Here is a 409909-nt window from a genome sequence, read left to right as displayed (position 1 = left end):
GCCTAAGATTCACAAACCTGTAACTATTTCAGTTATTCTCGAGGTACGAAAATGGTTCCATATTAAAATTCACACATGAAATCTCAATCATTAAAATGTGCACAGTGTTCATCTATTATAAATCAGTGGAATTCAGAATCTGCTGCATTCATTTATAGAGCTACTTTTTAAATAGCTGCTTATAGACACATTCAGTGGTGGAAAGAGGATATAAAGTGGTTGTGGTTCCAAAAATATTCACAGTTCATTTTTCAAAAAGTGTGATTATTCACAGATTGGTTAATTGGTTTCCTTAATAAATTAAATCATCGTTTTTATATTTATTCAGGTTTTATTTGTCATATATTAAATATCTGAAAAAGATAATCTAAAAAATATAAGTATGACAAAAATGCAAAAATAAAAGAAACCTACTTTTTCACACCACTTTATAAAAAAGCAAAGCCAATCCTAGAAAGGCCTGGATCTCTGCTATTCCCCGGTAAAATAATTCAGTGCTCTGGAGCTGAGAATGCCTGTGATCAGCCCTGTAACAGACAATGAGCGAAAAAATGCCCCTTTCCCTCCCTCAGTGCTCCACCTTTAAACTGCAGCCCCCGCAGTTAGAATGACATTTTCCTCCAAATATTACAACTTTAATCTCATAATAATACGACCTTAATCTTGTAACATTGCGACTTTAATCTTGTAATAGTATGACTTTAATCTTGTAATATAACAACTTAAACTCGTAATATTACGACTTTAAACTTGTAATATAACAACTTTAAACTCGTAATATTACGACTTTAAACTTGTAATATAACAACTTTAATCTCGTAATATTACAAATTTAAATTTGTAATATTATGACTTTAATCGTGTAATATTACAACTTTAAGATTGTAATATTAGGACTTTAATCTCGTATTATTACAACTTTAAACTTGTAATATTACAACTTTAATCTCATGATATTACAACTTTAATCTTGTAATATTGTGACTTTATTCTTGAAGTGAACTGTTTGTATTTTTTGTAAGAGTGGCTCTAAAATGCTGTGTTCAGCAGCCTCAGTTTCTCTCAGTCTCTCTGGTTCTCTAAGCTACAGTTCTTCTCTGTACTCCAGCCTAAAGCGACGCAGGTAGCAAAGAGCCATCTGCCTTCATAATTAGCCTCTTTGGCTCTTCCTTCCTCTATGTGGGACTCGGCGGATAATCTCAACAGCTCAGCAGCTGCGGTGTGGTGCAGGGGGCGGGGCTGGGCCATAGAGACCTTAACGAGATTGGCTGTGAGGGAGAGAAGGAGAGCATGGTTCGTTTGCTATATTCTTCTCTGAAGCATTTAGGGATTTGAGTCTCCTGCAACCTGTCACAAGCAATAAGACGATCTGCTTACAGAAAGTGACGTGGCTTTAAATCTCGCTCTCGGAGCGAACCTCCACCCGCGGGAGGAGGGGAGGTGACTCTCAGCTCCAGAGGGAAGGCTATCTTAACAGCTAGGCCTGTCCTAATTGATGTATATAATGGGAAAGTCTGTAACCTGAGTTAATTTACTCTTCTGCTCTCTGCATGTGGGCAATGTCTGCTCTTCTTACTTTCAGCATTAGAGGACAATCACTTCACAGACTCTCCAATCAAAGTTTCTCCTCTCTGCACACTATAGCTTTAACATACAGACAATGGAACAATAAAGGAAACATACATTAGATTTTTTAAAACAATTTTCTGCCAGTTAACAAATCAGTTTATTAAAGGAGTAAAATTTACTTTTGTTGTAGTAAAACATGATAAAAAGTACTTACCTTTGATGAATAGCACACCTTCGTTCTCCCACAGCGTTCTGAGATCCAGAAAGTTTAACAGTTTGTCCAAAAACCCTTCAGCAGACTGGGTGATACGGGGAATAATTAGTTTGCTTGATTTTGTTCAGGAAAATATTTGTTTTAAAATGAAGTTTAGGAAAGTGCTAATTTTAGGATTTTATTCATTCAATTTTTAAAGTTGTAGATTTACTTAAACTTTTAAAAATTATTTCTATTTTAATAACAATTGGCATTTGTAGTAACGTTTACTATCAAACATAAAACCTTTTTATGAAATGCTTGATTTGAAATCTTCAAGGTTTAGGTGTGTAATATCAGGCAGAAAATTGACAACAATATTGGCCTGTGAAGAGGTTGACTTCATTTTATTTATTAAAATACATATTTAAGGCCTGCAACACATCTTTTACAACAGGTCAGGAATGCACACAGGCCAGTCCAGTATTTGTACCCTCTTTGAAATGTGTGCAGTTTGTGGTTTTGCCTTTTCTTGTTGAAAAATGCATGGACGAAGTTGGGGTGGTAAAGCATTTACCCTTGTGTGATGTTGTTATTTCATCTCACAGTTAAGGCACTGATGATGAAGTGATGAAGTGTTTCAGATGGTATTTTGTCCCATTCTTTCTGCAAAAATGCTTTAATATGTGCAACTTCTGAAGACATGCTTTTGTAACACGTGGAGCATTTGTGGTTTTGCCTTGTCTTGTTGAAAAATGCATAGATATTCCTGGAAAATTATGTATATGTTACCTTATTACTGGCCTTAAAATTGTCCTACACTCTAAGAAATATAAGTACAGATTTGTACTTAAAAGAGTACAAAGCTTGTCGCTGGGGCTGTACCTTATATTGAGGCACAAAAAAGTACCTTTCAGTGAAAGTCCTTTTTTGTACCCATGGTTTTTGTGGCAGTAAAGATCATAAAGATTATAAACGTTATCATCAACTAAATATGGCTCAAAAACTTGATGATACAAAATTGTCTGGCTTTCAAATAAAAAATGTGCTATTTAAATATATATTGTTCATTAGTACAGTGATGCAGAATACTGAATGTACCCTTTGGCTGGTTAAATGGTACAAATTTGTACTTATTGCTGTTAGAAATGACTTTGTACTTCAGAGGGAACAAATCTGACCCTGTAAAGACCAATATTGTACCTTTGAGGGTACAATTATAAAGAGTGTACCTTCGAGTACAAAAAAGTACTCATATCGTACCTCTGTTTTTTAGAGTGTATGAAGGTGCAACAGGCCTAAAATGAAAAATAGGATTCCTATGAACAATTAAAATGAAGTTGACATAAAACATGATATTGAAAGTCAAAGTAAATGTACGATGCACACTAAGAACAGTAAGTACAGATTTGTACTTAAAAGGGTACAAAGCTTGTTGCTGGGGCTGTACCTTATTTTGAAGTACTAAAAAGTACCTTTCAGTGAAAGTCCTTTTTTGTACCCATGGTTTTTGTGCCAGTAAAGATTATAAAGATTATAAACATTATCATCAACTAAATATGGCTCAAAAACTTGATGATCCAAAATTGTCTGGCTTTTAAATAAAAAAATGTGCAATTTAAATATATATTGTTTATTAGTGCAGTGATACAGAATACTGAATGTAGCCTTTGGCTGCAGGTTAAATGGTACAAATTTGTACTTATTGCTGTTAGAAACTACTTTGTACTTCAGAGGGAACAAATCTGACCCTGTGAAGACCAATATTGTACCATTGAGGGTACAATTATAAAGAGTGTACCTTTGAGTACAAAAAAGTACTCATATCGTACCTCTGTTTTAATTATTATTTTTTATTTTTTTTATTTGCATTTTCTCTACCATCAAAACATTTTCTGATTTGGAGCTAAACTCCACAACTAGCCAGCTCAACCTCTAATCAATGCAACACTGTTAGTGAGCAGCAATTCAAAGCACTATACCTATATCTAACTATACCTGCAGTGCCTGAGAACAAAACCCACTAACCTGCAGGCCTTTATCCCTTTAACTTCAGTACACGGTTACATAACACAAGCACCTAATTCCTTGCAGGGTGTGTATATATATTTAAAGGGAAGGAGGGGTGGATGCAGATATCAGATCTAGTGTTTACCCCCCTCACACTCCAAATACCTTTCATCCCTTCACCTTGACCCCTTTTCTGAATCTGAGCTAAATGCCAAACAGCAGGGGGATTCTATTCAAGACAATCACTTTTGTTTCTTTTAACTTGTAGGTTGGTCTGGTGTGTGATCTGGGGAAGTATGGTAGTAGGCTTTGTAATTACTGCTGCTTTTGGCATAGTGACTTTTGATAACATTATTAAGGAGAACTCTGGTGTAAAATGGACTTTTGTTGTAGTAAAACATGATAAAAAGTACTTACCTTTGATGAATAGCACACCTTCGTTCTTCCACAGCGTTCCGAGATCCAGGCATAATTTACCCTGATAAATCACTTTTTCCACCATTATCCAGACTCAAAGTATAGCTCCACACCTCCTTACTAGAATCTGGGGAGCCCTGGCATTTAAAACGATGCATTAATAACTTAAAAAGTGCACAAGATGCTTATTAAAAAACACTGTTTTACAATCCATAACGCTAGCTTTCAGCTCAGAGCGCAGCCATATATACATAGACTCTGCGTAGCCTGCCTTCTATAGTAGCAGTTGGCGCCAGGAGGCAGGGTATTTGGAGTCTATGTATATATATGTCTATGTCATTATCAGTTCAGTGATGGCGGCGCTCGGAGCTGAAGCTAGCGTTATAGGATGGGAACAGTGGTTTTTATAAGCTTTTTGTGCGCTTTTTAAGTTATTAATGCCTTGTTTTAAATGTCAGGGCCAGGGTCCTGATTCTAGCAAGGAGGTGTGGAGCTACTTTGAGCTGGATAACGGTGGAAAAAGCCATTTATCGTTTATGTGTCACCCAGTCTGAAGGGTGTTTGTGAGAACGGAGATGTGCTATTCATCAAAGGTAAGTACTCTTTTTTATCATGTTTTACTACAGCAAAAGTCCATTTTACATCAGAGTTCTCCTTTAAGTTGAGGAACTGACATATTGGTTCACCAAATATCTGTTAATTTAGACCAAAGCTTTCCTATTCCTAGCTTTATACCGACAGAAAACTTTCCTTCACTTATTTCCCACAACAAAAAAAGAACATGGTGGTAATGGACTTGCACGACCTTAAAAGGCCAGGAGGCATCTATCTGACATTGAAAGTGAAGGTCTGTAATAATTGGATTTAGAGATCTAAGCATATATGTTCATTGTTCAACGAAAAAACATTTCCACCGTTATCTTTCTTCGGCCTATTAAAACAAACCTCACCCATCTACCGTGTCGCATGTGCACGGTCTCCAACAGTTTCACTGATACAAGGCGCGCTGGTTTTCCTTATTTTAAAACCTTCACACATGCCCTCGTTAGCCAAGCTAATTGGATTGGCTGGTTCACACAGGAAGATTGGTAAAACCCTCCTCAATCCTGAAGTAAGGCATTAGGCTTGACAGGGAGGAATTAGAGGATAGACCTGCAGTTGGCTTTTGGCGTTTCAGCACTCTCCACTCAAACCCAAAGCAGGTTTACGGACACTTCGCCCCAACCGTTCCGTTGACCAGGTGACCAGGAGCCCCCTGTCCGCATATTCGTTTCGCCGAGCGCAGGGGAGGCCGGCAAAATACCTGACCCCCAGGAGTGTGACAGGGAAGGGGAAGAGGAAGAAACATGGGTAGCGGAGCAAGTGCTGAGGATAAGGAACTGGCCAAGAGGTCCAAAGAGCTGGAAAAGCAGCTCCAAGAGGATGCAGATAAGGAAGCGAAGACCGTCAAGCTCCTGCTGCTGGGTGAGTACTCCACTACTCTTGGCTCTGGCATTTGATGTATTTCAGGGCTGTGATTAGCCATTCTCATGTGAATTCTGAGCTGAGAGAGATCAGACAGGCTGACAGACCTTTCAAAAGCTTTATACACACCATCTAAAACTGGATAAAAATCTGGATCTTTTAGGATGGTGTTAGGAGGAAGTTAGTTGCTTCTGAAACTGCAGAAAAATCTATTGATTCAGACCAGAGTTTGATTGTTTGGACAAAAAATAAAGTAGTGAGACCAATAAAAAGTGTACTAACATAAGATTAAATGGCGTAGTGTCTTTCAGATACAATAAACACCCATTAAACTAATGGATATTGGACTAAACAAACAAATTAACTCAATAATGCTATCACAATTCCCAAAATCCATTATCATAGTGCTGGATAATGAATATATTTTTCTCTGGAGAATCACCAGGAACAGGCACGTTTTAGACAGTGGCCCTGCCTTTAATCATCCTCTTGGATCTCGAAGACCAGCCAAAGAAGCACCAGTGGCACCAGACTGAGGCTTAAACAATGCGTAAGCAGTGCGATCTGCTCTCGATAAGGATTTAGTGCAACCAGATGTCATCTAATTTTCACATATTTTTATTCACATTCGGCATTTTGAGAGAGGATCTCATCAGAATCCCATAGACGACTCACATCACTCACAGCATCGATGTTTAAAATGAATCTGTTCCTCACAGATTGTGACACATGGTGCTGGGTGTTAAATATACTGATTTAATGAAACAAAAAAAAACAAAACAAAAACACTTTAATTAAAAGCAGGTTAAACAAGTGGAGTGAGGTGTGAGAAGTAATGCCCACCTGTACAATATTTCATAACTGTATCTCTCAGAAGATTAAAAGCTTGCAGGATTTTAGGGGATTTAAAGGGCATAAAACTTGTGTAACCATAGATAGAAGAGATGCAGAGCAGCTCATAAGAGACAGAGCTGAACTGAACAAGTCACTTAGGCTAATTATACTTGGAGCGAAATGCAAAACGTTTTTAAGTTGATTTGAATTTAGATGGTTTTGAGTTCATTTAAACAAGTTTGAAGAAAGAAATTTGTCACAACAGACGTAAATACGTTGAAATGTATACAGAGATATACAAAAATGTACAGATATACACAAAACAGGAATGCCATATGAGGTAAAAAAAAATATATTGTGTACTAATATTGATGTGGTCCAATAAAATACAAACACATGTATATCCAAATCGACGAGTTTAAATAGTTTATAATGCCTTATAAACTGAATTTTAGAGCATTTATATTGGTCTATTTATGCAAAATTATTTATTTACACAGAGTAAAGAGCAGCTACAGGTTCAAACTGTGGAGAAAAGTGTAAAAATGATTTGACAAAAAATAGAGATACAAGTTTTTTTTACTGGACAGCAGCAAGATATAGATATGTAGAACACAAACACAATATACCCTTTACTTTTACCTTTTAGCCCTTTTATTTAATTTATTTTATTCATTTCATCCTTTTACTCTTTTTATTACTGCTTTTATTCATTATTTATTACTGTTTATTTCATCATTTAATTTTTTTATAATTTTCTTACTTATTATTATTATTTATTTTAGTCCCATCATTTATTTTTTTTTATAATTGTAGTCATTTTTAGTCCTTTATTTCTTTAATTGTGTTTATATTTGATTATTCTACGCATTAATCGCTTTATCTGCATAACCTTTAACTTTATTTTATTTTTTCTTAATTAGATCTTACATTGTTTGCTTGTTTTTATAATTTAAACTTAATTTTCAATCCCTTTAATTTTGTGTATGCTCGGCTGCATAGATAGATAGATAGATAGATAGATAGATAGATAGATAGATAGATAGATAGATAGATAGATAGATAGATAGATAGATAGATAGATAGATAGATAGATAGATAGATAGATAGATAGATAGATAGATAGATAGATAGATTAGATAGATAGATAGATAGATAGATAGATAGATAGATAGATAGATAGATAGATAGATAGATAGATAGATAGATAGATAGATAGATACTTTATTTATCCCAAAGGAAATTTAGGCAGTTACCTGATTATAGAGGGTTACCCTCAATGTATTTACCGAGTGGAAATAATGGTTGACTGATTGATTGATTGATTGATATACTCACAGAGATACACATATACATGAATACTGTTTAAATAAAACTGCTGACAATTATTGACTATTCCTGTAAGAAATACAGTAAGTAAATAAGTAAGTATATCTATAGTTTACTCAAAGCCCATCCCCCTATTCTTATTAAATTTGTTTGAATTAATAATGATCTATTTACTCCATTTGCTTTATAAGTTATACGTGATGGTTTCAGCCATACTTTTTACTACAGCTTTGCTCTGACTGAACTGAAGTTCATCCACGTCTTCCCAAATACACTCCTCCACACTGATGCCTGCTTAAAAGATCGCAACCTGAAGGGCCATGGCACTCTGTCAGTGAGAACAGAATCCGATTACTCTGATGATTTAAGCCAAGATCCGCTTAAGCTTCCGTTTAGCCGCTCTCGCAGGAGCCCGGCATAAAACAGGAGACCAGTGGCAGTTATTATTATTATTAATATTATTATTATTATAGTTATTCCCATCGCTCAAAATTACAACCCTGTCCTACGCCTATATCAACATATCGTCAGAATATAACGACCGGGTATTTCTGCGAACAGGAAAACAGAACAGAGTGTTTAGACTCTGGACTGCTTAAAGACCGACGTGAATAAAAGCTGCGTAGTTTCTGGAAGCTCAGCGCTGAGGACGACTTTAATGCCAGATAAAAAATAAACAATGCTTACTGTAAGAGTGTTGTAACAGAAGAAAGGAAGGAAGGCAGGAAGTATACTGGGCATAAGGCCATGGGGACAGGATGGATTTATCTGGTCTTTCCTTATACGCCCTTTCATAACCCCTATAATCCCTGTTTTGAGATCCATTTCACTGTGAACTGTGGCTGTGCTGCTGTTTTTATAGCCTGGGTTGTAACTTTGGTTGTTGAAGCCTTGCCATAAAAAAACAGGACAAAATCTATTGCACCTTTAGTTTAAGAGTTTGGAAGAGGAAAAGGAAGCAAAACTATATATTTTTTCCAGATTATACAAAAAAAACCCATATATAAAGCTGATATACAACATATACAAGAAAAATGTCCTTATATTTATCTGTGAATTCTTTTATTCATTAGCTGGATTCCAACTAGACATTTTCACTATGAGACCTATAGACTTAGACTTATAAATAATATACAGATACAGATAAAAATTAATCAGAAATAAACAGTACAGCTATACAGGCCAACAGTTGATCCATTTCAATTAATAACCAACAAAATATTTGTTAAATATTTAAGTTTTAGTTCTGAGAGAAAATCTGTTCTTTTATTTACTATTGTAATATTTTTTTATTATATTTGTAGTATCATTTTAATGGAAAAAGGTCTCCAAATTTTTAAAAAAGCAAAAGAAAGAACAATAATAATAAGAATTTCTCCCAAAAGGAGAATTTTTCCATATATGGTCATTCACTCTAGTTTTGTACTGTGATACTTTAGGCCATGCTTTTACTTTCCCTATTAAGAACTCATACTGAGCAACAGTAACAGGTCTCAGAGTGTGAAAGTCAAGTAGTGTGAAGCCATGCCACAGCTAATCTGGACAGCCAACTAAGCCGATGAGCAATCAATGCTCCAGCAGCGATGACGCAGGTCCACTTAGCATAGCGCCGAGGCCACCGTCCACCGAAGGAGCCGTATCACAGTGACAGTGGCCCAGGAGAGGCTGTGATCCCGCCCCTGACCTGGCCCGACTCGGGCACAGAGAAGAATCAGAGAGTCAGTGATCTCCTGAGAGGCTTTCAGAACCACAAATCCAATTAGGTCATTTAATAAGCAGGTTAGAGAGTCTTCCTCCTGACCTAAACATCACCGACAATCCATAGGTGCTTCCTTTCAGGGCTTAACAGACCATTAATGATGACCTAAATATGGTCAGCATTGTGTTCTGAAAATCCATGAGGACAGAAATCAATTCTTCTGAGATTCCATTGTTAAAGAAGAAATCTGGTGTAAAAATTGACTTTTGTTGTAGTAAAACATGATGAAAAGTACTTACCTTTGATGAGTAGCACACACTGAAAAAACTTTCTGCTTTTTTTAAGTAAATTTAATTTCAGATAAATTTAAGTAACTTCAACTCGGTTTCAAGACCTAAATGTTACATAGAGTAAATAAGTGAACTGAACTTCAGTCAATCCTTTCTTTTAGTAACATTTACTTCATTTCTGCATGCAATATTACCTAGTTACAATGACTTAATTTATACAATATTACTCAAATAATTTATCATACATAATATATTTAATATAATATATTAATATAATTAATATATATTTCTGAATTTTAAAAATACTGTCTCAACACATGGAGGACATGTAATATATTCTTTTTAGTATACTAATGTATAACATGCCATCCATGTGTTGAGACAGTAAGACTGGGTCTGTTTACAAAATAAATCTTTGAGATTATGTAAATATGTAAATGTGTGTTTTAATATTGTATGCAGAAATTAAGTAAAGGTTACTAAAAAACTACTTGACTTGACTCAACGAAAAGAAAGGATTGATTCAGCAAAAATAAATTAAGTAAAGGTTACTAAAAGAAAGGATTGACTGAAGTTCAGTTCACTTATTTGCTCTATGTAACATTTAGGTCTTGAAACCGAGTTGAAGTTACTTAAATTTATCTGAAATTAAATTTACTTGATGAATGAATGATAAATGACTGGGTGACTCGGGGCATAATTTGCTTTTTCCACAGTTATCCAGCTCAAAGTATCTCCACACCTCCTTGCTAGAATCCAGAGATCCCCGACATTTAAAATGAGGCATTAATAACTTAAAAAGTGCACAAAAAGCTTATTAAAAACACTGTTTACATCCCATAATGCTAGCTTTAGCTGAACTGAAAATAACATAGACATGTATATACATAGACCATGCATCGGGTAGCAGCCAGGAGGCAGGCTATGTGTAGTCCATTTTTTGGACTATTTCACACCAGAGTTCTCCCTTAATAAGGCTCTCAAATATCCAGGTAGTACCTGTACTTATATAAGCTTTTAAGAGGTCAAAAGGTCATGAGTCACATGTCTAACTCTTGTTTTGTTTTCTGTGTGCAGGTGCTGGTGAGTCAGGGAAAAGTACCATTGTAAAGCAGATGAAGTGAGTACTACTCATATTACCATATACTATAGTTATATACTACTATAGCCATATATGTACAAAAGTATTTGGACACCTGCTTAACCCTAAAACACTACTGTTAAAATTAGTAAACCCATCACTAACGTTGGGTATACACTGTATGACAAGCAACAAACAACATCCTATAAAATAAAAAAGGTACAATGGATGACCCTATAAAAATATAAGAAAAATGATTGCAAAATCATGTCCTAAAAATAATGTTTGGGTCCACCCATTCCTGGGACATGTGAGCGCCTGATTTAAACACACAAACACAAACTTACATGAGGTAAATCACACCCATTTATAAAATATCTTACTCTCTATCACTAATGTCGGATGAAAATCACCTGAACGGATGAAAAATGTTATGCTCATTTGTCAGTGACAGCAATGGTGTTCCCGAGTCATATTGACCTGCTGCATGTTTAATTATTAAAAAAAAAATACTAACAAGCAGTGTGAAAATTTCACTACAAACTACATTACTAATTATTCTATCAATATTTAGTGCAATGGTGTTCCTTACCTCTAACATGTAATGGTTTAATTATAATAATTTTCTTGTTTTTCATTAAAAAAAAAAAAAAAAAAATATATATATATATATATTTTTATAATATATTATAGAATAATAGAATAAAATAGAATAGAATATCTTTATTTGTCATTATACCAAGTATAACGAAATTAGGGTGCAATCCTCTCGGGTGTCACAAACAATACAATTAGAAAAACTATGCTTTAACTAAAATAAATGACAAAGAATCTAAAAATAGAATTTACAAAAATGTGGAAAATAGCATATAAAAGATTTACATAAAGAGGATAACAGCAAAAACACACAAGATGCAAAATAGTGACAGATTGCCCACTGCCCTATTCAACACTGAAATATTGCACTTATAAAAAATATTGCTTGTTGAATAGGGCAGTTATATTTTGATTATACTAGTTAAGGCATTTGTAGAAGTTTTATACTGAAAAAAAAAAAAAAACTATTTTTTTCCATATTGTCAATTTTTTAAACGGGTCAGTTTGACCTGTGACATAAAAGGAGGGTTTATATTTTTATACTTGCATTAGGGATGGTGCCAAGAGGGTCAGTCTGACTTTTTAGTTCAATTTTTTAACCATTTGATGTTAAAATGTAAAAATAGAACATTTCCTATTGTACATTCAATATAGTAAAAAAAAAAATGATTTTCTGAATTCTATATTTTTGCTCGTTTTTCCATCTTTTAATCTTTTAATCTGTAGTCCAATCTACTGTTGTTACAAGATGAAAATAAAATAAAAAAGAGAAAGTTTATAATGTTTTATACCCAATTTTCTATATCAAATTTAGCTTCAAACGACCAGAAAATTGAATTGATAAGATTAAAAATGGTACACTGTTCATGTATCATGTTTGCTTCATTAGGAAATACACAAGCAGTGTGTGTTTGCATTTGAAAATCAGTATAATGAGCAATGGGTACAAATTAAAGTAGCTGAATACTGCATTAATTAAAATGGGTGCACAAGTAGTATCTGTATACTGTAATGTTTATCTGCCTCCACCAGACGGCAGTAAATAAATCAATAAAAATACGTGATTAAGTATAAAAAAAGCTATTCTTGGGAACTCATGCTGTGATTGGCTCTTGTACAGAATTCTGCATCAAGGTGGATACACGCCAGAAGAACAACTGGCATTTAGAGCCATCATCTTCGGCAACATTCTGCAGTCAGCCCTGGCCCTCATCAGAGGAATGGAGATGCTGGGCATCAACTACGCTGCACCATCAGCGCAGGTTTGCAACTAAACTTACATACAAACATATACATTTACATACATAACATTCAGTCTAAAACACAATACTTATAACTACATACCGTCTCAAATACTACAACATTTTATTTATTATAAGACCAGTACAGGCCACTGATATAATGATAATACAGTAGCACAGCATCAGCAGTATGATATTAAATAACTTATTAAACTCAGCATGATCCTAAATATGTCCAGTAAAGACCAGAAATGGCCAAAACAGTTTTTTAATGAGCTGTTTCATTTACTATAGTAAAAATGACATTTTTTCCAATTTATATGTTTTTAAAACACAAAATTGGAAAAACAGATTTCTTTTTAAGTATACAACACGGAAAAATGAAATAATTCTTATTTTTTTATTTACTAGTAAAAATGACTCGTCATAATTTTTCTTAAAAGTTCTTAAAAAACACAAAATGGGAAAAAATGATTTTTTTACTATACAAAATGGAAAAAAATAAATAAATAATGAGGTTTCACACTCAATGATCTATTCTCTAGCCTTTACATTTTTGCTCCTCACAATCTTATTTGGATTATACCAGATGCAAAAATAAAAAAGTCAGATTTTTCTGTGTTTTTACAAAACACAACATTGGAAAAACTGATTTCTTTTTCACTTTTCAAAATGGAAAAAATGAAATAATGAGGTCTCACACTCAATTACCTATTTTTAAAATGTGTAGACCATTGTAAACCACTGATATAATCATAATACAGTAGCACAACATCAGCTGTATGGTATTGAATAACTGGTTCAACTGAGCATAAACATTAACATAAATATGTCCAGTAAATCGGGTAAGGGCCAAAACCCAGCTTTTGCAATAACTGGACACTTACAGTCAGTGTAGTTTTTTTTTTAAAAGCTGTTAAACCTCGTTATATTTTTTCATTTACTATAGTAAAAATGACAATTCTTCCATTTTTCTAGCCTTTCAACTTCTGCCCCTCACTATCTGATTTGGATTATATCAGATGCAAAAATCGAAATGTCAGATAAAAAAAAATACTTGGAAAAACCAAAAATGGAAAAACTGCTTTATTTTTCACTATACAAAATGAAAAAAAAAATGAAATAATGAAGTTTTACACTCAATTATCTATTTTTGAATTTTGAAGAGCATTGTAAACCTGACTGATTAAACCGAGCATGGACCTAAATATCTCTAGTTATTTATTTTTTCATTTAATATAGAAAAAAATGACAATTTTTCCAATTTTCCAGCCTTTTCCATTTCTGCTCCTGACAAACTAATTTGGATTATACCAGATTAAAGTCAGAATTTTGTTTTAAGTTTAACAAAATGATTTATTTTAATTAGGTTTCACACTCAATTATCTATTTTTAAATTTTGAAGACCATTATAAACCACTGATATAATGATAATACAGTAGCAATAGGCCTATCACTGTAACTAGTTTTACTGGATGGTATAATGCCTCAAAAATTTCTCTGCACCTACTATCAGTGTAATTCATAATCCATAACCCATGTAATTCTTATGAGTTATTGAATAGTGAATAGTCTTTAAGGCAGCAGTTTTACCTGTTATTAAACAGGTTTCCTCTTCTCTCTTGTTACGCAGGAAGACGGTCAGAAGCTGCAGAACCTGGCGGACTCTACGGAGGACGGTACTCTACCCACTGAGCTGGCGGATGTGATTAAGAGGCTATGGAAGGACTCAGGAGTGCAGGCTGCCTTCGAGAGAGCTGCTGAGTTTCAGCTCAACGACTCAGCCGGCTAGTACGTCCTGTCTGATACTGAACAATAATCCACTCTAGATAAAACTACATGTGTTCAGTAAAGACCAGTAAATGCAAAAAACAATTTTTTTTTTACCATCTTTTAATCTGACGCTATAGTCTAATCTACTAATCTACTTTTGTTACAAGATGAAAAAAAAATATGAAAGAGCAAAACCCACAATTTGCACTGCTGGACATCTACAGTCGGTGTAACAGTTAAATCTTCTGATTATTTGAGGCCCAATCATTATTTAATTATTTTTTTATTTATTCCCCTTACAATCTGAATTTCAAGAATAAAATAAAAAATAATCTTCAGTTTTCTGATATTAAAATTTTTGCATTCTGTAAAAAAGTAGGTTAAATTATATCAGAATTTTGTTACAACATAAACAAATGGAAATATGTGAAGATCCAGTAAAGATATTTTTTCTCACTTTCCATGAATTTCAGATTTTTCACAATCTGAATTAAATATATATATATTTAAAAATAATATTCAATTTTCAGATTTTTTTTTTTTTTGCATTCTGTAAAAGAAAATTCTGGAATTCTGGAAATATCAGAAGATCCAGTAAAGATATTTTTCTCACTTTCCATGAATTTCAGATTTTTCACAATCTGAATTCTAAGAAAAATATTTAAAAATAATTCAATTTTCTGATATTTATTTTTTTGCATTGTGTAAAAAAGTCGGTTCAATTATATCGGAATTTTGTTACAGGACAAACAAATGGAAATATCAGAAAATCCTGAAAATATATTTTTCTCACTTTCCATTAAATTCGGATTTTTCACAATCTGAATTTTAGAGGATTTTTTTTTTTACTCAGAAATAGGAACAACAAAATGCCAAACCTAAAACCTAAAGTTCAGATTGTGAAAGACAGAAACAAACAAAAAAAAAAACTAGAGAACTGAAACAAAAAACTAAACTAAACTAAAGTAAAAATAAAATAAGTAATACTAAAAAGTATTACTATTTACAGTATATAACAAAATAAAGCTTTCTATTTCAGATTTTTTTGTATTAATTGATTTTCTTTTTTATTTAGCCTCAAATGGACAGAAACTTTAGGTGACACATGTTGAACAGTGTTAACTTCATGTTTCTCATTAAGATGCATTTAAAACAAATACAAATCACATATTAATGTGAGCTTCATTCACTGTAGCTGTTTTGAGGTCAGTATTGTGGAACTAATATTAAACATGTGTGTTTAACAGCTACCTGAGTGACATGGACAGAATCTGCAAACCCGACTACCTTCCCTCAGAGCAGGACGTGCTCAGGTCTCGAGTCAAGACCACCGGTATCATCGAGGAGAACTTCTCCTGCAAAGAGCTGCACTTCAGGTGGGCCAGTCCTGAGATCCACCTGTTCAGGGGACGCAGGCGCTTTTATAGGGGCCCAATTCACAATTAAAAAATATTGTAATTTAAAGCATTTATTTGCAGAAAATGAGAATGGCTGAAATAACTAAAAAGATGCAGAGCTTTCAGACCTTAAATAATAATAATGCAAAGAAAACAAGTTCATATTCATAAAGTTTTAAGAGTTCAATATTTGAAATCAATATTTGGTGGAATAACCCTGGTTTTTAATCAGAGTTTTCATGCATCTTGGCATCATGTTCTCCTCCACCAGTCTTACACACTGCTTTTGGATAACTTTATGCTTTTACTCCTGATGCAAGAATTCAAGCAAAAATAAAATCTTGCTCTTGATTATATTCCAGAGGTTTTCAGTTTGGTTAAATCGAAGAAACTCATTATTTTTATATTAAGTGTTGCTGCCGGTACTGCACTGTCTACTGTGGGGGTTAACTCTGGGTGTGATTTCTATGATATATATTTCTTTTACACACATGTGGATCACTGTGGATTGAGGAATGTTAAGTTAAATGCCTGCACACTTATCATTATTATCATTATCTGGCACCCACTATGGGGCTTGCTATCAAAAGATAACACCTGACGGGTGTGGGCGTTACCTGAAGTCACCCCTTGAGTATGAGTTAATACTTCATGATTAATTCATACACTGCTACTCTTTCTGTTCCAGGATGTTCGATGTGGGTGGCCAGAGGTCAGAGAGGAAGAAGTGGATCCACTGCTTCGAGGGCGTGACCTGTATTATCTTCTGTGGAGCTCTGAGCGCTTATGACATGGTGCTGGTAGAGGATGATGAAGTGGTGAGTACTTTAGGTAAAGGTCAGGATTGAGACTCAAAAGAAAGGAACAGCTCAGGACATCCTTCAGCAGGTAACCTCTTTCTGAGAGATGATTAAACAGGGCCTGTGGAGTCCCTCGTCGTCTGACGGGACAGCAGCGGTTATCACAGCAGCGGTTATCTCTGTCGCTGTTTCTGTGTAAAATCAGGATGTTCCCGCACAGAGAGGACACTCACTGCCAGCTAAAGTGTCTCACCAGAGGAGTCAGTGACATGTCGTGACATGTTTTTTGTCTATGAGAGTGAAAGGGAGGATTCTCTGACACTTTTCTCTTCTGCCGTTTCTGTTTTTATCAACTGGCAGAACCGCATGCATGAGAGCCTCCATCTATTCAACAGTATCTGCAACCACCGGTTCTTCGCCACAACCTCCATTGTGCTTTTCCTCAACAAGAAAGATCTCTTTGAGGAGAAGATCAAGAAAGTCCACCTCAGCATCTGCTTCCCAGATTACGATGGCAAGTACAGGCATATGGAGTGAATTTTGTGCCAAAAGTTTTCCAAAAAAAAAAAAAATAAAAATGAATCCACAATCAAATATTTAAATATCAAAAGGAAAAGGTGTATGTTGCAAACTTAAAAGAGAGAAACATATAGCCGATACATATTTTTAAATATACTTGGTTACGTTATTATTTTTTGCAGTAACTTGAAAAATTATTCACTTTGGCACACTCTTCACGGGTGGGCAGGGCTTAGCAGAAGGTGTTTCCACTGAATCTCTATTGGTAGGTCTCAGACAAGGGTTAAGGATACTGTCAGTCCAAAATCAGGCGACCAATGGAGATTCAAGGGGAACACCTTCTGCTAAGCCCCACCCACCAGTGAAAAGTGTGCCAAAACTCATAAGCAAAAAAAAAACAAAAAAACATGAAGCCGAAGCAAAGAAGAGATTCCAAAATAATCAACAATAATGAATAATCTAGTAATCTATAAACCATTTGTAAACACTTTATAAAGGATAGACTTATTTTAAAGCGGTAACATAAAAACTAACTTACAAAGGACAATATCTGTTGTATAAGCTCTATATACAGGATAGCTCAGCTCAGCAGGAGAATTGTGGTGTTAAAGCTAGATTAGGTAAAAAAAATTGGTACATTGACAAAGAAGGGCAAAACAAATTACAGAAAACTAAATTATTAAAATAAAAACAGTACCACTTTAAAATATAAACCATTCATAAACCCTTTATAAAGGATAGTCTTATTTTAAAGTGGTACCATTAAAAAGTAACTTACAAAGGACAATATCTGTTGTATGTTAAATTGAACTTAATTACATTTAACTGAAAGGGAAAAATACATTCAAGAAGACAAAAATACAAAAAATACAAAACTTTTTACGAGGTTAAAAAACATACACAAAAAAACAACAAAAATGACAAAAAGAAAAACTAATTTACAAAGACAAAAATTACAATTAGGAAGTGCTTGCTGAAGTTTGCAGTGTAGTATCAGGAACAGGATCAGGAAGACACTGGTAGAGGTTCAGTCAGTCAAGCCTGGTGAACTGCTCTGCTCTTCCCGTGCAGGTCCAAACACATACGATGATGCCAGCAACTACATCAAGAGCCAGTTCCAGGAGCTGAACATGAAGAAAGGCGTAAAAGAAATCTACGCGCACATGACCTGCGCCACCGACACAAAGAACGTCGAAATTGTGTTCAATGCCGTGACAGACATTATCATCAAAGAAAACCTTAAGGACTGCGGTCTGTTCTAAAAAAGAACACTTTTTAAGGCAAGTTCATGTTTTTAGAAATAAAAACAATTAACTACTAATGACTACCTTACTAAACTACCATCACTATCATTTAAGAATTTAAAACATACAAACTTATATTGTTTATTTATTGATGATCTGATGATCTCCAGTTCGAATCCCAGATTATACTCATACCTGTCAAGTCTCTCGTTTTGGCCTGGAAACTACTACCTCTCCCCCGGCGTCCTCCTGTATTAGTATTTTCCCGTAAATTTCCCATATTATATACAATAATAAAAAAAAAACATTCCTGTGCTAAACTGAAATGTCACTAACCTCGCAAGTGTCAGTTCTCACAAGTTTAGTGTCGATAGCGAGAACAACCCTGGAACAACCCTGGGCGATGGAAAAAATTTCCCTTATTTTTAAATCCAAAACTTGACAGATATGATCATACTGCTGGTCATCAGCAGCCGGAGTCTAAGAGAGCACAACTGATCATGCTCTTTTTGGGTGGCTAGGTGGCACTCTCTCTCTCATCACTCCTAGGGCACTATTTTATTTATCTATAGATGAGCTGTGGCTTGATGTAGGGCATGTATCTTTATTATCGTAACATGGGTATCTTTATTATCGTAACAATGGAAAAAGTATGCCTTGCACTAGTTAAATTTAATTAATGAATTAATCATATTTAATAAATTTAATCAAATAAAATTAATTAATAATAGGTGTGTTTTGGCTCTAATATTACCTTTAAGAGCAGGTGTGCTATGACTTTGGCGGATTGCTATTGTAACAGTGCAGCGCTTCTGCGCTTCTCAGCAGAGGAAACTTACCTTCTTGTTCACGCTGTGAAGGTGCATGAGGTCATTTATAGGAACAGCAATGTTACTGTTTTCCGCTGCCAAGATAGCAATACACCTAAAATGTACCTGAACACATCTCACTTCCAGATCCATGACAATCATGAGCATTACTAGTGATGTGGGGTCCTAATGAGTGGTTGGGGCCCCAAATTGAGGCGGAAATCTAATACATATTATTATAAAAGTTGAATTAATACATGAATTAAAAAGTCTCTCCCATTTCTGCCATGATCTTCTAGAACTTCCTCCCAACCCCTTCATCCTTGACCTGAATGATTGACAAATGCGCCAGTGATTTTGCCAAGGCAGGAACAAGGCAGGAGGACTCACAGATGACATGACAGTGACCTCGACTTCAGGGGCCCCAAAGGTTGGATGCCTCTCCCAGCTAAATGATAGTCACAAACGATCATCCTCATCCCCATTATCACTACTGTAATCATCATCATCATCATCATCATCATCGTTGTACTGGACCTGCAAATCAGCCTCAACCCAAACAAGTCAAGAAAAGAAGAAAAGAATCCATCTGTAAAATTCTGAACTGATTTTAATTCATGAAGTCACTGTGAGGGGCGTCTGAAAGGGAACAGGAAAACCTGCTGGTTTGATGCTGAAGCTGCTGGTTCTGCAAGACCGCGAGTAGATGCTTTTACTACTTACGTTTTAGTGTCTCGATATGTTTTTTCATTCACGTGTTAAGCATAATTAGCATAAAATGCTAATTTAATACCAATTTACCCCAGCCATGTAGCATTGAGACATCTTTCTATGTCAAAACTACTTGGACTAGCTATACAAGATGGTTTGTTTATTTAATGTACAGTGTAGGATTTCCAATTTCCTCTGGAGAAGGCTGAGAAAGTTAAACCTGCGTGTATTGATAACTCAGATTACACATCAACTGCATGATATACAATGTGATATTTTTTTTCCCATAATAAAATGCTTAGGGGAATGTATTTTGTAAATAAGAGTAGCAGAGTTATTCTCTATTTCAGAGATGATTCCATATAAATATATTTGAAGAAACTATATTATATTTATGAAAGTCAGTAAGGACAAATACTCTAGTGGCCCGTTGCTTTGCTTTGAATCTGAGGATTAAATCTGGGGAGATGTTCTGGACTATAAATATAGGAACATGAAATAAAGACTTGCATCAATTCCACTGGCTGTTGGTGTCGTCTTATTATGAGCCCCTCCAATTAATTTCACGCTTTTGGGAGAAACAAATTGTTCTTTTTTATATCAGAAAACTTAAATGTGCTTTATTTAGATCTGTTTGCCTTAAATTTCAATAATATTTATTACTGAAGGTGCTTAAATTAAAATAACTTGCAATAGTAAAGAAAATAACAAAAAGAGAGAAATGGTTGATATTGGTTATTTGTTTAAAAGGGATTAAATATCACAAAAAAAAATCTTGTAATATGGTTTTGTACAAATATAAATGCATATAAAATAGTAGGCATTGTTTGGAGAACGGTGTCATCTGCTGGTGTTGATCCACTGTGTTTTATTATCAAGTCTAAAGTTAGTGCAGTTTTGTTTTCCCACAAAATCTTACAGCACTTCATGCTTCTGCTACTGACAACTTTTATGGAGATGCAGATTTCATTTTCCAGCAGGACAGTCAGTTTCAAGGCTGTCAATCAATTGATTCCTAAGTGTAACCTCACCTTCCTACAATATAACAGAATAACATTTTATTATTATTATTTTTTAATAATTTTATTTCAGATTTTTCCCCATTTTCTCCCAATTTGGATATCCAATTGTCCCACCTCTTTGTGCATCCCCATCACTGGTGGCACCTGTGACCCTAGAAGAAATGCAGACGGGCACACGCCTCCTCCGACACGTGTGAAGTCAGTCCCCCCTTTTTCGAGCTGCTGCTGATAATTCATTGCCTGAGCAGCTAGCGCGCTTGGAGGAAAGCACAGCGTCTAGGTTCCGATACATCCGCTCACAGACGCCTCGTGCCGCCCAGCGCCACCTTTAAACGTGATGGAGAGAGCGCCATCTACCCACCCAGAGGGAGCAAGGCCAATTGTGCTCCCTCTGGGTGCCGGCTGCTTGATGGCAAAGCTGCCAGAATAACATTTTAAAAACTAATTTCTGAGGGAAATTTAAAAAATATGCCAATATTAGTACATAAAAACTATGTGTGAATTTGATACTGGAGAAAAGTTTAGAGCAGCGATTCTCAACTGGTGGGAAAAAAAAGCAGGTCGTGGACACGTTCTGGGAGGGTCGTGGACAGCTTGTAAAAATAAAATACATTGAAAAAGATTACAAATTAAAAATAAATAATGCTCATCTGACAGAGAGACTAACAGAGTTTCTTACTAGTGTATTCTGAATGCAGTGACATGCAGAGAAGTGAACATTTAATTTTGTGCAGTTTTAATACTGAATTTTACTGTAATAACATTTTAATACATGTAGGTGTCATTTTTCTCCTTAGTTTCTTAAAACAAAACGCTCATAAATAAACATTGCATAAATATGTATATTTAAATGGGTTTCTGGAGGCTATTTTTTTTAATACATTTGTTGAGACTTAATGACATGACCGTATGAAAAATTGGGTCCCAAGCTGAGAACAGTTGAGAACCCCTGGTTTAGAGGAAAAAGGAAAATAATAGAATGAAATTGATAGTTTTGTCTTTTAAACATATGGGAATGGGCTGAGGCCTGTGTAGACTTCATGTTTGAGAGAAGTTGGCTGTCCATACTTTTCTATATTTACTGGGTCCTATATTCATTAAATCTATCTCTAAAACACTGTTCCATCTAAACGTTGTACACCTCAGCCAAAAAAAAATGCTTGTGGCAAAACGGTGGAGTCTGTGAATCAGTGTTTTAATAGATATTAGTGGCCCATTATGGAAAAAAAAGAAAACAAAAATGCACATTGTTTAAAACATTTGGTACCACTTTAAAATAAGACTACCTTGATAAAGGGTTTATAAACGGTTTACAATTAATGGTTTATTAATGGTTACTAATTGGGTTGTAAATGCCTTAAAAATCATTAATAATCAGTTATAACACATACGTAGAAAGGGCAACAATGACCTGTTGTTTGCCAAATAGTGAACCCACAGCCGTCTATATTGTTGCCCTTTCTACGTATGTGTTATAACTGATTATTAATGATTTTTAAGACATTTACAACCTAATTAGTAACATTAATAAACTAGTTGTAATCCATTTACAAACCCTTTATAAAGGTAGTCTTATTTTAAAGTGGTACCAAACATTTGTTTCCAAGCACAAAATTAAAAGTACTGTACAAAGAAGAACAGAAGCAAAGGAGCAGAGAACTGCAGAAGTGCTACAGACATTAACAGGAAATCCACTGGTGAAAATGAACCATTGTGCACTACAGTGTACTCGGGATTTGGCTCGTCACAAAGCAGTAGGCGAGCTACAGGCTTCATCAGAAACAGGATCGAACATGTTACCCAGTTAAAGAGGCAGAAATGACAAAAACAGTTCTTGATGTTTAGTCAGATTTACAAGACACAAATCCACAGGATTAAACAGAGAGAACATACAGTAACAGAGAACTACAGCTTTTCATCGATGGGCTTTTTTTTATTACACTGAATTAATAAGTATTAGAACAATACTGTATAGAGAGCATCAAAACTTATTAAATCTAATTTTTTGTGACACTATGACAGATTTTATTCTCAGCTCTCTGAAATTCTGTTTTTCTATTTGTAGTTTTTGCATTTTCAAGGGATGTTCAGAAAATTTGGCAACTAAAGAGGTGAATAGTCCTAATGATTTAGAATTTATATAACAACATTGTGCTTTGTATGAATGTATGATGGGATATAAAAAAATAATATTTTTTAAATAAGTATTTTACTATATTAATTATAAATTTTAAATTGTAGTAATTGCAGCTTTGTAACTGCTTTTATTCTCTGAAAAAAAAGCAAAACAAAAAGAGGCAACATTTACAGGGACAATATTTATGAAAGCCTGCAATATTCTGAGTTCAGTCAAATGTTTCATTTTGCTCAGTTTTAGACATAAATATTATTTTGGTGCATCCGCAAATATATCAGCATTTATAGATCATTTTGTAAGATAAAATGTATATAAAATTTAGTAAAGTTAAACACATCAGAGGTACTGTTAAAGGATTAGAAGCAAGTTGCACCAGCTGAACATGATAAAAACCGTCCTAAATACATTGCCAGACCAAAAAAAAAAAAAAAAATTATTAATATTTTTAAATTAAAATTTCACCAAGATCTTGCAGCATCATTGATGATGGTAGAGTCTGACCACTGCACAAAGCAGCACTTCTCCATCCAGCACATCCCAAAGATTTTCAATGAGGTTGAGGTCTGGACTCTGTGGTGAACTCTCTCAATCCATGTGTGAAAATGATGATCTCATGCTCCCTGAACCCTGAACTCTTTCACAATTCCAGCCCCATGAATCCTGACATTGTTATCTTGGAATATGGTCGTGCCATCAGGGAAGAAAAAATCCATTGATGGAATAACCTGGTCTATATTCAGTATATTCAGGTATTGAGGTCAGCTGACCTCATTCTTTCAGCACATACTGTTGCTGAACCAAGACCTGCAGACCAACTGCAGCATCAACCAACCGCACATCATTTACTTATAGTTAAATCCAGGTGGTGCCTTTTTTTTTGGTCAGGCAGTGTATGTAGGAAAAATACTGAAACGTCTGATGCACCATGGCATTTTAATCCTCTGCAGCCAATCAGAAACATTTATTTTTTAACATGAACAGAATGAATTATACGCAGCAATGAAGTCACTAAAAAAAATACAAGCATTTTTTCCTACAGTGACAAAATGTATTTGCTGTTTTACAGATTTAAAAGAGGGGGGTACTTTTCACAGCACTGAATTAAACTATTTCATTTAATATCTGTGTGTTATGTTAGTTATGATTCTGCAACATATTTTTAATAAACCTGTATTCCATTGTATTTAAACTGTTATGTTAAATTGTACATCAATAATCCCAATCCTAGTTTGTCCCTATTAGTTTATATAGTGATGAATATTGTGTATTTCAGGGAATTGAAGTTTGCAATATGACAGAAAATGTTTGTTAGTTACATAATCACAGCAAAACTGTTCTTATATCTGCTCACAGTTGACTTTTGTACTTGAATAGAGTCACTGACTAGATTTTGGAATGACCTTGTAGCAAAACTTCAGACATAAACCAAGGGATATTTGAGGTATATTTCGTTTCCTTGCTAATTTTCTAAAGCTCAAAATGACTAGACATCTTTTTGTTGTTTTTATTGTTTTTATTTTATTTTTTAAGAGCCACCACATTACAGTTGCTGCTGTAAGTTTTAAGTTATAACTCAGAGACTCACATAACTTAAAGAACAGTTCATGTTATAACTCGGCTACAATCGGACCTACGCTCAGCTGATGCAAACGGCTACAGCTTTGTTATAAAGGGCCCAGCTTATTATTTATAAAGTGAGGAAATAGGAGAACTTTAAAATATCAAGCAGTGAATGCAATTTCTTCCTTTTCCATGCATGTGTCACAATTATATTCTACATTATTATTTTTTTTTTAACACTTCAGCCTTTTCATTTCAGTCCCAGCTCCATGCAGTCTTGAGTTTATTATTTTTTACAATCCTTTATGTATGTACGTACAATAAAAACACCAAAAAATATCATATGCTGTTATTAAGTGGTCCATTTCTGTTTCGTTAAAGAGAAATTGAATAATAATAATAATAGAGAAAAATAAGCAAAAGTATTTTAGCTACAACATTTTAACTTTTTTTTTTACTGTTCAAAATTGCGCTTTTTTATAACTTAAACTCTTAATTAAAATGTACACTTTTTTTTTTTTTGCTTGTTTTTTTTTTGTACTGATCATTACATGATGCACTAACTGGATGCAAAACTTTAATATCAATATCTTATATTGATATTCATATGTACATATAAAATTTCAGAAAGATCAGATAGGAAAAGTGTGCCCTCTAAAGCCACGGAAATCACAGTTATGTAGCGGGTGATTTTTTTATATATATTTCTCCTTTGACAAAGTGTTGATGCATCTAAAAAAAAAAAAAAAAAAAGTGATTCCAGAACTGTAACAGTCTTAACACAATATAAGTGGATATCATCTGTTCATTGGATTTTAGTAAATGTGTGCATAGAGAACTACTTCATATACTGTAACACCCAGAGGAAACTCCACGGCCGGAGTGAACCGGCGCTGTACTTAAAACACGGACAGAAAAAAAACAAAAAATAAAACATTCATCCTTCTTGACGTCTCACTGCTTTGCATTTGGGAGTAAAAGAAAGGAAACGGACAGGACTGCTGAAAGCTGAGTGTTGAGGAGAGTCTCTCTGAAATGCACAGTCAGAACTATGATGAGCAACACAGCATGAGAGCAGCAGTCTGTATCTAGTCATCATTCCCCATTGACTGGAGTCCTCCACTACAGGCAGCACCAGTGAGATCCATCCAGTCAGGCATGCTTCCATTAGTCCCACTCTGTTCAGTTACTATAATAATAAAACAGAAAAAGAGAGAGACCATCAAGGTTATAAAAGACCATCATAAGTTATAAAAAGATAGTTTACAGACTTTACAGTAAGTTTATGATTACTGCATTTTTCACACTATAAGGCGCACTTACAATCCTTTCATTTTCCCAAAAATCATCAGTGCAACTCATAATTCACTGCACCTTATGAGTGAATTTTACCAGTCAGGTTTTAAAGAGCAGTAAAGCCACTCCACTGAAGTACAGCGTTATACATTCAGAGGTGAGTATTATTATTAGCCTGTAGCCTGTTGCTAACCCAGCTAGCTAGCACTAGTGCCACCGTGGCTGGCACTAGCGGTTAGCTGCTAATGCTAATGCTGCTGCACCCAGCCTTAGTGGAAACCAGCAAATCTAAGCTTACTATAAATAAAAGGAAACACTATACTCACCAAAATCAATTAATAAATAAATAAAAAATCAGGAGGGAAATCTGTGTAGATTAACATCCAGCGCTCATTTGTCTTTGAAAGTAAATGTTTTTTTTTTAAGAATTACAGTTTTGTTTACTTAACTTAGCTTAGTTTTACTGGTCTCGCCACCCAGCAGAGAGACCTGCTGAATTAGAGGGAAAACATGGCAACACCTCTGTTCTTTACTAGTGTTGCATAATGTGCCTTATGTATGCAAATAGATGCTTATGTGCACCTTATAGTGCGAAAAACACGGTACTGTATTGTCTGACAAATTAATATTTCAAACAAACAAACAAAAATGGAACTGTTCGTACACTGAAAATAGGATACAGTGCAAAACTGGGGTAATCCAGCTGGTTTTCATTAAGTTTACACTTCCTTCTGTCTACATAAGCAGCTCTGCTAGTAAAAGCAAGAAATGAATGTTTCTAAAAATAACATCCCCTATTGTTAAATCAATATCTTGCATATAAAATTTGGAAATGGAAAAACACATGCTAAATGATCCACCATTAACAATTTAGAAAGCTTTCAATGTCAATCTTTGATTTTCAACTTGCCGATTCTTCATAACGAATGCCAGCAGGCTCCTGCGCTCTGTGCATGTATTACGTTTTTGAACAGGGTCTGTATTTTACAGATAGTCCCTTACATTCTTAGGTGCCCACTTATATAGTGATACATATATAGTGCTTGCAGTTTGTTCTTTGTTCTTTACTAATTTAAAAATTTAATTTCAAAGAGTTTAAAAATATTTTAAAAATATCATCCTAACTTTACTAAGCTCAGTAAGCATTACATTACAGTATACAGTATCTAACTTAATATTACATTACATACCTCTTTATATTTGCACTTTCTCATCTCCCTTTCTCTTTCTCTCTTCTCTCCTCTTCCTGAATCTCTCCAGCATCCTCCGTTGCACTTTAAAAACCTTCTGCAGAGTTTTGTATTTGCGATTTTTACAACGTTTCATAAAGTTCTGAAGCGGCGGAAGGAAATATATTGCAATGGTGGACTGCTGCCTCAATATATATGTAGCGGAAAATTTAACAGGCATTAATGTAAATATATTTCAGTATCTTAGAGTAGATATAAAGATTAGAGTGCTGTTCCTGGAGCAATTTTAAGTTGATGGCATTACTGATTTGTGGTTAAGTGCTATGGTGTTGCTAGGTGTTTGCTATGTTGTTGCTAAAGTGTTGCTGGGTGGTTGCTAAGGTGTTGTTGCGTGGTTGCTAAGGTATTGCTGTGGTGTTCATGGCGGTTGCTATGGTGTTGCTTGATACATGGATATTGAAACAATTATTACAGCTAGATCAAGCATAATAACTACTTCTTTATTAGTTGTAATAAATAAAATGCTAATGCTACAATAACTTGTGTTTAGCATACCTTGTCACTGAAACCCGACGTTTCAGTAGAGTCCACACTCGATTAGGTTGTTCTTGATGATGACATCAGTGACGGCATCAAAGACGAACTGCACGTTCTTGGTGTCCGTGGCGCAGGTAAAGTGGGTGTAGATCTCCTTTGTGTCCTTCCGCCTGTTCAGATCCTCAAACTGGCACTGGATGTAAGCCGCTGCCTCCTCGTACGTGTTGGAACCTGAGCAGAGAATCCCAGGAGAGCAGAGTTAGTATCATCAGAGAGGATGCAGAGCATGAAGGAATTCAAAATTCATCAATTCCTGGAAATTAAGGCTGGGTGATTTGGGCCCGATTTCCTAGAAATCCTAGGATGTCCTTTCTAATTTGTTGGTTACCTAACTTTTCATTCATATGATTCGGAGTAAGGACTCATGACTCTTGTTATGAAGCCTTCAATAGTGGATTAGCAACACTGCTAAATACTGGACTGGTGATGCTAATTTTTCTTTGTTTTCTGAAGACAATTAGTCACTGATTTTTGGTAACAGATTGTTTAGTTATTTATCTATTTCTTTATTTATTCTTTATTTAACCAGGCAAGTCATTAAGAACACCTTCTTATTTACAATGACAGCCTGGCATGAGGCAAAAAGACTCTGGAAAAAATACAAACACACAAGTACAACAGACAATGACAGAAACATCAGACAATACCAGACCTGCGACAACAACATTTCTCATTCAAAATTTCTGTGATACATTTCTTAAAAGCTCACTTAGAAACAAAATTATCCAATTTTAATATTTCTTTACTGCGAGTTCCAGTCTTTGGCTGAAATACTGATCTCTTTATACTGATCTCCAGGTATGAATTTCAGAACAGCAGCATGTAGCTGTCGGCTCAATGCAGGACTAGAATAGTGGGGTAGCCACAATGCTAACCGCTAGACAGGTAATGCTAAACATTAAGGCTATGCCCTTTATTTCAGCTTCCTGTGGGTACGGCTCCTAATTATAGCTTCCTTTATCACTCTACCTCTGATATGATATTTAAATGCCCTTTAAATGGCCAGAAGACACATAAACTTATTTTTTTATATATATTTAGTGAGAAATAAAATATGTAATCTGTTGGGTCTGTCACTTTAAGTGACCATGCTGAACTGTGTGAGTGAGCAGCCTTTAACACTCCCCCAGAGCCTTTCTGTCCTCAATAGGGGTGTGCCATATTGTATCGTACGCAATAATATAGCCATATAACATTTTTGAATATTGTAAACAATATTATACCCTGAAATATCATGCCATATCACCCACCCCTAATTATCACATCAGGGTACTACTTTTTTGTTACTGTTTTTAGCAAAAGAAAACATTCACACAGTTCTCATTTCCTATTATATATCCACTAGAGACAGATTATATCTGTGCAGTATCATTTATTTTACTTCAATCCTGAATATATATAGAGATATATGGAGCGCATTAATCTTAGTATCATAACATTTTGTATCAAATCTGATAAAATTCTTGTATTTTTTAATATCTCAGCAATAATTAAATTACATTTTTACTACAGGAAACATTAAAGCTCAGCTAACTGGTGTCACTAAATCATTTTAAACTTTTAATATCTAATCTTATTTATTCTTTATTCTTTTATTTTTCATTTTAGTTCTTTACTTAGTTATTTATTTCATTTTTATTTCTTTCTTTCATTATTTTATTTTTTATTTTTTAATAGTTTTATATTATATATTTCCTTATTTTCTTTTATAATTTTTTTCATTCTTAACATTTATTATTATTATTATTATTATTATTATTATTATTATTATACTTTGTACTGTGTAAAAGTGTTTTAACTTAATTTTAACAGTTTTTAATCCTGTCTTCTTTTGATCCTAATTTCTTATCGATTAAACCAAATTGTATTCTTATTTTATTCTTATTTTTTATTTTGATCTATTTTTATTTCTTATTCTCTGTTATTTTAAAATGATTAAATGTAGTTAATATTTTCTTTATCATGTCAATCCCTGTATTTGTAAATGTTACACTTTCAGTCCTACTCTAAATAAAAAAAATAAGGTCAGCCTTGACAAACAGTCAATAAAAAAAAGAAGGCTTGGAAATATCTGCTATATATTTCAGTTTCATGGGGGTTCTGGTGCTTTCTGATGGTATATTCTTCCGCACAGCCAGTGTTTTCTCAGTTAGGAAAGCAGCAGAAGCCCACTGCTTGAATTATCTGTGGTTCTTTCCTGTGCTGACAGTTTATTTAAAAGTACACTCAAGATAAGTAAACTGCAATAAATCTTTGATGTTTACAAAGATGGAGTGAAACGCTAACCCATCCCCAAGGAGAAGTGCGGCAAGTATGAACTTCAGTTCTAGGAGGAAGGATGACGGCTAGCAGACACAAACAGACATTTTTCCACTGCATGGAGCCCCATGATCTGCCATTTACTGCTACGCTGTTAGGACTTGACGGCGGATATTCAGCCCTGCTTTATAAAAAGCACTTATTCAAACGTTAAGCAGTGTTATCTCACCAGAATACTCAGGGTAGCAGATAGTGAGAGGACTTCTCTTTATCTTATCCTCAAACAGGTCCTTCTTATTGAGGAAGAGGATGATGGAGGTGTCTGTAAACCACTTGTTGTTACAAATGCTGTCAAAAAGCTTCATGCTCTCATGCATCCGGTTCTGTGGACAGACGAGAGAGAGAGGGAGAACGGATTAATGCTGCTATAAAACCCACAGACTTAAAGACCCCATACCTACATACTTAATTCTACTGCCAGTAACTGAAAGCTGAATTCATGTGTCATATCAGCAAAATGTAATACAGTCATGGAAAAACTGACACAGACGGTCTGTTCATGTGCAAGATCACACACTACAATCCTCTCTGGGAAGCCTCTGAGAAGACTTACTAAAAATCCAAAGATAGACACTCCATAAAAAATCCAAAGATGATCTAAGATACATAATAAGACAACACTAATCTAAAATAAAAAAACATCTTACATTTATTAAAACAAGTCATATAAGTATCTGTAATCTATGAATTCACCTTATTATATTGCTATAGAACAGCTATACATGGCTAGGCTAGGATTAACATAATCTAAGCTAAATTAGCCAGAGCATTTATTTGTTTACCAAAAGACTGGCTGCCTTTTACTGTGGCTTGAGTATCACCACTGAGATACATTTATGACTGAAATGGCACCGCTGTGGTAAATATACTGTATTTTCCAGACTATAAGGTGCACTTACAATCCTTTAATTTCCCAAAAATCGTCAGCGCACCATATAATCTGGTGCGCCTTATGTATACATTTTACCAGTAAGGTATTAAGGAGCAGTAAAGCCACTCTGCTGAAGTACAGCATTATACAGTTCAGTAGTTCAGCTCTTTTACTATCCAGAGGCGAGTAAACCGTGTTAAAACAAGCTACATGGGATGAAGCGCTAGCTGATAGCGCCCTGAGTTACTGGAACTGTGGCTGGCTAACCGCTGCTGGCTAGCACTACTAACCGGGGCAGGCTAGCTCTGCTAACCAGGGTTGGCTAGCTCTGCTAACTGGGTCTGGCTTGTGCTGGTAACTGTGGCAGGCTAGCTCTGCTAACCGGGGCAGGCTAGCTCTGCTAACTGGGTCTGGCTTGTGCTGGTAACTGTGGCAGGCTAGCTCTGCTAACTGTGGCTTTATGAAACAGTTAATTATAAAAACAGTGTCTAGTATTCGGCCTTCAGACAAATGTTTTTAGTTTTGCCTAATATTGTCAAATCACTGACTTCATTTAATGTTACAACATGAAAAAACACTTAACAAATAATATTTATTTTAATATAGATCAATTAATCCAACACTTCACTTAGCAAAAAGTCTGAAATAAAAATCCACAGTCCATTAATAATATGTGTATATGTGTATTTTACAGCACTTTTAGCAAACCACTTGTTTTTTGTATTAAGCCACAGACCCTTAATTAAGCTTACAGTCAGGTATACAGTATATAGAGTGTAAATTGTTAAACTACAGTATATAGAGTGTAAATTGTGTAAATTGTTAAACTACAGTATATAGAGTGTAAATTGTTAAACTACAGTATATAGAGTGTAAATTGTTAAACTACAGTATATAGAGTGTAAATTGATAAGAGGGGAAATGTCCGCACCATCTCCTCATCTTCTGCCAGCACCAGATCATAGTCACTCAACGCCACACAGAAAATGATGGCCGTAACCCCCTCAAAACAGTGAATCCACTTCTTCCTTTCAGATCGCTGACCACCTACATCGAACATCCTGTTCTCACACACACACACAAACACACACACATTTTTTTTAAAGTGTAACTTAATAGTTCTTAATTTAAAATTAAAACATTTAGGAAGGAAAAAATTAAAAATGAAAAAGTTTAGGAAGAAACTGTGAAATATTAACTGACTTGAAATAGAGCTCTTTGAAGGTAAAGTGCGTCTCTACGATGCCAGTAGTCTTGACTCGAGTCCTCAGAACATCTTGCTGCGTGGGCATGTAGACCTGCTGGGATATCCTCTCCAGATCATTCAGATAACTAGAAAATAGATGAATTGGGATTAATTAGTGCATTAATCACACTTAGAAGCCTTATTATATATTTATGTGAAGGGTAAAAATACAAACTTCTAATATTAAAGAGGAGCTGTGCTGCTGATTTACCCTACGTGTATATTAATATACAAATACAAAACAGAAGGATATAAGCCAGCTTTTCTTAAACCTGGTTCTGGAGGCACCATTGGAGACATTTAGATGCAGCCTAATAATCTGTTAGTTATTGGATTAGTAGCTCAATCGGAATAGAGCACATCCATGTAAACACCTTAATTGGAATAGAGTAGTCCGATTGAGGCCATTCTGAATACAATTTTCTGAATGAATAAGGGTGGATAATCCTTTAAATAATCTGTTTAATAGGAAAATAAGTCCTGAGTTCGCCATAATTTTAACACTGTTAACGAAATAAACATAACAACTGAAAACCCTGGAAACAGAGCTAGTTAGCAAGTTGCTGTTGTTCCTCTCACACTGGCTGGCATCACCTGATGCTCGTTGTCATGGTTACATGTACACTGAGCGATACTTACTTGTAGCATGCATATAAAATGAGAGTTTACTTAGACTACTGAGGAAAGTGCATATATAAATTCCTCAGTCAGATTCAAGAATCGTAATTAATTCATTTAGATTGGAGGAAAGTTTTGCATGTAAATATAGCCACTGCTCACATATTTTAGTGGTTTACCTGCTTTTGCACACTCAGTGCAACTCTTAATGGGTGTGTCAAGTAGTTGAGTAGTTGAAACATGAATTTTTAGGTGTGTTTGGAGAAGAGAAAGCAATAAATATGCCAAGATTGAGAAACATTGGTATAAGCTTACATGATCTCCATATTACTGTGAGTTCTAATGAACGAAATACAGACATAGGCCCAATCCCATTTCACCCCTTGGCCCTACCCCTTACCCCTACCCCTCTGTTTTTTGCGTGCATGCAAGTTTTTTTTTTCAGATGCACACTTCAAACAAAGGGGTATGAGAATCACTGGTAAGAAACCCAGAAATGTAAATATTTTCCCTGTTAAAAGTGAAGATAAGCACTATTCTACCAGAGTTTAATGTGTAGTTTTAATGTTTTATGGTCATTTTTTTTTATAACAAGCCAAAAAGATTGCTAGTAGTTTGTCTCAGTAGCTAGCTAGCTAGCTAATATTCCTGTTCCACCTTAAATAGTGCAACAGCTGGCAAGGGCCGCAGAATTTAAGGCGGAACGGAAAAATAAAGTAAAATAAAAGCTAATCAAAGCTCATCTCAGCTCCTCATCACAGAGAAATTATTGAATGGACAATATTTATTAATGTCTGAACCATCTCCTCCCTTTCTGAGAACATATGATGCCCTAAAATTAGCTAGTTATCCAGCAGCAGCTTGTTTGCTGAACTTTACCGCTCCTGATGTAGGGCCAAGGAGTAAATTGGGATTGGGCCTTATACTTATACAGACAGTTCAAAGCAACTCACACTATTTTCCAAGACTGAGGAAAATAAAGTGAAAATAAAGGATTTAGAAATTGTGAAAGAGGGAGAGAGAGAGTAGAGAGAGAGAGAGAGGGAGAGTAAAGAGAGAGAGAGTAAAGAGAGGGGGTAAGGCTACTTGTCTTCCAAGACGATGACATGTCTGCTCCATGCCTAATCTCACCAGTCACCACAGACCAGTGCTTTGCTGGTAAGCTGCCAAAATAAAGACCTGCTGTTCACAACAGCACAGTTCCGAGCTCCTGCTCCCGTAGCACACATCAGCTCGCTGAGAGGAACTCAGTGTGTAAATGTTAAAGAATGTATGAATTCAGTCAGTGGTTACCACTGCTCTCTTCTGATTATTATTACTGGAAACATCACCCGCCTTTTCAGAGCCAAAAAAAAGAGAGGGCAAGAAGAAAGCAATCCAGAGCTAAACTGGAAACACAGGACTGAGTGGGAAAAGAGAAAAGGCTGGAATTCAGCTCTGAAAGTTGTTGAACAGCTTTAGCTAGAGCCTCCAACACTCAAACATTTAAACCGCTGCTCCCGGGACTCAAACGAACAAGACGGATCTTGTCTGGGTCGACCTGAGCAGCTCCTTCTCATCTGCAGAGCCATGTCTCAACATGACGCGATCCCAGATCCTTTTCAACAATGTTTCCATTCACTCTAATTATCTGTTCAGGATAGGTGTTAGTCTATAGACATGCAGAGACTCAACCAACTTATGTTTAGGTCTAAACTGTTTTATTGCTCACAGTATTATATACAGCTCTGGAAATAATGAAGAGACCACTTCAGTTTCTGAATCAGTTTCTCTGATTTTGCAATTTATAGCTTTATGTTTCATTAAAATGAACATTGTTGTTTTATTCTATAAACTACAGACAACATTTTTCCCAAATTCCAAATAAATATATTGTAATTTAGAGCATTTATTTGCAGAAAATGAGAAATGGCTGAAATAACAAAAAAGATGCAGAGCTTTAAACTTAAACCTAAAAAATAATGCAAAGAAAACAAGTTCATATTCATAAAGTTTTAAGAGTTCAGAAACCCTGTTTTTTAATCAGTTTTTTTCATGCATCTTGACATGTTCTCCTCCACCAGTCTTACACACTGCTTTTGGATAACTTTATGCCTTTACTTCTGGTGCAAAGATTCAAGCAGTTCAGTTTGGTTTGATGGCTTGTGATCATCCATCTTCCTCTTGATTATATTCCAGAGGGTTTCACTTTGGTAAAATGAAAGAAACTCATCACTTTTAAGCGGCCTCTTATTGTTTTCCAGAGCTGTAAAATATACAATATATAAATACTTTATTATGATTACCTGCAACTATACTGTCATATTTTTTGTATTCTTCTGCGCCCATTTGGTGCATAGATTGTAGGCATCTTAAAAATTAATGTAATGTGTTCTTGCCACCATGTGTAGCACACAGGCAAGTATGTAAACATTTACATTCAGCAGGCAGTCAGTCATTTTTGCAGACGCAAACTAGTTAATCCATGTTTAGCTGTGTAGTTTGGTTTCTTGCACTACATGAAATCAGCCTATATTAGGGCACATTTTAAAATAATGGAATGGAAACAGAATAATGAAACGGAAATGGAACATCCCATTCATCTGATATCGTCGCTGTCCAATGAAAAACACTTATCCCCAAAAAAGCAACTTTACAGGAGAGAGAAGAAACCTTCTAAACTTTCAATGGAAGTCAATGTAAAAAGAGTTTATTTCAGATAATTTTGAAGAGTTTCTATCGGTCCATTCATCAAGAAATTTTAGCACAGTGTAAGGGACAGTTTGTCTGTTCAAATTATGTACTGACATACTCCCTTGTAAAAAGGAAGTATACGTAAGTGCATTAAAAGTTTGATCAAATTAGGTAAAGAATGCTAAAAGTGCATTTTCTATGTAATGTACTCAATGACAATACACCTTAAATATACTTTCTCTGTATTTCCATACAATGTACTTTAAGAAATATGCTTTAATTTATGTGGTGTTGATAGAAAAAAATATGTAGTGTGGTTTAGTGCATTTGTTCCAGTGTCATTAAAGTGTACACAATATGTGCATCAATACATAAAGTACTACATTTACAATATACTACAAGTGTATTAAAAATTATGTTTAAAAAAAACATATACTTAAATCTACTTTGCAGAAGTTAAACAGAAAAGCATTCAAAATCAAAACCTAATGTTTTTTTGTTGTATTTAAATATATTGCTTAATTTCAACTGAAATATACTTAAGTTGCCATAATTTGTTTCAAAATAGTACATTTAGTATGTATTTAAGTATGAATTAATTTTAATGCTACAAGCATTGTATACAGTTCAGTGTATTTCTGAAAGATCATCTGCTTAATCTTGTTTATACTGGATTCAGTAGGAGAACTGTATGATAGATTGATAAAGAAATGCAAATAGACTTCTTAACTTCAAAAATTATCATCACGGATTATTTTCCCAGACCAAGTATGAAGAAAATAACATTTTGTCGACCACAGATTAATCTTTTCTTTTAAATTACGGTATGAATGTATGAAGTTTCGCATAAAACCTCAGTAAAGTATATTCTGTATTATTGTTGTATTATTATTTTTTCTGGAAGTATGACTTCACAATATAAAAAAATTTAGTTGTGATATTTTTTTTTCTGCAGTATAAACCACAATAAAATGTCTTAATTCTTAAAGATTTTTCCAGTAGTCAATTATCCAACAATATGGTGTGAGACGAATAACGTCCTGTGTGCTATGACATGTAAAATTGAATTTGCATTACATGACTATTGACTATTGTATATTGTGTGCACTGTAATTATTATGCACTATGAAGCAATATATTTTACAGCCCTATTTGGAAGAATATATGTGCTCTTACTAGGCAGCAGAGTCGTTGAGCTGGTATTCTCTGGACCTGGCGAAGCAGCTCTGGACTCCCCCATCCTTCCAAAGCCTGCGGATGACCCCCGCCAGCTCGGGGGTCATGACCCCTTCCTCTGCCGTCCCGGCAAGCACAAACAACTGACGAGCATCGTCCTGCAGAAACACAGAAACCATCAGAAAGCCGTCTGGTGGTCTGGCTTTCACTAATGAACTAAATATGCTGAGGAACATGGTGGTGGATTCTTGTTTCACAGGAAAAAAACTCACTGCTCTCGCAGGGTCACCAAAGTCGATCTTTAAACGGCCCATAGCCCTGATGATGGCGATGATGGACTGGATAGTGTTGCTATACACCACCACTTTGTACTGCTTGCACTCTTCTTCTGAGTAGCCATCTTCATGGATGATCCTGCAGCAAACACAATATGGTCATGGGTTAGACTACTGTTAAAGTACAGGGGTTGGACAATGAAACTGAAACACCTGGTTTTAGACCACAATAATTGATTGTGGTGATGGACAGTTCTGGTGGAAACAGGAGAGTTGAGGTGCACATTGAATTCTGCTGTGATTTGAGCAGCCGTGGTTTCATATATTTTTTGGATACAATCCGGGTTAGCACCCGAACATCCCTTTCAGACAGCTTCCTCTTACAGCGTCCACAGTTAATCCTGTTGGATGTGGTTGGTCCTTCTTGGTGGTATGCTGACATTACCCTGGATACCGTGGCTCTTGATACATCACAAAGACTTGCTGTATTGGTCACAGATGCGCCAGAAAGACGTGCACCAACAATTTGTCCTCTTTTGAACTCTGGTATGTCACACATAATGTTGTATGCATTGCAATATTTAGAGCAGAACTGTGATCTTACCCTGCTAATTAAACCTTCACACTCTGCTCTTACTGGTGCAATAATGTGCAATTAATGAAGACTGGCCACCAGGCTGCTCCAATTTAGCCATGAAACCTCCCACACTAAAATGACAGGTGTTTCAGTTTCATTGTCCAACCCCTGTATTATGATAATAGAAAGTCTAGACTAAGGCCTTGTTTGTACCCCTATCCCTAGTTTTCGAGTATTAAACTTCACTTTGTAACTTAGTTCCAGTTTGTTAAAATCCTTAACCTAAAAATTGGACAACCATTCAAAAACCTGATACGCCCTCAAAATGATTATTTTTTGCATATTTTTCGCACGTTAAGGTGCATTAAGCGACACAAGTAAGGAACAGGGGTGTCGCCATGTTTTCCTTCCAATTTAGCAAGTGTCACTGCTGGGTGGTGGTGGTGGTGGGGGTAACTAACTTAAATAAAGCTAAGTAAACAAAAAAAAAACATTTTCTTTTGAAGTCAAATGAGCACTAGATGTTAATATACACACATTTCTCTCCTGAAAACTGTTTATTTGGGAGAGTTTATTTACAGTAAGCTTAGATTTGCAGATTTCCAATAAGACGAGGTGCAGCAGCATTAGCGGCTAAACACTAGCACTTGCCGCGGATAGCACTTGTAAAAAGCACTAAGGAACCCTGAGTGTTCCAGTAACAGGGTTCTTGCTCCATTTTAAAAGTAAAATTTAATGCTTGTATTTGTATTGGTAATCAAATCTTAACATTTCTTATTTGTTCTTTTTTTTTTTTACATTTTGTTCCATTTTGAGGCAGAACATGTTAGCAAGTTAGCTAGCTCAACGATAATCTTAGCTAGTTCTATTTTAACCTTAGTTCTCTCCCCAGTAACTTTAGCTAGCTTGCCGCTAATGTTAGCTAGCTCTACGCTAACCTTAGTTCTCTCAATGGATCTCTCAGCTCACCGCTAATGTTAGTATGTTCTTTCCCACTCTAAAAATGTAATACCTATGGCAAATATACAGTAAATTTAAGACAATTTAAGACTATTTATAATTTTTTAAGGACCTGCGGCAACCCTGGGTAAGTCAGAGAGATATTAGGTGGTTATATTAGGTATATATTAGGTATATTAGGTAGCTTGTTTTAACACGTGAACACACAGGCTACAGTCCGTTATACTCACTTCTAATCTGCAAAAGAGTTGGTACTTAGCGTGCTTAGCGGCTAATGCTAATACTGCTCCAGCAGTGCTTGCCAGGGTTAGCAGCAGGCTACAGTCTGATATACTCACCTCTGAACAGCAAAAGAGCTAGCATAGCATTAGCATACCTAAGGTATTGCAATGGTTATTATAATTTTTAACAAAGAACTTTTTCAATTTTTGTGCTCTTGCACACTATCCTGCAGTGATTTCTCATAACCCTCTGTTTGGAGTGTGCCTCTGAGAAATCTCTGTTTATAGGGAACATGTAACCTCAATAATTTACAATACTCCTCTACCCCAATGAGAAAATGGACATCCTACCCTTAGCTGTGAACATAAAAAACAGAGAAACAGAGCTACATGGTACTGGCAAGAAGTAACATTGGAATAGGCCTAACGTTTTACAAGTTTTAATCATAAATCTTAGATTTGTAATTAATAATACACCAAAAATAGACTCACTTCATCTGCTTAACTATTGTACTTTTCCCCGATTCACCGGCACCTGAGGAGAAAAAAACAACAAGAAGTAATTTTTTCAAACAAAGGATTGGCAATCTAATTTGATAAATACAATATATCCCTCTAGCCCTGGATCACATGCTCAGGGTAAGCTCTGCTGAGAATGAATAGGATCTTTCAACTCAAGTCTCCGACATCACAAGCCCAGCGTGAGCAGGAGAATGAGGTGGTCTATTTTGGGTTGTGATTGCCATTCGCAGAGATTAAATGCCAGGCAGATGAAAGGTTCTTCTGATGTTGGTATCCTGAACCCCACTGCTCCTGAGGATATGACAGAGATAGGGCACCCTGTACATGGATCTTTTAAAACCAGGTCTAATGACTCCCTCTGAAAGGCAATTTAATATCTAGTTTGGGGGAGAAAAACAGAGATTTGATGCATTAAAAAGCTTTTAGTTAACTGGCCATATCATGTATATTGATTTTCTGGGTTTATCCAATATAGACAATAAATTTACATAGTAATTATGTGAGAGAATTGGTTATTAAAGTTTTAAAAAACATATAAAACATTGATTTTGCTTGTTTTTGTTGAAGTGATTTCTTTGCTAGAAATCTCCTTTAACATATGCATCCAAAGGTCCAGCCACATCCAAAAGTCCTAGAAAGTCCTAAGCCATAACTTAATTTAACCTAAAATAAAATTTTAGTGCATTTACTCTTTTGAAAACTAAGTTTTAATAATAAGTTATAATACAGAATATTTAGATGTTGGAACTAAATAAATAAAACAGATTAAATAAAAACAGTCTTTAAACTAAGTGGACATACCTTCTCCTTAAGTTAAAATTAGCTGCTAAGAACTTTAAGGTTAAGTAAAATTGCTGAAGGCATGGCCATAAGTATATATTTGGGCTTGAGGTAAAAATATGAATATCAGACATTATACCGTATTTTTCGCACTATAAGCTGCATTTAATTTTTTTATTACTTAATTTAATCTGGTGCGCCTTATGCATAAAAATAGACCAGAAAATAGACAATTATTGATAGTGCGATTTATAATCCATCAAATCTGGTACCTAAATGTGCTTATGATTTCCTGATATTTACATCTAAATATGTTAAACAACATGGCACTTTTCTTGTCAGACCACCTCATTTTAAGCTGAGCAAAGTTACCGGAACAGGAAGTCTTCAAGTAAATTAAAGTAAATAATTAAATTAAAGTCATATTCATATTTATTATTTATATTTTGTTGAGGCAATAACTGCCTCAAGCCAGCAACTCACTGATATCATCAAACCAAATCATGCTTTTTATCTGCAACAGCTTAATGAGAACAGAACAGCAACTGTATTACAATAATTATAAACGTATGCACACCAGTAAACAAGCCAATCTCAGAGAGGATCAGCTTCTATATAAAAACCTAATTAATCAACAATTAATTAAGCCCTATTTGGGTGAAAAAGGTGTGGAAATGTAAATAAAACCAGGATTTTTGTTGTGTCAAAAAGCACAGTGTCAGTCCTTTTAATCGACAACATACTTCCGAGCTAATTTTATGAAACATGAACCTCGTATAACCTAATAAACCCATATTTCACATTTATTCGATATATAACTCCCACCTCAAAAAGCATGTTCTCTCCTACTTATATTGCAAAATCACAATTTCTATGCAGTATTACACCCCTGGTTACTGAATTTTACAGCGCACCATATTATAAGGCACACAATCAATGAAAGGCTTAGTTATAAAAAAAAAAAAAAAAAACGAATTCTTAAAAAAAAAAATCATTTTTTTTTAAGCACTGGATGTTAATCTACGCAGATTTCTCTCCTGAAAACTGTTTATTTGTGTGAATAAAGTGCTTCCATTTATTTACAGTAAGCTTAGATTTCCAGATTTACACTAAGGCTGGGTGCAGCAGCATAAGTATTAGTGGTTTACCATGCTGTTCTTCAGCGGGGAGGCTTTACTGCTCTTTAATACCTGACTGGTAGAATTCATACATAAGGCGAACTGGATTATAAGGAGCACTGTCCATTTTTGGGAAAATTAAAGGAGTTTAAGTGTATTTTAATGAATGTATAACTGTATATATTGTTATTTTGCTGCAGCTCCTTTCTCATATAGTTTGTTTTGTTTGATTCTCCTATTCGAATGTGAAATACATGCTTAGCACATTACAGTCCAAACTCTATTTGTCCATAACAACAGTCCTTCTGCTCACAATGTACTCACAACATGTTGAAGTCACACTAAAGTAATTCACTAATGTACACTGGAAATGTATAGAGCAATATAAAGTGCAGGCCTGACCGTTTCAGGATGGGCATGCAAGGCTACCAGAAGGTATTAATAAATCATATCTACAGAGTGAGTCTTTGGCCCTCCCCCACCCAACTCAGAATCACATCATTCAGAATCACTTATTCATAAAGGCACGTGGACCTTGACATATAGGAGCAGTTTCCCAGACAGGGATTAAATCTAGTCTTGGACTACACAACATTTTGAATGGAGATATTCATAAGGCTTAGTTGCCCGAAACGGAGAAATGCATTTATCATGGCATTGTTAAATAATTAGCTCAATACATTGAAGTTACACATCATGAATCTCAAACACTGCTTCTTTATTTATAGAAAATCTGACATAACCACAATATAACTTAAAAATGCATAGATTTCCAAGGTTTTAAAACATCGTTGACTCAATTTATGTCCCCAAAACTTTAAAAAAAAAGTAAAATATAAATAACAGACCTATTTAAAGATGACAAAGTGGTAAAATGCAACATACACCTCTTGTTTTTGATGGACTCCTTCCTGATCCCAAAAAGGTATTTAAAGGAATCTGATAAATGTGCAACAAAAAATATTGGTTGTCAAATTCTGTGAAATTGACACCAATACAGCCATAACTCCTGTTATTTGCTAATTTAGGAAAATTGTATTGATATATCAATAGACTACTAAGAAGATGTATTCATAAGACCAACCTATCGAGGATCCATCTTACCTTTACTGAAGCTTTGGTTTTGGAGTACAGCTTATGTGAGCTAGCCTACTGTCACTAGCAACATATAGCTAAGCCTTAATGCTGTTCTTAAGGCTTTTAAAATATGCAGTGCTAATTTTTTTCCCCTATTTTTTTGTAGTATAATACACTGCCTGGCCAAAAAGAAAAGGTCACACACTCTGGTTGGAACGCCTTTAGCTTTGATTGCATCACGCTTTCACTGTGGCATTGTTTCAATAAGCTTCTGCAACGCTACAAGATTTATTTCAATCCAGTGTTGCTGGATTAATTTTTTACCAAGATCTTGCAGCAGCATTGAGGATGATGGTAGAGTCTGACCACTGCACAAAGCAGCTCTTCTCCATCCAGCACATCCCAAAGATTCTCAATGAGGTTAAGGTCTGGACTCTGTGGTGAATTCTCTCTCAATCCATCAGTGTGTGAAAATGATGATCTCATGTTCCCTGAACCCTGAACTCTTTCACAATTCCAGCCCCATGAATCCTGATATTATCATCTTGGAATATGCCCGTGTTCATCAGGGAAGAAAAAATCCATTGATGGAATAATCTGATCTATATTCTGTATATTCAGGTAGAGTCAGCTGACCTCATTCTTTCAGCACATACTGTTGCTGAACCAAGACCTGCAGACCAACTGCAGCATCAACCCCACATCATTTACTTACTTAAATCCAGGTGGAGACTTTTTTTTTGATCAGGCAGTGTACTATTACACTATCAAGGAAATGCTGACTATAGGAAGAACCATTCTACCACATATACCACCATTTCAAATCAACTTAAAATACTCAACAACTGCATTCTATTGATTTTACTATTTACAGCATCATATGAGACATTTGTGCACAGTTTTACAGGGATCAACACTGAGACTCTGGACTAAGAACTCGTGGAAAATTCCTCTGAGCCTACACCACAACAGCACTGTCCACTACAGCAACTCACCACCACATCTGATGAGGCTCTGGCACAAATCAAAGGCCTTGGGTTATTTAAGGCTAAATTCAAACAGAGTACAGGAGCTAGGTTTCCTCCAGCAGAAAACACATTAATCTGGAAACATTAAAATGGAACAGAATGTTGTGGGACAATAGAATGAAAACAATATTCACTGCAGTGGATGTGCTGTAAACACAGATTCATCATTTTGATTAATGTAAATGAAATAACTAAATAACATGACATTAGCTGCTGTCACTCAAGCTCCTGTATTGTGCTAAGGGGAAAATGCCACTAAATCATATTCTCTCCTCCCCACAGTTATAATCTGTTCCACACCATGTATTCAACTATATAATGATTATGAGTAGAGATAGACTGTTGCCATATTTTTTAGACTTTAAGACCAATCAAGATCAATAAACATCTATTTTCTGGTCTATTTTTATACTCAAGGCACACTAGATTATAAGGCACATTATGCGACACTAGTGAGGAACAGGGGTGTCGCCGTGTTTTCCTTCTAATTCAGCAGGTCTCGCTAGCTAAGCTAAGCTAAGTCAACAAAACTGTAATTCTTTAAAAAAAAACTTTTTTTTCAGTCAATCGAGCGCTGAATGTTAATCTACACAGATTTCTCTCCTGAAAACTGTTTATTTGGGTGAGTAAATCGCTTCCATTTATTTACAGTAAGCTTAAGATTTCCAAATTTCGACTAAGGCTAGCACTAGCGGTGGTGGCTAATGCTGCCCAACAGCGCTACACTGAGGAACCCTGAGTGTTCCAGTAAGCCAGGGCAATATTAGGTAGCAGTTCGTCCCAAGTAGCTTGTTTTAACCTGGTAAACACGCAGGCTGCAGAATGATAATACTTACCTCTGAAAAGAGAAAGAGCTAGCACTTAGCATGGTTAATGGCTAATGCTAATACTGCTCCAGTCTTAGTGCCGTACTAAGCTAAACTAAACTGAAACTTCTGTATAACGCTGATCTTCAGTGGAGTGGTTTAGCCTACCGCTTCTTAATACCTGACTGGTAAAATTCATACATAATGTACATTGACGATTTGGGGAAAATGAAAGGATTTTAAGTATTTAAGACTGATACCGATCCGAAGGAGAACCATGCAATGCTTCAGTAGTTAGCAAATAATGGATCAATAATAGATCTGACCAGATCTAAATCTAGTGTCTCACAGACACTTAAATCCGATTCGAGCTGGTTTTAAATGGGAAAATGAGATAATGTAGTAAATGTATTTATTAGTCACGATTTTAATCCAGTCTGGATGCGCCATGTCAATAATTTCAGTTGCTAAATATTTTGTGCATTTCTACTACTGATATAAATCTGAAACTAAAAACTATAATAAGTATACTAAGTAGGGGTGTGATGAGATCTTTACAAATTCATTTGTAAAATGCACAAAATGCATTTTGTGAGTTTCAGTCAAACAAAATATTATTAAAAATAATATATTTCAATTTTGAAATATATATATATATATATATATATATATATATATATATAGCTCTAAAAAATAAAACACTTCAATTTCTGAATCAGTTTATATATATATATATATATATATATATATATATATATATATATATATATATATATTTATATGTATAGGTTTGAGTAAAATGAACATTGTTGTTTTATTCTATAAACTACAGATGAAATTTCTCCCAAATTCCAAATAAAAATATTGTCATTTAGAGCATTTATTTGCAGAAAATGAGAAATGGCTGAAATGACAAAAAAGATGCAGAGCTTTCAAACCTCAAATAATGCAAAGAAAACAAGTTCGTATTCATATTCATTCACAAAAAGTCAATATTTGGTGAAATAACCCTGTTTTTTTAATCACAGTTTTCATGCATCTTAGTGTGTTCTCCTCCAACAGTCTTACACACTGCTTTTGGATAACTTTATGTTACTCACTCCTGGTGCAAAAATGCAAGCAGTTCAGCTTGCTTTGATGGCTTGTGATCATCCATCTTCCTCCTGAATATATTCCAGAGGTTTTCAATTTGGTAAAATCAAAGAAACGTATAATTTCTCTCTCTAAGTGCTCTCTTATTTTTTATTATTATCTTGTAACAAATTTCTAATTTGTCTGAGATGTATTAGGAACCTTAGCTACATCCAACTGTTCTTTAAAATTACTGATATCTGGAATAGAAGCTTATGTTTTTTACATTAACATTTTTACATTAACTGAGGTCATACTGACTAGTAAACTACTCAGCAAAAGTTTTCCATCAGCACTCTATGGTGGAATAGGATCTAGGGCTCAGTCTAAGCAAATCATTAGGCGCTCTACCTACATTTTTCATGGAAAGTAACCACATGAGGGTATAACCTGAATCAGAAATAAAAGAGAATGTAATATGGGCTATATATAGATTCATCCCAGGACTCAGATGGGCCGCTGCACATGCCGTCTCCACGCGTACCTCAGGGCCAAAAATGCTATTCCAAGTTCTATTAGAGATCTTTTTTTTTTTAGCATAAACTTGTGGGAGGAAAAAGTCCCTTGCTGCTTGAGCTGCACTGATGACAAAGTATTTGTAAGACTGTTTAAGCAAAACCACTCCAAACCCATTATCCCACAGTATGCAAATTCCACATCTAAGCAATGGAGAATTTGTTTACTACCAGTAAACTACCAGTTTAGTGTATGACACATAAAGGACCATGAGGAGTTAGAGAGTTGGGACCTCAAGCATCAGTCCTGTGAAAGTAAACTGTGAGTGTTAAAAATCCAGCTTATAACACACAGGCACACACAGAAGGTCCCATACTGCAAGTGAGTGGCCAGGTCACAGTACATTAATTTCCATACACATCTGTGAATGGTTTGAATGGGCGTGTGAATCGCTCCGTAGCCCCTGTAATTACATGGTGAGCGGCAGTGGCATTTGCATTGCGGTTCAGGCCCCTGTTATTATAGAGATCAGCTGAGGAATTCAGCCCAGTTTGATTTACAGATCGCTATTACAGCGAAGAGTTCAGCACAGCAGCCCAGAAGACCCCAGGGTTGGACTGAGGTAGGCTCATTATCCTCCTATGAACCATGAGAGAGCAATATCCTCCTCAAACCATACTGTTAGAGACGGAACAAAACACTGATCTCATATCCATCCTCCTACTGCAAGCACAAAGAGTTACAATGCTAAATCTACTGTGCTTTTATTTTCTGCCTTTAAAGCAGACTATAGCAAATATATATATATATATATATATATATATATATATAGTGTTGTGATTGTGATAAAAATGACTCTAAATGTAAAATAATAGATTTTGTTTCCCCATTTATATTTATTGATGTATTGATTTAAATGGAGTTAGACACACCAATGCACACAGGCACATCAAGACTCTTTGTTTTCTTTGGTGCACCCTGTGTCACACAGCATTTCAACTGTGCTACTACTGTACTAATACTGACTGTATAAAATCGCCAGCGCTGCTGACAATAAGTCCTATAGGAAATACTGATTTGTATTCTGTAACATTTTTAAATAATCTCTCATTTAAAAAAAAAAAATATTACTAGGGGTGTGCCATATCGTATCGTACATGATAATATCGTAAAAAAAAAAAAATATCGTGAACGATATTATACCCTGAAATATCGTGCCATATCAATCAGCCATAATTCTCACATCAGGGTACTACTTTTTTTGCTGTTTTTAGCAAAAGAAAAATTCTAACTGTTCTCATTTTCCATTATATATATCTACTAGAGACGGATTATATTTGTCCAGTATCATTTATTTTACTTTAATCCTGCTGGATATATGGAGACATTTAGAGTGCACTATTATTAGTAACGTAACATTCTGGATCATTGGCTTCTGTTACAAATCTGATAAAATTCTTGTATTTTTTAATATCTCAGTTAGGGGTGTGCAATATTATATTGTATGTAATAATAAAATATTAGTTTTATTTTGTTGTAGTAGTGTATTTTTAAAATATTTTTTTTATTCAGTCTTTTGTCACATTGCCAAGAATATCGTTATCGCGAAAATATCATGAAATATCGTGATATTATTTTAGGGCCATATCGCCCACCCTTAATCATTACACAATATTAAACGCTGAAATTGTATAATGCATTTATTTGTTACCATTCCAACACATTACCAATGTAGGACATTTTCACACCTGTAGTTAGTTTCTCTGGTCTGGATAAGTTGATGAGTTTGTTTATTTAGAGCATTTCTCCCTCTGTTTGGTTTCGTTTCACACAGGCACAAACCTAAACGTACCAAAATGTTCACCAATAAAGCAAGAAGATTCTGTGTTCCTGTGCGTATATCTGTGAAGTGTGAAGCTGCTTCAACGCTGAAATGCTTCACTTTCAAGCAGTGTTTGGACGTACAGTGCAGATTTACACATAGTAAACAAACTCGCATGGCTGGGAGTAGTAAATGCAGCACACACGGCACGTGTAAACAGCATGGAGCAGAGACAGTGTTTGAATCTGTTTTAACCAGACCAAATAGTGATGATGTGAAAACACCCTTAGATAATGAACGTACTGCCATGTTCATGAAACAAGTTAAAGAAAATCGTAGCAATGAAGGGAATCACAGGGTCAGCAACAATATTTAAATAGACTGTTGCATTCAAACAATGATTAGTGTTCACAATATCTGTTAATTTAACACATTTAACCATAAAACTGAATAAATTACATAACTTAAAGAGTAGTGACAAAACCCCATAAAATACAAAGAGAATAATAAGGCTCGTAAAGAATAGTCATATAAAAAATGGACTATTGCTGTTTTTGCTTTTGGTAAATAAACCCACACAACCATTATAAGTGGATCTTAGGGAGGAAATGTAGGACATGTAGGCCCTTTGAACAGAAATAAAGATTGAACTAATTGATGTGCTTCTCAGAGGACTGCATTTGTTGCAGTACACAAAAAACATATTTTTTTCATAACGGTTTAAGATAACTTGACAAATATGTACCTCAGTTTTGGTAATGAAACACACCTTAAACTAAAAAATACTTATTGAAAAATCTATGCATCCAGCCCTCAGCTCTTGAATGCAACGCGAGGAATTTGTTAAGCAGGGGTAGTGGGTTTGCTGTGGAAGAAAAAAAAATAATTTGAATTCTTTCAAAAAGCTGGATGGAGCTGCAAACCGCCCCGCAAAACTGAGCACAGCACATTAATTCCAGTCCAGCAGTAAGACTGAAGCAGCAGCAATGGGCCTGAAACTGCTGATGTCAGGAGAGTGATGGAGAGCACAAAAGAGAGAAACACTCCCCAGGAGTTGAGAACGAACCCATTCCCACAACCCTGCACCAAAGACTATGAAAAACTGATTCTAAACTGATAGTTATAGCAAAGACATGAGCACTGCTTGCAATACATTGGTATGGTTAATATTTAGAGATAAGTGAGTGATAGAAGTGAATAAACAAAATAAATATATAATAAAAATCAAGAATAAGCCCGGAACTGTAGGGAAACTTTAGGGAGCTGATTACAGGCCAGTTAGTCTCAGTTCCTTGGGATCAGTGCTGTAAGATAATTCTTATTTTTTTCTTGATCATTTTCATTTTTTTTCACCATAAACACAATAACCGAAAGAACTATGGGATCATGAATGACTGTAAACTCAATTTGTATTATGTGCATTCAGCAACACAGGGAGCTCTTTACATTGCAGACTGTGATCACATGACACAATGAGGCTGGAGGTGGAGTGAGGCTGAGGTCCACAGTAAACGCATATAGCAATCTACTTCTTAGCCTCAGAAAAATAAGTAAAACCAAGCAGGGCAATATGAATTTATATCATAAGCATATCGAGGATAACATCAATGACCAAAGGACACAGACCCTAGTGTACCTTTAATTACAGAGTGTTTTAAAAATCCTGTTTAAAAAGCAATTTTTAAAAATTTGCCAGTGCTGTATTAAATATAATATATCGTAAAAAAAAATTATATTTTTCAGGTGTACAGCATTATAAGGCACATGATGCAGCACTAGTAAGGAACAGGGGTGTCGCCATCTTTTCCTTCTAAATCAGTAGGTCTTACTGCTGGGTGGTGTGGGGTATCCAAGTTAAGTAAAGATAAGATAAGAAACAAAACTCTAATTCTAATTCAATATTAGCTAGCGGTTCATCACACAGAATTAGTTTGAACATGGTAAACATGCAGACTACAGTCCAATATACTCTCTCTGAACAGCGAAAGAGCTATTGCTTAGTGCGGTTAGCAGCTAATGCTAATGCTGCTCGAGTAATGCTAGTCAGGCTTAGTAGCAGGCTACAGTCCGATAATACTCACCTCTCTGAATGACGAAAGAGCTAGTTCTTAGCGCGATTAGCAGCTAATGCTAATAACGGCTCCAGCCTCAGTGCTGGAGAACTTCACTGAAACTACTGTATGATGATGTGCTTCAGAGGAGTGGTTTTACTGCTTTTTACAACCTGACTGTTAAGATTCACACATAAGGCACACCGTCCGGATTATAAGACGCACTGACGATTTTTGGGAAAATTAAGGGATTTTAAGTGCAAAACAAAATGAGCAAAATTGGGAAATACATTGTGATATAAATTCTGGCCATATTGTTGTAGCACTACAGCTAAGCTAAGTGCCAAAAAAACCTTCTAAACCAGATTAGGACCTTTAATTACTGTGTTTTATAATGTTTTTTCACATTCCTTTTTTGTCCATATCATACAGCCTATACTCTGCATAGGCTTTTATTTACAATCTGCATTCTGAGCTAACGGAGCGTGCAGTATTGGGCGCATTGAAAAGCTCCCCCTGCTTCCAGCTAATGAGCGGTCTCATGTATTCAGAGCATAAGCAAAGTGCCCTTACATGCTCCAATAAGCTGCACAGTTTACACAAGAGCCAAAAAAACTGAAAAAAAGGCTCACAGTGTCCCTGTTCTTTTGACCAAAGGGTGAATCCAGAGCTGCCCATTGTTCCAGAACTGTTCAACTTTGATCCAAAAATGATAACTTTGTATCTGGGAGAAATAAATACATTCTTGTCTCCAATCTGGAGCCGTAAGCAAGCAAGTAACCTACTGAAGGCGCCACAGCTCCCTCTAAAAATAGCCAGTACTGTGATAAATACACAGAATCATAAACACTGAGTAGCTCCTGCAGGGAAGGTAATCTTTACATAGTCTGCATTCCACAGCAAGAAGAATGCAGTTTTAAGCTGCTCACAACATGTCTCAGTTAAACATATGTTTCTAGTGGGAAAATATGCTGCTCAATAATGACATGTCAAATGAGTTAAACTTAAAAAAATATATACTATGGACATAAAATCCACAATAGCTAAGAGACAAACACCAAACACTGTTTCCAACTTTATTTTTGTCTTTATGAACTATAGAAATACTACTTCAGGAATACCTTGAGTTTAAAATTGTCCCTGTGTTTCTTGCAGCCCTGGACGTCATCAGAACCTACAAAAGCTTCTTTGATACAGTTCTGATTTCTAAAGAAGATAAAATATAAAAAAAGCTTTATAACCAATCCACCACTCGTGACTTGTTACTTTTTTTGTTGCTGAAATATTGCCTCTGCAATTTGACTCTGGAAATCTGAGTACATGTAAATTAACAAGCAAAACAGTTTAATCTAATTTAAATAAAGGTGTTTTTGAGCCACGATGAATGTACATTTCCTAATTTCTTACAAATAATCAGTTTCAAGGATTGACACAACATATTAAACACAATAAAAATGTAAATATGAATATTCTTGAAAGAAAAAATGTATATTTGTTTTTCTATTTACTGTGAATAATTTCTCTTGTTTAAAGTTTATATGCTACACAAAATATTCCGCACTTTTTTGTTATGATACATTATTTTATGTTATGATGCATATATTTGTTACATTATTATGCCTATTTTCCACAAAATGAAAGTCAGTTAGTGTCATTTACAAAACAGACAACAGTTTTTTTTTTTTTAGATTTTTTTATGTTTCCACTGAATATGTAAAACTGTTATATTTACACAAAATAACACATTTTGTTGCAGTAGTGTATTCTTGCATTTACTAAATTGTGATATTACTTTAGTGCCTTATTGCCCACCCAGTGTCAGTACAAATATTTAGGCTTTTTGTACAACAACACATACAACCTGTAGTTATCCTTTATTACAGGGATGTCCATTCATTTAATAAATTAACAGCTAAGCTAGCATAAACAAAATTGGAAAATAAAATTGTTAATGTATTTAATGTCATTTTAGGTCCTTTGAGAGCTGGATTTAAGACACTTTAATACAAATTAAAGATCTACGGACACCCTGTAAATGAGATCTGGTGATAAACAGCACTGATTTGCATTAACTTGCCTCAAACTGCTCTGTAGACTCTCTGACATTCATCACTTCAACCCTTGGACAGAGACTATAGACTGCTCAATTACCATCGGTCCAGTTAACTCTGTCTATTCTAATGGGCTACTGACCCAGCAGCTCGGCCTTTCACTCAGAAAGTGGGCCTCTGCCGTCCTCCTGTGTAAATAAATACTGAGTCAAATCCATGACAGAAGTTCAGTATTCTGCTGTGCAATGCAGTTTTCCACCAAAAGGTGTTTTGAAGATGATCCTATTTTTGTCTGCTAATCCAAACATTCAGTAGTGACTAGATTTATCTGTATCTTATAACAACTGCCATGATCCATCAACAAATCCAAACTACAGAGTGCAGTTTCTGCTGAAACTGCTAATGTGAGTGCAGTTCAGCAGTATTGAGCTGTGTCCGAAAGCTTTACTCTAAATGTTAGAGTCCAAAAACATTTGGCTAAATGGTGGAATGCAGCTATGTTAGGCGAATAGAGCTGTGCCCACAAGCTTCAGGCTTAATGTTAACATACAGTTATCAGAAAATTTTACCCCTACTTGTCCACAAGCTTCAGGCTTAATGTTCACATACAGTTATCAGATATTTTTATTGACACGCCCCTAACTTGTCCACAACCTTTGGCTAAAGGTAACTTGTCCACCAGTTTTAGAGAAATGTTGGCGTCCAAAAACATGGTGGACAAGAAAAATAGGTGGACAAGTTAAATTTAGCCAAAGCTTGTAGACAAGTTGGGGGTGTGTCAATAAATATAGCAAGTTACTTAGCCAAAGCTAATAATAAATATAGCAAATACAGTATGTCAATAAATATATCAAGTTATTTAGCCAAAGCTAATAAATATAGCAAGGTACATTTAGCCAAAGCCAAAAGTTGTGGACAGGTTGGAGGCATGTCAATAAAAAATAGCTGTGAAAACTGTATATGCCACCAACTTGTCCACTGGCTTTGGCTAAATGTAACATGTCCACCAGCTTTAGGAAAAAGTTGGGAGTCCAAAAACATTTGGATAAATGATGGAATGATAAAATCTTTTGGCTGAAAGTTAACATGCAGTATTCCCAGCTATGTTTATTGACATGCACCCAACATGTCCACAACTTTTGGCTTTGGCTAAATGTACCTTGCTATTTGTATTAGCTTTGGCTATATAACTTGCTATATTTATTGACACACCCCCAACCTGTCCACAAGCTTTGGCTAAATTTAACTTGTCCCCCAATTTTACAAATTTATTTGGACTCCAACATTTCTCTAAAACTGGTGTACAAGTTATGTTTAGCCAAAGGTTGTGGACAAGTTGGGGGCATGTAATAAATATCTGATAACTGTATGGAAACATTAAGCCTGTGTAAGCTTGTGTACTTGGAGGGGTCATTAAAAATAGCTGTTCAAACTGTGTGTAACATTTAGCCAACAGCTTTTGCCATTCCACCACTTATGTTTTTACTAAATGTTTCTAAATCTGGTGGACTTACATTTGGTTACATTTAGCCAAAGTTGGTGGCATATACAGTTTTAACAGCTATTTTTATTATCACACCCCAACTTGTATACTAGCTTTGGTTGGCTAAATGTAACGTTAGCTTGTCCACCAGTTTTTAGAGAAACATTTGGCTGAATGGAATGGAGGGGAATGACCAAAGCTTTTGGCTTTAATGTTAACATACAGTTTTCACAGCTTTTCTTTTTTTAGAAAAAAGTGTCGGGGGCGTGTCAATAAATACAGCAAGTTACATTTAGCTGGCCAAAGCTAAATGTAGAGAAGTTTGGGGCGTATCACTGAAAATAGCTGTGAAAAATGCATCACTGTCCAATGAAAAATACTTAACTCCAAAGGAGCAGCAACTTTACAGGAGAGAGAAAAAAAACCTTGTAAACTTTCAATGGATGTCAACGTAAAAGGAGTTTATTTCGGGTCATTTTGAAGAGTTTCTATTGGTCCGGTCATCAAGACATTTTGGCACAGTGTAAGGGACAGTTTTTCTGTCGAAATTATGTAGTAAACTAAAAATCGACAAAAATGGAGATAAGTGTTTTTCAAAGGACAGCGACGAATATGCCTTGTCCACAAGCTTAATTGACACGCCCCCAACTTGACCACAAGCTTTGGCTAAGTGTTGGTATCCAAACACATTTGACTAACTTGTTATACTCGAGTTTCCCACCGGTTAGAACACATAAATACGATACTACCTACTGTAATCAATCACACTGGGTTAATTCGATATTTCCAGATGCATTTGCACAAGAGCTCTAAGTTATGTAAAGACATGTCTATAGCAAAACACACAGACACACGGATTTTTTTTACGGATTTCACGTTTTTTCAGGCGTGCTTACCGAGTAACAGCAGCTTTACTTCTCGAGACGCTTTCTCTCCGTCCTCGCGCAGATTTCGATCAATCGCTTTACTCCTCTCCACCGCCGCTTTATCCTCCGCGCTGAGCGTGCAGCCCATGATTCAGCCGCGCTGCTCGGTGTGAGGAGCCGTTGCCCGCCTGCAGGTTCCTGCAGAACAGAGAAGCGAGCGAGTCACACAGAGAGAGAATAAGGCGTTGGCACGGCCATACAGCAGCAGCACCACCAACACAACCACCACCAGCACCAGCACCAGCACCACCAGCAGCTGCTGCTGCTACTGCCAGCCGCCTGAACGCACCTCTACTCGGGCTGCTCCAGCGTCCTCCTCCCGCTGCAGCTGTTTTCTTCTCCCTGTGAAAAAACCCCAGCAGCAGCAGCCCAGCTGTATGAAAAGTGTCCACTGCTGCTACAGCCCAGCTCTAACAACTAACGTTACAGCAGGCTTCGACACGCAGATAAACGCTATTAAAAAACGCTATTTGCTTAAAAGCGTGTAAAAAAAAAAAATAAAAAAGCTCTGCTGCAGTCTGTCAGCACGCGAGGCGGAATTGTTACAGAAAGTTTGACGGATGGTTTTTACGCATCAGATCGCCTTCAGATCGCGCGCTCCGTCCACGATCGGTGGACGCTTGGAAAAATGCAGAAATGCGTGGGGAAAACCTTCCACCACTGAATGCTGGGAAATGTAGTTTCCACCGAGATCGAGCGCCACAGTTGTGTTGGTTTTATCTCCGCTGTTCTTTCTGTCCACAGCTGTGTTCATGCATGGTTCAGTATGGGAGGTAAATCCTGCCACAAATAAACCTGAAATAAAAACCCTAGCTGTCTTTTTACAGACGTGTGTGAAAATATTATGACAAAATTAAAAACAAAATTTAAACACAATTAAAGCACTAGACGCGATTAGTTTCTCAGGGGGACATCTGTGAAAAATATTTCACACTACCCACTAATAAAACTCATTCGGACTGCAATGGAAAAATCAGATCAGGAGGTCAGGTGAGTTTTTAGGCTTTCTCGATCACATGACATTCACATGAGCTCCTCCATTTCCACTCCTGTTGTGTTTTTTTTACGTGGATCTCCATGGAAACACGTGCCCAAAGTGTAATTATGGTGCGTGGCAGAGGACAAATAGCTATTTTATTAAACGCGAGGTGATGAAAATCAGAGATGTGTGTCTGGACGGGACTAAAATTACTGGAGGACCACAGAGTTCAGCGAAAAACAGTTGGTAATTCAGCCTGTAATTTTCTCAGAGGATGTCTGAGAAAACACGTACATGGTCGTTCCGGACGGGAATAAAATCAAGGAGGACCCCCCCTCCCATAAAAGAGAAAATTACCCAGGAACCCCTTAGAAACTAATTCCGTCTTTCAAATCACATTTGCCATTCGATTTTTCACTTGAGCACTGGTCATGTGTGACAAAAATAAAGTTAAAATTAAAAAAGACATTTTGCCATTTCATTTTTGTCCACAGCTGTTTTGCCTTGGCCTTTTGTACTTAACCCTTTCAGAACCTATTGTGCACCAGAACAGACAAATATAAGTCAAACAGCAGTTTAGCATCGGAAAAATAAAAGTCTGCACACATGAAGTAAAGCATGAAAGCATTCCAGCTAATGAGGCACAGTATACACTGTTTATGAGTTTAGGAATGCTTAGAAATTATTGTGAGATTTATATATTTATTTGCTGAATTTGTTTTTAAAGTGCCTCATAGACAAAAAAGTGCATTATTACATTTTTTTCATCACTAGAACATAAATCAGGTCTGAAAGGGTTAAAGAAACATGCCTGATTTTTCCACATAAGCATTTAGTTAATAGTGTTTAGCACAGGTGATTTTAGCACTTGTTGGAAGTGCGTAACGTTAGCTCTTAATGTTTTATTTCTTTAAATGTTTTTTCTTTATTACACTTTGTTTGGAAAACCTTTAGTCTTTAGCAAGGCTGATTTTAGCTGATTTTAACTTGTTAGAAGTGTGTAACATTAGCTGTTAATGCTAGATTAGATACTAAAACTAGTAGGACATTTCAGAAATTTAGGACTAGGGGTGTAAGAAAATATAGCTATATCAAAGAATTGCAATATTTTATTTATTTATTTTTATTTTATTTTATTTTTTTATTATTTTATTTACTTTTGTTTATTATTTTTATTTATCTGTTTTGTTAGTCAGTCGCCCCAGCTGGCTGGCTGGCTGGCTGGCTGGCTGGCTGGCTGGCTGGCTGGCTGGCTGGCTGGCTGGCTGGCTGGCTGGCTGGCAGGAAACAGCTTCCCTTTCTAGACCTCACCCACAGGTGCTTCTACCTGCCCTTTTATATGTGTAGCTCCGCCCCTTTCTCAATTGGGCCATACCACTGCTACAGGGTAGGGGTACCTCAAAGGTATACACACACATATATACAAACACACACAATTACAGACATTAATGCAGACGTTATTTACATACTGATCCTATGACATGTCACTATAAATCGTATTTACACATTTTTCTCTCCCCCAGATGTATCAGCATGGATGCAGAACTTTATCATTAAGGAGCTGTATAAAACTTTATTACAGAACTCCTCCTGATAAACTAGTCCAATCTGAATAGAGCTATAGCGTAGTGTTACGTGTAAACAGAAGACGCTTTTAACAGCTATCATTAAAATGTTCTCTTACTGATGGATTTGTTTCCAGTTGTAGCTTTATGATCATTTTTACTGAGAAAGGAAACGCGGGTGATCTTAGAGCTTAATGGCTAAGAGCAAAGACCGGGAACAAAGGCTGTACTTGAAAGTATTTTAAAATACTGTGACACTGAAAAAAAATGGTGCTTCTAAACAAAGATGTACAGTTCTGCCTCTGTGTTTAGACTGGCGACAGGCTTTTCCTTTTTTTTTTTTTGTGAATATCTTTTTATTGTTATTTCCTTTTTTTTCCCAAGAACATGTACAACATGCATAAATAAATAAAGGTATAAAAAATATCAAATACAAGATTAAGACATTGTAAATAACCCAACAAGCTCTGCACACACCCCTCCTACAGGGGAAAAGTGAAATCTACATAAATATATATAACTCTTAAAAAAATTAAGAGACCACTTCAGTTTCTGAAGCAGTTTCTCTGATTTTGCTATTTATAGGTAAATCTTTGAGTAAAATAAACAGTGTTGTTTTATTCTATAAACTACAGACAACATTTCTCCCAAATTTCAAATAAAAATATTGTCATTTAGAGCGTTTATTTGCAGAAAATTAGAAATGGCTAAAATAACAAAAAAAGATGCAGAGCTTTCAGACCTCAAATAATCAAGTCAAGTCAAGTCAAGTAGTTTTATTGTCAATACTGCATATGTACAGGACATACAGAGAATTGAAATTACGTTACTCTCCTTCCCAAATTTTACAGCAGGTACAGATAATAGATATAATAAAGGAGAATGGGAGACACTATGTGTACAATACAGCAGGGACACAAATAGACATACATGAGACAAAAACAAGGTGCAGTGGTGTGGGGGAGGAATAGATATATAAATATAAGTAAATAAGTAAAAATAGATATATAATTATAATATAAAAGAGTGGGAGACACTATATGTTCAATACAGCAAGACACAATAAACATACGTAAGACAATAGTGCGATATTGATGGTGATCGAGATGGAATGACAGTAAAAATGGTAAATAACAGTAGTGCAAATGCGGTATATGGTATATAGCTTAAGGCTGGTAAAGTGAATGGGTGCGTAAGTCCTTAAAGTTCACAGTTTAATTAAGTGGAATTAAAGTGCGTATTGACAGTGCAAGTATATCAGTAGTGCAGGTGTTTTGTAGTGCAAGTCCGTTTGGAAGGGACCAGTACTTTGTGCATTGTAGTGCAGAGTTTCAGTACTTTATTAGTGGGGGGTCAGGATGCTGAGTGAGTGTGTGCTGGGGGCAGGATTGGGATGGGGGTAGAGCTGGAAGAGAGTTCAGCATCCTCACAGCCTGATGGATGGGGCTGTCTCGCAGTCTGCTGGTCCTCGCCCCGAGACTCCGCAGTCTCCTCCCTGATGGCAGCAGGATGAAGAAGCTGTGTAGTGGGTGAGAGGGATCTCTTGCCAGACGGAGGGCTTTCCGTGTGAGGCGGGAGCTGTACAAGTCCTGAAGGGAGGGGAGAGAGGTGCCAACAATCTTTTCTCAGCTGCTCTCACGATGCGCTGGAGGGTCCTGCGGCAGGATGCTGTGCAGGCCCCGTACCACACGGTGAAACAGCTGGTCAGGATGCTCTCGATGGCCCCTCTGTAGAGGGGCAAAGAAATCAAGTTCATATTCATAAAGTTTTAAGAGTTCAGAAATCAATATTTGGTGGAATAACCCTGGTTTTTAATTACAGTTTTCACGCATCTTGGCATCATGTTCTCCTCCACCAGTCTTACACACTGCTTTTGGATAACTTTATGCCTTTACTCCTGGTGCAACAATTCAAGCAGTTCAGCTTGGTTTGATGGCTTGTGATCATCCTCTTGATTATATAATTTTTTTTATAATTTGGTAAAATCAAAGAAACTCATTTTTAGGTGGTCTATTTTTTCCATCTTCCATCACCTGTTTTACATTTTTTTAATGTAATTAAGTAATAAGTTTTTTTTTAATTAAATTTTCCAGTTTTTTTTCATCCCTGCCCCACACAATTTCAGACAAATCTGAAAATCAAGAAAAGATTCAACTTTTCATTTCACTTTTTAAAATAAAAAACTAAAGAATTGAAAAATTTAATTTAAAAACAGTTCTGAAAAATTCTGAAGTTTTATACCCAATTTTCTAGTTTCAATTTAAGCTTGTTTAATACAGTCAGAAAATTAAACTGCTAAATGTGACACTGACCCAGTATATTAGTGTTTTTTTGTGTATTTGTGTAAAATGTGTATATGAATATAATGTAGAGTGTTTCTTTAGTGTATGTTATTGAGATATGCATAAAACAAAATCCTGATTCAGTGATGTATACTAAAAACACTGTCGGCATATTTTATCCCATTCCCTCATGTTGATTAGATGTTATGGGAGGTAACCTGTTGGAAATGGTCTCTACATATCTCCTTCATGCAAACAGTTCCTCTGACGGAGAAATGTCGCGCAGGATAAGTTACCATGGAAACACCAAGTTCCCTCATGGTTGGAAATAAATCCATGCTCCGCTGCTCAGCCGAGGCTGGATGCGTCTGAACTGCCTGTGCGGCTGCTAAATTTCAAATTCTTATAATATTGATGAAGGCTTTAGACAGTTAAAGGCAAAGTAACGGCTATATTAAAATGCATGAACAGGAATCTCTGAATTTTGTTGTAATATAATTTGTATAATGTGAGAATAGGTGTATATACACGTGTTTGTTGAATTACTGCACATTTACAGAAATTTAATGTCACATCCATCTGGCACCCACTAATAGGTCTTGCTTCAAACACTTATAAAATTAACCCTTTCAGACCTGCCTCTAATGCACTCAAAAACAGGATTCAATAAAAAAATAACAATAATAAAATGTATAAAAATAAATGAACATGTAAAAAGCAAACATATTATTTGTATTTTGCCTGATTATTGCACTGGAGTCATTGGTGTAACACTGTTTATTTTTATTTCATATAACTCAACTCTACACACAATTTAATATACTGTCTACAGCTCTGGAAAAGAATAAGAGACCACTTTAAAATGATGAGTTTCTTTGATTTTGCCAAATTTAAAACCTCTGGAATATAATCAAGGGGATGATCACAAGCCATCAAACCACCAAACTGAACTGCTTGAATTCTTGCACCAGGAGTAAAGGCATAAAGTTATCCAAAAGCAGTGTGTAAGACTGGTGGAGGAGAACATGCCAAGATGCAATAAAACTGTGATTAAAAACCAGGATTATTCCACCAAATATAGATTTTTGAACTCTTAAACTTTATGAATATGAACTTGTTTTTTTTTTCTTTACATTATTTGAGGTCTGAAAGCTCTGCATCTTTTTTGTTATTTCAGCCATTTCTCATTTTCTGCAAATAAATGCTCTAAATGACAATATTTTTATTTGGAATTTGGGAGAAATGTTGTCTGTAGTTTATAGAATAAAACAACAATGTTCTTTTTATTTGAACATAAATGTATAAATAGCAAAATCAGAAAAACTAAATCAGAAACTGAAGTGATCTTTTTTTTTTTTTTTTTTTGGTTTGATGGCTTGTGATCATCCATCTTCCTCTTAATTATATTCCAGAGGTTTTTAATATGGTAAAATCAAAGAAACTTGTCATTTTTAAGTGGACTCTTATTATTTTCCAGAGCTGTTTATTAATAACTAACATATTTATTGGATTTATATACATTGCACATTTTTCTCTTTGCTCCTGCTGTAAAGTGAGCAATGGCTGTAAAAAATCATCTATCTATCTGTGTGTTAATTCAAGATGAAAACCTGTTGTAGGCCAGTTCCTTTTTAACAAACAGTACATAAAACAGGTTAAGCTATTTATTAGAATATATTAGAGTATTGTATTGTAAAGCAATTGTAACTAAAAGCAGCCTTATGTCCAATACAGAATTCCTCTAAAAGAATTGGTCAATTCTTTCCCAATAGATACATCTACGTATTGTCAGAGGATCAGCTGATGTCACTTGTTCTTTTCAGATGTTGTTGAATCAGAAGCGAGCAGCAGTTTTCTCAAACTGAATCAATTCTGAAAATGAGTCACAAAGCTTTGTGAACACCTTTATCCCCCGGCTCGGCTGAAAGGTCAGAGTGTTTGAACTTCACCACTAGGAGCCTCCCTCTCACCTACTCGCCCACCAAACATCAAAGCTCTTAGATGTGAGTCAGGCTGTGTGTGTGTGTGTGTGTGTGTGTGTGTGTGTGTGTGTGTGTGTGTGTGTGGTGGCAGAAAATACTGCACTTGCACTTTTATCTGGTCAGTGTAACATGTAGCAGTTTAATTTCTGACTGTATCAAGCTAAATCTGAAATGAAGAAGAAATATGTTTTTTTTATCCAATTTTTTAATTATTTAGTTTTTCATTTTAGAATTTCAAGGAAAATGAAAGTTGAATCTTCTCTCGATTTTCAGATTTGTCCAATTTTGTATCTTGTAACACAAATCTGATGGTATACTCCAACTTGCATAAATTTAAAAATCAGAAAATAAAATATAAATTTTTCCTAAAATTATGATTGTGAGGGGCAGAGATGATAAACTAAAAATATTTAATAATAACCCTCTATGGCATGAATTATCTAAATATTTATATATTTTCGGGTAGAAATAAATAACATTTTGAAAGCTTTGTTGTCCCTGTGGATATACCAAATATAAAGTTTTATATTGAATTTTAATAAACTGATGATTTGCATCAAATGTTTTAGAGCTAGAAAGCATCTGAAGCATGTGCATGTGTGTTCTACCTGTATAATGTATAATGTATATATGTATATGTGTATATGTATGTATGTGTATATATATAAATATATATATAATTTTTTTTTCATGCCTCACTTGTACATCTCATTGTAATATGTGTAGTAACATTAAATTAAAAATAAATACACAAATAGATACATATAAAAAGACACAGTACAATATGGTATGTGCAATAATTGCCAAACAATTTGGTTTGTTGTATGCAAAAAGTAAATAGTATGCAAAAACAAAAGACACAGGCTTCATTATAGAAGTTTGTTTGGAAAGGTTAATGTGGCCTCTGGCCCCGCCCTCAATTGGTTTTGACAATCAGCTGATCGAACTGAAAGAAGATTGGAGATGAAAATTGCCCCAAAACAGCCCTGAACTCTTCTTAACCCCAATGGAAAAATACCAGCATAATAATGACATCAGGTGGCCTCAATAGCTTTATTGCAATAAAATTATCCAGTAGAAAAAGTTTTTTTCTGTTATAATACAGTATAAGACTTACAGAGTGCACAGGGTGTAGAGTACAGTTGCTCTGCAGCAGGACCAGAGAGAACATGGAGGCTACTTATCGTAGCTTAACATGAAAAACTTTGCATTTCTGATGTTTTAAATAAGCTAGGAAACTAGCTGCTGAATTCCAAATAAACCTCCAAGAACATGAGGGAGAAATGATGAAATGAAAATATGAAAATAACATTGCAGCTTCCCAAAACAAGTAAAAATTGAAAACAGTATTATATTTAATACAGTATCTCTTGTGTGGTGTCTTTTTTTGTCGTTTATTTACAAAGTATTTTTCTTCTGTACCAAACCAATAAACCAATAAACCAATAGAAAGCGTTGTCATGTTACAGGAACTTAAAAGCAGTAAAAACATGGTAAAGCATTTAAAAAAAGTCTAACTTTTTTTTTTTTTTTTTTTAAGATTTTGGCAGATCCAGTTTGTCTTTGTATAATATAAAATATATTTTACAAAAAAAATAGTGGCTGAACTTGGATTGCCCACCTCTAAATTTTACTTTCACCCTTTTTTCAATAAATAAAATAAATTAAAAAGGCCCAAATGCAAACAAAAGACAACACTAATTGGATATCATTGGAAAATTAGGCCATGGCATAGATTTTTGCAATTTTACACACTTTTTTTTAGGGTGTTTTCACATCAGCACTATTTTATCCAGTTAACACAGACTCTGGTTCATTTGTACTCTTAGTGCAGTTCAATTGAGCTTGTGTGAAAACAGTAATTACACTCGAGTGCGAAATTAAATAACCGGACTGAGACCAGCCAGAGGAACTCTGGAGTGATTTGCTTGTGGTGAGAATGTGATCCGGTCTCGATTCGACCCAGCTATTAAATATACTCCTTTTATGTGAGCTAAACTGCTGATAAAGCGCAGTTTAATCTGATATATTAGCCAGATAACTGTTATCACCACGGATATGAACAAACACTTCCTCTGCTGCTCCATGCTGTTTACACTCACGGTCTGTGCTGCGTTCACTACTCTTAGCTGCAGACATCTGCGCTGCACGTCTCATTGAAAACACTATATTTACTTTCTCGCTCCCACGACAGACAGTTCTGACCAATCAGAGGAGGCGACGTGCTCGCGTGGTTTATTGTTGCGTATTTTGGTGCGTTTGAAACCAAACCAAACAGAGGTACAAACGCTCCAATTAAACAAAATCATCAACTGATCCAGACCATAGAAACCAACTACAGGTGTGTAACAACACCCTTAGTTCAAAATCCAAAACCCACCTTTGGAAACCATGCTGCAAATTTAACCCGTTTTGAATAAACCATAACCTTAAAAATGAATCTTTTCATATATCTGTGTTTAATGTTATAATAAGTGTTTCTGTCTGGGTTACTTTTCCATTGTGGCAAAACAATCACAATTCCAGTGGGACAGCTAATCACAACAAAGGTCATTTGCATAAATCAGTAACAAAGAGAAGTAACAAAGCGTCAGTTTCCCAAACAGGGATTAAGTCTAGTCATAGATTATATATTATAAATGGGAAAGTTTTTATTCAAAATGCTGTGGAGTCCAAGACTGTACTTATTCCTGTCTGGGAAACTGTTCCAAAATTAAATGTATGTACACTGTAAAAACTGTAAAGTAAAATTGCAGTAATTATTAGTAATTAACTGGTAGCAGTTTTGCCAGCAATATATTTATTTTTAGTACATTTACTGTAATTTCTTTTAATAGTACTTTACTGTATATTAAATTTCATCATGTTACTGCTTACTTATTTTACAGTGCCTCATTATAATATATTTGTAATATTCTAGAATGAACTGCTTTCTAGAATGGGTGGAACTGGTGTGCTAAAATGATTGCTGATCAAAATAAACTATAGAATAATCTCATAGAATAATCTATGAATAATCTAATCTAATAATCTAATAAGAATAATCTTCCAGGGACAACGGCTGAAAAATAGCCTTTAGGCTAATTCTGGTGCATTTACAGTAATGTTAATTAATGTACACTGTCCCGGTTAAATAAACTATTAAATAAATAAATAAACAAGTTTAAAGCAACAAGTTTAAAGCAACAAATCCAAAGCAACTCATTTTATTTGGGTAGAGATCCAACACAAAGTAACTGCACTTCATTGCAGTTCTCAGCCAGCATGAAGACAGAATTTATTTTATGCAGTAAATAATATGGTAACTTGTTCTTATGACCTACAACACTAAGGCCAGGCAGTCAACTGTTATAAAAAATATAACCGATACCGAATAGAAGGTAGCTCTTTTGGGCAAGACTACACACTGATAGAATGTGAGGGCTATAAGGGGTGTGCCATATCGCATCATACACAATAATATCACCAACATTTTTGAATATCGTAAACAGTATTATAATCGAAATGTCAACCACCCCTAATTAACACATGAGGGTCCTACATTTTTGCTGTTTTTAGCAAAAGAAAAATTCACACTGTTCTCATTTCCCATTATATACTAGAGACAGATTATATCTGTCCAATAGCTTTTATTTTACTTTAACTTTTACTTTTATTGGATATATGGAGACATTAGGAGTGCATTATTAGTATCTTGACATTCTGGATCATTTAATTCTGATAAAATTAAATCTGATAAAATTCTTGTATTTTTTTAAATATCGCAGTAAGGGTATGCCATATCATATTGTATGCAATAATAAAAAGTGTATTCTTGATTCTTTTTACTTTAATTCAATGATTTGTCATATCGGCAAGAGTATCGTTATCGCAAATATACAATGAAATATTGTGATTTTTTTTAGACCCATATCGGTCACAACTAATTACCATTATTCAAATATCATGCCAGTAGGAGTCAATAGGAAAGATGGACTTTGTGAAAAGTACTAAAAAAAGAAAATATTGTTATCAATGTGCATTTAAAATGCATACTTCCTATTTGTGAACAAGTGATGATTTAAAAAAATTATAAAATTAATATAACACAAGCTCTTCACACCACCAGTGTCCCTCTCTAAGCAGATGTTCTCAGATAATCCAGCACTAATTGCACTATTTGTTACTGTTATGTTACTGTTACTGTTAAATAAGGGCGCTGTATTAACAGAAATGTTCTATATTTGATTTAAACAGTATTTTACTGTTCCATTTACCAGCACAATTACATCAGTTTGTTACAGTGTACATTAAGGCAGAAATGTGGGATATGTCTGACCATTTAAATAGAAAAAAATGCAGAAAAGAATGCACTGATCAATAAATCAGAATTTTTTTAAGGTGGCAGAGAGCAGACAACCTCTAAAAGTATCATTCATTAGCAGAAAAAAGAGGGCAAAAGAAACTATGCACATGTATAAGTATTGCCTTTATTGTGCGCTGTAGCCACAACAAGTTGAGTCTGCTTATGGCAAAACAGGCAGTGCTGCAGCGAGCGGAGGAGGCGGAGGGTTTACCCCTAAACAACAGCGCATTCATAGCGAGAAGTGTCCAGCTATTTGCGGTCACAAGAACTGCTACCTCTGCAAATCCAGCTACAGTTAAAAAAAAAAAAAAAAAACGCTCACCTCAAAAGACTGCTGGCATTTGATTATCCAATATCAGATTTTTCTCGGAGCGAGCTGATGGCAGCTCTGATATCAGAAGTAAAATAGATTAGATGTTGTCTATGATTTGGTATTTTAATGGCACAATACTCCATACGATACGTCTAACCAGTTATCATTAATCCAATCCATCATCCAAATGGTCTTCTATATGTTCATTGCATGTGTATACTCATTTTTTTTTTATTATATTTTCTAATACACTCATATCGTGTTCCATGACTTTTGTGACTTTTGCCCTGTCCCACTGGTTGAAGAACCCTACACTGACCAGATGCTATCAGTCACATCGCTGCTGTCCACTGTGGGTGGTAATTAATGCCTTCTGTAACGTATTCCTGATACACACGTAACACTGTGGATTAAAGTCTATTGAGAAATACCTACATCCATCTGGCACAATACTCAAATACCCACCCATCTATCTGGCACCCACTATCAGAACTTACTCTAACTCTGATAATTCACATTGCCTTGCTATGAGCACACTGACCAGGGTTTAACCTCGCTCACAAGATAACACCTCACATCATACACAGGTGGGTAATTCATTCCCAAGTATAGGTAACGCCTAATGGTCAGTACACATACTGCTGTTTCATAACTTTTGGCATGTTAGTTTTATGTATATACAGCTCTGTAAAAGAATTTAAGAGACTGCTAAAAATGATGAGTTTCTTTGATTTTACCAAATTGAAAACCTCTGGAATATAATCAAGAGGAAGAACTTAAAAATTTTGCACCAGGAGTGGCATGAAGTTATCCAAAAGCAGTGTGTAAGACTGGTGGAGGAGAACATGATGCCAAGAGGCATGAAAACTTTGATTAAAAACCAGGGTTATTCCACCAAATTGATTTCTGAACTCTTAAAACTTTATGAATATGAACTTGTTTTCTTTGCATTATTTAAGGTCTGAAAGCTCTGCATGTTTTTTGTTATTTTTAACCATTTTTCATTTTCTGCACATAAATGCTTTAAAGGACAAAATCAGAGAAAATAATTCAGAAAATGAAGTGGTCTCCAATTTTTTTTTTCAGGGCTGTATATATATATATATATATATATATATATATATATATATATATATATATATATATATATATATATATATTGTATAAGCTTTAAATACATTTTTGTATTCCCTCCTTTTCATTCCTTTCCTTTTTTCCCATTCCTTTCTTTTCCTTTTCTGGATGAACTTAAGACAAACACGTGTAGCTTAAAAAATCCCCAAAATAAAATGTATAAACTTACTTAATATTTAATTATGCCACACATTTCCACTTAAACAGAGCAGCATCAGCATTTAAGGATTTTGTTAGCTCAACATAAAATGCATCTGCAAGATATAATGCAAGATAATATTATCAACTTGTGAGCAAAACAGCTGTTGATATTTCTTTCTTTAGGTGTAGTGCCTTCTAATTACCCAATAATCCTGTGAATTAACTTCAACAACGATGATACTAAATACTCATGTACAGTACAGGCCAAAAGTTTGGACACACCTTCTCTTTTTCAATGCGTTTTCTTTATTTTCATGACTAATTTGCATTGTAGATTCTGACTGAAGGCATCAAAACTATGAATGAACACATGTGGAGTTGTATGTACTTAACAAGAAAAGGTGAAATAACTAAAAAAGATTTTTTATATTCTAGTTTCTTCAAAACAGACACCCTTTGCTCTGATTACTGCTTTGCACACTCTTGGCATCATTCTCTCAATGAGCTTCAAGAGGTGGCCACCTGAAATGAAAAGTTTTCCAACAGTCTTGAAGGAAGGAGTTCCCAGAGGTGTTTTTTAGCACTTGTTGGCTCTTTGCCTTCTTCACTCTGTGCTCCAGCTCACCCCAAACCATCTGGATTGGGTTCAGGTCCGGTGACTGTGGAGGTTCAGCTCATTTTTTGTTAAGTACATAAAACTCCACATGTGTTCATTCATAGTTTTGATGCCTTCAGTGAGAATCTACAATGTAAATAGTCATGAAAATAAAGAAAACCTTTGGCCTGTACTGTATGTACGCCATAAAATATGGATACATTTGGCAACTGGTAAAAGAGATGGCAAGATATTCCATTACACCCACAGGGGAAACCAACAGCTGCACTGCGTGTGAGCGTGGATGGAGGACCTAAATGAACTCTTTGAGATCAGCTAAATAAGATCTTTAGAGGAGCAACATCTGTAGTGACCAATGTTCACAGCTGACCCAGTGTGACACTTTTATCTGATTGTTCCACTGTTCTGATCATCAGGTGCTTCATAAAGCTCAGGGCCCGGGGGAGCAGGCTGTGATAACCATGTCACAAGGTGTGGAAAGGCTGTGGGGGTGTTTATTTTTTCCCGGTTACAAAGAGGAGCCCTCTCTAAACAGCCAATGGCATGAACTTTGTAGATGTTTATCCATCCGAACATTTTGAATCTTGTTGCATTTACACTCATCGCTAAAATAGTAGCTGCACCCAGAAGGAGTCAAACGACAGGAGTGAATTTCATTGACCTTAAGTGAGCCCAGCTTTTGGTGGAGCTTGGTGGAGACATGGAGACACTGTGTTCAGCACCAAGTGGTCTCAATGGTTTGCTGTCCTGATGTCCTTCTGATGTCCAGAAGGCCTGGTCTCAAGCCAAATCACCTTTGTTCTTCACTACAGGCACTTTTACAGCCCATCATTACATTAATGTGTCCCTACAACCAACTGCATCAACAGACCTATGCCTGATTGAAAATGTGTGGGATGCTATTAGAGCTGCATGGGATGAATTATCACAGGACTCCATTAAGAACCTCTACAACTCTCTACATGCCGAGACGTCTGGCATGTTGCATTACACCACTCACTTTTGTATGTATATACACTGCCTGGCCAAAAAAAAAAAAAGGTTGCACACTCTACTATTTAATTGGAGCGCCTTTAGCTTCGATTGCTGCACTCATTCACTGTGGCATTGTTTCAATAAGCTTCTGCAATGTCAAAATATTTATTTCAATCCAGTGTTGCTGGATTAATTTTTCACCAAGAGCTTTGCAGCAGCATTGATGATGGTAGAGTCTGACCACTGCACAAAGCAGCTCTTCTCCATCCAGCACATCCCAAAGATTCTCAACGAGGTTAAGATCTGGACTCTGTGGTGAACTATCTACGTATCCATGTGTGAAAATGATGATCTCATGCTCCCTGAACTCTGAACTCTTTCACAATCTGAGCTCCATGAATCCTGGCATTGTCATCTTGGAATATGGCCGTGTCATCAGGGAAGAAAAAATCCATTGATGGAATAACCTGGTCTATATTCAGTATTTTCAGGTATTGAGGTCAGCTGACCTCATTCTTTCAGCACATACTGTTACTGAACCTAAACCTGCAGACCAACTGCAGCATCAACCCCAGATCATTTACTTATAGTTAAATCCAGGTGGAGATTTATTTTTTTAGGCCAGGCAGTATATGTGTTTATTTGTATTAATATAGCCAAGAGTTTTTTTTTTATCATTTATTGTTCCTGGAAACCTTTATCTTCCTTTCAAATAGCATTGCACTCCGACACTTTCCTTCTGGGTGCAGCTAATTAATTAATTGATGATGAGTGTATCTAATGCTTCTATACGAATCAATATATCTTGAGATAAAATGCAACAGCTTGTGAAAGCCACACTGGTAGGCCTACATTCATAATGCCACATTTTAATGAAGCTAACAGTGAATGAAGACTGAATCCTGTAACAAACAACCTCTCACACTCTCACAATCAAACTCATACTCTCAAACCCTCATCATTGGTGGGTCAATAAATAAAGCATTAGTAACTATAGGAACAACAATGAGATCTTTTGTTGATCAGTTTGATCATCAGTTCAACTCGGAGCGACTGCTGTTTATCTGTTTATCTGTTTTTCAGCTGAGCAGAGCTGAGCAGAGCTCTTCAGTAGTTCTTCTGTAGAAAATATATATATATTTTTTTTTCATACGTCCATACAGTTGTATGTAAAATCGTCTAAACCAAATATCTCCATACAAATCGTTTGGCCAAAGTATGAGTATCAAAAGGAACTTACAACAAACATGGCAACATGTAAAAAGATAAATAAAATATATATATATATATATTACACATCTTTCATTCACAATATTAACCCTGCAGCTCAGGTTTCGCTTTGATGATACAGTTGTCCGATATTTTGAGGTCGTTTAGCTGCTGCTGCTCAATGAACTCTGACGTCTCTTCTATGACCTGCCCGGGAATGTGGAAGTCAGCTGAAGGCCCGCGATGGGCCGAGAGGGTCTCGTCATCCTCGTGATGGGGGACAGACGTGCTGTGGGAGTTTCTGGGCCCGAGGTTGCAGCCTGTTCCTTGCAGGAACTGCAGGAAATTCTCTTCAATTGAAGCCTCCCTACTGGGAAGCTGCTCCTCCTCGTGTGGCCGCCACCACTTGAAGATGCAGGCCATGTTCCTCGCCAGTTCCTCCCTGATCTGTCGGTTCAAGCAACCGTAAAAAATGGGGTTGGAAGTGAAGCATAAATAGCCAATCCAAGTGACCAGATCTTCTACTTGAGCCAGGGCGCTGGGTGACGAGGATATGATGGCGGAGTACAGGTGGAAAGAGAAGTATGGGAGCCAACAGACTAAGAACTGACCCCCTACGGCCACCAACACAACGGCGGCCTTGCCCCCACCGAAAATCCGTTGGGGTGTGTTCCTTGTCCCTCCGAGACTAGCTGCAGTGCTGGAGCGGCTGCTCAGAGACTCCGAGCGCGGCCGTGGAGTTTCTACCCAGGTAGGTACAGGACCTTGCTGCAGTGCTGCCACCCTGGCCACCTTGAACATGTTACAGTACACCACTAAGATAATGAGGACTGGACACAGGAAGTAGATGAGCGTGAAGAGGATCATAAACACTAAGCGGTGAGACCCTCGATTCATCAGATGCAAAGAGCAGCATCGTGGTTCGTCCTTCTGCAACGTCCATCCAAGCAAGGGAAGAGCAGACATGAGCATAGCCTTGATCCATATGCCTATGAGAACCGAGACCACCAGTCCCACGGTCATTTTAACCTCGTAGCGCATGGGATGCACCACGTAGTAGTATCGCTCCACGTTGATGGCCGAGATGGTGAGGATGGCGGCACTGATGAGCCCCACGCTCAGACTGAGGTACGCCTGGCAGACGGCTTCATTAAAGAAGGCTTTCTTGGTTAGCATCCCCAAAGGCATTAAGACCAGAGCAGCCAGAAGATCCACCAGGCACAGGTGGAAGACGAATACAAATTTGTGAAGGCGCTGCGTCCTGGCAATGACCGCCATAATGGCCAAGTTGCCCACCACTGCCAGAACGTCCATCAGGACCATCGAGCACAGAGCCAGCATCTGGAGCTCAGCACCATCACCGGGTAGAATCATTCCTGAGCCATTGGTCTGGGTGGTGTTGGGCTGCCTCTGGCTGGCGAGCGACAGGTTCCACAGAGGGCTGGGGGAGGCAGTGGGATCCATGAGAGGATAGGATGAGGATAATTGGGATTTTGCCAGGATGAGGCAGGAATTGTATTCATGGGCTTATCACCCATCCTCTCTTTTCCAAGAGCAGCCAAACTGCAGGGCGTAGAGGAGTCTGTATTATTAATAAAACAGCTCAGGCACTGGTATGTAGATGAGAGCGTAGAGCTTCAACAGTGCCATACACTCATAAACTCATACACTCATAAACTCGTACACTTCTCATATCCAAGCAAACTTCTGCATCTGTCTCCATGCTTGACGAGGCTCCATCCTACTCAGCGTCCAGTACCTTCTGATCACAGACGCTGCATCTGATGAATGACAGAAAACAATCATGTTAAAGTTTTGAATACGATTTTTTAAAAAGGTTTTTAGCTGCCTTCAATCTCACTGGAAAATTCCTACTTTGTTTTTTGGTCTGGTGGAGATGGATGCCATTAGGAAAATCCTTTTGTTTATATATTATATTATATTATAAGCAGCTCTGGAAAAAAATTAAAGACCACTTCAGATTCTTTCTAAATCAGTTCCTCTGATTTTGCTATTTCTAGGTATATGTTTTAGTAAAATGAACATTGCTGTTTTATTCTATAAACTTTTCTCAACATTTCTCCCAAATTCCAAATAAAAATATTGCCATTTAGAGCATTTATTTGCAGAAAATAACAAAAAGATGCAGAGCTTTCAGACCTCAAATAATGCAAAGTTCAAAACAAGTTCATATTCTTAAAGTTTTAAGAGTTCAGAAATCAATATTTGGTGGAATAACCCTGGTTTTCTAATCACAGTTTTCATGCATCTTGGCATATTCTCCTCCACCAGTCTTACACACTGCTTTTGGATAACTTTATGCCTTTACTCCTGGTGCAAAACTTCAAGCAGTTCAGTTTGGTTTGATTGCTTGTGATCATCCATCTTCCTCTTGATTATATTCCAGAGGTTTTTAATTTAATAAAATCAAAGAAACTCATCATTTTTAAGTGGTCTCTTTTTTTTCAAGATCTGTATGTGCACGAGGCAACATTTTTTGGGTCTTTCTAGTTAGCCTTTTTGCTATTCCTTAATAACATTAGTGCAAGTTGCCCTCAAAACTAAACTCAGAAACTACCTCTACAGTTTAAAACTATTGCTAATAAGCATCCACCATGACCTCTTGTTACTGACACTCCTCCAACTGGGAAACTTGGGGCTTATCTAAAAATCTCAGTTTCCCACTGGTAAATAGGAGTTTGTGGTGAGGTTCATGTGCTCTCATCTCGTAAATATGATACGTCTGACACGACTTGAAGGCAGCATTACACAACCCCAAATAAAAAAAATAAATTGGGACAGTATGGAAAATACTATTAAAACACAGTATTTTGTTTATATTTTTTTACCTTTATTGCATAGCAGACAGTATGAACTGGAGGTGGGCAATATGTCCCTAAAATAATATCACAAAATGTATTTTGCTATAACAGTATTTTTAATGATATGACAAATCGCCAATAAATCACAATATATAATGTAACAAAACATCAACCACAAACCTAAAGTGCAGAATATTTAGTTCATGCATGTAAACCACAAACAAAAAACAAAATACAAAAAACCTTAAAGCTTTATAGATATTCTATTAAAGTATACATAGTATGGAAAAGTACACACTTAGTAATATGTACTTATTGCATTTTGCATTTTAAGGCAACTTAAGTATATTTTAATTGTAATGATGGCTTATATATTTATATACAACATAAAAGCATTAAATAAAAAAAAAATATATATATATATATATATATATAACTTCTGCAAACTTAAGCAGATTTAAGTATGTACACTTTTAATACACTTAAATATAATAATTAAATATAGTTTATTGTAAATATACTATATAGTATATATGTAAATATACTACATAGTATATATGTAAATATACTACTTTACATATTGATGCACATAATGTTAACACCTTAATGACACTGGAAGAAAGCTACACTAAACTTTAAGCAGTATTTAATGCCAAGACAAGATATTTAATATTTTGTGTGGCCAACTTTTTATTTTATTTGTTAATATACATTTTTTCCTGCATTTGATTTTTGTAATACTAATATGTATTACACAAGTGTAATTTGATTATTAATAATAGTACTAATCAAATGAAATAAAACAATGCTGTTATTACAAACAGGTGATGTATTTTGAGGAACAAAGACAGAAGATTGTAACAAATGCGAAATAAGAAAAGTATTAAAACAATTACAAACATGTTCATTAATGATATTTAATGAAAACTATCTGACTGCACTGCATACAAAACTCTTTTGAAATAAAAGATTAAGTATTTGTATGAAATTCAGGTTTTTTTTTTTGCTTTTTTCTTGCATTTTCCATACTGTCACATCTTTATCTGATTTCGGGTTGTATAATCAGACAAAAAAATTCAACACAGTTTATATATATATATATATATATATATATATATATATATATATATATATATATATATATATATATATATATATATATATATATATATATATATATATATACATATATAGTGTTTTAACATACGACACACACACAACTCAGCAATTAGTGACAGAAAACATTTAAAAAAAAAAATTTGTATAAAACTGACCTTATGAAAAAATACCAAACCCACTTTTTACTTGAATATGATTAATTACATAAAATATCTGTAATCTCTTACCCTGCATTCGTTCGTGCCCTGCTTACCCACCACGGCTGTATTAAACTGCTGCATGGACACATGTGACCAACTATTTCAAATGTGATTATGCTGCAGCTTTTGGACTAGATTTTCTACTGGCACCTGACAAACTCGCTCAGACCCCTGATACTTCAGCACAGATCTGATTACATCATTACCTGCTGCCTGCATTATGTCCCGCCGCTTACAGTCCCACACTCTGCATGTGAAACCTTTTTGTACTCGACTGAAATGAGAAGAAAGAGCGACAGAAAAGAAGAAGAAGAAGGTGGTTCATCCACCAAAGAAACTGCCGGGCTCATGGGCGATGTGGTCAAACGACGTGACCGGAGCTCAGGCAGATTTCTAGACTAATCTGGATGTGAGGATTTCTTTGTTTGTAGATATGGGAACTGTATTACTGCCTGAGGCCAAAGATCACATTGATCTAGAGATTAACTGATAATGACTGTGTACATGTGCTGCTCAGAGGTTTTAGTGATAGGAAGAGTATGATTATTATATTAAATATAAATAAAGTTACCACTATTACTATTATTAGTATTTCAATTAATAATCTGTGTACTCCACATACTGTAAACAAAGTGGTACATAGCATGGCCAAAAAAATCTCCACTACTTATTTAACTATAAGTAAATGATGTGGGGTTGATTCTGCAGTTGGTCTGCAGGTTTAGGTTCAGCAACAGTATGTGCTGAAAGAATGAGGTCAGCTGACCTCAATACCTCAATATACTGAATATAGACCAGGTTATTCCATCAATTAATTTTTTCTTCACTGATGACATGAACATATTTCAAGATGAACAATGTCAGGATTCATGGTGCTGGAATTGTGAAAGAGTTCAGGGTTCAGGGAGCATGAGATCATTATCATTTTCACACATGGATTAAGAGATTTCACAGTACACAGATTATTAATTGAAATATAAAATTGGAAATTTAAATAATAGATGAAATTGTTTATAAAACAACACACTATTATGTTTATTAAATCTGTGTAAAAGAAAACTTACTTTGTATCCAGTCAGAACAGTGGGATCTATCGATAGAGTAAAACACTGCCCTCTAGAGGGTGGAGTTTAATCACAACACTAAGCCACTAAGCAAACAAATGGCCGTGGTTGTTCCTGACAGGGACCACAGAACGGGATCATAAACAGTGCTAGGCTAAGAGCTAACGCATGCAAGGTCTACTATTTTACCCTCTCTTCCTTAACCTTTTTTACCTGTTGCTTTATATATGGGCATTTAGAGAAAAAAAAAGTAAGTGTGGAAGAGGGTAGTAGATGACTCGATAGGCAGCTTAGATAGATAGATTAGCCAGCATGCTAACTAGCAATGCTATTCAGGGGTCTCAGACACACATTATATACAAACTTGAGCCAAAAGAAGTGACTTAATAGGCTTGTTTAACAATATCTGAACATTTGTGTCCGAAACAAAGTAGCATATTTACTTTTTATTTATAAAAGATCAACATAAAATAAATTATTAAGCAACATTAGCTTTACTAATTCAAACTTGTATATCCTGAACTAGTGCTGGGCGATATGGGAAAAATAATATATATTACAATATGGAATGTTTTATATCACGATAACGATATACATCATGATATAACACATTTATATAAATAAATTGTAAATAAATTAACAAACACGAAAATTAGGGCTCAATCTGTAATTTCAGTTCGTTTTAGTTTTTTTCTTTTGATTACGGTTTTCTTTTTGGTTTCAGTCACTTTCAGTTTTCTTATTTCGTTAATTTTCGTTAACAATAATACTTGGTTACTTGGCTATATGGTGATTATCATACCATAGCTTTATATAAAATAAATATAGAAAAAAAACAGATGACTACATCACAGGCTATTTCCTGGAGCCTCATCCGTGCGTTTAAAGCTCGGCAGGTGGATTAATGGGTGCGCGGCTCGTGGGGATTTGTCGCTTCTTCTACTGCCTACGGGCTGCATGACGTTCAGTCTCTCAGCCTGCCAGTCAGACCACAGTGTCAGCATATAAATCGGGTGCGTTTTCCTACAGGACAAACCATTCAAACATGCGGATGAGCTCTCCTCACCTGATTTAAAAATCACACTTGAAATAATTAGATACAGCTATTAAATGAATAAATCAACATTCATATAAAAGACCACTAAGACATTCTGTACGCTAAATAACAAAGAAGGCAGCAACAAGCTAATAAGCTAATAACAACATTTAATAAAAACAGAAAAATAACCAACTAAACTAAGGTCAAAATGCTAAAAGAAATATAATCTAACGAATTCTAAAAGTTCAAAATGAAATAGTTAAAAGACAGAATATAAAGCTTTACCAGCGCTAAGAGACGCAACACCTATAGAACGAAGAAGCAGCTGCAGCGTGACGGTTCTAGTTAAATAATTAAAATGTAAAAATACATAACAGAGCGCTGTGTACCACATTAAATCTGTCCAAGATCCTCACCAAAAATAGAAAACCATGATAGAAACCCAACCCTAACGCCAATACATGTCATACTTTATATATTTGCATGAATTATTGATGAAATTACTGTAGAAACGATGGGGACGATAGAAGGTAAGTAGCATGATAGACACTTTTCTATCGACCGCACAATATTTATCGTCATATCGCACAGCACTATCCTGAACTATCTCGATATACAATAGCTCTCCCTTGCCTGTGGCTAGCTCCAAATTTGTGAAAGAAAGTGAAAGAGTGTTGGCAGCAAAGTGGACCAGCATCTACAGTATAGTTAAGTGGATCACTATTTGAGAAATCTCTGTAGTTCAATCATAGGCTAATGGCTAAAGCACTACTCAACAACACTGTCTGCCATCTTGACCACTTTGGGCCTGAAAAGATGGGTCCTAACCCATTACATTCACATTTACGGCGCGACGGCCAGCACCGCACGCCGGGACTGCGAGTCCTTAAAGCACTGATTCCTAAACAGTTATTAAAGTGGACCGGTCTCCCTCTGCTCCAGTCAATCTGCAGTACTGCGCTTCTGCCCTTACACGACACAGACAGCAGCAGCACACAGCGGTGCATCGCTCTTATATAAAAGCACAGTTTCTGCTACTGTAAATCAAAACATAAAAGAAGCCTCCTTCACCGTCTTTTACCTGAGGCTGGAGTTTTAGCAGCATCATAAAGCAGTAAAGCATGTGCACCACAGCCCAGAGGAAAACAGGGCTCATCACAAGAACCCACCCATAATCAGTGCTTAATAATAGTAGATAATGGTGGAGGCCCTTCTTAGCCTTAGAGTTCTTCAGCCCGGCTGTGGTGTGTTCAAATATGTACAAATATAAGAAAAATGTATTCACACTTGTAAAAAAAAAAAAAAAAAAAAAAAAGTGTATTAAGTATATATTTTAAAAAGTATACTTAACATGAAAAAGTAAATACTTTTTAACATTTAAATACGTATTTAAATTCATACTAAAAGTACTATTTTGGTACAACTTATGGCAACTTATAGAACTTATTTTGAAAAGTATATTTCAAATGTAATTAAGCTATATGTAAATACAACATAAAAGCATTAGGTTGTGTTTTTGAGTGCTTTTTTCGTAGAACCTAAGTAGATTTAAGTATGTGTTTTTTAAACATAATTTTAATACAATTGAAGTATATTGTAAAGGTACTAATTTGCATATTGATGCACATATTGTGTGGGGTGTTGGCACATGCTACACTCACTGAGCCAGGCATTTGGGCCAGAATCGTACAGACAGGCCGATTTTTTGTGTCTAGGTAATGTTTTAATGACAGATCTTTAAAGGCCTTGTAGAGACCATGCCACAACAGGTAAGAGATTTTTTTTAGCAGCACAAGGGAACCAACCTACACATCTGTCACTGACTGAGGTCCATTATGTGGCACAATGCATGAACTGGCAGATAACGTATCAACCAAAATTTGGCTACATCATCCAGACCCAGGCTTAGCTGCTGCAGAATGAGAAGATATATATGCATGACATAATGACATGATAAAAGTCATACAATACAGGATTTAGTTACAGCATAAACACTGGCCAGCGTGCTCATGGCAAGGTAAGAATTTGGAGTGGAATATAATCAAGAGGAAGATGGATGATCACAAGCCATCAAACCACCAAGCTGAACTGCTTGAATCTTGAATTTTTGCACCAGGAGTGACGGCATAAAGTTATCCAAAAGCAGTGTGTAAGACTGGTGGAGGAGAACTTTCCAAGATGCATGAAAACTGTGATTAAAATCCAGGATTATTCCACTAAATATTGATTTCTGAACTCTTAAAACTTTATAAATATGAACTTGTTTTCTTTGCATTATTTGAGGTCTGAAAGCTCTGCATCTTTTTGTTTGTTATTTCAGCCATTTCTAATTTTCTGCAAATATATGCTCTAAATGACAATATTTTTTATTTAGAATTTGGGGAAAATGTTGTCCGTAGTTTTTAGAATAAAACAACACTGTTCATTTTACATTTTGTAAAAGAATCTTTGCGATGTCCTGGAGAAGACTTGTGCTCTCATCAACAACACAAGATCAAAATTCAAATGCAGCTCTGGACAGAGATCAATTTTGAGACATTGCAGAACCTTTTCGAAACGATGCCACAGTGAATGCATGCTGTAATCAAAGCTAAATGTGGTCCAATTAAATATTAGAGTGTGTGACCTCTTTTTTTTTTTTTAGTCCAGGCAGTGTAGATTCAAGAATGTGAAAATAAAAAAACTGCTGCAGGACAAAGCTGGTGTTTTTCTGCGCTCTTCCTCTCTGAGCGAGTAAGAATGTCCCCGCCTGCCAACTGAGTAACATATGACTCTATAATATGCACATGACTCAGTAGTTACTGCAATGAAAACCAGCCCTGTTGTTCGACAACTTCTTTACGCCTTTCTTTTACTTCTTCTTCTTCTTCTTCTTCTTCTTCTTCTTCTTCTTCTTCTTCTTCTTCTTCTTCTTCTTCTTCTACCCCTCACCCCTCTCATGAAGAGAACCACGCCAGTCACTGTCTGTACAGTACTGCACATGGTTATGTGTGTTTTTTTTCTTCTCTATCACGAACTGAAGAGGGGGAGGGGTGCGGGTGTTCAATTGATGAGCAGTCATGAGGATCCGGGGCCTGAACTTTTTAACTTTAACGTTTCAGTATTGCGTCTACCATCTGTTGCATCATTGTTCTCCATCACTGACTGTGTAGATCTGTCCTGCATGATTTAGTGACTTTCAGCTCAGAAAGCACTCTTATAGTGCTGGGCGATATGGGAAAAATCACATATCACGATATGGAAGTTTTGTATATCACGATAACAATATATATCATGATTTACCACATTTGAGTATGTTTTCAGCTATTCTTCGAAAAATATGACAAAATAATATCATTGCTTACTTTTTTTACAACTTTATTTCAAAGTGACATTAAACCAAACTTTCACAAATGAGAATTACTCACTTTTAGTGCAGCAATATATATGTATCTGTATGTATATATATATGAAAACAGATGAGGTAGATGCAGTAGCTAATTTTTTCTAAATTATACAGGTATTTATCAAAATAAACTCAATTAACATTTTTTTCAAGTGTCCGTCAAATAACTTAAAGCAGCGTCATGTCGCAAAACCACATTATGAAGCTTTTTTTGCGAAGATTACTTTATTATCACTTATATAAACCGAGTTTATGCAAAGTGACCACGCCAATACATTTCATCGTAGCCTACTTTATATATTTGCATCGTCCCCAAGATATTTATCGTCATATCGCACAGCACTACACTCTTAATTAACTTCTCACACTTTAAGCAGTATTTAATGCCACTATATATATATATATATCTTTTCTATAAAGACAACATTTAATTTAAAGCATACTACTTAAAAATACATTTATGGAAATACAGATAGAGTATATTTAATGTGTATTTCCATAAAGTATATTAAATTGAAAATGCACTTTTAGTATTCTTTACCTAATTTGAACATTCTTTTAATTGCTCTTAAGTATACTTCCTTTTCACAAGGGCAGTTCATTCTATAAAATAAAAATAAAAATCTGCTCTCTACATTTATTAAAACTTTGGTAGAATCAGACAATGCCAGTGATGTTTAAAGATGCATTTTCTTTATTTCCCTTTATTTTATCCGCTGCTTATGTATGGCAGCTTTGGCTATGACTCGGTACCAGTCATGTGGAATTGAACCAAATGTGGTTTATACTCAGCAACCGGAGTGTTGGTTGAAGCAGCTTAAGCCAATTCACCTAATATACTCAGCATCCAGGGCCAGAATGGTGCTTATATTCAAACTGGAGCCAGGCTAGGGAAAACATGGAGAAAGCTATAGACTGAGAAATCAAAGAAATGTGCAACCTAACAGACGTAAAACGTACAACACCGAGGAACACAGAAACAGAGGGACTATTTAAACACACAAACTAACAAGAAACAGGAAACACCTTTGGACAGGTAACGAGGGGGCGGAGCCACAAATGAACACAGAGGGGGGGCACTTGGAGGAAAATGGGACTGGGGCGGAGACACGGAGGCAAACAAACACAGAGAGAACATGAGACACAGAGACAGACAAAGAACAGGGCAAAGATGTGACAATATTCAGCTAAATTAATATCATTTACTGCTGTAAAATCAGCATGTGTCTTCAGCCCCTTAAAAACAGTATACTAAAATTGAAAGGTCACTAAGGCCAAAATTCAAACTGTATCCACAATTTATCCTGTCACAAAAAATATTCAAAACACTTCTACTTCTGAAAAAGATCCTTAGTGGAGGTATTAACTAACATGCTTTGGAAGTGGTTCTTGTAGAGAATTTCTCTAAAAAAGGTGCAATTTTTGCAATATGCAGGGTATGGTTGGGACCTTCTAGTCCAAACAATTCTACTGCCTCAACCCCCTTTTTAAGAGCATGTTCACACCTGAAAGTCTGGACCAGTGTCTGAACTGGAGTTGTTACATTTAATCTGGTTAGTTTTGGTTGGGTTTCATACTGCAGTTTAGTAAGAACTGTAAAAACGTTTGCTACGTTCTTTTGCTATCACCTATGAGGGCTACATCTTCCTACTCCTTATTCAAGAACGGGCAGAAAAACAGGTAGAAACTAAAGTCACGCCAAGCGCAACAGAGAGAGACAGGGGAGGAATGTAAATAAAAGCTCACCAGAGAAGCATTTTATTCTCTTTTTTTCATTATAGTTCAAACAACCTCACAGGCCAGATGTGACCCGCAAGCCTTCTATTTCCGACCCCTGCTTTAAAGTGTTATCCATGGAAAGTTTCTGCAAGTGGTTGTTCAGTGAAATAGTAATATTTGCAGTATGCACGGCAGCATCTGGAACCACTGCTACAAATCCATTATACTGTCCCAATCGTAGAGACACCAATTCAAAGTTTATTGTATAATGGAGTTTGGCATTAAATATGTTGTAGTTCAGTGTGGATTGAGACATTAGAAATATTTTGGGAATGTGAAACACTGTTCCAAAATATACGTCTACTTTCCCAATACCTTTAAATAGACATCAATTCAAAATACGTCCATTAAACGTCAAGTTCAGCACGGATTGTAGCAGTAGAGGTGATTTGGAGCAGTGCTACAAGCTTCTTTCTCCATCGATGCCCATTTGAAAAATCCATTGAAAAATCTGCAAAATTAGACAGGGTTGGGAAACGCTAATCCAAAACACTCCACACTGTCACAATCCTTGTTAAACTTCAAGGCATTTAATGGAAAAACTCTATTTTCCAATTAAGTCTTCCAGACTAATCGTAAAACCTGAGCTGTTCATCTATTTTACGACATATGCACACTTCAAGCATTTGATTCTTATATATAAACAGTACGAAGAATTTCAAACACTTCTATTCTCAGTCTCTTTGCAGAGGCATTGATTGAAAGGTTATACAAATTGATTATTTTGCATAATCGCCCAAAATAACCCGTTCTTGCACTTTTTTATTTTTAAGAGAGCGTTCAAAACTAATTTCTCAGAGCTATTTTACTGCACATGCACTTCTATTTAATTGGTTTAAAAAACTCTAAACATGTCTAAGTCGCAGTCACATTTTAGAGGCATCCATTTTAAGGTTTTCTAATTGGTTCTTCTAGGAAACTGCTTGAAGGAAACCACATTTTGCACCTTTTTTTAGGTAAGTGTTCAAAGCAGGTAAAAATAACAATATTTGCAGTATGCAGAACTGGATTAGAAAACAGCTCTAAAACACATCACACCTCACTATACTTTAAGACCTTCATTGTAAGAACACTATTTTCAAGTATTGCACTATTAAGCCTTATTTTACACTTTTTTAGCCATTTTTTACATTTGTATTTTAAAGTGTTTTAGCAGTAAAACAATGTCTACGATATATATGTTATATTTAGGACGGGGTTTGGAAACACAGCTCCTAAACACTCCATTCTGCCCCAAAGCAAAATATTTAATGGAAAATCTCTTTTGCAACTATTTCCCAAATAAGTCATTCAGACTAGTCCTAAAACCTGGGCTTTTTGGTCTGTTTTTACTGTACAACACTTATTGTTTTTTATCGCTTTTTTAGTATTTAACCATCGATTGAAAGGTCCTACAAATGGTTCTTCTGTAGAATCAGACTAAATAACCCCTTTTTGACCATTTTATTTCAAAATTGTTTAGCAGGGAAACAATATCTATACTATATATTGTCGCTGTCCAATGAAAAACCTGTATCTCCAAAACAGCAACTTTTTTTCTTTTGGTCTGTTCATCAAGAAATTTTAACAAAGTGTAAAGGACAGTCTGTGTAATAAACCAAAAATCGACAAGAATGGATATACTTCTTTTTCAATGGTCAGTGATGATATATACTATATTCAGGACAGGGTGGTGGGAACACAGCTCCAAAACACACCACGCTGCCCCAAAGCAAAAATATTTAATGGAAAAACTCTTTTACAGCTATTTTCCAATTAAGTCTTCCAGACTGGTCCTAAAACCTGGGCGGTTTTAGTCTGTTTTACTGTGCAACCCTTATAATTCCCAGTCACTCTGTATTTAGGATTCGCTGAATTTTAATCACAGTTTTCATGCATCTTGGCATGTTCTCCTCCACCAGCCTTACACACTGCTTTCGGATAACTTTATGCCTTTACTCCAGGTGCAAAATTTCAAGCAGTTCAGTTTGGTTTTTGATGGTTTGTGATCGTCCATCCTCCTCTTGATTTTATTCCAGAGCTGTATATTATAATTACACATTTTTCATTTAAAAGCCAGACGATTTGGGATCATCAAGTTCTTGACACATGTTTAGTTGATGATAATGTTTATAAACCTTATATCTTATATCTTTACTGGTACAAAAAAAGACATTTACTGAAAGGTACTCTGTTGGACCTCAATATACAAGCTTTGTACTCTTTTAAGTACAAATCTGTACTTTTTTTTTTTCTTAGTGTGTGTTTACATAAGTGTGGTCACATGAAGCTTGTTCCACACTAAAACACAAGACACAAGACTAAGCAAATCTTTCTCTCTCTCTCTCTCTCTCTCTCTCTCACACACTCACACACACACACACACACACACACACACAAATACACACAGTAATACACAGCCAGCAAAAACAGAAGTGCTCCAGAGCAAAAGTTCAGAGGAGTTTCAGGTTACCTGGCTATGACTGTGCAAATGCTGAGCAGAGCCTTCTGGAACAGGTGAGCCTCTCCTGGAGCAGGGAGTGAGAGGACCACTCGCGCGAGCTGATCCTGAGCCTCAGGTTGATGAAAGAGCTGGGAGGGGGTGGGTGGGGGGCGGCGGTAGTGGTAGTGATGGGGGTGGGCGGTCAGCGGGGGAGGACGTACCTTCTTCTCAGCCTCCGGAGGGTTGCTATGGTGTGGAGAGAGAGAGAGAGAGAGAGAGAGAGATAGGTCCAGGAGGCTGGGGCTTCTTCAAAAGCTGCTAATGCTGCTGGGGGCGCACAACAATGAGGGAGAGAGAGAGAGAAAGACTCCTCGTCTCACCTGGCCCTTTCATCTCTGCCCTCCCCCCTCCTCCCTCCCCCTTCTAGCAACCACCCACACACACACTCACACACTTACATTCCGCCGATCCCCTGCTCCAGGTCCAGGTGGTCAGACTGATGATGATGATGCTCGAGCGGATGGATGGGAACGAGCACGCGCACACTCTTATGCATGCATACATTCACACACACACACACATACACACACACCTTCACGCGCACACACACACCCACACATAAGCATGTGCTCTCCCTCTCACACACACGCGCGCGCACTCTTTCTCTCTCTCTCTCTTTCTCTCTCTCATACACACACATACATACACGCACACACACCATACACACTCAGGGCAACTGCAGAACAGTGTGTGTGTGTGTGTGTGTGTGTGTGTGTGTATATAGAGGGGAGACAGGGATGCAGGAAGGCAGGCAGGCAGGCGGCTGCTCGCTCCTCAGCACCACTGGGTCCTTGTGCCCCTCCTATCTTTTTCTACTTGTGGTTATTCCACAACTCCCCCTCCACAAAAAAAAAACACTTAGTACATTTAGTACACACACACACACACACACATACAGAGTACATAGGGGCATGTCCTCAAGAGGTCAAATATAGGCTCGCCCTGCATGGGAAAGGTGCAAAAACACACCCTAACCCCTGATAATTAACACTATTTCTTCTATTTCCCTGCTTTAAATACCTTAAACACGTCTAATAGCCTGAGCCACAGCTTGGTAGCCGGCCACCATCAAATCCTTCCAAAGCCTGTTCACAAGGAACAGCTTACCCTGTCGGAAACTGAGATATAGTTGTTTATAATATTTGTGCCGCTTGTAAAATTGCACCGGAGCAGCCAAGGAGGTCATATTAACAAGTGAGATACTCTTAGAATTACTAATCAGAGGTTCTCACCCTTTTCACCTCATGGAACCTCACGTTTATTAATAGAAAGCATGACGTCACAAATGAAGGAAAAAATAAATCTACATTTATGTAAAATTTTATTAAGAATTTATGTAAAATTTAGCTCCAAAAGGTCCAGTGGGCTAAGCGCTGCCACTATGATCAGGAGAACGTTGGTTCGAATCCTGTTCATGCAGCTTGCCATCAGCTAATGGAGCCCCGAGAGAGTACAATTGGTCACTCTCTCCTCTCATCACTCCAAAGGGTGATGTCTGCAGCACAAGGGTGGGTCAGTGAGCTTATGTATCAGAACTGAGTTGTTGCGCTTTCCTCCGAGTGTGCTGTGATGCTACTCGGCAATGCTGCATCAGCAGCAGTTCAATAAGAGTGCTGTGCTAATCTTCATCCTCCTGGTGTTGGGACATTACTAGTGATAGTGGGAGTCCTAATGAGTGGGCTTGGAAATTGGCCGTGAAAATTGGGGAGTAAATGGGAGAAAACAAGAATTTATGTAACATGTTATGTCTCACATACTGAGAATCTGCTATATACAATCGTCTGGTGAGCACTCGAATGCAGCATCATGGCCCAATCCCATTTCACCCCTTGGCTCTACCTCTTAAAAGTATCGGTGTCCCAATTCTCATTAGGCTGGAGGGGTAGGTTAGAGAAAAGGATAGGGCTTGTTAGCCCTTAATATGGAGGTTTTTCAGAGGCACACTTCAAACGAAGGGCTTTAGGAACCACGGGTAGGATGGCAACACAAAGTGAAGTTTAGCACTTTTTTTTACCAGACAATAATGTGTCATTTCAATGTTTTATAGTCAAATTCTCCATAACACTCATAAAAAAGATCACTAGTAGTTTGTCTCAGTAGCTAGCTAGCTAACTTTTCTGTTCCACCTTAAATGGTGAAACAGATGGCAGAATGGAAAAATGAAATGCAATAAAAGCTAATTAAAGCTAATTTCAGCTCCCCATCACAGAGGAGTTAAGGAATGGACAATAATAATTCATTTCTACACCATCTCGGCCCTTTCTGAAGACATACATGGGTTGGACAATGAAACTGAAACAGCTGTCATTTTAGTGTGGGAGATTTAATGGCTAAATTGGAGCAGCTTGGTATCCAATCTTCATTAATTGCACCTTGCTCCAGTAAGAGCAGAGTGTGAAGGTTCAATTAGCAGGGTAAGATTGCAAATATTGCAATGCACACAACATTATGGGTGACATACCAGAGTTCAAAAGAGAACAAATTGTTGGTGCACGTCTTGCTGGCGCATCTGTGACCAAGACAGCAAGTCTTTGTGATGCATCAAGAGCCACAGTATCCAGGGTAATGTCAGCATACCACCAAGAAGCACCAACCACATCCAACAGGATTAACTGTGGACGCTGTAAGAGGAAGCTGTCTGAAAGGGATGTTCGGGTGCTAACCCGGATTGTATCCAAAAAACATAAAACCACGGCTGCTCAAATCACAGCAGAATTCAATGTGCACCTCAACCCTCCTGTTTCCACCAGAACTGTCCGTCGGGACACTAAACTATTGTGGTCTAAAATCAGGTGTTTTAGTTCCAACCCCTGTACAATAGTAAGTCCTAAGCTAGGTTACTGAACTTTAGTGCTCCTGATGGCGTATCAGATGCTTGAAGGTTTTCCCAATTCTTATAGGGAAGATTTCACTCCTTACCCTTGTAACTCTGTTCCGAGGGAAAGGGATAAATGGTAGGGCCAAAGGGGGGAATTGGGATTGGGCCCATTTGTCTGTTTCAGAGAGTGAAAGGGGGAGGAAAATGAACAAAAACCAACAAAAAACAACAACAGGTATGCTAATCAAGGACATTATTAAGCATGAACAGTGAATCAGACCCAGACAGCCTCATTCTGAGCTGGACAGACAAGCTGGTCATTTATCTGAACCCATCTCCACCACAGAGCTGAAAGAGCTTTATACTGATTTTGTACTGAATGAATGGACGTCTTTTTCTTGGCTGTAGTTGAATAGCATCCACTGATCACTGAGTTTGTTGTGATATCTGGACTTAGTAAGGTCAAATGTGATAAAATATCTAAAGCTGAATTCTATATTGTGCCCCATGACTTTTGTCATGTCCCATGGAAGCTAAAGAACACTGCTGCAGTGATTTGTGAGGTATGCGTGTGGGGCCTCCTGCTTTAAATATAAATGTGATTTCCACCAGACGCCTATGTCTGTTTGCATGGACAATTTTAGCCAGAAGCCACCAGTCACGATCATTACAATGCACTGTGTCCACTGCTGTCCATTGTGTGTGGAAATAACGTCTATGAAGTACCAGTTAAATGCCTGTAAATTTTGAAAATTTAATGTTTCTATCCATTTTTAACCCTCTAACTCCAATACTTCTTGTAGTCACTGCTTTTCCACTGTTCCGCCTCGCTCACAAGATGACACCTCACAACTTATACAGATATTAACTCGTCCCAAGTCACCCCTTTGAGATAACATGATCAATTTACCTTCTGCTATCCCATGACTTTTGACATTTAAGTGAATATTGCTCAGTGTGTGTAAAATGTGTAAATGACTTTTCACAGCTCATCTATTGATTGATTATTGATTTCCGTTAAAAGCACACCAGCCCACTAGAAAAATCAGTACAATCTCATGAATACTTGATTATTGGTGGATTAGGATTACAGAATCTGCCTGTTCATGATTTTACTCTAAGATACTTTTAATTAAGCCTAAATAATAAAATATGATATGCTAAAAAATATGCTAACTGACAAAATAAATGCAAAATAAAAGTAAGAACATTATAATTGCCTCTTTCTCTCCTCTTACCAAACATTACAACATAACAGTTGTTCTTAATTACACCCACTGTCACAAAAAATAGAAGAGGGCACCCAGCAATAAATTTGTCTCTCTCGGACTCTGGCTGCTGATGGCAAGCAGCATGACTCTGGATTTGAACCAGCGACCCTTTGGGGATCAGAGAAAGTGTTTAAGGCTTTTCTTTGTTTAAATTAAAATTGTATATCGTAGATTTGGACTTAATACTTAATTAATATTTAACTGAACTTTTCAACTGAGTTATATTTCTACTATATGAATATTTGTAACTTTTGCATTTTGGGCAATATAAGAATTTAAGAATGGAATTGCTTTAATGTGATGCAACCTGATTGGCTGCTCAGTTTAGTACAGAAGAGTGATGACCGATGCATAAAAAACAACAGAAGCCTTGAGCCAGGAGCATTACAGTCTTTTGACGGTCCTGTCTTTTAACTTTATTTAGTCAGGAATTTATCTTTTGTTTCCTGTTATAATAAGTTATATAAATAAGTTATATACAGCTCTGAATCATTTGAGGAAAATGAACATTGTCGTTTTATTCTATAAACTACGAAAAATATATATTGTCATTTAGAGCATTTATTTGCAGAAAATGAGAAATGGTTGAAATAACAAAAAAGATTCAGAGCTTTCAGAACTCAAATAAAGTTCATATTCATAAATATCATCAATATTTGGTGGAATAACTCTGGTTTTTAATCACAGTTTTCATGCATCTTGGCATGTTCTCCTCCACCAGTCTTACACACTGCTTTTGGATAACTTTATGCTTTTACTCCTGGTGCAAAAATTCAAGCAGTTCTTGGTTTGATGGTTTGTGATCATCCATCTTCCTCTTGATTATATTCCAGAGGTTTTCAATTAGGTAAAATCAAAGAAACTCATCATTTTTAAGTGGACTCTTATTTTTTTCAAGAGTTGTATATAACTTATTATACTTGGGCAGAGAGATGTTGCATGCTCTGGCCGGGGGGTGAAAAGTGGATCACCTGGATTCGCACCATATATATATATATATATATATATATATATATATATATATATATATATATATATATATATATATATATATATATATATATATTCATAGTAAGTTCATAGTAAAGATAAAACATTAAAGATTTTGAATTTGGATTCAAGAGCTTTTTAATTTTTTTATTTGTGACATGTGAAAGAAACTTTGAGGTTCAAAGCTTGTGAGCAGCACTCACAGAAAGTGAGTTTATTCTCATCAATAGCCCTTTTGTACATTAAAATATTATTTACACTCGTTCAGAAACTGATTGCTGATCTTTGACCTGGTAATTGGTTGAGTAAGAGGCTGTTTGCTCTGTTTGAAAGTGGGCTGAATGCTGTAAAAGTGCAGTCCTTGGCAGTGCTCACGTGTAAGAGAGGCCAGTTGGAGTGTTTGACATTTGCTCATGAGTGAGTCGCGCCGTCGGGCAGAGTGATGTTGCATGCTCCGGCCGGGGGGTGTGAAGAGTGGATCATCTGGCAGTGATGCATCTCCTCTCTTCCTCTCCACTGCTCCGCTCCTCCAGGGGGAAATTTATTAGTGCTGATCCTCCTTCGCCACAGACAACAAGGACCCCATGACTGAGGCCTGCTTACAAACCAGGGCAGCTCTGATTTATCAGCAGATTAATGCAGGGTTCCATCTAAAGGCAGATGGAACTCAAGAAATACACTACTTCACTAATTTACGGAGCCCCTAGGGTAACATCATGTAAAAAAAAAAAATGCATGGCCATGCTTTATTAAGGCGTGGGAATGTGATCCTAAGGCATGGGAATGAGTTAATTAAATCATAGCCATTCAGGCGTGGCCAAAAGTTCCTTTTTCTTTCACAGCTAATAAAGCGAGCAGCTCTCAGGGGTATGAATATGACAGTGTAAGGAAAGCAAACAAGTCTGCATACTGTCTGCGTCTGAGCCAATCAGCTTTTAGTAGGAGAATTAAGTGTCTTTTACTTAGAAAGAGACTCCAGAATATCACAATAATTAATTCAGAGATAAAAATAAAATAATAATCATTTACTCCATTTTCTTACTAAAGATTATCCTTGGATCAAAGGAGCTTTGATGTAATATTCAGTTTCTCCTTATTATTTTCCAGCTAGATTTAATTAACTCATTCCCACGTCTTAATAATCTTGTTCCCATGCCTTAGTTACCTCGTTGCCATGCCTTAGGATCTTGTTCCCACGACTTAAGTATCTCAATCCTACGCCTTAGGCCACACCTTTTTTTTTTACATGATGTCATCAGGTTTAAAGCCTATAAGCAACTCAAGCTAAAGCATGCATAGTGTGGGATATCAGTAACTAAACTGATAATAGAGTGTTACCTAGGGGACTTGGGAACACCCACACCTGTATAAGCTGTGAGGTGTTATCTTGTAAGTGAGTGAGGTTGAGAAGTGGCCAGCATGCGCATGGCAAATGACAAGATTTAGAGTTTAAGTTGGAGCGAAGTCTAATAGTGGGTTCCAGATGGATGGTGCGTTTCATTTCCAAAATTGCAGTCATGTACCATTTACCATGCCTTAATCTATAGGGTGCTGTATGTAGTGGGAATACACCATATCAGGCATTATCACCCACAGTGGACAGAGTAGTACAAGCGTCTCTGGCAAAAAATTACATCCACACACACATTCAATGCAGGAGACCTGTGCAGTGTTCCTTAGTTTTCAAGGGACATAGCAAAAGTAATGTGACACAATACCAGTTCCTGTCTCATGACTTTTGGCATGTCAGTATAGTTTGACACAGGTTTCTTTAGTTTTGTGCTTGAGATACAGGGATAATGTAGCAAACATGTAATAAACACCTATATCTATGTCACCCAAAGCTACAAAGCTATGTTTATTAGCTCTGTAGCTCCTAAAGAAGCAAACCTATGAAGTCAAACAGCCTCAGCTGCACCTGATTAGTAATAAAATCTGACTTGATCTGATCATTATCAATACAATTAAACCAATAGCACAGAGACTAAAGTTGTACAGTTTACATCATTTATTGAGCACACTGATTTAACAACCACAGCGCAGAATAGAAAAAGTACCGTAAGTGAACCTAAAGACTGCTGCAAAATTTTTAAAGTCTGTTTCAATCAATTTAATTCAACTTTGTAGTTATACTGATACAGGGTAGCAGCATTTAAGGAAACACTCTTAGGGCATTTTCACACTTAATGTGTGAAATGGATCGATTCCAGGCTCATTTGAGGGAGGAGCTCATTATATGTGGTATGTTTTTACACGTCATTTTTTCAGAGCCGTGGACATATGGAATTCCATATGTCGTTTTTCTACAGGTTGGATCTGTGTGTTTCATTCGTTTTGTTGTTTTACATTATTTTTTTATTGAATCAAATCACTCAAGCAGTAAGTGCTTTCTCTGCATTTTACCAAACAGAAATCATTCTGGTATGAGAAGATTTTTCTCCATGCTGTCAGCACTCACTCCACAAAGCTGAGCTTATTACAGTACCCTCACTCCAGTCTTATCACAGTGTGGCTCCATTAGGCATTAGGTATTGATATAATCAGACATCCCAATCAGCCCCCCCCCCCCCCCCGGCCAAAAAATACAGAACAAAACAAACTTGCACGCACACCAAAGGATAACGAAACTTTACTTTTATTTTAATTAATTTTTTATATTTTTTCTTTTTGAAAGGCCCTGCCTCTGCTTTCCCTGCCTCCGCCATGATCTGCTTTCTCTCACTCACTAAACAATTCCCGTCCGGGAGGGGGGAAAAACACTTCCCGCCCACACTAAAAACTGATTGGCTGTCTCACAGACTCTTTGCAGAGAACAGGCCAATCAGAACCGTCTCTGTTTTCTCTCTCTCCTTCCCACACACGATTAGAGAAAAAAGTCTGTCGCCTGTGTGCGCGTTTGTGTGCAGTGCGCTCTTGGGGCAGTCGTTCTGAATTCCGGGAGATTATATGTGACTCGCGGGCATCAGGGAGCCACTACCGAAATGCTGGAGACTCCCGCAGCTTCAGGGAGACTTGGTTTGTCTGTATAATGATGGAAAGTGAAGTAAAGCAAGTCGAAGTTGAAGCGTTACAGAGACACCGTATGGAACGAATCAATCTAGTAACCCTACACCCGGCACAGGGAGCGGATAGCTTCGGCAGAACTCAGGATCAGTACTTTGGACTCTTCTCGAGCTCAAAAGCAGCTTCCACACTAGACCAAACATACTGAACCCACAGAGCAAACACACCCGTGACCAGAAAAAAAAATAGCTAGAGTGAAAACATCCTTAGGGTAGATCTCCAGTGCCTTAATAATTCAAGGACAAAGGATATTGTACACTATTGCAAAGCAGTAAATACAACCGAAAACAGACAATAAATACAAGAATGTACCAGATGAGGTGATAAGCCTAGTTCCTGCCAAATCTGTTCATCTCAAAAAAGACTGCTCACTACGAACAGCTCAGAATATCTAAGAAGATGTGTTATACAGATGCACAAAGCTGAAAAGGCCAGAGAAAAATGGCTTGTCATGTACAGTATGTAGAACGCCCAGAAGGCCTAGCATGACCTTTCTGCAATGTAACGGGTCCCGTCCATTGAAAATCAGTGGGTTATTGCTCTGTCATTTGCTTAAGATAGGGATGTCAAATCTTATCCGCAAAGGGCTGCTGTGGCTGGAGGTTTTCATTCTAAACAACCAGCAACAAAATCTGATTCCACTGGTTTAATCAGTTGGTGATTCTTCGAACAACTGATCACATGAGCTTCTGCTTGTCTGGGATGAAAACCTGCAGCCACACTAGACCATTGTGAGAAATACTGGACACCACTGGTGTGGATGGATATTCTGCTGCTTTAGGCCTTCAGTTCAGCTGGTAAAATACTAAACAAAGAGCCTAAAGTGTTAGCTTAGCTGTGTGTATTGGTAACGCTAATAAAAATTCAGATATATTTTGGAATTCCCAGAAATGTTTAGGATTCAGTAGTATGGAAATGTTTGAACCCAAGAACCCATTTAATATTTTGTCTGTTCAACTGTATTACAGTTATTATTAAACAGATTAAAAAAAATTAAAAAATCTTTTTTTTAAGTTATTTTATTTCAGTAATTCAGTTCAAAATGTGAAATGTATATATCATATAGATGTATTTCACACAGATTGATCTATTTTAAGCATTTATTTATTGTTGATGATTATGGCTTACAGTCAATAAAACCCCATAAATCAGTGTCTCATCAGTGAAAATTATAATATTATATAAGAGCAATTGTTAATTTTGGCAGTGTGGGTAGTGTGCCAAGTCCTGCTGGAAAATGAAATCCACATCTCCATAAAAGTTCATAAAAAAGTCAGCAGAGGGAAGTATGAAGTGCTGTAAGATTTTCTGGAAAAACAAAACCGCACTGACTTTAGAGTTGATAATAAAACACAGTGGATCAACACCAGCAGATGATCAGCATGTCTCTCCAAACCATCACTGATCATCAGTAAATTTTTACATTTCATTTGTAAATTAAGGGAGCAGAGTCTGGAGGAAGAGTGGAGAGACGCACAGTCCAAACTGCTTGAGGTCTAGTGTGAAGTTTCCAACAATCAGTGATGGTTTAGAGAGACGTGTCATCTGCTGGTGTTGATCCACTGTGTTTTATCAAGTCCAAAGTCAGCTTCATGCTTCAAGCTTTTCTCTGCTGACAACTTTCATGGAGATGCGGATTTCATTTTCCAGCAAGATTTGGAATACTGCCCACACTGCCACGGTTTCACATTTTGAACTGAATTACTGCAATAAAGTAACTTTTCAATGATATTCTATTTTTTAAAATGCACCTGTACATCCATTCCTGCATTTTAGCACTGTAATACATTTTTCTAATGTTGCGATGGACGGAATCCACTGTATCCACAAAAGGTGTATTTGAGTCTGTGACAAAAAAAAAAAGATTGACTCTTCAGTCTTTAGTTTGTCGACAATATATGAGAAAACGATTTGTGTGTTTCTTCCTCTCCATTTTCATAATATTATTAAACCATTTTTAAGTTATTAGAAGTTTCAGTAATTAGGAATTTCAGTATGTAAGAGGCGAGGTCGCAAGTCAATTTGAACACCTGTGATCTCCAGTCCCTCAGAAGCTGTACTGCATCAGTAACCATCATTCAGCTGATTTTTAACACCAACACCAGTCATTCCTCCTTAAGAATGTGCGTGTGTGTGTGTGTGTGCTGAAGGTGTTGAATAAAGACAGAAATAGCACATACTTGCTCACCCCAGAAGCGCCAATCATGGAAGAGGCAAAATACAATGGTCTCCATGACAACCCTGGAGACCATAGACTCTAAGCTCGCACTGAGAAATAACAGTTCAACCATCTCCCCGTGCGCCAGCCGCTTATACCCCACTATAAACAGAGCGAGACAAGCCCAAAAATAAACACACACACACACACACAAACTGTGAGAAATATGACTCATACAGCATGATCCATCCATATCAGAGGCGTAAAATGATAAAGCGATAGGTTATTGCTATTATACAGGATTTCTACAAGTTTTTCCAATTTTGCCAATTTTGTCTTCTTGTTTTCTAATCCACATCAGCACAAATAAAAAAATAAGCGCCTCCTTTCTCACATTTTTGACTTCTTACAAATTTGACTTTTATTAGTTTACAGACAGTATTAACCCAAGATATTTCATATTTTGTCTTAACCCTAGTGTTAAACTGAGCTTTTTTTCGGGATGTTTGAATGAGTGAAATCTGTTCAGAATGATGTGAATTAACATTGCAACACTGAAGAAGCTTAGACCTATTATTCAAGAAAGACGTTTATTGAGAACAAACAATGCAATAATGATCCGCAGCCCTAAACATCAGTAAATTAGGCTACAAGAATGATGTCTTAATGACTTTCCTCTAATCGAATATAATCTAATACAGGGGTGTCCAAACTACGGCAAACTAGGTATTTTAGAAATAGAATGAAAGTTGGCCCGCTGTTAAGCAGCTTTTTATAATGTGAGATTCAGAGTTTTAACGCTAGGTGACAGAAACGGGCCAAAGAGTCTAAAAGCGGAGAGAGTGCGCATTTCTAGTGCAAAAAAAAACAAGCCAAAGAGTCTAAAAGCGGAGAGGGTGCGCATTTCTAGCGTGGAAAAACAGGCCAAAGAGTCTAAAAGCGGAGAGAGTGGGCAGTTTTAGCGTAGAAAAACGGGCAAATGAGTCTAAAAGTTGCCGTAATTAAGTAGTTTAATATTAAGAGACATCATGAAATGAAACATCAATTTCAAAAATCTTACACACAAGTTTACACAACACTGTCAAAGATAGATAAAGATAGTAAGTCAAGTAAAATGATTTGAAAATTTAAGTAATCAGGAAAAAAAGTAGTATTTAAAGTGGTATATTTCATTATTTGTTTTATTACAGAGTCGTTGGCCCGTGACTTCAAATATATTTCTCGTTCTGGCCCCCAACAAAAAAAGTTTGGACACCCCTGATCTAAAATAATGGTTTAAGAATATAAAATAAATTATAAACTAACAAAATGTTTATATTGAGCTTATAGTCTATGTGCAAAAACACAAAAAAAAACAGTAATAAGGCTATAATCTGCACTGCACAGCGCTGCAAGTCAAGTAATAAACACAAGTGGAGTGTTCACTGCGCACATCTACAACTTTTTTTTAAAAACAGAATTTGTTTCTTTGCTATATTGTGATTATCAAAGCTTTATATAAAATAAAAATAGCATAAAAAAGAAGTCACAGACTATTTTCTTGAGCCCGACCTGAACAAGCCCGAGGAAAGTGGTGGGAAACCTCAGCCCGACCCGGCCAGAGTTTGTATTGGGCCTCAGGTTGGGTCGGGTTCAGGCAGAGAATCTAAGCTCCACTTTTTTCTGCTTAACTTTTACTTTATTTAATTAATTAGTATTTTATTTACTCATTTTTAAAAAGACTGATTTTGACAGGTTCAATTTATTGCTGGTAATGAGGTAAAAAAACAGGTTCAACAAGTGACAGAATCCACTTTGGAGATTAACAAGCGTGTTATGTTAACCATGTCCAGAGGTGGCGTCAGCATTTCTGGGCTTGAAGGCATCTGGGATGGACCATGAAATATGGCCAGACAAGCATTTTATATCTTTTTTGAAAAAAAAAAAAGACCATCCAGACTGTTATCAGCAACAAGTCCAAAGTCATGGTCTGTCATAGAGAGAATATGTGAAAACATTTGAAACAACAACCCTGCACTTCTTCAAATGATCATGTGGTATGATCATGATTTCTTATAAAATTCATATTTCTTTCCTTAGCAAGCTTAATAGTTTTTTATAAATAATGATATATTTTTATTCTATAATGTAAATGATCTTCTTAAATGTATTTAACTGCTTTTAACAGAAAAAATTATTCTTGTAAATCACACAATACTAAAAAGTTTTTAAGCTGATTGTATCACTAATTAATATTCCAGATTGAGAAATTAGATCATTTTGTTTACAGATCACTTATTACTGTTACTGCTGTTATTGGACACACTATGTGATATTTTGACAATTTAAATAACAGAAAAAAAATGAGATTAACTAATGCTATGTGAAAAGTTTCTTCATATGTCATTATTATATTTATTTCAATTTTATTTTTATTTTATATTTATCTTCTAATAATGCACTTATATCAGTATTTCCCTGCATTTTATTTTTGTCAGATCGCCTTCCATGTTACCAGAGGGGGGCGCTGTTACATCAGTACTTAAAGGTATCAAAGGGACTGACTCCTCTCTTAGCCCTGGTCCTGGAGGCCCACTGTCCTCCTGCACATTTAGTGCTTTTCCTGCTTCTGCTTTAACACATCCAGTTCAGCTGATTGGATGGATCAGTTGTGTTGGAAGCAGAGAAACACTTGCTTATGCCAAGCATACACTAGAAGACTGTGAAAAAACACCTGAAACTTTCTGAAACTTCCTCACAAGTTCAATATGTTCTCTTATTCTGCAAAGACTGAGAAACTTTCAGGGTCACTATTCACAGTAATTAAATTATGGCTGTGTGTGAACTGTAAGCGATGCTTAGATAATTAGATAATTAGTGTTTAGCTGTGTTGCTATTATCCATTAACAGTTTAGGGTATAGATTATTAACCATTGGTTTAGATGTTCTAGGGTGACCGTTTAGACTTCTGGGTGCCCATCAACATATATATATATATATATATACATATATATATATATATATATATATATATATATATATATATATATATATATATATATATATATGTATATATATATATACATATATATATGTATATATATATATGTTTGCTACAAAGTGTGGTGGCACAAAACAAAACAAACAAAACAAAACAACAAAAAACACCAAAGAAAGGAGAAAATAAAAATCATTAATCATCGGAAAGTTCATAATATATAGACAGCTCATTTATCAGTTTATCATTTATCAATATTTGTTCTCAAACCTATTTGGGTGGTGTATGAGGTGTTAGTGTGTGTTCTGCTAGTAGGAGTAGATCAGGCACAGCAGTGCTGCTGGAGTTTTTAAACTCTAATGTATGAGTGGAGGACTGTGATTGATGATTAAACACAGTGTTTAAAAACTCCAGCAGCACTGCTGCAGTATCTGATTCACTCACTGTACCACCAGCAGCACAACACACACTAACACCTCATACACCACCTTCACCGTGCTAATCACTGCTAATCACTGCAGTGCTGAGAATAATGATCCACCACCCAAATAATAATAATAATAATAACAATAATAATAATAATATCTGCTCCGTGGTGGTTTTCTCTCCTGTGGGGTTCTGAGTATTGAAGACGTATGCAGAGAAAGAGGAGTGTCACTGATCAAAGCAGTCCTAATTACATTTAGCATTTCCACGAAAACTGCTTCTTGCAAAACCTGATCAATTTCTGATTTATCAAGAAGTCCACTTTTATTTAATGTGCTTTTTATTGAGCAATTGAGTTGAATTGAATGATTTTGACAGTTTCAGAGACGATCTGAAACCGAGCTGCATTAGAAGGCCATTAGAAGTCTGAGTGTCCGGCATTTTGAGAGCAGAGCTGTAGGGTTTCTGCGGCTGATGCTGAAGGCTTTTCTCCTCCGTGAGGAGAGCAGCTCCAGCCTCTGACCCACTTACAGCTTCTGCAGCACAGAGAGATGTGACTGAGTCAGTGTACAGCATTACCACACACACACACACACACACACACACACACACACTCTGAGCACTCAACCTCCCAGCCCTCCTCAGGGTATAAACTCTTGTAAGCTTGTTAGTTTCTTCTTATCTGAACTTTCCTCTCATCCCTCTATCTCCAGCTTTAGGGGTGTCACAATACTCAAATCTGATGATACGATATAGGTCAGGGTTTTATGGATTATTTAATTATTGATACAGTAGGAAATATAAATGCCATCATTTGTCTCTTTTTAATTGTTGATTGTCAGTGTCTCTTCTTAAAAAAAAAAAAAATCTAATTCCTTCCCATTTTCTCTCCAATTTACCCAACCCACTCATTAGGACTCCCCCTATCATTGATGGTGCCCCAACACCAGGAGGGTGAAGACTAGCACATGCCTCCTCCGACACAAGTGAAGCCAGACTCCGCCTCTTTTCAAACTGCTACTAATGCAGCATTGCTGAGTAGGATCACAGCACACTCGCAGGAAAGCGCAGCGACTCGGTTCCGATACATCAGCTCACAGACGCAACCTTGTGCTGATCCACATCACCCTTTGGAGTGAAGAGGGAAAAGAGCTCCATATACCCACCTGTGACGGATGTGTACGTTGATAGCTAGTTGCCCCTCACTGACTATGTGCTCCGATCAGAGAACAGCTGCGACTTCAGGTGATATTGAGAGCTTTATTGATTTCCAGATATTAAAGTGGCTTCTTCAATGAAGTGTTGCACACATATTCAATGATACAGAATTTGTGTGCATTACAGAGTGAGTATGTTTGGGTGTGTGTGTGTGTGTGTGTGAGTTTGTGTGTTTGTGTGGTCTCTGTAAGATAAACATATACAGAGAGATAATTAGAAATTGTATAAACCCAATTCTACATTATATTAAATTATGCAAACATGCAGTAATAATATCAAAACACACATCAAGTTACATAAACAATATATATATAATAACGTAATTGCACCAAAGTAACACTAATGTGACAAGAAAACCAAATTACTGCAAGTGGCTAGTAATATCAAATAATATAAGTGAAATCTATTCACTCATAGGGTTAATAAGAGAAAATTCAAGTGCAGTACCTATAGTAGCCAACGGGTGGCGCTTCAAAGACACAAATGACAGAAGCGGTATTGCCGCCATAGAGTCTAGCCTGTCTAGCCTGTTCACGTGAACAACACATGGCGCCATAGGAAGGCTACAGCAAATACAATATTTAGAAGCTAAATAATGCCTCAAACAGCCACAGAACGGTGGAAATAACACCACAGGTAGAAAATACCGCTAAAGCACTCTCAAACCCAACTATTCATGTAACTTTAACCCCAAAGTAAGCATTTAGCAATGCATTTAAGGAATAGATCATTTTCCCATTGAAATGAATGGGAGCTCGCGGTAAACTTAAAGTTACCCGGTTACTGGACTAAACAGCATGTAAATAACACAAGCAGATGACACAACATAAATACAGGTCAAAACAAAGTACTTACATTGTCATCAACGCACACATACACACAAAAAGGGGGTACTATTTCAACAAGATGCTGGAGCAAACGGCAAGTGTCTGCCAGCCAAGCACACTGAAACTTAAAGTCATGCATGCACGCAAGTGTGTGGTACGTCGCTGATGTCACAGCGCTGACTCCAGCAGGGAGTTTTCCACACCACCCAAAGAGAGCAAGGCCAGTTGTGCTCTCCTAGGGCTTTGGTAGCTGATGGCAAGCTACATGAACAGGATTCGAACCGGCAATCTCCTGATCATAGTGGCAGCACTTAGCCTGCTGGACCACTAGGATCCCCTCATTAAATACTTTAACAATGTAAAATGTTCTGACTTTTTTGTAACTCCAGGTTATTGTGACATTTGTAGGCCTTATCTCAATATCACACACAAACCCTACAATCCATTTTCCGTCTCACACAGGGCATCATGATAACTAAAGGAGTGAAATGTAAAAAAATGTGAAACTGCAGGACATCACTGCTCAGACTGTAAGATGGAGTAGAATAGAAAGGATAAGTGCTTCATGAAATCGGATGCTATTTTTCCTCCCACAGAGATAATGATCGCAAATTATTCACAAAGGAGCAAACATATGCCTAATGTGAAGCCCATGACACCTCTGCTTTCTGCTGAGCACTAGCTAGCATGCCAGTGAACTGTATAGGCTGCATTAATGTACTAATTCTATGTGATGACTGGCAATTACCAAAAATAATACAGCAGTTCAGCAGACATTAGCCAAGGCTAAGAAGTTCTCTTTAATGACTTTTTACAATAATTGTGAATAAATCATTTAATTTATCCATGCATTTATTCATCCATCCATCGTGCAGAAGGCAGTATACATCCTGGTCAGGCCGCCAATCCATCACAGTATTTAATCAATAGTAGCAACAAATACATAAAAGCCTGATCAAGCTATTTTAAAGGGGCATAGAAATCGTGAAAGATCTACTTTGCAACTGACATGCCAAAAGTCAAGGGATAACAGTATGTACAGTGTTACCTTTAGGTATTAATTAGCTTAAGAATGCCGACACTTGAATAAGTTACTTGAATAGAAATAGAAATAACTTACTTCGCTCTGTATAAGACCCACTTGTAAATCTCTCTGTATAAGAGTGTCAGCTAAATGCCATAAATGTACTATCTTGTAAGTGGAATTACTGTCCGGGGTGCTCACGTTAAGGCGATGTGATGATTTTTTATTTTATCATTTCTTATCATTCTTATCATTTTACTTTACTTTCACTATAATCATTATCTTTTTTCCATTTAATATTTTATATATCTTTGCTTTTTAAGTGTCAGTTTGTTATGGTCTTTTTAGAATTTCCTTTTTTATTATTAAATGTCAATTTAAAAATTGTATTTCTTTTAATTATTATTTCTTACTATTATCTTCCTTACTATTTCTAATTTCTTATTAAATATCTTTTTAATTCCTTTTATACTGTAAATGCTCGGTTGCATTGTAAATTAGGGTCACCCTTAATGTATTTTCAAGTGAAAATAAAGGTTGATCGATTGATTAATTGATTGGTTGATTGATTGATTGATTGATTGGTTGATTGATTGATTGGTTGATTGATTGAGGTCAGTGCAGCATTCTTTAGCTTTCATGGAACATGGCAAAAGTCTTGGCACACGATACTTTTGGCATGCCAGTATACATACAGCTCTGGAAAAAATTAGAGACCATTTCAGTTTCTGAATCAGTTTCTCTATTTACAAGTTTATGTTTGAGTAAAATGAACACTGTTGTTTTATTCTATAAACTACAGACAACATTTCTCCCAAATACCAAAAAATATTGTCATTTAGAGCATTTATTTACAGAAAATAAGAAATGGCTGAAATAACAAAAAAATATGCTTTCAGACCTCAAATAAAGAAAAAAAAATGTTTATATTCATAAAGTTTTAAGAGTTCAGAAATCTATATTTGTCAGAATAAGCCTGGTTTTTAATCACGGTTTTCATGCATCTTGGCATATTCTCCTCCACCAGTCTTACACACTGCTTTTGGATAACTTAATGCCTTTACTTCTGGTGCAAAAACATCCATCTTCCTCTTGATTATATTCCAGAGGTTTTCAATTTGGTAAAATCAAAGAAACTCATAATTTTTAAGTGGTCTCTTATTTTTTATTTTTTTCCCAGAGCTGGATGTCTATAAGTGGCCCTTTATTAACTGCAGTGTACTGTGCCTCATTCAAAGAGCTGTTGGGTCTGTTTTTGCAGTTTAATTATTTTTATATTTTAAAAAACACTCGTCATTTGCACTATTTTGGCTGTTGAATGAGGAAAAAAGGGAAGAGCAAAAAGAGCCAATTGCTTTAAATAGAGCACCAGTCCAAAACAAGGAGGTGGGTGGATTTACACTGGAAATCCAGAGCAGATTCCACCATTCAGATGTAAAAATCCGACAGTTATCAATGAGAGCGCGGGCGAGGTGCGGGCACGAGAGAGTGGCGGGTGCGCGAGAGTGGGCGTGCTGTGGATTTGGTTTGTTTACTGGCCTCCAGCTCTTTGAGACCATGTTCGTCTCTGGGGAGTTAAAATGGCGCCATTCAGCAGGGAAAAAAAAAAACAAAAGAAAAGATGTTAGTAGAGCAGGTTGAGAGCTCAGCGTCGGCGAGAGAACAAGCTCATCGCTCTTTTAGCTGATGACAGTAATGGAGGAGATAAGAGGTATGGCCATTAGTCCTGCTGGGCACTGAGCCCGCGATTCAGCGGCTTTAACCCAAACCCCAAAAGCCTTGAAAGCTGAGCGTGATGAGAACATTTGCTGTGATTCACAGCAGAGATGACAGACAGCCTGTGCTGGACAAACACACTTCCCAGCTCATGCTGTCTCTGCTGAGGTGTGATGCAGCACTGGGTCATCCTCGGTGACTTGACACAAATGAACTTGCGGGAAGATGCTGGCACAGAGAAACACACTGCAAAAAACCTGCTGTTAAAAACTAGAGAAATATAATATTCAAACTGAGATATACAGTACAGGCCAAAAGTTTGGACACACCTTCTCATTCAATGCGTTTTCTTTATTTTCATGACTGATATTTACATTGTAGATTCTCACTGAAGGCATCAAAACTATAAATGAACACATGTGGAGTTTTATGTACTTAACAAAAAATGAGCTGAACCTCCACAGTCAACGGACCTGAACACAATCCAGATGGTTTGGGGTGAGCTGGAGCACAGAGTGAAGAAGGCAAAGAGCCAACAAGTGCTAAAAAACACCTCTGGGAACTCCTTCCTTCCTTCAAGACTGTTGGAAAACCATTTCAGGCGGCCACCTCTTGAAGCTCATTGAGAGAATGTTTTTTTAGTTATTTCACCTTTTTTTGTTAAGTACATAAAACTCCACATGTGCTCATTCATAGTTTTGATGCCTTCAGTGAGAATCTACAATGCAAATTAGTCATAAAAATAAAGAAATCACATTGAAAAAGAGAAGGTGTGTCCAAACGTTTGGCCTGTACTGTATATGCTTATATTAAGCAAAGAGATATGCCAATGGAGTAAGCATTTTTTTTCTTGGTGAGATTTCTTAAAATATTCTTAAAATCTCAAAATTCCTTGATATAAGAAAAAAAACTATGGATTTCCCTTGATTTTATGTCTTAAATATGGACAGAGAGTCAGAATTTCAGAACTTGACTGGGGGCTTTTTGTGCTAATATAGAGATCATATTACTTAAAATAAGGTGACGATTCTAAGTGAGACAGTTTAAATGGTTGTCCTTAAAATAAGCGAAATCATCTTTTTGCTTATAATGCTTGGTAAGACCAAAAATAAAAATAAAAAAATCTGAGAAAAAAACAACTTGAAATGAGATAATTCTTTTTTTTTTTTCTGGTTTAAAGTATGATTTTGTGAGCAAGTTTTTTGCTTCTGGACTCATCCTACTGTTGTGGAGCATTTTAAATCTATAGCAGGGGTCGGCAATAGGTGGCCCGCAAGCATGAAACATCTGGCCCGTGAGCTTGTTTGAACTGCAATAAATGATAATAAAAGAAATATATAAACAAAATGCTTCTCTGGTGAGCCTTAGTTTATATCCCTCCCCTGTCTCTCTGTCGCACTTTAGTTTCCACCCATGCTCATTTGACCTCAAACCTTTTATAAGGGTGCTTTTTTTCTCGGCTGTGTCCCAATTCACTAGCCGGGACAGTGATATTGCTTTGAACAGTGACATTAACGACACAGATTCGATCCCTGGTGAGGAGTGGTGTGTTTAATTATTTATTTTTTCCTTTTTTTTCTTGGGTTTACCTGCTTTGAGATCAAATATCCTGCAATTGGGTTCAACAACCCTCTGGGCTGGAGAGCTACTAGTCTGTAGCACTCCATCCCATTACACTCCATTTTCCAAAACTTTTTTTTTTCGTGGCCCGCCACATTTTTTCTAGATCTTCAAACTTATTCTTAAAATAAGAATAATCTGAACTAAATATTTATAGTTGTCTCAACTGCCTGTTTTTTTTTTTTTTTCAAAACTCAAAAATCTAGTGTAGTAAGTAGAAAATTTTGAGTTTTCCCAACTTTGTCATTTTTACAGTGTATAAATTATGCAAACTATTGTTTAGGGCAAAGCTGACAAAGAGGTTCAAATACTTCCACACATCCAATGCAACATGTTCAATACATCCATTTTCAGAATGACTGCTGCTGCTGTGTCCTTCCCTAATAAACATCTGCTTGAAATGTGACATTGCACTGCGGCAAGCATCGTCCTTCAGACGGTACAGCCTGGTACACGGGCTTCTATACACTCTAGAGTCACTGTGACTAATGAGCAGGTGAGGAGAGGCCAAGGCATGCCCTCTGGCCATTGGTGCATCAATAACCGAGCTCGGCAGATTCACAAAGCAGAAACCCGGCACAGTCCCCCGACAGAGAGTAACCAACACAGAGCCGCAGGGCTGTTCACCGTCATCTCAGACAGGTCATTTAAATCACAGGACGGTAGTCAGGACATTTACTTACAGTACACTCACAGTACAGCAGACATAACAGCCTGTCACAGTCCGTTAGTTATACAATAGATTTACTGTATACTGTAAAGAACTTCAATAAAGTCAGACGACTCCATTCAACATTGCAAAAGTAGTTACAACCAGAAAGAATCAACTGACAGGAGTGAAACTTGGTGGGCAGTAGTGCCAGACTGTCATGTGTGAAATATTTATTCATTTATCGACCATATTACCTAGGGCAGATGCCCCTGCTCTTCTTCCTAGGGTCCTACTTACGTAAAAAATGAATTCCATCAAAATTTAAAAATTTCATCATCAACTATAAAAGACTACAATAAAAAAAGGAACATGCACTATATAAAATAGACATTATAATAATGTAATAATAAATGAATGCCCAACTAAATATAAAAAAATAGCTAAAAAAATATATATTAATTTTTCAAATACTTTTTTGACTTGTATTTTAAAAATTATCTTAGATTTTAAAAGTTGGCATCCTATTCCATGCAGTAATTGCTCTATATACAACTGTACTTTGGAAGGAAGTAGTATTAGCCCTGGGTACAACAAAAATGTTGTAAATAAAATAAATGTTGATATTAGATATTTTATAAAAAAATTAAATACAATTGTTTCTGTGGGATTTTCTGTCCATGTTGGCTTTGAGTGGTCCAGCTGACTAAGGTGCTACCACTATGATCTGGAGATCACTGGTTCGAATCCCACTCATGCAGATTGCCATCACCTGCCAGAGCCCCGAGAGAGCACAATTGGCATTGCTCTCTCTGGGTGGAAAGATGGCGCTCTTTCCCCTCATCTTTTCCCTAGGGTGATGTCAATCAGCACAAAGCATCTGTGAGCTGATGTATCAGAAGCGAGTCACTGGGCTTTCCTTCGAGCGCACTGTGATGCTACTCAGCAAGTTAGAAAAGAGGCGGAGTCTGACTTTACATGTATTAGAGGAGGCATGTGCTAGAGTTCACCCTCCTGGTGTGTTGGGGAATCACTAGTGATAGGAGGGAGTCCTAATGAGTGGGTTGGGTAGTTGGCCTTGTAAATTGGGGAGAAAATTAAATAAAAAATGGACATAAATTAGAAATAAAAAAAAAGTTATGCTTTTGTCTTAATGGAGTAGACCAACGAATCCATTTGTGAAGGCACCATGGTCAACGTCTCAGTGTCTTAAATTTCCACCGGTCCTGGTGTTATGGTGTGGGGAGTGCACGATTCCAGATCACCAATGGTCTTCATTGAAATCACTTTGCAGCCCAATGTTACATTAATGAGATCCTGATCACATTGACTCTGGTGCTCTATTTCAACATGACAATGCTCGTCCACAAACTGGTACTTTCTCAAGAGATTTTTTTGCAGACACAGTTTCTACACCATGTCCAGACACATAAGCAGACCCTATTTTTGATTAAAATGTGTGATATGCTATTGAACATGCTATTAACACTCCTCAACATCCTTTCACAGAATCTTTCTTTTCAATAGCATTGCAGTCCCACACTTCCTTGTGGGTGCAACTTCTGTATTTTAGCAGACATTTCTTTGATGTTAAGTGTATTATCTAACATGGGGTATAATTCAAAGGAAGCCAAACAGCACATCATTGTGTCCTCGCCCAGAAAATCAATCTTTAAAGGAAAGAAGGCAACGCTTGGCTACAGACTTGCAGGCGGATGAACGGAGCTCTCGGCACAAAGGCTCAAGGCCACTGGCAGCTTATGAAAAGACTGGAACACATCACCACCTGAGAACATCAGCGCTGCCATATTGTGCAGCAGAAGGAACTGTTAAATCTGGTACACCGTGTGTTTTGGACGTGGTGTTGGTGGGCGGATTATGAGTAAAACTTTTAGTCAAATCTTGGTGAAACAATGAAGATTTAGTAAATTCATTATTGTTGTCACGTTCTCAGGACAAACCAGACGCAGAAATAAAACCAGGAAACAGGTTTAATAATTGAAGACTAATCCAAAAGATTTGTCAAAAAGCCAGGCCAGGTAAAAAAAAAAAAAACACACAACAAAAACAAGCACATATCAGACAGAGACTGGGTCAAAAATCAGGGAAAAGGTAAAAAAATCTAAAATCCAGAAATCACAGCAAAGGGGAAATCCAAGAAATATACGCTTAGTTTGTGACAATCAAGCACAGGTGAAAGGAGTCACTAATCAGCTACACCCACAGTGGTTTAAAAGTCAGGTAACAAAGAGCGTGGGAGCTGTCCATGGTTGGTTAAAGAGGGGCCTGTGACTGTAGTGTGAGTGTGAGTGGAATTCTGGGTAAAGAAGTCCATTGAAGATGAAATAGAACCAGGAAGTGTGACAATTCTTTGTAGTTTAATGTTGATTACTTAGTAAATGTAGGTATTTTGAAGCACCACATAAGCCACACAGGTTATGCCGATTTTTGCTTTGGTCTAACCTGAATGTTCAATGAATGAATGGGGTCTCTATCATGTTCTACAACAGGTTCCCGCCCCTGTGGGGGGGGGGGGGGGGGTTGGGGGGGCAGAACATCGAATAATTGCTCTTTTGGGTGGAACTGGACCATGAGATCATAACTTCGTTCCAACTCATGTTACTCACATGTGATGTGAATGACAATATAGTCTTCTTGAATTCTTCTTTCAGTGGAAAATCTTCATTTAAAATGTTGTGTTGTCCAAATCTAGGCTTTATCACGGTTTGGGAAACTTGCCCTTTTTACATTACATTACATTACATTTGGCAGACGCTTTTGTCCAAAGCGACTTACAGTATTGAATTGCAAATAATAGAAGAGGTTAAGTACAAAAATAATAGAAGTTAAAAATAAAACATCTATAGATAGGGCCTTAAGGAGGTCAGAGGGAAATAATGGGATAGAGGAGTAGAGAAGAGGAAGAAGGAGATGAGGTTAGAATTAGTTCGTTTGTTAGAGGTGTTAGGAGAGTAAGTGCTCTTTGAAGAGCTCTGTCTTCAGGAGTTTCTTAAAGATAGCGAGAGATTCTCCTGATCTGGTAGTGGAAGGTAGTTTGTTCCACCATTGGGGAACTCTGTATGAGAACAGTCTGGATTGCTTTGTGTGAGTGTTTGGCAAAGCGAGGCGACGTTCATTGGAGGAGCGCAGCGGCCGGGAGGTAGCGTAAGCCTTCAGGAGCGAGTGCAGGTAGGAAGGAGCCTGTACTGTCATCACCTTGTAGGCGATTGTAAGCGCTTTGAATTTGATGCGAGCAGCAACCGGTAGCCAGTGGAGCTCAATGAGCAGCGGAGTGACATGTGCCCGTTTTGGCTGGTCGAAGAACATTTTACATGTGCCCTATAACATTTGAAACAGTTATTAATTTAAAATTTGTTTCTAGTAAAAATAGTTTTGAACATCTCATTATATAACCTGTTCACTTAATCCTCTATAGCATGATATTTGTATTTGTTGAGAATATAAATCAGAACACTTGCCTTAGAATGATTGTCTTGTGATCTATCTGTGTAATGTTGCTCTGAGGTAACTAATAAAAAATACAGTACCTGTTTTATGAGCTAAATGAAAAAAAAACTGTCAAAATAGGCTTGAAATATACTTATTTACATATTAAAACATTTAGGGGACCATGTAACAATCAAAAAAGTTGTTTGTTGCCTGAGGGCAACACCCTGCCATAGAGGGTTAATATAAAGTGCTTTTACTAGTGTTGATTAACAGAACAGTACTCAGACTGGATCAGGGAGCAAAAGGGACATTCTTAATATCCACGTTTAATTATATTCCAGTCGGCGTGTGTCTTTGCATGTTTGAGATCAGGACTGTGTTTGAGATCTGGGCTGTGTTTGAGCTGTGTTTGAGCTGTGTTTGAGAACAGGGCTTATGCTAAATTAATAATGAAGGAAGGTACAAGAAGAGAGTGTGATTTGTCTTGTGTTCACAGTTTGACATTTGCAGAGCTACACAGTGTATTCAGGTAGTGCTGAGGAAATGCTGCTTTCTCAATAGCACACACACACACACACACACACACACACATACGCACATTTAGTCTCTGTTATAAAAGGTTGCTATGAGGTGAATGCCTGAGCTGTGTTATGAAACTGTCCTTTGATGGCACTGCTGATTGTGATTTTATAAGGTTTTATTCTTGCTTGTTTTCATACGACTCTTATCTCAAATTTACCAGCATGAAGCTGAGCTGGGCTTTTATGAAGCTCCTAGGCCAAAATGTGTGGTAATGATGTGCTAATACTGCTTATAATGACAGTGTAGTAAACACTGTGAATAACTTTTAGCTTCTCACACCACACTCCTCCTAATCCCATGTGTGTGTGAGTGAGTGTGTAAGTGTGTAAGTGTGAGCGAGTGTGTGTGTGTGTGGTTCAGAGCTGGGCAGGGTATTAACTCTAGGCAGATGTTGGCAGGTTAATAATAACACAGGGTCGTACCAGGAGCCGCAGTGAACCAGCTGTTTCCTCTTATGGCACTATAGACCCACTGACGATTTAAATCCCAACAGCAGCTCCATTTAACCCTTGGAGGCCCGGTGGTCACTGTTAGAAACCTATACTATTTTTGTTTTCATTTCTCACATTGTGATTGTGATTATAGGACATCGTTATACTAGTGGTGTCAATCAATTGAAAAGTTTAATTTGATTAATCACATCAATATTCTGTTATTAACTGCATTAATTACACTTGTTCTTCTTACAACACCCTTTCGTTTTATAGTGGATATTTATTTATACCACAGTTAGTTCCAAACCTGCCGTGTGATTGGTGATTGTGATTGAGAGGTGTTCTGTGAGTGCCGTTATCAGCCCGTAATGCACTGTAACCGAAGCTCTCCATGTATTAATCTGCCACATTCAGGTAACCTAGCAACGATGCAGCACTTACAAGCCAAACAGCACAGCTACAAACGGAGCAGCAATGAAACTATTTTAACTCGTGGAGTGTTTAGAATCAAACAGATCGTATTTTCTCGTCCTCTTTAAAACAAAATCTATTAATAAACAGTGATAATGGAACTGTGGTATAAACGCAATAATACAATCAAGGTTCATGCTATAACGTGTAATATTGGCACTGTGCCAATATTACACGTTATAGCACTCCCTCTCTTGTATGTAAAATGTAAATATATTTATATTAGTGTTGTCAAACCAAATGCCAGTATATACTTACATATTTGAGGGGAGATAAAGCCAGCATGGAGCTGGAATAAAGAACGCATGATAAATTGGATAGAGGAACCTTTTTTTTTTACTTCATTATAAACATCTCAGCTTGGTTGTAAGGATTTCTGAATTTCAAGCACGAGCTCCACACGGGCAACAGGATGGACCGACCGAATAAGTTGCTGCACAGCGCAAGCACAAGGTAAATATTACCTATTTTAGGGTGCTTTCATACCTACCTTGTGTGTAAAGGTTTAGCTCAAACCAAAAAAAGACCCAAAATTTTGTCTTTTTTTGTCCAAAAAGGTGATCTTGGTGTCAACTGAACCATGGTCCACTTCACCTGCAGTGTGAAACATTTTCTAGACAGTCTTCGGAATTCAATTTCGGAATAATTACTAAAAGCTGAAGCAAGCTGTTCTCAGCCTTTAAACTAAAGATGGAAAATAGAGGAGATAAAAACCTGAGACCCTAACTTATACTTTTCCTGTTGTTACGACAGCAAAGACACACTGACACGCTCTAAATCAAGCTGTTCAAAGTGCGGTTGATGGCTCATCTATAAATCAATAAAATAGGACCCCTGGTGTTGGGCTGAAATCTGTATAAAAGTGTTTTTACACTGCAGATAAATCGGATCATGGTTCAAGACAGGTGTAAAAGCATGCTAAATCATGTTAATTTAAAGGAAACTTTTTTAAGTTGATGGTTGGTGTGGAAATTATGTGATTTAGCATTACAGTCTCCTAGTAGAACTTTTCTTTAAGTTTTCATTTTTACTGTAAAGCTGGGTCTGGCCCTGCTAACATTGATTTTTTTTTTTTTTTTTACAATAATTTCTAAAAATCTATCTGATTATATTTTTGAGTACATAAACCAACCTGTTTGGTTCTCAAGCAAGAAAACGTATCATCCTGCTTCTGTTAAAAAAAAAGTATTATAATCAACACCACTTACTGCACCTAAAACTTGACACTTCCGCTTTAGTTTAAGGGTCTGTAATTGTTACGTATCAGTAAATCTGACATAAATTTAAGAATAAAACGAATTCCCTTTGCATGCCTGAAAGGGTTAATGCAGATACGTATGTACTGATACTACACACATGATGATTGGTTATGTGGTGAAACATGTACCGTTTACTGGTATGCCATCTCCACTGCACAGATGATGTAATGACTGACTAGAAAATGACTTGCAATTTGTGATTAGAGGATTTATCATGTAAGCTTGTTTTCTGTACCGTTTATAAAGCATAAAAAAGAGGATTTTGCAATGCAATATTCCTGATTGCCTCCAGTGACAGTAGAGCAAATAAACAGCATCATAATATTATTGCATGAAATGTTCTGAAATGAATCATACAATTTATTATGTTACCAGTATTTTTAATCTACTTCTTTCCTAAGCAATGCATTTCCTCAGTAATCCCCTTTAACATTTCCCCTTTAATAGCTTTTACCTGGATGCGCACTGACATGTGCCGTGATAAAAGCTGTAGATCACTGCACTGACTGCGGGATATATGTGTGTGTGTGTGTGTAGGGTCTCCTGCACTGAATATGGATGTAATTTCTGCCAGAGTTGCTTGTTTTATGCACGGACGATTCAAGCCAGATGCCTCCGGTCACGGTCATCACCACACACTGTGCTGTCCACTGAGGGCAGTAATGTCTTCTGTGATGTAATGTGATGCAACAGAAATTCTACAAGGCATTGCCCATGTGCATTACAATTATTAGAGTATTAATTATGTGCATTACAATTATTAGGCCTGTTTCAGCCTGAGTTTTTTGAACAATGCACAGCCAATCAGAAAAAAAGACAATCTACATATATCAGCCTTAAAGCCACAGTAGCAAGATATAAAATAAAGAGAGGTTGGACTGAATAGCAATATTACTAAACATACTGATTTCACAGAACATTTTGTGATGTCACAAAACATTTTGTGACGTCACAGAAGGTTTTGTGATGTCTCAGACGTTTATAGAAAGTTTTTAATATTACAGTATGTTTTGTAATAACACAAAGTTTTCTGATATCACAGAATGTTTTTGATGTCAAAGAAAATTGTCAGATGTCGCACAATGTTTTGTGATGTCACAGAAAGTTTTCTGATGTCACAGAAAGTTTTCTGATGTCACAGAATGCTTTTCCGATGTCAAAAAATGGTTTTCCAATGTCACAGAAAGTTTTCTGATGTCACAAAAAGTTTTCTGACGTCACAGAAAGTTTTCTAATGTCACAGAATGGTTTTCCGATGTCACAGAAAGTTTTCTGATGTCAAAGAATGTTTTTCAGATGTTAAAGAATGGTTTACTGATGTCACAGAAAGTTTTCTGATTACATAGAAAGTTTACTGATGTCACAAAATGTTTTTCTGACGTCACATTGACATAATAGGCTGTTTTGTAATGTCACAGAATGTTTTGTAATGTCACAGACAATTTTCTGATGTCTCAAAACATTTAATGTTTCAGCCTTAATTTATTTCTGAACAAATATTTAATACCATGAAGCCAATTAAAAAGAAAGTATACATATGTATATATAGTGAGCTTAATTCTTAAGTACATGATGCATACTGTAGGATGTTATGCCTTTAAACTAAATGACTACACTACACTAAACTACACTACACTAAACTACACTACACTAAACTACACTATAAGAACCATTAACCATTAAGAATCCATCTTCCATCCAGCAGTGTTAAACAATAAACTAATGATGCAGGAAAGTGAATCAGCCCTGTGTTTATATGCATAAACTTCCTGTAGCTCAGAGCGTCTGAGAGGTCCAGTGCTGTGGATGAGATTAATAGAGAAGCTCCTCCACAGAGGATGTTGCTAAATCCCTTAAATCACACTACAGGACGCTGAGGACGAGCAGAAGATCACTGCAGATGATTCAGGTCTTTCACCAGATTTCACACAAGTTCAGCTTCAGGAAGGCAGAGCCGGAGTGCACTGAAACTGAGAGTGTGTTTTAGTCTAAGTGCACTTGACCTTACAATCAAATTAGAGGTCATTTGTGTGACATCAGACTGTACTGTGATGTCACGGAATGTTATGTGACGTCAGGGAATGCTCTATGATGTGGCGGAATGTTTGATGTCACGGAATGTTCTGTGATGTCGGGGAATGTTATGTGATGTCGGGGAATGTTCTGTGATGTCACGGATTGTTTGATGTCACAAAATGTTCTGTGATGTCACAGAATGTTCTGTGATGTAATGGAATGTTCTGTGATGTAATGGAATGTTCTGTGGTGTCACTTAATGTTCTGTGATGTCATGGAACGTTATGTGACGTCAGGGAATGTTCTATGATGTTGCAGAATGTTCTGTGATGTAATGGAATGTTCTGTGATGTAATGGAATGTTCTGTGATGTAATGGAATGTTCTGTAAAGTCACGGAATGTTCTGTAAAGTCACAGAATGTTCTGTGTTCACGGTGATGTCACAGAATTTATGATGTCACAGAATGTTCTGTAATGTCACTTAATGTTCTGTGATGTCACGGAATGTTCTGTGTTCATCTGCTATATGATATATTTAACTGAAATTGCTGGCCTGAACAACTAATGATTTATAAAGGAAAATCATGAAAATGATCAGGGGTGCCCAAACTTTTTCATACTGCTATAGATCCAGGAAATGAGTATCTGTTTTAGTCTGGCTTAAGTAGGCAGACTGTTCCTCAAATCCGTAAATCCCACAGCTCTACAGTAATGATTAAATGAAAGAACTAAAACACAACATTCTCCCTAAACAGTCTGCGTCCGGATTACGTAATCTCCGCCTGCAGCCCGGGGACAGATTGTGTCCTTCTCCTGAGCTCTGAGTGGATTCTTTTTGGGAATGGAATTTTAAGGACACTGAGGAATGCTGAGTGCAGCTCAGTGACAGATGCTTTAGCATGTGAACCTTTATCATACATGTGCTGCAGTACAGAGTTAATCATTACATTACATTACATTACATTACATTACATTACATTACATTTGGCAGACGCTTTTGTCCAAAGCGACTTACAATAATGAAGTACAAAAGTAATAGGAATTAAGATAAACCCTTTTAGATAGGGCTCAAAGGAGGTCAAAGGGAAATAAAGGGTTAGAGAAGTGAAGGAGGGGAAGAAGGAAATGGGGTTAGAAGTAGTTAGTGTGTTAGAGGTGTTAGGAGAGGTGTTAACACCTCTAATCATACAGCTTCATTCAGTACACTGAGCAAACAGCAGCACTCCTAGATCTGTAGTTCTATAATCACAGACTGTAGTTCTGTATCTGTTTCTCTGGATACTTTATTATCATCCTCCTTTCCTTTAACTCTGTTCTTCAACACTCAGAACCACACAGGAGAAAAAAACACCACAGAACAGCTGTTATCATTATTTGGGTGGTGGGTCATTACTGTAGCACTCTAGTTCTGTGATGTCACAGAATATTTGACGTCTTGGAATATTCTATGATGTCACAGAATGTTCTGTCATGGAATTTTCTGTGATGTCACGGAATGTTCTGTGATGTCATGGAAGGTTTGATGTCACAGAATGTTTTTGATGTCACAGAATGTTCTTGATGTCACAGAATGGTATGTAATGTCACAGAATGTTCTGTGATGTCATGGAATATTCTGTGATGTCATGGAATGTGTGATGTCACAGAATGCTGTGATGTCACAGAATGTTTTGCAATGTCACAGAATGTTCTGTAATTCCACAGAATGTTCTGTAATTTCAAATGTTCTGTGATGTCACGTAATGTTATGTGATGTCACGGAATGTTTGACATCTTGGAATGTTCTGTGATGTCTCAGAGTGTTCTATGATGTCACAGAATGTTCTGTGATGTCATGGATGTTCTTTGAAGTCACGGAATGTGTGACATCTTGGAATGTTCTGTGATGTCACAGAGTGTTCTATGATGCTATTAAATGTTCTGTGATGCCAATTAATGTTCTGTGATGTCACAGAGTGTTCTATGATGTTACATAATGTTCTGTGATGTCATGTTCTTTGATGTCACTGAATGTTCTATGATGTCACAGAATGTTTTGTGATGTCACACAGTGATTAGCACTGATTAGCATGTTGGTATATGAGGTGTTGTGCTGGTTTTTAAACACTGTGTTTAATCTCTCACCGTCCTCCACTCTATTACACACTCCTACCTACAGCTGTAGCAGCGTACAGATGTATGAACATTTTTAACTTGCCACCATGGTAATATTATATTATTGAAAACATTGATTCCAAACTCTTAAAATAGTATTAATCAAATAAATCAATTTCATTCTCATTTGAAGCATTTCCGCTAGACAGGATTCATTATTATAATAGAGCGCTGTGGATCAGCCACATGTAATCTACAAACAAAAAACCCTCAGATATGAATGAAACCCATCCTGAGCATGCATTATCACACGCTTTAGAGAATTATAGTGCACTGAGACCTACATGTGTAATTATCTAACAGATGCAGAGAACAGATCAGCTCTAATGAGAGTATTAAGTGGTTTATCATTAGTTTGAATGTAATGATCAATAACAGCTTGGCTGACAGTTTGCTTGTCAGCTTTGCAGCTGCCCAGACTTACAGCCAGATCCCCATCGTTTACAGCAGTGATGTGCGACTGAGAGAAAGACTGCTTGTCGCTGATCAATTGTTTGTTTTTTTATAATAATAATAATAATAATAACTGGATATGCGTTTTTTGAAGGAAATAGCAGTGCTTGCAGTACTAAAATAAAGACAGATAGCTTTAGAAAAAAAATATATTGTTGTTATAATTATTGTGTAATTACGTTACAATTGTATAATTTTATTATTATAGTACTATTGTGTTATTACCATGTTATTAGCATTTGTTATCTTGATCTAAATCTTGTATACAGCTCTGGAAAAAGAGACTTAAAAATGATGATTTTCTTTGGAAGATGGATGATCACAAGCCATCAAACCAAGCTGAACTGCTTAAATGTTTGCTCCAGGAGTGGCATAAAGTTATCTAAAAGCAGTGTGTAAGACTGGTGGAGGAGAACATGCGAAGGTGCATGAAAACTGACATTAAAAACCAGGGTTATTGCACCATTATTCATATTCATTTCTGAACTCCTAAAATTTTGCAATTTTTGAGGTCTGAAAGCTCTGCACCTTTTTTTATTGTTATTTCAGCCATTTCTTACTTTTGGCAAATAAATACTCTAAATGACAATATTTTTATTTGTGTTACTGTGCAGTTGCTATGGTAATAGGTTGGTTGATCAGGTGTTTACTGAGTGGTTTCAGTTGTGTTACAAGTGGTTACTAGATGTTGTTGAAAATGAATGAGAGTGAATGGGAGAGGATGAGGGATGAAAAAGCAACAAATAGATATGGGATATGATACGAATCTGTATAGCTGTGGATTAGCAGCATGTATATAAAACAATATTGTATGTCTTACAGAAATAGAGATATATTAAATACATGTTTTAAAACATTAAATAATATTGAAGGATGTTAACTTTTTAAGATGCAACAACATTTTTATTAACCATTTTAAAGCCAGGTACGCCTGAACGTTTGATGGAAACAGTAACCCACTGTTTCTCACCGATAGCCGAGGGGGTAGCGCTGAGTAAAAGACTCATTACGTAAGTAAATTTGGTGAGTGGTTAGCTGCAGGGGTGAAGCAGAAGAGCACAGGCTTAAATAACATTACAAGGAAAGCATCTGGAGGTTCTGTGAACTGATGCTGTGGGGCATCTGGTAAACTCCGGGCCAGGACCCATCTGTTCGGGCCCGTGTGCAGCAGCTGGGGAGCGGACGGACAGATTACAGCAGGAGGAAGAGAAGGAATGAAAAGAAGGAAAATCAGCTGATTCCAGATTAACACTTCAGAACTTTAGATCTTACAGGTGCAGCAGGTTCACGCATTATTGTCTCTGCTTTGTTTTCTTATTAATTTAGAGTACACTGAAAAAAATGATGAGTAAATTTTACTAAAAAAACGTTCCGTTAAATGTTACATAGAGTAAATAAGAGAACTGAACTTCAGTCAATCCTTTCTTTTAATAAACTTTACTTCATTTCTGCATACAATATTACCTAATTACAATTACTTAATTTATACAATATTACTTAATACATACTATATGTATATATATATAATATATTATAATTCCTGAAATTTAAATATGTTTAGTTAAAACACACATATCACACTGTCTCAACACACAGACGGCATGTAATACATTATATCCATGTGTTGAGACAGTGAAACTTGGTCTGTTTAATAAATTATTTGAGTAATACTGTATAAATTAAGTAATTGTAATTAGGTAATATTGCATGCAGAAATTAAGTAAAGTTAACTAAAAGAAAGGATTGATTCAGTAAAAATAAATGAAATAAATGTTACTAAAAGAAAGGATTGACTGAAGTTCAGTTCACTTATTTACTCTATGTAACATTTAAGTCTTGAAACTGAGTTAAAGTTACTTAAATTGATCTGAAATTAAATTTACTTTAAAAAAGCAAGTGCAGAAAGTTGTAAAAAAATGTAAGTAAATTTTACTCAACTTTTTTTTAGTGTATAACATAAAGTCACACTTTCAAGATCTGTAATTGGACTGTAATTCAATAATGTGCTTACTGTGAGTGGGAGATGGTCAGGTATTCATGATTGATGCATGTTTTATTACTTTAAACAATTGAAACATAATAAAAAATCATTGGGAGGGATTATTATATACAAACAAATTCTTTTTAGGTTTTTAAGCAATTTCACTATATGTGAGCTTGTTTTATATGGTGTTTGTGTCTGTAATTTATGAATATAAGCTATTTACAGGTGATATAACAGACATTTTAAGTATTAATATAGCAGAAAAAAACTAATTTTATTCTCTGTGCATGCAAGATATAAAAGCGTTTACCACCCAAATTAAATTAAGTTGTCTAACACTATGTTGATACAATACACCATTTAAAAGTTTGGAAGCTTGTAGCAGGACAATCACAATGCCAATAACTATCTTCATTGAGGTTGGAGATGGTTAGCCATGATGCTAACAGCCAGGCTAATCATTGTTGGAACCACACGGCTGAAGGTTTGGCAGCAATGCTAAAAGACAGGTTTAAAGTGTTGGCGCAGAATAGCCATGATGCTAACAGCCAGACTTAACTGGTGCTGTTAACTGGGGCTGGTTATCTGCTGGTTTTTAGATGATAGTGTGTCATTTTATATAATAATAAATACATTTATGTATGGGGTGCCAAGTGATCCAGCAGGCTAAGCTCTGCCACTATGATCGGGAGATCGCCGGTTCGAATCCCACTCATGCAGCTTGCATGTTGGCTTTGCTCTCTCTGGGTGGGTGGGTGGTTGGAGCTCTTTTCACTCTTCACTCCTTGGGTGATGTCAATCAGCACAAGGCGCCTGTGAGCTGATGTATGGAAACCGAGTCGCTGCACTTTCCTCCGAGTGCGCTGTGATGATACTTTGCAATGCTGCATCAGTAGCAGTTGAAAAAGAGGCAGAGTCTGACTTCACATCAATCAGCCTAGCTAAATTGGGGAGAAAATCTTTAAAAAATAATAATAAATAAATATCTACACAAAATGCCACAATTAAAGAAATACAGTATATATATATATATATATATATATATATATATATATATATATATATATATATATATATATATATATATATACAACTTGTAGACCTGCTTCAGCTACCATAAACCCTTGTTTGTGAGCCCAGTCTACTATTCTGTGTAGTAAAGCCCTGAATTAGGAAGATATGCTGAAGGGTCACTGGTGCTTGTTTCAGGTTCCTCTGTCTGCATCCTAATTAAGACTGACTCCTCATCTATCCTTTCCCATTCACGTCACATGGATAAATAAATCAACACAGATGTTAAAGAGATCTCCAGAGGGAATGCAATGAGATATTGGACCACTGCTGACCCAAACCACCAGGAAATGGTGCTTCTCTCCTGGTAGATCTTTTTCAGAATTAAGTTCAATAGTAAAGGCATCAGATTTATAAAATAATACATTCACTCTGAACAGTTTCTTCATGAGAAACTAGAATAACATTCACAAATACTTTTTTTTTTACTTAAATATATATATTAGTTCTTATTTGGGTTTCCTGTGTTTTCCTATATTTGTTAGATTGCTCAGATTTTTGGTTGTTCATCTTCTTTCTTGTCAACGTGTTCATGACAAGGCACAAGTGCAGAAGTTGTGCGGGCATTAAACATTAATTTAAATAATAAACAGTAAGGCAGGAAATAAAACAAACAAATAAAGTAATAAATACGTTTTAAAAAGTTTGAACTTTACAAAAAATTATAAGACATAAATAGACTAATAGGATCATGCTTTGTATCTACTTTTTGATCTTAAAGGGACATAGATATCTGTACTTTTTGATTTTTTCAAAGGACATAGATATCTGTACTTTTTGATTTTTTAAAGGACATAGATATCTGTACTTTTTGATTTTTTTAAGGGACATAGATATCTGTACTTTTTGATTTTTAAAGGACATAGATAGACTCATAGGTTCATGCTTTTATCTGTACTTTTTGATCTTTTAAGGGACATAGATATCTGTACTTTTTGATTTTTTAAAGGACATAGATAGACTCATAGGTTCATGCTTTTATCTGTACTTTTTGATCTTTTAAGGGACATAGAGATCTGTACTTTTTGATCTTTTAAGGGACATAGATATCTGTACTTTTTGATTTTTTAAAGGACATAGATAGACTCATAGGTTCATGCTTTTATCTGTACTTTTTGATCTTTTAAGGGACATAGATATCTGTACTTTTTGATTTTTTAAGGGACATAGATATCTGTACTTTTTGTTTTTTAAAGGACATAGATAGACTCATAGGTTCATGCTTTTATCTGTACTTTTTGATCTTTTAAGGGACATAGAGATCTGTACTTTTTGATCTTTTAAGGGACATAGATATCTGTACTTTTTGATTTTTTAAAGGACATAGATAGACTCATAGGTTCATGCTTTTATCTGTACTTTTTGATCTTTTAAGGGACATAGATATCTGTACTTTTTGATTTTTTAAAGGACATAGATAGACTCATAGGTTCATGCTTTTATCTGTACTTTTTGATCTTTTAAGGGACATAGATATCTGTACTTTTTGATTTTTTAAGGGACATAGATATCTGTACTTTTTGTTTTTTAAAGGACATAGATAGACTCATAGGTTCATGCTTTTATCTGTACTTTTTGATCTTTTAAGGGACATAGAGATCTGTACTTTTTGATCTTTTAAGGGACATAGATATCTGTACTTTTTGATTTTTTAAAGGACATAGATAGACTCATAGGTTCATGCTTTTATCTGTACTTTTTGATCTTTTAAGGGACATAGAGATCTGTACTTTTTGATTTTTTAAAGGACATAGATAGACTCATAGGTTCATGCTTTTATCTGTACTTTTTGATCTTTTAAGGGACATAGATATCTGTACTTTTAGATTTTTTAAAGGACATAGATAGACTCATAGGTTCATGCTTTTATCTGTACTTTTTGATCTTTTAAGGGACATAGATATCTGTACTTTTTGATTTTTTAAGGGACACAGATATCTGTACTTTTTGATTTTTTAAAGGACATAGATATCTGTACTTTTTAGATTTTTTAAGGGACATAGATATCTGTACTTTTTGATCTTTTAAGGGACATAGATATCTGTACTTTTTGATCTTTTAAGGGACATAGATATCTGTACTTTTTGATCTTTTAAGGGACATAGATAGACTCATAGGTTCATGCTTTTATCTGTACTTTTTGATCTTTTAAGGGATGTAGATAGACTCATAGGATCATGCTTTTATCTGTACTTTTTGCCCTTAAGACCTGCCACGTGCGAGCAATCCACACGTGAGTGCAGAAAGTTAACCTGCAGGACACGTGTCCATTTTTCTCAGCATTGACAGTAGTTGGAGAGTGGATGGCCCTCGGTAGGTGGGGGCGAGGGAGGTTGGGAGGACTTCATTAGGCTGATGGACTGCTGCAGCGCTGGCATGAGTGATGTGCTCTTCCATCACTTTATGATCGTATATCTCCATTCGGTGGCAGCTGCTTCCTTATTAAAACCTCTCCTGCTCAGGTCAGATGACGACTGTGCGAGACGTGCTCACCAGAGGAGTGTTCATACCGTGCTTCTTCTTTCTTATTTTGTGCACGACTGAGGCTTCCTGTTAAACGTTAATAAGAGATGCTCTCGTAGCGCTGTACCTTGATGATATATCAGCAGAGGTGAAGATTGTAGCTTGTAAGATGCCGCTCCTCTACGCTTAATAAAAAGCTCAGACATTCATCCTACAAAGGCTGTGACATTCACATTCATATAACATCTTCATATACCTTCCTTTCCAGATGAAGGAACACTAAAAAATGCACGACTTTCAGTTTTTTAATGAGATCTTTCAGCAACTGCTTGGGAGACTGTAAAATTGTCAGTCTTGTAATCTTACCAGCCAACAGCCAACAATGGTGCTAAAATGAAGCAATGTTCTCCAGTCCTGTACAACCATAATTACGCCCTGGAAGCAATGTTGGACAAGGCCTGTTGCCAGCATGCTAATGCTATTATGGGCAAGGTGCACAGTAATACTCTGCTAATAGTGCTAATAGAGAAGAGGCTGGTCGCTGTTGTTCTAACAACTTGAAAGCCTTTGTTGATGTAAACGGAACATTTTTCTCCTTTCCCCTACAACCATAATGTACTACAAGCCATGAAAAACTCAACTGCTCAATGTGAAGAGTCTACCCTTCCAAAAAAAAAGATGATCATTTGATTAGGGCCTGGCCTATCATGCTGTTAAATGCTGTGCTAATGGCGTGGTAACAATGGTAGATTTTGTGCTAACACTGTGGTAGTGATGTTGGATGAGGCTGGTAGTAGGTGCTGTGCTAACACTGTAGTAGTGATGTTGGACGAGGCTGGTAGTAGGTGCTGTGCTAACACTGTGGTAGTGATGTTGGATGAGGCTGGTAGTAGGTGCTGTGCTAACACTGTGGTAGTGATGTTGGACAAGGCTGGTAGTAGATGCTGTGCTAACACTGTGGTAGTGATGTTGGACGAGGGTGGTAGTAGGTGCTGTGTTAACAATGTGGTAGTGATGTTGGACGAGACTGGTAGTAGGTGCTGTGCTAACACTGTAGTAGTGATGTTGGACAAGGCTGATAGATGCTGTGCTAACACTGTGGAAGTGATGTTTGATGAGGCTGGTAGTAGGTGCTGTGCTAACACTGTGGTAGTGATATTTGATGAGGCTGTTAGTAGATGCTGTGCTAACACTGTGGTAGTGATGTTGGATGAGGCTGGTAGTAGGTGCTGTGCTAACACTGTGGTAGTGATGTTGGATGAGGCTGGTAGTAGATGCTGTGCTAACACTGTAAAAGTGATATTGGACGAGGCTGGTAGTAGGTGCTGTGCTAACACTGTGGTAGTGATGTTGGACAAGGCTGGTAGTAGATGCTGTGCTAACACTGTGGTAGTGATGTTGAACGAGGCTGATAGATGGTGTCCTAACATTGGGGTAGTGATATTGGGCGAGGCTGGTAGATGCTGTGCTAACACTGTGGTAGTGATGTTGGATGAGGCTGGTAGTAGGTGCTGTGCTAACACTGTAGTAGTGATGTTGGACGAGGCTGGTAGTAGATGCTGTGCTAACACTGTGGTAGTGATGTTGGACAAGGCTGGTAGTAGATGCTGTGCTAACACTGTGGTAGTGATGTTGGACGAGACTGGTAGGTGCTGTGTTAACACGGTGGTAGTGATGTTGGATGAGGCTGATAGTAGATGCTGTGCTAACACTGTGGTAGTGATGTTGGACGAGGGTGGTAGTAGGTGCTGTGCTAACAATGTGGTAGTGATGTTGGACGAGGCTGGTAGTAGGTGCTGTGTTAACACTGTGGTAGTGATGTTGGACGAGACTGGTAGTAGGTGCTGTGCTAACACTGTAGTAGTGATGTTGGACAAGGCTGATAGATGCTGTGCTAACACTGTGGTAGTGATGTTTGATGAGGCTGGTAGTAGGTGCTGTGCTAACACTGTGGTAGTGATGTTGGACGAGGCTGGTAGTAGGTGCTGTGCTAACACTGTGGTAGTGATGTTGGACGAGGCTGGTAGTAGGTGCTGTGCTAACACTGTGGTAGTGATGTTGGACGAGGCTGGTAGTAGGTGCTGTGCTAACACTGTGGGAGTGATGTTGGACGAGGCTGGTAGTAGGTGCTGTGCTAACACTGTGGTAGTGATGTTGGACGAGGCTGGTAGTAGGTGCTGTGCTAACACTGTGGGAGTGATGTTGGATGAGGCTGGTAGTAGGTGCTGTGCTAACACTGTAGTAGTGATGTTGGATGAGGCTGGTAGTAGGTGCTGTGCTAACACTGTGGTAGTGATGTTTGACCTGGTAGTGCAAAGAACATATGTTGGCCCTGATAATGGTGAAAGAGGCCGGTAACTGTTGCTATAACACCTTGGAAACAATGTTGGACATGGCCTGTGTATCAGATGTTCTAATGCTGCAGAAGCGATGTTGGAAAATTCTGATACTGATGCTAAAAGAGGCCGGTCCTGTTGCTCTAACGCTTTGGAAGCCTTTATTGTTGTGAATAAAGCAGTGTTCTCCAGTCCTCTACAAACATAATTTACCACACGCCATGGAAAACTCAACCGCTCAATGTTGAGAGCCTGCTCTCCAAAGGCACAGACGATCAGGTGATTAGGGGCCTATCAGGGGAATGTCTATTTTCATACAAGCTTCCAGTGGCAATTGACCTTGTCTGTGCTTTTGAGGCTTTTTCCCCGGGTATAGCTTTTAGAAAATACGCTCTATCATGGTGCCTTTGAAGCAGGATGGTGAGACTAAAGACCACCTCTTACCTGCGATCAAAGCTCTGAGAGTCAGAGCAGGTGTCAGGCTCTGCCTCTCAGATAAATTTCAGCCATTAGCAGTGGATGAGGGTGACTGGGCGGCCAGCAGAGCAGACACAGCTGCTGGTTTCCTCTCTGCCCTCACTAATGGGCAGAGATGGATCTGTTCGTCCGGAAAGAGAAGCGGTACAAGGAGGTGTAATGGGGAATTAGCACACTCTGAGAGCAGAAGCCTAACTGGAGCTGCTTCCTCTAGCAACAAAAAAACAGACCACTGTAGTGCTGTTGCTCAGCGTTAGCTGTTAGCTATGATAGTGACATTTCATACCTTTAAAAGGTTTTACTGCAAAGGCCTGAGATTTCCGGCCTGAAGTTTTACATTCTGTTGCTCAGCAATAAAAGTTGTGGACGTTAGCATTACTAACCATGCTTATTGTTAAAAAAAACATTAACAAAACAGCCAAGCCTATAGCCCAGAGGTCAGCCAAAAAAAATGAAGTCTAATGGGATGGAGTGCCACAGACTAGTAGCTCTCCAGCCCAGAGGGTTGTTGAACCCAACTACAGAACATCTGATCTCAAAGCAGGTAAACCCAAGATGAAAGAAAATAAATAAATTAATAAATAAACACACTGTTCCTCACGCGGGATCAAACCTGTGTTGTCAGGGTCGCGGCCCAATACACTACTGCTGCCCGGCTAGTGAATTGGGACACAGCTGGAAAAAAAATGCCCTTATAAGGAGATAGGGAGCCAAAGAACGGGCAAAAAAACGAAAACGGGTGGAAACTAAAGTCATGCCAAGCTCCACAGAGAGACAGGGGAGGCATGTAAACAAAAGCTCACCAGAGAAGCATTTTATTTATTCATTTTTTTCATTATTGTTCATTATGGTTCAAATACACTCACGGGCCAGATGTTTCATGCATGCGGGCCTATCGCCGACCCCTGCTATAGCCTGTGTTTGGTGTGCTAATACTGCAGAAGCATATTGTATTTTGATTGAAGCCTCCATCTGGAATGCTAATGCTGTGATAGCGATATTGGGCTAAAGTACTAATAGCGCAGAAGTGAAGCTAATGTTGGAGAAGTGATGGGGGACAAGGCTTGCTTGTTTGCTTGCGTGGTAACACCCTGATAGAGATGCTGGAAGAGATCGATACTTACACCTGCACTTATACCCCACAAGTAAGGTTGGATGAGGTCTGTCTGTAGCTGACATGCTAATGCTATGATAGCAATGTTTAATGGGGATAGAAGCCAGAGTGCTAACACTGTGGTAGTGATGTTAGATTAGACCAGTAGCCAGCGTGCTAACACAGCACTGTGTTATCACTATGCTAGTTATTTTAAAATGATACAAATGTATCCATAATTAATGCTGAGCATAAATGAGCCTCAACTGACAACTTTCTGCCAAGCTTATTCTTTACTAAGCCCCCATATGCTTGTTATCCACGTCTGAAAAATATGATTTTTTTAAAATCCATTTAAAGCCCAGGAGACTACAAAAAAAATTACAGAAGATTTTATATTAGGTTTACAGAGACTTTAATGAAAAATGTTAATAGGATGTGGTGCAACAGGCCCTAAGAATCAAGTTGAATAAAACATTTAAAATTACAAATTACTTTAAAAACAGTAAATGAATAAATATGTGGGAAGCAAAAAAAAGGCTAAATATAGAAATTTAATATTATTCATAATTGAATTTTTTTGCTATGCTGCTCCAATATAACAACATATAAGCCAAATTTATCCAAGTTTAACTGAACTTCCCACTTCCTCGAATCTAAAGACAGTCATCCTGAGCTAAGATATATTGATAAAGGAAATCCGTTAAAAAAAAAGCATCCTCAGTCATTTTAGCTGGATGTGAAACACTAGATCTCCTCCTCTCCCAGCTAAAGTTACAGACAATTCCAGTCCATTTCTACCATTAGTTTAAAGCACTGCATTCTCCTCTCGGCCCTGCTGCAGCTGTCTCTCAGAGCGCCATGATCAAACACAAGCGAATACCGAGAGCAACTGCCTTTAGGAACAAAGCACCTGCCAAGCTATTGTTCCCTGAGGTGATCTAATTATGCCATAAAAGCACCATTTGTCTTATACGTTCAGGAGCCACGTATTATTCTCATTACCTCGACTGCAGGTGCAGTGGGAGAGGCTCATTTAACATCCACCCAGCTCAATACTCAGCGTCTGAAAAGCAGACAAAGACACAAATACAATGAAAAGGTCCATAATGTGGTTATGAGCAATATTGCAAATAATCATAACTATAAATAAAGAGGGAGGTACAGCTGGAGGCAGAATCAAGTTTCATACTGTTTTCTCCTGTTCAGTTTTTTTTAAAAGCTTTGATTTTCTTGCTTTTGAGAAGCCTTTCAAAAATGGTTTCATCTGTTATCTGGATCATCATTGGAATACATTTATTATATTATATATAATTTTAATGAAAAGAAAGCAAAATTAAATGTTCATGTACCTGAAATGTTGGAAAAACATTGAGGACCATACTAATCGACTGGCACATTAGTGTGGACAGATGGATGGATGGATGGATGGATGGATGGATGGATGGGTTGTGAATAAACAGACAAACAGTGATTACATGGTTATATGATGTAGAATGTTTTGGGCGGATGGATTTTTGGATGGATGTACAGTTAAATGGGTTTATTGATTAATGGCTACATGGATAGATGAATGGATGAATAAATAGATTGAGATGAATAAATCAAAGGTGATAAACAGCTACTCAAATGGGTGATTAAATGGATGCATGATTTGGAAGAATGTATTTGGTGGATGGGTGGATGGATGAATTGTTGATAAATATATATAGAATTAATTGAGGACAAGAAAGTAGATGGATCTCTGACTGGATGGATAAATTGATGAATGGATGTCTACTTCAATGGATGGATGATGTGGAAGGATGTCTTGGGAAGAAAACTGAAAGGATGGATGGATGGATGGCTGATTAATGGATGGATGGATGGATGGATGAGTTTATGAAATAATGGATGAAAAAAATGTTACATTAATTGATGGATGTGGATGGACATATATAAGGATGGATTTATGGGTGAATGCATTAACAGTTAATGGATGCATAGACTGTATGAATAAGTATGGAAATGGGTGGATGGGTGAATGCATGGATGGATGGATGGTTGATGGGTGGATAGACTGGGTAGATAAGTATGTATATGAGTGAATGGGTGAATGGATGGATGGATAGATGGATGGATGGATGGATGGATGGATGGATGCATTAATGGTTGATGGATGGATAAACTGGGTGGATAAATATGTAGATGGATGAATGGATAGATGGGTGAATGAATGGATGAATTGACTAGATGGATGGCAGTGGATGACCAGTGAATAAATAATGAATGTATGTGCACGGACAGATATATGGATGGGTGGATGGATGGATAAATAATATGGAGATGGAGCGATGGATAGATAGGAACAGGTAATAGTGTAGTTCTACAGTAAAGACACCTGGGAGAATGGAGACAGAATAAAGCATCTGTTTTTCTATAACACTTCAGTCTTTTGTGGAACAAAAGACTTTTATATACATTATGTTTCTCCTGCCACGAGGAAATGAAACGGCGGGCAGATGGCAGCAACTTAAACTCTAAATGAAGAGGGTAAGAGGGGTCTTCAATTATACGGCTGTACCTGGCCAAGCTTTCCTGAGTGCCTTTCTAAACGTTCATTAAGAGTCAGAGAATGATCATGATTTTTCATCGCTTGAACTCTGATAATCCATATCTCCTTTCCATGAGCATGAGGGCCAGTGTTCAACCACACACACGAGATAACACTCATTCTGCCTCGAGAAAGAGTAGAGGCAGTTTCACTTAATGACTGAATAAATGAACTTTGATGTAACTCCCATGCACAAGGGCTTTCCACCAAGTTCCAGTGATGAGAGGGAATATTTTCATAGTTTAGCTAATGTTGTTTAGTTTTATGTGAGTTTGTGCCCAGTTTCACTACTCCAGCATTTGTCACAAGCCATTTTTATTAGGCCCCTTCACAGCTAAACACTAGTGAATACAATGAATGGTCTACATCAGGGGTGTCCAAACTATGGCCCGCGGGCCATTTGCGGCCCGTTTCATTATTTGAAGCGGCCCGCGAGGTATTTTAGAAATAGAATGAAAGTTGGCCCGCTGTTAAGCAGGTTTTTATAATGTGAGATTCAAAGTTTGGTGTCAGAAACGGGCCAAAGAGTCTAAAAGCAGAGAGGGTTCGCAGTTTTAGCGCAGAAAAACGGGCCAAAGAGTCTAAAAGGGGCAAGAGTATTCAGTTGTAGCGCAGAAAAAGGGCAAAATAGTCTAAAAGTTGCCATAATTAAGGAGTTTAATATTAAGAGACATCATGAAATGAAACATCATTTTGAAAAATCTTAGTTTACACAACACTGTCAAAGATAGATAAAGAGTGTGTAAAACAGCGTGTAAATGAAAGTTACCAGGAAAATGTATTATTATTTCATTATTTGTTTTATTACAGAGTCTGTGGCCCGTGACTTCAAATATATTTCTCCTTCTGGCCCCCAACAAAAAAAGTTTGGACACCCCTGGTCTACATGTTAACCCACCTTTACCGAAAATAGTTATATGAAATGCTCATTACATTGTACTGTATTGAATCTCTTAAATCAATGCGGCAATAAAATATACAAAGATCATTAACACAAGGTCTAAAATCAGCTAAATTTCCTATAGTACTGTCCTCTCTTTAACCATCATTCCATTAAAGGCTCCTCTTGTTTGTCCTGTTGTTCTTTCAGCTGCAGAGTTTTTAACAGAAGTTTCATACTATTTTCTCCAAAAACGTTGGCAAATGGCTGGATGGCTAAGAAGTTCAAGAATGGTTACATCAATGGGTAATAACATTTTAATAGATGATGTGGAAGGATGTCTGGGGTGGATGGATGGATGGATGGATGGGTTGATGGAAGGATGAGTGGGTATATGGATATCTGGAAAAATAGCAAGTTATTTTTTTCTTATTTAGATTTAGATTTGGGTGAGTACTATTGTTCTATTGTCCTTAGTTAGCTTATAACTATAATTTTATTACCAACATTTTTGACCTTTTTTGAATCTCTTAAATCAAAGTGGCAATAAAATATACAAAGATCATTAACAAAAGGTATAAAATCTGCAAAATTCCTAAAAGTACTGTCCTCTCTCTGACCATCATTGCATTAAAGGCTCCTCTTGTTTGTCCTGTTGTTCTTTCAGCTGCAGAGTTTTTAACAGAAGATTCATACTACTTTCTCCTGTTCATTTTTTAAGCTTTGATTTTATTGGAAGCTTTGATCATTGGAATACTAACATTATATTATGTATAATTTTGATGACAATATGACATTCTCAATGTTGAAAAAGCAACACTACATCTACCAGCATTTATGTGCTGAATTTTATATAGGCGTGGATGGATGGATGGATGGATGGAGGTATGGATGGATAAATGAATGGATTGATGTGTGAGAGGTGAACTGGTGAATGGATCTCTGGGTAAATTGGCAGGTGGCTGGATGGCTAAAAAGTGCAAGAATGGTTCATCAATGTATGATAACATTCTGAAAGATGGTGCCTGGTGTGGATTGGTTGATGAAAGGTTGAGTGGGTATATGGATATATGGATATCTGGAAGAATAACAAGTTTATTTTTTCTTGTTCTTGACTATTGTTCTATTGTCCTTAGTTAGCTTATAATAACAACTTTATTACCAACATTTTTGACCTTGTTTGAATCTCTTAAATCAAAATGGCAATAAAATGTACAAATATTATTAACAAAAGGTACAGAATCTGCAAAATTTCCAATAGTACTGTCCTCTCTTTGACCATCATTATATTCCATTGTTTCTCCTGTTGTTCTTTGGGCCGCAGAGTTTTTAACAGAAGACATTGTTGTGTGGCTCATTGTTCACATGCTGGAAGAAGATGAAGAACGCTGTAATCTGATCTTCCACTGATTTATAAGTGTTCGGCAGACGGCCAGAGCACTGCTGCAGAACCTGCATGCCACGAGTAGGAGTTGTCACATGCCGGTATAAATTAGGTAAACAGCTTTACGTCACATGTATTAAGGTCCCCTAAAATAAACTCCGCTTGTTCCAGGAATGAGACACCGCAGAACTAAAGCTGACAAGAATGGAATCATTTTTAGACCAAACCCGTCTGTCTGACTACATATTCCTACATTTTATTACAGCCATGGAAAATCACTTCAGCCACAGTTCATGACAGTCACTCAGCAACGAGAGACTCTCTGCACTTCTGTAAATATTTAAATACTGCTTATGCATAATGAAGTATAAAGAGCCATTTTTAGAAGCGGCAAGGCCTCTTGCCCATGAACAGATGTTAAACACAACACGCAGTGTGTTATTTTCCAACACATGGGTGTCCAGCTCACCACAACACATTTTGTGTTATATATAACACAACCAGCTTTAACTGTAGCATAGTGAGTTCAACACATTTTATGTAACTCTCAACATTAATTTTATTTAAAACAATATAACAAAATTTACACATGAAAAAAAGCATTCTTTATTTCATAACCTATTAAAGAACTGGTGCAAGTTTGAGCAAGCTTCAGAGAAAAAAAAATGTTCTACTGGAAATTTATTGCATAACTTATTTAATGCCTCAGCCAGGCATCCCACCTTTCCTGCAAGTCACGGGAATCTCCCACATATTGATTGCAGCTGCAAGATTCAAGATTCAAGATTTTTATTGTCACTTCACAGAGTACAGGTGTATATGTGAGGGAAAAACTTGTGTGCAGATTCCCACCAATGTGCAGAGAATAATATTTACAAGAAGAGTAAATAGTCCAGTAGGTGACAGAATAACTATGAGTAACTGCAGGTAAGGATTGAGTTGAGTGGGGAGTGCAGGGTGCAGAATGCTATATAATATGGGTCTGATAGATGCAGTGTAAAGTAAAGTGTAGGGAGCAGAGTTTGTATGGGTGACAGTGGGGTGGGTTGGGCAGAACACTGTTCTTCTGGCTGTTCCACAGCCTGCACACCTGGGGGAAGAAGCTGTCTCGGAACCGGCTGGTTCTGGTCTTCTAGCTTCTGAGCCTCCTTCCACTCGGCAGCTGTGAGAACAGGGAATGGCTTGGATGGGACGGGTCCTTGATGATCCTTTTGGATTTCCTCAGGGAGGATCATAAAGGACCCGTCCCATCCAAGCCATCCCCTGTTGTCATGACACATTATATGACAATGTCAAAGAAGTGAGGACACTGGTCTGGACTGATTCCCAGTCCCTCAGAAAGTACTTCATTACAGTGCATCAGATTTTCTAATAACAATGACCCTCTAATTGTCCGTAGTTTAAGATATATTTGCAGGAAGAAAGGGAGAAAATAACATCAACATTTAAATGTAGTAAGAAGTAATGGCGACAGGCCTAAAATACAGGAATGGATGTACAGGATGTACAGTACCAGAAGCTGGTAACTCTGATGAACTCCTATGCAACAGAGGAAACTCTTGCTCTTCCTTTCCTGGGGTGGTTCTTCAGTGGTCAAGCTACTACTTGAGTGGTGGGTCATTCTCAGCACTGCAGTGACATTGCACAGTAAAAATGGAAAAGTTGAGAAAACTAAACATTTAATGGCAACTTACTAGATTTTTTATTTTTTAGAGTTTTGAAGAAAACCATGACAGGTTGTGCCAAACTTTAAATATTAAGTCTCACTAACTTAAAGTGCATTAGTACCAACCTAAATTGTGACAAAAAATTGTGTCGATGACAAGTTTTTCATTATTACACATTTAAATTCATGTAGTGGATACAACACTATATTTTGTGCTCCATTATAGCGAATAGTGTGCAGTGCTGCTGGAGTTCTTAAACACCCCACTGTCACTGCCTGACTGAAAATATTCCAGCATCCTGGTCATAATGTTATGCATGATCCGCGTATCTTGGGATCATACTTTCTGCAATTATTTAAAGTCAAGGTAAATGCTAGAAACAATTCGTAATAAAACTCAGTTTTTTAGGTGTTCTTCACCCCTTATCTGACTCTAGCCGCGCAGACACGTCGTCAACAAAGGCAAGGCTGCCCAGCCATCGCCGCACATGCGAGACCACAACAGTTGCCAGGCAACACTACCCCAGCAGGAGTCGGAGTCTGAGTCAAACAGAACATTAATCATGTTGAGCAGAAATGTGTCGGACTGGCGGGTCCAGATGACCAGGAATTCTACTAGTTAGATTACGTAAGAGGTGTGATTGAAAACAAACAAAACTAAAGGCGGTGATTCACCCCGGGTTCACGCTGAGGCCGAGGAGCCGTCATCCGGGTGATGTGTTCATTAAGGGTCTTGAGGAGACAAGGGCTGCTGGCACGGTGGTTTATAACCCCGGCTACCATGACAACAAGCCCGGCTATAAAACCTGCCTCACTAGGGTCTCCTATGATTATCTTTACCTAATAACAGTGATATTCTGACTGGCCTTCTTCCAGCGAAGGCTTCTGGGTAAGTAGGTGTGTGCTTCAGAGCTTCCAAGAACAAAGTTGGAAAAATTGGCTCAGGAATATATAAACACATGTTTGCATATACAGATCTGAAAAAAAATTAAGAGACCACTTCAGTTTCTGAATCAATTTCTCTGATTTTGCTTTTTTTTAGATATATGTTTGAGTAAAATCAACATTTTTGTTTTATTCTATAAACTACAAACATTATTTCTCCCAAATTCCTAATAACAATATTGTCATTTAGAGCATTTATTACCAGAAAATAAAAGAAATGTCTAAAAGAGCATCAAATAATGCAAAGAAAACAAGTTCATATTCATAAAGTTTAAAGAGTTCAGAAATCAATATTTGGTGGAATAACCCTGATTTTTAATCACAGTTTTCATGCATCTTGGCATCATGTTCTCCTCCACCAGTCTTACACACCACTCAAGCAGTTCAGCTTGGTCTGATGGCTTGTGATCATCCATCTACCTCTTGATTATATTCCAGAGGTTTTCAATTAGCTAAAATCAAAGAAACCCATCATTTTTAAGTGGTCTCTTATTTTTTTTTCCAGAGCTGTATATGTAACCAATTGAATCATCTATATCTTTATTTTTTTAATATAAAGTTACATTGCATACTTATGTCCAATATAACAAGGTTCACAAGTGGGTCATAAATAAGGATATTTTTAGGTTAATGTGTTAAAAATATATATTTGACTATTTATTTCTTACTATATTTTAAAATTCTTGTTGTAAACTTACTTAAACAGTGTTTTTATATTTGTTGCCTTGTGCAGTTAGACCTTGTTTGTGACCTTCTACCTGATTATAAAAAACACCTGATTAAAATCTTTAGCTATCAGCAAAATATCAGGGACTGTAAAGCTTCCAAAAACTATATTTTGCCTCCCTAAAAATATCAATTAGTCATGACAATTCATGTCATAGAGGGTTAAAAAAAAATATATGTAAAAAAAATGCAGTGTTTCGTGGGTTTGAACACAACATATGTTTTTGTTTTATCTACTTATCTTTATTTATTTTATTAATTTACATCTATTCCTGCATTTTAGCCAGGTTACATATACACAAAAAAATAGACAATAGCAGATTAGTGCTGATAATCAGGTAGAAACATATATATCATCGCTGTCCAATGAAAGTGAGTCAGAAAGTATCTAAAATCCTGAATTCCAGGTGACTCTACCTCATAACGCTGTGAAAATGCCAAGGTGTGCAAAGCTATCATCTTAGCAAATGGTGCTACTTTGAAGAATCTGAAATATTTCATATATTTTGGTTTATTTAACACTTTTTTGTTTAGTAAAAAATTTAATTTTGTATTGAATTTAGTATTAATCTATAATGCAGAACATTTTAAAATAATGAAAAAAAAAAACACTGAAGATAAGATGCGTCCAAACTTTTCACTAGTACTGTTTATTAAAAGTAAATGTAAAACAATCTGTTAGCATTCTGTTTACATTTTCAACACTATTCTAACATATTCTGATTTGCGTTGTGCCTAAAATGCTGAGGCAGCTTCAGGAACACCTTCCAGGTCTCAGAATGTTTATGGGAAGTCTGGCTCAGCAGCATCAGCAGCTTGACACTCAATTAACTCCCATCCCAACAAGCACACTGAACCCATCCTTCAGTCATCCAGGGGAATCTGACTCTTCATTAACACTAATTAATGTGTATTTACACTGCACCTAATGAGAGGAGGAGGCGTGGAGGAGAGGTGTGTTAAGGGACCTCTGTTGTTAATAAACAGCTAAGTACCGAACAGTCCTTCAAATATGACCTAATGCGTCTCACTGCTCTCTTCCATTTCCATTTAGCTTCATTCATTTTAGCTTATGGTCAAGTAACTGATGCTACTCTACAGTTTGGGTTAATTACGTACATTTAATTCTTGAATAATAATTAAATTACACTGTCCCAGTACTCATGCTAACACCTAAAGTATAAATCTAAATTTTTCTTAGAGGTAATTTATTTTTTGTACAATTTTATAACTACACTGTACAGTGATTACTCATAACATTATGACCACTTCCTTGTTTTTGCATCTATTAACCATTTTTCCCCTGATCATATAGAAGCATATTGTAATCCCCACTGAGCAGCTAGTGAAAATATCATGGAACCACTGAAATACAACCAAATCCTATACACATGATTTCATGACTTTTGGCATGTCAGTATATAAGTTTGTCGAACCCAGCTGGCATTTCAATGTTGAATCAAACTTGAATTTGGTGTTGATTTTTAAGCCTGGATATTTAAATCTTTTATTAAAACAGTTTGCCTTAAAACGTTAAGTCATGGATAATGAAAACTTCATTTTAGCATTTAGCATTTTCGTTAGCATCAAGTTATTACAACTAAAGGAGATGTTGATTTAACTTTTTTATTTTTGTTTTACTGTAAGACCAGATAAGTTGAGTTTGCTTAACCTTTTTAAGGCAGCCGGTTTGCTCATTTTTTTTAAGTAATAGGGAATGAAAACTTGAGTTAGCATAAATTAAAACATCGTAGTTATTACAACTTAAAGGGAAATTGATTTAACCTTTTTATTTTTGTTATCCAATTCAAATGATGGTGAGTGTCAGAAACTGGAGGACACCCCCAAAATGCATATAGTTTGTCTCAAAAGACTAAACTCACTTCTTATAAGTTGACTCAACTCAAAGGTCTCTGTTTGAATGTACACATGCCCACAAATGTTCACCTAGTTTATAATAGTTAAGTGATGTTTGGAAATATCAAATTTTATATAAAACCGACAAAAACAGACTGAAAGTTCAAATGAATTGTGGGTTTACAGAGCATACATTTAACCTTTAATAAACCACAGCTCACATTCAGGATGCTCAAAACTGTATGGGAGAGGTAAAAATAAAACAAACAAAAGAAATCGCATGCTATGATGAAAATAAAAATGAGATTTTATTCTCTCTCTGTCTGAATATGCATCTCTGAAAAGTAGGAACAGAACAACAACAAAAACAAAAAGCTTTTATTACTACAAATAGCTAAAGTTACCCACCACTACTCTGATTCAACATCTGATCTCAAAAACACTAAAACAGTAAAACAAATAGAACATAAACATTCCCCCAGGTTTGGTGAAGAAGCAATTACTGCAACTGGGAGTAAAACCGCTTTTTAATTCCTTCATCCAACAGTTTTTTTTATTAAATGTTGATTAAAATTCAAAATGCAAATTTAAATGGCAGAAAGTTTAAGATATTATGTTGATTCAACATTAAAATGTTTGCATAAACATTTAACATTAAACATTAAAACAACAGACATTATTATAATTATATCGTCACTGTCCAAAAAAAATAACATGTCCAAAACAGTAACTTTAGTAACTTCAGTAGAAGTCAATGTAAAAAGAGTTTATTTCAGGTCATTTTGGATGATTTCCATTGGTCCATTTATTAACACATTTTGATACAATGTATAAAAAAAATCCACAAAAATTGAGATGCTTGTTTTTTACTGCAGAGTACCGATATTTCTACCTCATTTTAAAGTTAAAATTTGGTTGTATGTCAGCTGGGAAGTGTATGCATTAAATTAATGTGTTTTTTTTTTGACAGTTTGGTGCTGATAAACATGCGAAGATTGTAGAAATAAAGGGGAGAAAAAACTCGACAAACAGCACGGCCATATTTAGACTAATGTAATGCTGTCTAGCAGGGTGTAATTACACACCGCTCTGAGAGTCAGGCAGTGTAAGCAAGCTGAGGGAACTCCTCTGCTCTCAGTCCAATGTGAAAGTAAGAGGATTCAGCAGCAGACTCTCCACCCAGCTAAATGCTTTGCTGTAAATCAAATATTTAACAGCTTCCTGCTCCTCTACCTGAGAACTCACTGCTGTTCGAACTGGAAGCCGAAGTGGGCGACGCTGAGCGTGACTCAAATCAAGCCCTGCTTCCCCTACCTAGAGTAATCTATGTTTACAAATCAAGAGGCAGTGACCTGATTACAGTACAGAAGCCTAGAGGTTTCCTGGAACCTCAGAGTCCTTAACTAATATAGCAACCATCACAATAAAATAATAAAAGGGTAAAATAAAAAAATAATATTGTCACTGTCCAATGAAAAACAAGTGTGCTATAACATATAATATTGGCACTGCTGTGCTGCGGTCGTAGGAATGAAGTGGCAATATTACACGTTACAGCACAAACTTTGAGTGTATTATTGTGATTATACCACAGTTCCATTATTGCTGTTTACTGTTAAAATAGTTTCATTACTGCTCTGTTTGTAGCTGCGCTGTTTGGTTTGTAAGCTCTGCATCGTTGCAAGGTTACCTGTATGTGGCGGAGTAATACATGGAGAATTTCAGTGGTTACAGTGCATTATCAGCTGATAACGGCACTCATAGAACACCTCTCAGCCAATCACATTGCAGGGTCGAAACTAACTCTGGTAGAATTTAAGTTAATATAATTTAACAAGTATTTTCATGCATAACTGACTAGCATAAATAAGTCAACAGAGACAATCAGATTAGTTTCATTCAATTAACATCAGAGACAGATCTGTTTGCCAAAATAGCATATAACAGAATGTTAGAATAAATGCACATAAATATTGAAGCAGTTAAATTTGTAAATAATTTATTGTTTTTTTAAATAAAAGTTTTCAACTTATCCATGATTTCCTCAGTAATTAAATGTTGTCGGGTAAATCCACTGATATGAGTGATTTAATTGATTCGAGCATTAGTTTACTATGCATTGCACAATAACTATTATACATATTATTAGGCTTAGTTATGGAAAGGTTTGCGATTAAAACTTTAAGAAAATGTTTAGTGTTTAGCTGAGCAAATTTCATGGGACAGGAAGTAAAGAACATGTTTTCCGTCAGAGTGGTTTGTTTGTTGGAATGGTTCATTGTAGTCAGACACCGCGGGTCACAATAATTACCACTCACTGCACTGTCCACTGAGAGGGATGATGGGTTGTCGCTGTCCAATGAAAATCAAGTATCTCCATTTTTGTTGATTTTTAGTTTACTACAAATTTTGACCTTGTCTCTTGAAATCATGTCTCCTACAATGCTTTTAAATTCATTAATGAATAATCCAAAATAAATTCTCCAAAATTACCTGAATTCAACTCTTTTTCCATTGAATTTCATTAAAAAAGTAAGAAGGTTTCATCAACTATTTTGAGGCCCATTCGTGGCCACATACACAACACGGAAATCTTTGAGTTGAACCAACTTATAATAATTGAGTTTAGTCTGTTGCCATTAGCAGCTTCTTTTCCATTGGCTTCTGGCACAATCTATTAGCATACTAAAGCAATAAATGACCTTAAATTATTTGAGTAGACTTAACATATTAGAGTTTAGGTAAATTCAACATTAGAACAGTTTAGACATAATATGAAGTAGGGGTGGGCAATATTATATTGTATACAATATATTGTGACACAGAAATATCATAATATTAAAAATCTATATCGTGATAATAGAGATGTTCTGTCTTAAAAGTAGTCTATTATTTACTGTGAAGCTTTAGGTGTATTTATTGTATAATTGTATTAGTTTGTAGTTTATATGCATGCACTAAATATTCTGCAATATTTTTTGCTGCGTTATATTATTTTATGCTATATTATTTATTTTGCCACATTATGATTATGCTGTTGTACTCTTATAACATATTCCTGAAATTAATTAATTATTTTTCTGTTTTCCTATATAGCCAAGTATATCGTTATCGCAAAAATACCCTGAAATATCGTGATATTATTTTAGAGCCATATCGCCCACCCCTAATATGAAGTATCTTGTTAGTGACACAGCCTGAGATACGCTCTGTGCTTTATTTTGAATAGTCCTTTCTTCTGCTTAGTAAAACACCTAGCCTAACCAAACGTGATCCTACACACTAAAAAAACAGAGGTATGATATACGTACTTTCTTGTACTCAAAAGTACAAGGGTGTTGAGGGTGTGTCTCACGTGACATTGATTGGTCCCTAACCCTTGTTTATGTGTCAACCTCTTAGCCTATGAGCCTCAACTGCTATAACCCTGTTATAACCATGCAGTGTACTGACTCTGCTGCTGTAAATGTAGTGTTTAGTGGGCTCTGCACTTAGTGCATCTCACCTAGCACTGAGAGGAGAAGCACCCCCACCTTCCCTTCCTTCCCCCCACCTCCTTCCAAGCCCAATACCCCCCTCCCTCCCTCTCCTCCACCCTCCCTTCTCTTCACCCTCTCCTCCTTCTCCTCCTCCTCCTCCTCCTCTGCTCATGCGCTTTAAGTGATGGAGCATGGGGAGAAAGAGAGATGCTGATGATCACACAGCAGCAGCAGGAGCATCTCTATCTATCTCTCCCTCTCTCTCTTTCTATCTCTCTCTCTCTCTCACACACACACGCACACACACGCACATGCACACACACACACGCACATGCACACACACACACGCGCGCGCGCGCGCGCACACACACCCTGCACCATGTCGTAGCCTCGTGGAGCTGTCTCTCTCTCTCTATTTCTGCGAAATGGCCATTGCTCACGGATTTCTCCATTCCTCCAGCCAGAGCAGATGAAGAAGATGCGCCTGTAAGGAGACACTAAGGAGATAATAGGAGATAAGTGAAGAGTGGCGTGGCTCGTCTTCTGTTCTTTTTCTTTTTTCTTTTTTTTTTGACGTAATCTCGCTGCAGGGACGTGTTTCTCCCCCTTTTTTATCAGGAGCAAGAATAAGAAGGATATTACAGGGTTGAACACACCCCAGCTCAGCTCAGCCCAGTGTGTATGTGTGTGTGTATCTGTGTTTGTATATCTGTGTATCTGTGAGTGTGTGTGTGTGTGTGTGTGTTTGGCTCAGTGGGCTGCTGTCACTGCTGCTGCTGGCACTGTTGTGCTGGGAAAGGCATGCCACCTCACAGACGTGATGGGCAATGGATAAACACAGAGCAGCCCAGGAACTGCGTGCACGCGAACCTTGACGTGTCCTAATCCGCAGCTGCACGCGCGCCTGCAGGTAACGATTACTGTACTGATTGATGTAGGCCTGCTGATGCTGCTGCTGCTGCATATTATAACGTTCTGATGATGTTATTTACTTGGGGTGATCACACAGTCAGTCAGTCAGTCAGTGATGGGACAGGACAGTCTGCTCTCAGGAGGAAATGCTGCAATGCAACACCAGCAGCACTAACACTAACTCCAGCCCTCGAGCTCCCCAGAGCAGACCATCTCACCTGCACCTACAATATATAGAGACCACTTTGTGATTTAGTTTCTCTGATTTTGCTATTTATAGGTATATGTTTGAGTAAAATGAAAATTTCTCCCAAATTCCAAATAAAATATAATTTAGAGCATTTATTTGCAGAAAATGAGAAATGGCTGAAATATAAAAAAGATGCAGAGCTTTCAGACTTAAAATAATGCAAAGCAGACAAGTTCATATTCATATTCAAGTTTTAAAGTTCAGAAATCAATATTTGGTAAAATAACCCTGGTTTTTTATTAAAAGTTTCCATGCATCTTGGCATCATGTTCTCCTCCACCAGTCTTACACACTGCTTTTGGATAACTTTGTGCTTGTGCCTTTACTCCTGGTGCAAAAATTCAAGCAGTTCAGCTTAGCTTAGTTTTCAATTGTGATAAATGTCATAAAATTAAAGATACTCATAATTTTTAAGAGGTCTCCTATTTTTTTTTCCAGTGCTGTATCTGACTGATGCTGCTGCTTCTGTTGTTGCTGATCTGTCGCTGTTTTCTCACTTGCTTCCAACTAAGTTTGTCATGATAACGCTTTAGACAATATATTGTCCAGTAGACTTGAAATAATAGCAATAAACTATATTGTTTTAATTGTTTTTAAGGTGATACTATAATAGCATAACATAACATTTAAATTAGGTATTGGGTATTAGATATTATTATGCTAAACAACATAAATGTATATTATTTTATGACAAATATGTGCCACAGATACTAGAATAGTATTGTAATTTCAATTAGGTATGTTCTGATAATATATATTTTTAATTATTTAATTTTATTTTCTTAAATTATTTTTTTCAGACAATATATTGTCCAATATACAGAAATAATAGTGATTAATGATATTATTTGATGTCTTTTTATGAAATTTTATTCCAATGATAATGAAAATATAATAGCATAAATATTCAAATTAGACCTGTCACGATGTTGATCTATCTTTGGACGATACTGTATATTTTTTCAAAAATAACTGTATGAATATTTTTGTTTAGAATATTCTTAGATATATATTTTTTATTTTAGATCTGAAATGTTAGAAGTTTATTGTGCTTTGAAAAGGGTGGAACTGCATTATTATTATTATTATTATTATTATTATTATGCTGTTATATTATCATTATATCAGTAGCAACAATGATATGACTGCAACAATTGTATATTCAACAATCAAAATTATTCAGATTTTAAAAAATGGCTATATTGTGCAGTTTGTGGGTATGTCTGTTAGGATATAAAAAAAATAAAAAATAATAATAATAATAATAACACATTCTTTAACAAAACCAGCCAAAAACATTTAATGTTTAATACTCAATATTGGGCCTTTAACCAAATATTATGAACAAAAAAGTAGTACATCCCTAGCAATACATTTTTAATAAATAAGAATATGTAGACGTTGGACAAAAATACATGTATGCCATGTCATTTATGCAATGGTGAAAGCAGTGTGAAATATTTTGAATGAAAAGATGTGAAGCAATAAAGATGAAGCAATAACGTTTTGATAATTAATATTATTTATATACACATATTTTTTCATATTCCAAATGAATAAATCCAAAATAAACATAGTCAGCATATTGGCTCATTCACACCATTCACATTCATGGGCCAAAACATATTATATGATCAATATTGGGATCAGCAAAAATGATTCTTCATTGTTAAAGATGAGTTAAAGCCCATATATTGTTTGATATGTTTATCATGACAGTTATCATGACAGGCCTTTTTCTATTAACACTGGAACACTACAGCACTGGTTTAAGGGTCTATCTCTACCTGTATGTGTGTGCTTTAATCTGTACGAATGAATGAATGAATGAACGAGAGTATCCTGTTTGTAAATCTCTTATTATGTATGCATGCATGAGTGAGAAGCCTGCCAGCTCGTCTTTTCACTGACGATGTCATAAATGAGTCATTCTCAGGTTTTATATGATTGTGCTACACACTATTACTGATGATCTCCCTCACTTCAGAAAGTGCCTGAGCCTGGAGGTGCTTCAGCTGAGCTGTTTTGTTTTCTGTGTTTCAGATCAGGCTTCGCAGCTCCGTGGTCAGATCATTCACATCATCTGTCGGAGCGTGTTGAGTCGCTCTGCGTGAGAGGGGAAGATTGAGGAATCCGCAGTTTCCTGTTGTCTCTTATTAAAGAGGAAGGAAGGTATGTCATCCTCCACGGGACTGAGCATTCGCGTTAGATGGACTGTCTGTATGTTCCTGGTCCTTCTACAGACGCCAGGGACTGATGGCAACTTCGTGAACTTCCACAAGACGTGCATCTGCGCCAGTAACATCGTCAGCTGCTCCAAGATGAACCTGACAACCGTCCCGACGGAACTGCCCAGGTACACGGCAGTGCTGGATCTGAGCTACAACTACATCACAAGACTGCGGGCGGAATGGACCACCTACAAGCTCCCCAAACTCCACAACCTCTTGTTGAGTCACAACGGCTTGAATTTCATCTCCACCGAGGCGTTCGAGTACGTCAAGCACCTACGCTACCTGGACCTGTCCTCCAACAGCTTGCGGCAACTGGACGAGTTCATTTTCGAGCAGCTGGGGCAGCTGGAGGTTCTTCTGCTCTACAATAACCACATCTCGCAGATCGACCGCACTGCCTTCTCGGGCCTCAGCAACCTGCAGAAGCTCTACCTGAGCCAGAACTTGGTGTCTCGCTTCCCGCTGGAACTGGTCAAAGACAAGACGCGACTGGAGAAGCTGAGTTTGTTGGACTTGTCTTCCAATCGGATCAAGGTCCTTCCCGTCCAGGAGTTGCAGACTCTCCCGGCCTGGATCAAGAACGGACTCTACTTCCACAACAACTCTCTCATCTGTGACTGCGAGCTGTACAGCTTGATGGCTCACTGGTACATGCGAAGGCTGAACTCGGCCGTGGACTTCAAAGACGACTATACCTGCATACCACCGGGGCCGGAAAAGATCCCCCTGCGAATTTTTGAGCTGAACACGCGCATGAACTGTAGCACGTTTAACGAATCCGTGGAAGAAGCCTTTCTAGAGCAGAACCTCATCCTCCACTGTGACACTCGGCATCGGGAAGTGTCCAAGACTTGGATGCTTCCTGGAAACATAGCGGTGTCTCCTGGGCTCAACCAGAGTGCATCAGTACTACCAGATGGCAACCTGGAGATTCGTTCTGTGAAACTCGAAGATTCAGGTCAGTACACGTGCTTTGCTGTGAGCGAGTACCTTAATGAAACCCTGTACGTTTGGGTCAAAGTGCACAACTTCACTCAGAGCGGACACGGGGAGACCCTGAACACGGCGTACACGACACTCGTGGGGTGCTTGGCCAGCGTGGTCCTGGTGCTCATCTACCTGTACCTGACCCCGTGCCGCTGCTTCTGCTGCCCGGGGCAGGGCAAGTCTAAGAATCATCACGAGGACAGCATCCACTCGTCCATGCTGAGTGCTACCCCAACTCACGAGGATTTGGCCACCAAAGGAGAACTCAACAGGCACGTGGCCTTCATAGACCCCAAGGACCTGCAGGGCCAGAACGGGAAAGTGAACCCCAATGGGGACGAGGAGCTGGACGAAGAGGCTCGGCAGGGCAAAGGGAAGAGAAAGAAGTCGGTGGCGGACTCCATTAGTTCAGTCTTCTCGGACACACCCATAGTAGTCTAGGCTGTCCAGCATTCAAACTGGGAGGGGCCTTCTGTCACGGATGTGTATATCGTGGATGAGAGCTTTATCTAGAAATATTGAGCTACTGTGACTACTGTGCTACTTTCCCTGGAAAAAGAAAGTGGGAGAAATTTGTTCGGATCCCGAATTGACACTTGAGTTTTATCTGATTAGATACACAGTGTTATATCACTTTCTTGTTTCTTGAGTTTGTCATGGACAAGGTAAAAAAAAAAAACTTTCCAGCATTTAATTCTGTAGCATTTAAGTATATACTGTGAAAAGATCTTGCCATATACGGTAAGTGGACTTAAATAAATAATTAATTGATCGTTGAGACGTAGGGAAGGAGGCAGATGACAAGATTGACAAAAAATGACGAGATTAGTGTTGCGTTCCATTTGAGCTCGGATGTCAGAATTTCCTGGTTCCAAATACAGGTCGGATTTCCTAATAGAAAAATCGGTAGAGCTTTCCTAATTCCCAAAAGTTCAGAATCCAGCCACTGCACAAGCAGTTAAAAAATCATTAAATCAGTTGTACCCACAGTATTGTCCAACTTATGTCTGTGGACATGTTTTCATGGTGTTTGTAAGAATGTCAGAATATTGCATAATGCATTGTTAGCTTATTGTATTTATTACTAGCAATGCTAACCTGAGACATTGCTGGTAATGCAATGCAAACAATGCTAACAACTATGCTATCATGCCCAGCTCCGACATCCGAGGTAAAAAAAATGGAATGTAGCATAATTTCATAACTATGAATGATGACTAGTAGGTCAAAGTGGGAAGCCTTATTATTCAGTAAGAAAGAGATTTAGTATAAAGAACAATCCATCGCTATATAATCATATATAAAAGTCATAAGCATGATTCTAAAGAAGCTAAAGAAGACCGCTATCGCTAAGACTATAGCTTTTTGCCCCCCGTAGCCGTTAGAAGCACCGGCAGTATTTATTCTCTCCTTCCCCAAATGCTAACTTACCAGCATCACCACGTTATATATAGCCTTCAGTCATGAGTCATTCCTACAGGAGGGGCATGCCATTAGGTTGAAGCAGCATTACGTCCAATGCTGAATATTTGAGTATTGAGTCTTTGCAGGAATGTAGCAAGGTTTTACATCTGCTTACAGCAATTCAGCACCTCCAGACTAAAAGGGAAACAATATAGAAATATATGTTCCTTTTAAATCCAAACATGTGTGTGGAATAGTTTTAGGTAGAGATGAGGTAGAGTATTTATACAAACCTGAATATCATCTGATACCAATCTGATCTTTGCACATACATATAATGCAGCCATTTGGTTTAGATAATATGTGCTGCTAATAAAACTATTGCTAATGCTAATACTGCAGTAAAATTCTGCAGACATTCTGGACTTTTTTTTTAAATCAAAATAAAAATATGTAATCCAGTCTGACTGCCTATTACTAGACCGTCAGATTCCGTTGTTATCTGTGGACCACTGATGTAATGAAATTACTACAGGGGTTGGACAATGAAACTGAAAAACTGAAACACCTGGCTTTAGACCACAATAATTTATTCTTTCAATGGACAGTTCTGGTGGAAACAGGAGAGTTGAGGTGCACATTGAATTCTGCTGTGATTTGGGCAGCCGTGGTTTTATGTTTTTTGGATACAATCCGGGTTAGCACCCGAACATCCCTTTCAGACAGCTTCCTCTTACAGCGTCCACAGTTAATCCTGTTGGATGTGGTTGGTCCTTCTTGGTGGTATGCTGACATTACCCTGGATACCGTGGCTCTTGATGCATCACAAAGACTTGCTGTCTTGGTCACAATATGTCCTCTTTTGAACTCTGGTATGTCGCCCATAATGTTGTGTGCATTGCAATAATTTGAGCAGAACTGTGCTCTTACCCTGCTTATTAAACCTTCACACTCTGCTCTTACTGGTGCAGTAATGTGCAATTAATGAAGATTGGCCACCAGGCTGCTCCAATTTAACCATGAATCCTCCCACACTAAAATGACAGGTGTTTCAGTTTCATTGTCCAACCTCTGTACATAATTTGGGCTTTTATAACGTGTATTAGCATTAGCATTATCCTCAAATCAGTCAAAGAACTCTTAACTAAACTCTTTTGTTTACCTTCTAAGAACTCTGTGCTGCCAGCTAGACAATAAAGTCTTATACTGCCAATTTGAACACTGTGGTTAAAACCAATTCTCTAAACTTGATTGGGGTTAAAATAGCTGATACTCAATCCGTTAAAGTATGCCTGGATCAGATCGGGACATTCCTAGTTTTTTAAGCACAGTAAATGGAAAGGAAAAGGAGGAATCGAATCGTAGAGAGAAATGATCACTGATTTTCCATTAATTTAGTTAGTGTTCGTACAATTATGAGTGAATCAGATGCGTACAGTTAGCTGTTTGAAATGAAGCCAAAGCTGTTTTTTTGTTTTTGTTTTATTTTGCAATAAATCCCTGGGAAGTAAGGGGAACTGTTCAGACAGGGTTACAACTATCAGAGTTTTCTGACAGAAAGCTCAGAAACCATATTTTTGTTTTGTTAACCATATTTTAGTGTTTTCCAGCCTGTAAAAATGTCCTGTCTATTGAGTGTTGTAGCACCAAAAACAGATATTAGCTGAGCCGTGAGCGACAGTGATCCCAGATTCCAGTGAGCTCTCATGGGTTGCAAGATTGAGAACACCACACCTACATGACTGTGCACAAGACATGTTCAATAACTTTTAAAATGACAAGCCACAACAAGTCATGCCATCTAAAATGTGGACACTCCTCATTTAACCTTGACAGATAACATAGTTCAGTGTTTACATCTTCAGCTGGGCATCCGTCTTGTAGTCCTTCTGGGCTCCAAGCTGTCTCCATCTATCAGATGCATTGCCAGTATTTACTCATATTTTACTCCATGCTTAGGATGCTTAGGGGTTTTAGATTGGGTAGCATCTAGCTAATGCTGTTTTTGCTACAGTTTATGTTAGAGTTCATTTGTTCGTGTTTGCCTGCTGTTGTGTCTCATACTTGGCAACTTGGGGTGAGGAAATAGGACTGGGGAATGGGCAGTGGGTGGTAAGAAAAAGGCCATACTGACTAAAGCTCTGCTGTTAACAGAATATATAGTACATATTGGTTCCTTAAACATCAGTCATTGTTTAACAAAGAATGTAAGAATAATGATTAACAACAGCGACTATTTTATTCCCGTGTTTAAAAGTACGTTTTAATCAAATCGCAGTGTTGTGCGCCCACGAAATTAAAATTTTCCAACAATGGCTCCCAATTACGTGACGGCTGCCATCCTTTCAGAAGTAATCATTTGCACAGCGTCATTTGCATGAGACTGTCTGTCATGACAACCCGAGACAGATACGTTACCTGAATGCTAATGACCTCTTTAAATAGACTTAACGCATCCATCGCTCGCTTCGCTGTAGTAAAGCGAAGATGTTACTGGATCCCGAGGCCAAAAATCGCTTTCCCCAGACATCTGGTTCTCCAGCCTTTTCTTAAGTGGAGCTGTATTTTGCATATTTTGGTGGCTTTTAGTCACGGCTGAGTCATCCATTGTCAGAATGTTGTAGAAATCATCTAGTCTCTAATTACATCTCAGACCCCCAGGGCTCTTTGTAATCTTGGTGAGAAAACAAGGCCCAGAGACAAGGCGAGGGAGGTGGGCTGGGGGGATGGAGGGCGTTCGCTTGGATGCAGAATCGTTTGAACACTATTTTTTTCAAGGCCTTTTTTTTTTTAAAGTAAATCAATCGAATTCAGTCCAGCCCAAGATTATTGATGTTTATCGCTGTCCTGCTTGTGTGACATGGGATTTTAACCAGGAAAGAACTAAAAAATAGGCAGAAATAACAGTGTTTTAGATAATTATTGAAGCTACAGTCATGAACCTAAATGTGTATAGACATTTATAAGTCTGGACAAATATAAGTGAATTGACTGTGAATTGTTATTTCAGTGGATGGCTTGCCCACACCTGTTTATCTATTAGTTGTAAGTTGTGAGGTGTTATCACACAATCTTACAAGGCATTACCACTCACGGTGGACAGCACAGTAGGTGGCTAGAATTGTGTCTGGCTAGAATTGTCCATGTGTGTCAGTATATATATATAGTTCTGGAAAAAAATAAGAAACCACTTCTGTTTCTGAATCGGTTTCTCTGATTTAGCTATTTACAGGTTTATGTTTGAGTAATTTTTTTTGCAGAAAAGGAGAAATGGCTGAAATAACAAAAAAAATCTTATTAATGTTTCAAGTTTTAAGAGATCAGAAATCAATATTTGGTGGAATAATCCTGGTTTTAAATCACAGTTTTTAGGCATCTTGTCATGTTCTCCTCCACCAGTCTTACACACTGCTTTTGGATAACTTTATGCCTTTACTCCTGAGGCAAAAATTTAAGCAGTTCAGCTTGGTTTGATTAATTAGGTAAAATCAAAGAAACTCATCACTTTTAAGTGGTCTCTTATTTATTTCCAGAGCTGTGTATGCCTAAATGCTATATGGTGGGCATGTAAAAACCTTGTATCTCTAAAACTCTAAAACTTTACAGGATGAGGTAAAATCCTTCTTATCTTTTTATGAAAGTCAGTGTGCATTCATTTGTACCATTGTTTTGGTACATTTCTTTTAGTCTATTCATTGTGGAATTAGAACTAATGTAAAGAACAAGTTCTAGATTCAAATTATGTCAAACGGTAAAAGATAGTGAACATTAAGATGCACAATTTATCAATGACAAGGACAATGTGTGTCAATTACAGTAACATTTCAGTCCATTTACAGTGTTTAAACCGCATAGACTTCAATTAAAAGCTCCTAATCGTGCAATAAAGCGGTGGATTTGGTTCGAATGTCCTGATTGTCCGAAACGAATGAATAATAGAACGTTTGAAAACATTGCTTTCAGCAGCTCGCCCTGCTTTTCAGTGTATTCAGTGTACTGGTGCGTTACATACACACAGTCCACGCAGCACTCAGGCGTGACACCCTATAGCTCCATCCCAACACCATTAATAATTAGAGTTCTCCGGTTTCCCATTTGCTCAGACGGAAAAAAGAGAACGAGAGAGTGAGTGAGGGAGAGAGAGTAGATTAGAGTGGTTTGACAGTCAGATCAGGCTTACTTTCACCTTGTTTTTGCATTTTAGGACTCATCAGAATTAGGCCTGGCACGATAATTAGCTTATCGATTTATCAAACAATATATGAACATGATCTCAATCATTTTTGAGGTCCTCAATATTGCCCAATATTGCGTTTAAGGTTACCAAACTTGTGAAAAGAGGTCATGAAAAAGAATAAGTTGATATGAAAACAATGTTTTTGTTTGGATTGTGTTTATTTATGTAGGACACATTTCTATATTTGAACTATAGTGTCCAATTTTTTTTATACCAATATCATTTTATGCAACTGATACAGTTAAAATAGCAAAACAATGAAATGCACACTTTGATAAAGAATGATTGGTAACACTTTACACTGATGGTACATTAATTCATTAAAACAGTACTAAATGCAGAATATCTCTACTAATTATTAGTTAACATTAGTTAAGACATTATTAACCATTACAATTATTATAATTTAATTAATGCCTCAATTTAGTATTATTTATAACATTATAAAGCATTAAAATTTAGTAATGGTTAATAATATCCTAACTAATAAAAATTCATAATTAATTCAGCCATTACTTACCTATTTAACAATGGTTATTACTGTCAAAAGTAAATATATATATATATACTGTGTTAAGGCCAGCAAAATGTATTGAGGTCATAATATCGTTTATTGTGATCATGTCTGGAACCATATATCGACTGTAAAAAGTTACGCTGGTTATCCCAAGTATCCTGAAAGTCAGAGACAGAAGACTCAATTCCTGTCATATTTCATATATTGAAAAGGGAAATGTTTATTATGTGTTTTTGACATTAGTACGATTCTGCCCAGACTCAATTCTCTCAAACAATGGTGAGCACATCTGGTTGCACAAGCATTATTATCTCAGGGAAGAAGCCAGAAGAAGAAGCTGGAGAACGTGGCAGTGGCAGGCAGTGGAAGTCAGTGGCAGGCAGTGGCATGCGTAAAAAGTCAGTGGCAGGTGGTGGCAGGCAGTGGCAGTTTTATGCCTTTTTTTTCATAATGCCTCTTCAGCTGAACCCAAAATTTAGTGTCCTCACCATCATGAATTATGATTGATCACTAGGGGAAGAGGCCTCTATGTCGAGAGACAACACTGACAGCCAAGAGCTTTCTTTCATAAACAAGAACTGCATTCCAAAGACTAGGCTGCAGCTGAGGTGGGCTGCGCTTCTCGGACACTAGGTCGTAGACTTTCTCATATACAGCCAAGAAATGTTGCCAATATTCATATTGTTTTGAAGGACGCAGCTGATGTATCTTTCACAAAAAAATTACGCCTCAGTGTCATCATGTGACATCATCTCAAAGCCTCGTTAGACATGACAGTTTCTGGGTCTCTTGATGCCAAGCACTTGAGAGGGCAGCAATATGTGGACGAGCTATATGTCCTGTTAGAACAATGCACCATCACGTGACTTTACCATAAAGCCTTGTTAGACTGTTTTGTTATTGGCCAAAATTAGTGATATGACACATGGGTATCATAATACAGGGATTACAATTCAATACATCATGATATATCATGCTACATACTGTAAGCAAGGCAATATATTGGAAATGTTTAATTTAAATCTTATTTTATGAAAAATCATATAGTAGAAGAAGCACACAGAGTAAGAGAAAAGTTTACTTCGAATGTTACACAGTTACACTGTTACTAATGGCTGAGTACAACTTGGGGGGGGGGGGTCAAAATATAAATATTATTTTAAACATAGTTTATATCATTTACATATAAAGATTGGTGTCACACAGTGGTTCATTTAGTGTTGTGTTAAAACCATGCCCACTAGAGGGCAGTGTTGTACTCTGCCATTAGATTCCACTGTTTTGTTTGCATTAAAAAGTAAAATTTGCTTTAAACAATCGCAATAAATATCGCCTTGCTTACAGTATTATAAAATATATCAAAACATATTGAATGGAAACTGCTGTATTGTTTTAAAAGCCCTTACCCATTGCACTGCCCTAATATCTAATAGGTGGTTAAAATAAAATTAATCTTTACATGTAGTAACAGTTTGATATTTGATATACTTTTATAAACCGATATTTCCTTACACCTCTATTCTTCATAGGACAGTCCTACCGAGCATTTGGTCTATCTTGACTGCAGCCTATTCTTTAGAATGCAGCTAATTTTAAGACCTGGCAACCCTTAAGGTGTTGGCTGTTGTCGTGTGCGTTCCTTGACGTCACAGTTCCCGGGGTTTTTTTTTTTTTGGGTGGTAATCTGTGTTAATCATCATCATCTTCATCATCATCATCATCATCATCATCATCATCGTTATTCAGCCTTTTTTCGGACTGTACCGACCTCTAAGTGCTTTCCTGTGCCGCTGTTGTTGTACTGTACGTTCACAGTGTTTATGGGACAGTGTTTTTCTTAACCGGCGAGCCGTCTTCATCCACCACCGCCGCCGCTGTGTGTCGAGAGGCTGGATTCCTTGTTCTTCTATCAGCAGATCTCTGAGCCTGCTCCTGGAGATCTGGCAGCACTGTGTAATTGAATACAGCTGGCCTCTAATGGGCCCGTGCTCCTGAAGAGCCTGATTAGGTGGATTGAGTGGGCTGAGACTATAGGAAAGAACTAGACTGTGCTGGGAATTAGAGCACAAGGAGCATATCTGGCAACCTTCTTCTTCTTCTTCTTCTCCTTTATACTGTATATTGTGTTCTTTATGCAGTCGTCTGGATTCCAGTTGTGACTCGAGTTGTTGATTTTATAATAACGTTGTTCTCTGTGTAGAGCATTCCTGTCCTATGATGCTATTGAAGGTTATGTTTACAGTATGTCTTGTCACTTTAGGTCTGTAAATTACGTTAAAAAAATACGTTAAAATGAATTTGTAGTAAAGAAATGGACTGAAAAAAATGAACTTCACTAAGCCATCACAAACTGTAGGCTACCTTTGGAGGCAACAAAGCACTGTATTATTTATTATTATTATTATAATTTTTTATTATTATGATTATTATAGAGTAGTTGGGTAATAATAACATATATGCTCTTCTTCAGGAATAATAAATACACTGTTATATGTAACGAGAGGTGAAGTTGGATGTGTAGTAACACCCCAGAGAACTGCCTTGGCTCTGCTGTGCATTACTAGCCATTATTAGCCTCAAATACCTTCAGTAAAATATTGTATATTTCTATAAGCACACTGCAATTAATCACATGTATTAGTGTACCTATGGTTCTTACCTATGAGAGTGTGTAACGCTGTGTTTGGCTGGAGCCATGTATTTATATATGTACTGTATTTATGTTATGTATTTTAGGTAAAAAGTACATTTTTAACCCTCCTGTTATGTTGCAGATTAAAAAAAACAAAACTTTTTAGATCATTAAATCTTAAACTTCTTATTGAATGAAATAAAACACATAAACAGAACATGAAAAATGTCTATATTTTGTATAATCATATAATGTTTTTTGGTCACTAACCAAAAGTCACAGGACAGTAGTATGTAAATTGGCTTGGGAACGTCCACACCTGTGTAAGTAATTAGGTTATTAGGTGTTATCTTGTGAGTGAGGCTAAACTCTGGCCAGCTTGGTCATGGCAAGGCAATGTGAATAATATTTAGAACCAGATGAAATATAGAATGGGTGGATAAAATATACTCATCTGTATGTATGTATAAAAATATATATTTGCTGGTTTTTTTTATTATTATTTATTTATTTTTTACAAAAAAAATATCATAGATAACTCACAGCCTGAAAGGGCCAAATATATGATTACACAAAGTGCTGAATACATTTATATATTAACTGAGCTACAGATGATGCAGATAATATTTATTAAAAAGTTATTTTGATCTGGGAACATACTGCTGTTTGTACAGTTCAACATTACAGGAGGGTTAAAAATAAAGGTGGTATGAAGGATAAATTGTATAATTTTTTTGTGTGTGTGATGCCAATGAAGAACCACTTTAGGTTCCAAAACGTATCATTTTAGCAAAGAAGCTTCAAATCCCTGGTCATACTGCTTTGCCATCAGCAGCCGGAGTCTGAGAGACCACAATTGGCTATGCTCTGTCTGGGTGGGTAGATGGGTAGACACTTTCTTCCCTCATCACTCCGGGTGTGATGTTGGCGTGCACAGGCATCAATTGGATATTGGTACATTCCTCAATGTGTTTTGGCAACAATTTACATATGTATCGGAGGAGGCATGCATCTGTCCATACCCTCCTAGTGTCAGGAGCATTGCATGTGATGGGGGGGGGGGGGGCTAGTAATTGGGGAGGTTAATTATCTTAGGGTGTACTAACATTAGGCAATCCGTTTCGAAGAGGTGGGCCAGAGCACGGTTCACTTGGACTCGGAACAAGATGACCTTAATGATGCGGCATTCCTGTAAACATACATGGCGGTGTTGTGTTGAATTCCGCACCGCTGTCAGGAAAAGCACCCCCTCCTTAGGAGCATGCGCTGTGTTGCTATGTATGTAATCGTGACTGAGTTAACTGTGACATTTGGTGCGTATTTCTTAGTAAGTTAAAGCGGATTATCTTTGATATTATGAAAAAGACAGTGCGTATGTGCTCCAGAGAGAGGGTGCTTTACATGGCGGGGGTGTTGAATTCGGTACAGCACCAACAAAGCCCACTGAATGTAAGTGTGCTTGGGCACGGATTGTTGAAATGCAGTGTGACTGCAGGCCAGTGGGGGGAATGGGGAGGGGGCAGAGAAACATGCCTAATGTGAGTACACCCTTAGATAAACTGGAGAGAAAAATAGAAAAATGGGAGAAATGCATTGCAATGCATTGACGTGTTTATTTCTTTAAAAGGTTATTCATTGGTATCACGTTAAAAAAGACCTTTATTTTGTAAAAAGAGAATGTTTTCACCATTTCTCTTCACTTCCTCTGTCTCTCAGATCCTGTAACTCATAATTTTGGGTATTAGAGGCTAATAATTAGACATGGCACAGCCTGACCACTGTCTGTCTACACAGATTTCAGTATTAATGTAGTGTATTTCATTCATACACTGAGCACATGATAATGAAAAATACAAGCTTTTGCCTTTACTTTTCCAGAGCAAGAAGCAAGAACACAATAAACACATCCAGCTACTGGAGATCACACCAGTACAGAGTGAATGTCTGGAGGAGAGCAGTAGCCTCGTAGTGCAGCCGTGGCCTACACGTCTCAGTGAGCATATTAACGAGTGCAATATCAAATAGAAGCTGCGTATTGCTGGTCCTGTATTAGAGCTATAGAGATCTCGCTGTAATAAATCTGTACGTGTGTTAGACTGTCTGAGAGAGGAGGGCTTTGGTAAAAGCTTAAGCCAGACCTGTAGAGACCTGTAGAGGTTTTAATGTAGACAAACGATTAAAACAATACACTCTGAAAATGAATAATAAAAAGGGGAACGCTTCATGTTCGGAGTCGGCTCTGATTTAGTGGTTGATGTCTGTGTGTGTGTGTGTCTGAAAATATTCTACAGAAAAGTCTTTTGAACTTTTGAAGTGGCAATATATATATATATTTTCATTTTCTAACATTTAAAAGTAAATTATGTTATTATATATAAAGTCAAATAATGCAATCAGTATGGTTTTAATAAAAAAAAAGATTTTTGCTTTGTTGACACCAGTGATGCGACTTTCCTTACATTTTAAAATATTTATTTGGATTTTTTTCTTTTTAGTTTAATATAAATTATATGTTTCATAATATTGTAGATTATTGTAGTTAAAATTGTAGAAAACAAGTTATTTACCTCAAAAAATGGCACTCATCCTTCACACCAGCACTTCTGTAGTGCTTAGAATACTGGGTACCACTTTAAAATAAGACTACCTTTATAAAGGGTTTATAAATGGTTTACAATTAGTTTATTAATGGTTACTTATTAGATTGTAAATGCCTTAAAAATCATTAATAATCAGTTATAACACATACGTAGAAAGGGCAACAATATAGATGGCTGTGGGTTCACTATTTGGCAAACAACAGGGCATTGTTGCCCTTTCTATGTATGTGTTATAACTGATTATTAATGTTTTTTAAGGCATTTACAACCTAATTAGTAACCATTAATAAACTAATTGTAAACTGTTTATAAACCCTTTATAAAGGTAGTCTTATTTTAAAGTGGTACCAAATACTGTATAATTGATTTTTGAAATATTGCTGAATTGACCTTTCAAAAAGTTTTCATTGTTAAAATAACATTGTTTTATTTAAAAATATGAATACATGTTTTTTAAAAGTGCAATACATCTGTAAATGCATTTACATTTTTATAGAATGTTGAATCCTTATCATATTTCAGTTTGACTGCAAAATATTGTAAGTAGAACCTCATGGATCTATCCATTAATAATTATCCTTAAACATGTCATTTAATAGCTAGCGGTTTTGAGGTTGGACAAGCTTTGTTCATACAAATTTAATTCAAATGCTTTACTGAAAGATTATACAGCTCTGGAAGAAATTAAGAGACCACTTCAGTTTCTGAATCAGTTTCTCTGATTTTGCTATTTATAGCTTTATGTTTGAGTAAAATGAACATTATTGTTTTATTCTATAAATTCCAAATAAAACTATTGTTATTTAGAGCATTTATTTGCAGAAAATGAGAAATGACTGAAATAACAAAAATGATGCAGAGCTTTCAGACCTCAAATAATGCAAAGAAAACAAGTTCATATTCATAAAGTCCAGAAATCAAAATTTGGTGTAATAGTACTGTTTTTTAATCAGTTTCCATGCATTTTGGCATGCTCTCCTCCACCAGTCTTACACACTGCTTTTGGATAACTTTATGCTGCTTTACTCCTGGTGCAGTTCAGCTTGGTTTGATGGCTTGTGATCATCCATCTTCCTCTTGATTATATTCCAGAGGTTTTCAATTTGGTAAAATCAGAAACTGTGTAAGAAATACTAAGATTTAATAAGAAAAAAAAATCTAATAACTTGCTTAATTAATTTAATGATTAGTTGATTTAGTTATTTAAAATATATCTTCAGAACTTGTTTCTGGCTCTTATGGGTTAAAGTCAGCTAAACCTATTGCAGTTTTGTCCATATATAGTATAATAAATCATTTATACAGGCATATACAACACTAATAGTTATACATAAATATTTAAGTCAATTACTTGACATTGTTTTCAGCCATAAAACACAAACACGCTATACATGTAATTTACTCAGTTGCCAATTCAGACTTTCACTCTTTAATACAGACTTTTAATGTTGTCAACACTAAAAATGCCTTTAGGACAAGCATATACTCTGATTTCCAGACATGCAGGATATTTATTCAAGCCTTTATCATATAAACCTGGATGCAGTGGGTATATAGCGCCACCCTGTGGTGGTTGCAGGCTGTAATAGTGTAACAGTCCAACAAACCAGACGAGGTTCTCAAGTGTGTGGGATATTTATTTTATATTTCAACATCTGACATTGTTTAGCAGCATAAGGTAGGACTGAGGTATTTCTATACTCACACACAAACTCATCCATACAATTCATACATACACACACATATACATAAATTTAATGTACAAAATTCTCTCTTTCTCTCACACACACTCGCACAAAAACACACACACATCCTCCTGGGGTGAATTGCAAACGCTTCGACCGTCCTGTGCATAAAGTTTGTGGCAAAACATGGCAGTAGACTTCGAACTCCTGGGGGGTTTTAAGGCAGACTGCCCTCAGTGATGAAGCTTTGGCTGTGAAAAGGAGATTTAAAAGAACAGATACAGAGTTAAGAGATGAGACACAGTTCAGTTTGGCATTTTATTTCTTCAATAAAAGAGAAGATTTGGACTAATTATCGACCGATTAATAATAATAATAATAATAATAATAATAAACAAGACACAAAACTACTGAACTTTTTTAACATTATTTAGCACAGTCGCTTCTTTGCTGTTTTTGCAGTTCACTTGAATTAAAAAAAAAAAAAAAAAACAGAGCAATATCAAAAAACACAACACAAAAACTTAAATAAACTACAAAATTTTAGTGCACTTATAATCAGGGGGCACTCTAACAGCCAGAATGACGGAGCTGGCCACAGCATTGCCTGTGTGAATTGCGTACACATCAAACTCTTGCAATTATATATCGGCCGATGCCGATTATCTAAAAACTTTCAAAAATCGGCCCGATTAATTGCCCAGCCCATATATCGGTCGATCACTATTTTTGGACTAAAGTTAAATGTGCACAATCTTCCCAAGAAAATCAGAGAGAATACAAGTGATGCAAGACTAAAGTAGATAAGGTTTGTAGATAAGTTAATGACAGTGTAAAAACATGATTACATGACAGCAAAATAAACACAGACATAATACAGCATGGGACAGTAATGAATAATTTATCTAAATTTAAATCCTCCAACTCTGGTCAATATGGTGCACATCCCTAATGAGAACAAAGCTCTCTACCACAGTCAGACTGTGAGGATCTCACCTTCTGTGCATCCAGTTTCTTCTCCAGACTGATGGAGACAGGCCTGGCCTTGCTGTCTCTCTTCCAGGAGAAGAGGCTGGAGGGAGCGTGGGTGAAGGGCAGGCTGGTGGGTTTGGGGTGGCGTGACGGAGGCTCGGGGGAACAGGCACCGCTGGTCTTTCGCTTCCTGCTGGGCCCTTTGTGCTCATGGCCGAGAGTTGCCTTTCGGTGCAGCCCTGAGGCTCCTCCACCATCGCTAGAGGAGGATTCTGGGGGAGAGAGTGGAGACGTGTGGGAGGTGATGGGGGCGGGGCTTCGCTTGGACAAGCCCTGCATCTCGGAAACGGAAACGTGCAAAAGGGGGCGTGTCTTGCTGCTTGGCGAGAGGACGCCATTGACTGGTCCATGAGAAGGGGAGAGCGAGGGTCTGCCTGAGGGGGGCTGTCGATCTTTTGGGGTGAAGGAGCTCCTGTTCTGAAACTGTAGGTCTTCTTCCTGCGGGGGAGACTTTCTGCGCTTCCTGACGGGTTCGGGGCCGTCCTGCAGCTGCCCGGCCCTGACCTGCTGGAGCTGTTTGCCGGAGCGGCCTACCGGGGTCCGAGGTCGGCCAGGGCCGGAGGCCTCGGGGGCTTTGGTCGGGGTTTTGGAGGAGGGAGGGGGGTTAGAAGTCCTGGGCTCTGATTGTCCTGAGGTACCGCTGTCCCCCGGGGGGCGTCTGGGGACAGAGAGGGCACTAGTCCTAAGAGAGGAGGCACTGAGGGCGGGTGCTCTGCTGGGTGGGCTGCGTACAGCGCTGTGTGATTGAGGAGCAGGTGTGAAGGCTGATGGAGAGTAATGAGAGCGCAGATCAGACACCTGAGGGATTTTCCTGCAGAGATCAGATACATTCAGTTCAGTAAAACCTTTAAAAGGACAAAGAATTACATGGTCATAAAATACTAGCAATTTACTACATTTTACTACTTTACATTGACATGCCAAGTCACGGGTTAGCAGAATAGGTACAATATACTTGGATGTTCCTCTGCTGATGCGGTGTACAGTACAGGCCAAAACTTTGGACACACCTTCTCTTTTTCAATGAGTTTTCTTTATTTTCATGACTATTTACATTGTAGATTCTCACTGAAGGCATCAAAACTATGAATGAACACATGTGGAGTTTTATGTACTTAACAAAAAATGAGCTGTCCTCCACAGTCAACGGACCTGAACCCAATCCAGATGGTTTGGGGTGAGCTGGAGCACAGAGTGAAGAAGGCAAAGGGGCAACAAGTGCTAATAAACACCTCTGGGAACTCCTTCCTTCCTTCAAGACTGTTGGAAAACCATTTCAGGTGACCACCTCTTGAAGCTCATTAAGAGAATGATGCCAAGTGTGTGCAAAGCAGTAATCAGAGCAAAGGGGGGCTATTTTGAAGAATCTAGAATATAAAACATGTTTTTTGTTAAGTACATAAAACTCCACAAGAAAACGCACTGAAAAAGAGAAGGTGTGTCTAAAGTTTTGGCTTGTACTGTAGATGCTCAACTTAACCATTGAACTAAATGTACATAAATTGCAACTGAATATAAATAATTCTCTATTGAATGTAAACCTACTTTTTGGATTAGTCGATCACCCACGATTATTTTTGTCATGCCCTCCATTTGTTCTTCCTCAATGCATTTTTAACCCACCCTGACAGCTAAACTTTTAAGGCCCTAGAACGATTTTGCAGGATATTTTGATAATTTGACGTGTCCATATTAACCTAAAAAGTACAAAGCAAAGTATATGAGACATTCACACAGATCCTTTGTTATTTTCATGATATTCCAGTATACTTAACTATATACTTAATTAAATATTAAAAGAATTCATATATTATCCTAAATTTTGTAACTATCCAATCTATTGTGGGGATTTTTGGTACCAAATATATTGCCAGGGAATGTAATGCTAATGATTAATAATAAATTACAAAACATGTTTATTATTTGTTTATTTATTAGTAATTACCTTACATTACATTACTATTTTTCTGTGGTGTTGGGACCTCTGTTGGCAAATTTCAGTAACTCGCTCACTGCTTTTTTACACTAAACATGGGATTAAATGCTGAGAATATGTTTAAATGTGTAATGAGATGAAATACAGTGAGTACGCTTGTTATCCTCTCCTTTATCTGGTGTGTTTAGAGAGAAAGCAAACCAAGTGTGTGAATCCATTACCCCTCCCACACGTTTCTCCACTGCATTTTATCTGCACTCAATCACACTTTAACATCCAGAGATGTATAGTAACAAAGTAGAACTACTTTACTACTGTGCTTAAGTACCTAAACAGAAGGCATTACCACAATGATCGTGACTGACGAAATCTACATGCAGACAAGCAGGAATAATCACATCCACCTTTAATGCAGGAGGCTCAACGTGCATAAAACCTGAAGGTCAATGCAGGTCGATACAGGGGTTGAACAATGAAACTGAAACACCTGGTTTTAGACCACAATAATTTATTGTCCTGACGGACAGTTCTGGTGGAAACAGGAGAGTTGAGATGCACATTGAATTCTGCCGTGATTTGATCAGCCGCGGTTTTATGTTTTTTGGATACAATCCGGGTTAACACCCGAACATCCCTTTCAGACAGCTTCCTCTTACAGCGTCCACAGTTAATCCTGTTGGATGTGGTTGGTCCTTCTTGGTGGTATGCTGACATTACCCTGGATACTGTGGCTCTTGATACATCACAAAGACTTGCTGTCTTGGTCACAGATGCGCCAGCAAGACGTGCACCAATAATTTGTCCTCTTTTGAACTCTGGTATGTCACCCATAATTTTGTGTGCATTGCAATATTGTGAGCAAAACTGTGGCTGCTCCAATTTAGCCATGATGAAACCTCCCACACTAAAATGACAGGTGTTTCAGTTTCATTGTCCAAACCCCTGTATATTCTTAAGCTTCTAGGGGATGTGTCAAAAAGAAAAAGTTACAGGACACAACAACAGTTCCTGTCCCGTGACTTTTGGCATGTCCGTGTAGTTTGCTCTGGAACTGTAAGGCTAAGAAAAAAGGGAGGTTAAAACCGCAAACAATTGTCATTACCTAGTGAACTGTACTCATGTGGCTTCTGAAGTGCCTTGGGTAATTAGACTAACTACATTTAAAGTAGGTTTTTTATTAATTAGAATCAACATACTTTTTTTTATTACTGATTCTTATTAACACACTGCTAAGTATAATGACTTAAGTATGACAATCGTCTTTAGCGTGGCAGTCTGAGCCATTCTCTAATACAGACACAGTCTACGACATGAAGCATCACATAACATCCCAAGAATCTGGTGCAGTTGTCTGACTCACTTCCACAGGTGGGCGCTGAGGTGCTGCTCCACCATGGCACTGAGCGCCGAGCGCAGGTGGAAGAGCCTGCGGTCGAACGCCAACACGCTACATCCCAGCACACGCGCGCCAAAAGTGCACAGCTGCAGCACAAAGAGACAGAACACAGGAGGAACAGCAGCATCAGAGAAAGCACAAATCAGAGAAAGTGATGAATTAATTAATAAACTCTACTATTGCATCTGTTTGAATGGCTGAAAATGATGATATAATGCTGTCAGCACAGAATCATTCACTGATAATTCACTATCAAATACTACTTTTTCAGGATTAATCAACACAGAACACCGAAATCGCTTCAGGAGAAAAGCTCACCCCCAGAGGTCTGGGATGGCAGGTGCTGGTGGGTAGATCTGTGGCTTCCTCCTGGTTTTCACCATCGCTTTCTTCACTGGAGAGAGAGGCTGAGTGAGCTGGGGGGCACTGGGGTGGCTCCTCCCCCTCTACACCACTCTCTGATGAAGTCCTGGACCTGCCACACAGATTTATGCTGCAATAATTAGGGGGCAATGTTAACCATCGCTGATATCCTTCATCATGTAGTAAAGTTAATGTGTTATTTAACCCTTAGAACCCTACGGACGGATTTCCCGTCCAAAATCGCACCCTGTGTTCTCAGCTTAATTACTCAGGAATCCCGTCACACATAAACATAATTCATATATGGTTAGAAAGGGCAGAATTTACTCTTTCTAAAAATAGTTATGACATCCCAGTGCAGTAAAGCATCTACAAGAAACCCATTAAGAAAATCACCTAAAAAAAGTTAAGAGTGAGATCTCCTTCCCCAACCAATATTATTTACCTTTAGTGCTTTAAACATATTTATATGATGTTTTAAAACTAAATAATATCAGTAAATATCAGACTCAAAAGTGTCCACCGAAAAAGTGTGAAACTACCTGCTTTACTCAAACTAAAGCTAGGTATGGTGTGCGCACTACTTTATATAGTTTTTATTTTACGTTTTTACTAAGTAGTTATTTTTGCACTAAACATTTTTATTTATTTAGACTAAAAGGTTTTTTGTGAGAATATTTTTCTTTGTGTGTCCTGATCAAAACGAGAGACAATGCTCTGTCCAGCTATACACAGTCTATGCTTCAAACAATACAAATGCATGAAATTTTGTACCAACAGAACCTGAAATCGTATATTCCCATAAATTACAGCATGGTGGGCAAACCATGGTGAGTTCATAACCAATTTCCATGATTGTTTTATGACTTTTCCAGGCCTTAAAAGGTGAATTGTCATGACCATATGGTTTTTAAAGCATCAGTGCAGACATGGACAATAAAAACCAAAAATAAACTAAAACTATAATATTTTTTTTATAGTAGGCCTAAAATGAATCAAAAAATGTTGACACACAATCTTTAATACTAAAATGTGTGTCAGATCCTGAGAGCTCCAGTGTGTAGGGCTAAATTACTGAATTAACTCTGATCTGATGTATTTTGTATTTTGTATTTAGCTCAAAATAGAGTTTCTTCGTCGATAAACGGAAACACAAAGATTTGTAGACCAAATTTGTATGACTTTTACAAAACTTTCTGGGTATTTACCGCATACCTGAGAGAAACATAGGTGGCCGCCTGGCGTCGGCTGCACGGCTGAGGCAGTGGGTCTGCTGCGGGAGTCTGAGGACAGGAAAAACTGTCCTCTGGCACGTCTTTAATCACAGGAGGAGCTCGCTCCCGAGATTTCGAGCTCATCTTCAGTTCCAGAACTAGCTGATCAAAGTTCTTACTCCTCCCCGCCACCTGCCTGCGCTGGTGAATAGAGTGAATCTGAAGAACACACACAGACAAAGAGGAGATATTACTGTTTTAAACAGTTTAATTATTTCAGATGGATAACCAAATATTCTGGAAGATTTCTTTAAAAATTTAATTTCACATCCTGATTTAGTAAACTGCATTGGGTTACACTGTTCTGCTCCTTTAACTGTGCTGTTTGTAAGACTCTGCTCTGTTGAGTGTTATCACAAAGACATTACCATGCATATCAGCTACAATATTATGATATTTTGCATATCTGCCCTACATTAATGTGAATATTTCTCTGTTGAGTGTGCAGTTTGAACTTACATTACATGTAAGCAGCCTGGTGCAGACTTTTTTCCTTTCAGGATCAAGGACACCACAGTGCTTATCCAAGTCACATTCTTTCTCTGGAGAAAACAGAGATAAATTAAGTTATTTAACATGAAAATGCATTTTGCAAATTTGCAAATATCTGCATGTATGGAAATTAAATTTAAGACTTCTCAGTACCACAAAGACAAAATTAAGACCACTTTTGCTATAACAAAAAAAAATAAGTTTTAGGACTTTACAATACGCGTGCGATTCCTTTATATATTTAATTATATAGATCTATATACAGACTGAACTCTTAGTTCACTCTGCCGTTAAGTCAGTCAAGACTTTTAGGAGCTGGATTTAAAACATTTTAGGATAGATTATCACCTTAAATAAAATAAATATTATGTATTTACTGTCTATAGCAATTGTAAGACATTTTAGGATAAATTACCACCATAAAAAACAATATTTTATGTAGTTACTGTCTGTAGCAATTTTAAGACCTTTAGGAGCTGGATTTAAGACATTTTAGAATAAATTATCAACTTAAAAACAACAACATTGTATGTAGTTACTGTCTGTAGCAATTCCAAGACCTTTAGAAGTTGAGTTTAAGACATTTTAGGATAAATTATCACCTTAAAAAAACTAAATTTTATGTATTTACTGTCTGTAGCAATTTTTAACACATTTAGTAGCTGCATTTAAGGCATTTTAGGATAATTTACCACCTTTAAAAAAATAATAATAATTATTATGTATTAACAGTCTGTAGCAATTTTAAGACTTTTATGAGATGGATTTAAGACATTTTAGGATAAATTAACACCTTAAACTGTCTTTTTGGTAAGGCCGTTTAAGGATCTGCATATACAATTCCACAGTGTTTAGCCATTTCATCCTGAATTAAAAGTAAAATAAAACTACGAATCGTACTGGGGACTTTTTTGTAAGTTCTGCTGTATGTTCTGGGTCCAGGCAAGGGCTTCTGTACGTCTGTGCCTTTCTGCAGTGGCTTTTCTGAAGGAGGGGGCATTTTGGGTGGAGTTTTTGGTTGAGTTTTTGGTGGCGTTTTTGGCGGCGTGGACCCTGAATGCCATGGTGGGTCTCGAGGTGTCTGTGTGGAGGAATATGGAGGTGATGGAGGGCTCTCATGGTGGAACTTCTCTGGCTGAAAAACACTAAATACAAAAAACATATATCCATTATTAATGGATAACTGTAGATTACACTGTGTTTTTAATTTATTCTTTTTGCTGTTTTATCATGAAGTTAACAATTGAAATTCACCTGGTTCCCTCCTTCTGGGCTTTGGGAGGTTTGTGGATGGGGGAATGCAGGGGTGGGACGCGAGGAGGTCCAGCACCCTGCTGCTTTCCTTCCCTGCTTTCTCGGAGAGCGCTGTGCTGGGAGGGTGTTCTCCCCTGTGGTGGTGATGAGAGGGAAGAGTGGGGGCCACAGAGCTTGCTGAGAGGACTGTGCCGCCGCTCACAGTGCTTCTCAAAAGCTTGTGGCTTCACCACCTGCCCACAGTGGCTGCACACCACCAGGTAGAACTCATCCTGTGAAGGGCAGTGTCCGTATATGCACATGTCTGCAAATGAGAAATGCAATTTTAACATTAGGCACCAACTGCAGTATCAGCCATAAATTCTGCTCATTTAAAGGTCTAATTTCATCATTTTTAAATTCCTTTTAAACAGTCTAGTTGTGGTCTCTGGTAGTGCTGGGTGGTATACCGTTGGGCAGTTCTGAACCGCTATGCATTTTTCACATACTGATTTTAATACTGTAAGGTCTCTAATGGCTTAAACTATTTATTAAAATAGTTTAAAAAATGAAGCAGTCTTTTTGGTGTATTTTTTTAAGGTCTGTTGTTTACATTCTTTAGCTGTTTTTCTGCCAATAAAGTTTGATTACCTCATATATTGTGTAATTTTTCGGAACAAATTAAACCCAACAACAATCAAAGCCTTAACTTAAGCCTTAGTGTTTTATATTATATGTACTCCTAACAGTACAGTAAGTCACAAACCTATATAAAAGCCCAGTCACGCTTTTATTTATATATACAGTGCCCTCCATAATTATTGGCACCCCTGGTTAAGATGTGTTCTTTAGCTTCTCATAAATTGAGTTTTGTTCAAAATAATATAGGACCACGATGGGGAAAAAAAAGTAAAGTCCAACCTTTAACTCAAGTGAATTTATTCAGTAGGAAAAAAATCCCACATTAAGAAATAATTATTTAACATCAAATCATGTGTGCCACAATTATTAGCACCCCTGATGTTAATACTTTGTACAACCCCCTTTTGCCAACAAAACAGCACCTAATCTTCTCCTGTAATGTTTCACAAGATGGGAGAATACAGAAAGAGGGATCTTTGACCATTCCTCTTTGCACATTCTCTCTAAATCATCCAACGACCTGGGTCCTCTCCTCTGCACTCTCCTCTTCAGCTCACCCCACAGGTTTTCAATGGGGTTGAGGTCTGGGGACTGAGATGGCCATGGGAGGAGCTTGATTCTGTGTGCGGTGAACCATTTCTGTGTAGATTTGGCCACATGTTTAGGGTCATTATCTTGCTGAAAGACCCAGTGACGACCCATCTTCAGCTTTCGGGCAGAAGCCACCAGATTTTGTTTTAAAATGTCCTGGTATTTAAGAGCATTCATGATGCCATGCACCCTAACAAGGTTCCCAGGGCCTTTAGAAGAGAAACAGGCCCACAGCATCACTGATCCCCCGCCGTATTTCACAGTGGGAATGAGGTGCTTTTCTGCATACTCAGCTCTTGTGTTACGCCAGACCCACTTAGAGCATTTGTTGCCAAAAAGCTCTATCTTTGTTTCATCTGACCAAAGCACACGGTCCCAGTTGAAGTCCCAGTACCGCTTAGCAAACTCCAAACGTTTGCGTTTATGATTGTGAGTGAGAAATGGTTTCTTCCGTGCATGCCTCCCAAACAGCTTGTTGGCATGTAGATAGCGCCTGATTAGGGCTGGGCGATATGGAAAAAAATCTTATCACGATATAGTTTTTCATATCAGTCGATATCGATATATATCACGATATATCACACTTAAAGATTTCAAGTGAGAGAATAAGGGAGTGAAGATATCAACAATTTTAGTTTCAATTTTATTTAGTCCGTTTATTTTTGTCAGTTAACAAATGAACATTATACAACTGTATAAATAAATAAATAAAAATATAACTCAAATCCTGTATATTGAAAATGGGAACCAAAGATAAAGTAAACAGAACTAAATTCTTTGTCAGTTCCAAATAAATAAAATCTCTCATACAAAAAGTAAATTCTTTTTAAAAGAAAAACAGACCTGGTCAGTTCCATAAAATATTAAAACAAAAATGTCAAGCAACTTTCCAATGTAAACAAAAGATAACATAAAATTCACTCAATTGTGCTCAGCTTATGCTCAAACGCAAAATAAAGAAAGGCACAATAACTATTAGTGCAATACTGTCTCTTAAGTTGCAAGTTTACAAGTTGCGGGCCAGGAAGACAAGCCTGTCCACTGCCTCAGGTTTTAAAGCTGCCCTGTGGCAGGTCACAATATTTCCGCCTGTGCTAAAAACTCTCTCAGAGGGGGTGCTGGTGGCAGGGATGCACAAATAGCGCTTTGCCAGGCAGCTTACTCTTGGGAAGCTTGTCTCATGGATCTTCCACCACTGCAAGGGGTCCATTTCACTGTCTGCATATGGTGCCAGCAGGTAATTGTCAAGCTCCTTTTCCATGGTTTCTTTGTCACCAAGTCCTGTACTGGTGGGGTAAGATCTCTTAAAGAAACTGCCCAGTGACCTTTTCTGTTTCTTCTGGGAAGGGAGCAATGCAGCAGCTCCTTCCTCTTCTTCCTCTGTTCTGTGTGAAGTGGAGGGGTCTTGGTTTTTCTCCAGCATCTCAGACACTGCTCTCATTTTGATGGTTTTGAGTTTTTCTGGCTTGATATATTGTACCTTGAAGCGTGGATCCACCAGTGTTGCCACATCAAGCAGGTCATCTGTTTTCTGATCAGCATACTTTTCATCTAGGTATACCATGACAGTCTTTCTCATGTCCTTTGTGAGCTGAGTTTTACAGTCTGATGGCTGCAGAATCTGTGTTCTGAAGAGATGCAGCATCGGCTTGAGGTAGGACACACTCACATAAGATTCTCCAGAAAGTGAGTCAGTGAATTCCACTAATGGATTCAAGGCCTCATGCATGGACTCCACCACATCCATGTCCTGCCAGGTGGGAACCAAGTGCCTGGTCTTCTTATCTGCACTGAGTACCTGAGAGATGGCCTTGTGCTGCTCCAACACCCGTCCAATCATTTTTTGACGTGAACCCCACCTAGTGGGTGACTCTGTCATCAGCTTGTGTTGGGGAAGGTGATGCTGCTGCTGGGCAGTAGCCATCTCTCTCTTCTTCTTCCAGGAGTAAGTGAAAGCAGCCACCACTTTTTTACACACCCCCACAGCTCGCTCCACCCTCTTGTCTTTTCCTGCTTTCTCTGAGAACAAAATGTAAATATATAAGTTACATCTAATTAATTACTTAAAAAAAATATTTAATTAAAATGTCTATAAGCTAAAAAAAAAAGTTACTGCTAACCAAAAATAACTACTTAACTATTAAAGTTAAGGTTTAGTTAACTACTAAGCCTAAAATAAATAATACAAAATCCATTCATTAAAATAAAACAATCAGTTTAGCTTCTGAATAAAAGACTGACCATTTTTGTAATCAATTTTAACTTTAAAGTAACCAACTGTGTATCACTATTTTCCAGTTTCATTATTAATTTACTCTTACACTTAATGCTTAAAGTTAGTGAGATTTCAAGCTCATTCTTGCAGTTTGTCTGAGTTGGATATGCAATTTAAGTCGCAACAAATATAAAATTCTTCTCATCAACTTACCAACAGCAGAGTGAAGTACATGCCCGAAGCACTGCAGCCGTGTCCAGTTGTTAATTGATGTTGCCTTTACTATATTTGTTCCACTGTCTGTTGTGATGCAGACTTGTTTGGCTTCACTTAGTCCCCAGGATGCAAGTGCTTCTGCCAGTCCTAAAGCCATTATTTCGCCTGTATGGTCTTCAGGAAAGTAGGCGGTTTGAAGACATTTGCTTTTCAAATTCCAGTCATTGTCAATGAAGTGGGCAGTGAGGCTCATATAAGGTTCGGAAGTGCGACTTGACCACAAATCTGACGTGGTCGCGAAGTAGGACACACTTTGCAGTTCGTTTTCAACTTTCTCTCTGCACTCCGTGTATAGCTGGGGAAGTGCCGTGTGAGAGAAATGTTTACGGCCAGGTAGTTGGTAACGGGGGTCAAGTACTTTTATCAGCCGCTTAAATCCGTCATTTTCAACCGTGTTTATTGGCATCATATCTTTTCCAATAAAATAGGTTATCGCATTTGTTATATCACCGTGTCTCTTCGTTTTTTTGTTGTATGGCATCGCGGCGGAGAAAGCAGACACTACGGTCTGCTGTTGCATGGGCATCACACTGGTTGTTGTTTTAGATGGACCACCGGTGCTTGCTTTGATCTGGGACTGTAAATGCTTGCATTCCGTGTGCTCTAAAGTATGGCACTGCTTCAGATGGTAAAAAAGATTGGTAGTATTACCTGTCTTTGTGGGAACATGCTTGCGACACAGTCTGCAGTGAACGCTGCTTTGCCTCTTGTCCGACTTTAAGTATCCAAAATACCTCCACACAACCGAATTCGTCGGACCATTTTTTTCAACGATTTCCTCATCATTTGAGCCTTGGGCTGTGTTGGTTGGGGGGTCTACCTGGGTAATGCTGTCGCTTGAGGTTTTTTTAACGTTTTCCGTCTCCATTTTATTTCCTTTTTGTTACTCTAGCTCTTAGCTAGCTAGCGTTAGCTAATTAGCATAGCAGCGTGCAGCTCTGCAGAAGCCCAAACATTAGCGTGTGACCTACTCGCCCCGGGTGGGGAAAGCTGTGGGCGTCAACCAAACCCGACGTAGCTCTATTCCAGCCACATGATTGGTTCAGCGTGGCGCTACTCTTAATCTCATTGGCTGTTTCCGTTGTCTGTCAGAAACATTCCTGGAACAAGTTATATCGAAGATTTATCGACTATGTCTTATTGTTCTATCGAGAAAAAGTTATTTCGCGATAATTATCGTTATCGTTTTATCGCACAGCACTACGCCTGATGGTTGTTTTGGAGACTTTGTGACCCCAAGAAGCTACCATTTGTTGCAATTCTGTAACAGTGAGCTTTGGAGAACTTTTTATTTCTCTTATCATCCTCCTCACTGTGCGTGGTGGCAAAATAAACTTGCGTCCTCGTCCAGGCTTGTTTACCACTGTTCCAGTTGTTTTAAACTTCTTAATAATTCCTCTGACAGTAGATATGGACAGGTGTAGGCGAGTAGCGATTTTCTTGTAGCCATTGCCTGACTTGTGAAGGTCAACACACATCTGCCTCACTTGAATGGTATGTTCCTTTGTCTTTCCCATGTTGAAGATAAATGGCCTCTGTGTCACGTCATATTTATACCCCAGGGAAACAGGAAGTTGTGAATTACTAATTAAATGTTCCTACATACTCTGATCAACTTCGTAAACTACTGTAGAAGTGACAGAAATACTTTTATTAAATTTATTTCCTAAGAATTGTTAGGGGTGCCAATAATTGTGGAACAGGTGATTTTATGAAGAATAATTATTTCTTAGTCAGGGATTTTATTTCCCCCTTAAAATTTACTTGAGTTAAAGGTTGGACTTTACTTTTTTTTCCCATCGTGGTCCTATATTATTTTGAACAAAACTCAATTTATGAGAAGCTAAAGAACACATCTTAACCAGGGGTGCCAATAATTATGGAGGGCACTGTATAACAAATATATATATATATATATATATATATATATATATATATATATATATATATATATTTATATATATATATATATATATATATATATATATATATATATAATAAAAATAGTGATATACCGTGAAACCGTCAGAATCTTGAAAAACACAGTGATATGCTCAGGTATTTCTATTTAGCCCTGCTTTAGTTCACTGGATTAGTGGTCTCTGAAGAAAGACAGGTTTGGGCTCTTGCTCATGAATATTCATACATGCCAACATATCGCCTCTGATTGGCTAATAAAATATTTTCAGATACAGCCTTAGTTATAAAGATATAGCACTGAGTCATAGGTAAAGTTAACCTTTAAACCTATCCCCGCGGCAGGGCGTTGCGTTTAACCCTCTTCCCACAGCAGCGCAAATAAGCCCACCACCCTCCCCACGGCATTAATAACATGTCTTTCAGCTAAACTAACGCTAGAAGAAGCCCCAGAAGAAGCCCCAGAATCCGCTCTATATCATAAAATCTGACCTGAACGGTGCCTGCTTTGACCGGTGTTCTGTTGAGTTGTGCTGCCCTGTCAAACCGTGCTTCCCTAGTGTAAACCTAGAGTTACTTACACGAGATAGCTAATGCTAACTAGCTATGAAAAAAGAGCTGTAAACAGAGCTATAGCTCCTAATGCTGTAGCCAGGGTTCAGCTCTGCCTGTGGGTGGTCCAGAGCAGCGGTGGGCGAGGCCATAAACTCACTGGTTGATGTAGACACCATAACGTCTCCCTGACCAACTCGTATTTCTGAGGATTTCATTTTACTAGCTACTGCAGACAAGAAAAGCTGATAAACAGTTTCATATGCAGCATCATATACAACTCAGAGACCTACTGTATTTCACAAAGAACAAGACAAAATGGATTTTAACAGAATGAGACCTTTTAAATCACTAAAGTACATTTAAAGGTACTTGGGCACAGAGAAAGTCACTCACCCTCTTTTCGAAGAGTCATGGTTTCCATTCTTTTTTTCACATTCTTGCTGCACTCTTCACCAGAGGTCCCTGAAAAGAGCAATCAGTGAACAGCAGGGGTGTTACGATTTCGATATTTCCGAAAATCGGAATTTGTCAGACGCCACGGACAATGTGACTGCTCAATAAGCAGCCCTTTCTCCAGAGAACAGTTGTTTTGTCTAGCCTAAAATATGTTAATAGTTTTTGGTACCTTAAGGAGCATCTTTCTCTCAGATAAAGTTAATAATATATCTTTGTTAAAGAAAAAATCCACTAGATGGCATTACAAATATATCTTAATTAAATTATTTAAATTTGACCATTAGTGCCTAATGTGGTGTATTACAGATCACTTTGTATCACTTATATCAAGCCCACCTTTTGAAATAGGATATTGTAAATTTGATCAATCAAACCAATGACTGACCATAGACTAATCTAAAACTGGCATAGGCCTCTCTGCTGTAAAAAAAAAAAAAAAAAAAAAAAAAAAGAGGAAAAAAAATAAGAAAATCGGTTCGAATCGTGACCCTAAAATCGGGAATAAAATTGAATCAAGGATTTAAAGAATCGGAACACCCCTAGTGAACAGTTTTACAGAAAAGATACAGCAATAATGATAAGTCTGCTGAGGTTTGTTTCTTAAAAATAAGCTATTTTGTTCTAAAAAAACAGCATGGCCAGGATGTTTAAGATAATTTACAAATTGACAAAATACACAAGAATATTTTTCAAATATTAGAAGAAAGACAAATGTTTACAGATTTTTAGTTTCTACTGAATGTTTAAAAATCTTATACATCATGGAAATCCAGTAGTATTTTCATCACAGAAACCGCTATGTAATGTTGTTACTACCCTGCAAAGGGATTTCAGGTTTACATGAGGCTAAGAGATTGGGTGCAAACATAAAAAAAATGTTTTACACAACCTGAAAAAACTAACAAAGAAAACTGGTTAACTATTTAAGATCTACCAGCATAGAGTATCCTTTTGTCAGGATGCCCAGCTTTACAACTACCTTGACCTTGAAAAAAAGAGAAACAAAAAAAATTAGACCATCTAAAAATCAGGTACCAGCAAAAGCTGGTCCAGAGCTGGATTTCTCAGCAGGTTTGCCATACGAAATTAAATCAATATTATTTGCAAACATTGCAGTTCATCTGTAAGGTTTTCATTCCAGCCAAACAGAAGTAAACATCAGCAAAAATCTTTTTTTTGAAGACCAGTTGAAGCTGGTTAAGCTGCTGGTTGTTTAGTATGAAAACCTGTAGCCACACTGGCTCTTTGTCTACTGCTGCTTCTACATCTGTGTGGACTGGATGTAGCTAACTTGACCCACATAAACCTTGGTTCCTGCTTGGTAACAGAGGCAGTGCAGGTCGTTTGGTGGATCAGTGTTTTCTCTCCCCTCAGAACAAGTGGCCTAGTTATGCTGATACATAATCTCTCCAACAATACTTGTGTGTAATGTGGATTTATTCGAGGTAGCGAGCCGTAAAGATGTTGATGCAAAAGAAGGGAAGGGGGGTCAGACTGGACATCAGTTCAGTGGTCAGCTATGATGAGACAAACAGCATCCAAGTCCATGTGCCTTTAGCAAAAATGTTAATTTCTGTAAGATTGTTAAACTAGCAACCACAACCAACCTGTACCAACCCTGCTAAAATATCAAGCTCAAGGCCAGCTTTTGATGGCCTAAGAACAGCTTTTGATGGTTCAAGGACAGTTATTGAAGGTCCAAGGACAGCAATTGATGGTCCAAGGACAGCTATTGATGGTCCAAGGACAGCTATTGATGGTCCAAGGACAGTTTCTGATGGCCCAAGGCCAGTTTTTTGATGGTCCAAGGCCAGTTTTTAATGGTCTAAGAACAGCTTGTGATGGTCTAAGAACAGCTTTTGATGGTCCAAGGCCAGCTTTTGATGGTCCAAGGCCAGCTTTTGATGGTCTAAGGCCAACTTCTGATGGTCTAAGAACAGCTATTGATGGTTCAAGGCTAGCATGGCCCTTTTGACACCTCAGGTCAATAAGCTTATTCTTGCGGCCATGCTGGTGCACCAGCTAATGTTGATGTGATGTTGATGATGATGTGGATGGTTAGTTAGCTGAGTGATGTATGGGATGATGTTTGGGATTATGATGATTGGTTAGCAGGGTGATGTTTGGGATGATGATGGTGATGTTGATGGTTGGTTAGCAGGGTAATGTTTGGGATGGTGATGGTTAGTTAGCAGGGTGATGCTTGGGATGATGATGGTGATGAGGATGGTTAGTTAGCAGGAAGATGTTTGGGATGATGATGGTGATGATGATGGTTAGTTAGCAGGGTAATGTTTGGGATGATGATGGTTGGTTAGCAGTGTGATGTTTGGGATGATGATGGTTAGTTAGCAGGGTGATGTTTGGGATGATTGTGATGTTGGTGGTTGGTTAGCAGGGTGATGTTTGGGATGATGATAGTGATGATGATGGTTAGTTAGCAGGGTGATGTTTGGGATGATGATTGTGATGTTGGTGGTTGGTTAGCAGGGTGATGTTTGGGATGATGATGGTGATGATAATGATGATTAGTTAGCAGGGTGATGTTGATAGTTGGTTAGCTGGGTAATGTTTGGGATGATGGTTAGTAGCAGGGTGATGTTTGGGATGATGATGGTTAGTTAGCAGGGTAATGCTTGGGATGATGATGGTTAGTAGCAGGGTGATGTTTGGGATGATGATGATGATGGTGATGTTGATGGTTGGTTAGCAGGATAATGTTTGGGATAATATTGGTTAGTTAGCAGGGTGATGTTTGGGATGGTGATGATGATGTTTAGTTAGCAGGGTGATGTTTGGGATGGTGATGATGATGTTTAGTTAGCAGGGTGATGTTGATGGTTGGTTAGCAGGGTGATGTTTAGGATGATGATGGTTAGTTAGCAGGGTGATGTTTGGGATGATGATGGTTAGTTAGCAGGGTGATGTTTGGGATGATGGTTAGTTAGCAGGGTGATGTTTGGGATGGTGATGATGATGTTTAGTTAGCAGGGTGATGTTGATGGTTGGTTAGCAGGGTGATGTTTGGGATGATGATGGTTAGTTAGCAGGGTGATGTTTGGGATGATGATGGTTAGTTAGCAGGGTGATGTTTGGGATGATGATGGTTAGTTAGCAGGGTGATGTTTGGGATGATGATGTTTAGTTAGCAGGGTGATGTTTGGGATGGTGATGATGATGTTTAGTTAGCAGGGTGATGTTTGGGATGATGATGGTTAGTTAGCAGGGTGATGTTTGGGATGATGATGTTTAGTTAGCAGGGTGATGTTTGGGATGATGATGTTTAGTTAGCAGGGTGATGTTTGGGATGGTGATGATGATGTTTAGTTAGCAGGGTGATGTTGATGGTTGGTTAGCAGGGTGATGTTTGGGATGATGATGGTTAGTTAGCAGGGTGATGTTTTGGATGATGATGTTTAGTTAGCAGGGTGATGTTGATGGTTGGTTAGCAGGGTGATGTTTGGGATGATGATGGTTAGTTAGCAGGGTGATGTTTTGGATGATGATGTTTAGTTAGCAGGGTGATGTTGATGGTTGGTTAGCAGGGTGATGTTTGGGATGATGATTGTTAGTTAGCAGGGTGATGTTTTGGATGTTGATGGTTGGTTAGCAGGGTGATGTTTGGGATGATGATGGTTAGTTAGCAGGGTGATGTTTGGTATGGTAGGTTAGGTTGTTAGCTTGTTTAGCTAACCCTAGCTTGTCATATACCTTTTCAGACACATAATAAATATAAACATGCCTATAAACAGTGTGACAGCTTCCCCGGATGTTTAAGTTCTTATATTTACACACACACTAACCCTGCGTGCTGCAGTTTAACCCGGGTTAAGTGAGTTAGTTAGGTTAGCTATCCCGGGTTAGCAGGGTGAGCTAACTGAGCGCTAGGAACTGGAGGTTTGCCGGAACCCGGGCGGCGCTAGGACCCGGCGGGTCTTTTGTTTGGCTGCGGGTGAATGGGGGTGCTGTCCCGCTGTTTAAAGCGCGAGGACCGGCGGGGCCGCGCGCGCGACCCGCTCGGTCCGGGGGATCGGGATCGGGGGGAAGCGGCACTCACCCTCCGCCGTGGACGCGTCCGCCTTATCGAGCCAGCAGCTCCAGCTCTGCCCCGCGCACTCATCCAGCACACACACCCGCCGATCTAGGGCAGCCATTACCGTCCAGCGCGCGCGCACCCCGCCACCATCCCTACAGCAGCGCGGCTGCGACGTCACTGCGCGCGTTCACGATGCCTGGATTTCATTTGCGGCGCTCCCCGCTGCCGCACCGCAGATACAGCAGCAGCCCGGCCCCAACACCCAGATACACCCAGCTACCGGAGTCCGGGGGGAGGGGTGGTGTTAGGGATGGCTGATGAGTGGCACTCTGCCCCTCAAAGCTTCTAAAAGCATCACTTGAAAAAGTGCCACAAAAAGTGGTCAAGTTTCCATTAGGGTTCCACTCTCCTGTATTACTATTAGACATCACCAGGTTCTAAAAGCACCATTTAATAAAGTGCCATCTAAAGTGCCAAAAAAGCTTGTAATATGATGATGTGCTCCATCTTGCATTAATCATTAATTATTTGCTTATTATGATGATGTGCCCCCAAGGTTCTAAAAGCATCACTTAACAAAATACAGTCTATAGTGCCACAAAAAGTGATCAAGTTACCACTAGGATGCCCCATCTTGTATTAATTATGATTTATTTATTTATTATGATGATGTGTTTTTTTTCAAGATTCAAGATCACATCACTGAGTACAGGTGTACAGGTGAGTGCAAAACTGGCTGTTCCACAGCCTGGTCGCTCAGGGAAAGAAGGGGGTGCTGAAGAGTGGCACTTTGCCCCCCCAAGCTTCTAAAAGCATCAGTTAACAATTTACCACAAAAGTGGTCAAGTTCGAGTCGAGTTCCACTCACTTGTATTAATTATTAATTATTTATAAAAATGAAAGTTTTGAAAGCATCACTTGAAAAAGTGCCACAAAAAGTGGTCAAGTTCCCACTAGGGTTCCCCTCTTGTATTATTATTATTGGTTATGAATTCATAAAGATGAGCCGCCCCCAAAGTTCTAAAAGCATCACTTGAAAAGTGCCATCTAGAGTGCTACACCCTGGAGTACCATGGCTTATTATGATGACCCCCATGTTCTAAAAGCATCACTTAAAAAGTACAATTTATAGTGCTACGAAAAGTGATCAAGTTACCACTAGAATGCTTCATCATGTATTAATTAATTATTTATTTATTAATAATGATGATGTGCCCTCTAAAGTGGCAAATAATTGTGTGTGCGTGTTTTTTTTTTCAAGATTCAAGACCACATCACAGAGTACAGGTGAGTGCAAAACTGGCTGTTCCACAGCCTGGTCGCCTGGGGGAAGAAGCTATCTTGGAACCTGCTGGCTCTCTGAGCCTCCTTCCACTCAGCAGCTGTGAGAACAGGCAGTGGCTTGGGCGAGAGGGGTCCTTCATGATCCTTCTAGATTTCCTCAGGCAGTGGTTGGTGTATAAATCCAGAACCCCAGCGCTGTGCACAGTAGACCCCAATTGCCATGGTGCTTCAGGCTGCTGTAAATTATTTATATTATATTATACTCATCACTCACGTTATTATATTAATGGTGGCTCTTCACACACAGACAGAATAAAATGATTCATTGCAACTGTTTAAAAAAAACACTTTTATTAATTAAGGCACAATTAAGGCAGAGGAATCAATGCTACAGTTGTGGTCAAAAGTTTACATACACTTGTAAAAAAACATAATGTTATGGCTGTCTTGAGTTTTCAATAAGTTCTACAACTCTTATTTTTCTGTGATAGAGTGATCGGAACACATACATGTTTGTCACAAAAAACAGTCATAAAATTTGGTTCTTTCATAAATTTATTATGGGTCTGCTGAAAATGTCACCAAATCTGCTGGGTCAAAAATATACATACAGCAACATTAGTATTTGGTTACATGTCCCTTGGCCATTTTCACGGCAACTAGGCGCTTTTGGTAGCCATCCACAAGCTCCTGGCAAGCTTCAGGTCGAATGTTTGACCACTCTTCTTGACAGAATTGGTGCAGTTCAGCTAAATGTGATGGTTTTCTTGCATGAACCCGTTTCTTTAGCACTGTCCACATGTTCTCAATGGGGTTTAAGTCAGGACTTTGGGAAGGCCATTCTAAAACCTTAATTCTAGCCTGGTTTAGCCATTCCTTTACCACTTTTGATGTGTGTTTTGGGTCATTGTCTTGTTGGAACACCCAACTGCGCCCAAGACCCAACCTTCGGGCTGATGGTTTTAAGTTTTCCTGCAGAATTTGGAGGTAATCCTCCTTCTTCATTATCCCATTTACTTTCTGCAAAGAACCAGTTCCACTGGCAGCAAAACATCCCCAGAGCATAATACTACCACCACCATGCTTGACAGTAGGCATGGTGTTCCTGGGATTAAAGGCCTCACCTTTTCTCCTCCAAACATATTGCTGGGTGTTGTGGCCAAACAGCTCAATTTTTGTTTCGTCTGACCAGAGAACTTTCCTCCAGAAGGTTTTATCTTTGTCCATGTGATCAGCAGCAAACTTCAGCCGAGTCTTAAGGTGCCTTTTCTGGAGCAAGGGCTTCTTTCTTGCACGGCAGCCTCTCAGTCCATGGCGATGTAAAACACGCTTGACTGTGGAGACTGACACCTGTGTTCCATCAGCTTCCAAATCCTTGCAGACCTGCTTCTTGGTGATTCTTGGTTGACTCTTGACCATCCTGACCAATCTCCTCTCGGCAGCATGTGATAGCTTGCGTTTTCTTCCTGATCGTGGCAGTGACACAACTGTTCCATGCACTTTATACTTGCGTATAATTGTCTGCACAGTTGCTCTTGGGACCTGTAGCTGCTTTGAAATGGCTCCAAGTGACTTCCCTGACTTGTTCAAGTCAATAATTCGCTTTTTCAGATCCACACTGAGTTCCTTTGACTTTCCCATTGTAGCTTTTGTAGCTGAGTCTAATCACTGGGTCAAATGAGCCCTATTTAAATGGGCTCATGAGAAGTCAACAGCTGTAGTCAATCAGAATCACTTACAAGAAGTGAAGAGGCCATGACATGAAGCTAATTTGATTGACACAACTCGCTACATCACCAAAATTGACAAATTTTTTTGCTGTATGTATATTTTTGACCCAGCAGATTTGGTGACATTTTCAGCAGACCCATAATAAATTTATGAAAGAACCAAATTTTATGACTGTTTTTTGTGACAAACATGTATGTGTTCCGATCACTCTATCACAGAAAAATAAGAGTTGTAGAACTTATTGAAAACTCAAGACAGCCATAACATTATGTTTTTTTACAAGTGTATGTAAACTTTTGACCACAACTGTATTTTTTTTCTTCAACAAACATTACAATTATATAAGAAGCTTTTTAAACTAAACTGAATTATGATTAATAATACTAAACAATTTCTCTTCCCATCAGTTTTTGCAGACGAACAAAAACAAAAAGGTAGGTAAACATTTAGTTTTTCTCTGTTATGACTAATTTCTTTTACTTTCAAGGACACGGTTAGTGTACATGAACAAAAGTACATTCAGTAACAGTGGTGATACCGCATGAGATGATAGAAAGTATTAATTCACATAACCACAGCAATCCAAATGTACAAATACCAGAACACATGCAACATAGACATACATTGTAGCCGCAAATTCAAGTCAGAAGAACCATCAAGCAATTAAACAAAAATTGCACAGCAAAAACTAAAAAAAAAAAAATACTTTAGTAAATTATGGCTGTGAACACACTCATAATTCTGCAGACTCTATGGCCAGTTTACCAACAAAAAAACTATCAATAAAAAAGATGTTCCTATTTCTAAACATTCTGAAAAGAACAAAAAAATCTGCCAATGATTGTAGAAAAACATGGACACCATGCTTCCATTTCTTAGAAATAAACGCTGCCTTATCTATTTTTTTTTTGTAGTCCTTCACTGAGCAAAGTGGAGGTTGCCCCTGGATAACTGGTTTGTTCAAAAAGTGCAGTAAATGTATTTTATTACAAAACAATTAACATTTCCATCAAATTACATGTAAACTCTATTTAGACTTTGACAAGACAGGTAAAATAAATTTGGTAAGAGCACTGAATAAGCCAAAATCTTCATATACAGGCTACAGGTGTAGGTGAAAATCGTTTTTTTTTTTTTTATGTAGTAAAATAACATTTACATTCTTGAGGGTTTTGAAATCTCCAACAGGACACTTGGAGAAGCTGCCTGTTGTCTCTCTTTACTCCACTTAAGTAACAGGAATCAACCCAAATTCTGCATGTCTGAAAATAGACATAAAAACTAGACAAACATAATGAAACTAAACGTTATGAACTGTTCAATTTGTATTCAGGAAAATATTATTTTTAAAATGAAGTTCAGTAAAGAGGCAATTTTATGATGTTTTTATATAGAGAGAATTGAAAAATGAGCCAAGCACAGTTTTAGCACAGGCAAAACTGTTCTAAACTGTTGAAATTGGAGAGAAATACAGGTTAGAATTCAGAGGAGGACAATAAGATGGAAAAAATGGTGAGGCCGTCACTAAAACTTATGGGGTGTTGAGATGTTATTAAATTATTTATTTAAAAGATTTAAGCACTGTCCATGCTTTTCTACAATCATTGGTTTCTGCAGTGTTCAGTGTTACACTCAGGCATGTGCACATTACATTCTGATATTCTGATACACACAAGTTTCATAGCGGATAATAAACCCTGTAATTAAAGTATTGTAACAGTGCCCTGCAGCCGCATGTGTCATTTCTGTCTATCTAAACAGCTACAGTTTGCTCAGTCTTATCTACACAGATCACGCATAGTAACAGTATGGCCAACTACTTATTTCTACACTTATTATGGTATCCATATTTTGCGCTCCACTGATCATACAGGAACATTTAGTCCTGTATCTGTTTCTCTGCACACTTTATTATACACTTTAATCACTCTGTTCTTCAATGTTCAGGACCACACAGGAAAACCACAAGACCACCACAGAGCAGCTCTTATTATTATTTGGGTGGTGGGTCGTTTATTCTCAGCACTGCAGTGATGCTGGCATGGTGTATGAGGCGTTAGTGTGTGTTGTGATGGTATGAGAGGCGAGAGATGGTATCAGATACAGCCGTGCTGCTGGAGTTTTTAAACACCTCAGTGTCTTGGCACTGATGAAGGACCACAGGATAAGGGTTGGCGATATGGCCCTAAAATAATATCACAATATTTCATGGTATTTTCGCGATATCAATACTTTTGGCGATACGACAAAACACTGATTTAAAAAATATTATTTTAAGAATACATTACTGCAACAAAATGACATTTAAATTGTATTATTGCATACAATATGACATGGCACACCCCTAACTGATATATTATAAAATACAAGAATTTAATCAAATTTGTAACAAAAGTCAATGATCCAGAATGTCATGATACTAATAATACTAATAATGCACTCCAAATATCTCCATATATCCAGGATTAAAGTAAAATAAATGATACTGGACAGATATAATATGTCTCTGGTAGATATATAATGGGAAATAAGAACAGTGTGAATTTTTCTTTTTGCTAAAAACAGCAAAAAAAAAAGTAGTACCCTGATGTAATAATTAGGCGTGGGTGATATGGCACAATATTCCAGGGTAGTGCTGTGTGATATGACGATAAATATTGTCGGGTTGATAAAAAAGTGTTTATCGTGCTACTTACCTTCTATCTTCCCAATCGTTTGTACAGTAAATTCATCAATTATTCATGCAAATCTATCTATCTATCTATCTATCTATCTATCTATCTATCTATCTATCTATCTATCTATCTATCTATCTATCTATCTATCTATCTATCTATCTATCTATATATATATAGGCGTGGTCACTTTGCATAAACTCGGTTTATATAAAAGTGATAATAAAGTAATCTTCGCAAAAAAGCTTCATAATGTGGTTTTGCGACATGACGCTGCTTTACGTTATTTGACGGACACTTAAAAATGTTAATTGAGTTTAGTTTGATAACTCAATTTAAATACCTGTATAATTTTAGAATTTTTGAAAAAATTGATAATGTCTCTACCTACATATATATAGCTACCTACATATATATACCTACATATATATAGCTTATATATAGCTTAGAGCATTTTTACCAAAGGATGATCAACACTGGATGTAAACTCATTCAGAGCTTCTGTCTCTGACTTCATTTTATCTACAAGGTGGAGCAGCTACTGTAGGTAGGAGTGTGTAAAAGAGAATAAATGACAGTGAGTGATTATACACAGTGTTTAAAAACTCCAGCAGCACTGCTGTATCTGATCCACTGCATTGCTGAGAACAATCCACCACCCAAATAATACCCGTGATGATCCTGTGGGGTCCTGGTCATTAAAGAACAGGATAAAAGGAGGATGACTGGTGTAAACACTGTTTTACAAATTCACAAAATATATAAACATAATATAATGGCAAATTATTCATTGAAATTGCATAGATTAAATTAAATTTAGTGCCATGTAATTTCAATCCCACTCAAGAAAGGGATTCTTATCATGTGTACCACCATCTCACACCTCTACAGACCATATTTACACACCTCATATATAACTCTGGCTTTGTTCTCTTCTCCTTTCTAATGCAGAGTTTACAGTTTTATTTATGATTCTGCTTATAATTTTCTTATTTTTATTCACTCTGCAGCTACAGCTTTATCTCAGTAAAGAGAATCCAATTTCAGTACCTGTTTTAGCACATAATCCGCCCACCAAATGTGCCAAATGCTTTAATCTCCTGAGGTAATTAAAATAAAACGTTTAATGACAATTTGGTTCATGGCTTCCTCCTCAGTTGCTGGTGTTCTATCATGAGATGAACAGACTGACTTCCAACATATAAAATAAGCAAAGGAACAGCACTAATATTCTACAGTGGCACATAGGGAGTGTAAATGCTGTCCTTTACCACTTTTCTTTTTCCAGATTGCAACAGAGCCAATAGCAGTAGCACTTGTAGACCTTTTTTTCTTCTTTTTATGGAGTAGCCACCTAGAAACAAAAAAAAAAAAAAATAGAGATCACTTGCGGAATGGGTGGAGGCAGGAACAGATGCACTTTCAAATATTTGCATATCCGATACATGAGCTCACAGACGCCTTGTGCTGATCGACATCACCCTAGAAGTGCATAAAAAAACTGGAACCAGCAATCTCCTGATCATAGATGCAGCGCTTTAGGCCACGTTCACATTTCAAGCCACATTGCTCAAATATGATTTTTTGCTCAGATCGGATTTGTCCATCTTGACGGTTCACATTCACAAATGTAAGTGAGCTTTATCTGTGTGTAATGTGAACAAATCTGTCCCTGAAGCGTCTCACATGAGCACATTAATATGTGTATAAACGTCGCCTTCTTCACCAACAACATAAAAACTCATATTTAACTGGTGTGGAGAGCAAACAGCTGGTCTGACGTTCGTGCTCAGGTAAAAGAGGAGGACAAAAGGTCAGGTGGTTTGTTTTGCTGTTTTTGCAGCTATAGCTGCACAGCTGCACCAAGAGATGCAGGTAGCGCATGCGTAAAAGCAAAAATACGCAGGAATTCAATTCAATTAGACCATTCACATTCATGTTGCATGTTCATGGATCGGATATGTATCAGATTTACGACTACATATGAAAGGGACCCAAATCTGATTTGAAAAAAATCAGCTCTGAACCACATAGAGCAAAAAATCAGATTTGAGTCACTTCAGCCTGGTAATGCGAACGTAGCCTCAGACTGCTGGACCACTTGGTGCCCCACCAATGTAGATCATTAAGTGTCTGGCTTGAATTTCAATGCAATCAAACAGACAAACACTACTAGCAAAAATCACATCCTCACTCAATGCAGGAGGAGGCTCCACACACACATATACAACAAGTCAGCACAACATTCTTTATCTTCCATAAGATGTGGCAAAAATCATGGGATAGGACAAGAGTTCTTGTCGAATACACTACCGCTGCCCCGGCTAGTGAAATGGGACACTGCCGGGAAAAAAACGCCCTTATAAGGAGATAGGAAGCCCAAGCACGGGTGGAAAAGTGAGAACAGGAGGAAACTAAAGAGAGAGAAAGGAGGTTTGTAAAAAAAAAAGCTCACCAGAGAAGCATTTTATTTTTTATTATTACTGTTCATTATAGTTCAAACAGCCTCACAGGCTTATCTGCACACTAGAGGCTCCAACAAAAAACGGATAAACTCTTTTTAATTCCCTTGATTTTGGAATAAACAAAAAATGAGCAGGTATCCCAATATTTTTTAAAACACTACAGTTCCTGCACACACAACCACTTGGTGCTGCATTTTCTTTTTATACCTTCTCTGTTTGTCAAGGCTGCCTTCCTCCTATCTGACTGGCTGGAGGAGGTGAAGATTGGTGGAAGTGTGTCTCCTTGAAGACGAACCAACAGTTTCCCGCCCAGAGAATGAGATTGAGAAATCCAGAAATCTAAAAAGAGTAACAGAAAAACAAGTATTTGGAAATTAGGAGTTTTAGATGTTTAAACGTCATCAAATATTTTCAAACAGCACTGCATCAAGAACCATCATTCAGCAAGAGCTGATAAAAAACACTTGGACTACTGATTACTTTGGAAAACCTTTGTGAAGTTCCACAACACAGAGTTATATAAAAAACCTGACACTCAATTCTTTACTATGCAAAACAGAAGCCTTATATTAATCGTGTCCTCAAGAGGCTTTGACTTTTCTGGGCTCAGAGGTGTCTGAGATAGACCCTCACACAGTGTATATGAGAACTGCGCTCAGACAAATCAGTTTTCAAATGTGCTCCTAAGGATTAATATAATATGTGGCAACCAAAAATTGTTGTTTGAACTGTAACCAGCTGGGATGTTATAAGTGTATAGTGTTTAATAAATATTAAACAATTTAGTTTTGTAATTGCTTTTTCTTCAAAAAAAAAAAAGTTATTTAATTTATTGCAATAGTAAAAACAAAATGTGGGAAAATTAATGAAAAACTGCAAAGAAAAAAGAAAAAAAAGAAAAACATGTTTAGTTTCATTATGTTCTGTTTTGATATCCGCCACTAATTTAATTTAATTTCTTTGCAATCATTTCAGTGCAACAGATTCTATTCGAGAAGCACTGAATGGTTGGCAACTGAATTTATTTAGCAGAAAATGGCATAAAAAGCTCTTTTGGTATACATATGTGTAAGTGTGTGTATGGATATATGTATATGGGTATGCATGCATGTATACATATGGACTGATTCATGGAGATATAATGTGTTACACCTGGCTTAGTTCCGGTGGATTAAAAGAAAATATTTTTCTTGTACAAAATAAACAAACAAATGATTGAAAAAAGCTATTTTGGTGTGTTTGTCAAAAAGTAAAAAGACAAAATAATTCATACCGAACAAACTGTGCTTTGTGGATGTCTGCTGGGATGTTAAAAATGCTAAGTAATGCTTTTTCTTTGATATGGAAGATTTAATTTATGCTATTTAGATGCTATTTATTTAATGCATTGGCCAAATAAGTGGAAACATTAATGAAACCCTGGAAAAAAAAAATACAGGTACGGTATTCAGTCTTTGACAAATTGTTTTTTGTTTGTTTTTTTTTCGGATAAAAAATATATATATAATGATTATCCAGTGAAGAAATTCTGTAAACAGTTTCATTATATTAAATCAAGACCATTTGTTATTTGTTTAACAGATCTTACTCATCTACTCAGGTTTTACTCATGAAAGTTATCTTACCACTGAGGAGTTGAGGTGTCCGTAGGAGGGAACCCCACCAGCTGTGCAGACATTTTTGGGTTCCCTACAAACAGAGGTCATGCTGACAAGAGTATTCGGATGTGTTACATTTTTCACATCGTTCAGACCCTTCCCCCAGGCAGACGAGCTCACCAACCACAGGAACGTGAACAGCCCAGTGATCAGCAGATCCTGGAGAACGATCACAGACTTCAGGTGAGTGTCCACATAAACACTGTGCTAAAACACACTCACTGTGTTCACAGGAGAATCATTCAGCCAGTAAATCATCACCATCACAGCATGTGCTGTAACAAGCTGTAGCACTACACGGGCATGCCTAAAGTCATGGGATAGCATTATGTAACTTGTTCATAAAGTGTTAACTCAGAGGATGGATTGGGAATACCTACACCTGCGTAGGCTGTGAGGTGTTATCTTGTGAGTGAGATTGACTGAACACTGGCCAGTGTGCTCATGGCAAGTTAATGTAAATTATAGGAGTTATAGTAAGGTATGATAGTGGGTGCAGATGGATGGGACTTTCAGTTTCTGATTACCATGATATAGGTATTTATTATTTCTTTATCCACAGTGTTGCGTATGTACTAGGAATATGTCTTAGAAGGCAGATAGATTAATCACCACAAAGAGTGGACAGTAGGTACAGAGTGTAGTAATGATTGTGAGCGGCTGTGTCTGGCTAGAACTGTCCATGTGAATGTCATCTGCTGGTGTTGCTCCACTGAGTTTTATCAAGTCTAAAGTCCGTGCAGTGTTTTCCCAAACAATCTTACAGCACTTCATGCTTCCCTCTGCTGACAACTTTCATGGAGATGCAGATTTTATTTTCCAGCAGGATTTGGTACACTGCCCACACTGCCTGAAGTACCAATTGGTCTATTTTATAATATTCTAATTTTCAGAGAGACTGATTTTGAGTTTTTACAGGCTGTAACCCATAATCATAAATAATAAGTAATACAAACTTAAAATAGATCACTCTGTGTTTAATGCATCAATATAATATATGAGTTTCACAATTTGAACTGAATTACTATAAAGTAAATAAAGTAGCTTTTCAATTATTTTCTATATATATTTTTTTTAATATGCACTAGTATATCATTCCTGATTCAACTGTGGTCTTTCTATGCATTTTCAATGTGTCTTATCTCTGGATCTGTCTTGTTTTGTTGGTTCAGGCTGGTCCAGACCAATCAGGAGGAGGTCACATGTGCGTGAAGCTTACATGAACATGCAAGTTCTGTAACCAGAGCTGTTGAAATGCTTTTGCTTTTGACTTGTAAAACACACCCCTTCGTTTCTTCATTGTCACATGAGTGTGAGGAAAGTTAACCTCAGCCCAGCATACAGACAGAGCATGTTGCATCATTGTGGGGAAAACCACGCCCCTCGTAGAGGAAACTCAGTTTGAAAAGAAGAGAATGGGAAATGCGGCTCATCACGTGTTTAAACAGCTTTAACATAAAATATTAACACCAGCTTATCTTAATACACTTTAGTCTTATTGTGCTGCATCTTAATAATACTCCTTCCGTATTATTAGAACCACTATTACCATTATTCTCACTGTTATAACAGTAATAGTCTAAATTAGCAGTAGTAATCATAATAATATGAATCAGTGTTGCTATACTTGCGTATTTAATTCAGAGTTATACAGTATTGTTAATAAGATAATTAACAGCATAATATGTTGTTGATTTGAAAACTTTAATCACAATATTACTTAATTATATTAGTGCATCTAAGAATATTAGAATATCATTGAAAAGTTACTTTATTTCAGTAATTCAATTGAAAATGTGAAACTTATATATTACATAGATGTATTAAACACAGAGTGATCTATTTTAAGCGTTCATTTCCTTTATTGTTGATGATTATGGTTTACAGCCAATAAAAACCCCAAAATTTTTGTATTAGAAAATTTGAATATTATATAAGACCAATTGGTACTTTAGGCAGTGTGCCAAATCCTGCTGGAAAATAAAATCCACATCTCTATAAAAGTTGTCTGCAGATGGAAGCATGAAGTGCTGTAAGATTTTCGAAGAAAACACGGAATAACTTTCTCTTTTTTCAGACAGAAGGTTATTATATTTTATGTTAAAGCTGTTTAAAGACACGCTGAGCCACAATTTCTTATTCTCTTCCATTCAAACTGAACAGAATGTTTTACCCCCTGCTGTAGACGTGGCTTAAATGCGCTCTGTCTCCGTTAGCCTGTAGCAGCACAGAACTAAACAGCGCAATGCTCCCTTAAATCTTTTAATTTAGTTTAATTTAATTTTAATTTTCAATCATCAAAGAATACAGTGAGAAAAAGGTCTTACTTTTGCATTCTAAAAAAATATTGATATCTTATCATATTGCGATGTGTTGTTTTCCAATACTGTGTTGATTTTAATCGATCAGTTTACATGAAGAGATGGATGTAAGATGGTGGCTAATTTTTTTTACTCAGATTTTATAAATATGACAGTGCATGTTTTTGTACTATTATTTTTTTTTATTAAACAATAATCATAACGACTTTATCTTGATATAAATCATTTTAACAAGTTCTTGCCAATAAACAGCCCTAATTTAAATAGCGTTTTTTGTTTTACAGATTTTTTTGTATGTTGAAATATTGTGATAAATATTGTATTTTGTAAAAATGTCTTCATAAATCATGATATAATATTTTAACCAAATCATCCACCCCATTGTTCACATGAAATTTCCAAGTCAGAAACTGGTAAAATGTTAATATAAACAGAACAAAAGCAAATCAAATAAGATTCAGATTTAAAAAAAATAAGAACATTTACATAAAACACTACAGTATACTCACTATAAGAGGTCCGCGGTTCGACTCGCGATACAGGTTCTGGTAGCCCAGGTACAGCACAAGGGTGGCAGAACAGTACAGGAAGGCCAGAACTCCAACAGCAACAAAAAACTCAGCTGAAGAGGACTGGTTTCCAGTCAGGTAGCTTGTGCTGCTCTCAGACTTATTGACTTTGCAGGCTGGGACATCATATTTGACCTCATTAAGTCTGTGTGTGAAACAAGACACCAGTCAAATGTTTCAACTATCTATGTAACAGGGATGTACTGAATATCTGGCAATCAAAATAATTATTATACAAAATAAACGTTTAGCATCACATCGTGTTTGGCATCAGTTTACGAGCTGAGCGATACAAGCTGTGCAGTGCTAGGATAGTAAATAACATTAGCATTAGTCTTTTTCTGTTTAAATTCCTCTCACAAGTCAGTTGTGAAGCTCTACCGAGGTAAATTTCACTAAAACTGTTAAAGTACAGGTTATGAGTTGAATAGCACTTCTGTGGTAAATGTACTGTTAGAATAGCACGACTGAGGTAAATGTATGGCTAGCCAAGCTGATGTAAATTCATGATTAGTATAGCACTGCTCGGGTAAATGTGTTTTTTTAGTTTGTCTGCTACGATTTGATTTTTAAAAAGGTTAATTGGTCAATTCATTGCATCTCTAGTATAAAAAAAACAGGTTATCGTATTTTATGGACTATAAGGCGCACTGGATTATAAGGTGCACTAATAATGAACATAACTATCTGGTCTGTTTTCATACATAAGGCACACCGGATTATAATGCACATTTTAAGCAACAATAGTAAGGAACAAGGGTGCCGCACAGTAATCTACACAGATTTCGCCACTAAAACTATTCATTTTTGTGAGTAAAGCGTTTATTTACAGTAAGCTTAGATTTCCAATGTTTTCAACAGCGTGGTTAGCAGCAGCATTTAGCGCTAGTAAATGCTGTCCAATGCACTGTTGATTTTAGAAAAAAATAAAAGGATTTTAAGTGCACCTTACAGTACGAAAAATACGGTAGTTCATGTTTGTAAATAGTGCAAAACATCCTTAGTTTGTAAGTACATGATATTAATGTTTAATAAAAGCATTTATATAATCTTTACCTAAAAGGGTACTGGAAGGTGATGTTGATCTGATGTGGAGGGTTGAGCCCTTGACACTGGATGTTAAAGCTTGTTGTCCCAGAATAACCACTGGTGGACGCAAACGCAAATATGGCAAACACCTGTAGCCACAAACAAAGGAGAGAAAGTCACTTAACAGCAAATGACCGATTATATGTAGCTAATATTTTTGAGACACAGTCCTACAGTCAGGTCAACACTGAGAGTCTGGTGCACAGAGTGGCCTGAGGAGTGTGGAAGTTTGGGAACTCTGGACAACCTTAGCCTTTAAACAAACCAGAGGAAAAAGATCAGATGTTGTTCTTAATTCAGTCTCCCATTGGTGCGCAGGCATGTCATGTAGAAGTATGGGGTACAAGAGATTACGCTGGTGTAGTGCTGTGCGATTATCGGCCAAAAAAAAAAAATGTTCGATTTTGAATTTTTTTTTTTTTTTTACAAAACAGATTTTCATCCCCATCCATATAATATATATATATATATATATATATATATATATATATATATATATATATATATATATATATATAGGCCTGGACAATAATTCGATATCGGTATTTATCGCGATAAGAAATGTTTCAATAACGGTGATATCATTTTTGTGGTATATCGATATGTATTATTTACAGAATCTGTCACGGACAGGCGTTTTACTGGCGTCAGCTCGCCGCACAGCTGAACACAATCAGCTTCCGTAGCTGGACTATCTCTGTGCGTGATGACGTAATCACATAGGCACGTAGCCAGATAGGCTAGGCTAGGCTAGATTTGGCTAGGCTAGGCTAGGCTCGGGTCCGCTACGCATCTAAAATGCCTCGCGCTGGAGCCAAACGGAGCCGGCACGAGCGGATCCAAGGTTAAGGTAGGCTCGGTTTGCATCTGAAATGTTCCGCGCTGGAGTGGAACGGAACGGAACCGAGCCTAGCCTAGCCTCGGGTCCGCCCACGGGTCCGCCTCTGGTTCGCTCGGTCCGCCCACGGGTCCGCTCGGTCAGCGGTCAGTTGCGGGTCCTCTTTGTCAGCCGCGGGTCCTCTTGGCTCCCAGCGCGGGACATTTTTGATGCAAAATGAATGCCCCTGCCGCTTCCACAAGTGATTAATTGAAGTATGGAGGTCTAATTCAGTGGTGAGGATTTGGTTCGACTCTCGGAAGGTCTGCTAAACTTCAGTTTGCTGCTAATTGTGCCGGAGAGTGGAGCCGACCAGCAGCGGTAACGTTAAAACATCTAATCTGTTCCACCACCTCAATCAGTTCCACTACATACAATATTTTCCTTATACTGGCTGAAGCACTTTTATAGCTTATGTTGTAAGTTATTTAAGTTATTTAAAGTTTATGAATCCTTTAGGTTTGTTTATTTGACGGGGATATCATGTTCCTTTTATGTTGTATGTTAAAGAGTTGTATTTTGGCTGAAGCACTTTTGTAGCTTATATTGTAACTAAGTTATTTATAGTTGATAAAGCCTATAGGTTTGTTTATTTGACGGGGAAATCTTGTTGCTTTTGTGTGTATAACGGCTTCTTGTGTTCTTTATCCTAGTTGGAACACTTTTGTTTTGATCTGTTAAATTTGTTTACAAAAGACTAAGAAGCTCTGCTTCTATCCTAATTTTAAGTTATTTTTTATTGGTAATAGTTATATTGGCTTATGTTTGACAGGGATGTCATGTTTTTATTTTGCTATATGCAAATAAAATTGAGCATTGATTTATCTTGACTATTGTTTATTTCTTAAGTATTATAATGTTTTCGTGAAAGGAGGTTTCAAAGACTTAAATTAAGTAGACAGTAGTAGGTACTAGGGGTGTGCCATATCATATATCACGATATTATACTCTGAAATATCGTGCCACATAACTCACCCCTAATTATCACATCAGGGTACTAATTTTTTTGCTGTTTTAAGCAAAAGAAAAACTCACACATTTCTAATTTCCTATTAAATATCTACTAGAGACAGATTATATCTGTAAAGTGTCATTTATTTTACTTTAATACTGGATATATGGAGATATTTGGAGTGCATTATTATTATTAGTATCATGTAATTCTCAATTATTGACTTCTGTTATAAATCTGCTAAAATTATTGTTTTTTTTAAATATCTTAAAGGTGTGCAATATCATATCGTATACAATAATAAAAAAGTTTTTTGTTTTTTTGTCATATCGCCAAGAGTATCGTTATCGCGATAATACCATGAAATATTGTGATATTATTTTAGGGCCATATCGCCCACCCCTAGTAGGTACGTATTTCCATTGCAGGGATTCTTAGCAGTTTTCTGAGGCCTTGTAAGTATTTATATCGATATCGGAATTATATCGTATCGACCGAAATTAAGGAATATATCGTGATATGAATTTTGGCCATATCGTCCAGCACTATATATATATATATATATATATATATATATATATATATATATATATATATATATATATAAACCTTATTGACTCATTGAGTGAATCAATTTTTCAAAACATTGTTTTCATGCCCATGCGTTCATATTACGCGCTGACCTCATATACAGACACTGAAAGACACTGGATTTTACTTCAGAACGCAGGTTTGTGACTAAAAATTGAGAAATAACACACTAAACGAGTCACAAAAGAAACTTTTAAGGAGAGATTATTACTGTTTTCCACAATTAATCATGGACTCTTGCCAGAGAGTGATGACAGTGCAGTTTTCAGAAATGGTAGAATTTATTTCTAGCTAAATATAAGCTTTATCCCACCGGGTGTTTGTGTTGAAAGTGCTAGAATATTTTTTTCGGTACAAGCTCAGTCCTTGGACTGAGTGGATTGTTTAGCAAAGAATGTTTAGGCGCCAGTTACATGTCTGTAAGTAAAAACTCCATTTTGAAAATCGCATTAAAACTCTAATTCGAATGAACTGAATTAGCTATGAAAAAACGCCCAGCACTACGCTGGTGATTCCTATATCTACTATAAATGTAGATGAACCCTTATTTATAAACAGAAATAAAATAAATCTAAAGTAAAACTGTTTTGTTCATTCTGCTGCAGGTTGTGCATGCACAAGAAGGGGAGACAGATTCTGGCACAGAGGTACAATTCGGCACAACACCTGGAAAAGCAACTCACCAAACTGACAGCATTCTAAAAATCAATTATTGTAAAGTATAGGGATACTCCACCTATGTAGATATTGATGACAGAACATATGAAAATTATTTAATGCACTCACTAAACTGAAGTGTGAAATCAAAAATAACTTCAGGTGTGTAAAAAAAACTAAGGCTACATTCACACAGCTGGTAAAAGTAAACCAAATCTGACCTTTTTTCTTCATATGAGTCATATGTTAAGTATAAGAAAAAAAAACCCACAGAATCTGACTTTTAATCCAACTTGTAATCCAACATATATCCAATTTATGTAAATTGTACTTTAAAAAAAAAAGAAGAATCTGTGTGAAATCTGGGGAAAATTAATTTTAAATTAATATTAATTGCAGCAGTAAATAAGGTTTTCAGTGGTAAGATAGTGAGGTAAAGGCCTCATAAAAAATAGGACTATTGCCTTTCTTCAAAGAAAATAGCAAAAAGAAAAAAGAAAAAGGCTTAAGTTGCACCCACGCAGAGTTTCTACAGAAATTGCTGAAAGTGTCCACAGCAGGATGTGGTTGAAGCATCAAAGGAAAATACATAGCTTAAAAATAAAGTTAGAAAAATATACGGCAAACCAAATCAAACCAAAGCAGAGGTCATGGCTGAGCACAGTGTCCTATTTAGAGCAAGCTGAAATGCTTTAATCGCCCATGTGATGCTGGACAGTATGAAACCGAAACTTCATGAAGCATTGCTCTTTTGCCCATTGCACGCCGGTTTAGCACCATGAATGTTGACTATAGGTCATATTATAATTATATTATAAACAACCTAAAATAAACATTTTATTTGGAGAGAAAAACAAATTTGCAATGTCTGCAGTGCAGGGCAGTACCTGCAGTGCAAAAAAGTGTTTAGAACTTCTCTTCCCACCATAACGGTTTCCTGCCACAGAGAAGGTGCTGGTTTGGGTGTTAACAAGGCAGCAAGTCCTTCTCAAAGTAAAGAAAAATGGAAAAAAAAGAAGTTATACTATTGTTTCATATTGTTTAATGCCTTGATTCTAACTTTAAGCGCAAAAAAAATGTCTTTTAAAAAATTAAACAATCAATAAACCTGCCGAGACAGGCTGTCAAGCAATAAATACCAAGTAAAACAGAACACAGATAATCTACACTCTCTTGTGCACAGTCACTAATAATGTTAAAACTGTTTCCACAGATTTATTAAGATCAATAAACACTGAACATCCTCACTCTCTAAAGACAACCTAAAAGAAACTCAGAAATAAAGCAAGTCCTCCATTTGAAATAAAGCTTTATTAATAATTAATGTAATTAAAAAAAAACACTGCAAAAACAGAAATAAGAGAACTAACAAAGCAGAAGCAAAAACAAACAGTAAACAAAAAATAAATGAAAGCGAAAATAATATCTAAAAAGAAAATAAAATATAGGAAGTAACTACAATAACAATTCGAGACAAATATTTTTTTAATCCTCACAACTAGGAGTTTGCAGCATTAGGATCTTCTTTCCATGCCTTAATAAGCTGTGGCCACGCCATAATTATCTCGTTACCAAGTATTAGGATCTGGTCCCACATATTAGGATCTCATTCCCATGTCTTAATTATCTAGTTCCCACGCATTAGGCTAGGTTCTCGTTCCTACACCTTAATAAGTCATGGCCGTGCCTTAATTATCTCATTCCTATGACTTAATTATCTCGTTCCCATACAATAGGTTCTACTTCCTACACCTTAATTAGTCATGGCCACACCCTTATTATCTCGAACCCACACATTAGGTTCTCTTTCTTGTGGCCACACCTTTATCTAATTATCTCATCCCCACTTCTTAGGTTCTTATTCCTGTGCCTTACTAAGTCGTGGCCAAGCCTTTATTATCTCACTACTACGTATTAAGATCTCGTTCCCACGCCTTTAATAAGTTGTGGACACACTTTAGGATCTTATTCTCACGACTTAATTATCTTGTTCCCATACATTAGGATCTCGTTCCCACACCTTAATTATCTCTTTCCCACGCCTTAACAAGTCATGGCAACGCACTGTAATGTCTCCGTGGCTACTACTTTCCGTAGCACACAACTAAACATCTTTTAGCATCCGTTTAATTCCCCAGGCCTGGGTTCACATTAAACCGGATTTAATTCGGTTTGAGCACATTCCATTCTCTCAGAACTCAGGAACAGAGTTTAAATCAGCAGCAGCAGCAGCAAAAGAACAGGCCCGAGTTTAAACTAATAAACATTAAACCTAACCAGCACTCACCCACTCCAGCACCCGGATAAACCCCAGCGGCTCCTTCAGCGGGCTGAGGTCCAGACTGAAGGCGAGCATGATCTCTTTATCCTGCAGGAAACAAAAGAGAAATCAGAGGAGAACTTTCACAACTTTCAGCCTCTCTCTCACACACACAGCTCATCTGCAGCCCGGAACACACAGCCCCCGCGCGCGCACTAACTAATCTAACTGGATCTGTGAGGGTCTCTCTCTGCACTGAATCTCCTCACAGACCGACCTCACAGTCCCCGCCTCCCCCCGCTCCCTCCACTCACACCCGGCTGTACTGAAGATCACAGAGCGCTCTGAGGGTTGATCCGGATCCGCGGAGCTCCGGACAGCGGCAGCAGCGGCGGCGTCAGGATGTTTGGAAACTTCTCAAACTTTCTCTACTTTCTCTCCTCCTTCTGACAAGACTCTGCCCACGTGACACGCGACACGTCACGCGCGCGCGCACGGACACACACACAAACACACACACATTCCATTATTTTTTTTAGAAACTATTCATTTTATTTTCGATATTTTATCAGTAACTATAAATTCTATTTTCTATATTTAATCAGAAACTAGTAATTTTATGTTTTATATTTAATCAGAAATTATTTATTTTATTTTCGATATTTTATCAGAAATTATACTTTTTTCTATATTTGATCAAATATATATATTTTTTTAGATTCCATCAGTGCCTATTCATTTTATTAATATTATATTATTTACTATTCATTTTATTTTCTATATTTTATAAAAATATATACTTTTTTCTATATTAGGTCAGAAACTAATAATTTTATATGTCATCAGAGACTATTAATTTTGTTTTCTATATTAAATAATTTACTAATATTTTTACTTTCCATATTTTAACAGAAACTAGATTTTATCTAAAATTATACTTTTTTATATTAATCAGAAACTATTAATTATTTTTGTTGTCATCAGTGAATATTCATTTTATTTTCTATATTATAGTATTTACTATTAATTTTATTTTAGATATTATATTATTTACTATTCTTTTTTTTCTATGTTATCTTATTTACTAAAACTTTATTTTTAATATTTTATCACTGACTTCTAACTTTATTTACTACATTTTACTGTATTACTGTATAATAGCCAAATTGTGACCAAGGTGATATTTTGTGTGGCCACCATTATGTTTCGGCACTAGCTTTAACTCTCTTTGGCATGGAGTTCACTAAAGCTTCACAGGTTTCCACGGGACTCTTCTTTACAGATCTGTTGGATTTGTGTTAGAGACTATGTACTCCTCAAACTTTCCTTTGAGGATGCCCCAGAGATGCTCAGTAGGGTTAGGTCTGGAGACATTCTTGGCCAGTCCTCTTTTACCCCTCAGTTTCTTTAGCAAGGCAGTAAGGCAGTGTCGTCACTCATAAATGTGTCTTGTTACTTTAATTTTACGTTTTTTTAATGTTTATGTTTCTGTTGTTGTTGTTTAAACATATTTGTGTCAGTTGTGATACTGAGGAAAAATATATATTTTAAAGACAGCACTGATGAAGAAAGGAGAAATTGCTACCAATGCTTATTGGTACAGAAGGCAGCAGAGGGCGCCACCTCCACAGTATTACAGTGGCCTTAATTTACACAGTATTATTAACAGCATCCACCCATCAAACAGAAATAAACAAACAATTGTCATGTTTAAATGCGTTTTTAATACAATGTCACTTAAAATACACACCACAGTAATTGACAAATTACTTATTTGGTCACTTGTGTTAATAAGCTATAATCTGATAATCCAGTAAACTCATTTAATATGCTATAGAAAAAATTGGAAGCAAGTTTAAGGAGAATGAAAGTTATATTTAGTAGTAAGAGTAGCTGCTTGTGTGATGAAGAATAAAGTTTTTTCCTTTAAATCTTTGATATCTTTAAATAGCCTTTGGCAGGGTTAATAATTATATTCTCATTGCCAAAATTTCTCACACTTTATAAACTATGCTGCTACAGAATTTCTGTATGATCACAGTCAGCTGTGAGCGACAACACAGTTACTTTTTGTTCTCTGTGAAAACCATTTAAAATGACTAATCAGGAACCCATGACAAACTCAGTGAGTGTCACTTTAAATAGTAACACAGCAAATACTTTCACTTTTAAGATCATTTCCTGTTTTATTTGGTGAACTTTTTAAAATATATTTTTTAATATATTTTTTGCATTTCAGCACAGAGGATACCAATGATGAATGAAGTGTTTCAGGAGTTATTTTGTCCCGTTCTTCCAGCAAAAAAATGTCTTAATGTGCACGACAGTATGGTTCCTTGTGGATTTTTTGTTTTAAAAAATGTCTTCACATTCTCTACTGGAGAAAGTTAAGGCCTGTAGACCATCTTTTTCCAAATTCATTTCTTTGTAAAGTGTGCAACCTGGGGTTTGCATTGTCTTGATGCCTGTAGATTAGTTTTTAAGGCATTAAATTAACTGGATTGGCATCATCATATATTAAATATTGTCTATCAAGTCTGCACTGCAAGTCTGCTTAAAGTACCTACAGTTAATAAGAAGAAAAGAAGTGGGGAAGCAGCATTTTGTTTTCATGCACCAAAGTAATGGAACAGCTTATCAAATGAGATTAGACAAGCAGCATCAGTAAACAGTTGCAAAAAGCAGCTGAAGACATATTTCAATAAACTTTTTTTGAAAAAATTAATTTGTTTATTTTATCATATATTCTCTGGTTTTATTTATTTGAATTCATTTATTTTAATATTTCATAGCTACAAATTTTATAGGTTTACCTTATTTTATGTCCCATAGTAAGTTTAACATTGCATTTCTATATACATTTAATTGTTTTATTTTAATTGACAATTACTTAATTTTACATAGTAATCTTAATTCTTTTAATGTACTTTTACTTTTCTTTTATTTCTTTTTAAAATTTTACTGGTCTGTTCACCTGTTTGTGAATGTACAGCACTTTGAGCTGCTTGTTAATGTATGAAAGGTGCTGTTTAAATAAAGTTTTTTTTAATTATTATATTGATATTGTCTTGAAGGCAGTATTTGTTGTTCTCAGATTACTTTTCTGTAATACTGCAACATCTTCTTGCACATCCATGCTTTTGTAATGTGTGCAGCATGTGGTTCTGCATGGCTTTATTGAAAAACTTTTTTATGCTTTATAGATGCATGTTTCCACTCTAAGATAGTCCATCCCACACTGTAACCCAGAAGTTATTTGAACTCAAATAAATTAAGTCTGTTTTACATAAAATTGGAGATTTCTAAACATCACTCAACATTCGTGGGCACATATACACTTAAACTGAGATCTTTGAGTTGAATCAACTTATAATAGCTGAGTTTAGTCTGTTGCCATTAACAGCTTCTTTTCCATTGGCTTCTGTCACAATCTATTTGCATACTGGGTGTGTCCAACAGTTTCTGACTAACACTCACCATCAGTGTGTTGTGATTCACCCGGGGCTACCTTAGGTAAACTTGAAGATCACATTTTATGATTAAATTCTTGTCCTCTGTAGAGGGTTTTCCATCCACCAAGTTTTTGCGCATTTTGAAAATGTGCATGAAAAAAGCTGTATGGAAAAAGTCAAAAATTCGAAAAAGCCCCAAATATCGCAAAACGATTTTTACGCTAGGAGGGGGTGGAAAAGTTAGAATATCGCATCGCCAAAATTCGGAAAAACTGGATGGAAAAGGGTTTTTCGCATAAAAAATGACGTATCAGAGCAAAAACAGAATCAAACCTCTCCATGCTTGTTTGGCGTCCTCTCCCACGTTATCTAAAGTTTATTCGCATAACTGTAGTGAATGGAAACACGGCTTAATTCGCATTTTTTTCTGCCGAAATTTGGAAATTGCGCATTCTTTTTTCGAAAGGTTTGGATGGAAACCTGACTAGTGTTGTAGGCTGTAGAATAAGCATCATTTACTGAGCTGCAGTAACTCTGTGATCTCGCTGTGATCTCAGTACTTTAAATTTGTTTTTACTGTTTTCTTTCATCTACTTTTCTATGAGTATTTAAAAAAATTGTTGAATGAAACCAGAAAGAAGACTAAATACAAGTTCAGGAAAATATTAATTTTAAATTTATATGTATATGTATTTGTTAAGTTCATTGTTAAGTTTTGAGTTTAGTCAACTTATAGGGTTTTACAGTGCAGATGCCTTCGAATCCAGAGAAATTGATGCTGCTTCTGGACATGGTGAACATAAATCTTCTTTTGTTTAGGGTAAAGTTGTAAGTGGTATTAGTGAATGTACTCTCTATTGTAGAGCTTGTTGTTGATAAAGGTTTGCCTAAGTAATCCCTTGCCCATGTGAATCTATCAGCAGTGGCTGAATGACAGTTCATGATGCAGTGCATACAGGCTACTGTGTTAAAGGTCACTACTGTACCGTCCTTAATTAAATTTGATTAATAAAATCTTCAGCTCAATTTTACACAACTGACAGTTCCCTAGGGTGTCTAGATCTACTGGTTCTACCACACTTAAAGCAGGATCCTGGAGCTCAGGATTTAGAGTAAGAGCCACATACAAGGTCTCATTCTGTAGTTATCACATGAGTCATAGTCATGGGATATCTCATGCTCCTGATCCTGCCAACAGATCACATGCACTTGCACTCGAAAACACACACAAAAACACAAACAAACAAAAATCTGTGGAATCTGGCTGCTGCTGGAGCTAGTAATAAGATTAGTAATAAGATAGGAATAAGAAACCAGTAATAAGATTTGTAATCATAAATACTGTTTTTGTTGCTGTTTTAATGTGAATGCAGTATAAATTCCTTTATAATATAATTGTGTTTAAATGTACTGCAAAAAAAATCCATTTGCAAAAACTAGAAAAAATATACATTAATTGAGACGTATATGGTTATATTAGGAAAATAGTCCAATGGGGTAAGAACTTTTTTGTGAGGCCCAATCAAGCACTAAAATCAAGCAAAATTACAGATTTTTTTGTCTTAACTTTGTAAACAAGAATCAAAATCATTTGACAGGTGACTTTTTGTTCTTATTTTAGGTTCAAATGAAAATATGGAATATGAAATCTAGGCTGTATACATAGGCCATATTAAATGATTTTTTTGTAATGTTCCTTTTACAGCATGCAATGTCCAGCCTACAAAAGTTTCACCCAGCCATGCATGTTAAAGGACTGTTTATGTCTATACTGCTTCTTTAATGAGCTGCAATGTAGGGCAGCCTATTGGAACAGAGGTGGTTTTATACACTATATCAGCCTTAAAGGCACAGTAACAAAACTGCATGTTGATTTATAATTAGTGGTCCTGGGACTGGAAGGGTAAAAGCAGTAAAACCACTACAATATGTAGAACTGTTCCTGGTAAATGTGTTTTTGAGTATTGGAATGCAACTCAGGCAGCCCAGCACATTTTTGGCTTACCTTTTCCTGAGAAAAATAATTCAACTAATCAGCTCAATAACAACAGGCCCAGTGCCGACACTGATATGGCCAAATCCATGGAAAAGGTTGCATGTTCCTAATTAGGCTATTTATACAGACCCCCCTATATTGACATTATGCACCAGAAATGGAAAGTGGCATTTTCAAAAACCAAAACTATAATTAATATACCTTTTTAGGATAGAATTAGGATTGAAAGTTTTCCCAGATAGCAAAAGGACTTTATCAACATTAATTATTCCATCTCTTATGCATTGAAACAATGTTAATTTAATCAAAATTGATTAATTTGTGCACATCAATTTGTGCACATCAACATGTGGAAAGCACACTCTTTGTGACAATGTCTAGTAGGGGTGATATAGAAGGCACTTAATAAAGGCACATTTTCTGTTTATTTATAATACTAATACTTATAATTACTAATAAGTGGTTGCCACATATTAGGATCTTGTTCCCATAAATGATCTCGTTCTCACACCTTAATACATTGTGGCCACACATATTGTTTTACATTTTAATTTTTTTTTACATTATATCAGCCATGCACTTTCAGTTTTGGTTGATGCTACTTTAGTATTGCTATATATAATACCTAATATAATGTAATACATAATATAATATATATAATAATATTATATTAATATAAACAGTGCAGCTGTAGAAAATAAATGAGACCATGTAAAAATGATGAGTATCTTTGATTTCACCAAATTGATAACCTCTGGAATATAATCAAGAGGAAGAAGGATGATAACAACCATCAAGCTGAACTGCTTGAATTTTTGCACCAGGAATGGCATAAGGTTATCCAAAAGCAGTGTGTAAGACTGGTGGAGGAGAACATGCCAAGATGCATGAAAACTGTGATTAAAAACCAGGGTTATTCCACTAAATATTGATTTCTGAACTTTTAAAAACTTTATGAATACGAACTTGTTTTCTTTGCATTATTTTAGGTCTGTAATTTCAGCCATTTCTCATTTTCCGCAAATAAATGCTCTAAATGACAATATTTTTATTTGGAATTTGGGAGAAATGCTGTCCGTAGTTTATAGAATAAAACAACAATGTTAATTTTACTCCAACATATACCAAAATCAATTTAGTGGTCTCTTAAATTGATTTTGATATTTTGATATACAATAATAACAATATATTATATGAGCTGAAGGAGAGAGACGTCTCAACCAAGCACGAGCAAACTGACCCAACCATCGACTTCGACGAACAACCAATCAGAGCGAGGCCCGGCCAGCGTCAACCAATCAGCACACGGCATGAGCAAGGTGCATGTTCTGCATCGTTCCAGATTTTCGTTAGCTTAGCATGTTTAAGGCGAATTCTGAGGTAAAATTCGTACTTCGCGTCGACGGGCGGCTTTTAATGTAATTTACTGTAGTAATTTGGAGTTTCTGCTCGCTGTCGTGTCGGAAAAACGCGCGTTTAGAGCGAAGGACGTCGTGTGGGAGTCTGTGAAACACCCCCCGCCCCGGGCGAGCCGCGGTGAGGAGCGCTAGCTGAGGAGCAGCTCGGCTACAGCCCGCTCTCCCCCACCAGCGCTCTGTTTGTGTTGACGTCGTCAGCAGCAGCAGCAGCAGCAGAGATAACCTACAGCAGCTAGCTGCAGTCGGAGGCGACGCGGGTTTAATGCAGGTTTAGCTGAAGAATTCTCCGACTTGGAGGGAAAATGCAGAGGCTACGCCACTTTATTTCAGTTGTGCTGCTCCCCATCGCAGCTTTGAGTTTAGATTTTAATCAGTTCAGCGGTGGTCCGTCCCGTAACGCCCGCTCTCTCTACGAGAAGACCCCCTTATCAGAGAGGATTATAAAGCAGGCAGAGCACAGCATTCACAAACGAAGCGCAGACTCTGGAGAAGACACCTGTAATTCTCTGCAGAGATATGACACCAAATTAACCAGCAACACTCACAGCGTAAGTTATAATAACCTAGTTATAGCTGGCTGGGTTAACTCTAGTTAACTAACCTCGCTTAGCTAACTATCTAAGCTTTCCTCCTCACTCCTGTGTGTTAATTTACCTAGTTAAAGGTTAACAAGCTTTAGTTAACTAAAAAAAAAACTAGGTTTAAATCTTTTAGCTATTTGTTTATTTTGTCAACTGGTCACTTTTTCCCTAGCTAAATAGCTTCAGTGTTTTCAGCATCTGCTACTTTTTCTCTGTAGATTATTTAGTATATACTGCACTCTTCTACCTCTACTGCACTGTTCTAACCACTTTTATGTACAGCTTTGGAAAAATATTTTAAAAAAATAAGAGACCACTTTAAAAATGCTATGTTTCTTTGATTTTGTGGATGATCATTAGCCATCAAACCAAGCTGAACTGCTTGATTTTTTTGCACCAGGAGTAAAGGCATAAAGCTATTCAAAAACAGTGTGTAAGACTGGTGGAGGAGAACATGCCAAGATGCATGAAAACTGTGATTAAAGACCAGGGTTATTCCACCAAATATTGATTTCTAAACTCTTAAAACTTTATGAATGGCAACTTGTTTTTTTTGCATTATTTAAGGTCTAAAAGCTCTGCATCTTTTTTGTTATTTGAGCCATTTCTCATTTTTTTGCTAATAAATGCTCTAAATTACAATATTTTTTATTTAGAATTTAGGAAAAAATGTGTCCGTAGTTTATAGAATAAAACAACAGTGTTCATTTTAACCAAACAAATACCTATAATTACCAAAACCAGTTAATTATTTCCAGAGCTGTATATCTATTTTACTTAGTGTTAATAAGTGTACAAATCTAACTCAGCTAACTAACTAACCGATAAGTCTTAATCCTCACTGTGTGTAAACTAAAAAAGGTTTGAACCTTTTGTTCTGTAGATTATTTATTGACTGATTGCAGTTTCCTGCACTGTTCTACTGCGCTTATCTAGTTACCTAGATGCCAAAGTTTTTATACCCTTTGTATGTTTTCTATTTGCCCTGTGTGTAAATGAGTGTACTGACCTAACCTAGCTAAGCCTGACTCTTTACTGTGTGTAACTAGTTAGTAATTAACTCAAAACTAGATTTGAGTCTTTGTTTATTTAGTCACCTGGTCTCTTTATTTGATATAACTTCAGTGACATTTAAATATGCTAATTTTGTTTTGTAGATTATTTATGGACTGATTGCACCATCTACTGCACTGTTCTAGTCTGCCTGTCTGTCTAAACACAAAGCTAGCTAGCTAGGTATATATTTTAGTCTAAAACAGCCTGTATGATACTGGGACTGTACAGAGACAGAGCGAATGGGCTTTCTCCTGCTCCTGTAATAATGCAAATGCACTGGCAAGCATGTGCCAGAGGGCCTTTTCAGAACTTTGACACAGAAAGAGAACCTGCATCCAACAGATCATCCTAGTGTTCTGTCTTTTTCTAGAGTTATCTAGCTAGTTCATCATTTAGACTGGTCTGCATTGCTTCACAACCACATACACTGATTAGCTACGTTTCCCAGTTGAGGCAGAGTTTTTAAAACAATGCTGGACAAAGTACCCAAACCATTTAGCTACCTAAGATAAGTAAAAAAATGTCTTCTAGCAAAAGTACTGAAAGAATTCCTTCCTTTAGACCTCCACCTGAGTTAAAGTACTAAAGTATTTGCCTTCAAACTTAATTACATAACTAAGTATCGAAAGTAAAAGTAACATGATTTATTATGGCTCTAATGTTCTAGAATTATTTTTATTTATCTAGACTATTGATTATTCAATTCATTTTAGGTTCAAAGGTCTCTACTTTCACTGTTCACAAATGTTTTAATATTATGTTAGTCTGACACTGATGTATAATAAAATGATCAGGATCATTTTAATGCATTTTGGCTGCAAGTTTCTGTATAATAGAAACATGCTTGAAACCTAGGTTCACTAATAAGTTTTCCTTTACTGTACTAAATCTATATATTCCGTATATCTTATCATTTATTCAGGCATATGTACTCCAAAAATATTTAGCTATTGCACTGATGCTGAACTGCATGATTGCACTGGGAATCTATTGTACGTCCAACAGGTCAAAAACAAGTTCAAAACAAAATGTATGCTGTACCCTGATGGGTGTGCTTGCTTTGACTTTGAAATGAAGTGGAATTAAAGTAAGTAGTTACTGAAAATTTACATACTTAAGTTAAGTAAAGTAAAAATTACATTTACTTTGTTTTTTTAAGCAACATAAGTATTTTACATGTAAATGATTAATCTAATTTTAGACATAGTAGTCTGGGCTTGTACCAGTGCATCAGGCCTAGGAGTAGCAAATGTAAGTGTAAGAACTATTTTAAGCATTGTTTCCTTTGATACCGGCTTTGTACAAATTCAAATGCAAAAAAAAACACTCCCTGTTTTCTAGGTTGCTTCTTTTATTTTGCATCACCAGAAAATGTAGAGGCATACAAACATGAGTTTCACATGAAAGTTATTGAAACTTTTGCACGGCAACTCTCAAGTGACTCCCCCTTTCTAGCCCAACCTGCACTGCAGGTTTCCAAACCTGCTCATCCATTTCAGTCTGACCTAAATCTGCATTCATCAGATATCCGAGTTGTTACACTTCTTCTACACTGGCTCTTATTCCAAGTCCAAAGAACTCGTTTCAAAAGCCCTTCACATAAGTAGTCCCAGGGGCAGCCAGGCATCCGCATCTGGTGCTATAATACTGATTATGTAATGTTTGATCAAATTGAGACTTTTGGGAGACACTTGATGAGATTAGAGGATTTGACTGCTGACTTCAGAGAAGCGATGCAGCTTTCAGAGATAGTGAAAGTATTTTAGTCTCAATTCTGTGTAACGCCCTGCTTTATTCTGCTTTAGTACTGTAAAAGTGCAGCAGCATGTGACTTGTGAGCATGTATATATATATATATATATATATATATATATATATATATATATATATAGACACACACTCAGCATCAAAAACAGTTGCACCCAAAATAAAGGTGCCGATTTCCAGAAAAAATAGATGATTAAACATTTAGACCGATTTGGATGATATATATTGAGCTTGATTACTGAAGTAGTGTGTAACACATGTGTAACGCAACATGCCAGGCATCTTGACATTGATTTGTAGAGGTTCCTAATGATGTCCTGCAATAATCAAAAGGGCTGCAACGATTAGTTGATATAACTGACAATGTCGATTATTAAATTTGTCGACTACAAATTTCATTATCGACTAATCCTTAATTTGTAACAGTACCGCATTACACAAAGTGTTGAAGACAGAAGAAACTTGTTATGTGTCTCCAAAAGTGCCCAAACACAAGAGATTACATATTTATTCACTAAATATCAGTACTCTCCACATTTAAACAACATGTGGACATTTCAATACCTTTTAAATCTCATGTTTAGCTGTTTTTTTTGTAGTTTTTTAGAGATGGAGGACATGGCAGAAATAATCGTTGACTAATCGACTAATCGAAAAAATTATCATTAGATTAGTCGACTACCAAAATAATCATTAGTTGCAGCCCTACTCCTTCAGAGTTTACAGAAGATTAAATACTGAAGAAGCAGCATACATTATGCATCAAACATGTTTTTAATTAGGAATTTGTGGTATTAGCATGAAAATGGGCTATCACAGTGCCTGTAATGATGACCAAAGGAGATCTGATTAAAATTGCATCCCACATCATGACACTAGGGCTGCAACTGATGATTATTTTGGTAGTCGACTAATCTGACGATTATTTTTCGATTAGTCGATTAGCCAACGATTATTTCTGACATCTCTAAAAACGATAGAAACAGCAGAACATGAGGTTTAAATGGCATTTGAATATCTGAATGTTGTTTAAACATGGAAATTACTGATATTTAGTGATTTTATATGTAATCTGTTGTGTTTGGGCGCTTTTGGAGACACAAACTAAGTCTCCCAATGCGCTTTTGTCACCAGCACTTTGTGTAATGTTTTACTGTTACAAATGAACGATTAGTCGACAGTGAAATTTGTGGGCGACAAATTTAACTAATCGACATTGTCGATTATATCGACTAATCCTTGCAGCCCTACATAACACCAGTCCTTCTGGACTTGTGATGCCTGACAACAAAACATTAATCTTGATGTTGACCACGGTACATCCACAAACCGATTTGTTGGTTGTTTTTACCAAGACAAAAGCGTTACTGAAGCTGGCTTGCCACAATTCTGCTTTTATCATTGTTGGAGACGAACAATGTATCATTATGTAAACTTCTTTCCTCGTTTCAAACACCATTGCAATCCAACACCTTTTTCTGGATGCAAATAAGTTTATATCTAGTATGGAGATTACCTGAAATATTTTCCTAACAAAAATACTTTCACTTTAATGGTCAACACTCTTGTTTTTTTCCTGAAACTAAAAGTAGTTTTATTATTTGTATGTGTATTCGCTGTTAATTTGTAATAATGGTTTTGTTTCATTTACAGCACAGCTTTGATGATCTTAGTGGATCAGTGTCTCTGGCCTGGATAGGAGACGGAACAGGGGTGAGTATGCATATACGTATGGTTATACATGTTTATTACACATAAACTAATATGCCAAAAGTCACAGGAGAGGATCTAGTATTATGACTCATGACTTTTCCATGTCCGGTGATGGACAAGAATGCTGCACTGACCTGCGGGATATACTTGTTGGTTCTCCTGCATTAAATGTGGATGTCACATTTATTACCACCCACTGCCTCTGTTTGTTGTGGGTGCTAATGCATTTTATGATGTATTCCCACTATCAACCTCCCTCTAATTGTAATTTTTGCCACTTGTCTTTTAATCTTTGTTCCAATAAAAACAAAAAACAAGCTCAGTGCTGCAGCGTTAAAGGAATATAAAAGCTCATGAACAGCTTTATAAAAATGTTTAGAAACCAAGGACACAAACCAAAGCGGTGTTTGAGGCTGAATAACGTGCCCTCAGTGCAATGCATTGCATTGTGCATTGAGTGCTTTATAAGTCATGTGGCTTGTTCTGCTTAATAATATAGTAAAGCTGCGTTTGTTTCTTAATGGAAGTTCTTAGTATGTAAGGGGACTTTTTTAGTATGAGTAAAAAGTGTGAAATTGACTAACCATCAAGGTCATCAGCTTGCTCATTGTTTCCTCTAAGAATTTTTTTTTAAGCGGCAGCAGGCCCACCCTGCCCCCCGCAAGCCCCCAAGCCAGCAGATTAACATCAGTAGCATAAAGTAGTGTTGCTGCATATCAGAGTGCTGCTAAATAGAATACTATCAGGGAGAGCTGATGAATGCCAGGTTCAGTATATTATTTTCTGTTTACTCATGTTAAATATACAAGCTGTACAGGACTAGGATAGTAATGTTAGTATTTGTTTGTTTACCAAAAAAAAACTGTCTGCCCTTCTCAGCAAATTTCAACTCACATGCCCAGGGTTCGTATGGGTGCTTAAAATCCTGGAAAATGCTTGAAATTTAACATTCTCTTGAAAGTGCTTGAAATTCTAACTGCAAATACTTTACAATGATCCGACTAAACTATCCGACTAAATAAGTTCGCTTTTAATAAATAATAGAAAAATAATGTATTTTTTATTTACTTAACTAAATAAATAAATAAATAAATAAATGTGTTTTTATATGGCTAAATAAACATTTTAATAACTTTAAGAGCGAGTGAAATAAAGAATAGCGGCTCTTTTAAGGTGAGCCAACTTCCAACTGATTCAACACGGAGTTCGTTTGAGACCTGCTAGCTTCCAGTCTGTGCTGTGTTCCATAGAGTTGCCATGTTCACACTCATATATATATTTACCACAGCTGAAAGGTCCTGGAAGAACTTAAAAAAGGGCCTTGAAAGTGCTTGAATTTTACCTTGTGAAAGGTTTATGAACCCTGCATGCCTCAATACGTATTTAATATACCTAGAAATCTTCTTAAATTTCTTAATTGATAAATTTTGTCTGATGAACAATTTGGACACTTTAAGAAATTGATCTAGAGTTCATGTGGTGTTTGCTTTGGGATTGAAGACTGGGCTGACCTTGCCAAAAATCTAGTAGTGGAGAGAATAAGTCCTTGTCACTGTAGATAAAGCTGATACATGACACTTAAGTGGCTTCTTTTTCTTCTCAGGTTCTTCTGGCTCTGACCACATTTCAGGTGCCTTTATTCATGCTAAGATTTGGCCAGTCCCGGCTGTATAGGAGGTGAGCTAAAACTGAATTTGGTCTGGTGTGGCTATTATTATTATTTTTAATGTTATGGCTGTATTGCAGTTGTTGATTTTATCATTACTATTCAACTTTTGCGTATGTGTGTAATTTTAATGACATGATTTAATGATATCTCCAATACTCTGCATCAGCGAGGACTATGGTAAGACCTTTCAGGATGTCACAGAGCTCATCAGTAACACCTTTATCAGCACTGACTTTGGAATCGCCATTGGCCCTGAGAGCTCTGGGAAGGTGAGTGGTTGTTTTAGTAATGTCTAGTGTCCAGTAACTGATCTGGACTATTAAAGTTTAATTAACACCAACCGTTCATTAAATATTAATTTATTCTGACACTAGACACTGTCAATGCAGGTAGGATTAACAGCCTGGCTCCCACCGGGCCCAGAAATTAACATAAAGACTGAAGAACAGATTTAATCATTAATAATAACAAGAAAATAAGACAGGAAGTTTTTCCCACAGCTGTAAATTCCTTTTTTCATTTTTTTTCTTTTAGGTGATCCTTACAGGAGATCTGTCTGGAAGTGGTAGTGCCAGAATTTTCCTCTCATCAGATTTTGGGAACAGCTTCACTCGCTCAGACCTGCCATTTAATCCAAAAATGCAGATCATGTACAATCCCCAAAACCCCAACGTACTTGTGGCAATCAGCACCAAGGTGAGATATAATTTATAAACTTTTGAAACAGTAATACTTTTCTTTCCACTCTAATTGATTTATAAACTGACATGCCACGTGTCACTGGACAGGTCTTAGTATAATTTCCCATGACTTTTGGCATGTTCCACTGCAACTACATAACACTGCACTGACTTAAATATATGCTTATGGATATTCCTGTATTGAATATGGATGTGATTTTTGCTTGAGTTGCTTGTTTGTTTTTGCACTGCCATTTATAGCCAGATTCTCCGAGTCACGGTCATTGCTAACCACTGTGCTGTTCACTGTGGGTGGTAATTCCTTTAATGATGCATTTCATGACACTGTGGATCGAGGAATGTTAATTGTGTGCACAGCGTTAGAAATGTAATGTCTCATTCATGTGGCACCCACTGTCATCGTCACACTCGAACTCCAATAGTGTATGCCGCTTCAGTTTGAGCACACTGGGCAGTATTTAACTTTACACACAAGATAACACCTCACAACTTATACCAGTGTGGACACGTCCCTTGAGGAAACAATTCATGGTGAATTTATACACTGCCATTCCATGATTCTCTTATGTCAGCATGTTGAACAATTTGCCTAGCCTAAACTACTCACTGTAATACATCTGATGAAGGTATTGGCTAAATTAGGACTGTCACAATATCTATTTGTGTTTGTTTGGATGATATATTTTCCAAGAATGCAATAAACTTTATTGTTTCAATTTTAAAACTATGTTATGCTATTGGTATAATGAAAATTGTGAATAATAGCATTTAATTGCCATTGCATTATTTAATAGAACAATGATCATACATAATTATTTAGAATTTTCAGACATTTGGATTGAAATGTTATAATTTTTGAACATCCTAATCATGTTAATCATGTTAATTTGCTCTTTTTACTAAGAAAAACACGGTTGACAATATTGAGGTTAGCAAAAAAAACTATTGAGGTCATGTCCACATATTTTACAATAAGCAGACAGCTGACTTACTGGAGATGAGTTGAACTGAGTGGAACTTCTGACTGAGAGTCCTTCCAACTAATAACCATATACAACCATTTCTCAACTGTGGAAAAAAAATCAGTTATTTTTTTACTATTGTATCTTATTTTATTTTACGTGCCTTCATGAATGAACAAATATAGGACATCTAAATATAACACGTCATTTTTTTAATACACAGTTTGTCCAAATATAAAAAAGTAAAAATAAATATAGAAATAAAGAATAACTGATTTGTGATTGAAATATATGGTTATTCTAGAAAGGGCTCGTTAAGTAAGTTACTTCTGTGGTTTATGCTTCCTGTTCTTGCTCGTGTTGAGCTGTATTGTATTGTAAGAAGAGCACCATCATTCATATTTAATGTATTTAATGTATTGTTCTTGTTGTTTTAGAGTGACCTCTGGATTTCAGAAAACTTTGGAGAGAAGTGGAGGATCATCAGCGAGACTGTGTGTGTGGTCAAATGGTAAGAATCAGTTAAGACATTTAAGTTCTGAGCCCTGAGAGGCCTTTTCAGTGCGGCTGCTGTAACACCAATGTGGTAAACTCGCTGCTTAGTCATGTAGAGCATCTTCCTGCTCAGCACGGCTTTGTGAAGTCTTATTTAGCTGCGCCACTCCGGTTTCAGGAAACTGTTTCATGTCAGTATTGAACCTTTGTTTATAGAAGATAGATATTAAAAAGGGAATAATTTAAGCTTAAACTAACATAACTTAAAATAACTTTTGTATATTTTATTCACAAAGATTGTTTAAAACCCTCTGAATTGACTTTTGAAATACTTTTTCAAAAGAATGTAGTTGAGAAATTAATATTTGACTAAGATGGCTCAGTCAAGGACCGGCCTAACTGCTCTATTTTCCTTCTGGCTAATTCTCAGAAGAGGAAGAAAACAGACTTGCAGACTTGTTTACATAACCTGTGCTCTGTGTGTGAGCATGAATCTCTACAGCTATGAGCTAAAGAAACTGAAACATTAAAAACAGCCTTGCTACCAGTGGAAGTAGCTCATACTGTTAGACCTGACCTTGGCTAGATCACCTGATTTCTTGGAAATAACACTCACGCTACTCAGGTAGTCATCACTGAGTGACTGAGTGATACAGAGAACTGAAGGGAGCAAGTTGACACCCAGGAGTGTGAAAAGGCTCACATGACTTCGCTGCACGTTAGTGCTGTGACATAAGCGTGAGGTGCCTTGTTTCTTTTAGATTAGAAGTGCCCAGTGGTGCATGCATAAGATGATGTTTGTTAGAGTCAGGTTTGGAGAGCCAGGACTGAATAAATCAGGTAATTGAGCTATTTGTCTGTTTGTCTGTTAGCAAGCTTCTACTGAGAAAAAAATGTAACAGCTATGCTTTTAAAGATTAAACTTTTTACAACTGGTGTTGTTACAAAGCAGTAGGGGTGTGACGAGATATCGTGCCACAAGATCTCGCGAGATTAAATGTGACGATATTTCTCGTCAAGCTTAAACATTAAAACAGTTTAATGTGGACTTTTTGAGAGGGATCTGGCAACCCAGTAGCAGCGAGTGTGAGAGCAGCTCTCAGCAGAAGAGGAAAATTCGGGCATTTGTATAGAACAGAGGTCACTAATGGGCGGACCGCGGTCCGGACCCAAACGTTGTCCAATGCAGACCCAAACGTTGTCCAATGCGGACCCAAACCGATAAACTACTGAGAAGGATTTAATTGTGCGGCGCAGTAAACTCACAGACCAATCACGTGTGGGGTAAGATCACCAAACTCTCTCTTCTGTCAATCAGATCTGTGCAGACGCGGTAAGGAAATAAATAAATAAATAAACACACCGCTGCTCATGCGGGATCAAACCCGTGTTGTCAGGGTCGCGGAACCGCGGCCGTGAAAAAACGCCTTTATAAGGAGAAAGGGAGAACGAGAACGGGTGGAAAAACGAGAACGGGCGGAAACTAGTCACGCCGAGCGAAAGAGAGAGACGGGATAAATGTAAACAAAATCTGTCCAGAGAGGCATTTCTTCTTCTTCTTCTTCTTCTTCTTCTTCTTTTTCTATATATTTACATCATTCAGTTCAAACAACCTTACAGGATATAGCACTTAATTATTTAATATAATTAAATACCCCTGACATAGAAGATGCTTCTGCTACTTTTAAGTTGTATGTCTGGCTGCATTTTGGCTCCAGTGGAAACAATAAACGGTAACAGAGTGACCAACAAGACACAAACCATATATAAATACTGTATGTAAATCCTACACGTGAGGGTTTCATAGGCAGTTGTACTAATCCCTTAGCTCTGTACTGTATTTAAAAACATGTTCTGTCTCTGTTTCACTTCAAGCATAGTCTTAATATGACTGGTTATGGTTCTGCATAGTTAAATTACAAGAGATTTAGGAGAAAAAACACAAACCATAGACTTAATATGGCTGGTTATGGTTTGCATTTATTGTTTGCACTATATAAGACCTTATTTTTTATTCTTATTTCTATTCCTTATAGAATCAGTGTGTGAGAGAAACCAGTCTGTTAAATTTGCAGTATATGATTTTTCTCCAAAAAAAAAAAAGTTTTCTTTAAAATGTAATTTTTAAATCTCGTCTCGTCTCGTTATCGTGAACCCAATATCGTGTCTCGTCTCGTCTCGTGGAATTAGTGTCTCGTCACACCCCTACAAAGCAGCTTTACAGAAACATGATCACAGGACAAAGAATCAGGGAAACATTAAACATAAAAAATACACAATACAGAACCCCCAGTGAGCACTGAGGCAAGGAAAAACTCCCTCAGAGCTGCAGGAGGAGGAAGAAACCTTGGGGAACCAAGACTCACATTAAGGAACTATCTTTATAATAAACTCCTGAAGACAGAGCTGTTCAAATAGCACTTACTCTCCTAACACCTCTAACTAATTGTACTTAACTGTTGTACTTAACTATTGTAAGTCGCTTTGGACAAAAGCATCTGCCAAATGTAATGTAATGTAATGAAAAAGGGGTGACCATCCTACCACTGGTCAAACAGCTTTTAAATTAATTTAAAAAAGTCTTTATACATCCACATGGGTTTTATATTTATATTTAGGAGTATAGCAGTGCCACTAATGGAAGCAGTTAGAGTTCATGTAAGCTTGGATGTAATCTGTTGTGGAGAGTAAGATGGATGATGACTTTAAACTGTACTTAACTATTAGTTACATATTTACAATTATCGCAGAAATACCCTGGAATATTGTGATGTTATTTTAAGGCCGTATGGCCCACTCCTACTCCACATTGCATATTACGTGGATATTTTTCCATGGTTGCTGTCTGAGTGTTTTACATTGCAGCTTGGATGTTCCCTGACCTGCTCTCATAGCTTATATCTCATACCTTATATCTTAGCTTGGATGTTTTCCCAGGACTGCCACCGCATATTTATAAGATTGGCTCTACAATAAAATCTTGGATTCCATTTATGCTGGCCCAAGAATTGGTTCTACTCTCAGTTGGCCGGATTATTTTACCTGTTCAAATGGACTCTGTCAGAGTCAGCCAACTGACATTACGCCCTGGTCTGGGGAGTTTTCCCTGTGCCTGTTGGGGAACTCTGTCTGTGTGTGTTGAGTCTTTTTTGGGTTTGTTTCATGTATATTTATGTTATGATTTTTAGAAAGGTGCAATTCTAAAATTGATTATTAGAAGGTTCAATATTATTAATTATCAGCTGTGCATTAATATTAGCTGATTTTCAGCCATATCGGCCAATGGATTTTAGCAGATCCTTTTAACCCCACTAACTGGATTTCCCTCTCAAGAGTGCATCACTTAGCCCAGTATTATGAGAATCAGAACAAACACTCTAACCGCAGAAAACAGCAACCATTACAGTGCTAAAGGATTGCACCCAAAATGTGTTGTTATTTTTCACTTTGAGCTCTGTAGTTCTTTATGGGAATTTACCGATTTTTTTTTCAGCTGATACTCAGAGTTTGACGGGGTTTTAAATGTGGTTGATTCTTAAGAATAATGCAGAATATTACTGAAGCCCTGCATAATGATCAATATCAAGTTTTTTTTAGAAAGGTTGAAGGTCAATGAAATAACTATTCAGTCTAATTCTACCTTTTTATTATTGTTTTTAAATAGTTTTTAAGTGAAATAATGTCACTACTAACTTTAAACCTAATATTTCGTTGTTGTTTCAAAAACTATTCAAAAGTTTTGTTTTTATACAAAGGTTTCTAATTTATTAAACTACAATATGTGTCTTTTAGCAATAGTCTTTGTCTGTTCTTTCTTACAGGGGGGCAGACAATACACTCTTCTTCTCCACAAACCTGAATGGGTCCTGCTGTGAGTAACATTAACATTTATTATGGCTGTGTTAAACTAAGGTGTGGTCTGCTGGGAATATTTGTTTTGTCCTTCCTTATTGGAATGATTCAGTATGTGTGTGTGTGTGTGTGTTGCTGTTATCTGACCAATTCATGTATTTAATCTTGCGTTATTATAACTTCATAGCCTTATGAAGACATCTAACATGTTTTTCTTAAACTTAAACTTATCCTTTAAAAAGTTCCTTATACTGGCTTTTGTCAATATAATAATCCACAGTTGCTGCAGGATCAGGGTTGTACCAGATGAACATGTTTATATTTTTCTCCCATGACTCATTGTGTGTTTGTGCATTTCAGCTGACAGAGGGATGCTGACTTTGAAGAAGACTATAGACAATGGACAAACAATTAACACAATCGCAGAGAAGATTTACTCCTTTGGGATTGGTGGGCGTTTCTTGTTCGCCTCTGTCATGACTGGAACAGTAAGCATTACGCTGTCAGCACTAAGGAAATGCTATATATGATGTGTTAAGACCAGAGGTGGAAAGTAACAAATTATGTGTACTCACATTACTGTAATTGAGTAGATTTTATGAGTAATTTGTAATTTTTAAAGTAGTTTTTGAAGTAGGTAATTTTACTTTTACTCAAGTACATTTTGACACAAATAATTTACTTCGATGGAAAACTCCCCGTTACTGAGTAAGAAATGAAATGCTGGGAAAAAAAAACTAATTGTTCTCCATGGCAGCACAGCTGAACTTTTCCATGCAGTATTTATTACTGTTAGCAGGAGAGACACTGTGTGAATCAGCTGTGTAGCCTGGGGTCTCTGTGCGCAGCTCGGGGGAACCGGTGATCTGGAATAATAGTTAATCAAAAAACTATTTAATTTATGATTTGTTCTTTTTTTACATCAAATAATTAAAAGTAACTATGTAACTTTTACTCAAAGTAAATTTTTTAAATTGAGTACTTTTTACTTTTACTCGAGTAGATTTTTAGATGGGTACTTTTACTTTTACTTGAGTAGAATTTTAGCAAAGTAAAGGTACTTTTACTTAATTACAATTTTCAGTACTTTTTCCACCTCTGGTTAAGACGATGTGTTTGCTTGTGTGTGTGTGTGTGTGTGTGTGTGTGTGTGTAAACTCCTGTGTGTGGCACTGTGCACAGCGTTTCCATCAGGGCTGTTATGGTGTGATAGATTGGTGTGTATTTAGGTAACTATATGCTGGGTCTAACACTGTGTATGTTTCTCAGGGTACGTTGCGAATGATCCATGTGTCTGTGGATCAGGGTAAGGAGTGGAACATGGCACAGCTCCCTCCTGTAGGACATGAGCAGTTCTACTCAATACTAGCAGCCAACAATGAGATGGTGTTCATGCACGTGGATGAACCAGGAGGTGAGTTTATAGTAATAAAGTAATAAAAAAGTGAAATTGGGTCACTATCAGATTATCTGTGGTGTGACGTGTTTTTGACAGAAGGCCATCGTTATTTTACTTCCTTATGCAGTTTTTAATACTGGACATTGTTTCCTTGTGCCCAGATACCGGCTTTGGCACCATTTATGTGTCGGATGACCGGGGCATGGTTTACTCCAAGTCTCTGGAGCACCATCTCTACACGGCCACTGGGGGTGATAATGATTTCACCAATGTGACATCACTCAGAGGTGTATTCATGACCAGTGTGCTAGCTGAAGGTAAGATACTTACCACAACCCAGAGCCAGAAAAAATTACACAGTAAGAAACATGCAAATGACAGTATGAACCCAATATATGTTTTATGTTTTGTCTTGTCAACTTAAAGCTCCACTTGGTAGGATTGAGATTTTGTGCTCGTGGGCTCCCCCTACAGTTGTAGAGTGTAATAAATATTTCAGGCGGATTAGTTTCTCTTTCTCTTTCTAGATTTAACAGACATATTCGGTCTCTTCTGCTTCTGCCAGAGTGTCTGTATGTTAGTTTGTAAAGAATGAACCAGTAGTCCTTGTAGAACTGTTAGAACTAAAGGGTCGGAAAGCAGGTCGCAGTTCTCGCGAGCTGGTCGTTGGTCGCGGCCGCCTCGGAAAACTTACAGAGTCTGGTTTGAGCTCAAAGGAGCCCGGCACAGACACGAGAGCATCGCTATTCCTCCTATTACACCTCAATGCAGCGCAGCAGTGAGTTTTAAGCTGTAATTTTACTTCTTTAGAAAGATCAAAAATCAAGAAAATCCTACCTAGTGCTGCTTTAATTTTCAAAATTTCAAAATGTCATCATATCAATGGAAAGAATGATTAAATGGTAAGGTTGCAAGCCTACACTGAACACCTGTGATTACCTCTCTTTTAGACAGCACTGCATTAAGAATCGTCGTTCAACAATAGCTGGTAGAGCCATATGGGCCAAGGATTACTTCGGCAAATTTTTGTTAGGCGCTACAGTGTAGAATTACATTGTTACATTTATTAATGTCAGTTATAAATATTAACAAATACTATGAAGTTGATCAGACAAAACGTGAAATATCTTCATACTGTTCATACTGTCTGTACTAAATAATAGTAAATAATAGTAAGAAAAATGGAAACTTAAAAGGCCCAATTACCCAACTACATCTCCTCTCTTTGTAGATGGCTCTTTGCAAACTGTGGTGTCGTTCGACCAGGGAGGGGAATGGGTGCCCTTGAGGAAACCAGAAAACAGCGAGTGTGATTCCACAGCTAAAGATAAAGACAAAGTGAGAGAAACAGTTAATATGGTGTCAAAAGCTATGCGTGAAAATATATGGCGCTTGAAAATTTGTGAACCCTTTAGAATGTCCTATATTTGACCCTAAAAAGGCCAAATAATACATATCTAGGAGTAAAAAGAAAGTGTATATCTTTAGGTTGATTTCGAGTGTTCACATTTTGTTGTATACATAAATAAATTCCAACCCTTTCCAGAATCCAACTTTTGTGGTTATAAATGAGGGTTTATCTACATTCACAGTAGATGCTGTATCACCAGCATAATCTGTTGTGCTTATATTACTGTGTGAGGCTTGTTCACATCATTGTAAGCCAGTGTTGTACCGAATTTAGCACCCCGGCCAGAAAAAGCACCCCCTCTCAGAGCGAATTTCTAAGTAAAGTAAAAGAACTTTTATCAAGAAGAAGTGATGCTTTTCATGGCAGGGGTGCAGATTTTGGAACTACAATGGTGCTGAATTCAGCACCTCCGCCAGGAAAAGCACCTCCTCACGGCAGAGGCTGCAGGTGACATGGCTATTTTTCATTATTTCTTAGGAGTCAGCGTAGCTTAGAACAGCATCTTGGGTATTTTCATTTTCTAAAAAAAGTTAAAGCCAAGAAGACAAACGTGCTCGCTCCAGAGAGGGGGTGCTTTTCCTGGCGGAGGTGCTGAATTTCAGCACCTTACTGATTCTTTTTCTTCTTCTGTTGCTGAATGATTGACGATAGTAAGATTTAACTTCCTATAATTGGTCTGAAAGTCCGAACCATTAAGAAAAAGTGCTTTCGTACTGCAGATGAACCAAACCATGGTTTAATAGATCTGGGGAAAAGACATCCTCTATTATTTGGAACAAACTTTGACCTTTTGGTCTAGATCGTGTTTTGTGCCATCTTTAACACTCACTATTTTAGTTTGCACATCACGGAAAAGTCTAGAGTTCCATACCAAATTAGGCAAATGTAAAAGGACCTCTAATTCACATAGTTTGTTTTAGAACTTATGTAAAAAATCTTATAAAGGACATAGAAGATTTTAAAGGATTCACAATCTTTCCTGCGCCACTGTAAGTTTTATTTCTATGAGGTTTATGATGTTTGTACTATTCTGTGTGTATGTATGTGTGTTAATATGCTGTTTATTCTCTTTCTGCAGTGTAGTCTACATATCCACGCATCTTACAGTATCTCTAAGAAGTTGAATGTGCCAATGCTTCCTCTGAGTGAGCCCAATGCTGTGGGACTGATAATCGCTCATGGTAATGTTCTAAAACTCACAGAAACTCACACACAGTTCCTCTCTCTCTCTCTCTCTCTCTCTCTCTCTTTTATTCTCTCTCACTCATTCTCCCACTCTGACAAAGAGACACAGTGATTGTTTGAAGTCTTGCCACATCTTATGCACACAGTGTCAGTAGACAGTAGACTGCCTGAGCTGGCCAGGTACTGTTTTATGTGTCAAACTCTGCACCTGGGATCCTATCTACATTGACTTGCTCTTGTTAAGAGCAAACATGGCAATGCATAGTCAAATTACAACAGAACAAACTAACCCTGAGAAGGCTTTGCCCACTGGTTACAAGAAAGACAAACTTATCTCATATAAGATTTATCTCATATCAAGTTTCTCGGTACAGATGATAGTTTACATGTATAAAAAGGCAAACAGACAAATACAACAACTTTTAATCTCTTGAGTAACCTGCATTTACTCAGTGCTCACTCTCTTCAGCAGTTCCAGCAAAAGTGATTCCCCATTCAAAAGGAACCAGAAGGAAACTCTAGTGTCCGCACACTCACTTATACATTAGATTGATAAAAATGCATTGGAATGTAGACTTTGGCCATAATTAAATTAGATAAATGATTATCGTCTGCAAAATAATTGCGATAAATGCTAGAAATGTGACGTAAAGTTATAAAGTACCCCATGTGAGCGTGACAGTGTCTCTCATTTATTTCAGTCATGTGACTTACAGACTCCAGCCATCGTTTTAACCATCAGCCACAGCTTAATAGGGGCATTATGGATAAATGAAAAAAATCAAGTTTAAGAGGCTTTACTGTTGTTTCAGCCAAATACAAGTACACAGTTAATCGAAATTCTTTCAGAACCATGGCCCAATATAAAACAATAACACAAAACTAAATAAACACAAGACTAAATAATATTAATGTTGATTGTGGAAAAAAATAACAATAATTTAAAAACATGTACTGCAAACAAATGACCAAACACATTCATTCACCCAATGTCATTAATATTACATTATATAACTTTAAAAGTATAGTATATGAAAAATTGTATTGGGACATCAGCTCATTCGTTTTTTTGTGGTTTTTTTTTTAGAAATCAAAGGTATTAAAAAGGGAGTTTAGCTTGCTTTTGTTGAAGTAACTGTCTCTACTGTAACTGGCTTTCTACTAGACCTTACTCACCTCCAACTTCCTAAGTAATAAAATATATGAAAAAGCCAGAAGGCTTGTGTTTATCTGCTTCCAGGGTTCAGATTTATTTTAGACCTACAATAATCAATTTAGATTATAGTTTTACTTGATTTTGCACTGTGTTAAAAATCGTATGATCATAGAAAATTTGCCTTGAAGGCCTGGAATAGTCATGGATATTTATTGGTTAAAAGGTGTATGAACTCCGTTAAAAATAGCTGAATGGATTTATTAGAAGGGGTGTCCAGAAACATTTGAAAATGTGGTGTACTTTGGAAAGCATATTAATTATCTGTTTTTTAATTAACCATCAGCATCATCATATTAGGGATGTACAGATTTTATTTTCTAGATAATTAACTGATGGGTTATGATTTACATTTTCCAAATAATCATCACAGTATCTGTGCTACCAATACAAACATTACTGATATTTAGGGGTGGGCAATATTATATCGTATACAATATATCGTGACACAGAAATATCATGATATTAAAAATCCATATTGTAATAATAGAGATGTTCTGTCTTAAAAGTAGTCTATTATTTACTGTGAAGCTTTAGGTGTATTTATTGTATAATTGTTTTAGTTTGCAGTTTATATGCATGCACTAAATATTCTGCAATATTATTTGTTGCATTATATTATTTTATGCTATATTATTTATTTTGCGAAATTGTGATTATTCTGTTATACTATTATACTATATTCCTGAAATGAATTAATAATTTTTCTCAACAAGTATATCGTTATCGCAAAAATACCCTGAAATATTGTGATATTATTTTAGAGCCATATCACCCACCCCTACTGATATTGCTTTTGTACTGATTTTGGCCTCCGAAAACTCCTCTTCCTCTCCCAGGTAGCGTGGGTGATGCAATCTCAGTGCTGACTCCAGACGTGTACGTGTCCGATGATGGTGGATACTCGTGGCTGCGTGCTCTGGAGGGCCCCCACCACTACGCCATCCTGGATTCCGGAGGTCTGCTGGTCGCTGTGGAGCACAACCCCACAGTTCCCATATCTCAGATCAAGTGAGTACACTTGATCCATAAGTGGCTGTTAGCTGAAGAGGCACTGTTTAACATTACTGAGAGGTGTAAAAGTAGGTCACTCAAAGGCTCAAGCACTCAAGGGCTTAAACACATTACCCTGTTGATCAGGTTTTCCACAGATGAGGGCCAGTGCTGGCATGTGTACAACTTCACCAAAGAACCGCTCTTCTTCACCGGGCTTGCCTCGGAGCCAGGGGCACGTTCCATGAATGTCAGTATCTGGGGCTACAGAGAAACTCTGATCACTCAGTACTGGGTCTCCATCACCATCGACTTCAGAGAGCTGCTTACTCGCGACTGTGAGTAGCTTGTGTTTTTTGGTGTGATCCTTATACATTAATTATGTTTAGTTTACGAAATCTTTTTAGATTTACTCCATTTTAATGTTAAAAAGGTGTTTTTCGGTTCGAACCCCAGCTCATGCAGCTTTGCCATCAAGCTGCCGGCGTCAGAGGGAGCAAAATTGGCCCTGGTCCCTCTGGGTGGGTAGATGGCGCTCTCTCCCCACATCACTCCTATGGTGATGTCTGCAGCACAGGGCGTCTGTGAGCTGATGTACCGGAGCCGAGCCGCTGTGCTTTCCTCCAAGCGCGCTGGCTGCTCGGTAATGCTGCATCGGCAGCAGCTCGAAAAGAAGCGGTGGCTGGCTTCACATGTATCGGAGGAAGCATGTGCTAGTCTTCACCCTCCTGGTGTGTTGCGGCATCACTAGTGATAGGGGGGGTCCTAATGAGTGGGTTGGGTAATTGGCCTTGTAAATTGGGGAGAAAATGGGAAAAAAGGTGTTTTTCTATTCTTGTAAAATTGATATTTTGGAAAATGCATGTTTGGTTTTTTTTGGACAGCGACAATAACATTAAGACGACCTCCTTGTTTCTACAACCATTATCTGTTTTTCTTGTTTTATAATTACAAACTGTAGGGCCTGTTCTTTAATATTCAGGACCCCACAGGAGAGAAAAGCACCACAGAGCAGATATTATAATTTGGGATATTCTTAGCACTGCAGTGACACTGATTTTCGTGGTTGTGGTGTATGAGGTGTTAGTGTATGTTGTCCTGGTATGACTGGATCAGAAACAGCAGGGCTGCTCAGTGTTTGAAAAGAGTATAATAATGAAGGCTGAGAAACAGAAGGACTACTATCTGTGATTATAGAACAAACAAGTGATAATATATGCTCAGCTGAAAAATGATATATTTAAATAATTACATTACGTTTTTGATGTGTTTGCACCGCTATAGCATGGCTCAAATCTGTCTTAGATCTCCTCCTGAAGTGGTTTGATTGTTCGGATTTGTATCTGTTTTAAATGTGTCCCAGGTGTGTTTACATTTGCATTTACATGTAGTTTGGCCTAATCCTATTACTCAATCACATTAAGTGTCCAGTAGAGTTTAGATTCTCTGCCCATGACAAATACAAACTTAAGGGGCAGAAATCAGGATGTAATGGCACCCACTACTCGGAAGGTCAGTTTTAATGCTATACTTATTATACTATTAAAACAATGTTGTGTTTAACCCCTTAACAGGCCAGAATTTTCTGCCTGACACTACACCCCTAAATATTAAGGACTTCTGTTCAAGCATTACATAAAAAGGTTTCATGTTTGATAAGGAATGTTACTGAAAAGTATAATTGTAATTGTAATAGAAAATATAAATAAGATAGTAAATCAGAAAGTTGTCTCTTTTCTGAACGTCATTTTGAAATCAATTAAAGTCCTGGATACAAATCAAACAGTTCATAACCTCTAAACCTTTAGTTTCATTATGGGTGTCTAGATATTATGTCTATTTTCAAACATGTAGAATTATCTGAATTTTTTAAGTAAAATAGAGAGAAAACTGGCAGTGTCTCTAAGTGTCCTGTAGGAGATTTCAAAGCCCTCATATTTTCAGAGTTTAAATAACCTGTTTTTCTGCAAATCACCTACCCCTCTAGCTCATATACGGGTCAAGGCATGTTAATAGTTTAAATCGGGCTTTGGCCCATAATAAGGCAGGGTGGGCCGGGTGAGCTGGGTTGAGCGGATCGGGTCGGGCTGGATTTTTTTTACCTCTACTGACCAGGTGTAAAAACAGTCTTTAAATCTGAGCATCCTGTTTGTCTGTTCAGGTGTGGAGAATGACTATGTGCCGTGGCTGGCACATTCTGATGACATCAGTGACCCTAAAGATGGCTGCATGCTTGGTTATAAGGAGAAGTTTCTGCGTCTGAAGAAGGACTCAGTGTGCTGGAATGGGAGAGATTACAATGTCAATAAGCAGCCTACACCATGCGCCTGCACTCTGGATGACTTCCTGTGGTCAGTGTCCACACTGGGGCTGCAGTTCCTGAATTTTATTTTTTCAGACGTTTATTACATCTAGAATTCAGCCAGAGTGTACATTAAAAATCTTTCATTGTAGTTTTAGGCTTTAAGTTTTAAGTTTAAATCTGTAAAGCTTGCAAACTGCACATAATGTTGCACTGTTAGAAACTCATTCTAAATTATTTGCAAAACAAATGAGAGGAAGAGACATTTTTGTAATGCGATATGGGAACAACCACACATACAAAGTACAAAGTTATGAGGTGTTATCTTGTGAATGAGAATAAACACTGGCAAGGGGAAACTAATTATGAGAGTTAGAACAAGGCCTGGTATTGATTGCCAGATAGATGTGTCATTCCATTTCTGAAGTTGTACAGGCATATTTCCTCAATCCACAGTGTCACATGTTTGCCGGGCATTACATCCCACAGTAGACAGTGCAGTGGGTGGTAATGATTGTGAACAGGCAGCATTTGGCTAGAATTGTCAGTGTGAACAGACATGTCACTCTGGCAGAAATTACATCCACAATGAATGCTGGAGGTCCCCACACACATATACATTATCCCAGGTCACAGGTCATGCAATAGTTACAGTTACAAGGTCCTTGTTTCTGCCAGAAGTCAAGTACCATGACTTTTGGCACATTTGTTGATTTTCATTAAAAACAATTACTTGTAATTTTAGGCTGCTGAATTTTGTACTTTTATTTTCTGCAAGCGATATAAGAGAAACCACACGTTGTCAACATTTGCCATGGTGGTTGCCTAGCACAAAAATAGACTCATGCTTCCTGTAGATAAAAAAGCGATCTTTAGACAGAGATCAGAACAACAAGTTACAGTTCCTTGTAAATTTTAAAAACTCTTACAACTGTCTGTAAGTTTTACTCTGTCTCTTTTCCTCTCTCCCTTTTTCAGTGACTTTGGATACTACCGAAATGAGAACAGCTCTGATTGTCTAGAGCAGCCCGAGCTCAAAGGCCATGATCTAGAGCTGTGCATTCATGGGAAGAAAGAACATCTGCAGACCAATGGGTAACTTCTTTAATCACTTCTTTCTCATGTGCCTATGGCTGTGTTCAGACTGCAGGCAAATTAGTTTTGTTTCTCAAATCAGATCTGCTGACATGACTGTCCCTACTGGTATTTGCAAGTTATTGAATTTGCTTGTTTGGTTATCACAAATGTAGCTGCATGGGTTGCTGTGGGATCTAGGTTGGTGTTAGTAACTAGCCTCTGACATGTTGTGAGTGACACAAAAGACATCTAAGATAAAATCTAAGATTTTAGCATCCAGAGATCCACTGAGAAGCAACTAAACAAATTTGATTTGTAATCGCATTTCTAAGCACCTTCAAACATGAGTTTTGGCTGTCCAGACTATCAGATTAATCTAGATAGAACCTTGATATGCCAGAGCAGTCTGAAAATAGTCTAATTCTCAGTTCATAGCTGCTATATATTTGTTTTTTTTGTACTGTATTACAAGTCAAGTACTGTATTTCTTTGTCTTGTATTTATATCCTGGTGATGATAAACAGAATATGAAAAGGTTCACTATATAGACAAAAGTATTTGGGCACTTACTCATTCATTATTTCTTTCAAAATCAAAATATGTGCTCAACATCCCAAGATCAACATCATCTAATAAGTACTAGATGGATCATCATCATTACAGAGAACACAGTTCAAACAGTTTCAGTAGGTTTATGTTTACCTGCTCCAGCGAGTCTTATTCTAATTGCAGTACTGTTTCAGCAATAGGTGCAATTGGAATTAGCTGAATACATCTATTAGAAGGGGAGTCCACAATCATTTGGACATACAGTGTATGATAATATAGTGTATTTTCTTGTAATTAAGAAATATTTGTTTCTTTTCTCAGGTATCGTAAGATTCCCGGGGATAAGTGCGAGGGAGGCAATCAACCAGAAAGAAAAGAGGTTGATATTAGAAAAAAATGTATCAGCAATCTACTGGACCCACAGAAGCAGGTGAGAGTTCTGTAACAGAAATACACATATGCCAAAAGTCACGAGACAGCATTATGTAAATTGATCCTAAAGTGTTACCTAATACGACACGTAGAAACACCCACTCCAGTATACATTGTGAGGAGTTATTTTGTAAGTAAGGGTGAACACCTTACTGCTATTGCATGCCAAATGGCTGGGATGGGATACTCCATTTCCAAAGTTGTGCATGATTTTAACATGATTTACACAGTGGGAGGTAATGACTGTGACTGGTGGTGTTTGACTAGAAATTTCCATTGGGACAAACAACTGAAATCACACATCTTACAGGCCAGTGCAGCTTTCTGTATTCTCCCTGGATGTGGCAAAATTGCAACTTCCTGTCCCGTCACATGTGGCATGTCCGTGTACAACAGACTGGTTCAGCATTTGTGTTTATGAATAAAAGAAAACTAACATAGATCATATAGTTTATTTGCTTAAAATCTTTTTTTTTTTCTTTTAGACACAGAACAATGGGAAACCTTCGCACTCCGCCCCTATTATTGTCACAGTTATTGCCATTGTTCTCGTCAGCTGTATTGCTGGAGCTCTTTTTGTGAAGAAGTATGTGTGTGGAGGAAGGTGAGTTAATGTTTTCTCCTAAATCTCTTAAATCCTTAGTGATTAGGTATGCAACAGTACACAATATGTTGTCAAACTGTTTGGTATATGCAGGTATTAACTGCACTGAGTACAATATGCTAGAATGCCAATAAGTAATTTTCCTGTAATTTCCAAAACAGTTTGTTTGTTGTTCTGGTGACAATGTGCACATAGGCAAAGCAAGGCAAGTTTATTTATATAGCACCTTTCATACACAACAGTCATTCATCGTACTTTACATATTTCAAAATACAAAAAGAAGTTAAATAAAAAATAAAACATGTAAAGGAATAACAATAAAATAAGAATAAAGCATGAATGATTAAAACATGATTAAAACAGTCAAATTTAAATTTAAAACATGTAAAAGAACAACAATGAATTGGAAATAAAAATACAATAAGAATTAAAATAAAAATAAGAAACAAACATGATTCAAACATGATTAAAAATATATATATTTAAAAGAAGGAAAATTAACAAAATGCATTAGAATAAAAGTGCCGTTACAAAATAAAAGGGTGTGGAGCTGCAGTGTTTTAAACTGAGCTGAAGGCCTGATCAAACATGAAGGTTTTTAGCCTGGATTTAGTGTTGGGGCTCTTCTAATGCTCTCTGTTAACTGGTTCCATTTAGGAGCAGCATAGTAGCTAAACGCTGCCTCTACATGTTTAGTTTTTACCTTCGGCGGCACTAACTGACCAGTTCCTGATGATCTGAGAGTTCTGCTCGGCTCATACTGCTGGAGCACATAAGATAAATATGCTGGTCCTGCACCATTAAGACATTTATAGACCATACTGGTATCCAGTGTAGGGATTTAAGGATAGAAGTGATGTGCAATAATGAACCTGCTATGTCCTCGTAATACCAAACACAATTTATGTCCATTGCTGTTATAAAATTGTTGTATGTAAATCTGCCTCTGGATGAATGCCTGTTTGTCCAGCTTCCGTTTTTACTTGCCTATAAGATCATTTTCAGCAGATGTGCTTTTTATAACAAAGAAGTATAACCTGCTTATTTAACAGCAGAAGCACTTACTGCACCCGTTTCATCACCAACCCATGCTGAGCATGATATGCTCACATTATCCAGCATATTCTTTTACACTGCGCGGTAATGCGTGTGTCAATTGCTAAAATATGCATGAGAGAGTCTATTTCTGCTGCTAAGTCAGCTGATTATACTACACCTGGAATTTCCTGGACATAATTATTAAGAATACACTGATCTGCCAAAGGTAAAGGGACAGGTCAGTAATGAGACAAGTAAATGGCTCAAAATCTTTGCATCATATCTGGGTCCCAAACAGTCTGCACAGAGAAGTTGAAAGTAAGCCAGGTACAGTTTGTGGCTGTGGACATGGGTGTAATTTATAGTAGACACAGTGCGGTGAGGACATGTCCCTCCACTTTTTAAAATTCTGTGTCCTCTCACTCTCCACTGTATTACACACTCCTCTCCACCTGGTCCACCTTGTAGATGTAAAGTCAGAGACTATTGTCAGTCCAGCAGTGACACTAAGGTGTTTAAAAGCTCCAGCAGCACTGCTGTGTCTATTTCCTGAGCTGACAGTGTTTTAATCACTCTATATGAATGTGAGATATTGACTAATGTGTTCTTTGTTACTTGTTCTTTGTACCCTGCAGATTCCTGGTGCACAGGTACTCAGTCCTACAGCACAATGCCGAGGCTAATGGCATAGAGGGAATGGACGAAACTCTGGATACAAACGTGGCTGGACATGCTAAGATTGGCTTCCATGATGATTCAGATGAGGTATGTTTGAGGACATTAATCTTGAAGGAAAATTAAGGATTATATTTTCTGTAGTAACTCATAATGTGATCAGGATGAATCATCAGATATTAAGAAATATGCTAGGTTTAAGAGCTTCAGCCTGTAATCCTTCAGCCTGTGAACTTTGTGGTACGTCACTGTAATCTGTGTGGGATGTAGCCTCCAGATCTGCCCACCACTATTACTCCAGTCAAATTTCCACATTCTGGGTTGCCAGTTGTAGACAACAGCATGCAAAGAGTGTGCTGCAGCCATGGAAATGGGCAAGCTGGTTATTTTTCTGCTGAAACTGTAATAATTGAGCTTCACTATGGTGTAATAGAGCATAATAGAGAGAGGCATTTTAAACATTGCAAACACATATATTCACTGACACTCTTCATCATTGGCAACCTGCTTGAGCTTTGCATCTGGGGAGGAGCAGGTGAGGCAGAAAACTCTACCCAGTGTTTGGAAATTGGACTCCTATAGCCATTTTTCAAACTGACACATTTATTACTGATTGTTACTTTTTAATTATTATTTATTACAAATATAGATATTTAGAACAATATATAACACTTTATATGTATTAGAGAAATGGCAAAATAAAATAAGATATGATGAAAACTTTAACAAATAGTATAGTAAATAAAAATAGTTTTGAATATATAAATATTTATGCTGCCCAGTCCTAATACAGAACTGTGAACTAGACTGCCAGTGCACCAAGACCTATGCAAAGCAAAGTTTCCAAGAAGCCAGGAGCCATTACCTTGACTTTGCATTCTTCACATATATGCAAAGCAATACAGACACAGGGACAGAGTTTGCTGCATTACATTGACAGCGCTGTTTTTATCCTGCAGGACCTCCTGGAATAACAGTGATGATTCAGCACCAGCAGGAACAGGGAGATCTCTTCTCCTTTTCCCTCAGGCATCTCTGCTGCTGTTTTACACCTGCTAGAAAGCACAACACCCAACGCCCAAGACTCTTCATCACCCCGCCCTCCCACTCTCAACCCTATGCTCCGCTTCAAGCTTTTCTAGTGGAGTGAACTGCAGTTCCATTGTTCTCTTTATGAAGGTATGCCATGGACATACCTGTAATTACTAACTGGAAGAACCAGAGTAGCGAGCCAGTGCTTAAATGGCTGGACCTTCTGTAATGTCACATTTATCTTGCCTGGGGAGCATGCCAAGGTCTTGTTGGTTTAACTGGACGAAAATAGGAGTGGAGTACAACCGAGGCACTTGCGTATACAGAATTCTTGTCCCTGTTTAGAAATGTAGGCAGTTCAAAATCTTACCATAGCTGGTTATATAGCATATAAAATTGACACAGGAAAAACTAAAAACTTTAAATCAGGAGTAAATCAGGTACTTCACCGAATAATTTACTGTGGTCTTGTGATCCTCAAAAAAAGTCTTAAGATTTATGTATAACCCATATTTTTGCTCAATGATATGTCCTGAGGATCTTATTAAAAAAGCAATACAGTGTGTAAATACCACGCATCTGCAGGTATAGGCACCCAAAATAGGCTGTAACCTTCTCAGTTTCTCAAAAAGGAGAGAAATGACAGAATATGTAATTTACCTAAGGCAATGCTACTGTGTAGACAGTATAATACTTCCTGTGGCTGTATAGTTTTTAAACTGCCTTTCCATATAAGGTTAATTTAATTTACAGAGAGGAAGGGAAATGTAATATGTAAAGAAAAGTAAAGTTGCGATTTTATCTATGAGTATATATATATACCGGTATATGTGTGCAGAATGATAGATAATTTTATAAAAGACACATTGATTTTCATATAATGTATAAAAAGTTTTTGCACTGTGAAACATGGGGGCAGATACACTGGCTCACTAAAGACTTCTCGAATAGTCTTTAGTCTTCTCGAATTCTGGAGTTAGCAATTCTGGTAACACTTGAAGGCAACGTGGAAGAAATATTGATTTTTTTTTTGGGTCAGGTTGTCTGATATGAGCAAATATAAGATGTTCAATTTGTATTAGCGTGGTCACCAGTCTTATCCATAAAGCTGAAATAGAGACCACAGGCAGAGCCTGACTAGACTGTTTGGTAGGAATGTCCTTATTCCTGCAAACCAAGGGTTTTTAAAGAAATTAAAGAATTTAAAGAATTTCTTTAATTAACTCTTTAAAGTGACTTCTTTTTTTCCTACTGATCCTCCTCTCCTCTGTGACCCAGAAAGAGTTTTTTATCTTGTTGTCTGTTTAACTACCAGAGGAGATAAAAGATGATATAAATTGCCATCAAAGCATCAAACCTTCCAGTGGAGGATACACAAGAGTATCCTACCCAGGATGTTTTTATGTTTTTAAGTATTTTAAAGATAAAGACTGCCATCATAGCTTATGCAGGAATTATAGTCCAATTATACTGTATACATGTATCTCTGCAATCGGCAGGTTTTTAAACATTCACAATTGACACAATAAAACAGATGAGATTGCTGCATGTGCTGGCTTTTTGCAGCAGCTGTGATAGGCTTGGCTCATTTCATCAGTAATGATAATCATAACATCATAAAGGGATTATCTTCCCCAGTTACTGCTTGCTCTCTCCATTCCACCTGCTCCTCTCCCCTCTTCAATTCCTCCAACTTCTTGCAGGGTAATAGAGGAGCAGTAGAAATGGAGGGAAAGGACAGGACCATTAGACTTTCTGAATGGACCCCAAATGTGTCTCAGACCACCATTATTGAGTTTAGTAGAAGCCACACTGACGCACCCTTGTGGATAAAATCGGTGGCTCCAGTGTTTGTAACAATTGTTTGTTGACTATGTCGGACTGTGTTAAATAAGATTGAAGGAAGAACCCAAGCAGTTGACTCCTGCTTTTGCAGTTTCTGCAAGTTTTAATAATGGAATGCAATAGAACACTTTACCTCTTTCTATAAGGATGCTCTTTTTCTTTTTCACCAGTGTTTCCAGATAGTTTAGTCAGTGATTGTCTGTTGGGAGTTTTCAGTTCAGTCCTTAGTTAAGGTCTTTTCTGGCTAATCTATTATCTAATAATTTTGATATGACAATTTTAAGGCAGGTATTCAGCATTTTACACCATTTGATTGCCTGGCTCTGATGTTATTTGAATCCAGAAGAGAATTAAAATATACAGTTGAAGCAGGTCCCTGAGGACTGAATTAAAGATGTCCTATAATACAAACCAGTGCCCCCTTTTAGTCATCTTAAACTCTAGAATAGTCTTTGTTCTTTCAAACCCTTTTAAGTTGCTGTTTTATGTTATGATGTATTTCTTCTGTTCTTATGTTGAATCCTACCACAACAATTTGTTTTATGCGGCAGATAAGCCTCAGTTACACACATTTGAATGGGTTTATTTATTATTTAAGAGAAGTAATCAGTAAACAGTACTGATCTACATGTATGCGTTTGTTCCAAGTGCCTACAATGGTGGTATGGGGTGTGCCTTCAGAAAAAAAGTGTTAAAAAAAAGTTAATCCTGTTAAATAATTAATAATTAAGAAGCAGATCTGTGTATCTTATTTCTTTGGGAATTACTTTGTAACTGGAGGTGTCAGAACGGTTGGTATATATATATATATATATATTGTCTATGGTTTAAACGTATCAGTCTGTCTGTCTGAGTGAAGGTCTTGCAGTACAGGCCAGGAGTTTAGACTGAAGGACTCCTGGTTTTTCATGAGATTGACATTGAGATTTACAGCAATTTTAGATTCAGGCAATACATTTAAACATGAAACTATTCTTGCTGTCTTCTAGATTCCACTGTAAATGACACTTCTGTGCATGCAAACTTTGCAAATATCACACCCTGCTTGGGGCTAAGGCTGGGGATGGTGGTTGCAGCACAAGCGATGACTTAATTTTTTTTTTTTTTACTTGAAGTCAAATTTTCTGCTCACATTTTTCTTGCTTTTGAAAATCTGTGTATATAATGGTCTTTAAAGCAGGCTCTCTGTAAATATAAACCTGCATCATCTTTGTACCAGCTGTTTTTGTTTTGTTTTCGCTCTGTATATTTGGAAAAGGAAATCGGTTTGACAAATAAATTTACTTGTACCCTTCATATCTGCTTTAATTTTGTGCAATAGCTCAAATTTAGGTTTTGCATTAGAAAATATATTTACAAGCAAAAGGTCATGACAGAGCATAGACTTGTAGTGTATTCTAGGTATTACATATATTGATATGCCAACAGGAACTAGTATTGTGTCCCATGACTTATCTGTTTGCTCGGACAATCATAGCCAGACCCTGCCAGTCACAGTCATTAGCACCATTGTATGATTGTATGACACATTGCCTTACCATGAGCACGCTGGTCACAAGCCTCACTCACAAGATAGCACCTCACAACTTTTACAAGTGTTTACACACTGCTACTCTACTTTTTTGCATGTATGTGTCTTTTGCATGTAGTGTGTAGTTTTTTGTTCAATTTTGTTTCAAGGTTTGTACTTAATGTTTGATTTTGAAACTTGTTAAACATTTTATTCAAAAGGCATACAAACATTATCACCAACACAACGCACTTTAACAAATTATAGAAAGCGATTTTATTGGTGTTTATCAAGTAACAAACTGCTAGGGGTTTCCTTATCCTAGTATTTATATATATTTTTGTATATAATTTTATTTCAATTCCCCCCCCCCCCCCATTTTCTCCCTAATTTACACATCCAATTACCCAACTCACTCATTAGGACTCCCCTTATTACTAGTGATGCCCCAACACCATGAGGGTGAATCTCTCCTCCGATACATATTAAGTCAGACTCCGCCTCTTTTCAAACTGCTGCTGATTGCTGTAGCATTGCCGAGTAGCATCACAGTGCGCTCGGAGGAAAGTGCAGCGAATCCGTTCTGATACACTAGCTCACAGACGTCTTGTGCTGATCGACATCACCCTTTTAGAGTGATGTGGGGAGCAAGCGCCATCTACTGTAGCCACCCAGAAAGAGCAAAGCCAATTTGGCTCGCTCAGGGCTCTGGTAGCTGATGGCAAGCTACATGAACAGGATTCATGGATTCTTATCCTTATATTCTGTACAGAAAGTTGCCTTGACTGTCAAAAAACTCCCTGCCTTTCTGTTCCACTGCACTGGGCTTTTCCTGCAGTGTATGAATGAGTTCCTCCAGTTCTGTGTCCGTGAGGAACACTCTATCAGAGTTCGATTCGTACTCAGTCTCTGAAATCTTTGCTTCTTCAGCCTCCATTTGCTCCTGATTTTCATTGGGCTGTTGCTGTAATGCACTCTGCTTCACAGATGGGAAAAGTGATATTTGAGATGTTCCTCTCGTCAGTGATGTATGTTCACCACCAGAGGGAACCAGTCCAGTCTCAAACTCTGCTGGTACCTGTGCTTCAGGGCTCAGAGCAGTCAAAGCACCAGTGTTGCCTGAGGAAAGCATGGGTGGCACAGAGCCGTCTGGCGTAGGCAGTCTGATCTGGCCCTTTTTGGACAGGTCAGTTTGTCCGTCTCTGAGAGAAAGAGGTTTGACTGTAGCCAACGCTTTCAAGTCCTGTTTAATCTTTCTTCCTGGAGGAGGAGTGAACTTGCTGCGGAGGATTCTGGAGATGGTGTCGGGACTGACTGAGAAACCTTCTGCTAATCTCTGCACGGTCCATTCCTGCGGAGACTCCTGCTTTAGGTATCTGTGAATAGATAACCATCAAGTCAATAATAGTATAAATATTCTCTTATATTCTGTAGACTTAACATTTTGGATGCAAGTGGGAGTCCCAGGCACTTTCCAAAAAAAAAAAAAAAACAAACAAACAAAAAAAAAAACTCATTTAGTTAATTGTATACTTTACTGTAACAATATTATCTTTATTCAAAATCATAAGTAAAATAATAGAAACTGAAGTAAAAAAAAAAAAGTAAAAAAAACCTCACATTTAAAACTACTTAAAATGTATTTCCCCCCTATCATGACTGAACCTAAATATTGTGTTATTTTTATTAAGGTGCTGAGATTTTCACAGTGAACACAACTGAAATGTCCACTGATATGGACACCAATACATTCTTGCAAGCACTTGGATCGTACATGGAACCACTCAGTAAACATATTGTGCATCATCTAAACCACCTAGCAGCACCTTATAAACTGCTTAGCCACACTTTAGCAATCAACCATTTACTACAGCAACTTCACGGTAACATTGTAGCAACCAACAGCTACAGTAGAGCAACACCTTAGCAACCACCTAGAAATACAATAGCATCCAGCTAACAACCACTTAACACCAAACCTTCCCACAGCAACTGCCTACAAATCCCTTAGTGACTGATTGATACAGCAAGGTGTAAGCTAATCAACCAACCTGTTATTATAGCAACTGAATAGAAATACCATAGCATCCAGCTAGCAACAACATAGCAACCAATCAACTACAGTAAAGACAACTTATCAACCACCTAGCAATACCATAGCATCCAGCAAGCAACAAACACCTTTCCATATCAACCGCCTAGCAATCCTGTAGCAACCAAAAGCTACAGCATAGCAACCACTTAGCAACCAACATTTTACAATAGAAACTGCATTTACCTTAGCAAACAACAGCTACAATATTGAAACACCTTAGCAACCACCTAGGAACACCAAAGCATCCAGCTAGCACAAACTAAGCAACACAATAGCAACCAGGTTTATGAATGTGTGACTGGACAGTTTGACCAGGTGATTCAGGACTCATTTCATGTCTTTTAAAAAGCGTTCAAAGAGCAATAAGAAATGTATAAACACAGAGATTAGATTTTTTTTTTTAAATATCAACAGTTACTGCAGTCAAAAAAGTGACAGTATTGGAGGTTTTCTGTTCTCTCATTATTCCACTATAACAGGGTGAATATGGTTTCCCATTTAAGGTCAGCTTCAAAAAACGAAAGTACCTTATCTGCTCAATTGCATCCCAGGTCAGTCTCCTCTCAGGGGCTCCACGCTCACTCATCTGCCTCCTGATCTTGTGAAATTTGGTAGCGTTTCTTATTCTTCGCTCCTCCCTGCAGAGAAACCAGCCGTCAACCACCTCAACCTAACAGTGAAACCAGACAAGCTGCTGATCCACAAATTCATGAATTCATGCTCTGACTTACTTTTCAAGCAACCCCAGTTTGGCTTCAACAGGATCTGTATCAAGCTCCTCCTCATAAGCATCCTCCTCCCTTCTTCTTCCTCTGTTGTCTGCAGCTGACAGCCTCCCAGCAGAGTTCATCCACATGCGGGCATCATGGCTGGCGTGGCATTGAACTGGTGCAATTCCAGGTCCTGGAAAAGCAGCGAGCTTCATCCAGCGGACCAGCCTCAAAGAGCTGAGCATGCTGACCAGTGGACAAGAGTGTCCTTGTACTGAATGTGATGGTGACCTAATTTATTAAAAATAAATAATATTATTATTATTATTACACGCCTGCTGAAAAATCCAACTCAAGACTAGATATAGCTGGTAGCTGGTTTCAGACAGTCCAAGCTGGTCTTTAAAAGGTGGCTATGCTAATTTTCAGGAATATACTATTGCAACAAAACAGTAATACATATACAAGTTCTATTTAAGCCGGTTACGATAAGTACATTAATCGACTTGTACAATAAATAAACATTAACTCAACTCAATTATAATCATGAGTTACATACATTCAGATGAAATAAAAAATGTTTGTATAAAATAATTATGTAACAAAATACAACATATAACAAACAATTATGTAAAAGTAATGTAACAACAAAAATCTACCACAAAAATAAAGTGTAGAATGTTTAGTGCTGTATATAAACAATGCAGACATTAAAAATAAACACAGTAAATAACCAAATAAATACAAAATAGAATCATTTTAAGAATATTGTGATATCACAATATGGATTTCTTTATCGTATAGAATTTTAGTCAATATTACTGCATACGATACGATATGGCACACCCCTAATCACAATGTCAGTGTTTTTCAGTACCGTGCAGCTCTATTATCTAAACACTATTATAAAAGACTAGAAGACTAAACTCTTAAATCAGACTCTCTCCCTCATTGGCATTACTCTGAAATACTGAACATCTAACAAAGTATGAATATTTCTCCTAAATTCCCAATAAAATATTGTCATATTGTCGAAATAGCAAAAAAAAATGCAGAGTTCAGAAATCAATATTTGGTGAAATAACCCTGGTTTGTAATCACAGCTTTCATGCATCTTGGCACGTTCTCCTTCACCAGTCTTACACACTGCTTTTGGATAATTTTATGCCACTCCTGGTGCAAAAATTCAAGCAGTTCAATTTGGTTTGACGGCTTGTGATCATCCATCTTCCTTTTGGTTGTAAGAAAGAAACACATAATTTTAAGTGCTTTCTAATTTTTTCAAGAGCTGTATAATTTTTATTATTAAGGTAGACAAGGTATCTTATTTGGTCATATATTTAAAATATCCAGTAATACTGTTGTACGAATATAATTAAAGTATAAATATGGCTTGGTTATTTCTTAATTTTTGTAATTCCTCGTACCACCTTAAAAAGGAGCCACTGTTACTGTAAATAGCTCAGTATCTGTCAGTTAAGTTAGTGCTGCGCTGTTTAAGGTGGACCGGGTCATTTAATTGAAAAAGCCATGCTCAGCCTCTTCACACGGCTCACCACCGCAAGATAACCCGCTGTAGACTGAATTATCAGCTCTAAATAAGGTGTTAAAAATAAAGGGCGTTACCTGTCCTGAGCCCGCGCTCTATACTGAGAGATAAGTTATTATAACTCGATAAAATCTTGTATCTAACTCCAAAAACCCGCAGCTCAGCAACCGCACTGAAGTCTTCTTCTTCTTCTTTAGGCAGACCTATACATTACTTACAGGTTCATTACCGCCCCCTGCTGATCTGGAATGTGAAGCAGGATTTTTGGATCGTCAACTGAAATTACTAGTGAATCTAAAAAAAAATTAGAATATCATTGAAAAGTTGCTTTATTTCTGTAATTCAGTTCAAAATGTGAAACTCATATATTATATAGAATTATTACTCGCAGAATGATCTATTTTTTATCATTAATTTATTTTATTTTGATGATTACGGCTTACAGCCAGTGTAAATCCAAAAATCAGTTTCTCCGAAAATTAGAATTTTGACAAACATACCAATTGGTACTTCTGGTAGTATGGGCAGTGTGCCAAGTCCTGCTGAAAAATGAAATCCACATCGCCATAAAATTTTTCAGCAGAGGGAAGCATTAAGTGCTGTAAGATTTTGCGGGAAAACAAAACTGCACTGACTTTTGTACTGACTTGATATAACACAGTGGATCAACACCAGCAGATTACATGGCTCTCCAAATTATCACTGAATATCAGTCTATTTTTGCATTTTATTTGAAAATCAAGAGACCAGAGTCTGTCAATCTGAATTATCATTTAGAACAAATAAATTAAATTACATTAGACATAAAAAGTAAATTAGATAGAATCTGCTGTAAGAATACATATATTCGCTACAAGAGCCAAATTATTTTAAACACTAAACAGTTTGGAGTGTTTTTAAAGAATCTACATTTATATATAATGGGTGATTCTCACGAAAAACAGATTTAAAAGGGTTCACACTTGAAAAATTTCAAAAGGCATTTAAATATAAAATTTCTTTTTGTTATGCAAGACTAGGGTCTGAACTTTTTAGAAATACTTTTTTTTTTTAATTTTATAATTTTTTTCTGTATATTTTGCACCATTTTAGTCAGTCAGAGCACACACATTCTCAGTACCGCAACATGATAACACAGAACAGATATGGTTTAAAAGTTACACATTTGTTACTTTTTAAATAGATATTATTAACAGTTGTGCTCATATGTGTATATAACCCAGAAAATATTATATTTATAAGTTTCCCATTTTTTTTTATTTTATGATTTGTCTCATTACCGCAACAGATTTCATGATTCATGTCCTGTCTTTTCAGGATATTTAACTGAAAAATTACATGTATAATTTCTTATTTAGTACAGATGACCTATGAAGAAATACAATTTATCCAAATACCATTATAAACTAGAATTTGTTTTATAACAGTAAAATAATTAGTAAATAAATATGTGTTGCGGTAAAGAGAATGGTGTTTCGGTAAAGAGAGTCAATGTTTCGGTAAAGAGAGTCATTACAAGGATTCCTACTTAATTAACAATAACACTTTACACAACAAACACAGAGTGTGAATGCTGTGAATAAATAACAAATTCTAATGATGTACTTCTTGAGTTTTGTATGGAGTAGTAATATTGAACAAAATGTGGTATTTGCTGTTGAAAATTAATCTCAGTAAGACTCAAGCTGTGAAAATATCCTATTTTGAACTGTGTATTTTAATAAAACAAATTTCAACATACCTCATTAGACATAAATTCCTTAAAACTTTAAACATCACTGTATAACTAAATTGAAATGGAATGTTTAAATACAAAATAAGTAATTCAACATCTCATAAAACAACTTTTTTATTAAGTATTAATTTCATGACAGATATAAACATCAATGTACAACTAAATTGAAATTAAATATTTAAGTATGAAACAAGCAATTCAACATCTCATTAAACATCTTTGTATTAAGCATTAATCTCATGAAAAATGTAAACATCAATGTGCAACTAAATTAAAATTAAAGATAAAATTAAAGAAAGTTGTTTAATGAAATGTATATATGTGTGTATATATATAATTTTCATATATATAATATATACATTTCATGAAACAACTTTTATTGTTATAAACTGTTAATAAAGGTTGTTTCATAAAATGTGTATATATATATATATATATATATATATATATATATATATATATATATATATATATATATATATACATATAAACAGTTTATAACAATAAAAGTTTATAAAAATAAATTTCATGAAACAACCTTTATTAACAGTTTATAACAATAAAAGTTGTTTCATGAAATGTATATATTATATATATGAAAATTATATATTATATATATATATATATATATATATATATATATATATATATATATATATATATATATATATATTATTTTTATATATTATTTTTTATATCTTATGCGGAAGTTATATGGGTGTCACTGCCCTGCTACATAAATCTGTTTTTTATCTGAAATTGCATCATGTATTGTTTTATATATTGTTTATTATAAGTAAATAAAGGCTTTTTTATGAAACAATATATATATATATATATATATATATATATAAGTTCATGTCACTTAAAACATTAATTTCTCTTTACCGCAACAGTGAATCTCTCTACCGCAACAGGCCTTAAATTGTTGCGGTGTATGAGAAGGCTGTTGCGGAGTATGAGGGACCTTAACCTTCTTTGATCTCTGTGGGGCCACCATGATGCCTGGCTAAACTTTTGCTAGCTTTTTGTATTTAGACTTTAAAAACCTTAAAAATTCCCAAAACACAATAACATTTTCATTTTTTTAAACATTAAAAACTAGCTGTTTCGGTAATGAGAAACAAAAAGTTGTGTATGCTCGCTGACAACCAAGTTTTTAACATTTATCTGGAGAGGTATAAAATTAGGTGCTTACCTGGTAGCCATCTTGGGTGTCATACTAAAAGGTGTCCCCCCTCTCAAAATGGCTGTTTTTTTTTCTGTTCCTTGTGGTCTTAAATGGTGCTTGAAAATTGTTGCGGAGGCTGAGAACATTGGTTCTGACCAAAGTTATTTTTCTAAATATTTTCTTTTCTTTTACCAATGAATTCCAAGTAATACATTTTTATTGACTGTAACAATTTACTTTATGAGATACATTTAAGTTTTTTATTATTTATTTATTTTAAATATTAAAATTGTGTAATTGAAGAGCCGAGATTCAGCAATGGACGCGTTGCGGTACTGAGAATTTCACACTAAATTATAAAAAATACATAATTTAAAATATCACAATGTCTACTTTTAATCACTTCCAATATAGCCTTTGATGAGATGTTTATAAACCAGTGTTTCCCAAATTGATAGCATTTACCTGTTCATCACACTCCTTAATGCCACCTCATTAGTCTGATTTCGTGAGAATCACCCTAATACGTAGCCAAAATAGTAACGTTATTAAGTATTTCAATTGTTATTAAGCCCCATCTCTCATTTCCCACACTTAATGCGCGCTCCCGCTGCGCACGCGCCCCCCTCCCATGCGCGTCACCTCTGCGTGCCTGCGCGCGCCGCCTCCTCCTCCTCCCTCCTTGAAGCTCCTGCCCCCCGCGCGCCTCATTTGCGCCATTTTGTGGGAGAGCGGTGGTGATTGGGTTTCTGCGCGCCGTACTGGAGCCAATCAGAGGGACACCGGACAACAGAGACACGGTAAAGAGCGCGCGGCTCCCGGGCGGCGGAGCTGACAGCGGGGATTGGTTTATCAGTGACCAACCAAATGAGTAAATGTGCTAAATACTGAGATCAGCCCGGCGCTGCGAGAGCAGGGCGGCCGGCGGCTCGGAGACACTAACGCGGCTAAAATGGAGGGTTTAGCGCTGGAGCTCCAGCAGCCCGCAGACAAAGGAGCTTAGCTAGCCTAGCTTAGCCTGGCGAGCTGCCTGCCTGTCTAGCCCGGGCTGCAGCCCGCTTACTGCGGCGGGCCGGGGGGCGAGTGCGCCCCTGCGCGTTATTAGCTAACCTAGCTTAACTAGATATTCAGTCGGTCTGAGAGGGAAAAATATAAAAAATAAGATACAAAAACTACAAAAAATCTCTCACTTCACCCAGCTAACGGACCTGTTTAGTGTGCTGTCTGAAATTAGCATGGTTAGCTCAAGTAGCTTCAAAAACAACAGCCTGTTTAGCTAGCTAAGCTAACTCTAGCTAACATAAACATGACCTAACCTCAGAGCACAGCTAACAAATAACTTAGATAGGTTAGTTAACTGCCTGACCTTAACATGTACTTTACCTTTAAATGTAATTAAAAAACGTTACCTTTTATAATTTGTTCATATCTAACCCTAGCTTGTTTTTGAACTCTGAAATTGAGCTGCAAATCTAAACTGAAACCAAGCACTATGAAAGAAATGGTTTTACCTATTGAGAATACTGCTAGCTAAGTTACCTTTAAAAGGTAAGGTAAATGTTAAGGTTAGCCAGCTAGCTATCCTAATTACAAGCTGTGTTTTAAGGTTATATCATGTTTGTGTTATTCTGTAAGTCTGAATCCCTCCAGAGGCTCTATATTAAAATGATAGCAGGCGTCCCACCTCTCCTGTGAATTCAATGATTATCACAAATACTAAAAAAACAGTTGCTCAGTGAGGCTCACAAATCATATAGCTAAAAGATCCTGCAAATTATGACATTTTATACCAGGTCCTTTTGGGAACAATAAAGCAAGAGCATCCTAATTGGTCTGTCTTTGTGCTCACTAGACTTAGCAGTAGGGGTGGGCAATATTATATCGTATACAATATATCGTGACACAGAAATATCGTGATATTAAAAATCCATATTGTGATAATAGAGATGTTCTGTCTTAAAAGTAGTCTATTTACTGTGAAGCTTTAGGTTTATTTATTGTATAATTGTTTTAGTTTGTAGTTTATATGCATGCACTAAATATTCTGCAATATTATTTGCTGCATTATATTATTTTATGCTATGTTATTTATTTTGCCACATTATGATTATGCTGTTATACTATTATACTATATTTCTGAAATTAATTAATTATTTTTCTGTTTTCCTATATCGCCAAGTATATCGTTATCGCAAAAATACCCTGAAATATCGTGATATTATTTTAGAGCCATATCGCCCACCCCTATACTAGACAGATATAATCTGGCTCTAGTAGATATATAATGGGAAATGAGAAATGAATGTGAATTTTTATTTAGCTAAAAACAACAAAAAAGTGGTACTTTGATGTGCTAATAAGGTGTAGGTGATATGGCACAATATTTCAGGGTATAATATCGTTCACGATATTCAACATTTTTGGCGATATTATCACGTACGATACGATATGGCACACCCCTACTGCTAAGTATACTGAGCACAAAGATCGAGCAATCGGGATGCTCTTGCAATATTGTTCTCAAGAAGTACTATACTATACAAGGTCCTATTTTGCAGAATGTTGTAGTTATATTATTTGCGAGCCCAAACAGAGCCTCAGTGTTTGTGAGAATCATGGACTTGCAAACAAACAAACTAGGGTAGGATAGCTGGCTAAACTTTAACATTTTACCTGGTAAAGTACATTTTATAATTTGTTATAATTGATTTGCTGCCAGTTTATTGAGCTCTTGCAGCTTCATTCAACAGTGGTAGCTACAAGTCCCAATTCAGTTTTTACTTTATAGGTCTCATGTAAAACGTTTTACTAATGAAAACTTAATTTTTTATGAAGCCCATAAGTCCCCATGACTTAATTCTTGTTCCCATGCCTTAAGTTGTGGGCATGCATTAAGATCTTGTTCCCACTATATTTATTAAGTCACAATATTACTGTGTCATGATATATTGTGTATGTTATGCAGCATACCCATAAAGACTCACAGTAAACAATAGACTGTTTTCAAAGCAGAACGCTTCTGTTACCCTACTGTGGATATTTCTTAAAGTCACAATGTTACTAGCACGATGTATTGTGTATGATATGCTATGACACACCCCTACTACAGATTAACAAAGCCATTCTGATTAATGTGATTATCTTTTAATGTGATTTTGACTAGTCATTTGTGGGGTTAATTTTCTAATTAGCATCTGAAAAATAAATTTGCCAATTCATGCAATGCACATTTTACCACTAAAAGGTAGGGATGCACTGATGTAGGAATTCTGGGCTAATGCCAATATCTAATATTACATACTTACATATCTTCCTAAACTGATATACACATTTTACACTCACAAAGAGACTAGACACCCCAGTATAACTTCTTATATAATAAATGAAACAATTATATACCTTGCATTTTAGCTTTCAATCTTTCAAACTCCATACAAACAATATAATGAAAGGTTTCTCCTGTAAAATACTGATGTAATTCTGATGTCATTGTGCATCCCTAGTAAAAGCTTAGCTAAACTAGTTAGAATGTGATGTCATTTGAAGTCATTTTGGGCTGAAAGCTGGTCATAGACCAGCCATTTCCAGATAAGATTGGTCACCCCTGATAAAAAAAATACAGCTCTCAAATTGCATTTGTACTCGTTTATTGCCGTTTTATTGATATAATATACATATTTACATCTATTATTTAGTTATAATGGATATATGCTAAAAAAAAAAAAAAAAAAATGCGTTCTCTCTCTAGGCTGGTAAAATTTGGGAGTAAAATGGAGCAGTACAACTCCACGACAGGTGGGGAGCAGATAGTAGTCCAGTCAGCTAATGGGCAAGTCCAACAGCAGGTAAGCTCTTTTTGAGGTTGTTTATGGTCTTTGTGTGATGTTTTTTTTTTTGTTTAACAGGACAGAAGCTGTGAATTTGTCTTGTATGAACTCTTTATTTTAAAGATGTTTATATTCCTGTGTGCATTTTTGACCTAGAAAGGAATTGGTTTGAGTGGTGTTAATATTTTGCATGATACATTTTTGCTTAATCCTGTAGCACACCTTTTCCCCAACTAATATATTTACAACCAGAGTTTTGCTCACAATCACGGACATCCCAACCCGCAAAAACTCAGTATATTGAGGTAGCATCAAGCCACATATATTTATTATTGTAATTTCTAGCTATGTTTATTAATATGTAAACAGCTGTGAAAGTAGCATATGCAATTGTACCATATTATTATACTATATTAAATTATTTTTCTGCTTATAGATTTATATATATATATATATATATATATATATATATATATATATATATATATATATATATATATATATATATATATATATATATATATTTATTTATTTATTATGTTCTATTCTATTATAGTCCTTTGGCCTCACTCATTGTGTATGACAGCAATAGAGGAGCACATCTAGCAGCTAATATACAGCTCTGAAAAAGAGAGTCCACTTCAGTTTCTGAATCAGTTTCTCTGATTTTGCTATTTATAGGTATATTATATATATTTGGTGGAATAACCCTGGTTTTTAATCACAGTTTTCATGCATCCTGGCATGTTCTCCTCCACCAGTCTTACACACTGCTTTTGGATAACGTTTATAAAGTTTGATGGCTTGTGATCATCCATCTTCCTCTTGATTATATTCCAGAGGTTTTCACTTTGGTAAAATCAAAGAAACACATCGTTTTAAGTGGTCTCTTATTTTTTGCTGGATATAAGGTATTCACAGGAGAGGTGGGATGTCTGCAATCACTTTAATGTAGAGCCACTAGCAGAATTCAGACTGAGCCATTTCACCTGGAAAAACAGGTTTACAAATGTCACTGTGCCAAGTTACAACTGCAACACTGTTGAAAACAGCTACAAGTGGTATTTATGAGGAGTTAATTAGCAGTTATATGGTTATATGGGCTTATTCACAGGCACAGGGCACAGTTACAGCTGTACAGCTGCAGACCGAAGCGCCTGTCGCTACAGCGGCGGGTCAGCAAGTGCAGACCCTCCAGGTAGTTGTGAGAACTCTGAGATTTTTCCAGTCTTATTCTGTCGCATGCAGCTTGTGTCTGTGGTGCTGTGCGTGAGCTGACCAGCATGCATTGCTTCAGTTTGAAAATGGGCCAGGGTGGAGTTTCCAAATCAATGTGACTTTGTAAAGTGCTATATTTTACTGTATATCATACATTAGATTCAGCACTTTTGGAAATTCCACCCTGGATCTGTTCATTGGGTCATGTATTTTATGATTTGTATTTAATTATTTTGTCATTTATTTGGCTTTTTATTATGGGTCTTTTAGTATATTATATCAGAGTAGCTGTGTTCCAAAGCCAAGGCTGCAGTCAAGAAAGATTTGATTTTTCCTCTGCTATGTTGTTGAAGGCTGCCGAAGCCCTGAGAGAGGACCATTGCCCTTGCTCTCTCTGGGTGATAGATGGTGCTCTCTCCCCTCTTCACTCCAAAGGGTGATGTCGATCAGCACAAGGCGTCTGTGAGCTGATGTAAGCGCTTTATTCTGAGTGGCTGTAATGCTACTGGGCAATGCTACATCAGCAGAAGCTGTAAAAGAGGTGGTGGTTGACTTCACTTGTATCAGAGGAGGCATGTGCTAGTCTTAACCCTTGTGGTGTTGGGACATCACTAGTGATGGGTGGAGTCTTAATGGTGGGTTGGGTAATTGGCCTTGTAAATTGGGGTGATTTTAAGGGCCCAAATGATGTAATGTTTCGTCTAGGGTTTTTCATCAGCATCAGTATCTCTTAGCACGCTTAGTATTAGTTAACGTCACTTAGTATTGGTACTCCCACTTCACAAACTGTTTTTTTTCCCAGCTGACAGATATGAGCTTTATAGGACTAGGATAGTAACTTTATCTGCTTTTGGTTTATTTTTAAATTTTAAGACACTTTAATTTAATGTAGTACCACTAGAAATGCTGCCTTATAGCTAGGTCTGTCACGATAATTACATTATCGATTTATCGTACAATAAATGGACATGACCTCAGTAATATTTGATAATCGTTATATCTATTGTGTTTAACTTCTACGGGCCTATTATGGCAGTAGGTGAAGGGGAACTAAGTGTATATTTCCCGAACTGTATGTCAGTGACATTTAATTGTCCTAAAATGACAATAATATCGTTTATCGCAACATTTTCTAGGACAATGTATCGCCCACTAAAAATTGGCATTGTGACATGTCTACTTGCAGCACCAATATCTCCTTTTTATCCCTTGCATACCCACAATGTTATGGGGGAGAAAAAAGAAATACAGCACTATGAGCATTGGGAAAAAAATTGAAAATGTATCTTTTTAAGCTTTTTGAATTGTTGAAAATTATTCAATTATTATTATTATTATTATTATTATTCATTGAAGAAAAAAAATGTCTTTTGTGTCACAGTGTCTCCACATTTGCATGTGGTGTCACCACAAATCCTTGTTTAACTGTGACCAATGAGCTACTGAAAAAGAGTCTTCATAAGAGAATCCTACCTCAAATTCAGCCTAGGCTTTGGAACACAGCAGGTTCACAAAGGCAGTCTTCGAGAGTCCTCTATTTTCATTGTTGAGCCTTTATTTTTTTATGTTTTCATACATTGCATGCTGCTTCATCTGCAACATGAGCGGTTTCATGCCTTGTGTGGTCGTATGTAAACTGTGGAAGAGCACGAGTGAATTGTATGTGCCCATGATCCCACAGTGAATTTGCATTGTACAGATTTCTAATGCATCGTGTTCAGCATGTTCTTCTAATATTGACGTGTTTGACTCATACATGTGATCAGTGCAGCCTTTCGCTCAGTCAACATTATCAGCCCAGTCCACTTCATCGCTTATGATGCTTGCTTATAGCTAGAGAGAGCAATTCTTTTATTGCTTTATTATAAAATAAGTGGATCAGTATTATTGCATTTTCAGTTCCCGGGCATGGATTAAACCTATTCATAGACTGTATTTTCCTTTCACCAGAAAGTCAAAATTAAAAAAAAAAAAACCTGTGCAGTCCAAGACTAGGCTTAATCTATGTCTGTGAAACTGCTCCATAGTTTTTTGACTTGTTTAAGATTTTAGCTGTGGATTGGTCTGATAACCTCTGTTTAAAACTGATGCTCAGTATGTATTTAACTGGCTGTCAGCAGCCTGAAGCTAAAGCTGCATGCAGATACCATCTGTCGCTGCTGGTGATTTTTTTTTTTTTCTTCTTCTTTTTATTTTTATTACGAGTTTAGCACCAAACTAACTGTGAATGGCTTTCTTCCTTTGTGTGTAGGTCCAAGGGCAGCCCCTGATGGTGCAGGTCAGTGGAGGTCAGCTCATCACCTCCACTGGGCAGCCCATTATGGTGCAGGCCATGTCTGGAGGCCAGGGCCAGACCATTATGCAAGTGCCCGTCTCTGGAGCTCAGGGCCTGCAGCAGGTATGAATTCACACAGGGTTGTGTATCGTTAGTTTGAACATATGATAAAATTTTTATGTCTTAAAGACGTGACGGTTGTCCTGTAAATGAAATGTAAGCAGAAATATTGAGCAAATTAACTTTTCATATACAGCTCTAGAAACATTTGAAACACCTCAGTTGTCTGAATCAGTTTCTTTGGTTTTGCTTTTTATAGGTATATATTTGAGTAAAATTAACATTATTATTTTATTCTATAAACTGCAGACAAGATTTATCCCAAATTCCAAATCGAAATGTTGTCATTTAGAGCATTTATTTGCAGAAAAAGAAAAATGGCCAAAATAATAAAGGTACAGTGCTTTTAGACCTCAAATAATGATAAAAAACCAAGTTCATATTCATAAGAGTTCTTAAGAGTTCAGAAATCAATATTTGGTGAAATACTCCTCCACCAGTCTTACACACTGCTTTTGGAAAAATTCAAGCAGTTCAGCTTGGTTTGATTATGTTCCAGAGGTTTTTAATTAGGTCAAATCATCAAATTTTGCTATTAAAATGAGGATAATACAAGAATTTTCACCAGAAGGGACCAATCATGTCAGGATCATAATGATGTATTCAAAAAACAAGCATGATGTGTTTGATTTATTTGATATTTTAAGTTGGACAATATGACTGGTTGCTTTTGTGCATATTGCAGTGAGCTTTAAATAATGGGATTTTTCGTTCAGCGCTTGTTGGACTTCAAGAATACTACACTACAGATGCAATAATCTAGTTTAGTCACATCTTTTTATTAATATAGTGTTTTTGTCCTGTTTGTTCTGCCTTCAGATCCAGTTGGTGCAGCCTGGACAGATCCAGCTGCAGGGGGGTCAGACACTGCAGTTGCAGGGACAGCAAGGCCAGGCTCAGCAGATCATCATCCAGCAGCCCCAGACTGCTATCACTGCCGGACAGAACCAGGTAAGTGCACAATTGCAAAATGATGGGAATGGCACGCTAGGGATTGGCATGCAGTTTCTTGATCAGGCAAGCACACCCCACACTTAAACCAGTGAGAGTCCATAAGCGAGACTCGTAGTGTGATTTTTACACTGGAATTGTTGGACCAGAGTCCGAACCAAGGGTTGTATGTTTTTTTTCCATGCATACAAATTGGACCATGGCTCAGTTAATTCAAACTGACACTACCTCTTCTGGTCAGACCCAGGTCCAATCCCATATTACCCCTTAGCCCTACCACTGAGTACCCTTTTTGTTTTTCTTCATAACAAGCATAAAATGCAAATTGCAAGTACAGACAGCAAGATGAATGCAGTATAAATACAGTATTGATTTGTTGGCATTTCAAGTTGCTGCAGCCAAAGACTGAAAATATAAAAAAATGATAATTATATTTCCAAGTCAGCTTTTAAGAAATCTATCACAGAAATTTGATTGTGAAATGTTGTCACAGGCCTGATGATTTTCTGATGTTTCCGTCGTTGTCTATATTACTTTAAGTCTTTTTGTCTCTTGCCAGGCTGCCATTGTAAATAAGAAACAGTTCTTAATGGTTTGCATGATTAAATAAAAAATAAATAACAAATAAATAGAGGCTGCAGCATTCCATAAAACAGAAAAATAAAATAAAAGCTAATTGCTGCACCAACTGCCCACTTTTTGAAGACATGGAATGCTCAAAGGTTAGCTATTTAGTTAACCAGCATGTTATATATCTGTATCGTTTTTTTAAAAAGTGGTCACAATTCTTACGTATTTCATCCCTTCTCCTCGTAACTCTGTTCCAAGAGGAAGGATACACCAAACAAAATGGTGTAGCGGTACAAACGAGAAATAGGATTGAGCCCAAGTTTCACAACTGCTATTTTGATTTAAACCAAACTGAAATACCGGACCAAACGAGGTAGATGGGTAGATAAAAGCACCTCAAGGTGTCCCAACACCTTTCCAGTCAAATGCCATAACTGTCTGTGCTTGGGAGCAATAGTATCAGCAATAGTACATCACCGAACAGTTATCTGAGATCCCTTAGCCACCAGGAATGTCCCCTCATGACCTGGAAATATAGAAAATTTATTTTCCTTAAGCGTTTACAGTCAGGCATCCCTTGCTGTGGTAATCCAAGATCCCCACAGGTTTATTAGTGATTGCGCATCCATGTTGCAACCACATAGCAACAACCTGGATTCTATTGGGAGTGCTTAGCAACACCAGGCAAGCAACCATTCGGGACAACCCCTTTTTTTCCTCCTCTTTATGCTTTTGTCATAATTATGATTATGATGTCAATCCCAAGTATAGAGTCTGTTTACCTACCTGATAACTTCTTTTGCTTGATGATAATGATAAAATGTTTTCTTTGTATGTGTGTGATTGACAGGGCCAACAGATCACAGTACAAGGTCAGCAGGTTGCTCAGACTGCCGAAGGTCAGACTATTGTGTACCAGCCTGTAAATGCAGATGGCACCGTCCTACAGCAAGGTATGCGTACAGAAACACAGACCACACCATTTGTCCTAAAAAAATGCATCTACTGTATTTTACCATAAGTGTGAATAACTGTGCAGACTACCATTTAACTGCGCTAGCAGTTAACCACTAATGCTAATGCTCCTTAGTGCTGGAGAAATTCGGGATTCTAAGCTTACTGTAAATAAACAGAAGCACTTTACTCACCCAAATTAACAGTTTTAGGAGAGAAATCTGTGTAGATTAACATCCAGTGCTCATTTTATTTTTTAAAAGAAAGTCCAGAAAATATAAGCTCATAAAAGCTCACTGATGGTGCGCCTTATTATTCGGTTTGCCTTATAGTGCGAAAAATATGATAAATGCATTATGCATCCATCAGTTTTACTCTAATGTCAAATAGTTGATCAGTTTTGTTTTTGTGCTTTTCACTCCACCTCCACAGGCATGATCACTATCCCAGCAGGCACTCTCACTGGCACTCAGATCGTTCAGGCAGCAGGGGGCGCCAACACCTCCACTACCAACAGCGGCCAGGGAACAGTCACGGTCACGCTGCCCATGTCTGGAAACGTGGTCAACACTGGAGGGATGGTCATGGTAAGGGCTCCAAACGAGTTATATAAGCTTGAGTGCACCTCTTTATCAGCAACTGCAGGTGGGGGTGGTGCGCTGCGCTGCGCTGGGCTGTGCTGGGCTGTGCTGACTTCCTGTTTCTATTGTGTCGTACATTAGACCTAAAAACTCAGCCTCCTGTAATAATCTGTAATAAACTAATGCTTCTGGTATTCGGGTTAATGTTTCATTTCTTAATGAAGTACGTTGTTCCTGATTTCAGGAAATCTGTGACGAAAATCTCATATTTTACAGGAATTTGATTGATGTTAGTGTGAAAAATCACGGACTAGGCCTGTCACGATAACCAAGATCAAATTATGGCTCTAATAATTGCTCTTTAAAGAATAACCAAATAAACCAAGTAAAATTAAGCTAAAAGCCTCACTTAAATAAATGGAATTATCAATATATCCCATGTTAAGATGGAATCTATTGAGGTCAGCAAGATTATTGGAGTTTATGACAGTTTATTGTATGATAAATTAATAGCCTAATCATCGTGACAGCCCTGTGGCCAGCCCTCACTACATTTTATTTTATTCATTTTTTTTGCATGTTTCTAGACTAACTGTATTCATTTCAAATTAGAGAAAATATGGCAAGCCTCTCCTAACAAATTATGCACACAGCTGCTCTGTGGGTGTCCTTGCCACAAGGTGGTGCTTTCTCTCTCTCTCACAGTGACCTTGCCAAAATTCTATGTAAACCGTGTTAGCTGGTACTGGATTGAATTAATATGGTTCTGGCCCATTTGTGCTCATGTTTCAGATGGTCCCTGGAGGAGGCACCGTACCCACCATCCAGCGCATCCCTCTGCCTGGGGCTGAGATGCTGGAGGAGGAGCCGCTGTACGTCAATGCTAAACAGTACCACCGCATCCTGAAGAGACGGCAAGCCCGCGCCAAGCTGGAGGCTGAGGGCAAGATCCCCAAAGAGAGGAGGGTACGTAGTGGCCAGTCTGCATTGGAATATTTAATATAGGTGCAGATCTAATAACACCATATTCTACAATCAGTTTTTTTTTTTTACTTTTTTACCAGCTTTGACTAGGAAGTCAGGGTTTTGAAATATAAATATAACTCAAGTCAAAACTCGAGTCAAGAAACCGGTTTGTGGTTTTAGAATTGGCTAGTTTTCCAGTTCTGTTCTTTTTCTTGGAGTATTAGTGTCAGAATAAATCACTTCCATGTACAGAACTCTCATTTAAATATATAAAAAAAATACAGCCTGGAATTTTAGAGACCATTATTTGTATTATACAGCTCTGGAAAAAATAAGAGACCTCTTAAAATGATGAGTTTTTCTGATTTTACCTAATTGAAAACCTCTGGAATTTAATCAAGAGGAAGATGGATGATCACAAGCCATCAAACCAAACTGAACTGCTTGAAAGCAGTGTGTAAGACTAGTGGAGGAGAACATGCTAAGGTGCATGAAAACTGTGATTAAAAAAAACAGGGTTTTCCACCAAATATTGATTTCTGAACTCTTAAAACTTTATAAATATGAACTTGTTTTCTTTGCATTATTTGAGGTCTGAAAGCTTTGCATCTTTTTTGTTATTTCATCCATTTCTCATTTTCTGCAAATAAATGCTCTAAATAACAATATTTTTATTTGGAATTTGGGAAAAATGTTGCCTGTAGTTTACAGAATAAAACATAAATGTTAATTTTACTCAAATGTAAAGCTATAAATAGCAAGTTAAATTTAGAAGCTTTGAAAATTGCTTTGCACATTTTTTAATAGATTTTTTTTCTGTGTGTCCTGATTTCCTCAGAAATACCTGCACGAGTCCCGGCACAGGCACGCCATGCAGAGGAAGCGCGGAGACGGCGGCCGCTTCTTCTCACCAAAAGAAAAAGAGGAGATGCTTCTAGCCGGGCAGGTGAGGCTGCAGGAGCTTGGCAGAATCAAACAGGAGGACTTGCACAGGGCCGCCACAGTCATTGGCTCTCACTGGCTGCCTGAGCACACCCCGCCCCTTGCTTAGCTCGCCGCTGCCACGCCCCTCGCTTAGATGCTGTCCTCTGCTCTCGCTGGCTGCTGAGCATGCGTCTTCTCTCGCTCATGCTCTCATTGGCATCTCAGTGGCATCTCATCATTGGCAATGCTGTCCCCATCACCTGCCTCCTTGATTGGCTGAATCATTGCTTTATCATTGCTAAGCTCTTTTTCACGGCTGACTTATGGTGTTTTTCCAGACATGCTGTGAGCTCGTGCTTTGTCAGCATTTTAACACTTGGACAGTTTGACCGCAAGCCAAAGATTATGAGGCAAAGACTGCAGTGGCTTGCTCTGCTGGAACAGGACTCTCTTTATTCTCTAGTTTTGTGAGAAATATATTGTGAAGTATAATAGGGCTGGACTATATGGTTAAAAGGAATAAAAAGCATATGAATACATCACATAAAAGATACAGAAAGCTGCCAAGAATGCAGAATCCCACAATATATGTCTATACTTAAAAACTTCTGAAATCTGAAATTCACACTGGCATTCACCCTGTAATTAATGCATAAGAGATGCTGTACATAATGTGAATTTAAATATCAGAGCTGTGTTGTGTTTAAAAATCCTCCCCTTTAATGAAGCATTTTCTGTTGAGATAAATATTGATAGTGAATTATTATCCAGCCCTAATCTATACTCAGAACTCCCGGGTCTAATGAAATCACAAGAAATATAAAACAGATGCAAGTAAGATCTGTCCGCATTGCTTTTGAACAAAAATGAACTGTTCAGTTTTCAGGGTTTTGACTTGGCATGAAAAAAATGTATCACATGGAAATTTAACTGCTTACTAAGCATTAAGATACTGTGCATTAAGGCTGTCTGGCCATGTTGTTGCATTAATTTTTTTAAGGAGACGGGTTTATTTTAATGTCAGGAATTAGGCAGCACAGAGAACAGAGAATCTGTTGCTTGCAGTGTCTGAACGCTCCCTCATACCTCCCCCTCACTCCTCTCCATGCTGCATGCATCTGTGTTGCACTTTTTCACTTGTATTTGTTCTTTGCTGTTTCGTTGTTTTCTTGCTTTTGCAATGCTGACGTTCTGCTGCATGTTTGTCATGTGATTGTGATTTTTATATTTTCATGAATAAACGACACGATCAACAGTCAAACAGCCCCTCAAGAGTTTATTTGAGAAAAGAAATACACGGACTATAACAGAAGTTTTGAAAAACTTTACACTATATGGAAAAAATATTGTCATTAGAGCTAAAATGTCGATTATAATTTGCTGACTTGAAATTTCAGTGTTGACTAAATAAAACTAATTAAAATATATTACTTTATTTATAGGAATTACTTTTATTTTTTTATTTATAACAGAACATATACATACAAAATACAGGGGACAGAAATGCAATGGGAGAGGGATATTAGGCTCACTCATAGTTTAAACTCAGTTTGGTCTGCGTCTCTAAAAGTGCTCAAACACAACAGATTACATATTTACACACTAAATATCAGTACTTTCCACATTTAAGTGGCATTTAAATCCTATGTTTAGCTGTTTCTTTTATTTTATAGTGATAGAGGGCATGGCAGAATTAATGATGTTAGTTCTATGGTCACTATGCTTTCATTAGGACACCTTAGTAGTTCATTGTTTCTTCTGAAATTGAAGGTGTTAAAGAGTTTATCCTCTGAAGTCATGACCTCTCACACTCCCTAACTCATTCTAAAAGTACTGCTTTGACCACCATTCATTTCACAGACAGCTGGGGTTCATTATACACCTCTTCATGCAGTGTTTATCAGCTCCAGGGAGTCCTATTCTATTCCATTAGCAATAATTCCCTGTAGGGCTAGTTAAGCTGTGTCATCAGGAATAGCTGCAACTAGAAGTTGCTGATTGCGTTCATTATGAAAAGGGGTGGGGTTTCCACGAAAATGGGCAATAGTGGACATTATATTGTATTTTTATTATTTATTTATCTTTGCTTTGTTGCTATCTATAGTAACCATCCTTTTTCTTAAATATTCATACATTTATCTTTATTATACACTGACCTCAACCATATCCATGTAAATCGTATGCATCAGCCGTGCTTGCTCACCGTGATGACACACGCATGAATAGTGATCAATTCTCTGAAACAGTGAGTGACCAAGTGACCAATAAGCAAATCTAGGCTAAACTCTTCTGTTAATTATTATTAGACTGTGTAATTTGTTGTTGGGTATTTTTTTTTTGTTTAGGTGTGCTTTCACACATCACTTATTCTGTAAATGAGTGTGTTCACATATCCTAGTTCATGTTAACTGGTAAAGAAATGCCTACTCTTTTTAATAAAATGTGCAGAAGTTTGTGTGAGAGAGACAGAGAGAGTGAGTTATGAGATAGGGAGTGAGCATGTGTAATCATTGATCCACCCACTTACTCACCCACCCCTCCTCCCTTCTTTTCTGTAGGTGGTGCCGGAGGACAATCAGGGCGGAGAGGAGACAGTGGCCCAGATGATTCGTGTTTCGTAGCAGCAGGTTGAAGAACGACCTTCACCTTCTCCTCTTCACTTTCCTCCTGAATAACTCCTGAAGAAGCCCCTTGGAAATACAACCAGCCCCCAAAAATGGAGAAAAAATAAATACAGTGCATATTGTGAAACCAGCACTTAGGCCCTGTTCACACTACACGACTTTAGGCCTGATTCGACTGTATTTAGAGGCTTCCATTAAAACAACACTTTGTTGTTTGCTCGTTTTTTTCGGTGTGTAAACTGGTTAAAAAGAAAGGTATGATCCGAGTGAACAGTAAATATCTAGCAGGTTGAAAATCTGCACCTGTGGGCGACTCTAAATTCGGTACTGTGAAAAGTGTTGCAACTGGACGACTTGCTAGAGCACGGGGTGAGGAGAAAGCCGAGTCTTCATCCATTATTTTTTTTTGTACTTATTCATATTCTTTTGTTTTATTTCAGCGTGCTTTCGCTGTAAATCAGCACACAGACAATGTTGTATTGTATACATCTGGAATATGGTAGCACCTTAGTGCTTAGTGTTTTTGCATATGTTTTTGGCTACGTTCACACAGCAGGCAAGTGAAAGTGTCGCAAATAAATATATTTATTAAAGGCTGTTTACGCAATCTTTTAAAGGTGACCCATATGTGACATTTGCTTAAGCAGTTCATGTTTCTAAACTGAGTGCATGCTCAAAATTACAGCGCTTCAAGTGAAGTTTCGGTTTCATCTTTTTACAGAATCTCAGCAGCTATACAGCATTTTATCTCACTGTGAAAAATGGACTCAGAAAAATTACTCAGCCACGGACATTAATTTGATTTGGTTTGTGTCCTTGGTTTCTTTTAAGCTGTTTATTTTCCATTCTCACTGCATTCGGCCATTTTTTATGTTAAAAAACACAGTGATTGTGATACTAGCCTTCTAATTCACACTGCCACATAAGTGACGTCTGTCACGGATTTGTGCCACATTTACCTGCTGTGTGAACGCTGCCTTTGCCGTGTGTTCCTCTTGGTGAGAGACTCTTGTGTAATCCATGATTCTGTGTCGCCGATTACAACATTACAAGTTGACGACTCTGAAACTCGTGTAGTGTGAACCTGACATTACTTAATGCAGCTCCAGCCCAGTGTCTTTTGCCTCCTCTTTGCACGTTCAGCCATAAGTGAGGGCCTGGATTTAATCCTGGTTTTAACCAGTGCCAGTAGTGACAAGCAAAAAGGAGCATCATTACATTACCTTCAGAGATTAGCCAATAATTCGGTTTGTACAAAAGCTAAACTACAAGGCTAACGGGAAAACACAGGCTTGGATATCTGTGATATGTTCTTCAGAACTGACCATAGAACAAATGTACTGGGGTTAGTTGTTAGTGTATAAAGATTATTTTAAGTTACTCAGATTCATAATTTTGTCTCCTGCTTGTTTTTTTGTCATGTGGCGCTTTTGCATATGAACCAGAAAAAAAATGTTTTAAAAAGTAAGATGGGTAGTGAGGGTAGCGAGTCATGTGACCCAGTTAGTGCAAAACTGTGTTGTTGTTTTTTTCTTGTTGCATAATAACCCAAAGTGTATTGGTATATTGTGTGATCTGTGTAGTTGGTGTTTTTTTTTTTTGTTTTTCTTCAGTGAAAGAATGTGTTGAAAAGGGGAATGAAGAGGGGTGGGTTAAAGCATGGAATTTTGCAATTCATCCCCCTGTTCTCCAAGTGGGGGCTTCTTTCTGCCTCTGGCCCACAGCCTTGTACATTTATTGCTTGTAACATGAACACTTTTTTACATTCAAATTTTGATAATCTTAATGGAATTTGTAATTTAGATGAATTAGAGGAAAGTTGTCATACCGCAAAATCTACCATTGTTCTCTGTCGCCGATGGTCTTTTTGCACTACACGTCTTCCCATCTTATTTGAAACAGCCATTTTTTAATCCCTCTCCCCTAATTCTGCCCTGGCAGGTAAATGTAGATACTTTTTTTGAGGAATTACGTTAGACGTTGAAGTCTTTGAACATGCTGTATTTTGATTAAATTGTGTCCGGTCAGTGGCAAACATCCACATTTCGTGTGATCGTGCTTCCCCCCCCCCCCCCCCTCTCCCTGTCTAATCCGTGTGAGCGCTTGTAGTACTGTTTGAGGCTGTAAATGATCTTAATTCTGTGAAGTTGAGGTCTGTCCTGTAATCCTCTTAGCTCCGTGGAGTGAAAGCAGAGATTTTAGAGCCCTAATGTGCTGCCAGTTTCTTCATATTAGTTTCTGTTGCTCTACTGCATTCCTGCTCTGTGTTAGGAATATGTTTGTTTCAGTGCCTTTTGAGACCAAAGGCATTGTGTGAATGGTAACTTTACACCAAACTTCGGTTACAAGTCTAAGGCAGGGTTTGTAGGGCCGTGAAAAACCTGGAAAAGTCATTTGAAAAGAACAAGTTCTAGGCCTGAATACGTTTTGGAAACATACAAAAATACCCAGACAGTTTTGGTAAATGGTTATGGAAATTTGCAATTCACAAATGTGACTGAGATTTATCGACTGAGAAAAGCTATTTTAAGCTAACCAATACCTCAGCTTAGAGTTAATTCAGTAATTTAGCTTTACACAATGGAGCTCTCAGGATCTGACACCACGCACATTTTATTATTTTGAAGATTGTGTTAACATTGTTAATTTTTTTTTATATATATATAATTTTAGTTTTAGTTGATTTTTGGTTTTATTCTCCATGTCTGCACTGATGTTTTCCAAATATCAAATTTTTAATTTATTTGTGACATACATAGTAATACACAGTATGATCTGCAGTGAAGTGCTTGGAATGACAGTCTACTCACACAATATTATTAAGCTAAATTTTTTAACTTTTAAACTACACAATTTGAAGTGCTAAAATTCTAATGTACAAAATATCTAGGTAGAAAGAATAAAATACAACAGATTACAATATAAAAACCTGCAGTCAACAAAACATATAAACAAAGATAGCAAAAATAATTTAAACAAAAGAAAAAATGATAAAATTTACTTTAAATATAATTTATAAATAGAAAAAAAGTGTATGCTACAGCAAATGAGATAATGGACCGTGGCATTCCCACTTGTCTCATCATAGCACTACCTACTGTCATCACTTTCTTAACGATACGTAAACATATTAAACAAAGGATGTCCCAATCCAGTTCAGTTTATTGAGTATCAGCTGTTTTAATCACAGTCCAGTTCCAGCTCTGAGGAGAGTTCTCAGAAGGTAAATGAATTTTTTAAATTAGAGTCAGACTATAGTCTTTATTTTTTTCTACATATTTTATTATCCTACACCAGCTACTATTTGGGTGGTGGGTCATTCTGCATTCAGCACTGCAGTGAAACTGGCATGGTTTTGTTTTAGGTTTGTGCTGTACTGGTTCAATCTAGCAATCTAGAAACTCATCTGTTGTTGCTTCACAATTTGTGTTGGTCATCCTCTAGTTCAGCAGTGATCACAGGATGCTGCTCACAGGACACTGCCCACAGGGAGCTGTTGGCTGGGTACTTGGTTGGTGGCCTAATAAACAAAAAAATATGCAGAGAAAAAGTTACAGGACTACAGGCTGATACTAAATCTCCACATTGATTCTAATTGCTTAATGAAGCTGACAAAATTGAAAATGGATGTAGAAACAAGGAGATGGTCATAATATTCTGTATACATATACACCACTTCAGTTTCCAAATCAGTTTCTCTCATTTTGCTATTTATAGGTATATGTTTGAGTAAAATGAAAATTGTTGTTTTATTCTATAAACCACAGCCAACATTTCTCCTAAATTCCAAAAATATTATATTTAGAGCTTTTATGTGCAGAAAATGAGAAATTGATGAAATAACAAAAAAGAAGCAGAGCTTTTGGACCTCAAAAAATGCAAAGAAAACATGTTTATATTCCTAGAGTTAAGAGTTCAGAAATCAATATTTGGTGGAATAACCCTGGTTTTTATTCACAGTTTTTATGCATCTTGGCATTTTCTCCTCCACCAGTCTTACACACTGCTTTTGGATAACTTTATGCCTTTACTCCTGGTCCAAAAATTCAAGCAGTTCAGCTTGGTTTGATCTTCCTCTTGATTATATTCCAGAGGTTTTCAACTTGGTAAAATCAAGAAAAACATCATTAAGGTTTTACAGAGCTGTATATAGGCTCCTGTGGTGCGGCCTAAGCTTTTGTTCTTAATAGCATTTTTTCCCCTTATATTACTTTTACTGTTATACTTTAAGTAGTTTTATATCCAGTACTTTTACACTTGTTCTTGAGTAAAAAGCTTGAGATCATACTTCAAGTATGTATTTAAAACCTAGTATCTATACTTTCACCTTCAGAGGAATGAATGTGAATTCTTTTTACACTTTTGAGTCTCAGCCTAAAGTTGAAAACTAAACTTGACTCAAGTGAGTGAATCAAGGAATCGTTTATTCAGACGTTTGATTCCTTTAAACTGACTCTAACTCTTTTCTGCATCATTTCTCTCTAAACTACTGTACTAACTGCTCCACTGTCTGGCTTAGTATGATTTTTTTTAAGGTCACGTGACCGCCGCTCTCGCCCCGCCCCCCCGGTCTCTGCGTGCAGGTGCTTGTATGTAAGCCCCGCCCACTGCTGATGCTGCCTGCCTGTCCGGAGCCGGAGAGCCGCGAGTAATAATCTGTGATCAGCTCCGCTCTGAGAGAGAAACCCCGCCGGTAACCTCGAGCTCAGCACCGCCGCAGCGCGTCTACCGGCGCTTAGACCGAGACCGCGGCTTCTCTTCCGCAGCGACACTCCGTGTGTGTGTGGTGTTCTCGGCCGGAGCTCGCGCGCTTCCTCTGGAAGCGGTAGTTCGGTCAGAGCGCGGAGCTAGAGGACAAAACGGAAGGTTACGGGAACATTAGCGAACCGAGCGGTCCTAGTCCCGGCCCAACCGGAGAGACCCGCGAGCTCAGCATGACGGAACCCGGCGTGGAGGCGAAGCTGGAGGTGAAGCAGGCGAGCAAGGAGTTCAAGGAGAGCGAGAACGTGGCGGAGAAGTACTCCGCGATGACCGTCTCCAAGAACAGCGATGTGAACATGAACGTGGGCGAGCTGTCCGCCGCATTCACCGCCGTCCCCGCGCACAAGTCCGTCAAGAAGGTAAGAGAGCCGCTACCGGCTAACCGACACTACTGGCTAACTGACACTACTGTACCGGGGAGCGAGCTGATAATACCGGGGTAAAGCTCTGATAGCTGGGGCTGCTGTCAGACCGGGACAGGTAAACTAGATTCATCTTTCATCCTCACCCAGCAGCCCCACTCCCCCATTCTACTCACTATACTACACTATACTCACTATACTACACTCCCCATCCTGCTCACGATACCCTCTATACTACATTCTACACTTCCTATCCTGCTCACTATACTACACTCCTTATACTACGTTTTACTCACTATACTACACCTGACACTCCCCATCCTGCTCACTGTACTCACTATACTACAATATACTCACTACACTGCACTCCCTATCCTGCTCACTATACTACAATCCTTATACTACATTATACTCACTATAGTACATCTAACACTCCCCATCCTGCTCACTATACTACACTATACTTCACTCCCCATTCTGCTCACTATACTTACTGTACTGCACTATACTCATTATACTACAGCCGGCACTCCCCATCCTTCTCACTATACTACATTATACTCTCTATACTACACTCTATACTCCCTATCCTGCTCACTATACTACACTCCTTAAACATTACACTCACTATACTACACACGACACTCGCCATCCTGCTCACTATACTGCACTACACTACACTACTATACTACACGGTACTCATTATACTACACTGCACTCACTATACAACACCCCAACCCTCATACTCAATGTACTACACGCTACTCACTATATTCGCTATATTACACCCCAAACTTCATACTCCCCATACTCACTATATTGCAACCCCCTCATCATACTCAATGTACTACACTATACTTACTATATACCCTAACCATCATACTCACTGTACTACACTATACTCACTGTACTACACCCCAAACCTTATACTAACTATATTAGACTGCAACCCTCATATTAACCATACTCGTTATTTGCACTATACTACACCCCAACCCTCATACTCTCTATACTACACCCCAACCCTCATACTCACTATATCCTACACTCCAACAGGCTGACTATTGCTGTGTGCACACTTATAACTAAACATGCTATTTACCAGAACCCTTTATAATCTTATTCCACAGGTACTCACACAGTCCCAGTCAAACCTTTCAGAGACACCTCTTGTCATTCAATGTGTTATTTTTTATACTTTTAATGTCACAAACCTGTCATAAATGTTTAATTGTCATAAATCATCCTGCATATATACAGGACAATGCTGCTGATGTTTACAGGATAGTTTTCCAAATTAAAGTTTTTTTTTGTATAATTCTCATCCCAAATATATATATATATCTTATTTGTCTACTATTCTCATAGACTACACTGTGTTGGTCTTACAGTGAAGGACTTTTAACCTTTTTACAGTAAAAGCATTAATGTAAGAGCAGCAGACCTCAGACCTACCATTCTAAACATTTCAATAAATGTTGATTCAATGTCAGAATTTCAACACCCACCGATGCCTGTTGGGCAATGTTGAATAAATCTAGTTTAAATGTTTTTTCCCCCTCATCAACCTTTAAAGATGCAATGCATCCAAACAAATATTGTGTATTCAATGTTCTTTGCTGTTGGGAAAAGCCTGTAGCTAGAAATGATGGGATCTATATACAGTGGTAGAGAAAAAACTGTATAGTATAAGCTGAGGGATCAGCATGTCAGAAATGTCCGTCTATAACAGGCCTGCCTAACCTGCTCACAGAGGCACATCCACCCTGCAGAGTTTAGCTTAGTCCCAGTCCTGATCTACAGGTGTACAGGTGAAGCTCATAGGGAGGGGGATACGGGCAGGACTGGGCATCACTGTGGGCGAGTGTACGGCTACTGTAAACAGAAACGTTGTTGGTGCTTATTTTCTCTTCCAGGGATGTCAATGAACTCTTCATGATCAGCCAATACTGATCTGATCTTTTCTGTTTAAAACGAGGGATTCACTGAATTTCACACCAAATAATTTGTCCAGAAATGCAACAAAAATAATACATCCAGTGTTAAATAATTATTTTTAAATAGAGATGGCCCATTAGGTCCCATTGTTTTGATTGAGAATTTTTTAAACTCAGATTTTGCAAATATGATGCTGTGGTTTTTTTTGCAGTATGTCACATTGTTACAGTATTGTGATATACAGGGGTTGGACAATAAAACTGAAACACCTGTCATTTTAGTTCATTAATTGCACATTGCACCAGTAAGAGCAGAGTGTGAAGGTTTAATAAGCAGGGTAAGAGCACAGTTCTGTTCGAAATATTGCAATGCACACTATAACATTATGGGTGACATACCAGAGTTCAAAAGAGGACAAGTTGTTGGTGCACATCTTGCTGGTGCATCTGTGACCAAGACAGCAAGTCTTTTTGATGCATCAGGAGCCACGGTATCAAGGATAATGTCAGCATACCACCAAGAAGGACCAACCACATCCAACAGGATTAACTGTGGACGCTGTAAGAGGAAGCTGTCTGAAAGGGATGTTCGGGTGCTAACCCGGATTGTATCCAAAAAATATAAAACCACGGCTGATCAAATCACGGCAGAACTCAATGTGCACCTCAACTCTCCTGTTTCCACCAGAACTGTCCGTCAGGACAATAAATTATTGTGGTCTAAAACCAGCTGTTTCAGTTTCATTGTCCAACCCCTGTATTTAATTGTAACTACTGTATCGTAATATGTGTTAAATCGCCAAGTTCAGCTCTTTTTTATATTTGGAATCAGCCTCTTTAAAACACTCTTTAAAATACATCTTTTTACAGCCTCTTTAAAATACCTCCTACAGAACTTCACGGTTTGTCTCACAAAAAGAGCTTCTTATCCAGCACTAAAGTAATCATTTTGAATGGGACCCTGTTTGTTTTAGGACTGAATTTGTGCTGTGCTAATACATACCTACTGTACAGCCTAAAAGATGCACTCTTGAGAGGGCTATCCGGTTAGTGATGTTAGAAGTCTTTATTTTCTTTCCTCTACAAGCTTTTTCCACAAATATGTGTTTAACTCAGAAATGGCAAAACAAAAACAAACAAAAAAAAAACATCAACGCCAGACTAGCCAAGCCCAGCTAAGCTGAACCGAGTGATTGGCTACATCTGGCAGCATCTGGCTCTGTGGTTTTATCTAGAGGTTGAAAGAGGAACTGCAGCTTCCTGTGAACAAGGAGCCCTGACAATGAACCTTGCAGACAGATGCTGTAATCTTTAACTCCCAAATATGATCTGATTGGCTTGCATATTTTGCAAAATATGCAAGCCAAAAATGTTCATTTTCATGGATCCTTATTTTAAACTGTGGAGTTTTAAAATGGGCCTAGATTAACTGAAAAACTTTACTTTATGTAAAATTGGGCTATCATGCTCAGGAAAACAAACTCAAACTCTCTAAAACCCCACAGGAAGAAACACACAGCTAACCACATACAGAGTGTGTGCTGTTGCAAGCTAGATTCGTTATCAGCATGGTTATCAAACCTGGTACTGGATTGGTGCCAGCTCCACATATGGCTTATTAAAATAATGTTATTTATTTAGTTGTGCATTTGCATTTATTTTTTTGTTTAATATGGACTGTATTTGATGCACAGTAGTACTTTATATGCACCTACACTATATGGGCAGAAATATTGGGAGAAACTTTTTATGACATTCCATTCTAAATCCATATGTATGAATGTACACAGCACCAACATACCACATACCATATGTTTGGGACAAGAACTAATAATGTTTCCCATGACTTGTGGCGTGTCTCAGCGAACCTGAAGAATGCCACTTTGATCAATATTGTATGTGTGTGGGGCTTTCTTGTCGCTTCTCGTTGCTGTCTCAAAAAAAAAAACACTTATCTCCAATTTTGTCGATTTGTAGTTTACTACATAGTTTTAACAGACAAGCTGTCCCTTATACTTTGCCAGAATTTCTTGATAAACGGACCAATAGAAATAGAGTTGCTTTGATTTTACCAAATTGGAAACCTCTAAAATATAATCAAGAGGAAGATTGATGATCACAAGCCATCAAAACACCTATAGGAAAGGACTCTGAGGATTGATTGTTGTCAGGGTTTTATTCAGTCAGTGGAGCGCCAAGCCATCAAACCAAACTGAACTGCTTGAATTTTTGCACCAGGAGTAAAGGCATAAATTATTAGTTATATTAGTTATCCAAAAGCAGTATGTAAGACTGGTGGAGGAGAACATGACATAACTGTGATTAAAAACCAGGGTTATTCCACCAAATATTGATTTATAAACTCTTAAAACTTTATGAATATAAACCTGTTTTCTTTGCATTATTTGAGGTCTGAAACTTCACATCTTTTTAGTTATTTCAGCCATTTCTTATTTTCTGCAAATAAATGCTCTAAATGACAATATTTTTATTTGGAATTTGGGAGAAATGTTGTCTGTAGTTTATAGAATAAAACAACAATGTTTATTTTATTCAAACATATTCCTATAAATAGCAAAATCAGAGAAACTAAAGTGACCTCTTATTTTTTTTCCAGAGCTGTATATTTGTGATGTTCCATATAATGATATGCTAAAAGATATTATACAAACAAGCCACTTTTTTATAGCCCTCATGTCCCCCATCAGACCACATACTCAAGAAGTCCAGAATTCAGTTTTCCAAGTATGTAGAGTTTACCACTCAACAATTCTCAGGAAAGTTTTCCTGTAATAATTCAGTGGGTCGCCTGCGTACACTTCAACTTTAGCCTTTACTGGAGACCAACTGACAACACCAGTTGCCAAGGGCAGTACAAGCAGGTCCACGTGAATGCTGCACCAGCTATCACCACTGCTTTACAAGCTAAATTAACAGCCATATATAATTCAGTAACATCTCGTTAAAGTCTCTTTTTTTAGACAGGGCATTTCAGACTGTACCTGTGAACTACTCCAGGAATTTACTTAACTTACTTTTGTAGCTTGTTCCTCATTGACCCTTTCAGCCTGCAGAGACTACAGAGAACAAAAGGGCAGAAAGAAGACGTACACAGAGCTGTGTGTATCCATAACATACGGATCCATTCATATCAGTTCCTAGAACTGCTCCCACAAATGTTCCAGCCATCCAGCACCCAATATCAGACCTCACTCAAACTTACTGAACATTTGCGTCACTTTGCCATGAGCACACTGGCCAGTGTTAAGTCTCACTCAAAAGATAACACCTCACAACGTATACAAGTGTGGGCATACTTAAGCAGTTTCCTGGGGTTATGTTTCATGACCAGTTTACATACTGCATATCCATATCCCATGTATTGTGGCATGTATGTTTATATTTCTATAAATCTCTATATTGTTTCAGTTTTTTTTGTGTGATAAAGGGCAGAAAAGAAGAAATACAGAAATGTGTGTATACATAACATGCCTAGAGTAGGGATGTCTTTCCATATAATTTCCTGGAACGTGGCTGGGGGTGAGTCTTACCCATTAAACTGGAATCACTGGAACAGATGTACTTCCTTGAAATTCCACTTAAATGGAATTTCATGGAATGTCTGTGTTACTTAAACCAACAGACAAGCAATGATCAAGTTCCATATATTTCAGACTATAGGGTAAACCGGATTATAATGTGCACTATCAATAAACGTCTATTATCTGGTCTATATTCATACATAAGATGCATTGGATGGATTATAAGATGCATTAAGCGACACTAGTAAGGATGCTGAATCGAAGTGAGCAAGGGTTTTGCCATGTTTCCCTTCTAATGGGGAAGCTGGGGGAAGTGAAGTAAACAAAACTGTAACTATTAAAATAATATATATTGTCTTTCAAAGTCAAACGAGTGCTGAATGTTAAACTACACAGATTTCTCTCCTGAAAACTGTTTATTTGGGTGAGTAAAGCACTTCTGTTTATACACAGTAAGCTTAGATTTCCAATATTTTGTTAAAGCGAGGCGTAAATGCCGCTAGATAGCGCTAGACCCACGTAGCTTGTTTTAACAGCCAGCACAGTAAACGCGCAGACTGCTGTCTGATATACTCACCTCTGTACAGTAAAAGAGCTAACGCTGTGGTTAGCAGCTAATGCTAATGCTGCTGCACCCAGCCTTAGTGCTGGAGAAACTTCACTGAAAACTAACCCTTATAACGCTGTAATTCACAGGAGTATCTTTTCTGCTCCTTAATACCTGACTTGTAGAATTTATATATAAGGCGCACCAGATTATATATAAAGTGCACCGTAGATTTTTGGGAGAATTTGGAACAAGAATTTTAAGTCCACCTTATAGTCTAAAAAAATACGGTATTGCAAAAATTCCATGAAAGAAATAACAGTATCTCATAACAGTGAATGCACCCCTCACATTTAAACATAAACATTTAGTTATACCTTTTCATGGGGCTACCCTGAAGATATGACACTTTGATATTAAAATAATGTAAAGTAGTCAGTGTACAGCTTGTATAACAGTGTAAATTTGCACTCAACACACAGCCATTAATGTCTAAACCACTGGCATCAAAAGTGAGTACACCCCTGTGTCAAAATGCTCAAATTGTGCCCAATTAGCCACTTTCCCTCCCCAGTGTCATGTGACTCATTAGTGTTACAAGGTCTCAGGTGATGTCTCTGTGATGCCCTCATGGAGGAGTGGAAGGAGTGGAAAAGGATTCCAGTAGCAACCCGTGTAACTATAGTGAACTCCATGCCACAGAGTAGAGTAGAGTAGAGGCAGTGCTGGGAAATAATGGTGGATACAAAAAAATGTTTGGCACTTTGGGCACAATTTGACCATTTTCACTTTTTCTCAAGATGTAATAAAATACTTGCAGAATTGTGTGAGGTGTACTCACTTTTGTGAGGTACTGTAAATATACACTCACTATATAGAATAAAGCAGGGGTCGGCAATAGGCGGCCTGTGAGCCAGATGTGGACCGCATGCGTGAAACATCTGGCCCCGTGTGGTTGTTTAAACTATAATGAACAATAATGAAAAATAAATAAATAAATAAAATGATTCTCTGGTGAGCTTTAGTTTACATTCCTCCCCTGTCTCTCTCTGTCGCGCTCGGCATTGACTTTAGTTTCCGCCGGTTCTCATATTTCTGCCCGTTCTCGGGCTCCCTATCTCCTAAGGTTTTTTTTCCCCGGCTGTGTCCCAATTCACTAGCCGGGACTAACAGTACTAACAGTACAGTGGGTGGTAATGACCAGGACCTGAGACATCTGGCTAGAATTATCAGTGTCAAAAGATCTGCATCACTGACAGAAATTGCATCCATTTTCAATGCAGGAGACCCAACACACACACACACACATTCCACATATAAATGCAGTATTCTTTATCATCCACAGAACATGTTAAACAAAAGTCATGGGAAACAATATTGGTGGCATGCTATTGTTTGTAGACATATAGATATGTAGTTATATTAATGGATAATAAACTAATAAACTGCAATAAAACAGATAGTAAATTTTGATCACAGTGTGTAAATTTATGCGAACAGTCTCAGTAAAGTATGTTTCTCTGTGTGTGTGTGTGTGTGTTTGAGTTAGAGTGTGTATGTGTGCGTGGATGGATGAAGTACCACCACTACTCAGCCCACTCGCTCATCAGTTGGTTACACAACAGCCCCAGCAGCTGATTCCTGCTGCACCTCAGCCTCAGTATTACCTTCAGTGCAGAGTATTGACTGCCAGTATGGATGTGTGTGTGTGTGTTGAATGTAAAAAATAGGGAGGTACTTGGTAAGTTGTCACGGCCAGAAAAGTTGTGAGCTTATTTGATTACTCCCAATATGATGTTGGTGAGCACTAGGGGTGGGGGATATGGCCCTAAAATAATATCACAATATTTCATGGTATTTTCGCGATACGATACTCTTGGCATAATGACAAAACACTGAATTAAAACAAAAATATTTCAAGAATACACTACTGCAACAAAATAAAAAAGGTAATTTCATTATTGCATACAATATGATATGATATGGCACACCCTTAACTGAGATATAAAAAAATTGAAGAATTTGTTCAGATTTGTAACAGAAATGTAATGTAACATTCAATGATACTAATAATGGTCTCCAAATATCTCCATATATCCTGGATTAAAGTCAAATAAATGGTACTTGACTAGGGGTGGGCTATATGGCTCTACAATATTTCATGGTATTTTCACGACACTTTTGGCAATATGACAAGAAACTACATTAGAAAAATTATTTAGAATTGTATTATTGCATGCAATATGATATGGCTAACTGAGATAAAAAAATCTTTTTATCAGATTTGTAACAGAAGTCAATGATCCCGAATGTCATGATACTAATTATAATGCACTCCATATATCTCCATATATCCAGGATTAAAGTAAAATAAATGATACTGGACAGATATAATCTGTCTCTAGTAGATATATAATGGGAAATAAGAACAGTGTGAATTTTTCTTTTGCTAAAAACAGTAAAAAAGTAGTACCCTGATGTGATCATTAGGGGTGGGTGATGTGGCACCATATTTCAGGGTATAATATCGTTCACGATATTCAAAATTTTTGGCGATATTATCATGTATGATACGATATGGTACACCCCTATACTGGACAGATATTATCTGTCTCTAGTAGATATATAATGGGTTTGAGGCATCAGAACAGACATATATCAGCCAATCAAACAGCAGTTTAGCCCCAACCATTTGAAAAATACATGCATCCCAGCTAATTATTTTTAAAAAGTGCCATAAAAAAGTATGTAAAAGTTATTTGAATTAAAAATAGTAATGTTAAACAAATAATTTAATGAACATAACAAGTACAGTATACAGTAATGTATTTTTTTATTGTATTTGTTTGTTTGCTGAATCTTGTTTTTGAGTGCACTACAGACAGAAAAGTGTATTACATATTTTCACTGGAACAAAAACCAGGTCTGAAAGGGATCAAATGCAAAAGACCTTCATAAGTTACATAGTAGTAACACAATAGTTACTACTACAGCTGCTACAACAATACTAATAACAGAATGAAAAATAAATAACAGTGGGTTTCTGTTGTGTTTAAGGGGTTAAACTACTCAGACTTTCTGTATCTTTGGGAGGAAATCTCTAGCTCTAGCTTTCAGTTCTGAAAATGATGAGGTCTGACAAAACATGCTCTGTTTCCTTAGCCAGTTTTGTCCCTCTTCTCTTTCATCAGAAGAACATGAGAGCAGGGTTCTGTGTGTATGCTCAGTATCAGTGCGGCTCGGGTGGCTGGGATCCCGGTGAGGGGGCAGTTTTGGTAACACCGGGAGAGCTCGCTGCTTTCAGCTGGGAAATATGACACACGTCTGCTGATTCGCTCCAGAACATTTTCCCCTCAACTTCACAGGCTGAGAGCTGGCGGAGAGCCACGGTCCAGATCTACCTGCTGAGAGCTCAGTGTTGACCTTGCTTCTCCTTGACATCATTGTTCTGTGTTTGAGAGAGTGTGTGCCTGAGAGTGTGTAAGAGAGTGTGTGCGAGTGTGTGTTTCACTCAGATATGTCTGGGTTCAGGTTCAGATTTTCTTCTGTTCTCACTCCAAAATCGAGTCTTTGTTTTCTTATTCAGACAGATTTGCTCAGTTTAAACCTGATTTAAATGCATTTATGTCCATCAAACCTATGCTGGAAAGTAGCATTTTTAAAGGAGCAGTATGTATACTATTTTTGTACCAATTCATAAAATGATGCAGATATGTGATATATAAATATACATACAGTACAGGCCAAAAGTTTGGACACACCTTTACATTTTCAATGCGTTTTCTTTATTTTCATGACTATTTACATTGTAGATTCTCACTGAAGGCATCAAAACTATGAGTGAACACGTGGAGTTTTGTACTTAACAAAAATTGTGAAATAACTAACACAAATATATATATATTCTAGTTTCTCCAAAATAGCCACCCTTTGCACTGATTACTGCTTTGCACACTCATGGCATTTAAGAGGTGGTCACCTGAAATGGTTTTCCAACAGTCTTGAAGGAAGGAGTTCCCAGAGGTGTTTATTAGCACTTGTTGCCCCTTTGCCTTCTTCACTCTGTGCTGCAGCTCACCCCAAACCATCTTTATTTATTTATTTATATTTATTTATTTTTTTAAGGAAACAAAGGAAACATAAATTTTTTAAGAGCTGACAAAAATCTATATCACAGTATATCATATATCGTTTTTGTAGCTTGTTTTAACACGACAAACATGCAGACTACAGTCCAATATACTTGCAATATACTCAAGTAACTTCACTAAAAGCTCACATTTATAACTCTTAACACTTATTTTACTGCTTCTTAATACCTGACTGCAAAAATTCATACATAAGGCACACCGGATTTTAAAGCACAGTGTCGATTTTTGGGAAAATTAAAGGATTTTAAGTGCGCCTTATAATCTGAAGAATACGGTAAGTCATGGGATAGCAGTATGTAAATTCCGGAGCTCTCTACTGAGGTAAAAATTTGTGAGCAGTTTACTAAGTGCTATCCCATGACATTTGGCATATCTGGATGTTTGAGCTGAATTGCATTTTTTTTAGGTTGAACACATAAACCACATTCTTAAAAATGCAGCAAGCATGTAGTAGATTAGTAGTACCTGATTAACCCCTTTATCAGGCCAGGATTTCTGTCAATTGTCTGCCTCACATTGCACCACTAAATCTTGAGAATTTCTATTAAAACATTACATAAAAAAGATTTAATGTTTTATAAGGAATGTTACTGAAAAGCAATTTATTGTAATTGTAGTAAAAGTATTTAAAAAAAATATATAAGTAAATCTGCTTATGTCAAAATATAATGAACAAAATCATAAAATTGGCTTATTCTTGAACTTCATGTCCTTCAAATATTTAGTTTTGTTATGTTTGTCTAGTTTTTACTTCTGTTTGTATCTCCTACACCTGTAGCCTGTATACGGGACAATGAATTTCAAGGGGTTAATGTTCTGTTCATGGTGGTGTTGTCTTCTCTGAAGCCTGTAATAATACGCTTTTATTCTGCTGTTTTAGGTAAACAATGCAGGACAGTATCAAAAGCATGGTGGTCCTTGCATTAACACACACACACACACACATGCATACACGCACACATACACACACACAGACACACAAACGTTTTTCCCACAAAAACCCAGACACCTTAAGAGCCCTAAATATAAGCAGATATTGAACTCTTGGTTTTATGTTTATCTGTTTAACTGCTATTTGTTTTTGTTTATGTAATTATTAATTTGTGTCGTTTATCATTTCAGAGCTGGCTTCCCAGGTGTGGATTAAGCCTAATCTTGCACTAAATTTCAATGTCAGTAGGATTTTCCTTTTAGTCAAAACTTAAGACAAATCTTTAATCTCGGACTGAGAAAACTGGAACTAAGTGCGTTTTAATTTGTATCAAATTAATCAGTTGAAATCCTTCTTGATTATGGTCTTGACAAGCCTAAAGACAGATAGACACATCTGCCAGAGTTGCTTGTGTGTTTGCATGGAATTACCTTACCCACTCATTAGGACCCCCCCTTATCACTAGTGGTGCCCCAACACCAGGAGGGTAAAGATTAACTAACACATGCCTCCTCCGATACATGTGAAGTCAGATTCTGCCTCTTTTTAACTGCTGCTGATGCAAAATTGCCGAGTAGAATCACAGCGCACTCGGAGGAAGCACAGCAACTTGGTTCTGATATATCAGCTCAGAGATGCCTTGTGCTGATCGACATCACCCTTTTGGAGTGATGAGGGGAGAGAGGGTCATCTATCCACCCAGAGAGAGCAAGGCCAATTGTGCTCTTTCAGGGCTCTGGTAGCTGATGGCCAGCTACATAAACAGGATTCGAATAGGCGATCTCCTGATCATAGTGGGAGTGCTTTACACCACTTGACCACTCGGAGCCCACCAGTGTATTTTTTTTTAAACTATAAAAAAATTGTATTGTGTATTAAAAAGCAGATTATTTTGCTTTTGCTTGCTGTTCAGTGTGAAGTTTTTTTTGTAATGCTACAGCAAGACGTTTATTTTGGTGTTTATCTGATTTATTAATATTTCAGGTTCATGCTGACCTGATTTGTCTGCATTGATGCGTCTCTGGTGCTCAAGTTGTCAGACTGTCTCCAGCATTGCGAAAAAAAAACAAAGAAAAGCAAAGCTAAAGAAAAAGCCTGCAGTTACAGCTAGCCGTGGTGTGGGTGGTCTTTGAGTTAAACTGATATGGCAGAACACATCTGCCTCAGGAGATCAACGGTTTGGTGCCTCTATTTGTAAATAGTGTGTTAATTTGTTACTGTGTAAAATGTAACTTAATAATTCTTATAGACCACTTTATTGACCATAAATCACACAACACAACAAAAGGTTGGGATGCCTTTTGCTTTGTGATGCTTTGCTGCCATCATGTCCTAAATGAGTTAATATCTCTATTTAATATTTCATGTATAAAATTATTTGGCCAGGGTGCCGAGTGGTTCAGTGGTCTAAAGCGCTGCCACTATGATTGGGAGATTGCTGATTCGAATCCTGATCATGCAGCTTGCAATCAGCTACTGGAGCCCTGAGAGAGCAGAATTGGTCTTGCTCTCTCTTGGTGGGTACAGTAGATAGCGCTCTCTTTTCCCCCTTATCACACCAAAGGGTGATGTTGATCAGCACAAGGCATCTGTGAGCTGATTTATCAGAATCGAGTTGCTTGCGCTTTTCTCTGAGCGTTAGCACTGTGATGCATCAGCAACAGTTCAAAAAGAGGCGGAGTCTGACTTCACATGTGTCGGAGGAGGCATGTGCTAGTCTGTGCTTTGTTTATGCCATTGAGTAAGTTACATCCAGTTGACAATATATATAACATTGATAGTGGTGGGCGATATGGCCCTGAAATAATATCGCAATATTTCATGGTATTTTCGTGATAACGATACTCTTGGCAATATGACACTGAAAACACTGATTAAAAAAAAATTCAGGAATTCACTACTGCAACAAAATAAAAATTACATTTTATTATTGCATACGATATGATATGGCACACCCCTAACTAAGATATTAAAAAATATATATATTTTTTTTCAGATTTGTAACAGAAGTCAATGATTCAGAATGCCATGATACTAATAATGCACTCCTAATATCTCCATATATCCAGCAGGATTAAAGTAAAATAAATTATACTGGACAGATATACTCTGTCTCTAGTACATATATAATGAGAAATGAGAACAGTGGGGATTTTTATTTTGCTAAAAACAGCAAAAAAGTAGTACCCTGATGTGATAATTAGGGGTGGGTGATATGGCATGATACACACCCTTACGTTCATATTCATATTGATCTTGTATTGTGATACTGTATTGATTTTAAAAGCGCAGTATTGATTTTAATTATTAGTTTATTAGATTGATGTCAGACAGTGGATCGTTTAGTGTTGTGTTTAACTGCCTCCAATAAGATAGCAGTTTTATACCCTTGTCATTAGGTTCCACTGTTCTGATTGGATAAAAAAAAAAGTTAATTTTACTTTTACTCTGATTGTAGAAATATGATAGTGTGTTTTTTAATACTAAAATTTTATTTAACAGTATTAAACAGTATTATTACCTTGCTTGTATTGAATCGTTGCCAAGTTCTCGTCAATACACCGCCGTGCTGTTGAGTGGAGTGTACAGTACTGTTTATAACAGTGTAACAACAGCAGTAAAGTTTAGATTATGCTGTGGGAGCTCTGTGTATTGTATAATCACATCTCTGGCATTGTTGGCTGTGTTTGGTAGACTATGGTGTCTGCACTGAATGTCCTCGGCCTGGGATTATGTGGAATGGCAGAGGGCCAGGACAGTAACATTAGGAGTAGAGCAGGTATTAACAGGGTCACGGTAAACAGCCACAGAGCATCCGCCCAGCATCGGCTCTCGGCTGACATAAAGCCGGCCCTCGGCTTTTACACCTGGAGAGTTCAGGGCGGGACGGCAGTAAGTGACCAGGCTGGAGTCCTGCTGTTTGTGTGTTTGAGTGTGTGACCTGTAGTTGTGTTGGAGAGGCTTATGGCAGCAGTTTAATTCCCCTCTGATTCCTTTTTTATTAGCCTGGCTGACTGTAGCTCGGCTGAGACACAGAGACAGCTGGGTTAAACTTCTGCCACAGCTTTGTTAATATTCTCAAGACTTTTATTAACCACTTAGACTCTAGACTTTAACCATTTGCACAGTGATGCAAAAGCTTTAGTTTAAGGGGTTTAACCCTCCTATTATTATGTTTATTTGTCAGTAACAGCAGTGGTGTTCCAGGGTTAATTTGACCCGGTGTTTAACTATCCAAAAAATGTCTAAAACCCCCCAAAAAAATATTTTTTCTATTTTCTTATATTTTATTAATAACTTCATTACTAATTATTCTATCAATATTTAGTGCAATGGTGTTTCTTACCTCTAACAGGTGATAGTTTAATTAGAATAATTGACTTGTTTTTCATACTAAAAACTACCTTTTTAAAATGTTTTTTTAATGTTTTGCTACTTTATTACTTTTAAAGACCAACAAATAAAACAATAGTTTTATATAACATTGAAACATAACATTGCTATTTAGTTTTTAATTTTTGCAGGGGGTGGTTGCAAATATGTGAGATAATATGACCATTGTCATATTATATGTTGATTACACTCATTAAGACAAACAGAAGAAGTTTCATGCTGAAAAAATACTTTTTTTAATTTAAAAGTTTAAAATGGGTCAAATTCACCTGGAACATAACAGCATAATTTTTGTAGGCTCAAAACATATGTATAGTTTACAAAAAAGCCATATTCCCTCTTTTATTTCACAGCAGGTTAGGAGATTAAGGGTCTGGAGTTGATGCCAAGTCTGCACAGTTCTGGAAATAAGATTCATCAGTAGGGGTGGGTGATATGGCCCTAAAATAGTATCATGATATTTCATTGTAATCTTGCAATAACGATACTCTTGGTGATATGATAAAACATTGAATAAAAAAAAATCAAGAATACACTTCTGCAACAAAATATGATTTGATATACGGCACACCCCTAACTGAGATATTTAAAAAAAATACACAAATTTTATCAGATTTGTAACAGAAGTCAATGATCCAGAATTTCATGATACTAATAATGCACTCCAGATATCTCCATATATCCAGCAGGATTAAAGTAAAATAAATGATACTGGACAGAAATAATCTGTCTTTAGTAGATATATAATAGGAAATGAGAACAGTGTCAATTTCCCTTTCTTAAAAACAGCAAAACAGTAGGACCCCCATGTGGATAATTAGGGGTGGCTGATATTTCAGGATATAATATCGTTCACGATATTTTAAAAAATGTTGGCGATATTATTGCGTACGATATGATATAGCACGCCCCTATTCTTCAGACAAACGAATATGAACATTTATTTATTTATTTTTTTTCATTATTTCTTTAGTCATGTTTTCAATTAGATTGAAACAACAATAGAAAACAACAGTTCAACCCCAAAACCCCCAACCAAAAACCATTTACACAAAAAAAAGGCAAAAACAAGACCAAAAACAAGTAAGTCAATGTAGTTTTTCAGTTTTTTGTTTTTTTTTGAGATTTTCTTTTTATCTTAATCCATTTTCCTCCAATTCCTTAATACAAAAGTCTGTTCAAATGAAAAGAATTAAAACCCCAGTTAGTCTGATGTGATACTCATAACAGACATTAAGGGCCAAATCACAGAGTAAACAGAACTGCCACTTAATATTAACTACTGGTGAACTATTGGTATGTAAGAGATGTAACTACTGTGTATAAGTGAGGAACTGATACCTAGATCTACTGAAGCGTACTTGACCAGGATGCCATAGAAGAACAGCTTGCTTCACGAAAGATTGACTCTTTTAAAAAAGCAGTATATATTATATTTTCTTTACTAATTCATAAAATGATCAGGATATGTCATCAGATAGTAAGGAAACTATGCTAAATGCTAAATTTAAGTGCTAGCATCTCTTAACAGGCATCCAGCCAATTGCGTAGGTTTGGTGTTCTCAACCTGGCAAACCATGTGAGCTTTGTGTCTGGAGAAGAGGGGGCGGGACAGACAAGTTATTCCAGTGTATCGAATTTAGACTGTATTGGCTATCGGACGTGCTTGCTGTCATTTAGTATAGCGTATTTTTGTTTAAAAGATATATAATGCCTATAATATAATAATTATTTTATTTTCTAATAATTTTCCGAGCACCACAATCATAAACCAGAACACAAACCTCAATACCTGAAACTCTTACAGAGCGTAGTTGTCAAAGACAGACAATGAAGGGAAAGGTCATAGGAGGCAGGTCTGGTTAGGGATAATAGACTTCCTCCCTCACCTCCCTGAGCTGCATATCAGCTATGAGGATCATTAACCATCCTTAAGAACCTCCCCCTGTGTGGACCGCTACACTGGATGGTACATACAGAGGTGATTATCACTATACGGGAGGTCACTTTGGGGAGTAGAGCTGACGAGGGAGCAGGGACCATGGATGGCTATGACTATTCCAGGGTAAGTGACTGGACAGCTCGGTTCGTGTGTACATGGATTTGTAGAATATATATTTTTAAGAGTATTATTTTTTTGTGCAGCTGTGGCCCTGTCCTAGAGTACCCTTGTCTCTTGACATTGTGGTGGGGTTACATCCTTGTATGTAACATATATTTTTTCCTTCTCTGTTAAAATCTACAGCTCTACTAGAATGTCTTTTTTGTCATAGTTAGGTGTTGCAATTTCCTGTGACTCTCAACAGCAATTTTTTATAACTTCCTCTTTCTCCTTAAAAAAACTAATTTTTTAACTGTTCCTAAATAAAATCATTGGATGAGCAAACAGAAGCAGGTCTAGATTATATGACTTTAAAAAATGAGAAATATCAATATTTTATATGATATGACAGTATAACGCATGAAGTATAACGTTAAAACATTAACGTTAAAAAAAAAGGTTTTTTTAAAGACCATTCTTTTGCAACTGTTTAAAAATTAAGAATCTTGTGTACACATATATTTTTTACTAAAATGTAAGATTAAGTGATCATCCACACAGACTGCCCTTACATATCAAATTAAATATCATGTGATCCAACCAAGATTTACCGTAAAAACTTACTAATCGCCATTTTCTGCATTTAATCCTTAATCTTTTTTAACTGGAAATAATACAATTGGAAAGGTGTCATGTCATTGACTCAACACTAAAAACAAAGCATGCTGGATATTTCAATACAAACTTCAGCTGCACAGCATATATATATATATTTATTTATATTTACGATGTGTTTCCCAGTCCTACGCCAAAGGGGACGCTAGCTGCTGGCTCTTTCTTTATTCCCCACTCCTTTTTTCCATCTTCTATGCTATGCTGGAATATGAGCCTCCTCTGCCTAGAGGGATCAGTTCCATGCTTTTTCTTTACCTCTGGCCTGAAAGGATCAGTTCATTGTTGTTTCTTTACCTCGGTAATATCCTTAAACCACCACCTGCATGTTGTGTCAACTTGTCCTGCAGTTTTTACTCCAAACACGTCTCCAGGCCGCTATCGGCATCTTGTTTTGGACTGTCTGCTATCAAGCCTAATGTCTGCTATCAAGGCTAATGTTCACCTTATTTCCTGAGCTATTCTCATTTCAGTTCATTTAGTTTATTCATTTTCAGTTCATTTTCTTTCTGTTTCTTCCATTCAATCTTCTGATTAAAGGTGAAACTTACTGTACATACAGGGGTTTCTAGACTTTTCTAGAATTTGCAGCCCACTAGACCCACCACAGAGGTGAGGCTCACACAAAAATGTAATTGACAATTTAACAATCTAACAATGTAGTGAATTAAATACTGATGGGCTTGAATTGCGTTAGGATCTCATAAGATATATAAGATAAAATCTTTACCCAGAATCACATTAATAAAAAAATATATATATAATGTACTAGTTACTATTTTACCCATTTATCAATAATGAGTCAAACTCATACAATAAGAAACATTTTACTCAGACTCTAATCACTAATATTAACTAGATATGTGAAAAAATACCAATAAAGTATTGTATTGCAATACTATATCAGTTTTCAAAAACACAGTATCAATTTTTAATTATTCATTTAATTGTGAAGGTTGGGGTCAGACAGTTCCACATTATTAAGTGTTAACTCAGCACACCAAATAGCAATTGTACTCTTTTTTCATTTTTAAATTTTTAAATCAAATTTTATACATATGAATGTTTTTTTATATTATAAAAAAGTTTATTTCTAAAATTTAGACAATCGCAATATATCGATTTGCTTACAGTATCACAATACATGACAATATATTGAATTATAACCCATGTATTAGGAGGTGTATCGTACTGCCAACATAATTTGAACTAAAATTTAATCAGTAGTTTTACAGTCTAAACCAATTCAGGCCCAATCCCATTTCACCCCTTGACCCTACCCCTACCCCTCTATACATGCCAAGGGGTAGGGGTGTCCTGATTCTCGTTAGGCTGGAGGGGTAGGTTAGGGTAAGGGATAAAGCTTGTTAGCCCTTTTAAGGGATAAAGAGATTTTTCACAGGCACATTTCAAGCCGAGGGTTATGAGAATCACTAGTAGGATAACACAAAGTGACGCTTAGCACTATTTTACCAGAGATTAATGTGAAGTTTCAATGTTTTATGGTCAAATTCTTTATAGCAAGCATAAAAAAGAACGCTAGTAGTAAGGATCTCAGTTTGTTGCTAGCTAACTTTCCCGTTCCACCTTAAAGCTCCACTAGGTAGGATTGAGATTTTGTGCTCGTGGGCTCCCCCTACAGTTGTAGAGTGTAATAAATGTTTCAGGCGGATTAGTTTCTCTTTCTCGTTTTCTGGCTTTCACAGATATATTCGGTCTCTTTCCAGCTTCTGCCAGAGTGTCTGTATGTTAGTTTGTAAAGAATGAACCAGTAGTCCTTGTAGAACTGTTAGAACTAAAGGCCGGAAAGCAGGTTGCAGTTCTCGCGACAGTTGACCGCCTCGAAAAACTCAGAGGAGCTAATTAAAGCTAGGTTCAGCTTCCAATCACAGACAAATTAAGGAACGGACAATAATAATTAATTTCTGCACCATCTGCCCTCTTTCTGAAGACACACAATAAAGTCCTAAAGTTAACTAGTTTATCAGCAGCAGCAGCTAGGTTACTGAACTTTAGCGCTCCTGATGACGTATCTGGTGCTTGAAGGTTTGTCCCAATTTTTAGGGGGACGATTTTACCCCTGCTTCTTAAAAGTCTCTTACAAGGGAAAGGGGTACACTCTAAAATAAGGGGTAGGGGTAAGTGGTAGGGCCAAGGGGTGAAATGGGATTGGGCCTCAGTCCAACAATCAATGTAGCCCATCAGATTGATTGGCAGGCTTGAATTGCCTTAAATTGAATATCAGTATATCCTTGATAGGTAAAACACATACAATAAGATAGAAATAAACGTTTAAATTTTTTTACTAATCCACAAGCTAGCTTTATCAGTCATGTGACTGTACTATGCCAAACCAATCAATAAGCTCGACCAACCAATCAAACAACCCTAAATATAATGCCCTCTAACAGTAATCCTGACTGCGCTGAATTGGTAAGCCATGGCCCATAGTTTAAAAATGACAGCCATAGAGAAACCACTTCAGATACAGCTATATATATATATATATTAATGTGTGTGTGTGTATGTGTGTGTGTGTCATAGATATATATATATATATATATGTATGTATGTATAAATATATGTATAAATAACTTTCTAATGGGCAATGCTAGGCTATGCTTTGTTTATAGTAAAGATAGCGTAGTTGATAAGATATCAACAGCTGGCCCAGGAAAACCACACACTCACCTTATCTACCCTTACCTTTCCACAAGTCACGTTAAGCTAGAGGCCAAGTGTTAAGGTCACAGTAATCCAGGGTGAGAGACGGGTCAGGCTTGAACACAATGTCAAATACAATAAAAGCTACGTAATACTACTGAAATCTTTTATGTCTTTTATTACAAAAGATAGTACACAGTGCACAATGCACACAGTGAATAGAGGTCTGCTTTTGTGTGGAATAGGGAGTTATTAGTAATTCTGAATGCGTTAGTATTCTCTCAGCTACAAACTTTCTTCATAATTAGAGCATTGTAATGTAATGTAGCATTTTATTCTACATAAACAGATTCTAATTATTGTGACTGTAGTCATTTCTGTTGTGGCTAATCCAGGTTGGCATGCTGCTGACTGCACAGTTTAGCTCTGGTGAAATTGGCAGGAAAACACTTATGAGAACTGTGTAACACAGTTTGTGTAATATACTGTAATTTCGCTCATCCACCTCAGTCCACATACTTCTGTTACTTTCAGTTGCAGTTGTGAATCTCTCAATATGTACAGAAATGAATGTGTAAAGTGTGTCCTTCAGTGTGCTGCCCACACTGTCTGACTTATGCCCGGAGCAGACTTCATGAATTTAGCCAGAGTAATCGTGAATCATGAATCGTGTACTGTGTATCGCAGAATACACTGTACAGGCGCGCTCACTCTCTCGCATGTGCGTGCGTGCGCGCTCTCTCTCTCCCTTTCTCGTGCATACTCCCTCTTTCTCTCTCTTTTTTCTCTCTTTCTCTCTCTCTCGTGCGCACCCTCTCGCTCTCTTTTCTCTCTCTCTCTCTCTCTCTCTCACGCGTACCCTCTCTCTCTTTCTTTCTTTCTCTCTCTCTCTTTCTTTCTCTCTCTCTCTCACGTGCACCCTCTCTCTCTCTCTCTCTGTCTCTCTCTCTCTCACGTGCACCCTCTCTCTCTCTCTCCGTCTCGCTTTTCTTTCTTTCTCATGCACGCACCCTCTCTCTCTTGCGTGCGCGTGCTCTCTCTCTCTTTCTCTTTCTCTCATGTGCACCCTCTCTCTCTGTTCCTCTCTCTCTCTCTCGCATGCTTGCTGTCTCTCTCTTTCTTTCTCATGCATGCGCTCTCTCTCTCTCTCTCTCTCTCTCTAGTAATATACTTAGAAAAATATGTGTCATTTAAGCAGTTAAGGTAATGCTGTTGTTTTTGTTTTTAATAAAGCTCATGACGACAGTAGTAGAGAACCCGGGTTTTAAGCATTTAATAAAAGTGCTCTAAGAAAGACTCTAACTGCCACCGCATTTAAGGTGGAACGAAAAAACTCTCTAAACATGAGTGATATATAATAGCCCATATGTTTGCTATAATAACATATACCCACGTAAATGATTACTAAGTTAGTTGCCAGCTGTTTTAATAAGCAATTTAATTGATTAGTTGTTGCATCCCTAGGCAGCTCACTGCTAGATATGGGGGTTTAGCTGTGCTGTCATTAGCTATTAGCATTTTAGCCCAATAAAGGAGAAAGCTAGGTTGCTAAATAGTGATGGGACGATACACTTTTTTCAGCTCCGATCCGATACCGATATAAAACTGATATAAGATTGCCGATACCGATACAAATACCGATACTTTTAGTTTATTAATAGTACTATGATTAAGGTTAAATAATGAGGCTGAAACAGACCACACAGCCCTTTTAAGAGTAGAATTTGACACACTTCATATGCAATTACACAATAGTTTCCTTACAAATAAAATGTTTGAATTTTTATTGAATATAAAAAAAAGTAAAATATTAAATACGTTAAATATTAAATTCAGGGCATTTTTTGCAACGGTTGTGCAGGAGACTTTTATTTTGACAGGTAGCGTAGAGGATTAGCTGCAATAGCTAACGGCTAACTGGCGATGCTAACTGTATTTCCGAGCTAAATTAATCACTGTTTTTTAATAACAGATTGATTTTTTAGTGCTGGTTAGGGTTGGTAGGATCTGTGGTTTGATATTAGATGTGGATTATGGCTGTAGTTCACTTAAGATAGTTATTTATTACATTCACAATGCCGGAATGATTTTGCTAGCTAGGCTAACAGACTGCAGATCTTAATGGAGATGGCTAACGGCTAAGTGGCAATGCTAACTGTATTTCCGAACTAAATTAATGACTGTTTTTTAATAACAGATGGGTGTGTTTGTGCTGGTTAGTGTTTGTAGATGCTGTGGTTTTATAGGATATGTGGATTATGAATATAGTTTACTCCAGTCTGTAGTTCATACCTTCACAACACCGGAATGCAGCTGCTCTCAGTTCAGTGCTAGCTAGGCTAACAGACTGCTGGTGTTAATCTGTTTACCTCTCAGACGCTGACTTTACGTGTACAGTTCTACGAGGCTGAAGTTGGTTTGATATTCGCAGCTCCAGATTCGTTTGGCTCGATATTCGCAGCCTCGTATTCCCCGGCTGAAGTTGGTTTGATATTCGCAGCTGCCGCTTCACTGAAGCACCGTGAACTAAAGGGAGCGTTCACAAACACCCGCTGTTTATATTAAACACCTCACAGATCAACACTGAAGGAGATAGAATGAAGAAAAGCAGTACATCTGTTTATTAACAATGTAAATATACAATATATTATTAAATATAATTTTGTATATTGTAAAATATTTATTTTAATTACTGAATTTATAATTATATATTACAATAAATAATTAAATATATATTTAATAAAATTATATTTTAAAAGCCATTGCACTCAAATAATATGAGGCAGATGTTCAAGTGTGATTTTGAAGAACTTTTTCATGTTGGGCCAGAACAAATACACATGATCTGAAGAGAACTAGTCTTCTACTTTAAGAAAAACCTGGAATTAGCCTGGCCCAAGCTGATTTTATACTTTAAAATTAACTGGCAACATAGCATACCAATCCATAATGCACAATTTTTTTATGTAAAGCTGATGTTCTAGTGTGATTTTGAAGGACTTTTTAATCTTGGGCCAGACCAAATACACATGATCTGAAGAGTACTAGTCTTCTACTTTAAGGAAAACCTGGAATTAGCCTGGCCCGAGCTGATTTTATACTTTAAAATGAACTGGCAACATGGAATAACGATCCATAATGCACAAAGAAATTGAATATAAAGCTGATGTTCTAGTGTGATTTTGAAGGACTTTTTCATCTTGGGCCAGGCCAAATACACATGATCTGAAGAGTACTAGTCTTCTTCTTTAAGGAAAACCTGGAATTAGCCTGGCCCAAGCTGATTTTATACTTTAAAATGAATTGGCAACATGGTATAACGAGCCATTTTGCACAAAAAAGCCACTGTTCCAGTACAATTTTGAAGAATTTTTTAATCTTGGGCCAGAACAAATACACATGATCTGAAGAGAACTAGTCTTCTACTTTAAGGAAAACCTGGAATTAGCCTGGCCCGAGCTGATTTTATACTTTAAAATGAACTGGCAACATAGCATACCAATCCATAATGCACAATTTTTTTTATGTAAAGCTGATGTTCTAGTGTGATTTTGAAGGACTTTTTAATCTTGGGCCAGACCAAATACACATGATCTGAAGAGTACTAGTCTTCTACTTTAAGGAAAGCCTGGAATTAGCCTGGCCCAAGCTGATTTTGTACTTTAAAATGAACTGGCAACATGGCCTACCGATCCATAATGCACAAAAAAATTGAATATAAAGCTGATGTTCTAGTGTGATTTTGAAGGACTTTTTAATCTTGGGCCAGACCAAATACACATGATCTGAAGAGTACTAGTCTTCTTCTTTAAGGAAAACCTGGAATTAGCCTGGCCCGAGCTGATTTTATACTTTAAAATTAACTGGCAACATGGCCTACCGATCCATAATGCACAAAAAATTTTAATATAAAGCTGATGTTCTAGTGTGATTTTGAAGGACTTTTTAATCTTGGGCCAGACCAAATACACATGATCTAAAGAGTACTAGTCTTCTACTTTAAGGAAAACCTGGAATTAGCCTGGCCCAAGCTGATTTTATACTTTAAAATGAACTGGCAACATGGAATACCGATCCATAATGCACAATTGTTTTTATGTAAAGCTGATGTTCTAGTGTGATTTTGAAGGACTTTTTAATCTTGGGCCAGACCAAATAGACATGATCTAAAGAGTACTAGTCTTCTACTTTAAGAGAAACCTGGAATTAGCCTGGCCCAAGCTGATTTTATACTTTAAAATGAATTGGCAACATGGTATAACGAGCCATTTTGCACAAAAAAGCCACTGTTCCAGTACAATTTTGAAGAATTTTTTAATCTTGGGCCAGAACAAATACACATGATCTGAAGAGAACTAGTCTTCTACTTTAAGGAAAACCTGGAATTAGCCTGGCCCGAGCTGATTTTATACTTTAAAATGAACTGGCAACATAGCATACCAATCCATAATGCACAATTTTTTTTATGTAAAGCTGATGTTCTAGTGTGATTTTGAAGGACTTTTTAATCTTGGGCCAGACCAAATACACATGATCTGAAGAGTACTAGTCTTCTACTTTAAGGAAAGCCTGGAATTAGCCTGGCCCAAGCTGATTTTGTACTTTAAAATGAACTGGCAACATGGCCTACCGATCCATAATGCACAAAAAAATTGAATATAAAGCTGATGTTCTAGTGTGATTTTGAAGGACTTTTTAATCTTGGGCCAGACCAAATACACATGATCTGAAGAGTACTAGTCTTCTTCTTTAAGGAAAACCTGGAATTAGCCTGGCCCGAGCTGATTTTATACTTTAAAATTAACTGGCAACATGGCCTACCGATCCATAATGCACAAAAAAATTGAATATAAAGCTGATGTTCTAGTGTGATTTTGAAGGACTTTTTAATCTTGGGCCAGACCAAATAGACATGATCTAAAGAGTACTAGTCTTCTACTTTAGGTAAAGCCTGGAATTAGCCTGGCCCAAGCTGATTTTATACTTTAAAATTAACTGGCAACATGGCATACCGATCCATAAGGCACAAAAAAGTTTAATTTAAAGCTGATGTTCTAGTGTGATTTTGAAGGACTTTTTAATCTTGGGCCAGACCAAATACACATGATCTGAAGAGTACTAGTCTTCTACTTTAAGGAAAGCCTGGAATTAGCCTGGCCCAAGCTGATTTTGTACTTTAAAATGAACTGGCAACATGGCCTACCGATCCATAATGCACAAAAAAATTGAATATAAAGCTGATGTTCTAGTGTGATTTTGAAGGACTTTTTAATCTTGGGCCAGACCAAATACACATGATCTAAAGAGTACTAGTCTTCTTCTTTAAGGAAAACCTGGAATTAGCCTGGCCCGAGCTGATTTTATACTTTAAAATTAACTGGCAACATGGCATACCGATCCATAAGGCACAAAAAAGTTTAATTTAAAGCTGATGTTCTAGTGTGATTTTGAAGGACTTTTTAATCTTGGGCCAGACCAAATACACATGATCTGAAGAGTACTAGTCTTCTACTTTAAGGAAAGCCTGGAATTAGCCTGACCCAAGCTGATTTTGTACTTTAAAATGAACTGGCAACATGGCCTACCGATCCATAATGCACAAAAAAATTGAATATAAAGCTGATGTTCTAGTGTGATTTTGAAGGACTTTTTAATCTTGGGCCAGACCAAATACACATGATCTAAAGAGTACTAGTCTTCTTCTTTAAGGAAAACCTGGAATTAGCCTGGCCCGAGCTGATTTTATACTTTAAAATTAACTGGCAACATGGCATACCGATCCATAAGGCACAAAAAAGTTTAATTTAAAGCTGATGTTCTAGTGTGATTTTGAAGGACTTTTTAATCTTGGGCCAGACCAAATACACATGATCTGAAGAGTACTAGTCTTCTACTTTAAGGAAAGCCTGGAATTAGCCTGACCCAAGCTGATTTTGTACTTTAAAATGAACTGGCAACATGGTATAACGAGCCATAATGCACATTTTTTTTATGTAAAGCTGATGTTCTAGTGTGATTTTGAAGGACTTTTTAATCTTGGGCCAGACCAAATACACATGATCTGAAGAGTACTAGTCTTCTACTTTAAGGAAAACCTGGAATTAGCTTGGCCCGAGCTGATTTTATACTTTAAAATGAACTGGCAACATGGAATAACGATCCATAATGCACAAAGAAATTGAATATAAAGCTGATGTTCTAGTGTGATTTTGAAGGACTTTTTCATCTTGGGTCAGACCAAATACACATGATCTGAAGAGTACTAGTCTTCTTCTTTAAGGAAAACCTGGAATTAGCCTGGCCCAAGCTGATTTTATACTTTAAAATTAACTGGCAACATGGCCTACCGATCCATAATGCACAAAAAAATTTAATATAAAGCTGATGTTCTAGTGTGATTTTGAAGGACTTTTTAATCTTGGGCCAGACCAAATACACATGATCTAAAGAGTACTAGTCTTCTACTTTAAGTAAAACCTGGAAATAGCCTGGCCCAAGCTGATTTTATACTTTAAAATGAACTGGCAACATGGAATACCGATCCATAATGCACAATTGTATTTATGTAAAGCTGATGTTCTAGTGTGATTTTGAAGGACTTTTTAATCTTGGGCCAGACCAAATACACATGATCTGAAGAGTACTAGTCTTCTACTTTAAGGAAAGCCTGGAATTAGCCTGACCCAAGCTGATTTTGTACTTTAAAATGAACTGGCAACATGGTATAACGAGCCATAATGCACAATTTTTTTATGTAAAGCTGATGTTCTAGTGTTATTGTGAAGGACTTTTTAATCTTGGGCCAGACCAAATAGACATGATCTAAAGAGTACTAGTCTTCTACTTTAGGTAAAGCCTGGAATTAGCCTGGCCCAAGCTGATTTTATACTTTAAAATTAACTGGCAACATGGCATACCGATCCATAAGGCACAAAAAAGTTTAATTTAAAGCTGATGTTCTAGTGTGATTTTGAAGGACTTTTTAATCTTGGGCCAGACCAAATACACATGATCTGAAGAGTACTAGTCTTCTACTTTAAGGAAAACCTGGAATTAGCTTGGCCCGAGCTGATTTTATACTTTAAAATGAACTGGCAACATGGAATAACGATCCATAATGCACAAAGAAATTGAATATAAAGCTGATGTTCTAGTGTGATTTTGAAGGACTTTTTCATCTTGGGCCAGACCAAATACACATGATCTGAAGAGTACTAGTCTTCTTCTTTAAGGAAAACCTGGAAGTAGCCTGGCCCAAGCTGATTTTATACTTTAAAATGAACTGGCAACATAGCATACCAATCCATAATGCACAATTTTTTTTATGTAAAGCTGATGTTCTAGTGTGATTTTGAAGGACTTTTTCATCTTGGGCCAGACCAAATACACATGATCTGAAGAGTACTAGTCTTCTACTTTAAGGAAAACCTGGAATTAGCCTGGCCCAAGCTGATTTTATACTTTAAAATGAACTGGCAACATGGCCTACCGATCCATAATGCACAAAGAAATTGAATATAAAGCTGATGTTCTAGTGTGATTTTGAAGGACTTTTTAATCTTGGGCCAGACCAAATACACATGATCTAAAGAGTACTAGTCTTCTACTTTAAGGAAAGCCTGGAATTAGCCTGGCCCAAGCTGATTTTATACTTTAAAATGAACTGGCAACATGGCCTACCGATCCATAATGCACAAAAAAATTTAATATAAAGCTGATGTTCTAGTGTGATTTTGAAGGACTTTTTAATCTTGGGCCAGACCAAATACACATGATCTAAAGAGTACTAGTCTTCTACTTTAAGGAAAACCTGGAATTAGCCTGGCCCGAGCTGATTTTATACTTTAAAATTAACTGGCAACATGGCCTACCGATCCATAATGCACAAAAAATTGAATATAAAGCTGATGTTCTAGTGTGATTTTGAAGGACTTTTTAATCATGGGCCAGACCAAATACACATGATCTAAAGAGTACTAGTCTTCTACTTTAAGGAAAACCTGGAAATAGCCTAGCCCAAGCTGATTTTATACTTTAAAATGAACTGGCAACATGGAATACCGATCCATAATGCACAATTGTTTTTATGTAAAGCTGATGTTCTAGTGTGATTTTGAAGGACTTTTTAATCTTGGGCCAGAACAAATACACATGATCTGAAGAGAACTAGTCTTCTACTTTAAGAAAAACCTGGAATTAGCCTGGCCCGAGCTGATTTTATACTTTAAAATTAACTGGCAACATGGCATACCGATCCATAAGGCACAAAAAAGTTTAATTTAAAGCTGATGTTCTAGTGTGATTTTGAAGGACTTTTTAATCTTGGGCCAGAACAAATACACATGATCTAAAGAGAACTAGTCTTCTACTTTAAGGAAAACCTGGAATTAGCCTGGCCCAAGCTGATTTTATACTTTAAAATGAACTGGCAACATAGCATACCAATCCATAATGCACAATTTTTTTAATGTAAAGCTGATGTTCTAGTGTGATTTTGAAGGACTTTTTAATCTTGGGCCAGACCAAATACACATGATCTGAAGAGTACTAGTCTTCTACTTTAAGGAAAGCCTGGAATTAGCCTGGCCCAAGCTGATTTTGTACTTTAAAATGAACTGGCAACATGGCCTACCGATCCATAATGCACAAAAAAATTGAATATAAAGCTGATGTTCTAGTGTGATTTTGAAGGACTTTTTAATCTTGGGCCAGACCAAATACACATGATCTGAAGAGTACTAGTCTTCTTCTTTAAGGAAAACCTGGAATTAGCCTGGCCCGAGCTGATTTTATACTTTAAAATGAACTGGCAACATGGCCTACCGATCCATAATGCACAAAAAAATTGAATATAAAGCTGATGTTCTAGTGTGATTTTGAAGGACTTTTTAATCTTGGGCCAGACCAAATACACATGATCTGAAGAGTACTAGTCTTCTTCTTTAAGGAAAACCTGGAAGTAGCCTGGCCCGAGCTGATTTTATCCTTTAAAATGAATTGGCAACGTGACATGAAAGCCATTTTGCACAGAAATAATGAGTATAAAGCATTGATTTTGAGAATACCAGAACTCTTCATCTGATGTGTATTTGGTCTAAAAAAAAAGTCCAAAATCATACTGGAATATCAGCTTTAAATAATATTTTTTTTGTGCTGCCATGTTGCCAGTTAATTGTGCAGTCTAAAATCAGCTCTGGCCAGGCAAATCCCAAAATTTCCTTAAAGAAGAAGACTAGTACTCTTTAGATCATGTGTATTTGGTCTGGCCCAAGATGGAAAAAGTCCTTCAAAATCACACTAGAACATCAGCTTTACATAAAAAAAATTGTGCATTATGGCTCGTTATACCATGTAGCCAGTTCATTTTAAAGTATAAAATCAGCTTGGGTCAGGCTACTTCCAGGTTTTCCTTAAAGTAGAAGGCTAGTACTCTTCAGATCATGTGTATTTGGTCTGGCCCAACATGAAAAAGTTCTTCAAAATCACACTTGAACATCTGCTATACATAAAAAAAAAATTGTGCATTATGGATCGGTATGCTATGTTGCCAATTCATTTTAAAGTATAAAATCAGCTTGGGCCAAGCTACTTCCAGGTTTTCCTTAAAGAAGAAGACTAGTACTTTTTTGTGCATTATGGATCGGTAGGCCATGTTGCCAGTTCATTTTAAAGTATAAAATCAGCTTGGGCCAGGCTAATTCCAGGTTTTCTTTTAAGTAGAAGGCTAGTACTCTTTAGATCATGTGTATTTGGTCTGGCCCAATATGAAAAAGTCCTTCAAAATCACACTGGAACATCAGCTTTACATAAAAGAAATTGTGCATTATGGATCGGTATGCTATGTTGCCAGTTCATTTTAAAGTACAAAATCAGCTCGGGCCAGGCTAATTCCAGGTTTTTCTTAAAGAAGAAGACTAGTACTCTTCAGATCATGTGTATTTGGTCTGGCCCAAGATTAAAAAGTCCTTCAAAATCACACTAGAACATCAGCTTTACATAAAAAAAATTGTGCATTATGGATCGGTATTCCATATTGCCAGTTCATTTTAAAGTATAAAATCAGCTCGGGCCAGGCTATTTCCAGGTTTTCCTTAAAGTAGAAGACTTGTTCTCTTCAGATCATGTGTATTTGTTCTGGCCCAAGATTAAAAAATTCTTCAAAATTGGACTGGAACATCAGCTTTACATAAAAACAATTGTGCATTATGGATCGGTATTCCATGTTGCCAGTTAATTTTAAAGTATAAAATCAGCTTGGTACAGGCTAATTCCAGGTTTCTCTTAAAGTAGAAGACTAGTACTCTTTAGATCATGTCTATTTGGTCTGGCCCAAGATGAAAAAGTCCTTCAAAATTACACTGGAACATCAGCTTTACATAAAGAAAAATTGTGCATTATGGATCGGTATTCCATATTGCCAGTTAATTTTAAAGTATAAAATCAGCTTGGGCCAGGCTAATTCCAGGCTTTCCCTAAAGTAGAAGACTAGTACTCTTTAGATCATGTGTATTTGGTCTGGCCCACGATTAAAAAGTCCTTCAAAATCACACTAGAACATCAGCTTTATATTCAATTTCTTTGTGCATTATGGATCGTTATTACATGTTGCCAGTTCATTTTAAAGTATAAAATCAGCTTGGGCCAGGCTAATTCAAGGTTTTACTTAAAGTAGAAGACTAGTACTCTTCAGATCATGTGTATTTGGTCTGGCCCAAGATTAAAAAGTCCTTCAAAATCACACTAGAACATTAGCTTTAAATTAAACTTTTTTGTGCCTTATGGATCGGTATGCCATGTTGCCAGTTAATTTTAAAGTATAAAATCAGCTTGGGCCAGGCTAATTCCAGGCTTTCCCTAAAGTAGAAGACTAGTACTCTTTAGATCATGTGTATTTGGTCTGGCCCAATATGAAAAAGTCCTTCAAAATCACACTAGAACATCAGCTTTATATTCAATTTTTTTGTGCATTATGGATCGGTAGGCCATGTTGCCAGTTCATTTTAAAGTATAAAATCAGCTCGGGCCAGGCTAATTCCAGGTTTTTCTTAAAGAAGAAGACTAGTACTCTTCAGATCATGTGTATTTGGTCTGGCCCAAGATGAAAAAGTCCTTCAAAATCACACTGGAACATCAGCTTTACATAAAAAAATTTTGCTTTATGGATCGGTATTCCATGTTGCCAGTTCATTTTAAAGTATAAAATCCGCTTGGGCCAGGCTAATTCCAGGTTTTTCTTAAAGTAGAAGACTAGTTCTCTTCAGATCATGTGTATTTGGTCTGGCCCAAGATAAAAAAGTCCTTCAAAATCACACTAGAACATCAGCTTTAAATTAAACTTTTTTCTGCCTTATGGATCGATATGCCATGTTGCCAGTTAATTTTAAAGTATAAAATCAGCTTGGGCCAGGCTAATTCCAGGCTTTCCCTAAAGTAGAAGACTAGTACTCTTTAGATCATGTGTATTTGGTCTGGCCCACGATTAAAAAGTCCTTCAAAATCACACTAGAACATCAGCTTTATATTCAATTCTTTTGTGCATTATGGATCGGTAGGCCATGTTGCCAGTTAATCTTAAAGTATAAAATCAGCTTGGGCCAGGCAAATTCCAGGCTTTCCCTAAAGTAGAAGGCTAGTCCTCTTTAGATCATGTGTATTTGGTCTGGCCCAATATGAAAAAGTCCTTCAAAATCACACTGGAACATCAGCTTTACATAAAAAAAATTGTGCATTATGGATCGGTATGCTATGTTGCCAGTTCATTTTAAAGTATAAAATCAGCTCGGGCCAGGCTAATTCCAGGTTTTCCTTAAAGTAGAAGACTAGTTCTCTTCAGATCATGTGTATTTGTTCTGGCCCAAGATTAAAAAGTCCTTCAAAATCACACTAGAACATCAGCTTTAAATTAAACTTTTTTCTGCCTTATGGATCGGTATGCCATGTTGCCAGTTAATTTTAAAGTATAAAATCAGCTTGGGCCAGGCTATTTCCAGGCTTTCCCTAAAGTAGAAGACGAGTACTCTTTAGGTCATGTGTATTTGGTCTGGCCCAATATGAAAATTCTTTCAAAATCACACTAGAACATCAGCTTTATATTCAATTTTTTTGTGCTTTATGGATCGGTATTCCATGTTGCCAGTTCATTTTAAAGTATAAAATCAGCTTGGGCCAGGCTAATTCCAGGTTTTACTTAAAGTAGAAGACTAGTACTCTTCAGATCATGTGTATTTGGTCTGGCCCAAGATTAAAAAGTCCTTCAAAATCACACTAGAACATCAGCTTTATATTCAATTTTTTTGTGCATTATGGATCGGTAGGCCATGTTGCCAGTTCATTTTAAAGTATAAAATCAGCTCGGGCCAGGCTAATTCCAGGTTTACCTTAAAGTAGAAGACTAGTACTCTTCAGATCATGTGTATTTGGTCTGGCCCAAGATGAAAAAGTCCTTCAAAATCACACTGGAACATCAGCTTTACATAAAAAAATTTTGCTTTATGGATCGGTATTCCATGTTGCCAGTTCATTTTAAAGTATAAAATCCGCTTGGGCCAGGCTAATTCCAGGTTTTTCTTAAAGTAGAAGACTAGTTCTCTTCAGATCATGTGTATTTGGTCTGGCCCAAGATTAAAAAGTCCTTCAAAATCACACTAGAACATCAGCTTTAAATTAAACTTTTTTCTGCCTTATGGATCGGTATGCCATGTTGCCAGTTAATTTTAAAGTATAAAATCAGCTTGGGCCAGGCTATTTCCAGGTTTTCCCTAAAGTAGAAGACTAGTACTCTTTAGATCATGTGTATTTGGTCTGGCCCACGATTAAAAAGTCCTTCAAAATCACACTAGAACATCAGCTTTATATTCAATTCTTTTGTGCATTATGGATCGGTAGGCCATGTTGCCAGTTAATCTTAAAGTATAAAATCAGCTTGGGCCAGGCAAATTCCAGGCTTTCCCTAAAGTAGAAGGCTAGTCCTCTTTAGATCATGTGTATTTGGTCTGGCCCAATATGAAAAAGTCCTTCAAAATCACACTGGAACATCAGCTTTACATAAAAAAAATTGTGCATTATGGATCGGTATGCTATGTTTCCAGTTAATTTTAAAGTATAAAATCAGCTCGGGCCAGGCTAATTCCAGGTTTTCCTTAAAGTAGAAGACTAGTTCTCTTCAGATCATGTGTATTTGTTCTGGCCCAAGATTAAAAAGTCCTTCAAAATCACACTAGAACATCAGCTTTAAATTAAACTTTTTTCTGCCTTATGGATCGGTATGCCATGTTGCCAGTTAATTTTAAAGTATAAAATCAGCTTGGGCCAGGCTATTTCCAGGCTTTCCCTAAAGTAGAAGACGAGTACTCTTTAGGTCATGTGTATTTGGTCTGGCCCAATATGAAAATTCTTTCAAAATCACACTAGAACATCAGCTTTATATTCAATTTTTTTGTGCTTTATGGATCGGTATTCCATGTTGCCAGTTCATTTTAAAGTATAAAATCAGCTTGGGCCATGCTAATTCCAGGTTTTTCTTAAAGAAGAAGACTAGTACTCTTCAGATCATGTGTATTTGGTCTGGCCCAAGAAGAAAAAGCCCTTCAAAATCACACTGGAACATCAGCTTTACATAAAGAAAAATTGTGCATTATGGATCGGTATTCCATATTGCCAGTTCATTTTAAAGTATAAAATCAGCTCGGGCCAGGCTATTTCCAGGTTTTCCTTAAAGTAGAAGACTAGTTCTCTTCAGATCATGTGTATTTGTTCTGGCCCAAGATTAAAAAGTCCTTCAAAATCACACTAGAACATCAGCTTTATATTCAATTTTTTGTGCATTATGGATCGGTAGGCCATGTTGCCAGTTCATTTTAAAGTATAAAATCAGCTCGGGCCAGGCTAATTCCAGGTTTTCCTTAAAGAAGAAGACTAGTACTCTTCATATCATGTGTATTTGTTCTGGCCCAAGATGAAAAAGTCCTTCAAAATCACACTGGAACATCAGCTTTACATAAAAAAATTGTGCTTTATGGATCGGTATTCCATGTTGCCAGTTCATTTTAAAGTATAAAATCAGCTTGGGCCAGGCTATTTCCAGCTTTTTCTTAAAGTAGAAGACTAGTACTCTTCAGATCATGTGTATTTGGTCTGGCCCAAGATGAAAAAGTCCTTCAAAATCACACTAGAACATCAGCTTTACATAAAAAAATTGTGCTTTATGGATCGGTATTCCATGTTGCCAGTTCATTTTAAAGTATAAAATCAGCTCGGGCCAGGCTAATTCCAGGTTTTCCTCAAAGTGGGAGAGTAGTTCTCTTCATCTGATGTGTATGTGTTCTGGCCCAAGATGAAAAAGTTCTTCAAAATCACACTTGAACATCTGCCTCATATTTTTTGAGCGCAATGGCTTTTAAAATATAATTTTATTAAATATATATTTAATTATTTATTGTAATATACAATTATAAATTCAGTAATTAAAATAAATATTTTACAATATACAAAATCATATTTAATAATATATTGTATATTTACATTGTTAATAAACAGATGTACTGCTTTTCTTCATTCTATCTCCTTCAGTGTTGATCTGTGAGGTGTTTAATATAAACAGCGGGTGTTTGTGAACGCTCCCTTTAGTTCACGGTGGTTCAGTGAAGCGGCAGCTGCGAATATCAAACCAACTTCAGCCGGGGAATACGAGGCTGCGAATATCGAGCCAAACGAATCTGGAGCTGCGAATATCAAACCAACTTCAGCCTCGTTACAGTTCTGATGTACAGCGTTTCCAAAGTGAAAACTCTCCAGATTATGGACTTTTTTGTAGATAAACAGCTAAAGTTACTCAGTCAGCCGCAGACTGAAGCTGCTGGGGGTTCAGGGTAAACTGTTAAACTGGAATCCTGATCAGGGATGCGTTTTGTGTTAACGTTATGGCGGATTTATTGTTCAGCTCAAGCTTTGGACTGGAATATGGATCGGTAAGTGGATCGGCAGCGCCCGCCCGATATCCGATTCGTCGGATTACGTCAATATCGATACCGATATTGTATCGGATCGGTCCCATCTCTATTGCTAAACTCAATTAAATTCAGACATGACTGTTTTCCTCTCTGTCTCAGAGTTGTTGGCAGCATTTCTTACGTTTCAGTCACAGGCTTCCAAAAACGTTTCATACGGTTTCATACGGTTTCACGTGGTCACAGGAAGTGAAACAACTGCAGCTCAAGCAAACGACCAGCACAGGACTGAAGTCCTGATAATGCTGAAGTTCATTTATAGCACTACAGTATAGCAGAGCCACGGCTAACTGCCAACCCGCTAACGCTCAGTCTGTCTGCGCAGACAACTGCATTCATCATTCAGCTAAAGGCCTCATTATTAATTCAGCTGAGTTTTACATAATTAAATCGTTTCTTTGGGAGGCTGAAGACTGTGTACTGGGTTTTTTCCCCTCACACTGTCTATTATATAACTGTACAAACTTCCACTGCAGCAGTGTTGCACTATTTATAGCAATCTTTCAGGCTATATGAAAGTGTGCACGTTGTTAGAATCTCCTCTGTGCGCTCGATTCTGTGTCAGCATTTCATTACAACACGCTGAACACCTGGAACTGAGGTTAAAGGATGTAAAGGTCATGTTCTAATGGCTGCACTTTCCCTGAAGTTAGTAAACCATACGCGGTGGTTCATTTACCCGCATCAGTCAATGGCTAACGCTAATTAGCTGTAGTATTCTCTCAGTAATGGCTCTTTTCTCGCGTGTTAATGGTTGAACGTGCTGTTTGGGTATAGATTAACTGTGTCGTTCTTGCTGTTCCTCCAGCAGATTCAGTTTGCCAACCAGGAGGATAAGCAGGAGTTCAGTAAGTTCCCCACCAAGACGGGCCGGCGTTCCCTCTCCCGCTCCATCTCCCAGTCCTCCACCGACAGCTACAGCTCCGGTACGACACACACACTCCACTGCTAATGCACATGAGTATTACCAGTGTGTTACATAACCGATGCATGTAACATTTAAACATAGCATACATCAAAAGTGCTGCTGCGAATGTTAATGTCAAAGCAGCCTGGCAGGCTGTTGTTTGATTGGCTACTAACTAAAGTCTTATGAAAAAAAGATTACACAAGACAATGATACACACTAACCAGGATATATATATATATATATATATATATATATATATATATATATATATATATATATATATATATATATATATATATATACATATTACGTAAGACAGAAATATGTATTTTTATTTCCTGTCATGCATGCGTCCACCCTGTCACGAAAAGCAGCACGACAGTGTAGACATTTTTATTGAAAATTGCCATTTAATTAAAACTTAATTGATTTGATGAAACAGTGATTGTTTGTTTTAGGAAATAAATAATGCATTTAACTTTAGAAATAAAGTATATTTATCATCAAAACGGGTTGTGTATTGGTAATAACATGTTGTGCTAATGACAGTTCACTTTTTTCAAGAAAAAATACTGATAATAAAAACAATATCATATTAGCTAAGCCATTATGATCTGATGATTGATTCTAATCCTGGATTATGCTGCTGTACCATCAGCAGCCGAAGTCCGAGAGAGCACAGTTGGCCACTTACCCTCTTTTCACCACTACAGTCAGTGAAGGCATAATGTATATATATTTATTTGCTGTAACCTGATATTATGTCTCTGCGTTTTTGCTCCAACAGCTGCTTCGTACACCGACAGCTCAGATGATGAGACGTCTCCTCGAGAGAAGACTCAGGTCAACTCCACAGGCAGCAGCGATTTCTGCGTGAAGAACATTAAGCAGGCGGAGTTCGGCCGGCGGGAGATCGAGATAGCAGAGCAGGGTGAGGAGCTGAGCTCTCTCTCTCTCTCTCTCTCTCTCTCTCTGGGGAGAGAGAAATGGAAAGATTTTCTTCTCTTGAGTTTTATTTAATCTCAGTGTTCATTAACCCTTAAGTGCACTGCTGCAGTTGCTATCTAGTGAAATGTGACCTCATTTTAAATGCCAGAAAAAAAAAATGTCACTGTTGCCAAAGAAGAGGGAATTCGCAATAACTGATTCTTTAAGGATCAACACAGAAATACCATCTGAGAGTTCCCACAGTCATCCAGTTGACCTTACCCTTTCTGGGTGGGTTAGTTGGAGTTCCCTCTTTAAGTCATCATTCACTGCAGTGGAAGCCACTGGGGGCATCTGAAAAATTGGCAGTGAATGTTTATTTAATTGCAGACAGCATGAACTAAATATATTTACTATATTTTATGTATTAATATACTGTACATCCATTCCTGCATTTCAGACCTGGAAAACAATCCAAAAAATGTTTAGACTGGAGCAGTTTAGGGTAAGCAATGAGTTAACTGAGCTTTAAGAGAGCAAAGATGGTCAGTGGATCAAGGTTTCTCAAAGATCGAAGGGATTGTTATATTTCTCCCACTGTATCCTATAATATCATCCAAAAAATTGGATCCGAGGAATTTCAGCAGTGCAATGGAGATGGATGCAGTGTAATCTGAACCAAAAAGAAAAAAAAAACATGCAGACCCAGGGTCTGTAATGGCATATGGTTGTGTCAATACAATACTGTGATGCAGCATTAATGCAGAAAAGTACATGTAGGTCGTAGATGATTCATTTTTCAGCAAAAAAAAAAAAACATTTAGTTTAAATATGTTGTATACAGACCTGAATTATTTCAAGTGATGGAAAAAAATGTAACAATGCTGTTTTCAGTCTGTAATGCACAGAAAAGAAGACTAATATTTTACTATAAAATCTGTATAGCAAAAAGAATCGAATTGACTAAAATGTTCAGTTTTTTTTTATCTTAAAAAATAAACCATCCCTAAACTACGGTGGACGAGAAAGCCCAACGCAGTGCAAATTGAAAAGCGCTGCAAAAGCACAAAACACATCCATCAAAATTACAACACAGGCGCAGCAGCTAGAAAAACGCGCTGCAAAAAGAAAAACGCGCTGCAAATAGAAAAACGCGCTGCAAATAGAACCACAACACAACGGAAGTGAGTCACAACACAACGGAATTTTCCCGGGGGTCTTCAGTAACGTCTCGGACTTCACTATGTGTACAAAGGACAATAAGTGGCAAACAAGGCGTTTTGTGAAGCCGAACTTTTAATAATATGCACACAACCGTGGTAATCACAGGTAATAAACATAACTTACTTTTCAGAAGCTTGTTTGCCACTTATTGTCCTTTGTATACAGCTGGTACAGCATCTTTTAAGGTCCCCCGGGAAAATTCCGTTGTGTTGTGACTCACTTCCGTTGTGTTGTGGTTCTATTTGCAGCGCGTTTTTCTATTTGCAGCGCGTTTTTCTATTTGCTGCGCCTGTGTTGTAATTTTGATGGATGTGTTTTGTGCTTTTGCAGCGCTTTTCAATTTGCACTGCGCTGGGCTTTCTCGGCCACCGTACTAAACAGTAAAATTATAAATATTAGAAAGTGTTCTAAATCACATTAATTTAGTAAAAATAGTCCCACTGTTTTTTCAGTGTGGTGGACGAGGCCAAGTTACTGTTTCATTGGTTTATAAACAGCTCTTAAATAGTGTTGAGCAATAAAACCTTTATAAATACATGATGTCCATTGTAATGGATGCAGGGACTGAAAGGATTAATGTCATGAGTATAATGTCACAATGAGGCTATAATGCTTTTTTTAAGATATGTTTTAAGTCAAGTCAAGAGGCTTTTATTGTCATTACGTCTGGGTACAGGTACACAGTGTAATGAAATTATTGCCTATTTATAATAGAATTAGTGTAGAACATACAGCTATATACATACACACTGTACATCTTTACTGGAAAAACAGTAATAGTATAGCTATTATTTGGTAAAATATCCATTAGCAAGTTGCTCTTTAACCAAGAGCCTTTGGCAGCCATCAACAAGCTCCTGGCACAAGTTGGTATGCACCTGACCTGATTTTATCCACATTTTACATGTTATTCAACATCAGTATACATTTATAAAGTTTTTAAGCATTTAAACAAAGCTGCACACTCATTTATGCATTCATTTATTCATCAACTATTAGTTGATAGTGTTTGTGTGTGATATTATGACTACAGGGTGTTATTATTAGCCATTATATGTAGTTAATTATTTATTGTGATATGATGACCTTTTACTTTAATGGTGTATTATCTAATAGTTGTATTATGCCATCATTATCTGTGAGTACTCTGAAGTACTGTATGATAGAGATGGATTTGGTAGATGTTTAATTATATATATATATATATATATATATATATATATATATATATATATATATGGACTAGTGCTGTCAATGATAACCTGCATGCATAAATTAATCTAAAATGCTCTAGTCTCCTCCTACTGAGGGCTGAAACACTTGCTTTACCTCTTTATCTGTTGTCTTTCTGTTATCTGTTATTGGTGGATCCCACCTATATTTTGAGTGAAACTGACTATTTTTATGCACTGCACCAGCACCGTTAAAATAGCTTCGAAGTTTAGGAATAAATCGACATTGATGGATGTGGTGGTCTGGAAGTGAGGTGTGTTCAGGTAAATTTCTGGTGTGTTTCTTTCTCGGTGGCGGAAAACACAGGTGCGCCACTGACTGATTAAAACCCTGACAACAGTCAACAGTCAGTCGCCTAATCCTGTTTTAGCCCTGCAGGAGCTGCATGGGCGTTGTGCGTTTAAATCAAGCTTGGGCGCGCAGGTCAGTATGCTCTGCTGAGACGTGCAAAAGCACCACACTGTTAAGATACGAATGTGCCAAAGTCAGAGCTCACCTGCCTCTAAAAGTGAATGTTAACTGGCACACTGATTTGTAATTTATGTCATGTTACACCCAAAACACACTCATGATAATTAGGAGAATTGCACGTTTTCAGCCGTGCAATGTAGATTTTCTGCGCCCCCTCCCGATACCAAAGACCCAGCGACATGCCCTTAATTCAAGCTGCACGCTGTTCAATTGACCTGTGCGCTATAGATCAATAAAATAGTGCCCTAAATCTTCAGAAAAGGAAAAATAAAACAGAATTCTGTTGTGATTTAATCCGATTACATAGACCATTCATTCATTACCTACAGGATCCTCAGCTCACCTGATATCAGCAAATAGCTCATGGCTTTATAAAAGCTGACAAAGGTCTATTCTGCTTCTATTTATAGCTGCTTGTAAAGATGTCTGAAGGGAAAGTGTTCCACAATGGGCTGCCAAGATTGGTAAACAGCTGATAGTGGCAGCTCCGGTCAGATGCAGTCCTTCATCTTCTGACGTCTTTATTACTGCGTATCTGTTCAAAATAGGATGAAAATATTTTTAAACATCATAGAGTTTAATATTAGAGTTAAGGCTGTGTTTTATGTGCAAAATCTTCTTTTAGAAACACCCATACTGGGAATTTTTTGCTAAAAATACAGAAACATTGAAATGTTTAATATGTAGATAGACAGATCTAACAACATCACATTGCACTGAGTATATGTGTGTGTGTGTGTGCAGTTTCAGGCTAAATGTGATACAGGACTGTATCAAATTCTTCCTTTTTTCCCTTGTTATCCATTTTTTTGCTGATTTAGAACTTCTACTGATACCCATTGAAACTGATATGCCATTAATTTGCTTTTTCAGGGCATTTTATTGCTGATGTCTGATAAATCGGCTTTATCCTCAGTGTTTAACCTGCTGTTCTCTCTGATTCCTCCTCAGATATGTCTGCTCTGATCTCTTTGAGGAAACGAGCTCAGGGTGAGAAGCCCCTCGCCGGGGCCAAAGTGGTGGGCTGCACTCACATCACTGCTCAAACTGCTGTACGTACTGCTCAGATGCTCTTGCAACTCTCACTTTTTGCTTTTTCATACCTTTAATAAATACTTTATTCTCAAACTAGACCTGCACATTTGTGATATATTGACCCTCCTGTTATGTTACGGGTCAAATTGACACGTATAAAAGTTTGAAGATCTTGGAAAAATAGTTAAAAGTATTTGTATTTTTTCAGTATAAAACTTCTTCTGCTTGCCTTAATTAGTATAATCAACATATAACCCCCACAATAAACCTAAATAATAAATCTAAAACAAAACTGCAATGTTATGTTTTAATGTTATGTAAAGCTATTATGTCTAATATGTTGGTCTTCCAAAAGTAGTAAAACATTAAAAAAAGTTTGCAAATTACTTCTTTTTTTTTCTGAAAAACGAGTGAATTATCCTGATTGAACCATTACCTGTTAGAGGTTAAGAACACCACTGCACGAAATATTGATAGAATAATTAGTAAAGGAGTTAGTAATAAAATATTCACACTGCTTGTTAGAATTTTTTAATCTAATTATTAATTTGGATATTAATTGGATAATTAAACTTGCACCGGCTCAAATTGACCAAGGAACACCATTGCTGTTCCTGACAAATGAACACAACATGAGGGTTAAAGCAATTTAACGTCTGCTAAAATCACTTATATACATATTAAAGGTTTGTTTTATAATATTTTATGCTGCTCTTTTTTTAAAGAAATGTTTTAAAACCCCAAATCTGAAAGTGTTGGCTCTGTATATAAATAAAAACGTTTTTTTTATGTTATTTGATTGCAGACAGTATGATCTATTTTTTTATTGATTGTACATATTTTTCCTGTGCTGTGTTGATATTCAGGTCCTGATTGAGACGCTGGTGGCTCTGGGTGCTCAGTGTCGCTGGACGGCCTGTAACATCTACTCCACTCAGAATGAGGTGGCTGCTGCCCTGGCAGAAATCGGTAAACCTAACAACACCACTGGTTTGAATCCCGGTCATGCAGCTTGCCATAGGCTGCCAGAGCCCTGAGAGAGCGCAATTGGCCCTGCTCTCATTAGATTTCTCATTAGAAATCCTCAATTTATTACATTGACCTTAAAACTTAAAAAAAAAAAAAAAATCTGCAATAAAGCAATAATACTAAGCACTAAATACACGTAGAACACTGTCGTCTCATTGCTGTGCGACTCACTGACCCGAGGTTAGCATTGCTGCCATAAACCCCTTAAGTCTTCTACAATGAGCCCCCCCCAACCCCCCCCCCCCCAAACACACACACATCCATCCAGGCATCTATGGAATGCAAGTTGTAGCCAGAGTAATGCAGTCTTGCACGGTTTAGACCTGGATGAAGAAATATGTTTGTGCTTCTTAAATAAGGCTCTTATGAGATGAATCTGAGTCAGCAGCTGTTTGTTGTCGAGCCAACTTTCTCTGGTTGAGTAAATCTCTCTCTCTCTTTCATCTCTGTGTGTTTTAATAGGAGTGGCGGTTTTTGCGTGGAAAGGAGAGTCTGAGGACGACTTCTGGTGGTGCATCGATCGCTGCGTCAACACCGAGGGCTGGCAGGCCAACATGGTACACTGACATGCAAAAAGTCATGGGACTTTGGGAAATTAATTTTGAAATATTACCTCTGGAAATGACTTGGGAGTGTTCACAATTGTATAAGTTGTGAGGTGTTATCTTGTGAGTGAGGCCAGCATGCTCATGACAAGGCAATGCAGGGCAATTCTATTACTGAAGTTGTGCAAGCATTTAAGCATTTATCCCTTGATCCACAGTGTAATTATGTGTATCGGTTATACATTATAGAATAATGTACAGCACAGTGGGTGGTAATGATCGTCACCGGCAGCTTCTGGTTAAAAATTGTTAACAGTGTAAACAGACAAGACAACCTGGCACATCTTCACAACCGATGATCAATTACACATTAAAGGATTCTTTAGCTTCCATGGAACACAATGCTAGTTCCTGTCCCATGTAAGGTTCGTACCTCAAAAAAAAACAACTTAACGCTTTCAGACTCTGCATCCATTACAGTGCACCTTATGTGTTTTCTTAGTTTTTCAAGTGTTTTTTTGCACATAACATTAATTAAGTTGTTGTTAATCAGAATAGACTAAAAATGAGCCAATGAAACAATAGCATAGCCCTGCCCACTGCAAACTAAAAGAGCTAATATCACTAATTGTGTGTGATTTAGAACTCTTTTTTACCATTTGTATTTGTTTTAGTGTTTAGGGATGGCTTGCGAACGAAAAGGTCAATATCAAATCTAAAACAAAAATGTTAAGCACAGGCAATTCAATCCAATAGACATAAAAAAATAACAGCTACTTATTTTAGTTAATTCGATTCAATATTAGGAATATAAGAGATTTTATATTACAATATTAGAGTCTCTGTGTGCATTACATATAAAAAAAACAGCTTTATTGTTATTTATAGTTTTCAATCACTGAAATTCAGCTCTGAAAGGGTTACATTTCCTTTCCTAAACTATCTTTAAAGACTTTATTGCACAAATACATGTGTGTGTGTATATATATATATATATATACATATATGTGTGTGTGTGATTTTATATATATATATATATATATATAATTGTATTTTTTGGTTGTCTTTCTGGCAGATCTTGGACGATGGTGGTGATCTGACTCACTGGGTGTATAAAAAGTACCCCAGTGTGTTTAAGAAAGTTCAAGGAATTGTGGAGGAGAGCGTCACTGGTGTTCATAGGTGAGTTTAGAATGTTGATGGCTTTTTAAAAGGTAAATAAGAGCATTTTTCTGGGATTAAAATGTGAATGCTGCTGTAACTGGAAATATCTGTGCTGCAAAACTGTGCTGGACTGAGGAGCACAGCTTTCGACACATGGGTTTATTACAAGCATGTGCCCAACCATGTGGATGGATGCCATGTGGTTACCTCGTGTTTACTCCTGCCCCCCACCTCGCACTACCCATCCAGGCAGCAGCAGCCTGTCACTCACACAGACACAGAGACAGCGCTGTGTATCTACTTCTTGTGTCAAGAATCAAAATATTGCTACATGACGTGTTTGATTTAATTGCCTTAAGTGACATCACACATCCTGCGATGTGACTGTTGTGTATGTGCAGATCACGATGATGATACTTATATAACGATATATCGTGCAGCTCTACTCCAAATATTGTATGTTAAATCAATTTAGAATTTTTTATCATGCATTATATTAACCGGCCTATATAGGAACTGTGCTTGACCCTATTAATGCTGATGCTAAGGCTATATAGCACAGGGTAAATAATATATATATATTTTTCATCACGTTTTGTTCTGAAATGTGTCTCTCCCGCTGTCAGACTCTACCAGCTGTCCAAAGCCGGAAAGCTCTGCGTTCCTGCCATGAACGTCAACGACTCTGTCACCAAGCAGAAGTTCGATAACCTCTACTGCTGCAGGGAGTCCATTCTGGACGGGTGAGGCCCGCTGATGCTCTGAGGCTATTTTTAGCCTGGCGTGTCGTCTCTTCTCTTCCTGCCATGATTTCACACAGATGAAGCTCTCCTGCTACAGCATGTCACCAGGATCTGTTTCTGCTTCTCTTTTAGGCTTAAAAGAACCACAGACGTGATGTTCGGGGGGAAGCAGGTGGTGGTCTGTGGGTACGGGGAGGTGAGATTAAGCTGTAATGCAGAAATGTACTGTTTTAGAAATATCAGTTTGGTTATTAAGAGCTGGAGATGTGTGTTTGTCCCAGTTGCTCTCAGTGTTGAATGTGGGCCTGTGTGGATATCTGCTGTTATGTAGGTTGGCAAGGGCTGCTGCTCTGCTCTGAAAGCTCTGGGAGCCATCGTGTGTGTGACAGAGATTGACCCCATCTGTGCCCTGCAGGCCTGGTAAGAAACACACACACAAACACACACACACACACACACACTCATTCAGTATTATCTACATATAAGGCCAAACCATGTGATCATAATCATTACTATGCTATAGAGCTGAACAATATGTTTTTGAGATATACAGTACAGGCCAAAAGTTTGGACACACCTTCTCTTTTTCAATGTGTTTTCTTTATTTTTATGACTATTTACATTGTAGATTCTCACTGATGGCATCAAAACTATGAATGAACACGTGGATTTTTATGTACTTAACAAAAAAAGGTGAAATAACTGAAAACACGTTTTATATTCTAGTTTCGGTACCACTTTAAAATAAGACTACCTTTATAAAGGGTCTATAAATAGTTTACAATGAGTATATTAATGGTTACTAATTAGGTTGTAAATGCCTTAAAATCATTAATAATCAGTTATAACACATACGTAGAAAGGGCAACAATATAGATAGCTGTGGGTTCAATATTTGGCAAACAACAGGTCATTCTTGCCCTTTCTACATATGTGTTATAACTGATTTAATGATTTTAAAGGCTTTTACAACCTAATTAGTAACCATTAATAAACTAATTGTAAACCATTTATAAACCCTTTATAAAGGTAGTCTTATTTTAAAGTGATACCCTAGTTTCTTCAAAATAGCCACCCTTTGCTCTGATTACTGCTTTGCACACTCTTGGCATCATTCTCTCAATGACCTTCAAGAGGTGGCCACCTGAAATGGTGACTGTTTTCCAACAGTCTTGAAGGAAGGAGTTCCCAGAGGTGTTTATTAGCACTTGTTGCCCCTTTGCCTTCTTCACTCTGTGCTCCAGCTCACCCCAAACCATCTGGATTGGGTTCAGGTCCGGTGACTGTGGAGGACAGCTCATTTTTTGTTAAGTACATAAAACTCCACATGTGTTCATTCATAGTTTTGATGCTTCAGTGAGAATCTACAATGTAAACAGTAAAAATAAAGAAAACTCATTGAAAAAGAGAAGGTGTGTCCAAAGTTTTGGCCCTGTACTCTACAGTTACCACCAAAATAATTAGATGAGAAAAATGGAAGATTCATATTGCAGTGCTATTTCAAATCAATTCAACTTTCTTGTACTTCTTGTCCTGGTTCTGGGTTATGCATTACAAAAATCTCTTTAAGAAAAGATTACGATAAATTATATTATAAATAATAAATAATTTAACACGGTTAACTAATACTGACATAATGATAATTTAATAACATAACAAAGCAATTATACCCTTTTAAAGACAACATTTTAACTAATAATAGATTAATTAAATATATTTTTTTTTTATTCACCTACTGCAATTCACACTGTGTATATGGAGTCTTAAGTTATTAAAGCATTCATTGGTCATCATGTGACTGGCTAAAATACTTCTCACTGTTATGTACAGCTCCGGAAAAAAATAATAAAAAAGAGACCACTTAAGAATAATGAGTTTCTTCTTTGGTGATTTTTACCAAATTGAATACCTCTAGAATATAATCAAGAGGAAGATGCATGATCACAAACCATCAAACCAAGCTGAACTGCTTGAATTTTTGCACCAGGAGTAAAGGCATAAAGTTATCCAAAAGCAGTGTGTAAAACTGGTGGAGGAGATGCATAAATGTCAAGATGCATGAAAACTGTGATTAAAAACCAGGGTTATTCCACCAAATATTTATTTCTGAACTCTTAAAACTTTTAAACTATTAAAAAAAAAATTGTTTTCTTTGCCTTATTTAAGGTCTGAACGTTCTGCATCTTTTTTGTTATTTCAACCATTTCTCATTTTCTGCAAATAAACGCTCTAAATAGCAATATTTTTACTTGGAATTTGGGAGAAATGGTGTTTGTAGTTTATAGAATAAAACAAAAATGTTCATTTTACTCAAACATAAACCTATAAATAGCAAAATCAGAGAAACTGCTTTAGAAACTGAAGTATTATTGAGGTAACAGACATTTATTGTACGATAAGTCAATAATGTAATTATAGTGACAGATACATGCTTTTCTCTATGTGGAGCTTAATAAATACTGCCCATATTGCCCAAATGATTTTAATCATTTATTGTTCCTGGTAACTTTTACCTTCCTTATGAATAGCACTGCAATCTGACACTTCCTTCTACTATGTGCAATTTTTTGTTTGATAATCAGTGTATCACCAGCTACAAAATAAGTCTATATCATATTCTTCACACTTAAACACACTGTTCAAAGCAACACAAAGTAAAAAAATAGTTTATAACTGTTTTAAACTGTTTGGAATCTGTTAAGATCTTCTAAAACCTGATGTTCTGTTTTTTTTTTCTCTCTACAGCATGGACGGCTTCAAAGTGGTGAAGCTGAACGAAGTGATCCGTCAAATGGACATGGTGATAACCTGCACAGGTAGCCGCCTCCAGATGTTCACAGCTTGTACTTTTTCCATGTTGCACCACCACAGCTTCTCCCTTGTGACTTCCAGCTCTAATCAGAGCTCAAACACAGCACCTGATGCCCTTGTTTCCAGCCTCTTAGCAGCGCCTGCTGAGCGCAGCGCGTGTTTGAGCTGCCGGGGGAAAGCAGTGTTTGCACTTGATGTGGTTTGAATCACAGTGTGTCATGAAGTGTGTGAGTCAGAGAGGGTGACTGAGTCGTGTACTGGGAAAGGATTTTGGTGCCCTTTACCAGTCTGAGGAAGCCCTTAGTGTATGTAGCTTACAAACCACTTACAAACACAGCAAGTAAAAATACCTAGCTTTTACTAGGGATGTCCCAATCAGTCTGATCTGAATATGTAGTTGCTAATCAGAACTCTTACTTGAGTTTCTATAAATATTAAAGTCTCACAACTTGTGTAAGATGGGCTGGTGATTAACACTCATAAACACCTGACTATTCATCATCTCTCAGTTTTATTTCTCCCTTATTTCCCTTAATTCAGTTAAAAATGTGAAACTCATATATTATATAGATGTATTACACACAGAGTGATCTATTTTAAGTGCTTATTTATATTATTCTTAATGATTATGGTTTGCAGCCAATGAAAACTCCAAAAATCAGTGTCTCAGACAATTAAAATATTCTATAAGACCAATTGGTACTTTTGGCAGTGTGGGCAGTGTGCCAAGTCCTGCTGGAAAATGAAATCCGCATCTCCATAAAAGTTGTCAGTAGCAGAGGGAAGCATGAAGTGCTGTAAGATTTTGTGGGAAAACTGTACTGACTTTAGACTTGATAATAAAACACAGTGGATCAACACCAGCAGATGTTGCACATGTCTCTCCAAACCATCACTGATCATCAGTAATTTTGACATTTCATTTGTAAATCAAGGGAGCAGAGTCTGGAGGAAGAGTGGAGAGACACACAGTCCAAACTGCTTGAGGTCTAGTGTTAAGTTTCTACAATCAGTGATGGTTTGGAGAGACATGTCATCTGCTGGTGTTGATCCACTGTTTTATTATCAAGTCTAAAATCTTACAGCACTTCATGTTTCCCTCTGCTGACAACTTTTATGGAGATGCAGATTTCATTTTCCAGCAGGACTTGGCACACTGCCCACACTGCCAAAAGTACCAATTGGTCTTATATAATATTTTTTTTTATAAGACACTGACTTTTGAGTTTTTATTGACTGTAAGCCATAATCATCAACAATAAAATAAATAAACACTTATATTAAAAATGCCACTGGTTCACTGGATCTGATTGGGACTAGCCTTTTCTGTTAATGAAACCTTAGTTGTTTCTTTTATTATTATAAATATTTAAAAAGATAAATAAATATATATTAAACACAATGTTCTTACAATGCCAGTTTGCAATAAAATAGATGAATGCTATTCTTTAAACATACCTTTGTAATTTTTATCAGCAAATGATCTATTAATATGTAGTTGAATGATTCAGTAACTCAGTGATTCAGTAACAGCCATTAATTCTCCACAGGGAACAAAAACGTGGTGACCCGAGAGCAGCTGGATCGTATGAAGAACGGCTGTATCGTGTGCAATATGGGCCACTCTAACACTGAGATTGATGTGGTGAGTTTTGGAAACCCAGAAAATCGATGTATCTCTAATTCATTGAAACAGCCTTTATTTTCTGATGTCAGAAATTGATTTATTTGTGCAGGTTAATTTCATGTTGATTCAAAATTGATTCTGCATGACAGTTTTAAATGTACAGCTCTGGAGAAAAAGTGCAGTTTCTAAATCAGTTTCTTTGATTTTGCAAAATGAAACATTGTTGTTTTATTGTATGAGCTAGGACAACATTTCTCCCTAATTTCAAATAGAAATATTGTAATTTAGTGCATTTATTTTCAGGAAATAAGAAATGGCTGAAATTAACAAAAAAGATGCAGAACTTTCAGACCTCAAATAATACAAAGAAAACAAGTTCATATTCATAAAGTTATAAGAGTTAAGAAATCAATATTTGGTGGAATAACCCTGGTTTTTAATCACAGTTTTCATGCATCTTGGCATGTTCTCCTCCACCAGTCTTACACACTGCTTTTGGATAACTTTATGCCACTCCTGCTTAAGTAGTTTAGCTTGGTTTGATGGATTGTGGTCATCCATCTTCCTCTTGATTATAATTCAGAGGTTTTTCAATTTGGTAAAATCAAAGAAACTCATCATTTTTAGATGGTCTCTTATTTTTTCCAGAGCTTTATTTGTATTAAAATTTTAAGATAGAAAATCAAAGATTTAAATAAATTTTGATTTATTGTCAGAATCCAAGTGTCAGAACACTAATTGACGTCTAGTAGACACAGACACAGAGTTTATCTCTCCAGAGCTGCTGAACTTGCTGTGACCTTTAGCTAGTGACATTAACTCTAATCACTTATCACGGGCCTGTACATGTACTTGCGTCACAGTGTTATGAGTGGACAATGAATGCAGCCAAAAAAAAAAAAAAAGATCTCCCTCTCAAACACATTATTTAATTAAAAAATCCTAATGATCAGCATGATGTCTGCAGGATCAGGGCGGCTGGCTCTATTGTTCGTGTAGCCTGAAGTCTGAAGTTAGTGTGTGTCTGATTGCTGTAGAGCTAAAGTAAGGCTGTGTGTGACTCTGAGCTGCTGTATGTACCGGTAGTGTGTGTGTGTGTGTGTGTGTGTGTGTGAAAGTGGAGAAACATGCATTAAGAGTTAAGCATGTCTGTGAGAATGCAGTACTAAAGGGCTTTTACTTAAACAGCCTGAAAGCCTCTTATCTGCCTGCTTCTCGACTCAAGAGTGCGCGTTATGATGGAGAAAATACGAGAATATGTGTGGGTGTGTGTTTATGAGTGTGTACAGGTACAGTATTTTTGTTAAAGTTTTGTAAGTTAGCATATACAGCTCTGGAAAAAAATAAGAGACCACTTCAGTTTCTGAATCAGTTTGTCTGATTTTGCTATTTATAGGTTTATGTTTGAGTAAAATGAACATTGTTGTTTTATTCCATGCAAATAAAAATATTGTCATTTAGAGCATTTATTTGCAGAAAATGAGAAATGACTGAAATAAGAAAAATAGATGCAGAGCTTTAAGAACTTAAATAAAGTTCATTTTCATAAATATCATCAATATTTGGTGGAATAATCCTGGTTTTTAATCACAGTTTTCATGCATCTTGGCATGTTCTCCTCCACCAGTCTTACACACTGCTTTTGGATAACTTTAGTCCTCTCCTGGTGCAAAAATTCAAGCAGTTCAGCTTGGTTTGATGGCTTGTGATCATCCATCTTCCTCTTGATTATATCCCAGAGGATTTCAATTTGGTAAAATTAAAAAAACTCATAATTTTTAATTGGTTTCTTATTTTTCTAGAGCTGTATGTGTGTGTGTGTGTGTGTGTGTCCATAAGTTTCACTGATGTTATCTGTGTGTAGGCGAGTCTGCGGACCCCCGAGCTGACCTGGGAGAGGGTACGCTCTCAGGTGGACCACATCATCTGGCCTGATGGGAAGAGAGTCATCCTGCTGGCTGAGGTGCTTCCTCGTTTCCCCTTAATTCTTTCAGACATGCACAAATAATTATTGTAATGGAGTGTAATATGTAATGGTCATGTTCTGTGTGTGTTTTTATTTTTTTATTATTATTATTTTTGCAGGGACGGCTTCTGAATCTGAGCTGCTCCACAGTGCCCTCGTTTGTGCTTTCCATCACAGCCACAACACAGGTGCTCTTTATGTGATTTTAATTTTAAGCTATTTTGGCAGAGATGATCAGGGTCCTTAAAAAATCTTAAATTAAAATCCTAGTAATTAAAGTCTTAACTTGTCTTAAATTTATTGGAAATTTGCTGTAGGTATGAAATTTTCATGCGGAGCGTTTAACGTTAATGTTGGTGGGAAAACACAGTGATCAGATTATACCAATAGTGGTCTCCTCAAAATGTGTTAATCTAATAATGTTAAATAGAAAATGGGCTTGGCTCGTATTATACGAATCCAAGGAAGTACATGCTCAATCTAATCTGATCTAATTTATTTGTATAGCACTTTTTACACATGAAATCACAAAGCCACTTCACAGAAAGCCAGCACAACTTCCTCTTCTGGTCAGAACTACTTATTGTTATGCTCAGGTGTTTGGATATAGTCATAGTAGTGCTGGAAAATAAAGTAATGATAATAATTATTTAAAGGTAATAATAAAAATAATGATACTAAAGTTGTTGTTTTATTCTATAAACTACGGACAACATTTCTCCCAAATTCCAAATAAAAATATTGTCATTTAGAGCATTTATTTGCAGAAAATGAGAAATGTCAAATCAAGTCAAAAGAGTCAAGAGGCTTTTATTGTCATTACATCTGAGTACAGGTACCATGGTGCAACATAGAACAACAAGCAATAGATAACATAAAGTGCAGGAGTGACGACAGTGCAACATAAAATTATAAAATGATAACACTAAATAACAATAAATACAATAAATACAAAGGACAAGACAATTTAAAGACAGTGACAGGACAGTGCAGTACCGATACAGTATAATAAAGTGTATAGTGTCTGAAATAAAAAAACAAAATAGCAGAGCTTTCAGACCTCAAATAATGCAAAGAAAACAAATTCATATTAATAAAGTTTTAAGAGTTCAGAAATCAATATTTGGTGGAATAACCCTGTTTTTTTGTTTGTTTGTTTTTTTTACTTTATTTATTTATTTATTTTCTTTCAAGTGCAGTAGTACAAAACGTATGCTTACAAAATAATACTGGTATAATATAGGTATAATGTCTTACTCAACAGTCCATGGATTACAAAACAAAACAAAAAAAAAACACAGGATGTGTATGCTAACAGAAAAAATGAAAAAAAAAAAAACTGCACACCATTTTGTCAAAAAAAATTCAGTTTTTAGTTGTAGGTTTGCAGTTATTTCTTCCATTAAATACAAATCCTTAACCCTTTCCCTCCATTGTTGTATTGAGGGGGGCTGTGGCTTTAGCCAGAAGATTGTAATCATTTTCTTAGCAATCAAAAAAAGAATTCTTGCTATTAATATCTGGTTTTTATCTCTTACTTCCTCTGGAATAATTCTTAAAATAAAGCATGTTGGTTCTAATGGCAGTTCTATATTTAAGCATTTGTTTATTTCATTTTGTATATTTTTCCAATAATAACTAATAACCCTGGTTTTAATGACAATTTTCATGCATCTTGGCATCATGTTCTCCTCCACCAGTCTTACACACTGCATTTGGATAACTTTATGCTAATTACTCCTGGTGCAAAAATTCAAGCAGTTCAGCTTGGTTTGATGACTTGTGATCATCCATCTTCCTCTTGATTATATTCCAGAGGTTTTCAATTTGGTAAAATTTAAAGAAACTCATAATTTTTAAATGGTCTCTTATTTTTCTGCTTGTGATAATTTAGGCATTTGATTTTCATAGAGCTCATTGGAGAAAAATTGGTGGGTTATTAGTGGGGTATTGGTGGGGCTATACCATCCTGATGATCTGCTGTATAAAGTGTTTGATCTGTTCATTTTTGTGTGTGGTTTTTAGGCCCTGGCCCTTATAGAGCTGTATAACGCTCCTGAGGGACGCTACAGGCAGGACGTGTATCTGCTGCCCAAGAAGATGGGTAAATTAATTAAAATTAACATGCTTGGATTGGCACAAAAAACTTCAGATAAAAAAGTTCTATAACAGTAAAAACTGATTATAGAAAAATATTAAATTGTAATGTGTGGATTTTTCTGTATGTGTGTGTTTCAGATGAATATGTGGCCAGTCTGCATCTGCCTAACTTTGATGCTCACCTCACGGAACTGTCAGATGAGCAGGCCAAGTACATGGGGCTCAATAAGAACGGACCCTTTAAACCAAACTACTACAGGTATCTGCTGCACTTATACTACAAATCAATACAGCTTATTTATTAAGCATTTGGCACCATAGTTGTTGGTTAGGTAAAATAATGATTGAGTAGATACACTGTCTGGCCCAAAAAAACGGTCACACACTCTAATATTAATGTTTAATTGGAGCGCCTTTATTTTTAATTGCTGCACACGTTCACTGTGGCATTGTTTCGATAAGCTTCTTCAATGTTACAAGATTTATTTCAATCCAGTGTTGCTGGATTAATTTTTCACCAAGATCTTGCAGCAGCATTGATGATGGTAGAGTCTGACCACTGCACAAAGCAGCTCTTCTCCATCCAGCACATCCCAAAGATTCTCAATGAGGTTAAGATCTGGACTCTGTGGTGAACTCTCTCAATCCATGTGTGAAAATGATGATCCCATGCTCCCTGAACCCTGAACTCTTTCACAATTCCAGCCCCATTAATCCTGGCATTGTTCATCTTGGAATATGCCCGTATTCATCAGGGAAGAAAATATGCATTGGTGGAATAACCTGGTCTATATTCAGTACATTCAGGTATTGAGGTCAGCTGACCTCATTCTTTCAGCACATACTGTTACTGAACCTAAACCTGCAGACCAACTGCAGCATCAACCAACCCCACATCATTTACTTATAGTTAAATCCAGGTGGAGACTTTTTTTTTGGCCAGGCAGTGTATATTAAGACAGTATATATTTTATTTGATAAAACAAAAAATATAATAATACTATAATAAAGTATAATAAAACTATATCCACTATATCTTTTAGAGCATTGCTGTGAGAATTTGATTGTATCCAGCATCAACATAGTTAGTGAGATCAGCATGTTGAAAGATCACCCCATCTCATCCCACAAGTACTGGATTGGCCACCATCTGCTCTATTGGCAGTGCTTCTCTACAGGGACAGGACAGGCTGTGGGTGCATCTTAGAGTGGCTAAATGCATTTGGAAATAAATAAAGAGACCACTTCAGTTTCTGAAACAGTTTCTCTGATTTTGCTATTTATAGGTTTATGTTTGAGTAAAATTAACATTGTTGTTTTATTCTATAAACTACAGACAACATGTCTCACAAATTCCACATAGAAATATTGTCATTTAGAGCATTTATTTGCAGAAAATGAGAAATGGCTGAAATAACAAAAAAAGATGCAGAGCTTTCAGACCTCAAATAATGCAAAGAAAAACAAGTTTATATTCATGAAGTTTTAAGAGTTCAAAAATCAACATTTGTTGGAATAACCACAGTTTTCATGCATTTTGGCATCATGTTCTCCTCCACCAGTCTTTCACACTGCTTTTGAATAACTTTATGCCTTTACTCCTGGTGCAAAAATCAAGCAGTTCAGTTTGGTTTGATGGCTTGTGATCATCCATCTTCCTCTTAATTATATTCCAGAGGTTTTCAATTAGCTAAAATTAAAGAAACTCATTATTTTTAAGTGGACTTTAAGTGTATATTTCTTTTCCAGTGCTGTAAATGTTGATATTAAATTCGATTAATATTTAATTGTATTACTTTTCATATTGTAGGCCTGTTGGAGGATAAAATATGATACAGTACAAAAGATATATGAAGCCACTCATCCGGACAGTGAGCCTTTATTTGTTCACATAAACACTAACAATATAATTAACAGTAATAAGCAGCACAGTGTGGTTTGGTTTGGTGTTTGTGTGAATGTGTTGACTTAACCAATTCCCATGCTCTTCTGGAGAAGAACCCAGTATTTACAGTAATCATCCAGCACTTAACTTATCTACAGCAGACGAGCTGCTGGTAGAACCAGACCTGTGTTACTCTAACCAACATATCAGTCAATCTACTGACCAATAAATATTGTTTTTTTTTTTTAAATTAATTTATTTAAGTGTTTTAATATTAAATGAGCCATTCCAACCAATAACTATAAATCATTCGGTTCTCCCTTTTGGAAGAAATTAGTATTTTCGTTACTATTGTAAGTTAGTCTAGTATTTTTAGTATTTAAGTGCCTTTGTCAATGAATAAATGTGTATAATTAAACATTTAATTGAATTAAAAATATGTTTTATTTAATAATGGAAGAAAAGGTCGATATGTGTGTTTTTTTATTATCATTGGAAGGGCTCAAATGTTGTTTTACTGACAAATTAAGTGCACTTCTGAGATAAATAGTTTTGCTTTATTCTTTTTGCTTTAATTGCTGTCTGAGCATTTTACATATTAATATATATATCGCCCCCTACTGTATGCAGGGAGTAGTTCCTGTTACTGCAGTGGTTTAAGAGCTAGTTTACTATTCCTTTTAACTACAAAACTACATTAATGCCCAATATATAATACAATACACAATAAATACTAATACATTTAGATTATTAAGCTTAATTGTAGGCTCTATTTTCCTGTCAATGTAAATTCTCCATTTAAAATACTGTGTAGTTTAAGATTTAAAGGCTTTAAAAGATAATTACTTTTTATAAAAGAAAAAAATCATTTAAGTATATATTTTTAAAAGTACATACTTTTTAATATTAAAGTATGTACTTAAATACATACTAAATGGACTATTTTGGAACAACTTATGACAACATAAGTATATGGCTAAAATGTCATTAAGCTTTATTTAAAAAACACATTAAAGCATTCGGTTTTGCTTTTGAGTGCTTTTTTCGTATAACTTCTGCGAACTTATGTACTTAAGTGTGTTTTTTAAACATATTTTTTTAATACTCTTGAAGTATATTGTAAATATACTAGTTTGCATATCGATTCATATATTTACACATTATTGCTACTGGGAAAAAATACAACGTCTAATTTAAAGTATATTGCTATGCATTTTTTAGAACAGAAAAAATGTCTTTGATGTATATTTAAAGTGTATTTTCATATAATACATTCATATATATATATATATATATATATAATATAAAATGTACTTTCAGTATTCTTTTTCTAATTTGAACATACTTTTAATGCTCTTTTTACCAGCATTTTGAACTTTTTTATTTCTGCAAATTTTGAATTTTTTATGTATTGTATAACACAATGTACCATTTTAATATTAATATTATCATCAGTGTAGCTTTGGAGCTTTAATAAATAGTAAACCAGAACGTTCTAGTTCTTTAATAACTGCAGTAAAATTGATTACTCTGTATAGTTTTTTGTGTTTTCTATATTTTGAATAATGCATATTGTTGTATATTTGTATAGATATATATTTTTCCAGTTTTTTTATTTATACACTAAATCTGATTCTGTTCCTCTGATTTATTCACAGATATTAGTAAGTAAGACTGACAACGACCTTCATCAGGGATGAAGAAACCTGCATTAACCAAGCGAACCAAGAGATTTATTTTCTATTTCCTGTAAATTTCTAAAAGGACAACTTGATTTTAAGTGAATTATTATTATTATTATTATTATTATTATTATTATTATTATTTTAACAAATAGTGACCAAATACATGTTTGTCACATGTAAAGCTATAATTCACTTTTGCTAGCACTTAATTGAACTCTATTATACTGTATGTATTTGTTATCTTTTAATCACATTATAAGAGGACCGTTGTCCGTTGTCAGGTCTGAAATCGTGCCATATATATATTGGTGGTAGTGAAAGTCTGAGGGGTAAATTCTGTACTATGTCTTTGTTTGTGCTCATTCATTTCAGTGCTTATTTTATTTTATTTTATTTTATTTTATTTTATTCTGTGTCACATGACTGGCTTTACATTTCTGGTCATTCCTCATGTTGAACTGTGCTCCTGTAGTGGTCCAGCTGATGGATCTCTGACCAAATACATGTTATTGGAGCATATTTCAGTGTGCAGACCAATTACTCTTATTATTACTATTATCATTATTTCATTTTTCAAGTGATTCTTTTCCACACCATCTGTTTAAATTAGTAGTGGAAATGATCCAAGAAGGGTGAGTGCGTTTACATGTTCTTAATCAGATTACTGCAGCCATCTCCTTATTATGAAATAGATTGGGGTAAACTTAAAAAAGCAGCATAAAAGGCAAAAAAAACTTTAATTGTATTACCCCAGTTGTCAAACCTTAATTTTTTTAACTTTAAACTGGAGTATTCTGGGATTTTTCAGTCTGCACTTGTGCAAAAACAGACCATGATTATAATTGAAGTAAGCAAGTAAAAAAACGGGAGATACAATATGTATTGAGATACAGAGCTTACAATTCAATATATTGCGATATGTTGTGATACTGTTAGCAAGGCAATATATTGTGTTTTTTTATTAAAATTTAGGACAACACAAAATGTACTGTTATTCATAAAATATAAGTACAATATTATATATATTGATATATTCAGTTTTATTCATAGAATCTTAGTGAAAGAATGAAAAATACATTTTTCTAAGCAGTCAGAACAGTGGGATCTAATGATACTTTAATATATTGATATTTTCTTACACCCCGCTATTCAGTTTTATTCTAAAATCTGAGTGAAAGAATAAAAAGTTATATTTTCTAAGCAATCAGAACAGGTAAACACACTAAATGAACCACTGAACCATTGTCTGAAGCCAATCTCTACATGTAACACATGTAATGACACCAAAGTACAAAAAGTACCTGTGTTTAAGAGAACCAATACAGTATTGCAGAACAAACTATTGCGAAACTTTGATATATATCGATATTTAATAACACTCCCTCTTATTTTATTGCTCAATTTCATGTAAACATGTTGATTATATTACTAAAACGCTGATGTTCTGCAGTAATCAGATTGTAAAGTTAATGTGAACGCACTTACTAATTATTAATTGCTTATTAATTGCTCTTTTTATGTTGTCTTATAATGATTCGCACTTTTATCCTGAATAAGAGATGATCAGAAGTGTTCTGCTGAAGAAAAATGAATGTAGGCCTGCTTTCTCTTCGCTATTGAAACTGCAATGTGTGTGTGTGTGTGTATAAATTACTCCCAAGGGCTAGAGTGTTCTGGCAATGGGATAGTGTAAACTCTCAGTACACTGTTGGGCCCCGGCGCAGTAAGTAGCCGGTGTGACGCGTGTAAAAATAGTAACAGCTACAGATGGACTTACGCTCTGCTCCTGTCTCGTTGTTTTCGCATCTTGTCAGTGGCCTTTCACAGAATCTTAATTTAATTCATTTTAATCTGACCTTTAATGAACTTACAAACATCCAATCAGCCATAACATTAAAACCACTGTCTGGTCTAGTGAATAACATGACCATGGTTGATTATGGTCCGGTGGCTTCTGGAACAGGGTGGAAATATTAGGCAGCAAGTGAACAGTCAGTCCTTGAACAGTCAGTTGACAATAACCAGGTACTCAACTGGTCTCAGCCAAATTTATTTTTTGAAATAGTCTTTAAATACTCATTTAAACATAAATATGTATGCACATTAAATTTAAGAACATTTTCTAAGAAGCTGAAAAAATAATACAATGGCTCTGAGTGGTTCACTATGATCTGGAGATCGCTGTTTCCAAAACCACTCCTGTAGTTTGCCATCAGCTGCCAGAGTCTTGAGAGAGCACAATTGGCCTTGCTTTCTCTGGGTGGGTACAGTAGATGGTGCTCTCAACCCTCATCACTCTGAAGGGTGATGTCGATCAGCACAAGGCATCTGTGAGCTGATGTATCAGAACCGAGTCGCTGCGCTTTCCTCTGAGTGTTAGCGCATCAGCAGCAGTTCAAAAAGAAGCGGTAGCTGATTTCACATGTATCGGAGGAGGCATGTGCTAGTCTTCACCCTCCTGGTGTGTTGGGGCATTACTAGTGATAGGGGGGGGTCTTAATGAGTGGGTTGGGTAATTGACCTTGTAAATTGAGGAGTATAAGAGACAGTTTCTCTGTTCAAATTATGTAGTAAACTAAAGTTTGACAAAAATGGAGATACTTGATTTTTTTATTGGACAGCAATGATTTATTTTTTAACTGGACTGGGTCAGACCATCTCCAGAACATTAGGTAGGTCTTGTTGTGGGATGTTCCCAGTATGTAGTGTTCAGTACCATCTAAATATTTGGGTTTTATATGATGTAAACTTAGTTTATTGGCTGGTTGCAAAGCAAACGTCTGATAATTGCCTGACTTATAAAAACTCATCCCATTATCTGAGTATCCACATTCATGTGAACACATTGAATAATCAGATTATAGGATTATTTGTGTAAATTTGTTGATAAGATTAATCAGGCTATGAAGTCCTTGTAAACAAATTGATCTGATTACTCACAAACGTCCAATTCTTTGGTAATCAGATTATAGGAATGAAAAAGGTTCATTAAAAAAGTATCTACACAACATCCGACAGGTGGTTTTAATGTTATGGCTGATTGGTTGATTGTATTTAAGCATGAGCTGTACGCACAGAAAGTTGACTTCCAGCACGCTGAGAGATCCAGCGTCTCACTTTTTACAGTCTTTTCAGGTTTATGAAACTTTATGATTAACAGCCATTTCCCAGCACAGCTGTGGAGAGAGAGGATAGTTTTGATTCCTAAATATAACCAGTCTTAAAATGATCACTGTGAATGCAGACGTTTGAGTAGGCCTACCTGTTTATCTTAATTGTTCTTAATCTTCTTTGTTAACATGACTCTCTTTTGTCTAATAACATATATACTCCCTGCCTTGTTATCTCATTAAATGTCTATTCTGTTTAAAATCTGATCATTGTTGTCTAAATGGTTATTTCTCATTACATTGTCCAGTATTTAGAGTGCAGAATATACCACACCATGCACATCTATTTATCTAAGCATTTATATCTCTTATATAGGGTGCTGTTAACTCTGATGAATTTATCCTGTGCAACAGAGGTAACTCTTGGTGTTCCTTTCCTGGGGCGGTTCCTGATGAGAGCCAGTTTCATCATAACATTTTTTAAGGTTTTTCCGACTCCACCTGAGGATACTTTCAAAGTTCTGACTGACCTTAATTTCTTAACACTTTTGAGTTTTACACAGTTGAGTAGTTCTTGCCATAATATGGATTAGAACAATACTTAACTAGGTCTATTCACTATATACCTGTAACTCGACCTCTTCACAACTTTACCACTGATGCTCTCAAACACATTAAGAAGCAAGAAATTCAATTCATTAACTCTGGATGAGTTCAGCACAGCTGTTAACTGAAAGCCTGAATTCCAGGTGACTCTACCTCATAAACCTGACTGAGAAAATCCAGCCTAAACAAGAATAATTTAAAAGTAAGATATAAAACATAGATTTATTTTTAACTAAATCATTACATATTGTTTTTTATCATAGTGTTAACCTAAAATGCAGAACATTTTAAAATAATGAAAAATAAAAAAACATTAAATCTGAATATAAGGTGTTATATACAAACAGGTCTGGGGAAAAAATAAAAGACCATTTCAGCTTCTGAATCAGTTTCTCTGATTTTGCTATTTATAGATCTATGAGTAAAATTGACACTGTTGTTTTATTCTATAAACTATGGACAACATTTCTCCCAAATTCCAAAAAAAAATAGTCATAAATTATATATATAACAAAAATAATGTAATTTATTTGCAGAAAATGAGAAATGGCTGAAATAACAAAAAAGATGCAGAGCTTTTAGACCTCAAATAATGCAAAAAACAAGTTCATATTTATAAAGTTTTAGGAGTTCAGAAATCAATATTTGGTTGAATAACCCTGGTTTTTAATCACAGTTTTCATGCATCTTATACATATTCCATAGGTTTTCAATTTGCTAAAATCAATAAAACTCATAATTTTTAAGTGGGCTTTTATTTTTTTCAGAGCTGTATATACTTTTGACTGGTACCATATATACAGTAAAAAAAACATCAAAAGTTATTAAAATTATGTATTTTTCAACTGACTGTTAAAATAAAATCTGAGGGCCTATCACATGGAAGCTGAGCTAATTTCTTGTTGGTGATTGGCTGAGGACAGTAAGGCCCCGCCCCCTGTTCTAATTCAGTGCTGTGACTGAAGGCAGGAGCTGGAAGTTTCGGGAGCGGGTCAGTCAGACTCTCAAGTTACCCCGCCGGCAGCGCAGCTCAGCCCGGGCCTTCTAGAAACAAACACGCGGCTATAAAAGCATGGAGCTCCGGACCGCAGCACATACCGACACACAACTCAACCGACCAGCAACACTGCCTGAGCCTGAACCTGAGGAGAACCTGCTCTCAGAACCTGAACCTGAGGAGAACCTGCTCTCAGAGCCTGAGAACCTGCTCTCAGAACCTGAGCCTGAGGAGAACCTGCTCTCAGAACCTGAGCCTGAGGAGAACCTGCTCTCAGAACCTGAACCTGAGGAGAACCTGCTCTCAGAACCTGAAGAGACCTTCAGCAGATCTGTGAGTCTTACTGGATCTCTCTCTTGTTTACTATAGTACAGGACTGCTCCCCAGATACACTAAAATCCAGACTAGAAACTATGAGACCCACTAAACATGTTTTCTTAATAGTATAACATTGTTTATCCAATCTATCTGTCTATTATCGGTAAATTTGTCTTGAATTTAATAACATGTCTGTAATATAATATTCAAAAAATAATACAATATGTATTTTATCTAATAATACAGAGGTTTTTATTTATTAATATACACACAGTGAAAGAAAAATATTCAAAATTATGTATCTTTCAACTGACTGTTAAAACAAAATCTGAGAGCCTATCATATGGAAGCTGAGCTGATTTCTCGTTGGTGATTGGCTGAGGACAATAAGGCCCCGCCCCTGTGCTAATTCATTGTTGTGACTGAAAGCAGGAGTTGGACCTAAATACAAGTGAAGTCAGCCTGACCCAAAAAATATCTTTACATTTTTGTCTGTTTTACAATATTTCATTTTGTATGACAAATTAGTGCATGCTTATCAACTCCAAACATAAACAATAATATGCCCTAAAGCTTTGCAGTAAATAACTTAATAAACAGAAAATTAAAAAATGATGCAATCATGCAATTAAAAAAAAATGTGTTAAAAAATCTTGATAACACAGAAGATTAAAATATTCTCTCCAATTTCAGTAGTAAGCAGAAAATCTTTTAACTTAAGACCTGGCCTGTCACAATAATTACCTTATCAATCGTACAATATATCAATATAACCTAATTAATTTTTGCTGACCTCAATATTGCCCATGGTCATTAGCCCATTAATGGAAATGAGTTGCAATGTCTTTGTTTAAAACAGTGATATTATTTGCTTTTTTGCAGGTGACCTAATATAATATCCAACATGTCTAAGGGAGTATCCATTGGAATTGACCTTGGAACTACCTACTCCTGTGTGGGTGTTTTCCAGCATGGCAAAGTTGAAATCATTGCCAACGATCAAGGAAACAGGACAACTCCCAGCTATGTGGCGTTTACAGACACTGAGAGGCTCATCGGAGATGCTGCCAAAAACCAGGTCGCCATGAATCCCAACAACACCATTTTTGATGCAAAGCGTCTGATTGGCAGAAGGTTTGATGACGCTGTGGTTCAGTCAGACATGAAACTCTGGCCCTTTAAAGTGATCAGCGATGGAGGCAAGCCGAAAGTGGAGGTGGAGTACAAGGGGGAGGTGAAGACCTTTTACCCTGAGGAGATCTCGTCTATGGTCCTTGTGAAAATGAGGGAGATTTCTGAAGCCTATTTGGGCCAGAGAGTCACCAATGCCGTAATCACAGTCCCGGCTTACTTCAACGACTCCCAGAGGCAGGCGACCAAAGATGCTGGAGTGATTGCTGGACTGAATGTGCTGAGAATCATCAATGAGCCCACAGCAGCCGCCATTGCCTACGGTCTGGACAAGGGCAAGAGAGGCGAGAGGAATGTCCTGATCTTTGACTTGGGAGGAGGCACCTTTGATGTTTCTATCCTGACCATCGAGGATGGCATCTTTGAGGTGAAAGCCACAGCTGGAGACACTCACTTGGGTGGGGAAGACTTTGACAATCGCATGGTCCAACACTTTGTGGAGGAGTTCAAGAGGAAGCACAAGAAAGACATCACTCAGAACAAGAGGGCCGTCCGGAGGTTGAGGACAGCCTGCGAGAGAGCCAAGAGAACCCTGTCGTCGAGCACTCAGGCAAGCATTGAGATCGACTCTTTGTTCGACGGCATTGATTTCTACACCTCCATCACCAGAGCTCGCTTTGAGGAGCTTAACTCTGAGCTTTTTAGAGGCACCCTTGAACCGGTGGAGAAGGCTTTGAGAGACGCCAAAATGGATAAGTCCCAGATTCACGATATTGTGTTGGTTGGTGGCTCCACAAGAATCCCCAAGATCCAGAAACTTCTGCAAGAATTCTTTAATGGCAGGGACCTCAACAAGAGCATCAATCCAGACGAAGCAGTGGCTTACGGCGCGGCAGTGCAGGCCGCCATTCTCATGGGCGACACGTCGGAAAACGTCCAGGACTTGCTCCTGCTGGATGTGGCACCGCTGTCACTGGGTATTGAGACCGCCGGAGGAGTTATGACCGCCCTCATCAAGCGCAACACCACCATCCCAAACAAACAGACACAGATTTTCTCCACTTACTCCGACAACCAGCCAGGAGTGCTGATCCAAGTCTACGAAGGGGAGCGAGCCATGACCAAAGACAACAACCTCCTCGGCAAGTTTGAACTCACAGGTATTCCCCCTGCACCACGGGGTGTACCTCAGATCGAGGTCACCTTCGATATCGACGCCAACGGCATCCTGAACGTTTCTGCCATAGACAAGAGCACCGGCAAGGAGAACAAGATCACCATCACCAACGACAAGGGTCGTTTAAGCAAAGAAGAGATCGAGAGAATGGTACAAGAGGCGGACAAGTACCGAGCCGAGGACGAGATTCAGCGCGAGAAGGTCGCCGCCAAAAATAACCTGGAATCCTACGCCTTCAACGTGAAGAACAGCGTCGAGGAAGAAAAGCTGAAAGGGAAGATTAGTGAAGATGACAAAAAGAAGGTTATTGACAAGTGTAAGGAGGTTATCACCTGGCTGGAGAACAACCAGCTGGCTGAGAAGGAAGAGTACGAGCATTACCAGAAGGAACTGGAAAGTGTGTGCAATCCCATCATCTCTAAACTGTACCAGGGAGGAATGCCCCCTAGTGGCAGCTGTGGAGCTCAGGCAGAGCCCAGCAGCTCTCAGGGCCCCACTATTGAGGAAATCGACTGAAGCTGATGGAAATTGACGGAACTGGAACGATGGATGAATTGCATAAAAGGTTCTCGTGCCAAACTGAATTATATAGTCTATTTTGTCTATGAAGTGCACACTTGACTTAGGTTTTTAAATGTAAGAATATTTAAATGCTTATTTATGTGTTGTTTGCTTATTTGTATACAAGTCTTATAAAAGTAAGTCTTAATAATATATATTTTTGTATTTGTTTGCTATCCTGAGCTTTATAATTCCAATAAAATAATTATGAATATATTCTTTCCATTTGTTTCTTTTGACTTCAGTTAATATACAGAAATAAGTTAAACTAACATAACAAACCTAAACCTATATCAGTCAATGAGCCTTTATTTTTACCATTGGAAATACATTGAAAATATAAAGGTAACACTCTTTTTTTTAATTAATCCGCCCTCACCCCAGCTCCACCAGTAGGAACGCCTCAACTAAATTCAACACATGCATATAATGCATAACCACCAAGCATCCTGGGAGCTCCCTCTTAAGCTGATAAGCCCTGCCCAACACACTCTGTGCCACAAGAGTATCTATATATATAAAACACATCAGTGTCTCTGTTGGTCTGAAAATAGTCCACCAACCAGAAATATCCAGCCAACAGTGTCCTGTGGGCAGCGTTGTGTTTGTAGCATCCTGTAGGCAGTGTAGCATCCCGTGAGCACTGATTAAAAAATAAAGGATGGCCAATACAAACTGTACAGCAACAAATGAGATTCAGTCTTTAAGTTTGCTGCTACAGGGTGGAGTAGATAGGTATAAATGTCTAATAGAGTAAAGAACAGTGAGTGAACACAGTGGTGCAATCACACCACCATGCCCTGTGGTGGTCTCTCCGATGAGATGAAAGGAGGATATTAATTATAAATATGCAGAGAAACATATACAGAACTACAATCTGCAATTATAGAACTACAATGTGTCCTATATGCTTAGTGGAGCTGATAAAATGGACAGAGAGTTTGGCAAAAACTGTATTGTTTATTGTGATATCTGTTATTTTTTTATTGCATTGTTCACCTGTAGAGTGTCACTGTAAATCTTCAGTCAGTACACTAGATGGCACTACAGGACAAATTAGACACTGTCAGAGAGGCCGACTGTATGGTCATAGGGGAAATCAGTACAGCTTTAGGACACTTTATTGTATACATACACATTCAACAAATATTTCTATATATATATATAGAAACTGAATGACACAAGTCTGTTTCTTTATTTGGGAATTGGAGGGCAGCATAAAACATCCACTGGAATTAAAAAGTGTAAATATAGGCCAGATATTCTCTCAAATTTCACCTATTTAACACGTAATGCTAAACTATCTTGTCTTTGCAGGCTGAATTCATTAGTTAAATACTTTAACTAAACATTAAATTATTATTGTGGTGGCAGGGTGGCTTAGTGGTTAGCACGTTTGCCTTCCAGTCCCTATCTGGGTGGAGGGTTGTTTCTGGTTGAGAGTACGCTGTGCTCTATTGGCTGCTGTTTCTCGCTGGTGTGTGTAAAAACGTGATTGTAAAGCGTCCTTGGGTATCCAGAAAGGCGCTATATAAATGTAACTTCATTCTTTAATTATCAGCCCAGATCTTGTAGCATCTGGAACCTTACTGTACATTACTGTACATGGAAGACAGGGGTGAAACAAACCCCTTGGGCAAGCGAGAGGGGTTCCAACTTGTGGTGGGGTGTTTAAAAGGTAAACTCCAGTGTAAAATTGACTTTGGGTGCAGTAAAACATGATAAAGAGTACCTTTGTTGAATAGCCCATCTGTGTTCTCCCACAGCTTTCTGAGATACAGTAATTTTGTGCTTTTTGCCCAGCACTCTTTACAACGGCCGCTTCGGGCATATTTTACCTTTATAAATCACTTTTTACACCGTTATCCAGGCTCAAATTAGCTCCACACTTCATTCGTATAATCCAGAGAGCCCTAACATTTAAAGCGAGACATTCATAACTTAAAAGTTCACAAAAAGCTTATTAAAAACCACTGTTTACATCCCGTAGCACTAGCTTAACAGTGTAAAAAGCAATTTATCAGGGCAAAATATGCCCCAAAGCACCCGTTGTAAAGAGTGCCGCTCTAAAAGCACAAAATTGCTGGGCTATTCAACAAAGGTAAGTACCCTTTATCATGTTTTACTACACCCAAAGTCCATTGTACACTGGAGTTCTCCTTTAAGGAGAGGTGGAAACTGGTGATTGGTCAATGAAAAGGTGATAAAAAAGAGGCTCCTTTCATTTCTATGGTGTTCTATTAAATTTATTTAAATTGTATTAAAAGTGTATAAAAAAGTATAAGGAAGCGTTCAGCTTCTTTCAAAAAATAGCACCTCACAACTTATACAGATGTCAAAATCAATACTTCTATATACATACTGCTTTTGGCACATACAGTGTTGTGCAAAACATATTTATCTAATTAACATTAAGGTCTGTACAGTGAGGTGGTCAGTCTTCCCAATATTTTGCTGATGTTCTTTTTAACACCTTCTCAATTAGCACCACATCCTTTCAGATCTACAGCACTGAGTTTCCTTCTCATCATGGAGAAATGAACTGAAACACCTGCGGATTTTTCCTAACTAAAGCCAGAGTGGAAAGTCTCTTCCTCTCATCTTCTCAAAGATGAAAGCTTACAGTGCTGTTTATCTGATTGGAGCAGTTCTAGTGGTTAGCACTGTTGCTAGGGTCTGGAATGTTTTCTTATTATTATTTTATTATGCTAATAAATTATCTTTTGTCTTTCTGAAGAATCCCTCCTTTGACTGGCAATTAAATTAAATTAAAGGTCATTATATTTTTCAAAGGACCACCAAAGAGCAGGTGTGTATAAGGAGAGTCTAATAGAGTGAAGGACAGTGAGTGATTAAACACAGTGTTTAAAAACTCCAGCAGCACTGCTGTATCTGATCCACTGTACCAGCACAACACACACTCTAACACACTAATCACCACCATGCCACAGCAGTCACTGCAGTGGCTGTGCAGGGGGATAATTAAGTATGCAGAGAAACAAATTGTTCTAACTAGAATAAATAAAAAAAGTAATGATCTCAAATTAACATTGCCAATGTTTAAGTAGAGAGTAAAGAGTGATGAATGAGCATACACAGGGTAACTGAATCATGTAAGATAATCCCGGCCATTGCATATTTCACATTTTATTGCAACAAGATGAGCAAGTATTTTGTTTCTGTTGCTTGATTATTAAATTCTTCTAGTAACTTTAACCCTTTCAAACCACAGCTTTTATGCACTGTCCTCTGTAGGGGACAACAGGATGAGTTACTTTCAGTATTACTCATTTCCATGCAGAAAAAAAAAAAAAAAAAAAAAAAATATATATATATATATATATATATATATATATATATATATATATATATATATATATATATACCTTAAAAGTTTTTTTTTATTTTACCAAATAAAAAATCTTTGGAATATAATCAAGAGGAAGATGGATGATCGCAAGCCATCAAACCAAACTGAACTGCTTATATTTTTGCACCAGGCCTGAGACATAATTTATCCAAAAGCATTGCATAAGACTGGCAGAGGAGAACATGCCAAGATGCATGAAAACTATAATTAAAAAAACAGGGTTATTCCACCAAATATTGATTTCTGGACTCTTAAAACTTTAAGAATATGAACTTGTTTTCTTTGCATTATTTGAGGTCTGAAAGCTCTAATTTTTTTCTGCAAAAAATGATTTTAAATGACAACATTTGTATTTGGAATCCGGGAGTTTATAGAATAAAACAACAATGTTCATTTTACTCAAACAAATACCTATATATAGCAAAAACAGAGAAATAATAATTAACAATAATAATAATAATAATAATAATAATAATAATAATAATAATAATAATAATAATAATAATAATAAAATAATTACGTACTGTCTTATTTATTAGTTTATTACTAATTTAATAGCTGAAATCCACAGCCAGTAATTGTGCTCTCTCTCTCTCTCTCTCTCTCTCTCTCTCTCTCTCTCAGGCTGTGGTAATGAAGGGGTTAAGGAGCTGATCCGTCCCCCCGGGTGTTGGTTGGGTCGGCTGGCTGGGCTGAGCTGAGCTGAGGGAGGAGATACTTCAGGAGATGCAACAGATCTTTCCCAACAAACTGCACTGCCACCATCTCTCCATCTCTCCCTCTCTCTTCCTCCGCCAGCTTTCTCTCCATCAGGATGGATTTCTCTTAATGGTGCTGAAGGGGTGCTGTCACTGGGTTGTCAGAGGAGCTGAGGGAGATGCGCGCGCGGTTGAGGTAAGAAAGAGAGAGAGTGTTTTGTGAAGTTGGGTGGAAGCTCTGAATATACTGTAGATTAAAGCTGATTTCTGATGTATTGCGAGACATCCATGCTGAAAAAACAACAGTATAAAAGACCAGCTTTTGTTAGTAATTGTTTTTTGATGGGTTAAGTGGTTAAAAAGCTGCTAATTCAGACGAAAACAGACTCTATGTATAGTTTTGTAGATTAAATGGTTAACTAGTTCTAAACCAGAATAGTGTAATGTTGAGTTTTTATTTTGGTCATATTTTAAATCCATTGAATTTAATTTTCTTAACCTGCTTAGTTTTGCTGTTCATGCTGTTCAACTCACTTGTTGATGCAGGTCATACCCAGCTGGCATTTCAATGTTGAATCAACGTTGAATTTAGTGTTGATTTTTATTTTGTTTTAACGTCATATGTTTAACCTTTAATAAACCATAGCTCACTAAAATAAAATAAAAATCCTCTGGTTAACAGAGTGTTAACAATAAACTATACACTTACAGGGTTTGGACAATGAAACTGAAACACCTGGTTTTAGAGCACAATAATTGATTGTGGTGACGGACAGTTCTGGTGGAAACAGGAGAGTTGAGGTGCACATTGAATTCTGCCGTGATTTGATCAGCCGTGGTTTTATGTTTTTTGGATACAATCCGGGTTAGCACCCGAACATCCCTTTCAGACAGCTTCCTCTTACAGCGTCCACAGTTAATCCTGTTAGATGTGGTTGGTCCTTCTTGGTGGTAAGCTGACATTACCCTGGATACCGTGGCTCTTGATACATCACAAAGACTTGCTGTCTTGGTCACAGATGCGGCAACAAGACGTGCACCAACAATTTGTCCTCTTTTGAACTCTGGTATGTCACCCATAATGTTGTGTGCATTGCAATATTATGCGTAAAACTGTCAACGTAGAACAGTCAACTGGCTTGGTGATGCTATCAAACTTACTTGGTCTTGCTGATCATCCAGCTTTGTCAAGCTTAGTTTTACTGGTTATCTAGCTTGTTCTGATTAATCATGCCAGTAAACCAGCTCTTGATCATAATAATGTGTATGATAAATTTGATTTTAGCTTATCAGCTTGCTTGGTACTGCTGGTCATCAAGGAGCTTGGTCTTATTAGTTGACCAGCTTTGTTAGGTTGACCATGCTTGTAGATCACCTAAACTATCAAAGTCAAATAAAAAAATAGATACTTCATGTGAGTCAAAAAAATTGCTGATCAACCAATTTAACCAGTATGAGTAGAGTTGGGACAAAATACTATTATAGCGATACGTTGTATTAGTTTTGTTTGCGGTATATTATCGATACGTGGTGTTCAATAGGCTTATAGGCACTTTAAACTCACTAAAACTCACCCCCAATTTGATTTAGTAAAGTTACTGCTTCATTACTCCATGTGGTGGCGCTAATCTTAGTAAAAGGTTTGTCAAATTCTGCGAAACTGACACACACAAAATAAAAAAACATAATTCCTGGTATTTGCATGTTTAGGAGTATTTTATCCTCTTCAGTAACACAGATCTTGGGAAGTATGGTAGAGAAATGTCTTATATATTCTATAGGTATTATATTGGGATATTATTGGTGTCTAGGGCAATGTATCGTGAAAATATAATATAGTATCGTGAGATGCCCTGTGATTCCCACCTCTAGTCATAGTAGTTGTCTGTACTGGTCAAAATCTTAGCTGGTCAACGAGCTTAACTAGTTTGCCATGCTGTTTTTTTTTTAAGAAGGTATATCTTCAATTTTTTGATGCTCACTCATGTCTGTACTCTCTTTAGGGTCCATTAAACTGAATGACGAGGCTTAAGGTGTGCTGAAGGTGGTGAAAACCTTGATGGACTTTTGATGCGCAAACCTGCTGGAAGTACTGGAAGGACAGCTATTTGTGCTCTTTGTTTAGAAGAACAGTTGGCCGTACCTGTCCCCATAACTGCCCAGCCCTTCAATCCTCTGGTTTGTTTCAGTTTGGTTAGGTTTGATTGCAGCAGTTGACTCTGGAGCAGCATCAAGTTTGTGGATTGAGGTTTGTAAAGCACCCAAGTAGCCTGTAAAGCACCCAAGTGGTCGCAGAACTAGTTGCACCATGCTGACGCTCATTACGGCGTGTCCACCACGTGGCTCTTCTGGCTCACGCAGATGATAGACGTTGGTAAGCGCACCAGTTTCGCCATCGGCCATCGGCCCGCCCCTCCAAATCTATGATCAGCTCGGTGTGTGTTTCGTCGTACCGCGGACGCAAGTCGGGCAATAAACCTCCTTCCAAAACATGTCTGAAGGAAGAGATGGCCAGGGCCGAGGACTCGGACAAGATCATCCTCAACGTGGGCGGAACGCGCCATGAGACCTACAAGAGCACCCTTAGGAGCCTGCCGGGCACGCGACTTGCGTGGCTTGCTGACCCGGACGTGCGGAGTGGGGACAGCTTGGGAGCACGTGCCGCATCCGCCACTACAACCACCACTACCACCTCAACCACCACCACAACCCCTGCCACTGTCATCAGCACCACGACCACCACCAACGAGTACTTCTTCGATCGCCATCCGGCGATCTTCGCCTATGTGCTCAACTACTACCGCACGGGTAAGCTGCACTGCCCGGCCGACGTGTGCGGCCCACTCTTCGAGGAGGAGCTCGCCTTCTGGGGCATCGATGAGACGGACGTGGAGCCGTGCTGCTGGATGACCTACAGGCAGCATCGTGACGCAGAGGAGGCCCTGGACATCTTTGAGCCGCCTGAGCCCGACACGGACCCTGACGACGATGAGCGCCTGGGTATTGAGGACGCACCTGAGCGTACGCGTGGTCGCTTCACCTCCTGCCAGCCCAAGATATGGGCTCTCTTCGAGGACCCCTACAGCTCCCGAGCCGCCAGGGTAAGCTCAAGATTGAAGCTAAACTGTAAGCAACAGGTGTGCTTGTTGCATAGTACACTAATAACTAACTAATAACCCAGATAACATGTCATATAGGTTCTGTATGAGTAGCTCAACTGGCAGCGAGAAAGTGTTGTCAATGTCAATCGATGTCAGTAATGAGAACAGGAGGGGTTAAACATGAACCCCATCTGGGTTGTACCCTAAACATGAAGCCTAGACAGGACCCATGCAAGATTAAAGTGAAGCCCATTTGGTTCCCAGTAACTAAAGAACTAAAGTACAAACAGAGCCTAGAGGTGGGCAATATAACAATATTAATACATTTTATCACATTGTGATGTGAATTTTCCTATCATATTGACAGGATACTCCCTTAAAGGAGAAGTAAAACATGATAAAAAGTGCTTACCTTTGTTGAATAGCCCACCAGCGCTCTCCCACAGCTTTCTGAGATTCAGTCATTTTGTGCTTTTTGCCCAGCACTCTGTTCAGATTATATTGAAATCTGTAATATAATAATGCACAGATTTATATTGCACTGATACAGACTCTGTGCTCAGATAGTGTCACAGGTATTCATACGCCTGAGAGAGAGAGAGAGATTAAGAGAGAAAGAGAGACAGAGAGAGACATGGAGAGAAAGAGAGATAGAAAGATAAAGAAAGACAGAGAGAGACAGAGAAAGACAGAAAGAAAAAGAGAGAGACAGAGAGAGACAGAAAGAAAAAGAGACAGATACAAAGAGAGAGACAGAGAGAGCTGATGAGAGAGAGCGAGAGAGAAAAATTGGGTGAAATACAGAAAGAGAGACAGAGAGAAAACATAGAGAAAAAAGAGACAGAGAGAGAGAAAGTGGGTGGGATACAGAAAGAGAGGCAGATAGAAAAGGAGAGTGACAGAGAGAGACAGAAAGAAAAGAGAGAGAGAGACAGAGAGTGGATGAGAAAGAGAGAGAGAAAGCGTGTGAGATACAGAAAGAGAGAGACGGAGAGAGCAGATAAAAGAGAGAGTGAAAATGGGTGAGGTACAAAAAGCGAGGGAGAGAAAGAAAAAGAGAGACAGAGAGATACAGAAAAAAGAGAAAGACAGAGAGAGAGACAAAGAGAGAGAAAGTGGGTGAAATACAGTAAGAGAGACAGAGAGAAAAGAGAGAGAAAAAGAGACAGAGAGAGAGACAAAGAGAGAGAAAGTGGGTGGGATACAGAAAGAGAGGCAGATAGAAAAGGAGAGTGACAGAAAGAAAATAGAGGGCGAGAGACAGCGAGAGCAGATGAGAAAGAGAGAGAGAAAGCGGGTGAGATACAGAAAGAGAGAGAGCGGATAAAAGAGAGTGAAAATGGGTGAGGTACAAAAAGCGAGGGAGAGAGAGAGTGACAGAAAGAAAAAGAGAGACAGAAAGAAAAAGAGAGACAGAGAGATACAGAAAAAAGAGAAAGAGAGACAAAGATATACTGAAAGAGAGAAAAAGAGACAGAGAGATACTGAAAAAGAGAAAGAGAGACAGAGAGATACAGAAAAAGAGAAAGAGACAGAGAGATATAGAAAGAGAGACAGAGAGATACAGAAAGAGAGAAAGAGAGACATAGAGATACAGAAAGAGAGATACAGAAAGAGAGAAAGAGAGACAGAGATACAGAAAGAGAGATGCAGAAAGAGAGAAAGAGAGACAGAGATACAGAAAGAGAGATACAGAAAGAGAGAAAGGGAGACAGAGACACAGAAAGAGAGATACAGAAAGAGAGACATAGAGATACAGAAAGAGAGAAAGAGAGACAGAGATACAGAAAGAGAGATGCAGAAAGAGAGAAAGAGAGACAGAGATACAGAAAGAGAGATACAGAAAGAGAGACAGAGAGATACAGAAAGAGAGACATAGAGATACAGAAAGAGAGATACAGAAAGAGAGACATAGAGATACAGAAAGAGAGAAAGAGAGACAGAGATACAGAAAGAGAGATACAGAAAGAGAGAAAGGGAGACAGAGAGATAAAGAAAGAGAGAAAGAGAGACAGAGACACAGAAAGAGAGACAGAGAGATACAGAAAGAGAGACATAGAGATACAGAAAGAGAGATACAGAAAGAGAGATACAGAAAGAGAGACATAGAGATACAGAAAGAGAGAAAGAGAGATACAAAAAGAGAGAAAGAGAGACAGAGAAATAAAGAAAGAGAGACATAGAGATACAGAAAGAGATACAGAAAGAGAGAAAGAGAGACATAGAGATACAGAAAGAGAGAAAGAGAGATACAGAAAGAGAGAAAATGAGACAGAGTGATAAAGAAAGAGAGAAAGAGAGACATAGAGATACAGAAAGAGAGATACAGAAAGAGAGAAAGAGAGACAGAGATACAGAAAGAGAGAGAGAGAGAATAAGAGAAAGAAAGGAGGAAAGACAGGGAGGATAAGATAGAGAGAGCAGATGAGATAGAAAGAGAGAGAGAGAGAGAGAGAGAGAACAGGTGAGATAGGTGCAGTAATGTCTGTACGTGTCTGTGCTGACACCCCCCAGTCTATCAGATTGAGACGAGACAGAGCTGTCACACACAGTGGGCTGTGAACTCACTGCTGGTTTGATGGGAATCACTGTCACTGTCTCTCACTACACTTTCTCTACTTTATTTTTCTGTATAACATCACTGCTGTACGCTCTGTACACTGTTCTTTAAAGTGAAGTTTAACATTCTTCTATATGTGTAATATATGTGTAATAATGTGTTTATTTAGAGTAAATCTATTGTATGTAGGCCTGTCGTGATAATTATGTTATCAGCATATCGTATAAAACTTTTTTTACGCGCAATTATTTTTGCAGATGTCGGTAACAGCCATTAGGTTTCCCCGTAGGTTTGTTTACATGAAAAAGAACCACATCAGTGTCCCAGTATGGTTGTACTTTATTTGTTTTATTAATGTGGGATATTAAAATATTCGAAGCCCAATGTTTGTTCTTAATAATACAAAGTTCATTTCAGGTTAAAATGGCGTAATAGTATTATGTATATTATAAAAAAATATTATTATATTATTTTCTATGGTGGTCCTTTAAAATTACAATATTATTGTTTATCACAATCATTTTTGGGACAATATATCATCCTGAAAATGTATCGAAAAGTTATCGTAACAGGCCTAATTGTGTGCAGAATGTATTTTCACACAGTGGAAACAACTATGCTACGACACAAAAAATTACTTTATATTGATAATAAGGTACATGTAATTTGTTACTGTATTTAAGTAGTTTTTCAATTTTTTTTTTTTATGGAAGCATTTCCATAAAGCATTTGCATAGGGGTGGGCAATATTATATCGTATACAATATATCGTGACACAGAAATATCATGATATTAAAAATCCATATCGTGATAATAGGGCTGTTCTGTCTTAAAAGTAGCCTATTATTTACTGTGAAGCTTTAGGTTTATTTATTGTATAATTGGTTTAGTTTGCAGTTTATATGCATGCACTAAATATTCTGCAGTATTATTTGCTGCATTATATTATTTTATGCTATATTATATATTTAGCCACATTATGATTATACTGTTGTACTATTATACCATATTCCTGAAATTAATTAATTATTTTTCTGTTTTCCTACATCGTCAAGTATATCGTTATCGCAAAAATACCCTGAAATATCGTGATATTATTTTAGAGCAATATCGCCCACCCCTAATTTCCATTACATTTTTTTTTACTGTTTAGTAGATTTTGTCAAATCTAAAATGTATTGTGTATTGTTACACAGTGTTTGTATGAAGTTTAAACAGCCATGCTGTGACACAAAAGATACCCACATTATATATCAATATAAATATATACATTTCACAGTTCATTACTGTAATATACTGTGATGTTTCTTCAGCCTCATACACAGACAGTGCAGTCAGACACTGGTCATCTTCTCAGTTCCAAGAATACCAAGTGATACCAGGAATATCTTACCTACCACAGTCTCCCTCTCTTAAATGAACATCAGTCATGAATAATATTACAGCTACTATTTTAGGACTCAGCGAGGGGGCAGGTGCCATTTCTGCTGCTTCTTATGAAGCTATTTCTTATGCATTAGTGTAATTGTGTGTAAAATTGGCATCACCATTTTGGCTTATTTCGTCTTTTTTTTTGTCCCAGCATCCGATTTCCCGTGGGCTGTTAGCATGCTCCACTGTTTGCCTGCATTTCTGTTATTTTTTATATCTAATGGATTCTGGTCATAGACAGTGAGCAGACTGAGGCAAATTTCATGCTTAGATTCAGTTGCATCAAATTGCATTGCATTCATGTGAGCCGGCGCATAAAAGACAAAGAGAATTAGACCCGGCTCGGCTCAGAAAGCTTTTTATTGAGCATCCAAATGGATTGTACTACTGACAGTTTGACATTTTGGATAACCTGTTTTAAACAGGAAATATCTTTCCCCTGAATGAAAACCGGTAATTGAAATAATGGATCTCTCTCTTTTTTATTTATTCGTTTATTTATAAACAGCTCTGAAAAAAAAATGAGATCACTTAAAAATTATGTTTCTTTGATTTTACCAAATTGAAAACCTCTGGAGTATAATCAAGAGGAAGATGGATGATCACAAGCCATCAAACCAAACTGAACTGCTTAAATTTTTGCACCAGGAGTAAAGGCATAAAGTTATCTAAAAGCAGTGTGTAAGACTGGTGGAGGAGAACATGCCAAGATGCATGAAAACTGTGATTAAAAACCAGGGATATTCCACCAAATATTGATTTCTGAACTCTTAAAACTTTATGAATATGAACTTGTTTTCTTTGTATTATTTGAGGTCTGAAAGCTCTACATATGTTTCGTTATTTCAGCCATTTCTCATTTTCTGCAAATAAATGCTCTAAATAATAATATTTTATTTGGAATTTGGGAGAAATGTTGTCTGTAGTTCAAAAGAATAAAACAATAATGTTCATTTTACTCAAACATAAACCTATAAATAGCAAAATCAGAGAAACTGATTCAGAAACTGAAGTGGTCTCTTTATTTTTTTTTTCCAGAGCTGTATGCATTTTTTTAAAGAAGAGTTTCTCTTTAAATTACTAGATTTATTACTTTACATTTTACAGATTAATGCTTAAGAACTGGAAATCTTGGAGTACTTCACTACTAGTTACACTGTTATTACATGGATTGTTACTGTGTAACTACACAGTTATTAGAGACACGTATAATAAGGTGGGACCAAATTACCGAATTTTTCACACTATAAGGCGGAGCGGATTATAAGTCGCATTTTAAGAGACACTAAAAGGAACTTTTAATTCAGCAGGTCTCTCTGCTGGGTGGTGGTGGGGGGTAACAAACTAAGTTTAGTAATGCTAAGCTAAGTAAACAAAACTGTATTAAAAAATACATTTCTTTTAAAGTCAAACAAGCGCTGAATGTTAATTTACACAGATTTCTCTCCTGAAAACTGTTTATTTGAGTGATTAAAGTGCTTCGGTTTGTCTATAGTAAGCTTAGATTCCTGAATTTCTCCAATACTAAGACTTAAAAAGGGCACTGACGAATTTTGAGAAATTTAACCCTTGTGTGGTGTTCAGGTCTGTGGGACCTGTTTTTATTTTTCATCAAATGATACTAAAAAATATTTTTTCTAACTCCAACTCATTGGCATTGGCTCATTTTTTGTGAAAAACATATATCAAAACACATTTTCGATAAACACACACTGTACACCCCCCCTACACATTTATATTACATACAGTTTGTTTGGCCAAGGGCTAATAAACATTGCTTCATTTGTAAATTTGAAACTAAACAGATTTTCTACTCATATCTTGAGTTTAATTCATTTTCTTTTACATTTTATTAAAAAACTAATAAAAAAAGTGTCACGAATGACCCAGGCAGGGAGACGAGGAGGCGGACACAGGTGCAGGTAGGGACGAAATAAATAAATAATTTATTAAATAAATAACAAAGAAACAAGGAAACAAGCAACAAGTAAACATGTAACAAAGAAACACAAATAACCAATAACAAACTAGAGATAATAATAAAGATAAACAAACAGGGAATATATACAAGGAGCTAAACTAGGAATAAACACAAAGAAGGGGTATGTACAAGGAACTAAGGAACACGGAGTAAAACAAGAGACTAGAAAAACCAAACAAGAAATAAACAAAACTAAACAGGGCAGGGATATATTATACAAGGGATAAACTAGAAACAAAACACTAAGCAGAGGATTGGGAAACGAGGAAATAAACAAGAAACTAGAAAACATATACAAGAGATTAACTGAGGAAAACACGGGCAAAGACTAGGGCTATGGAACACGGAAGAACACGGAGAGACAAAACAACAGGGGAAGGTGCAAAGACCGACAGAGGACAAGTAACAGAGGAAGTCTATATAAGGAAACAAGAAACACTCTAGGATTGGAAACACCTGGGGAAGGGGCGGAGCTACAAATGAGACACAGGTGGAAATCTACTAAGACGGGAGACACAGGGGAGCACAGGTCACGTGGGGAAGACACACAGAGACACGAGACAGGGCTAAGACCTGACAGAAGCCTCCCCCTAAACGCGCAGCTCCCGAGGCGCGTAAATACGAACCCCGGGGGCTGGCGGCGGGGAGAGGCCGGGGAAAACAAGAGAGGAAACCGGGGACTGAAACGGAGACAGGACAGAGGACAGAGACTGGACGGGAGACTGAACGGGGAACTGAACAGGAGACGGAGACTGGACGGGGAACTGGACAGGAGACGGAGACTGTATGGGGAACGGAGACTGGACAGGGAACTGGACGGTGGACGGAGACTGGACAGGAGACTGGACGGGGAACTGGACAGGGAACTGGACGGTGGACGGAGACTGGACAGGACACTGGACAGGGGACGGAGATTGAACAGGAGACTGGACGGGACTGGACAAGGGAACAGGGACGAGGACATTAACAGGGACAGAAACGAACACTGTAACCGGAACGGGAACAGAGACAGAGACAGACACGGGTACAGGGACGTAAACAGAGACAGGGACCAAAACAGGGAGAGACATGGGGACCAGAAACACGGGTGGGTGCCCAGGACTGGCCAATGTCTGAGGGGAAGTCCAAGGAGCCAGCCTGGGCACAGTACTGAGGACAAAGTCAGGGGACCTCGGTGCCTGCCTGGGTACGTGGGACCTGGGGCCAAACAAAGTTCTGGGAGCAGGAACCGGTGGGGTAGTGACTCTGGCAGCGGGAGCTGGTGCTGGCGGCGCGGCGACTCTGGCAGCGGGAGCTGGTGCTGGCGGCGCGGCGACTCTGGCAGCGGGAGCTGGTGCTGGCGGCGCGGCGACTCTGGCAGCGGGAGCTGGTGCTGGCGGCGCGGCGACTCTGGCAGCAGGAGCTGGTGCTGGCGGCGCGGCGACTCTGGCAGCGGGAGCTGGTGCTGGCGGCGCGGCGACTCTGGCAGCGGGAGCTGGTGCTGGCGGCGCGGCGACTCTGGCAGCGGGAGCTGGTGCTGGCGGCGCGGCGACTCCGGCAGCGGGAGCTGGTGCTGGCGGCGCGGCGACTCCGGCAGCGGGAGCTGGTGCTGGCGGCGCGGCGACTCTGGCAGCGGGAGCTGGTGCTGGCGGCGCGGCGACTCTGGCAGCGGGAGCTGGTGCTGGCGGCGCGGCGACTCTGGCAGCGGGAGCTGGTGCTGGCACGGAGACTTGGGCAGCTGGCTCTGGCACGGAGACTTGGGCAGCTGGCTCTGGCACGGAGACTTGGGCAGTTGGCTCTGGCACGGAGACTTGGGCAGCTGGCTCTGGCACGGAGACTTGGGCAGTTGGCTCTGGCACGGAGACTTGGGCAGCTGGCTCTGGCACGGAGACTGGAACTGCTGGAGCAGACACTGAGACTGGAACAGCTGGAGCAGACTTGAAGGCTTGAACAGCTGGAGCAGACTTGAAGGCTTGAACAGCTGGAGCAGACTTGAAGGCTTGAACAGCTGGAGCAGACTTGAAGGCTTGAACAGCTGGAGCAGACTTGAAGGCTTGAACAGCTGGAGCAGACTTGAAGGCTTGAACAGCTGGAGCAGACTTGAAGGCTTGAACAGCTGGAGCAGACTTGAAGGCTTGAACAGCTGGAGCAGACACGGAGGCTTCAGCAGCTTCAGCAGACACGGAGGCTTGAGCAGCTTCAGCAGACACGGAGGCTTCAACAGCTTCAGCAGAGACGGAGGCTGGAGCAGCTTCTGCAGACACGGAGGCTTCAGCAGCTTCAGCAGACACGGAGGCTTGAGCAGCTTCAGCAGACACGGAGGCTTCAACAGCTTCAGCAGAGACGGAGGCTGGAGCAGCTTCAGCAGAGACGGAGGCTGGAGCAGCTTCAGCAGACACGGAGGCTTCAGCAGCTTCAGCAGAGACGGAGGCTGGAGCAGCTTCTGCAGACACGGCAGGAGTCCGGGGGCGTGGCTCAGCAGCCGAAGACACCTCGGAGATGGGCGTGGCCGCCGAGAGAATTTCGGAGCTGGGTGTGTGCAGATCCAGCGGAGCAGCAGCAGGGCTTGAGACTGCGGGTGGAACAAAAACCCGGACTGGATCTGCAGCCTCGCCGGTAAAGTCCACTGCAAGCAGCGCGGGGCCGCCGGTAGAAACCGGCGTGGGAAAAGTCTCCATAACAGTCCCAGAGCACGGCTGGGTTGCCGCGGAGATAGTCCTAGAGAGAGACTGGATCGCAGCGGCGGAATCCAGCTCTGCAGCCGCCATGAAACCCAGCTCCTCAGCCTGAGGTGCTGGCGCTGCAGCTGTGGGGCTTGAGAGTGCGGTTGCCGCAAAATCCCGGACTGGATTCGTACTCACTCCGGCTGAGTCAAGCGCGGGGAAAGTCTCTGCTCGCGGCTGGCTCGCTGGGCAGGAGTTCCTGTAGCGCGGCTCGGCTGCTACCGCGGAAATCACGGGGCACGGTTCGGCAGCTACCGCGGGGATCTTGGGGCGCGGTTTCACAGCAGTCACGGAGCGTGGCTTAGCCGCTGAAGAGGAGAGTGTCTTGGCCGCGGGAGGAGCTAGCTTTGGAGGCGCTGGGGAAGCTAACGCCTTAGCCACCGGGGAAGCTAGCTCTGGAACCGCCGGTGAGGAGCGCACCTTGGCTGCAGGGGATCGGACGGGAGTCGGAACGGCCTCTGGAGCTGTGCGGCCGAGAGCCGGGTAGAGCACCGCCCCTGGGGGAAACGGTAACGGAGCACAGACTGGTGCAGGGTAGAGCTCCTCTTCGTCCTCGGAGCTACTGGGAGCGCACCCGAGAAAGTCCCACGGATCCCGCTCCTTTAGCCTCGGGTACACGGAGGCACCGAGGCTAACCGCACCAGCCCTTAGCGCCCCCCCAAGAAAATCCTCCCCGGAAAAGGGGTCTTCTTCAGGCTGGCGGGACCCCTTAGAACGCCTACCCCGAGGCCTGCGGCATCCTTGAGGCCTCGAGGTGTCCTGCGCCGGGGTCCCGCAAGGAGCACGGCGAATCGCCATTCTGGTGCCAGTCCACGCAGAACCTGCTGTGTCCATGTTGTGGTCGGTCATTCTGTCACGAATGACCCAGGCAGGGAGACGAGGAGGCGGACACAGGTGCAGGTAGGGACGAAATAAATAAATAATTTATTAAATAAATAACAAAGAAACAAGGAAACAAGCAACAAGTAAACATGTAACAAAGAAACACAAATAACCAATAACAAACTAGAGATAATAATAAAGATAAACAAACAGGGAATATATACAAGGAGCTAAACTAGGAATAAACACAAAGAAGGGGTATGTACAAGGAACTAAGGAACACGGAGTAAAACAAGAGACTAGAAAAACCAAACAAGAAATAAACAAAACTAAACAGGGCAGGGATATATTATACAAGGGATAAACTAGAAACAAAACACTAAGCAGAGGATTGGGAAACGAGGAAATAAACAAGAAACTAGAAAACATATACAAGAGATTAACTGAGGAAAACACGGGCAAAGACTAGGGCTATGGAACACGGAAGAACACGGAGAGACAAAACAACAGGGGAAGGTGCAAAGACCGACAGAGGACAAGTAACAGAGGAAGTCTATATAAGGAAACAAGAAACACTCTAGGATTGGAAACACCTGGGGAAGGGGCGGAGCTACAAATGAGACACAGGTGGAAATCTACTAAGACGGGAGACACAGGGGAGCACAGGTCACGTGGGGAAGACACACAGAGACACGAGACAGGGCTAAGACCTGACAAAAAGAGTAGCACTTTTTAAAAGAAATGTAACATAAGAAAGGTAAGGGCAAATATTAACCATGTAAGCTGTTTATATTGCTTGCAATTTAGGTGAAGCGAGCATGTGTAAAGTATTTTAATGTAAAATTGCTTAATTTTGCTGAATTAAATACACGTAACAAAGTAAACGAGTGACAAAAATATGAACACCACACAAGGGTTAAGGGTTTATGTGTGCCTTAAAGTATGCTTAGTGTATACCCCATAGTATTAGTAGTAGTGTTAGTTTTAGTATTAGTAATCTCTGAGTCAGGGCTAGACTATGCTAAATAACGTTTAGGCCATTGAATTAATGTAAACCAGCCTATTAAAACAATGTAAAACTGCATTTTCTGCCTCAAACAGAGCAACATTCTCACAATATATAAAAAATGTATACAACAAAAAACAGTGGTTATGGAAATCTAAAGCATTTAAAACACATTAAACATATTAAACATATTAAACATATTAAACATATTAAATACATCCCTTCCCCTCAGAATCCCATATCTCATCCCTGTGTGCTCCTCTCTCAGCACACACACATTATCACCATTGCTTTGCCATCAGTCCCGCCTCCCTCTGTTTTTCTTTCCCTAATTAATTCAGATGGACATTGTGTGAGCAGGCATGACCGTCTACAGCAGGGCTGCTGAGCCCTCTTCATACACACGTAATCATGGAAACAGAGAGAGAGAGAAAGAGAGAGAAAGAGAAAAAAATGGATAGATTTATTAAAGCTCCTATGTTATACCGTATATATAAAACACAAGCACATTCTAACGTCTCAGTAAAGCTGTGGATCAGATGTACGTTAGATGCTGCCCCGCTCCAGTCTGTTTACTCTGCCACCTGTGGTCTCTGGCCCTCTCCTGTTCATTGCTGGTGCATTATGGGCCAGAGGGCTCATGTTTCCTGAATAGCTGCTGCTCAGGCTGACTAATGCTGTTAGATGCAGAATTCAGAAGGTTAATCAGTCAGAAAGATGTGTTGTAAATCGGAGGAGAGAGAGGAAGAGAGGCAGAGAGGCAGCAGAAAAGATTTGGTTTGGTTTTCCAGGTGCAGATCAGGAATAGACCAGGCCTAAATTCATTTTTAACAGAAGGACATCCAGATCTGTAATACGTAAAATTTAGTGTTTTAATGTTTTCTTCCCTACTTTGTAAATGAATATTGAAGTTGATAAGACTATAAAGGAACACATGTTGTAGAAAAAGGAATCATGTTGTAACTTCAAAGTGTTAAACAAAACAAAATACTCATGTTGTCGCTGTCCAATAAAAAAACAAGTATCTCCAAAACAGCAACTTTACAGGAGAAAGAAAAAACCTTCTAAACTTTCAATGGAAGTCAATGTACAAAGAGTTTATTTTAGGTCATTGTAAAGTATTTATATTGGTCCGTTCATTAAGAAATTTTGGCACAGTGTAAGGGACAGTTTGTCTGTTCACATTATGTAGTAAACTAAAAATGGACAAAAATTTAGATACTAGTTTTTCATTGGTCAGTCCTGATGAGAGCCAGTTTCATCATCCTAACGTTTTTTTGATGGTCTTTATGACTGCACTTGAGGATACTTTCAAAGTTCTTAAAATGTTTCAGAATAATTCAGAGTATTTCTTTTCTTTCCATTTTTCTAACTTTTTTATTTATTTAGTTGAGTAGATCTTGCCATAATCTGGATTAGAACATTACTCAAATAGAACTATTCACTGTATACAAACTCTACCTCTTCACAACTTTACAACTGATGCTCTCAAACACATTGAGAGGCAAGAAATTTAAAATAAGTAACTCTTGAGTTCAGTTTAGCTGTAATTCAATATGTTTTTCTTTGTAGTTTGCATGGTTTTGGACGAATTTTGAAATAATACAACAAAAACACTAAATTTAAAGTGTGTCCAAACTTACGACTGGTAATGCATATTGATTGCCTCTCGTGTCAAATATAAAAAAAACATACTTTATTCTTGCTTGCAAAGCTTCTTTAGATACACTGACATGCCTAAAGTCATAGGGTATCAGTATGAAAATTGATTATAACATGTTAGCTATCGTGTATAAGTTGTGAGATATTATCTTGTGACTAACATTAAAAACTGGCCAGTATGCCCATTGAATTGTCCATGTGAACAGTCAAGTGACTTCAAAAGAATTTACATCCATATTCAATACAGGAGACCTCACACATATACAGCTCTGGAAAAAAATAAGAGACCACTTAAAATTGATTAATTTCTTTGATTTTACCAAATTAAAAACCTGTGGAATATAATCAAAAGGAAGATGGATGATCACAAGCCATCAAACCAAGCTGAACTGCTTGAATATTTGCACCAGGAGTAAAGGCACAAAGTTATCCAAAAGCAGTGTGTAAGACTGGTGGAGGAGAACATGCCAAGATGCATGAAAACTGTGATTAAAAACCAGGATTATTCCACCAAATATTGATTTCTGAATTATAACTTTATAAACTTGTTTTTCTTTGCATTATTTGAGGTCTGAAAGCTCTGCATCTTTTTTCGTTATTTCAGCCATTTCTCATTTTCTGCAAATGAATGCTCTAAATGAAAATATTTTATTTGGAATTTGTGTTTATACTTTATAGAATAAAACAACAATGTTCATTTTAGTCAAGCATAAACCTATAAATAGCAAAATCAGAGAAACTGATTCAAAAACTGAAGTGGTTCTTAATTTTTTCCAGAGCTGTATTTCACAGTTGGTGCATGGGACATGACAAAATTCATGGGACCCAGTACTTGTTGCTTCTCTGTTTGCACAGACTATTCTAGCCAGAAGCTGCTGGTCACTATAGTTGAGTAAACACAATAATTACCAAACAGTCTGCTGTCCACTGTGGGTGGTAATGCCTTCTATGAAATGTTCACTGCTGTTCCATGATTTTTGTCATGTCAGTGTATATATGATTTTACTCAGCATGGAATCTACAGGAATCAGATGCGCTTCGATAGCCGGAGCTGCTGCTGTAGAATCTGACTGTAGGGCTGTTTGTGTGTACTGTTGCTCTTGTTTTAGCTTTACCTCATCATTACTGTGTTCATGGCTCGACCGAGCAGTAATTAATCACCAGCTGGGTAATTGGCTGCGGCATAAGGAGCGCTCTGTGATTGGCTGCTCTGTTTGCTCCTCTTACTCCGTGCTGAAATGGTCGTGAGCCAGGTGTCTGCTCGCAGCAGAATGAGAGAATAAAGCAGCCTGTTGCATTTCATTCGTTGGCATCAAAGCTGCTTTCATCTGTTATAAATACAAATGAACATGGCAGCTCTGTTTGACTGTTCCAGGCCTCTTTTATAACGGCCATTTGAACGGCAGACACTGCAGTCGCCAACAACAAATGCTTCTTTAATAGACCTGTCATTTTTACAGTTTTTTTTAATGATTTCTAATTGTTTCCCATTTTCTCCCTCAATGTAGCCTAGTAAATTGTTCCACTCATTCAGCTTCTACTCAGCTGTATATCCCCCTTTATCACTAGTGATGCCTCAACACAAGGAGGGTGAAGACTAGCAGAAGACTATTCCCCCCAATGTACTTTAGGGAAACTTGTAGATACATACGTACAGGGGTTGGACAATGAAAGTGAAACACCTGGTTTTAGACCACAATAATTTATTGTGGTGACGGACAGTTCTGGTGAAAACAGGAGAGTTGAGGTGCACATTGAATTCTGCTGTGATTTGAGCAGCCGTGGTTTTATGTTTTTTGGATACAATCCGGGTTAGCACCCGAACATCCCTTTCAGACAGCTTCCTCTTACAGCGTCCACAGTTAATCCTGTTGGATGTGGTTGGTTCTTCTTGGTGGTATGCTGACATTACCCTGGATAACGTGGCTCTTGATACATCACAAAGACGTGCTGTCTTGGTCACAGATGCTCCAGCAAGATGTGCACCAACAATTTGTCCTCTTTTGAACTTTTGGGTGAGGAGCGGTGTGTTTTTATTTATTTTTTTTTTCTTCTTGGGTTTACTTGCTTTGAGATCTACTGTTCTGCAGTTGGGTTTAACAACCCTCTGGACTGAAGAGCTAGTAGTCTGTAGCACTCCATCCCATTACACTTTATTTTCTAAAACACATTTTTTTTTGTGGCCCTCCACGTAACGACTTGAAAAAAATCTGGCCCACGGCCAAACTTGATTGCTGACCCCTGTTGTAGGTCATGAATGTTAAAATGATTTAAATGTTAATTTCGAAGTATAATTATTGTGCAAACTGATCGATAAAATCACAAACAAAATCCAATAATTAAATCAAGTCAACGTTTTCAGGTTGATTTTTAAAGTTTTTAACCCTCCTATCATGTTCTTTTGTCAGGAACAGCAAAGGTGCATGTTTAATTATCCAAAAGATGTCTGAAACACACACAAAAAAATATTTTAATATTTTTTTTAGTAACTCCATTACTAATTATGCTATCAATATTTAGTGCAATGGTGTTCCTTACCTCTACCTCTAGGATAATTCACTTGTTTTTCTTAAAAAAAATTACATGTTCAAACTTTTTAAATGTTTTACTACTTTATTACTTTTAAAAGACCAACAAATAAAATTAGTTAGTTAGTTTTTCCATTTTCATATTATATGTTGATTACAGTGATTAAGGCAAGCAGAAGAAGTTTCATAGTGAAAAAATACTTTTTTTTTACTATTTTTCCTAGATCTTCAAACTATAAAACAGGTCAAATTGATCCGGAACATAACAGAAGGGTTAAAGGCAAGCCCCAAAACTAAAAAACTAAATAATTTAAGGTAAAATTAACTAAAAAACGTATCCAGTTTTACAGTGTGCAGTAAAAGCACGTTCTGTGCTGGACTGCAGTAAAACACGTACAGTGCTGGTCAGTTTAGGACAGGCTTTGAAACTGATTTATGACACATCCAGCCTTCTGTTCCCAATGGGACAGAACCTCCACTCCTCCCATCCGGACGACGGCATGTCAGAGTGCTCTGTGCACCCGGGGGAACAGCAGGGTAATGCTCTGATGAGCGCAGACGGCAGTGTAAGAGAAACATACAGCAGCGCATGCTAAACTATAAGTCCATTTCTAGTCATTAAGAGCCACTCAGGTCGTTATAGAGAGAGCATTAGTGCGGAGCTGTTAAGAGGCAGCATTTGGACGCTCACGCGAGCGTCCAGCGGACACGTGAGGAGGCGTTAGACTGGTCGTACCTGTTGATCTCTGCAGAGCTTCACAGCAGAAAGGGCTTTTAGACAGCAGTACTGAAGTGGAGTCTGGCGAGTCGGTGATGAAGTTTCCTTTTGTTCACAGGGACAGCAGTCATGACTCAGCACACGGTGCTGACTTTAGTGTCGGCGGTTTGATTTTTCTTTATAGATGCATCTGTATAATAAACAGCCTCAGGTTTTTCCTTTGAGCCGAGTCAAAATCAACCAACACTGGAAGATATTCTTAATCTGATGGCAAGCTACATGAACAGGATTCAAACCGGCGATCTCCTGATCATAGTGGCAGCACCTTAGTCCACTGGACCATTCGGAGCTCTTGAACTTTTTAGTATTCTTTCATTTTATTATATATTGTATTTTTTTTCATCATTTTAATAATGTGACTCTTAATTTTACTGGTTAAAATTTTTGGCAGTCTAATTATCCTTTAATATTTATATTTATGGCATTTAGCTGATGCTCTTATCCAGAGCAAATTACAAGGTTATTCCTATTACAGAGGAAAGGCCAATATAGTGTTAGGAGTCTTGCCCAAGGACTCTATTGTAGCTCACTGACAGGCGGTGGTGTTATCCACTGCACCACACAACCACTACTGTAAATATACTTAGAAAAGAATTAAATTCAATGCAATATTATTAAAAAAAAGGGATTTCACCAAAAATCAATAATCCAATCCAAAATCAATCTCCAAGGTCTCATCAATCAATCAATTAACCTTTATTTTATTCAGAAATACATTGAGGCTTACCCTTATTTTCAGTGCATCCGAGCACTTACGACTTAAAGGGCCTGAAATATAAAAATCAAATCAAAGCGATTTTTAAAAATTGTTCTAAACTAAAATAAGGAACTTCATAAAACAAAATAATAAAAATCACTAAAAAAACTAAAGCATTTGAAAACAAACAAAGAGAAGAAGAAGTATTTAAATAATTTGAAATTTAAAGGATTTAAAGGGAAAACTTTAAAGCAGTAAATTTAAGAGACAAATACAATATATAATAAAATAGAAGAATACAAAAAAAATAATAATAATAATGAAAAAGGTCAAGGGCTCCGAGTGGTCCAGCGGACTAAGGCGCTGCCACTGTGATCAGGAGATCGCCGATTCGAATCCTATTCATGTAGCTTGCCATCGGCTACTGAAGCCCTGAGAGAGCACAATTGAGAGCCTTGACTTGGTTCCGATACATCAGCTCACAGATGCCTTGTGCTGATCGACATCACCCCAAGGCATCTGTGAGCTGATGTATCGGAACCGAGTCACTGCGCTTTCCTCCGAGTGCGCTGTGATGCTACTCTGCAGTTGGCAAAGAGGTGGTGGCTGAATTGTGTTGAACATCTCCTGGTGTTGGGGCATTGCTAGTGATTAATGAGTGGGTTGGGTGGTTGGAAATAAAATTATAAAAATATATAATAATAATAAAATAATTATAATAAAATATAATAAAAATAAAAAGGTAAAAATAAATAAAATAAAAGAATGAAATAAATACTAAACTAAACAGCAGACCAGGAGTCTTGGAGTTAAAAACACATCACACATCATATTGGAAAGCTGCTGCTGCCACTGGCAGGAGTTCAGACCATGTGAAACTGTTTGAAAAACTTTCTTCTTATTTGTAAACTTCACGTCATAGTGACTCTCTGTGTGAAATAATACACAGTGCTAAAGCCTGGTAGGTCCACTGGTGTGTCCATGAATAGCAGGAGATACACAGGCAGCGAGCCCATGCATCTCACACTTACAGGGGTTGGACAATGAAAGTGAAACACCTGGTTTTAGAGCACAATAATTTATTGTTGTGATGAACAGTTCTGGTGGAACAGGAGAGTTGAGGTGCACATTGAATTCTGCCGTGATTTGTTCAGCCGTGGTTTTATATTTTTTTGGATACAATCCGGGTTAGCACCCGAACATCCCTTTCAGACAGCTTCCTCTTACAGCATCCACAGTTAATCCTGTTGGATGTGGTTGGTCCTTCTTGGTGCTATGCTGACATTACCCTGGGTACCGTGGCTCTTGATACATCACAAAGGCTTGCTGTCTTGGTCACAGATGCTCCAGCAAGACGTGCACCAACAATTTGTCCTCTTTTGAACTCTGGTATGTCAACCATAATGTTGTGTGCATTGCAATATTTTGAGCAAAACTGTGCTCTAACCCTGCTAATTGAACCTTCACACTCTGCTCTTACTGGTGCAATAATGTGCAATTAATGAAGATTGGCCACCAGGCTGCTCCAATTTAGCCATGAAACCTCCCACACTTAAATGACAGGTGTTTCAGTTTCATTGTCCAACCCCTGTATCTTTATGTATGAGCATACACACACACACACACACACACACGAGACCCACGTGCAGCAGTCTGTGTACAGTGTGTCATGATCAGTCCTCTCAGGAGCCTTTTATGAGCAGGATGATGACGGCGTCGCCTTGCCTGTAACAGATGTTTGTCACCATCGTTCCCAGAGTGCTGCTTTGGAAAAGGCAGTTGGCAGCTCCCCCCGCCCACCCCCCGCCACCCCCCGGCTGTTTAGTGGTGGTATAAACCATCCTGCGGTTGGATAAACGCAGTGCTGCAGGTTAAATGAACTTGAAGGCTCTGCAGCTGCTGTTTTAGCTCCTCCCACTGCTTAAGGCATCATTTACAAGGGCATTTTCATGTCAATAAAAATGCACCTGTTGCTGCTGATTAAAATGAGATAAAATGAGAATACCTCAGTGATGGACAGCTGATAGTAAATCTAATTGCATCATTGAATTGGAGATTAATTTTTGACAGAATATCCTTTGGTGAATGCATTTTTTTTTCCAATTTGACAGTTTTGTGCAATAATGTGCCATATTGTATGCAATAATTTTTAACAATTAAAAAAAACCCTCTATATTTCTAAACGTGATACTGTGATATCTTAAAAGCAGTATATTTATTATAATTTTTTTTCTCAATGTATTTAGTTTTAGCTGCTTGTTTGCAGTTTATATGTATGGACTAAATGTGTTATACTTTGGTTTTGAGGTAGATTTTTGTTGTTACATTATTTTTTCTTACACTATTATTATTCTGTACTTAAGGTTTGTACGGTAATGAAAAACCTGGAAAAGTCATGGAATGTTTGAAAATCTGAAAATAGCAATTTCCAGGCCTGGATAATTTTTGGAAAAATAAAAATACCCAGGAAGATTAAGAAAAGTCATGGAAATTGAATTAAAATATTTGTGTTTCCATTTATCAATGGAGAAAATCTATTTTGAGCTAACAAATACATCAGATCAGTAATTTAGACTTAACCCTTGTGTGGTGTTCATATTTTTGTTACGCGTTTACTTTGTTACTTGTATTTAATTCAGCAAAATAAAGCAGTTTTACATTAAAATGCTTTACACATGCTTGCTTCACCTAAATTACAAGCAATATAAACAGCTTACATGGTTAATATTTGCCCTTTACCTTTCTTATGTTACATTTCTTTTACAAAGTGCTACTCTTTTTTTATTAGTTTTTTAATAAAATGTAAAAGAAAATTAATTAAACTCAAGATATGAGTAGAACATTTGTTTAGTTTCAAATTTACAAATGAAGCAATGTTTATTAGCCCTTGGCCAAACATACTGTATGTAATATAAATGTGTGTGTGTGTGTGTGTGTGTGTGTGTGTGTGTGTCGGGGGGTGTTGTACAGTGTGTGTTTATCGAAAATGTGTTTTGATATATGTTTTTTACAAAAAATGAACCAATGCCAATGAGTTTGAGTTAGAAAAAAATGTTTTTTTGTATCATTTGATGAAAAATGAAAACGGGTCCCACAGTCCCGAACACCACACAAGGGATAAAGAAGAGTTAATTCACTGATTTAGCCCTACACAATGGAGCTCTCAGGATCTGACACACATTTTATTATTAAAAATTGTGTGTCAGATTTATTTTTGACCTACTATAATCAATTTTGATTATAATTTTAGTAGATTTTTTTGTTTTATTGTCCATGTTTGCACTGATGTTATAAAAATTGTATGGTCATGAAAACTATATATATTAAAAATATATTGGTTAAAAAGTGTATGAACCCTGTAGACAAAACCAAGGTTTTGTTAAGTCGACAAATGTTTCTAGTTTTCGTTTTTGTTTCTACTGAATGTAAAAAAAAAATTATTACGAATGGATGCCCACTGCTGTGGGCATGTGTGCTCAATGTCTCGCTGTGTGAGTGTCTGTGTTCACTGCACAGATGGGTTAAAGGTAAAGGCCAAATTACATCTGTGCTTTCAGCCGGCTGTCTTCATCTTTGTCTTAATGTTTGCCTTAAATTCTACACTTCAGAATAATGTGCTGTGCTCATTTACATACAATGCAAGTATCACAGGCTTTAATTAGATGAAATGTTCCTTAAATATCCAGCAGTGATGCTGATTCGCTGATTTGTGTTAACCAATAGTAGTTCCATCCACAACCCTCATGTCAATAACACTTATGAGTCTTATTGTATTTAAATTCATGAAGGCATCTCTTGATTGTAGGCTTTGACAATGATACGCCCACCTCCTCGAGAGCGTTCTTGACGTGATGAGATTTTGTAAAAGGCTATTTTTTCAGTAAGGAAAGAAAGAATTCTGTGTTAATCTACTGCTGCAGTCTTTCATGGTATTCCAGGTCTTTGGTGTTGCTGAGCTTGACAGCATGTCCATTGTTTCTAAAGATGTCCTCCTTCTCTTGCATTGACACTTCTTTTTTATTACCTTGAAGCATCTGACCTGTGAGGTTGTTTGAACTATAATGAACGACAATGAAAAAAAAATAATAATAATATGCTTTTCTGGTGAGCTTTTGTTTACATTCCTCCCCTGTCTCTCTGTTGCACTCAGTGTGACTTTAGTTTTTGCCTGTTCTCATTTTTCATCGGTCACAGATGCGCCAGCAAGATCTGGTTTGCCCCAAGGCTCAGTGCTGGGTCCTCTTTTCTTCTTTCACTTTTATCCTCTCAGGGAGAAACTATATAAAACTATATATCTTCAGTTTCTTGTTTGTCGCTTCATTTCTGATGCATTAAGGGTGGTGTACAGATACAAAAGTACAAACAAAGTGTCTCTGTCCAAGTACTTATAGACTTGTTACCAGGATTGTGTCTCTGTAGATAACAATGCACTGTAATTTGTTTAAAAGTTGGCTCATCTGACCATACATGACCTTTCTTTCTCCATATCTCTGTTGTGTGCACTGCCTGTGGTTTCTACACCACTGAACTCCCAAATGTACTTCATGCTTTGTAATGAGAGGTAAATGCAGAACTGTGGGGACTGAAATGTCCTTGTTGACAGTCTAATCTCATCCTGGGATTCTCGGTCTCCAGACGAATAGCTGCTTGGTTCTGTTTTTCTCACAGATCTAAAGACAGATGTTACTGTAGTGACAGTTCCTGTTGAAACAGTTGAGCAGTCTTCGACTACATTCAGACAGCGGGTAAAGTGTGAAAAAGGACGTGTGATGTCACTTAAGGCAATTAAATCAAACACGCCATCTTGCAATGTATTGATTCTTGACACAAGAATTAGATACACAGCACTGTCTCTGTGTCTGTGTGAGTGACAGGCTGCTGCTGCCTGTGTGAGAAGCGCGAGGGGAGGGGGAGCATGAGGGTAACTGCATGGCCTCCATCCAGATGGTTGGGTACATGCTTGTAAACACACATGTTGAAAGCTGTGCACCTCAGTTCAGCACAGTTTTGCCAGTTACAGCTGAAATCACACTTTTTTTTTTTAAATCGCCTATATTCTTATTTTTATGTTCAATTTAATGACTGTATTCCTTATTATTTTTGTTAAAAATTTACCTTTTACTTTGTGCCTTATCTTTGTATGCAAAGCATCTTTGAGAATTTGAAAAAAAAAAACCTTTTAAAAATCCATTTAAATGGCTAATTAAAGGGCAAATTACTGTTGTTTTGCTGTTTTCCTCGAGTTTTGAGAGCTCGGCGCTGACTCAGCTTTTGATCGGTCTGGACGCGAGGCAGCGTGCTGGTGGGGGTGGGGCTGGTGACGTCATGGGCAATGCATTTTTTTATATCGCGATATATATAGCTGAAAAAAGAATATTTGCAGTGTAAAATTTTTCCAATATCGTGCAGCTCTAAATTGGTCCCCTTTTGTGGTGTGAACGTAGCCTTACATCTGATATGATATCTTTTGCTCTTTCCATCGTGATTGGCTGAATAATGTGCTCTTTTTACACAGTGCTTGAACAAATTCATCGTGATGAGTCCATCTGTCAGTCAGATCTTCATCATGTCTTCTGTGAGTCTGGCAAGGGTGAAACCGAAACTTTAGGTGAAGCAGTGCTGTTCTGTGAATAAGTGTCAGTTACACAGTGTGAACTGTTCAGACAAGGGGTGTCCAAACTTTTTTTGTTGGGGGCCAGAAGGAGAAATATATTTGAAGTCACGGGCCACAGACTCTGTAATAAAACAAATAATGAAATATACCAATTTAAATAATACATTTTTTCCTGATTATTTTCATTTAGACACCATTTTACTTGACTTACTATCTTACTACTTTATCTTTGACAGTGTTGTGTAAACTAAGATTTTTCAAATTGATGTTTCATTTCATGATGTCTCTTAATATTAAACTCCTTAATTACTGCAACTTTTAGACTCTTTGGCCCGTTTTTCTGCGCTAGAAATGCGCACCCTCTACGCTTTTAGACCCTTTTGCCCCGTTTTTCTGCGCTAAAACTGCGCACCCTCTCTGCTTTTAGACTCTTTGGCCCGTTTTTTCTGCGCAAAACTGCGCACCCTCTCCGCTTTTAGACTCTTTGGCCCATTTTTCTGCATTAAACTGCGCACCCTCTCCGCTTTTAGACACTTTGGCCTGTTTTCTGCCAACAATTGAGCACCCTCTCCGCTTTTAGACTCTTTGGCCCGTTTCTGAAACCTAGCGTTCAAACTTTGAATCTCACATTATAAAAACCTGCTTAATAGCGGGCCAACTTTCATTCTATTTCTAAAATACCTCGCGGGCCGCTCCAAAAAAGGAAACGGGCCGCAAATGGCCCGCGGGCCGTAGTTTGGACACCCCTGGTTCAGACAAATGTCAGATATGGGTCACATTTAAAAGCATTGTGTAAACAGCCAAAAAGAAACATCGAATTTGGTGAGAAAATCAGATTTGAGCCACTTTTAACTGCTGTGTGAATGTAGCGATACATCTGATATGGTATCTTTTGTACTCAAAATACACAGTTTGCTGGAAGCATTTGAATCCCTGCTTCAGAGCATGTCAGGATGTTAACTGCTTACAGGTGTAGGTGATACAAAATTCTTATTCTTCTCTGCAGTAATATAACTTATTTACATTCTGAAACTTTAAGGGCTTTTAAATCTCCTACAGGACACTTGGAGATGCTGCTTTTATTTTTCTACTCCACTTAATAATTACAGATCAGTAAAAGGAATTAACCCAAAATCTGCATGTTTGAAAATAGACATAAAAAAACTAGACAAACATAATGAAACTAAATGTTTGGGGGACATGAACTGTTAGATTTGTATTCTGGAAAATATTGATTTTAAAATGAATTTCAGGAAAGAGACAATTTTCAACTTTCTCTCTTTCTTCACTTTCTCCTTTCTCTTCATTCACTTTCTCTTCATTCATTCACTTTAACTTTCTCTCTTGCTTTCTCTCTCTATTTATTTCTATTTCTTTCTCTCACTTTGTCTCTGAATTACACTCTTTCTCTATTTATTTTGCTCTCTCTCTCTCTCTGTCTCTCGTGCATTCTCTATTTCTCTTTCTCTCTCACTGTCTCTCTTTGTGTGTCTCTCTTGTGCGCTCTCTATTTCTCTCTTTTTCTTTCTCTCTCTCTTTCTTTTTCTCTCTCTCTTTGTGTGTCTCTCGTGCATTCTCTATTTCTCTTTCTCTCACTGTCTCTCTTTGTGCATCTCTCTTGTGCGCTCTCTATTTCTCTCTCTCTCTCTCTGTCTCTTTCTTTCTCTCTCTCTCTCGTTGTGTGCCTCTCTTGTGCTCTCTATTTCTCTCTCTCTGTCTCTCTCTTGTGCTCTCTATTTCTCTCTCTCTGTCTCTCTCTTGTGCTCTCTATTTTTTCACTGTCTCTCTTTCTTGCTCAAATTTTCTCAAATTTTCTTTCTATTTCTCTTTATTTCTTTCAGTTTCTCTCTTTATTTCTCTCTTTCATTTTGTATTTTTCTCTCTTAACCTCTTTTCTCTCTTTATTTATTTCTCTCCCTCATTTATCTTCCTTTTGCTCGCTTTTTCTCTCTCTCTCTATTTCTCTCTTTCTCATTCTGAACTTTTCTTCTTTCTTCTTCTGGTTGCCTTAATTAGTGTAATAAACATATAATATAAAAATGGTTCATTTCACATATTTGCAGCCACCCCCTGCAAAAACTACAAAAACTAAAAACTGAATTAGAATGTTGGAAAAAAATTGCAATGTTATGTTTAATGTTATGTAAAACTATTGTGTTTTATATGTTGGTCTTTTAAAAGTAATAAAGTAAAGAACATCAAAAAAAGTTTGAACATTGAGTGAATTATACTAATTGAACCATTACCTGTGAGGATTATTTTGGTTTCAGACATCTTTTGGATAATTAATCACGCACCAGGTTAAATTGACCCTTAAATACCATTCCTGTTCCTGACAAATGAACATAACAGGAAGGTTAAGGGGTTAAATATATAATGCAGCACCTCCACTAACCCTCAGTAGAAGCATCTGTACTTATGTTACATTTCTCTGTTCATTTATTTCCCTTTCATGTGTCTGAATGTATTTTTAAGAAGAGTAACCCGGGCAGTGCCAGGCTTGATTATGGCAGCAGGAATGGCAGATTGAGCAACAGGTGGAGAACCTGCTGAGTAATATCCCTGTGTGATCAGCGGCAGAGCCGGGTTCAGGGCTGCAGTAATGAACAGCTGGCATGAGAGACGGTGTGCAGCTGCACACACACACACATAACCCACACACACACACACACACACATAACCCACACACACACTCAGGGACACTCAGGGACACATAGGGTGGCGTGTCTGTCAGTCTCTGCTCTGGGCATGTTTCTGCTGTGTGTGTGTACACGCTTCTGGTAGTTCTGGTATTGATGACGGAGCCCAGATTAGAAACATCTGGACATGTCGACCTTGACCAGACACTGTGTGTGTGTGTGTTTGTGTGTGTGTGAGTGTGTGTCTTTTTCGATACATAAACAAACTGACATTCCAAAAGTCATAGGACAGTTACTAATATTGTGTCCCATGACTTTTGCCATGTCTGCACTGACCTGCAGTCAGTCATTTTTTTTGAAGGTACGTGTTTTTTGTTAGTAGGAGATTTTGGATCTACCTCGTTATGATTTTTGTTCAGAAACACAGTATTATTGTTATAGTGTTAAATATATAGTTTACATATAAATACAGATATCATATTGTAATGTTGTTAGATCCCACTGTCATGATTGCATAAAAGTTAAAGGAAAAATCAGTAATACATGAGAGTGAGCCAATGTCCAAAATGCCTGAAAAATACTATGCTAGTGGTGGTGGGGTTAATTGACCCAGCTGTGGTCAGCAACCTTACTGAAGCTCAGTGATTACCTGTTCAGCAGAAAAATAGATAGCTGTGGCTGTAGCACTCTATACCTGGCAACCCTGAGTGTTGAAAGGGTACTGGGGAAAGACAATAGGCAGATTTGAAGGCTAAAGCACACAGATTTATGTGATGTTTTGCACAATTCAAATAAGAAAATACTGGCTGAAGCTCTGCTGTCAAGAGCTGCAAGTGCATGTTTCCTTAATATCTGGTGATTCATCCTGATCATGTTATGAATCACAGCAGAAAATAAAATCCTTAATGGTCCTTTAAATGCTTTTATACTTTGACAGTTTTTTTCTAAAGTTTGATTTAAACAGCTTTTTTGCTTACAGTGTGGCAATATATGCTATATATTGAATCACCAAGTTCTGGCTAATAGACATCCCTACTATTATGTAGGCAAACTTTAACTTTTGCATCTTTTGATTATATTTTCAATTAGTTGTTTGGTCAATGAATATTTCTGCCATGCTTTTCACTATATGAGCAAAGAAAGATATAAGAGATGCAATTGCTTTAAAATAGTCAAATTTAAATGGCTTTAATTTAAATCTGAAGACATATATCTTGTTGCAGTTACATTAGTTGATGCTTTTTTATTTTTGACAATTAAAATTATTTTTTTTATGGACTTGGTTGATTATGTCGCGTAATTGTTACAGCTTTGCTGTTTTGTTTCACATATTGCAATGTTAATTCAATGGGTTGATAAATGAATAAAATAATAAAGAGTAAAGAGTAAAAGTTCTTTTGCTTTTTTTAAATGAAATGTATTATTTTTTTAAGAAAATGTTGATACTATGTGCATACTGGAATTCTGCTGTGTAAAGCACAGTGCAGGGGTTAGTGAGGATGAATGAGGGGAGGGATGTATTTGTACAGCTGCTGTATGAGAGGAAGAGAATAGAGGGGCAGGTATTGTCTGGATGACACGGTCAATAGCAGGGTGATGGATGATGATGATGGACGCTCTGTTTGAGAGTAAATCCAGATTCAGGTTGAATCCAGGCCGCAGGGCTGTAAATCTACCCTGATTTAAAGTGCTTCTGTCACCATGATTATCAATTAGTGCTGTGGGCTGAGGACACGAGTAAACACAAACAGACCTGATCTCATCACGCCTCACCCGCTGCCCACGGCCCGTCTCCCTCATTACCACCAGCTCTCTCTCTCTCTCCTCCTGCTGAGAAACACTCTCTCGTTCTTCTCTTTCTCCTTTATCTTCACTCACTTTATCTTCATTCATTCATTCACTTCAACTTTCTCTCTCTCTTTGTCTATCTATTTATTTCTCTTTCTCTCTTTCACTTTGTCTCCAATTTACTCTCTTCCTCTATTTATTTCTCTCTCGCTCTCTTTCTTCTCTTTCTCCTTTCTCTTCACTCACTTTATCTTCATTCAATCATTTACTTCAACTTTCTCTCTTGCTTTCTCTCTCTATTTATTTCTACTATTACGACTCCGGAAGAAATGTTGTCAGTTGCACGATTTAATGTTTTAACATATTTAGCAAAACAAAGATACATATATGAAGAGGTTATAATGAAACAGTCTTCTAGTAGAGTCTTTGGCGTAGGCCCCGTCATCGGCCCAGGACTTGATACATCTGGGCTCTGCAGATCCTGTCGTACATTGGAGACAGGGGCGGAGCCAACCCCCGGGCAACCAAACGGGACCAACCTGGAGGCGGTGGGGAAGGAGGAGGGTAAGAACGACCATCAGCGTCTGAAAGGCAGCAAAGGTACTGAATGAGTGATCTTATTTAAAGGCAGAGGGAACAGCTGATTGGATAGGTAATTAGGTGACGTAGCATTGGAGTCTTTAGTAGAACTTTCGCTGCGCTTTCATTTCTCTTTCTCTTTCTCACTCCGTCTCTGAATTTCTCTCTCTGTCTCTCTTGCTTTTTTTCTCTCTATTTCTCTCTAATTCTATATTTTTCGCTCTTTACTTGTCTCTTTCATTCCATTCTGTATTTATCTCTCCCTCTCTTTGTGTGTCTCTCTTGTGCGCTCTCTATTTCTCTCTTTCTCTCTCTCTTGCTCTTTCTCTCTCTCTGTCTCTCTCTTGTGCTTTCTGTTTCTCGCTGTCTCTCTTTCTTGCACGCTCTCAATTTCTCTTTTTTATTTCTCTCTATTTCTTTCAGTCTCTCTCATTTTGTATTTTTCTCTCTTAACCTATTTTCTCTCTCTATTTCTCTCTCCCCCTCCCTTTCTCTCCCTTTTGCTCTCTTCTTCTCTCTCTCTATTTCTCTCTTTCTCATTCTGTACTTTTCTATCTCAACCTCCATTTTACTCAGTTTTTCTCTCTCTGTGTCTTTGTGTCACTCTTGCACTCTCTGTTTCTCTCTGTCTCGCTCTTTTGCTTTCTCTTTCTCGCGCACTCTCAATTTTTCTCTCTCTCTATTTCTCTTCATTTCTCTCTTAATTTTGTATTTTCTCTCTCAACCTCTATTTATCTCCCTCTATCTCCCCCTCCCTTTTGCTCTCTTGTTCTCTCTCTCTCTGATTCTTTCTTTCTCATTTTGTAATTTTCTCTCAACCTCTATTTCACTCCCTCTATTTTCTTCTCTTTGTGTGTGTGTGTGTCTCACACACTTTCTATTCCTCTCTGTCTCTCTTTTTCTCACTCTCTCTCTCACATACTCTCAATTTTTCTCTCTCTTTCTCTATTTCTCTCTCTATTTCTTTTTGTCTCTCTCTTTATTTCTCTCCCTTATTCTGTATTTTTCTCTCTCTTTCTCTATTTCTCTCTCTCCCTTTTGTACACTTTTTTTGTCTCATGTTATTTGGCTCTCTATATCTCTCTGTCGCTCCATTTCTCCCATTCTCTCTCTTTATTGCTCTCTCTATATATATTTCTCTTTTTCTCACTCTCTCTCTCTCCCTGCTCTTCTCTCCAAATACATTTGGTTGTCTCCAGTGTGGCTAACGTTTATTCAGAGAGATAGCCGCGGCGTGCTAACCCGGTTAGGGATGAGTAATGGCTGCTATTTCCTGAAGCCATCAGCCTACTAGTGTTAGCCTGATAGACGCAATAGCATTAAATACTCTCAGGCCTTTTTATTTCTTTATTTATTTTTGCTTTAACACCCCAATCTGTCATTTCCTACTGATTCAGTTAATCTTTTGCCAACAATAAACCCAAGGCATAATTTCCCAAACTGCAAAAACTAACAATTCTTCATTGTTCAGCAATTCAGCAAAAAAAAAAAATCACAATAGAAAAAAAAAAAAAAAAAAAAAAAAATATATATATATATATATATATATATATATATATATCATATTGTCCAGCTCTAGCCTAGGCCACACCCATGCAGTTCTCAGGTAGCAATCGCCATGTTTTATTGGAATTCTCCTGAATGTTGAATAAAACACCCTGTGCCCTGGGACATTATGCATAAATATAACAATTGATTTAAACGTATTATTCCAGCACTTCAGGCTACATCAGTAAACCTCTATTCAATTCCTTCTTTTTAAAACTTATTTCTAATTATTGTCACTTGATCCCCTGCTTTTATAGCCATATAAAATACAAATACAAAGCTCCCCTGAAACTTTCCATAGCCAGCGTATTCACCGAGCGGTTATTAATGAGAAGAGGGGCCACTTTAATGCCATCTGCTGTGTGTGTCTCTTTGTCTTATTATCACTGTTGCTCTGTCTGTGTTTGAGCTGAAACGAAGGCCTGCCTGCTGAGTCTGACTGAACTACTGCGGCTGTAATTGTTGGAGTTAATGGAGACTTGTTTTCTGCGCAGTTTGGCTCAGTGTGTGCTATTGCTGTGGTTAATTTACCTCGAGAGATAATTCAGTGGAAACTGTGTTCTTATTTTTGCTAATAAATTATTTATTAATAAAAATAACATAATATTGGGCTTTAAAGGGGCACTAAACCCCATGTTTTTTGATGACTCTGCCCACAGCTCAAATTTGAAAACAGGTAGTTTGGTGATGGGAGGGGCACTCGGTGATGTATGGGTTTATAGGCTGGGCAGCAGAAGGGGGGCGGTATTATTGATTGACTGGTCTGCATATGTGTCTGCGTAGCAAAGTAAACCGAAACATCATCCACGCCCACAGTTGAACCAGAGAGGGCGCTGCAGAGGCAGAAATTACCACAATAAAAGCGTTTAAAGGTTTAAAGGTTAGGAAATGTTTATAAAAATGGTAAGCAGGACTGGTATGTTTCACTACTTCTCTTCTTCTTCTTCCTCGCGTTATTCCCGCTTTAAGTCGCAGGGTCCGCGTATCGACATGCCAGTCTCCACTTGGTGCGATCCATGGCGTCCTCAGGAGCAACATTTAAGTTTTTCATGTCCTCCTTAATCCGGTCAAGCCACCGCTTCTTTGGCCGTCCTCGGGGCCTCCTCCCTCGTGGGCTGAGGCGCACCGCTGTCTTGGCCACCGAGTTCTCATCGCTTCGGGCAACATGTCCGTACCACCGCAGGCGTGCTTCTCGCATCTTGTCGGTAATCGGGGCCACACCCATTCGTCTTCGGACGTCCTCGTTCATGATGTGGTCATGCAGCGTCAGGCCGAGGCTCCACCGGAGCATCCTCATCTCCATGCCGTGCAGCGCTTGCTCGTGTCGTGCGGTTGCGGGCCAGCATTCGCAACCGTAGAGGGCGACAGGGCGTACGATGGTCTTGTATATCTTGCCCTTGAGGCATACTGGCATCTTGCGGTCGCAGAGTACGCCCGTCACTTGGCGCCACTTGGCCCAGGCCGCGCTGACTCGGGCACGGGCATCTGGGAGCGTGTCGCCATCGCTGCTAAGGATGGATCCGAGGTACTTGAACTGCGTGGCCTTCTTGAGGGGCACGCCTTTGACGCTGATGGTTCCACCAGTTTGCTCGCCAAATTCCATGTATTCAGTCTTCGCGATGTTTAGGTGCATTCCATTCTCACTCAGCCGTGCGTCCCATTGTTGCACTTGGGCCTCCAGTTGTCCTCGGGCTTCGTCAGCTATATCCACGTCGTCGGCATACAGTAGCGTCCACGGGTGCGGGTGTTGGAGATCAGCAGTTACTGTGTCCATGCACAGGATGAACAGGAGCGGAGACAGGGCCGATCCTTGGTGCACTCCCACCGTGATTGGAAATGGTGGTGAGATTCCCACTGGGCTTCGGACGACGCTGCTGACGTCTTGGTAGAGTAGCCGGATCCACTGGACGTAGATCTCGGGTACTCCGTGGGACCGCAGGGCGTGCCAGATGAGGTTGTGAGGCACTCGGTCGAACGCCTTCTCCAGGTCCAGAAACGCCATGTGGATCGGCAGGTTCTTTTCTCGGTGGCGTTCAATAAGCAGCCTGGCTGCATGGATGGCGTCGGTTGTTCCATGGCCTTTGACGAATCCGCACTGGTTGGGTGTGATCTCGACTATCTTGCGAATCCGGGCATCAATGACTCGTTCGAAGATCTTCATGGCGTGGCACAAGAGGCGAATGGGTCGGTAGTTGGCGCATTCCAGGACGTTGCCCTTGCCCTTCCAGATGGGCACCGTGGTGCTGGTCAGCCAAGCCTTAGGGGCGGCTCCATCTTCGACGGTGCGGTTAAAAAGGCTGGCGAGCAGTGCAGCACCTTGGCGGCCCATAAGCTTCCATGCCTCCGCAGGGATATCGTCCGGTCCTGGGGCTTTTCCATTCTTCATCCTCTTTATGGCAATTTCGACTTCGGCGGTGCTAATCAGTGGGACGGGGCCAGAGACTGGATCAGCAGATTCGATTGGTGGGTGGGGAAATTCCTCGTTAGAGATCTTGGCGAAGTAGGTGCCCCATCGTTGCAAAATTTCTCGCGGCCCCCGGAGCGTCTGGTGTTGTTCATCCTTGACGTGCTTGACTTGGCTGATGTCAAGTGTCGCCTGGTGGCGGGCGTTAGCCAGTCGATAGATCTTGTTCGCCCCTTCTCGAGTGTCCAGGTCGTCGTAGAGGCGTTGGTAGTGGGCGGCCTTAGCCACTGCGACTGCTCGCTTTGCCGCCGACTTGAGGGCACGATAGCGCTGGTGATCGGCGGTGTTCTGGGAGGCGAACCATACTTTCTTGGCCGCCTTCTTGTCCTTGACCGCCAGTTGCACTTCTTTGTTCCACCACCAAATTTGCTTATCGATGAATTTTCTGCCAGGTTTTGTTCGTCCCATGAGTTCCTCCGCCACGCAGTGGATCCGTGACGCCATGTCGTTCCACATGGCGTCAGCCGGCTGGTCGGTGTCAATTCCGAGGTTACTGATGGCATTGGCAAGTTGTTGCTTGCATTCCGGTAGATGCCACCACTTGATTCTCGATCCCAGGGTCGTGCGCAGCTTACGGTGTTGACCGAGGTCGAGGCGCATGTCCGATACGAGGAGGCGGTGCTGCGCTCCAATTGATTCTGATGGAATCACTTTCGCGTTGATAGCGAGCTTGAGATGTTGACGCCGAACGAGGATATAATCGATCTGGGTTGACCTTCCTCCGCTGCTGTAGGTGATCAGGTGAGGCGCATTCTTCCTGAAGAAGGTGTTAACGATCGCAAGGTTGTGTGCTTCGGCACACTCCAGGATGCGCTGGCCATCGTTGTTACGGGTGCCGTAGCCTTGGCCTCCGTGATACTGATGGAAGCCATTCCTCGTGGATCCGACGTGGCCGTTAAGGTCTCCACCGATCACCAGATGCTCTTCGGGTCCGATTGATTGGATCACAGCATCCAGCTGTTCCCAGAATTTGTCCTTCTCCTCGCAGGTGCAGTTGGTTTGCGGGGCGTAGCATGAGATTACTTGCAGGACCACCTCGCCTGAATGGATCTTGATTGACATGAGCCGATCTGATGTTCGGTTCACTTCGACCACACTGTCCTTGAGCTTCTCATTTACGATAATTCCTACGCCATTCCGAGCCGAGTTGTGGCCATTGTAGATGAGCTTGAAGCCTTCGCCGATGTCCCTGGCTTTTGATCCCTTCCACTTTGTTTCTTGAACGCACGCAATGTCGATGCGGCGGTTCTTCAAGGATGCGGCCAATTCGCGGCTTCTTCCGGTCATTGTACCGATGTTGATGGTTCCAATTCGAAGTTGGGCTAACTTCTTTGGCCCGCCTCGCCCGTGGGCGGGGGACCCTCGCTTACTGTTCGCGCCGTTCAGGTGAGGACAGCACACGTCGCCTCCGGGGGACGCCCTAGTTGTTGCTACCAAATTTCGGGCTGGCATGTCCATTTTGGTGCGACCGACAATTCTCCAACCGATGCGTCGCTCCATCTGACGTTGGAAGCCCTCACCGTTTGCCGAGACCCCAAGGGTCCCGTTACCAGCCGTCGCCACGAGGAGGAGGTGATGGGACTTTGACGGCCATGTTTCACTACTTCTAATGAAGTAGTGTATACACATAATAGCTGAAATGTGTTCATGTTTCACTACTTCTAATGAACACATTTCAGCTATTAATAATAAACAAAATAATTATATATATATATATATATATATATATATATATATATATATATATATATATATATATATATATATATATATATATATATATGGATTAGGGGTTTAAGGCTCTTTAAGCAGAGGCTAATATAGTTTTTAGTGTAGGAAATAGTAGTAACTATGTGACTACGTGACCTGTGCTCCTGTGTTCTGTCTCAGTACTTTTCCACCTGTGTCTAATTTGTAGCTCCGCCCCCTAGCCCCAGGTGTTTCCACTCCCTGTGTGTGTTAAATAGCCCTCCTGTGTCAGTGTTTGCTGTCGGTCTTTGCACCTTCGCCTGTCGTTTGTCTCTCTCAGCGTTTCTCTGTTTTTTTTTTTCCATAGCCGTAGCCCTAGTCCTTTGTTCTTTGTATATTCTTCTTGTTTAATTCATGTTTTTTTTCTAGTTTATCCTTTCTTGTTTATTTCTTTTGTTATTTTCCTGTCCCTTGTTTTTTCCTTGTTTTGTTTAGCTAGCTTTAGTTATTAGTTTGTTTCTTTGTTTATTATTATTATCTCGTGTTTGTTTTGTTTTATTTACTTGTTCCATGTTTCTTTGTTATTTGTTTAATAAATTATTATTTCTTATTACCTGCGATTACGTCCGCCTCCTCTTCTTCCTGCCTGCATTATCTGACAGGAGTAGGAAGTGTTCTGTTACTTTTTAAGGATCTGTTTTCAGAATTTGATCTAAATATCAGCTAAACAATGCAGCAGTATGTCTCTAATGTATTCAGTTCTTTGTATTTATGTGTGATCATGTGAAACATATTGTCACCATCATTTCACACCTTCATTATAATGGATTTTTTGTTCACAGTATTTTAAAAGTGACAGCTGAGCTTTATGTTGTGTGAATATGTTCAAAATGTTATATCACATTATTTTTAAATATTTTAATGGTTCACAGAAGTATTTTATCAAAAAATGATTTATCTTGATTTTCTTCAAACATATGAGCGAATCTCGATTATGATTTAGATTTTTAGTTCTTACTTAACTTAGTTAACCAAGTTGTTTTTTTTTGTAAACAAACAGCACAATTTAAATTAATGCACAAATTATTGTATTTTTTTATTTATTAAAAATATATATTTTCTTTGTTTTTCTTAATCACATATAGTAAGCTGCCCTCTTCCACCTTACATGTGGAAGCTTTTATATTAAACAGGGTTTTAAACATAACATCCTTATATTTCTGGCAGCTTCTATAATAAGTAAAGATGTACAATCTCCATTATCCCATTTGAAAATTGCATTAAAAAAGCAATTCAATTAATCAAATTAATTCGATTAACCTCCCAGCCATAATACACAGTATTTATTATAATATTTTCACATGCAGATAAAATGCATCAGGAGTGGCAGATTTTCTGAAATCTGATGCCAAATAATATCCCATATTTAGTACACCCATAGTAATCCATCCAATTAAACAAGACTAATCCATTTAATTAAACAGGATTTATATATCATAATGAAACCACATGTTTCATCATAGAGTCATAGATGCATTCGATCAACTAAACCATTATGGTGGTTTGGTGAACTGCTTTGACCTTGTTTACACCTCATCAATGGGATTTGTATCTGGATTGTATTCTGGTTAGATTTTAACCACATGGATTTATTAGCAACTTATTCACACTGAACTCCAGTCACGGTGTGGGATGGATAATGCAAAATGGTATATTATGAGGTTGTTGTTACAGTGAGGACGAGATATCTGATGTATTTAGTGTCTAAATGGTTAGAGAGAAAAGCATTAATGGTTAATGAGCTCTTGAAAAAAACGAAAAAAAAACATATATATATATATGTTTACCATATCTCCCTTGTCAGGAAATGTCAGTTTTTTAATTATTTTTATTATTTATATTTTATTGTTAAGTGTCATTTTAAATAAAGAAATACAAGTTGTAATTAAGCATATTTTAGTTTTTTTAAAGGTGTCATTTTGCTAGAAAGCATTTAGTACTTGGCCTAATTTAGGGTTCATGGCCTCGGCCGCCATGGTTTGCGACTGCCCACCACAGAGCTGTAGAGGGTGCATCACAGAGCTGTTAACCAATCAGAGATGAGACGATTGCATGTCATGAATACTCCTAAACAAGACTTCTTCCCGGCCCACTTCTCCACCCAACTGAAACAGCCTCAAGCTAAATTAATGTCACAAACAAAATGAAATGAGACCTGATATTAACAATAATCAACCATTAAATTCAGAGGACATGTAGTTTTAGTGGTCATTTTGGAAAGTGAATAAAATATTTATATTTATAAAACACAATGCATAATACGATTGCAGTAACTGAAATCTCTGTTACACATAAAATCTTTCTGATTCTAAGTTTACTACACTAATATATTAATATTACACATTAATTACACTAATAAGTGTTACTATTATGCAGAAAATGGGATTCTCCTGTGATAGGTAACAGGACTCTTGGTCCAGATGTGATTTCTCTAATCTGCTAACACTGTTTTTTTTTATATCTTGCAGGCCGTCGCCTTCGTATCTCTCTTCTTCATCCTGGTGTCAATCACTAACTTCTGCCTGGAGACCCACGAGGCCTTCAACGACCTCCAGAACCGCACTGAGGAGGTCACAGTCGGCAACGACACCAAAGTGGTGTACACTGTAGAGGTGGTGACCAAGCCCGTGCTGACCCTGGTAGAGGGCATCTGCGTGGTGTGGTTCACCTTCGAGTTCCTGGTGCGCATCATCTGCTGCCCCGACAAGCTGGTCTTCGTTAAGAACCTCCTGAACATCATTGACTTTGTGGCCATCCTGCCCTTCTACCTGGAGCTGAGTCTGAGCGGACTCTCCTCTAAAGCCGCCTCGGACGTGCTGGGGTTCCTGCGGGTGGTGCGGTTCGTACGGATTCTGCGGATCTTCAAGTTGACTCGGCATTTCGTGGGGTTGCGGGTGCTCGGCCACACCCTGCGGGCCAGCGTCAACGAGTTCTGCCTCCTCATCATCTTCCTCGCCCTCGGCGTGCTCATCTTCGCCACCATGATCTACTACGCCGAGCGCATCGGGGCCAACCCCACCGACCCTCGCGGCAGCAACCACACTCACTTCAAGAACATTCCTATCAGCTTCTGGTGGGCGGTGGTCACCATGACCACGCTGGGGTATGGGGACATGTTCCCTCAGACCTGGCTGGGTATGATGGTCGGGGCTCTGTGTGCGATAGCAGGGGTGCTGACCATCGCCATGCCCGTCCCTGTTATTGTGAACAATTTCGGAATGTACTACTCCTTGGCCATGGCCAAGCAGAAGCTCCCCAAGAAGAAGAAGAGACACAACCCCAGCCCTGATCCAATTCTGGACTCAGCGTCATTCGGGAAATCAGAGAGCAACTCGCACAGGAACAGCACGCAGAGTGACACCTGCCCGCTCGCACCTGATGAGAACATTGTGAGGAACCGCTCAGGTAAGTTTCTGATCCAAAATGCTAAAAAGTAGAGAAGAGCCTCAATAACTAAACGCAAAAACAGATATTGAGTGTGTCCCCCTATCACTAGTGATGCTCCAAAACCAGGAGAGTAAAGATTAGTACATGCCTCCTCTGATACAAATTGCCAAGTAGCATAGCATCAACCATGGAGGAAAGCACAGCGCCTCATTTTCAATACATCAGCTCACAGACGTCTTGTGCTGATCGACATCACCCTTTTTTTGAAGTGATTTGGAGAGAGAGAGCACCATCTACCCACCCAGAGAGAGCAAAGCCAATATTGGTTCCTCAATGCTCTGGTTGCTGATGGCAAGCCTCATGACCAGGATTCGAACCGGCAATCTCCTGATCATAGTGGCAGTGCCTTAGTCTCCTGGACCATTTGGGAACCCACTCTTGAGTTTTGTTAAGCCCTATTCAAACAGTATTCAAAATGTTGATTTTCTTTTTTATTTTTACATTAGGAGGTTAGGTTAATTGTTTATTACTTGAGTCGCTCTTTGATTTTAGTCTCGTCTGAATTATATTTTTACAGACTGCACTCCCCTGATAGAAAAAAAAAATATAGCACCATTTTTATTTTCTGTAAAACAATCCATAAAATAAACACAGATTATATTAACTACACCTCACAGCTTATGCAGGTGTAGGCGTTCCCAAGCCATCCCCTGAGGAAGTCATTTAATTTTACCAATATGACAATGACCTATATTTTGTGTTGCTGTACAATAATGTTTTTTTTATTTTTTGTGTGTGTAACAAGCAGGGTTACACACACATTGTGCACGCAATTTGCTGCCAAGATAGCAATAAACGTCTGATTATTGCCGTTGTTAATTTTCACACCTGTGTTTTCCATTGCCAAGATAGCAATACAGCAGAAATTTGCCTGAACACACCTCATTTCTAGACCACCATGCCCATCACATCACAGTTGCTATTTAAACGACGCAGGTGGAAGGTGTGAAATGATATGGGGTGGGGTGTAAGATAACAAAAAGCATTGCAATGCAACTTGCACAGTATGTACGATATGGTCTTCCTTCATGATCAATGTAGACACTGTACCACTATACCAAGACTATCAAAATATCTGCAAATATCTGCAAAAAAGGTAATAGTTTTTTGTCACTGAGAGTTGAATAAATAAAATGTACATATTACCATACAGTATAATCAGCTGCTCTGACAGTCTGTGCCCTTTTCTTCTTTGTTTTGCTATCAGACTCGAAGCAGAATGGGGATGCTAATGCTGCTCTATCAGACGAGGAGGGTTGCAGTCTGACCCAGCCGCTTTCCCCCAGCGAGAGGTGGTCCCTGCGCCGCTCTCGCAACCGAGACAAGGGCAAGAAAGAGGGCACCTGCTTTCTCCTGACCTCTGGAGATTTCTCCTGCGAAGCTGATCCCACCGTCCGCACAGGTACTGTACACCCACCAGACCACCGTCACAGACCTACAGACGTCCAGTAAGATTCCTGCTGACTGCTGAGGATAAATACAGACAAGAAGAGCTAATTAACCCAATATATTTGATTTACTTAGCATTATGAAAAAATTGAGAAATGAGAAATGTTTTAAACCTTTTGTTTCTACTTACCAGCAATAATGTCCCTAACCATAGTTTCATTATTCAGTTTTTAAACTAAATGCCACATTTTTAATCAATTATTCAATTATTTTCCACCTAATTGTTTTAAAATATCTTCTGAGGTATGGGTAAACAGCTCTGAAAAAAATAAGAGACCACTTAAAAATGATGAGTTGCTTTGATTTTACCAAATTTAAAACCTCTAAAATATAATCTAGAGGAAGATGGATGATCAAAAGCCACCAAACCAAGATGAACTGCTTTCAAAAGATGAAATGGCATTAAGTTATCCAAAAGCAGTGTGTAAGACTGCTGGAGGAGAACATGCCAAGACGCATGAAAACTGTGATTAAAAACCAGGGTTATTGCATCAATATTGATTTCTGAACTCTTAAAACTTTATGAATATGAACTTGTTTTCTTTGCACATTATTTGAGGTCTGAAAGCTCTGCATCTTTTTTTTTGTTATTTCAGCCATTTCTCATTTTCTGCAAAAAAAATTAAAAATGCTCTAAATGACCATATTATTTTGGGAATTTGGGAGAAATGTTGTCTGTAGTTTATAATAAAGAATAAAACCACAATGTTAATTTTACTTAAACATAAACCTATAAATAGCAAAATCAGAGAAACTAATTCAGAAACTGAAGTGATCTCTTATTTTTTTCAGAGCTGTATGGAGTGTGTAATAGAGTGAAGGACAGTGAGTGATGATTAAACACAGTGTTTAAAAACTCCAGCAGCACTGCTGCTGTATCTAATCCACTCACTCTACCATCAGCACAACACACACTAACACCTCATACACCACCTTCACCATGCTAATCACTGCTAATCACTGTAGTGCTGTGAATAATAATGATCCACCACCCAAATAATATTAATAGCTGCTCTGTGGTGGGTTTCTCTCCTGTGAGGTTCTGATCAGTGAAGAACAGGGTGAAGGGAGGAAAATAATAAAGTATACAGAAAATAAACAGATGAACTGAAGAACTGAGTGAGAAGTGAGGCCTTACATACAGGGACTAAAGTGAACATAACACCCCCCCCCCCCCCCCCCCCCTCCATTACATTTAGTGTACTTGAATGAATAAGGTCTACTCCAGCCATACTACTGTTAAGCTGTGGTTCCGCCCCCTCGACTCGACTCAAGCTAACGGCGGGTAACCTGTTCAGACATGCTGTAACGGCTGATTTCTGGTCTGTTTGAAAGCCCGTGTAATTTCCTCTGCCACTGCTGAGACAGATGCACTCGGAGAATCGATAGAAGGCTCGGTGGCTGCGGCGGTGGCAGCTGTGGCCTTGTCAGAAAATGAACAGCGATTAAGGGCACTGACTCCATGACCAGACCTGTGCATGCTGTTCTATCAGTAGACACATCATTGCCAGCTTTACTGATCAGAATTTATATTACGGAGGCCCTGCCAATCAAAAAATCCATTACCATTATCATATTCCAGCAGTGAAACTGAAAAAAGAAAACTTGTTTCTACATGTTAGCTTATTAGATACCAATCAGAATTATACATGTTAATGTACAGCATTTATATAGGGATAAAAAATAACACTTTGACACTGTTTTTCATTTTTACTGTTGGCATCAAAGGAATATGGACGCTTTGTAATCTTTGGGAAAACAATCAAAATCAAAGGTATATTAAAACAGGAAAATATTTTTTTATTTTTATAGTTTCAAACCTTTTGTCACATTTTTTAGCTTTTTCTTTAGAGAACAAATGCCATGCATATACTTGCATATTGTCAGGAAATGGGGATGACCCAGGCAGGGAGACGAGGAGACGGACGCAAGTGCAGGTAGGGTGAGAAATGAATAATTTAATAAATAAATATAAATAAACCAGGAAACGAGAAACAAGTAAACACTTAAACATAAAACAGGGAGATATATACAAGGATCAAGGGAGTGAACTAAATAAATTAAACTAGATAAACAAATAACCAAAAACCAAAACAAACGAGAGAAACCAGAGAACATAAACTAAACCAACAAGAGATAATAAATAGCAAAATAAACTGGGAGTAAAATAAACATAGAAACAAACGAGGGACTGAATAAATACAATACTAAAGACAGGGATATATACAAGGAAAACTAACAAGAGGCTAAACTAGACAGGGAAAAACTAAACTAGACAAGAATAAATAAACTAAGCAGGGAACTAAAGGGAACAAGAAACAAGAAGATGTAAACAAGGAACTAGGGCAAGGGCTAAGGCTGAAATCACAAAGAGACACGGAGAGACAAACAACAGGGGTTAGTGCAAAGACCGACCGAGACAAAGTGGCACAGGGGATCTATTTAAAGAAACAGGAAACACACTAGAATTGGAAACACCTGGGGAAGGGGCGGAGCTACAAATGAGAAACACATGGTGGAAATCTACTGACAAGAGACACAGAGGAGTACAGGTCACGTGAGGAAAACACACAGAGACATGAGACAGGGCTAAGACATGACACATATATTTGAAAAATCACTGGGAAAACAAGGAATTTCACCCCAGAGAGAGGAAGGGCATTTGTGCACTCTCAGGGCTCCGGCAGCTGATGGCAATCTACCGATCTACCGATCATAGTGGCAGTGCCTTAGTCTGCTGAACCACTTGTAGCCAAAACCATATTCTTTATCTTATTCAGGATTAAATCTTTTCATCTGTCTGGTTTTCTTAATAAGTCTTGAAATTCTAGTTTTAAACCTTTTGTCATTTTTTTGCTTTATCTTTAGAGAATAAAAGCCATGCATATATTTGCTCCCCCTTTTAATGTAAATTTGAAATAAAAAAATGAAAAAATTGATGAAGCACTAATATGTCACAGCCGTGTCTTGCAGAAAGCAGCTTTTCAGCCATAAATAGCGTAGCGTGGCTGATTAGCATGTGCATTTGAGCAGAGCCGGCGGTTTCGGGCTGCCTCCTTTCTGATGGGAGGGTAATGATGTGGCAGAGCAGTCAGCTACCTCTGCAACACATCAGCAGCAGCCGCAGCAGCAGCAGCAGCGTGAGCTACAGGCGAGCTTCTGGTCTCGAGTGACATCTCCAGTTTAATTGCTGTTAATTGGCCTTCAGAAGCAGTACGGGTGAAGCCCGAGGCCGAGCTCTGGATCACTGCTGTGCTGCGGGAGCCTGCTGGCGGTCTGCAGGGGCCAGAGGTGGTCTGGTTTAGATCAGCTGTGCACACAGAGCAGGAGTGTATCTCTGTGTACATTCTTATATGGATGTTTCGGGGCTGGAAGGCAGTAGAGGGCTGTGTAGTTTCACAAACAGAATTTTTGCTTTTGTTATCTGCAGCAGGTCTGATTGTAGTGAAGTAGGTATGGGTCCAGGGTTATTACAGCAGCTCTGACCTGTGATCTGACCTCATATGGACTTGTTGTTTGATTAAGCTGTTCATACACTACAAGACTTTGAAAAGACTCTGGTCTCACATCCTCTCACATCTAAAGACTCACAGACTTTTCAATCGCAGACTTTTTAGTCACAGGCTAATATTTTACAAAAACTGTGGATCACTTACTGCAAGACTGCAACTAGATTCTTTCTGAAATTATTTCCCATCGTGCTTCTTGTAGAGTTTACATGCAATACATATTCAATACATTTTACATATAAAGTTACCAGTGTTGGGCACGTTACTTTGAAAAAGTAATTAGTTATAGTTACTAGTTACTTCTCCAAAAAAGTAACTGAGTTACTAACGGAGTTACTTCACTATAAAAGTAACAAGTTACCAGTAAAAGTAACTATTGCGTTACTTTTGTTATTCGCCCCGTAAAAAAAAAATAACAAAAGAAAATCAATTATGTATTTACTATTATTATTAAAAAAATAACAAACGGAAATAAACCCAAAATGTTGACAAAAATATAATCTAACAAAAAAACAAAAAAAAACAAAAACTAAATTCTCCACACAACCAAAGAAAATTACTAAGAAAAAAAAAAAAAAACGGGAAAAAATGGTAAAATGCGTCTGGGGATTAAATTAAACAAACCAAGCCAAAGGAAAAATGTATATATAAACAAAACAAAAGAATGGACAAAAACAACAATCTAATGACTGTTAAAATGGTATTAATATAACAGTTTAACAGGCAATCACTGGATTGATTAGAGCACGCAAATCGTCACAATTGTGCCTCACTTCACCACGTCAAACCACGTAAACCTACAGGCACAGCGGCCAGAAGGTCCATTTCACAGGAAAGAGGAGCGGTTAACCAGGGCAAACGACTTCCTAAACCCTCCAACTACCCCTTTTTATAGGGTTAGAGCGACCATCTTTTCGTACCTTGTGAATCACACTCACACTTGTGCCTTTGTCTGTATGCGCGAAGTTTAAAAAAAAAAAGGTCATTGAGCGGCTAAAGTAACATGCAGTAACGGGGTGTCCGAAATGGTAACAGCGTTATAGTTACAGTTAAATTACTCATTACTGAAAAAATAAAAATATACTGTAAACACATATACTGTGATTTATCAGAGACTCACAACTTTTGTCCTTTGTATTTTTTTTGCCACACTTGTTTTTGATATTTTTATAATATAATACAGTTTGTGTTTAACTGCTTATTAGCTTCTTTCCCCTCCTTTTTTTCGCCACAACCTTGTACAGCAAAGTATCACAGTTTCACAGCTTTACATTTGCATTTGTTTTAGATAGAATTAACGCAATAAAGAACATGATTCTTAAACTTGTTTGTATCAAAAAATAACACTGCAAATAAATAACTGTGCCAAATAAACTTTAAATATAAGGATTTAAAAGTGCTACCTGTGTTTTAAAATACTCTTCATATTAAAGTAAGGACCATATAAGTCGTATTAACTGCAAAATGTGTTCCTTTTTCAAATCGTTTCTAAACAGTCAAGTAAAATATTCTTGCCTTGCGGCTTCCTGTAGCTCTCCTATTGGTTGTTGAGGTGTAAGGTTGGCATTAGTGTGAGGAGTATGACCAGCTGCAAACACCTTGCGGCAGGAAGGGGAGTCAAACTTTACAGTATGTCATATACAGCAGCTATTCTCAACTGGTGGGTTGGGACCCAAATATGGGTCGTGGACACGTTCTGGGCAGGTCATGGACAGCTTGTAAAAAAAAAAAAAATTATAATAATTAATTAAACAATGATCCTGTGCTCACCTTTTATATTAGTAAAAAAGGGACAGAGTTTCTTACTAATGTACTCTGAATGCAGGAATATGCAGAGAAGTGAAATACTGTATCTAATTTTGTGGCCTTACTCATTTATTTATTTTATTTATTTAATTGGAGTAACTTTTATACATGTAATTGTCATGTTCCTCCTCAGTTTCTTAAAAGAATTGCTCTTAAATTCACTTTGCATGCATATGTACTGTATGTTTAACCCCTTAACAGGCAAGGATTTTTGTTAATTGTCTGTCTGGCATTAAATCACTAAATCTTCAGTATTACATAAAAAGATTTCATGTTTGACAAGGAACATTGCTGAAAAGCATAACTGTAATTGTAATAGAAAATATAAAATGTCAAATGTCAAAATATAATGAATAAAATCATAAAATTGTCTCTTTCCTGAACTTCATTCCTGAATACAAATCAAACATTTTATTTCCTCCAATCCTTTAGATTCATTATGTTTGTCTAGTATTTTTTAAACAAGCAGAATTTGGGTTGATTCCTGTGACTGATCTGGAATTTATTAAGTGGAGCAAAGAGAGAAAACAGGCAGCTTCTCCAAGTGTCCTGTAGGAGATTTCAAAGAGTTCTGTATCACCTACATGTTCAGGCCTTAAAGCTCCACTACGTAGGATTGAGATTTTGTGCTTGTGGGCTCCCCCTACAGTTGCAGAGTGTAATAAATGTTTCAGGCGGATTAGTTTCTCTTTCTCGTTTTCTGGCTTTCACAGACATATTCAGTCTCTTTCCAGCTTCTGCCAGAGTGTCTGTATGTTAGTTTGTAAAGAATGAACCAGTAGTCCTTGTAGAACTGTTAGAACTAAAGGTCGGAAAGCAGGTCGCAGTTCTCGCGAGCTGGTCCTTGGTCGCGGCCGCCTTGGAAAACTTACAGAGTCTGCTTTGAGCTCAGAGGAGCTCCGGCACAGACACGAGAGCACCGCTATTTCTCCTATTACACCTCAATGCAGCGCTGCAGTGAGTTTCAAGCTGTAATTTTACTTCTTTAAAAAGATCAAAAATCAAGGAAATCCTACCTAGTGCTGCTTTAAGTTCTACTATGTCTATGTCTTACTGTGACTTTATTGCTGTCCAGATGTGAGACTTATATAACAGATGTCCCACTGATAAACAAATCCCAATTTGATTATAGCTGTAGTTACTGCACTCTTTTGTTTATTCATTCATTCTTCTCTTTTTTTTCCATCTTTTTCTTTGTTGCAGAGACCTGCAAAGATTCCCTCACCACCACAGTCACCTACAGCCAGCCTGAAGTGACCACCTTGACCTGAAGCACCATGTGCACCGTGATGATGGAACCTTTGGACCTCTTTAGGAGTGACCGAGGGTGTGGGGTGGGGGGTTTGGGGGGGTCACTCATATATTTAGCAATTACGTTCATTTGTTCATACGTTCCTAAGTTCTCTTCTCATAAAGGACAACTTAAGCTCACTCGTCTGCTAGACATACTGTATATGTACTGCTTTCTATGGCCTTGTTACGTACACATCTACTTACATTACATGTACTCGTCCTCATGCATCCCAGCATGTCTTTGCATGTCCTCGCTCATTATATGTCATTCCTTGGACCAGACGTAAGTTTAATGTAGTGGGCTGTTTATTAGGGCACATCCAAACTTGGGCATACTTCAAACTGTGTCGTCTTTTCTAAAGTGGCTTCTGACATTGGGCCTCATTCGTCAATAACTTCTGTTAAAAATTGGGCCTTTTAGGAATCAGGAGACAGCTTCAAAGATGGCTTGAGTTATTTTCGTGCAGACAGAAAATCATACATGGGCAAGGCTTAGTTGGTCATTGCCATCTCTCTCTGGCCGTCTTTTTGACTAAGACATTTCAGGAGCAACTTAAATTTAAATTAAAAACTTTTTGAACACTGCAGGGGAGGAAGCATAGAAGTTTAGGCAGGGGTTTGTGGGGGTATCATCATTGGGGGGTTGATGGTCATCATATGGGTTTGGATTGGGGTTTCAAATTATTAAATAAACGACTTATAAACAAATGGGGAGCAGTGTCAACTCTCTGCAAAGACAGATGACCACCAGCTCTCAACAGGTGGTTGAGGGTTGCAGTGTAACGCCAACGTTATCAGTGTAAACAGAAATAGGGGAATAGGCAGTAAAACAGTTGTAAAACCTGAAGAAAGCACAATTTGCTGTAGACAGTCTCTCACTGTCTAAGGGCGTTTTTACACCAGCACTATTTGGTCCGGTTAAAATGAACTCTGGTCCGTTCGTAACTTTAGTGCGGTTCGATTGAGCAGGTGTGAAAACAGTAATCGCACTCGGGTGCGGATCAAAAGAACCGGACCGAGACCAGCTAGAGGAGGTGGTCTCGGTCCGGTACCAAACGAACTCTGGAGCGGTTCGCTTGTGGTGAGAATGTGATCCGGTCTCGATCGGATCCAGCTATTAAATATAAGCCATTTATTTGAGCTAAACTGCTGATAAAGCAAGCACAGTTTAAACTGATATATTAGCCAGATAACGCTAATTACCACAGCTGTGAACAAACACTGTGTCCATGCACGCGCCGTCTGCGCTGCGTTCACTGCTCACAGCCGCGTGACTCTGTTTATTGTGTATAAATCTGTGCTGCACGTAGAAACACTGTGTTTGAAAGTGCAGCGTTTCAGCGTTCGGTGTTAAAGCACAGATATTTGCGCTGGAACACAAAATCTTCTCGCTGTATTTACTTTTTTCGTATATTTATATTTAACGTACTCCAAGTTAACGAACTCATGAACTGATTCGGACGAGAGAAACGAACTACAGGTGTGAAAACGCCCTAAGAGTAAGACTCTGTCACTATGGCCCATACTGCTTCGCCATCAGCAGCCAAAGTCAGAGAGAGCACAATTGGCCACGTTCTCTCTGGGTGGGTAGCTGGCGCTCTCTCCTCACATCACTCCCATGGTGATGCTGAGCAGCACAGTCGTCTGTTAGCTGATGTGTCAGAGCTAGATACCTGTGCTTTCCTCCGAGAGCACTGGCTGCCTAGTGATTCTGCAACATCGGCAGCTTTAAAAGAGGTGGTAAATAGTTGGGTTAATTGCTCTAAAAATGATGCATCATAAGTGAATTGTTCTCGTAAATTAAACGTCTTAATGAATCTTCATGCTTAAGAACAAATCTCTTCTTCAGAATACTTGGTGAGTAAGCTCTGTCTTCAGCTTCATACCACAGTCCTGCTACAGAGACAGCCGAGTCCTGCAGAACTCTCTGGAACTGAAGGAGAAGCTACTTCTGAGAATCCTGTATGTTTCCTTTTGTTTCTGGGAAACCCTTTTAGAGCCCAAGCTTTGAAGAGCCATTTCCCCAAATGCTGTTCTGAGGTTTTCTCTTCCTTTTTAATCCAAAGAGAAATGGGTTATTTTGGTTATTTTACAGATAAAAAGATACTTTGATGCACCTCTACAAAAGACAAAAGTTGTAGAATTGCTCTAATTTTTATGGCTACAAATCAAAAAAGTCCACCAATCAGTTCCTTTTAAAAGAAGCCTGTATTGCTCATATCACTTGTGTTCATTTTGTCTTGGGCCATATTTGTTATGTCACTGGTTGAAAGGGGACCAAACACCATTATGGTCTGTAAATGTGTGTGTGTTTGTGTGTGTGTCTGTGTGTATGTGTGTGTGTGTTACCTAAGTGGACTACCTAAACCTTCTTTATGGGTAAACATGCTATAAACTGCCCCAGTCGTGCCTATTGTCATGTAATGGAGTAAAAAAAATACGTACAACTGTCCGTTGTTCTCTAAACAAGTGAATGTGTTCCATACTTCCTCCATTTTTGGACACATGGACAGCAGTATGTTGTCGCTGTCAAGCAAAAACATGTATCTCCAAAACATACAGTAGACATTTTAATGTCTTTTTTTTTATAAACGACCAAAGCTTTGCTCTCAGAGCCTTAATATGTAGACCATATTTTTAAGTACCATGCACACATTTTACTGAAGTACCCAGGACCTTGTGAACATGTCTTGTGTTGAAGAATGTAGAGCAGAGCTAATAAATATAGACATTAATCCACATCTGACTCCATCCATCCATTTTATTGTTTATTAAAACTGACAGGATTACACCTTTATATGGCAATGACTAAAATTTTTGACCCTTCTCTCCGAGGACCTACAAACCCATGCAAAGGCATTAAATTAACATGTTGCCAGTTCCAACAAAGAACGGCAAAAAGTGATCACTTTAAAAAATAGTCTGTAGTTGGAGCCAAGCATTAAAGGCAATAAATAGCCACAAAATCATGAACATATACTTATAAATGCTTGTAAATGCATGTGTCGAAAGCTGTGTATCTCAGTCCAGCACAGTTTTGCACAGATATTTCCAGTTACAGCTGAATTCATGTTTTTAATACCAGTAAAACACTCATATTTACCTGTAAAAAGCCATTTAAACTAGGGTGACCAAACATCCGTATTTCCCGGGACATGTCCGTATTTCACGTCCTGTCCCGGGCGTCCCAGGTTTTTTTTCAAAAAGTGAGGAAATGTCCTGGTTTTTAAATTACCTGAGTCGCGTCAGTGAGAGCAGCCCTGTTCTTTATCAGAATGTAGACACTGTGACTGTCAGTCAGTGCTGCCAACTTAGCGACTTTGTCGCTATATTTAGCTACTTTTTAGCCCCTTTAGCGACTTTTTTTGTAAAAATATATATATATATATATATATATATATATAAAATAGAGTCTTTTTGGCAACTCTGTGTCATGGTCAGAACAGAATAGCAGACAAGCGCAGATACTGATAAAAACAAAGTATGTTTATTATAATAATAAACAGATGTAATCAGGGTCGATACAGAAATAAGGTTGATCACCAGTAGACAGAGCAATGAAGACAAAACCATACCATAAACGAGAGACAGTCCAGAGTTCATACACAAGCAGTCCAGTATCAGAGATAATCCAAGAGGCGGTGGTGAAAGTACAGTCCAGGTCATACACAAACAATCCAATATCAAAGACAGAGGCAAAAATCGGCGTCGAGAAACAAAAAGCAAGGTCATACACAAAGTAAACTGAGACAAGAGATAAGTAACGCTTTGTATGAGGATAACCTACAATACGCGGCGTGGTAGTCTGTTTGGCTTGCACCTTTATAGTGCCAGTAATTAGTATTCGGGGCTTCCTGGTGGAAGCAGGTGAGGTGTCACGTGATCAGGTGAGTGCGTGATGTCAGCGGGTGGTGCATTCTGGGTAGTGTAGTTGTTAACCTGAGAACCTCCGTTAGAGCTGGGTGTGGAAGGGACAGAGGAGCTAACAGCACCAGACGTGACACTCTGAGATGAACACACGCTCTCTTCAGCTAAAATTTTCAGTAAAAATGAAGTTATTGTAAAAAAGTGACGGCCTATTTAAAAAGCAACAGAAGTTGTTCATTTGTAACATTTGTAACATATTTAGGATGTTTTTTACACACTTTTTTCACTCCCACAACCTTAATCCTTTACAGCTTCAAAAACATGTATTATGCAAAATAGGTGTTGACGTCATTTAGCGACTCCACACCCCCCCTGCTCCCAGGTGTCCTGGTTTACCCAAATGAAAATATGGTCACCCTAATTTAAACGTCTGAAGATTACTCTTGTTTTGCTGTTTTCTTCTACATCATGGGCCCTGCGTTGTTTAATATCGCGATATGTATTGTTGAAAAAAAAACAAAAAAAAAACAATTGCAATGTAACATTTTTCCAATATCGTGCAGCCCTATGCTACAGTGCTAAATTTTGAGGACGCGACTGATGTATCCTTCATGGTCCACATTTAACCACAGTTCTCTGCATATGTACAATGCAAAGAAAAGAAAGAAAAACACAGCCACATGTAATCTTAGCAAAATTATAATTAATAATTATAATTAATTTCCTTGAAGAAATGGATAGTTGAGTCTAACAGTACAATTGGAAGTGGCAGGACCTTTCTGGTGATATTGCCTCACCATCAGGACCAACACTATCTTGGCTATAGCTTAGACATTGTAGTGCAGCTATTAAACAAAATTGCCTTTTCTAAAAACCTTAACTATCAGTGGATGTCAATGAAAAAATATTATATTCCAATTCATTCTTGAGGATTTCTATTGGTTCATCCATCATATAAAAAAAATCATCGGTACCACTTTAAAATAAGACTACCCTTATAAATGGTTTATAATTGATTTATAAACTAGATTATTAAGTATTATTGAGTAGGTTGTAAATGCCATAAAACCATTGATAAACGGTTACAACACATCGTGATCCATTGTTTGCATAGTCATTTAATTCAACTGAGTCATATAATTTATAGTAAATAGTTAAACATACTTACAAATATATTAATAGAGAGGTTTAATGCTGATTGATGGAAAGGTTTGACAGTAGAAATGAGTGTGGAATCACTACTTTGCCTTTGTTTAACTGTTGTCATTTGTATATATGATGTTATTTATTTATTAACTGCTTATTAATACGTTATTAACATTTAATAATCTTTATAAACTATTTATAAAAGGTAGTCTTATTTTAAAGTGGTACCAAATCATCAATGAACAATGCAAAAAACAACTGCCAGCCAGATTAAAATGATGGAAAAAAATGGAGATACATGTTTTTGTTTTTTTTGCGTGACAGTGACGACAGAGAATATGATCTCTCAAAAACGAGAGAGACTCATACAGCCTTTCTGTTTTTTTAATTTATTATTATTTCAGTATATACTGTAGTGTGCCATAGTTGCCTTATGTTTAAGAAGCAGAACAAAATCGTAGATCATTATATCGTACAAACCCCACGTCCAAATCCCAAAGTACAGTGTGTAAATAAATAAAAGCACAGTCATATGTAGCACAGTACGTTAGATCATTAGCATATATTACACACTCCTGCTCCGAATCTTGCCACAAATGCATTATCTGCCGTTATATTACGTATATATATATGAAATAAACAGAAATTATTTTTTCTATTGTATTTATCTGTAACATTTCTTCCCCTGCATCGTCTCTTTGTGTGTGTGTGTGTGCGTGTGTGTGTGCCGTGGGGGAGACATAACACGCCGGTAAGGGGAGGTATAGGATTGTATGGTACAGTACAGTAACTGTTAATGAAACTGTATAAACTGTGTGTGTGTGTGTGTGTGTGTGTGTGTGTATGTGTGTATGGTGATGATGTTAATATATTGTATCATGTAGGCATGTGTTTCTATGCACCTCTCAAGGAATTCAAATAAAAAGACAACTATTCCCCAGAAGCTGAACGCTAACTCTTTCATTACTCTTCATTAATAGCTACACGTTCTGGTCCATTTATTTATTTATTTATTTATTTATTTATTTATTTATGATTTGATTTAAATCAAATCAAACCTAATTTATTTGTATAGGGCATTTTACAACTGATGCTGCTGCAAAAGCAGCTTTACAGAATTGTGGTAGCAGGACTGAGAATCGGGCAAAACTTTGAACATATAATACAGAGCCTATAGTGAGCGACAGAGGCAGGGAAAAACTTCCTCAGAGGGGGAATATGAGGGGGACCATCCTACCACTGGTCAAACAGCTTTTAAATGGATGTTAAAAAATCTGGTCTAATAAATCAGGTGTACAGCACCACCAGCAGTGGAAGCAGTTCGAAAATTCCTAGTTAAAGTTCATGTAAACTTCTATATATTCGGTTGTAGAGAGTGAGCAACTAGTCAGAGGCAGGTGAATAAACTGGATGTTGAGCAGCTGATCTGTGGTGGGTGATGGGGAGGCCAGACTTTACAACAGACAGGAAACCTGGAGCACTCTCCACTTTTTATCCTTGGGGTTAAGTGCTAAGTGTTCAGTGCTTTTGAAATTTTTTTACAGAGTTTATACTGATCACTAGCGCTGCCACTCAGTCTGTCTTTTTGCCGCTCAGTGGGCGTAACCGCAGTGATTCCCCCAACTGTGATTTCACATGCGCACCCTATATACCCTTTATACAGGGGCGGATTTTACCACCATGCAAATCACGCAATTGCTTGGGGCCCCAGGAATCAGGTGGGCGTGTCAAGATCAACACGTGCGTGTATCATGGTCCAGCCTCCGACAAGAAAAAAGGCACAAAAAAGGAATCGCTTGGCCACTTTATTCTCCAGCTATAACTCCCAAACTCGCTAGACTCTTGGCCGTTTCTGTGAAACCCACAGATCCCGCAGATCGACGTGGGTCCACCCCGTTCAACAGAATGAACAGCGAAAGAAACTAAAAATTCAGAGAGCAGGAGCTTGAGGACGTCGGACCGCCTTGTTTGTGATAGGTCCAAAGAAAAGCTAGAAGCCAATCGGGTTAGAATGTTGCTTTACCGCGTCATAATTCATTTGCATAAAGTTGAGAAAATTCAGCGCTGTGTTGCTTGTCGCCTCTCGCATGTCGCGGTGACAAATCGCGTCCTGCCGTAGGAAATGAATGGACGCCTGTTGCTCCGCCTATTTTTGTTTTCATACTGCAGTTGAGGGAGCGCACCAAAGAGCTTTGTGTGATACTCCTACATCCTTTCATCATCACTTACGTATCGATGCGTTTTACTTAACTAGATGCTGATTGGTTTTAGAAGGACATGCGTCTGACGTTGGTGTGTTGACAATTCAGCGGGTGGTTCATTCGGTGGAAAGCCTTTCCAGGATCAGGATAAAATGAATCAACAGATTCATAGTAGTCTTCATAGTAGTGCTGCTATTGTGGTTTTAAACCAGCAGCAGCTTCCACTTCAGGCACTTTTTACATATTCATCGCACCAAATTTCATATATGAAACATTTCGTCTCCTCCCCGCTCCATGTTCTTCCACGGCTCATTTTTCCTGCTTTTCCGGTTATTTTTCTTCTTCTGCTGCCGGTGTTGAGGAACGCCTGCTCAGCTTCCTGTAATTGGTCCAAAAGTTTGAACCATCTAGAAAAGCGCTTTCACGCTGCAGGCGAACCGGACCATGGTTCAGAAAATCCGGACCGAGACCACCTCTTCTGGTCAGACCAAAATCTGGTTCTTTGGTCCGGACCGTGGTTCGCGGCCCCTTTCACACCTGCTACTTTGGTTCGGACCAAACTGAAAAGTCTGAAAGTCCGGACCAAACGAGGCTTCAGCACAACCATGAAATGGTCTTGTCCCAGCGGTGCCCAAAAAAAAAAGAAAATTAAGGAAAGGAAGTCCAGCACAGAAAGCTTAACAAAGCTCACCAATTGTTTCGCAGCAGCAAGAAAAGAATCGTCTGATGAGGATGAGGCACCTGAGACTACCTGAGCTAGGTTGTCAGAGTCAATATTGCATTTTGCTATACAAAAGAAAAGAATTCCTTTAATCAGGGCCCCCAGAAAAAAAATAAAACATTGCTTGGGGCCCCAGAACTTCAAAATCCGCCCCTGCGTATATACAATACATTAATTGTAGGAATGTAGGATATTAGGATATACCACGCAAAAACATTTTCTGACTGCCAAAACCCACATTTTTAAAAATATATATATTAGTAGTATATATATATATATATATATATGATGTAGTCGTGTTCTGGTGGCAGTGTGAGGTGTGGTATGATGCCGTGGTTTGTGAATGTAAAGTATGAAAGCAGGTTTTTGCCAGATCCTCCCTCTGTCTGCTCACTGAGCTCCACAAACTAAACACTGAACTGCATGGAAAACACATGCGTCTCCATGGTGATCAGGACAGATAAGCTCCTCTAAATTATTGTTAAGCTCTCTTGTTCTCTCTGTCTCTCTCTTTCTCTCCTGTTCGTCTCTCTTTCAGTCTTTCTCTGTCTCTCTCTTTGTCTGTTTTTTCTTTCGTGCTTTTTACTTTTATATGTAGAACAAAAAATATTATTTACATTTTAAAATTATACAGACTTATTGTTACCACTAATTGAGTGAATACATTTTTTTATAAAGTTTAAAAGTAGTTTAAAAGCCAAGTAATTACATCAAGTTAAAATAATTAGCATTCTTTTCACAAAATCAATTTCTGTTAATTTGATTAAATTAATTTATAATATAATGTATAATATAATTATCTTGTTATTCAATCTGTAATCAGAAGAAAGTGCCGGATCCCCAGCTCTGATACACCAGCTAACAGACGCCTGTGCTGACCAACATCATAGAGATCCCACCCCTAAGAGAGCATGCCGACTCCAGCTGCTGATGGCGAACAGCATAATGATTGTGCTTTGTAATGTGGTGGTTCCTTTAAACTGAGTACAACTTTTTTTTTGTTGCTCTAAAATGAATGAAATGTGATAAATAAATGGACATGTTTTTGTTTATTCTTAAAAAAAAAACTTGAATAAGTAAATGGACATTGGTTTGCCCATGAAAAAATGATATATGTGTTTTAGTCCTTCTGAAAAGTTTAGAAGTGAAGAGGTTTTCTGCGTTTAGGGGAAATGTGCTGTTTCTCAGTTTCTCAGTCTTTCCCCCGGCTCGTCTGCTCATTATGCCCCCACCCCACCTTTGTTGTCTTTTTTTACCCCACTAAACTGGTTGTCATGGCAATATTGAACACGGTTGCCATGGGGAGATGCTCATCTGCTACTTCAGCCTGGGCGCAAATGTAGCCAACTGGAAATGACAAAGAGAGATAATACAAGTTAAAAACAAATGATAAAAATGTAAATATTTGTAATTAAAATGATCTGTGTTCTACTGTGAATAAAATATGGATAGAATATGGGACTTTATTGGTGTTGAGGTTGTTTAATTTATATTCATTTCCTTTTTTTTTTTTTTTTTACAAATTGAGGATACAGCAGCTTTAACTTTAACCAAAAAGGACACTCTGATTGTTCAGCATCAGTTCTTCACTTAACTCTCCTTAATGTTCAGTGTTAGTGAACTCATTCAGACTGGTGGACCTGCCTGTAGACTTGATTCTGCTGTTCTATCAGCACTGATGTTTCATAAACAGTACTGGACATCCCTGCAGATTCCAGTTTTTTCCCTGAACACTCTGCTCATCTGCTGATTAACACACTCTTCAGATTTATCAGAATAAAACGTATGTTAATGGGGTTAAATAGTTTATTCAATTAAACCTGTAATCAAAATTTCTAATTCAATCTTACTTACATCTCTAACCAAATCTCTATTGCCTAGTAAGCATAACTGGTGCCGTTTCTCATTTTTCTGCAAATAAATGCTCTAAATTAGATTTTTCTTTTATTTGGAATTTGGGAGAAATGTTGTCATACATAGATAGGTGGGTAGACAGACAGACAGACAGACAGACAGACAGATAGATAGACAGATAGACAGATAGATAGATAGATCAGTAAACATGTGCAAATTGTCCCTAATAACATTGTTGTCCCTCCCTGGTGTCAGGTGACTCGTTAGTGATACAAGGTCTCAGGTGTGAATGGTCTCAGGGTTAGATAGATAGATGATAGATAGATAGATACTTTATTGATCCCGAAGGAAATTTAGCAGAGCAGGGGAGCAGAGCTGTTAAATTGGGTGTTTTGGGTTCAATCCTCTCATACTGGCCACTGGATATTCAACATGGCACTTCATGGCAAAGAACTTTCATGGATATATGTATAGTGGTACATTCTTTATCATAGTTTAAATCCCGATTAGCTACAAAAGGTGCACAACAGGTGTTAAAACAATAATGGTCTTTAGACAGGACATAACCAGGGATTTTATAATCTTCTTTGCGTGACTGTTTATTGATAATAAGGGACATGGCTGTGAAAGGATCGAGGCAGGCCATGCCACAGCACAGAGTGTACAGGTTAGACTCTTAGCCTAGCCCTGAGCCTATCTACGATGCTAATCAAATACACACGCACACACACACACACACGCACACACACATACATATACTCTCTCTCTCCCAGGCTGCTCTGTGCCCCTCAGGTCTAATGAAAAAAAGAATGGGCCACAAAGGAGTTGTCATGGTAACTCCACTCCGAGTCTTCTCTTTTTTCTCTCACCCTATTCTCTCATCCTTTCCCTCCTCATCTCCCGCATGTTACAAATCATAAAAGACAACTCCGGCTGCAATTTCCGAGTATCAGGCCATGTCAATGGAGCCGGGCCCTGTCTCAGTGTTTATCTTATTGCAGCTCTTGTTTTAGGAACAGCGGGGGCCATTATTGAGAAAGGGTCAGATTTTATAATTGGTTTGATTTAGCAGTGTCATAGTAGGCATAAACACCCAGAGCTTACAAAACAGTGGGTGTGGTAATGATTGTGGCCGGCAACATCTGACTAGAATTGTCCATGCCACCTGAGACTTTGACAGAAATCATTAAATCACATTCAGTTCAGGAGACCCTACAGAGATATCCCACAGGTCAGTGCAGCATTCTTTAGCTTTCTAGGAACCATGGCAAAAGTCATGGGATGCGATACTGGTTTGTCACGGCTGGACAGGACTGAGACATCTACAGATATGTTGGTTTAGACAGTTTAGACAGTATTAGGGAATGTAGCAATACAGGGGATGGTCAAAACATTCAGGGTCAACACCAGTAAACAGCAGCAACAGAGAGTAAACATACCATAAACAAGATTCAGTTCAGAGGTCATACACAAGTAGGAGATATTAAAGAGTCGGCAAAAAATCACTGGCCAGATGTGGCCGGCAAGCATAAAACATTTGGCCCGTGAGGTTGTTTGAACTATACACAGCTGATGATTGTAATCGGCAGTGTCTGGCTAGAATTGTCCATGTCACAGAAGTCTAGCTCTCTCTCACTGTTAACCTTATGGTGTATTGCTTATTTTAGAAGAAGTAGAGTTCATTTCAAAGGAGGGGTCAGAATCTATAAATGGTAATATTTTGTGTATTAGCTGTCATGAACTTTTAAAAAGTTGGCTTGACATGTGGTCCACAAATAATTACAAGACCATATATTACCACTAAAACACTGAAAATATTTTAGCATAATGTTAAGATGCAGACATTTTACATCCCAGCTGCTGATGAATCATTGCACCTATAGGAAATAATTATAAAGAAGCAGAAGAGGTTGCCTGTGGTGATGCAGAATCTCTGCACCTTGTGGTGCTGCTTCAGAGTGACCCATTTTTCATGGCCTTTTCAGAGAAGCCTGTCTGGTTTTAAAGCCATTTTATAAACAGCTGCTCGAAACCAGAGCAACAGGTTCTTTACTGCCACAGCATGAATCGCACAGGCAGTGGGAATACCCTATACTCAGTTCAAACTGTCCACTGGGAGATATACCATCACCCATCTCCTGTGGGTTTATGAATGTAACTATCCCTTTGTTTTCCTTTAATCCAGAACCACTCTGGTTAAAGGAAAACTCACATTCCCATATTTAAAACCAGCTGAAAGGTTTAGTCATGATTGATTAGATCCTGATTGATGTTGTATATGGTGTGATACAACATACGCCAAAAATGAGCTCCTTAGCAGGTAATGATGCAATCCCAAAGCATTAAGGGTCTCATTCCATCGTTTTTTATTCATTTTAAAATGTCTAGTTGTGTTTTATAGTATAAATGAATGCCATGTGAGCTTGTTTTTTGTGAACAAAGGGCTCTGGTGATCTGGTATACAGTAAATGGGTATGAACAGGTGTGATCAATATTCCGGTGATTGGCTTCGCAGTGGTGCCATGTACAGTGAAATGTGATTGTGTGCATTCTGGGTATTGTAGTCTGAAAGCTGAAGATCGCAGGTGGAGCTGAGTGAGGGAATGACAGGAGTGCTATCGGCATCAGGCATGATATAGTTACTTATTCTAGTTTATTGCATCTCTTGTTTTAGAAAAAGCAGAGGCCATTATTAAGAAAGGGTCAGATTTCATAATTGGTCAGATTTAGCAGTGCATTGAAGGTATAACCACCAAGAGTATACAGCAGTGTGGATGGTAATGATGGTGACTGGTGTCATCTGGTTAGAATTATCCATGAGATCAGACAAGCGACTCAGGCAGTAATCTGGTGATCTGGTATAGCGCTGCTTTAGTCCGGTGGAGGAATGGGTAGGAGAGACAATAGGATTTCGGCTCTGGCTCATGCAAAAATTCATACATGCAAACATATCGCCTTAGGAGGCAGCGAGACAGACAACAGTTAGAAACGTTTCAAAATAAAGACATTTTTACACTAATAACAGTCTTTACAATGTCATATTACATTACTTTACAACATGTGTAATGCCCTGCTAAGTGCAGTTCAGCCACTGACCTAGTCTTAGAGTCTCTGTAAACCGTAAAAATCCACTGGAGATCCAATGTAAACCTATAGTTACAGTTATAGTACAGAAAGTAAAAATCCACCCCAGGGTTTTGTTGGCTGAGCCACAGGACAGCCGTCCAGGTAGTTGGAACAAAACCTTGGGGTGGATTTTTCCTTATTGGACCTGGACTGCCCACCTCTGCTTACGCAAGATAGCTAGCTAGCTAAGTAACTAGTGTAAACAGAACTGTTCTAAACTTACACACCTACGTAGCTCAATTGTTCCTCGCTGGTTCCAAAGACAAATTTTATAATTTGTTTCTTAGCTCTGAATTACTAAGAAAAGCAAAAATAACACTTGTGTTATTTGCACAAACAACACAGGAACAAACTTCTTCCATGTCGTTCCTAAAGCCGTTAGCTCCTATCTGACGAGACGCTGTCATTGCCTTGCTTCAGCTCTGCCTGTGGGTGGGCGCTAGCCAAGGTGGGCGGAGCCATGAATAATAATTCACGGGTTGATGTAGACACGGTGCTTTTCCTGATCGACTCCTTTTCCTGAATATTTTCTTTTACTAGCTACTGCAGACAATGGAGGTTGAGGAACAGTTTCATATGCAGCATGCATAAACAACGTAGAGAGACTTATAGTATTTTACAAAGAACAAGAAAAAGTAGATTTTAGTGGAAGTAGACCTTTAAATTGTAAAAAAGCTTTTGGAAAGCCCTTATCAGAGCAATATCTTCAGTTCCAACTCCTGCCATGTGCTGCTACTATCTGCTTCTCTGTGATGACAGGAGGGCTACTAAAACTCTGGTTTACAGTGTGACTTTCTGGGCTGGTACCTGTGTATTCTGAAATGTCATGTACAGATCCAACTGCGCGCTATTTTTCCTGGGTGCCAGATTGGGCTGAGAAGGGCCGCCAACTGCTGGCATGACAGCACACAAGCCAATTACACTGGCTGAAAGCCCAGGTGCAACAGGAGAATTGGGTATAATGGTGGAAAACAAATCTGTGGACAATGCGGAGATATTCGCGTATCTGCCTTTATATATCTACACTCACAAACTCAGGAAAATCATGAAATAATGACCCTATTTATGTGGAAATGGGTGCAGCAATATGTGAGGCACTGGGAGTCTGTAAAGAGACACAGGACAGATATAAGTCTTAGTTTAGTTGTGGAGTGGCGGTTTAAATGTGCATCACACACTATCTCTCCAAACTCTACCTCATACTCCCTATATTACCTTATAGTATTCTACATTCTCTATACTTTTTATATGTACCTATATATATATATATACTCCATACATTACCCTATACTCCCTGTATCACCTTGTACTACCCTATACTATTTTACCCTCCCAATACTTTCCATACTGCCTTATACTGTACTGATATATATATATATTCCATATATTACCCTATTCTTCCTTTATTACCTTACATCACTCTAAACTCTCCTATACTATTCTGTATTCCCTAAAATCTCATATTCTCCCTATATATATTATACCAACCTACACTACCTTTTATTACCCTATTATCTCCTACCCTACTTATATTACCCCATATTTCTTATACTTTAATGTGCATCGTTCTGTCTCCATACAATAACCTATACTCCCTATACTACCCTACAATACTCTATAGTCCCTATACTATCCTATACTCCCCTATACTACTTAAACTTCCCTATACTGTCCTGTACTCCATTACTTTATAGTCCCTATGCTACCATACACTCCTTTGTACTCCCTACACTATCCTATACTGCCCTATAGTCCCAATATAACCCTATTTTACCCAACATTACTGTATACTCCCTACACTATCCTATACTTCCCTATACCACCTTAACTACCCTATACTGTCCTGTACTCCATTGGTTTATACTCCCTACACTGTCCTATACTGCCCCAAAGTCCCAATAATACCCTTTACTATCCTATACTCCTTATATATCTTTAACACCCCATACTCTCCTATACTGTCTTTACTACCCTTTACTCCCTACAATACACTATACTCCCTACACTACCCTATACTTCCTATACTATCATACATATATACTCCCTATATTACTCTATATTCTCCTGTACTACTTAAACTACTTTATACTGTCATTTACGCTATACATTACTTTATACTCCCTACACTATCCTATACTCCCCTATAGTCCCTATATGACCCCATACTACCTATACTCCTTATACATCTTTATCACCCCTATATTCTTTTTACTACCCTGTACTATTCTATACTCCCTATACTACCCTATACTGCGTCATCATCCTGTCCCTCAAAAAACAGTTTAGACAATTCAAAACCCATCTTTAAAAGGGTGGATAGGCAAACCATTTTTAACCAGTTCCAATTGAAACGAATCTTCAATCTCAGTCTAAGAGCTGCTGTTAACTTGAGAGACAAACAGAAAATCCATTAGCAAGTTTGACTTTTCCTCTGTGTAGAAGTGCCTGACATATATCAGCTGCTAAACACACTCTAATTGGAATCAATTATGAAGCATATGGAAGGATGTGAAACTGAAAGGCCTTCATTATGTGTTTCAGACCTGCACTTCCCTCACTTCAGGTCAGCAGCATTAATATTTATCTCTCAGCGCAGCTCTACCTGCTGCATGATGTCTCTGATCCCGCTGACCCGAGGAGTTTATGGCCGTGCCGAGGGTGCAGCGGCTGGTACGAGTGGGTGATGCTGAGAGTGAGGGCAGGCTGGTGGAGGCTGTGCTGTGTGTGGGAAGCTGCTCAGCGCTGGAGTCGCTTCTGTTAGAGGAGAAGAAAAAAATCTCAGTCATTTTAAAATCAATGAGGGACACGGATGGTGCTGCTTTAATCATTTAATCAGTGACCACTCCAATCTAGCCTACGTCCACACGGTCACCAGAACTGCCATGGCAACACACGTTAATGAAGGGAACGGATTCCCTGTGTGAATATAAATTTGGGAGATTCAACACGTTGTTTAGGATTGGTTCCTTTTCTTCAAGTTTAACAGCTGGACAACTTACCCAGATAGCAATCAGTCACTGAATAGAGGTTAAATTAATGTTAAACTGCCAACATTAACATCATCATCCAGTCAACGTTCCAATCTGAAGTTGCTTCATCTTCACCCTGAATTATTGTTAAAAAATGACATTTTAACAAAAAACATTCAGAATTCCTTTGCTTTGTTTGCTTCATTCACATCATTCATTTTGTTCGCTTTTTACTTTGTGAGGTTGAACACTGACGAGTAGTGCTGGGCGATATGGGAAAAATCATATATCACAATATGGAATTTTTTATATCACGATAACGATATATATCATGATTTACCACATTTAAGTACGTTTTCAGATATTCTTTGAAAAATATGACAAAATAATATCATTGCTCACTTTTTTCCAACTTTATTTCAAAGTGACATTAAACCAAACTTTCACAAATGAGAATTACTACCTTTTAGTGTAGCAATATATTTCTATTAAATGAAAATCACTTATATGCAGAGTTTATGCAAAGTGACCACGCAAAAACATTTTATCGTAGCCTACTTTGTATATTTGCATGAATAATTGATGAAATTACTGTAGAAACGATAGGGACGATAGAAGGTAAGCAGCACGATTGTCATGCCTACCACAGACTCTGTAGTTCCTTTCTCTGACTCTGCCGTTCCCGTCTATGGACAATCCCCGGTCCGGAACTACAACTCCCAGCATGCACCTGACAACACCACGCGCTCAGACTCAGCCAACCGCGGCTCACTCGGGCGTTCTACGTCACCGGAATTCTAGACTGTGTTCAGGTGTTAGTAATTTAGTTTAGGTATAAATACCTGTCTGTTTGTCTCGCGTGTCGCGAGTTATTTTCCCTGTATTTCCAGCGATATACTGAGCGTTTATCTTCTATCTATATTACCCGTGTATGACCCTTGTTTGTTCGTTTCGACTACGTTTCTGCCTAATCCTTTTGTTCTGTTTGTATTGTGATTTCCCGGTTTATTGAACTCTGCTTCTGTTTAATGGTTTCGTTTTCGGTTTGTGATTCGGCTCTGATGTTTTGGTTGGTTGTTTTTCTGGCTTTGACCCACGCCGGTTATCCGACTACGCTATCTGCTTACGTGCTTTATAATAAAGCCTCTTTTTGTTTTTTACCGCAAGCGTCTGACTCCCGTCTGTGGCGTTACAACGATAAACACTTTTCTATCGTCCCCACAATATTTATCGCCATATCGCACAGCACTACTGGCCAGCGTGCTCATGGCAAGGTGATGCAAATTTTTGGAAATGGAGTGAGGCTTGATACTTGGTGCAGATGGCTAAGACATTCCATTTCCTAAGTTTAGTTCAATGTGGAGATCTGTGCAAGTGCCGTTGCCACAAAAAGCCTGAAAAACCTTAAAATTTCCTCTTTTGTGCATTAATTTAACATATGTTTCTTAAAAAAACATAATTTGACCTTTCATCCCTTTCATCCCTTTCATCCCTTTCGAAGATATGAAAGGTTGGTCTTTCTAAGACTGGAAATATCTGTTTCCATTTTTGCAAAGATGGCTGCTAAATTAACAGACTGACCAATAAGAACTTTGGCTACACCAAAGTCTATGAACATAAGTGAGTAAAGTTACTAAAATAAATAGGATAAAACATACTTTACTCAGGCATCCAGCATCAATACAGCATAGTCATATAAACACTTCTCATATAAACAAACAGAAGATGGATAAGAGGCAATAAAAAGGGTGTGGTTTCAAGTCAATGAGCTCTGGCAGTTAAACGACTTCTGCTTAAACCCGCAAACCATTTCACCACTAGACATTTTTAATGTTCCTGTTTGGTGAATAAATTGAACGTGTTTTATGACACAATCTGCCGTTCTTTATTTACTTTTGTCTAAGGCGGTTTGTAGACGTTATAGAAGAACATATTTCCTAAGCCAACAAATCAAACACTGAGAGAAATGCTGAACAGGAACGAGATGTTTCTCAGTTATGTCATTTCTTTGATCTGATAAAGATAAAGCTTTGGTATTCCTCATTACAGATCCATGTGAAGTAACCATAAGTCGGTAGGACTGGTAGCATGGAAGCTGGTAAAGCAGCAGTTTTTAATTGGCCTGTTTTAAAGCCTGGTGCGTTGTGGGAGGTGGTTGATGGAAGGATAATTGGAAGGCAATCTGTGTGCAGCTTTCAGCTCTTGTAACATGCAGTTTTGAAGTCAGGTCTATGACACACAGCCAGAGGCCAGAGGACCATTATACAGTGTTCTAATGATGTCTAAAATTCATTTTCACTTGCAGTACCTACATCTGAATCTGAAAAATGTTTCATATTATTCTAGGATTAATTATCTCTAAATTTCTATATATGTACATCTCTGAAAAAAAATATGAGACAACTTAGAGGTTTCTTTGTTTTTACCAAATTGAAAACCTCTGCAATATAATCAAGAGGAAGATGGATGATCACAAGCCATCAAACCAAACTGAACTGCTTGACTTTTTGCACCAGGAGTAAAGGCATAAAGTTATCCAAAAGCAATGTGTAAGACTGGTGGAGGAGAACATGATGCCAAGATGCATGAAATTAACTGTGATTAAAAACCAGGGTTATTCCACCAAATATTGATTTCTGAACTCTTAAAAATTGATATGAATATGAACTTATTTTCTTTGCATTATTTGAGCTCTGAAAGCTCTAAATCTTTTTTGTTATTTCAGCCATTTCTCATTTTCTGCAGTTTATAGAATAAAACAACAATGTTAATTTTACTCAAACATATACCTTAGAATATATATATATACCTAGCAAAATCTGAGAAACTGAGATGGTCTCTTAATTTCTTCCAGAGCTGTATATATATCTTCGCTGTCCAATGAAAAACACTTATTTCCAAAACAGCAACTTTACAGGAGAGAGAAAAAACTTTCAATGTAAAAAGAGGTAATTCCACGTCATTTTAAAGAGTTTCTATTGGTCCGTTCATCAAGAAATTTGGGCAAAGTGTAAGGGACAGTTTGTCTGTTCAAATTATGTAGTAAACTAAAAATCGACATAAATGGAGGTAATTGTTTCATTGGACAGCGACGATATGCAAAGTCAGATACAGAAGTCCAGCAGTGACACTGAGGTGTTTAAAAACTCAAGCAGCACTGCTGTATCTGATCCAATTGTAACAGCAGAACACACCCTAACACATCACCACCACATCAATGACCCAACACTCAACTAACAGCTGCTCTGTGGTGGTCGTCTCGGGTCCTGACCAATGTGATGAGACCAAAATTCTGGAAACTAAATCTCAAATTACAGTTTCAGAAACATGTGTTAAATAATGCACAACAAATTTAATTTTTCAGCTCGTTATAGCTGCTGCGCTTGCACAGATCTCCACATAGAGGGAACTATTGCTGTTCTAATGGGCAATTCTAGGAGATAATGAAGCAAACAGAGAGACAGAAAGACTACAGGCTGTGTGTTTCGTTCAGTGAACTCCCGGCTTTGTTTCCAGTTGGTCTGAAGTGTGAAGTTTCAGGCCTCTGCTGGCGTATTGGGTGTGAAAGGATGCTGGCTGTTACAGGTACGAGGCTGCAGCCGGTGTAAGGTGCACGTTCCTGGCCGCGGTCCCATTCTCCCGGATCTACACACCCTCAGAGCATTGCTCCCCTGGGCCCAGAGAAAACAATGGCCCTGCGGTCACCTCGCTCTTCTTTCCAGCTATCTTACGGAGGAAAAGTCACGCACCACTCTCCACCGCCAACAGGAAAAAACAAAAGCAGTGTCTGTGTTCCTCTCTCTCTCCTCCGTCTGCTCTATCTGTTCCCACTCAGAGACAAAGACTATTCTCACTGGGCTGCTCTCTCGCGCCTCGTCTCACACTTGAAAATGTGAATTCAATTAAATTAGCCCACATTCACTTAAAATAGTGACTAATAGAGTGACCCAGCATACAGAGGATGGATTTTCAGTTGTGATTGATGTTGATATTAAACTCATTGTCAAAGAAATGGTTGTAAAAATAGATGTACTTAGAGGGAAGCGTTGGATTGCAATGCTATTTGGAGGAAAGACAAAAGTTGACAGATAATGCATGTGCAACTCAACATGCTTGATGTTTTGATATGAAGTTGTAGAGGTTCCTAATGGTGTCCTGCCTTATTACAGGATGAGTGCTCAGGTTTTTCTATTTAGCCCTGCTTTACATCACTAAATTAGAGGTGTCTGCAGAAAGACAGGTTTTGTCTCTTACTCATGAATATTCATACATGCAAATATATCGCCTCTGATTGGCTAACAGCGCTGCAGCAGAGAAAGCCTACCTGCCTTCAGCCTAGAGTTAATTTTACAGCTTTAAAACTCAAAGGACAAAATGTTTTCAGAGATACAGCCTTAGTTAAAGATATATCACTAAGTGCTGGGTAAAGTTAACCCTTAAACTTCACTTAAGGTCTCTGTAAAATGCAGACTCAACTGGAGAATACACAAGATAGCTAATGCATATACAACTCAGAGAGACCTACTGTATTTCACCTTTAAATGCAAATTTTATATTATTCTAGGATTTTTTTACTCTATATTTCTTCAGTGTCTCCATATGTACATGTATAATGCTCTGGAAAAAATAAGAGACCACTTAAAAAATTATGTGTTTTAGATAACTTAATAAAGTTATCTAAAAGCAGTGTGTAAGACTGGTGGAGGAGAACATGCCAAGATGCATGAAAACTGTGTAGTCACTGGTTGATGTTGAAACTCCAACGTCTCTCTGATCAACTCGTATTTCTGAGGATTTTCTTTTATTAGCTACTGCAGACAAGAGAGGCTGAGAAACAGTTTCACATGCAGCCTCAAATACAACTCAGAGAGATCTATAGTATTATACAAAGTATGAAAAAAAAAGGATTTTAGCGGAATGAGACCTTTAAATGAACTTTTCTTTTACAAGGAATGTCTTAAAGCGCAAAATAAAATGAACCGTATTTATCTCACAGGTGCATACTTGGTAATCTGGATTATTTCTGTTCGTTTTCCGAGTACTGCTGTGTTGTTATTGCGGGTGTTACATAAATAGAAAGGGACACTAAGTAAAAGCTGACGGGTGGAGAATCAGAAGGATTGTCTGTTTCTAAATCAGGTGTGTGAGTGGTGGGAAAAGGGGAAACAGTCAGCGGCCTCTCAGCCAAGTAAACATTTACAGAGGAACCTGGAATCCAGCGCATCCTCTGCTTTAATTAGCCGCCAGGATGTCAGGCCCAGCTGTGAGTCTGGATGTGCTGGGTTACTATGTGTGTGTGTGTGTGTGTGTGTGTTTGTGAATAAGTGAGAAGAAAAGGATGTGCATGTGCGAGTGTGTTTGATAGTGTTTCGTTGTGTGTGTTTGTGTGTGTGTGTTTGTGTGTGTGTGTCACAGGAGCATGATGGAAGTGAGGTGTTTTCGCAGGATATAAATGAGAGAGATAGTGAGAGATAGTGTTCAAAGAGAACACAGGAGAGAATGTGAGGGTTCAGGCGTGACGCACCTCCACCGCAGAACACAGACTCTCTCCTGAGCCGATCCAGACACTCTCTCCATTCCTCCACTTTCCCAAAACCCTGTGTGTTTGTGTGGCTGAGGGAAAACAAAGCCTCGGTTTACTCAGCTGATAGCGGATATGGAGCCCTCAGAACAAACACTAGCGGAAGTTATCGAGAGGAGAAGCGTAAAACCGGGGAAAACAACTTCAAACACAACACAGCAGAGCAGAAATCACGGAAAAAATACACCTGAAGATAAGAACCTGGTGTGAAAAGAACTGAATGGAACACGGCAACAAAACAAAACAGAATATAAACATGAACTTAGCAACACATGAAGTAGAACAACACTAGGAACACAGATAATCATTGTACAAGAGAATAACGAGTATTTATAAACCTTAGCAAATATGCAATAATCCCATTGTACTTTTATTTGACTAATTTTTAATTGCAGACACTGTGAACTCTTTTCTCATTTTTCCTGCAAACCTGACTTTTAACTCAATAAACAATAAACAGAATAAAGAATAAAATAACATTGCCGTTCCATAAAATGAGCTGCTGGTGTATCTTCACAGTGTGAACTCACAGGTCAGTATCCTCTTTTGAAATGCCCAAAGTGCCGCGCTGTTAAAATACGAACGTGCCAAAGTCAGAGCTCACCTGCTTCTTAAAGGGAACGACAACTGACACTGATTGATTTATTTCACATAACGCCCAAAATTAAACACACCCATGATTAATTTGCTAGTTTTGATCCACGCCCTTGACTGGGCAGAGAAGAAGAAAAGAGGGGGAGCAAAAACTGAAATTCAGTTGAACTTTAACTCACCCGTTTTTGCTGTGTTTTTTGCAAAAGCAGAAGGTTTCTTCTGGACACATCATTTGCTTCCTGGACCATTAGCATTAGCATTCTGACGTTGTGAAGCTGTGTGAAGTTTTATTAAGCAATTATGTGATTTTATTTTTGTTTTTGTAACGAATGGAACTGTGATCCCTTGTGAAAAGGAAGTATACTTAAGAGTTTTAAAAGTATGTTCAAATTAGCTAAAGAATACTAAAAGCACATTTTCAAAAAAAGTAAGATACTTTATGAACACACACATTAAATATAGATAGAATGATATATAATATATGTAGTGGCACACTGAAAAAATGTGGAGTAGGATTAACTTAAAAAAACTAAAAAATTTTTTTTAAAAAAAAGCAAGTACATTTATTTAAGTATTATTTACTTATATTTTTTTTAGTTTAAGAGTAAAAATCAACTCTCAGCTGTTTAACTTTAACTCTGAAATTTCAACTCACCACTTTTTGCTGTGTATTTTACAAAAGCAGAAGGTTTCTTCTGGACAGGCCATTTGCTCCTTGGACCATTAGCATTAGCATTCTGACGTTGTGAAGCTGAGTGAAGCTTTATTCTATCTGAAAAGCTGTTAGTATTATTTTCTGCTCTTTACTGAATCACCATGCTTTTTGCACTGTGGCAGAACGTCAGCCTTGAGTCTTAAAATTACTGACGTGCCGGTGTCAGCGGCGGCTGCTACTGCCAGTCTGTGCCGGGTGCAGAGTGCCACTTGGCTGCTCCAGACTCGCAAGGGGTAATTTGTGACAGAGCTGAGATATTGAGCTTCGCTAATGCCGGGTTCCTGCTAGGTGTCCGGGGCTAAATTGCCTCGTGTGACAATAATGGCTGCCAAACATGCATCTAAAACACGACACGTCCATTTACAGGGGAAATCTGCTGCGATCAGGCATCCCTGCAGCAATTTGATTCAATTAGTGAGATGGTCCTAAAAGGCGTGTGCGGAGTGTTGAGGAAGCTGAGCGCTGTAGTTTGGGCGGGGCGGGGAAATGGGCGCAACTTTCGCCGCCCTTTTATCTGCTGAAATCTGTACATTCCACTGAGCATAAACACATTAGCGCTGAGATTCCAGGAACATGGAGGACGTATTCCTTCATCATACACATCTTTCATTTACTACATTCTATTATAGGACTCGCTCACACACGCCCACATACTAACACACACACTCTCAGACTCATAAGCCCATGTTTTTGATGCCAGCCCCCTCCGATCCCTTAGAGACCCCCGGATCGATCTGGGGGCATTAATTGTTTCCAGTCAGCTGAGAGGATTGTCTCTGAGGCAGCCAGCGTTGTCAATTTCACTTGGCTTTCTGCCTGACTTCCTGTCAGTGAATGGTCTTCAGCCTCACACGCTTGGCTGGACAGAGACTCACTTTAGAAACACAGGAAGTGCTGGGAATCAACTGAGCGCTAGAGGTTAAGGTGGAGAGTGCAGGTCGGCTTTTCTCACCTAATTAAGCTGAGCCTAGTAAAGTTCAAATGGAGTTTGGGCTCATGATGAAGGACATCAGTAGAGCAGCACAGCTAACAGCTAATACCTATAACATAGTATATACAATATCACATCAACTGGTGTTCATTGTACTTTGTGTTTAACTAAACTACCTTCACTCCCCATTACACACACACTAAAGACTGTACTTGTACGTATTTAACTGTATTTATATGTATCGTTGTATTTTATCCTTTTGAAACTTTGTGTATCATACCTACCTGCTGCTGGATGTCTCGAATTTATGAATTTATGTATGTATGTATGTCTGTCTGTATGTAACTTTGTGTATTATACCTACCTGCTGCTGGATGTCTAGAATTTCCCCTCGGGGATCAAAGTCAGTCAGTCAGTCAGTCAGTCAGTCAGTAAGTCAGTAAGTCAGTAAGTCAGTCAGTCAGTCAGTCTAATACCATATTTATCACACTTAAAATTTTCCCAAGATTCGGCAGTGTGCTTTATAATCCAGTGCTCTTTATATATGAATTCCACCAGTGAGTTTGTAAAGAGCAGTAAAGCCTGTAAAGCTAAAGTGCAGAGTTATACAGAAGTTTCAGTTTAGTTCTTCAGCACTGAGACTGGAGCAGTGTTTAACTATATCCACTAACCGTGCTAAGCGCTAGCTCTTTCGCCGTTCAGAGGTATATCTGACTGTAGTCTGCGTGTTTACTGTTTAAAAAAAAAAGCTATGTGGGACAAACCGCTAGCTAATATTGTCCTGGCTTACCGGAACACTCAGGGTTCCTCAGTGTAGCGCTGTCACTTGGCAGTAGCTGCTAACCACGGCTAGTTGCTAATTAGCTAATGCTAATGTTGCTGCACCAGCCTTAGTGGAAATCTGGAAATCTAAGCTTACTGTGTATAAACAGAAGTGCTTTACTCACCCAAATAAACAGTTTTCAGGAGAGAAATCTGTGTAGATTAACATCCAGCACTCGATTGAATTACAGTTTTGTTTACTTAACTTAGCTTAGCTTTACTGGTTTCGCCACCCAGCTGCAAGACCTGCTGAATTAGGAAGGAAAACATGGCAACACCCCTTTTATTTAGTCGCATAATGCACCTTACAATCCGGTGCGCCTTATGTATGAAAATAGTCTAGACAACTGATATTGATAGTGTGATTATAGTGTGAAAAATACAGTACAGAGTTGAAATTTCAGAGTTAAACAGCTAAGAGTTGACTTTTTCTTTCAAAGTGTAAATTTAGCTAATTTAAATTTAAATGATGTTCAGTGTTGCAGTTATTTGACAGAGTTGGATATTTCAGTGTTAACCCAAATAAACTCAATATATACTGCCCAATTCCACAGATATTTAATTAAACTCCACCCAATTTGCATAATGGGCATGTCCCCCAATCCTAACTTACCATCAGTGTGTAGTCTTGCCCACTGGGGCTACCTTCCATTGTATTTTAGGAATGGGTGTTTTCTTAGCCAGCATGCTGTAGGCTATAAGAGCAAGTTACCATCTTCTGTACTGTAAATTTTGACAAAATGCTATCAAAATTACAGAGAACTGCGATTCATAGTAAGCTATTGTGTTTTTGTACACTATTAATCACAATTTCAGACCTTTTTTAAATCTTTTTTTTTAACTACATTATAAATAAATACTGAAGTGATCCATACTATGAAGGAACACATAAGGAATCATAAGTGTAAGTGTAACATGCACGTGCAAAATACATACCATTTAATTAACTGTAAATGTACACTGTATGTATAATTAACACAAATAATGCATTAGGGTCATCCAGTAATAATGGTTTTCTTAGCGTTTAGATTCTGGATGGTTCAGACCCGAGTGGACAGGGAAGAGGAGCTAGTGGTAGTGTCTGTCTATCATGAAGGTGGGGTGGTGGGGGGGTTGCTTTTCTTCACTTCTTAACTGAATCAGAAGGCTGCTTGCTGCTGCTGCTGCTGCCAGTCCACAGTGTGTTTAATCAGTGTCAAATTCATCTGCAGGTTGTAAGAGAAATGGCAAGTGTGGCTGCAGAGTGTGAGATTACAGTCTCACAGTCATTGCAGTTGGCAGCTCTGTCATGTTCATATGAAGTATGAGCGGTTTCAGCTTATAACACTGGTGGAAAAGAAAGAAACCTACGTACATCCATCCAAAATCCATCTTCTTCTAGGCTTCTTATCTGCTTCTTCACGGTCAGGGTCATGGTGGGTCCAGAGCTCACCCAGAATCACTGGGCCTATATGGTAGGAAGTCCCTCTGTTGTGTGTTTTTTGGGGCCTTCAAAGACTTGCTCAGACAATTCTAACCAGACTCCCCTGGCCTTTACCATCCACTGAGCTGCCCACTGTGGGTGCTAATGCCCTCTACACTGTAAATCCTAATAAGTTAAGCCTACTTAAATCATTTGAGGAAATTCATTGCCTCAAATTAATTAAGTTTTCAAGTTGTTTTTTTTTTTTTTAGTAATTTATAATACTGTATAGAGTTGAACAAACGTTCACGTTTAAGTTTAAAAGACAAACCACAAGTACTTGACACCTAAAAAAATGTGGTGAACCTGAAACCCCACAGTTTTTTTACATTAACTATATTGAACTATTGCACAATTGGTCTATCTTACTTGTTTAAGTTTATTTAAATGATTACATTAAGTTGTTCTTACTCAACATATCGTGACTGTCCAATGGAAAACACATATCTCCATTTTTGTCAATTTTTAGTTTACTACATAATTTGAACAGACAAACTGTTCCTTACACTGTGCCAAAATTTCTTGACGAACAAACCAATAGAAACTCTTTAAAATGACCTGAAATAAACTCTTTTTACATTGACTTCCATTGAAAGTTTAGGATGTTTTTTCTCTCTCCTGTAAAGTTGCTGTATTTGACAGCGACGATATACATATTTGTAGTTGTTATTATAGCCATAAATTCTACATTAAAGGAGCACCACCAAAATATGACATTAAAGTTAAAGGAGAACTCTGGAGTGAAATTTACTTTTTGGTGTAGTAAAACATGATAAAGAGTACTTACCTTTATTAAATAGCCTCAGCTCTCCTGCAGCTTTCTGGGATCCAGTAATTTTGTGCAGTTTGTCCAAACAGGCTAGAATGGGTTTTAATGGGGCATATCCAGGCTTAAAGAAGCTTCACACCTCATTGGTAGAATCCGGGGAGACCTGACATTTAAAACGAGGTATTAAGAACTTTAAAAGTGCAAAAAAAGCTTATTAAAAACACTGTTTACAACATGTAGCGTTAGCTACATCTCCAGGTGTCACGAATAATATTTTTTCAACTTATTAAAACAAACAAAATAAATTAAAACAAAACAGAAAAAAAACACGTGTAATGCAAAAACTAAGAAAACAAAACTTGGAAGAGTAATAAACAAAACTTTACTTAACTAATGAAACAAGAAACAAACAAACTAGAATAACACAAAGAATACAAAATGAACAAACTAGTAGTGATGGGTCTGACGACCCTGAAACCTCGACACATGCGCCGAGCTGTCAAGGCGAAACCCCGTGTCAGTGCGCGTATCAAGTTAAGGAAAACCACGTGACCGATACACTTCCTGTATCGTTTGGTAGCGATGGGTCTGACGACACTGAAACTTCAGCGCATGCACCGAGCAAACAAGGCGAACCCCTGTGTCGGACCGCGTATCATTTTAAGGAAAACCACGTGATCGATGCAGTTCCTCGCACAGTTGCTTGCAATGACTTTCTTAGTCCAGCAGATGTCGCCATTAAGTGATACAGCAACACAGTTTCAACACAGTGTCGATACAGTTTGGGAAATGTGCCATACACCCAATGAGGCTTCATCTGCCCATCACTACAAACTAGGCACACTTACTTAACAAAACAGACCATGGATTGAAGAAACAGATTCAAGGACCACAAACTACAACGTCAATACACACATATATGGAACACAAGGATACAAAAGACTCGACAAGAAAGCACTCATACAAAGAGCTATTTATACACAAGGAGGGTGAGGACTGGTAATGAGGGGGCGGGGTTACAAACAAGACACAAGGTGACAACACTAATGGCTAGGGCGGGGCTGGGGTGGAGACAGGGACCATGTGCTTACAAGGCACATGGGTTACAAAAACAAAACAAGGAAAACCGCAACAAACAGAAGCAGGACAGAAACTGAAAAATACAAGACACAAAAGGCTAAAGGTGTGACACCAGGCACTGCCGTCTTAAAGTATAGTCATGATCAGTAGAGTGTCGAGGGTTAGTAGAAAATAGAAAGGTTATCATGTTTTACTTCACCCAAAGTCAATTTAACACCAAAGTTCTACTTTAAGTTGAATTAAAATAGACTAAAATAGATTAATAGCAGACAAAACAAGCTTACATTGGCAGTCTCAAAATCATTAATTGACATAAATTAGCTATAGAGAGAACAGCATTAAGAGTACAGCTAAACACAGAGTTAACAGCTCAGAAAATTATGCTTGTAAATAGCTAAGTTGAAGCAAATAAAAGGTATTTGGGGGCCCCAAGCATAATGGATCGGTAAAGTTTAATATTTTGCCGGCTGCAGGAATCACAAACCCGGCTGGCTGGTTGTCAGTAACTAGTGGGAGGGACCCCTTAAGGGACATTTTAATGACTAATTTCCTGCATTGACCGTCACAGAATTTAAAGGGGCACTCATACAGTTTATCGTTGCATTCAGTTTATAAATAGTGGTTGTCTGGGGGCCTCAGGCCAGCTTGGGACCCTGGCCAATTGATTGGTTTGCTTGCCTTGTTGCAACGGCACTTGGAACAAGTCAATACAAGTAATGTCAAAAAGTTATCTGTATTTTAAGCTTGGATTACTAAACTGAAAAAAAACAAAACCACAGCAAAACTAGACATAGAATCATGAGTTAATCCAATGTATAAATCCAATGTGATCTGACCGAAACCTTTAAGGCAGCAGGTAAAGTTGAATCTTCTAATATTGTTTCACAGTGTAACACTGACCACTGTCCTCACTGACACTCCTGGTTTGGGCATCTGCACTGGCTCTAGGCTTGGTGAGTTGTGTTGGAGCTGTAATCTGGACTGTGTGGGAATCTTTGGGGAATTGTTTGACGTCTATTGCTAAAGGCTACATGCATCATTCGCTACATGCTACACTCTGTGGTGAGGAAACACTTAAGCTCACTCAGTTACTAACCGGTTACTCTGCAGGCTGGCTGAGTTAAAATCAATACAGTATGAACTGAAGACATGACACAAACATTAAAAGACATAATGATAAACATGACATGATGAAATGTGCTCTGACATTTTGTTTCATTTTATTAAAAATGCACTAATTTATATGACCCAGGATTACTTGGTATTACATTTACTAACATGCTATCATGCTGAAAATGTCAGAAAAATAATAATTTAGATCATAAATGTAATCGTTTTTTTTCATGTACACATCATTATTGTTACTGAAAATAATTAATCTAACTAAAAAGACCACTGGAATAATGTTTTGTGCAAAGACAAAAAAAAGATCTTTTTGAGAATCTTTGGGATGTGCTGGAGAAGGCTTTGTGCAGCTGTCAGAGTCAGCCATCATCAATTCAAAATTAATCCAGCAACACTGGATTAAAATAAATCTTGTGACATTGCAGAAGCTTATGGAAACAATGACACAGTGAACGTGTGCTGTAATAAGGCGGTCCAATGAAATGTTAGCGATTGTTACCTATTTTGTTTTGTTTTCCTATGAAAAACACTTATCTCCATTTTTGACGATTTTTAGTTTACTACAAAATTTGAACAGACGCACTGTTTCTTACACTGTGCCAAAATTTCTTAATGAACGGACCAATAGAAACTCTTCAAAATGACCTGAAATAAACTCTTTTTACATTGACTTCCATTGAAAGTTTACAAGGTTTTTTCTCTCTCCTGTAAAGTTGCTGTTTTTTGGAGAAAAGTGTTTTTCAATGGACAGCGATGATATGTAAATGAATTAAAAAAAGAAGGAGGAGAAACACAGAGGACTGAGAATCAACATGACACAACCATTAAAAGACATAATGATAAACATGACATGATGAAATGTGCTCTGACATTTTGTTTCATTTTATTAAAAATGCACTAATTTATATGACCCAGGATTACTTGGTATTACATTTACTAACATGCTATCATGCTGAAAATGTCAGAAAAATAATAATTTAGATCATAAATGTAATCGTTTTTTTTCATGTACACATCATTATTGTTACTGAAAATAATTAATCTAACTAAAAAGACCACTGGAATAATGTTTTGTGCAAAGACAAAAAAAAAAGATCTCTTTTGTGGCATTCAATGAAAGGCATTAGGTTTGGAAAAAAAGAAAAACATTCCTACATTCCAGCATACAAATCTTAGCCCATCTGTGAAACATGGTGGTGGTAGAAGTTTCATTGTTTGGATGGCTTGTTGTTATAGATGGAACGATGAATTCAATTAATTCTATACCAGCAAATTCAAAAATTCTTACACAGAAAAAGTCATGACACACATTACTATCCCCTCTCCCATGATTTTAGGCATGTTAGTGTAGAAATAGTATAGAAATAGTTTTGTCAGAATCATGAATCATCAGGATGCATTGTTATTACGAGTGTCATCCCTCTATCTCTCTCACTTTGTGGTCTTCCTTTCTTTGTTTTTCATCAGGCCTGTAAAGAGGCAGAACTCAGCACACAGTGACTCACCCTGCAGCCGCTGGCTCATCACAGCAGTGCTTAACTTTGTAAATGTGTGTGAGTTTGTGTGATGAATAGTGATGAGTGACTCCAGCTCAGGCATACAGTATAAGCGCTGATATAACTGCAGTATGTGCTCATCAGTTAGATACAGTGGTGCTTCAAAGTTGGCTTGAAAGTTTCTGCATAAATGTGACCTAAAATGTCATCAGATTTCCACCTAAAAGTCCTAAAAGGGGCTAAAGAAATGGAAATCAAACAAATGAGACAAAAACAGAAGACCTGGTCATTTATTTAGTGAGCAAAATGATTCAATATTATATTTATGTGTGTGTGGCAAAAGTATGGGAACATTTAGGATTAGCATATTTATCGCAATACTCATGATTATATTCAAAATGCATTAATAATAACTTTAAAAACACTTTTAAAAGACTCCTATGTTAAGAGCAGTGATATGGCGTCAGAGGACAAAAATGAAGCTTAAGAACGACATCGAGAACAACATCTTCAGCGTGCACACAATTGCCTTTTTTTTGCTCGCTAGTTTCACATTTGCGCTCACAAGAAGTTCATTTACACATGCAAAAAGTTAAAACACGCTGGTTAATTTTTTTCACCTGAAATTTTTGCGCCCTCGATTTTTGACATTGATGTGATGCCATACAGTGATTCTTATTCAAAACACATCACAATTCATCCAGTTAATTAGGACCATAGACTGTGTATAGCTGGACAGAGCATCGTCTCTCAAAAGTGAAGCCACCACAGGTCGGGCGCCCCCTGCTGTTCGGTTTCAGAAAGCTGTGTAACCCCACCCATCCTCCTTAGGTTTCAATGGCAAAACAGACAACTTTCAATCACGTTTTTTCTAATATACTGTAATTCTACCCCCATTATTTAAATGCAACAGTTAGTGTAACCTCTGCTTATATTGTCAAAATTTTATATCTCCACAGAATTCGTTTTTAAAAACGTTATTCAGCTCTATTTAAAAAAGGTGTGGTTATTGTAAAAGGGCTGGTTATGGGCGGGACCAATAACAGACAGTAAGCTCTGCTCCGCCCCGCTCTGCAGCCTGTGACCTCGAGGCAGCCCTCAGGGGCGGGGTTATTTAAATGAGTAGGCTGTCTCTCCACAGCCTTTCTCCCTCCTCTGATCTCTACTGCGCAGACTCGGGTATCAGGATCGCCAACATGGCGAAAGATTTTGGCTTCATTTTCATTGAATGAATGGGAACGGCGACACGGCGTCCATCTTTTTTTACAGTCTCTGATTAGGAATAATTACACTCTTCACAAAGCAATGTACAATTGGGTCAGTTAAGCGTTATGTTTGGAGAAAGGAAAACATTCCAGAACTGGAGCATAAGAACCTTATTCCATCCCATCTGTGAAACTTGGTGCTGGTAGTATCATGGTTTATGCTTGTTTTGCTTTATTTGGGATAAAGATGGCTTAGGGTTGATTACCTTCATTGTAGTTTATATGCGTACACTAAATGTTTTGCACGTCAGCTTTGTGGTAGATTTTTTGTTATATTGCTTTAATTAATTTTTGTTACATTAGTATTATTAGTAGTAGTATTTTATACAAAATCTTTGTAAATCTTTGTTAAGTTGCTGTTCATTACAAAACAGACAAAATGTTTATGTATGTTTTTTGTTTCTACCTAATGTTTGAAATCAACTAAACCTTTAGCATTTATTTTGTTGCAGTACAATATTATTTAAGCAAAAATACCTTGACATATTGTGATATTATTTTAGGGTCATATCGCCCACGCTTAATGGATACATAAACTTCACCTGGATTTAAGTAAGTAAATGATGTGGGGTTGGTTGATGCTGCAGTTGGTCTGCAGGTTTAGGTTCAGCAACAGTATGTGCTGAAAGAATGAGGTCAGCTGACCTCAATACCTGAATATACTGAATATAGAGCAGGTTATTCCATCAATGGATTTTTGTTCCATGATGATCATGGGTATATTCCAAGATGACAATACCAGGATTCATGGGGCTGGAATTGTGAAAGAGTTCAGGGTTCAGGAAGCATGAGATCATCATTTTCATTCATGGATTGAGAGAGAGAGTTCACCACAGAGTCCAGACCTTAACCTCATTGAGAATCTTTGGGATGTGCTGGAGAAGGCTTTGTGCAGCTGTCAGAGTCAGCCATCATCAATTCAAAATTAATCCAGCAACAGTGGATTAAAATAAATCTTGTGACATTGCAGAAGCTTATGGAAACAATGACACAGTGAACGTGTGCTGTAATAAGGCGGTCCAATGAAATGTTAGCGATTGTTACCTATTTTGTTTTGTTTTCCTATGAAAAACACTTATCTCCATTTTTGACGATTTTTAGTTTACTACAAAATTTGAACAGACGCACTGTTTCTTACACTGTGCCAAAATTTCTTAATGAACGGACCAATAGAAACTCTTCAAAATGACCTGAAATAAACTCTTTTTACATTGACTTCCATTGAAAGTTTACAAGGTTTTTTCTCTCTCCTGTAAAGTTGCTGTTTTTTGGAGAAAAGTGTTTTTCAATGGACAGCGATGATATGTAAATGAATTAAAAAAAGAAGGAGGAGAAACACAGAGGACTGAGAATCAACTCTTTATTGTTGATCTTCGTGATGGTTCATATACAGTAGTCATATAATTCATTTTCTTTCCAAGTGTGTCAGAAATACTGTACAATATCAATGACACTGACATCAGAAGAGTCCTGGGTACAGCTAAGAGTAAGAGTAGGTTTGGCTAGTATATGAGTATAGAGTGCTCGCACCCTAATGAAGAACAGGGTCTGGTGTGGGGTCATATCGAGTTGAAAAGGCCTAAAATACACGGCACTACAGCACTACAGCGGCTCGTCTAAGTCGTGAGAAGTGCTACACCACCAGCGCTGGTCCCAGCGGGCTGCCAGACCGCGACAGTGATAGTACCTCACACCTCCATCCGTCCCACAGTTCCTCTACCCTCCGTCAGCTGCAGTACCTGCGGAAAAATATTGCTTTTTGCACCTAAAATCTAGTACAGCACAAACGTGGAGACTTTACATTGCTCTGAAGAACAAAAGCATAAACAGTTTGTGAAAAGGCATGGACGTGTTCTCACTCAAATAAATAAATCGAAAATAAAATTACAGCACTTTAAGGGGATCGAAATTTACATTTTGCATTTACATTCACAATAAACATTCCTAATCATAAAAACACGCACTGCCAGAGTGCATTTATACTATGTCATATATGTTTTTTTAATTGCTTACGTTTGTGTTTTTTGTTTTATATTTCAAGACATAAAGAATGCATTGTGTTGCTTTATATTTATTTATTTTTTTTAGCTAAAAGTGTGCTATGCTAGCAGTACTATGTGCTTTCTTTTATGTGCTATAATGGTAAGATAAGCAACACACTGAACTAAACAAAGAACTAAAAAAAGAAGTGTGCACGGTCTTAAAGCAGCAAAAATAATCAAATAAAATATAAAATATTGCAGATACAGCACATTAAACAAATTACAGAAAAAAACGATATGTCGACAGCTACATCAATTGTTTCTAAAGCAACATTTACAATAAAAAAAACAAACAAACAAAATTATTATGTAATCGAACTAATGTGAAGAGGTTCCGAGGAAAGGCGGTAGCATTGACACGGTCCTGAGTCCCCTGAAGGGAAGAACCAATGAAAACATCAGGTCTTACAACTACATTAAATCTAACAAAAAATTAAAATAAATAACGAACAAAAACAAAAAAAAACAAACATACAAACAAACAAACAAAAACCACCCTGCAGTTTTCAACACACATCCATTTTTTTTTTTGGGACACATCAGAGTCACAGGAGTCACGTACGACATATACACCTTTACGAAGACGTACAAAATAGATATTCTAACTTTAGAATCATGTACATCATACATACTTAAGGATACAAGAATACACCCGTTTGTATACAGCCGTACAGTATATACTCTTCACAGTAAATTAACAAAATTTACACCAATATTTACAGTTATTAATATACTCAGAATCACAATTTACAGACATGTACAGTAGAGTTAATCGTTTGCTCACAAATACCATGGCCTCCAGCACCACTTGAAAAAGATAAAAACGCATGTAGTACAGTATAGTACAGTATAGTGAAGGACAGTGTGTTTCCTACAGAACAGAGAAAAACAGCTGCAGTAATCCTGTATACTCTACTGGTGAGACGGGGGAAATGGAAAGGGCCCGAGGCCCCACAGTTGCGACTGCCTTAATAGTTTTAGACTAATTGGATTGAGCCTCGTTAAGTTAATTTAGTTACAGCACCTAGTGCCGTTTTGAGTGTACTGAGCTGAGCTTTGTTGAACTGAGCTGTGCTGAGCTGTGTTGAGCTGAGCTGAACTGTGTTGTGTTGAGCTGTGTTGAACTGTGATGCGCTGAACTGTGTTGAACTGTGATGAGCTGAGCTGTGTTGAGTTGTGTTGAGCTGTGCTGTGTTGAGCTGTGCTAAGACGAGCTGTGCTGAGCTGTGTTGAGCTGTGCTGTGTTGTGCTGTACTGAGATGAGATGTGCTGAGTTAAGCTGAACTGTGTTGATCTGTGCTGAGTTGAGCTGAACTGTGTTGAACTGTGCTGTGCTGTGTTGAGCTGTGCTGAGTTAAGCTGTGCTGAGTTAAGCTGTGCTGAGCTTGTGTTGAGCTGAGCTGTGCTGTGTTGAGCTGAACTGTGTTGAGCTGTGCTGAGCTGTGTTGAGCTGAGCTGAGTAGCAGTTAGATTCGTAGTGAGCAAAGGGAACTAAACAGTTTGGTCAAGTCTAGATTGTCTTAATGACAGGAAACACTCCCTGATACAGTAACTCATGTTATTATATAATTATCTAACCATTATACAACCACTTCCTGCACTGCAGAGCGTACGTTAGAGTGTAATGATTTCAGTACGACAGTGTATATATAAAGATATAAAGAAATCTAAAAAAATAAATAAAAAAACAAAAAGAAACAAAAGAAAAAGATATATGTTTTTTTTTTATTTCTTTGTCATTATTAAGTCATAGGGCTCTATGTGTAACAGTGACATTATATCAGTTATCAATTAACATAAACAAATGAGAATATTTGAAATATTAACATGAATGTTTAATTTCTTTTAGTATTATAAAGTGGCATATATTGTGCAAAATAGAGTTTTTTTTAAACCTGTGTAACATGAATAAAAATGTTTCAAACTTGAGCAACAATAAGAGCATCAGTCAAATGCCATAAAATGTAAAATTTAAATATGTAGCTAGAACCAGTGATGAATAATAAATAAATAATAAAAAGATATACATTTCTTCTTCTTTGTTAAAAATAGGGTTACATGTTTTATTTTTTCATTTGGTCATATATTTCCTAATATTAAATACAAATTATTATAGGTTTTCTTGTTTGCTGACTTATTAATAAAACCAATTATTAATGTCTGTGCCTTTTATAGATAGCTCAGTTGTACAGTTGCTACAGTTGAAGCCTTTTACTGTGAAATAAAAGCTGTTCTGATCTGAGTTCAGAAAACATGTGCTTTATTACTATAATACACAAGTTGCAGATGGCTTTAGTGAATGAGTGTATGATGGACTGAGTGGAAATTGAGTGTAATAGAGCAGTGCTTTTTGTAAGACATCAGGAAGCAGGAGTCATGATGAATATGTGTTCATCATAATAGCAGGTATTACCGCCTCATCAATAACCAATTACTCATATAGAAGTCATAGATTGTTTGACTTCCCTCAGTCAATCACACCACTGATCAATAATATCCATTATGAAGTTTTACCTTTTAACAGTTTGAGTGCATGTGCACCCACTTACGATTAAAACACACACACACACACACACACGCCACATACAGTACCAAAAACACCTCAACTCATAACCCTCAAATCTCAGATTTTTGTTTATTTGTGCTGGAAATGATGTGCTTGGTGTATGCAATAATATAGCTAATAAAATGTTATTTTTATGCTGGCTAAATATGTGTGTACATGTATGTGTGTGTGTGTGTGTGTGTGTGCTTAAGCTTTGTGCTAGCAGTATATATATAATATAAGTCAAATAAATCAATAAAATAAATAATCTAATTAATCACAACAATATTTTGTGATTATTGCACTTGTTCTTATTCCTAATAATGGATATTCAATGTGCAAAAAGAATAAATGTAAGATTGGCTAAATGAAATTATATTTGTATCAGTGGTGTCAATAGCTTAAAAAAATAACTGTATACTTTACAACAATATTCTGTGATTAATCATAATTAAAATCAGGGATAAACCCACTGATATATCACCAGGTAATGTAATTAATTTGTGTAAAGAAAAGTGTCTAGATTAATCATTAAAGGATTAATGTGTTATCGGCCCTAGTTCTACGATATATTAATTAATTAATTGATTTATATATTTAACTGTCACATTCTGTAATTAAACAGAAATTATTATGGATTTCATTTTCCAGCAGGACTTGTCACAATGCCCACACTGCCATAAATACCAAATGTTCTTATATAATATTACAATTTTCTGAGACACTTATCTTTGGGTTTTCATTGGCTGTAAGCCATAATCATCAACAATAAAAGAAATAAACACTTAAAATAGATCACTCTGTGTGTTTAAAACATCTATATAATATATGAATTTCACATTTTGAACTGACTTACTAAAATAAAGTAATTTTTAAATGATATTCTAATTTTTTGAGATGCACTAGTACACTTGGCTTCAAAAATGGATAAATAATGAGTGTAAAGGGGCGTGGCTTAGAGAGAAGCAGGATGCTGGCTGGGGTAATAGC

General features: G+C 37.6%; 12 protein-coding genes and 2 long non-coding RNA genes across 24 annotated transcripts; 7 read left to right on the top strand and 7 right to left on the bottom strand.

The window, feature by feature from the left end:
- The first annotated feature begins 5309 nt into the window (after positions 1–5309).
- On the top strand, positions 5310–20497 carry gnat2 (guanine nucleotide binding protein (G protein), alpha transducing activity polypeptide 2). Its single transcript, XM_049486136.1, has 9 exons — positions 5310–5653; positions 10883–10925; positions 12604–12745; positions 14358–14515; positions 15745–15873; positions 16583–16712; positions 17055–17208; positions 18285–18493; positions 19566–20497. Exons 1-8 carry the CDS (start codon positions 5536–5538, stop codon positions 18473–18475), a joined length of 1065 nt encoding a protein of 354 aa, XP_049342093.1. The 5' UTR covers positions 5310–5535; the 3' UTR covers positions 18476–18493; positions 19566–20497.
- A 2092-nt stretch (positions 20498–22589) lies between these two features.
- Positions 22590–310848, bottom strand: LOC125806120 (uncharacterized). Its single transcript, XR_007441423.1, has 2 exons — positions 310780–310848; positions 22590–23940 (listed from the first exon to the last, which is right to left on the bottom strand). It is a non-coding gene; the product is annotated as an uncharacterized LOC125806120 (long non-coding RNA).
- On the bottom strand, positions 25431–54609 carry gnai3 (guanine nucleotide binding protein (G protein), alpha inhibiting activity polypeptide 3). Of its 2 annotated transcripts, XM_049485954.1 has the most exons (10): positions 54256–54609; positions 53937–54104; positions 39208–39250; positions 36955–37096; positions 36683–36840; positions 32173–32301; positions 31901–32030; positions 30268–30421; positions 27738–27950; positions 25431–25885 (listed from the first exon to the last, which is right to left on the bottom strand). In XM_049485954.1, the coding sequence occupies exons 2-9, from the start codon at positions 54052–54054 to the stop codon at positions 27760–27762; spliced, it is 1065 nt and encodes a 354-aa protein (XP_049341911.1). In that variant the 5' UTR covers positions 54055–54104; positions 54256–54609; the 3' UTR covers positions 25431–25885; positions 27738–27759. The 2 variants fall into 2 exon arrangements, with proteins under 2 accessions (XP_049341911.1, XP_049341912.1); XM_049485955.1 differs by lacking the exons at positions 53937–54104; positions 54256–54609 and adding an exon at positions 44077–44134.
- On the bottom strand, positions 68351–84058 carry gpr61 (G protein-coupled receptor 61). Of its 2 annotated transcripts, XM_049485947.1 has the most exons (3): positions 83796–84058; positions 83368–83583; positions 68351–71288 (listed from the first exon to the last, which is right to left on the bottom strand). In XM_049485947.1, the coding sequence occupies exon 3, from the start codon at positions 70969–70971 to the stop codon at positions 69613–69615; it is 1359 nt and encodes a 452-aa protein (XP_049341904.1). In that variant the 5' UTR covers positions 70972–71288; positions 83368–83583; positions 83796–84058; the 3' UTR covers positions 68351–69612. The 2 variants fall into 2 exon arrangements, with proteins under 2 accessions (XP_049341904.1, XP_049341905.1); XM_049485948.1 differs by lacking the exon at positions 83796–84058 and having other exon boundaries at positions 83368–83641.
- LOC125806121 (uncharacterized) lies at positions 97423–98718 on the bottom strand. Its single transcript, XR_007441424.1, has 2 exons — positions 98267–98718; positions 97423–97636 (listed from the first exon to the last, which is right to left on the bottom strand). It is a non-coding gene; the product is annotated as an uncharacterized LOC125806121 (long non-coding RNA).
- On the top strand, positions 138114–148993 carry amigo1 (adhesion molecule with Ig-like domain 1). Its single transcript, XM_022685673.2, has 2 exons — positions 138114–138838; positions 141134–148993. Exon 2 carries the CDS (start codon positions 141265–141267, stop codon positions 142750–142752), a length of 1488 nt encoding a protein of 495 aa, XP_022541394.2. The 5' UTR covers positions 138114–138838; positions 141134–141264; the 3' UTR covers positions 142753–148993.
- Positions 155099–174052, bottom strand: atxn7l2b (ataxin 7-like 2b). The gene is made up of 10 exons (XM_022685676.2): positions 173822–174052; positions 169702–169770; positions 163134–163437; positions 162780–163024; positions 161847–161929; positions 161329–161546; positions 160069–160225; positions 159715–159836; positions 156383–157229; positions 155099–155637 (listed from the first exon to the last, which is right to left on the bottom strand). The coding sequence occupies exons 1-10, from the start codon at positions 173916–173918 to the stop codon at positions 155620–155622; spliced, it is 2160 nt and encodes a 719-aa protein (XP_022541397.2). The 5' UTR covers positions 173919–174052; the 3' UTR covers positions 155099–155619.
- Positions 177731–193372, bottom strand: sypl2b (synaptophysin-like 2b). Of its 3 annotated transcripts, XM_049485956.1 has the most exons (7): positions 193244–193370; positions 192957–193037; positions 187560–187681; positions 186444–186648; positions 183581–183772; positions 182163–182294; positions 177731–180844 (listed from the first exon to the last, which is right to left on the bottom strand). In XM_049485956.1, the coding sequence occupies exons 2-6, from the start codon at positions 193023–193025 to the stop codon at positions 182175–182177; spliced, it is 708 nt and encodes a 235-aa protein (XP_049341913.1). In that variant the 5' UTR covers positions 193026–193037; positions 193244–193370; the 3' UTR covers positions 177731–180844; positions 182163–182174. The 3 variants fall into 3 exon arrangements, with proteins under 3 accessions (XP_049341913.1, XP_022541399.2, XP_049341914.1); XM_022685678.2 differs by lacking the exon at positions 193244–193370 and having other exon boundaries at positions 192957–193178; XM_049485957.1 differs by lacking the exon at positions 177731–180844 and having other exon boundaries at positions 182161–182294; positions 193244–193372.
- Positions 199705–227690, top strand: sort1b (sortilin 1b). The gene is made up of 20 exons (XM_022685679.2): positions 199705–200343; positions 204853–204912; positions 206516–206589; positions 206748–206850; positions 207116–207277; positions 208682–208755; positions 212561–212610; positions 212952–213079; positions 213861–214005; positions 214152–214307; positions 215222–215328; positions 216480–216582; positions 218639–218810; positions 218940–219130; positions 220954–221143; positions 222073–222189; positions 223042–223150; positions 223638–223756; positions 225430–225559; positions 226429–227690. Exons 1-20 carry the CDS (start codon positions 200098–200100, stop codon positions 226441–226443), a joined length of 2451 nt encoding a protein of 816 aa, XP_022541400.2. The 5' UTR covers positions 199705–200097; the 3' UTR covers positions 226444–227690.
- On the bottom strand, positions 230041–234406 carry ngrn (neugrin, neurite outgrowth associated). Its single transcript, XM_022685680.2, has 4 exons — positions 234288–234406; positions 232683–232952; positions 232479–232589; positions 230041–231232 (listed from the first exon to the last, which is right to left on the bottom strand). The coding sequence occupies exons 2-4, from the start codon at positions 232904–232906 to the stop codon at positions 230614–230616; spliced, it is 954 nt and encodes a 317-aa protein (XP_022541401.2). The 5' UTR covers positions 232907–232952; positions 234288–234406; the 3' UTR covers positions 230041–230613.
- Positions 237785–254167, top strand: nfyal (nuclear transcription factor Y, alpha, like). 5 transcript variants are annotated; one of them, XM_049485951.1, is made up of 10 exons: positions 237785–237916; positions 240865–240961; positions 242058–242144; positions 244413–244559; positions 245376–245507; positions 246928–247030; positions 247464–247618; positions 248405–248578; positions 249417–249524; positions 252061–254167. In XM_049485951.1, the coding sequence occupies exons 2-10, from the start codon at positions 240887–240889 to the stop codon at positions 252121–252123; spliced, it is 1044 nt and encodes a 347-aa protein (XP_049341908.1). In that variant the 5' UTR covers positions 237785–237916; positions 240865–240886; the 3' UTR covers positions 252124–254167. The 5 variants fall into 5 exon arrangements, with proteins under 5 accessions (XP_049341908.1, XP_049341906.1, XP_049341909.1 ...); XM_049485949.1 differs by lacking the exon at positions 252061–254167 and having other exon boundaries at positions 249417–250763; XM_049485950.1 differs by lacking the exons at positions 237785–237916; positions 252061–254167 and adding an exon at positions 237965–237987 and having other exon boundaries at positions 249417–250763.
- On the top strand, positions 256735–315050 carry ahcyl1 (adenosylhomocysteinase-like 1). 3 transcript variants are annotated; one of them, XM_022671047.2, is made up of 17 exons: positions 256735–257246; positions 292944–293058; positions 293830–293973; positions 297849–297949; positions 298799–298901; positions 299424–299518; positions 300582–300688; positions 301297–301413; positions 301546–301609; positions 301745–301833; positions 304159–304229; positions 305775–305869; positions 307716–307814; positions 307937–308005; positions 309843–309921; positions 310056–310176; positions 313461–315050. In XM_022671047.2, exons 1-17 carry the CDS (start codon positions 257061–257063, stop codon positions 313465–313467), a joined length of 1662 nt encoding a protein of 553 aa, XP_022526768.1. In that variant the 5' UTR covers positions 256735–257060; the 3' UTR covers positions 313468–315050. The 3 variants fall into 3 exon arrangements, with proteins under 3 accessions (XP_022526768.1, XP_022526767.1, XP_049341903.1); XM_022671046.2 differs by having other exon boundaries at positions 292941–293058; XM_049485946.1 differs by lacking the exon at positions 256735–257246 and adding an exon at positions 291931–292093 and having other exon boundaries at positions 292941–293058.
- A 3170-nt stretch (positions 315051–318220) lies between these two features.
- On the top strand, positions 318221–321603 carry hspa1b (heat shock protein family A (Hsp70) member 1B). The gene is made up of 2 exons (XM_049486144.1): positions 318221–318533; positions 319401–321603. The coding sequence occupies exon 2, from the start codon at positions 319423–319425 to the stop codon at positions 321340–321342; it is 1920 nt and encodes a 639-aa protein (XP_049342101.1). The 5' UTR covers positions 318221–318533; positions 319401–319422; the 3' UTR covers positions 321343–321603.
- A 3832-nt stretch (positions 321604–325435) lies between these two features.
- kcnc4 (potassium voltage-gated channel, Shaw-related subfamily, member 4) lies at positions 325436–372836 on the top strand. The gene is made up of 5 exons (XM_007232973.4): positions 325436–325651; positions 327459–328556; positions 363573–364509; positions 365759–365953; positions 372519–372836. Exons 2-5 carry the CDS (start codon positions 327879–327881, stop codon positions 372584–372586), a joined length of 1878 nt encoding a protein of 625 aa, XP_007233035.2. The 5' UTR covers positions 325436–325651; positions 327459–327878; the 3' UTR covers positions 372587–372836.
- Positions 372837–409909: the final 37073 nt, after the last annotated feature.

The sequence above is a fragment of the Astyanax mexicanus genome, chromosome 12, assembly GCF_023375975.1.
Source record: "Astyanax mexicanus isolate ESR-SI-001 chromosome 12, AstMex3_surface, whole genome shotgun sequence".
Lineage (NCBI taxonomy): Eukaryota > Metazoa > Chordata > Actinopteri > Characiformes > Acestrorhamphidae > Astyanax > Astyanax mexicanus.
This window is presented reverse-complemented; position numbering and strand designations above follow the sequence as displayed.

Excerpts from the sequence above, each read along its gene's own strand:
- atxn7l2b (XM_022685676.2), bottom strand. The coding sequence starts at position 173,918 with ATGGCTGCCCTAGATCGGCGGGTGTGTGTGCTGGATGAGTGCGCGGGG. Across the intron at positions 169,771-173,821 it reads GGACGCGTCCACGGCGGAGG|GGACCTCTGGTGAAGAGTGC; the intron begins GTGAGTGCCGCT and ends TGCTCTTTTCAG. Across the intron at positions 160,226-161,328 it reads GCCACCTATGTTTCTCTCAG|GTCCAGGACTTCATCAGAGA; the intron begins GTATGCGGTAAA and ends TCTGTGTGGCAG.
- amigo1 (XM_022685673.2), top strand. The coding sequence starts at position 141,265 with ATGTCATCCTCCACGGGACTGAGCATTCGCGTTAGATGGACTGTCTGT.
- gnai3 (XM_049485954.1), bottom strand. The coding sequence starts at position 54,054 with ATGGGCTGCACGCTCAGCGCGGAGGATAAAGCGGCGGTGGAGAGGAGT. Across the intron at positions 39,251-53,936 it reads AGTAAAGCTGCTGTTACTCG|GTGCCGGTGAATCGGGGAAA; the intron begins GTAAGCACGCCT and ends TTTTCTCCTCAG. Across the intron at positions 27,951-30,267 it reads CTGCTACCCTGAGTATTCTG|GTTCCAACACGTACGAGGAG; the intron begins GTGAGATAACAC and ends TTCTCTGCTCAG.
- ngrn (XM_022685680.2), bottom strand. The coding sequence starts at position 232,906 with ATGCTCAGCTCTTTGAGGCTGGTCCGCTGGATGAAGCTCGCTGCTTTT. Across the intron at positions 232,590-232,682 it reads AAACTGGGGTTGCTTGAAAA|GGAGGAGCGAAGAATAAGAA; the intron begins GTAAGTCAGAGC and ends GTTTCTCTGCAG. Across the intron at positions 231,233-232,478 it reads GATGCAATTGAGCAGATAAG|ATACCTAAAGCAGGAGTCTC; the intron begins GTACTTTCGTTT and ends ATCTATTCACAG.
- gpr61 (XM_049485947.1), bottom strand. The coding sequence starts at position 70,971 with ATGGATCCCACTGCCTCCCCCAGCCCTCTGTGGAACCTGTCGCTCGCC.
- nfyal (XM_049485949.1), top strand. The coding sequence starts at position 240,887 with ATGGAGCAGTACAACTCCACGACAGGTGGGGAGCAGATAGTAGTCCAG. Across the intron at positions 244,560-245,375 it reads GAGCTCAGGGCCTGCAGCAG|ATCCAGTTGGTGCAGCCTGG; the intron begins GTATGAATTCAC and ends TTCTGCCTTCAG. Across the intron at positions 247,031-247,463 it reads TGGCACCGTCCTACAGCAAG|GCATGATCACTATCCCAGCA; the intron begins GTATGCGTACAG and ends CCACCTCCACAG.
- sypl2b (XM_049485957.1), bottom strand. The coding sequence starts at position 193,025 with ATGCTCGCCTTCAGTCTGGACCTCAGCCCGCTGAAGGAGCCGCTGGGG. Across the intron at positions 183,773-186,443 it reads CGAACCGCGGACCTCTTATA|GATCTGCTGATCACTGGGCT; the intron begins GTGAGTATACTG and ends ATCGTTCTCCAG. Across the intron at positions 182,295-183,580 it reads GACACCTCAACTCCTCAGTG|ATTTCTGGATTTCTCAATCT; the intron begins GTAAGATAACTT and ends TACTCTTTTTAG.
- gnat2 (XM_049486136.1), top strand. The coding sequence starts at position 5,536 with ATGGGTAGCGGAGCAAGTGCTGAGGATAAGGAACTGGCCAAGAGGTCC. Across the intron at positions 10,926-12,603 it reads ACCATTGTAAAGCAGATGAA|AATTCTGCATCAAGGTGGAT; the intron begins GTGAGTACTACT and ends GCTCTTGTACAG. Across the intron at positions 14,516-15,744 it reads CTCAACGACTCAGCCGGCTA|CTACCTGAGTGACATGGACA; the intron begins GTACGTCCTGTC and ends TGTGTTTAACAG.
- hspa1b (XM_049486144.1), top strand. The coding sequence starts at position 319,423 with ATGTCTAAGGGAGTATCCATTGGAATTGACCTTGGAACTACCTACTCC.
- kcnc4 (XM_007232973.4), top strand. The coding sequence starts at position 327,879 with ATGATCAGCTCGGTGTGTGTTTCGTCGTACCGCGGACGCAAGTCGGGC. Across the intron at positions 364,510-365,758 it reads CATTGTGAGGAACCGCTCAG|ACTCGAAGCAGAATGGGGAT; the intron begins GTAAGTTTCTGA and ends TTTTGCTATCAG. Across the intron at positions 365,954-372,518 it reads TGATCCCACCGTCCGCACAG|AGACCTGCAAAGATTCCCTC; the intron begins GTACTGTACACC and ends TCTTTGTTGCAG.
- sort1b (XM_022685679.2), top strand. The coding sequence starts at position 200,098 with ATGCAGAGGCTACGCCACTTTATTTCAGTTGTGCTGCTCCCCATCGCA. Across the intron at positions 208,756-212,560 it reads ACTGTGTGTGTGGTCAAATG|GGGGGCAGACAATACACTCT; the intron begins GTAAGAATCAGT and ends TCTTTCTTACAG. Across the intron at positions 214,308-215,221 it reads GACCAGTGTGCTAGCTGAAG|ATGGCTCTTTGCAAACTGTG; the intron begins GTAAGATACTTA and ends CTCTCTTTGTAG.
- ahcyl1 (XM_022671046.2), top strand. The coding sequence starts at position 257,061 with ATGACGGAACCCGGCGTGGAGGCGAAGCTGGAGGTGAAGCAGGCGAGC. Across the intron at positions 301,414-301,545 it reads AGGGAGTCCATTCTGGACGG|GCTTAAAAGAACCACAGACG; the intron begins GTGAGGCCCGCT and ends CTTCTCTTTTAG. Across the intron at positions 309,922-310,055 it reads TCTGCTGCCCAAGAAGATGG|ATGAATATGTGGCCAGTCTG; the intron begins GTAAATTAATTA and ends TGTGTGTTTCAG.